The sequence below is a fragment of the Ambystoma mexicanum genome, chromosome 1p (assembly GCF_040938575.1).
Source record: "Ambystoma mexicanum isolate Mex_15411 chromosome 1p, UKY_AmexF1_1, whole genome shotgun sequence".
NCBI lineage: Eukaryota > Metazoa > Chordata > Amphibia > Caudata > Ambystomatidae > Ambystoma > Ambystoma mexicanum.
This window is the reverse complement of record NC_090921.1, coordinates 102023433-102589408: the sequence shown is the minus strand read 5'-3', so window position 1 is coordinate 102589408 and position 565976 is coordinate 102023433. Positions and strand designations below refer to the sequence as shown.

Genomic DNA, 565976 nt, shown 5'->3' with positions numbered 1-565976 from the left:
ACAGCGAGTCAGCCAATCACCTTTGTGTGCATTGCTGTAACCAAGGGGATTAAGCACTGGGAGTTTCGGGCACCTCCCTCACTTCCTGCCCTGCCAGAAACGCTGGAGCCAGAGGTGGGCTTCACTGGTGAATCCCGGCAAAGACCAAATTAACAAAGGGACCAAACCTGGTTTGGCACGCAACGTAAATCTCAAGAAGGACCTTTCCAACAAGAAATTGCGAAAAAAAAAAGACGCCCTGGCCATTTTAACAAAATGGGCACCCTTGGGTGCTTTACTGCAGCTGCAGTTGCTGCCCGCGGTGTATACACACAATGGTAGCAAAAAGTAAACCACTGCCACCAGCCATTAATTGTAGAAAGTCTAACATAAAAATGTTACACGAGAAACTAGGCAAAGGGGATATTAGTAACCCCTCCAGCACCCTATTGTAAGATAGTGTGTGCTGATCTAGAAAGTTACAAATGTAAGTAAAGTCAATTTTACTTCACTGCTCTTGGAAACAGTAGTTATCCAAGAGAAGGTATTTAAATCTTAGCATTAATCCAAGGGATTTATTTCTATGTGACACCGCACTGAATGTGCTGTGTCACAATGTAAAAAGGGGGTGATGGGGAGTTTGTCAGACTCCAAAACCAAAAGAAAGTGTTCAAATCACAGGATTATACATGAGTTGGAAAAAGGCCTCCCTCTCTCCAGGATAAAAATTAAAAGTCCTAAAGTCCAGCAAAAAGAGTTGGGGGAGGAGGGGGGGGTGAGTCTGGGTCTCTAAGGTAGAAGGGAATTAGCACATTTCTGAGAATTCTCCGTAACAGTACGCCTTTAATATTTGGAGTAGTAACAATCCAAAGAAATTGGTAATGGGTAGCAATTAATCTGCCCTCCTTGTCTACTCTGAATCCTGATGTTTTAAGATTGGTGCCATCAGCAACTGTGTCATCATGGGGGGGGGGGGCATAATGTTTTTGCAGCTTGCTCCAAAAAAGAGCTCCTCCAAAGAAAAGTTTGCCTCTTTCCTATAAGCCTCAAATTCGGGAGGACATATTTTGGGTTCAAAATTGTATGTGATACCCTGCAGGACGTCCTGCGTCACTTCAACATGGGAGCCTTTGATGCAAACCACTGACTGGGAAAAGTGGCTTTCTGTGTTTGTCTTCTCACTTTGTATGCTTCAGAAAAGATTGGATACAGCTGTTCTACAGGTATAAGTGTGAAAGTCCAAAAACGATTTACTCTTCCCCCTGAAATGCCTGAAGTTGAAGATGATTTTCTTTGTGTTGTCTATTATGTGGCTTTTCCCTAGAACACCTTTTTGTCATTTGATCAAAGTCTTACATTGGTGCAATTTTCCCCACAAATTACATTGTTCCCTTCTGTCACATTTTCTGGAAATAATATAATATCTACTATATCTATTGTACTTATCAGTGCACACTTTGTATGCACTAATGGGAAGTTTAGTAAAGTATACATATTCCTCAACCAGCCTAGGGCAGCTCATGCAGTCTCTGATTTTCTTCAGTGTATCATTTATTATTGAGGGTTTTCATTGAGCGTGAACCTAGTTTCGTGAAGCAACGGAGCACTTTACAATCAGGGGGGGAAGCTCTGTGAAGGAACCAGAGAAGCGGCGTGAGCTAACCAGGCAGACGGTGGTCAGGCAATTTGGCAGAAGGTGATCTACAAGCAACCAGGGGAGGAAACAGTGCAGAGAAGAACACCCAGACTCAGGTAGGGCTGGGAGTTGAGTGTGTGGGGGACTAGGTGTTTTAGAAGAGCCATGCAAGGGTGCAAGTCTGATGGTGACATGGATCATGTTGCAGAATTGGACGTAGACCGAGAATGTATGTCTTTTGGGTCTTTCTTCCTGCACTCATGGTCAAGTCTGCACATGGCCTTACTTGTAGTGGATCGTAGGCCTGCTGAGATGCTGCGTTTCGCAGTTAAGGTAGCTTGCCGGTTTCATCCTTTTAGATGATGCAGCAGGATGGTGGTCAGGGTGATGTGGCTGAATTTGCGAAGACCTTTGAGTTGTGCTGCAGCATACATTTTGGGTGCCAGGGTAGATGAAGGAAGACCTTCCAATAGGGCATTGCCACAATCCAGGTTGGGAAAAACAAAGGTTTGAACAGCACATCTGAAAAAATTTCTGGGATCAAGGACTAGATTTTCAGCAGGATAGACAAGCAGTTTTTGTCTTCCTTGCTTTGTGCTGTTTGAAGTTGAGGCGTCTGTCAATGTCAATCCCAACAGACATGGCACAAGGTGGCCAGCTGGGGTTGTGACACCCTCGAGGTTAATAGCAAAGAGCCAGGTCTGGATGCTCTGGGTGTTCAGTTTTGTTGGTTGATCTTTTGGGTACCGCTTTGAATACCCAAGCATCTGGTCTATTCAAGTCCAGCCTGCATGTACAATCTTTTCACTTGAAGCATAGATTCCCCGTAAGACCTCCACTTCTCGTGTTCTGCCTTGTAATTGGCTGGACTGACATCCTAAAAAGGCAGCCCAGCTTAAGGTGCTAGAAGCTCTTTTGGGTGCATTTGCGACAGCTGTCGGATTGGATTTTCAGTTGACTGTTGGCGTGGGCTTTGTTAGCCATTTTGCAATAATTAATCCGAGTCGGTGGGCCGGTGTGATTGTATGGGTGTGAATGACAAGATGTGTTAAAAAGAATTAATGAATGGGTGGGTGAATAAGTGGGAATGTGGCTGCAGGTGAGTTAAGGGTTTTTCTTTGATGTATGAGGGATACATATGCTTCAGAATTGTTCTATGTTGTCCCCAGGGCATGATGCTAGCTGCCTGTATAAGCATGCTACAGGAAGCGATAGTGCAAGGGGAGAAGACCAGATCGATGTTCAGGGTTTTCACGCTAGCCTGTGTATTACTACTGTTAGATCATTCTAAGAGTCAGTCTTTCTACTAGTTCTTACAGGAAAATGTTGTTATGAAACTATCTTTTCAAATGTGTGGCCATGTCTGTGAGAGGCAAGCAAATTGTTTACAAAGCCATGGGCCTCACTAGGTGGTAAAAAATATTAGCACTCCGACAGGGGAGCCAGCCAATCGCTCGAATCGCTGACTTAAAAACACGATCCAAACCTGCATTCCGTGAAGGCTGCTGACACATGCCATATTTCCCCCACATCCCCTTCTCTCCCTCCGATCCCACTAACCTGATTTCCTTTGGCATGCCGCTGCCACGTCAGCCCCTGGGGTGCTGTGGAAATGGAAGAAAGGCTGCGCATGGAGCGCCGCCTCCAATCTCTATACCGTTACATTGCTGTCTGCTCCTAGCAATAAAACCTGACCTTGCTGACAGCGCTGGGGCCAATCATTAAGACCCTTGTTAGAACTTGGGGCTTGCGACGGGTCGGGTTTATTTCTATTTTCTTTCTTTAAAGAATGTAATGCAAGCCTGGACATTTATGCCTTCTCACAAGAACAAAGTATTCTCATCTAAGCTGCAGGGAATGGTCCAATCATCGTGCACTTGGGTGGGCCTTTTTCTGTTACTGGACCTACCTACCTGTATATCTCCTGCAGAATCCAGCGGCAACATCTACCTTCAATCTCATACCAGCTACAATATCAGCAGGAGACCATGTACAAGACCTGTCTGATTTGTTAGTCAATACTATGAATATGGTGTCAATTACCAAATTAAAATTAGTTGTTAAATCATGACCAATATTTCATAGCCTACTGAATCAAAGGTCTTGCATAGCACCGATATATATGCATGGTTAAGAAAATGTATGTGGGGGTGTCCTCTATCACATCATATAAAACTCATACTCCGAAAAGGAGCACACACCAGGCAAGAAGCAATGCTGTTTATTACAGCTGGGCAAGCACAAATCGAACAGAACAGTGGACTAGAACTGATTGATGAGAGCTGACATCTAGTCATACAGAGAACCTTAGTTTTATAATCTGAATACGATGGTCAAGGCATTTGATAGTTGCAGTTTGAAGGTTTGCATTTTCTACCATTCTCAAGAAATGCATTGGCTCTGCTACATCATATCCTTGGAGCTAACGTATGTTAGAAACTGGAGTAAAAAGATCAACAGCATTCCAACTCGTCGCCTCCCTGTGTGGCGCCACATCGATTCTCACCCCTCCCAGGAGCAGTTTTCAATTAGAATAACATTTGTGCTGACCACCAGAACTTTATTATACTGCCATTGGTCAGCACCATTGAGGAAAGAACATGTGGCACCCTGCTTCTGGTGGCAAGGGAGACATCCACACGGTACTTGCTAGATATTTGTCTTTGCAAACCCTGTAGTGGATACTCTGAAGACTGGCCACCTTCCAGTAACATCGAAACGTACCTTTTGATTGAGCCTCCCAGGAACTCAACTCTGTCCAGTTCCCCCTTCCCATAGCCACCTGCCGATAGGCACTTGTGGCCCTGTGAACAGTTCTCTGGCTCAAGTCCACTTTCCCCTCTACTCCCGAGTGTCCGCAGGATTGGCTTGCTGCCCTGTCATTACATCACCCAGTTTTGTCTTAGCTGCTTCAGTCGTGCCTGTGACTTGCATCTTGAGCTCCATTTACCCCCCTCCCTGTCCCATGTGGTGTTAATCACGTGTTTAAAGCGGGGCTTCCCAGGCAGGGCCCTGTATGGGGGCATCCCTGCTGAATGTGTTTACCAGGACTATTTTGTCACTCTGGTGCTAATCATAGTAAATTCCCTTAGGCTGGTAGTACACACGCTACGTTCCCCACTCTCATGTTTCCCCAGAAGGTCTTCCTATATGGTGTAATTGCAGTTTGATTGTGTTCCTGTGGTGTTCTGCCACCATAGGGTGCCCTGTCACCCCTTTGCTTACTTTTCGTAGGTGTGCCCTCCTATCTGGTGCTGAATTAGCAACTTTTAATACATTCTCCCCTTCGATCGATCTTTTGATCACCATATCCTTCTCGCTCATTTTCTCACCCTTTTCCTTGCGCATCCATACCCGTGTGACCCTGCTTATGTCCCCTTCATGTCCTTCTATGTATTTTCCAAATACTAGTATATTTGTCCCATCTGGTGAGCACTCACCCCAAAGGGCTTCATAGTTTTCTAAGTCTTGTGGGGGTGCTGTAAATATTAACTCTACATCATCCTCACTCTCGTTCACGCTTGGGAGCTCCTTACCGAACACCTCACCAAGCTCCAATTTTATTAGCGTACATTATATAATGTGCTTTTCTTTGATGGCAATTGCACCAGCCGATGACCGATGGGCCGATGTAGGCGACGAGCAAAGGGACCGTTATTTTGAACATTGCTGCAAGCCAATCCAGGACTCTGGCAAATAGTGCCAGCCAGGTGTTTGATGTAATGTCTTGTCTCTTTAAGTCATCTTTTCATGTATTGTTTGTATTTCTTAGACAGCCTCTGTAAGTGTTCCGTTAACAGTATCTTTTCAGAGTATGGTGGTGCAACATGTGCTTCCGATCTTGTGGCACATGCCGCCTTCCATTGCAGTAATAAGGTCTAACATGTAGCGGTTCTGGAGGGCCATCAAATGCAATGCTCAGAGCTCTTCTCGCACCGCATTCAATCCTTTTTACGGTTGCATTAACCTCTCCATTTCTGGGTCGATAGCTCGTTGAGTGTCATCAAATCTGCACGGGACACTACCAAGGTAAAGCTGTGGAGTGTCACCAGTGTGCATACTCCTTGCCAATTTGGTGGTAGCTGGGCGTAAGCTCTTGTTCTGCAGGCCCACCACACGTTTGTCACTGTTGCTGTCCTTTTCTAAAACGCTGCAGTGCTCATCGTCCTCTTGCAGGCAGTGTTGGTCCCCAGCACCACTTTCTTGTTTGCTCTGAAACCGAGTACTGTGTGAGAGGTTTTATGTAAAATGTACAATGGGCAAAGCCTTAAAATGGATAGGTGAAAAACATGTATACTATCCCATATTCTCCTGCAATCGCCATCTATTTTCTTCAGCACGTTTGCTTCATACTGCACCAGCCCTTCTGCACAGCACTGTACCATCCCTCTTTCCCATTTTCCTTTTTGGTACACCAAACCCTTTATTCGCGTTAAGGGTCTGGTGTGGCACCAGGGTATGTCGTACCTGCCAAATTCTTTTAGAATATTCTTTTGTGGGCAGTGACCACCTGTTTTCCCTTCTGTGCTCCCTCTGTTATATTCTTGTATCATGTGCTTGGTAGTTTTCTCCTGGGCCATGCTTTCCCGTTGCATATAGCTGTCTTCATACACCTCCTCCCCCTCATCTCTCAATTTTACTTGTGTGCCCTTGGAACATACTCCTTGTTCTGCATAGAGACATATGCATTGGACATCCTCCTTCCTCTACTGTCATTTACTGTGGCAGAAATTGTTTTGGTGGCTCTGCGAGTTGTGGGATAAGTGAGCACACATGGCATGTGCCATGGGGGCTTCCTCGCCCCACCCTCTTCATCTCCTTGCAACTCATGTTTTCAATTGCTAGATCACTTCAAAGGGAGTGCAAAACCTGGGCACCTTCCACTTTCTCACTGTGTTGCATATTAGAATTCTGTCATCAGGATAGAGGGGTTGTGCTCGCAGAAAGTCCTCTCCCCCCCCCCCCCCACTGCCCCCTTGATGGGATTGTGCGCTCCTCAATGTTGATCGGCCGACTTGTAGATCGCTGAACCTGGTGGAAGAAATAGGAAAGCACAGTTGTCATTTCTCTCAAGTACTGTTTCATTTCATCAGCAAGGACCCCTGAACTAGGGTTACCATTCGATACTCAACATGTAGGAGGTAGAGGCGCATGCATCCTCCTATCAGTAACAATTGAGTCAGTGGTCTTCTGCACTGGGTGCGAGTTCCGCAGGGCAGAAAGAGCAAGGGTGAGGCAAAAAAGCCAATTTTGGCACAGAGAAGAGGTTAGCTTTGCCAAGCGTTCCAAGTAAGCCATTGAGCCGTTCAGCAATTCTGTTCGCTTGCAACCTGTGCAAAGCTTGTGCTTTACCCCTAAGAGACGCATTATCTCATCAAAAAGGTTGTTGGCGAAATGCTGGCTTGCTTACTCCACATCTTGAAAACGCGCCTCTCACCAAGAATTTGGCTGCAGATTATGCATACTTTTTTGCACAGTGTCCCACCTCAAGCCAACGTGAAAATGGACAAACAACATTAATCATGCACCTATTTTTTGCATGTTAATAGTTGATATGTAAGTGCCGAAAGGGCCCTTCCAGCTGAAGTATTGTTCCCCTTATGGTTTTTAAAGTATTGTTAAGATGGATTTCTGAACTCTGTCCTGGAGGGGCAGAGGTTCAGAAGGCCAGTCTAGTTTCTTGGAACAGGGTAACCTCTGGACAAGCCAGACCAATCAGGGTGGTGATGGCGGCGGTCAAGACTAAGTCTCAAGAGGGGTGAGGGTGACTGAAAGCCCGCAATGAGCACACAAAGCAAGGACGCTTACAAATTACTCCAGACAGGTGTTATATTAAAAATATAGACACATTTATTACAAAGCCTTTGTAACCTCGACCATAGTAAAGAATCACGGTAAAACTCCAATAAACCAACGCATCACAAGCAATACAATATATATACAAGACCAAGGGGTCTAAAGAGTTAGAAGCACGAAATATGCAGACCACCTAGATGGGGAGGAAAACAGGCAGTGCAAGTAATCGTTAGACCCAGTTTGACATCGGAGGCCACCTAACTAGAAGGAAGTCCGAGCCCTACAAAGAGTGGAGCCTTGTGCTCAAATGTACCTGCACACGCGGGTGCCAACGGGCAAAGGAGAGTCTCTTCAGGGAGATTAGGCAGTTCAGAGAGGTGAACAAAATGATGATGAACAGTTCCCCGCTACTCAAGCGCGGCCTCCACTTGTGGGCAGAAGCAGGGCGGGAGTGCGGAAAAGGGTTGCTGTTTACGATAGCGGTGAAGATCCACAGGCTCCTGCAGGAGGGCGACCGGTTAGGATATTGACAACTGACTGGTCCCTGATGGTGGCAGACCCTGGCTTCTCCGGTTCCGTTTCGGTACTGGCAGGTTCAGATGCGATCAGCAGGATATCTCGACACTGTGTAGATTCCGCAACAGCAGGAGTCGGGGTCGAGGGTGTCCCAAAATGCAGCGAACATGCACAGGTTTGTTACCACAGCAGGGCAACTCGGCAACCGCAGGTATTCCGGTCCCAAATGTCACGTCTCACTTCAGACCTAGGAATGCCAAGTGTACGAATCGTGTGAGAGTGCCGAGGACACAGGATTAGCAGTAAGCCAGACGGCGGTGACCGAGCAAGGTTCCTGTGTAGGCTGGTCAGTCCACTGCATGGCCCAGGGACGATTCCGAAGGCTTACATACAGGATTTGGTGAAGATGCAGAGAATAGTTGTTCCCACTATTCTAAAGAGTCAAAGCGCCAATACAGGCCTTCTCGTTCGATCAGAGGCAGAGGGGTCTCACAGGACGACAGCAGTGCAGGGTGCCAAACCTTCAGCGGGTCACCAGCGATTCCTCGACTCAGCTTCTTAGTTGCAGGATACTTGGCGCCTTATCCTTCGTTCGTGAGAACTCAGGAGATCGACATGGTAGTGGTGTTTCCAGCCTCCTCTTATCCAGAGTTCCCTTTGCGCCAAAACGGAGAGGACCCAATGGGAGATCTGCTCACAAAACACTCACACCATATGTGGACCTATCACGGACCACGGTGGTCCCAGGCATTCAAGACACTCTAGACACTCTGGCATCCAGGATGTGTATTGGGAACAGACATCCCAGCCCACATCCTGGAGGCACACACAAGGCATGCAGAAGCCCGCGAAAGCGTTTTTTTGTGCGGGAAAGTGCATGGCCAAATAAGGACTGCCCCGGTCGGCTCAACCTGTGGGCAAGGTGAAGGGGCAAGACGGTCAGCGGACAGGACAAAGAACCTTGTGGCATGGCCATTTTGGAGGCCAGGCCACCCATTTAGGCCAAACGCGGTTAACATGGCAAAAAGGGGTTCAAAACACAAAGAAACAATAGCTGCCACCAGTCCCGTCCCTGACACACTTGCACATTTCATGATGAGTCCAGCAAGAGTTTCTAGGGCCCTTGGAATGACTAGAGACCCAATAGCGCGGTAATGTAAGTGACGGTGCACTCTTGTTTCATGTTGCACAAAAAGCTGCAACATGAGGAAAGGACTAAGGGAAACAGTCTCCCAGTACTGACTGTCTTAAGGGCATGTCAGTTTCCCCAGAAGAATTGAGCGAAAGCCCAGAGGAGTGTGGCAGAAGGCTGCGCTTCTCTGGCAAAGCCTAGATCAGGGTGTAAAACAACAGCAAAAAGTTTGGGGGTTGCCACATGGAAGGAAAATTACCTACAATCATGAAATCTATCCTAACAAGTATAACCAAACAAAAATTGTTGACCGGTAATGCAGTTCGCCATAAATTCTGCCACTCGTGCCAATTTGGCACATACCACCCTTCATTCAGTTCTGCCAATATGCCTTCTTTGGATGCATGGGTGGGGAAGTCAAGCTGTTCTAGTGCTACAATTGGAGGTTTCATGGACATCAGAGGCTTCCCAGTGCTATTCTGTCCCCGAATCAGGTCAGTGGGTGAGAGTGTGCACCCATGATGTATCCATAAGTCCTTTTCCTCTGTTGGTGCCGCTCCCTGCAGCTCTATAATTTGGACAATGGGTATAGTGTTGAAACTTTCCTTTCACTCTACCTCCCCACCCATCTTCCTTTCTGCTGCCATAAGTGGAGCTCGCTCTTCTGCCCCGTGGTACCTTCTGATGCCTCCTTCAGGTAAATGGGCTGCTTCTGTCGCCAATCTGGTAAGCCATTTCATTTTCTAATGATCTTCTGTCTACCTGTGTAGGTGGCACATTTTATTATTGCCACTTTACTGGTACTTTTACAGTCTCAATTAACTGAGCAGTTCTGCATGATGCACAGGAGACCAGTCACTCATGAACCCTCCATTTCCCCATCGTGCCAATCCTAAATGTATTATTGATGTAACATAGGTGAAATCGGAGATGTTAGCAGCGTGTTCTTCCATCGTGTTCAATGCACTGATCATTGCCACTAGCCCTGCTGCTTGTGCGGACTAGTGTGAGGGTAATCACTTTTGGGAGGCTATTACATATTTGCCATGTATGAATGCCATGTATGTAGCACACCAATGCCGTTCCAGTATCTCTCCTTCCTGTCTCTGGGTCTATACTCGAGGACCCGTCATTATACACCATGTCAGCCCCTGCTATTTTTTCTTCCTTTACCTGTATGTTCCCTCGCATCCTGCCAATGTGCACGCTGCACAATCGTGTATGTAGTACCCTTCCTGTACAGGCTCTAAGTAGGTAGCTGGGTTGACCACACAGCACCTTACCACCTCAATGGCTGGGTTTGTTAATATTGCCTTGTAACCTGACGCCCTCTGTGTGGTTAAAGTGCTTTTTGATTTCTCGAGGATGGCAAATGGCGAGTGTTCCACATACAGTACAACGGGGCACCCCATGGTGATTGTCGCTGCATTTTCTATGGCAAATGTTGCAGCCGCGAGTGCTTGCTCACAGGGGAAATGTCCCTGCATCACTGGGTCTAGAACACCACTGTAATAGGCCAGTGACTGCTGTCCCTGTGGCTTCTTTTGGGTGAGAACAGCCATCATCACTGAGCTCTCGGAGTGTGAAAATAGATAAAATATTTCTCTGTAGTTTGGGGTGGCCAGCAATGGCGTGTGGGCCAGTCTATCTTTTATCTCTGTGAAACGTTAATTTCAGATGTCTATTTTAGTTCCTTCTGCTCTTTTTGTGCTTCTTAAAGGCCCTGCGATAGGGGTTTTGTGAAAGTCCAATAATCGAACACCCATGACATGCAATAGTTGCATAGTCCCTGCAACTTCTGCATGCCCTTCACTGTACATGGGCAGGTTGTGGAGTGAACGACCTGTACCCTCTGGTGTTATCCCGCAACCATCTAAGGATGTTATGTGTTCCAGATACACAACCTCTTCTTGGCAATATTGCAATTTCGCTTTGGCCACCTTGTATCATTTTTCTGCTAGTAATGACGGGTGTGCTGAGTCTGTTGTGCACTCTTCCTGCATAACAACAAATTGTCAACATACTGAGTCACTGTTCTTTGGCATTTGTACATTGCACCGGTCCATCTGGTTCAGCCTGTTGAAAATGCTAGGTGACTCTAAGTACCTTGAGGCAAACGAGTGTGCTCAAATCTGGTCCTGTGATAAGTGAACGAGGTCCAGTATTTTGAGTCTGAGTGCAAGGGAATAGAAAAGAAGGCTTCTTGAAGTGAATGACTGAAGTATTTCACCTTTGTCAGATGCTGCACGATATTGTGGCGGAGTTTGGGACAATGGGAAATTCTGCTTCAACCACATCGTTTAGAGGGCACAGGTCCTGGATGAAATGCCATGACCCACCCTTCGATTTCTTTATCGGGTATATCGCTGTGTTGCATGATGATGAGGTCTGGATGATGCCCTGTTGCGATAATGCATGTTGGGTAGGGAATATTCCCTCATCTACTACTCAACGATGGGAATTGTTTTGCACAGGGCAATAGTGCCCCCACTCATTTCAGTACCCCTACATCATGGCGTCCCTTTGTCCATAATGTCTCTGGCATTTTCTTGAGATCCTCTTCTGTGTTTTCCCTGTTTTTTGGCTAGCTGGCATTAGTTTTGCTACCAGCTTTTCCATTACCTGAACCTGTATCTGCATCTGCAACACCATCTCTCCCTCCTTTTCCTCATTGGAGAACAATTGTTCATCTGATACTCCTGTGAGTGTAGGCTTGTTGCATAGCACCGTACGCCATTCCATGTCCCACGCAAGATCACCATGACTTTGCGTATCACTCCTTCCTCTAGTTGTAATAAGACTGGTGTCCCCGTCATGTCATCATTCCGACTCTCTGGTCTGAACAGAAATTCTGAGGCCAATCGCAACTCCTTCTCCTGTATAACTGGGACCCATCCTAGCAAGATCTCAACCCCCGTTCAGGAACATGCTTGGGTACAAGGGCTGTACTTCCAGAGGAGTGTAGCCACACATGTAATAAATACCTGCTGTGGTGCACACCATGCCTTTTTCTGTAAATTATATTGTTGTATTCAGCTTGCTGAGCAAATCTCTGTAGTATATTGATGGGAGTGTCTTTAGAATACAGTCGTGGCACTACAATGCGTTGCATCCCAATTGTTAATGGTAAATCTTTTGTAACTGTGACCACCGTCACAGAGAAGCTGCATTATTTTGATAATGGGAATTCCCCATCTCTGAGGCAAGATTTGGTTGCTCCTGTGTCTATAAGAAAGGAGAATTTTCTTGGTCCTATTTTTTTACTGCTACCTCAGATTCTTAGGGGGTCCTAGGACTGGACATACTCAGGCTTTCTGTGGGCCCCCCCTATTGTTGCGTGTTGGTGGAAAAGGATTTCCCCTTGCAACACTGACCCCTGGTATAGTGGGGTACCATGTTCTGTCCTAGCACCACTGCAGTCCCTGCCACCACTGCTGGAGGTTGTAATTGCTGGGGTTATCTCACCATCCTTTGTCCCTCTTTGTAGCTGCGTCCCAGCCTGCTGTGTGGACATCTGTATGTGTTATGGTTGTGCTGGGAGAAGCTGGATCTGTTGCATTTGCAGCTGGATTGTACTGTACCCCAGTTGCTCTGCCACTTGGATAGCCTGTGCCTGAGCTTGCACAAAAAGGCAGGTTCACGCTAGGTGCCCTATGTAGTGGCATATATAACATTCAACGAAGAACCTGCAACCTGATCCTCTATATCCCCCTTGTTCTTGCTGCTGGTACCCTCTTACCATAGGAAACGATCCCCTATACATGTAGCTCCCTTATAGCGGTACGTTCCTCAAGGGAAACCCTCCCTTTGGTGTAGGAACCACTGCTGCAGCACATCACACGAGTATTGCCCCTTCCATTGTGTATTTAGCTTGTTTCTTTTACACTAGTTTGTTTTCTGCCTTGACAGCATTTTCTGCCACCTGTCTCGCACCTTCTTGTTTTTGGTTGCAATAATGCACTATTGTTGCCTATATTTCAAGCCAGCCTTTAGCCTCAATGCCCAGAATCTTATCAACAAGGGTATGCATTAATCCCAGGACCTTTGCATCTCTTGCCTTCATAGGTCCTGTACCTTTCATATAATCTGCTGGTTCATCGTCTCGTTTCATTTTATGAGCCATTACCGTCCCTAGGTCGTAGCTGTCAGGATGCCTTGCAGAACTTCCCAAACCTGTGCTCGAAAATTATGAAATGGAGTTCGTAATGAGCATTTCTGCTAAACCTTACCTCTTTGTAGCCGGCCTGATTTCATATCTTGTCTGCCTGCTCTCCTATAATGGCTGTGTACAAACATTTCATGTCCCCTATTGCTAGTTAACAAGGGGGGGTCCTGGGAGTCCCTCTGCCAGACATTAGTCCTGGTTGCGAGAGACTTACCCAGAGTCTTTAGCTCACTATCTTTCACAGAGAAGAAATATCCCAAACATATCAGTCTTAGTCCTGCCCTGGGGCAGTCCAGCACCGAAATGCTAGGCAATTCCCCTCTGAACAAGAGTACCAACAGCATCCCCAGACACGTGTTTTGGTCTGGTTGGACCTCATCAGTAGGGAGGAGCTGTGCCTCTCTAAGAATAGTGAGCAAGGGGTCCACGTCTGGAGTCCCCTATTGCTAGTGTCACCCCTGCTGTCTTTCTCGAACACCTCTATCCATTTACTGGCTCCTGCCACGAGGGAGGGAAGGCTGCATATTAGTGTGTCCCCGTCCATTGTTTGCCATGGCACGTAATGTGCGCCTGCTCTCCCTTTCTGTAGAACTGGCATTGCACGTGTCTTTGGACCTATCCCTCCTCCTTTGGAGACCTGAGTGCTGGCGCATATTCTGTTCCATGTCCGCTAGGGATTTCCTCTTTCCCCTTGTGTGTATTTCCTCCTTTCGTGTGTCTTTGTCCTTTTCCCTTGTTCTTCTATAGTCCCTTCCTGAGGTTTCTCACTGGAGTTGGTATACCCTGCTGCAGGTCCTCTCTCTCCTGCAGTTTCCTCTTTAGCTTTTTCCCCTTTTTGTCTCTTCATATAGCTGCCAGAGCCCCAATATGGTCCATCGGCTTTTCAGCTTGGAGCCCTTGTATTTGGATAAACGATATGCAAACGTATTTTCTATTTTGCTGTCAAAAGTACCTTCCCCAGGCCACGCATGGAAGCACTAACCTGCAGTCTCCTGGGCCCATTCAAAATTATAAGTTTATAGTTATATTGATTTTTGGCACGTGTGATCCAAGGGGCTGTCTATGTAAGCCATTATCTCCCTTCGTCCCTATCTATTGATCCCAGCTACCCTGTGTTCCCTTTTTCTCTTCCTCCCATACCCCACACACCCCCATCACACCTAACTCAGCGTGCACTCTGGCCCTCTCCACAGGCCTGACCAGGCATTTCACTCATCACACCAATCCTCTACAGGGCCAACCACTCACTCAGTGTTGGTATCCAATGGCCCTCTCCCCAGGCTCACTGTTTCTTATGTTAGAGCAAATGTGCACTGTGCCTCCTCTGCAGTTTGCACACACCAGCTGCTACAGTGCCCAGGCTCACTATTTTACATGAGTTACCTCCTGGTGTTGACTCTTCCACCACAAGCCCACACCATAAAACACTAACTTCCACATGTGTTCCTCCATATACCCCAAAACAAGATAAAACTCATTGACACAACTCTTACCCCAATGATGCATGTATATAATCTGATACTACGTGAAATTCCCATCGAATGGTTTGCCACACACTACGCATCTCCTGCTCTAATACAGGCGTGCCCACACCACTCCCAATTGGGTGTCACACACTAATTTCTAATACTACTACAGCCGATTGTCTTCACTCCTTGAGGATGCGTCCTAGACACCATAACTATCTAACTCTCCCCATTGTGTCCATGCACCACGATGCAGCGTGTTCTTACACAGTATACTTGTGTCCTAGAGACGCTTCAGTCCCCTTGGCATCGGCCATCTGACTGAGCATGGGTGGCGTTTTGGACCAAGCAGACCTTTGTGAACTCTTTCTGTGGGGCTTCCCTCCTCAGTGATACGTGTGGTTCAGGTCCGTGGTCGCCGGACCCGTGCCCCAAGGGAAGGTGGCCTGGGTACCGTCGGCGACCCGGGAGGATTTAGGATCTCTCTGGGGACTCTAAAAATGTACTCAGGAGGGGGTGAATGGTCCTTGGATCATACCATATAAAACCTGTACTCAAAAAAGGAGCACACACTGGGCAAGAAGCAAAGCTGTTAATTACAGCTGGGCAAACGCAAATGAAACAGAACAGTGGACTAGAACTGATTGAGAGCTGTCATCTAGTCATACAGTGAACCTTAGTTTTATACTTTGAACACAATGATCAAGGCATGTGACACAGTTATAGCTTAAAGGTTTGCATTTTCTACCATTCCCAAGAAATTCATTGGCTATGCTATGTCATATCCTTGGAGCTAACGCATGTTAGTAGAAACTGATTGCAGCGTAAAGATCAACAGTATCCCAACTCATCGCCTCGCCACGTGGCACCACATCGATTCTCAGCCCTCTCATGAACAGTTTGCAATTACTAGAATAACATTTGTGCTGACCATCGGAACTTTATTATACGGCCATTGGCCAGCAGCATTGAGGAAAGAACACGGGGCACCCTATTTATGTTGGGAAGGGAGACATTGACACGGTACCTGCAAGATATTGGCCTTTGCAAACCCTGTACTGGGAGGATGGCCACCTCCCAATAACATTGAAACATACCTTTTGATTGGCCGTCCCAGGATGGAACCCCACTCGGTCCAGTTTCCTCTTCCCATAGCCACCTGCTGATAGGCACTTGTGGCCTTGCGAACAGTGTTCTGGCTCAAGGTCACTTCCCCTCTACCCCCAAGTGCCCACAGGATTGGCTTGCTGCCCTGTCATTACATCACCCAGTGTTGTTTTAGCTGTTTCAGTTGTGCCTGTGAAGTGCAGCTTGAGCTCCTCCGCTCTGGCCTGTGGGGTGGTAATCTTGTTTAGAGCAGGGCTACCCAAGCTGGGCCCTTCCTGGGCACATCCCTGCTGAATGTGTTTACCGGGGCTATTTTGTCACACTCTGGTGCTAATCATAGAAGGGTCCCCTGGGCCTATAGTACACACACTGCATCCCCTGCCCTCCTGTTTCCCCGCAAGGTCTTCTTTTATGGTGTAACTGCAGTTTGTGTTCCTGTGGTTTCCCCCCCTAGAGGATACACTTTCGTAAGTGGTAGGTGTGCCCCCCCCCCCAAATCTGGCGCTGAATTGGCACCTTTTAATACAAAAACATCGCCTCTCAAACAAATGAGGAAACTGGTTTGTATTTACATATCCATTCTAAATGTATTGATTATATTCTTGCCCAATCTTGAACCAAGTATGAACCAGTAATGCAAAACAGAAGCATACGAAATGATTAGCATTAGCCAAGCCAATCGGTCTGGCTTTATTACATCTCATTTTGCCTCCAATGCCCAAGAACTGACTCGCCACACTTGGATGCAGCATATTGCACTGTTAAATGCCCTTTAAATACCTGGGCCTGAGAACTTTTTACAGTGATATAAAATCCCACTGCACAAATGGTCTTCAGACACTTTAAATTAGGCCCGCCCCTGCTAATGTCAGTACTCTTACGCATTGGCATAGCAATTCAATGCTGGACACAACCACGTTTAGTAGACTTTTTATTTCTTTTTTCCAAAACACTTTATTAATTTCCACAAAAAACTTAAGCAACAGTAGTAAAAGTAACAAAGTTCCACACTAATCAGAACAAATGCAATTCACAGAACAATAAAAGAATCCTAAATTGTCAGATCAATAATCGACCAATCTAAGTGGATCAATAAAGTAACATGCGTACATAAAAGACAACACAAACCAAAAGACCACACAAAGGACACTACAAATGGGAAGAGGAAGAGAAAAGAGAAAGGGAGAAAGGAACCCCACCAACCTTACCACGAATACCATAGCCATCAAAGCAACTCAACCTTCAAGTTAATCATAAAGAGCCAAAAACGGTCCCCACAGCTTCCTATAATCTTCTTCCTTATCCTTATTACGAAATGAAACCCTATCAAATTGTGCCAAAATATGCAATTCCGTCAGCCAATCCTCAACATTAGGTTTCTTCCTTGTTTTCCAAATCCTGAGGATTAACTTAATCGCTATCATTATGGCCCTATCAATCCAGCAAGAATGTCTCCCAGCTCTTCCACCCCCATCTTTATGGGAAAGTAAAATAATATTCAATGCTGATCTCCGCAAAACAATACCAAAAATCAAATCAATCCGATCGATTACTGCCGTCCAAAACACTTGCACTCTCGGGCAATCCCATAGCAAATGCAATAAAGTACCCCTACCAACATTACAACACCAACACAAATCATTAGGCTGCAACCCCAATCGAAACATTTTAGCTGGCGTCCAGTACAACCGCCCAACAACTTTCTGACAAATTAAACGTAGACCCATGTCAGGTCCCAAATTCAAAGCAACCTTCAGGATATTACTCCAATCAACTTCGGATATTTCACCCTGAACATCATCTGACCAAATTACTCGCAATCTAGACCACGCAACCTGGAGTTTCTCATCAATAGGCATGAATTGCATATAAGTACGCACACTGTATTCCTGACCCTCCAACAACCTACTAATCTCCGGTTTTTTTACCAATTGAACCACCAGCCATTTCCATCCTACTATTTATCATAGCCACTAAAGACAAATACCTATTCCTTTCACTTCGCCTTAATCCAAACCTACCCTGTAATTCCACAAAACTCAACAACCGATTCCATCCATCCGCCAGTTTCAGAATTCCTTTATTTACCCAACTACTCCAATTCAAACCTTTAGTATCAATCTGCAACGCTTCATTATACCATATAGAAGCATCAGGACTGAAAGTAGACTTAACCTCACGTTATTGAACTTTTGTGAAAGGTTTATGTAGAGCATGTTTTTAAGAGCTCTCAGTGCTAGAGGTATGAGGTGGAAGTCTGGAGGCAGGGGAGGTAGGTTAGCATGTTATATAAGGAAAACAATTGTTATTACCCAAATTGACATTTTACAATTGACCTTTTGTCCTAATTGACTATAGTGGTCCTACTTGACCTTCTGCACAATTGACCTTTATATTTTATATATGTATTCGGTTGGTTTTGGATTATAAATAATATAAGGGGATTGGATGTGGGTTGCTGTGGTCTCCCCCTGCATATATGTCCTAATTGAACTTTTAAATTAGGTCAATTCTCCTGAGCGCAATTGTGAAAAGGTCACTTAGTATACATCCAAACAATTGGGACAGTAGGCAAAGCTAAACAGTTCTTTTTTTGCCATTGCATTGCAGAGCAGGGCGCAAAGCTTTTCAAAAGACTGGAGCTTAAACTGCAAATCTGATGGCAGAGGGTTTCTTTTGGAAAAATAGAGGCAGCTGCTAGTGGGGAATCAGGAGTACTGGGAGAGAACTGGGAGTTATTAGCTGAAAAATCAATTAAGTTAAGCTTTAATATATGAGGAGTTTAAAATAAAAAAAAGGCCATTACCTCCACGTCCACTCTTCCTCGTCACAGTACTTACTTCATGAGGCCCCTGCCTCCGACACAGGACCTTCTATTTCTTTAAATTCCTATAACTCCTCCCCCACATCTACGTCACTCCGTTTTAATTTTTCCTGCCTCCGGCAGGTTGGACTTTTTCTTCCCGGTGCGGGGCACTGTGGAGCACCGATTGTTGTCCCCCTGGGGGTGGCTGTGTGGCAGGGCCCTCGGCTCCCTCAGGTGCGCCGCTGCTCCTGGGCCACCTGCGGGGCTTGGGGTCACAGTTGAGCGGGATTGCCTCGCTCGGTTCTTTGCTGGGCTCCGGACCGCAGCGTGAGCATTGTGTCCCGGGTCCTGCACGGCCTTTGGGAAGGTAAGCAGAGGGGAGGACTGGGCTTGATGTTTTTCCCCTCTCTCCCTGTTTTTGCCCATCTTGTTTTAACAGGCCTTTTCCTCGTGCTTTGTGTACACATCTTTATTGGAAATGATGGCAAGCACTTGGCAGTATGGGCTAAGTCTTCCCTTTTGTTGTGAGGCCTCTCTGCTTCTTGTCATGGGGTGACTGTGGCAGAGAGTATTTGAAAGTGCGGGGGCTCTTTTCTGTCGCAGGCATGTCACATACCACCCGCTCCTCAGACATACACAGCCCAGGATGCACCGGATGTTAGCTGCATTCATTCTCTGGTGGAAGGTAAGGAGAGGGGAGGACTGTGCTTTATATTTTTCCCCTCTCCTGCTGGTATGGCCATCTTGACTCCTTCAACATGCCGTTTCCTCGTGCTCTGTGTACACATCTTTATTGAAAATAATGGCAAGCACTTGGCAGTATGGGCTAGCCTTCCCTTTTTGTTGTGAGGCCTCTCTGCTTCTTGTCGTGGGGTGACAGTGGCAGAGAGTCTTTGAAAGTGCAGGGGCTCTGTTCTATCACAGGCATGTCATATACCACCCGCTCCTCAGACACACACAGCCCAGGATGCACCGAATGTTGGCTGCATTCTTTGCGTGCAGCCTGTGAAAACGGCGCAAGCGGTCGGAAGGGTACCGGCCTGGCATAGTCTACACTTCGGGTTCGAGTCTCTACGGTGCTGACTCAGCCCTTCATCCTTCCTAGACCGACGCATTGGAACGATTTAGAGATTGGGGTTACCAGGTACTGGATATAGGGCACAAGCCACCTCTCAGTCATGTGGCGAGTTAGTGGTGTGTTTGGGTCTGTGCTAGCTATGGATGCAGACTCCTTGTCCTGTCCTCTTCCGATGAACTGCACCAGGGAAGGTCAAAGGAGATGATTTTCTTTTCCCTTGTCCGGCATGGAATTATAGAAAATGCATTATGGAAGTAATGGCCATTCAGAGGGTTCCCAGTGTCCCTTCTTTTAGGGCCTAGGTCCTCCGGTGCCGACGTGTTGCTTTCATGCCTCCTCTCAGACTTGTGGAAAGTGATATGGCACATGGTGGCACATGTCTGTGCTTGGAGGGGTTCTCAGAGCCCCTGGTGCCGGTGGAGGGGGATGTGACTTCAGTGGGTTTTTCCAGTGAAGGCATACCCCAGGTGGGGGGGTTGCCTTTGATGCTTCCTGGGTAATGGGCTCCTTCCGGAGGGGGGTATCAGTTGCCGTTCCTGTCTCCTCCTGTCCAGGTTTGCATGGTTAGGACTTTGGTACCCAGGTCACGGTCCAAGTAGTTCGCCATGGGATCCGTTCTCTCCAAACGGTGGTTGTTGGTTACCGTCATGCCTGTTGTTCTCCCTGTTCAGGGTCAAGTTTTCTACTTGCGGGTGTTCCTGGTCCCTATGCACCCTGCACTGCTTGTCCGGACGTCTGGGGAGAGCGTACTCTGGATGTTGTGCAGGGGGAACGCTTGCTGGCTGGTCTGGGCTGGGTTCTCAGAAGGCAGTATGTCTCAGCTCGCCTGTTGCTGAAGTTACGGGGCACGTGGCGTCTTGCATGTTTTCCGGTTCCTTGAGTCCGTCTTCGGTTACATCCCCTGGTGTCTTATACTCTCTCCCACTGGCTCCTGACATCTCGGCTTTCATAGTTTTGTTTTCAGTGTCCACAGCGCTGCGAGTCTCCCTGCTATGGTGGCGGGGGGTTTTAGGTCTACAGGCTGAGGTGTGCATGGTCCTTCCTCCTGTGGCCTCTTATTACCGACGCCAGCAGAAAGGGTCTACATTGGGGGTCCTCTCAGCTCAAGGGTTGTGAGATCTGGGGAGAGCCGGCTATCATCCATTTGGCACGAGTTGTGCCATTGTCCAAGCTCTTGTGTACTACGAGGAGTTGCTGGACGGTCGACGGTTTGTTCCGATCGGACAATAAGACAGCCTTGGTCAAATGCATAAGGGGTTCCGGCCGCTCCATGAATGCTCTGGCAGCGCTGATAGGCACCTGGGAGGAATCACATCTGGTGTCTTTGGTGGCCTTACGTATCAGAAGGGTGGGCAATGTTCAAGCGGATCTTCTCAGACGCCAGTTTTCACTCCTCTGCGGAACTGGTCCTGTTGGCCCAGGTCTTCGCGGTGACCTGTGTTGGATTGGGGTCCCCGGTTCTAGACCTGTTTGGGGGATGGACGCTCTCTCTGTACAGTGGCCTTGGGGTTTTCCTTTATGCCTTTCTGCCTATTCCCCTTCTGCCCCGGGTGGTTTGGCGCATCAGAGTGTCCAGGGTGACTGTGTTGTTGTTAGCTCACTTCTGGTCCCGCCGGAGTTGGCTCCCCTCTCTGTTGGAGCTTCGGTCCTAGGAACCTTGTCTGGTTCCGAGGTGGCCGTGTCCCCTTCAAGGGGATCTGCGGTTGGAATTCCACCAGATGCAGTGGGCAGTGTGTCTAGTGCTCAGTCTAGGTTGATATCTCAGGGATTCTCAGGTCCTGTAGTTGAGTACAAAATGGATGCTCTTAGACCCTCCACTGTGAAGGTGTTCGGCAGGCATTGGAGCCATTTCCAAGACTGGTATGGCAGTCTGGTATCCCTCCCCTGCTTTCTGGCCTCCCTGCTATCCTTCGATTCCTCCACAAGGGCTTTTGACAGGGGCCTGGCAGTTTTTTTTCCAGTCTTCGCTCTCAGTGGGCCTCCATGAAATTCCTTTTGGGGGGGCTATGATGGTCACTTGGATGGGGAGGTGTTGGTGGGGAAGTTGCTCCAGGGTTTTTCTTCTTCCCGTCCTTGTGCTGATATAGGGCTTCCACCTTGGGATCTCCCGCTTGTATTACAGTGTCTTCAAGGGCCTCCTTTTGAGCCCTTTTTCTGAGATTGATATCAAACATCTTAGACTGAAATCTGTTTTTCTTATTGCCCTCGCTTCTGCCCGTAGGCTTGGGGAGATTCGGGCTCTCTTATGTCACCCTCCTTTCCTGAGGGTGCTGCCAGACACGGTGGTGCTGAGGTGTGGTCCGAAGTTCCTCCCTTAAGTTGTATCTCGGTTTTCACACCTCTCAGGATCTGGTTCTCCCTGACTTCTTTCATGATCCGAGAATGCATGAGGAGGTGGCTTGGCTTAACATTATGTCTGGACGTGTTGGAGTGTTTGGCTAGCTTTGCTTTTTTCCACCAATCTGATAGTCTACTGATTGCTTCTGGTCTGACATGGGCTGGGCATAACGCATCTGTGGTTTCCATTTTCTGGTGGTTCTGGGTTGTGATCTCGAGGGCCTGCCTGTGTCTGCGCACGATCAGGGGTGGTCCGCCAGGGGTTTGGCGGCTTCCTGGGCCGATGCAAGGAGGGTTTTTCTCTGCAAGAGATTTGTATGGCTGCCGCCTTGGCTGGCCTAGGCATTTTCATCAACCACTATGGGTTGAGTTTCTCCCACTCGGGGGATTGGTTCCTTCGTGGTTGGAGTTTTGTCTGTGCGGATGTGAATTAAGAGTTATTGTGGGTGTGTTTGCTGCACTGTTTTTAGCTCTGTCTCTCATTGGGACCTTTTTCCCGTTGCTGCTTTGGTATACCTCATGAAGTAAGTACTGGGATGAGGAAGAGTGGACGTGGAGGTAATGCTCCGATTACTTGCCGGTAATCTTCATTAGTCCTACTCTTCCTCGTCACAGTACTGACGACCCTCCTCACCCTCCCTGCGCGGAAGGTCCCATGCTCCGGCTTGGTAATATGAAACTGAGTGATGTGAATGTGTGGGAGGAGTTATAGGAATTTAAAGAAATAGAAGAAGGTCCTGTGTCGGAGGCAGGGGCCTCATGAAGTAAGTACTGTGATGAGGAAGAGTAAAACTGGGAGTAATGAAGATTACTGGTAAGTAATCAGAGCAGTACCCGCCTAATGCCAGAATGCATGCTCTGCTTTACCACAGAGGACTACATTTCCCAGAATGCATTGTTACTCGTGTATTGAGGCAGGAATTATCCATAACTGCCAGTGAAGGACGCTTTTTACCGTGCACTGTCACTCAGTATAGCTGTACGACTGCATTTCACAGAATTCATGATAACTCGCTGAGTTCATTAATGGCACATGTTCAGTCTGGTAATGTCACAGCACTAGTCGTTGAAGATGGTGAGAGTCTTGGACTGGATGAGTGGTATTTGGGGTTGCAACTGCTTTGTAGGGTAATGCAGTCTGTCGTGATCATGATGCGTGGTGGAAGGGGTAGCCAGCTGACCTACCTGAGGATGGGGACATATTATTACTCTTGTCTTGAGGCATGCTGGATGACGTTCAGAGGGGGCCAAGGCGGTATCGGTGACCCCTTTGAATAGGGTTTTGCCAAAATCCTGAGTGCTAATGGGCTTTCTATCATTTTGACAGTATGGGGAGATGTTTGGTTATGTTGATGGATGCTATCACCAAAGACTGTGAGGGAAATGCAGCAGTCTTTAGGATCTGTAATTATTGCAGGGCCTGGGTGTTGGACTACAGTATATGATATGGCGTTTACAACGCACCTATACACAGTACATACCTAATACCTCCTCTGGGACCCCTGGGATTTCAATTCCATGTCCACACAAGATGTTCTGTGTCTACATATGCATACGAAACTTGTAAATTCTTATGTCCATCGTATACTTATGTAACTTGTAAGATTAGCGTCCAGTTGCCTAAATAAAATACAATAGCTTTTTAAGCAGGCTCACCTCGACCCAGAGCTGGGGGACAGTAAACTGACATGGACAGGGGAGATGATGGAAGCGTTCGAAGAACGGAAAGGGGCAATATGCGCAGCCCCAGTATTCCAGCGATCCCAGGTTCCAGTGCAGAATTGTATCTGTTCTCACACTGAGAAGTGATGACGGTAGTGCTCACACAGAAAACAAAATGTCATTAACCTTGAGAATAAGCCTTCGCTGCTGCTACTTTTTTAGTTGAGAAATCAGCAAGTGTCACGGTGGGCTGTAGCACCATGCTATATGTGGAGCACACCCTTTCTGCCACCCTTGAAAAGCCCAAGAGCACATTCACCACACAAAGAGAGTCAGGATATGAGGAAATTATCTCAAATCCAGCGATAAAAGGAGTGAGTATTGGGACTGATTATTTTTTTTTTAATTACTTTATTAGGTGCTTGACATTGCAACAAGGCATCTGTGACATCAGCACTAAGCTTGGCAGTGGACCACATCACAAAAAAACTATACATTTCATTACATGAGCGTGGAACATAGAGAGTCAGAACATTCATGATTGTAAACAACTGGTTATCGGGTGCAAAGGGGATCAGGGAGACTTTCCTCTCCCAATATACTGTCAGCGAGTGGGTGCAAGTACACTGGAAAGGGGCGCCAAATGTCAAGGGGCCTGCTGCAGGCTGGTTGTAGGGACATCCAACGTTTCTCCAGATCTGTTGCCCAGTTGACATCCAGAGCCACTGTTCTATGGTGGGGCGAGCAGGTCTGAGCCAACCGCAGTATACAGCGCACTGCAATTATCCTACATATACTAGCAGGTTTATGGTGGGTTTGCTGAAGCGCCAAGAACTCATGGAACAGGCAGTTCATAGGGCACAGCTCAATAGTACAGTCAAGCATCTCAGACACAGCATTACAAATCCTGACCCAATACTCTGAAACATTGGGACAGGCCCAAACCGTGTGAAGATAGCCAGCATTGCCTGAGTGGCATCTGGGGCAAAGAGGGGCGGAGGGTGTTATCACGGGACATGAGGTGGAGTCTAGCTGGGGTGTCTTGGAATCTGTGCAGTACCTTGAATTGAATAAGCCGGAACCTGGTATTAAGGGATGCTAAGCGTGTCTGCATGCACATAATTTCCCAGCCTTTGTAAGTAATATCGATAACAAGATTCCTGCCCAAAGCCACCAATAACTTAGTGGTTTTGCTTACCCTATCCTGGAGCAGCTTATACAGTCCGGAAACTGTCAGTGGTCGTTGTGCCTTCCATAATTAATGCCAGAAGTGGTTTGTCGTGGGGGATGGGGCAACGTAGGGAACTCCCGCGATGCCTTCCTGAACACTCGGCATAGTCCTGCATACAGTAGCCAACAGGAAGTCTGTCTAACAGGATTCCTCGGCATGTTGGGACGTGCACCAAATGAGCCCATAACAAACACATCACCCCATGTGGAGTATCCATTAGCTGCCTACATATTCACAGCAGTTTTGCTTATCTTGGGGGGTCCCTGGGTGGAGGTTACAAAGCGGCAAATCTCTATGAAATGGGTAAGGGTTGTTGACCAGTCGCAATATTTTATTCCATGCCAAAGCTGTGGTTGCTGCAGGACTGGCCAGCCCAGGATCGTTCCACAGTGGGGGTAGTTCCAAGGAGCGGGCGTCGAGGGCCCCCATCGCATGGTGCTCGATCTTCACATGTGGGAGAAGTGGTCCCTCAGTAAACCAAAAGGCTGCAAATTGGGTCTGAGCCACTAGCCAGTATTTCTTGAAGTCCCGGGCAGCAAACCCTCCACAACTGTATGGTCTCATGAGTATAGTCATTTAAGTCTTACCGCTCCAGAGTGCCAAGGAAAGCCGTTCACAGCGACCCTCAGTAAGTCAAACATTGATGCACCAGGCCATATCGGAACGTTCAGAAAGCTGTACAGTAATTGTGGCTGTACAATCGTCTTAAGGAGTGATACCCAGCCAGCGAGCGTTATAGGCAGTTTCTCCCAAGTGCACAGTTATGGCAGAAGTTGCTGCAGGTAGGACCCAAATCATATGGAGAGCCTTGATGTCTTGTGATTATGATCCTGAGGTACTTAATCTCAGTGGGGAGACAATGCAAATCCCAAGAGATCGCTTGGGGCAGCTGTAACCTCTGTTATGGGGAGCAGTTTGGACTTGGTGCAGTTGACGCGCAGTCTGGATATGAGCCCGAAGCTGAGAACATCTCGTGAGGGGAGCAAAATGATTCTCTGGGTCTTTGACGTACAGTAGTGCATTGTCTGCATATAGAGATGTGACCTTGGTGCAGCCAGAGAGCCTGATTTCACCCCACTCCATGAGCATACTTTTGGCATATCAGGTTGGCCAGAGGTTACTTGACTACCGCAAAGATGAGCTGGGAAAACGAGCCGCCCCGTCTGGTCCCCCTGTAGATATTGAATGGGGATGAGCACAGGGAATTAGTGCAAACCCTAGCCACTGGTAGCGTGTAAAGTAGTTGTATCCACAAGATGAAACGGGAGCCGAAATGACACTTTTCAAGAACAGTCCAGAGGAAGCACCAGGATACTGAGTCAAAAGCCTTCTGGACGTCGAGGGCCACTGCCACCGCACCCACCTCTGGACCGACTTGGGCAAGGCTATTGAATAGGCGCTTGAGATGGTGTGCTGTGGAGTGGCCAGGCACGAATCTGAATTGGTCTGGGTATATTGGATATGGCATATAGGGGGCGAGTTGGAAGGCCAGCACCTTGATGAATATTTTAACGTCCCTATTGATGAGTGAGAGGGGGCGGCATGAGCCACATTGTGTAGCAGGCCTGACAGGTTTGAGAAGGACGGTTATCACTGCCTCCCTAAGTGTGAGGGGCAGAATCCCGCTCACACAGGATTCGTCCCATAGGGCAGACGAGTGAGGTGCAAGGCAACGTCTGTAGCTTTTATAAAAGTCCATTATGAGACCATCCAGGCCGGGAGCTTTACCGGTGGGCAGAGCATCTATGGCTCTAGAGATCTCTTCGCCACTCATTGGGCAGTCAACTGCTTCCCTAGCCTTGCCACGGAGTGCTGAGAGCAGGAGGCCGTCTAGGAACGCCTCTATGTTTGGGCCGGGTGCCACGTCATTGTTGGCATAGAGTGCCGCAAAAAAGGAACAAAACACCTTGTTGCCATCCTATACAGTGTGGGCCATCAGACCAGCAGCATCCTCGTTGGTCGGGATGTGGCGGTCTCCCTCCTCCTGCCGCACCACCCCGTCTTGCTGCCCCTGGGCTGTCCAGGAATTTCTGTTCCCTGTCAGCGAGGCTTTTGAAATTATCTAGTGCGTTTTTTATTTCACCTAGCATAGTAGCTGGCGGGTTCGCCACATATTGCATTTCAAGTAACTTAAGTGAGGCTTCGCTGTCCTGGATGTTTCGGTAGATGGCCTTAACAATCTCTGATTCTTTAGAGAGAGCCATACTACGGATGTCTCTAAAGAGGTTTTAAAAGCCTCTCAGAGAGTAGTAAGGGAATCCACAGTATTGGAGTTAATTTCGAAATAGTAATCGACACACTTATCCAGCTCGGCCTCGAATACTGGATCTAGCAGTGGCCAGGGGCATCCTGAGACATGCTTCACCTCCCAAGCCAGATTCCAGGTGATCAGGTAATGGTCGGAGTAAGTCCTAGGCAGTATATCTGCTCCCACCAACCAGTTTATTAGTGTCCCAGAAACCGACCACTGGTCAATCCTGGAGTGTGAATTGTGCACTGTTGAGTAAAAGTAGTACCCCCAATCGTCTTCAACCCTCAACCTAATTTTCCCCTAAACTATGGTCCGGGCAGCCCTAGATGGCTGTCGGGCCTTGCTGACTGACCTGTCTAGGTTAGGATCAATGATGGTATTCAAGTCCCTGCCACACAGGACGGGCACAAGCGGATACGCTGCCAGCAGGTCTATCACTTGGGTGTAGAAGTTGGGTTAGTCGACGTTGGGCCCATATATGTTCAACATTATCACCTCGAAACCATATAGTGTACCATGCACCAGAACATAGCGCCCAAGGGGATCTACATAGGAGACCTTGTTTACGTATTACAGTGATTTGTGAATGAGTTTCATGGCGCCACGTTTCTGCCTCTTGACATGGTTCTGTACTATCGTGTTTCTGTTCTTATTTATCTAATTGATCTTTTTCTGTTTCCTAGGGTGGCAACACCTTTGCACCTCTGCCCCTTTATCACGGTGTTCCCCAAGGGTCAGTCTTGGGTCCTTTTCTATTCTTATATGCTTCACTACTCGCTCCTATAATTTCTTCTATTGGACTATCGCATCACTTCTATGCTGATGATACTCGGCTCTTCCTATCTTTCTCGTCCTTCACTGCTGAAATTCATCACACCCTTTCATCATGTCTTTCTGCCATCAAATCTTGGATGGCCTCTCATTTTCTTACTTTGAATGCAGGAAAGACTGAGGTCTTGTTCTTTCCTGCTAACACTCTCCCCCCTCCTTTGTCCATTTGTCTCCTCCATCTACTCTATCTTTTTTTCCTACTGCACGTAATCTTGGTTTTCATTTCGATTCTAACCTTTCTTTTGCCTACCATATTTCTCTCACATCTCGCTCCTGTCACTTTCATCTTTATAATATTCGCAGAGTCCGTCCCTTTCTCACTTTTCATGCTACAAAACTTCTCGCCTGCTCAATAATTTTTTCTCCCTTATTTTATTGTTTTGTTACGCTCTTTGGCTTTCCCTGTTCACACCTAGCTCCTCTTAAATCAATCTATCACTTTTCTCTTCATTTACTTTGTCTCCTTTCCTGTCGGGACTCAATCTCTCCTTCTCTTGCTTCTCTTGGTTGGCTATGCTTCCATTCCCAACTTAAACTTTACTTTCTTTGCTTATTTTTTTTAATCTCTTTATGGCATCGCCCCTGGCTATTTTGCTTCTCTTCTCTCTTTCCATACTCCCTTTGATACTCTTGGTTCTTTCTGTCTTTTCTGGTTGAATGTTCCTCGCCCCCCCCCGACCCTGTGCTGAATCCCGCTTTCATTCTTTTCAGCTCCATGCTCCTCTTCATTGGAACACCTGCTTCGCTCTTTTTGATTGCCTGTTGCTGGAAGTGTCTGAATGTTGATAAGCACTACTGATTCTTATGTACCGTTGTTTTCTTTTTATGTAAAGTGCTTTGGCAAAAGGAGCCATATAAAGCACAATAAAAATACAAATACAAATGACCTAATCCCCTAAGGTTCCAGCTCATGCACATCAGGGTGTCAACCGCCATCTAGGGCCCATCTAGGTCATGAGCCCTAGATGGGCCAGCAAAAAGCACCTTGCGAGAAAATCTTCAAGGTGTGAGAGCCCACCCAAGACCCTGTTTCACATGTCAAGCATTTTTTGACTAACTTTCACCAACCAACCGCCTCTCTCTCCCAACCCCCTACAAATTAGAGGAGTGAACACCCCATGCTAACCCAACCAGCAATCTTTGGAACATTGCATGGGGGGGACTTTTTTTTCGCAGTATACAACCTGGCCTTCAACACAGCCGTGTAGTATATAACAAGTATAATATGCACAATGCAATGTGGGTGACCAGTGCGCAGGAGGACATCAAATATCCATGTAGGATTAACCAAAATGCCAAAGAGAGTATGTAGCATGTCCTGCATCAGAGTCGCAACCAAAACATGTAACAACAGCCAGCGAAGAACAAGAAGGATACACAGTTAACCCGGGGAAGTGCTGCTCAAGAAATGTCATTGCTGCCTCGGGTTTTGTAAAGAAGTAGACTTTCCCACAGTGTGCAACTCTGAGCTTGGCTGGAAACAGCATAGCGTTGTTAACCCCAAGGCTGTAGAGCCTCTTGTTCACTTCCAGAAAGGACCTCCGCTCCTGCTGCACAGTGATTGAGAAATCAAGGTATAGATGAATTCTGTTAGAACCTAGCAGCAGCTCCCCATTAGCTCAGGCTTCCCGTAACAGTGCATCCCTGTCACAGTAATTCAGGACCCGGGCGATGATTGGGCGAGGAGGGGCTCCAGGTTTAGGCTTTGTGGTCAATGAACGATAAGCACGCTCTATAGTGAACTGGGGGGGACAGCTTGGGACCATCAAGAAGGGAGAGGAGCGTGCATTCTACAAAGTCTTATATGGGGCCCTCAATGTTGTCCTCAGGAACCCCTATAATGTGCAGGTTATTGTGCCGGGAATTGAAGGCAAGCGTCCCCAAACAGCACGATCCTCCCCGCAATGAGAGACAATGAAGGACTCTCCCAAAATGGGAATAAGGCCAAGACAGAGTGCGGGTGAGCGTAAATGGGAGTTTATCAATCAGAATAGGGCATGCAAAGGACTCTGCAAACTCCGAGAGCGCTCTATCTGACAATAGCAAAGACAGGCGTATATATTTACAACAAACGTCATAAGAACCTACACACTATAGGGGGCACAAGTTCATGGGGATTGGGTGGCGACGACTAACTATAGGTGCTGCTGTGATGTGGTTGGCTTTGGCTGGAAGACGTCACTGGTCAGTCTCGTGGGTTGGGCTGGGCCTGGCAGGGTGGCAGAGTTCATCCAGGCGGTGTTGTGGGGCCATCGCGGCCAGTGGCAGAGATGAATGTCTTTTCCTGACTTATTAGCCCTAGGCCATGCACACCGCAGTCATTCAGGCATTTTGATATTATCTTCTTTAGTAAATCTTTCAATAGGTTATACAACAGGTTAATGCAACACAGGAGGAATGCACCTTGTGAGGGGACTGGAGGTAATACGTCAGGGCATGGTTACCAGTGTCCTGTTGACCGGGGCCATAGGTTGAGGGGCTAAGCTTCAGGGCCTGGGACGGGCGGTACATGTCTTTCTGCCTTGTTAGAAGTTGTTATGGATGTTCCGCTGTGTGTTATCAAAGTGTTGGGTGTCTTGATTGCACAGGGCCATAAGTCTGAGATGGTCCGGTGGGTTGTGAGGTTTACGAGGGGGCGCGTGTGTTCAGGCAGAGGTTTACTGCTGTGCTGTAAATAATGCAGGTGGCGGGTGGTGACCTTGGGTGCTACAGAGGGGGTTACAAGTCTTTGAAGCGGCTCCAGTCTGGTTGGGGGAGGTAACGCAGCGCGGCGCAGTCTCTGCTCTCATGCCTTGGCAGCCTTCGTAGGGTGGGAGGGGGAATGGCCTTGCACGTATTTCACAAAGGTATCTCCCTCGTGTGTTGCCGATTTAGGTAAAGACATCACAAACATTTGAACACTCTTATAATACTTATTCAAAACATTATAAAACATGCATTTAAACTTTGCTGGGTGTGTCTTGATTATACCCAGTCTGAGCACCTTATTCATACATTATGTTTTAACAAGTACAGTATTTAGTTATATGCATATATATTTGCAGTAAGTGAGGTAGAGTTAGGATTGGTGGAGAACATAGAAAGTAACCCGCCACTTGTTCGTGACTGTGGTGGCGCATGTGGGGCCTAGACATGCACACATGACATGCGCCTTCTCGTGCATTCTTCACATGGGCCCTTTGTATGGTTACATTCGTTTTCTTGTGTCCTCTAGCAGCATTAGTTCAGTTATGGCGCGAGCCCATGGGGTGTAAGTTTTCCAGTCATACACGTAACAAACAGATTCCTGGTGCGTTCCTTTATTATTAGCACCCAACTGCAATGGTATAGGCTCACCATCGCTTATATCATGGGAGCATGATTTCTTGTAATTATACATCGTACAGGCTTTTGTAACATAAGGGATTTTATGGAAGAAAAGCATCCTTTGCAAGTAGTCTCAACATTAATATACAAAGATTGTCTGTCATCTAACAACCATTTTACTGTTCTTTTCATTTGCCTAGGCCTGCTGGCCGGGTCATGCTGGGAGCGATGATACACTGCGGGAGGTGAACTGTTACAATGTTAGTGTATTACACTAGCTCATGTCCGTCTTGTTCGTGGGAACGTGCTCGCAGCGGATCTGCCAGGGTGCTGCGGCAACAAGGATGACTGAAACCCTCCAAGGGTGGGGGCCGCGCTACAGTGCGCTGAGCTCACACCATCTTTACCAGACAAAATGGTTTCTAGGCCTAGCTAAATTTTAATACATGTGGGCAATTAATACGTGCGGGCAATGTCTTCAGTGGGTGAACCCTCCACCACCTGGGCCCGGGTGGCATGAGGGGACGCCCAAGAGAGCCATAGCCCTCACCTGGGGAGAAAGCGCAGGCGAGGGGGGTCTTCTTGGACCAGTCCTCCCCTACATTTCCCCCCTTTCGTTACTAAAGTAACGAATTCTTTAAATCTTCTATCCTCCTACATTCTGCCTCGTCCATCACCGCCTCATCCCATGCAGGAGTTCCTTTGATGGGCATCCATGCTCTGCACACCCCCCTTAAGCTCTCACCTCTCCGGGCGTATTCATCTGGGGTACACATTAGATATATGCACCCACCATCTCCTTCTAAATCTACCCAAACTTCCTCATACCATTCTAGTATACGGGGCTCTTTGATGGTGGTGTGCCACAACTTATCTACAATATCTTTATCATGGTATATAGGCACCAGTTGGTACCTGGGCGAGTTATCTATCCCTGTTTGTACTTGTGCTTCTTGCATCGTTTTTATTGTACCGTGTGAGTTGCCCATTGTCACCATCATCATTGCACCATCTGGTACTGCGTTAGCACAAACTCGAAGACCCACCTGGCACAGGCAAAAAAGCAGAAGGAGGAACACAACAGCTGGTATTAAAAATTTCACAGTTGTTCCTAGCCATGAGGGAACCCAGGAGAAGATGTTGTCGAACCATGTACTCGCTTCTGCTCCACCTTCCATTTTCATTTTTTCTCCTAGGTTGTGGACTGCTTCGATCACATGGGACAGGGAGCCATTCTCTGCGTCTTCAGAAGGTACGAAAGTGCAGCAGGCACTTCCTATTTTTCGGCAAACACCACCGTCCATCAACAGGTCCAGGACATACCTGTTTTGCATGGTCATTAGTCGTAAAGCTCTTAGTTCCACTTTGATTATATTGAATCCTTCTTCAGTGTCGTTTGCCAGCTGAATTAGTTCCCAGCGTGTTATCTGGAGCCATTTTGAGTTTGCCCTTGCTTGGACACTTGAGACGAGTGAGGCAAAAAATGTTTCTGCTAAGCTGAATAATCGATACTTGTCTGGGATCTGAGCCAATAGTTCTGATGATGCCTTTGATATGTAATTTGATGCTCGTCTGTTACGGGCCAGCACTTCTCCCTTGCTTCCAGAAGACAGGACATATATTTGTGACTCTTCAGTTGGTTGAGCCGCACTCTGTGTCCTTTTGCTCCCATCGATGTGGCTTTCTGGTATCACCATTAGGGCTGAGTGCAGATTGGCCATTGAGCAGCTGCCACTCCATGACTGGGGGAGGTGTAGGTATGCCTGGTTGCCGCACACCCAGTACGTGTCCATCAGGGCCGCTGTCCCTTTCCTTAGGTCTGGGATGGTGAGGGTCTTGTTGCAGTTCTTGTTTGTTCCCATGGGGGTTCTCCCTTCTCCTTTAAAGCACAGTTTATAGTCCATTTCGCTCTGCAGTTTGAACGGCTTTTCAATGGCAGTTACCCAAGTTAGTTTTGAAATGTGTTCTCTCCATACTGGTGTACATGTTTCCTCTATCCACTGCAATTTATCCGGTGCCACACCTCTTAGTGCTTCCGCTTTGCACAGTACTTCTTCATCCTTCCGCTTGTTGTCAGAAAAAAGTGTCCCTTCTATCACAAAAAATGGTTCTTTCAAACATACCATGCCTGCCGTTTTTGGGTAACACGTTTTCTCGTTCTGCAGCATTTGAAAAGTCACTTCGTGTGCCTGGAAGGTGTTCTTAATCCTGCACAGCGTGAGATGAAGGAGACATTGGGCATCCACAATAGGCAACTCTTTGGGTAACAACACTTTGGGTGTACCTGATGCATGGGGGATGAGGGAACAGACATAACAGCTCTCGTTTGTTGTCTGTTTAGCTGTGGCACTCATGTCTGCATACCACTTATTTGTTTGATGGGGGTGTCGTGGGTCTTCCATTTTATCTAGACCTAGCCCATAGTACTCATCATACTTCCTCCTCCCTGCTTCTCTCTTTCCTCTGTTGTTCTTGTTACTCATGTACTTCCCAACCCCCAGGACAGTGGACAAACTAGACCCCCCTTTCTCATTCCCGCCCCCCTTGGCCCATTCATCATATAATATTTCGTGCATTGCTAGTAGCTTTTCGTCTTCTTTCCTGACGTTATCTGGCAGATTGTTTTTTGGGATGGGGGCAAGCTGGCTGGTGGGGGTGTTATACAACCATGATATGGCAGACGGGTTTCGGTCATTGAGACTGTGGGCATTGTAATTGGATACCCCTGGTGGAGACACTGTGTTGCTCTGTATTCCACCATGTGGCTTTTCTCTTTGTGAGGTCACAACACTGGATGGTGTGGTATGAAACCCCCACACAAGTTTAGTTCCGTCCCATATCAAAAATCACCTTCCCTGGTATTGACACCTGCAGTTGCATTGGGCCCGGTGGTACTGTTAATTGGTCCAGTAGTGTTGTTACTCCCTCCCCCCTCGTACATCTCGATAGAGATGAACGCTATAAACCAATATGTAACCAAGCCAAACATTATCATAAAAAACAATGTAATGCATACTGATAATCCACACTCATACGAATATCTACATCTCTCATATACTAATTCTCTCATTCTACTAATTCTATCCGTTGCAGGCTGCCCGTTAGATGCCATGGAAGCTCCTGTTTGAGATATAAAAGTGCATTAAGTGCATGCATGTAAACGTTTTGCTGGCACCATCTGTGCCAATACATTTGACGGGGAATGGAAGCGGGTGGGGATGCGGGGGAGGGGTATTCACAGACAAGGGTATAAACAAGCTATAATATTATTATTTCATTAATTACATACCACTCAACAAGATAAAAAAAAAGAAAGCATACACAAAATTTTTTTTTTTTTTTTTGGAATATCCTTGTCAGTCATTATTCCATTCTAGTCCAGTGCTGATACACACACACACACACGCAAGTTGATATTTAGACATCCTACTCATTTGCATCGTTTGCTGTTGTCTGTGCCTCCTCATCTATCTCCTCTTGTACATTGCTGTATGCTTTTCGTACGTTGGTCAAATGCACCCAGTACCTCAAGCCCTTCACCTTCACTGCCGTGGGTGTGCAGAATATTACTTCGTATGGGCCATGGAATCGTGGTGCATTCCACCGACGCACAAAGCTTCTAACATAAATTGAGTCACCTGGCATCAGCTGTAGCTGTTGCTCTGGCTCCGTGACAGATCCTGTTACGTTTCCCTCTTCTCTAGTGAAGGGTGGGGAGAGTTGTTTTGATATGGCGCGCGCTGCTCTTGTCAATTTTCGTAAATAGTCTGTAAACTCGTCTCCCAATATTGCGGCACTTCTGTGAGCATCTGAGTGTTCGCGCAGTGGAGAGTGTGCTGTATTCATTCTCCTCCCAGTCACGATCTCGTGCGGGGACAAATGGTGGTCTTTGCTTGGCTGATTTCTTAATTCAAATAGCGCCAGGGGTAGACAGTAAATCCAATTTTTCTTCAATGAGAAGCATAGTTTTGATAACCTGCCCTTTAACAGGCCGTTCATCTTTTCCACTACGCCATTACTTTGGGGATGATAAATCGAACACAATTTATGTTTTATACCCAGTAATGTGGTCACTTCCTTGAAAAGTTCATTCACAAAGTGAGAGCCGTTGTCTGAGCGAATCACGTCACAAATTCCCCAGCGCGGGAACACTTCCCTTACTAGGAACTTGGCGGCGCTTCTGGCATCAGGTCGCGCACATGGTCCCGCTTCCACCCACCTTGAAAATGGGCACACAACCACGATCATGTACCGCGCGCCATTACACCTTTCCCCCATGTCTGCATAATCTATATGCAGTTCTCTGAAGGGGCCAATGGGTTTTGGAATTGTTCCCCGGAGTGTGCGTAATGTCATTCCCGAGTTATATTTTTGGCATGTTGTACATTCCAGTGCTAATCGAGACACATGCTCCTGGAGACAGGGCACAAACCATTCTTCCTGTATTTCTGCTGCGATGTGTTGTTTGGTATTATGTGCAGGGAAGTGTAGCTGTTGAAATGCAACTTCTAGTAACTGTAGTGGCATTACCACTTTCCCTGAGTTATTTTGCCGCCATAATAGGTCTGTTCCTGATTGGCTGCATCCCCGTTTTGTCCACGTCAATTTTTCTTCTGCACTAGCTCCTTCCTGCAATTCTAGTATTTGTGATAAGGACATCATGTTGTACCCTTCTGACAGTTCTTCGGTTGTTGTGTTCTTAATCATGAACTCACCTGTGTCGTATTTCTGAAAATAGGAAGCCTCCTTGGCGGCAGCGTCCGCTGCCGCGTTCCCTAAAGACACAACGTCTGTGTTGGATGTATGGGCCTGGCACTTCACTATTGCTACAGCAGTAGGGTTTTGTAGGGCCTCAATTAATTCTTTTAACAATTCTGCATGCTGCACTGGTGTTCCGTCTGCCCGTCTGAATCCCCTATGGCCCCATCTTGCTAGACCTCCATGTACTGTCGTCGTCATGTAAGCTGAGTCTGTGTATATTGTTACTGCACAGCCCTTTGCTGCGTGTAGCGCTTCTATGAGCGCAATCAGTTCTGCTGCCTGTGCAGAGTAATGCGACGGGAGGCGGTACTGTACTAGTGTTTCAAACTCACCTTCCTCTAATCTCACTACCGCCATGCCAACGTGTTTTTCTCCCGTGTCCATATCAATTGATGCGGACCCATCCACAAAGTACACTTCCCCCTCGCTGAGAGCGTTTTCACACACCACTGTGTCCTCCCCTCCTTCTCCTGTGTGGGTTGCGCAGTCGTGATTTTGCATATCCTCTAATGTGCACGCTTCTGTAATGAATGTGGCGGGGGTTCACTGTTTTACATCTCACTATATGGATGTTGGCGCTGGACAATATAATCTCGTATGCTGTTGCCCGCTGTGTGGTCAGTGTGCTTTTTGATCTTTCAAGTATTGCAAATAATGAGTGTTCCACAAACGATGTCACAGGGCACCCCAGCACTTTTCTCAATCGCGAATGCGGCTGCTGCGAGCGATTGTTCGCACGCGAAATGACCCTGCATCACGGCATCCAAAGTACCACTATAGTAAGCCAGGGGCTTGTGTCCTAAGGATGTTTTTTGTGTCAGTACCGCTGTCATAAGTGTTCCTTTGCAATGGGAAAATAGGTAGAATTCGCGTCCATAATCAGGGTTTGCTAGTACTGGAGCGCTTGAAATTAGCTCTTTCAGTGATTGAAACGACATGCTCATTTCTTCTGACCATTTTATTTTTTCATTCTCCTGTTGTGCTTCTTTGAGTGCTTGTAGGAGGGGCCTGGTGTATGCTGCATAATCTAGTATCCATGCTCGGCAATAATTGCACATCCCCAAGAATTTCTGCATATCTTTCACTGTTGTGGGTTCTCCTACTGATCTTATTGCCTCTACCCTGTCGGGAATTATTCTTTTTCCATCTTTTGATATGAGCTGTCCCAGGTATAGGACCTCAGTCAGGCAATACTGTAGCTTCTCCTTGTCTACCTTGTATCCTTTGTTGGCTAGTAAAGTCAGGAGCGTTGTTGAATCTTTTCTACATGTTGCTTCGTCTTGTGCACACACCAATAAATCATCCACGTACTGAATAATCGTACTCTCTACTGATAGGTTTCCCAAGTCTTCATGCAATATGCGGTTGAATATGCTCGGGCTCTCACAGTATCCCTGTGGCAGTCTGCAGTGTTCATATCTTTTTCCCCCCAGTGTGAACGCTGTAAGGTACCTACTCTCTTCAGCCAGGGGTATTGAGAAAAATGCGTTTTTCAAGTCTACTACTGTAAAATGTGATGCTGCTTTTGGGATACTGCATAGTATTGATGCAGGGTTCGGGACTAGAGGGAACTCTTTCTGTATTACATCATTGAGGGGGCGTAAGTCCTGTATCATCCTCCAAGATCCCCCTTTCGCTTTTTTGATTGGATAAATACATGTGTTACATGGGGAGTTTGAAGGTACTATTATCCCTTGTACTAGTAGTGCATTTATCGTTTCTTTTATCCCTTCTTCAGCCTCACGGGACAATGGATACTGTTTGACTCGGGGTAAGATAGCTCCTTGTTTTAGTTTTATTATCACAGGTTGTACTCCATGCAACAGCCCTACATCATGGGGGCCTGTTGTCCATAAATTGTTTGGTACTAGCCTCATGTCATCATCAAAAAATGACGGTGGTGTTCCTACCACTGCCATCAATTGGACGGGGATCTCTCTGGCTTGGATCAAAATGTCACAGGGCATCGCTATTTCTATTACTATCTCACCATCTGCTTCTGTGTCTGAAAAGAGATCCTCATCTGTTACCTCGCGTAGGGCGAGGTTGGCGTTTGTACACAGCACTGTGCGCCACTCACATCCTTCTCTGTCCATTCCAATCACAGCGATCCGTTTCGTTGATACCTGCACAGCGTGCAAATCCAACGACACCACTGATCCTGGTGCTGCGTTTGGGCACACTATGGGGCGGAAGAGGAACTCTGCTGGAATCCTCCAATCCATGCTTTTTAGCTCTGGAACTATAAGGGCCAAAGTCTTTAGCCCTTCAATAAACATTTCTTCATTCTGTGGCAGCCCTCGTATTTCCTGTGTGGTTGTGTAGGCTTGCACTACCAACATTGCACGCAAGGGGCATATCCCGGGTGTAGAACACACTATTCCTCCTTCGGTAAATGATATGGTCATGTTAAGTTTACTCATAAGGTCCCTCCCCAGCAAATTTATCGGGGACTGTTCATAATACAGTAAGGGTGCCTTTACAGTTTTGCCCCCTACGGTTACATCCAAAACTTCTGTGTAAGGAACTTCAATTACAGCCCCAGAGAACCCCTGCGTCTCTAACTTCCTGTTAGATAACGGGAACCGGCCCTCCCTGACACATGATTTCTCCGCTCCCGAATCAACCATGAATACAAACTGCCTGTCTCCTATCTGCGCCCCTACCAATGGTTCCTCTGCTGCACTGTGGGTGGTAGATAGAACTGGACACGCAAGTGTTCTCTGTGGGCTGTCCTATGCGGGGTGTCTCATCGCCCCCCCTTCATTGAATACGTTACCTGAGACCACTGACATGCCGTTGTAAGGTGCTGGTGCGGGGGCCCCGTTTGCTGCTGTCGCGAAAGGGTTGCCTGGTGTATATTGCATACTGTCGTTGTTTTGCATGTTTTGTGGGTGGTTCTGTGTTCTGTACTGGGGTCCCTGTTGCTGGCCGGGATTACCTTGGCTTGGGTTTCTTAGTTGTTGTTGTCCCATTGGGAGGCCATATGGGCTTCCCGGGTGGGGATGGCCATATTGTTCTACCTCTTGGAACCCGTTATTGGGTCTGCTTCTGCACTCTCTAGAATAGTGCCCCCATCGCCCGCAGTTCCAGCAACTTCCTTGTGCACCTCTAGGGCCCTGCCATCCATTTCCTCCCATTCCCCCATACCCCGTTCCGCCTCCTCTTCGGCCCCTGTACCCACCTCGTCCCCCTCGAGGGGTCCACTCTTGCCACTGCGGACCTCCACCTTGCTCTTGCTCATTCCACTGCCGCTGTCCTGCTCCCGCCCAATTAGCTGCCATCCTTCCTTGTATTGCTATCAGCCCCTCCTCCTCATCGTCTCCCTCCCTGCTGTGTGGGAGTGCGGCTACTGCCGCTGCGACCTTCACCAATTTTGTCTGTACTAACTTTGCTTCGTCTGCCAATCTTTTCTGAGCTACCTCCCTCTCCCTTTCCTTTATTCGTTTACAATGGTGTACTATTATGCTCTGAATTTCTGGCCATCCCTTTGCTTCAATACCTGCTATCTTGTCGAGCGCTTTCTGCACTTCCTTTGGGAGCCCTCTTTTTATAATGAAGTAAAATAAAGAGGTCGATTGATACCAAGGCGTGCCCGTTTCCGCTCTCCACATCTCTTGGACCCGAAAAATGTAATCCATAGCCTCCTCCCCGTCATTCATTGTACACTGCATCACGGACTGTAAGTCAGGTGTATCTGGAAATGTTTCGCGTAAGGCGTCCCACACCCTAGCCCGTACTGTATTAAAGGAGGCCCCATCATGGCGGTCGCAATCTAACGTTACTCCCGGGAAACCGGCTTTAACCCATACTCTTTCAGCCTGATCGCCCACCGCTGATACGAGCAGACTTTTCACATCTCCTACAGCTAGGGGTACCCCAGCAGTATGTTTTTCAAAGGCGTATATCCACTTACTTGCCCCTCCTGATAACGGGGGCAATAGCTTTAATAAGTTGGCTTTGTCCATTTGTGCCCATGGGATATAGTTAGGTCTCCCTCCTCCTCTGTGTATCAACGGGAGCTGTAGCTTTCCTTTCGTTATGGCACCCGGACCCGATGTGGGTGCTGATGTCTCTAGTGATGCCATTTTCCCCACTCTGTTCCTTAGTCGTCCCGACCACTCATCGTCCAGTGTTCTCACTGAACATGTGCCATCCCCCCCTTCGCTTCCCCCTCCCATAGCCATGCTCAACCTGTCACTTTCTTCTAACTCGTCCCTTATATCGCATAGTAATTCCTCTCTATCCCCCATAGGCCTTTCATCATTGTCAGGATCTCCCTCACGTGTCTCTATTTCAATTATTCGGGTTGGTTCTTCCTCAATTCTGAACAGTATCTCACCTTTCTTCCACCCCTCTTCAGGTCTTCTTGTCTCGCCTGGCGCTCTAGACGTGCGCCCTGATCTAGTCGCATTAAGTGCTGTTTGTCCGCACATGTCTTTTATCCTTGAGAGCTCATCTTTTGCTATTGAGAGTCTTGACTGTAAATCATCTGTGAGTTTCTCTATGTCCACCCTTTGTGTACTCGCCTGGCCTCGCTCCCTTGTACTTTCATATGGTGGGGGTGCAGTGGGCCGGTGGGGTGTAGTAGTTGTCGGGGGAGGTACATACGTTGGATCACTGTATCCTTCTGCGGGTACAGGCTTTTTTAATATCGGGTACAAACTTATGACCTCTATTGGTGGCGCTACACTTGACAATTCTTTGATATCTTTCTGTATCATCAGTGGATTGTCTGTAGTGGATGGGAGATCAGGATTCAATGCTGGTGCTTTAGGCGGTGGTATCTCTTCAAACAACCTCCAGAGATCTATTATTTCCCTCCTATTTTGCAACTGTTTTCCTTTATACTTCAAGAAAATGCATGTGACCACCATATCCAGAACGCTTTTATCAAATGACCCTCCCTCTGGCCATATCTGGGGTAGCCCCTCTCCCTTCAACTCAGTTACCCATTGGTCGTGATATTTCTTAATCCGCTCCGCGTACCCTGGAAGACTTTTACAAATATGTGATAAGGGTGTTTCAGCCCCCATCTCTGTGTGCCTGCAACTACAATGTGAATGTAGTATCAATATTATTTTTCGTATTCTACTTCACATTCAATGTTATGCTCGGTTGGGCTCTCCCTCCCTTGACTGCACAATACAAAACTGACTGTACACAGTTTCTACTTTGTTCTCTTTGGGGGACACATACAAGAGCAACCCACCATTTATTTTGACAATATCAACCCGGAAATCAAAAGGCACCCACTCACGTCACTGTATCACCGTTGCCTTTAAAAAAGTTTTATCCGGTCACACTTACCATGACCATTTGACAATTATACATTTATAGCCGTTTTACACATTCGCAACCTCAAATTGTCCCCTGACACATACGAGGTGCACACACCTCTTGGTAACACTCAATGCACCATGCAAGCTGCCCTCCCTTTCCTCCCTAGCCGGCTGTCCCTGTCTGTCTTACTTAGATAGATGGATGCGCATATGCATATATTTATATGTTTTAACCTGCTCTCCCCCTTCTAGTAGGACCCTTTTTCTCTGACTTTCTTCCCAAGTTCGTGCTAATCTCGCTTTTTATTCTCCCCCTACCCCTAAAGAAAAAGAAAAGAAAGAAGTAATAGCGATCACTAATATATTCTCAGTGCCCCCTTTTGCTGAACACTTTTATCTTGTATTTCACTTCGTCATATATTCCCAGTACTAGTCAATATAGCACTATGCGGCGCCGCCTTCCACCCCCTTTCGGAGCTAGGTTCCCGTCACTTCTATCTCTTATTCACCTCGTAGTCCTAATGGCCATATGCAAAGAAAAAGAAAGGAAATTTTAGAATAATCTTTAGTATATCTTCGTACCCCCTTTTCGTTCCCTGTCCTACACTTCTCTCCCCGCTCCCTTTACAATCGCTCACACTCAGTACTCACGTGCCCGTCTTGAACCGATAGTCTCCGAAACTGGGTCCGTCCAGGCAGTGTCGCCGTCAGCTCAACAGTCAGCCCCGACTCCGGCGAGCGGTACTCAAAGGGGATTTTTCAACCGGGATCCCGTACCCTTTCTCTATTGAGTGCGCACTTCTTAGTGTACCGGTCGCCGTTGGCGGGCAGCCTCCCGGAGCCGGCTCACCGTGCGTATCCCTTTTCGACCGGAGATTCTCGTGCCAAAAGGGGACGGTTATAACGAGTTTAGGAAGAAATAAAATCACGCTATCGGGGTCACCACTGAAGGCAAGCGTCCCCAAACAGCACGATCCTCCCCGCAATGAGAGACAATGAAGGACTCTCCCAAAATGGGAATAAGGCCAAGACAGAGTGCGGGTGAGCGTAAATGGGAGTTTATCAATCAGAATAGGGCATGCAAAGGACTCTGCAAACTCCGAGAGCGCTCTGTCTGACAATAGCAAAGACAGGCGTATATATTTACAACAAACGTCATAAGAACCTACACACTATAGGGGGCACAAGTTCATGGGGATTGGGTGGCGACGACTAACTATAGGTGCTGCTGTGATGTGGTTGGCTTTGGCTGGAAGACGTCACTGGTCAGCCTCGTGGGTTGGGCTGGGCCTGGCAGGGTGGCAGAGTTCATCCAGGCGGTGTTGTGGGGCCATCGCGGCCAGTGGCAGAGATGAATGTCTTTTCCTGACTTATTAGCCCTAGGCCATGCACACCGCAGTCATTCAGGCATTTTGATATTATCTTCTTTAGTAAATCTTTCAATAGGTTATACAACAGGTTAATGCAACACAGGAGGAATGCACCTTGTGAGGGGACTGGAGGTAATACGTCAGGGCATGGTTACCAGTGTCCTGTTGACCGGGGCCATAGGTTGAGGGGCTAAGCTTCAGGGCCTGGGACGGGCGGTACATGTCTTTCTGCCTTGTTAGAAGTTGTTATGGATGTTCCGCTGTGTGTTATCAAAGTGTTGGGTGTCTTGATTGCACAGGGCCATAAGTCTGAGATGGTCCGGTGGGTTGTGAGGTTTACGAGGGGGCGCGTGTGTTCAGGCAGAGGTTTACTGCTGTGCTGTAAATAATGCAGGTGGCGGGTGGTGACCTTGGGTGCTACAGAGGGGGTTACAAGTCTTTGAAGCGGCTCCAGTCTGGTTGGGGGAGGTAACGCAGCGCGGCGCAGTCTCTGCTCTCATGCCTTGGCAGCCTTCGTAGGGTGGGAGGGGGGAATGGCCTTGCACGTATTTCACAAAGGTATCTCCCTCGTGTGTTGCCGATTTAGGTAAAGACATCACAAACATTTGAACACTCTTATAATACTTATTCAAAACATTATAAAACATGCATTTAAACTTTGCTGGGTGTGTCTTGATTATACCCAGTCTGAGCACCTTATTCATACATTATGTTTTAACAAGTACAGTATTTAGTTATATGCATATATATTTGCAGTAAGTGAGGTAGAGTTAGGATTGGTGGAGAACATAGAAAGTAACCCGCCACTTGTTCGTGACGGTGGTGGCGCATGTGGGGCCTAGACATGCACACATGACATGCGCCTTCTCGTGCATTCTTCACATGGGCCCTTTGTATGGTTACATTCGTTTTCTTGTGTCCTCTAGCAGCATTAGTTCAGTTATGGCGCGAGCCCATGGGGTGTAAGTTTTCCAGTCATACACGTAACAAACAGATTCCTGGTGCGTTCCTTTATTATTAGCACCCAACTGCAATGGTATAGGCTCACCATCGCTTATATCATGGGAGCATGATTTCTTGTACATCGTACAGGCTTTTGTAATATAAGGGATTTTATGGAAGAAAAGCATCCTTTGCAAGTAGTCTCAACATTAATATACAAAGATTGTCTGTCATCTAACGACCATTTTACTGTTCTTTTCATTTGCCTAGGCCTGCTGGCCGGGTCATGCTGGGAGCGATGATACACTGCGGGAGGTGAACTGTTACAATGTTAGTGTATTACACTAGCTCATGTCCGTCTTGTTCGTGGGAACGTGCTCGCAGCGGATCTGCCAGGGTGCTGCGGCAACAAGGATGACTGAAACCCTCCAAGGGTGGGGGCCGCGCTACAGTGCGCTGAGCTCACACCATCTTTACCAGACAAAATGGTTTCTAGGCCTAGCTAAATTTTAATACATGTGGGCAATTAATACGTGCGGGCAATGTCTTCAGTGGGTGAACCCTCCACCACCTGGGCCCGGGTGGCATGAGGGGACGCCCAAGAGAGCCATAGCCCTCACCTGGGGAGAAAGCGCAGGTGAGGGGGGTCTTCTTGGACCAGTCCTCCCCTACAGAATCCAGATCGTCTTTTTTGTTACTGAAGGCCTGCACCTGCCTGGTAAGTGAGGCTACGTCTGCCCTGAGAGCAGAGATGTCCTGTGTCAGCCTAATTCTGGTCTTGGCCTCAGTGATCCGGGAATCAGATTTGTCCATGCAGGCCTTTAGGACACTAATTGCGCCACTCGTGTCGTCAAGTGGGTGGTGTTGTCCATCATTCGCTGCAATTCCGTGGGTTCCCCAGTTGCAGCTGCGTTGGGGCCCTCTCCAGGCTCGTCCGCTTCCCCCACTTCTCTTGGGGCCATTTTGGTGGACACGTTCATGGAGCTTTGCTTTTTATCCCCTCCTTTGGTCATGGTTGCGCCCTGTGCTGAGGTGGTAGGTAAGTAGGCAAATCAGCACAGCAGTAGTGAGTCTAAAGTTGGGGAGTGCAGCAGTTATGGCAGTAGCTATGTCCGGAATCCCCCCCTCCCCCCCAATCAGGTTTTGGTGAGGGTATACTTGGTGTCACTGACCAAGCTGGGGATCATGTAAGGCACTTAGCGCAGGGGGTCAGTGCTGCGGTGGCGTGTGGAGTTTTCAGCAGCACAGGCGGCGCTGTAGTAGGTGAAGCCAGGTGTCCACTTCAGCAGCCCAGCCAACGGGAGAGCGGGTGGAAGCTGCCAGCTGCACAGCTCAGAGGACTGTGCTGCCAAGTGCAGACAGCTGAGATGGTTGGTAGACAGGCAAATTAGTACAGCAGTAGAGAGCTTAAGGTAAGGGGGAGCAGCAGTTGTGGAGGGTGCTGTATCCAGAGTTGTTCCACCAATCAGGGTTTGGTGAGGATATACTTTAGTGTCACGGCCCTACCTGGGGATCATGTATAGCCCTTAACACAGGGGGCCAGTGCTGCTGTGGCGTGTGAAGGTTTCAGCCGTGCAGGTGCGCGGTAGTAGGCAAAGCAGAGTGTCCACTTCAGCAGCCCAGCCAATGGGAGCAAGCAGGTCAGGGAGAGCGGGTGGAGGCTGCCAGGCACACAGCCCAGAGGACAGTGCCGGCAAGAGCGGATGAGCAGCTCGCACTGAGGCAAGTGTCCTGAGCCGTTCCAGGTCTCCGGACACAGGATGCAGCAGGAAACTCGGGGCAGTGGGTGTGCAAACACCAGGAGGAGACAGCAGGAGCTGACAGAGCCCCGTGCCCCTTGCTGCAGTCGCCTGCAGTGTCCTTGGTCCATTCTGGCACCCATGCGGGTCGAGTGCTGTGTCGTAGGCGGGCAGGCCAGGCAATGGTCGGATGGATGGCAGACAAGATGTAGCCTCCCTGCGGTGGGGTGGATAAAGCCCAAAGTCCATCTGAGAGGCGGTATCACCTTCCGGTTGCCAATTTCACTATCTTCACTTTGTTGTGTGTACTACAAGGATACGTGGTGAGCTATATGAAGGTCCCGGGCTGCAGAGCCACAATCCCAGGTGGCCATCTTGTTTCATGCGCAACAGCGTCCCCTCCCCGCAACTCCACCCCAGGGACTGATTACTATACTCTGGCGGACAGATGTACAGATGTCCAACCTGGTTGTTAGGAAAGATTCCCATTAGTTTTCCCTCCAGCTGTGTACCCACCAACCTTTTGCTGCTGTTTTACACCCTAGTCTGACTTTGCCAGAGGAGCACATCCTCCAGCTGCACTCCCCTCGGCTTTTCACTCACTTTATTATGGGGAAACTGACATGCCCTTAAAGACAGTCAGTATGGGAGACTTTGCTTCCCTTAGTCCTTGTAAATGTTGTAACTTTTCTGCACGTGGGTCTTCCTGTCATTTCTAAAGGAACCTAGACACGCTCGAAGGGGTTTATGAGAAGTACGGATGTGCCTTGGACAGGGCTGGTGGCAGCTTATCCTTTCATGTATTTTGAACCCTTTCCTGCCAGGTAAACCGCATTTACCGTGTTTGGCACGAGTAGGTGGCCTGGCTCCAAAATGGCCACGCCACAAGGTTCTTTGTCCTTTCCTTTGGCCATCTTGCCCCTTCACCTTCTCCAGGTCGAGCCCTTATTTGGGCATGCATTCTCCAGCAAAACGCCAAGCTTTTGTGGGCGTCTGCATGCCTTGTGTGTGTGCTTCCAGGATGTGGGTTGGACTGTCTGGTTCCAATAAACATCCTAGGTGCCAGTGAGTCTGGTGTGCTGTGAATGCCTGGGACCACCGTGGTCCATGATTGGTCCACATATGGTGTGCCTGTATGTGAGCAGATCTCCCATTGGGTCCTCTTCATTTTGGCGTGAAGGAGATTCTGGATAAGAGAACGCTCTAAACACCCATACCAGGTCGAACTCTTGAGTTCTCACTTAACGAAGGATAGGAACCAAGCATTCTGAAACTAAGAAGCTGAGTCGAGGAACTGCTGGTGCCCCGCTGGAATGTTTGGCACCCTGAGCCCGCTGTTGTCCCGCTAGCCCCCTCTGCATCTGATCGTACTACAAGGTCTGCAAAGGCGCTTTGACCCATTGGAATAGTGGGCCTAACTATTCTCTGCCCCTTCATCAAACACTGCAAGTAAGCCTTCTCAGAAGTGTACCTGGGTGTTAGGGAGAATTCTCAGAAATGTGCTAAATTCCTCAACCTTAGAGTCCCCCAGCAACTTTGGTGGATTTGGAGGACTTGATTTTTTTTAACCTGGAGAGAATGAGACCCTTTTTCCCACTCTCTCATGTGTTTTAATGTGACTTTGTACTCTGTGTTTCTTTTGGTTGTGGAGTCTGACAAACTCCATAGGCATCATATTTTACATTGTGTCACACAGCACCTTCAGTGCAGTGACACAGGGAAATCTTTCAGATTTCCCAAAAGTTTAAATAGCTTCTCTGGGATAGACTACTGTTTCCCAGAGCAGTAAAGTGAAATTGATTTTACTTACAATTTTAACTTTCTTGACCCAGCACACACTATCTTACAATAGGATGCTGGAGGGGTTACCTAGTATCCCCTTTGTCTAGCTTCTCATGTAACATTTTTATGTTACCCTTTCCTCACCGAATGGCTGGTGGCAGTGGTTTCCGGTTTACTACAATTATGGGATTTGACCGCGGGCTGCATTCGCAGCCACGGTAGCACTCATGGGTGCCATTTTGGTCAAAATTGTCCCGGTCTTCTTTTCTCTCAATTTCTTTGTGGAAAGGTCCATCTTGCGATTTACTCTGCACGCCAAACCAGGTTTAGTCCCTTTGTTCGTTTTTCCTTTGGTGGGCTTCACGAGTGAAACCCGCAGCGGGCTCCAGGGTTCCGGGCGGGGGCAGGAAGCAAGGGAGGTGACCGAAACTCCCTGTGCAGTCTCCTAGGAGACAGGAATGCACTCTTAGGTGATTGGCCGTCTGGCTGTCTGGCAAGGACAGCCACCCTGCTGGGTGACTGACAGCTAGGCTGGAATTAATGGGAGCAAGCTGCATAAAATATGAGGCTTTTTGGCTTGGAAGGCAGATTCGACCACTGGATGAAGGAATCCAAAGAGGAACTTTAAGAGGATGCCTGCTGCAACTCCTGAACCGTTGGTTTGCCTGGTGAAACCCTGCTGCTGTGCTGAAACTCCAAATTCGCATCCACCAAGAAGCTCCTGCAAGGACGACTTCTCCCTTTGAGTTGGTGCGACCAATCATCTCCAAAGTAAGCCACCTGGACATCCTCTCAACGCTGATCGAGTATCCACTGCAGTCGCTGCTGGAACTGGATAGCCATGGAGAGGAGCACCAGTTCGTGTGCATTGCTTTTAAGATGGCCAAGAGCTCCAGGAAGATGCTCCGGACTCCCAGGAAGCAGGACTGACCGAGCCTGCAGAGTGCAGGACCCCAGAAGCAAGGAAAGCCCATCTCAACTGCAAAGAACCACAGTGTTGCTATTTGCGGTAGACGCGAGGAGCTGAAACACTGAACAGCCACTTGTCTGAAGTTTGCCGGTTGCGAGCGGTGACCGTCCCATTGCAGTGCAGGAGTCCCCAGTAGTTCTCACTCTTGTCCCCACGACTGAGGCCCAGGAACAGTGAGGTACGCAGAGCTGCACAGGAACAGAAGTCATCAGCTTCACTTTTTCTTCAACCTAAAGGTACTGTACATTGTGGTGCTGGTCATTCAGTGACCGCCTGTACTTTCTTTTTATCCATGTCTATGCCTGTAGGAGTCAAAATGAACCCGAGAAACTCCACCTGAGTGGTGTTGAATGCACATTTTTCCAATTTTACATACAACTGATAATCTTGAAACTTTTGCAGAACCGCCCTGACATGTCCTATATGTTGATCTTCTGAAGAGGAATAAATCAAGATGTCATTGATATACACGATAACAAACACATCAAGAAACTCACTCAACACTTTCTGCATAAAATACTGGAACGCTGCAGGAGCATTACAGAGTTCAAAAGGCATAACTAAATATTCAAACAATCCAAATTTAGTCCTAAAGGCAGTTTTCCATTCATCCCCCTCCTTTACTTGAATTAAATGATATGCCCCTCTTAAATCCAGTTTTGTATACACCACTGCTGTCTTTACCTCATCCAATAACACTGAAATTAAAGGCAAGTGATACCTATTCTCCATTGTCACTCTGTTCAAAGCCCGATAGTCAATGCAAGTTCTGAGCGTTCCTTTGTGGGCGACGAGACTGGAGAGTGGAATGTCTAACGAAACCCTTTTCTAAAATGTCATCCAAGGACTCCCGTAAATGTTGATTTTCGGTTTCAGTTAATGCATATATCCTGCTACAAGGTAATTTGGCACAAGGCTCTAATTCAATCACAGAATCATACGATCGATTGTGAGGCAACCTCTTTGCTCCCCCTTTGTCAAAGACACTGGAAAATTCTCTATTCACGACTCCCACCACTTGCGGTTCTGACGTCTGACCTGCCAAGAACAAGGCAGGGCCCATTTCTTCCTCCATATGTCTCACACACTCCGGCATTTCAAAAATTACTTCCAGAGTGACCCAATCAATCCTAGGATTATGCTGCACTAACCAAGGCATCCCTAAAATGAATCCAAACTGAGGTGCCGCTATTAGATCAAACACAATTTCTTCCACATGCCCCGACCCACATCTCATCTGAATTGGTTGAGTCTGTTGACACAAGGGGCCGGAAATTAAGGGTGACCCATCCATCGACTGCACCCTTTCCACCTGTGGTTTATCTCTCAACGGCATACACAACCTTTTATGCGAAACTGATATCAATGAAATTTCCTGTGGCCCCTGAGTCCACCATAACTGACACCATCTGTTTGGTGCATGCAAAGAATAACGTCACCAGGAAGTACAAATGTGAGTTCCTGTTTCCTGCCGTATTTGCTACCCAACTGGGGAACCTACCTTCAGCTCAGCCTGACACCTGAGTTCCCCCTAAGGCCGGCCCAATCCTTTTCCCGTCTCCACCTTCCCTCTATAAACTCCTGCTCCCTTCTTCGGGGTGTTTGGGCATGTCCGGATATAATGCCCTGGCTGCCCACAATACAAACACAGATTATTAGCCTTATGTTGCTCCTTTTCTGCTGCCGATAAGGGACCTCACACACCTCCAATCTACATAGGCTCTCCTTCTCCATCCCTGCCTCCCTTACCCATATCCAGTCGTACAAAAGGTACCAACTCTGTTCTCTTTTTATCTCCCTTGTATTAATTCAGACGGTGGTCCATTCTCATGGCTAAGTCAAATCATGGCCGTACACGAATTAGGTTGCGGTTCTACTTGAGCAATAGGATCCTTCCATTCTTCTCTCAACCCTTGGTAAAACAAAACGGTCTGTTTATTTTCTGGCCAATCTGTCTCAATAACAGTCTATTAAACTGTGTCACATATGATACTAAATCTCGTGTTCCTCGTCTTAATGCCAGCATTTCTTTATCTTGTGCCAAAGAGACTTCTCTACGAGAATCTTCCAAACCCTGCCAAAAGCCCATTCCAATTGTATAGTAATGGATCATCTTTTTGCACCAGAGGCATTGCCTAAGCTGCAGCATCTCCGATTAGATATGAAATTACAAATGCTGTCCTGGGCTGTATAGTCTGAAAAGAGTTGGGCTTACACAAAAAATGCAGTCTACACAGCGTCAAGAACATCATATATTTCTTAGGATAACCCGCAAACCTTTATGGAGCCGCTAACGGCACACTATTCGGGGGCTGCACAATCGATGTAGAGGGCCCCAAAATCTGGGGCCGATAATTCTGTCAAAACTCAAAGGGATGAAAGGGTATCGACCCCCTCTCCCGAACCACAGAAACCAAATAGATCGACCCTCCCACCATGGTTGGCACGGGTGCCTGACTGTTAATACCCCAGGTAGCCACGTGGCAGCCACTGGGGGGGAAGAAGGAGTTGGGGAAAGGGTGTGGACGGATAAGGGGAGGGGAGAGAGGGAATGCATATATGCCACAATAAATCCTACTGACAACCTGTGCTCCTAGACCTAACCTCCAAGACCTACTTAGTTCTCCTAGAACCTAATTCCTGCCTCTCTGCATAATTCATTTACCCTATCCGATACTTCATCACCCCAAACAAAACATGAAAGCACATATAACAAGCGTTAGCAAACATAAAACATGATATCACAGACCCCTGTACATAGAACGTACGATAGCAATATGCAAGACATGATTTTAACAGCAAGCTGTATGGCACAAACCAGGGAAGTTCCCCTTAGTGAATAAACAAGACACATGCATGGGCGTAATTTTAGGGGGCGACGGGGGTGTTTATCCCCCCCCCAACTTTCATGGCACACCATTTGTCCGCATTCATTTGGCTGAGGCACCTGTTCTTCAGATGTTATGTCCCCCCCCAACATTTTCAGCAAAGTTACTCCACTGGACACATGGCCCAGCGGGCGAGCAAAGCAACAAACATTACATTTAGCAGCGCTCTTCTTAACTTGTCTAAAGGAGCCACCCCATACAGCATGTAACATTAATCATAACATGGTCGTAGTGTCCTTGATAGCACTATTGGTGTGCTTTTAATCACAGGGTGTATGTAAGACCCAGAAGATATTTCCCAGCATAAACTGCAAGCAACATGTCTTTTCACTTCTCTCATTTCCTTTTGAGGTTTGCTTACATTTCCATTGACAAGAGCACAACAAAAAGCATAATACACAGAGAAGCACGTCTTTAATGCCTCCCTTCCTGTTCATTGCCAGTTGCCGTTAAATTACACATGGCACGTGTACTCATTCCCCCTTATCAGCATGTAAAGGGATAGATGAACACCTGTGTGTCCCCACAACATAGGAAAATGCAAGGGGCACTTATCTGTATCTCCGGGTGCCTCACGAGGACACCCGGACTCTGAAGAATGGCGTGTAGTGAAAGCCAGGTCCGCCTCTGCTCACCGCCGCGGCCCGAGCTCCTCAGCAGCCTACCTACGGCAAGTTCGTCCAGAAATCCTCACCAACATAGAACGCTGTTGCCACCCGTGCTTCTCATCATTAATTATCCACACCAGAGCATGGGCGGCCGGCGGTTATGAAGCCCTGTAATTACACATAGCTGGCTCGCCGCGCGAACATTCTAAACTACACGTTTGGTTCACAGGTTGCTCGGAATTGTAGTTCCAAGCTATTTTCTGCATGTTATGTGCCTTGTCTTGCCCCAACCCCATTTCCTGACGCACTGTCTATGTGGACGATGTACAGGAGCTCCTGATGAAATACAGTTGGGTGTTCGAGGGTATTGGGCGCATGGCATGTGACCCGGTAAAGCTCCACATCGATGAGTCCATCCAAACGATTGCGTTGAAGCACTGCCGGGACTCGTTTCATCTGCGGGACTTGGTTGACAAAGAGCTGGACAGTCTTGTCAAACAGGACATCATTGAGAAGGTGGAAGGCCCTACACCCTGGGTCTCTCCTATTGGCACTGCCCAGAAGCAGCCGGACCCAGTACGAATATGTGTGGACATGCGGCTTCCAAACAAAGCCATTAAAAGGGAACGCCATCTGACCCCCACCATAGTTGACATCATCACTGAATTGCAAGGTACGCCTGGTACTTCTCGAAACTGGACTTGAGGGCCGGATATCATCAGGTGGTGCAGCACCCCGAGTCTCGGTACATAACGTTTACCACTCACCATGGTCTCTACCGCTACAAGCACCTGAGCTTTGTGGTGTGATCGGCGGCTGAGGTCTTCCAGAACATCATGAGCGGTGCCCTTGCCGACCTGCAGGGAATATTTAACATTAGTGATGACATCTTGCCGTTTGCACGGTCAGAGGTACAACACCTGGGCAGGCTGGCAAAGACCCTTGGGCGACTCCAATCTCTTGGTCTGACACTACACTGGGACAAGAGTGAGTTCCTGAAAACTAAGACCGAGTTCTTCGGTTTTGTCTTCAAAGAAGGGTGTGTGTCACCGGACCCTCTGAAGTTGAAGGACATTGTGGAGGCCCAACCTCCGGAGAACATATCCGAAGTTCTACGTTTTCTGCGAACTTCATCAAGAACCTCATGTCCCGGTCAGAGCCGCAGCAGGCTCTGACTAAGGAAGATGTCACCTGGCAGTGGGGGCTGTTGGAGCAGGCCGCTTTTGAGGGAAGTAAAGGGGGCCTTGACGACGGAGGACACTATGGCCTTCTTTGATCTGCCTCTTCAATAGGAGATTGTGGTTGATGCCAGCCCATTTGGCCTGGGTGCTGTGCTCACTCAGATCGACGGCAACTCGGAGGTCCGGCCAGTCGCATATGCCAGCAAGGCTCTGTCTGAAACAGAGCAGAGGTACTCTCAAATCGAGAGAGAGGCCTTGGTGGTCCTGTGGGGCTGTTGTCACTTCCGGCTGTACGTCTTGGGGAGGCCAGTGACAGTGGTCACGGATCACAAGCCCCTTTTGCCCATACTGGCGGGGTCGTCCTCTAAGCCGCTGGCAATGATCGAGTGGTAGATGTTGGCCCTGCTGGAGTACAGGGTATCCCTCGTGTACGGGCCTGGCAACAACAATGCGGGTGACTACCTGTCCAGACACCCGAGGGGGGGAACCAGAGGGGCCACCGAACATCGGTGCGGAGGAGGCCGATGAGCACGTCCGGTTGGTGGTGGAGGCGGCCACCCCAAACTCAGTGCTGGTCTGCGAAGTGGAACAGGTGGCAGCGGAAGATGAGTGTTTCATCCTCCTGAAAGCGGCACTACAACAGGGCTCGTGGAGGTCTGTGGTGGACACGTTGGCAATGAGGACACAGGAAGCGAAGGTGGCGTTGGAACAGCTATGGAGGTTCAGGGATGAGCTGGCATTCTCCAAGTTCGGACTGTTGCTCAGAGGTGACCGGATTGTGATCCTGCAAGTGAAGATCTAGCAGTTGATTGAGCTGGCACATCAGGGACATCAGGGCACCACCAAAACAAAGGCCGCCTGCGACAGAATGTGTGGTTTCCGGATATCATTATTATTATTATCTGGAGAGGCGGGTCGAGGAATTTGTGGCGGCTTGTGTGTGGTGTCCCCAGCTCAGAAAGAACCCATCATAGAGATCATGCTGTGAGGCACCAAGCCATGGGAAGTCGTCCATGCTGACTTCAGATCAACAGGCCAGGACACAAATTTTCTCATGGTCGTGGATGAGTGGTCCAGGTACCCGGAGGTAGAGTTTGTGGAGTCGGTGGCTTTTGAGAACGTTGCTGTTGCGGTGGAAAAGATCTTTCAGCTACTGTGCTCGGAAAATGGTCTGCCCTTCCAAGGGGTGAGCTTTGCCCACATGATGGAGGAGTATGGGGTCCACCACCGAAAGATCACGCCATTGTGGCCCTGGGCAAACTCTGAGACGGAACGTTTGATGAGGACCTTGAATAAGATTTTTCGCATTGCTCAGGGCCAGGGTCAAAGTCTGCAGAGGGCCCTCTACAAATTCCTACGGGAGTACTGTGCCACTCCACATACATCCATGGGTGTGGTGCCGGCTGAAGCAATGTTCAAGCGATGCCCCAGGGGCCTCATCCTGGAAGTGGGCGAGCGTGAGCCAGCAGCCATCAACAAGGAGCAGGTGGATAGGGAGAAGAGAGTCGGGACTGAGCAGGAGAACACTTGAAGGGGACTTCGCCCCCAGCAGTTCGTCCCAGGTGATGAAGTGTTGGTCAGGAATCATCATCCGCAAGGAAAACTGTTGTTGACTTACGAGCCTGGTCCATTGGACGTGGTAGCAGTGCGGGGCTCGATGGTAACCGCATCGGATGGGACTGCTTCTGTAACTCACAACGCTTGCTTCTTTAAGAAGCTGGGAGAAGCCAGGCCGGAAGCAGCGCAGAGAAGGGACATGACTGATGTACCAGACGAGGGTGGTGGCCTTGTCCACCTGCCAAGCTCACCGGTCCGGGGGAGCTCAGGTGACGAGGGCCCGATCCGGGAGGCGGGCAGGAGGTATTGCCAGAGGGTCAGGCAGGGGAGTTGCTAGGTCTGGAAAAGACCTGGGGCTAAGCTGATGTCGTAACTGTTGGGACTGGGGGCTAGCTAGTCTTTTGGCTGTAGCTCCTGAGATTCTATCCGGGGCTACAACCAAAAGATCAGGGGCTATTGCCCCCTTACCCCCCCCTAGCAACGCCCCTGGGGTCAGGAGGGGGAAGCCTGCCCACCTGAGTAACTGTTTTGGACCACTGAACTGGTGGGAACACCCCGTGGACTGGAATTGACATGCGGGACGGGGGTGGCTGTGATTAAAGGGGTCCGTTATTTTGTGTGCAGTGTGTTCTTATATTTTGGAGGTAGCTATCCTTTGTTCTTTGTTTTGTTATGAAAAAGGAGGAGTATAGTGCTGCCCCTTTAAGGGCACATTGACGTGGCGGAGTGATGTTTCACTCCGCTGCGTGCAGTATAAATAAAGTGGCCGTTCCCGGGTGCAGCAGAGGGACCGGGGAGCACAACCCAGCAGCAAGTGTGTGTGCATGGCCTTTGTTGGTGGGGGGGAGGGGCTCACGGCACTCCGGTAACGGAGATACATCACAAGCCCCTCCACCCTCGACATTTCAACCTAGATGCACCCCTGGAAGAGGCTGATGTGCACACTTTCTGTTGGCAGAGAGGCAAGGATGGAACCCTTTCCTGAAGGTTTAACTCTGTTTGTGCAGAATCAGAAAAATTGACTTGCACAAACTCAGTGAAACTTTAAAGATGCTACTTTCAAGACTTCCATCGCCCCTCAAATGCTCACATCAGCCCCCTCCCAAGGGTGTGAGCCAACTTGAACAACCTTATGTGTACTTTGACATCTAAGGGTAGGGGGCTTTTGTGTGAATGTACCTTTTCTTTGGCATTTGCGTCATGTGGCTCGAATATCATTTTGGTGCAGTCAGTCTAGCCACTTATAACGGTGGCATAACCTTATATATTATTTTACTTTTTTTAATGGGCAACTATAATAAAGTAGGCATGCCATCTGTTATTACCTGGCTACACTGGCATTTTGGTGCAGCCAGTATAATAATGTATCAATGTGGCATGACCTTATATGTACAAGTGTTATGCTGTACAATTTACTTTTTTTTCTCAAGAATATTTTTCAAAAGTTGCTGTCCATGGCATGTAGAAATTTTCAAAGCAGCTAAATGTGTATGTTGTCTTTAAATCCAATGAAGTTTTCATTCGCACTGGCATATTGCACTTTGAAATGTACCATTTGTTACTTAGGACCCTTTGGGATAGAACAGAGGGGTGGAGCCTTCACGTTAGGCCCACCCAGTTCTTTGAAGTGGCTCCTCCCATCACCGGTTAACCCCACCCCGAAATGTAGGTTTCCCGGCGCCCCTGGTTGGGAATGTTTGCAGGTTGAAAGGTAATGTGCGATGTACAGGGTTTTCGGTGTTGTTCTTGCAAACGTAATGTTCTCACTGAGAGGCTGTTGATAGGAGTCATGCAGTGTTGTGAAATTTGATCTGTGCGTGCCTTCCATATGTCGCATCATAGCTCTTGTTTGTCTTCTTGCCCTTTTTCCTTTCTTATACCAATGGGGGGGGGGGCAGTGTCTAGTTGCTTTGAAGGTTTCCTGCTTGCATTCTATGTGTTCCCCTCTCTGTCTGCTGATTGACTACGATACCTGGTGAAGGGCCCAATATCGCGATAGGGAAACTGCGCTCTCTCGGTTACTTGGAGGCAGAGCAGGAGGCAAACATCAGTGTGCTTTAGTGTGATACATCCAGCGGAAGAGTACACACTCAAGTGATGCAAAGTGCAGTTCTAGGGCATCTATACGCAGAAACTCTATGGTCAGTGCTGTATGCTACACCAAGATAGAGAAAAGAACGTATAGGAATGCAACGCGCTTATGTCCGAGAGCGGTTATATGCAGAAGGTAATACAGAGCAGTGCAATGTGCTTATCTGTGACTGCGAGGAACACCTAGAAGCCGAAAAACCAACCAGAACGGTGCAACGGCGAGAAACGCCAAGATCAAGAACGCAATGTAAGCAGTGTATGGTGTTTAAGTAAAGAAACCTTTAGACACACAATATGGCGTTCAACCCCTAGCGAGGGGTTCCATGTAATAAAGTCGCCATAATAAATGCCGAATCTTTTTTTTCCCATTTTTAAAAAACGTTTTCCACATATATATGCGGGAGGAGACAGCCATGCAGCCCCTCCAACGCCCCCCATCGCATAAATACTTACCAGTACCTACCCCCCACATATATATGTGACAAAAGTGCATTTAAAGAAATCAGCATGATCTCCGCGACTTTATTACTGGAGACATTGCAAGTGCCTCACGAGGGCTGTGGGCTGTTACAGACCATGTACACCCAGAGCCAAAGAGCCATAGAACCAACGTTAAAGCGTGGCTCTTCACTCAACATCCTATCTAACACAGGGGCCAGCAAAGCTCTCACCATCACCCACATTGCACACTGTATATAAATGTATAGAACTACGTCACTATCTTACCAGGCATGCCTTGACCTTGATCTGTAACCCAAGTCAGCTGCCTACAACTGCCCTCTAAACTAAATTATTTTATATTGTATATTTTAACGTGGTAACACTAGGGGCCTCATTACACGGTAGGCGGTGGAGCAAGGTGCTAATAGCACCTTGATCCATGCCGGTAAAATACCGGCACCGCCTTGGTGGAAAGGGGAATTACCGCCCTATTCCCAGGTTGGCAGGGCGGTAATTCCCCCTTCCACCATTGCCCTTCCTCATTCCCATTTTTGCCCCATAGGGCATAATGGGAATGGGGAAGATGCTAATTACGGTACCGCAAATTTGCGGTGCTGTAATTAGCACCAAGGTCCCTTAGCGGGTTGGTTGCTAAAAGCAGGCGTTAAAGTACCAACCCGCTAAGGGACCTCGTAGTAAGGCGGTAAGGGTTAACGGTCACCGGTACCATTACCGGTGACCGTTAACCCTTACCGCCTTCCGTGTAATGAGGCCCTAGGTGTTCCTAAGTAAAACCCCCAGATACCCCTGGGTTAGGGGCGCTATATAAGTAAATAAACTAAACCCCCCACAAGGGGGTTGACAGCCATTCGCACCCCTAGGGTATATCCAAGGTGCAAATGTTAATTGTTCTGCTCAGAAGATTAGCTGTGCAAGCAACGCCAATCTCCCGAAGGCAAAAAAAAGGAAACAAAAATGGCGGCCCGGGAGACGGAAGGAGTGCTGGGATGGAGCACAAAGCTCCAGTCCACCAGGTACGTTTGGAGGGAGGGAGTGGGAACAGGGTATGGTTTGTTTTGGGGTGTGGGGGAGGGAAATAGGGAGAGGATCCCTGTTGCCTCCCCACATTTTAAAAAAAGTGGTGCTACCTGGGGTAGGACCTTGGGTGGCTGGAAACCGCGGGCGAAGAATGTGTATTCCCGCTTGCTGTTCCAGCCACCTAATTGGCTCAGCGCCCTTCCCCGGGTGTGAATAGACTATAGAAAAGTACAATGCACTTATGTCTGAGAACACATAGAAGCAGAAAATGATCTATTGCAGTGCTAGGAGCTTAAGAGAAAAAAACATCTAGACGAAACAACAGTGCAATGTGTTTGCGCCAAGAACACCTAGAACCAGAGCACAATCTAGAACGGTATAATGGGCTTATGTCTGGGAACATCTAGAGGCGGGACAGATTGGGATGCCTCCCACTCAGCTATCAAACTGTAGGCACTTAGGGCTCGACTCTATGAATGTACAAGGGCGTTGAGACTAGGGTGCACTCGGAACTCTTATGCCTGCTGTATCACAGATGGGGGTGGAATTGGCCCCTACCCTTCTTTAGGTCAAACAGTATACAAATGTGTAAGGAATCTGTGGATTACTGCACTTTCATTAAAGGTTAGCGATGAAGGAGGTAGTGGCCCGCTGTCTCCTGCACCCTGGCATGAACGAAGAATGGGCCTAGCTTCTTAGATTTATCGACCTCGCGAAGACAGAGATAGGGAGATATTAAAAAGTGAGTTGTATGCAGTAAGCAATAAGCTCATTTATTGGCATTCAAGTTGTATACAATACAGGGGTGAACAGACCCCCAGTCTCCTTCACCTCTGATCAATCTTCCAACTTCCCCCCCACTCTAGAACTTCCCAAGCATCTCAAACCCTAACAATTCCACCTGAGAACTCAGGTGTACTCCTTTCCCCATGACATTATGCAACATGGAAATATGTACACAATGAAACTATGATGTACAATATAACATTGTACATTGAACAATAATAAATAAAAACAAATACAAAAAATATAGACAAGGTCCCAATACATGAGGACTGCATCCTTCTATGGACACCCTCCAACTCATTTCCAGTCAACCTTCAATTGTTCCAAACACGCCAAGCTCACATTTCAGAACCCTTCCAGTCCTCTGCACAAATACTCTGCTCTTCACAACCCACTCCCCCCTCCTCACATGGTTCTACCGATCATATCTCTCCTTCATGCACAACCCCTTGGCACCTACACTCGCCATTAACTCCCTATCACTGAACTCCCCAAAACCCGATGTGCCTAACCATGGCCAATTGTTTTGCTATGGGTATATTTCTTCTTCTCAGCACCTCAAACGGAATCAAACTAATGGTGGCACGTGGATCTAACCTGTAAGCACAGACTATCTTTCCCATTAACTCCTCCAAATTCTGGCCGAATTGACAGCCATCCTGATCCCTTGCATAAGTGTGCAGTTAAACCGCTCTACTGCACCATTGGTCTTGGGATGATACAACAAGGTGCAATGATACAACACCCCAATGCTATCAAAAAACGACTCTATGATGTTTGAGGTCAATTGAACTCTGTTGTCTGTCTGGATTTTTCTGGGAAAAGCCTCCCTCCCTCTGAAACACATTGTCGAAAAACGGCCCTGCAGTCTGCCTCGCCTACAACTTGCACTTCAACCCATTTGGAGAACAAATCAATCAGCACAATGACATACTTCTTCATTCCCTTTGCCCCTGTAATGGGACCTAAGATGTCCAATTCCACAAATTCCTACAGTTTACTAGGCAACTCAAAGAGGCATAATGGCTGCACAAAATTTCTCATCATCTTGTTTGCCTCCTGACACACTGTGCATTCTTTCACCAACTCCTCTATCTCGGCATCCAGCCGAGGCCACCAATAATCTCCCCTCAATATTCCCTTGGCCTTGGCCATTCCCAGATGCCCCCCTTGAGCCACCTCCAAAATCCTTTTGTTCATTCGCAATGGCGCCACCAACCGCCCAACTTTACACAAGAATTCACCCTCTATACGCAATTCATCCTTGACCTTGTGATAGCACACCAACCCATCGGTCGCTGCCCAATCCCTTCAACCCCTCAGGACAAAATCCACAACCCTCTGAATATTTGCATCCTGCTTCAAGGCCTCTGCCCACTCTTCCTCTGTTACTGTCCCTTCACAGACCCAACATACCTCTTCCACAATCTCACTATTCTCTACATTATGTTCCTTAGAAACCCGATAACACCCCCTCGACAGGTAAACTGAAACAACAATTTCTGTGCCCGGCACGTTTCACCTCAAATTGAAGACCCTGCCTAGAAGTGACCCACCTCATTATCCTTCTCTACACTGCTTCTGGAGTTTTATTAAGAAACACATCTACTAAAGGCTTGTGATCAAAAAAGAACGTAAATGACCTATCTCACAGGAAAGCCATGAATTTCGTTACCACCCATACCACACTAAACGTCTCCTTTTCGTTCAGTTATTGTACTGAATACTTACGTTCAGTCCGTCTAAACACTCGTAACTTGAAAGCTATGACCCTCTCAAAACCCATTCGATTCACTAGCAAAATTGCTCCTTAACCCGTATCACTGTCATCAGTCCTCACATACATCTCACATGCCGTGTCAAAGCTGGCGCTGTTGCAATGGCCCTTCTTATATCCTCAAACTCCTTTTGGCAAACTTCATTCCATTCAAACACACACCTTTCTTACTCAGTTCTCTAATGGCTTTGCACCTGTCTGCAAAGTTCATAATGAACTTTGAGTAATATTCTACTAGTCACAGAAATGACAAAACGCCCTTCTTGTCCATTGGCAGTTCCACCTTCACTATAGCGGAAAGCAATTCCTCTTTAGGGTCCACTGCCTACCCTCTCAACTTATGCCCCAAGTGATCGATCGATGGTAAACGGAAACAGCACTTCTCTTTCCCAAGGTTAAGCCCACCCTCAGCCAGTATCCTCAACACTGAAGCCTCACACTGATCATGCCCCACTACATCCTTCCCTGTAATCAACACATTATCTTGGGAATAGACCACACCCTTGTCCTCTTTCAACAGTGAATGCACCACCCTCTGGAAGAAGGAGGCAGGCAACACCAGACCATTGACCATTCTTTTAAACCTAAAGGTCCCTTCATGAGTCACAAAGGTGGTATAATCCTTAGAGTCAGGGTGTAATTTAACCTGGTGATAAGCCAAGGCCAGGTGGAGCATGCTAAACACTTCAGCCTCTGAAGCTAAATGCACCAACTCACCTATGTTTGGATGGGGAAACTTATCAACAATCACGGCCTAAGTGAGACCTCTGAGATCCACACTCAGTCATACCTGTCCAATGCTCTTATGGACAACCACCGCAAACCCATTCAGAGGCCTCCGCAACTTCAATCACACCCTCCTTCATTAACCTGGCAATCTCCTTTTAACCTCCTCCCTCAAAGAAATAGGAATGATCCTCACTCGCGCAGCAACAGGCCAGGCATCTTTTTTTCATTTTGATCTTGTGAAATGCCTCCGCTCATTTTGTCAGGACAATCCTCTAAACTCACAGCCACCACATTAGCAGGCGCACTGGGATCAATCTTAATCCCCATCTCACTTTGCACATACCACCCAAGAAGATGTGCTACCCTTTTAATGACATACGCATTAGCTATAATCTTTTTCCCTTTACACTCCAAACTTGCTCTGAATACTCCTAAAATGTCAATGTGCAAACCACCATGGGCATTCGCCTTTACTCTCGGATGATCTAACCATAACCCTCGAACCTTCTCTTTCCACACATGTTGCTCAATGAGGGTATGGTCTCATCCGGTGACCACTAGCATGGAGAGGCCAGTCCCATTTACTTTCACAATTGCATGTGGCTTCTCTCCTTTCCTGGGCTTGGACCCAACTTGGCTGACTGACCAGCTAACGCACCCAGCACATGAGTACTGTCCATCATCACGTTCATTCTCATATGAAAACTCGCCAATTTCTTGCACAGTTCCTCGTGAAAAGTATTTGCAGCACCGGGCAAAGTGTCCTTTTCTACCACACTTGTGACATTCACTCTTCAGTCCCGGGCATTTCTCTGAATTTGCAAATCGAAAGATCCTGCCACACCCAAAACTCCTTTTACATGTGGACGTTTTCTTCTCTACAGCATTAAGAATCCTTTAAGGCTCACCTTTGTGGGGACTGGTCCCTTTCTTCATCACTGTTTTCCTTTGATCCCTGCAGTCGGATACTGCACAAACCTTATCTGAATTAGCACCTCCTTTCTTTTCTAATTCCTTGACACAGGCCATCATATGTTCTATTTTCTTAAAGAGATCAAGCACTTCTTCCAGGCTTGTGTCTCCCTTTATCCGTATTGTTTCTCTAATCTTTTTTTTTTTTAAACTTTATTTACAGAATTCCAAAATCTCATACAGTATAATGCACTCCATCAGACGTGTAATATATCCGAAATCATCAAAACATTTCATAACATAACTATATACAATATATTACATTACCAACCATAACTTCTAATCTAAATCACCCAACCCCTAATCACCCATGTACAATAAGTCTAGTAAAGCCGTAGAAATGTACCCCAGATTTTCTCAAACAAACCCAATTTCCCTTCCCTTCTGTAAAGTGTCTTCTCCACAGACGCTAAGTCTTGCATTTCAGTCAACCACGTCTCAATATTCAGAGTCAGTACTGATTTCCAATTCCGCAAAACAATTTTCTTACCAATCATTGCCCCTCAGAACAACCACTTATTCTGATTCTGAGTAAGATACTCCAAAGACTCATCATCCCCCAATACCATCAATCTAAAATCCAAAGCAGGCAAACCCTCAATCACCTCATCACACACCCGACCAACCTCAACCCAGAACGACCTCACCAACCAACAGTCCCACAGCATGTGTGTTTCTCTAATCTTATTCTCTCTCACCTTGAGCATGAACTGATCCCATACTATGGCGCTCATTGTACGTTTCCCCAAAGTTGCATTTATTAGCCAATTTATGTAAACTAGTCCTACAATCTTCATTGGTCTCCGCCTTGGTTTGTTCGTGTATCCTAAAATAATATTGTTCCAAAATGATGCTGGCCTTTTTCTTAAAGTGAACATACAACTTGAGAAGAAGCGCTTCACAGGTTTTCAAATGTTTCCCATATCGGCATGCCCCTCACCATCCCCACCAGGTAGAGTCACTCCAGGCTCTGCAAGACTTTTTTAAATCATGTGTCCCTCAAAAGAAGTACGCTTGCGATCCACTCTAAATGAGGGTCCATGTATGGCCAACACATAGAGCCTCATCACAGCCTTGGCGGTATCCTGCCAACGCAAATAGCATTACCACAACTCGGTCCAGCGCAAATTGCGCCAGTGCAGTTAGCGCCGCGCTAATAGCGCTGAAAATGTGTGAAATTGGGAGGTTTTTACCTCCAGCAAAAAGCTGGAGGTAAACCTTCCACTTTCTGCCCAAACTCGAGATTGGGCAGAGCGGTAATGCAGTGGTAATAGTGTCATGCCATATTTTTACTGCTCCGCCCAACTACTGATGACCCCCATAGTCTTGTATGTCCTCCTGCCAAGTCTCCCATCTGTGCGAAACCTGAGAGCACCCTCATATTTTCTCCCTCTGATCCTTTGCTCAGGTAGCCAGGGAAGGGCTATCACACTTGGGTCCCGACCCGGGGGGCGGGCAAGCGAGGGAGGATCACCTAAGTAGGAGGTCCTTGGGAAGTGGAAAGAGGATGCCTGATGGTAAGGCACACTATCCTCCCCCTTTCCGGTTATCCATCACCCTACTCTCCCTCGGCCTTTATGGGACATTACCATTTCTGCCCCGTTCACCCCTCCCAATTTTCACTATGTAATGGGATGAGGAGGAGGCGACCAAGAGTTAGAAAGATTACCTCTGGGAAAGGTACTGTGAGGAGGAAGATGAATGGAGAGGCCTACTACATTGCACCACTAGGCTGTCCCTTTATTGAGGTCCGGAAGAGAAAGGCATTTGACAGCAATTATACACATCTGCACTCTATTAAATACCAGGACTCACCAGGTCAGATACGTCTTAACAATTGGCCAAATGAGAGTCAGGGATTGGAGGCCAAGGTCTCATACCTCTAACCCCTTCACAGGGCTCAGGTGTATAAAAGGTGGGGTTTTCAGCAGTGTGTGAAGAAGCAATTGGGAGAGCAGAAGGGAGGCTGTGTGACTGAGTCCAGAAGGGGATCCCTTCTCAGTCTCAAGCCAGGGTTTACCAGTAAAGCAGAGTGAGTAGGGAGAGGAGCTGAGGAGCTGCGGCTGCCCAGGACCACCTGGAGGAGAACGGAATGCTGGAACACTGAAGGTATGCAAGGTGAAGCAGGAGAGGGAAGCGTGGCGAGAGAGCCATGTCTTTAGGGAGCCAGGAGAGTGCATGGAAGGGGGCCAGGAGGCATGCTAATCCCTTTTGAAATTGGTAACCAGAAATGCTCATTCCCCTGAGCCTGGACAGGAGCCCGGGAGTGTCTGAGGGGCAAGCGATGAGACCCTGGCCTCAGACGGCAAAACACAACCGGTGAGTGAAGCAGAGTGAGAGCCCGTTGGGTGTATTGACAATGATACAAAGTGGCAGAGTGGTCGCATGTATGATTACACGTTCTCAAAAGACTCAGAGCCTGATTCACAGAAGAGTTTTATAATGGCGCAATCCCGTGGGAAAAAGGTCTATGAATCAGGCCCTCTGTGTAATGAAAGGAGGTGTCTGCAAAGAAGAGAGCAGTGTACAGACACAAAGTGTGAGCGAAATAGAGATCTTAAAAGGGGGAGCTGTGCGAGAAATCAAGTGGGAGCAACATTCCTAAAACTAATGAAGCAGTAATGACACAAAGTTAAGAGTGTTTGAAAAGCATGGGTGTGACCTCCAGTCAGGAGGTCCCAGGAGAATGACCCAGGAGTGCTGCAGAGACCCCACCACAAGAAAGAAGTACTGGGGTGGCCACCAGGTGGGAGATTGATCCAGGAAGTCGGCAGAGACCCCACCATAAAGAGATATGCAAAATACATGTGTGAACTTTGTGACAAATTGGTAACAAATATCTAAGGGGCAGGTGGTGAGACGCTGACATCAGAGGAAGTTGAAAAATGGGGAAGGGAACCCTGAAAGAAGCCAGTTTGTGACGCTATGAGGGGTCTGAGCTTGGGCAAGGGAAGCCTGAGAGACCCATTGTGAGGAATAAGGTACTGTAAACTTTTGAATCTTGAAAAGCCTGTTGAACTTTGAGGGAAGAGAGCTACAGACGAGCTCCCGTGCCATCCTATTTTTTACTTGGAACGCTATTGAGTTTATCCAGTCTCCTACACATTGTTATCATATAGAAGTGAGGGCAAGCATAGGTTTTGACACAGACAGCATCAGAGACATCATTTCACCAAAATGCTAGGGGTAGCGGAAGTGACATCACACAACCGTAGACCCCCCTGATGACATCACAGGAAGTGATGTCTTTTGAACCCACCCTAAAGTGACATCACAGAAAGCGATGGAACACGACCTTTCACCCCTTGACAAAACAGGAAGTAGAATCACATTGCATTGTTCCTAAGTACACTACGAAAAATATGCTTACAATATCACTGTAATGTGATATACATTTAATACAAGGATTGATCACCATATGTATTATTAAGATCAGTGTGTATAGGCCCATATTACCAAATGACTGTGAATGCAAGGCATCGGGTAATATTATCCCCACCAAAAATATCGCCATACATATGGTCGTCGGGAACGGCCATAGGTGATATTTTTAGTGGGGATAAAATTACATTTTTTTGGGAGCGGGAGTTACGCGGGTGTCCCCCGCTCCTTTTTAAATAATACAGGGGATGCGGGGGTGTCCCCTGCAGGTTCCATGCCTTAATATTGCCGCAAAAATATGGCAATATATTTGTATGGCGATATTTTTGCGGAGATATTAACACATGGAACCGAATGCAAGCTGATGTCCAAGGCCAAATGATAATGATCTGTTATTATATAGCACTTACACCTAAGTGCTTTTTATAGAAAAAATATACATACAGTATTACCCAACCTGTGTTGGCACTCATTTATCAACCTCAGAAAGATGAAAGGCTGAGTTATCTTTGCCGGGATTCGAACCTGCAACCTGCAGATCACACATGCATTGCAGCAGCTAGCACTCAACCCCTGAGCTATCTTACCAGCTATAGCTAGCTTACCGGCAATAGTACAATGAGCAAGTCAGAAAGGAAATTACACTCTGTAGTGGATACCATTAAACTGGTAACTGAGATTAAACAAAAGGCCAGTTCATCTGCAGGTCTGGTGCAAAGTTGGCCAAATGTCAAGCCTGCATGGATCTACATTTAATGCTTCAGAGTTTGGCAAAATACCTACCATTTGGAGGGTTCACAGCAGTGTTTTAAAGAAGGAAAAGCAGTGCACTCACACAGCATCCTGTACTCTGGGCACTTGTCTCATACGTGCAAACAAACATCCTGAAAAGCATGCCAGGGCGATAGGAAACATAGACACAATACAACAAAGCATTAATTGTGGCACAATGAAATCAAGGACCACTTGATGTGCTATGGTCAAACATTTCTAAACTGTACACACGCTTTTAGGCACAAGGATTTTGTCAAGTGCCACAGAGAATGCAATGTCTTGGATTATCGTAACAGAGACAACGGCAGACAAATATATTCTATAACTGCAAATTGCGAAAAGCAATAAACATAGTCCGAAATGGATGCTTATTCTACTCTAAATGCTTTTTGGAGATTTTTGAGTGCATTGTGAATTTGAGGTATTTAAGAACAGACTAAATCAGTGACTCACCCCCTGAAGTGTGCCTGAAATAAACCTATCAATTATTGTATAGAATTCCAGAAAGAGAAATTATTTGTTATTCCTATTATTTCTTATTTAGGGTCACTGCTCAAAGTGTTACACTTGTGGAAACCCCTGTTTTCTTTTTTAAAGAAGCCTGAACAAGAAAGCCAGCCACTCTAGAAACAAAGAGCCACATGGCACTGGCCACAGCCCAGGAGCTTCAATTTGAATTTATTTTTAAAAAACAATTTATTTTCTTTTTTTAGAGGTAGCAAGGGAGAACTTGGGGGCCGCAGGTGTGCCCCCTGGCGTCCCTAGACAGCATTTTATTTTGGACTGAGAGACGTAGATTTCCCTTAGATTACTTTCCTTTAGGGAACATTCCCACCTAGAGCTGCTGCCCTGCTGTAACTAAGATGCCTTCAGGCTGCTAGTGCGCTTTACAAATATAAATAAATAAATAAAAAAGAGCTAGGGCAAGTAAGGCACTATACACCATCCTGACCAGCAAAATAAAGGTTTTCAAACTGTTTCACTTGTCTGTGTCGTCTCTTGGTACCATGCCTGTCTCACAAATCACGCCACAGGCTCCTCAGGATTTGCTAGGAATTGCAGAGGTAAATGAGCCATTATTGTAAATAAATAACAATCTTAGCCCACTAGCCATAATAAACCCATCTAGGGATTTTAATAATAGAAATTTCCAGTTGTGGCTGACCTTCCAATGTCCACCTCAATATAACTGTGCACAGCTGTCCTTGAATTGTATGTTCAACGACTGTCCCCAAAATGGCTGTCGCCTGTTTCTAAGTTGGCCACTAATAACAGTCAATGGCACTGTCCCTGTGCATTCTGGCAAATCTGCCTGCCCCTAAATTGTCTGCTGATGTGCCTACTTTTATGATGGCCGCCCATTGCCTGGGATGGCACTGTCTGCACATGCACCTGGAGCTAAGATGTCAGCCACACGAAAGCTTGTGTTTGATTGACTTGTCCAATGACTCTTCCCCTAGCTCCTCACTGTAATCTGGCAAGAACCGGGTGTAACCGCGGTCCTCCAAGGCCACTTCCACCAGCTTCCCAAGTCCTTAGAGGCTGGCGCTGATGCCCACAATGCTGCTGTGCTAGCTGCTCCTCCTCCCACAGCTCCGCAGTGCTTGCTGCTTTGTCTCACACAGTACCGCTGGGCCAGCTGCTAGCAATCCTCCTCTTGCAGCACTGCTGGGCTGGCTGCTTTAACGGCCAGGCTTAGGTCACTCGCTTGACCGCCAGGCCAGCTGCGCCTCCTCCTGCAGCACGGCTAGGCTGACATAGTTGCCAGACCTTGGTCACTCACTTGGCTGCTCACCCTCGCACAGGGAACACCAGCCGCTCACAACGGCAGGTTGCAACACTAGTCACTGCCATGTGATACTTGTGCGTGGTGATGGACGCCATCACCACGCTATATAAGAATCCAGAAGATGTCTCACTCGCCAGTCCACGGGGGTCTCTCTCTCAGGTGGCTATGGCACGGCCATCGCCTTTGGATCCAGACCCTGGGGATGGGCCAGGGCGGGGGGATCACCTGGGTGAGGGGTCTTTGGGGTGTGGGACACCTGATGGCGAGATGCAGTATCGCACTCCCTGGAACTCCTTTACCCTATCCTACTCAGTAGGATATTTGGGAAATGTACCCGCCCCTTCCCCTCACAAACACTTTCACACAGACAGCCTGCTCTGGGAGAAAAAAGACTCACCCCCGAGCATTGTACCTGACATGTCCTACTACTATGGTCAGGCAAGGTCAGGCAATTACTCGTAACCACTCACACCTGGATTCCATTAAGCTTCCACACACGGATAAAAGGCAGAGCACGAGAGCAGACTTGGAGCGAGGCAAAGCACACAAAGGAACAGCATTTTCCAGACAACAGCTGAACAGGAAAGCAGGGGAGTTGCTGGGTCTGGAAAAGACCCGGCCTAAGCTGATGTCGAAACTGTTGGGACTGGGGGCTAGCGTGTCTTTTGGCTGTAGCTCCTGAGATTCTATCCGGGGCTACAACCAAAAGATCAGGGGCTACAGCCCCTTTAGCCCCGCCTAGCAACGCCCCTGCAGGAAAGAAAGACAGCAAACAAAGAAGGGTGCACAAGGAGGGAGATACCATGAACCCTCTGGTGAGAAGCCATTATTTTCCAGAATCCTTCAGATTAAAAAGCGTAAGGCCAGGAAACCAGACTGAAGAAGCCAGCATTGTATGTCAGAGATACCCGGGGCCCTCCTGCATAGCTGACCGAGTCAGGCAGGAGCAGGATCCGCTGTGATACAGTCCTTGGTTCCAGGATCAAAGCAGCGTAAGAGAGATCAGCATAACCAGGGAGTTGGGGAGACCGATGCAAGACCAGTCTGTGTTGAAGTCAAGGTTGCAAGTGGCAAAATTGTATGAAGAGAGCAAGAACGAAGATTGGTAACGCGCGTGATGAAAGATGCAGGGAACACTTAATTGATGATGGATGTCTGAACTTTAACAAAGAAAGATACAATACCAGTGACAGAGTGGTCCGGCACCGTGAATGTGCTCAATTGAAGTTCTGTGTGAGGTATACAGCCAAGAATTGGCAGAAGGGAAAGTAAAGGATAAGAACGAGAATGAGAAATAAAGTGAATCGAAGTGTTCATGTGACGGGTTAAGCAGAATCCATTGCACAATCGAAAAGTCTTCGATTTTTGATACAAAGAAGAAAGCTTAGAAAGTGAGATTACATGGTCCGAACCGAAAGAGGGAGACCAATTGTGAACATCGTGCTTAAGGGGTCCGAGCCCGAACGAGGGAGACCAATTGTGAACATTGTGCTAAAGGGGTCTGAGCCCGAATGAGGGAGACCCATGGTCCGAGCCTGATCGAGGTAGACCAATTGTGAATATTGTGTTAAAGGGGGGTTCGAGGAAGAGGCCACCAGGGGCGGGCTGAAGCCAGCAGCCTGAAAACCTTGCTCCTCACACGCCGGGCTTAAAGGGGCCCAGAGCTCCCCCTTGAAAACTCCCCACAAAGTGACGGGAGGAGAGATAGCCGTGGGAGCTCCCAGGGCACAACTGTCAGAAAGCACCAAAGTATTAACTGAAAAGGATACGGTACTTAAAAGGATACAGGTGGTAGGGTCTTCCGGATCCCTGTTCACGCGTTTTGATAGTTGTGAAGTCAAGTTAAGACCTTCCAAATGATACAACTCTCTGACTGGTAAAACAGGCAGAGCGATGGATCACTGGAAAGGGCGTGGGTAAGGTATAAGAAGTCAGCCTAGAACAAAATAAAGTATCATGAATAACTGCCCCAACCTGGGTATGATGGAATAGGAAATGTCATGAATGCACACACTGACCTTGAGTCTAGGGCAGATGAATCCAGCAGTGTCTCTTGCGGAATCCAAGGTAGAACAAACGACAAGGAAGGGAAGATTAGTAAGGGAGACTTATCCCGAACGGAACGAGGCTCACGCTAGATACCGGGTTGATGCACCACAGGATAGCGTCCAAAGTACTGTTCACTGTCACCTTCCAATTATCCTTGAAAAGTTTCCTTCCCACGTAGTGTAAAATATAGAAATGAATCAATCCCCCTGTTAATGACACAGGTGCAGGAGTTGGAAATAGCGCTCCTTTTAGGGTATAAACAAAGTACACGCGGTTCTGGACAGCCTCAAAGAAAAGAGCGTGTGCGTGTGGATTTACACGCGATTAGGATTCAGGCAGTCCCGGCCAGCAGCGCTTGAAGACAACATATGCGTGTGGATTTACACGCGAGCAGGATTCACGCAGTCCAGGCCAGCAGCGCTTGAAGATAGAGTGCGCGTGTGGATTTACAAGCGAGCAGGATTCACGCAGTCCAGGCCAGTCGTACTTGAAGATAGCGTGCGCGTGTGGATTTACACGCGAGCAGGATTCACGCAGTCCAGGCGTGCAGCGCTTGAAGATAGCGTGCGCGTGTGGATTTACACGCGAGCAGGATTCACGCAGTCCAGGCCAGCCGCGTTTGAAGATAGCGTGCGCGTGTGGATTTACACGCGAACAGGATTCACGCAGCCCAGGCCAGCCGCGTTTGAAGATAGCGTGCGCGTGCGGAATTACACGCGAACAGGATTCACGCAGCCCAGGCCAGCCGCGTTTGAAGATAGCGTGCGCGTGCGGAATTACACGCGAACAGGATTCTCGCAGCCCAGGCCAGCCGCGTTTGAAGATAGCGTGCGCGTGTGGAATTACACGCGAACAGGATTCACGCAGCCCAGGCCAGCCGCGTTTGAAGACAACGTGTGGATTTACACGCAACCAAAGAGCTCCAGGAATCAGCGTGTGGCGGAAAACACGCTATAGAAGGCCAAAAAGGTAGCTGTAGTAACCTGCAAGGATGCAGACCGGAGGTTCAGCTATACAACGCCAAATGATTCGATCAGAAGCAGCGAGTGAAGTTTCCACGCTGCTTAAATACGTAATGCCGTAGTTCACGTGACGAAGCAGGATACACGTGAGTTAGCGACGTGAAAAGCGCAAACGTCGTTTTCCCGGCAACGTGTCGAACAACCGCCATTTGGAATAGAACGGTCTAGCTGTTCTACGAGCGTAGGAGGTAGGACCACGTCCAGCATGCATGACAGTGCCATCCCCCAAAGGGGCAACCACTCCCCTTCTCGTGTGAAAACGCTTCAATAAAGCAGGAGCATGAATATTTGAAAGAGGTTCCCAGGATCTATCTTCGGGACCATAGCCCTTCCAGTCCACCAGATAAAACGGCCTACCAGAACGTAGTCTCATGTCCAGTATGTCCTGTACCTCGTATGCATCCGAACCCCGCACAGAAATAGCAACAGGCCGTACAGGCAATCTAGTAGCTTCAGAACATGGCTTAATGAGCGACACGTGGAACACGGGATGCACTCGCCATCGTTGTGGCAAAGCCAGACGGACAGCAGCCGGATTAATTACTTGGAGCACTATATACGGACCAATGTATTTAGGCAATAATTTCTTTTTGCCAGGAATTCTCAAGTGCTTAGAGGATAGCCATACTTTCATACCAGCCTTGTAGACGGGTGCGGGTATTCTATGAGCATCGGCATAGAACTTGTCGCGTCTTTTAGCCTGCTCCAATTGCTGCTTCACTTTCCTCTGTAATGTTTTCAGATCACGAAAGGTACGGCCTGCGGCAGGAGTATCCAAAGACAAGCTGGAATCCAAAGGTATTGATCGAGGGTGCTGTCCATAAAGCGCATAGAACGGTGAAGTGCCTATGGCACTATGATAGGAGTTGTTATAGGCGAATTCAGCTGCCGCAGGACCGTGAGCCAATCCGATTGGTACTGCAGACACAGACACCGCAGATATTGTTCCATAGTGCAGTTGACTCTTTCGGTCTGTCCATCAGTTTGAGGGTGATATGCACTGGACATCCTATCATCAATCAGTAATGCAGAGGTTAGTGCTCTCCAAAAGCGTGACGCAAACTGTGAGCCCCTGTCTGTAATGATTACTGACGGTAGACCAAAGAAACGAAATATATGTTGGATGAATAGGTCAGCCAGAACAGCAGCGGTTGGTAAACCAATACAGGGAACAAAAAGAGCCAGTTTAGTGAAATAATCCACTACAACCCATATGGTATCGAACTCCTGGTTTGGTGGGAGTTCTACCACAAAGTCCATAGATATCATGTCCCATGGTTTGTTAGGGACAGGTAGGGACTGGAGTAAACCCACTGGTGTACCAGGAGTGTTTTTACATTGGATGCATACAGAACAAGTAGATACATGATCTATGACATCTTTTGACATGGACGGCCACCAGCACCATCTTTTGAGTAGCTCTAGTGGCTTCTTCCGTCCAGGATGGGCTGCGATCAAGGAATCATGATTCCACTTGAGGGCTTTATTCCGTGTTGAAGACGTCGGTAGGTAGAGCACTCCTTGTGTGAATCGTAAACCGTTATGCACGTCCAGATTCATATCCTGGATAACTTGTGGATGATTTTTCACCCACTCTTGTACTTCGGTTTTTAAGGATGGTTGAACAGAACAACTACATATTACATGATCTGCCAACAACTGATTCTGTACTTGTGCTTCTTCCTTCGTCTCTTCACTCATACGGGACAATGCGTCCGACTTAACGTGTTCTCGGGCAGGACGATATGTGACCTGGAAATCGTATGGGGCAAAAAAGACATGCCATCTGGCCTGTCGGGCCGTAAGGCATTTCATGGATTTGAATGCTTGAAGATTTCTATGGTCAGAGTATACTAACACCTGATGTTTGGCCCCAAGAAGATGGTGACGCCATTCTTGAAAGGCATCCTTGATAGCCAGCAGTTCCCGCTCAGTGACGGTGTAGTTCCGTTCATATGGGGTAAGTTTGCGAGAGAAGAAAGCCACTGGGTGCTCCTCCTTAGATTCTGTGCAAACCTGTGAGAGTACCGCTCCAGTAGCGACACTGGATGCGTCCGCTTCAACGATAAACTGGCGATCTGGATCTGGATGTTGAAGCACGGGTGCAGTGGTAAATGCCTCTTTCAACTTTTCGAATGATGCTTGGGCATTTGGGTTCCAACAGAAAGGAACTTTAGAACTAGTTAAGGCCGTCAAAGGAGCTACTGTTTTGGAGAAGGAATGAATAAATCTGCGATAAAAATTCGCAAAGCCTAAGAAAGACTGTAATGACTTGACATTGTGCGGAACCGGCCAATTCAATATGGCCTTCACCTTGGAACGGCTCATTTGAGCACCCAGATTGGTAATGTCAAACCCCAGGAATTCCACTTCCTGTGAATGAAAGACGCATTTCTCGGCTTTCACATAAAGAAGGTTCTCCCTGAGTCTTTGTAGGACTGTAGAAACGTGTTTCACGTGTTCCGAAAAAGATGATGAATAGATCAGAATGTCATCCAGATAAATCACCACAAACTGGTCCATTATGTCCCTGAATATATCATTCATGAAGAATTGAAAAGTGGCGGGAGCGTTGCACAGACCAAAAGGCATCACTAAATACTCGTAAAGACCATACCGCGTCTTGAAAGCGGTCTTCCATTCGTCGCCTCCACGAATGCGAACTAAATTGTATGCTCCTCGCAAGTCCAATTTGGTGTAGTAACTGGAGGTACCTAATTGATCCAATAGAACGTTTATCAGTGGTAAAGGATATTGGTTTTTTATGGTAATGTCGTTAAGTGCCCTGTAATCAATACAAGGCCTTAGATCTCCCTCTTTCTTCGGAACAAAGAATAGAGGAGACGCAGCAGGTGATTGTGATGGCCGTATGAAACCCATCGCTAAAGCTTTGTCAATGTATTCTTTCAACACAACGTCTTCTTTTGGGGTCAGTGAATATAAGCGACCTGTAGGGATTTTGGCACCAGGAATTAGTTCAATAGGACAGTCGTACTGTCGATGGGGAGGCAATTGTTCTGCCTGGCCCTTGTCAAAGACATCAGCATACTCAGCGTATTCACATGGTATGGTAGCGTCGCTTTGATGTACCACGCTGATAGTCGAAGCTCCCACCATAGAGGCCAATATGTGTTGCTTGTTTGACACCTCCTGACTGGTAAAGCAATGTTCATTGCAATGAATCGAAGGATACTGGAGCAATCCCGAAACCCAGTCAACGGCGGGATTATGAAGGGTTAACCATGCAAGACCAAGTATGATCTCGTACTGCGGAGCAGCTATGACATCGAAGATGATTTCTTCCGAATGATTATTCGATAATGTCATCTGAACAGATACCGTCTCCTGGGTTACCATACCCGAAGTCAAAACAGATCCGTCCACGGTATTAACCGTTTCAGGTTTGTTTTTGTTTACAAGGGGTATGGAACAGTTCTTGGCATATGTGATGTCTATGTAATTGTTGGTGGCTCCGGAATCAACCATGGCCTTGGAAACCAATTCTCGTTCCCCACAACGTAACGTCACCTCAACAATTACGGGTGCGTGTTTAGGAATGGTACTGGAGTCCGATGAAACACTCGACATAGGGACTCCTGCTATTGTCGAGTTTTGGCGTTTCCCGAACGCTTGATGGGTTTTTTAGGACATGTCGCCAATAAATGCTCGGATGAACCGCAATACATACATAAATGGTTCTTTCTTCGGTTCTCTCGTTCTGCATTGGACAATCGGCCTCTCACGACGCCAATCTGCATGGGTTCGGGGTCGTTCGAGAGGACTGCCGGTGTCTCTGAACGCCCGAGGCTTGCATGAAGGGCTTTTTCTCTCCTTTCCGAGCATTCCTTCGGGCATCGATTTGTAAAACCAAATCGAGCAACTCTGTGAATCCCGTAGGAACCACCGGAACTGTAGATAAGGCATCTTTCAGTTCTTCCGAAAGACCCTTGTAGAAAACAGCCGTTTTCTTGCCATCAGGCCATTGAGTTTCGGCCGTTAGTTGATTGAACCGGGCAATGTAAGGCAAAAGAGGTTGATTGCCTTGTTGTAGATTAAGTAACTCCAGATCCATGGCTTGAGTAGCATAACGCATGTCAAAGACTTTGCTCATAGCAGCCAAGAGATCGTCACAGTCGTACAACAAAGGGCTATTTGTTTCCAACAAAGGGTTAGCCCAAGCAGCAGCTGTGCCCCCTAAATGGGAAAGCACGAATGCTGCCTTTGTGGTTAGGTCAGGAAAAGATGTAGGTGTCATGATCTCTGCTTCCAAAAGGTCAGGGTTTTCCCAACTCCCTTGGAAGCAGATCCATAACCCAGGTTCCGAGTGCCAACCAGTCCCAATTGGGACCTTTTGGACCCAGTCCTGGCGCCAGTGGCACCAGGCTCATAAATATGCCCAGTCCCAGCGCTGGAAGCGCCGGGCTCATAATGCTTGGGTGGACTTACCTTCAGCAGACCATGCTGCTTACTTGCCTGCCAGTTGAGCCTCTGATCCTCTTCTGTTTGGAACTACTTTTCCTGTTGGGTGGGGCTGGAGCCACTCCCTAGATTCAGAACACTGGAACTCTTCTGGAAGGCAGGAACTCTTTTCTTACCAGGAACTCTTTTCTTACTTAGGCGTGGCTGTGGAAGGAGACACCTAAGCACTACAGGAGGCTATTTAAACCACACCCGGTGGATGAATTTTGCTTTGCGTTATTCTGCAACCTCTGCAGCAGAACGCTCATCGTGTCTTCTGCATCCGGTCCTGGGCCTAAGGAAAAAGGCTTACCATCCTGAATCCAGTCTTCAGCAACACCTATAAAGACAAGAAAGAACAGGTTAGCATTCCGGCATCTGAAAGGCAAAGGCTTACCATCCTGAATCCAGTCTTCAGCAACACCTATAAAGACAAGAAAGAACAGGTTAGCATTCCGGCATCTGAAAGGCAAAGGCTTACCTACTCTTCGTACGCTCCGGAGGCCTTCGGCGCTGCATCCCGCATCTGAAAGACAAAACAAGGTGCGTTTAAAGACATTGGGGAACTTTAATACTCACGTGCCATTACTCCTTTCCACATCTAATCCAGTGGGTATTCCGGCACCCTGCAGCCGCTCCGAACTCGTACCTGCAAAATAAAAAGACAGTTAGAGCGCATAGTGAAGCAGGCAACAAGCGCTTACTTACGTGCTTCCAGGCGCTTCTATTCATCACACGGGCTCCATCTTCAACTCACTTCAGCCCGTCATCCGCCATCGCCGGAACCCTGCAAAACAAGAGACATCATTACTAAAGACTTTAAAGACATTTGAATGACTCGAAACTTACCGTTCGTGCAGTAAACGACGGACAGCAGTCCTCTGAAGTCAAGAGGCCTGCGCTACCTATCCAGTGAAGAAACTGGTTACAGCACCCTGCCCCGAGGCAGATGGAGAGCTCGGCATTCACTTACCTAAGGTGAGAGCGTTAACCTTTGGGGGTCTACAGGAGAGGAGAAGAGGAAAGAGATAGGGACACCCAAATAACCCCAGCTCATTAACCCCATATTTTCTATCTGCAGACATCTTACTCTACACGTCAGGCATACAGTGCACAGAGGTCCAGCCCAAAGAGCCAACCGGGTGCTACATATCACCTTTGAAGATACGGTAGTCGCCCAGTCAAGACCGGCGCCTCTTCGAGAATCAGGTGAGCGTTACAGAACGCAAAGCCTACCGCAAAACTCTCGCCCAGGCGCTATGGAAACCTCGGATACTGACCCCCTAGCCCGGTTACTTGGGGAACTAAGGGCAGAAGTGCATGCAACTCGTCAGGAAACGAATGCTCTAAGAAGGGAACTAATTATTTCCAAGGAGAGAACAGACAATCTTGCTAGACAAGTGCTACAGTCACAAGCCGGACAGACCCCGTTACCCGCATCAGGGGCAAATCTTCCTTCAACATCCTCTATGAATCCAGTGCAGATCAACCTACCTGGGAATGTACCTCTGGCTCCGCCCGAACGATTTTCTGGTGACCCAAAGAGGTTTGCAGTATTTATCAATCAGTGCCGGTTGCACTTCTTATGCCGGCCAGCAGCCTTTCCAACTGATCAAGCAAAAGTAGCCTTTGTACTTTCGTACCTTAGTGGCAATGCGGCAGACTGGTCGATCCCTCTAGTTAATCAAGATGATCCGGTTCTCCATGATTTTCAAGCCTTTCAGCTTAGTATGGAAAAACTGTTCGCAAGACATTCACAGGGGCAGGCCTTGGACAATGAGCTTCTTTCGTTGCGACAGGGTAATCAAGACCTTTTGGCTTATATTGCATCTTTCAATAGACTAATAGTGGAAACTCAATGGCCTGAGGACAAAAGGATTACGCTGTTTTATAGAGGTCTACGTGGAGAGCTCAAAGACGTTTTAGCCCAAGTAGTGAATCCCCCACAAGACTGTTCGGATTATATAGACTTGGTCGTTCAAATAGATCACAGGCTGCAGAACAGGAAGGCCGATCGTTCCAAGTTTGATGCTCGAGTATTTTCCAAACCGCCAACTCCTTCCAAAGGAGTAGACTCCGGGGAACCCATGCAAATAGGGGGTCTGAAAGGTCCTCTAACACAAAGGGAGCGGGAAAGGAGGAAACAGTTGCAATTATGCCTATATTGCGGAAACTCAGGGCACTTTCTTCGAGTCTGTCCGGTGAAACCTGCCAAGAAGGCAGTAGGAGCTGCAGTTACCAAAGTTACAAACTCTGAGCAGGGAAACGACCTCGCCCGACAAGAATAGAGGTCCTCTTGCCGAGCGTGAAAACCAGTTCCGTGACCTCGCATTTCGTGATACCTATGGTCCTCATTAGCCCTGATAATCCGGATCGATTACATGCAATTGAAGCTTACGTCGACAGCGGTGCCATCGGCAATTATGTGGATCATGAAATGGTTTTGAGGATGAATCTAACTCTTTGTCCCAAGGCTGTAAAGGACGTCATTACTACGGTGGATGGTACGGAGATAGCCTCCGGGCCAGTAACGCATACCCATCAAGAGGCGACGCTAGTAAGTCAAGATGGACACCATGCGAAGATCGTGTTCGATGTGATCAAGGCCCCTCAGTTTCAGTTTATTCTAGGAATACCTTGGTTAGAGAAACACAATCCTCTGATCGATTGGCGAGCAAGAACGGTCCAGTTTCTAGAATGTGTCTCTACTTGTCACCCTCCACCTGGTGTTGCACTGGCCGCAATTTCTTCAGAGACTCCCCAGTTACCTCCCGAATACCTAGAATACCAAGATGTTTTCCGGAAGGATCAGGCTAACTCTCTACCTCCTCATAGGTCTTATGACTGCCAGATAGACCTGATACCTGGATCTACTCCTCCTTGTAGTAGAATTTATGCCCTCACCGAGCCTGAGAACCTTCACCTTCGACAATACCTGGATCAATACCTGGCAAATGGGTTTATTCATCCTTCCAAGTCCCCTGCTTCTTCAGCTTTGTTCTTCGTTCCAAAAAAGGAAGGAGACCTTAGAACTTGTATCGATTATCGCTCCCTGAACCAGATCACCGTTAAGAATAGATATCCGTTACCTTTGATCCCTGAACTCCTGGACCAAGTCAGAAAAGCATGCATATATACAAAGCTGGATCTTAGAGGAGCTTACCACTTGGTACGAGTAAAAGAGGGCGATGAATGGAAGACGGCCTTCCGCACCAAGTATGGGCTATTTGAATATCAGGTCATGCCCTTCGGACTTTGCAATGCCCCGGCCGCCTTTCAATATTTTATGAACGATGTCCTCAGAGAGCTCATAGATGTATGTGTTGTTGTTTACATTGACGACATCCTCGTTTATTCTTCATCGGAATCTGAACATCGGAAACACGTGAAAATGGTCCTCGAAAGATTGCGTCAGCACAAACTTTTCGCTAAGTTGGAAAACTGTGTTTTCAACGTGACTGAAGTTGAATTCTTGGGATTCATATTATCACCTGGCGGAGTGCGTATGGATTCAAAGAAGGTCGATGCAGTTCTCAAATGGCCATCACCATCCTCCGTAAAAGGTGTGCAAAGCATGTTAGGCTTCGCTAACTTTTACCGCAGGTTTATCCCCGAATTCTCTCGAATAGTCCAGCCCATCACTGCCTTGTTAAAGAAAAACAAACGTTTTGAATGGTCTACCGAGGCGGAACAAGCTTTCCAGGATTTGAAGACTAAATTTATCTCTGCACCAATCTTAAAACACCCTCGCCCCGAACTCCCCTACATCGTGGAAACTGATGCTTCAAGCCTTGCCATGGGGGCAGTTCTATCACAAAAGGACCCGGTAACCAATCAGTTGCATCCCGTGGCATTTTGGTCCCGCAAATTCTCGCCTCCTGAAATCAATTACACGATTACTGACAAGGAACTTCTGGCTATCAAGTCTGCCTTTAAGACTTGGCGGCATTATCTGCTGGGGGCCCGACACACCGTTACTGTGATTACGGATCACCGAAACCTGCAATATTTGAAGACCGCAAAAGCCCAATCCTCTAGACAACTCCGTTGGGCATTATTCTTTGCCGAGTTTGACTTCATAATTACCTATCGACCTGGTACAAGGAACGGTAAAGCCGATGCCCTTTCTCGGATGGGAGTGGAAGAACACTTGGTCAACCCTAAACCTGTACCAATCATTCCCGAACAAAGAATTCTGGGTGTAATCGCCACAGAATCCATAGAGGAAGTTAAGGATAAAGCCAGGCAACTTGTAACTCCAGCAGACATACAGAATTGGCATCTGCAGGGAAAGGACTTTGCAGTAAAGGACAACTTATTGTATTTCCAAGAACGATTAAACCTACCCAGCACAGATTTACAGAAAAAAGTAATCTCTTGTTATCACGACTCTTTAATGGAAGGTCATCCCGGTATAGCCAAGACCTCAGAAAAGATCAAGCGCTACTTCTGGTGGCCGTCTTGGAAAAAAGATATCAGAGACTTTATAATGTCCTGTGGAGTATGCGCCCAAAACAAGAGTCAAAAGGAAAGACCAGCAGGCCTCTTACGCCCTATTGACATCCCACCTCGCCCTTGGCATACGCTTTCTATGGACTTCATCACCGATCTACCTCCATGCTCCGGATACAATACGATTCTAGTAATCGTGGACTTATTCTCCAAGATGGCGCATTTCATTCCGCTCAAAGGCTTGCCAACAGCAGCAACTCTGGCCCGAGAATTTCTCGAAAACATCGTCCGACTGCACGGTTTTCCTTCGGTTCTAATTTCGGATCGAGGTAGTCAATTTATTTCTCATTTTTGGCGAAGTTGCTGTCGGTCGGCTCAAATTGATGTGAGACTATCGACCAGTCACCACCCTCAGACCGACGGACAAACCGAGAGGACCAATCAAACTCTGGAACAGTATTTACGCTGCATGCTGCAACAAACTGAAAAAACTTGGAAAGATATCCTTTGGATAGCCGAGTATGCCTACAATAACTCTGTCCATTCGGGAACTGGGAAAACCCTGTTTTTTCTTTTGTACGGCAGTCACCCTCGAACCTCGGAGTTGGATCCCCTCCAAGATCTTGAAACACCAGCAGTAGACTACCTGCATTCTGCAATCACCCAAGCCTTTAAAGAAGCTGTTTCTCACCTTCAAAGGGCTAAAGAACAATACAAGAAAGGAGCAGATCAACATCGGAAGGAAGCCCCTCACTATCAAGTAGGGGATCAAGTCTGGTTATCCACCAAATATCTATCTCTAAAAGGGCCACGCACATTCAACCCAAGATACCTTGGTCCCTATTCCATCACTACCATAGTAAACCCAGTAGCGGTCAAGTTGGACTTGCCCCCGCACATGAAGATACATCCGGTCTTCCACGTCTCTCTATTAAAACCCGTGCAACCTCAAACCCGACTAACCAAATCTCCAAAACCTATCCTAGTGGATGGAGAACTCGAGTTTGAAGTCAAAAGCATTCTGGACTCCAAGATCTCCAAATCTAAACTATTCTACCTAATTGACTGGAAAGGCTACGGCCCCCAAGAGAGATCCTGGGAACCTGCTGAATATGTCCACGCTCCTCGCCTAATCAAAAGATTTCACCGAACATTTCCTGACAAGCCAAAACCCCCGGAGAAGCCCGGTTTGGGAGGGGCCTTGAGGGGGGGTACTGTCATGATCTCTGCTTCCAAAAGGTCAGGGTTTTCCCAACTCCCTTGGAAGCAGATCCATAACCCAGGTTCCAAGTGCCAACCAGTCCCAATTGGGACCTTTTGGACCCAGTCCTGGCACCAGTGGCACCAGGCTCATAAATATGCCCAGTCCCAGCGCTGGAAGCGCCGGGCTCATAATGCTTGGGTGGACTTACCTTCAGCAGACCATGCTGCTTACTTGCCTGCCAGTTGAGCCTCTGATCCTCTTCTGTTTGGAACTACTTTTCCTGTTGGGTGGGGCTGGAGCCACTCCCTAGATTCAGAACACTGGAACTCTTCTGGAAGGCAGGAACTCTTTTCTTACCAGGAACTCTTTTCTTACTTAGGCGTGGCTGTGGAAGGAGACACCTAAGCACTACAGGAGGCTATTTAAACCACACCCGGTGGATGAATCTTGCTTTGCGTTATTCTGCAACCTCTGCAGCAGAACGCTCATCGTGTCTTCTGCATCCGGTCCTGGGCCTAAGGAAAAAGGCTTACCATCCTGAATCCAGTCTTCAGCAACACCTATAAAGACAAGAAAGAACAGGTTAGCATTCCGGCATCTGAAAGGCAAAGGCTTACCATCCTGAATCCAGTCTTCAGCAACACCTATAAAGACAAGAAAGAACAGGTTAGCATTCCGGCATCTGAAAGGCAAAGGCTTACCTACTCTTCGTACGCTCCGGAGGCCTTCGGCGCTGCATCCCGCATCTGAAAGACAAAACAAGGTGCGTTTAAAGACATTGGGGAACTTTAATACTCACGTGCCATTACTCCTTTCCACATCTAATCCAGTGGGTATTCCGGCACCCTGCAGCCGCTCCGAACTCGTACCTGCAAAATAAAAAGACAGTTAGAGCGCATAGTGAAGCAGGCAACAAGCGCTTACTTACGTGCTTCCAGGCGCTTCTATTCATCACACGGGCTCCATCTTCAACTCACTTCAGCCCGTCATCCGCCATCGCCGGAACCCTGCAAAACAAGAGACATCATTACTAAAGACTTTAAAGACATTTGAATGACTCGAAACTTACCGTTCGTGCAGTAAACGACGGACAGCAGTCCTCTGAAGTCAAGAGGCCTGCGCTACCTATCCAGTGAAGAAACTGGTTACAGCACCCTGCCCCGAGGCAGATGGAGAGCTCGGCATTCACTTACCTAAGGTGAGAGCGTTAACCTTTGGGGGTCTGCAGGAGAGGAGAAGAGGAAAGAGATAGGGACACCCAAATAACCCCAGTTCATTAACCCCATATTTTCTATCTGCAGACATCTTACTCTACACGTCAGGCATACAGTGCACAGAGGTCCAGCCCAAAGAGCCAACCGGGTGCTACACATCACCTTTGAAGATACGGTAGTCGCCCAGTCAAGACCGGCGCCTCTGCGAGAATCAGGTGAGCGTTACAGTAGGACGGCAAAGAAAATGGAGTCGGCACTGATTAACGAAGGTTCTATAGGTTTTGGGATCACCTGTGAACCGTTCTGGAGGGGCCAAGGGAAACTGAGTGGGCATAACCACATTAATAGTTTCCTGTGGGGGTGTCATGGTCCCAGATCCAGATGCAGTGGCCATTGGAACCTGTGCTCCCTGAGGACTACCGTGCATGGCGTCTTGCATAACGTCCATACGGTGCCGTAACATGTCCTGTGCCGTAACCATTTCATTTCTCAAATCGCTGATCAACTGAGTCAAAACAGCTAAAGGATCCGTACCCTCCATGGCTTCTGATTCTGTCAGAAAGCACCAAAGTATTAACTGAAAAGGATACGGTACTTAAAAGGATACAGGTGGTAGGGTCTTCCGGATCCCTGTTCACGCGTTTTGATAGTTGTGAAGTCAAGTTAAGACCTTCCAAATGATACAACTCTCTGACTGGTAAAACAGGCAGAGCGATGGATCACTGGAAAGGGCGTGGGTAAGGTATAAGAAGTCAGCCTAGAACAAAATAAAGTATCATGAATAACTGCCCCAACCTGGGTATGATGGAATAGGAAATGTCATGAATGCACACACTGACCTTGAGTCTAGGGCAGATGAATCCAGCAGTGTCTCTTGCGGAATCCAAGGTAGAACAAACGACAAGGAAGGGAAGATTAGTAAGGGAGACTTATCCCGAACGGAACGAGGCTCACGCTAGATACCGGGTTGATGCACCACAGGATAGCGTCCAAAGTACTGTTCACTTCCAATTATCCTTGAAAAGTTTCCTTCCCACGTAGTGTAAAATATAGAAATGAATCAATCCCCCTGTTAATGACACAGGTGCAGGAGTTGGAAATACCGCTCCTTTTAGGGTATAAACAAAGTACACGCGGTTCTGGACAGCCGCAAAGAAAAGAGCGTGTGCGTGTGGATTTACACGCGATTAGGATTCAGGCAGTCCCGGCCAGCAGCGCTTGAAGACAACATATGCGTGTGGATTTACACGCAAGCAGGATTCACGCAGTCCAGGCCAGCAGCGCTTGAAGATAGAGTGCGCGTGTGGATTTACACGCGAGCAGGATTCACGCAGTCCAGGCCAGTCGTACTTGAAGATAGCGTGCGCGTGTGGATTTACACGCGAGCAGGATTCACGCAGTCCAGGCCGGCAGCGCTTGAAGATAGCGTGCGCGTGTGGATTTACACGCGAGCAGGATTCACGCAGTCCAGGCCAGCCGCGTTTGAAGATAGCGTGCGCGTGTGGATTTACACGCGAACAGGATTCACGCAGCCCAGGCCAGCCGCGTTTGAAGATAGCGTGCGCGTGCGGAATTACACGCGAACAGGATTCACGCAGTCCATGCCAGCAGCGCTTGAAGATAGCGTGCGCGTGTGGATTTACACGCGAACAGGATTCACGCAGTCCAGGCCGGCAGCGCTTGAAGATAGCGTGCGCGTGTGGATTTACACGCGAGCAGGATTCACGCAGTCCAGGCCAGCCGCGTTTGAAGATAGAGTGCGCGTGTGGAATTACACGCGAACAGGATTCACGCAGCCCAGGCCAGCCGCGTTTGAAGACAACGTGTGGATTTACACGCAACCAAAGAGCTCCAGGAATCAGCGTGTGGCGTAAAACACGCTATAGAAGGCCAAAAAGGTAGCTGTAGTAACCTGCAAGGATGCAGACCGGAGGTTCAGCTATACAACGCCAAATGATTCGATCAGAAGCAGCGAGTGAAGTTTCCACGCTGCTTAAATACGTAATGCCGTAGTTCACGTGACGAAGCAGGATACACGTGAGTTAGCGACGTGAAAAGCGCAAACGTCGTTTTCCCGGCAACGTGTCGAACAACCGCCATTTGGAATAGAACGGTCTAGCTGTTCTACGAGCGTAGGAGGTAGGACCACGTCCAGCATGCATGACAACAGCCAGGTGAAACCTGGAGAGAAATGGGCCCAGGGTGCCGAGATACGCGGACCAGATAAGGAAGGAAGTGGCCCGGCCAGGACACAGCAGGCCTGCAGCGGCTCACAGGGATGCCGGGCCACGGCGCCACGTGGACCTGGGGGCGCCATGCCCACCAGTGACACAGAGGAGCATCGCGCCACCCGCCGTCCCCTTGATGAACTCCCCGACATTGGGAGAGGGTGCTCCTGCGTTATGGGGCAGCACAGACTAAAGAGCTGCGCAGAGCAGAGGGACACCATGTCGGGGGAACCCGCGGCCGGCGGCGGAAGTACAGAGGTGGGTGCCTGACTCCCCATCACCCCACACCCACGAGGAACAAACAGAGGGCCCTGGGAAGCCGGGGTGCCTGAGAGCCTTGGGAGGGCTGCCAACAGGGACAACCCAAATTCACCCCATCCTGAACAGTGGGGGGCACGAGGAATCAATGGATTGGAATAAGAGGGCCCCTCATAAGAGGGGGGTCCAAGTGGAGACATCGAGGCACACCAGTGGGAGGTGTGGGCTCCCAGCTTTTGGCCACCTGGATGCTCTCACCGGAAAGGACAGAGGGGCGCAGGCCCCTCTCCAGGAGACCGTGGGACTGGGTGACCCTTGTGGGTTATTTTACTGGGAAGGTCGGGCTCCGCTCCCCCAGGAGGCAGCGGGAGAGGAGGACGGGGGGTCTTTCTCTGTGTTATAATGACACTGTACAAGTGCCCAAAGGCCTGTGTCGCAGTGAATGGGGGTTACTCCCAATGGTTCGACTTGGGAAGAGGGACCAGGCAGGGCTGCCCTCTCTCCCCTGCTTTTTACGCACTTTCGCTGGAACCCCTCGCACAGAGGATTAGGGTAGACAACAGAGTGGAGGGAATATGTGTTGGAGGGGAAGAATATAAACTCGCCCTGTATGCAGACGTCACGTTGCTTCACATTGTGAACCCTCTGACTTCCATACCGGCGGCAGTCCATCAGATGGAATCTTATGGCGCACTTGCCGGACTGAAGATAAATAAATCTAAATCTGTTATCTTTCCATTGGGCAGGGATGGAGAGGGTGACATTGAAAGATTAGAACCCCTTGGGATGCAAGTTAGTGGTGGGAAGTTAAGATACCTGGCCATTAATCTTACCAAAGACCTGGGCGAGCTCTTTGAGGCCAGTTTCACCCCTCTGAAGTCCACGATTGAGCAGTACCTGGCGAAATGGAGTAAGCTTGCAGTGTCATGACTGGAGCGACACAACGCAATAAAAATGGTGGTCCTCTCAAGACTTTTGTATCTATTGCAGATGCTCCCTATAGGCGTCCCTGACTCATTCTTCCAGGAGATGAAACATTCCCTATCGAGTTTGTTGTGGCAGTGAAAGAGGGCCAGGATAGCATGGAAGGTTCTCTCTGCTCCCCAATGAAAAAGGGGCAGAGGGGTGGGTCTCCCAAATGTCAAAAAGTATTAAGAGGCAGTCCAACTCTGGGTTCTTATACCACATCTAAGGGCTCAGGTGGACCTCCAATGGATTGCACTGGGGAAACCGTCACCTGCACCCAGATACAGTGGGGGAATGGTTATGGGTACCGAGAGCCGGAATCCCTCGTAGAATTCACGATCACCCTATACTAGGGACCATATGGACCATATGGAACATTTGGAAGAAAGGGGCCGCAATGAGGGGATCACAAAGTGGCCTTCCCCGCTGGGACATCTATGAGTCAGAGATGTGATACCTAACCCGGAAAGATTCCAGACATGGTTAAAGGCCGGCTTAGAGAGAATAGGGCAGTTAATAAAATGAGACAGGTTCATAGATATACACAAGCTGGAGGAGGCGCTGGGTATAGGGAAATTATAGGTCTTCTTGTATCTACAACTGAAGGGGGTCCGTAAAGATAAAGCATGATGCGAACAAATAGGGAGGGACCTGACCCCCTTTGAGAGAATTCTGGATACAAGGGCAGAGATTAATTAATTGATCTCAGCGATGTACGGGGCTCTTGTAGAATCCGGGGGGAGTCAATGGAGAAACGGAGGGAGAGGTGAGAAAGGCTCAGGCGACTACAAATATGACACCAAATCCCTCAACTTAATCTACGCTACCATCCAAACATGAATGGCAGAAAACTGGCTTTTTCTAAATGGGGACAAAACTGAACTTCTTCTAATTGACTCCCCTGAAACCCTAAGGAAACTCAATGACCAATACAACGCCTTCACCATCGACAATGTTCAAATCTCTGTCTCCCAAGTCGTCAAAACACTTGGCGTCTACCTGGACGCCAACCTATCCATGTCAAGACAGGTCAACGCCATAGCATCCGCAGCGGCCTACCACTCCAAACTACTAACTGTCCCCCCGACCCCCACCAGTGTGTTTTTGTGCCCCCTTGCCCCGGCCATTATCCATGAGTACCCCTGACCCCCGCCAGTGTGTCTTTGTGCCCCCTTTCCCCCACCATTGTCCACGTTTCCCCCCTACCCACGCTACTGTCTTTGTGCCCCTTGCCCCAGCCATTGTCCACGTGTCCCCCGACCCCTGGCAGTGTGTCTTTGTGCCCCCTGACCCGCCATTATCCACGTGTCCCCCGACCCCCAACAGTGTGTCTTTGTGCCCCTTTGCCCCCACCATTGTCCACGTGTCCCCCAACCCCTGCCAGTGTGTCTTTGTGCCCCTTGCCCCACCATTGTCCACATGTCCCCCGACCCCCGCCAGTGTGTCCATGTACCCCCTCACCTCTTGCCAGTGCGCCCATGCACCCCTCGAACCCCCCTCCATTGTCTTCTTGTCCGCCCTACCCCTGCCAGTGTGTCCATGTGCTCCCCCTGCCCCCCTACCTGTGTGTCCATGTGTACATGTACCCCTTCCCCTTGCAATTGTGTCCTCATACCCCCATATCTGCTGGGGGCCCGACACACCGTTACTGTGATTACGGATCACCGAAACCTGCAATATTTGAAGACCGCAAAAGCCCAATCCTCTAGACAACTCCGTTGGGCATTATTCTTTGCCGAGTTTGACTTCATAATTACCTATCGACCTGGTACAAGGAACGGTAAAGCTGATGCCCTTTCTTGGATGGGAGTGGAAGAACACTTGGTCAACCCTAAACCTGTACCAATCATTCCCGAACAAAGAATTCTGGGTGTAATCGCCACAGAATCCATAGAGGAAGTTAAGGATAAAGCCAGGCAACTTGTAACTCCAGCAGACATACAGAATTGGCATCTGCAGGGAAAGGACTTTGCAGTAAAGGACAACTTATTGTATTTCCAAGAACGATTAAACCTACCCAGCACAGATTTACAGAAAAAAGTAATCTCTTGTTATCACGACTCTTTAATGGAAGGTCATCCCGGTATAGCCAAGACCTCAGAAAAGATCAAGCGCTACTTCTGGTGGCCGTCTTGGAAAAAAGATATCAGAGACTTTATAATGTCCTGTGGAGTATGCGCCCAAAACAAGAGTCAAAAGGAAAGACCAGCAGGCCTCTTACGCCCTATTGACATCCCACCTCGCCCTTGGCATACGCTTTCTATGGACTTCATCACCGATCTACCTCCATGCTCCGGATACAATACGATTCTAGTAATCGTGGACTTATTCTCCAAGATGGCGCATTTCATTCCGCTCAAAGGCTTGCCAACAGCAGCAACTCTGGCCCGAGAATTTCTCGAAAACATCGTCCGACTGCACGGTTTTCCTTCGGTTCTAATTTCGGATCGAGGTAGTCAATTTATTTCTCATTTTTGGCGAAGTTGCTGTCGGTCGGCTCAAATTGATGTGAGACTATCGACCAGTCACCACCCTCAGACCGACGGACAAACCGAGAGGACCAATCAAACTCTGGAACAGTATTTACGCTGCATGCTGCAACAAACTGAAAAAACTTGGAAAGATATCCTTTGGATAGCCGAGTATGCCTACAATAACTCTGTCCATTCGGGAACTGGGAAAACCCTGTTTTTTCTTTTGTACGGCAGTCACCCTCGAACCTCGGAGTTGGATCCCCTCCAAGATCTTGAAACACCAGCAGTAGACTACCTGCATTCTACAATCACCCAAGCCTTTAAAGAAGCTGTTTCTCACCTTCAAAGGGCTAAAGAACAATACAAGAAAGGAGCAGATCAACATCGGAAGGAAGCCCCTCACTATCAAGTAGGGGATCAAGTCTGGTTATCCACCAAATATCTATCTCTAAAAGGGCCACGCACATTCAACCCAAGATACCTTGGTCCCTATTCCATCACTACCATAGTAAACCCAGTAGCGGTCAAGTTGGACTTGCCCCCGCACATGAAGATACATCCGGTCTTCCACGTCTCTCTATTAAAACCCGTGCAACCTCAAACCCGACTAACCAAATCTCCAAAACCTATCCTAGTGGATGGAGAACTCGAGTTTGAAGTCAAAAGCATTCTGGACTCCAAGATCTCCAAATCTAAACTATTCTACCTAATTGACTGGAAAGGCTACGGCCCCCAAGAGAGATCCTGGGAACCTGCTGAATATGTCCACGCTCCTCGCCTAATCAAAAGATTTCACCGAACATTTCCTGACAAGCCAAAACCCCCGGAGAAGCCCGGTTTGGGAGGGGCCTTGAGGGGGGGTACTGTCATGATCTCTGCTTCCAAAAGGTCAGGGTTTTCCCAACTCCCTTGGAAGCAGATCCATAACCCAGGTTCCAAGGGCCAACCAGTCCCAATTGGGACCTTTTGGACCCAGTCCTGGCACCAGTGGCACCAGGCTCATAAATATGCCCAGTCCCAGCGCTGGAAGCGCCGGGCTCATAATGCTTGGGTGGACTTACCTTCAGCAGACCATGCTGCTTACTTGCCTGCCAGTTGAGCCTCTGATCCTCTTCTGTTTGGAACTACTTTTCCTGTTGGGTGGGGCTGGAGCCACTCCCTAGATTCAGAACACTGGAACTCTTCTGGAAGGCAGGAACTCTTTTCTTACCAGGAACTCTTTTCTTACTTAGGCGTGGCTGTGGAAGGAGACACCTAAGCACTACAGGAGGCTATTTAAACCACACCCGGTGGATGAATCTTGCTTTGCGTTATTCTGCAACCTCTGCAGCAGAACGCTCATCGTGTCTTCTGCATCCGGTCCTGGGCCTAAGGAAAAAGGCTTACCATCCTGAATCCAGTCTTCAGCAACACCTATAAAGACAAGAAAGAACAGGTTAGCATTCCGGCATCTGAAAGGCAAAGGCTTACCATCCTGAATCCAGTCTTCAGCAACACCTATAAAGACAAGAAAGAACAGGTTAGCATTCCGGCATCTGAAAGGCAAAGGCTTACCTACTCTTCGTACGCTCCGGAGGCCTTCGGCGCTGCATCCCGCATCTGAAAGACAAAACAAGGTGCGTTTAAAGACATTGGGGAACTTTAATACTCACGTGCCATTACTCCTTTCCACATCTAATCCAGTGGGTATTCCGGCACCCTGCAGCCGCTCCGAACTCGTACCTGCAAAATAAAAAGACAGTTAGAGCGCATAGTGAAGCAGGCAACAAGCGCTTACTTACGTGCTTCCAGGCGCTTCTATTCATCACACGGGCTCCATCTTCAACTCACTTCAGCCCGTCATCCGCCATCGCCGGAACCCTGCAAAACAAGAGACATCATTACTAAAGACTTTAAAGACATTTGAATGACTCGAAACTTACCGTTCGTGCAGTAAACGACGGACAGCAGTCCTCTGAAGTCAAGAGGCCTGCGCTACCTATCCAGTGAAGAAACTGGTTACAGCACCCTGCCCCGAGGCAGATGGAGAGCTCGGCATTCACTTACCTAAGGTGAGAGCGTTAACCTTTGGGGGTCTACAGGAGAGGAGAAGAGGAAAGAGATAGGGACACCCAAATAACCCCAGTTCATTAACCCCATATTTTCTATCTGCAGACATCTTACTCTACACGTCAGGCATACAGTGCACAGAGGTCCAGCCCAAAGAGCCAACCGGGTGCTACACATCACCTTTGAAGATACGGTAGTCGCCCAGTCAAGACCGGCGCCTCTGCGAGAATCAGGTGAGCGTTACAGTAGGACGGCAAAGAAAATGGAGTCGGCACTGATTAACGAAGGTTCTATAGGTTTTGGGATCACCTGTGAACCGTTCTGGAGGGGCCAAGGGAAACTGAGTGGGCATAACCACATTAATAGTTTCCTGTGGGGGTGTCATGGTCCCAGATCCAGATGCAGTGGCCATTGGAACCTGTGCTCCCTGAGGACTACCGTGCATGGCGTCTTGCATAACGTCCATACGGTGCCGTAACATGTCCTGTGCCGTAACCATTTCATTTCTCAAATCGCTGATCAACTGAGTCAAAACAGCTAAAGGATCCGTACCCTCCATGGCTTCTGATTCTGTCAGAAAGCACCAAAGTATTAACTGAAAAGGATACGGTACTTAAAAGGATACAGGTGGTAGGGTCTTCCGGATCCCTGTTCACGCGTTTTGATAGTTGTGAAGTCAAGTTAAGACCTTCCAAATGATACAACTCTCTGACTGGTAAAACAGGCAGAGCGATGGATCACTGGAAAGGGCGTGGGTAAGGTATAAGAAGTCAGCCTAGAACAAAATAAAGTATCATGAATAACTGCCCCAACCTGGGTATGATGGAATAGGAAATGTCATGAATGCACACACTGACCTTGAGTCTAGGGCAGATGAATCCAGCAGTGTCTCTTGCGGAATCCAAGGTAGAACAAATGACAAGGAAGGGAAGATTAGTAAGGGAGACTTATCCTGAACGGAACGAGGCTCACGCTAGATACCGGGTTGATGCACCACAGGATAGCGTCCAAAGTACTGTTCACTGTCACCTTCCAATTATCCTTGAAAAGTTTCCTTCCCACGTAGTGTAAAATATAGAAATGAATCAATCCCCCTGTTAATGACACAGGTGCAGGAGTTGGAAATAGCGCTCCTTTTAGGGTATAAACAAAGTACACGCGGTTCTGGACAGCCGCAAAGAAAAGAGCGTGTGCGTGTGGATTTACACGCGATTAGGATTCAGGCAGTCCCGGCCAGCAGCGCTTGAAGACAACATATGCGTGTGGATTTACACGCAAGCAGGATTCACGCAGTCCAGGCCAGCAGCGCTTGAAGATAGAGTGCGCGTGTGGATTTACACGCGAGCAGGATTCACGCAGTCCAGGCCAGTCGTACTTGAAGATAGCGTGCGCGTGTGGATTTACACGCGAGCAGGATTCACGCAGTCCAGGCCGGCAGCGCTTGAAGATAGCGTGCGCGTGTGGATTTACACGCGAGCAGGATTCACGCAGTCCAGGCCAGCCGCGTTTGAAGATAGCGTGCGCGTGTGGATTTACACGCGAACAGGATTCACGCAGCCCAGGCCAGCCGCGTTTGAAGATAGCGTGCGCGTGCGGAATTACACGCGAACAGGATTCACGCAGTCCATGCCAGCAGCGCTTGAAGATAGCGTGCGCGTGTGGATTTACACGCGAACAGGATTCACGCAGTCCAGGCCGGCAGCGCTTGAAGATAGCGTGCGCGTGTGGATTTACACGCGAGCAGGATTCACGCAGTCCAGGCCAGCCGCGTTTGAAGATAGCGTGCGCGTGTGGAATTACACGCGAACAGGATTCACGCAGCCCAGGCCAGCCGCGTTTGAAGACAACGTGTGGATTTACACGCAACCAAAGAGCTCCAGGAATCAGCGTGTGGCGTAAAACACGCTATAGAAGGCCAAAAAGGTAGCTGTAGTAACCTGCAAGGATGCAGACCGGAGGTTCAGCTATACAACGCCAAATGATTCGATCAGAAGCAGCGAGTGAAGTTTCCATGCTGCTTAAATACGTAATGCCGTAGTTCACGTGACGAAGCAGGATACACGTGAGTTAGCGACGTGAAAAGCGCAAACGTCGTTTTCCCGGCAACGTGTCGAACAACCGCCATTTGGAATAGAACGGTCTAGCTGTTCTACGAGCGTAGGAGGTAGGACCACGTCCAGCATGCATGACAACAACCAGGTGAAACCTGGAGAGAAATGGGCCCAGGGTGCCGAGATACGCGGACCAGATAAGGAAGGAAGTGGCCCGGCCAGGACACAGCAGGCCTGCAGCGGCTCACAGGGATGCCGGGCCACGGCGCCACGTGGACCTGGGGGCGCCATGCCCACCAGTGACACAGAGGAGCATCGCGCCACCCGCCGTCCCCTTGATGAACTCCCCGACATTGGGAGAGGGTGCTCCTGCGTTATGGGGCAGCACAGACTAAAGAGCTGCGCAGAGCAGAGGGACACCATGTCGGGGGAACCCGCGGCCGGCGGCGGAAGTACAGAGGTGGGTGCCTGACTCCCCATCACCCCACACCCACGAGGAACAAACAGAGGGCCCTGGGAAGCCGGGGTGCCTGAGAGCCTTGGGAGGGCTGCCAACAGGGACAACCCAAATTCACCCCATCCTGAACAGTGGGGGGCACGAGGAATCAATGGATTGGAATAAGAGGGCCCCTCATAAGAGGGGGGTCCAAGTGGAGACATCGAGGCACACCAGTGGGAGGTGTGGGCTCCCAGCTTTTGGCCACCTGGATGCTCTCACCGGAAAGGACAGAGGGGCGCAGGCCCCTCTCCAGGAGACCGTGGGACTGGGTGACCCTTGTGGGTTATTTTACTGGGAAGGTCGGGCTCCGCTCCCCCAGGAGGCAGCGGGAGAGGAGGACGGGGGGTCTTTCTCTGTGTTATAATGACACTGTACAAGTGCCCAAAGGCCTGTGTCGCAGTGAATGGGGGTTACTCCCAATGGTTCGACTTGGGAAGAGGGACCAGGCAGGGCTGCCCTCTCTCCCCTGCTTTTTACGCACTTTCGCTGGAACCCCTCGCACAGAGGATTAGGGTAGACAACAGAGTGGAGGGAATATGTGTTGGAGGGGAAGAATATAAACTCGCCCTGTATGCAGACGTCACGTTGCTTCACATTGTGAACCCTCTGACTTCCATACCGGCGGCAGTCCATCAGATGGAATCTTATGGCGCACTTGCCGGACTGAAGATAAATAAATCTAAATCTGTTATCTTTCCATTGGGCAGGGATGGAGAGGGTGACATTGAAAGATTAGAACCCCTTGGGATGCAAGTTAGTGGTGGGAAGTTAAGATACCTGGCCATTAATCTTACCAAAGACCTGGGCGAGCTCTTTGAGGCCAGTTTCACCCCTCTGAAGTCCACGATTGAGCAGTACCTGGCGAAATGGAGTAAGCTTGCAGCCTATAGGCGTCCCTGACTCATTCTTCCAGGAGATGAAACATTCCCTATCGAGTTTGCTGTGGCAGTGAAAGAGGGCCAGGATAGCATGGAAGGTTCTCTCTGCTCCCCAATGAAAAAGGGGCAGAGGGGTGGGTCTCCCAAATGTCAAAAAGTATTAAGAGGCAGTCCAACTCTGGGTTCTTATACCACATCTAAGGGCTCAGGTGGACCTCCAATGGATTGCACTGGGGAAACCGTCACCTGCACCCAGATACAGTGGGGGAATGGTTATGGGTACCGAGAGCCGGAATCCCTCGTAGAATTCACGATCACCCTATACTAGGGACCATATGGACCATATGGAACATTTGGAAGAAAGGGGCCGCAATGAGGGGATCACAAAGTGGCCTTCCCCGCTGGGACATCTATGAGTCAGAGATGTGATACCTAACCCGGAAAGATTCCAGACATGGTTAAAGGCCGGCTTAGAGAGAATAGGGCAGTTAATAAAATGAGACAGGTTCATAGATATACACAAGCTGGAGGAGGCGCTGGGTATAGGGAAATTATAGGTCTTCTTGTATCTACAACTGAAGGGGGTCCGTAAAGATAAAGCATGATGCGAACAAATAGGGAGGGACCTGACCCCCTTTGAGAGAATTCTGGATACAAGGGCAGAGATTAATTAATTGATCTCAGCGATGTACGGGGCTCTTGTAGAATCCGGGGGGAGTCAATGGAGAAACGGAGGGAGAGGTGAGAAAGGCTCAGGCGACTACAAATATGACACCAAATCCCTCAACTTAATCTACGCTACCATCCAAACATGAATGGCAGAAAACTGGCTTTTTCTAAATGGGGACAAAACTGAACTTCTTCTAATTGACTCCCCTGAAACCCTAAGGAAACTCAATGACCAATACAACGCCTTCACCATCGACAATGTTCAAATCTCTGTCTCCCAAGTCGTCAAAACACTTGGCGTCTACCTGGACGCCAACCTATCCATGTCAAGACAGGTCAACGCCATAGCATCCGCAGCGGCCTACCACTCCAAACTACTAACTGTCCCCCCGACCCCCACCAGTGTGTTTTTGTGCCCCCTTGCCCCGGCCATTATCCATGAGTACCCCTGACCCCCGCCAGTGTGTCTTTGTGCCCTCTTTCCCCCACCATTGTCCACGTTTCCCCCTACCCACGCTACTGTCTTTGTGCCCCTTGCCCCAGCCATTGTCCACGTGTCCCCCGACCCCTGGCAGTGTGTCTTTGTGCCCCCTGACCCGCCATTATCCACGTGTCCCCCGACCCCCAACAGTGTGTCTTTGTGCCCCTTTGCCCCCACCATTGTCCACGTGTCCCCCAACCCCTGCCAGTGTGTCTTTGAGCCCCTTGCCCCACCATTGTCCACATGTCCCCCGACCCCCGCCAGTGTGTCCATGTACCCCCTCACCTCTTGCCAGTGCGCCCATGCACCCCTCGAACCCCCCTCCATTGTCTTCTTGTCCGCCCTACCCCTGCCAGTGTGTCCATGTGCTCCCCCTGCCCCCCTACCTGTGTGTCCATGTGTACATGTACCCCTTCCCCTTGCAATTGTGTCCTCATACCCCCTTGCCCCACCCGCCATTGTCTAGTCTCACCCCTCACTCCTTGTCCCTCATGCCTTACTCCTTGTTCCCTCCTTCTCCCTCGCCCCTACCTTCCCTCCTTCCGTTTCTCCCTCCTCTGTCAAATTCTGGCATTACCCCAATTGCTGTTAGGCATAGTGATCCGTAGCCACCTGTCTTTGCAGCCTTCTTGCCCCCCGTATAACCCTCCTCAACCTTTTCTCAGCACTTACACTTATCATCTGTCCCTGCGACCACTGATAATAGCTTGTCTGTCCCCCTTTTCTCTTTTTGTCTTATCCTTCCACTCCCTCCCCTGCACTTGAACAATCTTTGAACATTTTTAGATATTCACTTGTTTGTTCCTCACCTTACCCCTTCCATTCCTCTACCCCAACTTTCCCTCCTCCCCCCTCCTCTTGTCACTCTTGCACTGCAACAATTGTCGTCGGGCATAGTAATGTTACTGCTAGTTTTGTCTCCTTCCCCCCCCACCTCTCCCTTTTTGTTCCATGCACTTGTATTATCTGTTATGACTGATAGTTATTTTTTCACATTCTGATCTATTTCAAGGACTTGTTAGAATGTATTTGTTTTCTCCCATGTTCCGTCCCTCCTTGAAGCGCATTGAAACACATTGTGTATAGGCGCTATACAAATAAACAGTAAATACAATTCAAATCAGACCATTCCTCTCAGAGCAAAACTGCCTAACTATAGCCAGAGCCATAATTGGATCTGCTAAAAAAAATGAAAAACTCCAGGTTGTCCAAAATAATGCACTCAGGGGGCCATTGGCAGCCCCAAAAGAGACCATATAACAGCCACTAAGAAACAAGCCCACTAGCTCCCTATCAAAGAAAGGGTTTTCTTCAAAACCTTGGCCCTCACACACAAATGCCTACACAAAACAGCACCCCGGTATCTCTTTCAGAGAATTGCAAGACCACACACTGCCAAACCCACCAGAACCCCCTATACCAACCGAATCACAGTACCTAAGTTCTTGAGAACACATGCCGGAGGCTCCAGCTTCCCCTTCATTGCTACCTCCCACTGGAACTCACTACCACCTCACCTCAGAGGAATAACACCCCACCTAGCCTTCCGCAAAGCGATCGAGACCATGCTGTTCATATGAACTTGCCACCACCTCACCTCAGAGGAATAACATCCCACCTAGCCTAACGCAAAGCGATCAGGACCATGCTGTTCGTATGAACTTGCCACCACCTCACTTCAGAGGAATACCATCCCACCTAGCCTTCCGCAAAGCGATCAAGACCATGCTGTTCGTATGAACTTGCCACCACCTCACCTCAGAGGAATAATATCCCACCTAGCCTAACGCAAAGCGATCAGGACCATGCTGTTCGTATGAACTTGCCACCACCCCCTATGACTGGGTGCTCATTGTCCGCTCACTGTATCCATAAATAACTCATGTAACTAAAAGAAAGTTTTGTACGGTCTGCTCTTAACTGCTACGCTTATTGTAACCAGAAGCAATCTGTGTACCATGTAACTAATCCATTTCCTTGGACCAGTGCCACGATGCGCCTGGGCTGCTAGTGCGCTTTATATATTTAAAAAGCAAAAATAAATAAATAAATCAAGGGATCTGGAGGTGGGTTTAGACACTGTACTTTGGGGATGGCTCTGTAGGAGCGCCCACCAGATCTCAATATGAAGTCAATACAAACAGCACAGCATCAAGTTCTACACAGGTGGCAACTTGACCAAGTTAGACTTGCTAAAATGTACCAAGCCGCCACCCCACATTGTTGACGGGATAATGGAATGAAGGCCAACTACTGGCATATGTGGTGGAGCTGCCCAAAAGTGCAGTTTTACTGGGACGAAGTTCTGGGTTTGATTAACAAGTTGGAGGTGATCGACCAAGCCAAATCCCTGCTGTTAGTCTTGTTTGGGGTGGAGGAGCGTGGAGGTGAGCACTTCAGGATGTCTGCGATGGCATCGGGCTTACTACTAACAGCGAGAGCATTTCTTGCCACAAAATGTAAAAATCCTTACACCCCAGATAAAAAGGAATTGTTAAATGTTGCAAAGAACCTCTATGTGATGGAACGGATAACAGAGGGATTGCACGGCCGTACGGCTCCGCTTTAGAGGGAATGAAAAGGGTTTGTTGATCAATATCTGGGATCAGAGGTGGAGCGGGGTGAACGGGAGCAGGGTGAATAAAAGTAGGGGCACTGAACGCTGCATACCAAGAACTAGCCAAAAAGGGCAGGCAACGCTAAGGAAACGTGAGAATAATGGCCTCCAGAGGGGAAAGCGAGCGCCTGCGGTTATGGCTTCAACTCGTTTTAAGGCAATAATGATTTGAATAAGGGGGTTTGAAAGAGATCGGGGTTTCCAGGATGGGTGGGTAGGTAGGGGGAGATGGAGGAGTAGGGGGAGGGTGCAGTTCATTGTTGATTCTTATGAGAAGGAGGCAGAGGGCAAGGGCTTTCAGTGGGGTTTGTAAAACTTTGGTAATGTATGCCTCATAAACTCATGTTGTTCATTGTTGCAAAATGTTCAATAAAGATGAATTCGGGAAAAAAGTGGGTACGAGCCTGAATGAGGGAGACCAATGGTGAACAGTGAACTCGAGAACTTGTGAATGTGAAAATCGTGATCAAAAAGGAACTTTGGTGCTTGTTTGTTACGTCAGGCCCTCTGCAATAAGAGACTGTTATTGTGCAATAGACTTTGGCAGAGGGCCCTGATACCTATGCTTTGAACTGTATCCTTGTGTTAGACAAGCCAAAGTGTATGCGAAGCTCCAACGTGCCGCCTTGTCCCGTGCTGAAATCCTGGTGGTTGGAAAGCCAACTGCTCAACTATCCTGACATATTTCTTGAACACTTTTCTTTTTGCATACATTGTTGTCCCACACTATTTGTATTTAGAAGTAAGGATTGGCAATAGGTTTATTAGTATAGGCCCTTTTATTTTGACAAAGACTCCACTAGGACTGCGTTATTATTATTTGATTGTCGTAACTTGCTCCCATGCTTAGATTTAAGGTTAGATAGGCGTTCAACCAACCCACTGAAGTTCATTAAACACCCTTCAACTGTGATCACTTGTGTCTGTCTTCACTGTTTGATACCATGCCTTCCGTACAGGAGCAGCCAGGCCAGGACAGCACCTAATAATAGCACAGAGAAAGTGAAAGAAAAGACGTTACTCGTAGAGAAGGAAAGAGATGGAGAGAAGAGACTGGGTAATAGAAGAACGAGGAGGAAGTGAGAAAAGAATACAAATTGTAGAATTGAAGACCGAGCATAGAGGAGTGAGATGGGAGGAAGGAAGTCAAAAGAGCAGAGCAGTAATCAAGGCGTGAAAGAATGGAAGAAGTCATGAGAAGTTTAGCCGCATAAAAGGATAGGTAAGGACGTATTTTGCAGATATTGAGAAGAAGAAAGCGGAAAGTGCGGGCAGTCAAAGATATATGAGAAGCAATGTTTAAGGGTGGGTCAACAATAACACCAAGATTGGGAACAAAGGTGGAGAAAGTGTCACGGCTCGCTCCCTTCGCTCCCGTTCCCGCCACTTGGGGGCATGTTTTGGGGTTTATTCCCTACTGGACATTTTCTCCGAACCTTATGCTACAGTGTTGTGATGAATTGGGAGCGCTAAAACCTTATTTTCCAAGTTACTTCCCTTCCGGATCCATTCCAGGTTTTTGGCAGCCAGCATGCTACTTTAATCAAATGACTATGCTTCCCAGAATGCCTGGCTCACTGCTTCACCTCCTCCCTTGCAGGACAAGGTTGGGTGGAGGATAGGCAACACCTGTGGCTGCAGGTGCAGCAGGCGGCACACCTGAGGGGTGTGCTCGTTAAGCAGCTTTAAAAGCCTCAGTTTGCTTCAGTCCAGCGCTGGTCATTGTTGCAGTGTTCCTGTTGTTACTGGTCCCTTGTTCCTTGTTCCTAGCTTTCGTGCCTAGTTCCTAGTTCCTGTTTCTTGTTCCTCTGCCCTGGATTTCGGATTCATGTGCTTAATTGATTTCTGCTTTCTGGATTTCCCTTTCTGTCTTCCTCTGTCTGCAGGCAGCCTTTCTCTGTGCTTTACCCTTTGATGCAGCCCAGTTTGCCTGTGTTCTCTGTTTCTTTGATGCTGTCCTTTGCTACTGAAAAACTTGATGCATTAGTCTTTCCCTTTATAGATTTAGCTTCCTGCCTTTTCTCCTTGGATGGGTGGGAAAGGTTTCCTTTTGTGATATCATTTTCCCTGCTCCTGATCCTTACTTTCTATTGGGATCCATTCCATGTTTTCCATTGCACTTCTGCATTTATTTCCCATTTGATTATTAGGTGTGGGGTGCTGTTGTAACTAGTCCCTGTGGGAATGCCTTTTGTTTTCCTCACTATTCTACAATCACAATTCCTACTTGCCCCTTGACTTGGGTCTTATGAATTTAGTTATCCTCCACCCATTGCTGTTATAGCCTTTTGGGTCCCTGTTTGATCTACTGGGTTCGTGAATTTACTGACATTCAAGTGGTCTTTCCGGTCCTCGTGAGTACTGTTTCTAAATTCCTTATTCAGTATCATCCAGAGTGTCAGCTCACAGATCCTGTCCTTGTTTGCCCTCTACGTGGGCTTAGCGCTGTCAGTGTCTCTAATAGCATAGTGGGTAAGGAGTTTGCCGACTTTCCTTTCAGTCATAAGGAGGTTCTAAGTGCTTACCCCACATCCCTTTTCATATATTGGTATTATTGTTTCACTCTATTTGCACTCCTGGATTTTTAGTATACACGAGTCTTGGGTATTGTATACACGTTGTTAGATTCAAAGTTGTTCACTGTGCGATTCCGTGCACATTTCCCTTGCCATATTCATTGCCTTCTTCCTTTCTTAACAGAATGACCAGCCGTTATTCCCGTTTGAATATGGCCAGTTTAAGAAAGAAAGGCAGCAAGGCTACTAAAAGGTTTGTACAGAAAGCTTCCCTTACGTTTACCTGTGACAATCAAATCATTGATCCTGACTTAAATGAACTCCTTGACACGAATGGGTATTTACGTGCAAAGTATTTTTCCCACAGCATGGCCCATCGCACATTGCCTGATCCTAGTTCTGTCTTTAACTTTGATCCAGATTCTATGTCCGCACAAGCCTTAGCAGCGGAAAACAACACACTGCTAGATTTATTACACACGAGTACCTCTGTTGTTGAACCCCATGATTCCGGTTGTGCTTTATCTCAGATTGAACAGTTTCATGATTCAAACATAAAGAATGGAGGGGTTCCTTGCATATCTTCTGTTTTCAGCCCTCAGTCTACAGCTTACTCCTCTGTACACGTACTTACTGTAGTCCCTAATGCCAAGAGGTCTGATGTCAATAGTCTGCTTAAGGGAAACACAGACCAAGTCGGTAAGAGAGAGTATAGATCACAAAACCTGCAAGCAGTAAATGACAATGTACAATCAGTGCACATCCGGATGGCTAGGGCAGGATCCAACCCTGATGCCACCATGCCTTCCCCTGGGCCTACTGATAGGGATGTACAGTTAAGGTGGGGCATGCTAAAAGCTGAATTTGAGGAGTTAAAACAAGAATACATTACTTTACTAGAGGAGAATAAAACCTTACAGTCTTTTCTGAATACACCTCAAACTTTATCCGTTGATGAAGTGAATACTGTTCAGTCCCTGAGTGTGGAGGTTTTTGTAGGTCATGATACTTGTCAATATGTAAAATCTATTGGGAGTGAAAGTCTTTTTTCTAGCAGAGCACTTATACAGGGCACAGGTTCTGACAATTGTTCTACCGTTTGTCAGGGATTGCAGTTAGCTGAAGATTTACAAGCCACTCCTTTACCTAAGATTTCCTGTGTAGCAGTTTGTCATAATTCTGAGCTTGAACACATACATGCTTCTGATTTCCAAACACAATCCACAATGGTTGCATACACAGAATCAGTCACTACTGTAGGCTTAGGTTCTTCCCTTGATCTAGCTGCTGAGACTGAAGTAGACATTCATGCTGATGTGGAAAACGATGCTACCTCTGTGTTAGCTCCTCCTTCTGCCAATTTCTGTCACAACGAACAGTCAAAGACAGTACATAATTCTTGTTTTGATGGACTCATTCCACAGTATACTGAACCAAAGACCCGGCAGGCGATTCCTGAACTGTTGATTGTTAATATGCCACTTTAAGAAGCTAAGACAGAGGAATGGACACTTGACGAAATCCTGATTAACAGAGACTTTACTATGGTGATTCCTCTGGTTGATTTTGACTTCTACAAAGGAAGAGACTCTGTGTCATCCACTAAGAAGAGGGACAGCATGAGTACAGCTCAGTCTTTGGTTACTGGTGCCAAGGAGTCAACCGCCCTAAAGGTGCTTTCCATTCCTGAGCCACAAATGTGTCTGTTGACTTCTGGGACTCCAGTCTGTCCTCCTACAACCATGGACTCTTCAATTATCCAGTCCACTGCTCTACAGTCATCGTTGACACACGTGTCTTCAATCAATGAACAATTGCTATGCCTGCCAGTCACTCAAGAGCCTTCACCATGTACGTGGTCAGAGCCAAAGACCTTGACAAGTTTGTCTTCAGCTAACGAGACGGCTCCAGCTTGCATGCCCTCAGCCTCAGAATTTCCTCTGGCATGCCTGTTTTCGGCTACAGTGACTCATCCAGCGGGTTATCCTTCAGCCATGGAGCCTCCGGTAGCACATCCTGAGTGCATGTCTTCAGTCCCAGAGCCTACTACTAGTTTGGCTTCAGTTCATGAGAGACCTGTATCCTGCTCAGCCTCGCTGCCAATATCGGAAGTGCACCTGTCTACTCTGTCTGATCATGTTGCATATTCTTCTACTTCAGAGTTACCTCCTGAATCCCAACCATTTCTTACGGATGAACGTCCAGCCTGCCCTTCTTATGCTTCAGGGGGATCACCAGAATGCCTGCCTTTTACACACGTTGATTCTCCCAACTGCTTGACTGTAGCTCCCAAATATGCAACATCTGAGTCTGAGACTTCTGCCAGCTCTCTCTTCAGAAACATCAAGCTGGATCACGACTCGGGAGGGCCTTACATGCAAGGCCATTGGACTAGCCTGGAGTATTACGAGAGGGAGACGGATACCATCCGCCATGGCCCAGTCACCGAACAAGTAGCCGACCAGGATAGCGGGCTGGGCGGTTCGGATTTGGGGGCCGGTTTGGATCAGCCGCTTGACAGCTTTCTTGTTGCCGGATCCCACATGAGCCTGAGGGAGGGGACGGGCACGCCCCCCCAGCTGCAGCACCAGTCGGGTGCAAGTAGCCAAAGGAAGGGTATGACTGCTGCAGTTCAAGATGTGCCTGTTATTGCTCCTGCTGCGAGTGTGCCTGATGTACCAAGTACTGCGTCTATCACTCCTATCGGTAGGCCAAACGTCCCTGCGGTTGTATCCCACGTTCAACAAGGTGGCTACATGACTGACACCAGGAGTGCCAGCCTCGTACAACCCATTGGACTTCCAGGCCCTCAAGGCGTGGAACAGATGCAGTCGAACCTTGGTCACCCTCAACCACAGGCCTTTACCCAGATGGATGACGGGAGAAGATCGAACCTCTACCTCGGCCGCCACCTTCTTTTTCTGAACATGGCAGGGAGGCTACCAGAGCATCTACCATTGTCTAAAGCATGTTGCACCAGCCTGCCTCCCTCCTCAATGATGTATGAGTGTTCGCTCCCAGTGTCTGAGCTTCCTGGACCTTCCAACTCTGCTTCGGGTCCTGCAAGTCCTTCATGCCTTTCTTCGACCCATGAGTCTCTTCCTCACCGAAAACCTGCCTATGGCTCTTCTAGACTGCGGCCTGATTCTATTCATTCCAGTCCTTCTGCTTTTGCCCGCGGGTCATCTTTTCCGTCAGTGCCACCTCCGAAGACGAAGCGCTCCTGTCATGGAAGGAAGATGTTTTGTGCGGGTGACGATCGCCTGGAGTCGGCCGTGGGAGGGGGTATACTGTCACGGCTCGCTCCCTTCGCTCCCGTTCCCGCCACTTGGGGGCATGTTTTGGGGTTTATTCCCTACTGGACATTTCCTCCAAACCTTATGCTACAGTGTTGTGATGAATTGGGAGCGCTAAAACCTTATTTTCCAAGTTACTTCCCTTCCGGATCCATTCCAGGTTTTTGGCAGCCAGCATGCTACTTTAATCAAATGACTATGCTTCCCAGAATGCCTGGCTCACTGCTTCACCTCCTCCCTTGCAGGACAAGGTTGGGTGGAGGATAGGCAACACCTGTGGCTGCAGGTGCAGCAGGCGGCACACCTGAGGGGTGTGCTCGTTAAGCAGCTTTAAAAGCCTCAGTTTGCTTCAGTCCAGCGCTGGTCATTGTTGCAGTGTTCCTGTTGTTACTGGTCCCTTGTTCCTAGCTTTTGTGCCTAGTTCCTAGTTCCTGTTTCTTGTTCCTCTGCCTCTGCCCTGGATTTCGGATTCATGTGCTTAATTGATTTCTGCTTTCTGGATTTCCCTTTCTGTCTTCCTCTGTCTGCAGGCAGCCTTTCTCTGTGCTTTACCCTTTGATGCAGCCCAGTTTGCCTGTGTTCTCTGTTTCTTTGATGCTGTCCTTTGCTACTGAAAAACTTGATGCATTAGTCTTTCCCTTTATAGATTTAGCTTCCTGCCTTTTCTCCTTGGATGGGTGGGAAAGGTTTCCTTTTGTGATATCATTTTCCCTGCTCCTGATCCTTACTTTCTATTGGGATCCATTCCATGTTTTCCATTGCACTTCTGCATTTATTTCCCATTTGATTATTAGGTGTGGGGTGCTGTTGTAACTAGTCCCTGTGTGAATGCCTTTTGTTTTCCTCACTATTCTACAATCACAATTCCTACTTGCCCCTTGACTTGGGTCTTATGAATTTAGTTATCCTCCACCCATTGCTGTTATAGCCTTTTGGGTCCCTGTTTGATCTACTGGGTTTGTGAATTTACTGACATTCAAGTGGTCTTTCCGGTCCTCGTGAGTACTGTTACTAAGTTCCTTATTCAGTATCATCCAGAGTGTCAGCTCACAGATCCTGTCCTTGCTTGCCCTCTACGTGGGCTTAGCGCTGTCAGTGTCTGTAATAGCATAGTGGGTAAGGAGTTTGCCGACTTTCCTTTCAGTCATAAGGAGGTTCTAAGTGCTTACCCCACATCCCTTTTCATATATTGGTATTATTGTTTCACTCTATTTGCACTCCTGGATTTTTAGTATACACAAGTCTTGGGTATTGTATGCACGTTGTTAGATTCAAAGTTGTTCACTGTGCGATTCCGTGCACATTTCCCTTGCCATATTCATTGCCTTCTTCCTTTCTTAACAGAAAGGGAGGGAAAAGGGAGATCAGAGGAAGGATAGAGAGGACGGGGAGAAACAGGAGGAAAGTAGAGAATTTCGGTTTTTGTTTTTGCGTTTTGTAGTTGGGAGGCATCATTTTCAGTTACGGGTGCACGCGTTTGGCCTACGATCAGCCCTACGGATGTTTAATTCGGGGCTGTCCCATTTTGGCACAGTTTTGGATGGACCTGGGGTGGGTCTCGCTCCTGTTGGATTGTGCCATTCCTTTTCCGGGGTAGAGCAGGAGAGAAGTGATAGCAATCAGGATGCTTCTCCTGTGAACATATGGTCGATCCCATATCATGACAACCGATGACTGTGACATCATTTCCTGTACGTACATAACCATGGGAATGGGTGGAATGATTAAAATGGGAAAGGTCACTGCATATTTCACAATACTAATATTCATTGTATTATACCCTAAGGATGTATGTTCTCACCTTTGATCCCTAGTGTTATTATTTTCCCTTCTATTGCAGCAGACGTTTACAATCAGGACATTGCTAAAAATCCTATTTACTGCTCTCAGTGCAGGGTTAGGAACATGTGCAGTACAGAATGTGAAGATCAGCACTTTTCTCAGTTTTTAGGGGCAGTGAGTGAAGAACAACCAGCCTCCATCTTTGCATTGTTACAGTTTTAGCTAGCCCGAACAAGGATGACTTGACCACTTGATTGGAAGGACGGCAGGGGGTGGCGGACCAACGCCCCTCACCTTAGAAGGATGAGACTGGATGTCGTCAGTTGTGTTGTGATGGCTAATACTCACCTCCCCAGATTAAAGGGAGAGGAAGCTGCCATACTGGAAGCTCCCATAACAACAGATGAAATTAGTAAGGCGGTGGGGAGACTGCCTGTGGGGAAAGCCCCCGGGGGGTGACGTGTACACCTCTGGATTTTGCAAAGTGTTCCTCGATGCTTTAGTACCGTTCATGGCTGAACTCTTTACAAATGTGATGAAGACAGGTAAAGCCCTGGAGTCTTTCTCAGGGCATTAATTCCGGTGATACCAAAGGAAGGGAGGGACCCTAAGAAATGTGGTGCATATCGCCTGATCTCCTTTCTAAACTCGGATGCCAAAATGTACACCCGGGTACTGCCGGCAAGACTAGAGGACTACATGCCACGCTTTATCCACCCGGATCAGGTGGGCTTTTTTATGCGTAGACAGGGCATGGATACAATGAGGAAGTCCTTGCACCTGATGCACAAAGCCCACGGGAGGGGAGGGGACTCAGCCCTCCTCTCGGTTGATGCTGAAAAAGCATGTGATCATGTGAAATGGGAATTTCTGGAAGCAGTCCTTGTCAAATTTGGTGTAAGGGGGGGGGGCTTTCTCTGTGTTATAATGACACTGTACAAGTGCCTATAGGGCTGTGTCGCGGTGAACGGGCGTTATTCCCAATGGTACGACTTGGGAAGAGGGACCAGGCAGGGCTGCCCTCTCTCCCCTGCTTTGTACGCACTTTCACTGGAACCCCTCGAACAGAGGATTAGGGTAGACAACAGAGTGGAGGGAATATGTGTTGGAGGGGAAGAATAGAAACTCGCCCTGTAGGCAGACGACATGTTGCTTCACATTGTGAACCCTCTGACTTCCATACTGGCGACAGTCCATCAGATGGAATCTTATGGCACACTTGCCGGACTGAAGATAAATAAATCTAAATCTGTTTTCTTTCCACTGGGCAGGGATAGAGAGGGTGACATCGAAAGTTTAGAACCCCTTGGGATGCAAGTTAGTGGGGGGAAGTTAAGATACCTGGCCATTAATCTTACCAAAGACCTGGGTGAGCTCTTTGAGGCCAGTTTCACCCTACTGAAGTCCACAATTGAGCAGGACCTGGCGAAATGGAGTAAGCTTGCAGTGTCATGACTGGAGCGACTCAACGCAATAAAAATGGTGGTCCTCTCAAGACTTTTGTATCTATTTTAGATGCTCCCTATAGGCGTCCCTGACTCATTCTTCCAGGAGATGAAACATTCCCTATCGAGTTTGCTGTGGCAGGGAAAGAGGACCAGGATAGCATGGAAGGTTCTCGTGCTCCCCAATGAAAAAGGGGGCGAGGGGTGGGTCTCCCAAATGTCAAAAGGTATTAAGAGGCAGTCCAACTCCGGGTTCTTATACCACATTTAAGGGCTCAGGTGGACCTCCAATGGATTGCACTGGGGAAACCGTCACCTGCACCCAGCTACAGTGGGGGAATGGTTATGGGTACCGAGAGCCGGAATCCCTCGTAGAATTCACGATCACCCTATACTAGGGACTATATGTAACATTTGGAAGAAAGGGGCCGCACTGAGGGGGATCACAATGTGGCCTTCCCTGCTGGGACATCTATGAGTCAGAGATGTGATACCTAACCCGGAAAGATTCCAGACATGGTTAAAGGAGAGAATAGGTCAGTTAATAAAATGGGACAGGTTCATAGATATACACAAGATGGAGGAGGCACTGGGTATAGGGAGATTATCCGTCTTCTTGTATCTACAACTGAAGGGGGTCCGTGCAGATAAGGCATGGTGCGAACAAATAGAGAGGGACCTGACCCCCTTTGAGAGAATTCTGAATACAAGGGCAGAGATGAATTAATTGATCACAGCGATGTACGGGGCTCTTGTAGAAACCGGGGGGAGTCAAGGGAGAAACTGAGGGAGAGGTAGGAAAGGCTCAGGCAACTACAAATGTGACACCAAATCCCTCAACTTAATCTACGCTACCATCCAAACATGGATGGCACAAAACTGGCCTTTTCTAAATGGGGACAAAAGTAAACGTCTTCTAATTGGCTCCCCTGAAACCCTAAGGAAACTGAATGACCAATACAACGCCTTCACCATGGACAATGTTCAAATCTCTGTCTCCCAAGCCGTCAAAACACTTGGAGTCTACCTGGACTCCAACCTTTCCATTTCAAGACAGGTCAACGCCATAGCATCCGCAGCGGCCTACAACTCCAAACTACTAACTGTCCCCCCGACCCCCACCAGTGTGTTTTTGTGCCCCCTTGCCCCCCGCCATTGTCCACGTGTCCCCCCGACCCCCGCCAGTGTGTCTTTGTGCTCCCTTGCCACCAGCCATTGTCCACGTGTCCCCTCGACCCCCGCCAGTGTGTCTTTGTGCCCCCTTGCTCCCCGACATTGTCCATGTGTCCCCCGAACCCCGCCAGTGTGTCTGCGTGCCCCTTGCCCCCACTATTGTCCACGTGTACTCACCTAACCCCTTCCATTCCTCTACCCCCACCTCACCCCCTCCCCCCCTCCTCTTGTCACTCTTGCACTGCAACAATTGTCATTGGGCATAGTAATGTTACTGCTAGTTTTGTCTCCTTTTCCCCCCTACCTCTCCCTTTTTGTTGTTCCATGCACTTGTATTATCTGTTATGACAGATAGTTATTTTTTCACATTCTGATCTATTTCAAGTACTTGTTAGAATGTTTTTATTTTCTCCCATGTTCCCTCCCTCCTTGAAGCGCTTTGAAACACATTGTGAATAGGCGCTATACAAATAAACAATAAATTCAATTCAATTCTCTGAGCACAACTGCCTAACCATAGCTAGAGACATAATTGGATCCGCTAAAAACATTGAAAAACTCCAGGTTGTCCAAAATAATGCACTCAGGGGGCCATTGGCATCCCCAAAAGAGACCATATAACAGCCACTAGGAAACAAGCCCTTTGGCTCCCTATCAAAGAAAGGGTCATCTTCAAAACCTTGGCCCTCACAGACAAATGCCTACACTAAACAGCCCCCCTGTATCTCTTTCAAAGAATTGCAAGACCACACACTGCCAAACCCACCAGAACCCCCTATACCAACCGAATCACAGTACCTAAGTTCTTGAGAACATGCGCCGGAGGCTCCAGCTTCCCCTTCATTGCTGCCTCCCACTGGAACTCACTACCACCTCACCTCACCTCAGAGGAATAACATCCCACCTAGCCTTCCGCAAAGCGATCGAGACCATGCTATTCGTATGAACTTGCCACCACCTCACCTCAGAGAAATAACATCCCACCTAGCCTTCCGCAAAGCGATCGAGACCATGCTGTTCGTATGAACTCGCTACCACCTCACCTCAGAGGAATAACATCCCACCTAGCCTTCCGCAAAGCGATCGAGACCATGCTGTTCGTATGAACTCGCTACCACCTCACCTCAGAGGAATAACATCCCACCTAGCCTTCCGCAAAGCGATCAAGACCATGCTGTTCGTATGAACTCGCTACCACCTCACCTCAGAGGAATAACATCCCACCTAGCCTTCCACAAAGCGATCGAGACCATGCTGTTCGTATGAACTCGCTACCACCTCACCTCAGAGGAATAACATCCCACCTAGCCTTCCGCAAAGCGATCGAGACCATGCTGTTCGTATGAACTCGCTACCACCTCACCTCAGAGGAATAACATCCCACCTAGCCTTCCGCAAAGCGATCAAGACCATGCTGTTCGTATGAACTCGCTACCACCTCACCTCAGAGGAATAACATCCCACCTAGCCTTCCGCAAAGCGATCGAGACCATGCTGTTCGTATGAACTTGCCACCACCCCCTATGACTGGGTGCTCATTGTCCGCTCACTGTATCCATAAATCACTCATGTAACTAAAAGAAAGTTTTGTACTGTCTGCTCTTAACTGCTACGCTTATTGTAACCAGTAGCAATCTGTGTACCATGTAACTAATACATTTCCTTGGACCAGTGCCACGATGCCCCTGGGCTGCTAGTGCGCTTTATATATTTAAAAAGCAAAAATAAGTAAATAAATCAAGGGACCTGGAGCTGGGTATAGACAGTGTACTGTGGGGATGGCTCTGTAGGAGCGCCCACCAGACCTCGATATGAAGGCAATACAAACAGCACAGAATCAAGTTCTACACAGGTGGCAACTTGACCAAGTTAGACTTGCTAAAATTTACCAAGCTGCCACCCTACATTGTTGACGGGACAATGGAATGAAGGCGGTCTACTGGCACATGTGGTGGAGCTGCCCAAAAGTGCAGTTTTACTGGGAAAATTTCATGGTCGGATTACCGAGTTGGAGGGGATCAACCGAGCCAAATCCCAGCTGTTAATCTTGTTTAGGGTGGAGGAGCATGAAGGTGAGCACTTCAGGATGCCTGCGATGGCTTTGGGCTTACTACTAACAGCGAGAGCATGTCTTGCCACGAAATGGAAAAATCTGCACACCCCAGATGAAAAGGAATTGTTAAATGTTGCAAAGAACACCTATGTGATGGAACTGATAACAGCGGGATTGCACAGCCGGGCGGCTCCGCTGTAGAGGGAGTGGGAAGGTTTTGTTGATAAATATCTGGGATCAGAGGAGGAGCGGGGTGAAGGGGAGCAGAGTGAATAAAGGTAGGGCACTGAACGCTACTTACCAAGAACTAGCCAAAAGGGGCAGGCAACGCTAAGGAAACATCAGAATAATGGCCCCCAGATTGGAAAGCGAGCGCCTGTGGTAATGGCTTCAAGTAGTTTTAAGGGACTAACAATTTGAATAAGGGGGTTTGAAAGAGATCAGGGGTACCAAGATGGGTGGGTAGGTGGAGGAGAGGGAGTGGGGGTGAGGGGTGGGCACTTCATTACTGATTCTTATGAGAAGGAGGCAGACAGCAAGGGCTCGCAGTGGGGTTTGTAAAACTGGTAATGTATGCCTCATAAACTCATGTTGCTCATTGTTGCAAAACTTTCAATAAAGATGAATTTGAAAATAAAAGGGGGGTACGAGTCTGAAGGCGGAAGACACTGACTCGAGAACTTGTTATGCTTGTTTGTTACGTCAGGCCCTCTGCAATAAGAGACTGTTATTGTGCAATAGACTTTGGCAGAATGCCCTGATACCTATGCTCTGAACTGTATCCTTGTGGCAGAGAAGCCAGAGTGTGCACGACGCTTGCGCGTGCCGCCTTGTCCCATGCTGAAATCGTGGGGGAGGGAAGCCAACTGCTCAACTATCCTGACACATTTCTTGAACACTTTTATTTTTGTATACATTGGAGTCCCACGCCCTTTTGTATTTAGAAGTAAGGATTTGCAATAGGTTTATCAGTATAGGCCTTTTTTTTGGACAAAGACTCCACTAGGACTGCGCTATTATTATTTGATGGTCGTAGCTTGCTCCCATCCTTAGATTTAGGGTTAGATAAGCATTCAACCAACCCACTGAAGTTCCATAAACACCCTTGAACTGTGATCACCTGTGTCTGTCTTCACTATTTGATACCACGCCCTCCTTACAGGAGCACCCAGGCCATAATAGCACTTAGAAATAGTACAGAGAAAGTGAAAGAAAAGAGGGGAGTCGTAGAGAAGGAAAGAGATGGAGAGAGGACACTGGGTAATAGAACAACAAGGAGGAAGTGAGAATCTTCAGGAGGATAGCTCAGGGGCAATATTCTCTCCTTGGAAGCAAGACGGCATGGAGCTACACAGGTTCGATCCCTGGGTCCACGCTTAGAAACCTCTGAGTATTAAGCGTGTTATAAATAACCTGTCATATAATAAAAGAAGACAAATTGTATTATTGAATACCGAGCGTAGTGGAGTGAGATGGGAGGAAGGAAGTCCAAAGAGCAGAGCAGTAATCAAGGCGTGAAAGAATGGAAGAAGTAATGAGAGGTTTAGCCGCATAAAAGGATAGGTAAGGACGTATTTTGCAGCTATTGAGAAGAAGAAAGCGGAAAGTGCGGGCAGTCAAAGATATATGAGAAGCAATGTTTAAGGATGGGTCAACAATAACACCAAGATTGGGAGCAAAGGTGGAGAAAGGGAGGGAAAAGGGAGATCAGAGGAAGGATAGAGAGGACGGGGAGAAACAGGAGGAAAGTATAGAATTTATTTTTTTGCGTTTTGCAGTTGGGAGGCATCATTTTCACTTCGGGGTGCTCACGCTTGGCCTACGATCAGCCCTAAGGATGTTTAATTCGGGGCTGTCCCATTTTGGCACAGTTTTGGATGGACCTGGGGTGGGTCATGCTCCTGTTGGATTGTGCCATTCCTTTTCCGGGGTAGAGCAGGAGAGAAGTGATAGCAATCAGGATGCTTCTCCTGTGAACATATGGTCGATCCCATATCATGACAACCGATGACTGTGACATCATTTCCTGTACGTACATAACCATGGGACTGGGTGGAATGATTAAAATGGGAAAGGTCACTGCATATTTCACAATACTAACATTCATTGTATTATACCCTAAGGATGTATGTTCTCACCTTTGATCCCTAGTGTTATTATGTTGCCTTCTATTGCAGCAGACGTTTACAGTCAGGACATTGCTAATAATCCTATTTACTGCTCTCAATGCAGGGTTAGGAACATATGCAGTACAGAATGTGAAGAACAGCACTTTTGTCGGTTTTTAGGGGCAGTGAGTGAAGAACATCCAGCCTCCGTCTTTGCATTGTTACAGTTTTAACTAGCCCGAACAAGGATGACTTGATCACTTGAGCAGAAGTACGGCAGGGGGTGGCGAACCAACAACTCCTCGCCTTACGAGGATGGGACTGGATGTCGTCAGTTGTGATGTGATGAACCAGAAATAAATGGACACCTGATAGTAAGAACTGATGAAGGACAATAATTGAATATGAAAGAGTTTATTGTTCTGGGGGTGGCAGAAGAACATCCTGAGGATGTTACGCAAAGTAGCAAGAGGTTGAGCCATCAGAGGGTTTAAAGGTGAGGTGAGTTTGAGTGTTTGGTTGGTTTGCGGGGTGGTATGTTTACGCTGTCTGAAAATTGCAAGTCTTAGAATAATGGTTTTGCTTGTCCAATACTGCTGAAGACTAAATAATGATTTCTCTGTTCATTGGCAGATAGTGCTTGCGACTCGGATCTGTCTCGTAATGCTGATTGCCTCTGGACCCATGTTCGGCTCCTCTTGAAGACCCCTAGGCGTGTCAAAAAAGAAGATAGGAATCCTTGTTGAAATCTCCACTGGGGGAATCGGGAGGAGGACGCTAGAGCTGATTGCCCGAGAGTCCTCTTGAGGAACCAGGATATGGACAAGCAAAGCAGCACTCTGTTCCGGGATATGTTAATATGGGATGGAGATTCTAGGTGGTGAAGCGAAGACACTTAGTAATTTCCTGGAAACAATAAAGAGATGCACGAGTTGCGAGAAAACATAGGTTTATTACAGGGAATTAACGGCAGGGAGACGTCAGTCAGTCGTGTATGTCCGAAAAGCTGAGAACTCGCCACGCCCACATTGCTGAGTAGTATTTAAAGACAAAAACCACAAGATAAGAATACATTTGCATATAAAATAAACATTATTTGTCTCTACATTCTAAGCATCCTAATGGCTCCTGCCTACATAAAAGCTAAGTCAGCATAAATTGCCCTATTATAATAGGTTAGTACATTTCCCTACTCTCATTGTTTAATACAAAAGTATGTTACATCTCACTGTGCATCCCCCAGCTGGTGTCCTAATCATGCGCAGTCAGGAAGAAGAGCAAAATCTGCCATCCCCAGCGATAAATTAAATGCCTGGCCATTCTCCTCCGTGAGACCAGATAACTTGGCATCCTATGTTACTCCCCACACTTGCAGCTCTCCCACATTAAAGCCGGCCAGTGCAGTGATGTTATCGCATTAGTGTCTGCCAACACCAAGGTCAAAACCATGATTTCATACTGTGCTCAAGTCCCTTGAAAGGATCCCATGAGAAAGTGTACCAGAGGCCTAACTCTTAGAATAATAGCTAATATTTGTGCCGCCTGGCCGTCCTTACACATATTTGACAGCTCAAAGGCTCTCTGGTATGCAGTAGAAACTAAACTTAATTAAAAATGGCAGTGACACTAAATTAAAATGGTTGAACATTGCGAGACCTACTTCCTGATACAATGGTTAATATTTGTGCAGCTAGTTCACTCTGCTGCGAACATGACAGTCCTTGGCCTCCCTAGAGTGATGCAGAAACAAGGCCTAATTCAATAAAAATGGAAAACCCCTTTTGTTAATAGCAATTTTACAGACAGTATTTTCTCCTATGCTGAGGACGTTGCACATTGGGATGTGTTGTATTGATCTTGGGATTTGCTGGTTTTATAACAGTGGTACTTTGTTTTTTTTCTCATTTTTTACCGTGCAATAAATCGGACAATACATCTGCATGATTTGTGAGGCAGGCCTGTTGTGCTTTTTGGGGACTGGGTACATCCATATCATTAGGCAGATGGGCCTTTTGACAAGAGTGTGGGAGCTCCTCTAATGAGAACGAATATGCTTCAAATAACCTGCTCTATGGCATTTCTTCCACTCAAGATGGTTTACAACCACGTTTTAGTTCACTGAACCTTCACCGAGGACAAATATCCAATTGCATATAAGTCTGGTCCCACCCACAAGGGGCAGTCCAGCACCAGAATGCTAGGCAATTCTATTCTGAACAAGAGTAGCATCAGCCCAGGAATGTGTTTCTTCTTTCATTAATTGATGGGTGTTTTGGTAAGCCCTCAGTCGTACTGTTTTCTGGATATTTAGAATAGGGAAACTGATGATAAAAGCAGAAAACTGGTTCCCAATTAAATCAGGAAAGACGAATGACTGCAGGTTGAGTGTCCCTATCCCTGTCAGGACCAATTCACAATGTCTTGTGAGGAGTCAGGAATGAAACTCGGGCACAAGTTAGCCATGTTTTTGGATAAAGACTTTTTTTTTCAAGGGTTGGGAAAATGCCTCTCTGACCCTGTTCTAAGAGGAATTTCCCTATCGAAAATGAAAAACTGAGGATCTGTCTGTGTCAGGATGTTAAAATCAAACCGTCGCCATGTCCGAACTTTCTATTCTGACCCTCACACTGTAAACTTAACTAAGGTGAAATGGGAAATATCTTTAAACTTAGGTGATTGCAAAAGAGTTTGTGAAGCTTCCACATAAAAGCTCTCCAATGACTAAGAGCCTTAGCTCCAGGAGGTGGCTCCCTTCCTCTGGTTTTTTCCTCAATACATATTATTCTTTGTCTAACAGTTCTTCGTGTCTTTCTTGGCCACAACAGTACTGTTATTTACAAAGCTAATTAGCCTTGTAATCCCACTTCTTTCAAAAGATTCCTTTTGGTCTGGTAAACACAGTTCTATATTTCTTCTTATGATTTCTTGTAGACTTGCAACTGCCTGGTATACTCCCCTGTTAGGACTGCTCATTCACTTGTATTTTCCTGGTATACTCTCCTGCCAGGTCTACTTGTATTCATACTTATAATTGCCTGGTACGCTCTTCAGCCAGGACTTCTTATAGCTACACACTTGAAATGCTCTGATATATTCTTTTGTCAGAACTGCTTGAACTTATATATTTGTAATTGCCCTGTATACTCTCCTGTCAGGCCTCTTGTCTTCACATACCCTTGAAACTGCCTGGTTTACACTCCTGCCCTGGCTTCTTATAATCACATGCTTGAAATTGCCTGGTTTACTCTCCTGCCAGGTCTTCTTATATTCACACATTGTTCTAGTTACACAGTTGTACATACCCTTTTTGGTATAGTATATCTCCTTGATACATCATTCGATTTTGGTTCCCCACATATTTGTATTCCATACAATCATATCTGTAATATAATATACTTTCTTGTTTCTCATTCAGTCTCTTTACTTTCTCTCCTTCTGTGGTTTTACTTATTATAGTTCGTATTTGGCGCGGTCGCCGAAACGCCCCGAGATCCCCACTGTACTTGGGTTGACTCACAGGCTCTTTGTGACGTTCTCGGTCCCATTCGCACTGAAGTGGCAAATGTGTACCACCAGCTTTCCTCTCTTGGCTGCTCTCACTTTGCTTCGGTGTCTCCCGCAGCCTCGACTCAGCACGCCTCTCTCAATCCAGTTGCTGGTACGTAAAATGCCTCTTTCTGCGTTCTCTGCATGCTCAAGTGTCTTCCATTTGCTCTGGACGTGTCTGCCTCATGGCCTGGCCTTGCAGCATTTCTCTTCTCCCTTGCTGGTGAGCCACTCGGCTCTGCCACTCTGGTACGTGCTTCTGGGCTTCAAAAGCCTCGCAGATGGATGAGATGCCTTCTTCCAAACAGAAGCAGCCTCTATGACTTGGTCTCTGGTCTCCTGCGTACAGGTGAATTTTGAAAACAACTGGAATGCTCATTGAGCTTGTAGCTCATTTTGTTCTGCATTCCACTTTCCCTTGTCCTAGTATTTGATTGATTGTGGGAAAAAGAGTCCATTGTTGTCAGGTGATGTAGATTACTTGGAAAATCACTTTCAACAGTTCTGAATGATAAATCAGTTCTATATGGTAAATAATTAGAACTATTTTCCCTAAAAGGGAGTGTAGATGTATGGCAATAGGCCATGAGGGTATTGGGTATAAAGGGTTTAAGGGTGTTTATTGAACTTAAAAAAGGGTTTTAAAATGCCTATCTAATCCTAAAGCTACAGATGGGAGCAAGCTGCGACCATCAAATAATAATAACGAAGTCCTAGTAGTGTCTTGCCAAAATAATAGGACCTATACTAATAAACCTATTGCCAATAATTACCTTTAAATACAAATAGTGTGGGAAACAGTTTTATGAAAAAGAAAGAAGTGTTCACAAAATGATATGTCAGATTGTTCAGGCCATTGACCTCACTTTCCCATGTTTTCAGCATAGGACAAGGCGGTACACTCGAGCTTAGCACAGCCTCGGCTTCACTAGCACGAGGATACAGTTCAATCATTAGCATCAGGGCCTTCCGTACCCAAGTCTCTTCGCTTTTCAAAGTCTCTTCACTCAGAGGGCCTGATGCGATAAAAAATGATAAAGTTCTTTTCCTCTTTCCGATTTTCACAAGTACTCAATTTCTTAGGAGATTCACTATTCACCTCGGATCCCTCTCAGTGGACTCAGATCCTTAAAACACAATGGCCATCATTACGGGTCCGGCGGTAACCATGCCAGTAAAACCGGCAAGTAGCCGCCAGACCAGTAATGAATTACTGCTGCCTGACTTGCCGGAAATAATCCTGGCGGTCCGGAAAGTCAGGCGCCGGTAATTGTTAATCCGCATTCCCATTGAGTACTATAGGACAACGAAAGCACCGGCACCGTTAATTACGGTGCAGGTGCTTCCGTGAAAGTCTGTGGGCTGGTGCCGTTCCACCCACCAGGGCAGATCTGACAGGCAGAACACCCCCTGCCCGCAGACTTGTACTTTGCCGGTCCGTAAACAACAGTGCCGGTAAGCTTACCGGCACCATTGTTTCCGGACCGGCAAAGTTGTAATGAGGGCCAATGTTTGTAAATGATTTATGCATCCAATTTCTTATAGGATATTCTTTCTCAGGTGACTCACGGTTCACCCCGGATCCCCCTCAGCCAGGCTCAGATCCACCTCAGTCAGGCTCAGATCTCTGATCCCCTCAGTTGAGCTTAGATCTGTTTTAACACAATGTTCAACTTTTCAGGTGTATTCCTCTGCACCCCATATCCCCCCTGTCGTGCTCAGATGCTTTTTAACACAGTGTTCAATTAGTCTCCCTCAGCCGGGCTCGGACCAATTTCATATACCTTATTTATCAGCTATTGAAAACTTTTGAATGTGCACAGGGTTTTGGCATGACCCTTTGCAGGACCACTTCAATTCCACAATACTTTATCACTCTTCACATTTGCCACCTTTCAGCTGGATACCTAACAGAGACTTTTTGAAGGAGCACCCACGTGGTGCCGGACCACTCTGTCTATGGTATTGTATCTTGGCTTCAAAGTTCAATCACTCATCTGCTGTTTTAAATTGTGTTTGCCTTGCTTGCCACATACACCTCATACACTGTTCTCTTCAGTTTCACTATACAATGTTGCCACTTGCATTCTTGACTTCAACACAGATTGGTCTGGTATCAGTCGTCCCACTCACTGGCTGTGCTGACTTCAGTGGCGCTGCTTTGTTGTAGGAGCCAAGGACAGTACCACGGCAGCAAACGATTCTCCCTGAGTTGACCATCGACGCAGGAAGGCCCGGGTATCTCCGACACACAATGCAGGATTCTCCAGCCTCGATTCCTGGTCTTACATTTCCTATTCTCGAAGGTTCTTGAAAGGAACGGTCTTTCATTGAAAAGGTCAAGGGCACTTCCCTCCTTGCAATCCTCTTGGGTCTTGCCATCTTTCGCCTTGTTTTAAACTGCCATCTTGGAACTGCTGCTGCCTCGTGTGCTTTACCTTTCTCAGATTGTGCTTTCGTGCTCTGCCTTTTATCCATGTGGGGAAGTGTAATGGAAGTCAGGTGTGTGTGTAATGGTCAGTAGCAATTGCCTGGACATGGTATTGGGACATGTCAGGTATACGGCTCGGGTGTTAGTCCGTTTTCTCTCACAGTAAACTGTCCGTGAGGAAATGTCCGTGTTGGGAAAGGGGGGAGGGTTGAGTTCCTAAATATCCTACTTGGTAGGATGGGGTAAAGGTATTACAGGGAAGGGAATACTGCGTCTCGCCATTCAGTGTCCCACTTCCACTACCCGAAGACCCTTCACCCAGATGATCCTCCCGCACTGCTCCACCCCCAGGAACTGGATCCAAAGCGATGGGTGTGTCCTGGCCACCTGGATGACAGATCCCCGGGAACTAGTGGGTGAGACACCATCAGGTTTCTAACAACACAGACAAACTTTGGTTTTGGACCTACGGACATCGGCGGCCCTTAAAAACATTGGTTGAGGGAACAACTCCATTAGAGTTAGGGTAAAATAGGCATTACACCAACCCCACAGTTTGATAATAAAGGCTTTCAAACTGTTACTTTTGAGTCTGTGGGGGTCATTCCGAGTATGGCGGTAGGGGGTTTACGCCACCAGTAAGGATGAAACCCCTACCGCCACATTCCGAGGTCCCTTAGTGGGTCCCACCAGGACCGGCTGGTTTGACCAGCCGTCCTTAGAGGGACCCATTAAGGGACCATGGAGCTAATAACAGGCCTGCTATTTCCGGGCCTGTTATTAGCTCCTTCTCCATTCCGATTGAGCCCTATGGGGGCTCAATGGGAATGGGGAATGGTTTTCGAAATGGGGACTTACCGGGTCCGCATAGGTCGGAATGTCCCGGTAAGTCCCCATTCCAACTAACCAGACCCGGAACCGAGTTTGGAGGCAACCATGGTGCTAATATCTAATAGCACCATGGCTTCCTCCAAACTCAGAATGACCCCCTGTGTCTCTCTTGATACCATGCCTGTCTCACAGAAAGCAGGGGAGATGTGGAGAGTGCAGAAGGATTGGCGAGTTCCTTGCAGATTTTAAACAGTTCGCCGGAGTTGTTAGAGGCCCCAGAGATGCAGGCTTTAATGTGAGCCCTCTTCTTTGAGCAAATGGAGAGTCTGTATTGCCTTTGGAGCAGGCGACAGGCCAGTTTGTCAGAGGATGTGTCTGATGACCGCCACTTCCGCTCAGCCACTCTGCACTTGCGTTTCAGAGAGGCTAGGTCGGAGTCATAACAGGTGTTGTGCTTGGAGGCAGACTTCATTTGAATCCTCATAACAGGGGCAAGGATATCCACGCTGTTGGGGATAGAAAGTGAAAAGAGAAGATTAGCAGGAACCCTCAACCAGTAATTGGTGTTCACTCATCATTTTAGTCCTTAACCCAGATGGATCAATACACGTTTGCATGGATTTCCGGTACCTAAACAGCATTTGTCGGTTTGATGCCTTTCCCATGCCATGAATCGATGATCTTTTGGAACCGTTAGTTGGGGCTCGATATCTCATGACAATAGATTTGAGCAAGGGATACTGGAAAATACTGCTAAGGAAAGAAGATCAGGAAAAGACTGCTTTTGCTACCCCTCATGGGTTAAATCAGTTGACTGTACTATCCTTTATTCTATATGGGGCCGCAGCCATGTTTCAAAGACTTATGGGCAACCTGTTACAGAACCACGGGAGTATGCTGCTGCTTATTTGGATGACACAGTCATTCACAGCTTATCATGGGAAGAACATCTCTGTCACTTGGATTGTGACTTGACAACACTTCAGACGCCGGTCTGCATGTAAATCCTAAGAAACCATGGGGGCTGCCTTCCAGACCAACTACCTAGGGTATCAAGTAGGTAATGGTAGAGTGAGACCACAAAAAGCAAAGGTAGAGGCAATTCACTGTATATCATTTCCATCCACAGTAGAACAAGTGAGAGCCTTTTTGGGATCATCGGTTATTAATGAAGGTTCATACCTCATTTTGCCATGTTGGAAGCACCACTCACGAATCTCCAGAAGATATCATCTACTCCGTCGGGCCCTGGAAGGTTGACCAGGCTGAGAATAGCCTTCCATGCATTGAAGACCAGTCTGCCGACCTTTTTCCTACATATGGATGCTTTGGGCAATGGATTAGGGGCCATGCTGTTCCTGGGTCATGGTCCAGTGCTGTTCATTAGTCGTAAGCTGCTTCCGCATGAGATTAGATATGCCTCCATTGTTTTTTTTGGCCCACAACAAGGATACCAATCCTAGGGTTCCATGGTGGTTTTTGTCCTTAGAGCCTTTTGCGTTCACCTCGGTTCATGTACCTGCTTGTCATCTGACTCGGGCTGATTATATGGATCGCTCCTTTACCCTGCCAGAATGTCAGAGCTTGGTGAGGGGGACATGTGAGACTCATACCGTTCCAGGTCAGAAATCTGCTCCTGGTCGGGAAGCCAAACCGAGGCTCGACACTGCTGTTTTCCAGGTCAGAATGTGGAACGCCAAATCAGGCATCATGTGGGACCCAAACCCGCAGGATTCAGACGGGCCCACCCACATGGACAAGGCTTCTGATGGGTGGCCACAAACAGAGGCTGGAGCGCCATCGACTGTAAAACGGTGCGGTCTACTAGGGCAGCCACTTCAGTTGAGACAGGAAGCCACATGAGGTTTGAGCAGGGGCAGGGCGGTGACAAACAGACCCACTACAACAGCCTGAACTGAGCAGCCTGAAGGCTGGGCGGCTTGACAAACGCTACCCGCAATAACTGAGCTCAGGAAAGCTCCCGTGTTCACACAAGTAAAATAATCATATCAGGAAAGCACCGCGTTCACACAAGTTAGATTCATACAGAAATCTCAGGAAGGGGGGCTACAAGTTACAAGGACAAACAATCAGAGCCCAATTATTACAAATGGGATAAGGGGAGGGGGTGTACACTCAGTATCTTACCTGGACAAGCAGAATCCAATGCGATGGTGTCTAGCTTCGTTTGGCAGGGTAAACGACGCAGGATAAAGATAACTTCCTTGACATCAACTAGGGATTGTGGGGGATTTGGGTTCTCTGACTTTCACCTTTATCACAAGGCGGCCCTACTACGGATAATGCTAGCGCATATGAGAGATGACATGAGTACATACTGGATATACTTAGAGGATATGTATACCCACCCTAAAATGGTTAGAGGTCTCCTTTGGTCCACAAACAAATCTGTCCCTGGTAGGTGTAAAAGTCATCCTAGCCTGGGTGTGCTGTGGTCCTTATGGAAGAGGGGGAGTGGGAATAATGGCCTACCGCCTGGCCATTGCAGATGAGCCCTGTGTGGGAGTGGGGGGTGCCCTTACATTTGGTTTACTGTGGATTTATGCACACACAAGGGTAATCGGATTGGAGCCTGGAGAGAGTGGGGAAATTGTTCACAGACAGTGGGCCTCATTACGGGTTGGGCGCTATATAAATGCTAAATTATTAAATTAGTATTATTATTATGGGATTACCGACACCCGTATGGACACCGGTAATCATTTTGCGCCCTATTCCGAGTTCCCTTAGCGGGTCCCTTCCTTAACGGCTGGTCTGACCAGGTGTTAAGGACGGGGCCCGTTAAGGGACTTTAGAGCTAATAACGGTACCGCAAATTGCGGTACCGTTATGTTATGCGTGCAGGGTTTCGTACCAGGCTACGGACGCTTCGTGCAACCAGGAAACAAGTACTTCAAAACCCGGCTTTCCGAGGCGGCTGGAGGTTGCCATGGAAGTTAGGCAATGCGTTGCTAGGGAGACGCAACGTACGTGCTGGGTCACCGCACTGATCATGTGATCCTGGTTATTTAACCCTGCCTCCCTGCTTGTTCGGTGCTTCTGATCAAGCATTGTTTTTGGAGCTTTTGCGTTCTTGACCTTGTTTCCTGATTCCCTGGTTTCTTGACTCCCTGCTTTTGAACCCGACCTTGATTTTTGGATCTTCCTTGTCTGTTTCGGTACTTCGGTGATATCCTGGTTTTTTCGACCTTCGCCTTCTGTCCCTGGATTTGAAATTGCCTACTCCTTGGTCTATTCTGCCTGTGTGGTTCCGACCCGGTTTGTTTAAAGTTGACTTCTTGTACTTCTTTGTATTGCAACGGCAACGTGGGAAGCGTTAGCCATCCAGCGACACAGCCTCCGCTGCGCCGTGGGACAGCCTCCGCTGCAACGTGGGAGGCGTTAGCCGTCCAGCGACACAGCCTCCGCTGCGCCGTAGGACAGCCTCTGCTGCAACGTGGGAGCGCTTTCCATCCAGCGACACAGCCTCCGCTGCTCCGTGGGACAGCATCGGCTGCACCGCGGGAGTGGTAACTTTCTGTTGATGCATTTCGTGTAAACCATATGGAGTTTGGTTTCCTCGTTTATCTAGTCTGTGTCAGTGACTATGTGTGCAACAATATTGGAATCTCTGGTAAGAAGTTATTGTACAGTTAAAGTATTGTTGGCAGCCTTGTACTTAAGGGGTTGTAACCAGAAGGGTGGTTTGTTTTGCAGTATTACTACGAAATACGACCCATGCTCAGAGATCAGCTCTTTCCTTGATCAGGTTAGTGGGGAAGGAGTGTTAGTAACTGCTTGAAGCCTAAAAGTATACTTGGATACTAATTGTGCTTCTTTCCTTCTACAGCTACGTGGGTCTCGACGGGAATTCCATACATCTTTCAATTAATTGACCCCTCTGTATGTGTGATTGGTACCATTCAGAGGGGTACATTGGTGGGAAGAATTCATCTTCTACACTACGGGGTCAACCAGTGAAGAGGAATTCTGACACGTTATTAGCTACTTCCCCATTCCCATTGAGCCCTATGGGGGCTGAAATGGGAATGGGGAATATTTTTTTCAATGGGGAGTTACCGGTCCCTCCAAGGTTGGAATGGACCGGTAAGTCCCCATTGAACCAGGTCGGACTCGGTACCTGTACGATATGGCAAATAGCGCCATGATTACCTCCATACTCGGAATGAGGCCCAGTGTATTCAAGCAGTTTGAGGATGTAACTGAGATGCTTCACCGGGAGGCCATCTGTATGTTCGAATACATACGTTTAAAAGGAATTATGTCGGAATCTAGCTGGAGTGGGGAGCTGAAACATCCCCTCAAACCTTTCAATAAAACATTAGACAGTGTGCTGTCGAGGACAGGGATACTTTCCAGGCTTTCCAGGGTCCAGGGGATGGTGGATACCGTGGGGAGGCAAAAGCGTAGGGACTATTGGACAGCGCAGTTCAGAGCTGACATATCTGAAGAGGTCTGGGAAAAATTGCACAGGGTTGAATTCCATGGCAATCTCTTCACAGCCACCATGGAGCATAACTTTAAAATGGTGCATTGTTGACAATTGGACCCTCTCCAACATGTACAGCGGGGTCTCCCCGCTCTGCTCCAGGGATTGGGGTCCTGGTAACAATTGTGGTGGAAATTGCCCGCAGATCCAAATTTTCTGGTCTGTCCTCCTGAGTTGGATTAAGAAAATAGTTGGGGTTCAGTTGATACTGAACCTGCTACAATTATGTTTGGGTATTCCAGTGGGAGATAGGGAAGAGTATCACTTCCCCAGAATGTGGGAGGTGTTGCTCCGAGTGGGGAGACTGGTGCTATACCAGAACTGGAAGAGTGTGAATACTTCCACCAAGGTAGACTGGATGAACAAGCTTTGGGATGTATTTGTTATTGAGAAACTGACGGTGTAGGTGAATTATGGTATGGGATCTTTTCATCAGGATTGGGGAATGTTTATCTTGAAATGGGGTTTTAGTAAGCCGTGTGTTAGGACTTGATCTCAGCTAGGTCGTTGGAAGGTCAGCTTCACAGGGTGTGAATTTTGGGGATCTCAGATAAGCGGGGGTTCCTCTCTAGTGGAAAGAATAATCTGATGGAGTTATTTTTCATGGTATAATGTTTATAAGTGCAATTATATGCTGTATTCTTGTGATGTTTATTATGCTAAGAAAATGTTAATGAAAATTAAAGTTTAAAAAAATGTAATGAGAAAAGTGATAATTTATTTATAATATATAATATTTTCGACAAATTGCAAAGCATTCAATCAACAACCTTGTTGTGTGAATCGCCCACACACATGCAACAATGACAGTAATCCATCACAAAAACTTAGATTGTGAAAGAATGACATGGAATCTTTCACTCTCTGAATGGCCTATGTATCTGTTAATAAACTTTCATTGCCTACCTAAAAGCTCAGTAGGTACAAAAATAATACTAACGCGGCATACTTTAGGCGGTAACAATTTATTCACTTTGTTTTGCAGGATGACCAATTCCTTGTGACATCTCAGAAGCTCACCATGTACAATTTAAAATATCTTTTTTTTAAACCTTACATTGTTGGGGAGAGGTTGGACCCCCACCAGGGCTTCTGGCCCCAACACCTCCCATTTTGCCCAAAGAAATGCAGCAGAGTTCCAAGCAAGCAGCAACATGTTCCAAACTGCGTTTATTTCAGGGAAGCAAAAAAAAACACAGAGTGCTTCGTGCACAGCGAAAATCCAGGCACCGTCTCCCCTGGGGCTGGCTTGCAAGGCAGCTTTGTAACACACTGCATCACAAAATTGGACCAGCTCCCAGAAACCTATCTCATCCTGAGATTGGCTGCTAAGTGGTAGGTGGCCTATAGTGCCCTTATAGGAAGCCTGATCATTGGACATTTGGACCTTGGTGTCAGTGGGCTGGCTTGGCTGCTCCTCCCTCAATACCTAATTCTAAAATTGTTGCATTGTGAATTTGTGCCCATCCGTTTTAGCTGAACAGGCTTTTCGCCCCTGGGCCCTCAGTGTTCATTGGCCATAGCTGAGCCATTCTTGTTACAATATGTTTCAAATGATTTGTGGGTCTTGCGAAAATGTCTTTCGTTCCCAGAAAAAAAAAACACTGGGCCCTGGGTGTTCTACTCTGACTTACTCGTATTTGTGAAGAATTAAAAATGCTTCTCTGCCAGAGTTCACTGTCATTCAAAGAAAGGAATCTTATCTTACTGCAAGGCCTTGGGCGGCTCCTGGGTTTGCGAGGCGCATTGCTGAAGTCAGCACGAATCCCCACTGCGGCTCGTGTTCAGTGAGACAAGTGTATTTGGCTGTAATTTTCCTGAAGCATGGCTTTACACTGTGCCATTTGATTAGGTTAATTCATATGAGCATCTGCAAGCCTTTAAACAGGAATTGTTGTATTTTGTAAATTCTGGTATTGCTGCATTGAGGCTAATGTGTCATGATGCCTACCCCCGGGCATCCGGATCAAGCCCATCAGCCCCCGGAGCAGGCATCCAGATATTTAATAAAACACCAGCAGCCCCGGCTGGGGGCTGTCTGGGTTCAGTCCTGGCGCCTCAGGCGCCAGGCTCATGATAGAAATCTGTCCTGGCGCCATAGGCGCCAGGCTCATAGACTTTACTCACCTCATGCAGACCATGCTGCAAATGAATCCAAGCCAACGTGAGGCCTGGATGGGACTATTTTACTTCAGGGACTATTTTTTACTCGGGTGTGGTTCTAGGGACTTCTTACCTGGAACTACTTTGGAGGCTATTTAAACCACGCCCGAACAGCAGCACATGCTTCGCGTTATTCTGCATCTAGCAGCGTGATGCTCACCGTGCCTGCAGTCAGCATCCAGTCTTCAGCCACGCCCGTCTCGAATCCAGAGCTCCTAGCAATAGAAGAAAGAAGAAGGAAGGGTTAGAAAACAGATAATATTTCAATCCTTACCTGAATTCCGGATCCATCACGTCTTCGAACTTGAAAAGGACATTTTTCTACACGCGTTGCATCACCACCTGCAGCGCCGCGCCATACTCACCAGTCCTCGCAGCTTTTTTTCGATCCGGCGGAGCCTCCATCATTTTCTTCGCCGAATTCCACCATCTAGGGGACAAAAGAAACATAAGGTCTGCCGAGAGAGCCAACAAATACAACCTCTCCACCATAGACTTGCCTGATTAACAACCGGAGGCATTATTCTGTAAGAAACCGCAACTTCTTATGCCGCACCTGTAAGGAGAGAGAAACCCGCAATTTAAATACATGCATCTTTTTACCGGACAGTGTTGGGTAATACAGACTCTTACCTGAACACCATCAGCTGCCACAAGACAATCTTCCCTTGGATCCAGCTGCAACACAAGAAAGGAATGTACAAGAGTGAACATCGGACATACTGAACTCTTTGAACTTTATACTTGTGGGTTCTCGCCTGGAACCTCGGAGTCAATATTCATCCGGAACTCTTCCAATGCCTTCAAACCAGTGAAGTAACTGGCATCTACGCGCCCCTGCATTCCACGCAGGATGGAGAGCTCATCATTTAAAAACATAAGGTGAGCTTACTGAAAGTGAATATCGGTGGTGATTAGTGGGGAGAACAGTGGGGTGCCATTACTAAAATCCATGGGTGGCTAAATCCCTTTCTCCACTTGCAGGAGAATACTTCTACGGGTCAAGCAGACGAGATTAGGCGGTCCAGTCCAGTCGGTCATCTCTGCACTACGCTTCAAGTTGGAGGAGGTCGCAGCTGTCCGGGTCCAATCGTGGGAGCCAGGTGAGCGTAACAGAAAGCAAAGCCTATCTACAAATCCCCACCCGGGCGTAAAAAAACAATTCCCATTGCCTCTGATCCCTGAATTACTAGACCAAGTAAAGGATGTTTGTATCTACACTAAGTTAGACCTCCGAGGGGCATATCATCTGGTACATGTAAAGAAAGGCGATGAATGGAAGACTGACTTTCGCACCAAGTACGGGTTATTCGAATACCAGGTGATGCCCTTCGGGTTGTGCAATGCACCAGCAGCCTTCCAGTATTTTATGAACGATGTACTTCGTGAACTAATTGACGTCTGTGTTGTCGTATACATAGACGATATTCTAGTGTACTCCTCCTCAGAATCAGACCATGTGAAGCACGTTCGTGCAGTCCTTGAGAAACTACGCCAGCACAAGTTATACGCAAAATTGGAGAAATGTGTTTTTCATTCTACAGAAGTTGAATTCCTGGGATTTATCCTGACTCCAAAAGGAATTTGAATGGACTCTCAAAAGGTGGACGCAATCCTCAAGTGGCCATCACCCAGTTCAGTTAAAGGGGTACAAAGCATGCTTGGATTTGCTAATTTCTATTGCAGATTTATTCCTGAATTCTCACATATTGTACAACCCATCACAGCACTTTTGCAAAAAAAACAAACGTTTTTTGTGGACTGAAGAGGCTGAAAGAGCCTTCCAAGAGCTAAAATCGAAATTCACGTCTGCACCTGTCTTAAAGCATCCACGCCCTGAGCTTCCATACATAGTTGAAACCGATGCATCCAGTTTAGCCATGGGAGCTGTCCTGTCCCAGAAGGATCCCGAAACCGGTCAACTTCATCCAGTAGCATTCTGGTCAAGAAAGTTCTCAGCACCAGAATTAAACTATGCGGTTACTGATAAAGAGTTATTAGCCATCAAGTCCACCTTCAAGGCTTGGCGGCATTATCTTCTCGGTGCCAGGCATACCATCACTGTAATCACCGATCACAGGAATCTGCAGTATTTGAAAACAGCCAAGACCCAATCATCGCATCAACTTCGGTGGGCATTATTCTTTGCCGAATTCGATTTCGTGATCACTTATCGACCAGGTTGTATAAACGGCACAGCAGATGCCTTATCCCCAATAGGGATGGGAGAAGTATATTCGAACCCGGAACCGGTGCCTATAATTTCAGAACAAAGAATTCTTGGCATAACTACTCTACAGACTCTAGAAGACATTCATTTAAAAATCCAACAACTTTTCGATCCAGCAGCCCTGCAGCACTGGGTAAAGAAAGGCCAAGATTATTCAGTCATCAATGACCTACCTTACTATCAAGGACGTCTATTTCTACCACACAAGGAACTACAAGAACTAGTCACCTCGAATTATCATGACGCCCTTTTGGAAGGACACCCAGGTATCGCAAAAACTGAAGCTAAAATTAAAAGAGAATTCTGGTGGCCCACCTGGAGAAAGGACGTAAAGTAATTTGTGATGTCTTGTGGTATCTGCACCCAAAACAAAAGTCAGAAGAAAAAACCAGCTGGCCTTTTACAACCTTTGGATATTCCACCTACAACATGGCACACCTTATCTTTAAACTTCATTACAGATCTACCTCCGTGTAATGGATTTAACACCATTCTAGTTATTGTGGATCTTTTTTCCAAAATGGCCCACTTTATTCCTTTAAAAGGATTACCTTCCGCTTCGATTATGGCCAAGGAATTTGTCGAAAGCATTGTTCCAATCCATGGATTTCCTTCCGTATTGGTCTCTGACCGAGGTAGTCGATTCATTTTGCAATTTTGGAAGAAATGCTGTCAATTGGCGCAATTCGACGTAAGGCTATCAACCAGTCACCACCCCCAAACTGATGGTCAGACGGAGAGGACCAACCAGACTCTTGAACAATACCTACGTTGTATGCTACACCAAAACGAAAGCAATTGGAGAGATATTTTATGGATTTCCGAATACGCATACAATAACTCTGTACATTCAGGAACCGGACAAAGCCCCATTTATACCATATATGGACATCATCCTCGAACCTCAGAACTCGATTTGTCTCAACACTTAGAAATGCCTGCAGTGACTCATCTGAACTCTACTATTAAACAAGCCTTTAAGGAAGCAATAGAACACTTGAAACAAGCAAAGGAGAAATACAAGAAAAATGCTGATCGACATAGAAGTAAAACTCCACAATACCAGATTGGAGATCAAGTTTGTCTGGCTACAAAACATATACCTCTAAAGGGAACTCGACCTTTCAATCCTAGATATTTGGGACCTTACACCATTAAGGCCATTATCAACCCGGTGGCCGTCAAATTGGAATTACCCTCTAATATGCGGATTCATCCTGTCTTTCATGTTTCACTTCTAAAACCAGTTCAACCTGGGACAAGGTTAACCAAACTACCTGACCCCATCCTAATAGATGGAGAACCTGAATTCGAGGTAAAAAATATCCTGGACTCTAAGATGGTTAAATCAAGACTTTTTTATTTAATCGACTGGAAGGGTTACGGACCACAAGAAAGGTCATGGGAGCCTAGTGACCACGTTCATGCACCTCGGTTGGTGAAGAAATTCCATCGGAACTTCCCAGACAAACCAGGACCAAGGGGAAGAGCAACTTTAGGAGGGGCCTTGGGGGGGGGGTGCTGTCATGATGCCTACCCCAGGGCATCCGGATCAAGCCCATCAGCCCCGGGAGCAGGCATCCAGATATTTAATAAAACCCCAGCAGCCCCGGCTGGGGGCTGACTGGGTTCAATCCTGGCTCCTCAGGTGCCAGGCACATAATAGAAATCAGTCCTGACGCCATAGGCGCCAGGCTCATAAACTTTACTCACCTCATGCAGACCATGCTGCAAATGAATCCAAGCAAACGTGAGGCCTGGATGGGACTATTTTACTACAGGGACTATTTTTTACTCGGGCGTGGTTCTAGGGACTTCTTACCTGGAACTACTTTGGAGGCTATTTAAACCACGCCCGAACAGCAGCACATGCTTTGCGTTATTCTGCATCCAGCAGCGTAACGCTCACTGTGCCTGCAGTCAGCATCCAGTCTTCAGCCACGCCCGTCTCGAATCCAGGGCTCCTAGCAATAGAAGAAAGAAGAAGGAAAGGTTACAATACAGATATTATTTCAATCCTTACCTGAATTCTGGATCCATCACGTCTTCGAACTTGAAAAGGACATTATTCTACATGCCTTGCATCACCAGCTGATCCGGTGCAGCCTCCATCATTTTCTTCGCCGAATTCCACCATCTAGGGGACAAAAGAAACATAAGGTGTGCCGAGAGAGCCAACAAATACAACCTCACCACCATAGACTTACCTGATTAACAACCGGAGGCATTATTCTGTAACAAACCGCAACTTCTTATGCCGCACCTGTAAGGAGAGAGAAACCAGCAATTTAAATACACACATCTTTTACCGGACAGTGTTGGGTAATACAGACTCTTACCTGAACACCATCAGCTGCCACAAGACAATCTTTCCTTGGATCCAGCTGCAACACAAGAAAGGAATGTACAAGAGTGAACATCGGACATACTGAACTCTTTGAACTTTATACTTGCGGGTTCTCGCCTGGAACCTCGGAGTCAATATTCATCCGGAACTCTTCCAACGCCTTCAAACCAGTGAAGTAACTGGTATCAACGCGCCCCTGCATTCCACTTAGGATGGAGAGCTCATCATTTAAAAACATAAGGTGAGCTTACTGAAAGTGAATATCGGTGGTGATTAGTGGGGAGAACAGTGGGGTGCCATTACTAGAATCCACAGGTGGCTAAACTCCTTTCTCCACTTGCAGGAGAATACTTCCACGGGTCAAGCAGACGAGATTAGGCGGTCCAGTCCAGTCGGTCATCTCTGCACTACGCTTCACGTTGGAGGAGGTTGCAGCTGTCCGGGTCCGATCGACGCCCCTGTGGGAGCCAGATGAGCGTAACAAATGTAGGTTGCAGTGTTGGTGAAGTGGGTGTTTTCATCATATTTGTCACTGATGGGCACACTGGGGCCTGGTGCAAAATGATGAGTGGGCTCATTATTTTTCCTGCTGTTCTTTCTGTTGATGTGCCTGGGGTGAGGGGGCAGGAGTTTGATCTCGATTTTCCCTCTTCAACATCTAAACAGGGTTCAACTTATTAAGAATGTAAGTTGTAAAGTCTACAATCGTGAAAACTATATTCCAAAGAAATACTTTTTGAGATCAAAGATTTTAATTGTTTAAATATTAAACTGTAAACAGAATAAATTCCTAATGGAGGAACTCCCGTCCCCTGCACACTTTCACAAGCTCGACAAAGCGAGCCAAACAATTTAGATTGAACTTATGTGCACACTAAGAGTGTGATGTGTTGAGACAACAGATATATATTTTTTCTTACAGAGGATGGATTAAACAAACTGTTCATTTGTGATTCCTAATGATAAACATCAAGACAACATTCTTTAACATCTTCATATGTAGTTTTATTTTTCACAAGTTGCCCAACGCATTTCGAGAATAACATCTCTTCTTCAGGGGCATATTCAATATTTCAATCAAATCTAAATGGAACTTTCAAAAAAACATCTTGTACTGTAGGGAACAATAAATTGCTTTCAATTCTTTTTATACAACTGCCTGGTAGAATGCATACCAGTATTGCACGCTCATCTATTTCATATGGCATCAATGGTACTTGAATTGTTTACTTCATACAGTGAATATGATTCCTCTAAAGATGTATACAGTCATTTATATGGTTATACTCTGAGTCAAAAAGTGAAGATATCCACTGTAGCTGTCTATACTATTGTGTTAGGCATTAAAAACCTAGTGTAAACCACTATCAGGACAAGAATGCATTCTAACCTATATTCCAGACATAACATCTCAAATGATGATTACATTATCTAGGATCATGATAAAGATGAATCTCTAGTTTACCAAAGCTGTGTGGCTCTGGCATGTCCTAATCTCCCTCACGCTGTTCTCATAATTTGGGGTCTGGGCTGGAGCCCTTGGGGTATAAGCGTATTGATTTAAATTCTATTACTGTCAACTCATAATGCTGGTCCAGGGAGTACTTTTATATCTCAGTATAGTCGCTTAATGGTCTGGAGATTAGGATCTAAAGGGACTAATACATTGTCTTACCTAGAAACAAGCTTTCGTGAGATGTGGGTCTCAAAGGGTGATAATGCTAGATGCTAGAACAAGGTCCAAGGGTTGGTCCTAAACATAATGTTGGAGAAACATGGTATAAGTGATTTAAAGCTAGAAATAAGGACAATAATATACTAAAAGTAAGGGGTCCTTACCCTAGTAGCAGGGCAGAATGCCCAATCCTGAATGGTGGCCACTGCTGGTGGATGTAGGGGGTACCTCCAAGGAATTCAATCTTACTGGGTTGCCCACTTACCTAAATGCAATGGTCTAGAAAAAAATGGATACGTTTGTAATGGAGGGGAAAAGTTCTATTACTGAAGGCCAAAGCCTTTTAGTGAAGAGTTGCACCTTGGTCCAAAAATTCAATTCACACTTACCCGAATCTATGGAGGGTTAGTAAAGACTAGTAAAGAAGCAAGCCTGCACTTCCTTTCCCTTCCAGCTGGTGCTTGGAACCAAAAAGATGGAACTTAAAGTGTTTTTTTTTGATGGCCTCACAGACCTAGGTGAACAGAAACCTAAATCAGATTACTTGGAGATGAAAAACAAAATCAATCATCCGGTCATAAATCTATTCAACCTGAAAACTAAAAAAGACCTCAGACGGTTGAAATATAGCAATACCAATAAAATGAACATCAGAAGCCATCAACTTAAACTCATCAAGGAATTATCCCAGGACAATACAGTAACACTCAAACCAGCCGACAAAGGGGGAGCTTTGCTATTAATGGATACCGACTTCTACAATGAAGGATGCCTTAGACTCCTTGAAGACCAACAAACATACTTAGTACTGGACAACGAGCCCATCATGTCCATCAGCACCTTAATCAAAGAAACAATAGACAAAGCCTATGACTTGGATTGGATATCTGACCACACAAGAGACTTTCTCATCAAAATATTCCCTATAACACTGGTGTCCTACGCACTCCCTAAGGTTCACAAAAATCTCAGAAATCCACCATTCCGCCCAATTGCAGCGGGTACCAAAAGTATCTTTCATCCATTAGCCATCTACCTGGATAGGGCTCTACAACCTCTGGTACAGAAGACCTCCACCTACCTAAAAGATACAGTACATTTCTTGCGACTACTGAGTGAAATCTAGATAGACGACACAAACCTTGTACTATTCACACTTGATGTTAACAGCCTGTATACATGGATAGCCCATCAGGAGGGTATAGCGGCCTTGGAATGGTTTCTCCTTAGGCAGAATGCAACTCTGATACATAAAGTTTTTGCAATTGAATTAATCAGGATCATCCTCTATAATAACAATTTCAGAACAGCAAATACTATCTCCAAATATCAGGCACCTCTATGGGCTCCTCAGTAGCACCATCCTACGCAAATATATTCATGTTTCACTTCGAACACAACTTCATTCTGGAGAAAGACCCATGGAAAAACAAGATCAAATTCTGGAAACGGTTCATCAACAGCATTTTTGGCATCTGGCAAGGCACAACTGATGAGCTACAAGAATTCCTGGCATACCTGAACATTTGCCAGGAAGGCATTACCTTTACATTGGAGATTGGTAATCCGGGTGTCCATTTCTTGGATGTACAAGTGGAAAGGAAAAACACAGAATTCAGCACAAACATCTACAGAAAACCTACAGCTGTAAATAGTGTTCTAAACTTTGGAAGCTTCCATCCACTCCACTTAAAAGACAACTTACCATTCAGCCAATTTCTTCGTTTGAAAAAGATAAGATTGGATCCCTTAATATTACAATCAGAACAAGAAATCATGAAAGGAATGTTTAAGGAAAGAGGATTTCTGGATGAAACCATTGACAAAGCTATACTGCGTTCAAACACAGTTAGCAGAGAAAATCTACTCCAAGACAAACCCAAGAAAGAAACAACAAGGCTAATCCATACCCTCAAATACTCAAGCCAAAGTTATCAAGTGAAAAGGGTAATCAATAAAAATTGGGATCTCATTAGATCAGATCCAAATCTTAACAGACTATTCCCTGAGCTGGCCATGTTGGCTTACAAGAGGGGCAAAAACTTTAAAGATAGCCTGATCAGGGCTGAAAGAAATAAAAGATCCACACAAACCACCTTGATGAAACAGAAAAAGGGAACATTTGCTTGCCTTAATTGCCAACACTGTTCAAACCTTATTAAAGGCGATCACATAAGACATCCCAACAGTGGCAAGAAAATACTACTGAGAGACTTTGCTACCTGCGAAAGTAGAAATGTAATCTACGCACTTAAATGTCCATGTGGCAAGTTCTATGTTGGCAAACCTATACGAATAGCACGCGAAAGATGGACCGAACACAAGTCAAATATAAGAACAGGGAATATCAAATCCCCAGTTGCCCGACACTTCAAAGAAAACGGTCACAACATATCTCAACTATGGGTAGTGATACTCGAAGTTATCCGAGCAGCTCCCAGAGGAGGGGATTTAGCCAAAAGATTGGCGCAACGAGAGCTGTAATGGATACATAAATTGGACGCAATGACCCCATTGGGCCTCAATGAAGATTTTTACTTGGGGCCCTTCTTGTAGATACACAATAATAGGCCCACGATTACCAAAACATGACTTAACTATACAGCTAAATCCAACTATTCAACATAGTTGCCCTATGCAATAAGCAGGATTCCTATTTGACTACATAATATCTAAGCTCAAGTGTTGGTCGGTTTGTAATCACACCACGCAATGTATGTTCCACCTCCAACAATGGCAACCAGTATCACCTAGATTGTGAGTCTCCCCTTGAGAGACAGAATACAAGAGGAATTTGCCTCTTTATCTAAGTAGTCCAACGAAACTTAACATTTAAAATGTGAAGTATCAACTATCTAGACGGGATTTTACATATGCAGAGTCTAAGCCTCCATAACGAGACAGAACACCATATGATGTTATGACAGATGTATTTCAGAATAATGACATTCTCAGAGATTGTGTAACGAAATTGGAAATTGGAAATTGGAATGCGATCTGAGCTGTACGATCATTAACACATTTTTTGCTATCATTGTGTTTCACTAATTTAAATAGACTCAGGTCTCCCACATAGATAGGCACACTACATCTCGCCTTGTTTCCCCTCCCTCCTGTGTTTACCCGGGTACCTCATTGAAATTATTGACTTAGGTCCTTACCAATATTGGGCCCCACTTATGTCTGTACAACGTTTCAACTAATTAATATTGTGATGCAATCTCTTACTCTTTGAGACGCATGACTTCATTTTTCCCACTGACGGAACCCTAACCAGTCAGGTGTTTATTTGGTCACAATTCACCACCATCAATCTGCGTTATGTCATCGTCCTCTCAAAAGTGATGTGCATGATTTATGACGTGTGATGGGGACGTCACGTCATGCTACCACGTGATGACGTCACCATGCATCGCACGTCAGGCGCACTCATAACATGAGTTTAAATCTTCTTTAACATAGGACTCCTCTCCAGTCCTCCTCGTTGTTAGTTTTCCCAAGTTTCTACCATGTATTATCCCGATTTTACTATTAGTACGATAATCCGCATGAGCGGGATGATCGCGGTGATGTCATTTCACGCAATAATGTGGTGATGTCACCGTATCGCGATCGCTACATTAAGCGTCCATGTTTTGTTTCCAAGCACCAGCTGGAACGGAACTGAAGTGCAGGCTTGCTTCTTTACTAACCCTCCATAGATTCGGGTAAGTGTGAATTGAATTTTTGGACCAAGGTCCTACTCTTCACTAAAAGGCTTTGGCCTTCAGTAATAGAACTTTTTTCCTCCATTACAAACGTATCCAATTTTTTCTAGACCACTGCATTTAGCCAAGAGGTCAAACCCAGTAAGATCGAATTCCTTGGAGATTCCTCCTACATCCACCAGCAATGGCCACCATTCAGGATTGGGCATTCTGCCCTGCTAATAGGGTAAGGACCCCTTACTCTTAATATATTATTGTCCTTATTTTTAGCTTTAAATCACTTATACCATGTTTCTCCAACATTATGTTTAGGACCAACCCTTGGACCTTGTTCTAGCATCTAGTATTATCACCTTTTGAGACCCACATCTCACGAAAGCTTGTTTCTAGGTAAGACTATGTATTAGTTCCTTTAGATCCTAATCTCCAAACCATTAAGCGACTAACTGAGATATAGAAGTACTTCCTGGACCAGCATTATGAGTTGACAGTAATAGAATTTAATTCAATACGCTAATACCCCAAGGGCTCCAGCCCAGACCCCAAATTATGAGAACAGCGTGAGGGAGATTAGGACATGCCAGATCCACACAGCTTTGGTAAACTAGAGATTCATCTTTATCATGATCATAGATAATGTAATCATCATTTGAGGTGTTATGTCTGGAATATAGGTTAGGATGCCTTCTTGTCCTGATAGTGGTTTACACTAGGTTTTCAATACCTAACACAATAGTATAGACAGCTACAGTGGATATCTTCACTTTTTGACTGAGGGTATAACCATATAAATGACTGTATACATCTTTAGAGGAATCATATTCACTGTATGAAGTAAACAATTCAAGTACCATTGATGCCATATGAAATAGATGATCGTGCAATACTGGTATGCATTCTACCAGGCAGTTGCATAAAAAGTATTGAAAGCAATTTATTGTTGCCTAAAGTGCAAGTAACTAGATGTTTTTTTGAAATTTCCCTTTAGATTTGATTGAAATATTGAATATGCCCCTGAAGAAGAGATGTTATTCTCGAAACGCGTTGGGACACTTGTGAAAAATAATACTACATATGAGGATGTTGAAGAATGTTGTCTTGATGATTATCATTAGGAATCACAAATGAACAATTTGTTTAATCCATCCTCTGTAAGAAAAAATGTATCTATGTTGTCTCAACACATCACACTCTTAGTGTGCACACAAGTTAAATCTAAATTTTTTGGCTCGCTTTGTCGAGCTTGTGAAAGTGTGCAGGGGATGGGAGTTCCTACATTAGGAACGTATTCTGTTTATATTTATGTCACAACCCATATGCCAGGGTTGACTGTTATCTCCCCTGCACCTTAAATTCCTTAAAAGCACTTTTGCTTTAAAACAATACTTAAACTAAAGGAATTACCTAAACAAGGAGTGCATGGTGAATATACCTGTAGATTAAATATTCAACTATATTTGTTGAATTTGTTATGTACAAGGAGTGTACTCCTGGAGCGGTTGAGATTGAAGAGACACATGGACCCGAGGTATACATATGATAGAGTAAAAGATCAGTTATCATCCTTTTTTCTTTTCATGTAATTTGTATAATGTAATAATGGTTTTCATATGGAAATTAGATTCTATTTGTACATATCGATGTATGTATCTTGAACTGGAATAGTACAATACTTGGTTTATGCATTTTCAAAATACGATATTTCAGGTGGGTGTTGAAGTCAGAAAATCAAGATTGACTGTATCAAGGCACACTAGGGACACAAGGGTGAATAACAAACAGGCTTTTGTCTTTTTTAAAGGGGTTGATTAGAAGTTATTTAATTGATATTACATTTTGAGGTTGTAATTCATATATTCTGTAAGTATGCTATAGATTTAAGCATGGTTTTCTTAATTGATTAGAGGCCTAAGAAGAAGAGGAGCAGAAAGACTCAGATCACACCACAAACTAATGATGTTGTTTGCCAAAGCAATGTTACTTGGGAGCAACTACATGTGTGGGGCTCAGCATGCTTGTCTCAAGATTCAGGGTCGGGATTTAGATGTCCAGTGGCTGGAATTTGAATTGAATGTCAACAGTGGCCCGTGGAAAGTCACTGTGGATCCTTGTTACAGCACACAATGTCCCCCAGAAGAGACAAACAACAAAGAAGATGTTTCAGAATTACTTGCAGACTCACACAATCCACACCCTCTAAAAAGGTAAATCAAAGAAAGATAATGGGCCTCATTAGGACCCAGGCGGTAAGGGGTTTACGGCGGCGTAAACAGCGCCGACCCTTACCGCCTGATTCCGAGGTCCCTTAGCGCCATGGCGGATTTAACACCTGCTTTTAGCAGGTGTTAAAATCCATGGCGCTAAGGGACCATGTTGTTAATTACGCCACCGTAATTTACGGTGGCGTAATTAACGCCTTCCCCACTCCCATTATGCCCTATGGGGCAAAAATGGAAATGGGGAAGGATAAATGGGGATTGGGGACTTACCGCCCCGCCAACCTCAGAATGGGGCGGTAAGTCCGCCAACCACCATGGCGTAAACGTAGTTTACGCCATGGTGGTAAAGGTACGACCCAGGCGGTAACTTACCGCCTGGGTCGTAATGAGGCCCAATGTTCCCTGTTTTCCCAATACATGCTGAAAATCCGGAAATATCACAGATTGAAATAACTAAAGTATCTTCAGAATTGATCGACACATGTGTTCAGGATCTGAACTTCGCTCTTCCTAGTGTGTGGGACTTTTCCACCACCATCGAATCACAAACCACTGTACTGCAGGACGATTGGCTACTAAGGTAGCCAAAATACCTTGTATTCGACTGCTGCCTACTAGAGATTATTAAAATAATTAAAATCATTAAATACGATCATAAATTATGTTGGAGGATTTGTGGGGAGCCATTGGTGAAGTTTACTCGTGTAGTCAAAGGCACCAACCTGAAGATCAAGGGTAGCTGTGCCCACCAACATAACACATGTTCATGGTCTGCTTAACCTATCCTTGGTAAAGTGCCTGCTGGAAATGTACTTTGTTCATCTGCTTTGTTGTTTAGTGTATCAATGATAAGTAAATGTTCAGCACCTCCATGGGGACTATTGGACTGTGACTGAACCGCCCTGGTCGAATGGGAAGGGTTCCCGTGTATGGGAAAAGTGACAACATCCAAGGATTTGCAATAAAGGCTTAGCTTGTCCAATCCTGCTGATTTCTCTGTTCGTTGACACTGCATAGATCTGCAGGATTCCTACTTCCACATACCAACCCAGAAGTCGTATCAGCAGTTTTTGTGTTTTGCAGTGGGGAGGCATCATTTTCAGTTAAAGGCTCTCCCATTTGACATGCAATTAGCCCAGGTTCTCATGGCATCTTGTGTGTTTGTAGTACCATGGGTTGGTTGTATTTGAGGCCTCTGTTGGCTCATCTACATTGACAATGGTACCAGGAGTTCAAAGCACTGCTATCAGTACCACAGACCCTGAAAAACAGTTTATTTCTATGGTGGATGGAGGACATGCTAAGGAGAGGGTTTTCTCTGGTGCTGCCTGTATCGATCACTCTCATCACGGCCACCAGTGGAGTGGGGAGGGGAGTGACTTGGGGGCACCTCGCTCAAAAGGAGTTGTGGACTTGGTCAGATAAATCCTGTTCCCCCCAACTGGAAGGAGCTGGTGGAGATTGCCAGTGCCCTGGTGGTCTTTTCCAGCAAGGTGCAGGGGTGGTCTGTGTTGGGACAGACATACAATATAATATGTCAGTGATTGCATATGTGAATCGACAGGAGGGCTTCCAGTCTCCTGCTCTGGGGGACCTGAGCAGATGTATGGGGGTGTGGCCGGGGACTGACTTGGAATCCTTAAGAGTGGCGCATATCAGTGGGGATGGACAATGTCACTACTGACTGTCTGATTTGGGTATTCCTCTCCTCTTAGGAGATGTTAACTGCACCTGTGTTTTGGTAGATTAGAGCACGTTTTGGGGTTTTCCCAGCCTGGACCAATTTGCGTCTCCAGAGAATGCCCAGCTTCCATTGTTTTGCTCCAGTTTTCCGAGCAAAGGATTCTGGGGAGGGGATGTGAAGTCCTGGAGGGGCCGGGTGGTCAGCTTAATGCTTTTCCTCCCATGCCTTTGATTCTGGCGGTATATCGATCATGGTTTCCTCTGCTGATGAATCTGGCAGTGGCTCCATTGTGGGTGCTGATGTGGTAGTAATACCAGTCTGTGTTACTGTCCTTGAGGGGCGGGCAGGGACTGTCTCTGATAATATGGTCACTATTTAAAATGTGGGGAGGAGCTGGCAGGAGCTAGGCTTTACTCCCCATGTGGCTCACTCTCCTGCAGCCCTGTAGATGGCTGGGTCGCTCAAGTACTACAATGAGCATGTGAACCATTTTGTCTTCTGGTTTGTTTGGAATGGGTTCAGGAATAGGAGGATGGGCACCACCTTCCGGGTAATAAGTAGTACATCTATTATAAGTAAATTCCTAAATTCCCAAAAACACCACAGAAAAATGCCTGTGGCACATTAGGATAACTAAACAATCCTAATATTAACCAATGAGAACTTCCTAGGTACTGTGTGCTCTCATAATAGTGCAAAACGGCTGCCTATCAAAGAGCATCAATATTGAAAACGTAAGATGTTATGTTTGAACAAAATATAATAAGGACATAACGTGGTCAGATTTGTAAAGCAATCAAATGTATTCTACCGTGAGGGTTCAGTGGGCAGCGATAAAGACATTTTGTGAACTTTGGGAGAACATTTCAGAGGTGTGATGCTCTAGTTGGGCACATGTTTAAGAGCTTTGCCATTTCCAAGCCTGTGGCGTACTCAGGCACTCCCCTTCAAATCTTACAGTGGTACTGAGATTTCTTCACAGTCCCGGTTTTGAGCTGATGGAGGACACTGATTTGAAACTGTTGACTCTCAAGACTTTTTTTATATTTTGCTGGCGATTGCATCTGCCTGCAGATTGGGGTGGTCGTCGCTATGTAGTTTAAAGAGCCAATATTGGGAGTTCTCTCCCAGGTATTGGTGCTTCGTTGTGATTGTGGGTTTCTACTGAAAGTGGTGTCAAAGGTACACAAGTCTCAGGACATGACAATTCTGGAGTTCCATCTAAATCCATCTTTTCCGGAGGAGGAGAGATGGCATGCCTTGAATTTCCGCAGGGAGGTACTTGCATATTTTGCAAAAGCTGCTGGTTTTCAGATAGTGGACAATTTGTCACTTATGGAGCTTTGGGGGATTTGGGGTCAAGGCCATCACGTCGGCCCACGTGTCACCTGACTCGCTAGACATCATCTAACCCTCTCCTCCCTGCCACCCTCTACAGCCGTACCCCTTCTCTGGGCCCCTCTGTATCCTACCCCCGTTGAATATCTTGTTCTGGTATCTCCGAAAAGCAATCTGTTATTCCTCTGTACTGTTACATACCTCTGTAAAGCGCTCTGTTGTGTATCTGTATTGTTGCATACCTATGTAAAGTGCTCCGTTGCTTCTTGAAGTTAAGTTCACACTAAAAAAATACAATAATAATAATAATAATAATAATAATAATAAAAGGAAAGCGTTAATGGTATCCATCTGCTGCTGGATTTTGACACTAATTTGCATAGCGTACAAAGCAGCAGGCATGCCGCTGCCTCTGCAGGTCCAAGCTTGGTTGACCATAATCTTGGTGACATCCTGGGCAGATGCACAATGTGTCTCCCTGCAAGACATCTGTGAGGCAGCCACCTGGGCTGCCACTAAATATGTTTATTTATTTAGGTTTTACATTCATAAACCGCACAAGGCAGCCCTTAGGCATTGTGGCACTGTTACAGACAGGCTTACTTAGTTGCAGAAAAGGCACAAACAGAAAAATAGTGAACATAGAGCAGTCTGAGGTTCGCACGGTTTCATGGAAACCTGGTATTGATAGTTACCCGTACATGAGTTGTGGTGCAATCGAGTGAGGGCAGCGTAGTTAGAAGTTGAGAGATACAGTGAACCTGCAGCTGCCCCTTAAGTATAGTGATGCAACCCTTGTACAAACATGCCAACATTTTGCCACAGCTGGGAGGGAGATGTTGTGACAGAAATCGGGAGAAGGGAATTTTCCCATTGGATTGAATTGAGGTTACAAATATTTTAGGAGGGAGAAAGTAAAAATGAGCAACATTTTTGATGAAAAAATCGTGAGTCTTCTGCCCATATCAGGATGGTTGGCATGTATACTTGTAGGAGTTGGCACAGTGGTGCTGGGGTATGCATGAGTGTCTTAGATGAATAACCTTGTTTTCAAGGCTTTGCGGAAGACATAGTGAGAGGGTTAATTCCTGAGAGAGGGTGGCAGGGTTCCATTGTTTAGAGGCAATGAAAGGGAAACTTGCACCACCCGCCTTGGTACGCTTAACCCTGGGGGTTTATTAGACATTACCGGTTGAATGTGGCAAGTCACTTGAATGTGGCAAGTCACAAGGCTTGTGCTATTGGTACCATTGTTCTGAGGGATGTCACGCCCTAAAGAAAGTATTGGCTAGTTGCCCTTTAATAAAGTTGGTGATTTTTTGGTGAACGTTCTCCCTCCTGAAATAACTATTTCCCCAATGCATTCCTATGGGAACGTTTTAGTCTCCCGATTTCTCTGATGAAATCTCCCTGCCAGGCATACATGCCAACCCTTCCGAAATACATGTAGACCCAATGCGTTCCTATGGGGAAATGTACGTCTCCAGATTTCCCTGTGAAGATTTCCCTTCCAGGTGTGTCTGAATGTTGCACAGCACCATAGCTCTCAACCATGTGTGTCGCAAAGGCGGGTGAAATCACCTGATTTTGTTTTTGGCGGGTGAGACGCCCATTGGAATGAACGGGTGTGCAGGAGGCTTGGCGGGTGAGTCAGCCCTTTACAAAGCAGGTGACACCCACCAAAAGCGTGTGACTTGAGAGCTATGATGTTGCCATGTATGCCCAGGTGCATCTGAATGTTGGCATTTATCAGGTGTAGGTGTCATCCTCGTTTGGAAATGGTTATCTGAGGGTGAATGGTTAGGTGAAGGTTTTATACCTCCTGGGGAGTGGTATAATATTAGGGTGACCAGACGTCCCGGGAGGTTTTTCATTTTAGAAACACCATCCGGGGTTTGCATGGTTGGGTGGCTACGGTAATTAAAATTGTGGTTTTATAACAAACACTTTCAGAATTGTGAATGATTGTACAGCAAGCCATGTAATAGCAATTAGAGAAAACGCTTGTTTTGAATTAACATATCAAGATTCACAGGCAAAACTGCACAAATTAGATCATATACAGTTTATGGAAAGGAGAAGTGCTGGAAATATGATTGGGTGGTGGTTGTGGGGGGCCTGTTGGGAGAGGGGCGGTTGTGGGGGCCTGTGGGGAGAGGGGCTGTAATTGATGGGCTATGATGGGGTAGTCCCTCTTTTATGTTGTTGGACGTCCTGGTTTTTCGTTTTGGAAATCTGGTCACTCTATGTAATATATAAAAATGGAAAAGGTTTACTATTGGCTGAGACTGTCCTCAAAAGTAACGGTGACTAGGAAGAGTAGGACTAGGAGTAACGAGGATTACAGATAACTAATTAAGGTATTTAAAACAAAGTGGCCATCTTGGTTCGGGCTTTAGCGAAGACTAGTAAATGCGGTGCAAATCAACTTCAAATGTTGAATTCCCGCATTGAAATTGGTAATATGTTAACTTCTTTCCAGTAGGTATTTAAAAAATATGTTTTATCTATACATATTTTAGAGACATGTATGGTAATAATTTCCCACACGTTTTGTTTGTAGTCCTTCCATTGTAGTAAGAATGCGGTTATCCTTCATTTAAAGTATCTTTAGACTTTAGATGGGCCCTTCATGCCCCTCTCAAAGATGGCGCCTGCAGCGGCCGCCCGGTTCATCAGGAACCCGCCGCCGCGCTCCATTTCCAAACCCATGCCCGGCTTGGGGATTTCCTGTCCAGCAGCAGCAGCACTTCCGGGTCTTGTGTGGAGCAGCGGCGGCGTCACTCCAGGTCTGCCTTTGCAGCGCAGCGCGGGACTGGGCGAAGGCCGGAAGCTGCGGTTCCTTCTCCTGCGGCGGCCGGAGGCGTGAGTGAGAGGCTGGGGCGCAGTTCCACGAGATTCAGGTAGGCAAAAGCCTGGGCGCCTTGCACCAGCATCCTTCGACCCAACCCCCCATCGAGCCTTTGTGCATCCTCTGGAGCGATCACGGTCTGTTTCCTCTGTTCATGTTTACGCTCTGACGCTTATAATTTTTTTTTTTTTTGCGTATTGTAATGTAGTTATCACGCCTGCAGAATGATATGATAGTTTGATAAGATAGTTTATTTATATAGCGCCTATACACAATGTGTTTCAAAGCGCTTCAAGGAGGGAGGGGACATAGGAAAAATACAGTTACATTCAGCAAAAGTCCTTGAAACAATACAGAATGTGAAAATAACTAGCATTATAGGCCTGTCGACATTTCTGATAGTGCAAGTGCATAGAACAAGTAAGGCAAGAGGTGATGGAAAGGAAGGAAAACAGAGCAAGCAGTAACATTACTAAGTCTGATGACAATTTACGCAGTGCAGGTGGTAACAAGAGGCGTGGTGGGAGGGGGGCAAGTACACGGAGGGGGGAAGGAGAACAAGACACGCTACTGAGCAAAAAGTCAGTGACAAATTGAAAAGTGGGGGAGGGGGAGAACAAAAAGGGGGGGCAGACAAGCTGCTATCAAGAGTCACGGAACAGATGATAGGAGTAAGTGCTAGGAGGCGGAAGTCTAAGAGGGGGGAGAAGGAGGGAAGTTGAAGAGGATGGAAATGAGGAGGGGGGTGGAGCGCAGAGCAAGAGGGGGGGCAAGCAGGGTGAGGGCACACAGATACTCACGGGGGGCAAACAGAATCTCAGGGGGGCAAACAGACACTCACGGGGGGCACACAGATACTCACGGGGGCAGGGGGGGCACAGATACTCACAGGGGGGCAGGGGGGCACACAGATACTCACGGGGGGCAGGGGGCACATAGATACTCACGGGGGGCAGGGGGGCCCACAGTCACGGGGGGCAGGAGGGGCACACAGATACTAACAGGGGGGCACATAGATAGTCACGGGGGGGGCAGGGGGGCACACAGATAGTCACGGGGGGGCCAGGGGGGAACACAAATACTCAGGGGGGCAGGAGGTGGGCACACAGATACGCAGGGGGGGCACACAGATACTAACAGGGGGGGCACATAGATAGTCACAGGGGGCAGGGGGGCACACAGATACTCACGGGGGGGCAGGGGGGACACAAATACTCACGGGGGCAGGAGGGGGGCACACAGATACGCAGGGGGGCACACAGACACTAACAGGGGGGGCACAGTCACGGGGGCAGGGGGGGCAAACAAATAGGCAGGAGGGGCACATAGATACTCACGGGGGGGGACAAATACTCACAGGGGTCAATCTCTGGAAAGCCAAAGGCTTGCAGACTCCTTATGGATAGCTAGTCGAATCGCTTCTATGAAAGGGGGGGGAACTTGCCATCTTCAGTGCCGCAGACTTGGAGGTCCGACATTCTTTAAGATTACGGGGAGATAGATGCCTTTGTAAAGGTAAGGGAATGAGCTGACAAATTTGCTCACCCTGAATGTCTCGAATTTGTGTGGTTGCATGGTGCTCTGGCATCAGTAAGAAGTTGGGTTGCAGTAGGACGTGGTCTAGCTTTTCCAGGACTCTTAACTGTCTGTACACAAGGGTTATGATTGCTGTCAATGGTCAATTGGGGTATCCCTTTCATTTTGACCCTTTATCGGAAAATTACTTCCCCCTTGGTCTGGTGCCTTATAGTTTACATGGCTGCTTCCAATACGTAACCAGAACAGGCCTGGGAGTTAAAAGCTGTTGTCCTCATAGATTGGAATTGATGAAGAAATAAGATGCCTTCCAATCCTCAAAGATGGAGAATATTTCTCAAACTGCTTTACATTTCTTGAATGTGGTCTGCTAAAATGGATTCACCGCCTATCTGGATAAGAACCTCCTCAACATGCAGGCTCATTTGAATAGCCTGGTCTCTTCAACTGCCTACTATATTAGGCTTCTAGCACAGCTTCGGCCATACATCTCAAGTCAGCTGTGAGACCATACCGAGAGCAATTATAGGGCCAAAATTTGACTACTGCAGTAGCTTGTTTGTGGGTATCACCAAATCTGACTGTGCCAGATTGCAAACAATTGAAGTCATAGTGATAATTGTCCTCAACAAGGGGATCATTTGTCGGAGGCCAGACGCAGTTTGCACTGGTTGCCTATTGACGCAAGAATTGATTTCTGCCTCTTATTGATCACTCATAAATGCTTGGCTGGTGTACTCCCTTTTATAAGTCCAGTACAAGGACTCTTGGGTCCAACAACTGTGCTCTCCCTCCAGTTCTCAGGGAAATGGGATCCACTGCCATGTTTAGAAAAAACTAAACCTGGTTGTTTAGGTGATGTTGCCTAGATACCATGCGGTTTATTATTTTTTTTGCTTTCCCCCTGCATTGTTAGTTTACCCTATTATGTTTTGTCTGTTTTATGTTGTCCGCTCCCATAAGCCTCTGGGTCATTTGGTGCGCTTAGTAAAGTGTGCTCTGTGGAGGTGGAAAAAATGGTAGGGGTGAGTGTCATTTTATGCCCGACTAGACGCTTACAACTTGACATTATCCCGCTAAAACCTTTTCTTGATGTTTTATTGTAAGATCATTTGTTACATATACTTGGAATACTTCACTGCAGCTTTTGGCCCCAACTTTTCATTGTGGTGGAGTTTAAATTAATTGTGTTTTGGCTCTTCAGCAATTCTTCCAGTCGCAGTGTGCTTTAGTTGGATCACATTTGCACTCTGATCATTTCACTCTTAATGAGTACAAAATATTATGCTTTAGTTGCTTTGTTTTGGGGGAAGAGACTCGTGCCCAACTTTGTAGCTAGAATATCCCCAATTGCCCAAAGTCCCTGGAAGGGCTTATTATATGGGTGAATGTGTTGACAATTATTCATTAAGTGGATTGCATCCATCCTGAACTGCCAGTGGCTGGAAGGGACTTTCCAACATGAGAACTGTGATCAGCAAGGTATGGATATCCATTCTGTCATGGCTTCCTCTGCCTCTTTGATTCAGGGGTGAACACCCTCCGTCTGAAATAAGACTAAATGTCTGGTACTTGTTCTATTGGACCTGGGTGTCCTATCTTGCTTATCTGCCTTTTTTGATTTAATTTTTTTTTCTTCCCAGGCCCCCTTTTTTATTTTTAATTGTTGCATTTACAGTTTACAACAAACAGACCTTTGAATGGACATGCCAGGACCCTGTTCCTTTAAGAATGGATGCTAAATCCCTGACAAGTCAAACCCCAACTTTGCCAAGTATTCCTGTGCATGCGTTGGTGTGTTTGGCAGTGGCTGTTGTAGTTGGTAGTGTAGGTTTGAAGTCTGGGGAGAGACTTTTTTTTTGTTTTTTTTAATTTATTTTTTGTTTTTTTAGTAGTTTGCGTGGGACTAGTATGGGCTTTGTTGGTGCTTTCCATTGATTTTCCTTTAATGACACTCTTGCACGGCCTTAAGGCCAAAACAAGTGCGGTCGCTAAGTGTGGGAGCTGTCTCGCTGTTCCTGCTGAGATTTCTGCTCGAGTTTTGCGAGGCGTTTCCCATGCTGTGGTCAGCTGACCACTGCTGTTTGTGGTCTTGGTTGTGGATTGGCTAAAGCCGGTAGGCGGTGACTTTTGAAATTCACCACCTTCTTTTGAACTCATACAAGGGACATGGCATTGATCCGTTGTTTATTTGTTTTTCTTGACCTAGAGTTTCCCGCCCTGCCTCCTCCTAAGGAAATAGTTATATTCACTGGACTAGTGCGACCGTTCAAGTGCGATCACAGCTGTCTCGCTGGATTGGAGTGGGGAGCTGCCTTTTGTTTCTTACAAACAGGATATTAATTGCTCAACAGAGACCCACGAAACAAAGCAAGTGGCGTTCGTATTTAATCCGACCCTTGGTTCTAGATGAAGAGTATATTTAATATCCATAGCCGGTGCTCCCGGTCATAACATTTGCAAAGCATTGCGCTAAAAGAGGTTATTTTCTCATTTCACTGTATTTGATATGTTTAACAGCCATTTTATCACCTCATTGCATAAGCATACAGTTGCAATGGTTAAATTAAAAACGGGCATGCCCGGATATAAACAATGCAAACGATCTGTATGGCAAAAGAAAGACTACGTTGACTAGGTTAACTAGAGAAAAGAAAACTCTAAATTACAGCATAGCCTCTCTTTATCTGTGGACATCCGAGCATTTTATCCCAATGAGGAAAAGCGGACAACTGATGCCACAATGATTGAAAAACGCTCAAACCACACACTAGAGCTTAACGCCAAGACAGATGTATGTCAAATCAATAACGATGTTAATATAACGCCTGATAAATCAATGCGTCCTGACAATGAAATAAGTGCCAGGGCGGAGTCACAGATATGACATTAGAATCAGTCTGTATATCCGGAGACTTTTGTCCATCACAACTGGGTATAACAAAGATTGTTATACAGCTTCTAGTCGGGTTTTGAAATCACCTGCCAATTGTTCTGTACAGGCACATCACTTAGGGGAGCATACTGCAAAATGACAATAACTGGTAGAGTTGATGAGGAAGCGATATGCTTCATGAATACAAGCAACCCTCAGATAAGTGAATCGCAAGAAGTACAATATATATGTTCAAACACAGGTGACCTAATACAATTTGAATGCATCGCCCATTAAGCCACTTACACTTGAGGGAAGAAAAGCTGTTAAAGCTGGAGAGCCTGATTTATCTCGCTCTCCAGCCTTATTTGATCAATCATTCTCAGGGGAATCCAACAAGTCTATCTTTTGTAGCCCCTACCTCAAGAAAAATCACATTCAATGAACCAAATACAGAATATCCTCCTCCTAATTGTGATCATCTGGACAACACATTGACCAATCAAAGTTCATTTCCAGAGGTGCCATATATTGGGTGCTATGAATACTGCTTTATTCTCACTAGCAAAATTGTACGAAACCTTGAGTGGAAAAAGTTAACGAGCAAAATGATTTGAGTACCCTATCAACGGAATTGAAAAATCAATCCGTTATGGGACAAGTACAAAAGCTTATCAATGCATTGTTGAATACACAAAGCACAAAGATTGGTGTCAAACAATCCAGCACAGATGTCGTTCATGCAGGTATCCAAACTGAGATACACCAGGAAGGCCCTTTAAATCTTGACATAACAAATCCTATAGATACAAAGATCAAAAAGAATTTGGATGTACACGAGTCAGGGGGGGAAAATGAGAATGTCCACGAGGTGGACACACTGCAAATTGAGAGTGGGGAAAAGCAGAAGGGCACACATGTACTCCTATCAGGCAAAACACTGATGAGATAATGACTTGAGGACAAAGCCATAAAATCACAAAACCCCTTCAATATATTTGCGAGTTCCCATTACATACAGAAAGATACATTACAAGGCACAGTTACGAGAAAAACCACAACACAGCAAGCTAAAAGCATAAAAGGCACAAGAGTCCAATTTGCCAAGGAAATTAATAAGAATAGCCCCAGAAGTGCATGTAGCAAAAATATCTACAAATAACAATAGGGAAGTGACGATTCCTATCCAACCAGCTCCAATAAACCGTTGAATGGTTTGGCTGTCTTATCTAAATCTTGGGCCAGCGTCCCGGTTAGTGGCTCATTACCACAGCCCAGGTGCAAGGCAATCTGGCCACAGGTATAGTAAATCCCATACATATCTCAATACCTCAATTGAGGGATGAAATCAGAACATCTATAGAGCCGTATAAAACAATGAATCAAGATGTATGCAACTCCAAAATAAATACATCTAACAATGTCAAAACAGGGACACAACCTCGGATGCATCATATACCACTCATATAGACCTATTGTTGAAGGGAGCAGAGATCTGCCAAACAGCATCTCACAGGGTCACCACAATAACTTTGAATCAGAAGAGAATAGCTCAGAGGCAACTCAAATCTCTTCAGCTATACCTAGTCATGACCAAGCTAAAGGTCCAGTCACGACCACCAAAAGGGATTTGTATAGAAATCGCCATCGCCTGATAATTAAATGCAGACCATATCCGCACCAGAGTTTCGATTTAAATTGAACAAGTATTTTAAATTCCAGCTCCTCAGGATCTATCATCGACTGACATTGGCCTGGTAGAGTTCTTGCATGAGAAAAAAACTAGGCATGGCAAGGATGTACATTCAATTGGGAATTAACGAACTAATCCACATCTTAGATGAGCTGCTATTAGATCGTAGTTTGAGCCACACCCTGATCATGGGTGATCTAAATTTGCATATACTACCAAGTACTAAAGGAAGTAGACCTATGGAAGAGTACAGATGGATTAAAATCATGTCGGGGAGAGGATTTATCATGATAAATTCCAGGTTCAAAGCACCCCTCACACAACATGGCAAAGGGGTAACCAACATGCGGTACTAGATTACATGTATGCTGATGCTGCGCTTGTGAATAAAATTGTTACATGGAATACTAAATCATCTATCATGAGTGACCACTACCAAATACGTTTGATTTGGAAGTGGTCCAGTCCCAAAGATGAGCATGAGATAAATAACATGGCCGGTTTATCGGTGAACAGTGCAAACAATCGCATGAGATGGTCAGAAGCCAAACTTTATGAATATAATGCAACACTACGACAACAAATAGAAATTTATGTCCCGGCTATGCAGGTTTATAAAATAAATGGGCATGAGAGAAAGCAAATCAAAAGTTATCATGCATTTGACGAAGCGGTCAAAGAAAGAAAAGCTAGCCCGCGCAAAAATATACGTGAATGGAAACGCATACCCCTGCATATTAAACAGTCAATAGTTGGACAATAAATGCAAGGATATAAAAACTGCCATAAATCACAACGCTGCCTCCAATACTAGAATGATTGAGAAGCCATGTGGAGGCAAATCCCGATGAAATCAGGAGGAATATGGGCCCTTCTTAACACACCTTCGACAGAACCAATTGATTCGTCAAATAAATCCTATTGCCGAGTCTGCATGGCAGTCCCACTATTATGTATACCATCTCCATTTCCTCAATCTATACCTAGTGTGAACTTCCCAGACCAGGTTCTTAAAATGGAATTTGACATAGTGGATATACAGTACTACATCTCTAAGTTAAATCTGTCAAGAGCCACGGGCCCTGATGGTTTGCATAATATGCTCAAGTCCAACCCCGAAGCCTGGGGACAAATCTTGTACACTATATTTATGAACATCATGACAACGGGACAAATTCCATTGTCCTGGAAAGTCAATTATATTGCCTATATTCAAGAAGGGTGATCAGTCTGATCCAAAAGCTTACAGGCCGATTGCCCTTCACGACTGTCCTGGCAAGGTGTTTGCAAGGTTGATCCTGGCTGAATTAAATAAATGGTTGAATGATAGACAACTCAGAGAACCCCAGCAGACGGGCTTTATACAAGGTTTAGCTACATCTATAAACCTTTTCACAATAAATGCAATCCTACAACAAGAGCGAATGCAAACAACCACTTTATGTGGCTTTTGTTGACTTTAGGTCAGTATTTGATCTTGTGCCTCGTGAAAATGCTGTTGAAAAACAATTGATGGATCAAGGATGTCTGTGGCATATATTAAAGTGGATAGTGCAATTACATTCCGATACCACCATCCAAATAAAACTACGGAATGATGGTTTACTATCTACTCCCATTCGAACGGCCCATGGGCTAAAGCAGGGCTGTTTGTTGCTCTATACTATTTAACTTGCATTCTTACCGATGCGCCCAAATTACAAGATATCACCATTAACTGGCTTTTGTACGCCGATGATATGTTACTCATATCAAAAACACCAAATGGACTAAGGAAATCTTTAGAAGCATATGCAGAAACAAGCATAAATGTAAATAAGACCCAGGTGATACAATTTGGTACCACCAGGCAGAAGGGTAAACATCACAAATGGCAGATACAAGAAATAGATATACTTACTGTTAATTCCTAGATCTAGTAGTTGTATGTGGTGTTCTATTGCAACAAAGAGTAAAGTATTTTCATCACTACTTTAAAGAACACACTGATCTAACCGAAGATCAGTTATGGTCTAAACTATTTCATACACACTGCATATCTCAAATATGCAGTGACTAACTATCTGAACTGCTTAAAACTGAAAGATCAAAAATAACACACCAAATCCTTAATGATTCATCTTGACAAATCTGACTGAATGTATTGGGATATATATTGATGACTGATTTGGCGATATGTTCTGTTTATGACAAATGCATATCTAAATCAAAATACCCAATCTCTGTATCTGTATAATGATAAATTTATTGTTTTAATGTGTAAATGTAATAATGATATGCATGTTTGTGAAAGGAGAAAAATTGTGTCATCGTTATGACAAAGGAAATGTGTTATTTTTAATTTTTGTATTGTATGTTGAAAGGTCGGAATTTTTTTGACTATACCAACATTAAAAAAAAATGGTGGAAGGGGGCTGTTGCAAAGCTGAAACTGCAAATGCTATTAATTGGCATAATCGCTGGCTGGACCAACTAATTGTCCCTCTGCCCTCGATTCTTTCTGATAGTCCTTGCTGGCTGTCCTGTCCTTTACTCAACTATTTCATCCTCCCATCAGATCCATTAATTCTAACCAGATTCTTTGATTTTCGTGTTATCTGTCTCTTCTTGTTTCGCCCCTCCATGCTTCTCTTCTTTGTCTCTTTCTTCATCACAGTGGAGTAAGTCGGGGTGGACATGAAGCAAGAGAAGGATAAAAAGAATAATTAAATGCAGCATGGGGTGTTTGTAAAGAGGGGCAGGATGAATTTTATGGTGTCCCTGGATTCTCTGTAGGCTGACCATCCAAGAGGCGCAGTCACTGAAGTGAACACCATACCGAGATTGAGCTTGGCAGATCATAGAAACCATGGCCCCGATTCATAGAATGATCTGCGCTGAAAATAGAGTCCCTGTTCGTTGATTCATGGAACACAATGCTCAGGGCTTACCCGGGACCTGCGAGGAATCCGTGCCGGTCCAACATGTCACTGCAACACCACGAACGCATTGCGCTAAACTCCAAGTGAAAGGGCAGCCGGGGCTGCGCAGCCACCTGAAAAGGGCTGGAACACGTGAAAACATGGGCATTGGGAGGGACGTTCCAGTCAATCGCACCATCCATACATGCGCAAAACCACCGTATTAATGGAATTGAACAGGGATCGCCAGCACTCCATCAATGTTCAGGTTGTGTAATGCAAAGGGCATCTTCAGTCTATGCCTACTATCCTGGCAGCACCCATGATACATCTTCAGGATGTCTCCCTGCACCGGGCCCTGGAAGCTGTGAAGCATGGCAACACTTTGCTCATTGGTCAGTAGGAATGGTCATGCACATGCATGCATGTTGTACACTGACAAATAGACACTCAACAAATGACAACATTCTCACCTCTGCAGGGGACAGTGCCTACCCTCTGAGCGCATACATGACGATACGCAACCCCAGCACACCTGCCCAGGTAAGATACAACACTGCCCATATTGCAACTCGGGGCATAGTGAAGTGCACATTCAGAGTGCTGAAGTCACGTTTCCGATCCCTTCACGGCTCTGGTGGTGTGTTGCTACAGGCACCACCAGTAGTCTGCAGGATCATTGTTGCAGCATGTGTCCTGCACAGTGTTGCAACACGGCGTGGCATCCCGGGGGACATGGTGATGGCACCCACAGGCCCGTTGCTTGCGTATGGCTGGAGAGGCTGCACGTACGTGCAATCATTTCACCTAAACTCCCTTCCCTGTGGAGTGCACATGACCCCCGCTACATCCCAGGTGCCATTCAATGATAATGTGCCAATCCACTGTGGCCACAAAACCACCCTGAGAGTGCCCCTTGTGCTAAATTGTGGGCATCCCTTAGAACTAAAAGATCTTTCGTGTGTTTACAAATGAAACACATTGACGAGTGAGTATGCCACTACCACCATGGCATATCATCAATTAAATCACCTCTAAACCATCCCATTTGTAATGGAAAACGATAATTATATAGTGGTATGTTATGGTGTAAAAGTTGTGTTTCAAGTCCAGTGTTTCAAAGAGCTCAAGGATGGATGGAACAAGGCGATAAAGAACAGCTGTTCAGAGCCCTTGAAATTCTCAGCCGATAAGTCTGTACAGGCAGAGTAAGTGCATATTATCCAATCAACAGTAGGGGGAACAGTGAAGAGGTCTGACGATTCTACAGTTTTACCAAGTGCATGGAGTGACCACAAGGGGAACAGACGGACAATCTGCAGGCATGGTGCAATCAGATAAAGTGCACAGATGTTTACAGGGGAGTGGTCATTGGAGGGTGGAACAAGCTCTGGGGGGGTCTAAGTGCATCCAGTAGTTTGTTTGGGCTAAACGGCTTTTCATCTGGAATGACCAGAAGCACCTGATGGCAGTGGAAACTGTTAATTGTATGACCGGGGCAACACTAAGAAAGGCACACCTGTGTTTGCAACGGCAGGAATACGTCCACACATGGGGCATGTGCTGGGGGAAGAAAGACTTCTTTCAAGCTTTTGAGCTGGCATTAGTGACACAAACTGTGGCATGTGTTGCCAATGTGCGGTTGAAGGGGAAGCGTTGTTTCAGATGACTGATATTTAGTGGAGCTGATATGTTGCATCAAATTCAAGAATTAACAAGCAAGGGATGGCCTGAAGTTCAGTGAGGGGTGATTTTCATGGTTATTGGCAGTTTAGAAATGAGATCCCGTATGGTGGGATACTGAGGGGCCTTACCCAATACCAAACAGAATTGGCAGGGTCTGCTTCGTTCAAATCCTCCTTGAAGGTCATTCTCATTTGACAGCAACATCAAGTTATTCAAGAATTAAGCTGACCAGCTTTGGACTGAAAATAGTGAGGTGGTGTGTTGCTCAAGTGCTTTTGGGGTACAATTTGTGTGGGCTCTACAGTCTAAGTCCCACTACCTTACATAGCTTTTCCACACCTGAAAGCATCTGGTCATATCTCACCCATAAGTCAACTAGGGGTACTTCCTAAGCACCCCCTGTGTGCACTAAGGTGATTAGATCTGTTGGTTTTTGGGGTAGACAGCTAACATTTATTATTGGCTTCTCCAGGCATGCGTAGTATGTGGCCCCACGGGGCCCGGCTAGATGGTATACATGCTGGCCCTTGGAGAACACACAGGAAAGAAAGACACACCAGTGTAGTAATAAAGCCTTTATTAAATGTGTAGTGTTTATATTTGTGTCTGGGAGAAACCATCCATCCCACTCGTTGGGCTGGATAGAATGTATAGAAAAAGGAACTATAGAAAATAACTCCCCTGCCCAAGAATGGTCTGGGCAGGCGAGAGAAGACTCATGAAGGATAAAAAAAAAAGTTGAGAAAAAGAGGGGAAGGAGAGACTTTCCTTGGCGGTCGCTGCCTTGAGTGGCACCCTGGGGCCTTAAACTCCGGAAAGCACCGGGCGGCGCAAGGGGAGCCTTGCTGGGGCCAGACTGGATGGGCCCCAGAGATATTTATGGCGCGTGGCGGTTGCTGCTTGGCCCCATCAAGAACAGCCCGTCCAGGACTGCATGTGGGGGTGGGTTCAGCCCCAACCGGGCTGCCTGCCTGTGCCCCCCAGAGGCTCGCCTTGAGGCCAGTGAGGTGGGCCGATCATTGAAAAAAAATCCTTCCGGGCTGCATATGTCAGGGGCAGCCCGGGAGGTAATGCAGAGCTCTCAGCGGAAGCCCACTCCACCTGGGAGGGTGGAGCAGTGAGGTAAGCACCGGTGGGGGCTTCTGCGGCCTACTCGGTTAATGAGGAGGTGGTGGGGAAGTCCTTGGCCACGCTGGATGAAGAAGGCCACAATGCATTGCTGAGGGTGGCGGGCCAGGAGGACATGAACGAGTAGTAAGAGAAATGTGGTAAGTAAAGGAAAAGGGTCAAAGTAGATTCCGGGCCTGGGAAGATCAGATGGGGGGGGGGGGGTGATGAATGAATGGGAGGGGGGAGGAAGAAGTGTGTTGGAAGAGAAGGACCTCCGTCTTGTTTTGCTCTGTCACTGCCGCCGTTTCGAGGAGGTCCTAGAAACTTGGTATTCTGCTAACGCTGTCTCCTCGGCACCCTCATACCAAATTTCGTACTCTTGGCATTCCCAGGTCTGAAGTGAGACGAGTGCTCCAGGACCGGAGTAAACACAGTTACCGTGTTGCCCTGCCGTGGCAACGTCCTTTGCAAGTCTGCTGCATTTGTGACCCTCTTGCCATTGAAGCCTGCTGCAGTGAAACTGGGTCGATTTCATCAACCCGGAGCGGAGAAATCGCCATGGTCCTGTTGAGGAATCATCGCTGTATCTCAGGAACTAAAAGGTGCTGGGATGTCCTTTTTGCCGCATACGAACTTGCAAGTGAAGTGGACTGACCTGCCGAAGTTTGGGTCTGCTTGCTTGGGGGACCGGTGAGTACTCAATGCTCCCAGTGCAAGGGCACACATTTATGCCTGAATGGCCCCTGAGGGCCCCTCTCCTTTCCACTCCACACTTTCCCGAACTCTCAAACAGCATCTGCCTTCAAGTGGAGTTTCTTCTTGAATAGTGGGAACTTGTTCTGCATCGCCTCATCCACCTTACCGAGCTGCTGGAGACCCCTGAAGAGACCCCATAATGCCCTTTGGAACAACCGCGTGCACTGGCATCGCATGTACTATTCAGCACAAGGCTCCTCTCTTCTTGGGGCTTGGACTGCCTCTCAGATGTGTTCTCGATGTCCAACTGGGCCTAAAGATTATCTGCACTGCCTGTTTCCTTCCCATCTAGGTTGTCGACATATTTCGTGCATTTAACCCTTTGGACCCCAATCGTCTTGTATATACATTGTATTGATAGTGTTGTATTACTTAGTGTTACTGTGATTCTTTGCTATGATCTGTTACAAAGGCCTTGTAATAAATGAGTCTATTTTTAATAGAACACCTGTCTGGAGTAATTTGTAAGTGTCCTTGCTCTGCGTGCTCATTGAGGTCCTTCAGTCACCCTCACCCCTCCCGAGACTTAGTCTTGACCGCCTGCCATAGCTTCCTTGATTGGTCTGGCTTGTCCAGAGGTTACCCTGTTCCAAGAAACTAGGCTGGCCTTTTGAACCTCTGCCCCTCAGGTCAGAGTTCAGAAATCCATCTCAACAAGTGTAAGGCGGGGGAGTATCTGGGAATGTTCTCAGCAGTGCGTCCCATAGTTGTGCACGTACCTTATTAAAGGACACGCCATCATGCATATCGTTCCCCAGAGTTACTTCCAGGAACCCCGCCTTCGCCCACACGGAGTCTGCCTGATCACCCTCTGCTGTTACTAAGAGGCTCTTAATGTGGTATTTTCTGTGCCCCCGAAAGTGGTTGGCGGGCATTAAGATTCTTATCTATCAGTGCCCAAAGCACATAGTGGGGCTTTTCTGCCCTTTTATGAATGAGTGGTATTTGCAATTTTGACCTTAGGCTTTCCTTACGTTCACTGCTTTCTTTCCTTACCTTTGCTGATTTCTTTTTGGATAATACTGTCCTCCCTAACCAGCTCCTCAGTCTCCCCTACCACCCTGCTTCCTTGGTCACCTGTGGTGTGGCCCACTGTACTTGCGGTAGTGATGCCCATCCCTCACCCTCATCAAAATCGCTCCAACTTTTCTCGTCCCTTCCTGAAGCCACAGTATCGTAACTCACTTTCTCTTTCCCTTTCTGCTTGCACTGTTTTGGTGCACTGTCTATTTGGAAAAAGAGTTCCCAGATTTCCACTCGTCTTCTGGTAATACAGAACCACTTTGTACTGGTGGCTGGCCCCCCACCAGCACCACTAAAGGTGTTTCGCACAATGTCCGCAATCGCGCCAGTTCTAGTTGAGTTGATGTTGGGCAGAGGGTGTTAGTTGGGCATAGGGGTAGGGGGGTTAATAGGTTGCAGGGGTAGTTGCCACACTTCCCCTGGCACATACTGGGTCTGCGGGAGTAGTGAGTATTATTGATTAGGCTCCTTATTCTATATTTTTTTTACTTTTTTTTTTTTTTTTTTAATTCCCCCCCCCCTTCTCCTCACCATCCCCCTCCCTGGTCGCACCTCCGTCCTTGTCTTTACTCTGCACAAGGGGTGCTTCCTCAAACATTTTCCACAGGTCTAAAACCTCTCTCCTATTTTGGAGTTTCTTCCCCTTGTATTTGGCTATTAAATGGGTAGCAACATGATCTAATGGTCCCTTATCGAAGGACCCCCCTCTTCTGGCCAGGTACAGGCTGCTCCCTCCCCCTTGAATTCTATGATCCACACATTGTATTTTTTTTTTTTTTTTTTGGTAACGGGGAGGTTTTTACAAATGAGATAACAGGCTGTCCAATCCCCATTTCGGGTCAAACTAACACAGGACTATGTATGTTTTTACTTCACCCTCTTTCAGTATTTCTCGACGATACACACAAACACAATGAACCAAACGTTTTGAAAAAACACACCCAACAAATAAACACAAAGTTCACCCTTTTTACCCCTACCCAACACTCAAACCCCTTTCATGCGTTCTCCATTCACACCAGCTGTGCCCCTCCTGGGCTGCCTTCCACAATACCAAAAACGACAGGAAAAGATGAGACTTAAAACAACTATTGTTCACTACCGAGCCTTCTCGCTCTACACTGGTCGAGATTGTGCTATCCGGCGCTAGCTTCTACCCCTTTTCAGAGCAATTTTTCTGTATCGACTCCCTTTTTATTTCTCCATATAAAAGAAAAATACAAATCCTCACATACTCGTCTCGCTCCCTCACACTCAACCATGCGTGATCCTTATTCTCTTATAATTCAGCCTCCCAACCGTATAACCTTACTTTTGCCTTATTTGTTTCTCCCTTGCAATTAGTACTCACGTGACAGTGTACTTCAAGATCCTCCGTGTATCTGTGGGGGGGCCTCCCTGTGGCGGGCTTTGCCCGGCTCTGGGGAACGGTTGTGTGTTTGCAAAGCAGGGACCCACAAGACCTGCTCTGGAGTGTATGCTTTTGTAGAACTCTGACAACCGTAGGTGGTGATGGCCCTCCATGGGAAGCCCTGGATTTTCATTGCAGGGACGGAGTATCTCGGACTATCATGCATAAGAGGTTAAAAGGGAACTGGGTTCAGTGGACCGTGGCTTAGCAGGGAGTGAGTGGAGCAGGCATGAGTCGGTCAGCAGAGATGGATGGGGCGTTGGGGTGTGAGCAGGCCACATTCCAGGATGAGCAAATTTTGTCAGTGCTCGATACTTGCTAAGGGCAACAATGAATGACTGCGTTTCCGTAAGAACAGGAGCCGTGTTGAGCTGACTGGGTGGAGGTGGCTGGCTGTGCGCTGCGCTGGGAGAGTACACATTTCAACAGATGGGCAGAGGGCCTAGAAAAAGATGGCGTTTGGGAAGACACAAAATGGAGTCCCAACTACAAGCATTAGCACAACGTTTTATACACTTATATCCAAAATGAGTAATACGAAAATGTACAGGAAGATAGCGACCCCCTTGGCTTGCACAATTTTTACCTGGTGAGGGACATACCATTTGCCTTCCTGTGGAGCATATGGACTAGTACCATTTTTCTTTTCACCGATGAAAAAATATGAGATTAGTGTTGGTTGCATGAGACAACTTGTCTCTCGCCACGAAGTATTGGTTAGTGATGACTGACTTTTAGCGAGTAATTTCTTACTTGTATAGTACTTTCGCCAATGTGCTGCACGTAAAACCTATTGACATGCAATGATCACCCAACCGAAGTTTGTACTCCTTTATTGACCTTGGAAGGATGAAGGGCTAAATTGGCTTTTCTGGGATTTGCACCTGTGATCTGCAGATCACAGCAACATGCGCTCATCAAGCTGAGCTAACTTACCAGCAGTAAGACATGGTGTGCTGTATGTATAGAATTGAGGTGGCAAGTGACTTTATGGCTGGCTTGCAACCTGTAGATTTATCGCAGAAAAGTCGAGTCGCAGCATAGGTACAATGTATAAACGAAAATCAAGCGGACTAAAGATGAGCAAACTGATTTGTGTTGCAGATTCTGTGAGGTTGATAGGGGGTTGGGTTGTGGGAAAGTGTTCCTTGAACGCTGCCCCCACCCAAGTCACTTCCTTGAATTGGAATTTTGTGAAGGTGCAACAGATATCGTGCTGCAAGGAGAGGGAGTTTAATCTCCCAGACAATGAATTGTCCATAACGGATATCTGACCGGGCAAGGGACCCTGGACCTCTTTCCATGCTCTCCACACCAGGTGTATTTCTGAACGTAGAGCAACACTGCATTTCCCCACTTTAGAAAACTGCTATACCTAGGTGCATGGATGCCCCACTGGTAGCACCTAGCCAACTTCATTGCCAGCTCTAAATCATTTTCACATGGGATGTTTATTGTACTAAGTCCTGTAAACCCACCCATGCGACAAACGTAAGCTACTGTGGATGTAGAAATTTAAGGGCAGATCTTGAGGTTCCGACTGGCAGTTGATGGTGGCCTGGTGGCACTGGCGGTCGCTTGTGAGGTGGAGGGTAACCATATTTTCCATGACTCTCACCTTGCTGTTAACCATGTATGCAGTTCTTCTGTTCTCTATATGTAGCATTCAATTTGTTGATGCCCCCCATCATGTTTGCATTTTGGCACCCTGTTGTCACTGGCCTGCAGAGATTTTGTCAGACTTTGCTGCTGGCTTTTGTCCAGTTTACATTGAGTGTAGCAGGTTCACATCACACTCTGCCCCCTCAACTTGGAAAATGTTTTCTAATCTGACATGTTGACAAATGGTTTTGATTATCATATCCTAATATTGCCTGATTTTACCAGCAATCCTCTGTGCACTTAGTCTGAAAATTAATTTAGAAATTCGCTTTTGCAAGCTGCAAAGCAGTGCCTCAACAAATAAATATGTATGATTATATATAGACCAGTGTGCACGACTGAACGGGCTGGTGTAGAAAATGAGCCTGGTCAGTGGGTATAACCTACTGGCATGGCAACTAGATTTCCTGATTTTAACTTTATTCCCCGTCTCTATATAAATGTGGCGTGCAAAGTGTTGGCGTGAGGGAGGCGAAGGTGATGCGTATGGGAGGCCAATACATCCGAGAGGTTAAGGTAGGTAGCCTTATAAAGAGGAGGGACGGGCATTAACGAATGGTGCTAAAGAAAATGCCACCACATCACCTTTGACTGAAGTTCAGTTACCCATCATGCTGCTTCGCAGTCTCGACCCACCTAGACTGTGTAATGGCACAAGGCTGTGTTAAATTGCTGCCCAACTTAATTGAAGCAACCGTGTTGACGGGAACTAATTCCATTTAGTTTCAAGCTTCTACAGTTCCTTGTCAGGCTGGCCTGTGGTATGACTATCAACAAAGCAGAGTGTCAGTTAATTAAGTGCATTGGTATCAACTTGGAATATCCATGTTTCTCAGACGTGCAGTTGCATCGCGTGCTGTAGAGTTTCCCAAATTGGTTGTATATCTTTGCTCCGACTGGAAAAATGTTAAATGTAGTTTGTAAACAAGCCTTACAATGAACATGTACTTTGGTAATCAACTTTAGGTCCATAGTTGTTGGCACCGTCTGCATCATATCACCAATCATACTGCTCAGGAATCTCCATGTTCTCACATGCAATTATACATTTCAGGATGAGTTTTTAAGAGAAAATTGTGTTGTGCATCTTTACAAGAAAACATTTAAAAATATTAAATAACAAACATTTAGTCAATGTTTCTTTTCACCTTTCTTATGGAGTCTTTCCGAAAAACGTAAACCTCCCTTAAGGTATTTCTAACAAAGGGTACCTGTGAGAAAATGAAATCCCAGTGCAACACCAGGTATATATGCTAGTTTTCTTAATAAAGTTAACCTTTTACCTGTTCACCTGCCATTGTAATAAAACTAACGACCGATTGTAATGTAAATATTCCTTGCCTTACTGTATATTATCATGGTTTTTATTGAGAGCGGACCTAGCTTCGAGAAGCAACAGAGCCCTTTACGTATACACCAATAAAGATGCATAACTGAGTACTTTTAGTGTTAACGGAACATATCATGGCAGTCAATACAGCTCCCCCGGGGGGGGGGTGGGTACAGCTGTATTGGGGTGGGGCAAACGGCATCAAGTGAGTCAAGTGACAAGATGGCCTAGGTTTTGGGAGGAGAGACTCCTTTCTGAATTGTAGGAGCGTGTCTGATGCCGGCAGGACTATGGACGAGGTTCCATAGTCTTGGGGCGTAAGCAGAGAAGGCTTGCTTTCTGGTCCTTCCCTTTTTGAAGCGACTGATTTCAAGTCTGCACTTGTCCTGCCTTCTGGTGTTGCGCTGTCCACCAGAGATGCAGAGTTTCCCTGAGGTAGCTGGGTGACTTGAGGACGTCTGCTTTGTAGATTAGATTATGCAGGAAGATTTGTGTTTACCGTGAAGGTCGATGAGGAACGGGGTGATGTGGTTGTATCTTCATAGACCCTTGACGAGGTGTGCAGGACACTTCTCTGGGGGGGGGGGCAAAAGGGAGGATACCAGGAGGCCTTTCAGGAGTGCATTGCCCCATCTAGTTGGGATAGGACCAGTGCTTGGTGGATCTAAAGCTGTCCGGAGGGAGGAAGAGCTTGATTTTTCGCAGGAGGGAGAGCTGATGCCAAGCTTTCTGAGTATTTGCAATGTGTCTTGAAGGAGAGGTGTTTGTCAATGTGGAACCCGAGGCACTTGGTCCAGTAGGTGAGCTCTGGTGTGAAGCACTCAGCTCATGGTTGATTGCTGTATATGGGTGTGGAGTAGGAATTCGATCTTGAGGGGTTGACCTTAACATATGCACTGGATATCCAAGACTGGATCAGCGAGAGGCGGGTTTTGAGCCTATGGATGTCCTTAATGCAGTCTATTTTGCGGTGTAGCTGTGTCGTCTGTGTATAGGTGGATGTTGATTTGTCTGTGTGGCTAGAAAGGCTCCATGTATAGATTGAAGATCACTTGGGAGAGGATTGAACCCTGCAGGACTCCAGAGGTAATGGGTAGCATTGGCAGTCATCTTAACAAACTGCTGGCGGTTAGCGAGGTAGGACTTGAACCAGCATATGACAAAGTTGCTGATCCCCATGCGCTGATGCAGGTTGCCCGTTAACTCCTGGTGGTCTACTGTGTCGAAAGCGGGCGAGAAGCTTGTTAGAACCAGGAAGTCCGGGTAGCCATTGTCAAGGATATTGGGTGTCTTGTTGGCCACCTGTATGATTGCTGTCTCTGTGCTGCATCTGGGTCTAAATCTGGATTGGTAGACTTGGAGGAGATGGTTGTTGATGTGCTGCTACAGCTTTCTCTGTGATCTTACCTAAGAAGGGAAGCTGGGTGATCGTTAACTAGGTTGTCGGGACCCAGTGTGTTTGTTTAGTAGAGTGAACATTTTTCCGGTTTTTAAGGCTGATGGAAAGGTGCCTTGAGTTGGGGAGCTGTTGATGATCTCCAGTTAGGGAAGGAGAGCTTCTGTGGGGAGGGTCTTGATGTCCTCTGTATATGATGTGGCCTTGAGGGCGGCCAGGGTTTCTACCAGTTCCTCTGTCAAGAGGGTCTTAAATGTTGTCCAGGGTGTTTGAGATATTGCCAGGAGGGACATGAGGTGGGTCTTTGGATGCAGAGCTGGCACCCATGTGCTGGCAAATCTTTCTGAAGTCTTGATGGCGGTGGATTTGTTGTGGTATGACAGAGTTCGGTAGTGGGTTGATGCAGTGCTTGGAAGAGGGCTCTGCTTTTGTTTTCTGCTATGGTGGTCTGATAGTTGGAGGCCTTGGCTGTGTTGATGAGTTGTCGGCAGGTTGCTCGGAGTTCCTTGAGGAGCGCCAGGTCGGAAGTGGACCTGGAGCAGTGCCAGGTTTTTTCTTGTTTCCCGGTGACTCTTTTGCTGAGGTTTAGTTCTTGCGTGTGCTGACGGTTTCGCATTGCAGGTGCGCTGTTTCAGAATCCTGTGTTGGTCGATGGAGGCTGAGGGTGACACGAGTGCTTTCAGTAGAATCGCAGTTCCTTTTGGGGTGTTTGGTACATGTAAGGTGTAGGTTGGTGAAGTCTTCTGTGCGGGCTTCCACTGGGAACTTGGAGGACCTGAAGGATGGTCTGCTGGGTATGCTTGACTGGGGTGGTGCTGGATGTTGAAAGACACAGCAAGGTGTCAGACCAGTCAAACGGGCTAGGGGAGCTGTAGTGGAGATGGCTTTCGTGTGCTGTGAGGCTGAGTGGTCGAAAGGCTGAGGAGAGCTTCCTTCATCGGTTTGGTGGCCTTGTTGCCTGAGAGGTTGAAGCCTCCTAGGAAGAGGGTGTTGGCGTATTTGCCCCAGTTCATGTTCTACCTCAACCTAACACCGGTTTATGGTCCAATGTGCATCTTTCCAGTTCTGTTCAACAGTTTGGTGTTCTAGATCTACAGCAGTGTTGAGTAATCTAAAGAGCCGTGTCCTTGGCTAGCTGAAATTTGCAACATTTAGTATTGCCCTGGTGTTCTTGGCCAGTGATTATTAAAAATAAATGTTACACATATTTGACCTGTACTTTAAAGAGAGGAGCTACAAGTACCACGACTATGTATGGCACCAGCTTGTAGGTTTGCCACACCACAAAGCCAAATAACCCTGCCAGTACCAAATATCAGAAATGTACCCATGGCAATAGTTGTCTGATGATATTTTGTTGTTGTACTCAGTTTTGGATTATTTCTTAATCATTTCTGCCACCCCCTTGCCATTTTGGTCACAAGCTCTCTGCAAGTGGCCATAGTTAGTTTTCTTGGCTATCCCCACAATATGCAAACTTGATGCATAGCTGCAATCTCTAGTGGTATCACATGAAATATTGGTTTTCGTTGTAGTTTCTGAAACTTGTGGCATCATGGCAGACAGCGATGACGAGTATGACCGCCGCCGTAGAGATAAGTTCCGCCGAGAGCGCAGTGACTATGATCGCTCGCGGGAGCGTGAGGATCGCCGCAGAGATGACTGGAATGACAGGTGAGCAGTTGCCATGCGTACCCTAATCTCAAGTAAACCTACATGGAAAGATACTTTTTGTTTTCTTGAGTGTATGCTCATGAAATGTTAGTATTGTGGCACAACTATGCACCAAGTGATGTTTGCAGCCCACCATGAGTAGTATATCTGTCAGTTTATACTTCAGGAGTTGCTGTGTCAGGCCAGTGACTAATGCAACATATACCACAAAGAGTATCTATAATATCTGGTCTGAAGAGAACATTAAAACATTTATGGTGAACAGTGTTACAGTCTCAATGTTTTAAAATTGTAATGTTCTTTACTTGCTTAAAAGTGCATCAATTGGTAATGACTACTTAATTCCTTTTTTACTCCTGGATTCCTCAAGTAGTGTACAATAATCTAACCACCATCTTATCTGGCTGCCTATATGTAAGAAATGCAGTTGGTAACACCAGACAACTTTCTTTTGTTGATGTCCTTGGTGGCAGTGGAATCACTTTTGTGTCAGCAGTCATTTTTCCTTTTTAAATCCTTCTGTGATCACTGGAGATCAGCTTTTATGAACTTGGCCTAAATCTGGTTGCACAAGTCTGCTTTAGTGGCCCCTGTTCTACCAGTGTAAACTCTTTCTTGTGTGCACTTTTAGGATTTCTCCCCTGAATAACCTGGAAAATTTTAAAGCCTACATTTTACTTTTCATGCTCGCTAGCTGTTGGAATGTTTGTTTGTGTGAGCTCAGAGTCTGAAGCCTTAGGTTAACAATTGGTCCCATTGTGATGCAGCATCTGCCATGTGTGATCAGTGACACTTAAGGTTTGTGTACCCTGCCCTCCTGATACTGTTGGATTGGGCAAGTAGTGGCTTCTAATTTTGTCGGTCTATGAGCTGCTGTAGATTTGAAAGGGGTTTGAGGTGCGTGATCTTGGACAATAGGAAGATAATCTCACTGTGTGGAATCTTTAAATTGAGGGCATTATTTGAGCATCCGTGTGTTAAATCCATGGATTTTTCCAGGACTATATCCTTGCTTCTGTGCGTTTGCTATGGCCCCTATCTCCACGTAATGGGGTACATGCATCATAGCAGTGCACATGTTTTGTGGCAGATCCTTGTGACCTGAAACTGGTCTTATTAGGCTTTCTCATTCAAGGCCACTCTGCCATAAGACTGCAGCCCCAGTAGCTGTTGATGACCGGGAAGTGCCAGAGAAGGCTTTACGTTGTCATGCTGAGTGTTCCTGAAGCTGTTGGTAAATTGAAAAGCATGGAATTGCTTAAAGACTGATTGTGTAGCAATGTTCTCTGGGATGGTCTGTTGATGAGAATATTTATAAAGCTTTTCAGTCCTTAGTATGTTAAACCTTACTGCTGCTAGTTTAGATGCTGTGTGGAGCATGCATGCAGATAGACCTTACCTCCAAAAGCCTCCCACATCAATGCTATTGAAAACCAGGCAGTTTGGTGGGAATGTTAATTCTTCACTTGACCTGTGCCAAAGAAAACTACATCTGGCAAGATGCAGGTCTGCTTAACAGGCCACATGTGCCTCCTGATTATCCTGTTATAAATTACTCTTGTTGAGAAAGAGGTGGTCTGCCATGTGTGTATGTAGAATTAAGTGGGGGGGAGGAGGAAGGGGGCGCCTTTATTTGTTTATGACAGACTTGTGGCTTGCAGCTTCACCACCCTGCCATTCAGCTCAGTGAGCCTCATGTGCACCTTTGGTGCACAGAAAACTGCCAGATGAACTTGTGCTTGATAGAAACATTACAGCAACTGTTTTGTTAGCATGAACAGGGAGCAGGAATTGAAAGCAGCTCCTGGGTTTTCAGCATCACCAAGTAAGCATGCTCCCACCAGGCCTCCAGATAAGGTTTGTACTAGGCCTTTTTACGCATGAAAATCATGTAAATACGTCAGTGTTATTTTCCTGCGTATAAGCCATGGAGAAAAGCCTCTGAAACAGATTTCTCTGAAGCCTTTAAAAAAAAACTGCACACTGATAAAAGAATGGATTCTTTCCCTTCAGCTTCTGCTATGTTGTGTAGATGCTCATCGAGCAATCCAAAGCACTGCGTATTTATTTTTCCTAGCATTTTAGGATTGTATAATTAATGAGATGAAAAACTAAGTTGCCATTGAGAATTCCATCTTTTGTAACACTATTTTTAGTGAAAGCAAAACAGAATTGCACAATTGTAGTTCCTGTGCTGTGCCTAATCGTGCACAGACTGATCATTTTTAAACTTGTAACTTAATTTACACGCGGTGTGTAAAGAGTATGAACAGTCCAGTTTACATCCATATAACCTTGCAGTCAATGAGGTCTAGTACTATAAATGGTCAGTGGTAGCAGAGTCTTTGCCCAAGGGTGATTGTCATTACACCAATCGCAGGTGTTATAACCTCTCAAATCTTAGACTGCAATTAAAACATCCACAACTTGACGGAAGGAAGTGCAAGCGCTGTTCAATAACAAACAAAAGTTACATTTGTAATTGAAATAGAAACTCAGCTAAAACTGTCACTGTGATAATCCAGATGGGTATTTAACTTTATGTAGCGCTTTATACATGGTTTGCCCAAAATCTAGGCACTGTTATTAAACCTCCGCTGATGCTCTTCTTTACCGACCTCTGAAGGATGTTAGCCATTTAGATCAGCGTTTGATATGGCCCCTATCTTCACGTAATGAGGTACATCATAGAAGTGCACATGTTTTGTGGCAGATCCTTGTGACCTGAAACTGGTTTTATTAGGCTTTCCCATTCACACCTCAAAATCTTATCTGGAGCACTGGCTCCAACTATGGTAACCTGGAGGTATTCTAATGTGTGCTGAAAATCTAACTCTTCTGTAAGATGCAAACTAACATTTTGTCAATTATGTATAACTCGTTATGCCCAAATTGTCTCCAGGATGTCTTGATGCTCATTTAAATACACCTAAATGAACAGTAGTCATGTGGTATGGATATATTTGTACGGCGCCAGTTGGACTGCGGAGCCAAATGTTGGTGTGAAGCCAACCAAGCTATCCTGGGCTATAAGCAGGAGCCAAGTGGCTCCCAGAAATGTCGAACCCTGCACTATTTATCAGTAGTTAAGGCACTTCTGACTTTTCTCCTTGTTTTTAAGGACCAGTACATGCCATCTACTTTGTATTCATCCTGTAATAACAGATGGAGGCCTTGCTGAGCTTACTCTGTTAAATAAACAAGTTGGTGCTCTAGACTGCATCACACCTGCCCAACAATGAGCCACATTTAACTAGCAGTGTTTAACATAAAAAGCATTGTCATTCTTGGCTAGCTTAAATTTGGTGTACCATTTTTAGTATCGTTGTGTTGCTCATGGCCTGTGTTCGTTTTTATTTTATTGACCTGTACTTCTCTACTTTGAAGAGAGTGGGACCGAGGTCGGGAGAGGAGGAGCCGAGGAGAGTACCGAGATTATGACCGCAGCCGGAGGGATCGGTTTTCTCCAGCCCGGCGTGAAATGAGCCCTGTACAGAAGCGCATGCGAAGAGACTGGTAAGTTTAGTATGTGTGACTTGCTTGCAGGATCTATTCCTGTGTTGGTATTCAAACATATTGAGTTTGAGAATGTTGTGAAATTTTTTGCTAATGCAGTTAAGTGGAAGAAAAAATTTACATTTTGATACACTGCACTGCCATCTTTCTCCAGCCCATGTTACCCGGTCATGGTCCGTGCAAGGGTGTACACTCACCTTCCCTGATGCATGGACAGTTGCCATGCAAACAACCACACCCAGCTCGATGGGTAGGGAGAGGAGCATTCAAAATTGTCTTCTTGTGCTGGATCAACTTCTTTAGAGGATTGCTTTCTAGCAGTGGGGGGGGTAGGGGAGTACTTTGTTTCTGTGCCTTCATCTTTCCTCCCATCTTGTTAACAATTGGCTGGGGAGTTGGGAGTGCCTGGTCTTAAGGAGTTTCCCCTGGCTTGCTGCTGTATAGGCCCCTGCCTGCTTTTCACTCCATCCAGTTGGCCTGTCCCATTGGTCACATGACCAGTAAACACCCTTCACCAGCTCTCCCAGGACAGCCTTTCCTGGGCAGCTATAGCTGCACTCTGTTTTTGCCCGGGATGCCTGATGTAGACAACCTACTGCGACCGGTAAGTGTGGTGTACGGTAAGTACAGCCATTACTGTACACAATTAAAACTCCATCTTTCTTATTACCATTAAAATATAGACTAATTGTGTAAGGTAGCCATATATTGCATTTTAGCTTAATTGTCTAAGGGAGCCCTATAGTTGGCCACTGTCCCATTGGGATGGAATTGTGAAGCCATGCACAGCACCTGGAATACTAATATACTGCGGTCACTCATGATAAATTTGGGCTAGCTGCACACCCAATCCACATAACCTACTCAGCCTAGCTGTGTATGTATGTTAAATCTGGTTTCACTTACTCTGCACACCACCTCCAGTATTGGGACTGCAGCTAGCCTCCACGATAAATCCGGCTTAGCTGCGCACATGCTTGGTGCATACACTTTCCCAGACCATTTACTGGACTGCTGTCTGCTGGGGAGTTCAACCTACAGTACGCTGAGACCATTTCAATGGTGAAAGGCACTATACAAATGCCCATTCTTGGTGAGCCAGGAAAACCTTACAAGAAACCTTGTTGCCTAGCTGTGGTTAAGATTCCCTTTTCAGAACACAGTGGAAATAGTCCTGACCACTCACTCATTAACCTTTCTGTCAGCTAATGTTCTGGTGTATTAAATATTACTGTGGGGTTTAAACTTCTTTTAAGCTTAATGCTAACAAATTGCTTTTTCTCCTTGAAGCAGATCGTGTTCTACAAAAAAGGCTTCAAATAGGGTTTTGGGGGGTTGGGAGGGAGGGCCTTGATCACCCTACAAATCAGTGATGTGCTGTTTTGAACTTATTTATTTTCCTGTCTAGGGATGAGCATGTTGCTGATCCATACCACCCAGGATATGAGGTTCCTTATGCTGGAGCTGCCGGGGGTCCTGCCTATGGCCCGCCTCCACAGTGGCCCCATGGTGACATGCACATGCTCCAGCACCATGGGCTTCCTATCCAAGCTAGGTGAGTCTCCTCCTCACTCTGTGCATTCTGCTATGTCTGTTATTGTCCTAATGATTGGCATTACTTTAACTGATTCACGTTTATTCTCTAGTGTCTTATGTCTATAGACTTTCCTGGAGGGTATGAGGAGTGGGGTGGCAGTACCTATAGGTTCTTTTTTGGCTTGTGTCCTCTTTCTACAGATGGCAGTTTCTGTGTATCGATAATTGGGAATGTCTACAACCACTCCCCACATTATTGGCAAACATAAGCTCAAATATTAGCAGGCTCTTTGAGGGATGGCTGACCACCACCATGTAGCAAAGGCTGCCCTCTCAAACCATGGTTTTTATGATCTGTCACTTGCATTTTTCTTTTTTCTTTGCTTTCTTTCTTTTTGGTATGGAGCTGAAATCCCTTTGTGCTTTCTACTTCGTAAATGTAAATCATTCTTATGCATAAATGGGGCAAAGGGATTGCCTCCTTAAATCAATATCATTGTGATTGATTGTAATTTTGTGTTGTAGCAGTGCAATGTTTCGGAAGAGATCAATATAAAATGTCCTCATTGGTACAGTTTTTCTCATTTTATATTTTGTTACTGGGGTTATGTAGATATTGAGGTTTGTTGTATGCACTCTGGAAGTACTGGAGCTCTGCATGGGGGGGTCTGCTTCTAGGTGTTTTGAGGGTAAAGAGGCATTTCTGTTGACCTGGAAGCCTAGTTTGAGTGCCATGATGAGTTTATCAGATTGGTTGTAGACACTGTTCAGTGAAGTTTGTGGATTGGGAGTATTTTATTTTGTATTCTGAAGTTCGGAATGAATTTTGTCCATCACTTGGCAACCATTTTACCTGGCTGGAATCCATTTCGAACCTGTTCAAAAAATTCAGGTTCTTTGTATCTGAAGCCTGAGGAGTTTCACATGACTATCCCTTGTACCTCCTTTGTGAGCAAGGAAGTGTGCGTTTTTGATGACTGTGTATACCTGTATGTCACGACTGAGGACTGTAGTCCGCCTGGCTTGTGTGTGGCTGAATCTCTTCATTGGGCGATATTCTAGAAGTTGCACAACAAATACAGTAAGCGACAATGCTTACAAAATCTCGGCACAGGGACCCATGGTGTCCTCCCAATGTTCAGGAATCAGCCCAGAGGATGGGCAGAGAACAGATGGACAGCCATGGATAAAATGACTGAATAAACATGATTGGATGTACATCTTTAAAAGTATTTAATTTAAAATGATCACTTTTTCATGGACATAAACCAAGCAATATTTGAACCTCCAGCCTGGGATAGCGAATCCCTTAACGCCTATTTGATTTTACAATGTTGGGCTTTGCCTACACACAGGCCTTAGAGGTATGCAGTTTTTGCATGGCAAATGAATCCAATACCGTCAATACTAGTGTCCCTAAAAATAGGCATATTAGGTGCATTGGGAGCCCTAAAATAGATTTTAGAAATATTTGCTCCACCTGTAATTCACCGATATTACTTGTGCCCCAAAGCTCGACTCATATGCCCAACTGCCTAGCTTGGGCCCTATAAACCTTTAGGATGATGCTCAACGGGCGCCCCTCCATGTTCCTGGCTAAATCGAGGAAATTGTGCCACAGTGTCTAGTTGAATTAAGAACCGCACAGTTGATTTGTCTTGCTCCCCATGTGCAGTTGGCCTTCACCCCTAGGTAATCCTACCCAAACCAAAAAAAACGTGGTCAATGGGCTCTTCTTTAAAACGAGGAACTTTCTTCATTGAATGACTGGTAAACATTTTTTTTTTTTGCAGATTTTATAGCCAAGCCATTTTCCTCACAAACTCTTCAGATGTTCAGTTTATTCTGGTGGTCCACAGGTGTGAGCGAGAGCAGAACTGCATAATCTGCCAACAGGAGAATCGAAATTACATCGCCTGCCAATATTCGGGGGGGGTTGGGGGGGAGAGCGGCATCTGTTGTCCCAGATGATGATTTATCGATTACTCTGTTTATAAATTAACAGAATAATTAGGGCCCAACGCGCAACCCTGCCTGACGCCAGTTTCAACATCTACACTGCGCAAGGTGCTCCCATCTAGAGAATACTGACGAGCCACACCATTCATTATGTATCGCCTCCTTTGCCACAATGAGGTCTTAATACCACAATTCACAACATGTAGGGGAAAATGTAGATTTTGGGGGTGCATCCCAAAGAGTGAGTGAATTCTTTATCGAGTCAATGTGGTAGAAGACCTTTGACCAAATGGCTCGGAGCTATTTGAAGGATCAGGGCATACCGTGCAATGACCCCCAACCCCTGTTATCTCCCAGATAGTGCAGTATGCAATCGAATATTTTGTGGCACTTTCTTTGACTGCAGGGTGTAAGATTGATGGGTTAAGAGAAGGAGGCAGTGTGATGCTACAAAGGAGCCAGGATGTTAATAATTGCATTGTTTCACTTTAATCGGAAGAGTTCCAGATGTCCCTGCTTTGCTCTACTTTTTTGGTTGAATTTGCAATTTGCATGCCTTTTTAATATTTATATTCATAAAAGTTGTTCTGGCAAACCGACTTTTTCTACAGTCTGGCACGCACCCACACCCCACTCGCCAACATTCCCCACACGTCAATTCCCCATTACAATTTACACTCCCAGGTCTTTCAGTTATGTGCATACTCATGTGATCTTTACATGGTCCAGTCGTAACTCACTCCCTAGTCCCTGCCACGCTCCCGACTATGTTCCTAACGTGCACCACTCATTTCCTCCTGCATTCTCCAGTCCCTATTTCTCCCTGCTGCATCTTTTTTAGGTTAGAATTTCATATTTATGCTAAAGCTCCTTCACTTGTGAGACCCCCAGCACTTTTTGCTTGACTTCTGGATTATTTTTCTACGTTCCTTAGTGGGTGGGAATGTTTGTTCCCTACTCACCCTTCCTTTTACAATTTTTATGGGTGGCCTTTTTATGACTCTCATACTTTATTCTTGGCCATCTGTATTTTCCTATTGCAGCACACTGTAATTTCTGTGCAGTGTTGCTGGGGTTTCCCTTGGGTTCCCCTTTTTATTTTCTCTTGGGTGGGTTCTGTAAGGGAGGCATGGTATTGGACACAAGAGATGCAAGGTTCAAGGGTGTTTATTGAACAAAAAAGGTTGGATAAACTCCTGGCCCTATATCTAAAGATGGGCGCATGCTCTACCATCAAATAAAAAATAACAGTCCTAATAATGTCTCTCAAAATAAAGTGGTCTATACTAAATTGTAGGGCTTGCCATTTCGCTATTACAATAAATGGGTGCATGGAAAAAGGTGTATGTAAAGGATCAAGATGGCTTGGTCAGCTGTCTTCCCCACGTTGGACAGCATGGAGTAAGGTGGCTCCCATACACAGGATGACACACTCTGGCTCAGGTTCTCAAAACAAAGGCAATTAAACTTGGATCGAGGCCTTTCATGTTAAATTCACTTATTCTAGCGTTCTAGGCTTAGTAAAACTAATCAACTGAGGCAGTACAAGACTCCACTCTTAGTATAAGGCTGTACCACCGGAGTTCATGGTAGTGTAGACTGAGCAGCCAGACTTCTCTTAGGAAGGAGAGGACTGCAGAACCGGTACAAAGAAATTGTAATACAAATGGTCCAAAGAAACACAAACACTACGTATTGTAAAAAAAAGTAGGCGCTGATAAATCTTGGAGTTCGGGGGGTAATATCACTATATATATATATCCACAATTATAAAAAAAACAGCACTATGCTTGAAGGGACACGGACCAAAGCATATAACCTAATTCGGAACACCTAAAAGTTCTAGGGAAGTCAAAACCAGTAGTTACTTGATTTCCAGTAATATCAGGGTAGTAGACCCTACCAGTTGGAGCGTGACGCGCAGCAAGAAATCACTTCTCAAATGAACTGGACAATATACTTTTCTGAAAAGTGGAACTGAAAAGGTAGTACTCAATCTATCGCACCCAACCCACATACGCCATAACTTTGTTTGCTGCAATGCACAGCCCACTGTGCAATGGCTACTGACCAACACACTGTAACCCATTGTGCCTCGGTCTCGGATTGACTACTTTCAACCCCTCCGCCAGTGCACTGTAACCCACTGTGCCCTCAGTATTTATTGCATCTAGCACCATCTACCTGAAAACTGATACAACCTCTTTTCCATCTGTGCCTGACATTAGTCTGTTGCACCCTGCCTACTGTGCTAGGAAAGTGTGTTCACTGTACCTTTTTTAGCCCATTGCGCCCCACCATTGAATGCTGCATCTAGCCCTTTATACCTGAAATCTAATTAATGCTTCCAACTCGCATGTTCCCTGTATACTGTACACTTCACCCAATCTACCTTTACCCTGGTCACCGCTCCTACCACTGCACCTACACGGCAGAGTATACCTCTCAGACTTCAATGTATTTATCCTCTCTTCACCGGTCCATCCTCATGCACACTCCTCATAACACGTCTCACCACCTTTACGTCTCCCTCATTACAATAGCCTTCACACTAGCTTATCTCCTGCACTCTGACCCCCCCACACCAAATACATCCTACACACAACCGTCTTCTTACACCGACCACACAAGCTTACCTGGCCAACCTACACCTCCACACTGAGCACCCTCGCCATGAATACCCCTTCCACCATCCCCCGTTCTCACAACACTTGACAAAGCAAGGAACTCAAGGCTCAGAGCACGCACAGAGCCCCTGCCGCACCCCAGCCTCCCCAACCTACTGGCAGAAATCACAAAAATTGGCTCTCGCACCAAAGCCACTTATACACTCTCATTACACAGCCAAACACAAACCATGTCAATTGGTGCTAGCACGCAACATTAAGCCACAACACATCTGGACACAACCTGCCATCGCACAGGGAACCCCACCACCAATCGTACTCAACTCCCTATCTCTTGAGCCATTCCATCTCCTCACACCACTCAACCCCACACCCCCTATTAAGACCAGACCTACCCATAAATTCTGTCTGGTTTTCACAGTACCCTATTTTGAAGAAAAAGATGCAGCTGAAAACTTTGGTTCCAAGCATTTCCTGCAGATCTTGCTGTTCCTGAGCCTCGGTCGTGGGTACAAGAGGGAGGACGTTGGAGGGGGGGGACGACTCCTCCTGCACTGCACAGGGACTGGTCACAAAGCTGGCGAACTGACAATTCTTCAGTTCCGGTAGCTGTCTTCAAGTACACAAACTGGTCTCCTTCTCCCTGGCTATTCGGTTTCCTCAAGTACTCTGAGGAAAATACAACCAGCTTCAAGAATGGTGTCCAGGTGTTATAAGAGTTGATTGGTCCCACCAACTCAAAGTCCTTGAAGGGCTTCTCTGTCGAGATGAAATTAGTGATTCGGAACCTGCAGCAGAGCATCACCGGGCAAACCAACGGTCCAGGAGTTGCCGCAGCATTCCTCATTCCAGCTCTTCTTCGGTTCTTTCGTTCCAGTGATTGACTCTGCTTTCCAAGCCAAGAGACTCGCCTTTTAACCAGTTTTCTCCCTTTCATTCCAGCCTAGCTGCCACTCCCCCAGCAGGGTGGCTGTTCTTGCCGGACAGTCAGCCAACCAATCACACTTTGGGTGCATTTGGGTCTCCTAGGAGACTAGGCACATGGGTTCCCCTCGCTTCCTGCTCCCCCACTTCCCTGACACTCAGGCGCCAGAGGCGGTCTTCAGTCCTGAAGCCTGCCAAAGGCGTAGGAACAAAGGTACCAAACCTGGTTTGGCACACAAACTCTAGAAGGATTTTTTCCAAAAAGAAATGGCGAAAAAAGACCGGGACCCGTTTAAACAAAGCTGGCTCAGATGCCATCTTCAAAAACATGGCTCCCGTGTTTTAACGCTGCCGTTGTTCACGGTCGCGAAAAATCATGGTAGTTGTAAAACCACTGCCAACAGCCATTTGGAGAGGAAAGGGTAGCATTGGACTGCTACATTAATTTTTAGACATAGGGGATACTAGGTAACCCCTCCAGTACTCTATTGTGAAATGGGGTGCACTGGGTCTAGGAATTTAAAGACTACTAAAGTCAATTTCACTTTACTTTCTGTAGTTTATCCCAGAGAAGGTATCTAAACCTTGGGACAGCTTAAAAGGCTTCCCTGTGTCACTGCACTGAGGGTGCTGTGTGATGCACATGAAAAGAGGCCTATGGAGTTGTCTAAACCCCATAATCAAAGAACACAAGAGAAAAGCGCACATCAAAATACATGAGTGGATGTCTCCAGATAAAAAAAATAGTCCTCAAATTCCAGCAAAGTTGCTGGGGCTCTATAAGGTGAAGAATTAGCACATTTATGAGAATTTTCCCAAACAGTGTCTGACTGAAGTCACTTCCCTCCTTAATCTTAAACCCTCCACATGCAAAGGCGACATCTGTCCACCTAACGTCATTAAGGACTGCGCTGACGCCCTTGCCCCCCTAATCACTGCATTCATTAATGCTTCATTGACTTCAGGCATCGTCCGTCCAGCCTTAAAGAAGCATCCCTTTTTAAACTATCCCTTGACCCCGCCTCCCTCAGCAACTACCGCCCCATTACCACGGTCCCATTTCTGCTCAAGATCCTAGATAAAGCCGCCCAGACCCAGCACTACCTCCAATCCAACTCCATTTTAGGCAAAATCCCATCCAGATTATGCAAAGGCCATGGCACTGAAACTGCCCTCTTGAACTTGAGGACCACAAAATACTTACTCCTCACCAATGCAGCCCACTTCTCTGTAAAAGCCCAATCATGGATAACCACCTTAGAAGGCAGAGCCATGAAAGTGTTCTCAGACTCCACTAACGCTGCCCCTTCCACCATTCACTGCAGTGTCCCCAGAGCTCCTGCACTGCGCCCCCCCTTTATATAACCTGTTTACCAAGCCCCTCTTGGATAAGTTGGACTCTCTCTGCATAGGCTACACCAACTATGCCGATGACACTCTACTCCTCCTTACCCTCACTGGCTCCTACGACCACGACTCTGTAGGCCTTCTCCAAATATACTCTACCATCCAAGCTTGTATAGAAGCCAATGGATTATCCCTCAATGGTGATAAAACGGAGATCATGCTCTTACGTTCCAAAGGAATACTTATTGAAAAAGAATTACTGCAACTTCGTCATTGATAACCCTACCATCCCCATCTCTACTTCAGTCAAGACCCTAGGGTTCCACCTTGACACCACCCTATCCATGAGCAAACAGGTTAGCGCCATAGCCGCCTCGGCACACACCACCAAACTAATAAACGCCATCAAACCACTCCTTACCAATCAAAACTGTCTCAATCGCCCGAGCCACATTTGGTGCCAAGTTAGACAACTGCAATGTGCTCCTTGCATGCACCTCCGCAAAGAATCTAAACCGGCTTCAAATAGTCCAGAATAACGTGCTCAGAGCAGCTCGAGCATCCCCAAAAGAAACCATATCACACAAGCCAGACGGGATGCCCACTGGCTCCCAGTTAAGGAAAGAATCGCATTCAAGGCTCTTACCTTAACCCATAAATGCCTTAGCCTTTCTGCCCCCTCCTACCTATTCGAAACCATCAACAGAGACACCTATGCACGCCCCAAAAGAGTGCACCACGCTAATCAATTGTGCATTCCACCCATCAAAAGAGCCAACGCAGGGGTTATAGGCTTCCCGCATGTAGCCCACAAGCTGTGGAATGCCCTACCCAACTTCCTTCGAGCCGAAACCTCCCTCTTCACCTTCCGCAAATGTCTCAACCACACTCTTCAACTCCCCCACCCCCCTCCTACACTCCCACCGGTGTTGACTGTAACAAAGTATGCATAACCAAATGGACTGTAATTAAGTTTTGCTTATTGCATGTTCTGTTTAACTGTTATCACTGTAACCAGATTTTTTTTTTGTTAGTGCCACAATGCCTCTGGGCTGCTGTGAGTTCTATAAATGCTAATGACTTGAATTGCTGGTGGCAGTGGTTTCTTTTTACTACGTTTGTGCCATGTACCTGCAGGCTGATTTCTCAGCTGCAGTACAGCACCCGAGGGTGACCATGTTCCCAAAATGGCCTAGTCTTCTCTATTCACCATTTCTTGTCGGTTCTTTCTGGGCTTTTACTCTGTTTGAATCGGGTTTGAGTGCTTTGTGCATTTTGCCTTTTGGCACGCTTCAGCCTTGAAGCCCGCCCAGGCTCCAGTGTCTTGAAAGGCTGGAAGTGAGGGAGGGTCCTGAAACTTACCTGTCCTTTGTTTCTAGGTGTGCCTGAGTGAAACCAGTTCTGATTGGGAGGACAGCCTCCCTGCTGGATGATTGACCACCTAGGGCTGTGAATGAATGGGAACTTGCTTAAAAGGTGAGGTGTTTGGGACTAGAGGCAGTCGACCATTGGAGGACATCTGACGAAGACGTGAAGAGATGCCAACAGCACCTTCCTGGGCTGCAAAGTGCCTGGTTAGGCCTTGCAGCTGTGCTGACCCAGTTTTCGTTTCGGCTGGGAAGAATCGAACGGGACGACTTGCTCCATTGGCTGGTGGGACCAACTAGTCCAGAGATGAGCTTCATTTTGGCACAACCCCCAACTTTTACATTACTTTAACATATTTATGAAGCTCCCCAAATAATCAAGAGGTTTATGGGCGCAATCAACAAACTGAAAACATAATGGGGGCAACTAACAATGCAGAGTGAAAGCAAAAACTCTTGCTGTAGGAAATAATCGCTAACATCACTTAAACCAGGTCTTTCTGAACATGGCAGTGGATCCCATTTCCCTGAGATCTGGAGGTATTCCAGGCTCTGGGAGCAGCCAGAGAGAACAATTCTTAACCTGCATCAATTTTCAGGCTGGTATTTTAAGGATTTAGTTTTGTTGGACCCAAGTATCCTTCTACTGCACTTATTAACCAGAGTGCTTCGCTCGGGTATAAAGGGCTTACACCAGCCAAGCATTTGAGTAATCAATAAGGGGCGGAATGCAATTCTTGCCTCAATAGGCAGCCAGTGCAAACTGACCCTATAATTGCTCTCGATATGGTCTCACAGCTGACTTGGGAGATGTATGGGCGAAGCTGTTAGAAGCCTAATATAGTAGGCAGTGGAAGAGACCAAGCTATTCACATGAGCCTATATGTTCTTATCCAGATGGGCAAGTGCACATTTTGAAGCACGATTAAACAAAGTTGTACGGTGAATCCCATCTTATTCCAAACCACTTAACAAATGTAAAGCAGTTTTTGAGAAATATTTTCCATCTTTGAGGATTGGAAGGCATCTTAAAACAGTCTAGGAAGGAACGCCACAGGTAGAGCTAGCGGAGAGGAAGTGGACAAGTTGTACCTAGGAGGTTCGATTGGAGAGGAAGGAGGGCAGCCAAGTCAGGCCTGATCTTCACTGCTCTTGGAAATAGTTATCCAAGAGAAGGTATTTATACCTTTGGGAAATCTGAGACTTCCCTGTGCCACTACACTGAAGGTGTTATGTGCCACAATGTGAAAAGATGCCTATGGAGTTTCAGACTCCAAAACCAAAAGAATCAGTCCAAATCACAGAAAAATACATGTGTGGGGAAAAAGGTCTCTCCGGGTTAAATATTAAAGTCCTACTTCTGGGGGTTTCTAAGGTAGAAGGGGAATTGGCACAAATCTGGGAATTCTCCCTACAGAGGACAACTGCTTTTATCTCCCTTGCCTGGTCTGGTTATGTATTGGGAATCAGCCCTGTGCCCAATAGGGCACCAGACCACGAAAGTAAGTTTCCAATAAAGGTTCAAAATAAAAGGATACCACAATTGACCGTTGACCCCATCACAACCCTAGTCCTGGATAATCTAGACCACATCCTACGGCAACTTGACTTTCTTAAACACGCCAGAGCCCCATGTGACCATACAAATTCGACATGCAGGGTGAGCAAAAAAGTAACATTTGTCAGATCGTTCCCTTACCTTTCTTTACAAAGGAATTTCCCTAAAATCTGAAAGAAAATGACCCCCCCCCCCCCCTAGCTCTACTGGACTGAAGATCCAAACTCCCTCTGACCCCCCCACTTCTTCGCGGCCATGCAGCTAGCTATCCCTAAGGGGTCTGCACGCTTTTGCCTTTCCAGAGATGTTTGACTGCAACTCTCTTCAGCCCTAGCCTTTTGTTAGGGAGAATTTTCATTTCTGTGCTAATTCCCCTCAACCTTAAGAGATCCCCAGCTCTCTTGCTGGACTTAGACTTCTTATTTTTAACTCCTTAGTGGGAACTTTTTCTCACTCGCTCGTGTTTTTCCCTGATTTGGATTTTGTTTCCACTGTTGTTGGAGTCTGACAAACTCCATGGGCATCCGCTTTTTGTATGGTGACACTGCACCTTAAGTGCAGTGTCACTGATGACACTGCACCTTAAGTGCAGTGTCACTGACAGTCCTTTGGACTTCTCTAAAGGTTTAAATACCTTTTTCTTGGGTGAATTACAGTTCCCAAGAATAGTAAGATTGAAATTGCTCTTATTTACCTTTTTCTCTTTGTGGGTCCAGTCTGCACCATCTTATGTGAAGTGGTGAGGGAAGTGGGGGGGGGGGGCTAATTAGTAGCGGCGTATCCTAATTTCATGTAAAACAAATGTTGTTACCCTCCCTACTTAAAATGGCTGTTGGCAGCGGTTACATTTTTTTTTTTTTGCCATTGTGCTTTTCTACTGCATGCTGAACTGTTGGCGGTAGTACAGCACCCATGGATGTTCGCCCCTGTCTTTTCTTTGGCTATTTTCTATTTGTGAGGTCTTTCTTGGCTTTTACTTTGTGCATTGAAACAGATTTCAGCCATTGGTGTGTTTTTGCCCGTGGCAGGCTTCAGCCTTTAAGCCCGCTTCTGGCTCCAGTGTCTGGAAGGACAGGATGTGAAGGAGGGGGTGGGGGGGTCCTGAAACTCCCCTGTCCTTTGTCTCTAGGAGTGCCTGAACAAAACCAGTCTTGCTTGGCCGGCCGGCTGGCTTGAAGAGACTGCCACCCTGCTGTGCGATTGACAGCCTAGGCTGTGCATGACTAGGAAAATTTGCTTAAATGGTGAGGGTTTTGGGACTAGTGGCAGTCGACCACTGGAAGAAACATCAGACTAAGACCATGAAGAGAAGCTTCCTGCAACCTCCTGGACCTTGAATTGCCCTGTGAAGCCCTGCTACTGTGCGAACCTCCTTTTTCACCAGCTCTGGATGGAATGACTTCTCCCCTTTGGGTTAGTGGGACCAACTAACCCGAGACGCACGCCACTTTGGCGCAATCCCAGACTTGCTGTGCTTCTCTGTTGCTGCAGAAGCCCAATGCCAGGGGCCGAGTGTGCAACGTCTGCCGAGGAATGAATCTGAGCAAAAGCTCCAGGAGCCTCCTAAGGACACTCCAGAAGCAGGAGATCCTGACCCATAGTCCCGGACCAAGGGAACCAGGAAAGCACAATCAGAGATTTGTTCTGCGTCGGAACCAGGAAAGCACAATCCGATTTGTTCTGCGTCAGTGCTGTTTGCGAAACGCTGAAACCGCAAAGTGCTACTGATTCGAAGAGCGCTGTAGCTGCCGACCTCCCAGAGTACTGCTGCTGAAGCTCTCAAGACATGGCCCCGGTTAGGGGAATGTTCTCATGTCTGTGCTAATTGTCTTCAACCTTGGAGACCCACAGCTCTTTTGCTGGACTTTAGGACTTTTTATATTTTATTTTTTTAGTTTAAAATTATTTTCATTAATATTTTCAATAATGACAATACCCCCTCCCCAAATCCCGTGATTGACCCCCCTCCCCCGGGCAGAACACAATATAACCTTTTTGCTACTTTGAAATGCTTGCATTTTAGTTTACATAATATTGAAAATTCTCAGTGTAGAGAAGTCTCATTTTAGAAAGTCAAAGAGCAACAGCCATTACTGTTGACATTTTTCATATTGTCCCTGCACAATATGTCCTCCATTCCATTCCATTGCCACAAACATTGCCCCACACCTCGCCTTCTCTCACCTACACATCTAACAGCAGCTCCAGACTTTGTAGACTCAGGACGCGCACTCTTCCCATGATCCTCACCGCCCGAGCAACTCGATCTCACACAGAAACCTCAGACTAGGATCCTGTACAACTGGTAAACGCAACACTCCGTCCAGTCTACACACCTTCCACCCATGTACTATTATAACACCTACTACAAAATTATCCAAACCATCCAACTCCAAAACAACAAAAAAAGCAACATCCAAATAGAAACTATGTAGCACCACTAACACCCGCTCTCTTACAGCCCGTGCCCTGGAAATAAATGATTACATCACCAGTCTTGATCTAGACATACTAGCCATCACCGAGACCTGGATACATGAAGCGTCGGGCTCGTCCATAACTTTAGCCGTACCCGAAAGCTACTCCATCCTTGGGCAAGAGACCTAATAAATTAGGAGGGGGGGTGCCCTAATTTTTAAAGAAATCGATCAGGTCCGGTCTATTCCCCACACTTGGGGAAGGTAATGCTGACATGCTATTGGCCAAACTGCCTCTTTCTTATAATAACACAATCACCATTCACGTCATCTACCGGCCCCCAGGGCTCCCAGATGATTTTCAAGGACAAATCGCTCATCTCAGCGAAAACTTTAAAGAAAATCCACCAAAACTATTCTCCTAGGTGATCTCAATCTAGGGTATGACGATCCCAATGAGAAACCAGCAATCTCATTCCATAAGGACCTCTCCGACTTAGACCGCACAAAAAATTATTTCCCACCCATTCTAAAGGCAGAACTCTGGACTGGGTGGCCGACCATAATTGAATAATTGAAACTCCATCACTTCCAACACCTTCCTCCCATGGACAGTTCATAGTTGCACACAATTCACAATCCCTACAGCACCAACGTCTAAAACCACAATACATAAATCTGCAACTCTAACAAGAAGCTCCTAAAAAGTGCAGACAACATCCGCCCCTCCAACATACCATGCCTATCTCTGCCATTCTCGCAAGACCCAAGTATCCTAGCAGATGGTCTTAAGGTCACGCTCACCAACGCAATCAACACTATTGCTCCTTTAGAAGAAAGTCTTTCCACTCGAAATCATGGTTCACAGATGACCTCCAAACAATACGCAGTAACAAACGTCAGGTGCAAAAAAACTGGCAAGCCAACTCTTGTGACACTAATAAAGATCTATTCAGACATCGCAAAAAAATACAACGCTGCCATTGTTAATGCCAAATCGGATGCCTGCAACCGTCGAATATCAGACTCCCAAGTCTCACGCGAACGAACTTGACCATCTTTAAGGAGCTCGCAGTTCCTCCCATCTCTCCACTGACGCGATCATCAAAAATGAAGCTTTGTGCAACAGTATCCAAGCCGCCCTGCTTAAAAAAAAAAATAGACCTCCTACAAAGCAAAATCCTTGACCATTACAATACCTTACCAAAATTGAATCGGCCTACACAATCTCCTCCAACCAGCAAAACCATTAACTTCCCCAAATTTGCCTTTAACGACGTCTCAGAATCAGAAGTACTAGACATTCTGAAACACCTGAAACCCTCGATCTTCAAAGGCGATGCATGCCCTCCTAAATTAATTCAGGACTGCGCCGAACCACTTATTCCACTGATTAATGCATTCATTGATGCCTCCTTGCTCTGTCCCTAACAGCCTCAAAGAAGCATGGGTTCGCCCTCTTCTAAAAAAAGCCGACTCTAGACCCTACACAGCCCAACTACAGACCCCTAACGACAGTCCCTTTTCCTTCTCAAAATATTAGACAAAGTGGCAAACTATCAAATCCAATTCTACCTGGAAACAAATTCTATCTTCGGAAACAGTCAGGCTTCCACAAAGGACACTGAACAGACGGCTCTGCTGGACCTAAAAAACCAAATAACAAGATCTTGGACACAGGTAAACCTGCCCTCCTTCTCCTCCTAGACCTCTCGGCGGCATTTGACCTAGTGGACCATAACAACCTCACCGCACACCTCACTCAGCACATTTCTCCGACCAAGCCACTTCATGGATAACCTTTCTAGAATCTGAGCCATGAAAGTTTTCTCAAATACATCTAATGCAGCACCCACTATAATACACTGCTGTGTCCCACAGGGCTCATGTACAGCACCCACACTGTAACCTTTTCACAAAGCCTCTATTCGATAAACTTGATGCACTTGGGATTGCATATACCAACTATGCAGACGATACCCAAGTGCTCCTTCCCCTAACAGGCTCATATCACACAGACGCCCTAGCTCTAAAACAAATATACGCCACCATTCAATCCTGGATGGCCACAAATGGCCTATGGCTTAACGTGGATAAGACAGATACTCATTCTTAGCCAAAAGTCTACACTTGCTAAGTTAGATGGGCTCAACGTCAATTTTAACATTGACAACTGCACCATCCCAGTCTTATCTTCTGTGAAAACACTAGGGGTACAAATTGATGCGACACTGTCCATGAATAAACGGGTCAGCGCCATTGTCTCTGCCTCTGCATTAAGCACTAAATTGACGCCATCAAACCATTCTTAACTAAAGAAAACTGTATCCATAGCAAGAGCTACCATAGGTGCAAAATTTTATTGCAACGCTCCTTGCCGACACCTCTAAAAAATGTTTTTTAAAAAAACGTACACACTTCAGGTCACCCAAAATAACTCGCTAAACAGCCTTAAGCATCTCAAGCAAGACAATCCGTTCACTGGCTCTGTCAAAGAACGTATCACTTTCGCAAATGCTTCCATCGCACAGCGCCACTTTATCTCTGACGTGCTCCACAGACCCTCTGCCACCAGACCCACTAGACTAGACAATCAGGCAAACCAAACATATCATTGTTCCTTTAACCAATCAGATTAAGTTTCTTTCGCTCCATCTTGACTTGGGCAAGCACAATGTTAATTCTATGTACAAACTCTTCCTGTTACTAACCCAGCCAGCTCTGAAAGCACAACTAACCCAGCCAGCTCTGAAAGCACAATATTAATCCTGTTACTCTTCCTGTTACTAACCCAGCCAGTCCTGACAACGTCTTCTGATTTCACGTGTTTAACGCACACGCTCATCAAGGAAGAAACTATACGTTGTGTAAATAAGGAAACGAGTCACACGCAGAAGGAAAAACAGCATTCCAGAAAGTTAAAGAATATTTATTTAATGTAATTTATGCAAATGGAATTCAATACTTCAGAGAGACTGCATTTTACAAAAGCATTGAAAACTACATAGAGTTAAAAGAACTTTGAAGCAAGAAGAATATCTAGTTCAGAAAGGTGTTTGCAAGGGCCATCACTTTAGGATTCTAAAGAGACTTGAGTGGCTTGAACTATATGCACTACACAAGATATTATTTACAAGATATTCCACACAGTTTACTAGCCTCTAAGTCTTTTACTGAGGTTTAAGAGGTAAAGAGTTCAGAGTTTATTTAGAATAATTTTAGAAAAGAATCATATAAGCAACCAGGTGTATTTGTTTACCACAGATACCAGAGCCTACCAGACTGTTGCAGGGCTGCAGTGTCTCCATTGTTATTTTAAGGGTTGAGAGGTGAACTCCTGGTGAGGGTCTGTGGGGCCAGCATCAGCTCCTGTGGAATTCAGTCAAGCCGGACCCTGACAGACGTGAAGAATTGTCCTCGCGTTTAAAATACACACGCGATTCTTTACCAAACCCGCGCGCGTGAAAAAAATACGTAAACGCGATATAACACGCGCTAGTTAAAATGGACTCGCGCTCTATCGCTACTGCACTCACGCGGAGAAACGAAACGTAATTCACGTAAAATAGTTCACGCGTTAAAAACAACTCACGCTTAATCAAAATGGACTTGCGCTCTATCGCAAATCAACACGCGCTTTCTCATGAGACGTCTTTCACGTTAAAAATGTACACGCGCACTCGCGCAATTCATTTGGGCACGCGCTCTATCGCAAACCAACGCGCACTTTAAAAAAAACACGCAAACGACGACTTGCGAGCTCGCGCACACATTAAACAGTCTTGAACATTACACGCAGTTAATTAACTTTAAACTTTTACGCACAATCTTCAAGCTTGTTTTCCTTATAATAACTAACTGTAAATGTCTCTTTTCTCAAATTTTGAAACTTGTTAACTCTTTGTTTTCTTATAAAAGAAAATGAAAGTTCACTGTGACAATCTTAAAATCTTTAAAAGAACGATCCCACCTGATGTCTTCTTGTTCAAACTGGATCAGCTAACGATATTCTTACTTCTTTGGTAGATTTTCTGAGCTCTGAAAAGGCCTTACTTAAGGAGCTTAACTAATGTACAACCAGCCACTGAATTTCTATGGATGAAAGGCAGTTTAGAATCTTGCTCACCTCCCAAGAATCAAACCCATTGTCCTTTCCACCAATCAGGCAAACCAAACATATCATTGTTCCTTTAACCAATCAGATTAAGTTTCTTTCGCTCCATCTTGACTTGGGCAAGCACAATGTTAATTCTATGTACAAACTCTTCCTGTTACTAACCCAGCCAGCTCTGAAAGCACAACTAACCCAGCCAGCTCTGAAAGCACCATGTTAATCCTGTTACTCTTCCTGTTACTAACCCAGCCAGTCCTGACACCCTGGGCATCAAGACACGTCTGGAGGAATTGTAGTTTGTATGTGTATTATAGCTTCTTCCCAGAATTTCCTCAAAATTGGTCAATCCCACCATGTCTCCAGTCCCCTTTCTGGCCACAGCCACGACAGCACAGCTCCGTTACTATTGGGAACATTGTGTCTTTTCTAGAGTATAGTGCCATTGCACCATGATCTTGTACCACATTTCTCTAATCCGAGAATAACCTCGTCAGTTTAGGAGTCTGACACCATTTGTCTGTCTCCAGTATGTGTAGTTATGAACTTTTCAAACCCTGTAAATTCTCTCCCCGCAACTATCTTACCCCATGACGCCCCTATCCAATGCCTTAGCTGAGTATTCTAACCTGTAATTTTCAGTTGGGCCAATCGACAATTTACAGTACTCAAATGAGCGAATTAGCCCTTTGTGCATCATGCCTGCAATTTCACGCATCCTGCTATCCGCCATTGTCTAAACACTCGTTGCAGCATCCCTGGAGCAAATTGTGGGTTCCCAAATGAGGGAGTGAACGCGGAGGGGCTCGTGGTCAATCTTCCCTTAGCTAATAATCCAAGGCATAAAATAAGCAGTGTCGCAGAGCAATTTGCTATGCAATTCTGTAGATTTGCTAATCAAATTGGCACTTGTGTAGCAAAGTTAGCTATTTGTTACCTTGTTCAATGAAAGCACAGCTCACCCTGCATTCCTCTCTTGCCTACAGCGCTCTCCACCCTCTTTTCTTCACTGCAAGTTGAAAGGGGTTAATGGAGAGACAGTGAAGCAGTAATCATTCCCTTCACTCATTTGCCAAAAGGCCTGTGTGGGAGTGCTATACACATTTATTTTTCAAATAATTGCAAACCAGAAATAATCGGGATAATACTGTTATTAAGCTAACTGTTTCCTGTCTGACAAAGACCAGTATTTGTTAGTTATTTTTTTTAAAGGCTTAATTCCTTTTCTAAAAATGCAATAGGTTACATAATGCGTAATTACAGTATTACTACTGTAAAACACTGCATTGTATCCATGCTTTACAGTGAAGTGTATCTAAATCTGTCAACTAGATTTCCTTTTGTTGGGGATGATGCATCATGTTGACGAGTGGACACCTTTGAAAATGTGCATGACCATGAGGGCAAATGCTTTGATGGCAAACCTACTACTGTGGCCTGCTGGTTACATACAGCTTGCAACTGGTGCTCAACTCATGAGCTTATCCCATACTCCTTGACATTCAATCTTACCATGTTGGTTTATACCCGTTAGCCTGAAAGTGAGATGGACGCAAGCTACAATATTCTGCCTAGTTTGCCCAGGTCTCTGCCTGCTATGCCATCCACTCTGCTTAGTCTTTTACATGAATAATACAGAAAGCTAACTTGATATCTACTATTAGCGATCAATAGTTTCACCCAGTCTGTACATCTACAGACCTACTACAAACCTGTACACTGCAGTTGGCCTCCAAAGCTCACTTTGCTCTATGATTGCCTTATATATTTGCACCTGCAGTAGAGCGAGCTGGCAAAACTGTTTTTAAGAGCCTTTTTATCATATCTATTTGTGTCCGTTCATGCAGCTAACCTTTTTACAGACACTCGTCCGGGGCTCGCAAAGTATTTTTGCAAACTTGCATAGTCGAGTAGATTTTAAGAAGGGGCAGTACCATTTGCAGGCGATGTTGGAAACTATTATTTAAACTTTAATTTGGTTGCAGTAAATGACAAGTAAGTTTCGCTGTGCATGGCTGGCCTCTGGGTTGCAGCAGTGTGCCAAACTAAAGTGGGTTTGTGGTGACATGCACCATTTTACAGAGAATTTGCAAGGCCTAGCTTCTCACTAATGTCTTAGTTCAGCGGTATATGAAACTTGTATTGTTGCTCATTTTGTATTTTGGATACGAGTACCATCTGGTGGCATTAAAAACATGAATACAAAATTGCTAATCAAATGGGTTTGTTTGCTAATCAAACATTTCATTAGTAAACTCTGCTAATCAATTTTTGAAAACTAATTTATACCTTGTAATCTGTGCCTTATATCATAAACTACAGCTAATACCTGGCTCGCCTGCATATTTATGGGCCAATCTATGTAGCCAAAGAACCCCTTCTAATGAGTAACCCGCCACCGCCCTATCCATCCTTGACCAGGGTTTAGTAGTATTGCCTGTAAACCATTCCCTTAGAACCCGTAGTTGTGCAGCTTCACAATATTTAGCAAAATTTGGAAAACCCGTCCCTTTTCTTGGAGCCATTAGCATGCAAAGCGCTATTCTCTGGGTTTTATTGCACCATAAGAATCAACAGAACATTCTGTTCAGAGCTTTAAAAGAGCGCAGAACCATTATTGGAAGAGCCTAAAATGTATATAGTACTGTCGGAAGGATCACAATCTTAATTGAGACTACTCTTCCTAGTCAGGAAATAGAGTGGGGACCATTTCCCCATGTCCTTTTTACTTTTTGTAGATTTGGATAATTCTTCTCATAACTGCGGGATCCCTTTAGTGATATCAACCCCCAGGTATTTAATACTTGTATCCGCTGCTGCGAATGGCGAATAGGAGGGCAGAGCCTTCTTCTGTTTGATGGAGAGAGAAAATTCTAAAATCTGACTTAACCGTTAGGCCAGCCACCCCCTCTTTATCCTTCAATTCCTCGAGTAGAGCCAATATTGACTTTTCTGGTTTATTTAAGGTAAGCAACAACAAATGCCACTACTTTGTGGTCTGCACCCCCAAGAGGAATGCCCCCTATCTTCGACCTCTTTCTAATATTATGCAGAAACTGCTCCAAATATATTTCATTGAAGTGGCGACAACGGGCATCCCTGTCTAGTGTCTTTAATTTTTCCTATACTTTGGGAAACCTGATTGTTAATTGCTATACATATTGTTGGCGATGGGTAATTTACTTCTACCATCTTTATACATTTAGTCCCCAAACCAATCTCCAAAACTTTAAATGGAAAAAGCCACTACACGATCAAATGCCTTCTTTGCATCCAGTGCTAGCAACACTGAAGGAATACATTTAATAACCTTTTTTATCAAATGAATCGCTCTCCTAATATTGTCTGAGGTCTGGTGCCCTGTAATAAATCGCGATTGGTCGTCATTGATTAAGCCCGGAAGGAGTGGTGCCAGTCTAGCCGCAAGGACATGCGTGAATAATTTTGCCGCAATATTCATTAGCGCAACTATATGACCGACACTTCGGCATGTCTATGCCCGGTTTCCCAAATACAACCACTTTTGCTTCTGCCCCGGTCGGTGTGACCCTCCCTTTTGCCACGATCGTATTGAACAATTCCGCCAATCTGGGGGAATAGTTATTTTTGTGTTTATTTATTTTTGAAATAAACGCTGTCATCCCGTCCTGTCCCGGCGCTTTATTCAACGGCAATGCTTTTATTGCCTTCTCTAATTCCTACTCCATAATGTCCCCCTCTAATGCATCTCACTCCATTAAAGTTATGGGCAAAAACACATCCAAGATAGCATTGTATTTCCTTTGCGTCTGGGTGATTCAACGAGTACAGTGTTTCATAGTATTGGGCAAATGCTTCTAAGATGGTCACAGTTTCTGACGCCTCATTGGGCTGCTGCAGCGTCTGGACCATCTGAGATGCCTCTGATTCCCCTCAACTGTCACACTAATAACTTATCAGCCTTTTTGGCCAGTATATAGTACCTCTGTTTAGTCATCAATAATGCTCTGCCCTTTGAATCTGTAATAGCTTTAACTGGCTATGTAGTTCCTTCAGCTTTTTGCCCTAGTCCTATGCTGCACTATAGCATGTTGGGTCTCTTGCAATTGCTCGCCAAGGTCCCCTACCAATGTTGCCTTCTGTTTGTCCCTTTGGGGCATTTCCCCTGTTATGTGAACATTACCTTCAACACCTACAATACCCCATCACCTCATTTTAACATCACCCTCCTGCCCTCTCTCAGCAGGACCTTTCAACTTCATCACTCTTCCTCCTCGTTTCCCTTGCACCGTGGACCAGCCCCATTGTCTTTCCCCGTTAAGGGGGAATCTCCGACCGCCTCTCCATGTCCCTCTTACTCCAAATTCAACAGCGTCAACCCTTCAGCACATGTGGTTATCCAATGCTGTACTCCTGCTAATGGGAAAAGCAATCCAAACGGACGCGTCCATTTGTATGGAATTTGTCTTGAAATTGGAGCACGCGTAACTTGACCCATTACTCTTTGCTTCTGCAGGGTTCCCAGAGATGGATCTTGAGACAACTGAACTTGTACCCTGTTCACCATAATATTCCTTTCCGTCCTTGCTGCACGCAAAATGTTCTTTCATTCCATACTTGCGGTGACGAGAACATCTCTAGGCCTTGTCTCGGATTCTCTCCTCCTCTGGCCCACTCTGAGCATGATCAATGTCCTCAGGGGGCACATCCGTCAACAGATCTCCATTGCTGCAGTACTCGCTTTTAGATCTGCATCTTAGACAGATTCAATTAATCCTTGCATCCTAATATTTGACCTCCTTGAGCAATTCTGTCTTCCACTTCAATCTCTAAATTGTGGGAGGCCCTGGCAATTGTTCCAACAGTTCACTATTCTGGCGCACATTGTCTGACGTCTCCGTCAGACATTTCTCTACTACATCCACCCTTTGACCCAGTTCTTTCATTTTCCCCTGAACTTCCGTCATTGCGATTCTCAGGTCTTCTCTTAATGAGTCAAACTGTTGCTGAAAGCCATTAGTAATACTTCTTTCATTTCATCAAGGCATTCCTTTACATTCTCCTTGCTGAGAGCAATTTCCCCAATCTCCTGTGTCGCCCTCTTCCGATCCTCTGCCTCTTTCCTCTTGTCTCATGCCTTTGTATCATCACTAATTTCCAGCAGCAATCCATCTGGCCTTCTTGCTCAACTGGGGATGGTCTTCCTTTTGGCCGATGTTCCCTTTCCTTAAGGTCTAGGCATCAGGGAAGCTTCATCTGCTCTTTGCGGCTGGTATTCTCCCACCCTTTACTGGCTACAACAAACTACTCTTTCCGAGTATGTGAAGCTTCTTTGCTCCACCACTTCTCAAAAGGTCTTATGTCTCCAATGTATGTCTCATATGCAATCCACATTGAGCAGTTAATTAACTGTCTCTGCATACCAGGGATTTACCACATCTCTTCCGGCCGCAGTCGCTGCTTTTGTAACTTGGCTCCCGGTGTGGGCCTTTTGGTTGCCGTTATCCCACTTGTATTGCTTTCCCCTTATTTAAATAATTTTACAGTGTGGTAAGTCTGATTACCATCTGCACTGGTCATGTAGCTAGCACCCTTTGGCTCACAACCCTGTAAGCCTTGACTCCCTCCTTCAGCCCCTTTTAGCCATCTCCACATAGCTGCCTGTGTAGGCTTCCATCAGCCTTTATTCCATTCAGTCTCTGCACCGCCCTGAAACTGACGAAATGTACTCAATTATGATCTTGTGCTTGCGGTCCCATTGACTTCTTCCCATCATCCCTGCTGAGCCAGAGCGGGGGCACAAAAGTGCTGTTACTGTCCTTACTTGTGTTTTCTTTCACATCCGTAGTGCAGCTCCTCCATCACTGCTTTGAGCTTCCGGCTGTCCTCGTCCCTCACACGGGTACCATGTCAATATTCCCTCGGTCTGGCGGCTCCTATGTGTCCCGTGGAGGGGGGAATCCACCGCTGCTCCCTTAACCCAGCACCTGCGGACATGCTGGCACATGCTGGTCACATCCCTTTCTTGTCAGCATTAAAACCTTATTCACCTTGAGGGAGGGTCGGGTGCTCGTCTCCACTTTCCCTGCGGTTGTCATTTTATTTTTTTTAAATTTATATAGTGCACCTAACCCATGGGCAGACGTGTGTGCTCAAGAATACGGTTACACTGTAATCTTCATTGTGTGGTTACATTGCTGAAATCGACGATGTATTGATACATGAGTATTGGCCTCAGTAGATCCAGTTACATTTCAGCCTGGCCAGATTATTGCATTTGCAGAATACTTTTCCTAATTCCCCTGAGCGTGCATAGTCTGCAGGAGCGAGGAGAGTACTTGGTGCTCGGCGGTAGGCTTGGGTTGATTCTTGACATCTTGAAGAGCCAACTTTTGAGTTTTCTATGTCACGACTAAAGTATGTGCTTGGCTCTGAAGGCATGGCATTCCAGTAGCTGGAACCGCCTGCGTTTGTCTTTGTATCTCTGCGTGGTCAGCTGCCCCAGATAGGCAGAGCTGGTTGGCCTGGATTGTGGTATTATTCATTTATATGGCGCTTCAACCCCGAGTATCTGGGCGCAGTACAGTTTAAAGGTTACAGGCAAGGTGCAGACAATGCAGTGAATCAATTTTACAATTGTGCTTAATATTTACTGCTTTTTAGAACAGTGGTTATATATAGAGAAGATACGATGCCGTCATACGTAAGGTCATGCCTAGTGGTCAAAGGAGCACTGCCAGGTTTTTGCATCATTCTTAAAGGTTGGGAAGGATGATGTAGCTCTTGGGGGATTGGCTGAGCTTTCGAGTTTTGGTTAGAGGTAGCGTGGGGAGGCATTGGATGATAGACGTTTGTGTGTGAATGATAGTATTCTCTTTTTGATAGTTGCTGACTGGGAGCCAGTGAATAGTTCGTCTGGTTGTGGCCGGATTTGGGGATACGGAGTGCCGCTCTGATTGCGTCATTTTGGACTATCTGCAGTTTTTTTAATGTTTTTGCAGTGGAACCTGCTGAAATGGCGTTACAGAAGTCCATGGAGAGGATCAGAGCTCTGGCCCGTGTGACAGTTCTCCACAGTTCAGAAAGGGTCTGCAAGCGGTGATAAGTTGAGTTGTATATGCAGACTTTTTTGGATACTGTGATACTGATGTGAAAGGATTTGTGGGAGGTTCTTGTGCCTAGAAGGGCTGCCTACAATCGGAATCTTTTTTTATAATCAAAACTAGTTTGTGTTGAGCCATCCAGGCTTGAATTGCGAGGTAGATGGAATTCAAAGATTTGGAGTCTGTCTCAATCGCCTGTAATTGATAGGAGTATTTAGGTGTCTTACACAAATTATGCGTATGTGACACCCAGTTTGTCTAGCCGGTCAGTGGTTTTGTGAACTCATTGTACAAAGTAGGAGAGACACAAGATCCTTGTGGGACTCCGCATGTGACTGGGGTAAGGGGCGCTGCCACCGTGGGGGAGAAGACTAATGGATCGATTTCATAGGAATTATTCAATCCAGCTTATGGCGTTATTAGAGAAGTGGGCATTGCTAGCTAGATGGCAGCACAAGATGTTGCAATTCACTAAACCAAAAGCTGCTGAGGCCCAGTAAGAGAAGGATGGTTAGGTCACCTGTCTCTGATTTGATCCATTTGGATTGTAAGACCTAACGGGGCCGTTTCCGTGCCATGGCCAGGTCGGAATCCTGATTGCCGTAGGTCAAGAGGGTCATGCGTTTTGAGAGAGGTCTGGGTTTGTTCATAGGCCACTGTCTGATATTTTTAGTAGGAAGAAGTCATAAATCAGTTATTTGTATAGCTGGGAAAGCTCTAACCTGGACTCCATTGTGAAATTTTAAAAGTATATGGGTTATGCTTAGCTTGAGTTAACTTAATTTGTGGATGACACACAGCTAAGAGTTAGTGCCTTGAATAAGTGTTCTACTAGTCACAAAGTATATTGTCCAGTTGACTGATGTGATTAGTAGAGTCACTGTACACTGGTAGGGTCTATTGACCTTGCATTACTGAATGTAATTGTGAAAGTAACCATTGGTTTTTACTCCCCTAGACTAGGTGACCTACACTGAATGTGTATGGAAAGGTTTTGACTTCCCTAGAACTACTGTTCCAAATAAGGTTTATGCTTTGGTCTGTGCACCTTGAAGCATAGTGTTTTTATAATTGTGATTACAAAAACGGTGTGAAAGTACTAATTACCCCTAGATTCATCTGGTTCTACCTGTATTTAACTAAATACTTTATTTTTACAAAGTTTCAGTGTTTCTTTGGACCATTTGTATTGCAATTTAATTTGTACTGATTCTACAGCCCCCTCTCCCTCCTAAGATCAGCCTGGCTACTCTGTCTACGCTACCATGAACTCAGGTGGTACAGGGCAGTTCTGGATATAGTTGGGGTGGGCCGCACAGTGGACCAGGAGAGTTGGTCGTGTTACCGTAGGCAGGGACGGGGTCCGAGCGTAGGGGGTCTGCTTATCAATGATCGTGGGCGGCGCAGGTTTAGTTGTACAACGTGCGGCAGGGAGCAAGGCCGATTGATTGCAGGTGATGTACCGGCGACACCTTACTTGCGCTCAGACAGGAACCTTTCCTGCGGGGCCTTCGTGAAGGGGGTCGGCTTACTGCCGGTCCTCCGGTAGGCTGTAAATCGAGCCAGTCAGCCAATCTGTCTTGCCTGTTTTTTCTTTGAAACAAACAGGCAAGGCAGCCATCTTGTAGGGACTTCGTATGCAGTAGCAATGCATGTTGAACATTGGTTGCTGAGCAACGTGCTTTCTGCGTTGTGGTCCGTTGGTTGTGGTGTTAAAGAAACTACCCCCAATTGTGATATTAGCAGTAATGATGCTAAAATTGGAAGCAGGATCGCTGGTTACGATGCATTAAGCCCAGAGGCTTACCTTCACTCTGGGTAGCCTTTGTGTTGCTCCTGCTTGTTTTTATTCATTTGTAATGCGCGCCAGACCCAAGGGTATCGGGGCCCAGAAGCAACAAGGATATTCTCAGCTTGGTTACATTGCTGTACAATAGTTTAGTTATGTAAATCTGTTAATACAGGTGCGAAAACAAGGCAGATACATTAAAAGCAATTTACAAAAATATACATGGGGAGGCATCTTCCAGCATGCGATTCTAGAGGAGAGCTCTGGCTCGATCTCTTGCGTCTGGGGCATCTAGGAGAAGAGGAATGAGGGGGCCAGGCTCAGACAGCCTTTCATGCGTGGCCTGAAGGGGCAGGCTTAGGCGCACACTGAAACCATAAAGTGCTGCTGATCAGAAAAGATCCTGTAGCTGCCGCCAACCTCCAAATTGCTGCTGCAGGAGCCCTCCAGACATCCTCCCTCTTGTCCACACGACTGAGGCTCAGGAACCAGGATCTGCAACAGGACAGAATCCAGCTGGATCACTCTTCAAACCAGAGGTACTGATTAGACTTGCTCTTCAGTTCAGACTTGCAGTGGCTACTTTTGTTAGTTGTTTTCAAATCTGCTTTCCACAAGTATAACAGCTTGTGACCCTACAGTGATTTTCTACAAAACTGTCTAGCTTTTCAAGACTTTTCTATCGCAGTGACTCTGCTCCATAGACTGTGCTCCAATTGACTTTGGCTATCCTGGCACCCTGCTGACTCTAGTCCATTGACTTGGATCACCTCTGTCCCTCAGAGGTGATCACTTTTAAACTGTTGTTGCTGGCAAAGGTTTTTCTAGACTTCATTGGAAGATTTAAGTATACTCTCATACCCTGAGAAACTGCTTCCTTTTAACCTTTCCTTTCTGTAACCCTAGAATCTGCAAATTGTACTAATAATATAAATGCCATTACTGTCCTTGTGAATGAAGCCGCCTTCGGCTGTAGGAAGTGTGTATTTTAAAGTAGATTTCATTGTTACATATCATGCCCCTTTTAAAGAACGCTTATTTAAAAATTGATGTTAAATAACTGTTAACTGAAACCTTGAGTGGAAGTGTTGCTTGTATTTCCGAATGTCTCTGCTACAGCTCACATTTGCCCCTCTTCAGATAAGCCTTGCTGCTCGGTCACACTACCAACTTTTGTAGTACAGGCCTATACCAAAAGGTGGGTTACCTCCAAGTTGACAAGGGTTGTGTAGTCTTGCAGTGTTACTACTTAAATTTTTTGCCTAACCTTACAACTGAGGCTTAGGAACTGGGGTCTGCATAGCTGTAGCAACACAACATCCAGCTGGACCACTTTACATCTAACCAGAGGTACTGTTTGGGGGACTTTACCGTCTTGCCTTAAGTCGTGCTGATTTGCACTTGCTTAACTTTCAGTCGATTTCAACTCCCCTTTGCACATGCCTAACAGCTTGTCTTCAGTCATTTTCTGAACTATCAGAGGTGCATCAGAGCTATACACTTTGACCGAATTACTTCAGCTGTCCTGGCTGCCTAAAGGCACTCTGTATCCATTGACTTTGGCCTTGCTTGTCTCGCCATAGGTTGTAGCTTGTTGAATACTGTTACTGTTGGGGAAAGGCTTACCTAGATTTCATTGGCGGATTCCGTTGTCCTCACAAACTGTTCTAACCTTTCTTTTTTTCCTTAACGCTTCCTTCCTGAAACTCAGAATCTGAAAAGTATATTGGTGTAATATATTGATGCAATACTATCCTGAAGTCACTTCAGGGTGTAGGAGAAAAGTAGTCGCATCTCCAAAGAGTATTTGATTTTGAAGTAGTTTCAAAGTTTACTTGAATCGTTATAAAGAATTGCCTTTTTAAATTTGTACAGTTCACTTTTACCCCTCAGTCACACTACTAGCTTGTGTAGTACAGACCTATACCAAAAGGTGGGTTACCTAATAACAAGCAGTTAAGTCTTTTGTAGTCTCACCCAGTGTGACTGCACCATTTCTTAGCTAACATCTTCCTCATGTCTGACTATCCGTGATTCAGGAATGGTGTGCCTCGCAATCTCTGCCTTAATGCAAGTAAGACCGAGGTCCTTGTCATTGAGACCCCAGCTCCCACTTTTCTTTGTTCACTCTCTACCACTCCTTGGGCCCTCAACCTGTGCTGTTAGGGAGAATTCTCATGTCTGTTAATTCCCTTCTACCTTAGAGACCCCCGGCTCTTTTGCTTGTCGTTAGGACGTTTATTTATCCTGGAGTGAACAAGACCTTTTTCTCCCTCGTATTTTTATCCGATTTGGACCCTGTTTCTTTTGATTTCAGAGTCTGACAGACTCCATAGGCATGATCTTTTTGTATTGTGATGCACAACACCCTCCGTGCAGTGTCAGGGGTCCTTTGGATTTCTCTCAAGGTTTAAATAACTTTTCTTGGATAAACTACTGTTTCCAAGAGTAGTGAAGTGAAATTTACTTTACTTAACTTTTTTCGCTTCATAGACCCAGCACACACACTCCTATGTGGAGTGCTGAGGGGGTTACTTAGTATCCCCTTTGTCTACTGTCTCATGTAACATTTTTGTTACTCTCACTACAAGTAATGGCTGGTGGCAGTGGTTTAATTTTTCCTACCATTGTGCATTTTTACCGCAGGCTGCATTCGCTGCTGCTGTATTGCACCTATGGGGGCCCATTTTGTCAAAAGGGCACTGGTCGTCTTTTTTTGCCATTTCTTGCATGGAGGTTGGTCTTGGTGTTTACTCTGTGCGCCAAACCATATTTGGTCCCTTTATTTGCTTTTGTGTTTGCCGGGATTCACAGGTGAAGCCTGCCTCTGGCTCCAGCGTGCCTGGCAGGGCAGGTAGCAAGGGAGGTTCCAGCACCCAAAGGTGATTGGCTGGCTGTCCTTCAAGGACAGCCACCCTGCCGTGTGACAGCTAGGCGGCTGTCCTTGAAGGACAGCCACCCTGCCGTGTGACAGCTAGGCTGCAAATGAATGAGACCTGCAAAAAAGGCTGTCTTTTGCAATGAAGTCAGTCGACCATTGGATGAACCTAAGAAAAACTAAGAAGCTTGCTGCACCCCCTGGACCGTTGGTTTGCCCGGTGAAGCCCTGCTACTGTGCTGAAGCTCCAATTTTCGTATTGACTAGAGAAGCCCGGAATGGACAGCTTCTTCCCTTCAGTTGGTGGGACCAACTGACTGCAATATGAACCGGACTGGAACACCTTTCCCTGCTGGCTGTACTTTTCTGCGGTTGGAACAGAGTGCCAGGGGACAGGAACAGGAACTAGTGCATCGCCTTTAAGCCGGACCTGAGCTCCAGGAAGATCCTAAGGACTCCCTCGAAGCACCCAAGCCTGAGCCACCTCCAGTGCTGCTCCCCAGAAGCAAGGGGAGCCCACATGATGTCCAAGAACCACAGTGGTGCGATTTATGAGTAGCTGAAACCGCAACATGCCGCTGATCTGAAGTGTGCCCATTTCTGCTGCCGACCTTCAAATGTAGTGCAGGAGTCCCCAGACGTTCCACCTCTAGTCCCCACGACTGAGGCCCAGGAACAACAGAAGCTACAAGATTAACAGGAACAGAAGCCAGCTGGACCCTTCTTCAAACCTAAGGTACTGTCTAATTAGGGATACTTGCCTCTTGTGTGTAGCTTGCTTGCTTTCACTGGAGACTTGCAATTGCTGCCTTTGCAGAGTTGCTTGCATCTTTGCTTTTCACAAGCCTCCCAACTTGTGGCCCAAAAGTGATTCTTTCTACATACTCATTGTGCCAGACGTTTGATCTATCTACAAGAATTACCTCCGCTCCCCTAGACTTTGCTCAATTGACATTGGCTATCCTGGCTCCCTTCTGACCCTTTGTTTATATATCGCTCAAAGTCATACAGAAGTTACTTGTATATCTGGGAAAAGGTTAACTTATACTTCATTGGGGATTGAAAAGTACTTGCCTGTTCAGAGAAACTTGTTAAACTTTGTTTCCTTCCCTAACCTTTTCCTTTTTCCATAACTCTAGTATTGCATCTAAGTGATACATCAATGTCCAGTGTACTAGCAATTGAAGTCACCTCTGGGTGTAGGAAGTGTGCGAGACATCCCAAAAGGGTATCTACTTAACAGAGTGAATTGTATTGTTGCATATTGCCCTTTCTAAAGAAGGCTTATTTTAAAACTGACTTAAATTAATAAATCATTATTTTAATTTTTTTTTTTGCTGTGTAGTTTGTCAAACTTTTAGAAATGTTCTGTGTAGTATCTGTTGCTGATAATGGTTGCTAGGCAGACGTGGCCAAATCTGGTGTGTGAGCGCTGTTCGGTTCTGTTTTTTGAGATTTTGGCATGTTATTTTTTGCCAGAATTGCATTGGTCTGAAGATGAGTGGAAAGGAATGACCACTTGTGATCTGTTCCCATCTCTGACTGGTCGAGGTTGACATTCTCTCAGAAGCATCAGTGCAAAAAATGTTCGTCTCAGAGGCACATTTCATTAAGAGGTGCAGTGTTGGTTTTGCAGAATCTGCAGTGTATGTGAAACCTTGAGTATGTGTTATTTGAATACTTGTCACTGTGAATTTGTTACACCCCTATAGCTCTTATTGACCCCTCTTGAGATGAGCCTGGCTGCTGAGTCACACTCCCAACTTGTGTAGTACAGGCCTATATCAAAAGTTGGGTTACCTATTTCCAAGAGGACAGGGTTGGTGTAGTATCCCACAGGGTTACTACATACAATCTTGCCTAACCGGCTGTAAAAATCTTCGACTCCTTCCCTCACATCACAGAACTCTCTAGGAAGTCTAGCTACCTCCTCCTCTGAGGAATTCCCGATTTTCTCACTTCCCCCCCAGAAGCTCACCGTCTCCAGAGCTGTGGTTCTCCCTAGGCTGGACTACTGCAACAGTCTTTCTAAAGCTTCCTGTCTTTACTCTTTGACCCCTGCAACTAATCCAGAACAGGAAAGCTAGACATGTCCTTGGCTTCAAGCCCAGGGATCTGATCTGTCCAGCCCTGAAAGCGCTCCACTGGCTGCAAGGAGAAAGTTCAAAACACACTGCTTTGTTCACAAGGCTTTCTGGGGCCGGGGACCACACTACATCCAACTCTCTCTTCCCAAGCACTTTTCTTCTTAGCCCTCTGCTCGGTCACCTCCAACTCTGAGGGTCAGACGCTTCTCCAGGCAGAGTGTTGGGGACAGGGGGGGGGGGGTGGAGGTGTAGATCTGTTTGGTTGGTGCCTCTCTGGAGCAGCCTTCCCGCCTCAAATCTGAGCAAGTCCACCAGGTTCCAGAAGCAACTCAACCTTCCTTTTTGCTTCTGCTTTCCCCCCCGCTGATCTTGTCTGTTGCACTGACTGGTTACCTAGCCTCCCTCTGAATCTTATGGGGGACCAGGCTCCTTCAAGACCAGTAGCACCATGTACTGCTGCTGGGCCTACCGCGCACTAGGATTGTATCTGCAACCCTACAGTCCCCTGCCTCCTTGCACTTACCTAGAGCCAGCCATCCCGGCGGTACTTACTGGCGTTTTGCTTATTGGACCCTCACTTTCCCTGCCTCTGGCACTTCTCCTCTCCCTTCCCCTTGCATGATCTGAATGACACAAGGCCTAGTAAGATTGTTTTGTTTTTGTTCCCCTTTGTCCTACCCTTCCTTAGCTTCCCGTGACTAGAAACAGTTGTGTACAGTCACGTTATAAATGACTTCATCATATGGATTCTTGTGTTAAGAGGACAAGCTTGTTTGTGTTTGAATCCTGGAGCACAGCAGTTTTCAACTTTCATCCATCATACATGGAGTACCATTTTGTTTTTAGGTAATGGTAATGCTTAGAAGCTGGATGAATCTGGCATGGAGTAGTATATAGCATTCACAGGACACGAGGGAGGGAGGGAGGGAGGGGGCATGGGATGGGGTGGGGGGGAGGGTGTGTGTGTGTGTGTGTGTGTGTGTGTGTGTGTGTGTGTGTGTGTGTGTGTATCTATAGCATACTATGGTAAAGTTGAACACTGAGCTTTTAAAAGCTATAACCTGACTATTTGTGACAGATTGGGAAATTTGGCGGAAATGGACATTGGTCCACCTGCACCCATCATGAAGAGCTTCAAGGAGTTTCTGCTGTCCCTCGATGATTCAGTGGATGAGACTGAAGCTGTCAAGCGGTATAATGACTACAAGCTAGAATTTCGACGTCAGCAGATGCAGGACTTTTTCCTCGCACACAAGGATGAAGAATGGTAAGACCCACCTGAATTTCTGTGTAGCTACTTTCTTCTTCTTTGCTACACTTTCTCCTTGTACATTAATCATTTGTGACTGGGTGATTGGGGGGGGGCGGGGTTATGGGGTGCTGGAATTTGTGGTGCTGAGAGTTAGGGTTGGGGTGATTGTTTTTTTTTTATATGTTATATGCAGATAAGCTCTGCATCATAATTCTGTATCTGGAAAGCACTGCCAACCAATCTGGAAATTGACCACTTTAATATTAAGCAGCATTTATTTCGGTTAGGAAATTGTTTAATGCATGGTGCCCACAGCTCCTCTTTCGGCAGTCTAGCCTTGGTGAGAACAGATGTAGGGTTTCGCCCAAGATTTAAGAACGTTTTAAAGATGTATAAATTTGTTGGGCAAACCCCACATTTCTAGACTGGGTTCTGAAGGGTAGAGTGCTACTTTCTAGAGTGTAGTGATTTTGCCTTAAATCGGTTGGTTCTCTGGTTATGAACAAATGTCCATTTAAAGCAAGTTATTTTGGCTGCACCACAATTTTTTTTTAATGTAACTTTATTACAATATTAACTCCACGAGCAAAACCTCATACAACAAAGAAAAATGCAGTTTTATAACCTCCTTCCAAAGAAGTCACCAAAAACCATACTGTGAACACGCCAAATCCATTTTCCCTTACATCTGGGCTCTTGGCATCTCATCAGGGGTTTAGTTGTTTGGTCGCCACTCTGGGGCACACCCACTCCAACTGAGCTGCTCTATCGGTTCGAGCCATATTTTTGGACAAAAGGGGCCCATCCATGGAGTAACATATGCCGGTAATGTTTTTCATGTCTCCCTCAATACTCTCGTTTGGTAAAGCTTTCCTTTTCCAGTAAATTGTTACTATCGTAGCCAGTGGGGCAAAGTGCACCATATGCGGAAGTGCCCTCCATTCCTCCTCTTCCCCATTCCAGTCCAAATGGGAGTGACATTGGGTTGAAGCCCCTCTGAATTCCAACCAGGTCCCTTATCCATCCCAGTATTGTATTTGCTATATTTGAAATGGGGCTTCTTTCTTTTATTTTTTAGTAAGTTTCATTTCTACAGGTGATATTTTTCAGGCAGGTAAAAATATAATTTAACTGCAAATTGGCGCCTGATTTATTTGCTCCAGTAATTCACAGAAATAAACATGCATATTTTGGTTTGAATAACCCTTTTTTATATTCCTTGTGTGACCTTTCTTGGGCACTGCTTTGTTGGTACTACTGAGTATATTTGTGCAGTTTGTATGGAAGCATGAGGCAGCAACCTGTGTATTGGTTTACAATTTTGTTTTGAGTATTTTAATCCCTTTTTTGTAGGTTTGCAAGATGTTCATGTTTTTAGCGAGCAAAGTGGCTAGTTGGCTGCTTTTCATCAGGGCTGTTGGAACGATTGATTAGTGTTCTCTTCTGTAGTATTGATCTACTCTTGAATAAATCAGTAAAAGGCAACTAGGAGCTGCCAGTAACTGTGGTATGGAGGGCTGCGATAAGTTCAGACTGATCTGTTTTGTCATCAGATCTATTCTATGGCAGCATTCCCTGCAGTTTCCCACCTTCAAATACAGCTGTGACATGCCCTGCATGCGCCTATGAAAGATTTATTTTGTCATGTGAACATGTGAAGACAGGGTTTTTGTCAGATGCACTCTGCATGTTTAATGATCTGAAGGTAACCCTAGTTCCGCGGGCAGTGGAAATAAGTTACTGGGCCACCTCAACAGAGGGCCTGACCACAGAAGCGAGTGCTGCTGGTCTGAATTGGGCACGTTGCTGCCTCCGACCTTCAAACCATAGTGCAGGAGTCACCAGACATTCTCACTCTTGTCCCCACGACTGAGGCCCAGGAACAGGATCTGCAAGACTACCGGAACAGAAGCCAACTGGAACCTTTTCAGACTCCAGGTACTGTTACTAGGGGTGTTGGGGAGAATTCTCATAAATGTGCTAATTCCCTTCACCTTAGAGACCCCCAGCAACTTTGCTGGATTTTGAGGGCTTGGATTTTTTTTTTAACCTTGAGTGACCCTTTTTTTTTTTCCCCCACTCGTGTTTTGATGTGTTTTACTCTTGTGTTCCTTGATTATGGAGTTTTAGACCACTCCATAGGCATCTTTTCGTGTCAGACTGCACCCTCAGTGCAGTGGCACAGGGACGCCTTTCAGGCTCTCCCAAGGTTTAAATACTTTCTCTGGGATAAACTACCGTTCCCCAGAGAAAGTGAAATGAAATTGACTTTTCTAGTCTTGTCAAATTTCTAGACCCAGCACCCACCATCTTAGAATAGTGCTGGAGGGGTTATGTAGTATACCCTGTGTCTGGGTACTCATGTAGCAGTCAAATGCTACCCTTTCCTCTCAAAATGGCTGGTGGCAGTGATTTTACAACAAACTTCCCTGATTTTTCCCGACCGCGAACACCGGTAGCATTCAATCGCGGTTGCCATGTTTTTCATGATGGTGTCTGAGCCTCCTTTGTTTAAACAGGATTCGGTCTTTTTTCACCATTTCTTTTTGGAAAGGTCCTTCTAGAGTCTCTGCGCGCCAAACCAGGTTTGGTCCCTTTGTTTCATCGCCTTTGGCGGGCTTCAGGACTGAAGACTGCCTCTGGCGCCCGAGTGTCTGGGGTGGGCAGGAAGTGCCTGACCTCCCTGTGATTAGTCTCCTAGGAGACCCAAATGCACTCTGGCGTGTGACTGGGTGAGTGGCAGCTAGGCTGGAATGAATGGGAGGAAACTGGATAAAAGGCCAAGTCTCTTGGCTTGGAAGGCAGAGTCGACCACTGGAACAAAAGAACCAAAGACCAGCTTGAAGAGGATGGCTGCTGCAACTCCTGGCTAATTACGGAAGAAAACCAGAGGATACAATTTTGGAGACAGAAGGAATCAAGAAATTTAATTGAACCTGATCCATTATTTAAATATCAAATTTTAATCGAGAATTAATCATAGCACTCAATAATTTTACATCGCAGGAAAGGAATTAAGAACACATAATTTCACATAGTTTCACATATAATCCATCTCATTCGTACACAGGCATCCAATAACCATTCATACATCCATCACAATAATACATGCAAGGTACAACTTTATCCTAAAAAAGTCATAATTGATTTACTTATTGTCTTCATAAAAAAGAGAGAGAAAGAGATATATAATAAATATATATGAAAAGCCACAACAACAGATAGTTCAAGTGGTCATCAGTTTAGGATGGGTCACATCGATGTCCAAAGTTGACCTCATCACTGGTTTCTCAACCGGTTTCCGCGTATTTAACTTTAATTGAGTTACGCCTTCATCAGGAGAATAACAATTCAACTCTAAAAAGACAGGGAGATATACATATATGAGAGACCTCATCATAGAGCCACTAGAGAAAACAAAGGGAAACCCCCAATTATCAACCAATTCATATTCATTAAAAGTGATTTAAATCAAAACACAACCTGCCCCCTACCTTGTGCCATAACTCCAAGGGGGGTACTTTGCATGCTATAAACAGTGCTACCATGATCATTGATGCCCCAAAGTGCAGAGAGAATCAACCCCTCGTGGCCATCAAGCGGACCCATTAAGTTAGTGAGAAGATGCAAATTCCCATGTATTAAACTTGCGTGATCTATTTATACAGGCAGTGTGCTATGCGAGCGCTTATAGGTCTATTTTTAATAACTAACCTTTATGAATGAAGAGCGAGGAGAGACAGCTGAAAATTCCTGATATGAAGAACAGGAGTACCAGCTATACCAATATGCGATGTCCCAACACGTCTGTACTGCGTAACCGTCAGCTGAAGATATGGGAAGGGTTCAATCCTGCAGTGGCTGTTTTTCATGCAGGCAGCACCATTTCGGAGGAAAGGATCAATCCTCCAATATAAATTTTCATAGACTCAAGGGGTACACCCAGAGATTCCCAACTCTCCCGTTCCCTATATAAATGAGAAAAAAGGTCAAAACTGTTAAGGTCGAGTTGGGGCGAAGCAAAAGTCACGCAAATCACAATAACAATTCGGGTAGAACTCCCGAAGCAAAGATAATCAATTGCCAGGGCTCACGTTACTAACGGGAGAGTGCTCGGCATTGGAAGGGTGTCAGCAGCCGGAGGCATATATAATTCAACAAAGTCAAAGACTCACTGTATGCAAGCCTAATAAATACCGGGTAGCTCGTGGCTGAAAAAATAAATAATGCTTTCTAGCAAGAAACAGGAAGAGTCTACTTACTATTCCGTGCCGAGCTGTTAAAAATATGCTTGCTCGTAGGGTCTGTGTGGTCCGTAACCCGACGGCGCCCCTCTGGCGACGTAAGAACTATTCCTACGGCTTCTTAAATACTATACTAGCGCTCACGTGACTGCAAGGGCCGCTCACGTGACTGTAGCTTGTCAATCAAGGTGAAAAACGGACTATAAATGGTATACCGGCCTGTTTTTCTCGTTCTCAGTGGCATCAGAGGGCTCGCGATGGACGGGACCTAAGGTGTTTCCCACGTCAACGTTTCAATGGTGGATCCCCTTTAGGAATATGAAAGACCTGGTTCTAGTGTGTTCAAACCATTAGTTAAAGTTTTTAGGTTAAAGATCCATAATTGTTCTTTGTAAGCCAGTTTTTTTGTCATTTGGGTTACGTTGGAGGCAATTACTTTTTCAATACAGAACCACTCCATTTGTTCCGCAGTATGGCCCATTTGAACAAAATGAATTACCATAGGAGCATTTAGATTCCGAGTATTAATTTTTGAGCGATGCTCATTAATTCTGGTGCTTCCTTCCCTCGTGGTTTTTCAATATACATCATTTTGCAAGGACATGAAATTGCATAAATGGCGTTTTTACTTTTACACGTTGCTGCAACTCCTGGACCATTGGTTTTCCCGGTGAAGCTCTGCTGCAGGTCTGAATCGCTACGTTCATCTTGACAGAGAAGCCCTGCAAGGACGACTTCTCCCTTTGAGTTGGTGGGACCAATCAACTCAACCCTAAGCCACATGGATACCATTCGCGGAGCTGGTACTATTTTCCTAAAAGGGCTGCAGGACATTGAATAACCAGGGAGAGGGACATCAGGGTTTGTGTGCTTGACTACAGCTACCGGAATTGAAGATTTGCCAGTGCAAGCTGTTTGACCAGTCACCGTGCAGGAGTCGCCAGACGTCCTTGTCCCTACGACTGAGGCTCAGGAACAGCAAGATCTTCAGGAACCAAACTTGTCAGCTGCATCTCTTTCTTCATTTGGAAGTTACCATGAAACGAGACTGAGTACTTGCCTCTTGCAGTGAAAGTGCTTGAAACTTTCCCAACTTGCAGGCCTAATCAGCTTGTGACCCAACATATTATTTTTTTATAGCTACTTCTGAGACCTTTGGCAAAGACTTCTTTTTAACTACCAGAACTGCTTTATCCTATACAAGAAATTAGCCCATTGACTTTGGCCTAACCCATTGCATTGAATCTACTCCTCTGGTGAACTCAAATTTCTGATGTTTGTTAATCTGCTTAGAATCACATGCTGTGCATAGGTCCGACATCCAGTGGTCACTGCGGAGTATTGCATTTTGTTTTTCGTAGTCGAAAAGGGGACGTTGACAAGGCGTGTCTGAAACACTATCCCTATAGTGACGTGCGTTGTACCCACAATCCCTCACGCGTCGAGGTCCCTCAGATTGTTTTTTTCCGCCCAGCTTCTGGTCGCCTTCACGCGGAGCTCCTTGAGATACCATTGCAACCCTCGACCTTTGGTCGTTTCTTCTCATAAAATTTATACACACTCCCTCGACGCAGTTGTAGCTGTTCTCCGCCGAGAAAAATCGACGGAGGGTCGAGCGGAGGAAATCTTCGGCGCTGCCGAACACGTGGCCTGGTCTCGCTGGCCATATACAGTAGGGAGAGTGGGGTCGTGGGACATCTCTGGGTCTTTCTGAGAATGCCTTTCCCTTTCCCCTTCCTTTCCCTTGGGGTGTTTATCGCAATTTATTGCCTCGGCTATGGAGAGGACACCGTTTAGGTTTTGCCCACTTTGTAAAGGCAAATTCACTTGGAAGGACAAGCACTCACGGTGTAACCGCTGCTTGCCCCTCGATCACAAGGAGGAAGGGTGCGCGGCTTGTCGGCTTCTTAAGCCTAAAACTCTAAAAGACCGAAGGGTTAAAAGGTGGGCGGCCTACGCGATGTCGAAGGCCGAAGGTTCACCCGCCGCTGCTACCACCGACAGTGACGAGGAACGCGATAACACGACCTCCGCTACGGAAGTCGAAACCCCCTCTAAGGAGCGCTTACGCGCTTCGTCGTCTGTCCCCGGCCCCGACGGGCTCGGCTCACGCCCTGCTTATGGGGATGAACACCCCGGCGACACAGACGCACACAAAGATCCAAATAAACACACAACCCACGGCTCTTCTTCGACAAAGTCGAAAAGAGCTTCGGCGCCCAAGTAGACGCAGGTTCCACCGGCGGCCTCCTCGGACCGTTCGGGTTCGAAGCCCCTCTCGCAACCGCAGCTGCGACCTGCGACTGGGCTTTCGGCAAACAAGGGCGCTGCCACCAAACCATCGGCCGGTGCGCATCAACAGAGAGCGCAGACCGCCGTAGAGCGTTCGATACCCATAGCGTCGAAAACTCAAGCTTCCGCCGACAAACAAGTCGCCGACAAGCGAGTCGCCGATAGCTTAGCGAGGATCGCTGTAGCCGACGCCCAAAAGCGTACGCCGAAGATTACGTCGAGCGTTACGCATAAGTTAAAGGATACGCCGAAAAAGCCCGAAGGAAAGCAGGGACTACCCCCTTCAGTCAGGGAGTCACCCGACACACCTGAAGGTTTTTCGGAGGGCGACGGGACACTTTCCTCGACGCTTTGGGAGAGGTCGAGCCATTTCGAGTTAGATAACCCTATGTTTCCCCCGCCAGACCGCTCTGGGGTACCCCATGAAACAATGGAAAGACTCCACCTCTGTATGGAGAGGATGGAAAGGTTCATGAGCACCCAGGCCTCTCAAACTCACAAGAGGACTAGAGAAGGGCCTCAGGAGGACCCCAGGGCCAAAAATCCGAGGCTAGTCGATCCCCAGCAGGACACAGCCTCAGACTTCCAAGATGTATATGACCTCACTGGGGAGGAACAATACTTCGAGGAAGAAGATGATTTCATGGACAATGAAGGACAGAACCAGGAGGAATGTCTGGAAGACAGAACAGACATTATAGAAGAAGGCTTCGGGGTTAACCCAGAAGAGGGACCTTCACACCCCTGGCAATCACCATCAGTGTATTCCGACACTGATGTCCTAAACCTAACTCCTCCGGACAATTCTCCAGTTAGGAACACGTCCCCAATTGACGATCAGCCCACTTTCAATGCACTGTTGCGCAGAGCAGCAGCGCATTTCGAACTCGACACCGGGGAACTCTCTCCAGAATTGGACTTTGTAGAAAGAGTGATTAAAGAAAAACCCCCGGTCAGCCAGACCATTCCCCTCCTCGCTTCAGTGAAGAGAAGGATCATACCTTCGCTGTCCACTCCCGCAATGATCAGAGGGGTCAATCTGTAATCTTTTTATTAACCTATGCCCTTTTGCTCCTACTTCAAAGCGGTTTAAATGCCTTAGAATCTGCTAACGTAAAGTACTGAAGTATATTTGTGTGATCTACATTGCCTACTATTGAATGGTTTATAACGGACTGTTGAATAAATTAATACGTGTTTAACCAAGAAACCTTGAGTGTAAGACTATTTGAATACCTGTGATTGTAGACCTCTAACACCCTTACAGCTCACATTCCCTCTTGAGATAAGACTGGCTGCTCAGCTACCAAAATCTGTGTAGTACAGACTTATAACAAAGGTTGGTTTTGCTTACACCTGTAATCCTAGTTGTGCCTTGGTCCCAAAGGGTACTGCATACAAACTCTGCCTAACAAAGGGGTACTTGGTGCTTGTTCTGTAGCTTCTTACTGGAGACTTTCATTTGCTTCCCTTTGCAGAGTTGCTTGCAGCTTTGCCATTCACAAGCCTCCTAGCCCAACAGTGATGCTTTTTCTACAAAAACACTTTAACGTTCAAGACTTTTGTGCTAATCTGCAAGAAGTGCCTCAGCTCCCCTAGACTTTGCTCAATTGACATGGGCTGTCATGGCTCCCTGCAGACGCTTCTTACCCTCTGACTGTCCCTTCAAAAGCCATACATACCTTCTCCAGCATGGGGTCTGGCATGGATTCACATGCTCATCATCAAGGCGCAGAAGTTCCGGATGGTCACCCTCCAGCATCAGCTGGAGGAAGGAGACTTCCTATCGTCGTTGGATTTGGAGGATGCCTACTTCCACATTCCACAACGACGATAGGAAGTCTCCTTCCTCCAGCTGATGCTGGAGGGTGACCATCCGGAACTTCTGCGCCTTGATGATGAGCATGTGAATCCATGCCAGACCCATGCTGGAGAACAACAGTTACAGGTAAGTAACTTGTTCCTTACTTGTATATCTGGGAAAGGGTTAACCTACATTGCATTGGGGGATTCTAACAGTGCTCGCCTGTTTGAGAAACTTGTTAACCATTGTTTCCTTACCTAACCTTTTCCCTTTTGCCATAACCTCAGTATTACAGTTTAAGGGTGAAAAGTGATATGTCCAGTGTCCGAACTATTGAAGTCACCTCAGGGTATAGGAAGCATCTGTGTGCCATCCCAAAAGGGTATCTGCTAACTGAATTGAAGGAGTGTATTTTTGAGTGTATTTGTGTTGCATATTGCTCCCTTCTAAAGAAGGCTGATTTTAAAACTGACTGTTGAAAGAAACCTTGGGTAGAAGTGTTATTTTAATACATGTAACTGTGAATCTGTTACAAGCATACAGCTCACATTGACCCCTCTTGCGATGAGCTTGGCTGCTCAGCCACTCTACCAACTTGTGTAGTACTGGCCTATACCAAAGGTTGGGTTACCTATTGCCAAGAGGACAAGGCTGGTGTAGTCTCCTACAGGGTTACTACATACAATCTTGCCTAACACCAGGCATCTAGCCCATGATACTCTGGTAGTACAAGGCTAGCGACTATCTGCCTTTACCACCTGATAGTGTGGAAAAGCGTTATGATCTATCTTGAATAGAAATGTTTTTGTATTCCTTTGCACCTAGTTATATTAATACGCATTAAAAGACACAGGTTTACTACTTCCAATCAAGCAGTATCTTTTTTTTTTCCTGTGGTACTATATGCACTACTGGTCCAAACCTTTATCCATGGAGCTGTGTGGGTGACAGCAAGGGCACAAGGTCTTGTGTGTCCGTTTCTTATTGTTGGGAGTATTTTTACTGTAGGGATGCACGCACATTATGGTCTGTAAAAGCGGATGCAGCTCAGCACGAATGAGGAAAGGCGTCCTTAACGTAGTGGAAAATGGAAAGGAAGCCATGTGCCATCGCTCCAGTCAGGACTCAACGTGGAGGACTGTCGGGAGATCTATGGCGGCGAGTTCAATCCTGCAAAGAATCACCTGGCTCAGGAAATCTGAGTTTTTGCAGGATTTCCAAGCAAAAGGAAGTTGGCCTTGAGAAATACCAGGCGTCCAAGGCTGTGGCCGTCTCTTTAGGGGTGGCAATAAGGTGCCCAGCTCACAACCCAATGGAAGGCTAAGCCCTTTCGTTACTATAATTATGAACAGCAAGGGAAACTGCACACTTGCGTCATCGGATGATTCCCTTTACCTTCCATGGGTATAGGTAAGACGGTGTTGGGTGCAGATTTGGGGTAGTTTTTAGGGAGCACTACAACAATCTCAGCCTCCTGGCAATAGGACCAACCCTTTGGTACAAGTCTGAACTACACAGGTTGGTAGTGTGGTAGAGCAGCCATGCTTATCTCAAGAGCCCGCATTAAAGACTTACTACGGTAGTAATAAGTAAACCACTGCCACCAGCCTTTCATCAAGGAAAGGTATTAATTACATGAGAAGCTAGACGAATGGGATACTATGAAACCCCTCCAGCACCCTATTGTAAGACCGTGTGTGTTGGGTCTAGAAAATTTAAGTGTAAAGTTAATTTCACTTTACTGCTCTTGGAAACAGTTATCCAAGAGAAGGGTGTTTTAAGCCTTTGGGGAAATCTAGAAGACTTCCCTGTAGCACTGCACTGAAGGTGCTGTGTGCTGCAATGTAAAAAGATGCCTATGGAGTTCAGACTCCAGAAACCAAAAGAAACCGAGTTCAAATCGCATTAATCCCATTGAGTGGGGGGAAAAGGGGTCTCGCTCTCTCCAGGTAAAAATGAAAGTCCTAGAGTCAAGCAAAATAGCTAGAGGTGGAATTGACAGACGGACAGCTTTCAAGTCTGTCACTTCCATTGTGGCTCCTGATGCTACACCGGTAGGGGCGCCTCTGTCAAACAATTTGCAAGATTTTTGCACTCTTAATTCCAACACATTGGTGTTGGGACTGATGTGGCTTGGTGTTGATGTATAGAAGGCCAACCTAGTATTGTCGGGGACAACTCTGGATGCTGTAGACACAGTTAAAGGTAGCAAGGCAAGTGGTCTAGTCTCAAGATCTGGTGAGCTTGTAAGGGGTCCGCGATGAGCACAGAGTGAAATAGTCAAGGAACACACTTCGACAAACTGGTATAAACATACTTTGTTACTTAGGGCCAAATAACAGTGAAAAATTACTACTAATATCACTCTAAACAAACTTTGATACATATTTATACTTACTGGAGTCGGGCAAAATACACATCAAATCCCTGAAAAGGAAGGTCCAGCTTAGTATTGGCACTAATAGTCCAGAGATTCAATCCTGACTTCAGAAGTCCATCCCTACGATGTATGGGGCCGTGTGCCTTAAAAATCAGCAAAGTTCCGTACAGTTTTGTGAAGATGGAAAAAAATTATGGTAGGGTCTCTGAGGTCCAGTGAACTGTTCCAGGTGTCAGGAGACTAGTCAAACTAGCTAATCAAACCTATTCCCAGCTTTCAGAGTTTGTGTGAACAGGCAAAGTCAAAATAATCTACCAAACTTTTAAAAGGGGAATAAAGTGGTTCAGGTAAGTATTGCTACAACTCCCCCCCCCCCCCTGTACTCAGATTCTTCACAGGACTTGACAGGTCGATTGAAGGTCAATGGTTGCTTTTCCCACTTTCAGCCTTAGCCCTCGATTTCCAGGGGTTGCAGGTTCGAGCAGCTTTCTGGTCTAATGTTGGTGCAAGGTCTCCCAGTAGAAGAATGCGCAGAACTCTGTGCATGGCCCCCTCTCAGGACAGGAATGGACGCAGGCAAGCCATTTTGGAAGATGGCCACTGATGCGGCAACGCAAAGGGGTTCACTTGCCTTGTTTAGACTTTTCCTCCTATCTCGGATCCCCTTGATGCTAGAACCACGATGGTAAGTCTTGTACACAAGCTGAAGATCCCCCCCCCCCCCCAAGTTCCTGGCCTCAACTCGTAACGGCGACATATGCAGCACGATAGCGTGGCCACCAACTTCTGTTGCTGCCCTTTCTTCCGACCGGTCAGGGTCTCCTTGCAAGTCTTGTAGCTGAACAGGAGTCTTGTCTCCTTCAGTTTCTTCAGGATCTCTTGAGTAGGTGCAAGGATCCTCTTATCCTAGAAGCCAGATAGGCCAGGAAGAAGGCCAAAAGAGAAGATGGGGTTGTAAAGGGGGTGGTGGTGGGTCCTTTTATTTTATAGATGAGCCTGAATCAGGAGGATATATACTGTGGAGAGAGGGGGCGGGGGGTTTGGGCTACCTCTTCCTCTGAAACACTTGCAGGTGTGGCACACGTATACATGTAACAGATCCTAGTACATGAGATCTGTGTTTTTATTATGATAGATCAGACTTTTGAAGTACATAGCATTGTTTATTTACACACGGGGGATAGCTTCCTTTTCTTGACAAATAGACATATAAACTAAAAGTCCATGTTTACATTATATTGTATCATATAACGTAATTGTATGCTAGACATAGGTAAACAGTGAGGATTAGTATATCATGACTGAGTGCGATGTTACTAAACATGCACCTATTGAGTCGACACTCGATTCTTTTTCCAGCTGTGAACAAAAACAAGTACAGTTGATGCATTGTTCTAAAGCTTTCCTCAGGACTAGTTAGGCAGAGTATTGTAGGATGATCGTCCACATGTTGCTCGTAGTGCCAGTGACGCTGTGGGAACATAGGGTGTGTGATTTAAAACAGTGTCTACACGGAGGTACTATAGAAAACATGTAGGTGTGCCGTCACATACCTGTTACAAGGAATCTCGTGTCTCAGGGCTGATTAGTTGTGAAAATGGCATCTGAGTATGCCAAATAAGAGGGACTCAATCGAATCTGGTTGCACACAGAATATGCGCTGCAAATAAGGACACAGTTGTTGACTGATCTGTCATTAAAATTGACAGAGGAAATGTATACTATGCATCTGTGGGCGAGGGCCTGTGTGATATTTAAAGGCTCCACCATGGTTAGAGGTGCTAAAGAACCTGAAGAGGTTCAGAGGCGGTTAGTGCCTGTGCGAACAAACCCTGTGTTATTGGGTTTGCAATAGCCTTTAAAGTCTGCTATAGAGAGGGAGAAGAGTGCCCGATACGCCTGTGTATTCTAGGGCGTGTGTGAGAGCGTCTGACATTGCCTGGTCACTGCACGGTGCATATCAAGAAATGAACTGTTACCCAAACGTCCTCTATGGATGTGCGGATAAGGATAGCACTCACAGAACATTTTGTGCGCCATGGCAAGGTTTTCCAGCAAATACGAGGGACCAGTATGGGCTCCACTTGTGCCCCAGACATAGCTAATTTATTTATGGACCATTTGGAAATCAATATCTATAATGAAGACAACAGCTACAAAGGAAAACTGATCGCATGGGTTGGATACATTGACAACGTCTTCACCATCTGGAGGGGCACCCAATTACAGCTAGAAGACTTCCATACATGGCTCAACACCATAGACCCATGTATAAAATTTACTATACATTCGGACAAAACCAGTATTCCTTTCTTGGACCTCAACATCCAGACTACAAACTAACGAACTTTGATGGCAACTCTTTACAGAAAACCAACAGACAAAAATAAATTTCAGAAGTTTCCATCCCCAAGCTCAGAGAGAACCTCCCGTTCGGCCAGTTTCTTAGGATATGCAGAAACTGTACTACACTACCGGATTACGACCGAAATGGAAAAGAAATAGTTTGAAAGCAAATCTCGTTTGAAAGCAAGGGGATACCCGCCCAAAATTATAAGGAGAGCGCGTAGAAACGCCAGAAATACCAGCAGGGAAACATGTCTCACCAAAAGATTAAGAGTGGATCTTCCTGACAAAATGATGTCACTACTTTCTCACCAATAAGTAACATAGGTAAAACCATCCTAGCCAATTGGAACCTTCTTCAAACAGAAGACTTCAGTCCAGTAAAACCGAGATTCGCAATTAAACGAAGCCAAAATACCAGCTAGTCCATAGATACCCAGACACACCTCAGAAATCAAGACAAGCAAACCTGTGGAATTTACCACCTTTTGATCGGACATTTCAGATGCAGCAAATGTTCAGTATGCAGCCTAAGTAAAGACCAAAAAGAAATCTCACTCAATGGATTCAAGTGGCAGTACAAATCCTTTTCAGACAAAATGGAGCATCTATGTAATCCAATGCCCCTGTAACCTACTTTACGTAGGCAAGAGCAAAAGGGAAGTTAGACAACATATCTGAGCATAGATCGTGTCTAAAAAATGCAGTGGAAGACAAGCCCATGGTAGCACATTTTGTTAAATTGAAACACACAGAATTCCAGTGGTCCATCATTCAAACCATCAGTGAAAAAGAACGTGGAGGAAACGGAGACCTGGCCCTTAAATTGGAACAAAAATGGATCCATAGATTGGACACAGTGAGAAATGGACTCTATATACGTATAGAGTGGAATTTGTTCTTCTGAAACAGACGCTGCCAGCGTCATCTACACATCACACTCCACTCAAGAACATCCTACAGTTAAGAACTTTTTTGCAAACATCTATATTTTATCCTATAGATGTCAAACCGGGTCCTTGTATAGGCACTTCTCCAACTACAAATATGTAAATGTGTGGGTTTCCCCAAAATGTGATTGTTCCATACAAATGTTGGTTTTCTGGTGTTTAAAACGTTTTCAAATGTTTTGCCAGTAATGTGAAAATTTTTCAAAAACTATGGCAAAAGTCTCTCCTTTTGGATATCTACCAATAACATGCAGTATTATGCAAATGTTGTCCATATAATATGGTGTTCATCAGAAGCATTTATGTATAATGGGTTTGTTGTACATATGGCGGTCTCTCCAGCAAAACCGCGGGTCCTGTATGTTTCATCAGGCTTTTCCATATGCGTTTCATATGATCATTATGTATACGGCAATCTTTGTCTAACATCACCGCGCCAAACACGACATCCAGTGTTTGCATGTTACAATATGCCGGAAACATTTCTTGCTTACCAAACACTGATCGTTTGCGCATACACAAACCCTTTTAAGATCCTGCACGTCCCATGTGCAGAGGACGTCCAGATCGCCAGTCTCAACAGCTCATTTCGAGCGCACAGTGCAGCGACCAGGTAATGTAAGATTGCACTTACGATCGCGAAAAGTACTTGGGCGTATTGGGCACGTTCACTCTCGGTTTTTACTAGCCACGGCATATAAACCAAGTATCACGGGTCTCCAGTTCCTGCACTTTCCTCTGCACACAGCGCACATCCATAGAGGACGTTCGGGTAACAGTTAATTTCTTGATATGCACCGTGCAGCGACCAGGCAATGTCAGACGCTCGCACTCACGCCCTAGAATACATACGGGCGTATCGGGCACTCTTCTCCCTCTCTATAGCCGACTTTAAAGGCTATTGCAAACCAAATAACACGGGATTTGTTCTCTCACAGGCACTAACCGCCTCCGAACCTCTTCAAGTTCTTTAGCACCTCTGTAACAATGGTGGAGCCTTTAAATCCTCGACCACAGATGTATAGTATACATTTCCTCTGTCAATTTTAATGACTCATCAGTGAACTGTGTCCTTCATTGCAGCGCATATTATTCTGTGTGCAACCAGTCTCGATTGAGTGCCTCTTATTTGGCATACCCAGAGACGCCATTTTCACAACTAATCAGCCCTGAGACACCAAATTCCTTGTAACAGGTATGTGACGGCACACCTACATGTTTTCTATAGTACCTCTGTGTAGACAGTTTTAAATCACACACCCTCTGTTCCCACAGTGTCACTGGCACTACGAGCAACATGTGGACGATCATCCTACAATACTCTGCCTAACTAGTCCTGAGGAAAGCTTTAGAACAATGCATCATCTGTACTTGTTTTTGTTCATAGCTGGAAATAGAATCGAGTGTCGACTCAATAGGTGCATGTTTAGTAACATCGCACTCAGTCACGATATACTAATCCTCACTTTTTACCTATGTCTAGCATACAATTACGTTATATGATACAATCTAATATAAACATGGACTTTTAGTTTGTCTATTTGTCAAGAAAAGGAAGCTATTGTGTGTAAAACAATGCTATGCACTTTAAAAAGTCTGTGATCTATCATAATAAAAACACAGATCTCATGTAATAGGATCTGTTGCAGGTGTGGCACACGTATACATGTACGTGTTTCAGAGGAAGAGGTAGCCTAAACCCCCCGCCCCCTCTACAAAAGAGAAGATGGCCAAAGGACAAGCAAAAAATCTTGTGGCATGGCCGTATTTGACTACTAGCCACGTTGCCAAACGCCGTAGGGCTAAAACTAAATGCACCAGCCACCCTGCTGGGTGTGACAGCTAGGCTGGAATGAATGCGAGAGAACTGAATAAAAGGCAAGTCTCTGGGCTTGGAAGGCAGAGTCGACCACTGGAACGAAAGAACCGAAGACTAGCTTGAAGAGGACGGCTGCTGCAACTCATGGACCGTTTGCCTGGTGAAGCCCTGCTGCAGGTCGGAATCACCAAGTTCACCTAGACTGAGAAGCTCCTGCAAGGACGACTTCTCCCTTCTGAGTTGGTGGGACCAATCAACTTAAACGTAAACCACCTGGATACTCATCTCGGAGCTGGTTAGTTTCCTCAGAGTGCTGCAGGAAACCGTATAGCCAGGGAGAGACACCTGTTTGTATGCTTGACTTACAGCTACCGGAATTTAAGTTTTGCCAAGCTTTTTGACTGTTCAAGTGCAGTGCAGGAGTCCCCCGACATCCCCCTCCTTGTCCCCACAACCGAGGCCCGGGAAACGCGAGATCTGCAGGAACTGCCATGAACAGAAGTCCTCACCTGCCTCTTTCTTCATTTGTACTGTAAAACAAGACTGAGTACTTGCCTCTCGCAGTGAAAGTGCTTGAAACTTTCGCAACTTGCAGGCCTAATCGGTTTGTGTCACAACATTTGATTCTTCTTGCTACATACGACTCCTAAGAACTTGTGCAGAGAATTTTCCATTTAACTACCAGACCTGCTTCATCCTATCCAAGACTTTAGCCCATTGGCTTTGGCCTAACCTATTGAATTGACTCTTCTGGTGAACTCTAAATATTTGCACTGTCTAAAGGATACTTGTAACCGTTTATGTTCAAATAACCTTGCCTTTCACTCCTCTTGAAAAGTATTCTGAACGCTAAGATATTAATGTCCCCAGTACTCTTGCTACTAAAATTATCTGTGCTTGTATGTTGTGTCTGTGGGCCATCCCAAAAGGGTCTTATCTAATTCAGAAACTAGAGGACAGTATTGAAGTAGATTTGTGTTTATTTATTTTTATTACATTTGTTACTCGCCCAGACCCGAGGGTATCACAGCGAGGTTACAGACCGCTTAAAAATACATGAAGGATGCAGGTATGACAGTTATATTGGCAAACAATACATAAGAAGCAGAGGGTCAATGTTCGCAGCACAGAAGTATATACATACGGGGGGAGGGGGTGATGACCTATTTACAGAATGTTGTGATAGCTATATTTATTGGTTAAATAGCCAAGTTTTCAGTAGTTTTTGTAACCCCTTGAGGGTTTCCTCATTTTTGATGAGCGGAAGAGAATTCCTGTGTTTTGGGCAAGGTATTGGAAGCTGGCGCCCCCTGCTCTAGTCTTTTTGTAGTGAGGAATTGCCAGTAGTGAATGGTTATTTGATCTTGGGGATCTGGTGCTTGTTGCCTTGGTTATTGCATGGTTTAGGTAGATGGGGAGCATTTTCATGGAGGGATTTGAAGGGGATGCATAACATTTTGAATATGACACTGGCTTTAATGGGCAGCCAATGGTGCTCTCTTCTGGTTTTGGATATATGGTCAGATTTTCTTATCCCCAGGGCAGCCCTCAGGGCTTTGTTTTGTATCATCTGCACTTTGAGATTGGAGGTAGAGGTGCCTAATAGCAGTACATTACAATAGTGAAGTCTAGATAGGATCAGTGCCCTGGCTAGAGTGATGCAGTTGGTAGGGAGGGGGTCAAGAATTGGCGGCTGAGGGAGATCCGTTTTGAGGTGGAGGATGAGTGCGTTGATGTGTTTGGTCAGGGATAGGTTAGAATCGAGGTAAAATCATAATGTTTTTACATGTTTGAGTACTGGGATAAGGGTGCCGTCTATGTTAATGGCGTAATCTGGCTGAAGGACGTTTATTTTGGGTTGGGAACAATGAGAATCTGTCTTCATCGTTAAGACTGAGGCTGTTTAAGGCCATCCAGTTTTGGATTATGGAGTAGATTTTATTTATGATGGATGTCTTGAATGTAGTTCCCTGAAGGGGATAAGGATCTGGGTGTCATCTGCAAGGTTAGCGTAGATGACACCCATATCGTCCAATGCTGAGAAGAGGAGCTTCGTATGAGTTATAGTGTGGGTGAAAGGCATGATGCTTGTGGGACACCTATGGGGCTGGTATAGGATTTGCAGCTTCTTTGCCTATGGACACTCGAAGTTCGTTCAGCAGGAATTGCTCCACGTGGTGGCGTCCTTGGAAAAATTGAAGTCTTTAGCTAGGGTGGAGCAGAGTTTGTTGTGGTCCACAAGGTCGAACGCTGCAGATAGGTACAATAGGAGTAGGATACAGAGCATTCCTGAGTCTCTAATGGTATCCATTTGGATTTTGAGATCAAGGAGGGTTTTTTCCGTGCTGTGGTTGGGACGGAAACCGGATTGTCTGGTGCCAAGGAGTTGGTTCTGTTCCAGGTGTGCTTGAACTTGGTTGTAATTTATTTTGTCAAAGATTTTTAGTAGGAACGGGACCGTTGTTATTGGTCTATAATTCGTAGACACAGCAGGGTCGAGGTTGTGCTTTTTTAGCAAGGGGGTAACCCAGGCTTCCTTTGCTAGCTGGCACCACCTTTTTGTTGAAGGATACATTTATAATTTTAGTTATGATGGGTGTCGGTGTGTGGGCACATGACTACTTTTGCAGGGACAGAATCTCCCTTACAGTTGGACGCTTTAAGCTTGGATATGGTATTGAACACTAGTTCTTGTGAGACTGAAGTGAACTGAAAAGTTGGTTTGGTAGAAGCATTCATGGTGGGCAGGGGAATGCCGGTGCCAGGTTTATCTACTACGAGTTATTTAGTTTGGATTTTCTTTCGAAGGAGGTTAATCTTGGCAGCAGAGCGTCTTGGATAGTGGTACACCACTCTTTGCTGGAATTTGTGCAATTGGTGGTTGGTTATCTGAGTGCTTGGTTTTTGTCGTGAGTGGGGCACTGCATTAATGGGTGACATGAGGCAGTTGTGTTAGGTGTCTGCTAGTGTTCTGGGATTGTCATCAGAGATAGACATGTCTAATGCTTTGGAAAGCAGTGGTTCTAAGGTTTCTGAAGTAAGTTTGCAAACGTTTCTGGATTCATAAGAATTAAAGATTTTAGAGGTGGTTGCGGGGGTTCGAAGGTGTTTATTATGTTCACCATGTTGTGATGGTCTGACCAGTCTAAAGGGGTTATGGAATCAATGGAGTTATCAGTGTTGAGCGAGAGGATCCAATCAAGAGTTCTTACTTTGATGCGAGTGGGGGAGTTCACTAGCTGAGTAAAGCTAATGTCCTTCATGGAGCAGAGTAGAGCCTTCTGCTTAGTGATAATGGCTATCGTTGAATCTTAAGTTTAGGTCTCCCAGGAGGATACATTCAGTGTTGGGCCTGATTAGGAGTGCTAATAGTAGTGGAATGTCTGTCTCAGGCTGATTGGTGGAATGGGGGTGGAGGGCTCTGTAAATGCCTACTGTATTGATGGTGGCTTTTCCGTTTATGGGGAGTTTGGCTAGCAGTAGTTCATAGCATGTTAGGCTATCAGTTTGGTATGATCTTAATTGGAGATTAGTCTTTGCAATTATGGCCACGCCACCTCCATGAGAATGGGTCCTATCCATTCTGAGGATAGTATAATGTGGGTGGATGGCTAAAGTGAGGGGGCCAGAGGCTTGGTGGAGCCATGATTCGGTGATGACAAATATCAAGTTTTGATTCTATGATGAGGTCATGTACCTATAGAATGGGTTCCTAGGGAGCGGGCATTTATGAGGGCACATTGGATGGTGATGGGGAGTTTGAGTATGAGTGTCCTCTGTTTTTGTGATCATATGGCTAGAGGTAGTAATTTGTTTGTAATTGGTTTTAGGTGTGGAGGGGTTGCCAATAGGGGGTGATTTAGTAGGTAGTGTGGTTGTTGGTGTGTCTTGGGATGTATGATGGTTGGCCTGATGTTGGGTTCGTGCTCTGAAGCGTGATCGCCTAGCTGTTCCAGAGACAGTTAGGGACTGGATTTCTTCTGAGCTTCTATATTTCTGTGTGAACTTGGGTGGCTTAGTAGTGGTGGGGAAGTTATGGGCGAAAGCCTGAATATTGGCCTTGGGTTTGGTAGTGAAGACGTCCTTGGTAGCTAGTAGGAATGGTGATAGAGCGGGCAAGAATGGCGTGGGGCATGGGGTGGTGCCTAGGGTAGGCTGGTTTAGAGAGGCCATTTTGGTGTAACTTATAGTGGCTTCCCACGCAAGGGATGTTCGGGATAAGGCAGAACAGGAACATAATGAGTTAGCCAGCCTAGCATGATTGGGTGCGGCTGTGTGGGTGAGTCTAGTCCAATAGTGATGTAAACGTAAAGGCTAGTCTGGCCGTTATGCTAGTGAGCTAGCATGTGGATTGTTTGGTGTTGGAGCCAATAAGCAAATTTGATACTTTGCATGTAGACTGAATAATATTAGAGCAAATAGCGTTATGCACATGAGTTTTATCGTTTGGGCAAGTAAACTAGACACACGGTTATGCTAGTAAACTAGGTAACCAGCAGTCAAGTAAACTAGTCTAAGTATACGGGCTATTAGTATTTAGGCAAATAGGCTAGTCTAATATTCCTGCATAAGGCTTATTAACAATTAAACAAAGGCTGAGCTAGCAGTTTGGCATAGAGGCTATTAGCAGTTGAGTAAATAAACTTGTCACGCCATTATGCATGTAGGTTGCACAATGTGGGCAGTAGGTTGGGCCAAATGTAAGTAGCAGGATAGGATGGATCGACTCGGCACATTGGTAGATGCACTAAATATAGGCGTTTGAGTTTGTTTAACATGTATTTGTGGAGGCATAGGTGATCACAGGAGCATAGGTGTGTACTGTTCCGTAAGGGAGCAGGAATATGCTAAATGAAATTGTGGCAGGGATACTGACAGTAACAATAGGCATAAACAATTGTGGCATGGGTGTTCACAAAGACCGGTTAGCATCGCATCGGTGGAGGCTGTATATACAGTAACAATAGCAAATAGACTAGTTTAAGTATAGCATATGTACTTGGTGGCATAATAGATTGTATTATCATAGGTGATAGCCTTTGGGCCAACGTTTGGTTAGTACTTGAGTGCGTTTATGCTACGAATGGTGGACAAGTGTCATCAAACAAAGGTGGTTGGTGCATTAACAGTTTCTGGATAAGTCTTAAGCTATCATATGGATATGTGCAACAGAGTAGTGCGAGCACCGCGATCGGGTACATTTTATGAAGAGTCACCTGTAGTTTTTCGAATCTCGTAGTGTAATGTCTCCGGCTCCTTCAGCAAACAGCAGCCTTGTCCCCTAGCCTTCTCCCGCTTGCCAGCTTCCGCCTGTTGGCACGGGGGATTGGCTAGAGAGGGACTTGGTTGCTAAGCATGAAGCAGCCTCGTCGTGGTTCCGCGCCGAAAATCGGGCGGCTGTGAGCGCTGCAAATGGTCAATTCAAATATTGATTTCCTGGTACTTCAGCACTCGATTTGTAAGATAGAGGCAGCGAAACAGATTGCAGCGAGGAAAGTGTGTGTGTGTGTGTGTGTATATATAATTGCCTCCTTCTATTGAATGTTTTATAACTGACTGGTTAATAAATTAATAAGTTTACCAAGAAACCTTGAGTAAAAGAGTCTATTTGAATACCTGCAATTGTAAACCTCTGCATCATTACAGCTCACATTCCCTCTTGAGATGAACCTGGCTGCTCAGCAACGCTACCCAAACTGTGTAGTACAGACTTGCACCAAAGGTTGGTTTTGCTTAGTCCAAGTTGCTTGTAGTGTTCCCAGAGGGTACTGCACTCAAACTTTGCCTAACAACCACACGCAATGCAGACGTCAAGAGGGCATCCAGTAACTTGATAAGAATTCTGCGTGGGGCCTGGTATTGCACTCAAATATTTTCTAAGGGTTGGCAACGTATCGCACTTTAGTTCAAGCAATTGGATCAATTTGGAAGCGGGCATTGCTGCTTCAACTAGACATCTAAGGGGCGGGGGGGAATTTGAATGAGATTAAGCACTGCCCTTGGTACCCATATGGGAACCCAGGGCTTGACAATGTTGAATGTATAGCAAATCAATTTTCCTTTTGCACTCCCCACCTTCGGAACCTATCCGAAGGCACAGCCTCACTCCTGCTCTCACATAAGAATGTAACTACCTTTCACAACAGAAATTCAAAGTATAGCTACTCTATAGCTACTCGCAGAACTACCTATCGTCATACCCCCTCCCAACCCCCCCGAGCTTCTAGTATACCACCTCCACCCATCCACATTCAGACACTCGGATATGGGCGACCAGCAGGTAACTAATGGCCGAAGTCCACACCAGCATAATAGCACCTCCCACTTTCCCATACTTGGCACTTTAGTCCCTCTGAGGGTGTTCAGCCAACAGTCCGTTGGGGCCATTATTATGATGAAAGGCATTATACAAATGACAAGGGCTGTTAGCGGCACTCTAGCTTTAAGAACACACAATGGTCTTACTTTTTAAAAATTGTACCACCAAGGGGTTCGAAAAGGTTCACCAACACCTTCCCTCGAACACCCTTTTTTGTTCGCCATTTCCTCTGCTTGTAGAGTGAGTGAATGGCAGGCCCTCTCATGTAAGCCATCTTTTACAGTTTAAGTGCACCCATTGTTTCTTTGTGAGGTTTCTCAATTTGTTTGCCAGCCTTCTCTCTGCCTCAATCTAAGGAGGAAGAAAGGCTGCATAGGCTCAATCCCGAGAGGGCTCTGAGTTTTTACATCGCCAGGAAGATTAGCTGTTAATCGTTTCTACAGACTTGCAAACTGACAACGGAATAAAAAGCAAACCCTCTCTAGGTGGATAGTGCCTTGTGTTTCTGAATGCTACACCAGAGCAGCTAATGAAATATCTGAAGGCTTCAGGGCACAATCCACTGAGAGTGTGTATTCGTTACCACTGCTCTCCAAAGAGGGGTACCTGTAAAGGATATCCATACACAGGTTTGCAAAACACTACTTCCTGAACCCAGTATCCCCAAATGACTTAAATTTCCTATAAGTGCTGATATATTTACCATGGAGTTTGCTCCTTCCCTCCTCCATAGTACTATGGGGGGTCTAAGTCCGTGGGAGGACACAATCCATTACAAGAACAAATTACTTAACATTGGTGGCTTTCTTTCTACTGGATGTTCCTCCCACAGATTCCTCCTTGATCTCCATGGTTACGGAGCTCTCTAATGCAATTCTACGATGAATCTCCTTTAATGGGTAACTGTCTACTTTTGGTGTCTAATCTTGAATGAGGCTGTGGAAGGGGAAAGAATGGCAAGAGGTCAAGGGGGCACCCAGTGCGCCATTTGTACCCGCATCGCTGTTGCATCCGGTCACGAAGGCACTTCTGACCATTGGACCGTACCCCTGTTGCAGTTTCCTAAGAGCTGCAAAGCAGAAGAATAAATCTGAATCTGTGGGAGGAACATCCAATAGAAAGAACATTACCAGGGCTAAGTCATTTGTTAGTAGCCAAGAATCAAATCACTAGCCAATGGTGAGTGCAATTTTTGCAGCCAGAGTGAGCAAGTGCTTACTGTACCCAGCTTGACCCAAAGCATCCACACTATCCATTCATGTTGAGTTGATGAAGCATGCTACTTCTGTGGATGTAGCTGCAGTGAAATGTAATTGGTCTCCTTTTGGTCTGTGATTCTAGTCAAAGTGGGGGAAATGACCAAGTCAAGGCTCACACCCAAATGGTTTTTTGTCAGAGAAGGAGAGTTGGGCACTCCAAATAGCTGCTTACCTGCTTGGATCCCTTTACTGTTGGAGAAAGCTAGGCTTTACACAAGACCTCATCTAAAGAGCTCAACTATTGTGGCTTTTCAGGTTGAAAGCTTAAGTGTGGAACTCTATGCTGCATTAGACGGGGAGATTGTGACGAGTGAGTAAAGGAGGACGATATTTAGAGATTGTCTTAGATTGGGTTGTAGTGCTTAAAAACCCTTCAGGCCATGCTATAACCTTCCTGCAGCTACACCACCTCCACAGCATACAAGGTCTGTTATGCACTTCATAGACTTCCCTTGGTGTGCCTTAACATTTGTTTGATCTCTTCTACTCCCGACTGCTTCTTGCCTGTTTCTTTTTCTCCTTTCTTATATTGTCACTGATTATTTTGATGTTTAATGAGCACTTTTCTCCCCTCAAAAGCCAGAAAAATGGAGCAGATCTTGGCGTCCTCATCATCAAGCAGTTGTGGCATCTTTGGTGTCGAATTACTTTTTGATTTTGCCTATTTTTTTTTTTTAGTCAGATAGGGCATGCACTGCGCACAATGCAGTGTTTAGACAAAACAAGTGTTGAGGATGTAGACAGGAAGCTTCGAAACGACAAACCCTTATTAACCCCAAAAATCTGAAGATCGTGTTGCGCTCGAAACCAGCCAGTGGGAGGCCGGAGGCCCATAAGTATGAAACGTATAAGTTATTATTTATCTGAACTCGTCTCTAAACCCGCAGACTACCAAGGTAAAGATGGAGTAAGAGGTTCCTTTTTCACTTTACTGTCTGTTTTGCAATTAATTGAATGATGTGTAAAAGTTTCCTGGCAATATTGTGTTGGCAGATGGGGTATACTTTTTTTGCGGGGGGGTGGGGGGGATAGGATCGCGGATCGCAAAAGTTATAGCTTCGGGGTGTTGTGTGACCGAGGGCTGGCTTTATTTGCTTTTTATCCTCTTGTTGGGGGGCGGGGGAGAGGGGGGAAGTGAAGGAGGGGAGGGTATAGGTGGGTCCCAGCACGCTTTGCAAAGAAGCCTAAAGAAAAGCAGGCTGTTGGTCAATATTCCCATTATTCCCATAAATCCAGTTTCATTTCTGATAGTTTATGGGTGGATACCATGTCTCAATCTTCAATCTGTCCTTTGAGTGTCCCTTATTCACCCTGACAGATTTAATGCAGCCAACTTTGCTTGTTCCTTGTTAAATCATAACTGCTGTCATGTAGGTCTACCATTTTGTATTTCTCACTTGTGTGACCTATGCTTGGAAGATATTCTTCTACAATGCTTCTGCTGTTGGGGCACATCACTGCTGTCCCTACTCTTTGTGGGGTGAATTTTCAGTGTTATTCACAACCACACCCTCGGGTCTCCTCTCATGACCAGAATTTGCATCATGGTTCCCTTGTCAAAATGTGCCCTTTGCAACTTAAAAGAACAAGTGCATAGACCTTCACTCCCTCATGCCGACATCCCTTATCAGAGAAGTTCGAAACCATATACAATGATGTTGCTCATCTGGGCTCTGATTTGCCTTCAACTATGGCATAGAGTTGTGTGCAGTGGCAATGTGTTATCCTGTCACCCAATACACCTTGCCTTGTCTGTCAACTGCTGCACAGTACAACCACATTGAGTGTTCAGTGAGACTGCTTTGTGGTGTTTAAGAACTACCTCCATTACTACTGCTCAGTTATGTGGGCTGCTAGGTGCAGTGCTGTTCACTTTCCTTTGCTAGTAGTATTTAATATTGACTTTGCACAAGACCTACCTTCTGGTTTGGCAAATCTGTTTCTGGTTGTTTTAGCAGTGTCTAGGCTGGTCTTAGCCATGCCTTTGGTGCTGACCTCACTGCACCGCCATTCCTCCCCTCCAAAGCCCACCACACTTGTTTTTGGTTGCTGGCATTTGAATTTTGTGGTGTATAGTGTTATATGAGAACGATTTAAAGAGCTCTCATCTGAGGGGTAAAATGCTGAAGGGTGGCAACCTCGCCGTTGAGCGGTGATGAAACTGATTACCAAATATATTATCTTTTCGGAGCAGGGAGTGGCACTCTTGTCCATGAGATTGCTTTGCTGTGCAAGTGGTGTGGTTTGTGCGGCCTGCTGCTGCAAAAGTTGACGGTGGGATTAAGATGGTAGTTGGTAATTGTTTTTTTTTCTAAAGTGACACCCCCAAATGCAAATCTTTAAAAAATAGAAAATGTGCTATTAACGTTGGTAGTTTTCTGTATTGACGCTCCACAAGACTCGCCTCTTTCTAACACCTTTACTTTCTATTTTGAATTGACCCTCCTTTTGGTTTTCTGGTGTCAAGGTTCCGTTCGAAATATCATCCGGATGAAGTGGGCAAACGGAAGCAGGAGGCAGCCAACGGCCTCCGCAACCGCCTCAATGTCTTTATGTACCTGATGGAAAACCAGTGGTTCGAAAACATCCTTCTAGATAATGACAAGGCTACTGCAATCATCAAGCTGTTGGATGCAGGTACGTAAAGCACATATTCTCCCACTTCAAGCCTATGTAGTTGCAGCAGTCAGTCAATCAGTGAGTGTAGCGGTTGGAGATGGGGCACTGCCATGCAGTACTTGGGGTGCTGAGGGGAGAAGAGCATTTACTTCTATGCATATGATGATCTAAGCTTAGGTTTGTGAATCTTGCTTATTAAAAAGGCTTTTCCAGCGCCTGCCTAGTCATTCAGTCCTTTGAGTAGCTGTTGGTCCCTGTAATTTACAATAGCTGGCATGCCTATTGAGCTATACACCCTTCCTCTGATGCAGGCATTTGTTGGCTTCTTCTGTACTTAGCTGAGCAGCCCCATTATCTGTCACTTTTTGCAGTGTTTTAAAAGAAAAACTTGTATTCAATGTTAACATAAGACACCATGTCGCGTCAATATCCGTATTATGCTTGATCCCTTTGTACCCAGCCCTAACCCCTTGAGTAATGCACAAATCCCAACCTCTCAATGTCCGCTCACCCCCTTCCCAGTTCCCTTGCCCCTCTACCACACATTTTATTCTTGATGTATCTCAGCAGGGCCTTAGATGCTGTTTTGCAGTGGGATTGTTTACGCACTATTTATTTTACTGCTTGAAGTAAAGTAATTCCCAGTCCTAAGAGGGATATTTTATCAGTGAGTAGGTATTTGAACTCTGAAACGGATACAGATTTTTAATGTTTGGGAATGGTCGTTCTGTTTGTATGCACAATTTTTAGCCATTGGCTTCAATGGGATCCCAGCATGTCTACTTATCTGGGTACTGAATTTGGTGTGACTGCAGCTTCGCCCATCTGCTTATTCTGTATATGTTGCTTATTTTAGAGTGGTCTGTTTCAATTGTGCTGCGTTTAATTAACTTTGTATGTTTGTTTTGTGGCTTGTCTAGAGCCTTTAAGCTTCAGCGTTTCATCTTTATAAATGATACTACTTTCATTTTGGAGCTTACTTTTGAGCCCCTATTCCTAGCTGTGCGTGGAGTCTTAATTACTTTCCACTTTTTTTTTTTTACATTGTAGCACTGGCTACCTTAAGTGAAGCACTGCATGTGAAAAACCAAGTAACATTGTAGTTAACATTTTGTGAAGTGTACTGAACATGCTGGTGGCAAAGTTGATTTTCTTAATTTTTCGGTAACTGTTTATCCCATTCCACATAACATCCAGAATGTGTCTTGTTGGGTGCATGAGTTAGTTAGCTGTCCATTATTGAGCATCCTCTACCTGTTTGTATATTGCTGGACTCCTGCATCCTGAATCTGGATGAAAGGGAGGGTATGGAGTTGATATGGAATTTCTTTGAAGTGTTAACAGTGTGCAAAGATGCAGCTTGGGATTGTTAGGCAAGAATTGATGTAGTAACTTTGTGGGAGACTACACAACCAGTGTCCTCTTGGCATTAGGTAACCCACTTATTGGTATAGGCTGGTACTACACAAGTTTGTAGTGTGACTGAGCAGTTAGGCTCATCTCAAGAGGGGTAAATGTGAACTGAAGCATTGAAATCCACAAATGCAAGTAACACTTATACTCAAGGTTTGTAGTTACAAATAATGTAGTTAACATTCGTTTTAAATGAGCCTTCTTTAAAAATTCCAATATGTATCACAATCAAATATACTTTATCAGAATCAACACCCAAGCAAATAGATACTTGGGTGCTTCATACACACTTCCTACACCCTGAGATGACTTCACTAACTAGGACAGTAATGGCATCGCTCGTACACTTAAATTCTGAGGTTTGTGGAAAAAATGTTAAATGAGGGGGAAAAAGGTTAAACGGGTTCTCCAAGCATGTGAGCACTTTTAATCTTCCAAGTAAGTCTAGATGAAAACCTTTCCCAGCAATATTTGTTTAAAACAAATGCACCCATGAGAGTTAGTGTTCTGCGAGAACAGAAAAAACTAGCCATGTTCCTACCGATACCCGAAAGACTAACCACCTTAAGGGCCTTAAAATGTAAATAAGCATATGGTCCTTGCTATATAGCTAACCATGCTACACAAACATAGGTCCAAGTTTCGGAGAGTCAATGGATAACGTATTATACTAACATGCATTGTAAACCGGCAAACATTACTCGACAATTTAATATGAAGAGTAACTCTGTTTCAGAGGATATTTTATATTGCATATCAAAATCAAGTAGTTCTCGGGCATCTAGCCCAGATAGGTTAAACATGTTTAAACAGCATCCACAGTTATGGTCGCCCATCCTCAAATTTTTTTCTGCCGCTCTGACTACAAACATTATACCAGATTCTTGGCATCGTTCAGTCATTGTTCCAATTTTTAAGAAGGGCGATCGGTCGTGTCCTTCCAACTACAGACGATCACCAGATCATCCGTACCCTTTATCTTCTCTCCCCATGACTCCATCTCCAACTCAGATTCCAACCTTGGCTGGCTTCCTTTCCATTCCCAACTTAAATTTCACTTCCTTTGTCTTGTCTTTAAATCTCTTCATGACCTTGCCACTCCTTACCTCTCTCATTCTATACCCCTCCCCGCTCCCTTCGTTCGGCTGATCTCTTCTTACTGTCCTCCTTGTGCCTCTTCTCGTTTCCGTTCCTTTCAGCTCCTTGCCCCTCTTCATTGGAACTCCCTTCCCCTCACATCTGCGCCACTTCCTCCTATTCTTCCTTCCGTTCCTCCCTTAAAGCACTCCTTCGCTCCCCTCGCTGACTCCTTGCCCTCCCCTCTTTCACCTTTTCTCTCCTCCCAGTACCCTCTTCCTTGCTTCCCTGTCTCCACATGATCTCCATCCTCCCTACTTCTCACGCTACTTTCCACACTCCCTTCCTCCCTTCCCCCTCCTTTCTTCTTCCTTCTCAAATGCAAATTGTTCCATATGCGGTTTTTCTGGTTTGAATCATGTATACTGGTATTGCTTCCATGTTCCTTGTTTCCCTATTAAACTGTAAAGTGCTTTGGATTAAAGCGCTATATAAATAAAATACAAATTATGCTCCGGGCAAGCTCTTTGCCCGGCTCATCCTCAGATTTTAACCAATGGACTAGTGCATGTTTCTCATTTGACCTCCACAAAGAAGCCTCTGTCTGGCTTTTGATTTCCATGCAGCATTCGATTCCGTATTGAGAGCTTCTTTCGGACAAACTACAAGCCAAATGCCCAACTCCTATCAGCTCACTTATAGAAGCCCTTCACACCAGCATGAAAGTACAGATTCGTTTGTCGCTGGAGGGTGAACTTACTCTCTAGATAAACATCTAGAGGGCTGAAGCAGGGATGTATCATCGCTTCAGCCCTCGTACTTTTTTATTTCTGACATAGGACAATCTTTTGATAATCGTTCTGATGCTCCCAAATTGGGCCTTATTTTGATTCCAGCTTTTATATGCAGACGATTTGGTCTTGATGTCATAGACACCTCAGGGGTTGCAGAGACTCTTGGATGCCTTGTCGACCTACTTGTAGAAAAATGTGCTCAACATAATTACAAAAACAAAGTTATGATGGGTAATCGCATCAAAAAGATTGGCGAGAATCCCCAAGTGGACTCTACAGAATACAGATTTGGAGCTTGTGTCAATCAGTACTTATTTGGGGTTGTTTTTGGCAAACAAAGATGTGAAATCTTAATTGGCAAGTTTGAGGACAAAATTAATAGCTATGTCACAAACTAAGATTATACAAGCCAAATATAGGACATTTTCAATTAGCACACCCTTACAAATGGTCACTCCAATTCTGTTATGTAAGATATATGTACCGCGCACCGTCACCAACGGCGTTGGTCCCCAGGCAATCTGACGGATCTGCAAACAAGAAGGTGGGATGGGCTAGTAGGGTGAAGAGGGAGTAAGATAGTGAGAGGGGTGGTGGTCTGTTGGCCGCTGTAACTCGGTATACACCGGGTGCTGAGCTTTTGGTGTCAGGACCTGTCTTCAATCCAACGCAGGAGCTACAGACAGTCCCTCTAGAGTGTAGCGCACTCAACCAGCTACAAGACAGCTGAGCCCGTGACACTCCAGGGGTAAAGGGGATGTGGAGAAATTAACAAACTTGGACACCTGATCTCTTGAAATTCTTCGGGTATCTGCATGGATGAGATTCATAGAATGTTAATTTAATTCCTAAAGGTTAACCCCTCATACATAACCACCAATACAATGCCAGAACCAATTACCTGATACTTCCTCTGCTACTGCTTGGAGGATCAGTGAAAGGATTTCTTGTCTCTCAAAACACGTCTTCCATCATAAACTGAAGAGAAATGTATTATACCCATCTCAACCTAAACTATGCCTTGTAATTTCAATATTGGTAAATACGGAACATGGATACAAGGATGTGTATTAATAGCTCGAATTAAAAGCGGTCAGCTTGAACTGCTTCTTGAAGAGTTGGATTAATCTTTAAAACTTTTCTGAGAAAAATGTTTTATATTTATCCCAAAAACGTCTACAAGCACAAGCATTGTGTACTTGCAGATCAGTGGCAATTTGCCTTTTTTTTTTTTTTTGCTCACTCAGTCGCAAACGAAAAGAGTTCTTCGAATGGATTGTCCTCCCACATATATTCCTCCTCTTATAACTCGTATCCCAGCTCTGCTGCTTTGGAACATTTTTCACCAGAGGGTGCTGTGTTCGATACCGCGGAGTCGTAGTCCCTCGGGCCAGCGTCCACATCATCCCCTGTATAAAGGGCTCGAGCTGCGCCGGGTAACCTCCGTTTTTTCCGACGCAACTGCTTTGTGTTACGAGCGGCGCATCAGATTTTTCTCGACGATGCCCTCTTCATCTGCTCCCACCACACCCAAGACAGGGTTAAAAAAAAAAAGTCAGAAGTGTGGTAGGAAAGTGTCTAACTACCCCATCGGTAACTGCCTCAGCCCAGACCTTCGTGTTGACGAGTGCGGTTCCTGTCAAGCCAAAGCGATGTCACAGGTCGTTTTCCTCCTCTGAGAGGAGAGTAACTTATCCATCAAAGGATGATTCCCCAGAGAAATGGGAGGCCTTCAGGGCTTCGATGCTTAAAATATTCGGGAAAGCAGCCCAGACCCCCTCAAAGTTACCAGGTGGTGATCATGCCTTTACCCACTCTAAAAGTGAGAGGAAAATCAAGATCTAAACACGCGAGAGTTGAAAAGGAGTCAAGTTCCCTGACGCCTCGTACTAAGCCAAAACCTCCAGTACATAAATCGGGGTTAGCGGAATCAACATCCAAGTCGAAGCCAAAACTCAACAGTCCGCGGCCATAGTGTCGCAACCGCTGCCGAAAATGGCGTTGACACTTTTGGCTGTATCAAAGCCTCCAACATTGTTTAAGCCAACATCTTCTTTATCAAAGCCTTTATCGAAGCCTTTATCGAGGCCTTCTTTGATTCCAAGACCCAAGTCGATGCCGTTGTCCATTCCTAGGTCAATTCCACCTTCTTTACCTGAAAAAGCTTTCCATCCTCAACCTAGACAGGAATTTTTCAGAGCCATGTCATCCATTTTTGAAGAACACTCCTCTGAAGAGCATGTCACTTGAGCTGGAGTTAGATTTGGAGCGAAGAGAGGTCCCTGAAGAGCTAGTGGACCCACATTCTAAAATAACAGATCTTTATGACTGTCTCCAAAATGCCAGTAATTTGGAACCTTCACCGGAAGTGGATTATGAAAGACCAGACCTGATCCTAGTTATAGGAATCTTATGCGAAGGGTCATTGATTTTATGGGTTGGAAGGCAGCTTCACCAGATTTCGACCAGGATGACTTGACGGACATCCTTAGTGAAGGTCCTTTTAAAAGATCCTGTTCTTCCATTCCATAAGGCACTGCAAAAAAGGGTGATGGTAAATTAGAATACTCCTGATTCTATGTCAGCAGTAAACAAACTTGTACCAAAATAGATAACCATCTTTAACAGATCCAGAATATTTATCTAAACATCCCTCCCCTGAAGTCTAGTGGTTCAAGCTGCAACCTCCACTAGGCAATCGGCTTACCCATAAATACCCCCAGACAGAGATGATACATGCTTCGGCCCGCAAAGTGTTTTTCTTCAGGCAGCATGGCTCTTAAATCAACTGTCACTTGGACATTAGCAAGATTTACATATACCCTGCAGGACTGCATGTGGTCAGCGGCTGAACGCATCCCGGAAGGTGAGGAACGGGATGGTTTCCTGGCAATAGTAAATAAAAAAAAAAAATGGTAACGGCTATGGGGGAATGCCTTCAATCAGGACTGAACACTGCGGGTAGTGTAAGCAGGTCCCTGGCATCTAGCACAGTCCTACGCAGGTTTGCATGGCTAAGGAAATCTGGCTTTCCACCTGATGTGCAATCTAGATTACTTAATATGTCCTTTGACTGCTTGAGGTTGTTTGGCAGCAAGGCGGACGCTGCAGACCTCAAGCGGCAGCAAAATAACTTAGCACTGCTATAAGACAGCCTCAACAACACTTTTACGCAGGCTCATCTTCCTGGAGGAGTCGCCCTTTTCGCTTCTACTCTTTTGGAAAAGGGAGGGGGCAGGCCAGTCAGAGGCCAACAGAAAATCCTTTTATTGTGGAAAAGGGAGGGAGAGGTGCTATATCTGCCACAGCAGCGACTGATACCTCCTCAGCCACTGCTGCAGCTGCTTCAAAGCCACTTTGGGGTCTTCGCCCATGAGACCCTGGTGGGAGGCAGCATTACTCTGTATCTGGACGAATGGCGGCGCATTATGTCAGATGCCTGGGCGCTAGAGATGGTGACCCATGGTTACTGCCTTCCTTTTTCATTAAAGACCTCAAGATCATCCACTGGGAGCCAACTCTGTAAAAATTCCAGACCTGCTCCTTGTGCAGGCGATTTTAACCCTGCTTGAGAAAGGTTCAATAGAACACGTACCTGTAGCGGAGAGGAACAAGGGTTGGTACTCCCGTATTTTCTCATCCCCAAGAAGGACGGAGGATTGAGACCCACCTTCGACTTAAGAAATTTGAACAAATTCCTCAGGAAGGACAAGTTCAAGATGCTGACCCTTTATCAAATCCTTCAGGCTCTTCAACTTCAGGATTGGATCTTCAGGATGCTTACTTTCATGTGCCAATCCATCTCGAGCACAGGAAGTACCTGATGTTCGCAATAGGTTGTTTCATTATCAGTTTCGGGTTCTACCATTTGGGCTGACCTCCGCCCAATGGTTTTCACCAAACTGATGGCGGTGGTGGCAGAGTATCAGAAGAAGGGATTCATGTCTGCCCTTATCTGGACGATTGGCTAATCTGGGCAAGTTCACCCAAACAAGCCCAGCAACATCTGGCCTTTACCTGCCACTTCTTACAGTCTGGGCTTCTCCCTCAATTACAAGAAAACACAAATGATTCCAAGCCAAAAACTCCAATTCATCGGAGCAATCCTGGACACTTCCTCAGGGAAAGCCTCGCCTCCCGAGGAGAGCTCCACACATTCTGCAGATGGTAATGAAGTTTCAAAATGCCCAACATCTACCGGCATTCAACTTTCTTAGTTTGCTAGGCCTCATGGCATCCTGCATTTCTCTGGTGCCAGAGGGCAGATTGAAGATGAGATCCCTTCAACGGGCCGTCGGGACTAAATGGTCCCAGTTTTCAGGGGAGATGTCAGATCTTAAAGTCCCGACCAAAGTGACTCAAGATCTCCTATGGTCTTGCAAGGAGACTTCCTCAAGGGTGAACCTTTTGACAACCATGGCCGGAGATAACTGTAGTGAGACGCCTCACTTCCGGGGTGGGGAGCCCACACCAACGATTTGACAATCAGCGGTCGTTGGTCTCCATCTGAGTCCAAACTGCACTTGGAGCTGAGGGCAATCAGATTAGCGCTGAAGGCTTTTCTGCCCTCTGTACAGGGAAAGAATGTCCTGATAATGACGGACAACACATTGGCCTTGTACTACCTCAACAAGAGGAGGCGTAGGATCACTCCCACTGTGCAGAGGCAATGCAGCTCTGGGTCCAGTTCACTTAGCTGGAGAGCTGAACACGGCGGCGGACGCTCTGAGCAGGCAGAGCAGTCTCCCACGAATGGGAAAAAGCTCAGGATGTCCTTCAAGAGAGCCAATACGTCTTCCACACAGGGAGGATCTTCTTTCGCAAGAGGAAGGTCGGGTTCTCCATCCAGAGGTCAAGACACTCAGCCTTCACGCATGGTTTCTGAGAGGCTAAGATATAAGGATTGGGACCTCCCGGATGACGGCTAATGGAGATTTTGCTTTCGGTTAGAAGGCCAGCAACAAAAGCCCTGTATCGGTGTTGTTGGAACAAGTTCAGTAACTGGTGCAGGGATAAGAATGTGGATCCATTCCTTTGTAATCCTCCAACAGTACTTTGTTTTGTTACACTGAGCCAATTTGGGGCTCCAAGTTGGTACTATAAAAGGATATTTGGCAGCGCTATCTTTAAGCGTTCCTCGGAAGAGGTGTCCCATTTTAAAATGCCTTTAGTCATTCAATTCTTGAAAGGGCTGACCAATGTATACTCTCCGACACCTTTTTCAGGTGGCCATCTGGGATTTGAAACTAGTCTTATAATTTCTCATGTTTGCCCCTTTCGAGCCTTTACATTCTTGCCCATTAAGACTTCTCACTCTTAAAGCAATTCTGTTGGTGGCTATAACATCAGCCTGCAGGGTGAGTTAGTTGCAGGCACTGTCTTGTAAGCCTCCTCACACCATTTTCCATAAGGACAAAGTAATTCTAAAAGTCAAACTATCTTTCTTGCCTAAAATAGTCTGATTTTCATCTGTCACAGAAATTCTTACCACCTTTTTATCCTCCTCACACTAGTAAGGAAGAGGAAAGATTGCATAGACTGGACCCAAAAAGGGCTCTGTTTCTAAATTTCCAGATTGGCAAATCTTAGACAATGTGACCAACTATTTGTTGGGTATATTGGACACAAAGTATCTAAACAAGCCCTGTCCAGATGGCTAAGTCTAGCAATCGCTGAATGCTATAAATTGTCTGGAAAAGAGTCTCTAGATGGATTAAGGGCTCCTTCAACTAGAGGTATGGCAACTTCCACGGCTCTTTAGAGGGGTGTCCCGGTGCAGGATATTTGTGCTGCGGCCACCAGGTCGTCCATGCACACCTTTGAAGCACTATTGCTTGGATTCCACTTCATATCAAGGAGGACTATTAGCAAAAACTGTCCTTCATTCAGTCCATAACTAAAATTTCTAGTACCTCCAAATGTATCACTGCTATGGGAGTCTATCATAGGATGAGGAATACGTGGGAAGAACATCCAATCAAGAGAAAGTTAGTTGGTAAGTAACTTGTTCTTCTCTTTGCACATATTGTCAATAAAGAAACAATGTTCTCCCTTCCCAGTATAACTGGGGAAGAATAAACTTGACTTGTATTGAAGAGATGTTCCATTAAGTGTGAACTATTTCCATACACACTGTGCCTCTAAGAAATGGTATGCTCTTTGTAGCAGCTAGACATTACAGTAGCTGCTTTAGTCATTTAGCACACTGTGCCTTTATCCTGGTAGCCGTGAAAGTTACGGCAGCTATTAGAAGTTGTCGCCGCGCACGAAAATGCTTTAGAAAAGGATGTTCACTTCAGGAAAATGACACGCGCTCAGTCTGATACAAGCGCAGTCTCCACACTTACGGGGACCGAAAAACAGATTGGAAAAACACACCGGAAAAAGAAAGGCGCAACGCTTACCTTTAAGAGGAATGGGAATCCGGATGGAACCTCCCAACCATGCCTCATGAAGATCGACATAGCAGTGAAGTATGCGACCCAAAACTCTACGCCACTTTAGAGATCAGCTGGACGTGCCGCAGCTGCTGGTCCTCTTCTAGTCACCGAAGCAGCGCAGGAAGAAGTGCCTGCCAAGGTAAGCAAATAGACAGTAAAAATACATCAGAATGAAATCTCAGCCTCAAACACACGCATACTTGCGCACAACCAGTCGGATAAAAAACCATTAACCCCTTCGAAGCTAGTCATGCTCCCCAGGAGTATTCCAAGGGAAAAAATATAGTAATAATTAACAGTTCAGTACACGATGAACAAGCAGTATTTGGCTTATTGGTTGAAGAGCAGAAATAAACGTGTCCTTATCTTAAAGATTTTATCTCAATGAATCTTGACTTATACTTTCTTCAAGAATCCAAATGATTTTCTCTGGACAAACTTCAGGAGCAAACTAAAACATGACCTGCTTACATGGAATCTCAAATTAAAGGTATTTAAACTGCTGGATTCAGTCCTTTCCCTTCAGTCAATCAGGCCTTCTGTTCCTTCCCTCCATCTTGGCTTGGGTTCCTACCAGAACTCTGAACACTATAGTTAAGGCCCAAATCACGCCAGGAAACGAATATTGTAACGGCACAAAATTAAACATAAACTCACAGAACGTACATTCAAGCACCAAACAGGTAACCGGTAATAGGTCTATTCTCCCAGGCACCTGACATGGTGCTAGTATCGGGCGATGTCAGTCCTCATGTGCTGTTGTAGTGGTGTGAGTGGTGGTTGTGTTTGAGTGTGATAAGTATGTAGAAGGGTTTTTTTTTTTTTTTTTTTTTTCTTTTTTTGGTTGGTGGGTTAAATGTTTTGCAGCTAATCGCAGTATGGCTGAAAGCCTGGCTTTTGGGAATCCTGCCTGGTGCAGGAACGGCTAGACTTGAGAGACCCGCATAGTGGGGGAGAGGCCCACGCCCAACTGAGTATAGTAACTAACTTCGCTGGATTTCAGAAACAATTGAATAATTCAGTGCAGTCCTAAAACACAGCTAGAATCGAATCTCGCGAGGCAAGAGTCTCACACCCAACAAAGGTTTGGTTTTTGTGCGATTCAATCCCTGTTGTGTTCTAATGAGCTATGTCTACTGTAGTATATTATTGAACTGTGTATAGTGAGGTTGGAGTGTCTATTCTTCCCTTGGATGTTGGAGCAGGAGAAGTGGTCTCCTCATACCCTACCATCTAAGTGAGTGTCTGCTTGAACTTTTGGTGTCTGACGTGCCATGATGCAGTGGGTGAGTCGACTGAGCGGTTTCGTCTTGGTCTGAATGTTTTAGGTATGTAGTGTCCTCCTCTAGTGACCATCTCTTATGGACTGTCACGGGGTGCATTCTGATCGAGTTTGGTGGTTCGGTGGGGGCCGAGGTCGGTCTCTTCGTCTATAAGCGGTGTGGGTGTTCTTGAGGGCCGTCTTATAGTTACGCTGTGAAGAGCCAAGATTTTAGCAGTTTCCTGAATGCTAGGTGGTTTCTTGTGTGCCGTATATGCTTTGGTAGGTCATTCCATGTTTTCGGTTCCTGGTGAGAAAACAAGGATCCTCCAAGTGGGTGTGAAAAGCCCATCTTATCTGAAGGGGTGTGCAGAGACTTGAAACTAAATATTGGTGCCGAATTTTACATCTTCACCAATGCATTCCTGTAGTGTGGATAAGATATGCAGTGGGACTTAAATCCCTATATGCAAAGTATCTGTGGCAACTCATTGCACTCTTTAGAAAATGCTTGATGGCTCCTATTTCAAATTAGCTTTTAAGCTCCTTATCCTCTGGTATGTTTACATCAACACACGTTTCCATGGAAGAATACTGTCCCTAATGCTTTAGCGCAAGCTGATCTATTGGTAATTCTACCAATAGAATTATTGGTAGAGAATCCTGTGAGTCCAGCTGAAGTTGTTTCAATATGATTTGGTGAGGCCAAGAGATGTCAAGATTATCAGGATTTAAAAAATAATCCCTTTCAAGATAAAAAGGTACGCTATAGTAGCCTTGTATGATTCTTCTTCGCACAAACTAGATTTCCTGTGTTTGAGATTTAACATATGGCTTACTAAAGATGTTCAAGCAAGATGTGGTGCTATTGCCAAATCAGACTGTCTGTAGATTTAGCAGGATTGTCAATCAAAAAGAGACCCATTAGTCAATTGCGAAACGTTAAAACCATTTCACATTTCATACCTTAAAAATTGTCTGCAAGAGTTTAAGGACATTACACCTGGTATATTATGGTGCCTAATTTTTGTTAGTATATTCATCTCATTGAGAATTGCTGTCGTTAACTTTCTGTATGCACTGAAATTAACCTAGAATGGCTGTGACTATTGAGATGGGCATATGTCATCAATTGAACGCTCTATTCCGGGACTTTGCTCCGGGCTGTTGAACTTTTCAATTGGAACTGAAGATCAGGAGTGTTCTTAAAATGATAAATGATGCTTTAATATTTAGAAAAGATGCTTATGTAGTTTGTTGGTATCTAATTTTAGACTTATTAGTAATGTCTGACATCAAGGTAGATTTGCTTTTCTTTTATTTACCTCCCCTTTATGGAGGTGTAACATGATTATTAGGCAAAGTTTGTATGCAGTATCCTCTGGGACCACCGCACACAACTCCGGTGTAAACAAAACCAACCTTTGGTATAAGGCTGTACCCCACAGGTGTTGGTAGCGAGCTGAGCAGTGAGGCTCATCTCAAGGGGAATGTACCATTGTAAGGGTGTTACACAAAGGACTACAATGACAAGTATTCAGATAGACACTTATACTGAAGGTTCCTTGGTAAAAAAAACCTCATTTATTTATAAAGCATTCATTAAATGGGGCAACCAATATCTCAAAAAATTATACTCTATACTGAAGAAGCTGAGCTCCCTTGAAGTCGGAGGCAAATAGGATTTAAGTAGGAGCAAAACAGCATAAGTTGATAAACTAATATTACAATTACATAATTTGAGTTCACCAAAGGAGTTGATTCAATGTAATAGGTAGGCCAAAGTCAATGGGCTAGTGTCTTATAAGTAAAAACTGTTCTGGTATTTAAAACGGAAAAGGCTTTGCCACGGTTCTTAGAAGTAGTTAACGGAAGAAAGTTTCGTATGTTGGGTCACAAGCATACCTGCCTACATTTGAAAATCAAAATTCCTGAGATTTAAGCCCCGCCCACAGCCACACGGCTCCGCCCACACCCCGCCCACCTGTTAAAAAGGTAAACTCGGTTGTTGTAGCCTTCAGTTTGCTTAATATAGTATTGAAAATAATTAATTCAATGCTATAGTAAGCAAAATGAAGGTGGCGGCGGCGCCGCCGCCAAAATATTAGGGCTTTCAATCCATGTCATTGGATGGAAAGCACTATTATTGCAGCGGCGGCGCCTTCAGTTTGCTTACTATAGGATTGCATGATTTTCAATGCTATAGTAAGCAGAATGAAGGCGGCGCCGCAGCAGAAATAATGCTGCTTTCAATCCAATGACATGGATTGAAAGCAGCATTATTCCTGCTGCGGCGCGCCTTCATTTTGCTTACTGATGTGGGCATGAACATTTCATGCAGTTTCTGGGTCCCGCCCACTTCTCCACCCGATTGGCTGTCGGTAGCCAATCAGGTGGAAAATATGACGGGACCCGGGAAGAAACTCAAAATTCCTGAGATTCAAGGGACTTTTCCGGAGACCCGGAGAAATGCTTAAAATTCCATAGTCTCCAGAAAAATTCCAGAGGTTAGGCAGGCATGGTCATAAGGGGACTAGGCCTGCAAGTTGCCAAAGTTCCACAAACTTTTGCGGTGAGAGGTAATTTCTCCTTCACGTTTTCACAGTACCTTATATTGAAGAAAGATAGAAGCTGAAGAATTCTGTTCCTGCAGATCTCGCTGTGTTCCAAGCCAAGAGACTCGCCTTTTTAACCAGTTGTCTCCCTTTCATTCCAGCCTAGCTGCCACTCACCCAGCAGGGTGGCTGTCCTTTGCAGACAGTCAGCCAGCTAATCAGGCCAGTGCATTTGGGTCTCCTAGGAGACTAAGCACAGGAAGCTTCGGGCACCTCCCTCACTTCCTGCCCACCCCAGACACTCAGACGCCAGAGGCAGTCTTCAATCCTGAAGCCCGCCAAAGGCATAGGAACAAAGGGACCAAACCTAGTATGACACACACTAGAAGGACCTTTCCAAAAAGAAATGGCAAAAAGACGACCGGGACCTGTTTAAACAAAGAGGCTTAAGGCGCCATCTTGAAAAACATGGCTCCTGCGATTTTAGCAACTGGTGTTCACGGTCGGGGGAAAAAATCATGGTAGTTTGTTGTAAAACCACTGCCACTAGTCTTTCTTAGAGGAAAGTGGAGCATTTGACTAATACATGAGTAACTAGACATTTGGGGGGGGAGGAATACTAAAACCCCTACAGCACACTATGGTAAAATGGGGTGTGCTGGGTCTAGGAATTTATAAGAGTAGTAAAGTCAATTTCACTTACCTTCTCTAGGATATACTGTTTCCTAGAGAAAGTAATTTAAACCTTGGGAAAGCCTGAAAGGCTACCCTGTGCCACTGCACTGAGGGTGCTGTGTGACACAAATGAAAAGATGCTGCCTTTTGGAGTTGTCTAAAACCCCATAATGAAAAGAAACACAGAGAAATAGAAATAAAAAGTTCGAAGTCCCAAAGTTTAGCAAAAGAGCTGGAGGGATCTCAGGTTGGAGGAATTGCCAAATTTATGAGCATTCTCCCTAACACTCTTTTTGTACTCCATAGTACAGGTAGATTATGTAGAATAGTCGGTCTGCTCCGTAGCTCTTAAAAGGCATCTGTTTTTACTACTGCAGCACAACGCTCCTTATGGGCAGTGTTGCTGAGTATCCTTAGGGACCTCCTTTTAATGTTTTTCTATATCCTCAAGTAACTACATTTCTTAATGAAGGAGAGATACTTGGGATCTCTCCCAAAGCTCTGTAGTCTTAGAGATTGGCACACACTAACTTCAGTGGAGTGCCAAATGGATACCCAGTATCTCCCTTCTCTGCTCCTTTGACTTTTTAGACAATTGCCTAGTTATGGCTGGTGGCAGTGGACATGTTCTACCAACGATTGTGTATTTTTTCTGTCAATAGCCTCGGTAGTGCGCAATATGGTCACCCAAGTACCAACTTGGGGCCTTCTTTTTTTCGCTGTTACCAGCATGGTTGTTTGTTATCCCTTCTCCCATTCAGGGATGTCCGTGTGTTTTTCCCTTGATGGGAACCTGTATGTATACCTGCCTAGGCTCCAGTGTCTGGGCAGGCAGGAAGTGGGGGAGGAGTCTTCCACTCCCTGGACCCCTTCCCTGTCCTTTGTCTGCCAGCGTGCCTGAATAGAACCAGCTCCCACATGGGTCTGGCTGTCCTGACTGGACAGCCAAACGCCTCTTTCTGTGAAATGCAGAGATTACAGAGGATTGTGTTGGAACTGTATAAAGGATGAGGCTTATGATCGGAAACAGAAGTGACTGACTAAGACGGCCAGAGACGGCTGCAGACCTTTTGTATGACAGTGAGGTGACCACTGCTGTTGTGACCCTTTTTCCTATGCTACTATGAAGCTCCGAAGAGGGCGACTCCTCCCCTTTGGCTGGTGGGAACAGTCCCAAGACAACATTTGAAACCAGCCATCTCCCAAGGTCGTGGAGCTTCAGAGCTGCAGAACCCCCAATACCAGGAGACCGGCTGCCCATTTTGAGTACATAGAAATAAAATATGAATCCCCGCTCGTACACAAGTGCTTCAGAGCGCGGCAAGGGAGGGAACAGGGGAGAACAAAATTACGTTCTTACTAGGCCCGTCGACATTGAGAACGCGCTAGTGTATTGGAGAGGGGGGGGGGTGTGTGTGGAAAGTGCGAAGCAGAGGAGAAACAGATAAATATCAATAAATACATAATAAAGGCAACAAACAGTGGTAGTGCAGCCAGCAATTTGCAAGTGCTAGGTTTAAGGCAGCAGACAGGTCAAGTCTGGTAAGTGCAGGAAGAAAAAAAGGGGGTGGGGGCTGAATGGATACAGACCCAGTGCAAGGGGTGACCCGGAGGCAGTGTAGAGGGTGGCAGGGTGAGCAGGTACCTGTCCCCGGAGGACAGTGGCCAGGTGCACGGTGCCAAGAGTACAGATCAGCCGGGGAGAGGAGGAGCGAAGGCAGAAGAAAAGAGGGAAGATTTTGATGCGCTTCCAGAGATGGTTATCCTCCAGTTTTAGAGTGACAGAGGCTGTTCCAGAGGGAGGCCCCACCTCGAGCTACCTCCTGCTCGATTCTTTGAAAAACGACTGACCCTGAGGGAGTTATTGAAAGAAACCGTTGTAGAAAGGCTGAATCCGTCCAAGTGTGCTGAGCCCGTAAGGACACTCTGTGATCCAAACCAACTCGCCCAGACCCCTTCATCAGTTTGAGACTGTAGAAAGCGAAGATCAACCCGGCGATCCGTGTCCTTTGTTGGTGATGCTGAAAAGCGCCAAAACGGCAGTGAACCAAGATGTTATTGAAAGTTGTGCTGCATGAACTCCCCCAAGACTGCTGCTGAGACGAGTCAATTTTCCTGCCTTTCGTCACCCGACCAAGAATCTGGAGGTCTGGTCCAGAGCTACCACACAGCGGAGGAGCCAACACAAACACTTTTTCTTCAAAGCAGAGGTACTGTGGGGGGGGGGAGAAAGGATTTGCTTACCTTATTCCAAGAAGTTGCTTTAGAGCATTTAGGTGTCCAGGGCAACCCCCTCTTACCCGTGACCCAAGATTCTACTTTTGTCCCCTTCGCAAGTCAGTTTTTAGGTCTCTTGTTAGTTGCTAACTTGCTGCTTCAATAACTTTAGACACTGGAGAAATCCACCGCAACTCTTCATTATTCGCTGTTTGTCAAGACTTCAATCCCACGCCGAACTGCCTTTAGCTATGGTTGCGTTTGTGGACTTAGGCGGGAGAAACCATCTCTGGAACCTTGAACTAAGCTCATGTTGCACTAACCACTTATTTTCCTCCCATTAAGTGACTTACCATATGACCTGTTGAAAACCGACTGAGTGGGCAATTACTGATAATATGATAACCTTGTCTCTTACCTTTCTAAAATGGTTACAAATGTAACCGCATACTAACACAAGTGAAAGTCTGAAGTATTTAAAGTGATTCTGGTGTACATCTGATGTATCTTTAATAGAATTATGTGGAAGTGCTTCTTTGCTGTGCCTGTCTAGCTAAGATTCAGAGTACTTACCTACAGCTCACATCTTCCTATTAAGAGAAGACTGACTGTACCAGCTCAGTACCTTGGTAGTGTGGCAGAGCAAACTGATGGATCTACAAACCACTGGAATAGCTTACTAAAGCCTTACTGCCAGTAGGACTTTAGGAAAACTCCCCTAACGGGTACTAAAAGACTAAGGGAAACAATGTTTCCCAGTAGTGACAGCCTGAAGGACAAAGTCTGTTTTACTGTAACAGATGAGCAAAAGATGGTATAGTGAAGCTTACTGCTTCGCTGCACTGTAAAAAGTACAGGTCGGGCGCAAAAATAAAAGCAGAGTTTGGGGGGTCCATAAAAATGGAAGGAAAGGTGCAGTAAAGAGAAATATTTCCTAACACCGGCATATAGGGAAAGTTAAATGTCAGTTAGTAGGTTTTGATGTGTATTTGCAGAGCTGGGCCAGCTGAACCACATCCAGAAACTAAACTATGGCCAACATTTGACTAAAAGGCTATTCAAACTAGTGCTGTTTTTTTTACTTGTGAACTAATCGCGTTAATCTGTCTGAAGCTAATTTTCAAGGCACTATCATTTGTACTTTGCATTCCTTAATCTATAGCACCAGCATGTAATCTAGACTATAGTTCTGTAGTTTTAATGTCTTGCATGTCTTGGTTTGCTTATTACAGCTGTGATAAAGATGGAAGGAGGAACAGATCATGACATGAAGATCCTGGAAATTGAGGAAGAGGAGGAAAGACAGAAGGCCAAGCGGGCCCTTGAAGAAGCTCGACCAGTAGAGAATGAAAAAAAGGCTTCTGACAAGGAGGAAGAGAAGGAGCCAAAAAAGGTATGGCAAGGTGTAGCTAAACCTGCTGTGCATGCTTGAGCGCTGTTGGCAGCCTTGTTCCATCATTTTAATTATCAGTTGTCAAAAAATTAATACCTGTCTGGGCCCAACAAAAAGTACTGTGTAGGCGCTAGCCCCACAGACCCAATCCGCCTCCCCAGTACATACTTGTTCTCAGTTCCTGCTGTGTACTTTACTCCTACTGGATAGGGCAATTGGATTAATTGCAACCATGATCTTGCTTCTTTGCTCTTCAGTAGGTATAGAGCTGGTTACCTCCTCAAATAGCACAGAGGAAGAATTCAGGAGACCCTTGTAGTGGATACTGGTTCCTCGTGCAGTTTTTAAAACAAGGTGATATTTATTTGAACCAGTTTGTAACTAGACGCCAAACTCCTTGCCCTTCTCGTTTTAGTTGTAAAGTCGGACTTGCTTTATCTTTCATTTTCTCAAGGTTAATTACAATTCTTCTAGTAATATAGGTTATTCCTAGTTGGGATTTGGAGTTCAGTGCACTGATATTCTATTCACAACAAAGTTGTGCTCTCCTCTCTAGTTAAATTTCATTCTTCCTTAATTTCTCCCTGTAGAGTTAGTCTTAATCCTTTATTGCTACTCATTTTCATCTTTTTACATTGTGACACACAGCACCTTCAGTGGAGTGTTGCAGAGAAATCCTTTGGATTTCTGTTAAGATTTAAATACCTTTTCTTGGATAACTACTGTTTCCAATAGTTTTGAAATTGAATTGAATGTACTTACATTTTACTCTTGATTGACCCAGCACACACTCTTACAACCCCTTGGGTTGGTGGGACCAATTGACCCCCAAGACTAACTCATCTGGAGATCTTCTCAGAGATGGCTTGTTAGGTAAGACTTTCACAGAACTGGTAAATCTTGCTGACCTGGGACAACACAAGAACACTTTGCTTTACCAGTGGGATATTTTTCCTTAATGGTGGAAACCCTTTTCCAAACTCACAATTTTTTTTTTTTTTTTTTTTTTTTATAATGGGTGTCATTTTTTCGGACTGTCCATAGTGTCTTTTTTTAAAGTTCGCCTCTTTAACAACTTATTGGCAATAAGTGCCTGTTGCTGCTGGGTTGCCCTAGGGGCTCCCACTTTAACTTTCTTTTGCTAACCTTGAGAGAAATACAATTTCCAAGGGTAGAAAGGATATTTTGGATCCCTTTAACATTTTATTCTGTGAAGCCAGCCCATCCCACCTTATGTGGAGTGCTGGGGAGATAGTGTATCCCCTTTCACGCTAAAACCGTAACATTTCTGTTACAGGGACAATCTTGCCTTCAATGGCTGGTGGCCGTGATAACTTTTTTTAATTTGGTGCACCTTTACTGCAGGCTGTGTTCACAGCTGCAGCAAAGGCACCTAAGGGTGCTAATTTTACCAAAATGGCCCTGTCTTCTTTTTCACTATTTTATTGTTTCTTGTTCCTTGCCCTGACATCCAGGGTGGGAAATTCTTGTGATTTTTATCTTCGGCGTGAGTCCCTTGGACTCCCAGCCAAGGCTTCAGTCTGTCTGGGCAGGAAGCGATGGAGTCCAACTCCCCAGCCCTTGGTCTTGCGCCTTGCTTGAATGGGGACAAATCCCAGTGGGGAGTGTGGGGGGGGCTGTCATGATTGGACAACCAGACCGCCCCTTGTAAATTGCAGAGGTTGTGCTGTAGTTCATGATAAATACTGCGAACCTGAAGCGAAATTTACCACTGGAACCAAAACCGAAGACGATGATGGAAGAGCAGCTGAAATGATTCTCAGCGACCGGAGAACCTGCTGTGTAACCGGAGCCTGCTGTAGCCCTTCCTTCCATTCGACATGAGGACTCTGAAAACGACGACCCCGACCCTGGTGAGACCCACTAGACTTAAAACTACCTGCATTTTGAGCCATCCCACGCGTTGCTGCAATACCCCAATACCCTGGGACCTTAAGCCAGTGTGCAGTGCACGGTCTTCCGAATCTTGCTCAAATGTCGTGGGCATCCTGGTGGATCTCCAGAGACCCGAATAGAGTGCGAAAAGGTTCCCTTAACAATATGCTGGAACTTTGTAATGACGAGAATTCAACCGCCATTTTGTCTTCTGTGCTCCTTGAAAAGGCGCCAAATCCGCAGAACCACATTCAGCCGCGAGGGAAACTTTGCCTAGAGCCTTCATCGATCCCTGCTGCAAAGTTCATTCTATGGTCTTGTTTACAGTCACCACGACAAGGAATCCTCTGACCGGGTATTTGACTGCAGACCCTGAAGTCCTTCTGCTGCAAAATATTCTTCAGTGCTGAGGTACTGTTCTGTTGGCTTGGGTATGTACTTAAGCGTGTTAGGATTTCTGATTGGCTGTGGGTTGCTTTCTGTGATGGGGAGGAGGCCTCTCATCCTGTGCACCCAGTCCCACTGCTAGAATCCTGCTAGGGTGTCTTCTGCAAAGCCCCTGGACCCTCTTCTAACCCTAGAAGTACTCGCCTGTTTGCCCAGTTTTCATAAAGAACTCTTTTGCTACTGAAGAACCTATCCTGACGCTGCCTGTTGGTCACTAGTCCTAGTGATCCCCCAACCGCCACTGAGAACACTCATGCTCCAAGAATAAGGGAAAGACTTTCAAGGGATTGGGACCTTTGCCTAGAAAAGAAGTTTATAAAAGTTGTGAAAGAGTTGGTTACTTGTAAAAGAGTTGGCAACTATAATTCTAAGCGTGAACAGATGCAGAAGTTCTTATTATGTACTGCACTATTAAAAGTATGGTTAACATCTTTTCTTCCTTAGCAACTGTTTTGCCATTCTAATAGAAAGTAGATGTGAAGGTATATTACTCTCCTGTGATTAGGTTGTGCCTCTTCCCAAAAATAAAGTTAGTTTCAGCAGATTATTCCTGCAAGGTAACTGTGTCCTCCAACTGGGTCTTGCCTCCCCTGACTTGTTGCTAGCCTGTCCAGAATAAGTCTATCGGGTTGTTGCCTACCTAGAATAACTGAGTCATTCACTAAAGTGTAACATTGGGTTTTCATTGTGAGGTTAAAGTATGTGGGTTTTATTTACCTTGTGTTAGCTGTGTGCCATCCAAAAATAAGTTACATGAGTTACTGCTTACCTCTGTGTTCCACTGATCTCAGTAGCACCTGTAATTGAATATTACATCCTTGGGTTTTACTCACCTAGTATAACTGCGTTATCACAGCAGTATATATATTTTTACTGCACCTAGAATAAGTGTTCCACTATTCACCGAAGTATATCGTCCAGTTGACCGAGTGATTTGTACGAAGTTAGTGTATAACTGGTAGGGTCTACTGCCTTTGCATTACTGAATGTAATTGTGAAAGTAACCATTGCTCTTTACTCCCCAAGAATAGGTGTGACCTATACTGAATGTGTATGAAAAGGTTTTGACTTCGCTAGAACTACTGTCAGGGGTTCCAAATAAGGTCTATACTTTGGTCTGTGTAACTTCAAGTATAGTGTTGTGCTTTTTATATTGTGATCGCATATGGTGTTTTCTTAACCCCTAGATTTATCAGGGCCTACTTGTAGCTAAATACATCATTTATTTTACATAGTGTTTCATTGGCCTATTTGTATTACAATTTCATGTTTACTGACTTCTATAGCCCGCTCTCCCTCGTAAGACCATCCTGGCTGCTCTGTATGCACTATGTACTCGGGTGGTGCAGCCTTATATTAAGAGTGGTGTCTTGTACTCCCTCAGTTGAATGGTTTTCTGAAGCCCTAGTTGGACTTCAGAAAAACTGTCCTAACATGGCTGTACTTCCATTGCTGCTGTAGGAACCGATTGCCAGGGAGAGGAACACCAGAATCGAGTGGGGTCTTTAAGTCGGACTGGAGCTCCAGGAAGATACTCCAGACTCCAATGAAGCAAGACTGACAAAGCCTGATCTATCTCAACAGAGTGCCTGACCTCAGATGCGAGGAAAGTCCATTTAGGTATCCGAGAACCACAGTGGTGCTATTTGCGAGAAGCTGAAACTGCGAAGTGCTGCTGATCTGAAGTTTGCCCATTGCTGCCGCCAACCTTCAATTCGTAGTGCAGGAGTCCCCAGACGTCCTTGTCCCTACGACTGAGGGACAGGGTCTGAAGACCTACACAGGAACAGAAGCCAGCTGGAACCAAAGTTACTGTACAACTAAGGGGTTGCTTACCTCTTGTTGTGTAGCCCTGCTAGCTCTCAGTTGAGACTTGCTTTGGTTGCTTTTGCAGAGTTGCTTGCATCTTTGCCCCTCACAAGCCTCCCAGCTTGTGGCCCTACAGTGATTTCATTTTCTATAAAGATTTCTAAAACATTGCAAGACTTTTTAACTACCTGCAAGAAGTGCTTCAGCCCACCTAGCCTTTTGTTCAATAAACATTGGCTGTCCTGGCTCCCTGAAAGACTCTTCTATCCTCTGACTGTGCTTTAACTATCCCCCAACAAAAGTCACACATTCTATAACGTGTGTAGCTGGGAAAGGGTTAGCTTTACGGTTCAAAAGTTCTTACCTGCTTAAGAATATTTGTTAACCATTGTTTTATTCCCCTCTTCTTTTCCTTTTGACACCAAACTCGGTACTGCTGTAAATGTGCCAGTGATAAATCAATGTCCAGTGTCCTAGTTATTTAAGTCCCCTCAGGGTGTAGGTCTGTGTGCCATCCCAAATGGGTATTTACTGATTTATTGAAAAAGTATTTTTGAAGTATTTTTCACATCTAATTTATTTATGTAGTCTTTATCCAAAGCGCTTTACAGAGCACATATTTACATACAATATATATTGCTCCCTTCTAATGCAGGTTTATTCAAACTGACAAATTAACCTTGAGTCTAAGGCTTTATTTAGATAATTGTCATTGAAATTCTGTTAGAACCCTACAGCTCACATTGACCCCTCTTGAGATGAGCCTGGCTGCTCAGTCACTATACCTGTAGTACATGCTTGTACCAAAGGTTGGGTTAGCTATTACCAAGTGGACAAGACTGGTGCAGTCTCCCACAGGGTACTGCATACAATCTTGCTTAACTGTTACTATTTTGCCAGGCCTCATCCAGTGCAATAACATGACTATACAAATTCCTGTTCGTGTGCAAACTAAAAGTACCTGGGAAGGTTCCCTTGGGTAATGACTTGAAAACTATTGGAGTAGGCGCCAGTACCCCGAGGCCTCCCAGCAAAAAGAAACGGGAGCGGACGAGATTGGCCAGAGGCAACCCTAGGGGACTCTGAGTTTGAGGTCTGGGAGGAATCCAGTCCCTCAAATCAGCAGACAGGCCAACCAGGTTCTCCTTGGTTTCTTTCTCTTTTTAGAAAGAAACCAAGGAGAAATCCAGAGTCTCTGGAAAGACGGGTCTCAAAACCAAACCTGCTCTAAAGACTAGGACCTCCCTGAGGGGACAGTCCCAGGTCACCCCAGTGACCCCACCCCCAGTGGAAACTTGAGTGGGTGGACAAACCAACTCCTAAAAACCCAGCTACTGGTGAAATTGAGCTGAGTAGATTCTTCCCTGCTTTGAAGATCTGTATCCTAGAGACCATCCTGAGCTGCTGACTTTGCTTGCAGAAGATGGACCCTCTAGGGCAGATTGCAGCAGAGGACCGAGAAAGTGGTCATCTGTAGAAGGTCTGAGACAACCCAGCTTCCCATCTGGAAGGGCAAGAGCCAGGGAAGCATACTCTACTGGGAGGATGGACTCGTCTATAGTGGGCCTACAGAATCTACCACAGACTAGTACCCCAGGAGGTATGAGATTTAAGCTACCACAACTAGCACATGAGATACCTCTGGCTGGTCACTTGAGCTGCAAGAAGACCAGAGAGTGGCTTTCTCTGTACTTTTACTGGCCCATGATGGGTGCAGATGTTTACAAACATTGTAGAAGTTGCCTGTTGGGCAGGATTTGATGCAGTAACCATGTGGGAGACTACACCAGTCTTGGCCTCTTGGCTTAGATAGTGTGACTGAGCAGCCAGACTTATCTCAAGAGGGGTAAATGTTAGCTGCAGAGCTGTAGCATCGAAATCCACAAATGCAAGTATTCAAATGACACACAAGGTTTTCTAGTAAAATTATTATTGAAGTCAGTTTTTAAATAAGCATTCTTTAAAAAGGGGAATGTGCAACAATAATACACTTCTTGATACTTTTATCAGAATCCAGGCAGAGCAAGTAGACACTCTCGAAGCTTCATACACACGTCCTACACCCTGAGGTGACTTCACTAACTAGGACAGTATTTGCATTTCTACGTCTTTGTACTTTGTGGAATTCTGAGTTTGATTAACAGGACATGTTAATGGAAGGAAAAAGGTTAACAGGTTCTCGGAGCATGTGAGCACATTTTAAATCTCCCAATGTAGTCTAGATAAAACTCTTTTTCAGCAAATATTTAAATGTATCCCCTATGAGGGACAGTAAGAATCAAAGTCAATGAGTTGAAAGAGTCTGCAGAGAGCCAGGACAGCAAAGTCAATTTCAAACTGTCTTTGGAGCTGAAGCACTTCTTATATAGAAACAGTCTTGCACAAAGTTAGAGTTGTTGTAGAAAATCACTGTCACAGCCCACATGCTGTTACACTTGTGAAAGATGAAATCCACTCTAGAATGCAGCTACTGAGAGAAGCTAGCTACATAGGTAAATTCCCCTTAGACAATACCTTCAGTTAGAAGAGCATCCAGCTGACTTTTGTCCTGGTTGCAGATCCTGTGTTCCTGGGCCTCAGTCGTTGGGGTAAGAGGGAGGACATCTGGAGGACTCCTGCATGGCAGTTCAAAGTGTCTGGCAGCTAAAGACTCTTTTCAGTTCAGCAGAACTTTGTGGTTTCAGCTACTGGCAAATGGCACCACCTCAGATCTTGGACACTGGCTGGGCTTCCATCACTCCTGGAGTCCAGCACACTGGGGAGGTGACTCGAGCTTGGGTTGTCCTACGTGGGGAGGGTCCTCAGGATCTTTTTTCACATCTACCTGCGCAGGAGAACACACAAGAACCATCAAACGACTCCCTTTCCTCTGCAATTTTTCCCGACGCATTCAAAACAGTTCATGTCAAACCTCTTATAAAAAAAAAGCCTCCCTCGACCCTCTCGAGCCAAAAAACTACCGCCCCATATCAAACACCAGATTCCTAGCCAAACTCATTGACCGAACTGCCTACTCCCAACTAAATACCTTTGTCGAAGCCAACAATCTCCTAGACCCTGCTCAATCAGGTTTCAGAGCCCGACACAGAACCAAAACCACCCTAACCTCAATCTGGAATGACCTTAAAAACACGGCAGATTCTGCGGGATGCGCCACATTAATCCTTCTTGACCTATCCTTCGACACAATCACTCAATCCTGCTTGACCACCTCCACTCCCTAGGAATTTGTGGAACCGCCCTCAAATGGATAGCATCCTTCCTCAACAATAGGAACCAAATAACCCTACTCTCCACCTACCGCTCCCAAGACCGACCAGTCGACACCGGAGTTCCACAAGGAGCATGCCTATCAGCCCTTCTGTTTAATCTCTACATGGCCACCCTCCCAAGAATAATTCGCTTACACAACATCCTGTGCTACAACTACGCAGATGACACTCAACTAATTCTAAAACTCCTAAATTCAAATCCCAACTGCTGACCAGACCTCGCTTCCTGCCTCCTCGCCATAGATCTCTGGATGGCCACAAACCACCTCTGGCTTAATCCCTCCAAAACCGAAATCATGGTATGTGGCGACACCAAACTTCTTCCACACCCACTACCCTGGCCATCTACCATGGGCATTCACCGACACCCTCTAATTCAATGAAAAACCTTGGATGCACCCTAGACTCTGACCTAACCCTCTAGCACCAAGTCAACATCTCAAAGTCCTGTCACTACCACCTTAAAACTCTAAAGCGCTTTTTTTCCATACCTCTCCTTTCCCAACAGACTCTCTGCTCTCCAATCAATTGTTATATCAAGACTGGACTATGCTAACCCCCTTTACCTCGGAGTGCACGCATACCAACTGAATAAACTCCAAAGAGCACAAAACACCGGAGCCAAAATGCTACTAGCGCTTGGCCCAAGAGACCACATCTCCCTAGCCCTCAAAACTCTGCACTGGCTTCCGGTTGCCCAAAGGGTAACCTTCAAAACCTTATGCATTTCTCATTTTGCAGAGGAGCACGGTGAGTGGCAAGGCCCTTCAGGAGCACATTAATTTGTTAATTCTTGCAGGCCCCGAGGCCTTTTTTGATTCTCCCCCTGCCCCCCCCCCCCAGCAGCCTGCTCCCACCCTGCACTCTCTACCTGCTTTTCCTTCCCTCCCGACCTGCCCAGGCCCATTCTCGTTGGTCCTCTCACCCTTCATCACTGGGCTTCCTAGGGCAGCCCTCTGCCCGTGCAGCCCTTGGCTAAGGGCCTCAAGGCCAAGGATAGCTCCAACAGAGGCGGCTTCAGGAAGTGTCAGCAGGTGTCCGCAGGGGAAGCCAGTGGCCAGCCGTCAACCTGCAACTACAAGGACCAGTAAGGTAGGAGTGGCCCAGGGCCGGGAGAGCAACAGCCGCTCTGCACTGGAGTCCCAGCCACTTGGGGAGACCACATTGCGCAGGGTCACTGCACCGCACTCCATCTCTCACCCTCTTCCTCAAAATTAGTCAAAATCCAAACATAGTCTCTAGACTGCATTGTATGATCTTTAGATTGCACTGCTAGGGGTCTCTCCCACTATACAGGTCTCTCAAATTTAGCAGGGCCTCTGTGCCCAAATTGCATAGTATATTTAGATTGCATTGATGGGCCTCTTTCCACTATACAGGTGTCTCTAATTTAGCTGGGGGTCTGTCCCCAATTGCATTGTATGATATTTAGATTGCACTGCTAGGCCTCTCTCCCACTATACAGGTCTCTCAAATTTAGCAGGGCCTCTGTACCCAAATTTCCTTTTGTGTCATTTAGATTGCATTCAGAGGCCTCACTCCCACTATACGTGTCTAATTTACCTGGGGTTCTGTCCCCAATTGCACTGTTAGACTGCATTGATAGGTCTCCACACTGCATTGTATGATATTGAGATCGCACTGCTAGGCCTCTCTCCCACTATACAGGTGTCTCAAATTTAGCTGACCAACTCGCTCTCAAGTGAAACAGAACCCACCAGTGAATTACTGTGGAGTGTCACTCTGATTAGGGGCTCGCTGCATCACAAGGCGCAAGTCCGGGCTGCGTCCCTCCAAGCCACTTTTCAACTAGCAGATACGCTCCCCAAACCCACATAGCTAGCTCACCGCAGTGAACCGCGCTCAGGGAGACGGACACTAAAGAGAGCCACCAATGGCACCCATCTAAACCACCCTTAACCACCTCCCCATACCCTTTAAGGACAGGGACTGCACGAGTCGCTAACTTCAGCCAGAATACCACCGACGGACATTGCCCAAACTAGTAGCGGACAGCTTTCACACCCACTACTACACCACAAGACAACCAGACCAAAGCAGGACCAACTAGACATCACCAAACAAAAGACTAAACCACTCTCAAGCTTCAAACGACTCATTCCAAGGAAAAGACGAAGAGAAGAACAAACACTTAAGAACAGCAACCAAGAGCGACAACGATAGATTGCACCCCCACAGAAAGGAACACCACTCGAACCAACACTGAGAAGAGACAAATCCCTCTACCTAACTCCATACCTCGCTGTCAACTGGCAACCACAGTAATCCAACCCAACGTTAGAAGCGGCAACATCAAACAACCCTAACACAAGCAAGTAGGATGAACAACACAAAAAACAAGCACACGACCTATGCGATAACACGCTACATAACCAAAGCAAAAGGAACTTCCAATCACCAACCACAACTTTTGGAAGATGAACACGATGAAAACAAAAATACCCCAAGACAGAACCTAGAAGAACTCTTAGACGCTGACACCCCGAAACCTACAGCTCAACAAGAGATCGACCAGGAAGGAAACCAACACCGATCAGAAGACGACCTCAACAAGAAAGTCCAAACCAAACGCCTCCGAACTTCACAGCAGTCTAATAAACGCAAGATCCATGTCAAAACACTCAACAGATCTTCGACCTGCTCGACGACAACAGCATTGACATCCTGTTCATCACAGAAACATGGCTGGACGACAACTACCAAATCGCACACCAAAGCTACCTACCAACCAACTTCAAATACCTGCAAATAAAAAGGAAAAACAAAGGAGGCATCGCAAAAGCATTCAACGAACACCTGAAAATAAAAAACTGACGGAACCACTCAACATCCTCAAATGCAAAACCATGGTAATACACCTAATGGCGAACCCAAAAACCAACATCACATTCATCCTGGTGTACAGACTCCCGACATATGATGCAACATTCGTCGACAACTTCATAGAAGCCATCATCAATTTAGCCATCAACCACCAACTCCTAATCAAAAAGACTTCAACATCTGGTTTGAAGCCAATCACGCCAACTCCCAAAACTCACTGATTGAACAACTCACCACCATGAAACTACGACAACTAGTCAAAGGAGCAACACACTCGGCAGGACACACCCTCGACAAATTTTCGCCAATGAAAAACTCCAACGGCACCACCAATACAAATACTGTGGAGCGACCATCTCATCCCATTCGTGATCACTCTGCCTACTCAAGTCTGCATCCAACCCCCCGAAACTCACAACCACCACAAAGAGAAACGGAAACATGCCAAAGCAACCTAGTCGAACAACTGGAATTAACCAAACCCTCAACTACAGAACTAGAGCTAGATGACCTAGACGGGAAAGCGGAGATACTAGAAAAATGGATTGCAGATACAATAGACAAGATCGCCCCAGAAAAACCGTTCACCCCATCAAAAAAAGAGCAATGGCAAAATGGTTCACCCCACTATTAAGCACCATGAAAAAGGAAAACAAAGATGGAACTAGAATGGAGGAAAGAATACAACCCAAAAAGAAACTGTTCCAGAAACAAATCCGCGCATACAAGAAGGAAATTCAAAAGGTGAAGAGAAGACTTTACGATGACAGAATCACCAATGCATTAAAGAAATGAGAAACCCACCAGGCTGCGATAACACCCCAACCCCCTCAGGAAAAACTATGCAACGACCTGGAAGACCACTTCAACAAAGAAAATCAGTGACATCCGACAAACCATACAAAAGAGACCAACCACAACATGCAACCTAACGCGGAACCACAGCACAAACTCCAAAGCTTTGCTGAAATATCAGCAGACGCATTCGCAATGCTGGTAAAACGAAGCAAGAAAGCTGGATCACCCATGTCCCCCAGACATCTACAAAACCATCCTCGTGCAAGGAACGCCAGCAGAACACTACAGAAACCTTCTAAATCGATCACTAGCAACAGGGACTGTACCGAGGATCTTCAAATCGGCATATATCAAGCCACTCTTGAAAAACACAAGTGGCGACAAAGACCTCCAACTACAGGACGATCTCTAACATGCCTTACCCGGCAAAACTTATAGAAACCTACGTAGATAAATTAATACAAGAACACGTAGAAAAACACCTGCTAGAGCGAGCTCAAGTTGGCTTCAGACCAGCAAGAGGAACGGAAACGGCACTATCCATCTGGGACAACCTCAAAACTAACGCAGACTCTAACACTACCTCAGCCCTTATTCTGCTCGACCTCTCCGCAGCCTTTGACACAGTGAGCCACGACACCCTGACCAAAAGACTAGAAGACATAGGCATAACAGACTCAGCACTTTGCTGGACCAAATCATTCCTAGCAGAAATAACAGCAACCGTATGGATAAAACCTTTCAAATCCACTCTCGAGTTAACGACTGTGGAGTGCCACAAGGATCCTCACTATCCCCACTATATTTCAACATCTATCCGAATCCGGTCATCAATCTTCAAAAAATACATTACATGCTACAACTACGCAGATGATACTCAAATCTACAAAAATCAAAGACACTGATGCCGATCATTCAACCCTAATCGACTGCCTAAAAGATCTTCATTTGGATGAATGCCAACAACCTGAAAATCAACCCAGGAAAGACAGAAATCCTGATCGTATCCAAAGACCAAGAGAACAAAACCACCAACCCGTGGCCTACGGAAATGGGGGAAACGCACCAACACCATTGAAGGTAGTAAAATAATATGGGAGTCCTAATGGACAACACCCTAACCTTGGAACCACAAATAAATACACAGTGAAGAAATATTTTTTTCCTCCTCCACACGGCAAGAATTCTACCTTTCCTCTCCTTAACGCACAAAACACTCACTATCGTCGCCCTAACGATGTCAAGAATCGACTATGCAACCAACCTCTAACTTGGAATACCAGAGCACCTCCTGAAGAAACTGCAACGGATCCAAAATGCAGCAGCAAGACTACTCAAACTATCCAGAAGAGACCACATCACTCCAGCCCTAAAAACACTACACTGGCTCCCAGTTAATCATCGCATCACCTTCAAAACAATGTGCATAGCACACAGGGCAATCGGTGGACAAGGTGCAGAATTCCTACAAAAGAAAATAACCATCTACAAACCAATAAGACTCCTCCGATCAAGCAACGAAGTCCGCCTGGAAATCCAACCATACCTTAAGAAAATACTTGGAGGCACCTCCTTCTACCACTTAGCTGCAAAAACTTGCAACATCCCAAAAGAAATACACCGAAGATCACCTAAAATTCACGAAATCACTAAACCTGGCTCTTCAACACCACTGACCAACTGAAAACCAAAACTGAGAAAAAGATGACTAAACTGGAAAGGACACGGACAGCCCCAGAAATGACAGGGAAGCTCACATGGCACCTGGACGGGTGACACCGGATAGACTGGAACTCAGGCGACACACACGGAGACAGTCAACTACTCCACCCGCCCCTTAGTTACCACCAGGTACCACAGTGTTGTAGAATTGCTGAGAGATTGGCAATTAGCACACAACCTGACTTGTTGACATTGGCAGGTGCCCTGGCCACAGGAGTATGAAGGGAGGACAGGTGGGGCTATGAGAGAGCCTCATGGAGGTGGGGACCAGAGGAGTAAGGAACCTTGCATGTCGGAGGGACCCAGATCAGGACGGGCGCATCAGGGGAGACTACACGAGCCCAGCGCCTCAATTCAGGATAGAGATGCCAACTAACCAACTCCACTAACAATTTCCCCTCTGCATACACCTCTCTAATTCCAAACCAACACAACCAAAACCTACAGCACTACAAACCACACAAACCTCACTACATTGCAATAACAAAACAAAAAAGACACTCTCACCAGTACATGACAACTACTGGCCGCAAACGCCCCAGGCCCAGCCAACGGACCCACCGGGCTGAGGCCCCCAACAGCACATCACTGCTCTCTTGCACTTTTCCTGCTTCCTCCCACTAACTCAACCTCCCCTCTTTCAGAGCTGCCAGGGGACCACTCCGGTGCCGATAGTGTGCGGTACAAATGTCCTTTAACATTAACCGAGCACTGCATAAAACTAGACCTCAATATCTTCAAGACAAACTAAAACCCTATCACCCGGCTTGTACCCTAACATCAAGCTCAGCCGGCTTCCTAGTTGTACCAAAAACTCAGTCTGGTTAGGTGGATCATCGTGCTCAGCCTTGGCCCCACGCTGTGGAACGCACTCCCACCCCACATCCGACTCACATAAGGAACTCATGTCTTTCCACAAACTACTGAAAACGTGGCTTTTCCCCTGAAACCGACCCGTGACTCAAACTGGATAACAGCAACTCAATGACATTAGCCCAAAATGCTAGATCTTAAATAACAATCCAGCGTCATGATCCGAGCAATGAAATCGAAAGATAACCGTTATGGTAAACTAAAAAGGACAAACGGAATAGAATGAGTAAAAAGGATCAAAGCAGTGAAATGGATAGAATTAGTTGTACGAGAGCAGTAAAGTGGTTATCATTAATGAAATTAATGTAAAGGACAAGATCAAAGTGGATGAGAGGAATAAAGTAGATGACAGCAATTCAACAAGGCCAGCCTTCTAGATCATAAATAACAAGAACATAAATAACATTCCAACATCAAGGTTCTAAGTGAGAAATCAAAAACGAATAACATCTAATGTAAACTAAAAAGGACAAACAAAATAGAATGATTAAAGTGGAACAAATCATTGAAGAGGATAAAAAGTATGTTGTATGAAAGGAGTAAAGTGGCTGAAATTGATGAAATGAATTTAATGGACAAGAATAATAAAGTGGAGAGGATGGAAAGACGAATGCATAATACGGATGAGTGCAGAGTGCAGTGTAGAGTACATGAAACTGATATATGGCATGGAAGGCAAAAGTGCATTGTACAAATGGAACAAATAGACAAGACGTTTCAAGTGCATGTATCGAGTATAGTGCATTGGACAGATAGAGTTTGTGCGACAAGTGACATGTGTTGAACCGATCATGCATGGTGAATAGTTGAAGTGAGTTGAGCAGATGAAGTCGGTAAAGCAGATGAATGTCGGTCGGGAGGATGAAGTGCGTATAGCGGATGAGAGAGTAAAGCAGATGAGCACAGAATGCATGAGAGCGTGGAGGGGAGGTAGGCTATGGAGTGGATGATGGCATGGAGCGGATGTAGGGTGTTGAGCGGATGTAGGGTGTGGGGGGTTTTGAGCAAATGTAGGGTTTTGAGTGGATGTAGGGTGTGGAGTGGAAGTAAGGTATGGAACAAATGTAGTGTCTGGAGGAGCTGTAGAGTGGAGCGAATCTAGAGTGGAGCAGGCGAAGTATGTGGATGAACGGATGGAACGGGTGAAGTGTGTGGTGGAACGGGTGAAGTGGATGAAATGAAAAGCGTGGACGAAACGGGTGAAGTGGGTAGAATGGATGAAGGTGGAAGAACGGGTGAAGTATGTAGATGGAAGGGGTGTAACTGGAAAAGTGGATGCTACCAGTGAAGAGGGCGAAGTGGGTGGAACTGGCGAGTTGGGTGGAATGGAAGAAGTGTATATATGAAATGGGTAAAGAGGGTGGAACGGATGACGTGGGTGGATGAACGGATGACTTATGTGGATGAACAGACAAAACTGGGTATATGAAATGGGTCAGGGAGGTAGATCGAGGATGCATAGAGAACAGATAACGTGGAAATGAACAGACCGGATGATGAAGCGATAACATGTATAGATCGGACAAAGTGCATTGATTAGAAGAGAACTGATCGCACTGATTGTTTTCTTAGAACTGAGCGAGTACATACAACGGATGAAATGCACGGAACAGACCGAGCACGTAGTGGACACTTAATAATACAAAATAAAAAATTCAAGAGCATGGAACGATCTGTAGTGCATAGAATGGTGGATATGCATGGAACATTTTGGAGTGCATGGAACTACTAGAGTGTGCTCGACCTGAAGATATCAACCACCTCATCACATCTCCACGCTTACTCTCTCCTTTACACCACCACTCAACTAGAACACAGCGATACTATGACACCATTTGGTATAGCTGTTTTCATCATCACTTGCCTCATACTCCCCATCATCCTATCTAAACACAGCTGGTTACACACCGTCCAGCCTAGGCGTTCTCAGGCCTAACGCATCCAGAATCGGTCTGGATAACAACCTGGCCGAACGAACACATACTCTTGATCTCCCAACCACCACACCTACCGCTAAGAAGCAGCTATCACAGGAATGCAACACCGCTGCACACATCTGGTGCTCACTGGCTTGAACGTCGGTTCCCGAGGGTGTTCAACCTACCAGCGCCTTGAGATCATACCAATGGTACATAAGGCGCTATATAAATGCAAAATAACAACATAACATCTTCCTGGAGCTCTTGGAGCTTCTGTCCAGCTTAAAGACATTGCAATTGACTACGGATTTCTCGACCCCTGGCACTCTGTTCCTGCAGCAGCAAAGTAGTACAGCCAGTTGGGGAAGGTTTTCCAGCAAAGTTCGTCTTGGGGTTAGTTGGTGTTAGGCAAGATTGTATGCAGTACTCTTTGGGTGCACTACAACAACCTTGACCACCTGGAAATAGGAACCCAACCTTTGGTATAAGTCTGTACTACACAGGTTGGTAGCGTGTTGAGCAGCCAGGCTTCTCTCAAAGGGGGTTCAATGTCATCAGTAGGGAAGTTAGAGATTCACTGTGACAAGTATTTATTTAAATTAACTCTTATATACAAGGTTGATTAACCAATTATTAATTTACATAAGTCATTTTGGTAAGCCTTCAGAAGGGGGCAATATAATAACACAAATACACTCCAAAATACACTCTTAATTTCTCTAAATCAGCAAGTACCCATTTGGGATTTTTTATTTGGATTTGTATAGCGCACATCTGCCCGGGGGCATCGTGCTGCTGAAAGCCGTCTTACTTGTTACAGGCATATCTGGTGAATATATAAATTCAATGCAGAGCATATATGCATATTTTCATAAATTTGAGGTTGTTTACATTAGTGAAAATGCATGAGGATAGGTAGGGAGGGGTTAGTTAAGCAGCGTGGTTTTGAGTAGTCTACGGAAGGCATGGTATGATTTTTCGTTCCTTAAGGCGGTGGGGAGTGCGTTTCAGTATTTGGGTGCTAGGTGTTGAAAGCTGGACCCTCCGGCTTTACTACTTTTGAATGTGGGTACGTAGGCATGGTTAGTCAAGTGTGACCTGGTGGGTCTAGTGGATGTATTAAGGGTGATTCTACATACACTTCCTACACCCTCAGACTTTAGTAATTCGGACACTGGACATTAATATATCACTTGCATTTAGGGCAATACTCGGGAGTAGGTCAAAGAAAAGGGTTATTAAAACAAAACAAGAGATCTCACAAATATTCTGAAGTAGGTAAGTACTTTTGGTAACCCCAATGCAAAAGTTAACCCCTTCCTGGAAGGAAGACAAAACATAGTCATTCAGGGAGCCAGGCCAATGTCAATTATGCAAAAGTCTAGGTGAGCTGAAGCAATTCTTGCAGGTAGGTAAAAGTCTTGCACAATGTTTTAGAAGTCTTTGTAGAAAAGAAGAAATCAAAGTAGGGCTACCAGCTGATTAGCAACCAAGACCAGCCTCAACTGAGAACAAGTGAGGCTACACAACAAGAGGTAAGTTTTCTTAGACTTTACAGTACCCTTGGTTAGAAGAAAAACTGTTCCAGCTGTCTTCTGTTCCTGTGCAGCCCTGCAGATTCTGTGTTCCTGGACCTCAGCCGTGGGGACAAGAGGGAGGACGTCTGGAGGACTCCTGCACTGGTATGGTCAGCGACAGAAAAGGACAAACTTCTATTCAGTGGCACTTTGCAGTTTCATCTCCTTGCGTTTCAGCAAATAGCACCACCGCAGACTCTTGGCTGTTGAGATGGGCTTTCCTTGCAACTGGGGTCGAGCACTCTGTTGCGGTGGCTCAGGGTCTCAGTCCTGCTTCCTAGGAGTCCAGAGGATCTTCCTGGAGCTCTTGGCCAAATTAAAAGCAAAGCACACAATCTCGTGATCCTCTCTCCCTGGCTCTTCGGTTCCAGCAGCAACTGCAATGGAAATACCAGTTTCGAGAGGATGTCCCGGTGGGTTACTTTGGAGTTGATTAGTCCCACAAACTCGAGGGAAGAAGTAGTCCTTGCAGGGCTTCTCTAGTCGAGACGAATTTGGAGCTTCAGCACAGCAGCAGCGCTTCACCGGTCAAATTCGGTCCAGTAGTTGCAGCAGGCATCCCTTCCAATTTCTTCTTTGGATTCCTTTGTCCAGTGGTAGATTCTGCCTTCCAAGCCAAAGCCTCGCCTTTTATGCAGGTTTATCCCATTCTTTCATCCTTGTCGGACAGCCAGTCAGCCAATCACCTAGGCGTGCATTCCTGTCGCCTAGGAGACGAAGCACAGGGCGTTTCGGGCACCTCCCTCACTTCCTGCCCCGGCCAGACACTCTGGAGCCAGAGGCGGGCTTCACTTGTGAATCCCTCTAACGATAAAATGAACAAAGGGGCCAAACCTGGTTTGGTGCTCAAGAGTAAATTTCAAGGACTTTTCCACAAAGAAATGGCGACTTAAGACCCAGGCCCTTTTGACAAAAATGGCACCCTTGCGTGCTATACTGCAGCTGAGCATTCGGCCTATGCTAGAAAAGCACAATGGTAGGAAAAGTAAACCACTGCCACCAGCCATTTAAAGTAGTGAGGGTAACATAAAAAAAGTTACATGGGCAAGTAGAAAAAGGGGCTACTAAGTAACCCACAGCACTCCACCTAAGTCCTGGGAGGATAGCTCTGCAGCAACATGCTCTCCTTGGAAACAAGATGACATGAAGCAACACAGCTTCGATCTCTGGGTACGAAGCGCGCTATAAATGTGCAACTAAGACATTCCTGTAAAGGCGCCTCGATGCCGACGGGCTGTGTGAGCATTTTAAAAATGCAAATAAATAAGATGGGGTGTGCTGAACCTACATAGGAAAAAGTTAAGTTCAATTTCACTCTACTATTCTTGGGAGCAGTAGTTCACCCAAGAAAAGGTATTTAAACTTTGAAATCCAAAGGACTTCTCTGTGACACTTGTGTGTCAAAATACAAAAGGTGGATGCCTATTAAGTTTGTCAGATTCCAAACAAAGAAAACAGTCCAAATTGGATCAAAAATACATGAGTGGAAAAAAAGGTCGGTCACTCCAGGGTAGAAATTATAAAGTCCAGCAAAAGAGCTCAAGGGAATTAGCAAAGAAATTAGAATTCTCCCTAACACTGCCAGACCTCCCAAACATGTGGTACCTTTAGAGCCCCTCCCAGTGGTGGGAGTTACTTTTGAGAGGGTTGGGATTGACATTGTTGGTCTCCTAGACCCTCCATCAATCGCTTTTATCTTGGTTGTGGTAGACCATGCTGCCAGGTACCCTGAGGGCTATACCTATGAGAACTGTTGATGCCTAGATATTTTTACCAGGTTGGGTTTCCTAAGGAGGCTATCTCTGACTGGATCTAATTTTGTGTCCCACTACATGCAGACCATGTGGAAGAAATATGGCGTAACTTCCTACCACCCTCAAACAAATGGGATGGTAGAGGGGTTTAACAGAACAATGAAGAGCATGATGGGTGCCTTTAAAGAACCACTGAGAAGAAAGTGGGACCTTTTACTGCTATGCCTTTCTTTGCTTACAGAGAGGTGCCTCAAGCTGGAGTGAGTTTCAAACCTTTGAGCTCCTCTATAGTCATCCAGTCAGAGGCCGTTTGACCCCGATTAAAGAGGATTTGGAGATTTTTCATCCTTGAAGCCAGTCTTTGTCACTGACTATGAGCTAGGCCTAAGGAGGAGGATGGTACTTTTGAGGACCAAAGCAACTGAAAACCTGAATGCTGGTCAGGCTCTGGTCAAGCATTGGCATGACCAGAAGGCCAACATGGTGGAGTTAGTATTGGTTTTGGTTCCTACAAGGCTGAGGGATTTACAGGACACATAGATAGGACCCTTCAAGGTTGTAGCCAAACTTGAAGAGGTCAATTATTTAGAGGACTTGGGCAACCCAAAGGAGGCCCCTAGGATGTTTCACACTAACCACCTGATGGCCTATGTTGCTGGTCAGATTCTCCTTGTTTACAAGGTCCACCACTTTGGTGAGAGGACTTATCAGACTGGACTCCTGCATTGGGGATCAAGCAGGAATTCCACGAAGTTTCAGCGTAATTCGGAAGACCATGCACCGCACAATGGCTCGAGGTCTCATGGTATTGCAGCCCCGCAAGGTCGCAGTATGGCGTGGGATGGCTCAAAATGTGGAGCTTATAGTCTAGTGGGTCCCACCAGGCTCTGGGTTGGCGTTGTCGTTTTCGGAGGCACCAGGTCGATTGGAAGGAAGGGCTACAGCAGGCTCCCCCGGTCACTGAAAATTATTTCAGCCACAAATTAATCTTCCTCTTCGGTTTTGGTTCCAGTGGTCGACAACCTTCAGCTTGCAGGTTCAGACTTTTATGCAGGAACCCAGCCAATCAAATATCCTTGCAACATTCAAACTGTGGGGAGCGCGGGTCAGGGTGGGGGGGAGGAGATGGAAATATGTGGGGATGCAGGGGGGTGGATTGGCAATCCTTTCAGGACAGCCAGCCTCCATTTTTGAACTGGAATCGCACACTCTGGCTGGAAGACCAAGGGCTGCAGAGTTTTGGATTCCACCCTTGCTTTCTGCCTTCAGACACTCCTGGGTGGGTAGTCCACAGGACACACGCCGAGGATAAAAATCACACAAAGGAATTTCCCCTTGAAGGAACAAGGGGCAACAAACGCTGAAATGGTAAAAACAAAACTGGGCTCATTTTGTTAAAATGAGCACTCGTGGGTGCCTCTACTGCAGCTGTGCAAACGGCCCGCGGCAAAGGGGCGCCGAATAAATAAAGGTTCACTGCCACCAGGCATTAAAGGTATGTTTGTCCTTTAAATATAAATGTTATATTTAAAGTGAGAAAGAGGATACTAGGTATCTCTCTAGCACTCTCCACAAGGTGGTGGGTGCTGGTCTCACCTGAGAAATTGTAAAAGGATCCAAAGATCCTTTCTACCCTTGGGAACTGTAGTTCTCACAAGGTTAGCCAGAGAGTTAAAATAGGAGCTCTTAAAGCAAACCTGCAACCTGCACGTATTGCCAAAAGTTATCAAAGAGGATAACTTTTAAAAGACACTATGGAGAATCTTAAAAATGACAAACATAGCAGTGAATTCTGTTAGTGGGAAAAGGAGTTGTAAGGAAAAATAATCCACCAGTAAAGAAAAAGGTTCTTGGGTTAAATCTTACCTAACGATGGAAGGGGGGGGGGGGTCTCACAGGTGAGTGAGATTTAGCATAAATATGAAAAAACAGTAGATTCTAAAGGATTCTATGGAGGGAAAGGTGGAAGAAAACCTTTCCCAACACTGGTCATTATACTCCTGGAATCCACATGTTTCTAGTGTTTATTTTTGCTGTGCCTTGCATTGCATTGCTGCTTGGAAAAGGAAGTCTTGAGGTTAAAGCACTTGCATCGTGAACCAGCCTAGCTTTACCTCACAGCATTGTTTGAGTTTGTTCCACAAGAACATATGCTTGCTGTTGAAAAAACAAGTAGACCTCTAACCCTTAAAAGGTTGCTGTCGGTGAGAAGAAATAACTAATGCAAATAACGATGTGTTGCACAAAAAATCTTATTGCTTCCCCCCCCTCAAATATTTTACCATAGTATGCATGTGGGGGTGTTTGAGAGACCCCCTTGCCCCCACTGCCCGGCTCCTCACACCCCACTGATATTGCCTGACCCCAGTCGACATTTTGGTGGTAAAATCTGAGAAAATATTGGTCAGTTTTTGGTCAAGCAACAGATCAGCACTATTAAAACATTATTTATATGGTTTGGTTAACTTGTGTATCTGTCTAGTTTCCTTCTCAAGTATTCCTTTCTCATTGCAGGGGGAAAACATTGAGGCCCCAGCATCTGAGGAAAAAGTAAAAAAAACCTCTGATGCAGAGGAAGAGAAACCTGTACTGAAAGAAGAGCTGGATAAGGAGCCAAAGAAGGTAACTAGGAAATGTGACAGTTGATGATGATCACATGTGCTGGGCAAAGTGGAAGTAAAAGGCTTGATTGGAAATTAGTTTCAGAAGTGCTGTTGGACCTAAGAAAAGTCCACTGTGAGGTGAGACTTTATAAAATATCCTAATGGTTTTAGATCCCCAACTCTTAGTATCAGTCGGTACTACTCATGGAACCTTGGTAGGGTGGCAGAGCAGTCAGGCTTAGGAAGATGTAAGCTGTAGGTAAGTACACTGAACCTAGTTAGTAATGCAACTCAATGGAACACTTAATAAATGTTATTTAAAATACAGATTTAATATATTATGCACAATCCGTTTTAAATGCATTAAACCAAAACAATACTTCAAAGGCCACTGCTTAGTTTGTAGTTGCTCACGGCTACATTGTTGCAGCTTTTGACAGTTCTACTGTATTATCGTTAATAGTGTGCACACAAAGTAATACGCTCATTGTATTGCTCCAGCATGGTGTATGGCATGGATTCACATGCTGATGAATATTCCCGCTCAGGCTGGGAATCCGCAGTAAAAAAACTTTCACTTACTGTTTTTCACCTACACCAATCACTGGGCTCTGGGTCAGACTGCCCCAGCCAATGACTGCCCTCTCCCTAAGACCCTCCTCTGGCAGCCATCTTCAGATTTTTACTGTTCATTCAAGTGTTGGGTGTCCTATGTTTTTCTCTGTGCTGTAACATTTTTACACACTTTTTCGTTAAGTTCGGTTTTTGTTCAAGCATGTGCGCTTTCTCTACATCAGTCGACAAGCGGGGACCAGTTGTTGGTGAATTTCAACACCCCTCAAGGGCACGAATCAGCCAAGTTTCATCGGAGATTTCAGAAGGCCATCGAACCCACTCTGTACACTGGACCATGTCGGAGAAGGGAAGTTCCCATTTCAAGCTCTGCTCCAGCTGCAGAATGTAGAGAGCAAACCCCTCCAGTTCCTGTCTCCTTCAGTATCACAAGGAAGCAGATTACGAAATCTGCCTTGGGTTCTCCAAGCAAACCGGGAAGGATCGTCACAGTAGGCTGGCGACGTGGCTCAGGGCAAAGGCCTCTGCTCCTTGCGGGAAGCAGGGGCATGCCTCACCTAGGACCAGCCGGTCCGAAGAGCGGGCGGGCTTCAATGTCATTTGAGGGCGCTCCATCCGTGTGGGCCCAAGAAAAGGCCAAGCACCACGAGTCAAGTTTCCATCAGGGGCGCTGTGCAGGCGAGCCCCTTCACATGCATGGCGCGTTTATGTTCCCCATCTGCCTCCATCTCCAGCCATCGCTCCAGCTCCTCTGCAAAGAGTAAATCTGCTAACCTGGCGAAGCTGAGCAAAAAACCTGAAGACGAAGGCGCAGCAAAAGACGACCGATTTACACCCAGAATGCCCAGGCGGCCAAGGTGAACCATGCCTGGGGACAGCCCCCTTGGCCTTCGAGTTGGTGACGGCCACCCTCTCGAAGGCCAAGGGGGCTGTCCCAGGCATGGTTGCCTCGGCAGTGCCCAGAGTATCACTGCCCATGAGATGGGAGGCATCTGCCAAGCCGGTGGAGAGAACGGAGAAGAGTGCCATCCCTGAGCCCGAACCAGACTCCCTGGGATGCGAGAAAGGGCGGAGGAATGGAGAAGAGGCCTTAACTGTACTCCAGGGCATGGATATTTATTCCTTGGACAAGGAGGTCCAGGCATCCGTCCACACAATCCAGAAGAACATGGGAGAGTCCACTGACTGAAAATCCTGATGGGGACGTTGGGGAGAAGTCGCATAAATATGCTAATTCCCTTCACCGGGAAGCTTTGCTGGATTTTGAGGACTTGAGATTTTTTTTTTCCTGGAGTGAGCCTTTCCCCTTGGATTATGGGGTTTTAGACAACTCCATAGGCATCATCTTCATGTTACACAGCCCCCTCAGTGCAGTGACACAGGGAAGCCTTTTAGGCTGTCCCACGGTTTAAATACCTTCTCTGGGATGGACTACTGTTTCCCAGAGAATGTAAACTGACTTTACTAGTCTTTTTAAATTCCTAGACCCATCACACCCCATCTTACACTAGAGTGCTGGAGAGGTTACCTAGTATCCCATTTGTCTAGAAACTCATGCAACAGTCTAATGCTACCCTTTCCTATTGAAATGGCTGCTGGCAATGGTTTTACAACAAACTACCATGATTGTTCCCGACTGCGAACACCGATGGTGTTAAATCACGGGAGCCATGTTTTTCAAGATGGTGTCTGTTTTTTTCGCAATTTCTTTTCGGAAAGGGTCCTTCTAGAGCTTCTCTGTGTGCCATACGAGGTTTGATCCCTTTGTTGCTATGCCTTTGGCGGACTTCAGGACTGAAGACCACCTCTAGTGCCTGGGGTGGGCAGGAAGTGAGGGAAGTGCCCGACACTCCCTGTGCTTGGTCTCCTAGGAGACCCAAATGCACTCTGGCGTTATATGCTAGCTGGCTGTTGGGCAAGGACAGCCACCCTCCTGGGTGAGTGGCACCTAGGCTGGAATGAATGGGAGGAAACTGGATAAAAGGCGAGTCTATTGGCTTGGAAGGCAGAGTTGACCACTGGAACCAAAGAACTGCAGACGAGCTTGAAGAGGATAGCTGCTGCAACTCCTGGACCATTAGTGCGCCCGGTGAAGCCCTGCTGCAGGTCCGAATCGCTAAGCTCATCTCGACAGAGAAACCCTTCAAGGGCGACTTCTCCCTTTTGAGTTGGTGGGACCAATCAACTCGTAAGCCACCTGGATACCATTCTCGGAGCTGGTTGTATTTTCCTCAGATGCAGGAAACCGAATAACCAGGGAGAGGGACACCAGTTTGTGTGCTTGTGTACAGCTACTGGAATTGAAGATTTGCCTAGTGCCAGCTTTTCGACATGTCCCCGTGCAGGAGTCCCCCGATGTCCTCCCTCTTGTCCCCACGACTGAGGCTCAGGAACAGCAACATCTGCAGGGACTGCTAGGAGCAGAAGTCTTCATTTTTTTTTCTTCATTATAAGGTACTGTGAAAACCTGGCCGAGAGAACTTGCCTCTCACTGCGAAAGTGCTTGGAACTTTGGCAACTGCAGGCCTAGTTAGCTTGTGACCTAACCTATGAATCTCTTTTACAAACTACCTTGGCGAACACTCTTCCGTTTAACTACAGAACTGCTTTATCCTATACAAGACTTTAGCCCATTGACTTTGGCCTAACCTATTGCATTGAATTGACTCCTCTGGTGAACACAAGTATTTGCACTGCCTAAGAGGAACTGTAATATTTTTATTAACTTATGCCTTTTTGCTCCTACTTCAAAGTATTCAATGCCATGTTGCTCCTCCTTCAAAATAGTTTAAATGCTTCAGACCCGTACAGTGTAATATATTGCAGTATATTTTTGTGATGTAGATTGACTCCTTGTGAATGTTTTATAACTGACTGTGAAATAAATTAATAAGTGTTTTTACCAAGAAACCTTGAGTGTAAGAGTTTATTTGAATGCTTGTGATTGTAAGACCTGTGTAACATCCTAACAGCTCACATTCCCTTTTCAGATGAGCCTGGCTGCTCAGCTACCAAAAACTGTGGTACAGACTTGTACCAAAGGTTGGTTTTGCTTATACCTGTAGTCCTAGTTGTGTCTAGTGGTCCCAAAGGGTACTGCATACAAACTCTGCCTAACCCAAACTACTTCTAAGAACTTGTGCAGAGACTTTTCTGTTTACTTATCAGAACTGCTTTATCCTATCCAAGACTTTAGCCCATTGACTTTGGCCTAGCCTATTGAATTGACTCTTCTGGTGAACTCGCTAAGAATTGTAGGCTTTTATGTTCTGATAACCTTTGCCTTTTACTTAGTGTACAGTATTGAAGTATATTTATTATGATTGCCCACTTCTAATGAGTTTTTTATAAATTGACAAATTATTTATTGTTTATATAAGAAACCTTGTAAGAATCTATTTGAATACCTGTAACTGAATCTTCGTAACTCCACTACAGCTCACATTTCCCCTCTTGAGAGAAGCATGGCTGCTCAAAACGCTACCAAAACTGTGTAGTACAGACATATACCATAGGTTGGTTTGCCTACACATGTAGTCCTAGTTGTGTGTAGTGTTCCCAGAGGCTACTGCATTCCAACTTTGTCTAAGTCCTTTCTGGGCTTCCCTGTTCGAAATATTGAGCTTCAGCACTGCAGCAGGTCTTCACCAGGCAAACCAACGGTCCAGGAGGGTGCATCAAGCTTCTCCCAAGTTTCTTCTTCGGTTCCTTCGTCCATTAATTACTTTGCCTTCCCTGCAAAAGACCTTGCCTTTTGTGCAAGTTTCTCATCCATTCACAGCCTAGCTGTCACTTACACAGCAAGGTGGCTGTCATCCAAGGACAGCCAGCCAATCACCTTTGGGTGCATTCCCTTATCCAAGGAGACTAAGCACATCGAGTTTTGGGAACCTCACTCGCTTCCTGCTTTGCCAGACATGCTGAAGCCAGAGGTGGGAGCTCACCCGTGAATCCCACCAAAGACCAAGGGGCCAAACCTGGTTTGGCACGCAGAGTAAATCTCAAGAAGGACCACACAAACAAGAAATGGCGAAAAAGACCAGGGCCATTTTGACAAAATGGGCACCCATGGGTGCAATACTGCAGCTGAGGATTCAGCCTGTGATCAAAATGCACAAAGGTAGGAAAATTAAACCACTGCCACCAGCCATTAATTGTAAGGTTAACATAAAAATGTTACATGACAAAGGGGATACTAAGTAACCCCTCCAGAACTCCATGTAAGTTATTGTGTGCTGGGTATACAAAGAAAAAGTAAAGTCAATTTCACTTCACTTTACTACTCTTGGAAATAGTTTTTCAAAGAGAAGGTATTTAAACCCTTAGAAGAAATCCAAAGGACATTTGTGACACTGCACTGAGAGTGCTGTCACAATGCAAAAAGATACCTATGGAGTTTGTCATACTCCAGAACCAAAAGAAACCGAAGTTAAAATCAGTGAAATGAGAGAGTGGGGGTGGGGGGCGGGGGGGCTAAGGTCTTGCTTTCTCCAGGATAAATGTTAAGTCCTAGTCCAGCAAAAGAGCTGGGGGGTCTCTAAGGTAGAATGGAATTAACACAGATAAGAATTCTCCCCAACACCTCTTCCCTGGATGAGGTGGGGCCATTCCATGCCATGAGCGTCGGAACTCAACTGACAGAGGAGTCCAGGAAAGAAGGTTTATTATAATCAATGACCTAAGGCCAAGAGGAAGGCAATCTTGGCAGTGCCTCTCCTGGACGACGTGTGGGTGGAAGGCCTGGCTTTGATGAACCCGGCCACGGCACCAGCCAAGTGGGATCGGCTGGAGAAGAAATGCTGGAGTCTGCAACCAAATGCTTAAGTTCACAGCCTTCTCCAGACTCTGCGGTCTCGGCGGCAGCAAGGATGAAATCGGCTAACCCCTAGTCTTCATCCTCCATTCCTCTGGATAGCAAGGGGAAAAGTTGGATGCCATGGGAAGAAAAGTAATTACTCCAACAGCGTACACAGTCAAGGCGGCCAACGCCCTTGCTATCTTGGCCAGATACGACTGGGAGCTGTGATATAAGATGGCCCCACTGCTGGAGTTCCTGACCGGTAAGCATTTCAAAGCACTAGCCACCCTTCTGGAGGGGGAGGTGGCATCGGACCATGCCATCACATACACAGGGTTTCCGACCGATTGGGGGAACGGTGTCTGCCTCAGTGGTCGTGGCTGGCTGAAGGCCGCCAACTTTCATCAGGAAACCAGACAAGGGTTCTAGGCATGCCCTTCGACAGAGACAACCTCTTTGGGAAGGCTTTTGACGAGTCGTTGCAGGCCATTAAGACTGACACGGCCCGTGCCTCGGGCACTCTTCAACACTGAGTGTCCTTTTGTGCCTCGTCAAAGGTTTTTGGTGGATGGTCCTCTTCATAGTGTCAACCGTTCTGGTCCACGACCCAGGAGGCCTACAGAGGCCATTTCAAGGCTTTCGGTGGAGGTGGCCAACTCAATCACTCCCAAGGTGACATGCAGGCCGCAAAGCAAGATTTAACCTGCTAGGACGTCAGGCCCCAACCCATCCCGGTGGGAGGCCGGCAGTTGGGCTTCGTCAGCGAGTGGAAGATCCCCACTGACTGATGGGTGCTGGGCACACTTGCCCACAGACACTCGAGTTCCAGCAGAAGTGTCCGCAGATACCTCCGGTGGCCCGGCAGGAGCAGCACATCCCTCAGCTCCTGCAGGCGGTACAGGCCATGATAAAAAGGGGCAATGGAGCTGATTCCAAAGAGGCCCATTCTAGACCTGCAACGTCTCGGCAAATGCCTCAAGTCCCAGATTTCGGGATGGTCGCGTTGCAGCACGTGCTCGGCCAACTGGACGAAGGAGACTTGCTGCAAGTTACTTAGCCTAGGTTCACAGACTAGACTCAGTAAACTTGACATAGTATTCCAATCATTCATTATTGATGGGAACACTATCAAGGTGCCTAATTAAAAAAAAAACTCACTATCCATCTAGATTCTACCCTATCACTTCATGTACAAACTAATGCAGTGGTTTCTGCAGCAGCTTACACCTGCACGCTGATAACAGCATGCAGACCCTTTCTTACAACCAGTAACACTATCACTGGCTAGAACACTCATATTGTCAAACATTGACTATTGTAATGCTCTCCACCTTGCGACTAGCCAAAGAAACCGCAACAATATCAGGTTACCCAGAAGAATGCCATCAGTGCTGCTCTCAACTTCCCCAGGAAACTACATATCTCAGACACTAGACGGAGCCTTCACTGGCTACAGGTTGTCCACAGAATTGCACTGTAAACACTAATGATCACCCACAAATGTCAAGCTAACTTCGACCTGGAATACCTAGCCAACTGCTTTACTATACACACTGCCCTACAACCATTGAGATCTTACCCTTACGGTTGGCGGAAGACGCCGGGGGACCCGACGCCCCCCCGTTGGCGCTATGGCTGCCTTCATCTTCTTCGAATGCGTGCCGGGGGTATGTGTTTTTGTGCTTTTTTGTGTGCGTCCGTGTCGCCGGGGTGATCATCCCCATAAGCTGGGCGTGAGCCGGGCTCGTCAGGGCCTGGGACGGACGACAAGGAGCGTGAACACAACCTCCGTTACGGGGGGGCCGTGTAATCACTGTCCTTACATTCGACGACGGCGGCAGCGGGCGAGGAGTCGGGGCTAGACATGGCGTAGGCCCCACCTTTTGACCTTGCAGTCCTTTAACGTTTTGGGCTTCAGTAACTTACAGGCCGCATAGCCGCCCTCCTTGTGATCGAGGGGCAAGCAATGGTTGCACCGTTTGTGCTAGTCTTTCCAGGTATATTTACCCTTGCAAAGCGGGCAAAACCTAAAGGGCGTCCTCTCCATAGCTGAGGGCCAGAAGTGTGATTACGACCTCGGAGGAGAGGGAGGGGAAAGAGAGGCATTCTCAAAGAGAAAAGAAAGATTACACAACCCCACTCTCCCTACTGTGTAAGGCCGGCAAGGCCAGGCCACGTGTTCGGCAGCGCCGACGGATCTCCTCCGCTCGGCCTTCCGTCGAAGATCTTGCTCGGCGGAGAAACAGCTCTGCGTCAATGGAGGGATCTATGCTATTTATATTAATAATAAACGACCAGAGGTCGAAGGAATGATTTGGCAAGGTCTCTCGGAGCTCCACATAAAGGCGACCAGTAACTGGGCGGAAAAAACAATCTGAGGGACCTCGACGTGAGGGATTTTGGGTACAACGCACGTCACTATAGGGATAGTGTTACAGACACGCCTTGTCGACGTCCCCTTTTCGACTACGAAAAACAAAATGCAATACTCCGCAGTGACCACTGGATGTCGGACCTATGCATAGCATGTGAATCTAAGCAGATACAACCATCAAATGCTTTTACGGTAAGTAATGCATTGTCATCTATATATCTATATCCTTTTACCTTGTAAGAAATGCGCCCAGTAACCTCCAGGCCAGGTGCGCAATACAAATAAACTAAACTGGATCTGAAGGACGCATACTTCTGTCCCCATTCATGAGAAGCATTGGATGTTGTCGCGCTTCGTAGTACAGTGTTGGGTAAAGTTTTCATAGTAATGGTAAATCTTCATGACCTGTGAACCCCAGAACTTTTTTGCTTTACAGGTGGATTATTTTTCCTGTAACCTTGTGGGGGATCCTTTTTCCACACTCAATCTTTTAATCTTTTTATGGGTGTCATTTTTTTGACTCTCCATAGTGTCTTTTTAAGGTTACCCTCTTTGACACATTTTTGGCAATAAGTGCCTGTTGGGTTGCTATAGCGGCTCCCCTTAACTTTTTCTACCTTAACTTTAGAGAAATACAGTTCCCAAGGATAGAAAGGGTCTTTGGATCCCTTTTTAACATTTTATTTAGTGAAAGCAGCACACCACACTGTTAGGCAAAGTTTGAGTGCAGTACCCTCTGGGAACACTACAAGCATCGGAGTACAGGTGTAAGCAAAACCAACCTTTGGTATAAGTCTGTACTACAGTTTGATAGCGGTGCTGAGAAGCCAGGCTCGTCTCAGGAGGGAATGTGAGCTGCAATGTTACACAGAGGTCTACATTCCCAGGGATTCAAATAAACTCTTATACTCAAGGTTTCTTAGTTAAACGCTTATTAATTTATTAACCAGTCAGTTATAAATCCTTCAGTAGGAGGCAATTATATATCACACAAATATACTTCAATACTGTCCACTCTAAGTTTCTGAATTAGATAAGACCCTTTTGGGATGACCCACAGATGCAACCTACAACCACAGGTGACTTTAGTAGCAAGGGTACTGGCGACATGAATATCTTAGCATTCAGAATACTTTTCAAGAGGAGTAAAAGGCAAGGTTATTAGAACATAAAATGTTACAAGTATTCTTTAGACAGTGCAAAAATGTGGAGTTCACCAGAAGAGTCAATTCAATAGGATAGGCCAAAGTCAATGGGCTAAAATCTTGGATAGGATAAAGCAGTAACGGAAAAGTCTCTGCACAAGTTCTTAATAGTAGTTTGTAATAAGAATGTAATAAGAATTAGATGTTGGGGTAACAAGCGGATTAGGCCTGCGAGTTGTGAAAGCTCCAAGGATTCTTAACGCTAGAGACAAGTATTGTCTTGTTTTACACAACCTTTCCAATGAAGCAAGGGGCAGCTGATCACTTCTATTCCTTGTAGTTCCTGCACATCTCGCTGTTCTTGGGCCTCAGGTATGGGGACAAGAGGGAGGACGTCGGGACTCCTGGGGCAGGGGGGGGTGGGCTGGGGGGACAACAGTCTAGCATGATTTGCTAGATTGTATGCCATAACCCTGTGGGAGACTACTCCAGACTTGCCCTCTTGGTATTGGGCAACTCACTGCTAGGAAGAATTCTCGGAAATTTGCCAATTGCTCTCTGCCAGAGACCCCGAGCAACTTTGCAGGATTTTGAGGACTTGAATTTTTAACCTGGAGAGACCCTTTTTCCCACTCTAGATATATTTTTGTTACGATTTGAACAGTTTTTTTTCTTTTGGTTTCGAAGTCCTAGCCATCTTTTACATTGTCGCACAGCACCTTCAGTGCAGTGGCACAGCAAAGTCTTTCAGATTTCACAAAGGCTTAAAAACTTTCTCTTGGATTAACTGTTTCAAAGAGCAGTGAAGTGCAATTGACTTTACTTAAATTTGTAACTTTCTAGACCCAGCATGCACTATTTTACAATGGGATGCTGGAGGGGTTACCTAGTTACCTTTTGTTTAGCTTCTCATGTAACAATTTTAAGTTGGCCTTTCTTGACTGAATGGCTGGTGGCAGTGGTTTTGTTTTAACTACCATGGTGTGCCTTTACCACGGGCTGCATTTGCGGCTACAGTAAAGTACTCAAGGGTGCCATTTTTGTCAATGGCCCAGTCTCTTTTCGCCATTTCTTTGTGGAAAGGTCCCTGAGATTTACTCTGCGTGCCAAACCATGTTTGGTCCCATTGTTAGCTTTTGCCTTTGGTGGGATTCATGAGTGAAGCCTGCCTCTTACTCCAGTGTGTTGGGTAGGCAGGAAGTGACGGAGGTGCCTGAAACTCTGTGCTTAGTCTCCTAGTAGACCCAAATGTACTCTGTAGTGATTGACCAGCTGACTGTCTGGCAAGGACAGCCACCCTGCTGGGTGAGTGACAGCTAGGCTGGAATGAATGCGAAAGAACTGAATAATCTTGGAAATAACTCCTCGGAGCTGATTGCATTTGCCTTAGTGCTGCAGGAAAACAAACTGAATAAAAGGCGAGGCTTTTGGCTTGGAAGGCAGAGTCGACCACTGGACGAAGTATTGCAAGCTGAGCAGCCAGGCTTATCTCGAGGGAATTTGACCAGTAAAAGATTAGAGGTCTTACAATCAGTGGTTCAAGTAGACTAACTCGGTTTTTGGGTAAAACACTTCTTACTTTTAGTCATTTAGAAAACATTCACTAGAAGTAGGCAACTTAATATCATACACAAATGCACTTCAATGTAAAACAAATAAGTTTGAAAGTGAATTAGGCTCACTGAAATAGGAGCAAAATGGCATTTCAGTCACTTTAGCTAGGAGTACAAAGGCACAAGTTAATAATATAGATCACAAATACTCTTAGGCAGTGCAAATTTCAGTTTACTAGATGATTCGATTCAGTTCAATAGGCCAAGGCCAGTCAATGGGCTAGTGTCTTGAATAGGAAAGAGCAGTTCTTGTAGTAAACAGTGAAGACTTTGCCAAAGTTCTCAGAAGTAGTTTGTACAAAAAAGAATCATGTTGGGTCACAAGCTGATTAGGCCTGCAAGTTGGGAAAGTTTCACAAACTTTCATGCGAGGGAGTTGCTCCAATTGAGACAAGATTGGGAGGAGGAGGAGGTGGGAGCTCCCATGACGGATGGGCAGTGGGAACGGGCCCAGAGGTACCACAAAAAGGTGTCCCGAAACGCGAGATTCCAACAGCTTCAATTGTACGTTACCCACAGGGCTTATTTAACCCCCGGGAAGATTGCAAAGTTTGGGGGACCAACTACGCAGCAATGCCCTAGGTGTGGGGGTGAATGCGGGACTGCTACACATGTTTTGGACTTGCCTGGAAGTGCATAGATTTTGGGACGAGGTCAAGACGAAACTGGCAGGTGGGGGGGGGGCGGTGGTGCTGGATGTGGAATCGGCCTGGTCATGCATGCTTGGGTTTTTTCCTAGACCCCGGCATTTGAAACACATAAGCAAGATGAAGGACCTGGCTTATGTTTTGGCCAAACGTAGGATTGCCATGGGCTGGAAGGCGGCCCACAGACCTAGGGTGGAGTTATGGTGGACGGACCTCTTGAGGTGGGCGGAGGCTGAATCTGTAGTCTGGTTTGAAGCGGTCACCGGGGGAAGGGGCGAGGAGGAAGTATGGCCCTTGCTGGCCTGGCGGCAACTGGTGGCCTCATTGGCAAACCCTCACCAGGGTGACAACGAAACCAAGGACCCGGATGATGACTGCCTAAGTATTGTGCTACCCAATGATGCTCCCGTAAATGACATGTGAGAATCTGCTCTAGTTTAAGGGGGGGGGGGGAGTTGGGGAGTTTTGATGAAAATGTGCTGGAATATGATGCTTTCTATGTTTTGAAACAGTTGTAGTGTGTTTGATTTTAAAATAAAATAAAAATATTTTTAAAAAAAACTTTCACAGCGAGAGGTAAGTTCACTCAATCGGGTTGGCACAGTACCTTAATATGAAGAAAAGATGCAGCTGAAGATGTTGGTTCCTGCAGATCTCACTGGTCCTGAGCCTCAGTCGTGGGGACATGAGGGAGGACGTTGGGACTCCTGCGCGGGGACTGGGTCAAACAAGCTGGCAAAATCGAAGATCTTCCGTTTGAGTAGCTGTAGTCAAGCACACAAGCTGGTGTGTCCCCTCCCCTGGTTAATCCTAACCAACTCTGAGAATGATATCCAGGTGGCTTACGAGTTGATTGGCCACACCAACTCTAAGGAAGAAGTTGTCCTTGAAGGGCTTCTCTGTCGAGATGAACTTGGCAATTCGGACCTGCAGCAGGGCTTCACTGGGCAAACCCGCGGTCCAGAGTTGCAGCAGCCGTCCTCTTGCAGCTCGTCTTCAGTACTTTTGTTCCAGTGGTCGACTCTGCTTTCCAGTCCTAGAGACATGCCTTTTAAACAGTTTTCTCCCTTTCATTCTAGCCTAGCTGCCACTTGCCAAGCAGGGTGGCTGTCCTTGCCAGGCCGCCAACCAATCACGGCAGAGTGCATTTGGGTCACCTCCCTCACTTCCTGCCCACCACAGACACTGACGTCAGAGGCGGTCTTCAGTCCTGAGGCATAGAAACAAGGGCAAATCTAGTTTGGCGCGCAGAGACCAACACTAGAACCATCTTTCCAAAAAGAAATGATGAAAAAAGACTGGGATCTGTTTAAACAAAGTGGCTTAAGATGCCATCTGGAAAAACATGGCTCCTGGTATTCTTTTTTTTAGCTACTGGTGTTCACGGTCGGGGGGGAAAATCATGGTAGTTTATTGTAAAACCACTGTCGCCAGCCATTTCGATGGAAAAGGGTAGCATTTGACTGCTACATGCGATTCTAGACCTGAGGGATACTAGGTAACCCCTCAGCACTCTATAGGAAGATAGTGTGTGCTGGGTCTGGGAATTTAAGGACTAGTAAAGTCAATTTAACTTTACATTCTCCAGCATGGGGTCTGGCATGGTTGCACATGCTCATGAATATTCCCCGTCATGGTGGGAATCCTCGGTAAAGAGAAAAATAAGTGTTTCGTTTCTGAACTGTCTTTCTCATAATAACCAATCACTGGTTTCTGGGTCATACTGCCTCCAGCCAATGACTGCCCTCTACCGAAACCCCTCGTCTGGCAGCCATCTTCAGATTTTTACCGCACGTTCAAGTGTTGGGGGTCCTTATGCTGTAGCTCTCGAGCTTTTACTGCATTTTGCGAATTTTCAAAGATTTCATCTTTTTTTTTCGGTCAATCGAGCCTCAAGCTCCACAGTTTCTACTTCCGATCAACGGGGACCCATTTTGGATTTTTTTTTCTACGCCCATCAAAGGCAGAATTTTCATCGAGTTTCACTTCTCGGAGGCTTCCGGAAGATCTTTGAGGTCTACCCCGCATGGACATGGCCCAGAAAAAAGGAAACACGACGCCCGGACCCAAGCTCTTCAGGAGCTGCCCTGGATGTGGACTGCAGAATGTCTTCAAGGAGGATGAACATTCTCAATGCCTCTACTGCCTTCATGAAGACAAAATGCACGTGGAGGACTGTATTTTGCAAGAACATGTCCGAGCGACTGAGGGAACGTCGTGCCCGCCTCACCAACTGGAGGGGGAGCAGCAGCGGGTGAGAAGTCTGAGCGGTCTTCTAAGACCTTTTGAGGGCGCTCCGGCGATGGGGTCCAACGAAAGGCTAAGCTCCGTGGGCACCGGCAGCGCTGAGTGTTCAGGCTCCTCGTCTGCCAGGCAGGGTGCAATTTCACCCATGCCATCAACCATGAGCCAACACTCTGGCTTGGAAGAGGGAAGCAGAGAACCTGGGTAAGCTTCGGGAGAAGTTCCGAACGATCCCGACGACAGCCGAGGGGGAGTGAGGCGGTGACCCTCCCCCACAGTGAAAACCTCAAGCACCTCCAAAGTCGTGAAGGCCTTGATTCACCCGGCTAATGCTTCTATGGAGGGTATCATGGCAGCCCTGGCGAAGCCTGTGGGGGCTACCCCAGTGGCCTGAACAAGAAATTCGAGGAGGTCTGGTCCCACGGGCAGGATCCCGAAGAGGCGGACAAGGAAAACGATGACTGTGGCGACGAGGAAAACTATGACGGTGGCGACGAACACGTGGAGGCAGAAGATTCCACTCCCCAACCGTCGCAGCCGGTCCCTGGACCACAAGACAACTCGGGCGATCTTGATGGCGGTCCAGGCCTTGTGTACGGCGATAAGGAAAAGCTTGCCCTTACCACCAACGGACGACCCAGTGGAGCCTGGACCGTCGGAAAGCCCTCCAAATAAGCGGAGAATTCATCCACTCCCTCCTTTCCAGCCTTCTCGGCCTGCACAGCCTTCTTCCCGGTCTCCTGAGCCGAGGGATGATACAGGAACACAGCCACGACGGGGACAGATGACGACGGGATTGTTAGGCGGAAAACCTGTGCAGTTCCCTCTGGGACCACTGCAAAAGATTTAGGACTACAGATATTTGGCTGTAAACTCACTTGGTAGCAGTCTGTACCACACACTCACTCGGTAGCTGTGGCTGAGCAGTCAGACTTCCTCAAGAAGAGTTAGGCAGTATGTGGAGTATACAAACTAGGGCAATTTACACAGTAGAACAAGCAAACACGGAACAGAGCTTCGGTGTAAAGATATTTCTGATGTTTATCTGCTTAGAATCACATGCTGTGCATAGGTCCGACATCCAGTGGTCACTGCGGAGTATTGCATTTTGTTTTTCGTAGTCGAAAAGGGGACGTCGACAAGGCGTGTCTGTAACACTATCCCTATAGTGACGTGCGTTGTACCCACAATCCCTCACGCGTCGAGGTCCCTCAGATTGTTTTTTTCCGCCCAGATACTGGTCACCTTTACGCGGAGCTCCTCAGGAGACATTGCAGATTTCATCTCCTCGACCTTTGGTCGTTTTTCCTATATAAAATAAAACATATCGATCCTCCCCTCGACGCTGTTAGAAGCTTCTCCGCCGAGCAAGATCTTCGACGGAGGGGACGAGCGGAGGAGATCCTTCGGCGTTGCCGAACACGTGGCCTGGCCTCGCAGGCCAAATACAGTAGGGAGAGTGGGGGTCGTGGGACATCTCTAATTCTTTTCTCAGAATGCCTTTCCTTTTCCCCTTCCTTTCCCTTGGGGTGGTTATCACGTTTTATTGCCTCAGCTATGGAGAGGACACCCTTTAGGTTTTGCCCACTTTGCAAGGGCAAGTTTACTTGGAAGGACAAGCATTCACGGTGTAACCGCTGCTTGCCCCTCGATCACAAGGAGGAGGGTTGCACGGCTTGTCGGCTTCTTAAGCTGAAGACTCTAAAAGACCATAGGGTCAAAAGGTGGGCGGCCTACGCTATGTCGAAGGCCGACGCCCCACCCACCGTCGCTACCTCCGACAGTGACGAGGAACGTGATACCACGACCTCCGCTACGGAAGTCGAAAACCCCCCTAGAGAGCGCACACGCGCTTCGTCTGTCCCCGGCCCCGACGGGCTCGGCTCACGCCCTGCTTATGGGGATGAACACCCCGGCGACACTGACGCACACAAGACCACACATAAGCACACAACCCATGGCTCTTCTTTGCCTAAGGCAAAGAGCATCAGCGCCCAAGGAGACGCAGGTTTCACCGGCGGCCTCCTCGGACCGTTCGGGTTCGAAGCCCCTCTCGCAACCGCAGCCGCGACCAGCGACTGGGCTTTCGGCAAAGAAGGGCGCCGCCCCCAAATCATCGGCCGGAGCGCATCAGCAGAAAGCGCATGCCGCCGTAGAGCGTTCGACACCCATAACGTCGAAACCACAGCTCCCCGCGGACAAACAGACGAGTCGCTGAGAGCTTGGCGAGGATCGACACACTGGCACTAACACGGCAAACAACTTCAATCACAATTACTATAAGTAAATCAATCCCCCCTAACAATAGTTTGACAAGTCTAGGTTCCACGGCAGCACTTATTTGCAGACAGGTGAATGCTTTAACCTAGATGGCACTCGTTAGGACAGGAGAGAAAAGGCAGGGTATGAAATCAACTCGGTACCAACATTTTTACGAACAAATGCAAGGCAAGTAAGGCAGGGTCTACTGTAGATCGCAAAATTCAGAGGCCAGGCCCACTCGGAGAGAGGCAAGACGATATGTCCCAAAAAGTATCACAGTGGAAATGCACTTCGAGCCTTTGTCGCAAATTGTCATGGAAAGATTGGACCAGTTCAGAAAGTTAAGAAGGCTTGGAGGCGACCTAATGGAGAGGTGAGGGTTAAGACACCTCACGCTAACCGGCACAAGGGAAGCCAGGCGGACACGGTACCTTGTATGTGGAGAGACAGCTCCGGCAGGGGCAGTTGTTCCTGGTGGTGGATGTAAGTCGGTGCTTTGCCAAGAGAAGAGATGCCCTCGTCGTCGTCGAAGGAAAGTTGAAGATCGTTGCACCACCAGGGAAGAGACCAGCCGCGGAGTGCTCTGTCACAAGGCACCACCTTTTGGTCGCGGTACGGGTTAGTGGCTATCCGGTTGCCGGGGTGCTCGGCACGGGCAATTCGACCACTACGCCCTGGAAGCGAAGAAAAAGCAAAGGGGACTAGTTGTTCCCACCAGTCAGGGGAAGAAGACTCTCCGGCAGGGTGATCTCCTCTGTCGTTGGGAAGTGGTGAGTCGGTTCAGCTTTACCCTCGTCGGATTCTTGGGTCCTGTGGCGACTTCTTGAAGATCCAGTCCCAAAAGCCCTGCTTTTATGCAGAAAACCCCCATTCATTCAGCCTAGCTGTCAATCAAAACGCGCTAAGTGGTGAGCGGGGTGGCTCACCACTTGGGCCAATCCCATCAGAGTGCGACTTGAGTTGGCAAGGCAACTCAGTCCAGGGTGCCTAAACCCCCCCCCCCTCCCCACATCCCCTGTGGTACCCAGACAGAATGGCACCACTTTGGAGGGCCTCTGTGCAGAAGCCTGCCAAAAGTGGAACAAAGGGCTCAACCTTTGGTTTAGGAGTCACAAAGACTAACACGGACGCCATTTTAAAAACCGAGTTCTGGCAGAAAATACCAACCGATAGATTTATTTAAGATAAATAAACCAGTGGTATGTTAGAGATTAACAAGAAAAAGTATTAACCTCCAACAATGGGAAGAATATAACAAGTAGTTTCCACTGCCACCAGCCAAAACCCGACGAGGGGGGACGGGACAGTGCCCCCTCGAATAACAGACCAGGGGTAATCTAATTACCCCTACTAGTACGTCCACAATAGGATGGTTTGTACTAGTTCTGTTAGTAAATTTAGGTCTAGTAAAGCCAATGGTGACTTTACATGCCCTGGGAGACGGTAGTCAGTCCCAGGGTATGGAGTCTATGGTGGGGATCCTCTAGGACGCCCCAGTGTTACGGCACGGAGGGTGCGGTGTAACGCACATAGAAAAACATATGAGACCCTATGGAGTAAAAGACCCCATAGCCCATCGAACACATTGACATTCAAAGGAATTAACCACATTTATGTCGAAGAGTGGGGAAAAAAGTCTCACTCTTGGCAGGATGGAAAAAACAAACTCCAGAAATCCAGCAAAGCTGCTGGGGGACTCACTAGGTTAGGAAATTCAGCCTAAACAGAGAATCCTCCCTAACTGGGATGGACCTTCCATCACCACCCACTCCGGCCTCCCCTCCTGATGAAATTGGCTCCTTCCACACCATGATCGCCACGGCATCTGAGATCTTCCAGCTCTGCCTCATGGAAGAGAAGGAAGGTTTCCTCTATCAATGACGGGAGGCAAAAAGGAAGACTGTCCTCGGTTCCGTTACTGGGACGAGGGGCTGTTGCTCCTGAAGAACCCATCCACGTCCCCTGCCAAGAGACCGGTACGAGAAGAAGTACAGAGTTCCGGATTCCACTCCCATGTGCCTTAGGGCACAGCCTACCCCAGACTCGGTTGTCTCCACGACAGCCAAGAAAGCAGCGGGGGGACAGCGTCAACTTCGACATCTCCGCCGGATGGCGATGGGAAGAAACTGGACGCCATGGGACGACGGGTCATCTCGTCAGCAGCTACTACCATTAAAGCAGCCAAGGCCCTCGCGATTGTGGCCCGCTACGACAGGGAGCTATGGTTTAAGATCGCTCCCCTACTGGATTTCCTCCCGGACGACAAGAGGGCTGAGGCCCTAGAGATCCTACAGGAGGGAGAGGTGGTGTCGGACCACGCCATAACAGCCAGACATTGCCGACACCGGCTTCCGCCAGATGGGCAGTGGTGTTTGCCTTCGCCGGCGCGGTTGGCTCAAGGCAACCGATTTCCGTCAAGACGTGCAGACCAGGGTCCTGGACATGCCCTTCGATGGGAACAATCTATTTGGCAAGGCAGTGGATGAGTTTCTGCAAGCCATCAAGGCCGACCTGGAGAGACGGCTCGTGCATTAGGTGTTCTTCAGCAAAGACGCCCGCCCTTTCGGGGCTCCGGAGGCAAGCAGGGTGCCTCCAAGTGATTTGGCGGCAGCTCCTCAACATACCGCCAGGCGGCTCGCTCCTAGTCGCAGGAGGCCTACAGGGGACGCAGCAAGCAAAGAGGATGTCGTCGCCAGGGCGGCCATAGTGTCGGGCCCCCACCTGAGCACCCCGGTGGGAGGCCGGCTGGCAAACTTAGTCAGCGTGTGGGAGTCCATCTCCACCGACTGTTGGGTGCCGGATGCTCTGACCTGCGGGCACACACATTTATAAGTGTCCCCGTATTCCACCTGTGGCCAGAAAGGAAAACCACATCTCGCAACTACTACTGGAGGTAGGAGCGATGTTAAAGAAGGGAGCCATCGAACTCGTCCCAAAGAGGCTCCAGGGCTCCGGAGTATACTCGCGGTACTTCCTTGTAACGAAAAAGACCGGCGGTTGGCGACCCATCCTGGACCTTCGTCTAAACAAGTACATCCGGTCCCAGAAGTTCCGGATGGTTACCCTCCAGCACGTGCTGGAACAACTGGAGGAAGGAGACTTCCTATCGTCGCTGGACTTGGAGGACGCCTACTTTCACAACTCCATCTTGAAAAAACATCGAAAGTTTCTGCGATTCGTAGTCCAAGGACGGCACTACCAGTTCAAGGCCCTTCCCTTCGGACTGAAGTCGGCGCCCAGGTTGTTCACCAAGTGCCTGGCACCAGTGATGGCGTGACTGTGCCTACAGGGGATCCACGTCTACCCATACCTGGAATACTGGCTCATCTGGGCAGAGTCAAGGGAACTCGCCGTCAAACACACAAGGACCGTCCAACTGCTCATGGATCTAGGATTTTCGATCAACTTCACAAGATCCCACCTGGTACCGTCGCAAGTCGCCCTGTTCTTGGGAGCCAAGCTCGACACAGTGGCACGACTAGCATCTCCGTCGGAGGAGAGGACGAAGGCCACCCTAGGTTCAGCTGCAACGGCTGTCGACCATGGACGTGGCCAAGGTGAGGTCAGTCAAGTCCCTGCTCGGCATGATGTCCTCCTCCTGCATTTACCTTGTGCGCCTTTGCAGACTACAGATGTGACCACTGCACGAGTTCCTTGACACCCGTTGGATGCAAGCGACGGGCAACTTCGAAGACAGGATCTCACTGAACGAGACCTTTCGACGAGCCATCCGGTGGTGGGGCACCTGCGTGCATCTGACGGCGGGTATGGACTTCCAGACCCTGGCGCATCAGACGGTGACGACGGACGCCTCCCTGGAGGGATCGGGGGGGGGGGGCTCATTCCGGAGATCTCCACGCAAGAGGCCTTTGGCTGCCGGAGGAGATGTCACTACATCAACGTCCTGGAGCTGAGCCGTGTTCTGGGCCATCAGGTCGTTCCTTCCGTCCCTCAAGGGCAAGGTGGTGAGGATCTTCACCAACACCACAACAATGTTTTACATCCGGAAGCAGGGAGGCACCAGATCCCCAGCCCTATTCAAGGAGGCCCACAATATATGGCATTGGGCCATAGCCCAAGGGATGTTTCTGGTAACCGTCCACCTGGCAGGCGTTAAAAAAAAAGCAGCAGGGAGCTGCGCTCGTGCCAGGAGTGGGAACTGTGGCAGGATCTAGTGGACATCCTCTTCCGACTATGGGGCAATCCCCAGATCGACCTGTTCGCGACGGCAGCGAACACCAAGTGCCAGAGGTTCGCCAGCAGGTTTCCCCAGCTGGGGAGCATGGGTGATTCCATCTAGTTCCTCCGAGACGGCCTGTTCCTGTATGCGTTCCCTCCGTTGCGACTCAGCAACCAACTCAAACGGTCCCGGTGCAGGATGATCCTTGTTGCACTGGCATGGCCGAGGCAGATCTGCTTCCCGGACCTTCTGGACATGTCAGCTTCCCACCCCCCACAGTCAAACTGCCGACGGGCGCCGATCTCCTCAGAGAAGGAGGCACCGTACTCCACCACAATCCAGCATCGCTGAACTTGCAGGCCTGGCTCCTGCAGCACTAGAGTTTGGAGGGTACGATATCCCGGTGGACTGCAAGTAGGTGTTTGCAAAGGCCAGGGCGCCCTCTAAGAGGTTCTGTCTGGTGCCGTGCACAAACGATTCACCCTCTGCGGATTACGGCCCCTCAAGTGCTGCCGTACCTACTGTCGTTGGCCAAGGTGGGGCTGGCGCATGCCTCCAAGATCCATCTAGCGGCGATTTCCCAATACTCCAGGACACCGGGACGATCATCTCTCTGGTTCCCATCACCTGGTGAAGGAGTTTATGAAGGGACTGTTCCTGTCATCCCCACCGGTGAAGGCTCTGGCCCTGGCGTGGGAGCTCAATGTGGGGCTGTCCAGGCTCATGGGGCGTGGGAGCTCAATGTTGGGCTGTCCAGGCTCATGGGGCTGCGATTCAAGCCACTGCTTTTGGCACCGTTAAGTTCCTGTCATGGAAGACAGCGTTTCTTGTGGCCATCACCTCCGCACGACGAGTGGGAGAGATCCAGGCCCTCTCCTGTAAACCTCCATACTTTACTTTTCACGATATGACGGTGGTGCTGAGGATGCACCCCTCCTTCATGCCCAAGGTGCCGTCTGACTTCCATCTCAACGAGCCCTTGGTGTTACTGGTGTTCTTCCCGTCACCTTCGTCACCGGCTGAGAGGACTTTGCACTCGCTGGATGTAGCTAGAGCGCTGAAGTTCTATGTGGACTGCACAAAGTTTTCGGATGACATCACAGCTGTTTGAACTTTGGATCTGTGAACAAAGGGAAGACACTCTCGAAGGCTTGCATTTCCAGATGGCTCTCCGGCTGCATCATGCACTGTCACCGGTTGGCAAACTGACCGTTGCCCGGCTGTCCGAGCCTATTCGACCAGAGCGATTGCTGTTACCACGGCGTTCCTATCTGGTGTGCCCCTGCTGGACATCTGCAGGGCTGCTACGTGGAGGTCGACTCACACCTTTACGAGATTCTACTGCGTTGACCGGGATTCCAGGGAGGAGTCCAGAGTCAGCAAGGCAGTGCTGCGCAACCTGTTCGCCTGAAGGTGGGCCTGGTGAGGAGGTAACAGATGCTTAATGTTGAGCCTTGCCACCCCACGTGGTTGTGCATGTGTGTACTGCTATGTATTGTATTCATGAGCATGTGAATCCATGCCAGACCCCATTCTGGAGAAGGAACAAGTTATTTACCTGTAACTGTTCTCCAGCATGGGTCTGGCATGGATGCACATGCAAACCCTCCCTCCTACCCCTCTTCACTTGGTCATACTGCCACTTTACGTGCTACCAAATATGAAGATGTCTGCAAGAGGGCGGCTTAGGTAGAGGGCAGTCATTGGCTGGGGGCAGTATGACCCTGAGACCAGTGATTGGTTATTAGGAGAGAGACAGTTCAGAAACGAAACTGAATCTTATTTTTTGTTTTTTCTCTTTACCTAGGATTCCCAGCCTGACGTCAGGGAAAATTCATGAGCATGTGAATCCATGCCAGATCCATGCTGGAGAACAGTTACAGGTAAGTAACTTGTTCCTTCTCTGGGAAACAGTAGTTGATCCCAGAGAAGGTATGTAAACCTTTTGGAAGTCTGAGACATCCCTGCGTCACTGCACTGAGGGTGCTGTGTAACATGAAAAGATGATGCTTATGGAGTTATCCAAGAGATGGTGGAGGAAAAAATGCTCACACTCCAGGTAAAAAAATCAAGGCCTCAAAATTGCTGGGGGTCTCTAAGGTGAAGCCAATTGGCACATTTGAGAATTCTCCCTAACATGGGGCTTCTGGCAAGTAACACTCTTACAGAAGAAATGACCCACAAAGGATCAGTAAACAAAAGCTGCAAGAGTACCAACAAGGAAAAAAATGATTAATAAGAATAGCCATCTTCATGTGAGGTGCAGCAACATGTCCTCTTCTGTGACAAAGGAAACCCAGTTAACCGAGAAGGAAATCTACAAATTAGCTAAGAAGCAGGGCAAAACTTCGTACCCACAAACACCAAATCAATGATAAAGATTGTTAGGCAGGGTTTGTATGCAGTACGCTTTGGGACCAATACACTATGACTACAGGTGTAAGCGAAACCAACATTTGGTATAAGTCTCCACTACAGTTTTTGGGAGCAGAGCAGCCAGGCTTATCTCAAGAGGGAATGTGAGCTGTAAGGGTGTTAGACAGAGGTCTACAATTGCAGGTATTGAAATAACCTCTTATTTGTGTATTGCATTTCATTTATATAGCGCGCCAGGCCCACAGGCATCCGGGCAATTCACTTAGTTTACAGCACAGTATAAGCAAACAAAAGCATTTACGAAATTAGATACATATGCGGCAAGTGCAGGACAGATATTTACACAAGAGTGAGCTGTAGCGTAGGCTAGTAAAATAAGAGGTAGCTAACGAGCGGTCTAAGTCAGTGGCAGGTCTTGGGCAGACAACCAGGTTATGGCCTTGTTTTTGAAGGCCTGGAATGATGGGTCATCTTAGTGTGTTGGGGAGCGAGTTCCAGAGTTTCACAGCCATGACTGGGAAACTGATCGCTCCAGATCTCTGAAGGTTGAAGCAGGGTATGGATAGGCAGTTCGTGTGGGCGCTTCTGAGGGGTCTGTTGGAGGCGTGGATAGAGAATCTATTGGCCAAGTAGCTTGGCACTTAGTCAGTGAGGCATTTGTGAGTAAGCTATTGTTTTCAGAGATTCTTTGGGTTTCTGAGAGCCATTGGATGCTTCGTCTGGCGTCAGATATGTTGGTTCCTAGGGATATTTAGTGCAGCTCTAATGGCATTGTTTTGGATGATCTATAGCTTGAAATTTCAAAGGTTGTTGCCAAGATAAAGGGCATTGCAGTAGATTTTTGACATCACCAGAGTCCTAGCTAGTGTAGTACAGTTGGCTGGAGATAAGAATGGACAGCAAGCTGTGATGAGCTTACATATGTATGCTGCAGTAGAGGAGACTGCGTTAGTTTGTCTGGCCAGAGATAGGGTAGAGTCAATATAGATGCCTAACGTTTTAGTGTCCTTTGAAACCTTAATGATGTTGCCATCAATAATGAAACATTTAAACAAAAGGTCTAGTTTGAGTCTTTGGTGAGAGCCTTGGATGAGAAGCTGTCTTTTCGTCATTCAAAGTTCATGTTGCGCCATTCAGGCTTGGATGAATTGGTAGATGGAGTTAACATCAAGAGTCGCTTGTATGATCGCCTTTGATGGGGAGGAGTATCTGGGTGTCTTCTGCATAATTAGTGTAGGTGACACCCAGATAGTCCAAGATATTGAATAGTGGCTCCGTAAACACTTTGTACAAAGTAGGGGAAACGCACAATCCTTGTGGTACGCCACAGGTGACTCGTGCAGGTTTTGCAGCCGCAGATGGAGAGAACCCTCTGGATCTGTTATCCAGAAATGAACTTATCCAGGCCGTTGCTTTATCCAAAAAGTGGGCAGCTAGTTTGAGGTGTCGACAAAGTATTTGGTGATTTACAAGGTCGAACGTCGCAGATGGATCTAGTAAAAGTAGCAAGGCGAGTTTGCCATTATCTTGTAGGTCTTCGATCTGGGTTTTAAAAATCAATAAGGGCAGTTTCGGTACCATGCTGCATACAGAACCCAGATTGCCTCAGTCCCAGGAGTTTGTTGGATTCCAGGTAATCTTGGATCTGCAAATAAGCAACTTGGTCAGGAATTTATATCAAAAATGGCACCGTAGTGATGGGCCTGTAGTTGGTTGGTATATTAGCATCCAGTGAAGGTTTTTTAAGGAGCAGGATGACCCAGGTGTGCTTCAGGTTGAAGGGGACAGTCCTGGAGCTAAGTAGTAATGAAAGGAGCTTGATCATGAGAGGCCTCCATAATAGGAGCAGGACATAGGTCATCCTGGCAGTTGGAGGGTTTGAGGCTGTTAATAATATTTTCAACTTCAGTGATGGATAGGGGTGAGAAGCTGATTGGTTACAGCGTGTCGAGATTAGAGTTGTTTTTGACCGTAGAGGTATTAGGTTGCGGGTTAATCTGCAGACTGATTTGTTTTTGTCATTGATTTTAGTTTGGAGAGAAGCTATTTTTCTAAGGAGTGCATTTTGAATATTGGCACACCAGGTACTTTCTTTGGTACAGGTGGGGTGACGGGATTCCAACTTGCAGTATTACAGCGTTTTAGTATTAGATTTAGCTTGTTCGATGCGCTTGTTATAGGTGTCTTTTTTTTCATTTGAAGTATAGCTTCTTTGTAGTTCAGAGTGGCAAGAATAATGCTCTATTTTATTTCAGTGGGATTACTTTTCCAGCACACTTTAAGGTTCCGTTTTTATTTGTGTAAAATTCTCAACTGTGGTGTAAACCAAGTGTGTAAGGTGAGCTCAAGGGCAACATGGTTGAGGGCTTTAAAGTATCGACCAGGACAGTAGGATCAGTGCATGAGGAGGCCAGTTCGTTGCAAACTGGGAGTAGCTTTTCACCGGTTATGTCGCGCTTATTTCTTGTGGCAATCGCAGGTGCGACGTCTAGGGTGGTACTGATAATTCTAGCAGGGATGTTAAAGGTGGTCTGTCCAAGCACATGGTTGGTTAGAATCCACGTTAATTTCACAATTTAGGGTGGCTATCCAATCCAGGATTCTGCCCTTGGAATGTGTAGGCTTGTTGATATGTTGCGTGAAGCCTGAGATAGAAAGCATATTATTGATATCCTAGGCAGTGGTATCCTTGGTGTCTAGGAGACCCAAATTAAAATCAACTAATACGATGATTTGAGATTTAGTTTGTGTTGTCGGCAAGAATGTTGGACAGGGCTTCGACGATGGTGGATATGGGCCCAGAGGGCCCATAGATAAGGTGAAATAAGTCTGGTTCAGAGTTAGAGCTAGGTCAGCTGTCGGTACTTCTGTAGATGAGATTTGATGCACATGGGGAAATGCGGAAGTTTGTAGATTATTTTTTATGTATGATGGCAATACCACCGCCATTGGTTTGACTTGTATTACGATCGCATCTGATAATAGTGTAGCTTGAGGGAATAGCTAATGAGTGGTGGTCCTGAGGCAGCGTAGAGCCAGGTTTCTTTGTAAAACACATATTCAGCAGTCAGTTATAAATCATTCAATAGGAGGCAATCTAGACCACACACAAATATACTTCAGTACTTTACGCTAGCAGATTCTGATGCATTTAAACAACTTTGAAGTAGGAGCAAAAAGGCATAGGTTAATAAAAAGATGAGTTACTCTTAGACAGTGCAAATATTTTGAGTTCACAAGAGGAGTAGATTCAATGCAATAGGTTAGGCCAAAGTCAATGGGCTAATGTCTTGTACAGGATAAAGCAGTTCTGGTAGTTAAATGGAAAAGTCTTTGCCAAAGTTCTCAGAAGTAGTTTTTAAAAGAAAGATGTGTATGGTGGGGTCAAAAGCTGATTAGGCGTTTAAAGCACTTCCTCCGCTAGAGGCAAGTACTGTCTCGTTTCACAGTACCTTTCAAATGAAGAAAAAGATGCAGCTGAAGACTTCTGTTCCTGGCAGTTCTGCAGATCTCGCTGTTCCTGAGCCTCAGTCGTAGGGACAAGAGGGAGGACATTAGGACTCCTGCACTTCACGGGGACTGGTCAAAAAGCTGGCATTGGCAAATCTTCAATTCTGGTAGCTGTAGTCAAGCACACAAACTGGTGTCCCTCTTCCCTGGTTACTCTGTTTCCTGCAGCACTCTGAGGAAAATACAACCGCTCTGAGAATGGTATCCAGGTGGCTTACGAGTTGATTGATCCCACCAACTAGGTCTTCCTTGAAGGGCTTCTCTATCGAGGTGTACTTAGCGATTCGGACCTGCAGCAGGGCTTCACCGGGCAAACCAACGGTCCAGGAGTTAGAGCAGTGGTCCTCTTCAAGCTCGTCTTCGGTTCTTTCGTTCCAGTGGTCGACTTTGCTGTCCAAGCCTAGAGACTTGCCTTTTATCCAGTTTCCTCCCAGCCTAGTTGCCACTCACCCAGTTGGGTGGCTGTCGTTACTGGACAGTCAGCCAGCCAATCACGCCAGTGTGCATTTGGGTCTCCAAGAAGACTAAGAACCGGGAGTTTCGGGCACCTCCCTCACTTCCTGCCCACCCCAGACACTCTGGTGCCAGAGGCAATCTTCAGTCCTGAGTTCTGAAGCACGCCAAAGGCGATGGAACAAAGGGACCAAACCTGGTTTGGCACAGACAAACTCTAGAAGGACCTGTTTAAACAAAGGGGGCATAGACGCCGTCTTGAAAAACATGGCTCCCGCAATTTAATGATACTGGGTAACCCCTCCAGCACTTCCATTGTAAGATGGTGTGTGCTGGGTCTAGGAATTTTGAAAAGAATAGTTAAGTCAATTTTACTTTACGTTCTCGGTGATGGTTTATCCCAGAGAAGGTTTTTAAACCTTGGGAAAGCTTGAAAGGTTTCCCTGTGCCACTGCACTGAGGGTGCTGTGTGACACCAATGAAACGATGATGCCTATGGAGTTGTCAAACCCCATAATCTAAGAACACCAGAGTAAAACAGACCTCAAAATACATGAGTGAGGGACAGGGCCACGCTCTCTCAGGTTAAAAAATAAAGTCCTCAAAATCCAGCGAAGTTGCTGGGTGTCTCTTAAGGTGGAAGGGAATTAGCAAATTTTTTATAATTCTCCCTAAAGAACTTTCTAGAAGTCTGACTTGGGTTATTCTTTTAAGTTGCTGCTAGCTCCTTTTTAACTCAAGGTAAGTAAAACACATTTTTAACTGTGTGCTATCCTAAAATAGTTATTGCTTAACAATAGTATATTACAGCTTCAGCTTTACTTGCCTAAAAAAAGCATTGTGCCATTCCTAAAGTGTTATGTAGGCGTAGCTGACCTTAGTCTGGTGCAATCCTAAATTAGTGTAACGTGTTCTTGCTTAATTTACTGTGCAAGTGTTAACTGTATATTGCAACACTAGGTCTTACTCGCCTAGTATAACTGTTATCCTGAATAATGTTAATGTAAAAGGTTTTTTTACTGCGCCGCGTCACCACCCGAAAGTGGTCTCCAGGCACTGTCAGATCTAAAGTAGGTGTGGGGGGTGAGGGGGTTAGTAGGGTGTAGTGGGAGTGAGCTGCGATGTCCTGCTGGCAGCTTCAGTTGGGTTTTCACTGTGCGCTGAGCTTTAGTGCGGTTATCGGATTGCTGAGAGTTCCTATGTGCTGTTGATACAGGTTATGTGGTGTTTGTTGCAGTGTGGTTAAGTATGTGCAGATTGCTTTGCAGAGAAGTGGTTGTATTGGTTTATGGGTGAGAAGTGTATGGGGGAAAGCTGAGTTTCTGGTTGTGGTTAGTGGGTTTTTGGGGTCTTCTTTCCTTACCTTAGTCTTTGCGTTTTTGGGGTGGCAGTTTTCCTCTGTGCTACTTAAGTGGTTTGTGTATGTGTTTGAAGCAGACGTGTTCCCTCACCCTGGTGTTGGCGATCTATAATTTACAGGATTAAGCTCCCTTCCTGCCCATTTCCGTGTTGGTGGTCCTTACCTGCCCGTTTCCTCTGCAGACTAGTGGTATGTGTGCATGGCGTCCTCCCCAGCTCTCATAGTCCCTCATTTTCCAATCTGTTGGGCATCCATTAATCTGCCATCCTGGATTTTAAGCTGGATGAAATTGTCTCCACAATTAGGTTTAGAGATATTGTGAATCTTGTCCAGACACATGTGAGTAAATGTACAATTGCAATATGCATAATGTATGAATTTGTAACATTGTAAATTGTCGATCAATGGCCCGATGTATACAGGCCAACAGTTGAATGGAAAGTACATGATTATACCGATGTGCATCTCGATGATAGGGGAATCGGTGTAATATGTGGACTGAGCCATTCTGACTTGCCATATTAAGTTGAAAAACGTGAGGCAGTGTGACTAGGCACATGAAAGCTAACTAGATGTTGACCTGCTAGATGATCAACTTTATGTATGAAGGACATGGGTGTACAGTATCCATTTTAATCAAATTCCGTGGAAATATGTCCTTCCTGTAATCATTCATCTTTCCATTTTTTAAATAGTTCTTTTGAGTCATCGTGGACACTTTTGAGTCATCGTGGACACTTAGTCTATATTGAGCGAAGGAGAATGCACTGGGTATACTTTCTGTGAAGTTACTAGCATTTGACAGAAGTACTGGGACTAAGGTTCTAGCAATGTTTGGTTGAGAAGCCAACTCAAAGATTGAAATTACGTTGAGGGATAACTACCATTTTTAGTCCTTTCTCTACACATTAGCACTTGAGTAATTTTATTCGTTTCCAAGATGGCAGGCACCACAAGTTAACAGCATGAGCTGTTGTCGTTACGGACGCCATCTCATTCGTAACCACTCTGCATTGCAGCGTCTACAACCGATAGAGGTGAGCGACAAGTTCTGTTCTGAGGGGTTCAGCAGTTATGTATGTGAGAAGTGGCCACTCTAAGGAAAGTTATTGCTTTTCAATATACTACCTATGGTTTCTAGGCGTATGGGTTAGAGATACTGTGCTGTAATTAACTCAGCAATAAAAAGGCATGCTACCTATAAATTGGACACTTCCAGATTGCTCCATGATCTGTATCCATTGAGTGGTTTTATGCATTTTATAGTGATTCTTTAAATACAATGCCTCTTAATTTTGTATATTAATTTGTACACCATTCCTGAATGAGTATGACATGTCCTTTTGTATATTTTCTTCGCAGTCTGTAAGTCTCAAGAAGAGGTATAATCCTCGAAACATGTTAAAGAAATCCGACTTGCATGTTTTGCTTAACACTGTTTGATATTAAAACTTGCAATTTTCTACAAAAATTGGATGGACATGTATTTGTTGATTAACCTAGTGTGGAAAGTTTCATAGAAAAACATTTTTTGACTGTACAGTATCTGAGTGTACAGGGGATGCGAGGATTTGACTTTTGGATCTTTGTTTCTTGTGGTGGTTCTGTGCCAGGGCCACAGTTCCTCCCCCTGAAACATCCTTTGAGTGACAGTCGTTTGAAAATTTGACTTCTGAAAATTGGTGTGCACTAATTTCTTGGTTCTAAGTAATCTAAAAGTAACTGATGGTTTTACACCCCATGAATAGGTGTGGCCTGTACTAAATGTCTGTGTTAAGGTCTGACTTCCCTATAGTTACTGTTGGGTATTTTGAAGTTGTATGCTTTGGTCTGTGCGACCTTCAAGCTTTTTGTTTTTAATGTGTTTATGACACTGCCAGTAGTTATTCCAAGACTTAACTTGACCTACTTGTATTTGGAATCCCTTTTTTAATTATATTTTTTAATACTTTGGGCTGTCTGTTTCTATTGAACCCTTGGTGTACTACAGTTTCAGTGTACTTTTCTACAGCCCTCTCGCCATCCTAAGATAAGCCTGGCTGCTCTGTCTACGCTACCATATATTTGGGTTGCAGCCTATACTAAGTGGATTCTTGTACGGTGGTTCTCAGTAAATAGTTGTGTATGAATTTTCTCAACTTCTAAATGCCCCTTGTCCCCCATGCAGATAACGACACCCAAGAAGTCCAAAAAGTCCAAGAAGAGGAAGCGCAAGCGTAGCGGTGACGACAGTGATGAAGATGACTGCAGCGCCTCAGAGTCGGATTCTGAATCTGAGGGAGGGAGAGTGGAGGAGGAGGTGGTGGTGGTTATGGAGGTGGAGGAGAAAGGTAAGGTGGTTATAGGGCAACTTGTGGGGGCCAAGTGTGGAGGGCAGCGGGGTATTGCATGGAAAAGCTGCCATGTACTAACACATTCATAGGGCTGACCAGGTTATAATGGGCTACCCAGGAAACCAATTTTAATTTTCTAACATCCTGTGTCTCAGAATAGTTTTTACCAAATTTTCACTATTGGATCACAAAATTGCTTATAAAAAGATGCCGGGGACATGCCTTTTTCTGCCTCAAAATCTAAATCCTTCCTAGATCCGCAGTTAGAATAGCTCAGTTGATCTACTCTACCTAACAAAATGATGGCATAATATTGATTTAGAAAACATGGACTCATGAAGAAACATAACCAGCAATGTTAATGTGACCTTTCAAGATTCTCCTCCTCGATATGTTGAAATATTTTCCTATCGACTTCAGAGTGTTTAAGATCCCCCCCCCCCACATGCGAAGTAGCATTAAGCAAGGTTAATGAGGGTTCTACTATACTAAGGTGACCCTTGCAGTGGCTTGTTCGTTATGGTTAAAGTAAGTCTACAAGTTATGATTTGAGTTGAGATCATATATCTCCTAGATATTGGACCATCGGTTGAGGCCCAGAAAGGCCTCTAGTGGTCAGGCTTTTTTTTTTACTTATTAGTTTTACAACATGTATAACAATTCCCTCAGCCTCACACCCCCCTGGTTTTAACATCTTCATTTAACACTGACCTACGCAAAAAGAAATATAATGCACATTTTGCATAATATATACATTGTTCTTGTTCTGTGGGGAGACCAATTCATCTGGTACATAACTTTCTGGACCAATCGGTACTTATGGGTCACTCCATAATTATCACATCTATAGTACACCCTCTCACATGGCCTTGTCAAACAAGTCTGGTCCAGTGATTCATTGTCGGAAAAGTCTGAGTTTGGATTTTAACAGTTCCGTAAGGGGGTCCATATGTATTTTGGTGGGCAGGCAGCCGTTATTTCTGACATAAGTCTCCTCCATCTCCTGTACAAATGAGATCCCTCGGCCAAGCCTGTCGATTAGGGGGTGTTCTGGATTTCTAGACTCTAAGGATATTTGTCTTGGCAACCATTCCTGCCATCGCAAAGAGTTGTCGTTTTTTGTTCGTGACCTTTCCTATACCCCCAACAAGTAATTCAGAGGGGTGTCTGGGATCTGGAGGCCGATGTCACTCACTGTTTCAGCCACCTCTGTCCAGAGTTGCTTGGAGGGCAGTCCCAGTACATATGAAAGGAGTCTGCCGCTGGGGTCTGACACTTGGGACATTTTGGTTTGATATGGGGTCAAATTTAGCCAGTTTGCTCGGTGTAATATGTTAAATGTTAAAGGTATTTGTACCGCGCACTATCACCAACAGAGTTGGTCCCCAGGCGCTCTGGCGGACCTGCAAATGAGAAGGTGGGATGGGTTAGGTGAAGCGGGAGTAGGATAGTGAGAGGAGTGGTGTTCTGTTGGCAGCTTCAACACGGTATACACCGGATTCTGAGCTTCGGTGCGAGTATTGGATAGATGTCAGTCCTCGTGTGCTGTTGCTTATGTTTTGTTGCGGTTTTGTGAAGTGCGTGCGGGTGGTTGTGCAAGAGATGGCTGTGTGAGATTTTCAGTGAGATGTCTGCAGAAATGCTGAGTTTGTTGTTAGTCGGTTTTATGAAGGTAACACAAGTTCAGAAATCTGTCCAAGTGTGGCACTCGCCAATCTTCCCAATATGGAATTGATTTGATATCTTGATTAAAATCAATCTAAAATTTGCGCACATCGAGGCCGATTTAGTATACTGGCAGTATCTTGCCCATTTGGCATCTTCCACGGGTATACCCAGGTCTTTTTCCCCAATAGGCTTTCATGGTATTTTTAGAGGGGCTGTGTCACTGGGCGGCTCAAGAGGCTGGAGATACCACCAGTAAATCCATTTGGTGACATGAACTCTGTTAAGAATGAATGTGCCGATAGGGAGTTGTTGGTCCTGACGGCTGCCCTCGGGTCGGTGTATAGGACTTGGATGTACCTGATGAATACTCGGCCAAGTCCCATTTTACTCAGAACGTCATACATGTCCTCTAGGACACAGTCGAATGCTTTTTCGGCATCCAGGGTGACCGATATGATCTGAGCATTCAGGTCCAATTTGTGAGGCAATGGAGAAGAACCTCCTAGGAGTTAGTGCGGTGGATTGCGTGGGAATGAATCCAGATTGGTTGGGATGGACTAATTTGTTCATGTATTTTACTAGACGGTTAGCAATTGCTTTAGCATATACTTTTGCGTCTGAATTGATGAGGGTCGGTAGGATTCGGGATCTTGAGGTGATTTTTGTGGCTTAAGGAGAACCATTATTGCTTCTCTCATGGTGCTTGGCATTGACACTTTTGTCAGTACCTCTTCTCATACCTCCAGTAACTTCGGGACAAGTTCTGCCTTGAAAGTTTTGTATAGATCTATTAGGATCCCACCTGAGTCTGGGATATTACCCGCTTGCAAGTCCATGATAGCATGTTCTATCTCCTCGGCGGTTAGGGGAAGATAGAGTTCGATTTTATCTGTTTCATCCAGGCTGGGCAGTGGGAATGAGTTTATGTATTCCCGTAGGTCCTCTGGGGTCACTATGTCTGCGTTGGCATAGTTTCATGTAGAAGTCTCGGAATATTTTGTTACTTTCTTCTGGTTTGTTTGGTACCATCCCATTGGTGTCTGTTATGCTGGTCATGTCTCATCCCTTGTTCTGCTTTTATTAGGTTGGCCATGGTCCAACAAGCTTTAGTCCCTTCACCGTATTTCCTAGCTCGCACCGGCTGAGTCACATAAAAGTTCACGTTCTGCCAGTGATTTGAAGTTCGTAAATTGTTTGTATATTTCCTGGAGGTGGATGTTGCTATTACTTTGTGCCTGTGCTGCTTCCAGTTCCTTAAACTTGTGTTCGGTATTATCCAGCTCTTCTCTTATTTCTTTTAATGTTCCATGTGCCCGTGACATCCACTTTCCCTGCAGCCATACTTTAAAGCGCTCCCAGACAGTGGCGTTGGATTAGACGTAGCCGGAATTACTTTCAAAGAAGTTAACTAACTTTGGCCTGAACGATTCTACCATATTGTCATCTCTAAGTAAAGCTGGTGGCATTCTCCAGATACAGGGATTGGCTTCTAAGTCGTGCAGGATCAGTTCCAGGAGGACCTGGGAATGGTCGGACATTGTTCACGGGAGAATCCTGCATTTGTGAACATCTGCAATAATACTCAGCGAGCATAACCAATGGTCCATACGTGAACATGACCCATGTGCGCTTGAGTAGGTGTATTCCTTCTCTTGTGGGTGCAACTCCCTCCATACATCTGCTATGGGAAGCGTAGACATGGCTTGCAGTATGGTTGCAGCAGCTTTGGATTGGTTTCTGTTAACCCGTCCGAAGTGCGGTCAAGGCTGGGATCAAGGATCATGTTTAAATCGCCGCCCCATATCACGTTGGCTTGGCCGATCGGCGGTATCAGTTTCAGGATCTTCAAGTAGAAGCTTGGGGAGTCTGTTAGGCCCATAGGTGTTTATGATCGTTTCTACATTGTAGAGTTTGTCCCATATGATCACTTAGCGGCCCTTGTCTATTTCAGTTCTGGTGAGCTGGAAGTTCACACGCTTATGTATCACTGTGAGCACGCCACTTGATTGGGTCGAGTAATTGGTGGCTATTTTCATGGGGCCCCATGGCTGGGCAACAGTATCTGTGATTTTCTTGGTGGCGTGAGTCTCCTGTATGCACAAACGTCCATTTTTGTGCCTGTTCTCCCTTGGATCGGGTGGGCCAGACCCCGGATGTTCCATGGTAGGAGTTTAATCCCCTGTGCCTTTCTTACTGAGGGCATTGGTGCCGAATTGTCTTATGCTTTGGTGGCCTTCCCCAGGTGCAATATCATATATTCTCTGCTTCTGTCTGTTTTCTCCTTTTTTCATTTTTAAAAAACTTCCCTTGTTTCAAACTGTCTGCAAAAAACTGAAACCCTCCCCCCTCCAAACATGGGCTATAAACCTGTCCCTCCATCCCCCCAAACAGGTGGTGTATCCCAATTAACTGAGTACAATGCTGCAATATTGGAGGAGGCCTGTTCTGTCTCCACGCCCGGAGTAGTAGCCTTCAAGGATGTTGGAGTCTCTACAATGCAGCTCTCCTCGTTGGGGGTCACTGAGTTTATCTGTATGTCTAGGTCCTTGTTGTGCAAGGTAGCGCTCAGGTGTTCCCAGCCATGGCAGGGATATTCAATTCAGCATATGCCATAGCATCTTCTGGTGTTTAAAAAAAAAAATGGGTTCTGCCACTGTGTTGGATGCAGAGTTTTGCCAGAAACCTCATGGTGTAACTACTTTCCTTTCTCGTAATAATCTCCATGTTGTCGAATGAGTCTGGCCGACAGTACCACAGCAGAGGTCCGGATATATGTGGACACGATTAGTCGTATAACAGGGGGCCCTTTTCCCAGGCCAGTCTCCGGATTATGTCCCGATCTCGGTAATTGAACAGGCGTGCTATAATTGTTCTGGCAGGGGCCCCTTGCTATTGGGGGGGGTGGAGAGCCAGTGCTCTGTGCCCTCAACTAAGAATTGGTTCGAGAATTGGCAGGCAGTGAATAGCGTGCAAAGTAACTCCTCGGAAGTGCTCTATGGGAACAATGAGTTTGGATTCTGCAATTTCGACCACGCGTATTGTTGCGTTGTGACCGGGATTCTAGGTCCTCGCATTTCTCCTTGATGGTTTTGATATCTTTGTGAATGTCCTCTATGGCTTTGCCCTCTGAAGTGGACGCATCTTCTAATGTGCCCACCCTGTCTTCCGCTTCTGAACCCCTGGCATTTACCTTCTGTATGTCTGAACGCTATGTTTTCACTGACATCGTCAAGCTTATTGTTGATGCTGGCAATCGCCATCGCCGCGATGTATGGGGCCATGCATTGTTCGATTCACTGGGGGGTGTGACTGGGTTGCATCAGGATCCATATTGGGAGCACTGGCAAATGCATCCATTGGGCCTTTCTTTTTTTTGTTTGCTCCCCCTGTCATCGTGAGATAGTGTGCTGGCTGCGCGGTGTTTGGTGTCGGATGAGTAGGGGTTATTGGTGACCCCACGTGAAGGATGTGTCTCCTGGGGTAAGTATGTGATTGAGTCCACCCGCCACATTATTGGGATCTCTGATCAGGTTGTTAGGGGCTGCTCTGACAGAGGAGCTTGTGGTGTGTAGTGTTCTCAACATCCCTCACGCGTCGAGGTCCCTCATTGATTTTTTCCGCCCAGAATACTGGTCGCCTTATGCGGAGCTCTTAAGAGACATTGCCATTACCATTTATTCGACCCTTGGTCGTTTTTTTGTCGGTTCTCGCTAAATGCAAACGCCACCAGCCCTCTGACAGCTAAGCTACTGCCCCGCCGAGTCAAGATCTTCGGCAGTGGTTTCGACGGAGGAGATCCTATCGGCGCTGCCAAACACGTGGCCCGGCCTCGCCGGCCTACACACCCCCTTTCCTTCGGGGTTGTGATCACTTATTTTTTTATCAGCTATGGAGAGGACTCCTTTTAGATTTTGCCCTCGTAACGGCAAATTCACGTGGAAGGATAAGCATAAAACTTTAAAGGAGCGCAGGGTCAAGAGGTGGGCCGCCTACGCTATTTCAAAGGCTGATTTCTCATCCGCCGCAGAATGTGACGAGGGGGGACATTGATAACGCTACCTCCTTATTGGAGGTTGTCGACCGCTGTAAGGAGCGCTCCCGCTCCTCCGCATCTGTTCCCGGCCCAACAGGTTCGGCTCATGCCCTACTTATGCGGATGTACACCCCGGCGACGCACATGGAAAGCAAAAAACTAAACACAACCCACGGCCCTCCTTCGACTAAGTCGAAGAGAGCCCTAGCGCCAACGGAGACGCTGGATCTACCGGCAGCCTCCGCCGACCGTAAGGGTCGCAAGCCCTCCCTGCAGCCGCATGCGCGGCTAGCGACTGGGCAGTCCACAACTAAGGGCGCTACCACCAAAACGCCAGACACGCCTCATAAGAGCGACCATTGGCAAAAACGCCCCGGCACCACCGAAAACCGTGCATGACCTGCCTTCGACGGACAGTTTAGTCGTCGAAAGCTTGGCTAGAATAGTCTCCACTGACGCTCAGACGGACGGCGAGGGAGTCGCCGGCTCCCGCTCACAAGGCCATGGAGACGCTGAAACAGACGGAAGGTATGCCGGCACAACCCCACTCCCTCCAACCTCCCCTCCCCCGTCGAAGTAAAGACCTAGAGATGCACCCCCAGGGTCACACCCACGAAAAGGCTTCTCAGAGGGCGAGGTCAGTATATCCTCCACGCTATGGGAAGAGATCTCGACGGCTACCGGCGGAAGAGCACCCCTTTCTGCCTCCAGACCGTTCAGGGTTACCCCAGTGGACTTTGGAAAGATTTCAATCGTGTATGGACAAACTAGATAGGTTCATGTCCACCCCTGAACACGTTACACCCAAGAGGCCAAGGGAGATACTTCATGAAGACCCTAGGGCCAATTATCCAAGATTCTTTGACCCACTTAAAGAGGATATTGATACATAGGACCTCACTGAAGAGGACACTCACTTTCAAGAGGGTGAAGAGTTCCTAAATGATGATCTACAAGACCCTGTAGAGGGCTTCGAAGAAGACCCAGACATGGGTGGCTCACAGCCTTGGCATTCTCCAGGGGCGTCAACAGACCCTGATGTTCTGGAATTGTCCTCTCCGCAGACCACACCAGTCAATAACCCGTCACCTGTGGATGACCAGCCCACTTTCAATGCACTGCTATGTAAAGCAGCAGCACATTTTGAATTTGATACAGGGGAAATAACTCCAGAGAGAGACTTTGTGGAGAAGGCCATTCCCCTTGTCGCCTTAGTCAAAAGACGACTCATACCATCTTTATCAACACCTGCATTGGTTAAAGGGGTCAACCCAAGAATTGAGAAACTTTTTAGTCCCTCACTGTCGGACCCTATATATATATATATCTGAATACCTGATTCTTTGGTAGTAACCACCACAAGGAAAAGGGCAGGGTTCCCGCTATCTACTAGCGAATGCCCTATGGGGAAAAGTTACGCGAAGGCCTCGAAGAAGTCCCTGAGCCCTTGCGAACCCGTTTGTTAGCCACTGTGACAGAAGGTACTCGGGTCAACCAGAGCATCATTAAAAACGCACTAGATGCTGCAGACACGGCTGGCCGGTCATTAGTCCAGGGGGTACTTCTCAAGCGTCATGTCTGGCTCAGGAACTCTGGTTTTAAGCCAGAAACCCAGGTGTCCCTCATCAACAAACCAATTGAGGACTCAGACCTGTTTGGTAGGCGGTGGACGACGCACTGGAGACCGCTAAGGAATTTGATGCCCTAAAGACTCTAGACCAGATCACAAGACCTCCTAATAAGCGAGGTTACGGCAACAGACTATTTTGTGGCCAACATCAAAACCGACAGTACTCCTCAGCAGGCAACTGGTCCACTCAAGGAACCAGCGGACAATATGCTCAGAGGACCGTGTTGTGGCAAGGGAAGAGGTCGGGGGCCCCACTCCTAGAGGCTCCCCGGCTACCAACACCAAATGACCCGAAGGTTTGGGTCGCCTCCCATGCATCTCCAGTCGGGGGCCGGTTAACATTATGGGAGGGAATAACCACAGACCGCTGGGTATTGTCAACCATAACCTGCGGTTACTGCATCGAATTCAGTCTGTCACCTACATTCAGACCCCCAAGGGGAAAGACACCCATCACCGGAGCACCTCGCCATCCTTCAAGAAGTCGAACTAGTACTAGAAAAAGGGGCAATAGAGGTTATTCCTCTATCACAGGTAAAGGAGGGTATTTATTCAGTGTACTTCCTTGTAACTAAAAAGGATTTAACCATGCGCCCTGTACTAGATCTTCGCCCAGCGAACAAATTTGTAAAAACTCAAATTTCGTATGGTGACTTTGCAGGAAGTAATTCCCCCTGCTGCTCTCAGGGGATTAGATGGCAACACTGGACATGAAAGATGCATACTTTAATATTTCAATGTTGCCCACGCACAGAAAATATTGCCGGTTCATGATAGAGGGCAAACACTACCAGTTCAGAGTGCTACGCTTCGGCATAGCGTCAGCGCCGAGGGTATTCACGAAAGTACTGGCAGTGGCCCAATTGCGCAGGTTGTCATTCCAGTATACCCTTACCTCGACGATTGGCTCATAACAGGGGATTCTTACGAGACATGCTTCTCAAATACCCAAAAGACTGTGGACCTTTTTGTTCCAGCTGGGCTTCTCCATCAACGAGTAGTCCAGCCTAGACCCCAGCCAAGTCAAGCAATTACTAGGGGCTCTAATTCAAACAAAGGACGGCCTTGTCTTCCCCCTCCAACGAGAGGGTCCAAAATGTGCTGTTTCAGATCCCTCAATATGTAACCGGTCGAGAGGTGACGGTACGCAAAGCCATGCGATTGCTAGGAATGATGACATGTTTATTTGGTACCTCATGCACGGCTGCGTCCAGTGAGTGGCTCAACAGCAGTGGTGTCAGGCCAGTGGACAATGGGACGATCTAGTAGTGGTCTTGCAGGCTCTGGTTCTCTTGCTGTGGTGGTGGTCGAAGGAAAACCTTGTAATAGGGAAACCATTCGCCACCCCCGCAGTGGAAGCCACTCTAACCACAGACTCATCCCTCACAGGATGGGTCGCTCACCTATCCCATCAGACTGCACATGGAGCTTGGACTCAGAGTGTAGCGTCCATGCACACAAACTTGCTGGAACTACTGATGGTCTTCTAAGCACTGAAGGCTTCCCAGACACACCTTCAAGGGAAGACGGTGCTGGTCCTCAGACAGCACCACAGCCATGTACTACCTGAACAAGCAAGGGGGCACTCGTGCTCCAGGACTGACCAAGCGGTCCCAGAACATCTGCAAGTGGGCTCTCAGACACATGTTCCTGTTATCTCAACATATACCAGGGGAACTCAATCTTCTGGCAGACACTCAGCAGAGACTTCCCTCTGCCCGCAGAGTACGAATGGCGATTACAAGAACACATCGTCTCCAACGTTTTCGCAGAATGGGGTTTCCCAGAAATAGATCTGTTCGCAACTCTGGAGAACACCCAATGCCAAGATTACGCCTCCAGGTACCCCCAGAACCGCTCCAAGGGGAACGGTCTCTGGATAACATGGTCAGGGAAATTTGTTTACGCTCTCGTGCCTCCCCAAATCCCCACAACCCCCCGACTCTCGTTCTCAACAAGATAGTGCACAAGATGCACCAGGAACCAGTTACCATGATACTAGTGGGCCCGGCAATCCTGGTTCTCTCACCTGATGGAGATGTCCCTGTCTCCACCGGTGAAACTACCCTGCCTGTACAACATGCTGTCACAGGACGGGGGCAGAACGCTGCACCCATGCCAACAGACCCTGAATTTAGCAGCCTGGCTCCTGGGGTCATAGAATTTGGACATTTGCAGCTCCCTCAGATGCATGGACATCCTTGGAGGCAAGGAAACCGAACACTTGTTACTGCTACTCTAGCAAGTGGAAACGGTTTGTCAACTAGTGTAGGACTAAAAGCATCGCCCACATTCTTCTGAGGCGTACGCCTGACGGACGTGCTGGAGACAGCACTTAGACTCCCATTGAAGCTGCTAATGGGAAGCGACTAATGAACTCTAAACAGAATTGCAGCACGGAAACGACAGCGCATTACTCCTTGTACTATCGGCTAAGCTTCTAACTGTGGAAGCAAAAGACAAGAGATGATATCCAGCTAAAATATATTAAGCTGGGCTCTCTCGAACAGTGTTTGTTTAAAGTGAATCCTAATTATCACATTTGTAACAACGCCCCGAGGACGGCCCAGAGGGCTGAAACACGTGTTGGCGTGTAGTGTTTGTGAATAAACCCTTATAACCACAAATGGAGACTATCTATATATTTGACCAGTAGATTTTGTGTGCATATGGATCTCTTTCAAAAACACCTTCAACACGAACGTGTGGGGGAGCGCAACTTGTGCGACATCTCCTAATACTAAAAGCATCAACCCCGTTGACTGCTCTCCCACACATTGTTCTATACCTGACTCACTTGTTAGACTCAGGATTAGTCTTTAATTCTAATAAAGTGCAGCTAGCTGCACTCTCCCCATACACTACGTCACAACATAAGGTGTCATGGTGGAAAGTTGGGATGCATTCTGCCAGCAGATGATGGCAATTTTTGATTTGCAAGGCACTGTTCCGTCCATGCCTTTGAGAGAAGCCGGCAAGGAACGAGCTAGAGCCACCACTCTCTCGGCTTCGGGTGATCATCGGGAGCCGTCAAGGTCCCGATCGGTCAAGGATGATCGTCATAGCCATGCCGTGCCAGGTCCCGGACCTCGACGCCATCGAGACCGTTGGAGCCTGTGAGGCCTTCTAAGAAGGAATCCACGCCGGCAGTGCCATGTCCATCGAGGGACACCCTCGGGGCTCTGGCCTTGAAGCCGTTATCGAAGTCATAGGCACCTCTGTCGACGCCTTTTGAAGAGAATATACCGGAGGTGCCCTAGAGGGCTGTGGAAGCTCAGAGAAAGGCTCTCAGCAAGTCTGAGGCCTGTTTTTGAGATACTCTGTTCCTCCTCCCAGGGTGGATTTGTTCCAACCCTTGGAGTATATTTCAGAGGTGGAGGAAGGGTCTGATGAGGGGGTTGTGCCTCCCCGATGTTCCTGATGACCTGTTGTCTGGTCATAGCCAACTGGAAAACATTTGTCAACCCTTACATGACGCCAGTGTTCTTGATACCTCTCTGGAGGTTGTTTGGCAGGCCTGAGCCTGGTACACATGCAGACTCCTCGTATAGGCACCTCATGTCGAGGGTGACTGAGTATTTGGAATGGTCTGCTCAATCTGCTGACTTTCTTCAGGATGATCAGACATCCTGGATCAAGGTCCACCCACTGACCCAGTGTTGCCATTTCATATGGCGTTGCAAAGAAGGGTGGCAACGGCTTGGACTACTACGGAGAGTCTCCTGGCAGTGAATAAGTCACTTCCGAAAAAATACCGCCCAGCCAGTGGTGACCCCTGCTACTTGTCAACGCACCTTAATCCGGAGAGTTTGGTGGTGCAGGCGGCTTCGGACCCAGCAAAGCAGGCTGCGTACCCTAGCCCTGCGGATAGGGACGACAAGCGCTTTGATGGTTGGGCGAAGAAGGTATTTCCTTCTGGGGGTATGGCTTTAAAGGCAGCCAACTCCGTTTGTGACCTGGCAAGATTCACTCTCACTCTGTGGAATTGTGCATCATTGGCTGCTGAGCATATTCCCGAAGGAGAGGAACGGGATGGTTTTCTAGCACTCGTGCAAGACCGCATGGATGCCGTGTGTGAATCCGTTCAGTTGGGTCTGGACATGGCAGACTGTCAGCCACTCCATGGCTGCGAGCACCGTGATACGCAGGTTTGCGTGGTTGCGGAAGTCTGGGTTTGCTCTGGATGTGTAATCCCAGCTTCTCGACATGCCCTTTGATGGTGTCCATCTTTTTGGCAGCAAGGCTTACTAGAGCCTTGAGGTTGCAGACCTTCAAAGCTGCAGCGAAGTCTTTGAGCGCTGCAGTACGACAACCTCCGCCTTTTCGTCCTAGGGGACAGCAATGGAGGGGGAAGTTCTTTTCGGTACACTTCCTTTGGTAGATCAAGAGGATTTGCCAGTCAAAGGGGCCACCGTAGGAGTACCAGAGGTGGAAAGCAAGGTACTCAAGGTGCCAAAGCCGCTCGGGCAGTTGTCTCTTTGCCATCAGGCACTGCCGCAGCCGTGTCCGCTCAGTCATGAGGCCATGTCCGCTCAGTCATGAGGCCATGTCCCATGGTTCGCTGGGTGGGGGTAGACTGGCGCAGCATCTTGGAGAAACGTGTGCCATTTACTTAAGATGTGTGGGTTCTGGAGATCATAACCCACGGCTACTGTCTCCCCTTTCGACAGAGGCCTCATGACAATACGCTGAGGAAGCTCTTTGAAGCATCCGGATCTGCCCCTTGCGCAGGAAATCCTATCCCTGCTGGAGAAAGGCACCCTAGAACTGGTGCCTGTAGCTGAGAGGAACAAGGGATGGTATTCCCCATTATTTTTTGATACCGAAAAAAGACGAAGGATTGAGACCCATAATGCACTAGCATGGGCTGAACAAGCTCCTCAGGAAGGTCAAGTTCAAGATAACTTTCAAGTCCTCCAAGCCCTTCAACTACAAGCTTGGTTGGTGTCTCTAGACCTCAAGGATGCTTACTTTCATGTGCCGATTCATCCAAAGCTCAGGAAGTACCTGAGGTTCGCGGTTGGCGACTCGCATTTTCAGTTTCGGGTCCTGCCATTCGGATTGACCTCCGCCCCGAGGGTCTTACCAAGCTGAAGGTGATGCTGGCAGCGTATCTCAGGAAAGAGGGATTCATGTCTACCCCTACCTGGACGATTGGTTGATCAGGGCGCGTTCTCCCGAGCAAGCCCTTGATCATCTCCGCCACCTGCCACGCCCTTCACAAGCTGGGCTTCACCCTCAATTTAAAGAATTCCCATGTGACACCTACCCAGAGGCTCCAGTACATCGGAGCGGTGCTCGACACATGCCTGGGGTTGTGTTCGCCTCCCCAGGTGAGGGCTCATCACATTATGCATATGACAAATTTCAACTTGCCCAGAGTCTCACGGCGTTCGAGTTCTTGAGATTGCTCAGCCTCATGGCATTCCGCATTTTCCTGGTGCAAGAGGCCAGGCTGCGGATGAGATCTCTGAAGTGGGCTCTCAAGATGCAGTGGTTGCAGTTCTCTGGCAGGATGTCTGATCCTGTTCAGATTCCGCCCTCGGTTGCACAGGATCTTCTGTGGTGGGCCTTCAAAGGCAATCTGATGAAGGGTGCTCCATTTTTGGCAACTGTGGCCGGAGATAACTATCGTGACTGATTCATCCCTCACGGGTTGGGGAGCTCATGCCAACGAGTTGACGGCCAGCGGCCATTGGTCTAAGTCCAGACTCCACATCAATCTGTTAGAGGGCTGTCAGGCTAGCCCTGAAGGCTTTTCTTCCGTCTGTGCAGGGGAAGAATGTCCTAGTTATGATGGACCAGTGGCCATGCACTACCTCAACAAAAGTAGTGTGCGGGGGGGGGTTGCAGGGTCACTCCCGTTGTGTAGGGAGGCAATGCAGCTCTGGTTCTGGGCCATTCAGCAGGACATTTCGATCTCGGCAGTTCATCTGGCCAGAGACGAAAACGCAGCGGCGGATGCTCTGAGCAGGCAGAGCACGGTCTCTCACGAGTGGGAGCTGGCTCAGGAAGTTCCGTTGGAGATCTTTGCCCTTTGGGGAACCCCACAAATGGAGCTCTTCACCACCAGTGTTAACATGGAAGTGCGAAAGATTGTGCTCGCGGGAATTTCCTCCAAGAGGAGCCTAAGTGGATGCATTCGGAGTGGCCCTTCCCACTGCTGTACGTGTTTCCTCCAGTCCCTGTCATTTCGCAGGTGTTGCGGAGGTTAGAGGTTCGGTTTCCGGATGATCCTCATTGCTCCGGCATGGTGCCGGGAGATCGTGGTACCCGGACCTTCATGTCCATCTGCCCTCCACGTTTTCTTCGCTACCGAGACAATCTGCTCTCACAGGAGGGGGGGGGGGGTCGGGTTCTCCATCCAGAGGTCGAGTAACTCAGCCTTCACGCTTGGTATCTGAAAGGTTAAGGTACACGGATTGGGGCCTCCCAGAGGATGTGATGGAGGTGTTGCTGTCGGCCAGAAAGCCCGCAACGAAAACTCTGTGCCGTTGGAGAAAGTTCTGCGACTGGTGCAGAATATAGAATGTGGATCCTTTCCAATGTCGCTTTCCTTTGGTTTTGTCTTCTTTGCTTATCCCACAAGGGCCTGCAAGTGGGTACCATTAAGGGTTACCTGGCGGCGCTGTCTGTATTTAAGCGCTCGTCTGAGGAATGTTATTTTAAAATCCCTTTTGATATCTGTTTCTAAAAGGACTAACTAATGTGTTTCCACCGTCACCTTTCCAGGTGCCGGGATGGAATTTGAATTTGGTTTTCAAGTTTCTAATGGGAGCTCCGTTTGAGCCATTACATTCTTGTTTGTTGCGACTATTGTCCTTTTTAAAACTATTTTTAGTTGCAGTTACTGCCACATGCAGAGTGAGTTAGTTGCAGGCACTTTCCGCCAAACCACCCTTCCCTGTGTTCTATAAGGACAGGGTTGTCCTTGGGGTGCGGCCTTCCTTTCTTCCGAAGGTTGTCGCAATTCCATCTGAGCCAAAGGTAATTCTTCTGGCGTTCTATCCTCATCCACATACTGGTAAGGAAGAGGAGAGGCTCCATAGGTTGGACCCTAGGAGAACTTTGAGTTTCTATCTCTCACGGATGTCCCGGGTCAGAGTGGACGATCAGCTCTTTATTGGTTATGCTGGAAGGCGTTTAGGTAAGGCTGTTTCCAAGCAGACCTTATCTAGATGGATCATTTTGACGGTCTGAGTGTTACCGTTTGGCGGGAAAGGACCCTGCAGTAGGCTTACGGTTCATTCTACTAGGGTTATTGTTGCCTCCACTGCCCTACAGAGGGGTGTTCCGATTCGCAATATTTGCGAAGCAGCCACCTGGGCCTCTGTCCATACTTTTGTCAAACATTCCATGGACTCTATCCATGGGCAGGATTTGGCCTTTGGTAAGGCAGTCCTCTATTCTGCAATTTGATTGGGCATTCTAAATTGATGCAATTGTAAATTCTTTTCCAACCTCCATACTTTGGTACTGCTTTGGGAGTCTGTCAAAAGATGTGGAATACGTTTGAGGACACAATCCCTTCGAAGAACAAGTTAATTATCTTACCTGGTTCTTTCAATGGGATGTTCCTCCGACGTATTCCATAGTACCCTCCCTACCTGCCCCTCTACAGAATTTCTTATGTGATTGCAGCTTACGTTTCCGCAAGGCTTTCTGTAGTCGTACTGGCAGGAGGTTGGTGCCACACGTTCTGGGGGAAAAAACTGAGGCTACGGGTGTCCTAGATATAACATCTGGTGACGTCGACCATCAACTGAGGCCCTCGGGACAGCTTATCGACGACGCAGGACACCTACGCCGAAGGTTTTCCAAAGCAGCACAGCTGTGGTAATTAGTGTCAATAGATGTAGAATACGTCTGAACATCGCATCGAAAGAACATTTCCAGGTAAGATAAGTAACTTGTTCATTTGTAGGCTATGGAGTTCATGGGTCTGGTGGACATTTTGTACGGCGCACAACAGCATCCCCTATGGCAGTGGTCTTCAAACTTTTTTGGCCAGGGCCCCCCTGAGCAAAATTTGGGCAGGTCGGGACCCCCCAGAAATGCCAAATGGACAGTATATATTGCGCGCCGTCACCTGCTCCCATCAAAGTCGCTGGGCTCCCTCATCCCACTCCTACCCAGTCGCTGGTCACTCCCCACCCCATCACACACCCAGGGCTCTCCCCACTCTGCTCCCATCACTATCCCATGGTTCCCGCCCATTGTGCTCCCACCATAGTTCCTCGGTTCCCCCATCCCGTTCCCAACACAGTCTGAGGGCCAGTGGCGGCTGGTGAATCTTTTTTAAGTGGAGGGGCATTAAGCGGAGGTTCGGGGGGGTTTCCCCCCTGTGAATTTTTTTTTAAATAGGTTAAAATGTTGCGTTGTAGAGCATACTTTTAACAAAAAATGGGTACATAGCCAAACAGTTTGCAATTGTTGCTGGGAGTCCAGGGGGCAGGCATTGATATTTTATTTCTATCGCGCTCGTACACAAGTGTTTCAGAGCGTGACAAGGCAAGGGAGGGGAACAGAGGAGAATAAAACGGCGATCTTACTAGGCCCAGTGACATTGAGAACGCGCAAGTGTGAGGGGAAAAGTGCATGGAAGGGGGGAGAAGTGGAAAGTGCGAAGCAGAGGAGAAACAGATAAATAACAATAAATAATAAAGGCAACAAACAGTGGTAGTGCAGCCAGCAATTTGCAAGTGCTACGTTTAAGGCAGCAGACAGGGTAGGTCTGATAAGTGCAGGAAGAAAGATGGTTCTCCTCAAGTTTTAGAGTGGCAGGGCGCTGTTCCAGAGGGAGGCCCCAGCCGAAGACTGAGATCTACCCCCAGGTCGTTTCTTTGATAAACGACTGACCCTGAGGGAGTTGGAGGTAGAGGAGTGAAGAGCTCGAGAGGGGAGGTATTTGCGGAGGAATAGCTGAAGGTATTTTGGACCGAGGCCCCAGAAAGCCTTGTGGACAAGGCAGAGGGTTTTGAATGATAGATGTCCGGTAAAAAGATACCATCCCTGTCCCCTGGGCCCCACTGGTCCTAACACAATGAACATGATTATGTGTATATGCAAGGCGCTGCACATTCATACAGCAATCACACTATCATTCACATGAGCATCCATCACCATACACTCACTCATAACGCATCCATACACATGTTTAAATAAAAACAATGAACATAAACGTACCTTCTGCATTGGCCTGTGTGTGGGTGCTGCTCCAGCTGCTCTGTCCGTATGTGCGAGGAGGCGCAGGAGCTCCCCCTCGGACATACAGACATGCAGTGCCCCAGCCAGCATTTCCAATGAGCTATGCAATGCTGGCGAAGCAAAACGCCCCAGCACTTGCATGGCTCAGTGAGCATGTGCGGCTGGGGAACTAAACTGAACTGTCAAAGGGAAACAGTGTTTCCCTTTGACATTTCAGCCAGCCCAGGAGCACTCCATTAGCTGGATAAAGCAGCTGAGGGAGTGCTCACTGTTTCACTGGGCTGGCTCCTTAGCTCCTCCATAATGGGTGAGGGGCCACTATGCAGTTAGTAATGTTGACCATTGTTGCTGAATATATCACAATTTACTTACATTTTAACACAAAGCACCCCTTTGGGTACTATTGAAACAGTGGGCTTCATAACTACTCTGGCGGTAGCTGTGCCGGTAAAACCGGCACGGCTGCCACTGGAGTTGCATCCGGGTCTGGCACCCGCGAATGGGCAATTACTAGGTCATGCCGAGTTAGGCGGACATGATAATTGGCCTTTCGAAGGTGCCGGTAGATCCCCATTCCCATTTGAGCCCCATATGGCTCAAATGGGAAGGGGGAGCTCGGATGCACCGGCACCGGCACCGTTTTCGTAGTCGAAAAGGGACGTCGACAAGACGTGTCTGAAACACTATCCCTATAGTGACGTGCGTTGTACCCACAATCCCTCACGCGTCGAGGTCCCTCAGATTGTTTTTTTCCGCCCAGCTACTGGTCGCCTTTACGCGGAGCTCCTCGAGAGACATTGCAGATTTCATCTCCTCGACCTTTGGTCGTTTTCCTATTAATATATAACACATAGATCCCTCCCTCGACGCAGTTGTGAAGCTGTTTCTCCGCCGAGCAAGATCTTCGACGGAGGGGACGAGCGGAGGAGATCCTTCGGCGTTGCCGAACACGTGGCCTGGCCTCGCAGGCCAAATACAGTAGGGAGAGTGGGGTCGTGGGACATCTGTTTCCTTTCTTAGAATGCCTTTCCTTTTCCCCTTCCTTTCCCTTGGGGTCGTTATCACGATTTACTGCCTCGGCTATGGAGAGGACACCCTTTAGGTTTTGCCCGCGTTGCAAGGGCAAGTTTACTTGGAAGGACAAGCATTCACGGTGTAACCGCTGCTTGCCCCTCGATCACAAAGAGGAGGGTTGCACGGCTTGTCAGCTTCTTAAGCCAAAGACTCTAAAAGACCGTAGGCTCAAGATGTGGGCGGCCTACGCTATGTCAAAGGCCGATTCCTCACCCGCCGCTGCTACCACCGACAGTAACGAGGAACGTGATAACACGACCTCTGCTACGGAAGTCGTAGATCCCTCTAAAAAGCGCTCGCGCTCTTCGTCTGTCCCCGGCCCCGACGGGCTCGGCTCACGCCCTGCTTATGGGGATGAACACCCCGGCGACACTGACGCACACGATACCACACATAAGACGAAGAAAGCATCAGCGCCCAAGGAGACGCAGGTTCCACCGGCGGCCTCCTCGGACCGTTCAGGTTCGAAGCCCCTCTCGCAACCGCGACCAGCGATTGGGCTTTCGGCAAATAAGGGCGCCGCCCCCAAACCATCGGCCGGCGCGCACCAGCAGAGCGCACGCCGCCGTAGAACGATCGACACCCGTAACGTCGAAACCACAGCCCTCCTCTGACAAATGATTCGCAGAGAGCTTGGTGAGGATCGTTGTAGCCGACGCCCAGAAGCGTACGCCGAAAGACACGTCGAGCGCTACGCAAAGGTCGAAAGACAGGCCGAAAAAGCCTGAAGAAAGACTGGGACTACCCCCTTCAGTCGGGGGGGGGGGGACCCCCAGCACACCGGAAGGCGACGGGACACTTTCCTCGACGTTATGGGAGAGGTCGAGCCGTTTTCAGGCAGAGGACACTAATTTTCCCCCGCTAGACCGCTCAGGGGTACCCCATGAGACCATGGAAAGGCTCCATCTCTGCATGGAGAGAATGGAGAGGTTTATGAAGACCCAGAACCCTCTCACTCCCAAGAGAACGGCTCAGGAGGACCCCAGGGCTAAAAATCCGAGACTATTCAATCCCCAGCAGGACACAGCCTCAGATTTCCATAATGTGTATGACCTCACTGGTGAGGAACAATACTTGGAGGAGGAGGATGAATTTGTGGACGATGACGAGGGACAGAACCAGGAGGAAGGTCTGGAAGACAGCCCAGACATGGTAGGAGAAGGCTTTGGAGAAAATCCAGAAGAAGGGCCTTCTCATCCCTGGCAATCCCCATCAGTATATTCGGACACTGATGTCCTGAACCTAAATCCTCCTGACAATTCACCTGTTAGGAACACGTCTCCCATAGACGATCAGCCCACATTCAATGCCCTGTTGCGCAGAGCAGCAGCACATTTCGAACTGGACACTGGGGAGATCTCTCCTGAAATAGACTTTGTGGAAAGAGTAATTAAGGAGAAACCCCCGGTCAGCAAGACCATTCCCCTCCTCGCTTCAGTGAAGAGAAGAATCATCCCTTCGCTATCCACGCCCGCTCTAATCAGAGGAGTTAATCCTAGAATTGAAAAACTTTTCACTCCTTCACCCTCAGACCCGCTGTACATCAGGGGACATTCTATTCCTGACTCCCTTGTAGTAACTAATACAAGGAAGAGGACAGGGGTGCCGCTGTCCACCAGCGAGGCACCACCTGACAAGGAGGGCAAGAGATTATATGCCCTTGGAAAGAGTCTCATCCTCGGCTGCCTTTTCGGCAAGAATTGCGAACAACAATTCCTTCCTTGCTAGCTAGCTAGCTACACGGACGCGCAGTGGGCCAAGCTGCGCAAAGACGCCGAAGAAGCGCCGGAACCACTACGGACACGCCTGCTATCAACTATTGGCGAAGGAACCCAGGTCAACCAGAGCATTGTGAAGAACTCTCTGGATGCTGCAGAGACAGCGGGACGTTCCCTGGTTCAGGGAATACTCCTAAAACGCCATGTATGGCTGCGTAACTCAGGGTTCAAACCGGAGACACAGGCGTCTTTAATAAATAAACCTGAAACCTCTTCGGGAAAGCGGTGGATGAGGCTCTGGAGATGGCTAAAAAAGAGTTCGATACTATCAAAACTCTTGACCAGATCTCTAAGCCCACTACCAGACGCGGCTATGGCAACAAACGCTTTTTTCGTGGCCAACGCCAACAGCAGAATCAGCAGCAACAGTACCCTGTCACCAATTACCAGACCAATGGTGGTCAGTACAGCCAAAGAGGCCAGCGCCGTGGCAAAGGGAGAGGTCGGGGGTCAGACCCAGAGGCTCCCAAGCCCCAACACCAAGTGACGCGAAGATTTGCGTCCCCTCCCATGCAACACCGGTCGGGGGCCGGCTAACATCCTTTCTTCCAGCATGGGAGGGAATAACGTCAGACCGCTGGGTACTTTCCACTGTAGCCCACGGATACTGCATCGAATTCAACGGTTCCCCAACATACAGACCCCCGAGGGGACGACGCATGACACCAGAACACCTTGCCATCCTTCAAGAAGTAGAACTGCTGCTGGAAAAAGGAGCCATAGAGGTTGTGCCTCTATCTCAGGTAACGGAAGGTATTTATTCAGTGTACTTCCTTGTACCCAAAAATGATCTAACCATGCGCCCTGTATTAGATCTGCGCCCAACGAACAAGTTTGTCAAACCCCTGAAGTTTTGTATGGTGACCTTACAGGAAGTGATCCCACTGCTATCACAGGGAGATTGCATGACAACACTAGACATGAAAGATGCATACTTTCATATTTTAATGTTGCCAGCGCACAGAAAATACCTCAGGTTCCTGATAGAGGGCAAACACTACCAGTTCAGAGTGCTACCCTTCGGCATAGCATCTGCACCAAGGGTATTCACGAAGGTACTGGCAGTGGCAGCGGCCCACCTGCGCAGGTTGTCCATCCCAGTTTAGCCTTACCTCCTGCCATGTTTGGTCAGTCCTGCTTCATGGGAGTCCAGAGGATCTTCCAAAAGCTTTAGGCCAGCTTACAAGCAATGCACACAATCTGGCGTCCCTCTACCTGGCTCTACGGGTTCCTGCAGAAACTGAGGAAATTCAACCAGCTCTGAGATGTTTGTTTGGTCCCACCAACTCAATGGAAGAAGTCGTCCTTGCAGGGCTTCTCTGTCGATGCAATTTTGGCAAGTAGTCACTGCAGCAGGGCTTTACCGGGCAAACCAACAGTCCAGGAGTTGCAGCAGGCGTCCTCTTCAAGCTTTTCTTCGGTTTATTCGTCCAGTGGTTGACTCTGCCTTCCAAGCCAAGACTCCTTTTTAGTCAGTTCTCTCCCTTTCATTCCATCCTAGTTACTCACCCAGCAGGAGGGCTGTCCTTGCCGGACAGCCAGCCAATCACGCCAGAGTGCTTTTGGGTCTCCTAGGAGGCTAAGCACGGAGTTTTGGGCACCTCCCTCATGTCCTGCCTACCCTAGACGCTCAGGTGCCAGAGGCAGGGTCCTCTCAGAGACCCAGCCAGAGGTGAAATAAAGAGACCAAACCTGGTTTGGCACGCAGAGAAACTCTCTAGAAGGACCTTTCCACAAAGACCTGTCAAGGCTGGGCACCATTTTAGCAAGGATGGCTGGATGCCATTTTGAAAAAGATGGCTCCCGCGGCTAATGTTACCCAGTCCGCGAATGGTCACAGTAAATGCAAATCTAGGTAGTTCAAAACGAAACCACTGCCTCCAGCCGTCAAATGAGGAAAGGGTAACATAAAAAATGTTACATGGGCATTTCGACACGGGGTAGTAAGTAACCCCTCCAGTACTCTATTGTATGATAGGGTGTGCAAGGTCTAGCGAGTATAATGCTAAATAAAGCAAATTTCATTTTTTACTTCTCTGGGAAACCTCTAATACTTCCCTGTGGCACTGCTCTGAAAGTGCTTTGTGACAAAATTGTAAAAGATGCCTATGGAGTTGGCTAGTCTCCTCCATAACCAAAAAGAAAGTGTATAACACATTAAAATACGAGAGAGTGGGGGGAAAAAGGGTCTCACTCGCTCCAGTTAAAGAAAAGCAAGGCCTCAAAGTTGCTGGGGGTCTCCAAGGTAGAGGGCATTGGCACATTTTGAGAATGCTCCTTAACACTGAAGGAAACTTTGCTGCACCCTTCTGGACCGTTGCACTGCCCGGTGAAGCCCTGCTGCAACTCTGATTCAACTAGAGCAGCTCGGAAAGGACGACTTCTTCCCTTTGGTTGGTGGGACCCACTGGCCCCAAGACTAACTTTGCTGGAACCCCTTTCCCTGCTGGCTGTAATTCCTTGCTGCTGCTGGAACGGAGTGCCAGGGAACCCAGGATCGAGTGTGTCCTCTTTAAGCTGGACCCAAACTCCAGGAAGATTGAGACCTTCCCCCTCTCTCCAAGCAGGACGACATGAGCCACCTCAACTGTGCTGGACCCCAGAAGCAAGGGAAGACCAAGTATCCAAGAACCATGGTGGTGCTATTGACAGGTAGCTGAAACATCGAAGTGCCGCTGATTTGGAAAGAGACTGTAGCTGCTGCCGTCCTTCAAACTGAAGTGCAGGAGTCCTCCAGACGTCCTCCCTCTTGTCCCCACGACTGGGACCCAGGAACACAGGATCTGCAACAGGATCTGCAACACTGCAACCAGGAAAGAAGCCAGCTGGATCCTCATCTTCAAACTTAAGGTACTGTCTTGACTAAGGGGTACCTACCTCTTGTGTCTGTAGCTTCGTTCTCACTGGAGACTTGCAGTAGCTGCTTTTTGAAGAGTTGATGCCAGCTCTGCTTTTCACAAATCTAACAGCTTGCGGCATAAAAGTCATTATTTTTCTACAGTCTTTCTTAAAACATTGTGCACAAACGTTTTTGCTATCTAAAGAAGTGTCCCAGCTCTCCTAGTTTTTGTCCAATTTGAATTTGGCTGTCCTGGCTCCCTGCAGACTCCTCTGACCGATTGACTTTGGTTTTTAACTGTCACTCATAAGTGGTGCATATGTTTAACTTGTATTGCTGGGAAAGGTCTACCCTAAACTTCATTGGGAGATTGAAAAGTATTCACATGCTCTGAGAACCTTTCCTTCCCTTTCCTATTTCACAACCGTCGAATTGCATTAAGTATAAAGTGATGGATCAATGTCCACATTGTCCTAGTAATTGAAGTCACCTCGGGGTGTAGGAATTGTGTGGCATATCCCAAAAGGTAGCTACTTGCTCATCTGAAATCTGCGTAAGTGTATTGTTGGATATTGCCCTTTCTAAAGAAGGCTTATTTAAAATGGACTTAAATATTTTACTAGAAAACCTTGAGTATGTGTTCTTTGGATACCTGTAATTGGAACTGTTGCATCTCTACAGCTTACATTTACCTCGCTTGAGATCTGGCTGCTCAGTCACTCTACTAATTTGTGTAGTACAGACCTATACCAATAGGTGGGCAACCGATTACCAAGAGAGCAAGGCTAGTGAAGTCTCCCACAGGGTTACTGCATCCAATCCTGCCTAACCAACTATCTAACCTACATCAACCCCAGAACATTTTGCTTTACTGGTGGATTATTTTTCTTTATACCTCTGAGTGGGAACCTTTTTCCACACTCGCACAATCTTTTACTCTTTATGGGTAAAATCTTATCAAAGTTATCATCTTTGACAACATTTTGGCAATACGTGCCTGTTGCCGGGTTGTCATAGGGGTTCCCCTTTTAACTTTCTCTGGCTAACCTTGAGAGAACTTCAGTTTCCAAAGGTAGAAAGGATCTTTGGATCCCTTTTACATTTTTGTTAGGTGAAACCGCACCTTGTGTGTGGTGTTAGGAGATAATGTTTCAGTGTGAAAGTGGATACAATTCTGTTACAGGGACAAGCTTGCCTTCAATGGCTGGTGGCAGTGATACCCTTTACTAATTTGGTGCACCTTGACAGCGGGCTGTGGTCACAGCTGCAGTAAAGGCACCCAAGGGTGCTCCTTTTACCAAAATGTCCCCTCTTGTTTTTTTTAGCCAGGTTTTTCTCCCAGTTCCCCCGACATCCAGGGTGGGAAATTCCTTTTTGTTTTTTTTTTTTTTTTTTTTTAATCTAAGGCGGGAGTACCCTCCACCCAGGCTCCAGTCTATCTGTGAAGGCAGGCAGCGAGGGAAGAGTCCAAAACTCGAGTCCTTTGTCTTCCTCCTTGCCTGAATGGGGAAATAATCCCAGTCAGGAGGGAGGGGGTGGGGCTGGCTGGCTGGCTGTTCTGATTGGACAACCAGACCGCCCCTTGTTCTAAAATGCAGGGTGAGAATGCAGTAGTTGTGCTGTAGTTCCTGTTAAATACTCTGAACCTAGAAGTTGAAGACCAGTCGACCACTGCAACCAAAAGTAAAGAAAACAGCGGCTGAGATGATTTCCAGCGACCGGAGAACCTGCTGTGTGACCTGAGCCCGTGTTAGGGAGGATTCTCATAAAAGTGCTAATTCCCTTCACCTTGGAGACCCCCAGCAACTTTGCTGGATTTTTGAGGACTTTATTTTTTACCTGGAGAGTGAGCCTTCATCCCATACCCTCCCCCCCACAATGTCGTATTTTGATGTTTATCACTTGTTTTCTTTGATTATGGGGTTTTAGATAACTCCATAGACGGCACCTTTTCATGTGTTACACAGCACCCTCAGTGCACTGACACAGGGATGTCTTTTAGACTTTCTGAATGTTTAAATATCTTCTCTGGGATAAACTGTTTCCCAGAGAATGTAAAGTGAAATTGACTTTACTAGTCTTTCCAAATTCCTAGACGCAGCACACACCATCTTACAATGGAGTGCTGGAGTGGTTACATAGTATCCCGTGTCTAAATACTCATGTAGCAGTCAAATGCTACCCTTTCCTATTGCAAATGCTGGTGGCAGTGGTTTTACAACAAACTACCATGATTTTTCCAGACCGCGAATACGGTAGCTAAAAATCACGGGAGCCATGTTTTTCAAGATGGCGCCTTAAGCCCCCTTTGTTTAAATGGGTCCCGGTTGTTTTGGTTTTTTTGCCAATTCTTTTTGGAAAGGTCCTTCTAGTGTTTGTCTCTGCACGCCAAACCAGGTTTAGTCCCTTTGTATGGCTTTGGCAGGCTTCAGGACTGAAGACTGCTTCTGGTGCCCGAGTGTCTGGGTTGGGCAGGAAGTGAGGGAGGTGCCCTAAACTCTTGGCTTAGTCTCCTAGGAGACCCAAATGCACTCTGGTGTGATTGGCTGGCTAGCAAGGACATCCACCCTGCTGGGTGAGTGACAGCTAGGCTGGAATGAATGCGAGAGAACTGAATAAAAGGCGAGTCTCTTGGTGTGGAAAGCAGAGCTGACCACTGGAACAAAAGAACCGAAGACTAGCTGGCAGAGGACTGCTGCAGCAACTACTTGACCGTTGGTTTGCCCTGTGAAGCTCTACTGCAGGTCTGAATTGCCAAAGTCCATTCGACCGAGAAGCACCTTCAAGGACGGCTTCTTCCTTTGAGTTGGTGGGACCAATCAACTCCGACACCTGGATATCATTCTCAAGGCTGGTTAGGATTAACCCGGTAGCGGGACACCAGTTTGTGCTCTTGAATCTACAGGGACTGGAACTGAAGTGACTCCACCTTGTTTGCTTTCTTCAACGAACCCGTGCACTGCAGGAGTCCCCCAATGTCCTCCCTCTTGTCCCGACGACTGAGGCCAATACAGTGCGATCTGTAGGAACTGCCAGGAACCAACGACTTCAGCAGCATTTGTTTCTTCATACAAAGGTACTGTGCCAACCCGATTGATAGAACGCCACTCTTGCGGTGAAAGTTCATGAAACTTTCTCAACTTACAGGCCTAATCAGCTTGTGACCCACCAAATGATTCTTTTTCGTCTAAACTACTTCTGAGAACATTTGCAAAGACTTTACCGTTTGATACCAGAACTGCTCTTTCCTATCCAGAATACTAGCCCATTGACTTTGGCCTGGCTTATTGACTTGAATTGAACTCCTCTGGTGAACTGAAACTATTTGCACTGTTTAAAGTATGTGATCTATTCTACTTTAGTCCCTTTTGATCACTTCTAAGTAACTGAACTGCCATTATTTTGCTCCTATTTATTGGAGCTCAAACTGTCTCAAAATATGAGTTTTATATTGAAGTGTATTGGTATATAATTTGTTTACTAGTGAAATGTTTTCTAAATGATTGTGTAATAAATTAATGCTTTACCAAGAAACCTCTAATATAAGTGGCTACTTGAACCACTGTGATTGAAGGTCCTCTGTGTAACTACTTGTACTGCTCATATGGATAAAAAGTTGAATAACCCGGAATGAGACTGCGCCCAATGTGCAAGGGTGTAATTTATTTAACAAAGCCCTTTTACAATTGTAAAGGGCATTTTGTTAAATAAGACCCTTGCACATTGGGCACAGTCTCATTCCGGGTTATTCAACTTTTTATCCATATGACTAAGAGGGTTTGTTCTTGGCCAAACCCAAAACCTGGTGGGACGCGACCATCTACACTGAACGGACTTCTTGATGATTAATGATAATCAATCTAACAATGTCGCCATGTTAGACCAAACCGCAGCAGTCAAGTACTTGTACTGCTCACATTCACTCTTGAGATAAGCCTGGCTCCTCAGCTCGCTACCAAAAACTGTTAGACCTATACCAAAGGTTGGCCTTGCTTACACCTGTAGTCCTATTTGTATGTGGTGGTCCCAGAGGGTACTGCATGTATTTCTGCCGAACAGCCTGCTGTTGCCCTTTCTTCCTATTGACATGGGGACTCTGAAAACGACGACCCTGACACAGAGCCTGGGGAGACCCACTGGACACAAGACCTGGATTTTGAGTCATTCCACGCCGTGCTACGACCTTGTGGGACTACAATACCCTGGGACCTCGAGCCATTGTGCGCTGCACAGTCTTCCAAATCTTGCTGAAACTGTGGGCATCCTGTTGTATCTCCAGAGACATGCATCAAGTCCGAAGAATCCCCTCACCAGAGTGCTGGACCTTTGTTAATGTTAAAGGATATTTGTAGTGCGTGTACTGCGCACTATCACCACCGGAGTGGTCCCCTGGCGCTCTGGCTGCTCTGAAAAAGGGAGGGGCGGGTTGAGTTGGTGGGAATGAGCTGGAGAAGTGCAAGATGGCAGTGATGTCCTGTTCGCAGCCTCAGCCCGGTGGGTCCGTTGGCTGGGCTTGGTGTTTTTACAGGCGGTCGTCATGTGCTGTTCAAGTCTATGTGCGGTTTGTTTTGTTGCAGTAAAGTGAAGTTTGTGCGGTTTGCTGCGTTAAGGCTTGTGGTTGTGTTTGGTTCGGGTTTGAGAGGTGTATGCAGAGGATTGAAGTTAATGGGTTGGTTATTGATTCAGGATTGCACGCTAGGTCCAGGCTAGGCAGGAGAGTCATATCAGTCATTGAATTGCTTTTCTTTCTAGATGTGGCGCATTGAGGGCTAAAGAATTCCCTCTGTGCACATGCTAACATTTACAATTCTATCCATATGTGATGCAGGCCAGGTCGAGGATTCCAACTAAGTGAGGCACATGCTAACATTCACAACTCCATCCAGATGTGGCGCATGCTAGGCTAAAGAATTCCCTCTGTGTGCACATGCTAACATTGATAAATCTATCCAGATGCGGCGCAGGCTAGGTTGAGCATTCCAACCAAGTGTGGCACATGCCAACATTCACAATTCCATCTAGATGTGGTGCATGGTATGCTGAAGAATTCCCTCTGTGTGCACATGGTAACATTCACAATACCATGTGGCACATTTTGATGATTATTACACCTGTCTAAGATGACACAGGCTGATCTTGACCGTTCTCTATAGATAACATTGGCTTTGTGGCTCTTTCAATGGTATATAAAGGGCTATATAAATGCCACTTATCATAACATAACAGTATGTTAGTGTGTAGTTCAGTGCTACATTTATAGTTCAGCCAAGAATGTATTTCGGTTGGTGGTTATTAATCTCTTGTGTGCATGTTGTAATTTTATGGTAGTCAACATTATGGAAAGGTAAGGTAGAGTGGCAGGGGCTTTCTGGAGTAGATTGATTGCTCTACCCCCCACCCATATGACACTTAGTTTTGTTGGTGTCTTTTGGCTTCCACTGCGGACACTTGCTGACATTCTTTGTGGCCGCCCTTTGCCGAAGGGGCTGCCCTTTGCCGAAGTGGCTGCCATGGGCAGAGGGCTCCCCTGGGAGGAACAGTTAAGGCCAGGGAAGCGACCAATCACAGGTGGGGGGGAAGATTGGAGGTGGGGTTGGGGACGGGAGATACACTGGGGTGGGAGCCGGGCTGCAAGGCAGCATTCAGAGGTCTGGGGGGGGCTACAGGGCAAAGGTCCAAGATTTCACTGGGGCCTCCAGGGGACTCACCTGCTCATCGGGGGACGCTGGATGGTGAACGATGAGAATCCGACCGATCGGTTTTCTTTGCATCGAGCCGCAAGGAAAACCTTGCCTAGAGCCTCTCCGTTGATCCCTGCTGCAAGGCCCTTCCAAGGCACAGTTTTCAGTCACCATGGCAAGGAATCCATTGACTGGATTTTTGATTACCGATTCTGAAGTCCTGCTGCAAAATCTTCTGGCTGGCTTGGGTATTTTCCTCCACAGCCTCAGAGGGAAAGAAAGCTTGACGCGTCCCTTCAGGTCCATGTGTCTCCGATGGGAGGCAGGCTTGCCTTTCACATGCTATTTTGATGCCAGAACTTTTCAGACCCCTGGATCCGTCTGTAGTATCCTTGGGGTACCACCCTCTCCTCCCGTCTCTCCACTCCCAAAGATTGTTACGGCCTCTCCCAGAGAGGATTGGGTTTCTATTCCAGTATTTTCACCATACAGAAGAACCAGGCTGGCCTGAGTTGTTGGACCTTTCTACCCTCAAACTCTCCCTCTGCCAATATTCAAGATGGTTACGCCAGCACTCATTGCGGAGATACTAGACCGGGGAGACTGGATGTGCTCTTTGGATCTGAAGGGCGCTTATCTACACGTCCCGATTTGGCAGCCACATCGTTCCTTCCTGAGCTTCAGGATCATGGGCTGTCATTTCCAATACAAGGTGCTACCCTTTGACTGTAACTTGGACCCCAGGGTATTTGCCAGCCTAATGGATGCAGTGGCAGACCTGAGGGCCACCAGGTCTACCTGTACCTGGACAACTAGCTCGTCGGGGCAAGATCTCCCGAGGCAGTTATCCTTACTTTTTCCGCGCTTAACACACTCTACGACCTGGGGTTTATGATCAACCTCAAGAAGTCTCGTCTACAACCTTCAAAGAGCCTTACTTTCTTGGGCCTCATCTGGAACACGAGCTCAGTGTCTTTCCCTTGGAGGACAAGATGAGTCACTGCTCACTTCCTTTCCCGGGCAGTGACATCATCTTGATGATACCAACACTTGTTGGGTATCCTGGCAGCGGTCCTACTGGCTGTGCTCCACACGAGACTCAGTATGAGGAGATTACAGCTGCACTTCACAGCCTCATGGAATCGGAATGAAGGCTCCCAAGCTGAGCCGGCTCCTTCTCTCCACTCAGACCTCACATGGTGGTCCATGGACTGCGACTGTACAAGCCCTTCCGGCAGCCACCCCCACAGGTCAGCATCACTAAGGGCTCCTCCCTGGAAAGCTGAGGAGCCACTCTGGACAGCCATGGCGTCTGGACCCGGCAGGAGTCTCATCAACTGGCTGGAGCTGAAGGTCATCTGGTTAGCTCTCAAAGCTTTCCTTCCGCTCATTGGGAACAAGATCCATACTGAAAACTCCACCAACATGTACTATGTCAACAAGCAGGGGTTAGGGGGGATAACCAGGTCCCCGCCACTGTGCAGCCTAGCAGTCCGCATGTGGAAATGGTCCCTGAAGGACAAAATCACAGCCGTCCACCTCCCAGGGGGAGGCCAACCTGGAAGCGGACAGGCTCAGCAGACAATTACAAAATTACAAATGGCAATTGAACGACCGGGTCCTGATGGACTTCAGCAGTTGGAAGGGTGTGGGGGGCATCCTCCAGGATCGGTTTGCCTCCTGGGACAACAGGAAGTGCCAACCATTTGTATCCTGGCAGGGCCCGGCTCCCTGGGCGCCGCATTCCAGATACAGGGGGACTGCATGAAAGCATATGCACCCCTCCCCACCCCCAGGGTGATCGCAAGATAAAGGAATCTTGTCACCTCAGCATCATTTATGGTGGCTCCCGAGACCGTGGTTCTAACTGCGCAGGCGCACGGATAGACCACCTATTCACCTTCCGATGGGCCCAGCCCATCCCCTGGCCCAGCAGGGGGGGCAGGGTCATCCACACCGACCCACAGAAGTTAGCCCTCGCAGTGTGGTTCCTGAGTAGGTCATGCTTAAACGCCTGAGCCTATCACAGGCTAACCTGGAAATCGTTCAGGGCGCCAGGAGCAAGGCTACCAGAAGCCAATACAAGAGTAAATGGACGAGGTTCTATCATTGGGTGGACTCTAAGGAGATCGCCCCCCCCCCCCCCCCTTTACATGCAAGCTGGATGATGTGCTCGTTCTCGGCACACCTTGTGCACTCGGGCATACAGGTGGACACGTGCCGCACCTATCTGGGGCTACAGTCAGTTGTATTTGCCCATGCAGTATGGAGGAAAGGGGACGGGATGTAAGTAATTATAAATTATTCACTAGTGGCTAACGTACTTGGTCCATAGTCCCCTTTCCTACATACGTCCCCTAATAATACTGGCCGTCGGGGAATGTTAAATATTGACGCGTCAATGGGGACGGAGTGGCGCAGGTGAGCAAAGTCAGGGGTGAGAATGCTCCCTGGGCTGCAGGCTCACGTGTCTCGACATTTAAAGTGGACATTTTTTTTTCTGGTGAAGGTTCCGTCTCCCGTCCCTAGCGAGGGACGCCCATCCAGTATGGAGGAAAGGGGACTAGGGACTAGGAGTACGTTGTCACTACGGTGAGTAACTCACTTTATACACATGCTTTCAATACATATTTGACACTGTCTCAGCCAGAATGCACATTTTTCCACCCTCTTTAAATTCCCTATTCTGTTAATTGTTGTTGTACTGTATGGTCCTCTAAATCACCTGTTTTTCTTTGGAGTTAAATTAAATAACTAGTATTTGCTTTCATTTTCTGATCTAGAAGAAGTAAAGGAGATCAAGGAAGAGAAGCCAATTCCAAAAGAGGAATCTGAGAAGGAGAAGGAAAAGGAGCCTGAGAAAGAGCCGATCAAAGAGGACCCGGAGAAGGAGAAGGAGGAGAAGGAGAAGGAGAAGGAGAAGGGGAAAGAGAAGGAGAAGGAAAAGGAAAGTGAGGAGAAGAAGCCCATAGAGAAGGAGCCAGAAAAGGAAGGGGAGGTCAAGCCTCGGCCTCTGCACCGGACTTGCTCGCTATTCATGAGGAATATTGCACCAAACATCTCCAGGGCTGAGATAGTTGCAGTAAGTGAGACATGGTTTGGGAAATGTGGTGCTCCAAAGAACTGAATAAGAAATTCTTTCCCAGCACTAATTTGTTTGGGGTCTCCTTCAGAGGAACACCCTCTTGTCTGCTTTCCCAGGTCTTTTACCCAAGCTTAATTTATTCCTAGTTCCGGAAATATTTTTATTCAGTCCGATTGCTTGTCCCCATTTGTATTGCCCCTTCAGAGATTACATAGAACCTTATTAAGACTTCTTCGTTCCTCTTATCTTGGAGCACGGCATTGGTGCTTGCCTTTTTTGATGTGATCTCTGGCTTACTATTTTCTGAAACTGCCTTTCTCCTGAACCAAGACCATATGCTGACTGCCATAAGCTGTTCACTTGATCGCTTTTCGCCATACAAGACCACAAGCTTACAACAGTTTGTCTACAAAGTCTTAACTTGTGGGGCCACAGGCGAACTTATTAAAATGCTTTGGTTTGTGAAATGTTGGGGCTGAATTCCATTTTGGTGTTAGTTTGCCTAACTTTGATGGACCCCTCAATTGTTCGCTGGAGTGTTATTTTTTAGTCCCTTTTCCCTTGCATCCAGGCTTTATCCAAAGCCTGACTGAGAGACTATTTTGGTGCTTTTCTTTGTCCTTCAGCAACAACTTTATAGTAGGGCAAAAGGGGCACATGGCCTGGTCCTCCACGGGGGGGTGGGGGAAGAAAATGGGAGGGGGGCCCGCATGGCTGCCTGATACAAAGAAGTCTTTGGCTGTTTTTTAACATAATCAATAAAACAGGCTATTAATGAGCTGGTGAAGCTATAATTCTGTTAACTTGTGGACAAGTACTTTTTAATTCTGATCGTGTTCTGCATCCTGTGTTTACGGAAATGCATATAGTTTGTGTGTTTACTGTAGTTCAATACACGTTACAATATCACATTTTTGTTGACAATCTATTGATCACTTACAAAGCTAATGTGTATAGTTAAATGTATGCCACTTTTGGTTCAGAAGATGGCTGTATTGAACACTTGTTACAAAGATCTTTGCTCACATGCCAGATGGTGGTTGCAAATTTTTGCAAGACCAGATGCCATTCATATCTGAGGCTGATAAACTTGCATGTACATACACTTTTTGTATAGTAGCACCTACTGTTGCAGAAAGACGCACCATCGCTAGATCACACTTTGTTGGGGCTGAATTCCCAAATTTGCGAATTCCCTTCTACCTTGGAGATCCCCCAGCTCTTTTTGCTGGACTTTAGGGCTTTTTCTACCCTCGAGTGACCTTTTTCCCCACTCATGTATTTTCTTTGATTTTAACACTCTTTTGGTTTTGGAGTCTGACAAACTACATAGGCATATTTTTTTTTTTACATTGTCACACAGCACCCTCAGTGCAGTGTCAGAGAAATCCTTTGGATTTCTGCTGAAGTTTAAATACCTTCTCTTGGATAAACTACTGTTTCCAAGAATAGTGAAGTGAAATTGACTTTACTTACATTTTGTAACTATCTAGACACAGCACACACTATCTTACAATAGGGTGCTGGAGGGGTTACTTTCCCCTGCCTGTCGTCTCATTCAACATTTATGATACCTTTTCTACAGTTAATGGCTGGTGGCACTGGTTTATTTTTCCTACCATTGTGCGTTTTTAACACAGGCTGAATCCTCGGCTGCGGTATTGCAACCATGGGTGCCCATTTTGTCAAAATGGCCCGGTCGTTTCTTCATTTTCTTGTTGGAAAGGTCCTTCTTGAGATTTACTCTGCCAAACCAGGTTTGGTCCCTATATTCATTCTTTGGTGGGATTCACTGGTGAAGCCTGCATCTGGCTCCAGCGTGTCTGGCAGGGCAGGAAGCAAGGGCGGTGCCTGAAACTCACTGCGTTCAGTCCCCTTCGTTACAGGAATTCTCCCAAAGGTGATTGGCTGTCTGTCCTTGGAGGACAGCCACCCTGCTGTGAGTGACAGCTAGGCTGCAAATTAATTGAAGGAATTGGAACGACTTGCATAAAAGGCGAGGTCTGTTGCAAGGAAGGAAGTCGACCACTGGACGAAGGAACTGAAGAAAGAAACTGAAGGAGAAGCTTGCTGTAACTCCTAGACCGTTGGTTTGCCTGGTGTAGCCCTGCTGCAGTGCTGAAGTGCCTATTTCGACATCGACTAGAGAAGCCCGGAACGGACTACTTCTCCCCTTGGGTTGGTGGGACAAATCGACCCCAAGACTAACTCTACTGAAAGCCCTCTGTGCTGGCTGTACTTCCATTGCTGCTGCAGGAACAGAGTGCTAGGGGACAGGAACCCCAGAATCGAATACGTTGTTTTTAAGCCACACCTGAGCCTCCAGGAAGATCCTCGGAACTCCATCTAAGCAGGGCTGACCAAGCCTGAGCCACCTCAAGAGTGCTGGACCCCAGGAGCAAGGAAAGTCCACAAGGTGTCCAAGAACTGCAGTGATGTGATTTGCGAGTAGCTGAAACCGCGAAGAGCCGCTGATCTGAATTGCTGCCACCGACCTTCAAATTGTGCAGGAGTCCAGACATACACCCTCTTGTCCCCACGACTGAGGCCCAGGAAAAGGATCTGCAGGACATACAGCTGGAACAATTTCTTCAGACCTTGTTTGTGTAGCTTGCTTGCTCTCATTTGAGACTTGCATTTGCTGCCTCTTGCAGAGTTGCTTGCAGCCTTGCCCCTCACAAGCCTCCCAGCTTGTGGCCCAACAGTGATTTCTTTTTGCAATACAACTCTAACATTGTGCAAGACTTTTTAACTATCTTCAAGAAGTGCCTCCGCTCCCATAGACTTTGCTCAATTGACATTGGCTGTCCTGGCTCCCTGAAGCCGCCTCTTACCCTCTGAGTTTGTGTTAAACTATCCCTCCAAAAAGTTTTACTTGCCTTACTTGTATATCTGGGAAAGGGGTAATCTACATTCCATTGGGGGTTCGAAAGACCTTCCCCTGTGAGAAGAGAAACCTGTTAACCATTGTTTCCTTCCCTAACCTTTTCCTTTGTGCCACAACCTCATTATTACCATTTAAGTGTGAAAAGTGATATATTAAGGTCCTTTGTCCTAACTATTGAAGTCACCTCGGGGTGTAGGCATCTGTGTGCCATCCCAAAAGGGTATCTACTTTAATGAACTGAAGGAGTGTATTTTGAAGTGTAATTTTGTTACCAATTGCTCCCTTCTAAGGGTTTCAGTTAAAGCTGACGATTAAATTAATAATTTAATCAAACCTTGGGTATAAGCGTTATTTGGATACTTGTCACCAGTGCTCCAGGTAAGATTTTGAGGTGCAAGTATTTTACTCCCTATTTTTAAACTTTGAGTAAATGTGATTTTGAGATGGTAAAAATGACTTCTCCTTTGCAAGAGTAAAATGTATGTGACATTCGGCCGACGTGTACAAAAACTGTTTGGAAATCATAACCGTGCTGCAGCTTTCTGCATTGTGACAGAATACACCTTTCATTATTTCTCTAAGGTCTGACCATTTGATCTCTCGTGTGTATATATTTAAATGTTGAAAACACAAGCCTATCCAATTACATAGTAAAGTAAACATCAGTTGTATTGTGTGTTTTGAGGTTCGATAGCAGTATTGCCTTTTGATGATTAGTGAAAGTCTCCATTTCCTGGAGCTATTACTACCAAATGGTATGCCAATGTTGTGATACAACAGTGCAGGGGCCCAAGGACTCGATGCTAAATTCTATATCTAATCTCATGGGCAAAATGCTGTATATGGAACATTATTTATCACAATTATCACCAAACTGAAGTCTGTACATCCTTTATCAACCTCAAAATGATGAAAGGCTGAATTGGCCTTGCCAGGATCTGAACCTGCAACTTACATATCACACAGATTGCAGCAACAAGTGCTCAACCAGCTGAGTTATCTTATGGCTAACATCCTTCGGAGGTCGGTTAACTGAGTATTGACTGAGGTATAATAATCCCAGTGCCTAGATGTTGGACGAACCATGTATGAAACGCTACATAAAGTTAAATACCTATCTGGATTATCACAGGCACAGGTTTTGCTGAGTTTCTACAAATGTAAATTTTGTTTGTTTTTGAACAGCGCTTGCACTTCCTGGAGTCAGGTTTTGGATGTTTTAATTGTCTTGAAGATTTGAGGCTAGAACACCTGTGATGTGTGTGTAATGACAATCACTCACCCTTGAGCAAAGACTCTGCTGCCACTGACCATTTATATTAATGTACCCCATTGACTGCCAGGTTGAATGGATGTAAACTAGACCACGCATAGTCATTTTACACTTTTTATAATGGGACTGTAAATAAAATGATCCATGTAAAAATCTTCCTCTGCATGATTATGCACACAAAGGATCTCTGAAAAACTCTAGTGTGAAATACTGGTTGTGCTTTCACTGGAAAAGAAGCATCATTTGTTACAAAATGTTAGTTCTCAATTGTAACTTAGCTTTCCATCTTATTAATTATACAATCCTAAAATGCTAGGAAAATAAATATGCACAGTGCTTCTGTTTGCTCCATGAGCGTTAACACATCAGAAGCTGAATTCCTTTAATCAGTGTGCAGTTTCGTTTTTTTTTTTTTTTTTTTAAGGCTTCAGAGAAATAGATTTTGTTTCAATGGCTTGCATCTGTGCAGATGAAAATCAAAACCAGCGTTCTGGTTTGGGTCAAGTAACCTGACCTTTGCATTGCCCTCTGCTCTAAACTTGTGTGTAAATGTACACAGGAAAATAATAAAGCTGTCGTATTTACAAGATTTTCATGCGTAAAAAGGCCTGGTACGCATTTTATCTGGAGGCCTGCTTGTCACTTTGAAACTGTTGCAACCCTACAGCTCCCATTTACCCCTCTTGAGATGAGACTTGCTGCTCCGTCACTACAAAGGCATACAGGCCTCTACCAATGGTTAGGTTACATATTGCCTAGACAAGGCTGGTGCAGTCTCCCACAGGGTTACTACTGAAGGCGAGCGTCCCCAGATAGCACAATGCTCCCCACAATGACAGACTACATTCTGCCATTTTCCTGGAGGTGACATGCTTTAATCAAAAAGGTCCTAAAGAGAAGAGTTTCATCACAGGCAATTTGCATATTAGTATTTGGGGTCTCTACTTTTGTCGGGGGACCATGTTACAGTTCTTTTCCACCCTGGCCCGGCTGGCCGGGTCATGCTGAGGGCAGTGATACACTGCAGAAGGTGAATGTTAGTGTTTGCATCTAGCACTAGCTCATGTCCATCTGTTCGTGGGAACGGGCTCTCAGCGGATCTCACAGGGAGCTGCGGCCGCAGGGACAAGTGAGATTCTCCAAGGGTGGGACCGCGCTGCGGTGCACAGGGCTCATGCCATTTTGATTTCACAAAATGGTTTCCAGGGCCTAGCTTAATACAGCATGTTTGGTCAATGTCTTCAGCCAGTGGTCCACCTGGTGGCAGGGGGAACCCCCGACAAGCCATGGACTTCACAAGGGGGAGAGGTTGCAGGGGAGGGTGGTCTCTTGGACCAATCCTCCCATACACTACATACAATTTTGCCTGACCCACTTACTATAAAAATGAAGATTGCATCAGTAAAATGCAATTCTTCTGCGGTTTCTCATTGTTGGGGAGAATTTTCATTTCAGTGCCAAATTCCTCCCACTTTAGAGACCACTAGCTCTTTTGCTGGACTTAGGACTTTTTAATTTTAACTCCTGAGTTAGACCTTTTTCTAACTCCTGTGTTTTTACCTGATTTGGATTTTGTTTTCACTGTTTCTGGAGTCTGACAAACTCAATAGACATGATATTTACATTGTGACACACAACACCTTAGTGCAGTGGCACAGGCAAGGCTCTCAGATTTCCCAAAGGTTTAAATACCGTCTCTTGGTTAAACTACTGATTGACAAAATGGGCACCCATTGGTGCTTTTCTGCTGCTGCAATTGCAGGCCGTGGTAGAAACACACAATGGGAGGAAAAAGTAAACCACTGCCAACAGCCATTAATTGTAGAAAGAGTAACATAAAAATGTTAAATGAGAAACTCGACAAAGGGGATACTATGTAACCCCTCCAACACACTATTTTAATATAGTGTGTGCTCGTCTAGAAAGTTACAAAAGGTAGGTAAGTCAATTTCACTTCACTTTACTGCTCTTGGAAACAGTAGTTATCCAAGAGAAGGTATTTAAACCGTTTGGGAATTCTGAGCCTTGGCTGTGCCACTGCACCAAGGTGCTGTCACAATGTGATGCCTATGGAGTTTGTCAGGCCCCAAAGTCAGTGTTCAAATAAAAAAAAATACAGGAGAGTGGGGAAAAGGGTCTCTCACTCTATGATTGAAATTAAAAGTTCTAAAGTCCAGCAAAAAGCAGTAGGTCTCAAAGATGGAAGGGAATTAGTACATAAATGAAGGGAGGGAGGTGCTCGACACTCCCTGCGCTTAATCCCCTTGGTTACAGGAATGCATCCAAGGGTGATTGGCTGGAGGGCTTTCCTTGGAGGACAGCCACGCTGCTGTGATTGACAGCTAGGCTACAAATGGCTGGCAGAAATCTTCAGAAAAGGAGAGATCTATGGTTTGGAAGGCAGTCGACCACTGGACGAAGGAATCCGAAGAACTTGGAAGAGACGCCTGCTGCAACTCCTGTAGTGTTTGCCCGGTGAAGCCATGCTGCAGTGCTGAAGCTCCCGAATTGCCTCGACTAGAGAATCCCTGCAAGGACAACATTTCCCCCCCCCCTTTGGGTTGGTGGGACCATTCAACCCCAAGACACTCCGGCAATCCTCTCGAAGCTGGCTGTAGTCTATTGCTGCTGCAGGAACCGATTGCCAGGGAGAGTAACACCAGACTAGAGTGTCGTCTTTACCAAGCTCCGCAAGATCCTCTGGACTCCCATTGAGCAGGACTGACCAAGCATGAGCCACAACAGTTCTGGACCCCAGATGCAAGGAAAGTCCATTAAGGTATCCGGAAACTGCGGTGGTGCTATTTGCGAGAGCTGTGAGAAGCTGAAACCGCAAAGTGCCACTGACCTTCAATTCGTAGTGCAGGAGTCTCCAGATGTTGTTGCTCTTGTCCCCACGACCGAGGCCCAGGAACACAGGATCTTCAGGACTGCAACAGCAACAGAAGCCAGCTGGAACCTTTTTAGAATCTAGGTACTGTGGAACTTGGGGTACTTACCTCTGGTTGTGTGTAGCTTGCTTGTCCTCACTTGAGACTTGCAGTGGCTGCCCTTTGCAGAGTTGCTTGCATCTTTGCTTTTCACAAGCCACCCAGCTTGTGGCCCAACAGTGATTCTTTTTAGAAGTGTCTAACATTGTGCAAGTCTTTTGTGCGATCATCAAGAAGGGCCTCAGCTCCCGTAGACTTTGTTCAATTGACTGGCTGTCCTGGCTCCCTGAAGACTTCTTACCCTCTGACTGTGTTCCGTCCCTCAAAGTCATACATGAGTTACTTGTATAGCTGGGAAAGGGTTAACCTATATTTCATTGGGGTATTGTAAAGTCCTTACCTGTTTGCAGGAACGTGTTAACCTTTGTTTCCTTCCCTAACCTGTTTCTTTTTCCACAACTCCGGTATTGCATTTAAGTGTAAAGTGGTTAAAATGTCCAGTGTCCTAGCTATTGAAGTCGCCTCAGGGTATAGGAAGTGTGTAACATCCCAAAAGGGTATATACTTGCTTAACTGAAACTGAAGGAGTGTATTTTTAAGTATATTTTGCCAATTGATCCTTTCTAAATAAGGCTTGTTTTTCTTTAATAATTTTAATAAACCTTGAATGTTGTTTGAATACCTGTCACTGTGAATCTCCATATTGCACCTCTACTGCTCACATTCACCTCTCTTGAGCTAAGCCTTGCTGCTCATTCATTACCAACTTGTCATACAGGCCAATACCAAAGGTTGGGGTTACCTATTGCATAGAGGACAAGGCTGGTGTAGTCTCCCACAGGGTTACTACATACAATCTTGCCCAACACTGGTGGCAGACAGTGAGGCTATTGTGTAGAGTTTTTACACTGAGTATTTTGCTTTGCTTGTGTTCAACTAAACACCCTGTTAGGCAAGATTGGATTCAGTACCCTTTGGTGCACTACCACAACCCTGTCATCCTGGCCAAAGAAACCTTTGCTAGAAGTCTGTACTACACAGGTTGGTAGCGTGTTGAGCAGCCAGCCTTATCTCAAGAGGGGTGAATGTGAGCTGTAAGGGAGTTAAATATTCCGTGACCAGTATTCCAGTAACACTTGCACACAAAGTTGATTGAATAAACTATTTTTTTCCAGTCAGAATAAGCCTTCAGAAGGGAGCAATATAAAAGCAACACACAAATACACAAACTCCCCACTCTTAGGTTCTAAATCAGTAAAAGACCCTTTTGGGATGGCCCACAGTCAGTCACAACCTACACCCTCAGGTGACGTCAATAGCTAGGGTTCTGGGGACATTAATATCTTACTGTTTCATTTAGAACATTCTTAGGAATTGGTCAAAGGAAAAGGTTATTAGAACAAGCAAGATATCTGATATGCTTCAGCAGGCAAATACTTTCGGATCCCCTAAGCAGAGTCATTCAGTATAACGGGTTAAGCCAAAGTCAATGGGCAAAAGTCTATATGAGCTGAAACACATCTGGTAAAGTATTTGCACAATGTTTTAGAAGTCTTTGAAGAGAAGAATCAAAGGGCCACAAGCTGTTTAAAATTGTGAGTAGTAGAAGATGCGAGCAACTCTACAATAAGAGAAGTTGTGAGTTTAGTACCTTTGGATTGAAGAAAAACTGCAGCAGATGATGCCTGTGCAGCTCTGCAGATCTCGCTGTTCCTGGGCCTCAGTCGTGGGCACAAGAGGGAGGACTTCTTGGGACTCCTGCACTGCAATGGGGCGTTCACCGCTCGGAACAGCAATCTTCAAACAAGTGGTACTTTGGTGTTTCAGCTCCTCGCGACTAGCGCAAATGGCAACGCTGCGGTTTCTGGCTGTCGAGATGGACTTTCCTTGCTTCTGTGGTCCTGCCCTCTGTTGGGGCTCGGTCAGTCCTGCTTCCTGGGAGTCCGGAGGATCTTCCTGGAGCTCTTGGCCAACTTGAAAACACACAATCTTTTGTTCCTCTCCCTGGCTATTAGGTTTCCAACAGTAACTCTGGAAATTCAAACCGCTACGAGATGTACAGGTTGCTTAATTTGGAGTTCATTGGTCCTACCAACTCAAGGGGAGGAGTCCTTCTTGTAGAGGCTTCTGTTGACACGAATTTGGAGTTTCAGCACAGCAGCAGGTCTTCACCGGGCAAAACAATGGTCCAGGAGTTGCAGCAGGCGTCCTCTTAAAGTTCTTCGGTTCCTTCGTCCAGTGGTCGACACTGCCTTCCAAGCCAAAAGCCTCACCTTTTTATTCAGGTTTCTCCCATTCATTCCAGTCTAGCTGTCAGTCACCCAGCGGGGTGGCTGTCCTTGCTGTCGAATCACCACAGTGCATTTGGGTCTCCCAGGAGACTAAGCACAGAGTTTTAGGGCACCTCCCTCACTTCCTGCCCCCGCCAGACACCCTGGAGCCAAAGGCGGGCTTCACTTGTGAATCCTGCCAAAGGCAAAGTGAACATAGGGACCAAACCTGGTTTGGCGCGCAGAGATATCAAGAAGGATCTTTCCACAAAGAAATGGCAAAGACCAGGCCATTTTGACAAAATGGCACCCTTGGGTGCTTTACTGCAGCTGCAAACGCAGCCTGCAGTAAATGCACCCCACAGTAGTTAAAAGTAAACCACTGCCACCAGCCATTCAGTCAGGAAAGGGTAACATACATTTTACATGAGAAGCTAGACAAAGGGATACTAAGTAACCCCTCCAGCACCCTATTGTAAGATGGTGTGTGCTGGGCCTAGAAAGTTACAAATGTATGTAAAGTCAATTTCACTTCTGTTTACTGCTCTTGTAAACAGTTTATCCCAGAGAAGGTATTTAAACCCTTGGGAAATCTGTAAGATGTCCCTGTGCCACAGCACTGAAGTTGCTTTGTGACACCATGTAAAAAGATGATGATTATGGAGTTTGTCAGGCACCATAACCAAAAGAAACACAAAGCTCAGAAATCACATTAAAATACATGAGTGGGGGAAAAAGGGTCGTGCTCTCTCCAGGTTATAAATTTTATTTGTATCACGCTCATACACAAGTGTTTCAGAGCACGACAAGGCAAGGGAGGGGAACGGGGGAGAACAAATCAACGATCTTACTCGGCCCAGTGACATTGAGACATGCACGTGCATGGGAAAAGGAGAGTGCGGAGCAGAGGAGAAAAGATAAATCATAAATACAAATAAATGGATAATAGAGGCAATAAACAGTGGTAGTGCAGCTAGCAAGTGACAAGTGCAGTGTTTACGGCAGCAGACTGGGTAAGTCTAAAGTACAGAAAAGGAAGAAAAGGGGGGGTGGGTGCGGGGTCTGTATGGGTACAGATACAGTCCCCAATTCAAGGGGTGGCCAGTTGGCAGTGCAGGATGGTGGCAGGGTGAGCAGATACCTGGGCCCAGGGGACAGAGGGTGGCCAGGTGCACAGTGCCAAGAGAGCAGATCAGCAGAAGAGGAAGGTCTTGAGGTGCTTCCGGAACCAGAGATGGTTCTCATGTTTGAGTGGCAGGGAGGCTATTCCAGAGGGAGGCCCCAGCCGAAGACAGATCTACCCCCAGCCTATTCCTTTTTGAAAAAGGACTGACCCTGAGGGAGTTGGAGGAACGAAGAGCTCAAGAGGGGAGGTATTTACGGAGGGATAGCTGAAGGTATTTTGGTTAAGAAAATAAAGTCCTCAAAATCCAGCAAAGTTGCTGGGGTATCTAAGGTGGAGGGAATTGGCACATTTCAGAGAATTCTCCCCAATGCCCCCACAAGGCTAAGCGCTATCAGAAATTAAAAGGCAATTATAACATGCCAAATATGGATAACTTAAGCCAGGAAACCTTGATCATTCTTAAAGTAGAACAGCTGAAAAATGTGTGCAGTCTGAAATCTTACTGCAAAAGGAAAGAAAAAGGAGTTAATTACAAGGTGGTTGAATCACCAAAGTTTGGGTAGTAGGCTTGCAACATTTACTAACCCAAGAAATGTGGAAAATGATAAATGACTGTTCAGAGTTTAACTCTAATGTACAAGCATAGTCGGAGGGTAGGAGTCTCAGATCAGAAACCCCTCTTTGCCACAGCACATGTCCACTAGGGCTCTACAAGGTCCAACATTCAGCTCAGTTTTTCTCTTGAGATGAAGGAAAATGAATTGGTAGCCAAAAGATTAGATGCCCAGAAGCCAAACATAAGACATCAGAATCGTGGAAATGCAGCATGCACTGGATATGAAAAGATTCTCTTGGATCTCCTTCCCTCCCAGGGTCCTCTAGGTCTCGCCTGCCTGAAGAAGAACATATGATGTGAAACTGTATATTTTGGATTGGTTGGGTGCTTTTGAATACAATCCTGGGATTCAGGGTCGCATGGGGAATTATTTAATTCCCTGGATTTTGTCTAGGATACCCCAGAGTGCAAATGATGCTATACTGGAGATGAGGGAGCTTGAGAGACAAGAGTATGGAAATTTGAAGCTGGCCTTAATAGCCAGATTTGGGAAAACTCCCTCCCAGACTGATGGTACCCCTTGGGCTACCTGGGTATGTGAATGTTTGAAAACCGTAGATGGTTGGGTTAAGGGTTATGAAGGTGGGCTCTCAAACACGTATCCTCACAAGAATGGTGACGCACCCAGTCAGGGAATGAGATCAAGAGATACGTTTCAAGGATAACTGTTAGGGAGAATTATCATAAATGTGCTAAGTTCCTTCACCTTAGAGACCCCCAGCAACTTTGCTGGATTTTGAGGACTTGATTTTTTTTTTTACCTGGAGTGAGCCTTTTTTCCCACTCTCGTATTTTGATGTGCGTCTTACACTCATGTTCTTTGTGGAGTTTTAGACCACTACTCCATAGGCATCTTTATTTGTCACACAGCACCTCAGTGCAGTGACACCTGGAAGCCTTTTAGGCTGTCCCAAGGTTTAAATGCCTTCTCTGGGATAAACTGTTTCCTAGAGAAAGTAAAGTGAAATTGACTTTACTAGTCTTTTCAAAATTCCTATACCCAGCACACTCTTATAATGGAAGTGCTGGTGGGGTTACCTAGTATCCTCCATGTCTAGAAACTTGTGTAGATATTAATATTTTATTTACGTGTTTCAGAGCGCGGCAAGGGAGGGCAACAGGGGAGAAAACAAAACGATATTACTAGGCCCAGTGACATTGTGCATGTGCTTGGGAGAGGGTGCAGGGAAAGTGCAAGGGAGGGGGGAGAAGTGGAAAGTGCAGAGCAAGGAAGGGCAGAAATAAATACTGAAATACTGCAATACAGAAGAACAGCAAACGCGGCAATAGTAGTGCATCCAGCAAGTGCTAAGTTGAGGGAAGCAGACAGGGTAGGTCTGGTAAGTGCAAGGGACTAGGAGGGGGGCCTGTGTGGGTACAGATACAGACCCCAGTGCAAAGGGTGGCCAGAAGGCAGTGCAGGAGGGTGGAAACGATGAGCAGGAGCCTGGGCACGGTGGACAGAGGGTGGCCAGGTGCACAGTACCAAGAGACCAGAATCAGCGGAGTAGAGGAGGTGGGGGGGGGGGTTGCGAAAGCAGAAGCAAAGAGGATGGTCTTAAGGTGCTTCCGGAACCGGAGGTGGTTCTCCAAGTTTTAGGGTTGTAGGGAGGCTGTTCCAGAGGGAGGCCCCAGCTAACGAAAGAGACCGGCCCCAGCTCGTTTCTTATTAAAACGACTGACCCTGAGGGAATTGGAGGTAGAGGAGGGGAGAGCTTGAGGGGGCTCAGTGCTACCAGACCAGTCAAATGCTACCCTCTCGTCTTGAAATGGATGGTGGCAGTGGTTTTACAATGAACTACCATGTTTCCCGACTATGAACACCGGTAGCATTAAATCGGGGGATCCATGTTTTTCAAGATGGTGCCTGAGCCTCCTTGTTTAAACCAGTCCTGGTCTTTTTTTCGCCATTTCTTTTTGGAAAGGTTCTTCTACAGGGTCTTTGCGCGCCAAGCTAGCTTTGGTCCCTTTGTTCCTACACCTTTTGGCAGGCTTCAGGACTTCAGACCGCGTCTCGCGCCCGAGTGTCTGTGGTGGTCAGGAAGTGAGGGAGGTGCCCGAAACTGTTAGTCTCCTAGGAGAACCGAATGCACTCTGGCGTGATTGGCAGACTGTCCGGCAAGGACAGCCACCCTGCTGGGTGAGTGGCAGCTAGGCTGGAATAAATGGGAGAAAACGGTTTAAAAGTAAAGTCTCCTGGACTGGAAAGCAGTCGACCACTGGAACAAAAGACAAGCTGGAAGAGGACGGCTGCTGCAGCTCCTGGACCATTGGTTTGCCCAGTGAAGCGCTGCTGCAGGTCCAAATTGCCAAGTTCATCTCGACAGAAGCCCCTTCAAGGAAGACTTCTTCCTTTGTCCTTTTGTCAGTGTTTTCTGACTAGTCCGTGCACTATAGGTGTCCCCGACATCCTCCCTCTGGTCCCCACGACTGAGGCTCAAGAACAGTGAAATCTGCAGTAACTGCCAGGAACCAACTACTTCAGCTGCATCTTTTGCTCATATTAAGGTACTGTGCAAACCTAATTTGAGAGAACGCCTCTCTCGCGGTGAAAGTTCATGGAACTTTCCCAACTTGCAGGCCTAATCAGCTTGTGACCCAACATGATTCTTGTTCGTACAAACTACTTATGAGAACTTTGGCAAAGACTTTACCGTTTACTTCAAGAACTGCTCTTTCCTATCCAAGACACTAGTACATAGACTTTGGCCTAGGCCTTTTGAACTGAATCGAGTCCTCTAGTGAACTAAAACTATTTGCACTGCCTAAGAGTATTTGATCTAATCTGCTAACTTGTCTTTTTACTCCCATTGAAAATAACAAATGTAATTTTGCTCCTGTCGTGGAGCCTAATTTCAGAAACTTACTGGTTTGATATTGAAATGTTTGTGTATAATTTGCCTCTTGGTGAATATTTTCTTAATGATTGTGTAATAAATTAGTGTTTTACCAAGAAACCTTGAGTGTAAATGTTTACTTGAACCACTGTGATTGAAAGTCCTCTATGCAATTACTTGTACTGCTCACATTCCCTCTTGAGATGAGCCTGGCTGCTTAGCTTGCTACCACAAAACTGTGCAGTACAGACTACCAAGGGTTAGTTTTGCTTACACCTGTTGTCCTAATTGTATGTGGTGGTCCCAGAGGGTACTGCATGCAATTCTGCCTCCCACATGGCAAGTGGGAAATGTCAACTATTGGCTGAAGACCCCACTGGAGTCTCAGCCAGTGCTTTAGTGTCACTGGGTCTATTTGAACAGCAGAATGTGGACGGGTAAAACTACATTTCAGATATCACTAGAATATTACAAGGACAATGTACTTGTAAATGGTCAGGAGACTGCTATTAGACACTGGGGCAAGCATTACAGTGGTTGATGGCTTTTTCAAACCTGAGGATGTTGCTAAGGCACCCAAAGGTCCCATTAAACATGCATGATTCCCAATCCAGATGGTTCCAATACTGCCAGCTCTTATCCAGTGCAATAATATAACTGTAGGAATACCAGTCAGTGTACAAAATGAGGCGCCTGGGGGAGTCCTGTTGGGGCATGATTTAGACTCTTGGCTTTGTATCAAGCATCCCAGGCCTCCCAGTAAAAGGAAGCAGGAGCAGACTAGATTGGCTGGAGAGGCAACTTTAGATGACTCTCAGTTGGAAGTTCGAGGTTCCTATAACAGAGTCCACAGGAAGGACACCATTCTAATTCCAGGCCAAAGAAAGAGACCAAGAAGAAAGAAAGGTATAATACCTAAACATAAGGACCAGGACATCACCGAGAGGACAGGTCAAACCAGTTACCCCCAGCTGAGGCTGAATGGGAGGACCAACCAGAAAGTGGTAAAACCACTACTGATGAAACCGAGCCGGAAGAAGCCCTTCCCTTTGTTGGAGATTTTAAAGACCATCCTGAGCTGCAGTCTTTACTGGCAGAAGGTGGACCCTCTAGGGCAGACATCGGCAGAGGTCAGAGTGTCCTAATCTTGAAGGACTTGGCCAACAGGCAGCTTCCCAGCTGGAAGGGCAAGAACCAGGGAATCATTGGCTGTAGTGGGAGAATGGCTTCCTCTACAGTGAGCCTATTGAGTCTACCCCAGGGGACTACAGAAGACTTGTAGTGCCCCAGGTGGTGAGACCCAATTTCCTACAATTAGTCCATGAGATTCTTCTGGCTGGTTACTTGAGCTTCAAGAAGACCAAAGAGGATATCTCTGTATTTGTACTGGCCCCAGATGGGGTCTGATGTAGATATATTCTGTAGGAGCTGTCACACTTGTCAGACTTCTGGCAAGAAAGGAGCCAAGAACGTGGCACCCTTGGTGCCTCTCCCAGTGGTGGGAGTTCTTTTTGAGAGGGTAGGGATTGACCTTGTTGGTCCATTTGACCCTCCCACTTCAGGCAACCTATTTATATTTGTTGTGGTAGACCATGCTACCAAGTATCGTGAAGCCATACCTATGAGGACTGTTACTGCTCAGGCAGTGGCTAAGGCACTCCTTAGGATTTTTACCAGGGTTGATTTTCCTAAGGAGGTCAAATGTCTGACTACATGCAGACCATGTGGAAAAACTGTGAGATGTCCTACAAGTTCTCAACAGCCTACAATCCCCAATCAAATTGGTTGGTGGAGAGATTTAACAGAACTATGAAGAGCATGATTGGTGCTTTAGAGGAACCCCTTAGAAGAAAGTGGGACCTTCTACTGCCATGCCTTCGCTTTGCTTATTGAGAAATCCCTCAAGAAGGGGTTAGTTTCAGCCCCTCTGTGCTGCTATATGGTCATCCAGTTAGAGGTCCTTTGGCCTTAATCAAGGAAGGGTTGGCGAGTGCTCCTTCCCTCAAGCCAGTGAGAGTCTCCGAAGCTTCTGATAACTTGTAAGCAGGTCAGGCTCTGGTCCAACATTGGCATGACCAGAAGGCCAACGTGGTGGAGTTTACTCCAGACCAGCTTGTTCTAGTTATGGTACCTACAATGGAGAGGGCCTTACAGGACAAATGGATTGGACCCTTCAAAGTTGTTGGGAATCTTGGGGGTCAATTATTTAGTGGACTTGGGCAATCCCAAAGAGGCTCCTACAGTCTACACACTAACTGCCTAAAGGCTTATGTTTCAGACCACAACTAGGAGCTTTGCTTTTAGAATCTGAACAAGAAGAGAGTGAGCCTCTACCTGACCTCCTCAGGGGACAACCTTTAGTTGGAAAAATTGAAGGAGTAAATCTCTTCAGATCTGACTCTGCAACAGGAGGGGCATATCAGTTGCCTCCCTGTTTTCATTGACACCAGGCTTCGCACTAGTTTGGCCCGCAGAGACACTCTAGAAGGAAGTTTCAAAAAGAAATGGCGAAAAAAGACCGGCACCTTTTTAAACACAGGCGGCTCAGACGCAATCTTGAAAAATATGGCTCCCGCGATTTAACGCTACTGGTGTTCACGGTCTGGAAAAATCATGGTAGTTTGTTGTAAAACCACTGCCAGCCGTTCTGAGAGGAAAGGGTAGCATTTGACAGCTACATGAGCATCTAGAGACACGGGATACTAAGTAACTCCTCCAGCACTTTATTGTAAGATGGGGTGTGCTGGTTCTAGGAATTTAGACTAGTAACTTCAATTTCACTTACTCTGGGAACCAGTAGTTTATCCTAGAGAAGGTATTTAAACCTTAGGAAAGCCTGAAAAGGTTTCCCTGTTACTGCACTGAGTGCTGTGTGACACAAATGAAAAGATGCTTATGGAGTTGGTTAGACTTCATAACCAAAGAGAACACAAGAGTAAAACACATTTAAAACACATGAGAGAGTGGGAAAAAGGGTCACTATCTCAGGTAAAAAAAATCAAGTCCTCAAAATCCAGCAAAGTTGCTGGGGGTCTCTAAGGTGAAGGGAATTAGCACATTTATGAGAATTCTCCCTAACAGGCACCAATGGGGGCTTTACCGTGGCTGCGACGCAGCCCGCAGTAAAATCCCATAATGGTGGTAAAAAGTAAACCACTGCCACCAGCCATTAATTGTAGAAAGGGTAACAAAAATGTTAAATGAGAAGAAAGACAAAGGGGATACTAAGGAACCCATCCAGCACCCTATTGTAAGAAAGTATGTGCTTGGTCTAGAAACCTACAAATGTAGGTAGTCTATTTCACTTTGCTGCTCTGGGAAACAGTTTATGCCAGAGAAGCGATTTAAACATTGGGGAATCTGAAAGACTTCCCTGTGTCACTGCACTGAAGGTACTGTGTAACACAATGTAAAAGATGATGCCCATGGAGTATGTCGGACTCCACAACCAAAAAGAAAGTGTACCAAATCACATTATACATGAGTGGGGAAAAGGGTCTCGCACTCTTCAGGTAAAGTCCTCAAAATCAGGCGAAGTTGCTGGGGGTCTCTAAGGTAAAGGGAATTGGCACAATTCTGAGAATTCTCCCTAACATGGTTCCAGCTGGCTTCTGTTCTTTTACAGCTCTGCAGCACCTGTTCCTGGGCTCAGTTGTGGGGACAAAAAGAGGACTTGTGGGGACTCCTGCAATAGGATGGTCAGCAGCATCGAAAGGGCAAACTTCAATTCGGCTGCACTTCACGGTTTCAGCTCCTCGCCTCTCAGCAAGTAGCACCACAGTGGTTCTCGGCTACCTCTATGAACTGTCCTTACATCTGAGGTCCAGCACTCTGTTGTGGCTCGGGCTTGGTCAGTCCCACTTCCTGGGAGTACGTAGGAACTTCCTGAAGCTCGGGTCCGACTCAAGTGATGCACATAATCTGGTGTTTCTCTCCCTGGTACTTTGGTTCCAGCAGCAGTGGAAGTACTGCCAGCTTCGAGAGGATATCAGACGAGTTCACTTTGGGGTTCATCGGTCCCACGAACCCAAGAGGAGAACTAGCCTTGCAGGGCTTCTCTAGTCGAGGCGCATTCGGAGCTTCAGCACAGCAGCAGAGCTTCGCTGGGCAAACCAATGGCCCAGGAGTTGCAGCAGGTGTCTCTTCCAAGTTCTTCTTCGGATTCCTTCGTCCAGTGGGCAACTGTCTTCCAAACCAACAAGCCTTGCTTTTATGCAGGTTTCTCCTGCTGACTGTCCTTGGACAGCCAATCACCTTTGGATGGATTCCTGTAACCAAGTAGAGTTTTGGGCGCCTCCCTCACTTCCTGCCCCTGCCGGACACTTTGGAGCAAGAGGTGGGCTTCACCAGTGAATCCCACCAAAGAACAAATGAACAAAGGGACCAAGCTTGATTTGCCGCGCAGAGTACATCTCAAGAAGGACCTTTCCAGCAAGAAATGGCAAAAAAAAGACTGGGCCGTTTGAACAAAATTGGCACCCATGGGTGCCTACTGCAGCTGTAAACGCAGCCTACGGTAAAGAACACACTACAGTAGTTAAAAGTAAACCACTTACACCAGCCATTAATTGTAGAAAGGGCAACATAAAAATGTTACATGAGAAACTAGACCAAGGCGATACGAAGTAACCCCTCCAGCACTCTATTGTAAGATGGTGTGTTGGTCTAGAAAGTTACAATTTTAAGTAAAGTAATATCACTTCACTGCTCTTGGAAACAGTAGTTATCCAAGAGAAGGCTTTTAAACCTTTGGGAAATCTTAGAAGGGAATTAACACATTTCTGAGAATTCTCCCTTACACTTCTCTTGGATAAACGGTTTCCAAGAGTAGTAAAGTGAAATTGACTTTACTTACCTTTTCCTCTTTTGTAGATGCAGCACACACCATCTTATCTGGCGTGCTGGGTGGTTACTTAGTATCTATCCCCTTTGTCTACTTTCTCATTTAACATTTTTGTTACCCGGACTACAGGTAATGCCTGGTGCCAGTGGTTTAATTGTCCTACCATTGTGTGTTTTTACTGCAGGCTGTATCCTCAGCTGCAGTATTGCACCCATGGGTGCCCATTTTGTCAAAATGGCCCAGTCTTTTTTTCATCATTTCTTGCTTGTGTGTTCTTTCTTGGGTTTTACTCTGCGCGCCAAACCATGTTTGGCCCCTTTGTTAGTTTTACCTTTGGTGGGATTCATGGGCGAAGCCGCCTCTGGCTCCAGCGTGTCAGGCTGGAAGCAAGGGAGGTTCCCGAAACTCCATGTGCTTAATTTCCTTGGTTACAGGAATGCACCCAAAGGTGATTGGCTGGGTGGCTGGCTGTCCTTGGACAGCCACCCTGCTATGAGTGACCGCTCGGCAGCGAATGAATGCAATAATGTTAGGACGGTTTTTCTAAAGCCCAAGGGCTTAGTAAAACCATTCAACTGAGGAAGTACAAGATTTCACTTGGTATAAGGCTGTACCACCTGAGTTCTTGGTAGCATAGACAGAGCAGCAAGGCTTATCTTGGGAGGGGAGAGGGCTGTAGAATAAGCACAGATGAAATTGTAATGCAAATGGTCTATAGAAACACAAACTATGTATGTAAAAATACTATTTAAATACAGGTAGTCACACACATCTAGTGGTAAGTACCATCACACAGCATATGTAATCACAATTATCCAAACACAAGACTATGCTTGAAGGTGCAATGACCAAAGCATAAACCTTATTTGGAACAACTAACGGGTGAAGTCGGAACCTTTTCATACACTTTCAGTATAGGTTACACCGATTCATGAGTAAAAACCAATGATTACTTTCACAATTACATTCACTAAAGCAAGGGCAGTAGACCCTATCAGTTCTACAGTGACTCTCAGTACAAATGACATAATCAGTCATTTAAACAATTTACTTTTTGTAAATGGTGAACCACTTATTCCAGGCACAGTAAAAACCTATGTGACCACTGTTTTACTCGGTGAGTAAAACATAAGGATGTAGTATTCAATTACAGGTGCTTTTGAGATCTGTGATGAGCAGTAACTCGAACTTCTTTTTGGATGGCACACGGCTAACTCATTGTAAGTAAAACCCATATACGTTTTCAATCTCACAAGGAGTCCAGGTTAGATCTTTCCCAACTATACAAGTAACTGATGTAGGAATTATAAGGGACAGTTAGAACCACAGACTCTGGCTATGATAGCACAGGGAAAGTAAACCATAATGTTACTTTACTGAATGACTTATTCCAGTTTGGCAACAACCTAATGCATGTATTCTGCACGGGCTAACAGCAGGTCAGGGGAAGCAAGACAGTTGGACCTCATACAATTATACTAACAGGAATGATCTGGTGTAACCAATACATTACTTTTCGGGAAGAGGCACAACCTAATCACAGGTGACTAATATACCTTCACATCTACTTTCTATTAGAATGGCATAACAGTTGCTAAGGAAAGAAAGTTGTTAACCATACCTTTAAGAATAGTGCATCACACATCCAAGGTAAGTAAAAACTTTTGTAACTGTTCAGTTACCATCCAACTCTTTTGCAATTAAGTAACTTTTAAACACTTATTTCTGATGTTTGTTAATCTGCTTAGAATCACATGCTGTGCATATAGTCTGACATCCAGTGGTAACCGCGGAGGATTACATCTTGTCCTTCGAGAATCGAAATGGGACATCAACATGGACGTGCCTGTAACACTATCCCTACGTGACGTGTAGTGTACCCTAGATCCCTCGCGCGTCGAGGTACCTCATTGTTTTTTTGGCCTAGCATACTGGTCGCCTTATGCAGAGCTCGTCAGACATTGCGTATTGTAACTTTGACCTTTGGTAGAATAGTTATATAATACTTGGTTCACCCTGTCTGTCCCTTATTTCGACAGCTGTCCCAGATCTCCACCGAAAACCTGAACCTTCAGAACTTTGACGGACGGTGATCCAGTCGGCACTGCCGACCACGTGTCCGGGCCTTCCGCCGGCCTACACAGGAGGGAGAGTGGGGTCAGGGTCGACTTTTCTGTACAATCTGACTTTCCTTTTCCTTCCTCTTGGTCTTCGTCACTCTACCCATCCTCAGCTATGGAGAGGACACATTTAGGTTTTGCCCCATTTGCAAAGGCACATTTCCTTGGAGAGATGAGCCTAAACTGTGTAACCGTTGCTTGCCCCTCGATCACAACTAAGTAGATTGCGTGGCTTGTAAGCTCCTCCGTCCAGAGACATTAAAGGAGCGCAAAGTCAAGTGGTGGCCGGCCTACGTGATGTCAAAGGCTGAGTTTTCTCCCGCTGCCGCAGCCACTGAATCGGACGGCAATAGTGACAAACAGACCTCCAACCTGGAGGTCGTTGACCTTTTGATGGAGCACTCCTTTTCTGCATAATCTGTCCCTGGCCCCTCCAGGCATGGCTCAGGCACTGCTATAGGAAGGTACACCCCGGCGACAGACTAACATTTACATAGCACTAAGCACACAACCCCAAGTCAATCTTCGACCAAGTCAAAGAAAACTTAAGCGCCAATGGGTACACTAAGTTTTGGCGGCACCCGCAGACCGTCTGCATCGCCAGCCCTCCCTAAAATACAATCTGAGGAACCACGACTCGTGAGGGATCCTGGGTACACTACACGTCACGATAGTGATACAGGCACGCCCATGGCGACCCCTTTTGTTTCTCGGAAGACCAGATTCAATACTCCATGGCTACCACTGGATGTCGGACTATATGCACAGCATGTGAATCTAAGCAGACACAATCAGAAATGCTTTTACGTTAAGTAATGCATGTCTTTTCTAGGCAAAAGGTCCAACCCCTAATAAGTATTTCCCTTATACTTGGAGCATGAGTGTTCTCGGTGGCAGAAGGGGTTTACTAGGATCTAATGTCAGTGTCTGGATAGGTTCTTAAATCGCAAAAGTCAGTTCCTTAGGAAGACTGGGAAAACTGAGTTTTTTACTAATAGTTAAATGGTCCAGGGGCATCACAGAAGACACCCTAGCAGGATTCTAGCAGTGGTACTGGGTGCACTGGATGAGAGGCCTCCCCATCAAAGATAACCCCACAGCTACACAACAATCTAAGACTTAAGGTAAGTGCATACCAAAGCCGACACAGTACCTCAGCATTGAAGATTTTCCAGCATGAGGGATCTGCAGCCAACTACCTAGTCAGTGGATTCCTTGTCGTGGTGACTGAAAACAAGACCTCAGACGGAGCTTTGCAGCAGGGATCAATTAAGAAGGCTCGAGGCAAGGTTTTCCTCGCAGCCGAATGCAGTTTTGCAGATTTGGCACCTTTTCCAAGGTGCAAAGAAGACCATTTCTGTTGAATGCTCATTGTTACAAAGGTCCAGCACTCTTTGGACTAGATTCAGGTCTCTGGAAATCCACCAGGATGCCCACGAAGTTTCAGCGAGATTCAGAATTCGGAAGACTGCACCGCACAATGGCTCAAGGTCTCAGGGTATTGAAGTATTGCAGCGACACAAGGTCGCAGCAACCCATGGGATGGGTCAAATGCAGGTCTTTGAGTCTAGTGGGTCTCACCAGGCTTTGGGTCAGGTTCCTCTATTTGGAGTCCCCAGGTTGATTGGAATGAAGGGCTACAGCAGGCTCCAGTTACACAGCAGATTCTCAGGTCAATGGAAATCGTTTCAGCTGCTTTTCCTTCATCCTCTTCGATTTCGGTTCCAATGGTTGACTTGTCTTCAGCTTCCAGGTTCGCAGTATTTAACAAACTACAGCACGTCTGCATTCTCTCCCTACATTTTACAACAAGGGGCGGTCTGGTTGTCCAATCAGGATACCCAGCCAACCACTGAGATTCTTCCCCATTCAGGTAAGGAGGAAGACAAAGGGCTGTAGAGTTTTAGACTCCTTCCTCGCTTCCTGCCCTCAGACACTGGAGCCTGGGCGGAGAGTCCAGGGGGCTCCTACCGAAGATAAAAATCACACACAGGAATTTCCTGCCCTGGATATCGGGGGAAGGAACAAGAAAGGACAAACACTAAAATGGTGAAAAAAGATTGGGACCATTTTGGTAAAATGAGCACCCTTAGGTGGCTTTACTGCAGCTGTGAACACAGCCCACGTGAAAGGTGCACCAAACGAATACAAGGTATCACTGCCACCAGCCATTGAAGGTAAGCTTATCCCTGTAACATAATTGTTAGTTTTAGTGCGAAAGGGGATACATTGCATCTCCCCAGCACTCCACATAAGGTGGGGTGGACTGTTTTCAACAAATAAAATGTAAAAGGGATGCAAAGAGCCTTTCTAGCTTTTGGGAACTGTAGTTCTCTCAAGGTTAGCAAAGGTAAGTTAAAAGGGGAGCCTCTAGGGCAACCCAGCAACAGGCACTTATTGCCAATAAGTTGTTAAAGAGGATAACTTGGAGAGTCAAAAAATGACACCCATGGAAGGAGTAAAAGATTCTGTGAGTGTGGAAAAAGGTTGGAAAATTTTACCCAACAGAGGAACTTGCATAAAAGGCTAGGTCTACCACTGGATGAAGGGACCGAAGAAGAAACGGGAAGAGAAGCTTGCTGCACCCTCCTGGACTGTTGGTTTGCCCAGCGAAGCCCTGCTACAGTTCCGAAGCTCCAATTTTCGCATCGACTAGAGAAGCCCGGAACGGGCGACTTCTCTTGCATTGGTGGGACCAACTGACCCAAGACTGACTTTACTGGAACCCCTCTCCTTGCTGGATTTACTTTGCTGCTGCTATAAACTAGTGCCAGGGGACATGTACACCAGGAACGAGTGCATCGTCTTTGAGCCGGACCAGAGCTCCAGGAAGGTACTGAGGACCCCCAACGCCCCCCCCCCCGAAGCAGGGTGACCAAACTTGAGCCTCCAACTGGGGGCTGGACCCCAGAAGCCTACAAGATGTCCAAGAGCCGCAGTGGTGCCATTTGCCGGTTGCGCCACTGATCTGGAGTAAGTCAATCACTGCCGCCGACCTTCAATTCGCAGTGCAGGAGTCCCCAGACGTCCTCCCTCCTGTCCCCATGGCTGAGGCCCAGGAACACAGGATCTGCAGTACTGCAACAGGAACAGAAGCCAGCTGGATACTTTTTCTTCAGAACTAAGGTGCTGTCTAACTTGGGGGTATTTACCTCTTGTGTGTAGCTTGCTTGCCCTCAGTGGAGACTTGCATTTGCTGCCCTTTGCAGAGTTGCTTGCATCTTTGCTTTTCACACGCCTCCAAGCTTGTGGCCCAACAATGATTCCTTTTTACCACAAAACTCTTAACATTGTGCAAGATTTGTGCTAGCTTCAAGAAGTGTCTCAGCTCCCCTAGACTTTGTTCAATTGACATTGGCTTTCCTGGCTCCCTGCAGGCTCTACTTACCCTCTGACTTTAATCTGTCCCTCAAAAAGTCATACATAAGTACTTTACAATCCCCAATGAAAAATAGGTTAACCCTTTCCCAGCAAGTAACTTATCTATTTGGAGACTCTTGTCAACCTTTGTTTCCTTCCCTAACTTTCCCCTTTTTCCACAACCTCAGTATTGCATGCAAGTGTAAAAGTGATCTATCAATGTCCAGTGTCCTAGTAATTGAAGTCCCCTCAGGGAGTAAGAAGTCTGTTACTGTTGGGGTGAATTCTCAGAAGTGGTAATTCCCTTCACCTTAGAGACACCAGTAACTTTGCTGGATGTTGAGGACTTGTTCACACCAGCGCCCTCTGCCCCCACCACTGGACCGTAGGTTTGCACGGTGAAGCCCTGCTGCAACTCCGAATTGCCAGATCTCCATTCGACGGAGCAGCACCTTAAAGGACGGCTTCTTCGTTTGAGTTGGTGGGACCAATCAGCTCGGAAGACACCTGGCCCTCTTCCTGCTCCCACCTGCAAGGCTAAAAAACTCAGGGTCATTCCTTCTCTCCTCACATCTGACTTCTCTAAGAAGTCACACTACCAGCTGCACCTCCTCGGAGGTATTCTTCCTTTCCTTCCCCCCGAAGCTCACTGTCTCCAGAGCTCTGGTTCTCTCTAGGCTGGACTATTGTAACAGCCTCTTTCTAAATCTGCCGTCTTCTGCTCTCCGCCCTCTGCAACTTATCCAGAACAAGACTGAGAGACTTATTCTTGGCCTCAAGCCCAGGGATCGTATCTCTCGGACTGAAATCTCTGCACTGGCTCCCAGTGGCTGCAAGGATTAAGTTCAAAGCCCTCTGCATCGTCCCAAAGGCCTTCTGGGGCCTCAATACCTTCAACTCCCTCTTCCTAAATATAGTCCTTCTCGAGCTCTTTGCTCATCCGCCTCCAACTCCCTCGGGGTCGGTCGCTTCTCCAAGCAACAAGATGGTGGTAGATCTTTCTTCGGCTGGTCCCTTCCTCTGGAACTGCCTCCCTTAAACTTGAGGAGAACCATCTCCAGTTCCAGAAGCACCTCAAAACCTTTCTTTGCTTCCGCTTTTTCTCCTCTGCTGACCTCCTGGCTGGAACTGTACTGGCTACCTGGACACCCTCTGATCTCGGGCCCAGGTCCTTCTCTCGCCAGCGTCCCACACCTGCACTGCCCACCTGGCAACCCCTGCACTTGGGGACTGTGTCTGTATTCCTACAGTCCCCTGCCAGCTCTTGACTCCTGTTGCCTGCACTTGCCACATGCTGGCCATTTATTTTTATTCTCTTTCCCTTGTACTGCACTGTCTCAGCCCCCTTCCCACGCACTTGCGTGATCTGAATGACACCTGGCCTAGTAGGATTGTTGTCCGTCCTTTTGTCCCCCCCACCCCCTGCCTTGTCGGCGCCTTGAAACACTTGTGTATAGGCGCGCTATGAATGTTTTATCATACCATTCTCAATGCTGGGTAAGGTTTAGCTATGGAAAGCAGTTCGTGTCTTGAAGCAACGGCTACTGTACCAAAGTGACTCCATTTTGTTTGCTCCGATGACGATCACGTGCAGGAGTCCCCCCACGTCCTGCCTCTTGTCCCCACGACTGAGGCTCAGGCACCGAGATCTGCAGGCACTGTCAGGAACCAACATCTTCAGCTACATTGTTTTGCTTCACTTTAAGGTACTGTGCGACACGGTTGAGAGATCCTAACACTCGCGGTGAAAGTTTGAGAAACTTTCCAACTTGCAGGCCTAAACAGATTGTGACCCAGCAGATCTTTAGCTTTCAGCTAAACTACTTCTAAACTTTTTTAAAGACTTCTCCATCTGTACCAGAACTGTGCTGTCCTATCCAAGAACACTAGACTATTGACTTTGGCCTGGCCTATTGAATTGAACTGACCCACCTGGTAGTTTGAAACTTTGCATTATCTGAAAGAAGTGTTTTCTAACCTTTTTGTACACACCTCTGCTTTTTATTCCTATTTAAAAGTATAGAAGTACCATTTTGCTCCTTTTTCAGGGGAGCTCAAACTGTCCCTACAACTTCGAGTTTTATGCTGTAGTATATTGGTGTTTAATATTGAGTTGATTTCTACTAGTGAATATTTTCAAATGACTGCTTAAATGTTTGTATTTTTTACCAGGAAACCTTGAGTGTAATTGTCTACTTGAACCACTGTGATTGTGATACTTCTGTGTAACTTCTACTGCTCACATTCCCTCTTGGTAGTGAGCTGAGCAGCCAGGCTTATCTCAAGTGTGTGGTTTAGACTTATACCAAAGGTTGGTTTTAGTTTACACCTGTAGTCCTAATTGTGTGTTCCCAGAGGGTGCTGCCTGCAATTCTGCCTAACAGTTACATCCCAAAAGGGTATCTACTTAACTGAAGCAGTGTATTTTATTGTTGCATCTTATCTCTAAAGAAGGCTAATTTTAAAACTGAAATTCATAACTATTTTAATAGGAAACCTTGAGTATGTGTTATTTGACTACATGTCACTTTGAAACTCTGTTGCCCCTCTACAGCTCACATTGATCCCTCATGTGGGAAGTCTGGGTGCTCAGTCACTCTAACAACTTGTGTAGTACAGGCCTATACCAAAGGTTGGGGTTACCTATTGCCAAGAGGACAAGGCTGGTGTAGTCTCCCACAGGGTTACTGCATACAATCTTGCCTAACAATCGGTAGGTTGTGTTTCTAACTTGGCCATCCATCCATTGGTGGAGAAGGTATCACTTGAGAATGAGCAGCAGCTGGATCTAGTAATGGGGAAGATTTCCATGTGCCAAAGTATTGTGTGAGAAGTGTAGCATGGGAATAATTAAAATGATTTTTTTCTTTCTCCATTCTTCAGCTTTGCAAGCGGTTTCCTGGCTTCATTAGAGTGGCATTGTCTGATCCTCACCCAGAGCGAAGGTAATCCTCACACTTCATTTTGTGGGCATAAATATTCCTGCGTATTCCAAAGCACTATGTAAACTATACCTGTCTGCAAATGGCCTGAGTTAGGGTGGCAATATTTCAAGTTTTGTTTTGCATGGCCTAGCCTCCCTCTCCCCCCCCCCCCCCCCTTTCCGGCTGGCAGACTCCCCATCTCATTCCACCTTAAACTGCAAACTGAAACCACACCACTCCCACAGATGGCCACCACAATCCTAGCTAAACCACGACTAAGCTACAATTTAGCCCGATCATTCTCCCAAATTGGCGGCTAAGTAGGGCAATAAGGAGTCTCGCGTTGATTCCACAAAGTGCTCATCAGATCTTGGACTCTTCTCCATGGAGAGCATACTCACAAGTTCCTTGCCCCAACTACAGAAACAAGATGTCACACAAACTGGATGCATACCTGCCCCATATCCCCATGCACCAGTCTACACCACTGGTTTCACATCTGCCTTCCCCACTAATGGCCACCCACCACCTTCTTGTATATTAAATAAAAACCACGTCTAATGTTTGACACCGCACTTCTGTATTTGGTCCTGTTTTTTAAGTCCTAATGAATGTTTCGGAAGCTTGTAGCTCTATCTTATGAACACCAACTGCCCGGATCCCTCACCATTGCCAATGCTGGCGAGGGCTGAGAGCAGTGGTATTTGTTAACCTTTGGAGAGCTGAAAGTAGCAAATCCTTGTAATAACCCCTTTCATGTGTCTGCCTACGAACATTCCAGCTTACATTTTACATGCATGTAGTAGTACTTTATTTGTAAAGTGCTCATACATAAGTAAAGTGCTTCAAAGTGGGAAGAAAACAAGGGAATAGTCATTCTTGGGCCTTGATTACGAATGATCTAACAATAACTAGCATACTAGGCCAGAGGCTTATTTTATTTATTTCTATAGCGCTGCAGACCACAGGCATCGGAGCGCTTTACATAAAGACAAGTAACGTGGTGACGGGACAACCTAGAAAAGTGGATTTCTCAGTTTAGACTAGCATATCTACTAGTGAAGTTCTGGACAAAAGGGTCAGGGGAGAAGGGGGGGGAAGAGGGAAGGGAACATATAGATGTATAAACTACAGTACTGGTCTGGCGTACATTTTTTTTTAACTTTTTTATTGTTTTACAACATGATAAAAAGGAAAAGAACATTCAGATTTCTTGGTGGTTGGTCAACCAATGCGCCTATGCAGGAGTATTTCAAGCGTGACCAAGCTAGGGAGTGAGGTGGGGGTGGAGGGGGGAGGGGGGACGGACGGACGGACGGACGGACGGACGGACGGACGGACGGACGGAGGGAGGCAGGGAGTACTGGACAGACTAATTTTATTTCTTACATTTGTTACACGCCCAGACCCTGGGGTATCACAGCGCGTTTAGACATCTTGGTCATCATTCATACATTATAAGACAAAAATAATAGAAGCGTACAGAGTTATTTACAATCAGCAGATCATACAGAATGAACATAATTACAGCTACACATGGAACATTCAAGGTCTAGTAAGTGCACAGAATAGGAAGTGCGAGGGAGGAATGCTGGTGGGTCGGTCGGCAGATAGAGGGACTGCTACTCTGAAGCATTGTTTGCTTGTGATTTGTTACCCACCTTCACCGCTGGCTGAAAGAAGCTCACAGACTTGACACTTTGTGGTCAGGAAGACAGTTTAGGCTTGTATTGAAACTTTCATTTTTTAGTTCTCTGCTTCACCAAAACATTGGGGTAACCACGTTTAGAGTTCTTGTAGTAGTTTCATTTTTTAGATGCTTGCATGCGTGTAACTTTTTTTTTTCTTCTACAAATTAGATTCTATCGTCGCGGCTGGGTAAAATTTGATCGCAGTGTAAATATTAAAGAAATTTGTTGGAGCCTTCAAAATATTCGGGTGAGTTTAACAGTGTGGACAGTTAGTGTGCTTTTTGATTGTCTTGACAAACCTAGTATATTAGAGGGTGTATTCTATCATCCAGTGTCCAGGTTTGCAAAGAGATCAATTTTCAAGTTTTGTTCCGTAATTATTTCCTTCTCTGCTGCAGCTTCGAGATTGTGAGCTAAGCCCCTTGGTAAACCGTGACCTGACAAATCGAGTGCGCCCGGTTAGTGGCATCACGCAGCACAAACCCATTGTCCGGAATGACATCAAAATGGCAGCCAAACTCATCCACATGTTGGACGACCGGACATCGCTGTGGACCCGTGAAGAGAAGAGCAATCCTGCTGATGCCACCTCTGGTGTTAATGCCACAGTGGGCCTTGATGTCTCAATCGTTGATGCCTCGATTGGTATAAGTGCAACGGTAGGTATAGCTGTTTAAACCTTTGGCATTGTTCAAGGGTGGGTGAAACATGCATAACTTTTTTCATTCTTATAGGGGCCATAGATTACCAAGGTTTTCTGCTCTCTTAAGCAACAGCAAATATGAACACCCATTGTGATTTCTTTTTACTTTGGACTGACATAATGTACTATGGAAGCACACAGCATTTTTTCCAATATAATTTGTATTAGCATTTTCTTCAAACATGTTCGGGAGAATTCATAGACATGTGCTAATTCCCTCTTCACCTTAGAGACCCTCAGCACTTTTTGCTGGACTGTAGGATTTTTTAATTCCTAACCTGGAGAGACCTTTTTCCACACACTCTCGTATTTTTCTGATTTGTTATGTTTATTTTTGACTTTGGAGTCTGACAAACTCCATAGGCGTCATCTTTACATTGACGCACAGCACCTTCAATGTCGTGGCACAGGGAAGTCTTAGATTTCCCAAAGGTTTAAATACCTTCTCTTGGTTAAACTGTTTCCAAGAACAGTAAAGTGAAATTGACTTGACTTAAACTTTCTAGACCAAGCACACCCTATTTTACAATAGGGTGCTGGAGGGGTACTTTGTATCCCCTTTGTCTAGATTTTCATGTAACATTTTTGTTGGCCTTTCTACAATTAAAGGCTGCTGGCAGTGGTTTACTCTTTACTACCATTGTTTGTTTCTACCGCGTGCTGCAATAAAGCACCCATGGGTGCCCATTTTGTCAAAATGGCCCTGGTCGTCTTTTTTTTTTTTTTTTACCATTTCTTGTTGGAAAGGCCTTCCTTGAGATTTACTATGTACTTCAAAACAGTTTTGGTCCCTTTGTTTTGTCTTAGGTGGAATTCACCAGTGAAGCCTGCATCTGGCTTCAGCGGTCTGGCTGGGGCATGAACTGACGGAGGTGCCCGAAACTCCCTGTGCTTAATACCCTTGGTTACAGAAATACACCAAAGGTGATTGGCTGGCTGACTGTCCTTGGAGGACAGTCACTCTGCTGTGTGAGTGTCAGCTAGGCAACTCTACAAAAAGCAACCAAGACAAGTCTCAATTGAGAACTAGCAAGGCTACATGACAACCCCTTAGTTTACAGTACCTTAGGTCTGAAGAAATTGGTTCCAGCTGGCTTCTGTTCAGTTGTAGTATGGCAGATCCTGTTCCTGTGCCTCAGTTGTGGGGACAAGAGGGAGGACATCTGGGGACTCCCGCACTACGATTTGAAGGCTGGCGGCAGCAATGGGCAAACTTCAGAGCTGCACTTCGCGGTTTCAGCTTCTAGCAAAAAGCACCACCGCAGTTCTCGGATACCTTATGGGGTTTCCTCGCATCTGGGCTCTAGCACTCTGAGGTGACTCAGGCTTGGTCAGTCCTGCTTCTTGGGAGTCCGGAGGATCTTCCTGGAGCTTGGAGCCGACTTAAAGACAACACTATTCTGGTGTTCCTCTCCCTGGCAATCTGTGCCTGCAGCAGCAATGGAAGAACAGCCAGCTCCGAGAGGATTTCCAGATGAGTTAGTCTTGGGGTCGCTTAGTCCCACCAACCCAAGAGAAGTCTTCCTTCGAAGGGCTTCTCTAGTCGAGGCGAATTTCGGAGCTTCAACACTGCACTAGGCCTTCAGTGGGCAAACAAACGGTCCAGGAGTTGCAGCAAGCATCTCGAAGTTCTTCGGATTCCTTCGTCCAGTGGTCGACACTGCCTGCCAAGTAAAATACCTCACCTTTTATGCAGGATTCTTACATTCATTTGCAGCCTTGCTGTCACTCACTGTTGGGAAACATTGTTTGCAGTACCCTTTGGGTGCACTACAACAACCCTGACTTGGCAATAGAAACCCAACCTTTGGTATAAGTCTGTACTACACAGGTTGGTAGCGTGTTGAGCAGCAAGGCTTATCTCAAGAGTGTTCAGTGTGAGCTGTAGGAGTTGCACAGATTCAGTAACAAGTATTCAAATAAACACTTATACACAAGGTTTCTTGAATAGACAATTATTCATTTATCAGTTAGACTACGCCTTCTTCAGAAGGGAGCAATATAAAAGTAACACACAAATGCACTCTTGGGGAGAATTCTCACAAATGTGCTAATTCCCTCTACCTTGGAGCCCTCTAGCTCTTTTGCTAAACGTTGGGTCTTTGAACTTTTTTATTTGGTTTGTTTTCTGTGTTTATTCTTTTTGATTATGGAGTTTTAAATAACTCCATAGGCACCTTTCATGTGTTACACAGCACCCTCAGTGCAGTGACACCGGGATGTCTTTTAGACTTCCCAAAAGTTTAAATACCTTCTCTGGGATCAACTGTTTCCCAGAGAATGTAAAGTGAAATTGACTTTACTAGTCTTTCCAAATTCCTAGACCCAGCACACACCATCTTGCAATGGAGTGCTGGAGGGGTTACTTAGTATCCCCTGTCTAAATACTCATGTAGCAGTCAAATGCTACCCTTTCTTATTGATGAGGCTGGTGGCAGTGGTTTTACAACAGACTACCATGATTTTTCCCCGACCGTGAACACCAGTAGCTAAAAATCACAGGAGCCATGTTTTTCAAGATGGCGCCTTAAGCCCCTTTGTTTAAAGGTTTCCGGTCTTTTTCTGCCAAATCTTTTTCGAAAGGTCCTTGTTTGTCTCTGCACGCCAAACCTGGTTTGGTCCGTTTGTGTGCTTTTGGCAGGATTCAGGACTGAAGACAGCTTCTGGCGCCCGAGTGTCTGGGGTGGGCAGGAAGTGAGGGAGGTGCCTGAAACTGCCTGTGCTTAGTCTCTCATGATTGGCTGGCTGACTCCGGCAAGGACCACCACCCTGCTGGGTGAGTGACAGCTAGGCTGGAATGAATGGGAGAAAACGGTTTAAAAGGCAAGTCTCTTGGACTGAAAAGCAGAGTTGACCACTGGAACGAAAGAACTGAAGACTAGCAGGAAGTCTGCTGCAGCAATTCCTGGACCATTGGTTTGCCCGGGGAAGCCCTACTGCAGGTCCGAATCGCCAAACTCCATTCGACAAAGAAGCTCCTTCAAGGATGGCTTCTTCCTTTGAGTTAGTGGGACCAATCGACTCGGACACCTGGATAGCATTCTCAAGGCTGGTTAGGATTAACCAGGGAGAGCGACACCAGTTTGTTCTTGAATCTAATGCGACTGGACTGAAGTGACTCCATCTTGTTTGCTTTCTTCAACGAACCCATGCAGTGCAGGAGTCCCCAACTTCCTCCCTCTTGTCCCCACGACTGAGGCTCAGGAACAGTGAGATCTGCAGGAACCGCCAGGAACCAACGACTTCAGCTGCATTTTGTTTTTCATACTAAGGTACTGCGCCAAACCGATTGAGAGAACCTCGCTCTTGCGGTGAAAATTCTGATACTTTCCCCAACTTTAAGGCCTAATCAGCTTGTGACCCGACATGATTCTTTTTCACCTAAACTACTTCTGAGAACTTTTGAAAATACTTTACCGTTTGATACCGGAACTGCTATTTCCTATACAGAACACTAGCCCATTCACTTTGGCCTGGCCTATTGACTTGAATTGAAATCTTCTGGTGAACTGAAATAATTTGCACTGTCCAACAGGTATATGGGATCTATTCTACTTACCTTGTCCCTTTTGCTCACTTCTAAGGAACTAAAGTGCCATTTTGCTCCTATTTCAGGGGAGCTCAAACTGTCTCAATCTTTGTGTTGAAGTGTATTTGTGTATAATAAGGTGCATCGTAGTGAAATGTTTTCTAAATGATTGTGTAATAAATTTATAAATGTTTTTACTAATAAACCTTGATTATAAGCGTCTATTTTAACCACTGTGATTGAAAGTCCTCTGTGTAATTACTTGTACTGCTCACATTTCCTCTTGAGAAGCCTGGCTGCTCAGCTCGCTACAAAAACTGTGGTACAGACTTGTACCAAAGGTTGGTTTGGCTAACACCTGTAGTCCTAATTGTGTTTAGTGGTCCCCGAGGGTACTGCATGCAATTCTGACTTGCGCACTCCAAAACTACACAGTAGTTTCTAATCTGTAAAGACACTTTTGGGATGGCAGTCTCAACCTACACCCTCAGGTGACTGCAATAGTTAGGGAGCTGTGGACATTAATATCTTACTGTTTGATTTAGACCATAACATTCTTAGGAATTGGTCAAAGGAAAAGGTTATTGGAACAAATGAAAGATCCCAAATATCCTTAAGCAGGCAAATAATGTTGGATCCCTTAAAAGTCATTTAGTATAACCAGTTAAGCCAAAGTCAATGGGCAAAATTCTATATGAGCTGATGCACTTCTGGTAGGTAAGTGTCTCCCATTCATTCCAGCCTAACTGTCAGTCACCCAGTGGGGTGGGTGTCCTTGTTGGACAGCCAGCCAATCACCTAAGAGTGCATTCCTGTCTCATAGGAGACTAAGCATAGGGAGTTTTGGGCACCTCCCTTACTTTCTGCCCCCACCAGACACCCTGGAGCCAGAGGCAGGCTTCACTTGTGAATCCCACCAAAGACAAAATGAACAAAGGGACCAAACCTAGTTTGCATTGCAGAGTAAATCTCAAGAAGGACCTTTCCACAAAGAAATGTCAAAAAGAGGGCATTTTGGCAAAAATTGCCTCTTTGGGTGCTTTACTGCAGCTGTAGACGCAGCCCGCAGTAAAAACTCCACAGTAGTTAAAAAATAAACTACTGCCACCAGCCATTCCTCAAGGAATGGGTAACGTACAAATGTTAAATGAGAAGCTAGACAAAAGGGATACTAAGTAACCCCTCCAACATCCTATTGTAAGATTGTGTGTGCTGGGTCTCGAAGGTTTACAATGCAAGTAAAGTGAGTTTCACTTCACTGCTCTTGGAAATGGTTTAACCAAGAGAAGGTATTTAAACCTTTGGGAAATCCGAAAGACTTCCCTGTGCCACTGCACTGAAAGTGCTGTCACAATGTAAAAAGATGCCTTTGGAGTTTGTCAGACTCCAAAATCAAAACAAACAGTTCAAATCACTGAAAAATGCATGAGCGAGTGGGGAAAAGGGGTCTCGCTCTCCAGGTAAAAAATTCAAACCCTCAAAATTAAGCAAAGTTGCTGCGGGTGGGGGGGGGGGGGGGTTTCTAAGGTAGAGAGGAATTGCACTTATCCATCATGGGGTCTGGCATGGATTCACATGCTCATGAATATTCCCTGTCCGGCTGGGAATCCTCAGTAAAGAAAATGTTTCAGTTTCACTTCTGAACTGTCTTTCTCCTAACCAATCACTGGTCTCTGGGTCATACTGCCCCAGCCAATGACTGCCCTCTACCTAAGCCCCTCCTCTGACAGCCATCTTCAGATTTTTACCGCACGTTCAAGTGTTGGGAGTCCTCGTGCAATAGCTCTCGAGCTTTTGCTGCATTTTGCAATTTTATTTTTTAATTTTTTCATTTGTTTTCCCTAAATTTTGCTCTGTTCGGTCAATCAAGCCTCCAGCTCCATCGATCCACCTTCCTATAAACGGGGATCCGTATCCGGATTCTTCAGCGCCCCTCATGTACAAATTTCGTTAGTTTCTTCTTGGAGGATTCCAGAAGCTTCAAGGCCTACGCCGCTTGGCTGTGGCAGATGAGAAAGACTATGCACCGCTCCAAGGTTTGTCCCGGCTGCAACCTACGGAATGTGACGACGGACATTCCCTGTGCCTTTTACAGCCTGCATTCGGAACCAGGTGCACGTGAAGAACTGCATCTTGTCAGGAGATGGAACCCCGCACGCTAAACGACTGGCGCAGGCATCTTAACGAGTGGCTGCAGGCCAAGGCCCCTGCTCTGGGTGAGTCCTAGCAGCATGCCTCCCCTGCCCAGAAGAAGAAAGTTGAGCGGTCTTCTAAGACCTTTGAGGGCGCTTGGGCCCAACATAAGGCTAAGCGCTGCAAGTCTACTGCCACCAGGAGCACCATTGCAATGGGCTCTGCGGCAGCTAAGGCGAGCACAGCGTCTCCAGCGCCTTTGATCGCGAGCCAACGCTCCAGTTCTTCAAGAGGAAGTCTGACCATCTGGGCAAGCTCTTGGAGAAGACCCAGACAGGCCCTATGGAGAAGGCCACGGGGGAGCAGGGCTCAAACCCTCCTCCAAGGTGAAGGCCTTGGGCTCGACCAAGGTCGTGAAGGCCCAGGTTCTTCTGACGAAGGCCCCTTCCATCGAAGATGTGGTGGTGTCCCCCGCAAAGGCCGCCGAGGCGGATCCGTAGGGCACAGGAGGGAGTCCTCTTTTCAACCCATCGAAAAGTCACCAGAGAAGATGCCTATCATTTCCCCCAAAACAGTGTTCCTTGGTCGCAGAGAACGGAGTGGGGGGGGGGCACGGTAGCCCTTCAGGGCTCATATCTCTTAAGAGGAGCTTACCAACCTCCGGACCCTCCAGGAGGAACGGTGCGTCGAGAGTGGGTCTTATGGGAAGGATCCCGACTAGGACGACTACTAGGATACAAACTAGGAGCAACAGGGCGTTGAGGACCTGCCTAAGCCGCAAATGCTGTTGCCGCAGCCACCTCAGCAACCACCTGGTGATATCTCAGACATTCTCACTACTCTGCATACCCATGCTGAGATCTGCACGAGGATACCTTTTGCGCCGGCAGCCCCACCCACGGCACCGGGACCTTCAGAGGAACCACCACCCAAGAAGAGGGGAGTTGACTCTCCGTTCCACCATTCCGGCCCCCCACCCCTCTGACTACCCCCTCCCCAAATGAGCCTGATCTGGCAACGACTGGCACAGATGACGGCAGATTGGGGGGAATCTCAGTGTTGGGGAGAATTCTCATAAATGTGCCAATTCCTCCCACCTGTAGAGCCCTCCAGCTCTTTTGCTAAACTTTTAATTGTTTTTCTGTCTGTATTTTCTTTGGTTATGGAGTTTTAGACCACTCCATAGGCATCCTCTTTTCATGCATGTCACAGCACCCTCGTCGCGGGAGCCATGTTTTTCAAGATGGCGTCAGAGCTCCCCTTTGTTTAAACAGGTCCCGTCTTTTTTTCGCCATTTCTTTTTGGAAAGGTCCTTCTAGAGTTTGTCTCTGTGCGCCAAACCAGGTTTGGTCCCTTTGTTCCTTTGGTGGGCTTCAGGGCTGAAGACTGCCTCTTGCTCCCGAGTCTCTGGGGTGGGCAGGAAGTGAGGGATGTGCCCAAACTCCCTGTGCTTAGGCTCCTAGGAGAGCCAAATGCACTCTGGCGTGATTGGCTGGCTGGCTGTCCGGCAAGGACAGCCACCCTTCTGGGCGAGTGGCAGCTATTCAGGAATGAATGGGAGGAAACTGGATAAAAGGAGTCTCTTGTCTTGGAAGGCAGTCGACCATTGGAATGAAAGAACCGAAGACAAGCTGGAAGAGGACGGCTGCTGCAACTCCTTAACCATTGGTGAAGCCCTTCTGTAGGTTGAATTGCCAAGTTCATCTCGACAGAGAAGCCCCTTCAAGGAAGACTTACTCCTTTGAGTTGGCGGGACCAATCAATTCGTAAGCCACCTGGATACCACTCTCGGAAGCTGGTTAGGATTAACCAGGGGGTAGGACTACAGCTTGTGTGCTTGACTTCAGCTACTGGAACTGAAGTTCTTCCATTTTGTCAGTTTGTTGACCTGACCCCGCGCAGTGTAGGAGTCCCCCGAAGTCCTCCCTCTTGTCCCCACAACTGAGGCTCAGGAACCGTGAAAGGGTACAATCACCAGAGTGAAATGGAGTGGACAAAGCGGGCACCCTTACTTTATTCTCATTGATAATGGGTTAGTCAGCCTCCCGTTCCTTTTTACCATAGCTTGTGGCTGCTGATAGTTGGCCTGTATCATTTTCAGAATGTGGTCCGAATACCACCTTTCTCCAGCATGGGGTCTGGCATGGATTCACATGCTCATGAATATTCCCCGTCGTCAGGCTGGGAATCCTCGGTAAAGAAAAAACCAGTATCAGTTTCGTTTCTGATCTGTCTTTCGTAGTAATAACCAATCACTGGTCTCTGCGTCATACTGACCACAGCCAATGACTGCCCTCTACCTCAGCACCGCCTCTGGCAGCCATCTTCAGATTTCTACCGCACGTTCATGTGTTGGGATCCTCGTGCTATTGCTCTCGAGCGTTAGTGCTATTTTTTCACGTTTTTTCTCAAAAACTTCGTTTTTTCGGTCAAAAGAGCCTCAAGCTCCACCGACTCTCCATCCGATCAACGGGGACCCGTGTCGGATTCGTCTGCGCCCCTCAAGGGTGAAGATTTCGTCGAGCTACGCTTTTGGAGGACTCCAGAAGTTTCTCAGGCCCGGTCATAGCCCAGGAGAAGGGAAGCTCGACGCCCGGAAAGCTGTTCAGGGTCTGCCCTGGATGCCAGCTGCAGAACGTCTTCAAGGAGGACGAACACTCTTTTTGTCTTTACTGCCTACATGAGGACAAGACGCACGTGGAGAAGGACTGTGCGTTTTGCGGCAACATGTCGGAGCGGACCATGAAGGACCGCCATCAACGTCTCGCCAACTGGCTAGAAGGGAAGAGCCCGTCCGGCGAGAAGAAGAGGAAGAAATCCGAGCGGTCTTCTAAGACCTTTGAGGACGCCCCGGCGACGGGGGTCCAACATAAGGCCAAGCACCGCGAGTCCGCTGGCACCGGGAGCGCCGAACGGTCGGGCTCTACGGGTGCCAGGCAGGGCGCACCCTCCCCGGCACCATCAACCACGAGCCAACGCTCTGGGTCGGGTAAGAGGAAGGCCGAGCACCCGGCGAAGCTCCTGGAGAGGCCCCGGTCGAGCTCTAAGGCGGAGGGGGAGCGAGGCAGTGTCCCCCCCCTCAAGGATAAGGCGGTGAGCGCACCTAAGGTGGTGAAGGCCTTAATCCATCCGGCCAAGCCCTCTATTGAAACTGTCGCGGCGGCCCTGGCTCAGCCTGTGGAGGCTACACCAGTGGTGGCGACCTCGGGGCTCAGAGTCTCCCTGCCACCTCGGAGGGAGTCCTCTTTTGTGCCCATCGATAGGACCCCCGTGGAATCCCCCGTGGGGAAGAAAAGGGGGGGGGGGGCAGGGCGTCGTCGTAGATTCGGCCTCAACCTCGGAGGAGGAGCTGGTCCAGGTCTTAAGCCACGGCCTCGGCGGGGAAGAAGACCGGCCCGTCGGGATGGATCCCGACGCAGGTGACGACATCGTCGAGGGTACCGACGGGGCCCCTGATCGCCCGTCGGATTCCCCTCTGCCAGCGCCGCGAGACAACTCGGCGGCCATTTTGTTGGCTATACAGTCCTTATGCTCAGAGATAAGGACGAGACTACCGTTGCCGACGGAACCTCTCCCGTCGGGGGTCCCAGAACCGGGACCTTCTGGTGTTCCCCCTACCAAGAAAAGAAGGATCCACCCTCCACCTCCTTTTCAGCCGTCGCGCCCCTTCCAGCCCTCCTCCCCGTCCACCTGAGGGGATGATACGGGGACTGACACGGCATCGACGGGTAGGGACGACGAGGTATACGACGAGGATGTACCGTCGTCGCCTCCCACCAGGGCTTCTCCGCCCGACGAGATTGGATCGTTCCACTCAATGATCGCCAGGGCATCCAAGCTTTTCCAACTCTGCCCTGAGGAGAAGAAGGAAGGTTTCCTTTATCAGCAGCACGAGGCCAAGAGGAAGACGGTCCTCGCGGTGCCTCTATTGGACGACATTTGGGATGAGGGCCTCACCCTCCTCAAGAACCCTTCCACGACGCCAGCTAGAAGACACCGGTACGAGAAAAAGTGCCGGGTCCCGGACACGGCCCCCCTGTGCCTCCGGGCGCAGCCTACCCCGGACTCCGTCGTCTCCACGGCGGCCAGGAAAAAAGCGGGGGGATGGGTGCGGCCTCCACATCGACTTCCCCACCGGACGGCGAGGGAAAGAAATTGGACGCTATGGGACGCAGAGTCATCTCGTCTGCAGCGACGACTATTAAAGCTGCCAACGCCTTGGCTATCGTGGCCCGATATGACAGGGAGCTCTGGTACAAACTGGCTCCCCTGCTGGACTTCTTGCCGGACGACAAGAGGGCAGAGGCCCTGGAGATCCTGCAGGAAGGTGAGGTGGCTTCGGACCACGCCATTACCGTTGCGACGGACATCGCCGACACTGGGTTCCGCCAGTTGGGCAACGGCGTTTGCCTTAGGTGGCGTGGATGGCTCAAGGCTACGGACTTCCGTCAAGACGTTCAGACCAGAGTCCTGGACATGCCCTTCGATGGGAACAACCTGTTTGGGAAAACAGTGGACGATTCCCTTCAGGCCATTAAAGCGGACACCGAGACGGCCCGGGCCCTTGGAGTTCTGCAACAACGACGGACGCCCTTTCGGAGCAGCGGAGGCAAGGGCGCCACCAAAGGTTCCGGCGGCGGGTTCGCCCGCTCGTCGTCTCAGGAGGCCTACAGAGGACGAGGCAAGTCTGGCGGACCCCGCCTTCGTCGCCAAGGACAAGGCGGTAAAGCCTCGTCGAAGCAGGATTGAACCGGCCGGGGGGTCGGGCCCCCACCGAAGCACCCCGGTGGGAGGCCGGCTGGCGAGCTTCGTCAGCGTGTGGGAGTCCATCTCCACCGACCGTTGGGTGCTGGACGCCTTGGCCCGGGGCCACGCGCTCGAGTTTCAAAGAAAGTGTCCGCGCGTCCCCCCCGTGGCCAGGAAAGAACTTCACGTCCCTCAACTTCTCCTGGTGGTGAAGGCGATGCTCAAGAAGGGCGCCATCTAACTCGTCCCAAAGAGGCTTCGGGGCTCCGGAGTCTACTCGAGATACTTCCTCGTGAAGAAGACGGGGGGATGGCGCCCCATCCTGGACCTGCGACGTCTGAACAAGTTCATCAAGGCGCAAAAGTTCCGGATGGTCACCCTCCAGCACGTCCTGGGTCAGCTGGAGGAAGGAGACTTCCTGTCGTCGTTGGATTTGGAGGATGCCTACTTCCATATTCCCATCCTGAAGGGGCACCGAAAATTCCTCAGGTTTGTGGTCCAAGGGCGTCATTACCAGTTCAAAGACCTCCCCTTCGGACTACGGTCGGCACCCAGGGTGTTCACCAAGTGCCTCGCGCCGGTGGCGGCTCAGCTGCGCCGCGAAGGGATCCACGTCTACCCCTACCTGGACGACTGGCTCATCCGAGCCAAGACAAGGGAGCTCGCCGTGGTTCACACGGCAAGGACCGTCCAACTTCTCACGGACCTGGGATTCTCCGTGAACTACGCCAAATCCCACCTGGTACCTGCGCAAGACGCTCTGTTTCTGGGAGCGAGGCTCAACAGTGTCCCTTCTGGCCTCCCCGTCGGAGGAGAGGACCAGGACCATCCTGGGCAAGGTGCAGCGGATGTTGGTGGCTGACGCGGCCAAGGTGAGGTCCATCAAGTCCCTCCTCGGAATGATGTCTTCCTGCATCTACCTCATTCCCATGTGCAGGCTCCGGATGCGCCTGTTGCAGGAGTTCCTGGACGCGCGCTGGATCCAAACGACGGGCAGCTTCGAGGAAAGGATCACACTCGACGAGAGTTTCCGACGAGCGATCCGGTGGTGGGGCACCCGCACGCATCTGACGGCGGGCATGGACTTCCAGACCCCAGCCCACCAGGAGACAGTGACCACGGATGCCTCCCTGGAAGGGTGGGGAGCGCACACTGAAAATCTGCACGCAAGAGGCCTTTGGCTCCCGACGGAGAAATCCTTACATATCAACGTCCTGGAGCTCCGTGCAGTGTTTTGGGCCCTCAGGTCCTTCCTTCCGTCCCTCAAGGGCAAGGTGGTGAGGATCTTCACCGACAACACCACCACCATGTTTTACATCAGGAAACAGGGTGGAACCAGGTCCCCAGCACTGTCCAAGGAGGCGCAGGACCTGTGGCATTGGGCAGTCGCCCAAGGGATGTTTCTGGTGCCGTTTCATCTGGCGGGGATAAAAAACACCATCGCCGACTCACTCAGCAGGGAGCTGCGCTCGTGCCACGAGTGGGAACTACGGCAGGATCTAGTGGATCGCCTCTTCCGACGGTGGGGCACACCCCAGATCGACCTGTTCGCGACGGCGACGAACTCCAAGTGCTGGAGGTTCGCCAGCAGGTTTCCCCAGGCGAGGAGCATGGGCGATGCTTTCTCGTTCCCCTGGGAGGGCCTGTTCCTCTACGCGTTCCCTCCTTTGCCACTGCTAATCCGGCTCGTCAACCAGCTCAAGAGGTCACGGTGCAGGATGATCCTCGTCGCACCTGCGTGGCCGAGGCAGATATGGTTCCCGGACCTTCTGGACTTGTCAGCGTCCCCGCCAATCAAGCTGCCGGTGGACGCGGATCTGCTCTCCAGGGAAGGAGGCGCCATCCTCCACCACGACCCGAAATCGCTGAACTTGCAGGCCTGGCTCCTGCAGCGCTAGAGTTTGGAGGATACGACATACCGGCCGACTGCAGAGAGGTTCTTGCAAAGGCCAGGGCGTCCTCGACTCTTAAATGCTACGGACACAAATGGAAGAGGTTCTCTGTCTGGTGCCACGCACAGAAGATTAACCCTCTACGGATTACGGCTCCCCAAGTACTGCCGTACCTGCTGACGCTGGCCAAAGCTGGACTGGCACACGCGTCCATCAAGATTCATCTTGCTGCGATCTCCCGATACACCAGAACCATGGGGCGGACGTCCTTGTGGTCTCATAGTCTGGTGAAAGAGTTCATGAAGGGACTGTTCAGATCGTTCCCGCCGGTGAAGGCTCCGGCCCCGGCGTGGGAGCTCAACGTGGTGCTGACCAAGCTCATGGGACCTCCGTTCGAGCCTCTGCAATCGGCCCCGTTGAAGTTTCTGTCGTGGAAAACAGCGTTTCTTGTGGCCATCACCTCCGCACGATGGGTGGGAGAGATCCAGGCCCTTTCCTGCAAGGCCCCGTACTTGACTTTTCACGACACAAGTGTAGTGCTCAGGACGCACCCCTCCTTCATGCCCAAGGTACCGTCGGACTTCCACCTCAACGAACCCTTGGTGTTGCCTGTATTCTTCCCGTCGCCTTCGTCGCCGGCTGAGAGAACTTTGCACTCGCTGGATGTGGCTAGAGCGCTGAAGTTCTACGTGGACCGCACGAAGTGTTTTCGGAAGACGTCACAACTCTTTGTGAACTTTGGACCTGTCAATCAGGGGAAGGCTCTCTCGAAGGCTTCCATTTCCAGATGGCTCTCCGGCTGTATCATGTACTGTCATCGGTTGGCAAACCGACCGCTGCCTGGCCGTCCGAGAGCCCATTCCACCAGAGCGATCGCAGCTACCACGGCGTTCCTTTCTGGTGTGCCCCTGCTGGACATATGCAGGGCTGCTACGTGGAGGTCGACGCACACCTTCACGAAGTTCTACTGCGTCGATCGGGATTCCAGGGAGGAGTCCAGGGTCGGCCAAGCAGTGCTGCGCAACCTGTTCGCCTGAGGTGAGCCTGGTGAGGTAAGATGCTTAATGTTGAGTTTGATGCAATGCTTAATGTTGAGCCTTTGCCACCTCCCGTGGTTGTGCATGTGTGTACTGCTATGTATTCTTTATTCATGAGCATGTGAATCCATGCCAGACCCCATGCTGGAGAAGGAACAAGTTACTTACCTGTAACTTTTCTCCAGCATGGGTCTGGCATGGATTCACATGCGAACCCTCCCGCCTACCCCTCTGCGGCTCTTCACTTGGTCATAGTGCCACTTCACGTGCTTCCAAATCTGAAGATGGCTGCCAGAGGCGGTGCTTAGGTAGAGGGCAGTCATTGGCTGTGGGTCAGTATGACGCAGAGACCAGTGATTGGTTATTACTACGAAAGACAGATCAGAAACGAAACTGATACTGGTTTTTTCTTTACCGAGGATTCCCAGCCTGACGACGGGGAATATTCATGAGCATGTGAATCCATGCCAGACCCATGCTGGAGAACAACAGTTACAGGTAAGTAACTTGTTCCTTTTGGAGGATTTGTTCCTTAAAGGCCCAGTTGACGCAGTCGAACGCCTTCTCGGCATCTAGCATCATCAAGCAGGTAGGAGTGGCACCCTGTCCCGCCTTTAACATGCAATACCCTCATATAACATATTGTCAAACGTGTTCCATCCTTGTATAAACCCTGTTTGGTCTGGCATCACCAGCCCCGGTAGGATCCCCTCCAACCTCGCCGCTAGTACCCTCGTGTATAATTTGGCATCCAGTGAGGAGCGTTATAGGACGGAGGAGCATGTGTGGGTTTCCCCCCCAGACTTCGGGATGTGTGTGCGCCATGTTCATAGATTTAGTCATTTTCCCCTCATCTCGAAAAATGGTTAAATACTTCCTTAATGACTTTAGCGAGTGATTCCCTAAATGTTATCGAAAATGCTGCTGTTGGCCCATCTTCCCCGGGACTTTTGATAGCCTTTAATTGGGATATTGCCCTTTGAACCTCTTTGGATGTTATGTCTTCTAATTGGTCTTTTTGGTCGGGTGGGTTAGTCTTGGCACCTCCAAGCCTGCTAGGTAAGCAGCTTGCCCATCCCTTTTTGCTGGGTCCTCCATACAGGTCTGCATAGGAATCTCTTAAAATCTTTTGTTTGGCTCACTCCGCCCCCACTTGATTGCCCTCTCAATCCTCCAGTGTCTATATGAATGCTTTCTGTTCTCTAGCCCTTATCCGCCTTGCTAGGGCTCTCCCCACGTTGTTGCCTTGTTCATAGAACCTCTATCTATTTGTTAGGAGGGTGCTCTCCACCAAACTGTTCATCTGTTTCAGTTGTCTTCTTACATGCGCTAGCTTCCTGGCTGCTTTTTGTTCCCTTCCTCTTATGCATCCTCTCGTTTGTTTCGGTGGTAGACCCCCTCTGCCTCCCTCCTTTACTCGCGGCTCTCCTTTGCAGCCCTTATGAAGTACTCCTTAATGTGCTGCTTAAACGCATCCCATCTCCCGGATTGTTCTCCTCTTCCCCCGTCCTCTGTGAATTTGCGTAGCTCGTTCTGTCTGGTCGCACCTCACGGTCTCTGATCAGTAGTCTCCACACCCCCCCACCCCACCTGTCCCCCTCCGCGTGTTCCCTCCCACTCTAATGTGACAGGTGCATGGTCTGTGTCATGCTTCCCATATGTATATTGCTGGTTGCTTGGACTATTCCTTGTGTTCCCATAATATAATCTATCGTGGAGTATATCTTGTGAACATGGAAATGGAACAATCTCTTGTGGGTGGCGTGGCGTGCCCTCCACACATCACTGACCCCTCTTCTTTACACCTTCTCAGCAAGTGTTTGGACATTGTTCCTGTTGCATGTCCCCTCAAGCCCCTTGACGTATCCCAGGTGGGATCAGCTGCCAGATTGAAGTCCCCAGATACAATCATTTCCCCCCTCCCAGAACTTGCTCAGCTCTTCTAGAAACCCTTCCTGTCCCTGGTTGGGGGCATAGACTGACGCCCATGTATACATTTGGCACAGTTTTCTCCCTTTCACCATCACATACCTCCCCTCTGTATCGCGTTTAACCTTGTTCTGTTCAAGTTGCATGTTCTTATGGAATAGAATTGCCACCCCCGTTTTAGCTTTTGCTGTAGCATGGTATTGCGCAGGCCACCATCATTCCCCTTCATCAGGTGCGTCCCCTACAGACTATTTCAGGCCCCTCTTTGTGGACTGCCACCCTTTTGTTAGGGGTGTTCAGTCCTCTTACGTTCCATGAGTTTCATCTATACATACCCTCTTCTATTTTCCCCCTGTTGTCCTAAGTTTGTTTCCTCTGAATGACCGCCTTTGCCCCCTTGCAACCTAGCACCCTCAGAACTGTTTTTCTGATGCTTGTAAATGTGCTTAGAATCACATGCTGTGCATATGGTCCAACATCCATTGGTAACCGCGGGGTATTGCATCTTGTCTTTCGGGGCCCGAAAGGGGACTTCGGCATAGGAGTGTCAGTAACACTATCCCTATCGTGACATGTAGTGTACCCAAAATCCTTCACGCACTGAGGTCCCTCAGATTGTTTGTTATTTTCAAGCCAAGATATCTGGTTGCCCTATAGGGGAGCGCTTACATAAGAGACATTGTTTATCCTAAAGCGACTTGTCGGTTATTTCCCCTTATGTCATTTCGACGGCAAGAACAAATTCAGACTATGGGGGACTTGTCTACGGCAGTGGATTTCGGCACCTAAGTTCTGGCGCTTGAAGCATCCATGTGGCCGGGCCCTCTGGCCAGCCTTTACAGTAGGGAGTGGGGTTCTGGTGGCCATATTTCCATTATGTCTTTCTTCTTCCCCCTCTTTGCCTTATAGGTCTGGTCATCTTTTCCTTTTGCTATGGAAAGGACTCCTTTTTAGGTTCTGCCCTAAGTGTAGGATCAGATACCCGTGGAAGGACGAGCACAGGACGTTCAACTCCTGTCTCCCCTTAGATCACGACGAATAGCGGTGTGTGGCTTGTATACTCCTTCGGCCTAAAACCCGTAAGGAACGCTGTGTAAAGTGGTGGGCCGTGTACAGTATGTTGTGGGTGGAACCCTTCCCCACCGCCACACCCGCCGAAAGTGACAGGGGCACCGCCAATGACCAAACATCCGTTGTGGATGTGATGGACCCCGAGGCAGACACTTCTAGGTCCGCCATGCCCATCCACGACCCTTCAAAGGTGACACCCAGTGTACAAAGACATTACACTAAACACACCACCCCTCTACCTATTTCGACGGGTATGTCGAAAAAGATGAAAGCGCCAGCAAGGGTGCCGAAAATTTCAGCGGATTCCTTGGATCATTCAGATCCAAAGCCTTCCCCACATCCGCAGCAGTGTTTGACTGGGCATCCCAAAACAAACCAGGGCCCGACCCCTAAATCTAGTTTACACGTCCAAGCGTGGAATTTCGACGGTCCCGAAAGGCCCAGTAGGCCAGAAACTGCAGTACGTGATAAACCTATACCGATAGACCTTCGGAACCACTCACGCTGAGTCGGCGGAAATCAAACACAGTATCGCTAGAATTACTTCGGCGGTTGGGCTTATACCTACTCCGTCAAAAAATGGGGCATACTGCAGACCAATCTATAGATACGCCATGGTGCCCTGATTCTCGCAATTACTGAGGACAGCCGAGAGCCTCTTTCCAACACCCTGGGTGACAAATTTCAGCGTCAACATGCAGAAGACAATGTTTTTCCACCCATAGGCCCTTCTAGGTCCACTAAGTGGACAAGGTAGAAATTTGAAGGGTGCATGGATCATCTTGAGAATTATTTTTCGGTACATCCTTCCCTGAAAAGATCTTGTGGAGAGCTTAATCCTAAATCTGCTTCAGTTACAAGAGGATCAGCCCTCAGTTTCCATCCATGAAGACATTCAAATGGATACTTATGACATTTCAAGTGAAGATGAAGAACCTTCCTCCTGCAGGGCTACAATGAGGACCAGGTGGTACAATGAGGACCAGGTGGATGCCACGGACAATTGGGAAGAAACACACCAAGTGAGGACAGACTCATGGACGCTCCCCCAAGAGGATCAGGACACAGATGTTCTCCTCCGTCCACCCCGGCTCGCCAAGCCTCACCTGTAGACGACCAAATGGCCTTCAATGTCATGTTAAGGAAGGCAGAAGATCACTTTCAAATCACTACTCAAGAGGCGGTGCCTGAGCAAGACTTTGTAGAAGCTATTCTTAAGGAGAAACGGCTATCTAGCCAGGCCATTCCCCCTCCTTAATTCTATCAAGAGAAGATTGGCCCCCTCCCTGGTGTCACCAGCTCAAACCTGGGCAGTGAACCCTAGAGTAGAAAAGTTATTTTGGGCAACTCCTTTGGACCCTCAATACATTAAAGGGCATGCCTTCCCCGATTCCCTGGTACTGACTACCACCCAGAAATGGACAGGAGTACCCCTTACTACGGGGGAGGCACCTCCAGATAGAGAATCCAAGAGGAGTTATGCCTTAGGTAAGCGGGTTACCTTGGCCATCTTATATACCACGCACATAGCGAATAACACTACGCTGCTATGGAGATATACTGATGCTCTATGGAACCTGGGTAGAGGAAGGTCTCTAGCAGGTTCCAGAGCCCACCAGGTCCAAACTACTCAATAGTGTGGCCGAAGGCAGGCTAGTGAACCAGAATGTGATAAAGAACACTCTGGACACGGCTGAAACAGCAGGCAGGTTTCTGGCACAGGGAACCCTACTTAAAAGGCACGCTTGGCTTCATACCTCAGGGTTTAATCCTGAAACACAGGCCGCTCTCATAAATAAACCCATTGAAGAAACTAACCTCTTCGGAAAGGCGGTCGATGAGGCCCTAGAAACAACCAAAAAAGAGCATGAGACTCTTATCCCTGCAACAAATTACTCAAAGACCTCCCCCCCCCCCCCAGAGAGGAGGTAATGCTCAGTGCTTTTGAAGGCTGTCCCGTGCAAGTCAGAACTGTGGCACAGGAAACTTTAATGCTGGACAAACTTTAGGAAGCCCCGCTTACTTCCCACCTACTACCCACCAAGGGGTCAGCGAAGGGCACAGACGGAGGTAGAGCCCCCAATCCTAGATGAGCCGCACCCTCTGGTAAGAAATGACCATCCGATCCAGGTCCCTTCCCATGTCACCCCAGTCGGGGAGTGCTTAACATCTTTCTTCACGGCATGGGAGGAGATAACTTCAGACCAGTGGGCCATACACTGTCGCCCACGGGTACTGTGTGGAATTCGCCCATCCTCCACATTCAGACCATCGCGCCTTTCACCGGACCATCTGGAGATCCTGAATCAAGAGGTGGAAGTGCTGCTGGAAAAGGACGCCATAGATGCTGTCCCTATTCAGGTAAACCAGGGTATTTAGTGTACTTCCTTGTACCTAAAAAGGACCTCACCATGCACCCTGTTCTAGACCTGCGGCCTGCGAACAAATTCCTAAAACCTCAGAATTTCCGCATGGTAACGTTACAGGAGGTGATCCCACTTTTGAAACAGGGGGACTACATGGCAACATTGGACATGAAAGATGCATACTTTCACATATTTCAATGTTGCCAGCGCACAGGAAATATCTAATGTTCATGGTAGAGGACAGGCTTTACCAATTCAAAGTGCTCCACCTCAGCATGGCCTCAGCGCAAAGGGTGTTTACCAAGGTACTGGCAGCAGCACACCTGTGCAGGCTCTGTTCCGGTTTACCCTTACCTCGACGACTGGCTCATAACAGGGGACTCGTCCGACACATTTTATTTAACACCCAAAGGACCGTAGACCTTCTGTTCAGTCTGGGATTCTCCATCGAGAAAAAATCTAGTCCCCAGCCAAGTAAAACTATTTCTGGGGGCTCTAATCCGGACAAAAGACTGCCTCGTCTTCCCCTCCAACGAGGGGGTTCAGAACATTCTTTTTCAGATCCCTCAATATGTAGCCAGTCCAGAGGTGACGGTGCGCAAATCCATGCATTTGCTAGGGATGATGGCGTCATGCATATACTTGGTTCTCCACGCGTGGCTGCGCCGGCGTCCCATGCAAGAGTAGCTCAACAGCCAGTTGTCAGGCCAGCGGACAATGGGAAGATCTGGTAGTTGCCTCGCCAGCCCTCGTTCTCTCTGCAGTGGTGGTCCAAGGAAAACCTTCACCACCCCTGCACTGGAAGCCACTCTCACGACACTCCTCTCCTGGGGTGGGGGCTCACCTGCTTCAGCAGACAGCGCATGGAGTGTCCAACCACAAACTTACTGGAGCTATTAGCAATGTTCAAGGCATTAAAGGCTTTTCAGATGCAACTACAAGGGAAGACAGTGCTGATTCTAACAGACAGCACTAAAGCCTTGTATTACCTGAGCAAACAGGGGGGCACCCACTCTCCAGGGTAATCCAAGCTGTCCCAAAACATTTGGATATGGGCTCTCAAACACAAGATTTTTCTGTTGTCCCAACATGTCCCAGGAGAACTCAGTCTTCTGCCATACGTGCTCAGCAGAGATTTCCCTCTGCCCATAGAATACAAATGGTGTCTGCAAGAAGACATTGTATCAAACGTCTTTGCAGAATGGGGCTTCCCAGAGATCGATCTGTTCACAACTCAGGAGAACGTCCAATGCTAAGACTACGCCTCCAGGTACCCCCAGAACAGCTCCAAGGGGGAACAGTCTCTGGATAACATGGTCAAAAATGTGTCTACGCTCCGCCCCCCCCCCCCCTTACACCCCATCAACTTCCCTTCTCAACAAAATAGTGCACAAGATACACCAGGAACCAGTTACCATGATGCTGGTGGTCCCCATGTGAGCCCGCCAACCCTGGTTTGCTCATCTGATGGAAATGTCCGGGGTAGGCCTCGGAACTTCTGGAATCCTCCAAAAGCGTAACTCTACGAAATCTTCACCCTTGAGGGGCATAGAAACTCCGAAACGGGTCCCTGTTGATCGGATATAGAAACGGTTGAGCTTGAGGCTCTAACTGAAAAACGAGAATCTCCTGAAAAAAGCGTGAAAACGCAGCAAAAGCTCGAGAGCTACAGCACGAGGACTCCCAACACTTGAACGTGCAGTAAAAATCTGAGGATGGCTGCCAGAGGCGGGGCTTAGGGAGAGGGCAGTCATTGGCTGGGGACAGTATGACCCAGAGACCAGTGATTGGTTACTACTGAGAAAGACCGATCAGAAACGAAACGAAACTGATGCTGATTTTTTTCTTCTTCTATACCGAGGATTCCCGGCCTGACGTCGGAATATTCATGAGCATGTGAATCCATGCCAGACCCATGCTGGAGAACAGTTACAGGTAAGTAACTTGTTCCCTCTCCCCACCAGTAAACCTACCCTGTCCGTACAGCATAGCTCAGGACAGGGGCGGGGGGTGGCGCGGGAGACCCTACACCCATGCCCACAAACTCTGAACTTAGCAGCCTGGCTCCTGCGGTCGTAGTTTGGACACCTACAGCTCCCTCGGGGGTGTGGATATTCTCAGGGAAGGTAGGAATCCTAACACCTGTTATTGCTATGCCAACAAATGGAAACATTTTGTTATCTGGTTTACCAAGTGCGTCCATCCCATCGATTGCTCACCCACACACATTGTACTTTACCTAACCCATTTGTTTGACAGTTGGTCTTCAATTCCCTGAAGGGTCAGCAGGCTGCTCTTTCAGCCTACACCACGTCACAACAAAAGGTGTTGTGGTGGAAGATACCGGTTATTGAGGCTTTTATGGAGGGGGTTAGAAGAATGTATCCTCCCATTTCTCACCCAGCTCCTGGATGGGATCTAAATGTGGTTTTAACCAGGTTCATGGGGTCTCCCATTGAGCCAATGCATAAAGCAAGTCTAAAAGATCTTACTTATAAGACAACCTTTCTAGTGGCTATCACTTCTATCAGAAGGGTTGGTGAACTACAGGCCCTTTCTGTTCTAGACCCCTTTGTTACAATCCACAAGGATAAGGTAGTTCTGCCCACTCATCCCAGATTCGCGCTTAAATGCATCTCAAAGTTCCATGTGAACCAACCAATTGAACTCCCTACGTTTTTCCAGAATCCCACTAGCATGGCAGAAAGACGCCTACACACAGGATGTGTGCAGAGCAGTCATGTTCTACCAGGAAAGAACGAAACCATTAAGGAAAACAAATTTTTCGTTTCAGTGGCAGTTGGCAGAGAAGTGGATCCTGCCTCCAAATCAGCTATCTTAAGGTGGATTATCAAATACATCACTGTTTCTCTCTTACGAAGAGAGAACTGCCCTTCAAGCCTAGAGCATTCTACCTAGGGCACTGGGGGTTTCCATAGCATTCATTGCAAAAGTTCCTCAAGTCCATTTGCAAAGCGGCAACCTGGAGTTCTGAACACACCTTTACAAAAATACTATTGCCTAGACACTCATTCTAGGTATGATTCTCAGGTGAGACAAGCAGTACTAAGGCATCTTTATCTACTGTTCCTTCTCACAACCCACCTCCAACTCCGGGTACTGCTTGCTAGTCTATGCACAGCATGTGATTCTAAGCAGATTATCAAGCATCCGAAGACCTGCATTACTTACCGTAATTGCATTTCTGATGATTGTATCTGCTTAGATTCACATGCGTCCTCCCTACCTCCCCGCTCGGGGTGGAAGGAACTTAGACTTCTTAGTACTTCTCTTCTTCATGTACTCACTCGCAATAGCCATGGGCTCCCTCATGGCAGAAAAAATGCAATCGGAGGGACCTCGGCGCGTGAGGGATTTTGGGTACACTACACGTCACGATAGGGATAGTGTTAGACACGCCTATGCCGACGTCCCCTTTCATCCCCGAAAGACAAGATGCAATCCTCCGCAGTTACCACTCGATGTCGGACCATATGCACAGCATGTGAATCTAAGCCAGCGGTATTCAAACTGGGGCACAGCCGCATCCCTGGGGGGCCGCGAGAGCCCAGCATGAAATGTTATACATTTTTTTTATTTTTTTAAAGATTGGAAGAAATGGGCAGGGGTGGCTCACATGTTCAGGCTGAAGCAGTACACTCTCGGGCACCATGAAAAAGTGGACCACAGTTGTAAATGGATATTCTTTAAGACTGTTTGAATAGTACCCAAGGGGGGGGGGGGGCTTTGTGTTAAAATGTAAGTACATTGTGATATTTATAGAATATTTATTCAGCAACAATGGTCAAAATTACTAACTGTGTAGGGAAGTAGCTCATCAAACTGGCCCACATTGGCCAAAAAGGTGGCCCTTTTTGACTGACCCATACTAGCATTTAGTATTTTTGATACAGGCATTGCCCTATAATATATTTTATTTGTATTGTGCTCATACACGGGTTTTTCGAGCGAGACCAGGCAAAGGGAAGGGGAACAGGCAAGTCCGAGCCTGGTGGCTCATCCATAATGGCAATGGGGCGCCCGGGCACCCAGCGGCCCCCTCACCCATTATGGAGGAGCTAAGCAGCCAGCCCAGTGAAACTGCTTTTTCCAGCTGAGGGAGTGCTCCTGGGCTGGCTGAAATGTCAAAGGGAATTTCCCTTTGACGGTTCAGTCCATTCCCCAGATGCACATGCTCACTGAGCCATGCAGGCTGTGGCGTTTTGCTTTGCCAGCATTGCATAGCTTATTGGAAATGCTGGCTGGGGCACTGCATGTCTGTATGTGCGAGGGAGCTCCTGCGGCCTCCTTCCTTGCCTGTCGAGCATTCAATTCTGTCCCTTACCAGTGTCTCCTGAGTTCACTCCGGGCTCTGCTGCATTGGGGCCGTGGTGCAAAGGCTCTCCCGGCATCCTTTGCCCCTTTACAGCTTGCTGCTCCTCTTCGCCTGCTCTCCCAAGGTACCTTATTTCCCAGACCGCCACAGCGCTTCCTTCTTCCTCCTTTGATCCTCTCTCTGGGAGCCTCACATCCCTCTTCAGTGCTCTTTCTCTCGTCAGAGCTCCAGCTGCATGGATGGGGGGCCTCCCATGCGGAACCGGCCGCTTCCTTCTGTGTCTTTGTGTTGCCTGGATGGGTTAATCCACGTGACTTGCTGGATCCTTCTATGTTTAACTTACTGTCCCTCCTCTCCAGCGGATCCAGCTGTATGGGCGGGGATGCCTCTGTGGGCTGGGTGCTTTCTTCTGCGGCTCGCGTTGCCGTCCCTCCTCTCCACTGGCGCCCTCGCTGCTCTACCTCCTCTGCAGGTCCAGGACGGCTTCCATATTTCTCCGGCTTCCCTTCTCCACTGGCAACACTCCTCGATCCTCCTCCAACTGCAAGCCCCATGCTGTGCAGCTGGGTTGCTCAGTCCCCACCGCTCACCTCTATGGATCTTCGCACCTTGTGCTAACTTACTCTGCTCAGCCCTCCTTAGTTTCACACGGGGCACCTCACTGGGTTGGCCTCGATCCTTTCTCCAAGGGGTCCGTGTCAGTGCTCTTCCACCAGGTCTGGGTCTCACCGGTTTTGGATCTGCTGCACTACTCTGGAGTTAGCAGGAGCTTTGGGCCATTTGCCCTCAGGCCCTTCTTCCCTCGTTGCTACCTTTCTTGTTCCATTCTTAGCGTTCACTGCTACCTTTCGCTTGCACATTCCTTTCCATTTCAGCTCACATTCCTTTTATTTGTTAGCGTGCCTGAGGTCGCTTTCACCTTGGCTCATCGGGCAAGGACAGAGCTGCTCCAATTCATGTCCTCAGCCTGCCATCTTGGCCACGTGCCCAGGGTCACCATTTTTAAGACCTTAATTCTACCCATCCATGTAGTAGTCAGCGGACCCCAATCCACCAATTTGCATGTTATCCTCTCTAGGAGAGGTGGCTAGTTGGCGACAGGTAACAAATCTAATGTTTTTGTAATATATACCCCCAAATGTTTTAAGGCCCCCTGAACCCATCTATACGGAAGTTCCTCTGAGTGCTCTTTGAATGGCGATGGGAGTCGTCAATAGTCCAGCAACCGCACCAAATCTCTGCAATTCCCCTTCAAATTCCTTCATAGATGTTTCCAGGCATTGTACTGTCAACGTATCCACCCCGTAAGCAGCGCTTTTTATTTAAAAAAAAAGTTGTATATGCTCCTCCTCCAAATGAGATCCCTTCTATTGCAGTGTTTGATCCAACAGCCTCCAGGAAAGGCTCCAAATGTATCGCGTATGTTGGGGAGAATTCTCAGAAATGCGCCAATTCCTCCCACCTTACAGCCTTCCAGCTCTTTTGCTAAACTTTGGGACTTTGAACTTTTGGATTCAATGTGTTTTCAGTTTGTTGCTTTTAGTTATGGAGTCTAAACAACTCCATAGGCATCTTTTACAATTTTCACAAAGCACCTTCAGTGCAGTGCCACTGGGAAGTCTTTCAGTCTACCTTCTCTGGGATCCCAGAAGAGTGGAGTGAAATTGACGTCACTTAATCCTGTAAATTTCTAGACCCAGCACACCCTCTTACAATAGAGAGCTGGAGGGGTTACTTAGTATCACCTATGTCTAGTTACTCATGTAACAGTCAAATGTTACCCTTTCCTCTCAGAATGGCTGGTGGTAGTGGTTTTACAATGAAATACCATGATTACCCCGACGGCGAACTGTTCACAGCTCTGGTAATGTTAAATCGCGGGAGCTGTGTTTGTCAAGATGACGCCTGATCCTCCTTTGTTAAAACAGTTCCCGGTCTTTTTTTGCCATTTCTTTGTGTAAAGGTCCTTATCTAGTTTTTCTGCGCGCCAAACCAGGTTTGGTCTCTTTGTTCATTCGCCTTTGGCGGGCTTCAGGAGTGAAACCCGCCTCTGGCTCCAGAGTGTATGTGGTAGGCAGGAAGTGAGGGAGGTGCTTGAAACTCCTTGTGCTTGGTCTCCTAGGAGACCCAAATGCACTCTGGTGTGATTGGCTGACTGTCCGGCAAGGACAGCCACCCTGCTAGGTGAGTGGCAGCTAGACTGGAATGAATGGGAGAGAACTGACTAAAAGGCAAGTCTCTTGGCTTGGAAAGTCTGGAAGGCAGTCAACCACTGGACGAAGCAACCGAAGAAGAGCTTAAAGAGGACGGCTGCTGGAACTCCTGGACCGTTTGTTTGCCCAGTGTAGCCCTGCTGCAGGTCCGCATCGCCAATTTCGCATCAGAGGCCCTGCAAAGGACGACCTCTCCCTTTGACTTGGTAGGACCAATCAACTCCCAAGTAAGCCACCTGGACACCCATCTCAGAGCTGGTTGTATGTCCTCAGAGTTGCTGCAGGAAACCGTAGAGCCAGGGAGAGGGACACCAGATTCTGTACATTACTTGTAAGCTGGCCTAAAGCTTTTGGAAGATCCCCCTCTAAACCCCCCCACAAGCTCCCACGAAGCAGGACTGACCAGCCGGACTCCATCCGCCCCCTCAGTCGAGTGCGGGACCTCAGATGTGAGGAAAGTACACCTTGACAGCCAGGAACTGTGCCTTTTGCCATTTGCTTTACCGCAAGGAGCTGAAACGCGAAACAACCACTGAAAATAAAGTTTGCTGGTTGCCACCTTTGACCGTGGGAGTGCAGGAGTCCCCTGAAATCCTCCCTCTTGTCCCCACGACTGAGGCCCAAGAACAGTGAGATCTGCAGAGCTGCACAGGAACAAAAGTTTTGAGCTGCAACTTTTTCTTCTTTACTAGGGTACTGTAAAAAGTAGCCTAAGAACTTGCCTCTTACTGTGGATGTTAGGGAGAATTCCCATAAATGTGCACATTTTCTTCAACTTGGAGACCCCCCCAGCAACTTTGCCTGATTTTGAGGACTTGATTTTTTCTTTTTACCTGGAAAGTGAGCCTTTTTGGTATTTTGATGTGTTTTACTCTTGTTCTTTGGTTATGGAGTTTTAATATCACTCCCTAGGCATCTTCATGTGTTACACAGCACCCTCAGTGAAGTGACACAGGGATGTTTTTTTTTAGACTTCCCAAAGGTTTAAATACCTTCTCTGGGATAAACTGTTTCCCAGAGAATGTAAGGTTAAATTGACTTTACTAGTCTTCAGCAGACACCATCTTCCTGTAGAGTGCTGGAGGGGTTACCTAGTATCCCCTGTGTCTAGAAACTCATGCAGCAGTCAAATGCTACCCTTTTCTACCGCAATGGCTGGCAGCAGTGATTTTAGAACAAACTACCATGAATTTCCCTGACCGCGAACACTAGTAGCTAAAAATGGCGGGAGTCCTGTTTTTCAATATGGCGCCTTAAGCCCCTTTGTTTAAAAAGGCCCCTTTGTTTAAAAAGGCCCCAGTCTTCTTTTTTTGGCATTTCTTTTTGGAAAGGTCCTTCTAATCTGTCTCTGCATGCCAAACCAGGTTTGGTCCCTTTTGTTTCCATGCCTTTGGCAGGCTTAAGGACTGAAGACCGCCTCTGGCGTCTGAGTGTCTGGCATGGGCAGGCGGTGAGGGAGGTGCCCGAAACTCCTGGTGCTTGGTCTCCTAGGAGACCCAAATTCACTCTGGTGTGATTGGCTGACTGTCCGGCAAGGACAGCCACCCTGCTAGGTGAGTGGCAGCTAGGCTGGAATGAATGGGTGAAAACTGTTTAGAAGGTGAGTCTCCTAGACTGGAAAGCAGTGTCGACCACTGGAACGAAAGAACCAAAGACGAGCTGGAAGAGGACGGCTGCTGTAACTCCTGGACTGTTGGTTTGCCCGCTGAAGCACTGCTGCAGGTCAGAATTGCCAACTTCCATCTTGACAGAGAAGCCCCTTCAGGGACGACTTCTTATTTTTGAGTTGGTGGGACCAATCAACTCGTAAGCCACCTGGATACCATTCTCGAAGCTGGTTAGGTTTAACCAGGGGGAAGGACAATAGCTTGTGTGCTTGATAACAGCTACTCGAACCTAAGGGACTCCATTTTGTCAGTGTTTTCTGATGATCCTGTGCAGTGCATGAGTCCCCTGACATCCTTCCTCTTGTCCCCACAACTGAGGCTCAAGAACGGCAAGATCTGCAGGAACTGCCAGGAACCAATGTCTTCAGCTGCATCTTTTGCTTCATACTAAGGTACTGTCAACCTGATCGAGAGAACGCTTCTCTCGTGGTGTAAGTTCGTGGAACTTTCCAAACTTACAGGCCTAATCAGCTTGTGACCCAGCATATCATTCATTTTCATCTAAACTACTGCTAAAAACTTTTACAAGGACTTCTCCATCTGTACCAGAACTGTGCTGTCCTATCCAAGAACACTAGACTATTGTCTTAGGCCTTACCTATTGAATTGACCCTCCTGGTACATTGAATCTTTGCATTATCTGAAAGATGTTTTCTAACCCTTTGTACAAACCCCTGCCTTTTTATTGCTATTTAAAAGTATTGAAGTGCCATTTTTCAGGGGAGTTCAAACTGTCCCTACAACTTCGAGTGTTGTGCTGTATATCAGTGTTGCATATTGAGTTAGTTTCTACTAGTGAATGTTTTCCAAATGTTTGTATTTTTTACCAAGAAACCTTGATTGTAAGTGTCTACTTGAACCACTGTGATTGTGATACTTCTGTGTAATAACTTCTACTGCTCACATTCCCTCTTGAGCTAAGCCTGGCTGCTCAGCTCGCTACCAAGTGTGTGGAACAAATTTATACCAAAGGTTGGGTTTTGCTTGCACCTGTAGTCCTAATTGTGTGTGTTCCTAGAGAGGGTACTACCTGAAATTCTGCCTAACAATTGTGCTTTCTTTGTTTGTATCCATTTAATGTAACCTACATTGCCACTGAATTTGTGCCTCGCACCATGATGCTCGATTGCCCTCTTCAATACCGCTGAGATCGTTATATTATGCACTGTACCTTGCTGTTTGGCTGCATCCATTAATGTCATTAATATAACTTGCTTTGCCACTGTTCATTTCTACCTCGCACCATTATATGCAGTTGCCCTCTTTATTGCCTTTGCCATAACGCTTAATATACTTTGATAGTTGATCGCCCTTTTCATTGTTGCTACCGAGACAGTGTATTACCTTGTTATAATGTGCCTCTTACTGTGATACCCGGTTGCCCTTTTAAATGCATTGAGAGAACGTGCTGTGCATTTGTCATAACACACACTTATCTCATCTGACTGCTAATAGTGCTCAAAATACTTAGACCTGCACTGCTACCACATCATTACGTTGCACCCCATTGCTCGCTGCATCCTTGGGCTACTGGTCAAGACACTATGTGTACTTGCCCACTTCTGTAGCATTCTTCTCACCCTTCCTACCACCATTGAGACCCCCAAGCGTAACACTGCATTCTGCCCACCACACAGGCTACAACATACCTTTGCACCAGTGTACCCACTGGCAGGCTTGCTTCACTTTACGCCCCATTATTAATTCCTAACACCCCTTTGACATCCTCACCACAAGTGACTAATCTTTACCTGAACCTCTCCAGCCCTCTTGCTAGAGCATTTTGCGTCCAAACCTAACCAACCATGCACTCTACACATCAAAACCTCCAGACACTGGTCCAGATTCCAACACACATCCAATCTCACAACTCTCTCCATAAAACAAAAGGAACACCACCCCCAGATTTACCCTTACCTTCCAGCATCAAAGATGCCCCTAAAGAAACACAGATCAATGCCAGGTCCGTCCCGGCACACGCTCTTGACATTGCAGATCTTATCACCACACGACCTTGACTTCATCGCCATTAAAGACACAACTATATGCGGCTTCAGGTCCATTTCTCTCGCCATTCCCAGTGGATATTTCATCATTCGATGTGACTGTAACTCAAACCAATCTAAAGGCGGCAGTGTCGCCTTTATTCACAAAGACATTATCAACCTTAGAATTATCCCTACCTTACAGATCCCTTCAGCCATTGCTCCAAACAACTCTGCCACTTTGCACCTCATCTACAGGCCCCCAGTTCCCCTCACTACCTCTGCCGATGACATTACTTCCATTCTAGTAGATAAAACTAAGATGAACTCCCAAATCCTACTAGGCAACCTTAACCTTGGCCTCGTAGACACCAATGACCAATATGCCTTGGACATTGCTAGCGTTCTCCAACCTAGGCTTCTCACATCGCATCTGCGAACCCATCCACAACAAGGGGAGAACACTTGATTGGGTAGCCGACCTAAACTGCAACATCAATATAGAATTAAACCTCCACTGTGCGTGGTTTGACCACCACAGTATAATCAACATCCTAGCTAATGCCCCCTACATTAAACAAAGTTGCACCCACAATCTCTACAAGAAACAAAGGGCATGCGAGATGAATTGCTTCCCATCATCCTACCCATCCTTAACAAGGTCGTACTGTCATGTGTCGACCCCACTATCCTAGTTGATACCTTAAACCGCACCATGCTCAAAGCTATAAATACTATCGCCCCTTCAAATCCAGGAAACAAACGGCGTGCACACCTTAATTCGTGGTTCACCCCACAATTAAGTGTTACGCAAAGAGAAACTAAACTCTGAAGCCCGTTGAAGTCTTCCTTGTAAGGCCAACAAAGAGCCTCATTATAGCCACCCTGAATTACAAAGAGGCTATCTTCCAAGCAAAGAGACCTACAACACGCGCATAATACAAGCGGAAGCCAACACCTAAGGAGCTTTTCAAAATTCAAACTAGCCCCCGTCATCACTGTTCTCATTAATTCCTGCTCTCATTAATTCCTCTTTCAAGTCTGGTACCGTCCCAGACAACCGCAAGGATTCCTGGGTCATCCCTCTCCTGAAAACCTACGAACTATAGGCCCATCACCACTGTCCCTTTTCTGCTCAAAATGTTAGACTGCTGCTTATCTGCAGATGCAGGACTACCTGGAATCAAATGAACTACTTGGCCTTAGACAATCGGGCTTCTGGCCCAGGCATGGAAAAGAAACTGCACTCATTGACCTAAAAACACAAATTGAGGATCTAAAAGATGATGGTAAACTAGCACTGTTATTACTACTTGACCTATCGGTGGCATTTGATTTGGTTAACCATCAAACCCTTGCCGTCATCTCAAAATTGCTACCCACTTCTCTGATAAAGCCACCACCTGGATCAGATCTTTCTTGGACAACAGGTCCTTGAGGGTCTTCTGCCTGCCCGCCTCGGCCAAACCGTCACCAGTCCTATGTGGGGTTCCACAAGGATCTTTTGTCTCACCAACACTGTTTACAAAAACACTTTGCGACATACTCTATCTGGGTGTCACCTACACCAACAATGCTGATGACACCCATATACTCATTCCTATTACTGGTGACAATACTGCCGACACGAAGACTGTAAATGTTTATCAAATCATCCAGGCGTGGATGGCCCTAAACAGGCTGTCTTAAAGGGATGGTCTAGTAAAAATTTTTATTTAAAAAATAGATGGGCCACATAAAAAAAAATACTAGCATCCTCCGTTTTAAAACTTCCTATGTAAAATTTTGAGCTATTCAAGCTCAAAATTCGAAAAAGCAAGCACAGGGGCGCAGCCATTTTCTGAAATGGAGGCCCTCCTGTGCTGGCTTTTGCGGCACTAATGAAGGAAAAGCCAGCCAGCTGTAGTAAATGAAGCCCGGAAAACTTAGAAAAAAAAACCGAAGCTAGTGCTTATTTTTTGTAAAAAAAATAAATAGCACTTACCGAGATTCAGCTGCAGCTTTCCTGCTCTGGTCTCCGGTCCGCGTCCTCCGAGTCCCGGCACTAATGAAGGGAAAGCCACCCAGCGGTTTACACTTTACCTAGAGACAAGCCCACACAACTTAAACAAGCTTTGGGTCATTCAAAATAAAAGGCAGCCCTACATTTCCTTAGAACTTTACACATCTCAGACATTAGGCGAAGTATACACTGGCTATCAGTTACCCAAAGAATATCCCTCAAAACACTTGCCCTCACGCACAAATGTGACTAACCAGGCCCCCATCTATCTGGCAAACTGTTTCACTCATCACACTTCTACCCGCCCGCAGAGAACTGCCCAAGCACACTGTCTTACCTTTCCCAGATACAAACTGCAGAAAGCAGGCGGGGCGAGCTTTCCAGTTCTTGCCTCTAAATTATGGGACGCATTGCCCAACTCTAAGACAGAACCCTCCTTCCAATCATTTAAGCGCAAAGCCAGGATGTCTAAATCTCCCTCCTGGCACATAGATCAACTTTTTCCTGCAGGACCTTGCACCTATACACTTCAGGTTTGCACATTCTGTAAATAAACTGCATATCTGTTGTAATTGACTTCTAATATATCGAGGCTTTATCTCCTCGATGCATGTATGCTACATGACTTACTTTTTTGCTATGTTGTATACCATGTTAATGTAACTTAAGATATGCGCCCAGATGCCTTTGGGCCAGGCGCGCTATACAAATAAACTAAATACAAAACGGCACCCTAGTAATTGAGGTCACCTGAGGGTGTAGGTCTCTGCTGTATGCCATCCCAAATGGGTATTTACTGATTCTGAACTAAGATTGTGTAATTTTGAAGTATATTTGTGTGGTGTTTAACAGTGCTCCCTTCTGAAGAAGGCTTATATTAACTGACAAATGTTTTATCAAGAAAACCTGTGTGCAAGTGACTGCTTGAATACTTGTTATTGTGAACATCTAACTCCCCTGCAGCTCACATTGACCCCTCTTGAAATAAACCTGGCTGCTCGTCCATACTACCAACCTGTGTAGTACATACCAAAGGTTGGGTTATTACTGCCAGTCAGGGTGGTTTTGGTGCACCCTAAGGGTACTGCATACAATCTTGCCTAACAACTAGCTGGCCACCGATGACCAGGGTCAACCCCTGCAGCTGAACAGCATAGACTCCAGTGATTGGCCCTGCCTTCACCTTACTTGCCTTTTTGTTAGGGAGAATTCTCATAAATGTGCTACACTTTAGAGAACCCCAGCAACTTTTCTGGATTTGCAGACTTGATTATTTTTACCTGGAGGGTGTGACCCTATTTCCCACGGTCTCCTGTGTTTTGAAATGTTTTACTCTTGTATTTTCTTTGGTTATGGAGTCTAACAAACTCTTTAGGCATCATCTTTTCATCTGTGTCACACAGCACCCTCAGTGCAGTGGCACAGGGAAACCTTTTCAGGTTTTCCCAAGGTTTAAATACCTTCTCTGGGATGAACTGTTTCCCAGAGGAAGTAAAGTGAAATTAACTTTACTAGTCTTTTTAAATTCCTAGTCCCAGCACACCTGATCTTACAATAGAGTGCTGGAGGGGTTACTTGGTATCCCCTGTGTCTAGATACTCATGTAGCTGTCAAATGCTACCCTTTCCCCTCAGAATGGCTGCTGGCAGTGGTTTTACAACAAACTACCATGACTTTTCCCGACCGTGAGCGCCGTTAGCGTTCAATCGCAGGAGCCATGTTTTTCAAGGTGGCGCCTGAGCTTCCTTTGTTTAAACTGGTCCTGGCCGTCTTTTTTTTTTTGCCATTTCATTTTGGAAACGTCCTAGAGCGTTTCCGCATGCCAAACTAGGTTTGGTCCCTTTGTTCCTTTGCCTTTGGTGGGCTTCAGGAGTGAAGACCGCCTCTGGCGCCCAAGTGTCTCGGGTGGGCAGGAAGTGAGGGAGGAGCCCGATACTCCCTGTGTTTGGTCTCCTAGGAGACCAAATGCACTCTGTGGTGATTGGCTGACTGTCTTGCAAGGACAGCCACACTGCTGGGTGAGTGACAGCTAGGCTGGAATGAATGTGAGAACTGAATAAAAGGCTAGTCTCTTGGCTTGGAAGGCAGAGTCAACCACTGAAATGCAAGAACCGGAGACAAGCTTGAAGAGGAAGGCTGCTGCAACTCCTGGACCATTGGTTTGCCCAGTGAAGCCCTTCTGCCGGTCCAAATCACCAAGTTCACGTCGACGGAAACCCCTACAAGGACGACTTGTCCCTTTCAATTGGTGGGACCAATCAACTCGACAGTAAGCCACCTGGATACCAATCTCGGAGCTGGTTGCATTTTCTTCAGAGTGCTGCAGGAAACCTTATAACCAGGGGGAGGGACACTAGTTTGTGTGCTTTACTCGCAGCCAACGGAATAAAAGATTTGCCAATTGGCAGCTTTTTGACCAGTCCAGGAGTCCCCCGACGTCATCCCTCTTGTCCTTACGACAGAGGCACAGGAACAGCGAGATCTGCAGGAACTGCTAAGAAAAGAAGTCATCAGCTGCATTTTTTTCTTCATTGAAAGATACTGTGGAAATAAGACTGAGTACTTGCCTCTCACGGTGAAAGTGCTTGAAACTTTTGCAACTCTTTGTGCCCAGTTACCTAAGGGTCCGGTGCGCCTTACAAATGAATAAACAAACTCACTTGCAGGCCTTATCAGCTTGTGACCCAAAATATGATTCTTCTTTTTACAAACTTTTTCTGAGAACATTTGCAGAGATTTGCCCAAGTTGTTTTACCCTATCGTACTTTAGCCCATTGACTTTGGCCTAGCCTACTAAATTGACTCTTTTGGTGAACTAGTATTTGCACTGTCTAAGAATAATTGTAACCTTTCATGTTATAATAATCTTTACCTTTTACTCTTCTTGAAAAGTATTCTGAAATAGTATTGATTATTTGTGATTATATTGCCTGCTTCTTATGAATGTGTTATAACTGACAGGTAAATTAATAAGTATCCAAGAAACCTTGAGTTTACTTGAACACTTGGGATTGTAGACCTCTGTAACATCATTACTGCTCACCTTCCCCACTTGAGATAAGCCTGGCTGCTCCGCTCCGCTACCAAAACTGTGTAGTACAGACTTATACCAAATGTTGGTTTTGCTTACACCTTTAGTCCTAGTTGTGTAGTGGACCCAAATGGTACTGCATACAAACGTTGCCCAACACCTTTTACTCTTTTATTATGGGGAGACTGACCAGTCCTTCAAACAATCAGTACTGGGAAATTGTTTCTGTTTTGAATTCTTGTATTTTTATATTGTGCACAGCACTTTGCAGATCAATGTGGTTACTTTTGTATTATAACTTTTTTTACAGGTTGGATTGTTAGTTACTTTAATATATGCCTAAAGATAACCTGGTGGCAGCAGATAAATTACCATTTTTGCATTATTTTTAGTATGCACATTTGCGTTCCCACTTATGGCTACAAAACCTGGCTAGTGCCCCAGACAGTCTGCTCCTGCAGAGGATGTGAAACCAGTGGTGCTGATCATTACCGTTGCTGGGCTTGGACTTGCTTCCAGCTTGCATTTTGTGTAAGTGGTTGACTCCTGCAGCTATTCTTTAGATTGCACTGTTCAGGCAAAGTTTAAGGGGTCAAATGAAATTAAACTTCAGCACTCCCAAAAGTTGAATTCTGGCCTAACATACCTTTTTTTAATGCCTGACCTTGTCATCCAAACGCTTGCACTTATTTCTCACTTCACCTTTCTTCCCAGAAACTTCCCTCTCAGAACCCAATTCTGAAGAACATCACTGATTATCTCATTGAGGAAGTCAGTGCAGAGGAAGACGAGCTTCTTGGCAAGCGGACCGACACAATAGATGACATCCCGAAGGAAGGGGCTCCTGGGGAAATACCTATTGAGCGGGACGACAAACTCCTCAAGGTAAAGTGGATTGCCTTTGTCAGGGTTTCTGGCTGTGAACTGTTTAAACTTATGACTAGTTAATTCATTTTCTGACACAAAATGGTTTATCACATCTGATAAAATATATAATTAAAAGGTTGTCTGCCATCTAAGAGCTCAATCTTAATGAGGTAAAAGCAGGCTTTTCTCGTGGAAAGACAGCTAGACTTGCAAAATGTCCTAAATGTTTGCTGACTGTATAGTTCAATCAATATCTTTAGTCGGTAGTGCCATTAAAGAGCCATAGATATACACACTAGTTACAAAGCAGTGCTTAAATACAATTTGATTTGGCGACCGTTCGAATAGCAATATGTACATGAATTACAAAACCTAAAAAGTGACCAGTAATGTTAGTTCTCCACCATGGGGTCTGGCATGGATTCACATGCTCGATATTCCCAGTCAGGCTGGCAAGCCTCTGTAAAAGAGAATTTTCACTTACTGTATTTCTCCTCTACACCAATCAATGTACTCTGACTCATACTGCCCCAGGAAATGACTTCCTCTGCCTAAGCCCCTCCGTTGGCAGCCATCTTCAATTTTTACTGCACATTCAAGTGGTGGGAGTCCTTGGGTTTTGCTCCATGAGGTATTCTACGGTTTTCACACTTTTCGAGAAACTGTCTGATTTTTGTCAAAACAGAGCAGAGCCCGTGGCCTCTTCTGTTCATCGTCCGACAAGCGGGCATTAAATTTCAGAACCCTTAAATGGGAAATTGTGTCGCGTTTTCATGGAAGTTTCCGGAAGGCCATCGGGCCTACTGCGCACCTCAGACAATGAAGGATGAGAAGAAGGGAAGTTCCCTCTTCAAGCTCTGTTCAGATGCGGACTGAGGAACGTTTGTGGAGGGCAAACACCTTATATGCCTCCGTCTTCATTCAGACCACTAAGTGGATTGCGAGATCTGCCTCGGGTTCTCCAACAGAACAATGAAGGATCGTCACAGCAGACTGGCAGTGTGGTGAAGTACCAAGGTCGCTGCCCGTGCCCAAAGCAGGGTCATGACTCACCCAGGCCCGGCTGGTCTGAGTGGGCTTCTAAGCCCTTTGAGGGCGCTCCATCTGTAGGGACCCAAGACAAGGCCAAGCACCGCAAGTCTGTTTCCGTCGGGGCTGTTGCGCAAGCGGGTCCCGCTGTGGGCAGGACGCAAACAACCTCACTAGCTGCCTCCATCTCAGCCACCAATAAAGCTCCTTCTCAAAAAGGAAATCTAACGCGGCTAAGCTGCGGGAGAAGCCAAGGGTGGAAGAAAAGGCTGCTGACCTGCCCAAGAAGTCCCAGGCAGCACAGGACAAATGGTCATCGATGATTGATTGAGATGATGGCGACTGCTCTCGCAAAGGCCAAAGGGGCTGACTGGGTGAAGTGGGGGGGTGTCCCTACGCCTGTCACAGGAGGCCCCTGCTGGCCCAGTGGTGAAGACGCCGGAGAAGAGGATGCCGTTGCTGAGCCCAGCTCTGACCCCCTCGGTGCGATGAGGTCCCAGGCCAGCCACAAGACATGGAGGTTTCTCCTTGGACGAGGAGAAGCAGGATTCCAGGCACCTCCCTCGCTTCCTGCTCTGCCAGACACAATGGAGCCAGAGGCTGGCTTCATCAATGAAGTCCGCCAAAAGGCAAAACTAAAGTGTTAAACCTGGTTTGGCACGCAGAGGAAAACCCAAGAAATTTCTCACAAGCGTGAAATGGCAAAAGAAGGGGGGGGGGTAATTTTGACAAAACGGGCACCCATGGGTACAATAGCTGAGCGTTCAGCCTGCAGTAAAAATGCACAATGGTAGGAAAATTAAACCACTGCCTCCAGCCATTAAAAGTAGTGAGGGTAACATAAAATATTACATGAGAAAGTAGGAAAAGGGGCTACAAAGTAACCCAGAGTACTTGCATATAAAATGGGCTCTACTGGACCTACATAACTGGTAAGTAAATTCAATTGTACTTTACTAATCTTGGGAATAGTAGTTTACCCAAGAGAAGGTATTTAAACCTCAGAAATCCAAAGGACTTCTGTGACACTGCACTGAAGGATCGGATAATAAATGCATCAATGAGAAAGGGCTCTCACTGGAGGATAAAAATTAAAAGTCCTAAAGTCCAGCACATGAGCTCGGGGGGGGGGGGGGGGGGGTCTCTAAGCTAGAAGGGAATTAATGCAGAAATGTGATTTCTCCTTAATCCCCCCCCTCCCCACCCCTGGCTAAGGGAAAGCAGAATTTAATACACTCTTGGATGAATCTCCTAATCCAGTCGGTCATACTTTCTGGAGTGACCATCAGTATTCTGGTGATTGCACCCTGATCTGTGTTCTATTGTGAAATCTAACCGTTGGGGGCTGATTGACCACCTTAACAATTTAGGATTCTCCCCTTCACCTGCATTAACCATCTAGAGGGTTGGTGGTCTGTCTGAATTACAAAAGTAGATCCATACAAGTATGATCTAAACCTTCAGAGACTACACAATGGCAAAACACTTGGGTTCAATAGTTGCCCACCTTGTCTCACTGTCCTTCAGGATCCTACTGGTTAAGCAGATGGGGGTGATCCCTGCCTTTCTCATCCAGCTGACTCTGAAATGCACATATCCCTGTATTAGAAGCATCTGTTTGTACAATAAGGTATTGGGTGTAGTCAGGAACTCTCAAGACTGGAGCTTGACAAAGGGCTTTCTTAAGTCCGTTTAAGGCTTCAGCGCACTCCTCATTCCACCTGACGACCTTGGGGAATTTGGGTGAGACCACATTCATGGGAGAAGCTATGGTCCCATAGTTCTCTATGAAGTTCCTATAGTACCCAGTGAGACATAGAAAGGCTCACTTGGGTTTGAGTAGTAGGAGTGGCCTAGTCTTGTACAGCTTGTACCTTTCTAGACAATGGCCTTATTTCACCTCTTCCCTCGGGTTCAAGGTAGACCACTTTGCTCTGACCAATTTGACATTTAATTGCCTTTATGGTCAGATGAGCATGTTCAAGAGCCTGCAAAACATATCCAAGGTTGTTATATGCATTTATACAGCGCGTGGCCGCCCGAAGGCACCATGGCGCTAGAGAGGGAGAGCAGAGCCGATGCTGTTGAGGCCAAAATCCAGTGCTCTTCTGAAAGCTAGGTGATTAGACAGTTTCCTCATTGCAGAGAGCAGGCCGTTCCATAGAAAATCCGCAACTATGGAAAAGGCCAGACTGCCTATCCTGGTGCGCCGAAACCTCGGGACAAGCAGGAGGTTGGCGAAAGAGGAGCGAAGATCCCGTACAGGGTGGTAACGAAGAAATTTAGCCTGCAGAAACTCAGCCCCTTGGCCGTGAATAACCCTATGGACAATGCACATAGCCTTAAAACTAATGCACAGGTTTATCGGCAGCCAGTGAAGCGAACGCAGTACCAGGGAGATATGAGCTCCCTAAGGGGTGCTCGTGGCTAGCATAGCCGCTAGGTTCTGTATTCGTTGTAACCGTTGTATCGGGCCGACCGGCTTGGCCAGGTACTTAGAGTAATCCCGGCGAGAGAGGACCAGTGCTGCAACTACCGGAGGACAAAGAGGTTCAGGTATCGTAGAAAGGATCTTCTTCAAGATCTTAAGTTGAAAGTGGCCAGCTTGGCACACAGCCGCTATTTGGTTAGTCAGGGAGAGACAGACAGAATAACCCCAAGATTTTCTACCTTACTGACTGGGCAAGGAAGGGGACCTAGAGTAGAGGGCCAGAAGGCAGAGATCCATAGTGATGGATCAGGGGGACATCCCACCACCAGCACCTTAGTCTTATCCCCATTTAAGCTTGAGCCAGTTGTGGTCCATCCAGTCGCCCACGCCCTTCAGTCACAAAAGGCACACCACCGCCTGATCCTGATTTGGGTGTCGTCGGCATATGAGTAAGTTAAGGCTGTGGGCGTGGATGAGGCGCATTTAAGCCCAGATATATGCTAAACAAAATCGGGGACAAAGAGCCTTGAGGGACACCACATGTGAGCACAGGGTAAAGGAAGAAAAGGCATGGCAAGAGTTTGTGTGCGGTCCGATAGGAAAGAGTGGAAACGGGCAAGAACCTGGCCAGATATTCCGATCTGGGCCAGGCGAGACAACTGGATGGGGTGGTCGACCGCGTCGAATGCCGCTGGGAGATCAAGCAAAATCAGGGCACCATCCTCCCCACCCCCAGTCCCCTCCCCAGCGAACCAGTCTGGACATATCGTCCTGCACGGACACAGCACACTCTCAGTACCTCTGCCTGGTCTGAAACCTGCCTGGGCAGGATTAAGCATATTGGTGGATTCCAGAAAGGAAAATAAAGGAGAAATTAGTGATTCCAAGAGTTTAGAGAGAAAAGGGAGCAAGGAATTAGGGCGGAAATTAACAAGAACCGTGGGAATCAAGCGTGGGCTTCTTCAAAAGGGGTACAACCCTAGCAGATTTCAGCTCGGTGGGGGGAGGGAGGGCGGAGCCAGATTGGCAGGAATCATTAACAGCTGAAGTGAGGGCTGCCAGAAGGTCAGGAGTGATCTTCATAATCTCCATAGGAATGGCATCTGTAGGAGAGGAGGATTTGATTAGTTGAATAGCTGATGGGACTTCAGCCTCAGAAAAGAGAGGAAAAGTCGACCAGATGGCAGAATTATCAGAGGACGAGACGAAAGGTGCATTACTGGCATCAGAAGCCGATGTAGCTAAAGATTTAGCAATGTTGGTGCAAATAACCTCTATTTTGTTAAAATAAAGGGCCAAGTCGTTGCACAGTTCTTGGGTAGGTTTGACCCTGGAGGTAAGGGCTTCTGAGGCGGCTAGAGATTTAACTACAGAAAAGTGTTTTGGGTTGGCAGAGTGCAGTTTCAATCTTATGGGAGACAAAAATAGCTTTGGCAGTTTATCTGCCAAGTAGATGCAAAGACAGGCTTTCTAAGACTCTGAGATCAGGATCGTAGTTCTTTCGCCATTTATGCTCGGTCTGTCTTAACGTCAGACTGTCAATTTTTAGTTCTGAGAACCGGGGTTGGGATGGTAGCCTACGACCTTGTACCAGTTTCAGGGTAGCATAAATGTCGGCAGATTACTGAAATAGCTGAGACCGTGAGCGCAGAGATGGAGGTCTGTCACAATTGTTAATTATATGGGCGCTCAGCTCTTTAGTAGCGACCGAGGGCCATGAGTGCAACAGCATTTTAGGTGGTAAGATCTTAATCGGGGGGCTCGGTGACTGAAATACGCAGGTTACCAGGTAATGGTCAGACCATACCACTGGTTCTATGGTATGCAGGCTCAGCAAAGAAGCTTTCAGAAAAATCGGGTCAAGGGTGTTGCCCAGACTATGGGTAGTGCCGTGGATCAATTGGTGCAGTCTGAGAGCAAAAAGACTATCGAAGGAGCCAAGCTCGTTCGATCTAGGAGGGTTGTAACTGATTGAAATCTCCAAGGTGGTCAAGATGCTCTTCCCAAGTGGGGCTGAACACTGCAATGTCATCCAAGTATGCAATGCAGAAGGCCTCACCCCATTCAGAACTTGATTCACCATCGTCTGAAATGTTGCAGGTGCATTTTTGAGTCCAAAAGGAAGGACCTTAAATTGGTAGTCCTCCTCGAGTTGAAAATTCAGTAGTTGGATTTATTTGCCAATAGCCTGAGCGTAAGTCAAATGTACTGAGGAACTCAGTTTGTCAAGTTTGTCCACCAACTCATCTGTCCTAGATAAAGGATGGGCATCAGTCGTGGTGACTACATTAAGAGCTCTATAGTCTACACATAACCTTAACTCCTTGGTTCCTGCTTTTGGTACTAGTACAACTGGACTAGCCCATGGACTTGTAGGTGGCTCTATTACCCCATCATCTTGACCTCCTATTAAGGAGAATTCTCAGAAATGTGCTAATTCCCTCCACCTTAGAGACCCCAGCAACTTTGCTGGATTTTGAGGACTTGATTTTTTTAACCTGGAGAGAGTGACCCTTTTTCCCACTCTCATATATTTTATTGTGATTTTAAACACTGTTTTTTCTTTTGGTTGTGGAGTCTGACAAACTCCATTGGATTATCTTTTACATTGTCACGCAGCACCTTCAGTGCAGTGACATGGGGAATTATTTCAGATTTCCCAAAGGTTTAAATACCTTCTCTTGGATAAACTATTTCCAAGAGCAGTAAAGTGAAATTGAGTGCTGCAGGGGTTACTTAGTGTATTCCCTTTGTCTAGATTCTCATGTAACATGTTATGTTACCCTTTCCTCACAGAATGGCTTGTGGCAGTGGTTTCGTTTGAACTACCATAGTGTATCTTTACTTTAGCTGCAAACGGAGCCTGTGGTAAAGTGCACACGGAAGCCATCTTTGTCAGTGGTGCCTGGTCGTATTTTCTTGACATTTCTTTGTGGAAAGGTCCTTCTTCAGATTTGCTCTACATGCCAAACCTGGTTTGGTCTTTGCTCATTTTGCCTTTGTAAGGGTTTCTGGAGTGAAACCTGCCTCTGGCGCCAGAGTGTCTGGGGTGGGTCGCAAGTGTGGGAGGTACCTGAAACTCCCTGTGCTTAGTCTCCTAGGAAAACCAAATGCACTCTGTTGTGATTGGCTAGCTGATTGACCAGCAAGGGCAGCCACCCTGCTGGGTGAGTGGCGGCTAGGCTAAAATGAATGGGAGAGAACTGAATAAAAGGCAATTCTCCAGCATTGTATCTTTCATGGATTCACATGCTTAGAATATTCCCCGTCGTCCGGCTGAGAACCCTCGGTATATTTAAGACGTTTTCCATCGGAATTTTTTTGACACTTTAGTGCCCTATCTACATCGTTTTTGGGCTACTTACATGGGAATCGGAGGCAGAAGTAGAAGCGCCTAGAAGTCCAGATCAGCCGTCGCCAGATGACATTGGCTCTATTTCATGCGATGATGGGCAAATCCTTTATTGAATTTGGTCTGACCCGGAGGAAGAAAAGAAGGAATGCTTCTTATTCGACCATATGGGGAAAAGGAGGAAGCCAGTCTTCTCTGTGCCCATTCTGGACCACGTCTGGCAGGAAGGCTTGCGAACCATGCACCACCCATTTTCGGAACTGGCAAAGGACAGGTTGGAAAAGAAATTCAAGGCCCCAGATTCTACACCTAAATGTCTAACCTCTTAGCCCTCCCCTGAGTCTGTAGTGTCGGCGTCAGCTGCTAGAAAAGCCAGATCGCAGCATAAGTTTACAACACTTCCGGACAATGAGGCTAGAAGACAGGATGCTTTTGGTAAGATCTTTTCAGTAGGAGCAACGATGGTGACAGCGGCTAACTCGCTGGCTATCATGGCAAGATACGACCGTGAGATGTGGCATCGTTTGGCCCCTATCCTGGAACACCTCCCGGAGGAGCACAGCAAATCAGCCATGTTGCTGGTCTGTGAGGGGGGTGGGGGAGGGAAGGGAAGAGGCATCAAACCACTCCAACATCGCCGTGGACTTGGCAGAATCTGGGTTCAAGCAAATAAACAACGGAGTGGTGTTTGAGGAGGCAAGCCTGGCTGAAATGTACTAACTTTAGCCCGGAGAACCAGTATAAGGTGCTTGATATGCCATGTGAGGGTGAGCAGTTGTTTAGGGAGAAGGTGGACGAGGCCTTAAAAGGTATGAAAAGATAGACATGGCAAGGTCGCTAGGAACCTTGCAGAGAGGGAGAGCATTTGTCCTTTCGCCCCTTCTGAGCATCGTGGAATTGCCGATTTACTGCATCCAGAGACCGGAGCTTCAGCAGGCCATCATACTCCTCCCAAGGTTATAGGCATGCTGTCCAAGCAACGCGAAGAGGCAGAGACTACCAGGCTTCGAGGAGAAAGGGAGGATATTCGTCCACAAAAGGCAAGCAGTCAAAGTCCCAACATCGAGCTTCAGGGCGTCCTGGGAGCCAGTGTCCGTCGCTTTGAGTGGGTAAGAATAACATCCGACTGTTGGGTGTTAGATACGATAAGACTAGGCCACTCTTTGCAGTTCAAGGGGACGCCGTCACAAATTCCACCTGTGTATTCGGTGCAACCCCATCTTCGCATATTACAAGTGGTGCTTATGCAAAAAGGGGCTATAGAATTTGTTCCGGCGGCCGAGAGGTCGGGGTTTACTCCCGTTACTTTGTGGTCCAAAAAACCCAACGGCAAGTGGAGACCCATTCTGGACCTTCAGGCCCTCAACAAGACTCTGCAAAGTCTGAAGTTCAAAATGCCTACGCTTCAGGAGGTCATCCGATCCATACAGCCAGGGAATTTCCTAGCGTCGGACCTACAAGATGCATATTTCCACATACCCATGCGTCGACGACACAGGAAGTTTCTAAGGTTCGTAGTTGGTCAGTTATTACCAATTCAAAGTGCTTCCTTTTGGACTAAAATCGTCTCCCAGGACGTTCACAAAATGCTTGGCTCCAGTGGCAGCTTGGCTATGAAGAAAAGGTCATGTTTACCCTTACCTGGACGACTGGCTGGTGAGGGGCTCGTTGCCGAGGAGGACACAAAGTCTGGAGGCCACCATTCAACTTCTACAGCGTTTAGGCTTTGCAATCAACTTCGAGAAATCCTCCTTAGCTCCCTCAAGGAGCTTGATATTTCTGGGCGAGGAATACCAAACTCAATCAGGGCTAGTGAAGCTGTCCTTGAGTTCAAAAACTCAAACAAAAAGCCAAGGAGTGGAAAGTGGGCACAAGAGTGTCAGTCAGAAAATACATGTCACTACTAGGGCTGTATTCCATTGATGAACTGTCGCCTCTTTGTGAGGCCGAATCAAGAGTTTCTGGCAGACCGGTGGTCCCAAAGTCTAGGCTTATGGTCAGACAAGTTGAGCATCAGCAACCGGCTTCTACGAGCGCTTCAGTGGTGGCCGCTGTCGGACAATTTGACGAAAGGGATTCCCATGCAGAAACCGGATTTTCAATCGACGGTGGTAACAGATGCATCGCTGAAACGATGGGGAGCTCATCTGGGATCCTTTCAAGGTCAATGGTCCCTGGCAGTCCACCCTTCACATCAACTTGCTGGAGTTAAGAGCAGTACGTTGGGCTCTGAAATCCTTTTTACCACACATACAGGGATCAGTTGTAAGAATATTTACGGACAATACAACAACAATGTTCTACCTCAGAAAGCAAGGGGGCACTCGTTCCAGGACGCTCTCGAGAGACGCTCAAGAAATATGGCATTGGGCCCTTGAGCAAGATATAAGCAGAATGGCTTAACATCTTCCAGGAGTGAGCAATGTACAAGCAGACTCTCTCAGCAGGGAGATGAATCAATTGCATGAGTGGGAATTGAACTATCAACAACTGGCAAACCTCTTCAAGAAGTGGGGGGGGTCATCCTTTTCTGCACCTTTTTGCAACCCGAGAGAACAAGAAGTGCAGACATTACGCGAACAGATGGCCATAACCCGGCTCGCTGAGGGAGGCATTCTCCTTCCTGTGGGCGAACAAGTTCGCGTATGCATTCCCTCAGTTTCCACTCATCCGACGGACCCTCCAGTGGATTCACAGGTACCCATGTCGGGTAATTGTAGTGGCTCCTTAATGGGCGAGACAGTCATGGTTCTCAGACCTGCTCCAACTGTTGATAACCGAACCAGTGAGGTTCCAGAAGATTCCGAACCTTATATCCCAAGACAAAGGAGCAGTTTGGCATCCTGGCCCGGATGCCCTCAGCCTGACAGCCTGGCTCCTGACTTCTCAGAGTTTGGGGACCTGAACATTTCCTAGGAGTGTCGACACATTTTTCAGGCGGCACGAGCTCCGTCAACGAACACTTCGTATACATGTAAGTCGAAGAGATTCTGTGTGGTGCAGGGATCCACTGGGGGTGGACCCCTTAAATGTCGAGCCAGAACCGGTTCTTCCATATTTACTGCACTTGGCGGAGAGAGGATTACCTTTCTCCTCCATAAAGTTCATTAGGCAGCCATTTCAAGATTTACTCATAAAATACATTCAACTGTTCGGCGATCGACTGGTTAAGCATTTCCCGAGAGGCTTATTGCGGACCTTTCTCCAGCCAAAAAGTTTCCTCCTAATTGGAGTCTCAATCTGGTACGGTCAGCACTAATGAAGGCTCCTTTTGAGCCTATGTGGTCGTCCTCGTTGAAGTTTCTGTTGTGGAAAATGGCTTTTTAGTGGCTATCACCTCAGCAAGAAGACTTTCGGAATTGCAAGCATTGGTCATTGACCCACCCTCCCCCTACTTGAGGTTCTTCAAAGACAAGGTGGTGTTGGCAACCAATCCTCATTTCATACCAAAAGTTCCGACTACATTCCACAAATATTCTTCTATTCTGCCAACGTTCTTCGCGACAGCCTCTTCAGTAGCGGAAAGAGCTCTCCACACATTGGATGTCAAGAGCTCTGAAGTTTTACCTCGGTAGTACTCAAGAGTTTAGGCGTACGAGACAACTGTTTGTGGCTTATGGGCCTTCGGTGAAGGTAAAACTGATCTCTAAGCAAGGACTAGCCCGCTGGGTGTCGTCAACTATTGCTTTTTGTCACTCTAAAGCAGCGAAGCTTCTGGAAAGACGTCCAAGGGCTCATTCAACAAGATCCACCTCGTCATCGGCGGCATTGTGGTCTGGGATCCCACTGGTGGACATCTGTCAAGTGGCATCCTGGTCAGTGCCGCAAACATTTACACAGCATTATTGCCTAGCGCAACAGCATGCAGTGGATGTGCAGATGGGACGAGCAGTCCTGCGACACCTGTTTCAATAAGGTAAGCCCCACAGAGGGGGTATTCTCTTGTTAATATGCCATGATTGGGCTTATTGTTAATGTACCGTGATTGTTTTATTTTTCAGATGCCTACTGCATGTGCGGCTGATAATCTTGGTTTGCATTGCACACCTCCAAGTTAGGGTTACTGCTGTATAATCTATTCTAAGAATGTGAATCCATGAAAGATCCAATGCTGGAGAAGGGAGTAGTTTCTTACCTGTAACTCCATTTTTCCAGCATTGGTATCTTTCATGGATTCACATGTGCCCGCCAGCCTCCCCTGAATGCAAACCTTGTAGGCCCCTACTACTTTGGGGGTTAAAATCTGAAGGGAGCAGCGGGGCCGGGGCTATTTATACCCTATGTCCTGTTGGGTCATGCGTAAGCAGCCCAAATACGATGTAGATAGAACAATAAAGTGTCAAAAAATGTTCCTATGGAAAACGTCTTAATAAATATACCGAGGGTTCCCAGTCTGACTGGGAATATTCGAAGCATGTGAATCCATGAAAGATACCAACGCTGGAGAAATGGGAGTTACAGGTAAGAAACTACTTCCGTCTTTTGGCTTGGAAGCCCGAGTTGACCACTGGACGAAAGAACCGAAGAACAACTTGAAGTGGACGCCTGCTGCAACTCCTGGACCGATGATTTGCCCGGTGAAGCCCTGCTGCATTGCTTAAACGCCAAGTTGGCATCGACGGAGAAGCCCCTGCAAGGACGACTTCTTCCCTTGAGTTGATGGGACTAATCAACTCCAAAGTAAGCCACCTGGACTCCCATCTCTGAGTTGGTTGAATTTCCTGTGTTGCTGCAGGAAACTGTATAGCCAGGGAGAGGAACTCCAGATTGTTTCTTTTAAGCTGGCCTAAAGCTTTTGGAAGATCCTCCAGACTCCCACGAAGCAGGACTGACCAAGCCTGAGCCCCCTCAGCAGAGTGTGGAATCCAGAAGCAAGGACAGCCCACCTTGCCAGCCAGGAACCGCGTTGTTGCTATTTGCGTTAGCTGAAACGCGAAACCGCCACTGAAAGTGTAGTTTGCCGGTTTTGGCAGTGTATTGAGGAGGCCCCTGACGTCCTCCCTCTTGTCCCCACGACGGAGGCCCAGGAACAGTGAGTATTGCAGAGTTGCACAGGAACAGAAGTCATCAGCTGTATATTTTCTTCTTTACCAAGGAACCCCTTGCTAATTTGCATATTTAAGTAACTGTGGGTCTCCCTAAGTTACTAGGGGAATCCAGACGTGGACCCCTTGCTCACTTTTCTTAGGGCACAGCTCCACCCTACTGGTGAGGTCCAACCAGACCGAAACGCGTGTCTGGGGTTGCTGTTGGTACTCTTGTTCAGAGGAGAATTGCCTAGCATTTCGGTGCTGGACTGCCCCAGGGCAGGACAAAGACTAATGTTTGGGATATTTCTTCTCTGTGAAAGATGGTGAGCTAAAGACTCTTGGTAAGTCTCTCGTAACCAGGACCAATGTCTGGCAGAGGGACTCCCAGGACCCCCTTGTTAATTTCCATGGTACTGTGAAACAAGTCTAAGGGAACTTGCCTCTTACTGTGGAAGTGCTTTTAAGTTCCACAACTCACGAGTCTTATCAGCTTGTGGCCCTACATTTGATTCTTCTTTTCATCAAAGACTCCTAAGAACTTGTGCAAAGACTTTCCCATCACTTATCAGAAGTGCTTTATCCTATCCAAGACTTTTGCTCATTGACTTTGGCCTAGCCCATTGAATTGAATGACTCTTCTAGTGAACTCAAAGTATCTGCCCCGCTTACGAATATTTGGTCTCTTGTGTTCTAATAACCTTTGCATTTTACCTACTTTTAAGAGTGTTCTGAATGCCAACAGTAAGGTATTAATGTCCCAACCACCCTTGTTACTGAAGTCACCTGTGGGTGTAGGTTGTCCGTGGGCCATCCCAAAAGGGTCTTGTCTGATACAGAAACTCGGTGTACAGTATTGAAGTATATTTGTATTATTATTCTATTCTTCCCTTCTGAAGAAGGCTTTCTAACCGACATACATTATTTATTGTTTATGCAAGAAACCCTAAGTGTAAGTTTATTTGAATACCTGTAACTGTGAATCTTTGTAACTCCTACAGCTCACGTTTACCCTCTTGAGATGAGCCTGGCTGCTCAACATGCTACCTAAACTATGTAGTACAAGCTTATACCAAAGGTTGGGTTGCCTATACCTGTAGTCAGTTGTTTGTAGGGTTCCCAGAGGGTACTGCATTAAAACCTTGCTTAACAGTTGTTGCCTACCTAGAATAACTGAGTCATAAAGTGTAACCTTGGGTTTTTGCTTTCCCTGTGCTATTGTAGACGGACAAAAAGTGTCTAGTTTCTAACTATCCCCTAGAAGTCCTACATAAGTTACTTGTATAGCTGGGAAAGATCTAACCTGGACTACTTTGTGAGATTAAAAAAGTATATGGGTTTTACTTGCCTTGAGTTGGCTGTGTGCCATCCAGAAATAAGTTACAAGAGTTACTGCTTATATCAATCTGTGCTTCACTGATCTCAAACACCTGTAATTGAATATTACACCCTTAGGTTTTACTCCGCTAGTATAACTTATCACAAAAGTAGTTGGGTTTTTACTGTACCTGGAATTAGTGTTCCACTATTCACAACGTATACTGTCCAGTTGATTATGTGATTTACTGTGGAGCGTCACTGTAGAACTGTTGGGGTCTAATGCCCTGGAATTACTGAATGTAATTCTGAAAGTAACCATTGTTTTTTACGCTCCAAGAATGTGTGACCTAATGTGACCTAATACTGAATTTTTATGAAAAGGTTTTGGCTACCCTAGAAATACTCTTGGGTGTTCCAAATAAGGTTTGTGCTTTGGTATGTGAAACTTCAAGCATAGTGTTTTATAATTGTGATGACATATGATGTGTGATAGTGCCTAGTTACCCCTAGATTTATCTGTGCTTACTTGTATTTAAATAAATACTTGATTTTTACAAGTTTCTTTGGACCATTTGTATTACGATTTCATTTGTACTGATTCTACAGCCCCCTCTCCCTCCTAAGATAAGCCTGGCTGCTCTGTCTACGCTACTGTTAGGGAGATTTCTCAGAAATGTGTTAATTCCCTTCTACCTTAGAGACCCCCAGCACTTTTTCTGGACTTGAGGATTTTGAATTTTTAACCTGGAGAGAGACCCTCTTTTTGACTTTGGAGTTTGACAAACTCCATAGGCTTCATCTTTACATTGCGGCACAGAGAAGCCTTTCAGATTTCCAAAATGTTTAAATACCTCCTCTTTGTGAAACTGTTTCCAAGAGCAAAGCAGTGAAATTGACTTTACTTGGTGTGTGCTGTTCTAGAAAGTTACAAAATTATTTTACAATGGGGTGCTCGAGGGGTTCGCCAGCATGGGGTCTGGCATGGATTCACATTCTCATGAAGATTCCCTGTCAGGCTGGGAATCCTCGGTAAAGAAATCAGTTTTTCACTTCATTGTCTTTCTCCTAACCAATCACTGATCTCTGGGTCATACTGCCCCCACCCCCCAGCCAATGCCTGCCCTCTACCTAAGCCCCTCCTCTGGCAGCCATCTTCAGATTTTTACTACACGTTCAAGTGTTGGGAGTCCTCGTGCTATAGCTCTCGAGCTTTTACTGCCTTTTGCGATTTTATAAGAATACCACTCTATTTTTTCGGTCAATCGAGCTTCAAGCTCCATCGATCCATCTTCCGATTAACGGGGACCCATTTTGGGATTCTTCAGCACTCCCTCAAGGATGATTTTTCATCTAGTTTGTTCTTGAAGGATTCCAGAAGCTTCTTGAAGGACTAACTTGCGTGGAGATGGCAGAGGAGAAGGAAGACTCTGTGCCTCTCTTCAGGATGCGGCCTATAGAACATCTACTTGGACGATGGGCATTTTATGTGCCTCCACTGCTTGCATTCAGACCAAACGCAGGTGGAGGATGACTGCATTTTGCAAGGAGATGGTCCCCCTGCACTGTGAAGCACCAGCGCAGGCACCTCACCAAGCGGCTCCAGGCCAAGGCCCCTGCTACGTAAGAGTCCCGGCAGCATGCCTCTCCCAGCCACAAGAAGAAATCTTAGCGGTCTTCTAAGACCTTTGAGGGGGCCCTGGCGACCGAGGCCCAACATAGTGCCCGCGGACTCATGGTGCTTGGCCTTAAGAACCATTAAGACCGGATCCACCGGCGGTCAGGGCAAGCACAGCGTCTCCGGCACCTTCGACCATGAGCCATTGTTCCAGTTCGGTGAAGAGGAAGTTGACCACCCGGGTAAGCTTCTGTAGAAGCCCTAGACGGGCAAGTCGGAGAAGGCCAAGGGGGTGCGGGGCACTGAACTCCCCCACGCCCCCAAGGTGAAGGCCCCTAGCTCGACTAGTCGTACAGGCCCGGATTCACCCGGCAAAGCCTTCCAGCAAAGGTGTGGGGACTTCCCTAGTGAAGGCTGTGGATGCGGGTTCGGGGGTACTGTGTCCCCAAGGCGAGATTCCCTGCCTGCCAGGCGGAATCATTGTTTCAGCCCATAGAGACGACGCCGTAGAAGGCGATGCCCATCATCTCCCCAAAACCCTCTCCCCTGGTCGGAAAGCGGGGGCGGGGGGGTACGGAGCTTTCTACTGCAGACCATTTTGGAGAAGAGATTTGTCGAGGCCAAGGCCTATGTGAAGGACCCCGACGAGGGAGACGTCGAGAGTGGCGACGAGACCGACTAGGAGCAGGGCGTTGAGGACTTGGAGAACTCTACTCGGCTGCCTGTCGCTTCCCCCTCCGCCACCTCAGCAACCCCCAGCGGACATCTCAGTGGACATCCTCCAAGCACTTCACACCTTGTGCTTCGAGATTCAGACGAGGATGCCTGTTCTGCCGATGGAAGACCCCCACGGCACCAGAGGATCTGCGGCACTGGCGCCATCAGGCGCGCCCCCTTATTGGGGAGAATTCTCATGTGCTAATTCCCTTCCACTTGGAGACCCCCAACAACTTTGCTGGATTCTGAGGACTTTATTTTGTTACCTGGAAAGAGTGCAAGCCTTTTTTTCCCCACTTTGTCAGGTATTTTTATGTTTTACATTTGTGTTATTTGACTTTGAAGTTTTAAGCACTCCATAGGCATCTTTTCATGTGTTACACTGCACCCTCAGTGCAGTGATACAGGGATGTATTTTTCTGGGATAAACTTTCCCAGGGAATGTGAAGTGAAATTGACTTTACTAGTCTTTCCAAATTCTTAGCCCCAGCACACACCATCTTACAATGAAGTGCTGGAGGGGTTACATAGTATCCCCTGTGTCTAAAATACTACATGTAGCACTAAAATGCTACCCTTTTCTAGTGAAAAGGCTGGTGGCAGTGGTTTTAGAACAAACTACCATAATTTTTCCTGACCGCGAACACCGGTTGCTAAAAATTGCAAGAGCCATGTTTTTCAAGATGGCGCCTTAAGCCCCTTTGTTTAAACAGGTCCTGGTCTTCTTTTTTTGCCGTTTCATTTTGGAAAGGTCCTTCTAGAATTTCTCTGCGCGTCAAACCATGTTTGGTCCCTTTGTTAGTGTGCCTTTGTCGGGCTTCAGGACTGAAGACCGCCTTTGGCGTCCTATTGTATGGGGTGGGCAGGAAGTGAGGGAGGTGCCCGAAAATCCGTTTTAGTTCTCCTAGGAGACCCAAATGCACTCTGGTGTGATGGACTGTCCGGCAAGGACATCCACCCTGCTGGGTGAGTGACTGGAACAAAAGAACCGAATATGAGCTGGAAGACGGCTGCTGCAACTCCTGGACCGGTGGTTTGCCCGGTGAAGCCCTGCTGCAGGTCTGAATTGCCAAGTTCATCTCGACACAGAAGCCCCTTCAAGGGCGACTTCTTCCTTTTGAGTTGGTGGGACCAATCAACTTGTAAGCCACCTGGATGCCAGTCGAGGCTGGTTAGGATTACACCCCGACGTCGCCCGCTTGTCCCCACGACTGAGGCTCAGGAACAGTGAGATCTGCAGGAACTGCCGGGAACCAACATCTTCAGCTGCGTTTTGTTCTTCATAGTAGGGTACTGTGCCAACCCGATTGAGAGAACGCCACTCTTGCGGTGAAAGTTCATGAAAATTTCCCAATTTATAGGCCTAATCAGCTTGTGACCAGACATTCTTTTTCCCCTAAACTTCTGAGAACTTTTGAAAAGACTTTACCGTTTGATACCAAATCTGCTCTTTCCTATCCAGAACATTAACCCATTGACTTTGGCCTGGCCTATTGACTTGAATTGAACTCTTCTGGTGAACTGAAATGATTTGCACCGTAACAAGTATATGGGATATATTCTACTTACCTTGTCCTTTTGCTCACTTCTAAGTAACTGAACTGCCATTTTGCTCCTATTTCAGGGGAGCTCAATCTTTAGTTTGTGTTATAGTGTATTTGTATATAAGGGTCCTCCTTGTAGTGAAATGTTTTCTAAATGATTGTGTAATAAATGTTTTTACCAAGAACCCTTGTAGAAGCGTCTATTTGAACCACTGTGATTGAAAGTCCTGTGTGTAATTACTTGTACTACTCATTCAATCTTGATCAGCCTGGCTGCTCAGCTCGCTACCAAAAACTGGTACAGACTTGCTTCAAAGGTTGGTTTGGCTAATACCTGTAGTCCTAATTGTGTGTGGTGATACCAGAGGGTACTGCATGCAATTCTGCCTAACACTAGAACAGTTGGAAAAAGGGGTATTTCCTAACGTCGCTGGACTTGGAGGATTCCTACTTTCACATTCACAAGGGACACCGCAGGTTTCTGCACTTCGTTGTTGAATGGCAACATTACCAGCTCAAGGCCCTTTCCTTTGGATTGAAGTTGGCGCCAAGGGTTTTCACCAAGTGCCTGGCGCCCGTGGCTGCCTCTACGAAGATCCACATTTACCCCTACCTGGATGACTAGCTCATCCGAGCGAAATGGAGGGAGATCGCCGTCGCACACACAGCGAAAACTGTCCAGCTGCTGACTGTTAGGGTTCTAAGTGAACTAAGCAAAATCTTGCTTGGTGCCATCGCAAGACTGTTTCTGGGGTCTCGACTCAACAGAGTGTCATGCCTGGCGTCTCTGGAGGAGAGGATATCGGCCATCCTGGGCAAGGTACAACGGCTGACGCTGAAGATTTCAAGGGTAAGGTCCAACAAGTCCCTTATCGGCATGATCTTGGTGTGCATATACCTCTTTCGGCTGTGCAGGCTGCGAATGTGGCCGCTGCAAGAGTTCCTAGACTCCTGTTGGATTCAGGTATCTGGAAGCTTCGAGGACAAGATCTCTCAATGAGAATTTCCGTCAAGCGATACTGTGGTGGGGCATCATTCGGCGGGCACAGACTTCCAGACCTCATCAGGAGACTGTCGCAACAGACGCCTCCCTGGAAGGATGGGGCGCGCACACCGGAAGTCTCCACGCAAGTGGCCTGTGGCTACCGGAGGAGAGGTTGTTGCATATCCATGTTCTGGAGCTGCGGGCAGTGTTTTGGGCCCTCAAGTCTTTCCTTCCGTCCCTCAATGGCAAGGTGATACGGGTCTTCACGGACAAAACCACCACAAGGTTCGACATCGGGGAGCAGGGGGCACCAGATCCCCAGCGCTCTCCAGAGGCGCAGGACCTATGGCACTGGGCCGTTGCCCAGGGGATATTTATTGTCCCGATTCATCTGGCAGGAATGAAGAACACCATCGCTGGTTCCCTCAGCAGGCGGCTGCAGTTTTGCCACGAGTAGGAGATTCGGCAGGACCAAGTGGATCTTGTTCCGACGATGGGGCAATCCCCACATTGATCTGTTTGCAGTGACGAACACCAAATGCCACAGGTTCGCCAGCAGGTTTCCCCAGCCAGGGAGCATGGGGGACTCATTCTCATTACCCTGGGATGGCCTGTCTCTTTATGCGTTGCCATTGTTTCTGCGACTAGTCAATCAAATGAGACGGTCCTGGTGCAGGATGATCCTCGTCGCACCGGCGTGGCTGAGACTGATAAGGTACCCGGACCTTCTGGACTTGTCGGCAACCCCTCCAGTCAAGTTTCTGGTGGTCGCAGATCTTATTGCCAGAGAAGGTGCGATCCTACAACACGACCCAGGGTCGCTGAACTTGCAGGCCTGGCTCCTGCAGCGCTAGAGTTTGGAGGTTACAATATCCTGGCGGACTGCAAGGAGGTGCTTGCCAAGGTCAGGGCTTTGTCTGCACTGAAATGCTACGGGCATAAGTGGAAGAGGTTTGCAGTCTGGTGCCGTGCACAGATCGACCCTCTATGGATTACGGCTCCACAGGTGGTGCCGCAGGAGTATGAATGGAGGTTAAGGGGAGCTATATGAGAGCATGTTAGAGGCGGGGCTAGAGGAGTAAGGAACCTGTATGCCAGTCAGACCCAGATCATGACAGAGCCGCAACAGAGGAGACTACGCAAGCCGAGCACTTCAATTTAGGATAGTGACGCAAATTAACCAACCCTACAAACAATTTCCCTTTCTCCATACACCTCTCAAACTCCAAACCAAACACAACCAAAACCTACAGCACAACAAACCGCACAAACATTGCAACAACAAAACAAAAACACACATAGCCTTGCACAACAGTACACAACGACTACTGGCCGCAAACACCCCAGGCCCAGCCAACGGACCCACAGGGCTGAGGCCGCCAACAGCACTTCACTGCTCTTGCACCTTTCTGCTTCCTCCCACTAACTCAACCTCCCCTCCTCTTTCAGAGCCGCCAGAGCGCCAAGGGTCCACTCCGGTGGTGATAATGTTAAAGGACATTTGTACCGCGCACTAACATTTAACATTAAAGACGACACACTCAATTCTGGTATTCCTCTCCCTGGTAATCTGTTTCCTGCAGCAGCGGAAGTACAGTCCGCTCAGAGGATTTCCAGATGAGCTCGTCTTGGGGTCGATTGGTCCCACCAACCCAAGGGGAGTGGTCGTCCTTGAAGGGCTTCTCTAGTCGAGGTGATTTTGGAGCTTCAGCACAACAGCAGGGCTTCACCAGACAAACCAACGGTCCAGGAGTTGCAGCAGGCACCTCTTCCAAGTTCTTCTTCGGATTCCTTCGTCCAGTGGCCGACTGCCTTCCAAGACAAAAAGCCTTGCCCTTTATGTAGCTTTCTCCCATTCATTCCAGCCTAGATGTAAATCACAGCAGGGTGGCTGTTCTTGCCGGACAGCCAGCCGGGCAATCACCCATGGGTGCACTCCTGTAACCAAGGAAATTAAGCAAAGGGAGGGCACCTCCATCATTTCCTGACCCCTGCCAGACACACTGGAGCCAAAGGCAGGATTCACTCGTCAATCCCACCAAAGCTAAAATGACCAAAGGGACCAAACCTAGTTTGGCGCACAGAGTAAATCTCAAGAAGGATCTTTCCAGCAAGAAATGGCAAAAAAAGACCACCGAGCCACTGACAAAATGGGCCCCTTACTGCAGCCCGTGGTAAAACACAAAGGTAGTAAAAAGTAAAGCACTGTCACCAGCCATTAATTGTAGAAAGGGTAACAAAAATGTTACAGGAGAAACTAGGCAAAAGGGGTACTAATTAAGGAACAAGTTACTTACCTGGAACTGTTCTCCAGCATGGGTCTGGCATGGATTCACATGCTCATGAATATTCCCCTTTGTCAGGCTGGGAATCCTCTATAAAGAACATCTGTTTGACTTCTGAACTGTCTTTCCTAACAACCAATCACTGGTCTCTGGGTCATACTGCCCCCAGCCAATGACTGCCCTCTACCTAAGCCCCTCCTCTGGCAGCCATCTTCAGATTTGGTAGCGCGTCAAGTGACAGTAGGACCAAGAGAACTGCAGAGGGGTAGGCGGGATGGTTCACATGTGAATCCATGCTGGAGAACAACAGTTACAGGTAAGTAACTTGTTCCTTCTCCAGTATGGGGTCTGGCATGGATTAACATGCTCATGAATAAATACATATCAGTACACATGAATAACCACGGAAGCTGGCGCATCTCAACATTAAGCATCTCTACCACTTCACCAGGCTCACCTTCAAGCGAACAGGTTGCGCAGCACTGTTGGCCGACTCTGGACTCCGCCCTGGAATCCCGGTTGACGCAGTAGAATCTCGTGAAGGTGCGAGTCGACCGCCACGTAGCAGCAGCCCAGATGTCCAGCAAGAACACACCAGACAGGAACAGCATAGTTGAGGGATCGCTCTGGTCGAATGGGCTCTGACAGCCATGCAACGGTCGGTTTGCCAGTGCACCTGCCAATGACCTCTCAGGTAGTGGGGTGATTGCCAATATCTCTAATTCCACACCAATGTGGTATCTGGCGTTACTTAGATTGGGGGGGCGGGCGAAGTGTTGGTGGGATTGTCTGGGTTAGTTGACTCAGTCTCCGTGTGTGCTGCCTGTGTTCCTGTCTATTTGGTGTTACCCGTCCATCTGCCGTGGGCTTTACTCTCCCGGGTCAGGGATGTCCGTGTCTCTTTTCGGTTTAGTTATCCTTTTTTCCAGTTTTGGTTTCCAGGTTTATTCTGTGGTGTTGTAGAGCCAGGTTTTTAGTGATTTCCTGAATTTTAGATGATCTTCAGTGTTTATTACCTTTGGGGGGGGATGTTCCAGGTTTTTGCAGCTAAGTGGTAGGAGGTGCCTCCAAGTTTTTTCTTAAGGTATGGTTTGAGTTCCAGGCGGATTTCGTTGCTCGATCGGAGGGGTCTCGTTGGTTTGTAGCTATTTTCTTTTGTAGGAATTCTGCTCCTTGTCCGCTGATTGCCCTGTGCGTTATGCACATTGTTTTGAAGGTGAAGCGATGTTTTACTGGGAGCCAGTGTAGTGTTTTTAGGGCTGGAGTGATGTGTTCGCTTCTGGATAGTTTGAGGAGTAGTCTTGCTGCTGCATTTTGGATCCGTTGCAGTTTCTTCAGGAGGTATTCTGGTATTCCGAGGTATAGGCTGTTTGCATAGTCTATTTTAGACCTGATTAGGGCGACGATAGTGAGTGTATTGTGCGCGAAGGAGCGGAATGTAGAATTTTTCTTGCCGCCCGGAGGAGGAAAAAGCATTTCTTCACTGTTGCATTTATTTGTGGCACCAGTGTTAGGGTGTTGTCCATTAGGACTCCCAGATTTTTTACTACCCTCGATGGTGTTGGTGCGTTTCCCACTTCCGTAGGCCATGTGATGGTGGTTTCGTTGACTTGGTCGTTGGATACGATCATGATTTCTGTCTTTCCTGGGTTGATTTTCAGGTTGTTGGCATCCATCCAGTCAAAGGCTTTTTTTAGACAGTCGGTTAGGGTTGAATGGTCGGCATCGGTGTCTTTGATTTTGTAGATGATCTGAGTGTCATCTGCGTAGTTGTAACATGTAATGTGTATTTTTTGAAGATTCTGATGACCGGAATCTGGTAGATTGTGATGTTGGTGATGAATGTGATGTTGGTTTTTGAGCTCGCTGTTAGGTGTATCACCATGGTTTCGCAGTTGATGTTGAGTGGTTCGTCAGTTTTTATTTTCAGGTGTTCATTGAATGCTATAGTGATGCCTCCTCCTTTTTTTGTTTTTTGTTTATTTGTAGGCATTTGAAGTCTGTCGGAAGGCAGCTTTGGAGTGATTTTGTAGTCCAGCCATGTTTCTGTGATGAACATGTCAATGCCGTTGTCGAGTAGGTCGAAGATCTGAGTGTTTTGACATGGATCTTGCGTTTATTAGATTGTAGTGAAGTTTGGAGGTGTTTGGTTTGGGTTTTGTCGAGGTCGTCTTCGTTCGGTGTTGAGGTTTCCTTTTTGATCGGCCACTTGTTGGGCTGTGGGGTTTGGGGTGTCAGCGTCTTCGAGTTCTTCTAGGATTTGTCTTGGGTTTTTTGTGTTCATCAGGTTCGTCTTCCGGGGGTTGTGGTTGTTGATTGGAGGTTCCTCTTGCTTTGGTGATGTAGGGGGGGTTATTGGGTCGGTCGTCTGTTTTGTTTTGGTCATCCTCCTTTTACTTGCTTGTTAGGTTGATTGATGTTGCTGCTTCTAATGTTGGGTTGGATTGCCGTGGTGGCCAGTTGTCTGCGAGGTATGGAGTTGGGTAGAGGGATTTTTCTCTTCTATCAGAGTTCCTTCGGTTTGTGTTCCTGCCTGTGGGGGTCCAGTCTATGGTGGTTCTAGGTTGCTGTTCTGGCGTGTTTGTTCTTTCATCTCTTCGTCTTTTCCTGGGAATTGGTCGTTTGCGCGGCATTATAGGATTGAGAGTTGTTAAGTCGGTTTGGTTACGTCTAGTTGGTCCTGCTTTGGTCTGGTTGTCTTGTGGTGTAGTGGCTGGTGAGGGGTGTCCGCTACTAGTTTGGGCTCTATCTGTGGGTGGTATTGTTGATGACTCGTTCAGTCGCTGTTCTAAGAGGGGAAGGGGGTGGTAAGGGTTATTAAGTTGGGTGTTGTCAGTGGCTCTCTTTACTGTCCGTCTCCCTAAGCGCGGGTCACTGTGGTGAGCAGGCTGTGGGGGTTGGGAAGGGTATCTGCTGGTTGGAGGGTGGCTTGGACGGGCATCGCTTGGACTTTCGCCTTGAGATGCGGGAGGCCCTAGTCAGAGTGACCCACCACCGTAATTGGCTGGTGGTTTCAGTCTCACTTGAGAATTTTCTAAGTGTGTGAATGAGCTAGAATTGAGATACATGTGAAGTGGGAGAGAGGCTAATCAAGTTTGAGACACCTGTATAGTGGGAGAGAGGCCTAACAATGCAGTTTGGAGATCACACAATGCAATTTGGGCACGGAGGCCCTGCTATCAATGCAGTTTGGGATCACACAATGCAATTTGGGCACAGAAGCCCTGCTAAGTTTGAGACACCTGTATAGTGGGAGAGGCCTAACCATGCAGTTTGGAGATCGCACAATGCAATTTGGGCACGGAGGCCCTGCTAAGTTTGAGATAACTGTATAGTGGGAGAGAGGTAAGTGGGGATAGAGATAGTGGGGTAAGTCTGACCTGAGCTCCAGGAAGATCCTCCGGACTCTCAAGAAGCAGGACTGACCAAGCCTGAGCCACCTCAACAGTGTGCTGGACCCCACAAAGTCCATAGTGGTAGTGCCACCACGGTTGTCGGCTATTTGCTGAGATGCGAGGAGCTGAAACTGCAAAGTGACACTGATTTGAAGTTTGCCCATTGCTGCTGCTCAACTTCCATTCGTAGTGCTGGAGTCTCCAGACGTCACACTCACCCTCCTCCCGCCCCCACCCCCCTCTTGTCACTACGACTGAGGTCCAGGAACAACAGGATCTACAGAGCTACATAGGAACAGAAGCCAGCTGGATACATTTCTTCTAACCAAAGGTACTATAAATCTAAGGGGGCTTACCTCCTTGTTATAGCCTTACTTGTTCTCAGTTGAGACTTGTCTTGGTTGCTTTCACAGAGTTGCTTGTAGCTTTGCCCCTCACAAGCCTCCCAGGTTGTGGCCCTACATTGATTCTACTTTTACTAGAAAGACTTCTAAAACATTGTGCAAGACCTTTACTTAACTGCAAGAAGTGCCTCAGCTCACCTAGACTTTTGCTCAATTAACATTGGCTGTCCTGGCTCCCTGAAAGATGCCTCTTACCTCTGACTTTGTGCTTTGCCTTTCCTCCAGGAAAGGGTTCATCTACTTTGCATTGAGGGTTCAAAAGTACTTGCCTGCTTTGGAATATTTGTTTGAACTTTGCTTTATTGCCAAACCCTTTTCTTTGACACCAAACTCAGTATTGCTCTAAATGTACCAGTGATGTATCTGATATATCCATGTCCAGTATCCTGGTTATTTAAGTCACCTGAGGAAGTAGGAAGTAGGAAGTGTCTGGGTACCATCCCCAAAGGGTATCTACTGATTTACTGAAACGGTGTGTATTTTGAAGTATATTTCTCCTACATATATTTGCTCCCTTCTGAAGGCTTGTTCAACTGACTTAATATTTGTTTAATCAAGAAACCTTGAGTGCAAGAGTTTATTTGAATACTTGTCACTGTGAACCTCTGTAAAACCCCTACTGCTCACATTAACCCCTTTTTGAGATAAGCCTGGCTGTTCAGCCACACTAACAACCTGTGTAGTACAGACTTGTACCAAAAGTTGGGTTCCTATTGTCAGGAGGTCAAGGTTGCTATAGTCTCTCAAACTGTACGGCACACGATCTTGCGCTTTGTCATCTTGTGTTATGGCAAGGGCATCAGTCCTATTGAATGCACACCTAAAAATGTTGTCCTGTACCTAACCCACCTGTTGTATTTGGGTCTGGTCTTCAATTCTCTAAAGGTCTGCTTAACTGCGCTTTCAGCGTACACCATGTCCCAGAGCAAGTTTTTGTTGTGGAAGATTTCAGTAATTTAAAGCTTTTATGGAAGGAATTAAAAGGCTTAATCTCCCTATTTCAACCCAGCTCCCAGGTGGGACCTGAATGTGGTTCTTACCAGACTAATGGCTCCTTCTTTTGAACCAGTGCACAAGTCTAGCCTTCAGGCACTCACCCACACGACTGCCTTCCTGGTGGCAATCACCTCAATAAGGAGAGTTGGTGAACTGCAGGCCCTTTCAGTTCAGGACTGTTAGGCAGAAACCTGTGCAGTTCCCTTAGGGACCACTGCAAAAGATTTAAGACTACAGGTGTTTGGCAGTAAACCCACTTGGTAGCAGTCTGTACCACACAGATTCACTTGGTAGCTGTGGCTGAGCAGTCAGACTTCCCTCAAGAAGAGTTAGGCAGTATACAGAGCATACAAAATAGGTACAGAAATACAGTAGAACAAGCAAACACTGACCAGAGCTTGGGTGTAAAAGTATATCATTATTTATTTAACACACTTATAAAACACACTAGCACTAAATTGGTAAGATAAGTTCAAAACACAATCACTATCACATGTACATCGCTGATTACTTGTTGGACAAGTCTTAGTTAACACCACTTATTTCCAGACAGAGGGGAGCGCTTAACGTTTGATGTCGCTCCAACAAGTTAAATAAAGAGGGAGGGAAAAGCAGAATTATGGAAGCATACACACTAAACACTTTTTAAAGAACCACAGCAAGTTTGGGAAGGCAGTCTACTGGTGAGCAAGGGTGAGGTCCATCAAGATCCTTCTCGGGATGATGTCCTCGTGCATCTACCTTGTACCCCTTTGCAGACTTCGGATGCGTCCGCTGCAGGATTCCTCGACACCCGCTGGTTTCAGGCGGGGGGCTGCATCGAGGACAGGATCCCCCTCGACGAGGAGTTCCGTCGGGCGATCCTATGGTGGGGCACCCGGGCTCACCTCACGACGGGCACAGACTTTCAAACCCCTGCGTTTCAGGAGACGGTGACTACAGATGCCTCTCTGGAGGGTTGGGGGGGCCCACACCGGAGATCTCCATGCAAGAGGCCTTTGGCTCCCGGAGGAGAGGTCTCTTCACATAAACATCTTGGAGCTCCGTGCAGTGTTCTGGGCGCTCAAGTCGTTCCTCCCGTCCCTCAAGGACAAAGTGGTGAGTATCTTCACCGACAACACCACCACGATTTTCTACATACGGAAGCAAGGAGGCCCAGGATCTGTGGCACTGGGCTGTCGCCCAGGGGATGTTTCTGATTCCCTTCCACCTGGCAGGAATAGAAACCATCGCCGACTCACTCAGCAGGGAGCTACGCTCGTTCCACGAGTGGGAACTGCACCAGGATCAAGTGGATCGACTCTTCCGACGATGGGGCAAACCCCAGATCGACTTGTTCGCGGCGACGAACTCCAAGTGCCAGAGGTTTGCCAGCAGGTTCCCCCAGCCGAGGAGCATGGGCAATGCTTTCTCGTTCCCTTGGGACAGCCTGTTTCTATACGCGTTCCCTCCATTGCCGTTGCTGTTCCGCCTCATCAACCAGCTCAAGAAGTCCAGGTGCAGGATGATCCTCGTCGCACCGGCGTGGCCGAGGCAGATCTCGTTCCCGGACCTTCTGGACTTGTCAACGTCCCTGCCAGTTAGGCTGCCGGCAGACGTGGATCTTCTCTCCAGAGAAGGAAGCGCCATTCTACACCACGACCCACAGTCACTGAACTTGCAGGCCAGGCTCCTGCAGCACTAGAGTTTGGAGGGTACGATATCCCGGCTGATTGCAGAGAGGTTCTTGCAAATGCCAAGGTGTCCTCTCGTGTTACGGTCATAAATGGAAGCGGTTCGCTGTCTGGTGCCGTGCACAGAAGATTAACCCTCTGCGGATTACGGCCCCTCAAGTGCTGCCGTACTTACTGTCGCTGGCCAAAGCTGGACTGGCTCACGCCTCCATAAAAATACATCTGGCTGCCATCTCCTGATATACCAGGACTACGGGACGGGCGTCCTTGTGGTCTCATCGCCTGGTAAAGGAATTTATGAAGGGACTATTCCGATCATTCCCGCCGGTGAAGGCCCCTGCCCCGGCGTGGGAACTTAATGTGGTGCTGACCAGGCTCATGGAGGCCCCATTCGAGCCTATGCATTCGGCGCCTTTGAGGTTCCTGTCATGGAAAACGGCGTTCCTCGTGGCCATCACCTCTGCACGACGAGTGGGAGAGATTCAGGCCCTATCTTGCAAGCCTCCATACTTGACTTTTCATGACACGAGGGTGGTGCTGAGGAAGCACCCCTCCTTCATGCCCAAGGTGCTGTCGGACTTCCACCTCAACGAGCCCTTGGTGTTAGTTTTCTTTCCGTTGCCTTCGACGCCGGCCGGGAGGACTTTGCACTTGCTGGATGTATCTAGAGCGCTGAAGTTCTACGTGGACCGCACGAAGAGTTTTCGGAAGACGTCACAACTATTTGTGAACTTTGGGTCTGTGAATCAAGGGAAGGCTCTCTCGAAGACTTCCATTTCCAGATGGCTCTCCGGCTGCATTATGCATTGTCACCGGTTGGCAAACCGACCGCTGCCTGGCTGTCCGAGAGCCCATTCGACCAGAGCGATCGCTGCTACCACGGCGTTCCTGTCTGGTGTGCCCCTGTTGGACAGCTGCAGGGCTGCTATGTGGAGGTCGACGCACACCTTCACAAGATTCTACTGCGTCGATCAGGACTCCAGGGTCGGCCAAGCAGTGCTGCGCAACCTGTTGGCCTAAGGTGAGCCTGGTGAGGAGGTAAGAGATGCTTAATGTTGAGTTGTTGTATTGCTTAATGTTGAGCCTGTTGCCACCTCCCGTGGTTGTGCATGTGTATACTGCTATGTATTTTATTCATGAGCATGTGAATCCATGCCAGACCCCATGCTGGAGAAGGAACACGTTACTTACCTGTAACTGTTGTTCTCCAGCATCGGTCTGGCATGGATTTGCATGCGAACCCTCCCACCTACCCCGCTGTGGCTCTTCACTTGGTCATACTGCCACTTGGCATGCTACCAAATCTGAGGATGGTTGCCAGGGGCGGGGCTTAGGGAGAGGGCAGTCATTGGCGGGGGTGGCAGTATGACCCAGAGATCAGTGATTGGTTACTACTAAGAGACAGATCAGAAACGAAACTGATAGTGATTTTTTTTCTTTATCAAGGATTCCCAGCCTGACGGGGAATATTCATGAGCATGTGAATCCATGCCAGACCCATGCTGGAGAACAACAGTTACAGGTAAGTAACTTGTTCCTTATCTCCACCAGTCGAAGGAAGAAGACTCTCCGGGCTGGAGATCTCCTCTGTCGTTGGGGAAAAGTGGCGAGACGGTTCAGCAGGGCTCCACCGGTGGTGTCATTGCAGGCCGGCTCAGATTCTCCCTCCTCGGATTCTTAGGTCCTGTGGCGACTTCTGAAGTTCCAGTCCCCAAAGCCCTGCTTTTATGCAGCACACCCCCATTCACTTTGCCTAGCTGTCAATCAAACATGCTAAGTGGTGAGCCGGTTGGCTCACCACTTGGGGCCAATCACACGAGTGCGACTTGAGTTACCAAGGTAACTCAGTCCAGGGTGCCTAAACCCCCTCCCACACCTCCTGTGGTACCGAGACAGAGTGGCACCACTTTTGGAGGCTTCTGTGGAGAAGCCCGCCAAAAAGTGGGACAAAGGGCTCGACTTGGGTTGGAGTCACAGAAGAGAACACAAACGCCATTTTAGAATAGAGTTCTGGCAAAAAGTACCAACCGGCGAATTAATATTAAATAAATAAACCAGCGCTATGTTCGAGGCTACAAGAATTAAATAAAGTTGGTAGCCTCGAACAATGGGAAAATCGCAGAGATATATTCGCGGTTGAATATAAAAAGTAGTATCCACTGCCACCAGCCAAAACTCTATCAGGTGGGACGGAGACGTGCCCCCTCGAACAGACCGACCCCGGGGCAATTGAATTGCCCCGACCAGTACGTCCACAATATGATGGTTTGGACTGGTTTCTGTTCATAATTTGGGGCTAGCAAAGCCAATGGTGACTTTACATGCCATGGGAGACAGTAGTCAGTCCCAGGGTATGGAGTCTATGTTGGGGGGGGTCGCTACGACACCCCTGGGTTATGGCACGGAGGGTGCTGCATAACCCACATCAAAAAAACACGAGACCCTATGGAGTAAAAGACCCCATAGCCCATAAAACACATGGAAAGTTAAAGGAACACCTCAAATCATGTCTAAGAGTGGGAACAAAAGAATCTCACTCTTAGCAGGAGAGAAAAAAATAAACCCCAGAAATCCGGCAAAGCTGCTGGGGGACTCACTAGGTTTGGGAAATTAGCCTTACAGGGAATTCTCCCTAACAAGGACCCATTCGTCACGATTCACAAAGATAAGGTGGTTTTGCTCGCACACCCACGCTTTACACCTACATTTATCTCAAAAGTTCCATGTAAACCAATCCATAGAACTACCCACTTTTTCCCAGAGCCCCACTAACGTGGCAGAAGGAAGCCTCCACACACTAGATATGAGAGCGGTTATCTATTATCTGGAAAAGACTAAGCCGCTAAGGAAAACAAACCAGTTCTTTGTTTCAGTGGCAGCTGGTAGAGAAGGGGACCCTGTCTCTAAATCAGCTCTCAAAGTGGATCGTAAACTGCATCACACTGTGCTACACTCTTGCCAAGAGATGCCCTTCACGCCTAGAGGGCACACTACTCTGGGCACTTGGGCTACCATTACATTCATTGCAAGTGTTCCTCTCCAGTCCACTTGCAAATCAGCAATCTGGATTTCTGTAAGCACCTTTACACAACACTACTGCCTAGTTGCACTCTTGGGTCTGATTCTCAGGTGGGACAAGCTGTGCCAAGACCTCTTTGTTACTGTTCTTTCACACATCCCACCACCATCTCTGGATACTGCTTGCTAGTCTGTGCACAGCATGTGATTCTAAGCAGATTCACAAGCCTCATAAGATGGGCATTACTCACTGGAATAGCATTTCTGATTGTACCTGCTTGAATTCACATGCAGCCACCCTTCCTGCCCTCATGGAGTAGAAGGAAAATAGATATCTTGCACCTTCTCTCCAGTACTCGCTCACGCTAACTATAAGGCTCCCTCACGGCAGGAAAACCACAACCAGCAGGACCTCAACACATGAGGGATTTTAGGTACACTGCATGTCAGGTTGGGGATAGTGTTGCAGTCATGCCCATGTCGATGTCCCCTATCTATCTTCGAAAGAAAGATGCAATACAATTACCACTAGATATCAGACTATATGCATAGTTTGTGAATCTAAGCAGATACAATCAGAAATGCTATTACGGTGATAAATGCATGTCATAGAGTATTGTGTGCTAGTACGACCTGCTAGTTTCATTTTTTGTGTTCTAACTGCCTTCATTTTTATAACTGGATTAATTGAATTGTGTGCTCTTCTGTGTGGACTCATTGAGGGCTCCGGGCTCCTGACTCCACACACTCCTGAGACTAAGCCTTGACTGCTCAGCCACATAGCTTGATTTGGTTTTGGCTTACTCCCCTCAGAGCTCTATTGAACATAACGGGGTGGCTTCCTAAGAAATCTGTCTACTAGGCCAGATTCACAATCCATCTTGACGCCTGTAATACTGAAGTCTATTAACTGTAACCTCTACAACAAAACCCTGATCTCCTGGGTCAAAGCCTTAATTTGCAGACTATGCTACCACGAATATTGGTTATTTATACACTAGGTTGGCCTCTCCCCAGCAGGCACCATTACCAATTTATTAAGTGATGCCCTGCTTCTCAAGCTTTTCTGGGAACAATCAAATTAACTAGCCGGTACCTCTTGTGTGAGACTTAACAGGTGTTCCATACAACATTGAATTGTCTCCTCTAGAAATCTGGTTCAGATGAATTGGATTACTTGGTCTCTCACTAAGACTGCGTAAATGCTTACATGCTCACCTTTGCACAGTCACTTTTTTCCCTTTACTTGTCGACTTGAACCCTTCTTTGGCTTTTTTAATACAGGTCTTGGATAAGTTATTGCTGTACCTCCGCATCGTTCATTCATTAGACTACTACAACACCTGCGAGTACCCCAATGAGGACGAGATGCCTAATAGATGTGGGATGATACATGTGCGAGGGACGGTGGCCCTCAACAGGGTAACTGTACGTGATGGTATGTGCCACATCTAGTTTCCAAAATGATATGCTATCAATGCTAGATTGGTGATCTCTGTATTATGGCACGTTCTTTGTGTACTAACTGTTGGTTATATTTGTCCATCCTCAAACTAGGTTTGTAGAATTTATAAGACTCTTTGGTGAAGCTACATGCAGTATGTTCTGAATGCTGCTATTCCTGTGCCTTTGAAGAATGAAGCAGACTTGTTTTCTTGACTAATTTATATGCATTTTACAATTGTTTTAGTTATGGAGTGGCAGAGGATTTTTGAGGATAAGCTCATTCCACTTTTCAGTGTCCGGGAGACGCTTTCAGAGGATGAGGCCCAGAAGATGGGCAAGAAAGACCCAGAACAGGAGGTGGAAAAATTCATCACTGCCAACACTCAGGAGCTGGGCAAGGACAAGTGGCTTTGCCCGCTTAGTGGGAAGAAGTTCAAGGTAAGCAATGACATTGTACTGTAATGCACTAAGCTTCTCCTATTGGATCCCCTCTGGTGGGTAATTGAGCAGTGTGAATGTTTCACCATACCAAGTCATGGATGATTCTCCCTCCCATCTCTAACCTAATGCACAAGCCCAGAGGGAGCTGGTCCGGCTACCGAGCTGGGACACTTCCGAAGGCTTTTGGGGCATGCAACCTCAAAGATTTTGAGACTAGTTGCCACTACTTGTCCAAGGGTCAAAGCACTGACTAGGGTACTCTGAATTCTGGCAGAGGAGCAGGGCTTCACTGAGCCATTCAATGGGTGAGTCGTCCTCTGGTTAACTTGCCGCTTTCCTTTGGATTCTTGGCTCCAACATAGATCCGATGAATGGCTGTAGGAGTCCTCTTGACCAAAACTGGAGCTGAAAGCAAGTCCAAACCCACCAATGGAAAGGATTGACGCCATTCAAACAAAATGTAGCCAGTTGGTTGTCCAATCGGGGACAACTACTGGATTAACATCCGCCTCAACAGCATACTTTCTGGCAATGGCACTACAGTCCTGCCGCTTACTGTTGTGTGCGCACACACATGCGCGAAATCTAGCCCGCGAAAGCAGCGGCTTTCCTGGCCAAGTGTATGAACCCATTTGGAGTTCCCTGACCTGATGAGGCAAGAAGGGCAAAGTGCAACATGGCCAAGAGAATATCACGTTTAGTAGCCATGTGCAGTAACTTTCTAGACATAGCACACTCTTACAATAGGGTGCTGGAGGGGTTACTTAGTATCCCCTTTGTCTAGGTTCTCATGTAACATTTTTATGTAACACTTTCCTCTATGAATGGCTGGTGGCAGTGGCTTACTTTTAACTACCATGGTGTGCTTTAACCGCGGGCTGCATTCGCATCTGCAGTAAAGCACTGAAGGGTGCCATTTTTGCCATTCTTTGTGGAAAGGTCCTTCTTGAGATTTACTCTGCGTGAATTCTCAGAAATGTGCTAATTCCCTCTACCTTCGAGACCCCCAGCAACATTACTGGGTTATGAGGGCTTAATGTTTTGACTGGAGACTTTTTTTTTTAACCCCCACTCTCTCGTATTTCTAATGTGACTTTGAACTGTTTCTTTTGGTTGTGGAGTCTGGCAAACACCATAGGCAGCATCTTTTACATTGTCACACAGCACCTTCAGTGCTTTGGCATGGGTAAGTCTTCCATTTTTCACCAAGGTTTAACTGCCTTCGCTTGGATAAACTGTTTCCAAGAGCAGTAAAGTGAAATTGACTTTCTCCAGCATAGGTTCTGGCATGGATTCACATGCTCATGAATATTTCCGCATAAGGCTGCGAATCCTCGGTAAAGAAAAACACTATTTCACTACTGAACTGGCTTTTGAATGGATTGACCTCCCACGTATTCCTCATCTTATGATTCGTTATCTCCAGCTTCGCTGCTTCAGAAAACAAAAATTCTAAGCAGAGGGCGCTGTGCTCGAGGTTGCGGCGTCGACTGTCCCTCGACGGACTTCGTACTCTGTCGACGTCACTGATGGTATAAATAGCTCGAGCCACGCCTGTTGCTTCAGTTCCGTTTTTCCGATTGCTTCGCTATCGAACGGCACGTTTCGAGATTTTCTGTGGAAAATGTCTTCTACACCTTCGACAGCCAAGACTGGGTTTAAGTGCATTGACTGTGGATCGAAAATGTCGATTACAGATCCTTGTCTCTGGTGCCTCGGTTCAAGTCATCAAACCGAATACTGTGGCTCCTGTCAGTCTATGACGGAGAACGCCCTTCGTGAGAGGAGAGGTAAACTGTCGGTGGGGAGGGAAGCTTCTAAAGCTAAGGCTGTGTCCAAAAAACATAAAAAATCGACTGATTCGAAGGAATCGGATCACCGTAGGCATTCTAAGAGATCTCGATCGCGTAGCAGATCGAGACGCTCTTTGTCATCCTCGTCTAAGTGAAGTGGAGACCTAGATCTCCCTCATCTTCCGAGTCATCGACTGAAGAAATTCGATGTCTGACAAAATCGGATTTCCCCAGAAAATGGGAGGAGTTTCGAAAAAAGATGGAGGTATTCGAGAATGCGGCCCGACCCCCTCGAATAAACCTCAGAAGAGCCATACCCCTAAAGTTGCTCCATTGGACGACAAAGGGAAGTCAAAATTCTATGGTTAAAGCTAGTAGTGTCGGATACTCAAACTCGAGTCGACACCAAGTCTTCGAGGGCTCTTGGAGAGTAGAGTACCTCTCCGGTGCCACATAAAAATAAGTCTTCAAAGGCTTCCACGACATCGTCGATGCAATCGACGTCGATTGCTTCGGCATCAAAGCCAAAAAGCGTCTTCGACGCCTATGTCGAAGTCATCGAAGATTCCTTCGACAACTTCGAAGGATTTTTCCATTCCTTCGACAAATATTGTGGAGGAAGAAAGGAGATTTACTCAATTACCCGGATCAGACTTTTTTAAGTCCTCAATTTATGAGGAATCTGGCTCGGAGGAGGATGGAGTACAATATGGCACAAAACAAGTTCCTGAGGAACTCGTAGATCCAGAATCTAAATTGAGACCTGAGTGACTCTACATGCTGCTAGTGGCATTGACACATCGCCAGAATTAGTTTGCCAGACCTGATCCAGCAGAACATGCAGACTCTGGGTACAGGAGTCTTATGACCAGAGTAATTGAATATATGGGTTGGGGTAACACTTCACCCGTTTTCGAACAGGATGATATGACAGACTTAATTGTCAGAGGTCCTCAAAGATCCAGTTCTCCCTTTCCATAGGGCTCTTCAGAGGACAGTGGAGAAGAACTGGGAGAATCCTGAAAGTATTGCTGCTGCAAACAGTAACTTTCCCAAGAAATACAGACCAGCTGGTTCTGATCCTGAATACTTAGAGGCATCCGACTCCATAAAGTCTAGCATCTACATCTAAACAAACGGCATATCCCACTAGCCCTCTGGATAGAGAGAGTAATAAAGTTGATACTTGGGCCCGTAAAGTTTTCACTTCAGGTAGCATGGCCCTTAAATCAACTAATGTCACCTCTACCCTGGCCAGGTTCACCCATACCCTGTGGGAATGTATTTCGGCGGCGGCTGATCATATTCCGGAAGTGAAGGAAAGGGAAGGCTTCCTGAATATAGTCAGACGGAAAGGAGGCAATGGCGGAATGTCTCCAGTCTGGACTGGATACTGCTGATAGTATCAGCAGATCCATAGTTGCAAGCACGGTTTTACTCAGATTTGCGTGGTTGAGGAAGTCGGGGTTTGCACCAGATGTGCAAGCCAGACTTCTCAACATGACCTTTGATGGCTCGAGGCTATTTGGCAGTAAGGCTGATGAATGCCTAGAAAAAATTCAGACCTCGAAAGCGGAAGCTAAATCTTAGTGCCTCCATGCGCCAGCCACAGAAACCCTATTCCGGGTCATCATCCTGTAGGGGTTGTTCTTTTCAATACTACTCCTCTTTTGGTAGAGGAAGAGGACAGGCTTTTCAAAGAGGCAAAAGAAATTTCCCTCATGTGCAAGAGGAAGAGGTGCGAAACCAGCATCTTTGCTCTCAGCCGCTCCTGCAGCCGGCTCCAAATCTAAGACCTTATTACGCAAAACACCAGTGGGAGGCAGGATCTCTCAGCATCTGAAGGAATGGCGAGGCATTACCTCAGATGCTTGGGCACTGGAAACAGTAGCTCAAGGTTACTGTATCCCCTTCCAAAAAAGTCCTCAATCATCCACCGGGAGCCAACTCTGTCAAAATTCCAGACCCGCTCCTGTTGCAGGAAATTTTAACCCTGCTAGAGAAAGGTGCTATAGAACAGGTACCTGTAGCGAAGAGGAACAGGGGTTGGTACTCCCCATACTTTGTCATCCCAAAAAAGGACGGAGGATCGAGACCCATCTTGGACTTAAACAAGTTCCTCAGGAAGGACAAGTTCAAGATGGTGACCCTTTCTCCGATCCTTCAGGCTCTACAACTCCAAGACTGGTTGGTATCATTGGACCTTCAGGATGCTTACTTTCATGTGCCAATTCATCCCAAGCACAGAAAGTACCTGAGTTTCGCGATTGGCAACTCTCTAACAGTTTCGAGTTCTGCCATTTGGGTTGACCTCTGCCCCGAGGGTTTTCACCAAACTGATGGCGGTGGTGGCACCGAGTCTCAGGAGAGGGGGTATTCACGTCTACCCCTACCTGGACGATTGGTTGCTCAGAGCACGTTCTCCCGAACAAGCTCAGGAACATCTTTAGGTCACCTGCCACTTACTTCACAAATTGGGCTTCTCCCTCAATTTCAAGAAGTAACACATGATACCATCCCAAAAGCTCCAGTTTATCGGGGCAGTCTTGGATACTTCCTCGGGAAAAGCCTTGCCTCCCGAGGTAAGAGCGCTCCACATTCTGCAGATGGTAACAAAGTTCCAGAATGCCCAGCATCTACCGGCCTTTGCTTTTTGAGGTTGCTTGGCCTCACGGCATCCTGCATTTTCCTAGTGCCAGAGGCTAGATTGAGAATGAGATCCCTTCAATGGGCACTCGGAACTCAGTGGTCCCAATTCTCAGGGAATATGTTGGATCTTCTGCAAGTCCCGCGAGCTGTTGCTCAGGATCTTCTGTGGTGGGCTTGCAACGACAATATCCTCAATCTTTTTGGCAACCATGGCCGGAGATGACAGCAGTAACGGACGCCTCACTCACGGGGTGGGGAGCACACATCAATGATCTGACAATCAGCGGTCGTTGGTCACCATCGGAGTCCAAACTACACATCAACCTATTGGAGCTGAGGGCAATCAGACTAGCGCTGAAGGCCTTTCTGCCCTCTGTACAGGGGAAAAATGTCCTGATAATGACGGACAACACAGTGGCCATGTATTACCTCAACAAGAGAGGTGTAGGGTCACTACCAATGTGCAAGGAGGCAATGCAGCTCTGGTTCTGGGCAATACGAGAAGGCAATTCACCTAGCCAGAGAGCAGAACAAGGCGGCAGATGCTCTGAGTAGGCAGAGCAGTCTCCCACGAGTGGGAGCTAGCTCAGGAAGTCCTTCTGGAGATCTTTGCCTATTGGGGAACCCCTCAAGTGGATCTGTTCGCCACCGCGATCAACCGGAAGTGCGACCAGTACTTCTCAAGGGAATTTCCTCTAAGAGGAGCTCTGCGAGACGCATTCGTAGTAGAGTGGAAGTTTCCACTGCTCTACGCGTTTCCCTCCAGTCCCCGTGATTCCTCAAGTAATCAGGAGGTTCAGAAAGTTCAGGAAATCCATGATCCTAATTGCCCCGGATTGGGCCAGGAGGACGTGGTACCCGGACCTTCTAGACATGTCCATCTGCCCTCCAATACGTCTTCCGCAAAGAGGATCTTCTCTCGCAAAGAGGAAGGTCGAGTTCTCCATCCAGAGGTCAAGACACTCAACCTTCACGCATGGTTTCTGAGAGGTTGAGATACAAGGATTGGGATCTATCGGATGACGTAATGGAGGTTTTGCTTTCGGCCAGAAGGCCAGCAACAAAGTCTTTGTACCGATGTCGCTGGAACAAGTTCAGTAACTGGTGAAAGGATAAGGATGTTGTCGGGGGGAAATTCTGCCGGGGTCGGCCGGGCCGTCCGCAGACCTCCGGGCAGGGAGGCCCCAACACCTCCCGTATATCCCAGATGAGATAGAGTATGAGACACACACAAGGAGCAAGGTGACTCTGCTGTTTATTTATACAAAACCGCAGGGATGGGTCAAGGAGCGTACGCGTTCGTCCTGACACACACAATCGTGGGGCTCGCAGGCCCTTTTTACTGCATTATGACGCGCTACTTGCGTCACTTCAAAAAGTTAACAAAAAACCTATCGCCACTCTTAATTGGTTGCTCGAGTGGTAGGGTTAGTATAGTACACATATAGAGAATTATATTAGTGGACAAGGTGTAGTCAGGTGGTATATCTGGGTTGTCCCTACAATTAGATACATAAGAATTGTTACATGAAGACTCCTGAGGATTGGCTAGTATTACTGACGTCTGAGATAAGGGCCCCATGTTCTGATTGGTGCATCCGTGAGCTTCCCAGCCTGGGACCACCGTTGTTCCCAGCTCTCGGTGTACCTGTGTTTGCAACAATGTTTCAATATGGGTACGTGCAGACAATGTGAGGATTTATTCATAGGCGGAAGGCTGACCGCTCCCACTGTAGCAGATGTCCATTGAGCCTTTCAAGTGTATTGGCCTGTGTCTCGTAGCGAGGGACCCAGACGCCTTTTTCTCCTGGGCTTTGGCATCTCGTCAGGTTCGGCTTGGTCACGTGGGGAGGGACCGTGAAAGAGGCAGAATTCTGCACAATTAATATTGTTTTTTCTACTGCGCGTCTGGTTTAATTTGCCGGTGTGACTTTAACGTTGGGCCGCGGAGTGCGAGGTTGCAACATCGTGCCTTTGATGATTTGTTCTTGGATATGGGTTTGCAACATTGCGACCTTGGCTGGTTGCTCCACCGGGTTCTTTCTGCAGGATCAGCAACCTGACTCTTGTTTTGTTAATGTCCACGGGAGCTCTTGTTTGAGGCCTACTCGGCCTGGTGCTTAAGTAGTCTGTTTGGTGCATAGGTGTTTTTAGGTTATAATGGCATATATTTTCACGACCAGTATCGTGTTTCCATTATACCTCTCATGGTGGTAACGGGTTTCAAGAGAAGCGTGAGCAAGCGTTATAAATGAGCTCATGATGCGTCTTGCGTTTCTGCATTCTGAAAGCCTATGTAAAAATAATAAAGATGCACGTCCGTGAATATGCCTGTCGCCTATGTCAGAGCACTGAGTATGTTCTTCGTGTAGATTGGTGTGGAAATGTTCAGTGTGTATATTTGTACAGAAGGGCTTCCCGTTGTCTAGGTCGTCATGGCATCTCTAACGACGTGTGGATTTTAGTCTAGCTGATCCGAACCGCAGGTGTCGGCATGGCCAGTGCGGGCTGTTGGGCAGGCAGGTGGACACATCCGTATGTTCCTGTACCAGGGTACCTGGTCGTCTGGTAAATGGACAAACTCTTCTCGCGGCGGGTGTCTGGGCCGTGACCCTCTAGGCCAGGCGCGAGAGGTGAAGGACGGGAGCCTGGTCTTCCATTCTCCCACTTCAGTCCCCCCTCTGGTCGACTTGTCGACCACAAACATATCCTTCTCGTTATCTCCTCTTACCCTCCATATTTTAGTTATCCCTCCGAGATGTCCATAATGGTTTACATGATCTTCAAACGACCAATACATGTATTCACATGTTCCTCCAGGAGTACAGTATACCCATCTTCCTATGTAGCTCCTGGGGTTCCTTGGGTTCTCGATCTTCACTGATGGTGGGTCTAGATGATTGGTGATGATTTGGGTGCGCAACTTCTCCCTTTCTTGTATTATCACACCTGTATGCTGACCGTCATCTGCTGGCATTAAGGGGTGCATTCCCACCATTTCCAGCAATTCGTCAGTCGTGCGTGCCTTCCGGGCCTTCCAAAATCTAATTATGATCAAAGTAGCTCCAGCCAAAATAGTACACCCCACTATTATTTTCAGTCCATCTGACAGCCAAGATGGCATCCATGACCATAATAGTGAAAACCAGCTCTTATCCTTGTCTACACCGTTACTTTCATCCATTTTGGAGTGCATCTGGGCCAATTGTGAAACTGCTTCTGTCAGTGTACCATTGTCAGCATCGTTGGCAGGTATGAACGTGCAGCAAGATTGTCCTATCTTTGCACAAACTCCTCCTTCCATTGCTGTGAGAAGGTCCAATACATATCTGTTCTGGAGTGCTACCATCCTTACAGCTCGCAGCTCCTCTTTAATTGCGTTGAACCCATTTACTGTTGAATTGATAGTCATCATTAATTCCCATCTGGTTATTTGGAGCCATTTTGCGTTTGCGTATGCCTGCAGTCCCGGATGTATTATTGAGGAGAAGAACATTGCTGCTCTGCTGAATACTCTGTGTTCTGGCGGTATTGATGTTAGTTCCGTTTCCGACCTTCCCCACAGGTAATTTCCTGTCAGTGGCTCTCCTTGTCTTTTTCTCCTATTTAGGACAGTATCATTGCTGTTGGTCCTGTTCTCTTGCTCCTTCTGAAGTGGTGCAGATCTCTTTCTTCTCCTCTCCCCTTCATCCATTTTAGGAAATTTCGCCACATCAACATTCTTCCTAGGTACCACTAGTGATGGTACATTGACGTGTACCATTGTGCACACACCATTCCACAGGGGAGGCAGTGTATGATATGCCTTTTCTCCGCAGGCCCAATAATGGTCCATTATTACTGCTGTTCCCGCTCCCCCCTCAGGTAACTCCATCACACTTGCACAATTGGTGTTATATCCTACGTCCACCTCTCCTTTATGCTGGTAGCATACTTTGGGCGCAGTCAATGGTAGTATAGTTATTGGGTCTTCATCTTCTTCTACCCACGTGAGCATTGGTACATACTTGATCCACGTCGTCCAACATTGATGATTGTGCGTCTCGATAGTTGAGATAGTTTCCTTTGTTACCATGTTGCTGCCAATCACTCCTATCTCCCAGCTGTTGCCCAGATACACCTTTCCTGTTATCGTCAGTAGCGGCCTCTCCCAGCATCCTTGTTTACCCGGAACTTCAGTGGCGTACCAATCGCATGGTAGATACTGCAGTGTTACCTTCTTTGTTTCTCCTTTTGCAGGGCCACTTGTTATGTACCTGAATGCTTCAGCATGTAAACTGGTCTTGTGATAACTCAGATAGGTCTTGAGGAAGTTGTTTTCATATGGGTAGGAGTCTCGTGTTTTCCACGTCATGTGCACTACTGTTCCTTAATCTTCCTTTCGTTTGGAACAGGGCCAAATATATTATGCACTGTGCTGTTTTTTCATCTATTTCTGTGGCAACAAATGTTCGTGAAGCGCTCATGGCGTATGGTATTAATGAGCAAACGTAACAGCTATCCTCGGTTGTCTGCTTACCAATGCGGGTCATGTGTTAGTACCATATGTTTGCGACGTGTGCTGAATCTTGTACATAATTATCAATACCTTTATTGTCTGAGTATGTGCTGCGTTTAACTCTATTTTGCTAGGGTGCAAAATTACTATTACCACCTGACGTAACACCTGTTGCAGCAGGGGACGGGGGTATATTAAGTTTGGGTGCAGCAATAAAATCGATAGCATAGCTGTACTGCCAGACAGAGGCAGCCAAGAACCCGGTGATCATAAAAATCCCTATTATTTTTATTACATATGCTAATCTCACCGGCATTTTGCTCTTACCTTGCTGCAGTCCTGGCAGCTTATTCTTGCGACGTTACAGTTGCCCGCCTAAAAATTCTCAAAAGTGCTCGTTATTAAATGTTAGTTTTGTTTCCTTTAAGCTCTCCCTATCAAGTAGTCATTCAGTGCCCAGGCGAAGAGCTGCTCCCACGCTACTCTAAGTGATGGGTCTCTTAGGACCGGCAAGTATGGGGGGAGGTGGGGCATGTAATATTCTATGGCCAGGAGGAAGGCTGTGTAGTAGACACGTACCCTTCTCCTTTTTAAGTATGTTGGCCTCTTTATTTCGTATACAAATTGGTGTGACAATTCTTCTGGGTAGTTATCGTCTGGCAGCACCATCTACACCTGCACACTGAACTTGTTAATTAGCTTTTCTTAACAATACAATATTACGCAGTTCCTGTATGTGCGAGGAAAAAAAGAGAACATTCACGTGTTTACATGTGTATTGGTGCAAGCAATGTCCTTCAGTTTTAGTTACAACTGTACTTAGCAGTCAATGGGGGGGGTTTTGCTCAGATGGCGGAAGTATTTTTACTTTTTGAGCGTGTGACCATGGGGTGGGCAGTATGGGGACCACCCCCTTCCTTGTCAGTTATCGTCTCCGAGGGAACAATTGGGTCGTTGTCTGTGGTGGAACCTTCTTCCGCTGTCGGGTATGTTGTTACTGTCCTTCCAATGGACCTGTCGTTGGCGCTGGGGCGGGTCTGCAGTTTGTAGATCTTTACGTCATGTAGGTGGTTCCAGGCACGCTTATCCTTTAGTTTTACTGCTCTTGTTGATACGTCCTCCACCAGATGGGGGCCAGTGAACCTCTTCTCGTTCCACTTTCTATTGAAATTGCGAAGTAGTACGTGGTCACCTTTGGCAAGTTTGCACGAGTTCTCCTTTCCCAATTCCGTACTTTCGTCTTTTTCTTGATTGCTGGTAGACCCGCCCCGTGTGCGCTCGAGCTGTTGAGACACAAACACGACACTAGTAATCAAAGAAGACACATATTGATACATTTCATCACCTAACACATTCGCTGAACTTTCGTGGTCGGTGAATGCCCTTGACGTTGGTGTTAGGGGAAGGCGCATTTGACGTCCAGTAACCACTTCGTGAGGGGTGAGGTGGTGGTCGGACCCTGGCCTGTTTCTAAGTTCAAACAATGCTAACGGAAGGCAATACAACCAACTTTTCTTTGTTGTTTGTTGTATTTTAGCAATTGCCTCCTTCAATAAGCCATTCAGGCGTTCACATACACCATTAGCCTGTGGGTGGTATGCACATGCAAATTTGTGTTTAATGTTCAGCAGGGATGTGATATGCTGGAACATTTCATTTGCGAAATGGGGGCCGTTGTCTGATCTTAACACCTCGCACACTCCCCACCTGGGGAAGACCTCCCTTACTATGAATTTGGCTGCTCTAAACGCATCAGGGTGTGAACAGGGCCCTGCTTCAATCCACCTAGAAAATGGGCATACTACTACAATCATATACCTATTGCCTTGACAGATGTTGATCATATCAACATAGTCAATGTGAAGGTGCCGAAAAGGTCCTTCTGGCCGGGGTATGGTACCTCTTATCACTTTTAGAGTATGACCGGCCGTAAACTGTTGACATGTGAGGCAATTGCTGATAAAATTTGACACATGAGAGGTTAACTCGGGACAAAACCAATCTTCTCTAATTCGTGCTGCAATTATTTCCTTGCCTGTATGGGCAGGGTGATGTAATTGGCTCAGGGCGGTATTTAACAGTGCCAACGGTATTACAACTTTCCCAGTGCCACCCTGGCGCCATAGTGCGTCGGTTGGTGACATTGTGCATCCTCTTTTCACCCATACTTCTTTTTCGGCCATTGGTGCAGCCGCTTGTAGCTCCATAATCTGTGTGGCTGGGAGATGGGTGTACCCTTCTCTTATTAACATCTCCCTAGCTATTCCCCTCCCTCTCCCTCTCTGTGAGTCTGTGGGGTTCCATATCTCACCAAAATATGCAGCATATTTCGCATGTGCGTCTGCTGCTGCATTTCCTTTTGAGACGTAGTCTTCTCCATTGGTGTGTGCGGTACATTTTACTAGGGCTAGTTCTTGGGGGTCGTTTATTACTTCAATTAGTTCAGCCAACAAGAGGGCATGTTGTACTGGAGTGCCATCAGCTCTCCTAAACCCTCTTCTTCTCCATTTTGATAGCCCTGAGTGGACAGTGGATGTAACATATGCACTGTCGGAATATATAGTTACTCTTTTATTAAAACTTTCCTTTAATGCCAATATTAGTGCAACGAGTTCCGCGGCTTGAGCAGAGTAATGCTGTGGTAATTGTACACACTTCATAGCCACACACACCGGCGCCTCCTTCATTTTTACTACTGCTGCCCCAGTCCTTCGTATCCCATCTCCTTGATCAATAGTTGATGACCCATCAATAAACAAAAGCTCACCTCCCTCTAGTGCGTTTTCTTCAACTTTCCTAGTACATGAGTAAATTTCAGTTACTTGGGTGCAGTCGTGGGCGTAATCTCCCTCTTCAATTACTTCTGCTAGGAACCTTGCAGGGTTAACCTTGCTACATCTAACAATTGCTAGTTCAGCTTTAGACAAAATAATCTCATAACCTGATGCCCTCTGTGTCGTTAATGTGGACTTAGGTTTATTCAATATCGCAAATAGTGCATGTTCCACAAATAGTGTAGTTGGACACCCCATAGTTATTGCTGATGCTTTTTCTACTGCAAAAGCAGCTGCAGCAAGACCTTGTTCACAAGAGAAGTGACCTAACATTATAGGGTCTAAGTGACCGCTGTAAAATGCTACTGGTTTATAGCCCATGCTAGTTTTTTGGGCCAACACTGCTTTCATCACTGCTGAGTCGCAATGTGAAAATATAAAGAAGCGCCGCTCATAGTCTGGGGATGCCAGTACTGGAGCAGTTGATATCGCGTCTTTTAATTCGTCAAATGCCTCCCTCATTTCCATAGTCCACCCCAACTTTTTCTCCCCTTTATTTGCTTCCCTCAAACCCTCAAGCAGTGGTCCTATGTATGAGCTGTAATCAAATACCCATGCTCTACAGTAGTTGCACAGTCCCAGAAATTGCTGCAGTTCTCTCAGTCTGTGGCACGGGAGTGCTTGAGATGGCCTGTGCTCTCTGTGGTGCAATCCTTCTTCCATGTTGGGATATCAGTTGGCCAATGTAAAGTACCTGTTCCTGACAGTATTGTATCTTTTCCATGTCTACCTTGTACCCCTTTTCTGCCAGTATCGTCAACATTTTTAAGGTGTCCTCTCTACATTTACTTTGGTTTGTACTGCAAATTATTATGTCATCCACATACTGTAACACTGTGCTTTCCACCTCAACGTTACCCAAATCCATCTGTATTACTCTATTGAAAATTGAGGGTGATTCACAATACCCCTGTGGTAGTCTGGTATGTTTCCACTTTGTATTTCGGTAAGTGAAGCTTGTCAAATCTTGTGAGTCTGGGTGTAATGGTATTGAGAAAAAAGCATTTTTAAGGTCAATCACTGTAAATCGTGATGCTTCTGCTGAAATGCCACACAATATTGTGGCCGGGTTTGCTGTTACTGGGTACTCTGCTTCTACTATGTTGTTCAAGGGTCTGAGGTCCTGTATGAAGCGCCAAGACCCCCCCCCTTTAGCCTTGCGCACCGGGTACACAGCTGTGTTACATGGTGATTCTGAGGGGACCAATATGCCATTGTTTATAAGGGCCGTTATGGTTTCATATATGCCCTCATCTGCCTCTTTTGACAATGGGTACTGTTTCACTCTTGGTAGTATGGCACCCTTTTTCAATTTTATCCTTACACCCCCTATGCTTTTTATGCATCCCACGTCATAAGGGCTAATAGTCCATAATGATTTGGGCACCTTTGACATATCTTCCTTAAAAAATGGGACTGGGGTGCCTGCGGGTGCCTCAAGTGCCATTGCAATTTTCTGTGCTACTTGTTTGTGAGCCACTCTTAGCCATATTTCTACACTCATCATGAACACCATTTCACCTTCCTCCTTTTCTTCTGAAAACAGCTCTTCATCTGACACCTGGGTCAGCCTACATCCTTCTGCTAGTGCTATCACTGCCCTCCATGCTCTCCCTTCTTTATCTTGGGCGTGCACAGCAACATAATCAGCTGTTGCAATAATGCTCTCAACGTCCATTACAAACACCTTCCCTTCCAGTTCATCAACTGGTGTTTCTGGTCGGAACAGATAGGCTGCTGGCCTCCTCCATATTTCCCTCCTATCCCTGGCATCCATGCAAATGCCATGTCTGTGCCATACTGGAATAGCTCGCCATCTACTGGCTCCGCCCTAATCGCTATCTGTCCACAGTATGCTTGCAGAATCTGTCGTGCTGCGAGCATGTTAATCCCTGGAGTAGAGCAAATTATGCCATCCTCTGTAAAGGAGATCGTCATATTCAACCTGTTCATTATGTCTCTCCCCAGTATATTTACTGGTGAGGCACTATAATACAAAAGTGGGACTGACAGATCATAATCTCCAATAGATAAGGGAACGTTATCAGTAAATGGAACCAACCCTTTAGCCCCAGAAAATCCTTGGGTGTTCATGGCTTCGCCTGACATCTTAAATTTACCTTCCCTTATGCAAGACCGGGTTGCCCCGGTGTCAACAAGGAATGATAACTTTTTGTCACCTATCGTTACCTCTATGCGTGGCTCCTCCGCACTATTAGGTGTTACTGACAGGATGGGACACACCAAGGCCGTCTGTGGGCTGACCTATTGGGGGTACAATGATTGGCCATTCCCTGTGTAAGGGTTGTGTCCCAACACCGTCACCCCACCCAATTGTGTTCGTTCATTTTGGGGTGGTGGTTGTATTAACGCCACTTGTTGTTGTGGCGGCGTCAGTTGTTGTGTTATTTGTTGTTGTGGCAGTGAATAGGTTTGTGGCTGTTGTTTGTTGTTGTTGGTCACTCCCTTGTTGTGACATCTGCTGTTGTTGTATGCCCTGCTGTTCTTGTGAGGTCCTAGGTTGTGCTTGTTCATTCCATGCTGGTGTTCCTGGCCTGACCCTACATGTACGTGACATGTGTCCTAATAGTCCGCAGCTCCAACACACGGGTGGTTCCCTGTTTTGCCATGGGAAGCTCCCTGTGTTGTCCTGGTATACGGGTTGCCCTGTGGGGTAGTAATTTCTGAGTCCCCCAGCCTGTTGTTGGGTATTATATCCATATCCTCTCCCCCTCATAAACCCTCCTCTCCCTCTGTTATAACTATAATACCCAGTTCCTTGCATTGGGTACCCTCCTCCCATGTTTGGTGCGTGTAATTGCAGAGGCGGCACTTGCTGTATTACACCTTGTGGAGGCGCTATTTGAGCGGGATCTTGTGCAGCCACTACTTGCGTTGGGCTTTGGGCCATTGGTGTGGGCGTAGTTATTAGTGCCCCTTCCATTGTGTATTTAGTAAGTTTTTTCTGTACTAATTTGGCCTCCTCTGTTTTCCTGTCCTCCTTTTGTTTCATTTTTCCTTGCCATGTCCTGCAGTGATGTACTATAGTCAGTTGTATTTCTGGCCATGGTTTTGCTTCCATCCCCACTACTTTCTTTAGTTGTTTCTGAACTCCTTCTGGGAGCCCTTGTACTAGTATATGATAAAATATGGCTGGTGTTTTGTCCCATTGTTCTCTAGTTTCCATGCGCCACTTCTCTTGAATATCCTGGATATAATCAACAGGATCCTCATTTTCACCCATCTTACGGGAGGTAATGGCTCCTATGTCTGATGTGTCTGGGTACTGCACTCTAAGTGCCTGCCATAGCGCATGTCTGCAGTTTGCAAATGGTGCCCCATCATGCGATGTGTTCGTTATTGTTACCCCATGGAATCCCGCTCTTTTCCAAATGTCATCCGCTCTATCCCCTAATATTGATATTAACAGGCCCTTCACATCTCCTACTTCTAGTTTCTGTCCTGCGGTGTGTTTTTCCATTTCATATATCCACTTACCCGCACCTCCACTTAGTGATGGGAGCCTACATTTTATATTTTCTTTATCCGTATGCTTCCAAGGTACATACTGTGGTCTAACCCCTCCTCTCTCCAGCAGTGGCATTAAATTCTGTCTTGTGTCCCCCTTTACGCTCCATAATGTTGAGTCTTCACACCCCTCCTCTTCCCCCATTTCTTTTACTACTTCAAATTCTTCCTTACTGCCTCTGCTCCTACCTCCCTCTTCTTCCTTTCCCCTTTTTTCATCATTTCCTGTGTTCAATATGGGTATGTTTATATGTCTGTCTTGCCTGCGACTAGGGAGGTCCCTAAGCCGACATGCATAAGGTGTAAGTTCATTCATGAAGGGCGCGAGCTTTATTCTGTGCAGAGAGCGTGCGGTGGTTGAACATGTAGGGTGTGACGTGGGAGGGCGTGATGGTGATGTGGGTGGCGTGGTTTCATTGGTTTGTGTTTCCCCTATTCTTTTCACTTCCTCCTTACTTCTCTCCAGCTCCTCCCATCTTCTACTAATCCAGGGCGAATCTGTTTGTTCTAGTGAGGTATAGTTTATCTAAGCTTTCCCTTTCACTCTTCCTTTCATCCTTCTCCACTCCTCCTTCCTCCTCACTGCAAAAATCATTCATAAATGGCACCCCCACTCTGCCTTTTTTCCTTTTATTGTTACTGTTTTTAAGTCTATTAGGTCTCTTTCTCCCTTTCCGTTGTTACCAACTGTTCCCCTTAGTGCTGATGTTGTTGCTACCTCTACTTTTATATACATCTCCCCATCTTTCACTCTCCCAACCCCTCTCTTCTCTTCCTCCTTCACTTCTCTCCTCCATTTCCCTACTATTTTCCTCCCTTTTCCTTTTCAATTCCTCCATTACTTCGTTGCTCATCTGTTCCAATATCCTTTCATCCTCTTTCTTCCTTTCCCATTTCACCCTTTCTCTTTCTACTATACTCTCTATTACCTTCCCCTCTTCATATTTCTTAGCTGTCTCTGATATTATCCTCCTCCTCCATATTTCCATTTCTTTTTCCTTTTCTTCTTCTTCCTTCTTCTTCTCTCTCAGCACTACTCTTGATACCCTATCTGCTGCTCCTTTTACCCTTTCAGCTTCTCTCTTTTGCTCCTCACTTCGTTCCCTTAATTTTTCCAATTCGTCCTTACCTTCTTTCCTTTTCCTCACTCTCTTTCCTCCCTCTCAAGTTGTTTGATCAGTTCATTCTGCTCATCCCTTAGTTTTGCTAATCTTTCCTCCAAAATCTCTTCCTTCTGCCGTAGTAGCTCCTCTCCCCTCATTTCACTCTCTCTGGCACTATCCTCGTTTGTTCTCTTTACCGCCTCTCTTTCTTCTCCAGTTAGTGAGCCTCGTAATTTCAACAATATCTGTGCAGCTACCCACTCATCGTTTCCTATCTCTACAGTCTGCTCTTCTCTAATCCTCCTGTCCCCCATTGGTATCTTCCCATGAGCCACATATGGTGGAGGGCTGTATGCCGGGTTTGAGTATCCTTCAGCCGCCCTTAACTGTCCTTCTATTTCTCCTAATTCTCTTAAAGGGTACAACCCTCCTCCCTCTGTTTTCACTCCCGGTGTTATGGGTATCTCATTGCTCGGTTCCTTTTTTATGTTGTCTGATTTATCAATCTTTTCTCCTCCCTGTCTTTCGTTCCCCGTATTCTTTGTGCTTTCGCACTCCTTTTCCCCACCCGTTCCTTCTTTCTTAATCTCCTTTTCTTCCGGTGTTTCCCCCATAGTGAACATTCCATTTGGTCCTGGTCGAGACCCCTGGAACATCCTCCATAAGTTAAACACCTCCACATGGTTTGCCAACTTCTTCCCCTTGTATGTATTGTGCAGATGGTTCAGTAGTGAATGTTGGGCATATGGATCGAAACTACCATTAGGCGGCCATGGTGTTAACATTTTGTTGTCTGTCCCCTGGGTCCACTCTATGCTGTACTTAATTAACTTCTCCCTATGTGGTGGCAGTGTGGTGCATATGTGCTGTAGTGGGGTAGTGAGGGTGTTCCCCCACCCTCCCGACCCTCTCCCGTATGACATAATTTCACTCCCCTTGTTACCCTTCCCCTTACTAGCAGTTTACAATATACAACCTTGTATTGCTTACCTCGCCCCGCAAGTGTGGGGACTTACGACAATCCTTTGGCAAATTATGCAAAAATAATAAATATGATGTTATATTATATTCCTTCCCCTACGGCCCCCTGCGGCCGAAGCGCACGCAGCCCCCTGCGGCTGCGTACCCCTTACGATGATCTTATACAGTCGTCCTGTTTCTCCGTTCTCCTCCCCCTTTTACACTTGCCGTGGCCGGCGTTCTCCGTGCGCAGCCACGCCCCTTTCCCCTTCTTTCGATCCACTGGTTTATAGTTTATCTCCGTATCAGCTCCTTTATCATGCTTCTCTTCCCCACCACTCTCAAACCCAAAATTCCTTGTGCTCGCGATATCCTATTAAATCCCTACTGGTGACGTCACCGATTTCTTCGAGCTACTGGTACATTCTTGTTATGTTCTTTAAGTTCAAAATACACTTGCAATCTACCCCGCTAACCCTACAGCTGTCTTCCTGTCTCTCCTGGAACAAGGTAATCTCATCAATAATATAACCGGACTGCGCACGCTGCATCGCCTCGCGTGTGATACGCCCCTCAACAGGAGGTCTTAACCAGCCAATTATCTTCCGTTTTGGGCAACTACGTAACTAGCTACCGCCCACAGGGAAACGTCATCTACCTATCGAGTTTCTTGCTCGAACAATAGGGAACCTCATCTACTCATTGATCAATAAATGTCAAATCGCAGGAAACCACACACACCCACCCTCACACGTAGTCGCGACTTAGGCCAATCAGTGTCTTACGAGCGGTCGCATGTGATGTTTTCGTGCTCCGCCCCCCCCCTTTTTTCGTGACGTAGCCGATTGCTCTCGCACTCGTTTCGCTACCATTCATTCCATTAGCAACACTACGTTGTTTAAACCTTCGCCGCGCATCTGTACAACACCTCCCTCCTCCCTTATTTTACTTCCTCCCCCTCCCTCACAATTTCGCATTGCTTGTTGTGCGTGTCATGCTCACCAAGTTCTCTCGATGCAGGGCCGCTCGACTGCGTGCACCCCTCCAAGCGGCTCGCCACCTCCCCTCGTCTGGACCACGTCTGGACACTCGCCGACCGCGGGCGGGATACTTCTCAACCGGCTCCCGAGGGCCAATATCCGGATTGCGCTGTCCGGTCCTCTCGCAGCTCCGCGATGGTCCTGTAGTCCTCAGAAGGGGGCAACGGCAGAGGGGGCCGCGCCGCCGGGCCTCCTCGCAACGGGAGTGCCTGGAAAAATTAAAAATAAAAGTCGATCTTAAACAGATCTCAGCAGTGCCTCCAACTTGTCGGGGGGAAATTCTGCCGGGGTCGGCCGGGCCGTCCGCAGACCTCCGGGCAGGGAGGCCCCAACACCTCCCGTATATCCCAGATGAGATAGAGTATGAGACACACACAAGGAGCAAGGTGACTCTGCTGTTTATTTATACAAAACGGCAGGGATGGGTCAAGGAGCGTACGCGTTCGTCCTGACACACACAATCGTGGGGCTCGCAGTCCCTTTTTACTGCATTATGACGCGCTACTTGCGTCACTTCAAAAAGTTAACAAAAAACCTATCGCCACTCTTAATTGGTTGCTCGAGTGGTAGGGTTAGTATAGTACACATATAGAGAATGATATTAGTGGACAAGGTGTAGTCAGGTGGTATATCTGGGTTGTCCCTACAATTAGATACATAAGAATTGTTACATGAAGACTCCTGAGGATTGGCTAGTATTACTGACGTCTGAGATAAGGGCCCCATGTTCTGATTGGTGCATCCCTGAGCTTCCCAGCCTGGGACCACCGTTGTTCCCAGCTCTCGGTGTACCCGTGTTTGCAACAATGTTTCAATATGGGTACGTGCAGACAATGTGAGGATTTATTCATAGGCGGAAGGCTGACCGCTCCCACTGTAGCAGATGTCCATTGAGCCTTTCAAGTGTATTGGCCTGTGTCTCGTAGCGAGGGACCCAGACGCCTTTTTCTCCTGGGCTTTGGCATCTCGTCAGGTTCGGCTTGGTCACGTGGGGAGGGACCGTGAAAGAGGCAGAATTCTGCACAATTAATATTGTTTTTTTCTACTGCGCGTCTGGTTTAATTTGCCGGTGTGACTTTAACGTTGGGCCGCGGAGTGCGAGGTTGCAACATCGTGCCTTTGATGATTTGTTCTTGGATATGGGTTTGCAACATTGCGACCTTGGCTGGTTGCTCCACCGGGTTCTTTCTGCAGGATCAGCAACCTGACTCTTGTTTTGTTAATGTCCACGGGAGCTCTTGTTTGAGGCCTACTCGGCCTGGTGCTTAAGTAGTCTGTTTGGTGCATAGGTGTTTTTAGGTTATAATGGCATATATTTTCACGACCAGTATCGTGTTTCCATTATACCTCTCATGGTGGTAACGGGTTTCAAGAGAAGCGTGAGCAAGCGTTATAAATGAGCTCATGATGCGTCTTGCGTTTCTGCATTCTGAAAGCCTATGTAAAAATAATAAAGATGCACGTCCGTGAATATGCCTGTCGCCTATGTCAGAGCACTGAGTATGTTCTTCGTGTAGATTGGTGTGGAAATGTTCAGTGTGTATATTTGTACAGAAGGGCTTCCCGTTGTCTAGGTCGTCATGGCATCTCTAACGACGTGTGGATTTTAGTCTAGCTGATCCGAACCGCAGGTGTCGGCATGGCCAGTGCGGGCTGTTGGGCAGGCAGGTGGACACATCCGTATGTTCCTGTACCAGGGTACCTGGTCGTCTGGTAAATGGACAAACTCTTCTCGCGGCGGGTGTCTGGGCCGTGACCCTCTAGGCCAGGCGCGAGAGGTGAAGGACGGGAGCCTGGTCTTCCATTCTCCCACTTCAATGTGGACCCTTTTCAATGTGGCACCCCAATAGTGCTTTCTTTTCTATTACTTCTAGCCAATCTGGGGCTCCAGATAGGAAAAATTAAGGGATATCTTGCTGCGCTATCCATTTTTAAGCACACTTCAGAAGAGGTTTCATACTTCAAAATACCATTTATCATTCAATTCCTAAAAGGGCTTACTAACGTATACCCTCCAGTACCTTTTCATGTCCCAACTTGAGATTTAAATTTAGTACTTACATTTCTGATTTGTATATCAATTGAGCCTATGCACTCCTGTCCATTTGAGGCTTCTAACATTAAAGACTGTTATTCTTGGAGAATTATCAGCCCGCAGGGTTAGTGAACTACAGGCTCTCATGCAAACCTCCATATACTACTTTTTATAAGGACAAGGTAGTTCTTAAAGTTAAACCTTCCTTTTTACCAAAAGTGGTTTCCGACTTCCATTTGTCACAAAAATAGTTTTACCAACCTTCTGTCCTCCTTCATTTGGGCAAAGAGGAGAGACTAAATAGACTAGACCTCTTAGTTTCTACATTTCAAGGATGTCAAGATTACACCAAGATGACCAACTTTTTGTGGGTTATACCGGTCATAAACTGGGTTTATCAGTGACAAAACAGACCATATCCCGCTGGATCATTCTGGCCATAATTGAATGCTACAAATTGGCAGCAAAACACCCACCAGATGGAAATCCATGCATACTTTAATCAAGCATTGCTATTTAGATACTGCTTCCTCCAATGAGGGGTTATTTGCCAAGGCGGTACTTCACTCCGTCCATGAAAACAGTGTTTAGTACTCCCACCTCCAAAATTGCCACTACTATGGGAGTCTATCATAAGATGAGGAATACTTGGGAGGACACAATCATTCGAAGAACAAGTTACTTACCAACTGTAACGTTCTTTGGACTGGATGTTCCTCCCACATATTCCTCAATGATCCTCCCATCCTACCCTGCAGTACAGTTTACGTTTTCTTACTTTCCTCTCACGAAGAGTGCTTCAGTCATGAGGCACGCCTGGGTGTTCCTATAGTTCATCGAAAAAACAGAACTGATGCAACAGGCGCAGCTCGAGCTATTTATACCATCAGTGACATCGACAGAGTACGGAGTCCGTCGAGGAACAGTCAACGCCGGAACATCGAGCACAGCGCCCTCTGCTGAGAATTTTTTTTCCAAAGCAGTGAAGCTGGAGATAACTAATTATCATAAGATGAGGAATACGTGGGAGGAACATCCAGTCCAAAGAACGTTAGAGTTGGTAAGTAACTCGTTCTTCTCCTAAAAACCAATCACTGGTCTCTGATCATACTGCCCCCAGCCAATAACTGCCCTCTACCTAAGCCCATCATCTGGCAGCCATCTTCCGGTTTTTACCACACATGTAAGTGTTGGGAGTCCTCGTGCTAATGCTCTTGAGCTTTTACTCCGTTTTTTTCTAAGTTTGACTCTATTTTTTCAGTCAATCGAGCCTAAAGCTCCACCGATGAACCTTCCGATTAATAGGGACCCGTTTTCAGATTCTTCAGCGCCCCTCAAGGGTGGACTTTCATAGTTACTTTTTGGAGGATTCCAGAAGCTGCTTCTAGGCCTACACCATGTGGATATGTCAGAGGAGGAGGAGGACTCGGCTCTCTGCAAGGTTTGCCCGGGCTGCAACCTACAGAGCGTCTGTTCAGATGGACATTCCCTGTGCCTCTACTGCCTGCATTCGGACCAGACGCATGTGGAGAACGACTGCGTGGCATGTCGGGCGATGGTGCCACGCACGCAGGTTGCCCGACGCAAGCGCCCCAACGAGTGGCTGCAGGCCAAGGCCCCTGCTCTGGGTGAGCCCCGGCAGCATGCCTCCCCTGCCCAGAAGAAAGTGCAGCGGTCTTCGACCTTTGAGGACGTCCCTCCCGTGGGGGTCCAACATAAGGATAAGCACCGCAAGTCCACTGCCTCCGGGAGTGCTGTTGCAACAGGCTCCTTGGCGGCCAGGGTGAGTTCAGTATCTCCAGCACCTTCGACCACGAGCCAGCGCTCAGACTCTTCAAAGAGGCGGTCTGACAATCCAGGCAAGCTTTTGGACATGACCCAAGCCAGACCGACGGAGAATGCCAAAGGCGAGCAGGGTCACGACCCTCCCTCTAAGGTGAAGGACAGTCATGACTGCGAAGGCACAGGTGCATCAGACAAGGACCTTCACTTCCATCGAAGTAGTGGTGGCGTCCCTCGCGACGGCCACTCGGGCAGATTCTCAGGGCATGGCCCCTAAGGTGAGGGTATCCCTGCCTGCCAGGAGGGTGTCCTCTTTCCAGCCTGTTGAAGACTCCGGAAAAGTTGATGCCCATCATTTCACCGGAACATTCTCCCCTGGTTGCAGAGAAGGGGGGGGAAGCACAGTAGTCATCCAGGGCACAGACGACATTTCCTCAGAAGAGCTCACCAGCCTCCCGGGAGTGGAGATTCCTCGAGAGCAGGCCCCACGGAATGCAGGGGGTATCCCGAAGAGGGTGACGATGAGAAGACCGACAAGGAGCAGTAGGGCGGTGACGACTGAGCTGGTCAGCCTAAGTTGCAAATGCCCCGGTCCCCATCGTACTGTCTTCCAGGTCTGCAGAAGATGCTGAGCCCCACAGATACCTCAAGAATGGTGGATCAAGAACTGACTTGAAACCCAGTTGAAGAAATAAAACTCCCAAGGAGAAGTGGAGAAAATAAGACTGACTTCGGCTTCTAGTTGGCTGCAATCTGTAGAGGATAACATTAGGGTTAGTCAATATTTCAACCACTCTTCTTCCTAAATATCGGTCAGCAAAATAAACCCATGCCTGTCTAACATCCTTTAATAACTTGGAGGTTAAAGTTCAATTTCCTTGTAAAAGAGAATTACTTTGTTTCACCAATTGAAGAAAGCAATTAACCTCCCAGGGAGGTACTCCACTAGAAAATGTCTCTCAAGATGTCTGGTTGAAACGAAAGAAATGAACTGTAGTAATTTGCAATACACCTCTGTTCCAAAACACCAGCAACTTTGACTTCTAAAACCTTGTCCTGAATCTTTCTCAGTAAAGATCTGTGTGCTTTAGTCACTAAATATCCAGTGTTCATACATGCTTGTGCAGTTCCATAGTATGGGACACTTTGAACCTCAAGTGTACAATTCAGACTCCCTTGAAATTAACGAATTAGACTGATCTTTACTCTCTACGCGCACTCGCCTTGATCCAAAATCTTAGACAGATCAGAAGCTCGCTGCGGCAGAAATTCGAGTTTGTTACTAATCTTAAACACATGCACCGTCTCGCATAAAGGAAACGGGACTCATCTGCACATGCGCGATAAACGGCCGTATCAAGAGCAGCGTTAACTAAAACAAGCTACTGCGCAATGATCGAATCTGCCTCACATGCGCATTCCCACATTTAGGCTACTGGAACTACAGGACTCCTCTACACATGTGCAGTGAACACCGGATGAGAGGAAAACAACTTTCACTAATTTTTAACAGTTGCGCAATGATCGCTCACTCCAAAAAACGCTAATCCCTATGAAATCGGGATCGAGTCTCAGATTTTGATGGCAGATTAGCGATTAGCTTCCTGTTGCAGCACCGAGTTACTCTTACATAAAATCACCAAAAGCTACAGGAAGTCTTCACTAGCTTTAAGAATCTCAAGGAAAGCAGCTTTTGAAATCAAATTGCAGAGTGAAGATCTTAAGCAGGAATGATTCTTAAATCGCTCCAAAAACCTTAACACCTATCTACCTAAACACCTAACGTTAAACAGAACTTAAAGTAGAATAAACTCTTCTTGAAAATACGCAGCGCTCCCACCAAATGATCAGCTGAGTTTGTCCCACGCAGATCGGGATTCTGGGAATTGAACTATACAATGCGGTCTCCACCTGAACTTCTCACAGAGGGGGTTTGTGCCCTCCCTTACTTATACGTGTAGAAATGAATAAAACAGACACTCCCTGGACAGGGAATAAGGCACAAAAGAGCAGGCTGCGAGAGTTCAAGGAAAAGTTTATCTAGATCTCTGAGAGCGCTCTGAACACATCAAAGTTACACCATATATAGTACATTGGCATATTTAACACATGATGCTACGTTGGACCCGGATTGGTCAGCCAGGGTGGTGTCTTAGGTGTCAGCATCATCTCTTCCTCCGGGTTGGTTGCTTACTTGGCGGGAGGATTGACGTCAGAAATCTGTACTCCGGATGGGTGAAGGTCAGGTCGCTGTGAAACATGGTGGTCACTATCTAATTTAAGAAAATACATTCTAAATAATGCATGCACTAAATAATGGCTGATCAAAAGACACTAGTTTATCATGTCACTATAAATCACACAGGTATCTATAACATCTGTGACGTTTGGGTTATATGGATCACAGGTTTACGAGTCTTGACCACTATAATACTGTCATTGAACTGTAGGGTTAGTCTCAAGAATCTCAGGTATGTGGCATTTGTTAGTATTGGGCACGATATACTGCAGCAGGGGTCTAATGTTAGTTGGGGGTCTGTTGGGTGGGCTTCATAGTATGGTCAGCGGTCTGGCACATGAAAGGGATAACTTGCCGGGACAGAGGGTTAGAGTGGCAATAAGTTTTAACTGGCGAGGGTGAGAGGGCAAGGACACTTTTGTGGAGATGGACGAGCTATGAGCTTGGCTCCTGCTGGTTCACATGCAGGACAGTGATCTCGGAGGAAAAGAGATGTTTCATTTATTTGTTGCAAGCATCTCCGGCTTCAGCATGGGAATGGAGCTGCAGAGTTTTCCAGTCAGAGTGGGAACAAGGGTGGGGGCCATGTGCTCCGAGCTGCTGCGGCGGGGAAAAGGGAGAGGCATTTTGTACTATCACAGTGAGGCCTGGTCACCAAGTTGGAGTCGGAAGGGGGTACAAAAAATGGATGCCCCGTGTCCTGCTTAGTGGTCCCATCTACGCAAATGTAACCCAAAGTTAACATTGCGTAAGGGCGAGGGGCGTACCCACCACTAGAGGCACTTGGTCCGAGTTTTGTACTGAAGTGATGGCAGAGAGGGGCCCACACAAGGGCCTTGACTAAGGAGTTTAATTAAAACAGGACCTTCCCTCTTTGAAGGTGAACAATGAAAGGCAGTTTAGAACTCTGGTAGAGGTCTGAAGCTCCTGAACCGTCTAATCAGGAACCAGCACCACCTCCATGTTGGCTTGAGGAGCTCCCACTCTGAAGAATGGTTAAGATTAATGCATTAAAATGTGTTTAATAACCACATCACACAAATCTGATACTAACCATCCTATATTCAGAACTAAGATTCCTTATTGAAACAAACGTAAACTTTCCATCCATACCTTATCACTTAGACTCATGAGACCTGACAGTTGCAAATGCCCCGGTCCCCATCGCCTCCGCCCCAGCAGCCACCAGGGATATCTCAGTGGACATTCTTGCAGTTCTGCATACCCTGTGCTTGGAAATCTGAATGAGGATGCCTCTTGCGCTGGCAGCCCCGCCTGTGGCACAGAGGCCATTGAAGGAACCACCACCCAAGAGGAGTGTTCACACCCGCTGCCTTTGCACCCCTCGCCTTCCTCTCCCCCACTGAGGATGACACGGAACTGGACACAGTGACTGGCACTGGCACGGACGACGGTGGCCTGGGGATCTCCTGTCTCCACCGGCCAGATCTTCACCGCCTGAGTGGTTTGTTCCACGCCATGATTTCCACGGCCTCAGAGCTGTTCCAGCTAGTCCCAGAGGCAATGAGGGTTTCCTTTACCATTGCCAGGAGGCGAAGAGGAAGACAGTACTTTCAATCCCGTTATTGTATGACATTTGGGACGAGGGTTTGTCCTTCAGGAAGAACCCTTCGGCTCCAGCGAAGAGGGATAGCTACGTGAAGTACTGAGTGCCGGACTCTGCGCCCAAGTGTTTACGGTCACAGCCGTCTCCGGGCTCTGGTTTTGGCGGCGGCCATGAAGAAGTCTTTGGGCTCATCGTCGGCAGCCCCCTCTCCTCCGGACGGTGAAGGGAAGAAGTTGGATGGCATGGGGCAAAGTGATCTTGTCGGCGGCAACGACCATCCAGGCTGCTATCGCCCTCGCCATTTTGGCGCGTTACAACAGGGAACTTTGGTTCAAAATTGTCCCCCTCCTGGACTTCCTTCCCCACAACAAGCGGGCTGAGGCATTGGAGATTCGACAGGAAGGCGAGGTAGCTCCGGACCACACAATTTGTGGGCACGGACATTGCCGACATGGGATTCGCCAAATGGGCAACAGCATTTGCCTTTGTCAGCGAGGGTGGCTGAGGGCCATGAATTTCCACTAGGAATTTCAGTCGAAGGTGTTAGACATGCCCTTCGGGTACAATTTGTTTGGAAAGACTGGAGGAGTCTCTCCAGGCCATCAAAGCACACAGATGGCTTGTGCCCTGGGCACGCTTCAGCAACGGCAGCCGTCCTTTCGGACTTCTAGAGGGAAATCGCAAAGTTCCTCTAAAGGGTTCGGAGGACGTGTCTTGTCCTATAGTCGGCCCCCCTGCTCATCAGCCCCGGAGACCTACAAGGACGGCGCCAAGTCTGGAGGCGGACGTCATGGTCATCATAGCGCCCAAGGCGGCGCTTGAACGACGAAACAAGATTGAACCGGCCGTGGAGTCAAGCCTCCACCCATGCACCCCGGTGGGAGGCCGGCTGGCAAGCTTCATCAGCGTGTGGAAGAACATCTCCGACAGTTGGGTGCTGGACGCTCTCGCCCACGGACAAACCCTAGAGTTCCAACGGGAGTGTCCAAGGATACCACCAGTGGCCCCTCAGTAAAGCCACATCCCTCAGCGGCTGCTGGAGGTACAGGCCATGTTAAGAAAGGGGGCGCTGGAGCTCGTCTCGGAACCTCCGGGGCTCCGGAGTGTACTCTTGTGCTTTCCTCGTCAGAAAGCAGACCTGTGGTTGGAGGCCCTTTCTGGACCTCTGCTGTCTGAACAAGTGCTTAAAGTCCAAAAATGTTTCGGGTGGTGACCCTTCAGCATGTGCTATGACATTTGGAAGATGGGGATTTTCTATTGTCGCTGGACTTGGAAGATGCCTATTTTCACCCCATACACAAGGGACACTGCAAGTACCTACGCTTCGTCATTCAAGGACATTCCCTTAAGGTTGAAGTCGGGGCCACAAGTGTTCAAGTGCCTGGCCCCTGTGGTGGCACAGCTAAATCTACGAGGGATCCACATATACCCGTACCTGGACAACTGGCTCATCCGGGCGAACTTGAGGGACATTGCTGTCGACCACACGACTAAGACAGTCCACCTCCTGTTGGAACTGGGGTTCTCGATAAAACTTTGCGAAGTCATGCTTCACTCCATCGCAGGATGCACTTTGTGGGAGCCCGACTCAACAGTGTCGTGCCTGGTGTCTTCGGAAAAAAGGCTTGTGGCCATCTTGGGCATGGTACACCTGTTGGCCCTGAAGGTCGCAAGGGTAAGATCCATCAAGTCCCTGCTAGGCATGTCATGCATTTACCTCATTCGGCTGTGCAGGCTGCGGATGTGTCCACTGCAGGAGTTCTGTCGAGCAATACAGTGGTAGGGAGTGCATGCACACCTCTCTGCAGGTGTGGATTTCCAGATCCCACCTCATCAGGAGATGGTCACAACAGACGGCTACCTGGAAGGATGGGGAGCGCATTCCGAAAGTCTTCATGGAAGAGGCCTGTGGCTACCGGAGGAGAAGTCGTTGCACATCGTGTTGGAGCTATGGGCAGTGTTTTGGGCCTTAAATTTCCTTCATCTCTTAAGGGCAAAGTGGTATGGGTCTTCACCACCATGATCTACATCCAGAAGCGGGGAGGAAATCCGATTCCAGGCGCAGGACCTTTGGCACTGGGCCGTAGACCAGGGAATGTTCCTCATCCCATTTCATCTAGCAGGAGTGAAGAGCACCATTGCCGACTCTCAGCAGGGAGCAGCGCTCTTGCCACGAGTGGGAACTTCGGCAGGACCAAGTGGATCACCTGTTCTGCAGATGGGGCAATCCCCAGATCGAATTGTTTGCAACAGCGACTAACACCAAATGCCTGAGGTTCGCCAGCAGGCTTCCCCAGCAGGGGTGCATGGGGACGCATTCTTCCCCTGGGACGGCTTGTTTCTGTATGCGTTCCCTCCATTGCTTTTGCTTCTTCGACTAGTCCATCAACTCAAGACGGTCCCGGTGCAGGATGATCCTCGTCGCACTGGCGAGGCCGAGACAGATATGGTACCCAGACCTTCTGGATATGTTGGCGTCCCCTCCAGTCAAGCTTCTGGGAGACGCAGATCTACTTGCCAGGGAAGGAGGTGCAATTTCGCACCACGACCCAGGATCGCTGAACCTAAAGGCCTGGCTCTTGCAGCACTAGAGTTGGGGACTATGATCTCCTAGCAGATTGTAAAGAGGTGCTAGCCAAGGCCAGAGCTTCATCTACTCTCAAATGCTACGGGCACAAGTGGAAGAGGTTCGCCGTTTGGTGCTGTACTCTGAAGATCGACCCTCTACGAGTCACTTGTGCGCAGGTGCTGCTGTATTTGTTGTTGTTCGCCAGCATCAAGGTTCACCTGGAAGCTATCTCCCGCTACACTAGATCTGGACGATCATCCTTCTGGTTGCATCGTTTGGTCAAGGAGTTAGTCAAAGGACTATTTCGCTCGTTTCCAGCATGGGAGCTCAATGGGGTGCTGACTAGGCTCATGGGTCCCCCGTTTGAGCCTATGCATTCGGCATGCTGATGTTTTTATTGTGGAAAACAGCGATTCTTGTGGCCATCATTTCCGCACGAGTGGGAGAGATCCAGGCCTTCTCTTGTAAACCGCCTTACTTTACATTTCATGAGACGAGGGTGGTGCTACGGATGCACCCCTCCTTCATGCCCAAGGTGCTGTTGGACTTCCATCTCAACGAGCCCTTGGTGTTACTGGTTTTCTTCCCATTGCCTTTGTCACCAGCTGAGATGACTTTGCACTTGCTGAGTGTTGCTTGAGCGCTGAAGTTCAACGTGGACCGCGCAGTGTTTTCGGAAGACATCACAGCTGTTTGAACTTTTGCCCTGTGAACCAAGGAAAGGCCCTCTCAATGGCTTCCATTTCTCTGTGGCTCTCCAGCTGCATCACCCATTGTCACTGGTTGGCAAACCGACCGTTGCCTGGCCGTCCGAGCCCATTAGACCAGTGATTGCTGCAACTACAGCGGTCCTGTCTGGTGTGTCCCTGCTGGACATCGGTAGGGCTGCTATGTGGAGGCCAACACACACCTTCACGAAATTGAGTCGATTGGGATTCCAGGGGGAGTCTGAGTCAGCCAAGCAACGCTGCACAACCTGTTCGCTTAAAGGTGAGTCTGGTGAGGAGGCAAGAGATGCTTAATGTTGAGTTGTTGAAATGCTTAATGTTGAGCCTTGCCACCTGCCGTGGTTGTGCATGTGTGTACTCCTATGAATTTATTCCTGAGCCTGTGAATCCATGCCAGACCCCATGCTGGAGAAGGAACAAGTTGCTGATCTGTAACTGTAGTTCTCCAGCATGGGTGTGGCGTGGATTCACATGCAAACCCTCCTGCCTACCCCTCTGCGCCTCTACTCTTGGTCCTACTGCCAATTTACATGCTACCAAATCTGAAGATGGCTGCCAGAGGGGCTTGGGTGGAGGGCAGTCATTGGCTGGGAGCAGTATGACCCAGAGACCAGTGATTGGTTGTTAGGAGAAAGACAGTTCAGACCTGAAACTGATTTTTTTTTTACCGAGGATTCCCAGCCTGATGACGGGAAATATTCAGGAGCATGTGAATCCATGCCTGACTCAAGCTGGAGAACAGTTACAGGTAAGTAACTTATTCCTTAATTTACCAGTCAGTTAATAGAAGCCTTCTTCAGAAGGGAGCTCTGTAAGGTATTACTCAAATTGTTTGTTTACAATTGTTCGAATGAACAATTGACCGAATATAAAGGGTCACAATTGACCTTTTCACAATTGACCGAATGTGTGTTTTGTGGGGGGGTTCCCCCCCACATATATGGTACAATTGACCTTCACAATTCGGTCAATTGTGAAAAGGTCAATTGTCATTAGAGCAGTTGTAAAACGAACAATTCGTATAGAACCATCTAACACAAAATATACTTCAAAATTACACAACCTCTTAATTCAGAATCAGTAAATACCAATTTGGGATGGCATACAGTAGAGACCTAAACCCCCAGGTGACTTCAATTGCTAGGGTGCTGTTGACATTAATGTATTACTGTTGGCTTTCAGAATTAGTTAAGAGCATGTAAAAAGGGAACGATTACAGCAAACAAGATACCACAAATATTTCTTAAGCAGGCGCATACTTTCAGATCCCCTAATAAGAGTCATTCAGTTAAAACGGGCTAAGCCAATGTCAATAGGCAAGAGTCTATATGGGCTGAAGCACTTCTTTGAAGATGGGTGGAAAAGTCTTTGCACAATGCTTCAGAAGTCTTAAGAAAAAGATGAATCGATGTAGGGCCACAAATTTTTAGACTTGTGAGTGGTAGAAGGGGTGGGGGGGGTGGAGGACTCATGCACTGGGACGGTCAAAACTCACAACCGGCAAACTTCACTTTCAGTGGCTGTTCAGTTTTTCAGCTCCTTGCGTCTACCACAAATAGCAGCACTGTTGTTCCTGGCTGTCGAGATGGACTTTCCTTGCTTCTGGGGTCCTGCACTCTGTTGGGGCTCAGGCTCGGTCAGTCCTGCTTCCTGGGAGTCCGGAGGATCTTCCTGGAGCTCTTGGCCAACTTAAAAGCAACGCACACAAACTGGTGTTCCTCTCCCTGGCTCTACGGTTTACAGCACCAACTGTGGAAATTAAACCAGATCCGCTATGGATGTCCAGGTGGCTTACTTTGGAGTTGATTGGTACCACCAACTCAAGGGGAGAAGTCGTCCTTGCAGGGGCTTCTGTCGATGCAAACTTGGCGTTTCTGCACTACAGCAGGGCTTTTACCAGGCAAACCAACAGGACTGGAGTTGCAGCATTCATCCTCTTAAAGTTCTTCTTCGGTTCCTTCGTCCAGTGGTCGACTCTGCCTTCCAAGCCAAAAGACTCGTCTTTTATTCAGTTCTCTCCCATTCATTCCAGCCTGGCCGTCGGTCACCCAGCAGGGTGGCTGTCCTTGCTGGACAGCCAGCCAATCACCACAGTGTATTTGGGTCTCCTAGGAGACGAAGCACAAGGAGTTTCGGGCACCTCCCTCAGTTCCCGACTTCCCCAGACACCCTGGAGCCAGAGGCAGGCTTCACTCGTGAATCCCACCAAAGACCAAACGAACCAAGAGACCAAACCTGGTTTGACACACAGAGTAAATCTCTAAGGACCTTTCCACAAAGAAATGGCGAAAAGACTGGGGCCATTTTGACAAATGGCACCCTTAAGTGCTTTAATGCAGCTGCAAATACAGCCTACAGTAAATGCACACCACGGTAGTAAAAATGAAACCACTGCCACCAGCCATTCATTTAGGAAAGGGTAACATAAAAATGTTACCTGAGCAGCTAGACAAAGGGGATACTAGGTAACCCCTTCAGCACCCCATTGTAAGCTGGTGTGTGTTGGGTCTAGAAAGTTACAAATGTAAGTAAAGTCAATTTCACTTTACTGCTCTGGGAAACAGTAGCTCATCCCAGAGAAGGTAGTTAAACATTGGGAAATCTAAGATTTCCCTGTCTGTGTGACTGCACTAAAGGTGCTGTGACACAATGTAAAAGATGCCTGTGGAGTTTGTCAGACTCAACAACCAAAAGAAACGGAGTAACAAAAATAAATCACATTAAAATAAATGAGTGGGGGAAAAAGGGTCTCCCTCTCCCCAGGTAAAAGTAATAGTCCGCAAAATCCGGCGAAGTTGCTGGGGGTCTCTAAGGTAGAGGGAATTGGCTCATTCTCCCCCTTCATCTGCATGAACCTTCTCAAGGGTTAGTGGGCTGTCTGAAACACAAAAGTAGATCCACACCTGTATGGTCTAAACTTCTTCAATGACCACACAATGGCAAAACACTTGCGTTCTATGGTTGCCCACCTTGTTTCAGGGTCCTTCGGTTTTCTACTGATAAAGCATATTGGGTGTTCCCTGCCTTTCTCATCCTGCTGACTCAGAACTGCACCTATACCTGTATTGGAAGCATCTGTTTGAACAATAAAGGACTGGTTGTAGTTGGGAGCTCTTAAGCCTGGAACTTGACAAAGGGCTTTAAGTTCTTCAAATGCCGTGGTGCATTCCTCATTCCACCTGACCTTCTTGGGGAATTTGTGGTGAGGAGATCACATTCAAGGGCGAAGCTATGGTCCCATGGTTCTCTATGAAGTTCCTATAGTAACCTGTGAGACATAAAAAGGCTCACAATTGGATGTGAGTAGTATGGATGGCCCAGTCATGTACAGATTGTACCTTGCTAGGCAATGACCTTATTTCACCTCCTCCCTCTTGTCCAAGGTAGAACACTTTACTCTGACCAATTTGACATTTACTAGCATTTGTCAGATTGGCCTGCAATACTTATCCTAGGTGGTCAATATGTTCTTTTAAGTAGGGCTGAACACTGCAATGTCATCCAAGTATGCCATGCAGAAGGCCTCATCCCATTTAGAACATGATTAGCCATCCTTTGGAATGTAGCAGGGGCATTCCTTAGTCCTTAAGGCATAACCTTAAACTGGTTGAGGCCTGCTGGGGTTGAAAATGCTATTTTCTCCTTGGCATGGTCTGTCAGAGCTATTTGCCAATAGCCTGATTTTTAGGTCAAATTTACTGAGGTACTTGGCTGAACCAAGTTTGTCCACCAGCACATCTGTCCTAAGTAAAGTATGGCCATCAGTTGTGATGACTGCATTAAGCTCTATAGTCCACAAAGAATCTCACCTCCTTGGTTGCTGCCTTGGGTACTAGCCTGCTGGGCTAGCCCATGGACTGGTAGAGGGTTCTATTACCCCAAGATCAAGCAAGAGATCTTGACCTCTTCCTTTGTGGGTTCTTGCATAGTCTGACATCCTATAACTGCTACTTTTAACAGGTAAACTGTTACCAGTGAGAATCTTATGCTGGCCCCAAGGTGATCAAGCCTGGTGTCAGTGAAAACAGGGAGGCAAACTGATTTAGCAGAGATTTGCACTCGACCTGCTGTTCCAGTGTCAGATCAGAAGAGAGATTGGCTCCCATCCAAAGGTTGTCCCCCCTTAGATCTGGCAGAGGTTCACTCTCTTCCTCCTGAGCAGATGCTAAGAGCAGAGCTCCCCTAGAGGACTAGAGGAATAGGCCTTTAGGCGGTTGGTGTGAAAGACCCTGGGGGCCTCCTTAGGATTGCCTAAGTCCTCCAAGTAATTTACCTCCACGTTTTCCCACAACCTTGACTGGTCCAATCCATTTGTCCTGCAAGGCCCTCTGACTTGTAGGCACCATAACAAGAACTAGCTGGTCTTGAGTACACTCTACCATGTTGGCCTTGTGGTCTTGCCAATGCTTCACCAGAGCTTGACCTGCTTTTAAGTTTTCTGAAGCTTCGGTCATCATGTGTCATTCTCCTTCGGAGACCTAACAGTCAGTGACTCACTGGCTTGTAGGAGGAGCACTCTCCAACCCCTCCTTCATTAGGGCCAATGGGCTTCTAACCGGATGACCATAGAGAAGCTCAAAGGGACTGAATCCAACCCCTTTTTGAGGAACCTTTCTAAGTAGAGACGGCATGGCAGTAGAAGGTCCCACTTTCTATTAAGTGCTTCTTATAAAGCATTTATGTTCATCTCTTCAGTTCTGTTAAACCTCTCTACCAACCCATTGGTCTGGAGATGGTAGGCTGTTGAGAATTTATAGGTTACTCTCCAGTTTTTCCACATGGTTTGTGATCGGGAGAATTCTCAATGTGCCTATTCCTCCCACCTTAAAGCCCTCCAGCTCTATGCTTAACTTTGGGACTTTGAACTTTTCAAATCAATGTGTGCTGTTAGTTTCTTTTGAGTCTAACCAACTCCATAGGCATCTTTGTCACACAGCACCCTCAGTGCAGTGGCACAGAAGCCTTTCAGGCTTTCCCAAGGTTTAAATACCTTCTCTGGGATAAACTGTTTCCCAGAGTAAGTACAGTGAAATTGACTTTACTACTTTACTAATCTCTTAAATTCCTAGACCAGCACACCCTATCTTACAATTGTGCTGGAGGGGTTACTTGGTATCCTGTGTCTAGATACTCGTGTAGCAGTCAAATGCTACCCTTTCCTCTCAGAATGGCTGGTGGCAGTGATTTTACAACTAGATACCATGATTTTTCCTGACTGCGAACTATTCGTAGCTCCGGTAACGTTAATTTGGGGGAGCCATGTTTTTCAAGATGGCGTCTGAACCCCTTTGTAAAAACCATTCCCGGTCTTGTTTCACCATTTCTTTGTGGAAAGGTCCTTCTAGAGTGTATCTCTGCATGCCAAACCAAGTTTGGTCTTTGTTCATTCGCCTTTGGTGGGCTTCAGGAGTGAAGACCACCTGTGGCGCCTGAGTGTCTAGGGGTGGGCAGTAAGTGAGGGAGGTGCCCGAAACTCCCTGTGCTTCGTCTCCTAGGAGACCCAAATGCACTCTATACTGATTGGCTAGCTGACTGTCCGGCAAGGACAGCCACGCTGCTGTGTGTGGCAGGTAGGCTGGAATGAATGGGAGAGAACTGAATAAAAGGCGAGTCTCTTGGCTTGGAAGGCAGTTGATCACTAACGAAAAAACCGAAGACACGCTTGAAGAGGACGGCTGCTGCAACTCCTGGACCATTGGTTTGCCCGGTGAAGCCCTGCTGCACGTCCGAATTGCTAAGTTTACCTCAACAGAGAATCCCTGCAAGGATGACTTCTCCCTTTGAGTTGGTGGGACCAATCAACTCAACAGTAAGCCCCCTGGGTACCTAGTTGGAGCTGGTTGCATCTTCCTCTGCAGGAAACCGTATAACCAGGGAGAGGGACACCAGTTTGTGTTACTTACGCCACCGGAATTGAAGTTTGCCAGTTGCAAACTTTTTGACCAGTCCCAGTACAGGAGTCCCCCGACGTCCTCACTCTTGTCCCCACGACTGAGGCACAGGAACCGCATGATCTGCAGGAACAGAAGTCACCAGCTGCATCTTTTTCTTCATTGAAAGGTACTGTGAAATGATACAGAGTACTTGCCTCTCACGGTGAAAGTGGTTGACACTTTTGCAACTCGCAGGCCTAATCGGCTTGTGGCCCAACATGATTCTTCTTTTTACAAACTACTTCTGAGAACTTGTGCAGAGACTTTACTGTTTACTTACCAGAACAGCTTTATCCTATCCAAGACTTTAGCCCATTGACTTTGCCCTAGCCTCTTGAATTGACTTCTGGTGAACTCCAAGTATTTGCACTGTCTAAGAATAATTGAAACCTTTCATGTTATAATAATCTTTGCCTTTTACGCCTCTTGAAAAGTATTCTGAATTGGTATTGGCGTATGTTACATAATTACCTCCTTATGAATGTTTTAGAACTGACAGGTAAATGAATAAGTATTTATCAAAGAAACCTTGAGTGTAAGTTTGAACACTTGTGATTGTGGACCTCTGTGTAACATCATTAATGCTGACATTCCCCTCTTGATAAGCCTGGCTGCTCAACACGCAACCAAAACTGTAGTACAGACTTATACCAAAGGTTGGTTTGCTTACACCTGTAGTCCTAGTTGTGTGTAGTGGTCGCAGAGGGTACTGCATACAAACTCTGCATAACAGATTGCGTGTAGTGAGACATAACATTGGGCCCCCTGTCAGAGATTTTCTCCTTAGGAAAACCTACTCTGGTGAAAAAAAAAATACCAAGTAGGGCATTGGCCAATGCTTGAGCTTTGACAGTCCTCGTGGGTATTGTTACAGGATACCTGGTAGCATGGTTTACCGCAACCAATATGTCGGTTGCCTGAGCATTTTTGAGGATCTAGGGTACTGAGAGGCAAAGTTTGTATGCAGTACCCTCTGGGACCACTACACACAACTATGAATACAGGTGTAAGCAAACCAGTCTACTACAGTTTTGGAAGCGTGTTGAGCAGCCACTCTTATCTCAAGAGGGGAAATGTGAGCAGTAATGTTACACAGAGGTCTACAATCACAAGTGTTAAAATAAACTTGCAGTCAAGGTTTCTTTGATGAATACTTATTCAATTATCTGTCAGTTATAAATCCTTCATACGAAGGAGGCAATTATATAACACACAAATATACTTCAGTACTATTTCAGAATACTTTTCAAGAGGAGTAAAAGGCAAAGGTTATAAGAACATGAAAGTTTACAATTATTCTTACAGTGGGAATACTTTGAGTTGCCCAGAAGTTGATTCGATTCAATAGGCTAGGCCAAAGTCAATGGGCTTATGTTTTTGATAGCATAAAGCTGTTCTGGTAGTTAAACGGAAAAGTCTCTGCACAAGTTCTTAAGAGTAGTTTGTAAAAAGAATCATCATATGTTGGGTCACAAGCTGATTAGTCCTGCGAGTTGCAAAAGTTTCAAGCACTTTCACTGCGAGAGGCAAGTATTCTCTCGTTTCACAGTAACTTACAATGAAGACAAAGATGCAGCTGATGACTTCTGTTCCTGGCAATTGCTACAGATCTCACTGTTCCTGTGCCTCAGTTGTGGGGACAAGAGGGAAGATGTCAGACTCCTCCACTGCACTTGAACAGTCAAAGGCTTGCAACCAGCAAACTTCAATTTCAGTGGCTGTAAGTAACGCACACAATCTGGTGTCTCTCTCCCTGGTTATAAGGTTTCCTGCAGCACTCTGAGGAAAATGCAACCGGCTCTGAGATCGGTGTCCAGGTGCCTTACTGTTGGTCCCACCAACTCAAAGGGAGAAGTCGTCCTTGCAGGGCTTCTCTGTTGAGGTGAACTTGGCGATTCGGACCTGCAGCAGGGCTTCACCGGGCAAACCAACGGTCCAGGAGTTGCAGCAGCTGCCCTCTTTAAGCTCTTCTTTGGTTCCTTTGTCCAGTGGTAGACTACCTTCCATGCCAAGAGACTTGCCTTTTATTCAGTTCTCTTGCATTCATTCCAGCCTAGCTGCCACTCACCCAGCAGAGTGGCTGTCCTTGCCGGACAGACGGCCAATCATCCCAGAGTGCTTTTGGGTCTCCTAGAAGACTAAGCACAGGGAGTTTCGGGCACCTCCCTCACTTCTTGCCCACACTCTGGCGCCAGAGGCGGTCTTCACTCCTGAAGCCCGCCAAAGGTGAATGAACAAAGGGACCAAACTAGGTTTGGTGTGCAGAGAAACTCTAGGGACCTTTGCACAAAGAAATGTAAAAAAAAGATGACTGGGACCTGTTTTGACTGGGGGAGGGTGGCTCAAACGCCATCTTGAAAAACATGGCTCCCGTGATTTAATGTTACCGGAGCTACGAATAGTTCACGGTTGAGGAGAAAACATGGTAGTTCGCTGTAACCCCTCCAGCACTCTGTTGTAAGATAGGGTGTTGTGCTGAGTCTAGGAATTTAAAAAAATAGTCCAGTCAATTTCACTTTACTTACTCTGGGAAAGAGTAGTTTATCCCAGAGAAGGTATTTAAACCTTGGGAAAGCCTGGAAGGCTTCCCTGTGCCACTGCACTGAGGGTGTTGTGACACAATGAAGATGCCTATGGAGTTGTTTAAACTCCATAACCAAAGAAAACACGTGAGTAAAATGCACATCAAAATACATGAGTGGGGAAAAAGGGTCAAACTTTCCAGGTAAACAAAAGTCCAGCAAAGGTCTCTAAGGTGAAGGGAATTGGCACATTTTTAAGAATTCTCATTAATGGGGACCAACAATGTCGATTCCCACCCTTTCAAAAGGGACTCCCACCACTGGGAGAGGCACTAAAGGTGCAACATTCTTAGCTCCAGTCTTGCCAGATGTCTGACAAGTGTGACAACTCCTACAGAATTTATCTACATCAGACCCCATCTTGGGCCAGTAGACATGCAGAGAAATCCGTTCTTTGGTCTTAAAGCTTAAGTGACCAGCTAAAGGAAGCTCGTGGGCTAACTGTAGGAACTGAGGTCTTACTACTTGAGGCACTACAAGTCTTCTGTAGTCCCCTAGAGTAGACTTAATAGGTTCACTGTAGAGGAGGCCATCCTCCCAGTATAACCTGTGCTTCCCTGGCTCTTGCCCTTCCAGCTGGGAAGCTGCTGGTTTGCTATGACCTTCAAGAGTAGGACACTCTCTCTTTGACCTCTGCCAAAGTCTGCAGCTCACAATGGTCTTTAGGATCCAGATCTCCAACAGGATGAAGGTCTTCTTTCAGCTCTGTTTCATTAGTAGCTGACTCACTATCCACTGGTGGTTTCTCACACTCTACCTCAGCTGGTGTAGGAGTCACAGGTGTCTTGGGACTGTCCTCTTAGATTTTGTGCACAGGAGTGCTACTCTTATTTCCTGAGACCTTGGGTTTCCCCTTTCTCCTTCCTGGAAGTAGAAGTTTGTTCTTCCTGTGGACTCGGTGTTAGTTTGTTCTGTAACAACCCACTGTAAACCATCCAAGGTGAGCTCTATGGCCTTAGTTTGGTCCTGCTTCATTTTACTGGGAGGCCAGAGGGTGCTTGATGCAACTTGGTCTGTCATTCCCCAACAGGAATCTTCCCAGGCACCTCACTCTAAACACTGAAAGGTATTCTTAGTCGTATTATTGCACTGGATGAGAGCTGGTAGTATTGGAACCATCTGGAGACGTCCTCCAGCAAGCTTAGACCTTTGGGTGCCTTAGCAACATCATCTGGTTTGAAAAGGTTTCATCCACCACTGTGATGCTGGCCTCGGTGTCTCTAATGGCGGGGTTCTCCTGACCATTTACAAGTACAATGTCCTTGTATTCCTTTGTGTTATCTGGTATAGAGTTATACACATCGAAATTCTGTTGTTCCCCCAGAGTCCCAGGGGTCTGCAACCTGTGGCTCTCCAGATGTTTCGGACTACAACTCCCATGATCTCCTGACATTGACTATGCTGTACAGGCCGGATGGGAATGGTAGTCCAAACACATCTGGGAGCCAAAGGTTGCAGACCCCTGCCCCAGACCCTAAAGAAACACTGGCAGAGACTCCAATGGGGTCTTCAGCCAATGGTTGAAAGTTTCCACTTGCCATATATACTTCTCCCTCAGGGATGAAGGCTAAGGAGGCAGTGTGGACCCCTGAAGGTTTACCCTTGCATCTGGGATCCCCTTTCACATGGCGAGTGGACCCACACGCATAACATTTACCAAATGTTTTCTGGAATGGGGGGGTTCTGCTGACCTCCCTCTGGTTTGGCACCAGAGTTATCACTAGACTGTCCTGGTTTCCCATGTGGCTTACCCTTATGTTTGTGGCCCTCTTTTGAATGGGAGGTTTTAGAATTCTGTCATCTTTCTTGTGCTGTTTCCCCTCATCCATTTTGTGAGTGGCCCCAGAATCCCACAAGTCTGCAGCGTTTGCCAGCTTCCTGGGATCAATCTTACAAGTCAGCCTTCAAAAGTAGTTAATCTGTAACCACGATCTGTTCTCCAAACATTCACACACCCAGGTAGCCCAAGGGGTACCATCAGTCTTTTTGAGGCTCCTAAACCTCTTAAGGTACTGGGAAGGAGATTTCCCAAATCTAGCTATCAAAGCTAGATTTACACTTTCATATTCCTTTCTTTCAAGTTCCCCCACCTCGATTACAGCATCAGTTCCAACCTGGGGGAGCCTAGACAGAAGCCAAGGAATCTGCTGATTCCCTGCTTAACCCTGAATCCTATAGTTAAAATCAAAAGCACCCATCTAATCCAAAATATCAAGTTTAGCATCATACATACTCACTGTTTCTTTAGGCATGCAAGGTCCCTTTGGACTGGAAGACCTACAAGGGATGGAAACATTTTCAACAGCCAATATTTTCATCTCAGGAGCATGCTGCATTTCCAATTCCCTTAACTGAATGTCTTGATTGGTTTCAGCTTGGATTTGTAATCTTTTGAACTCTAACTCCAGTCTCATTCTCTCAAGAGAAACAAACTCTGGACTCAGTACTGGACCTGGTCGGGTCCCAGTGGCTAAAGGTTGAGGTGGAAGGGCTTGTTGAGGACAAGAGGGGCTCTTATGAGACTTCTTCTGACTCTTATGACATTAGAGTTGGCCTCTGAATTATCATTAATATGATCATTACCTAGGTTATTTTATTTTTACATTTGTATAGCGCGCAGGCAGCCCAGGGGCATTTTGGCGCTGTTACTTGCAGAAAGCTTAGTTACATTATGCATAGGTTACATCATTTGGCATTGACATTTAGGTGTAACCGATATTATGCATGGAGGCGTACAAAGGTCAGGTATACATGTGGCGAGTGTAGGTGATAAACGGTAGGGAATCAAGCAAACAGGGTGGTTTTCAAGGTTTTGCGGAAGGTGGTCAGGGAAGGTTCAGCTCGCAGGGCAGTGTGGAGGGCATTCCAGTGTAGAGCCGCAAGGTAGGGGAAGCTAGAACCCCCTGCTCTTGATTTTTTTTATCATGGGTACCGTGAGTAGGTTGGTATAGGGGGTCCTGGTTGGTCTTGCGGATATGGCCGGGTGGACCCTTTGTGTAAGGTAGGCTGGGGCTGTAGAGTGGATACATTTGTGGGTGAGGGTCAAGGTTTTGAAGATGATCCTCTTTTATAGGTAGCCAGTGGGAGGCTCTTCTTGCAGTAGATGTATGTTCTCCTTTGGAGATGCCTTGTGCTGCGCGTAAGGCGTTGTTTTGAGTAACTTGCAGTTTCTCAAGGTTTTTTGTGGAGGTCCCTAGGAAGAGGACATTACAGTAGTCCAGCCGAGATCCAGTGATAGCCCTAGCTATGTTTGTGCAGGTGTCGCTGGAGAGGTAGGGTCTAACTGCATTGAGGAGTTTGGCCTGGTAGGCAGCTGAGGCGGCAATGGCATTCATCTGTCTAGTCATGGACAAATTGGAGTCCAGGTAGACGCCTAGGGTTTTCACTGACTCAGATACTGGAATGGTGATAGTCAATGGTGAAGTGGGAGAACTGAGCGTCAAGTTTTTTAAGAGTGTCGGGGGAGCCTACAAGTAGGAGTTCAGTTTTGTCAGAGTTGAGACAGAGGCTGTTGGCGGACTTCCAAGTTTGGATTGCGTTATAGATGGTGTTAAGGGCCTTGGAATCAGTCTCATAGTCACCTGTCAGGGTCACGAGGATCTGCGTGTCGTCCGCGTAATTTGTGTACGAGATCCCCATGGCGTCAAGGATGAGGAAGAGAGGGTGAGTGAATATGTTGTAGAGGGTAGGAGAGAGGCAGGAGCCTTGAGGGACACCACACAGCATAATGGTTGGGGATGCCGTAGCTAGATCAGAGAAGACCTGCATGGTCCTTCCATGTAGGAAAGAAGTGATCCAGGCACTAGCGTGGGCTGAGAAGTTTGCAGTGGAGGTTAGGTGGTGGCATAAGACGTCGTGATCCACGAGGTCAAACGCAGCAGAGAGATTGAGGAGGAGGAGCAGGACAGGTTTGCCCAGGTCTCTGGCATCATCCATCTGGTTTTTTAAATCCAGTAAGGCGATCTCGGTTCCGTGTTTTGGGCGGAAACCAGATTGTCCCAGGCCTAGGAGTTGGTTCTCTTTGATGAAGTGTTGGACTTGCAGGTAGGCTGCTTTGTCCAGAATTTTAAGAAGGAAGGGGACGGTGGTGATGGGTCTGTAGTTGTTGGGTGAGGTGGGGTCAAGTGTGGTTTTTTTTATGAGGGGCCTGACCCAAGCTTCCTTGAGGGAGGAGGGTACAATGCCTGTGGTGAAGGATGCGTTTACAAAAGCTGTGAGAAATGGGGCAAGGGACTCTGCACAGTCCTTGATAATGGTGGCGGGGCAGGGGTCTCCTTTGCAGTTGGAGGGTTTGATTCCTTTCATTAGGGTGATGTCTTTCTCTTGGATGGTTTTGAAGGAGAAGGTGGGGGTGGCCTCTGGGGAGGGGGCGGGAGTGGGGGGGGTGGGAAGAGAGAGTCTGGAGTTCCAAGATTTTGGCTTGAAGGAGGTCTAGTTTGTTGCGCATGGCAGTTTGGATGCCGTCACACCAGGCTTTGTCTTTAGTGAAGTTCTGGGGTGTAGGGGTAGGGGTTTCAAGTTCCCTGAATATGGAGAACATTTCTTTGGTGTTGGAGTTGGCTTCGGAGATTCTAGTTTCAAATGATTTGGCTTTTGCTAGGATGATGGCTTTTTTGTATTCCTTTGAGCGGGTTTTGAAGTCAAGTTTATCTTTGTCATCTTGGGAGGATTGCCAGCGCTTAAGGGCAGCGTGTTTGTTCATCCGGAGTTTAAGTAGGTCTGGGGTGAACCAGGTGTTGGAGTGGCTTGTTGTTTTTGACTTTCGAAGTTTGAGAGGAGCAATGGAGTTGATTGCTGCTGATATAGCCTTATTGTAATTTTGCGCCAGGGTTTCTGGGTTATTGGAGAAGGGAGGTCTGAAGGCAGGACCCTGGAGGAATGGTAGAAGTCTTTCTTTCGTAAGGAGGCGAGCGCTTCTGGTGAGGGCGAGTAGTAGAGGATGGGGGGGTTGGGGTGGGGGGGCGTAGGTGGGGATGTTGAAGGTAATGATGTGGTGGTCAGACCATGGGGAGGGGGAGTTGCCAGTGATTGTTAGAGGGCAGTTGTGCTGAGCAATCCAGTCAAGTGTCCTGCCCAATGAGTGGGTGGGGTCTGTGACCGTGTTGGAGAAGCCTAGAGTTTCAAGGGCTGAGTTGAGTGCTTTGAAGGCAGGGTCCTTGGGGTCATTAAGACCAAGGTTGACATCACCGAGGAGGATCGCTTTGGTAGATTTCTTTAGGTTGTCTGCCAGAAGGTGGGTGATAGTGGATTGGAAGTCTCCTATGGGGCCGGATGACCTGTAGACCAGATGGAGTGTAATGGTGCAGTGGTGGGAGGTGGAGAGTTTAAGTTGGAGGTAGTCACTGGTGTTCGTGGTTTTATCATTTTTTCTGATGTTAATTGAGTCTTTGGCTATGATTGCTACTCCCCCGCCTTTGGTGGGGCGGTCTTGCCTGATGATAGTGTATCCAGGTGGGAGTGCAAGGGAGAGCGCAGGGCCCGAGGCTTCATGCAGCCACTTTACGGTGACTAAGAGGATGTCTAGGTTGTTTGAGGTGATGAGGTCATGGATGTCTAAGGCATGGGCATTGACGGATCGGGCGTTGATCAGGGCATATTTGAGATGGGGGGTGAGGGGGGGTGGAGACTGGTGGGGGGTCAGTAGTGTCCGGGCTCATATGTAAGGTAACAGTGGCAGGCACATCAATGCATTCAACTGGTGAGGTAGAAGAATTGGCAATAGTGGGGGTCCCATTTTCAGGGGTCATAGGCATGGTAACAAAGGCAGGTACATCAATACATTCAACTGGTGAGGTAGAAGAATTGGCAATAGTGGGGGTCCCATTTTCAGGGGTCATAGGCATGGTAACAAAGGCAGGTACATCAATACATTCAACTGGTGAGGTAGAAGAATTGGCAATAGTGGGGGTCTCCTTTTCAGGGGTCATAGGCATGGTAACAAAGGCAGGTACATCAATACATTCAACTGGTGAGGTAGAAGAATTGGTAATAGTGTGGGTCCCATTTTCAGGGGTCATAGGCGTTAAGGTCGCGGTTTTGTAGACCTCAGATTTGGCCTTAGGGGGTGCGAGAAGTTTAGCTCTAGTTATTGTATGTTGCCCTCGATACAGATCTGATGGCTGTGCTGGATGAAGGGTGGGGGCCATGGAGGGAGTTCATCTGTGGGGAGGTACAAAGGGGTCTGGGTCGCAGGAGCGTACCTTTTGTGGAGGTTGCAATGGGTCTCAATGGTAAACGAGTATTCCGCATGCTAGTAGATTGTGTAATAGATCTGTGTGGAGCACAGAAGGTGCGGGCGCGTAGCCGATCATGTCTAGGTTGAGTTATGAGGAGCTGGATGGGAGGGGATGCATGGATCCTCTTACCTCTAGGCGGTGAGAGCAGATCGTTCCTGGCTGATGGCGACGAGCAACGAAGAGCTGCAGAGTACGAGAGGCCTTTTCTCCTGGCCTTCGCTCCTCGGCTGCGCCTCTCGGTCCTCACTCCCTCTATTTAATGCAGGCTGGGAGGGGCAGGCAGGCGGGCGCAGCAAATCGGATCCTGGGCTTGTGGCGGTGATTTTGGCGGCATGTTTTGTTGTTGTGGTCTCCATGGCAACGAGGTCCGCCATTTTGGGTGCTTCCTCGACCACGGGACACGCGGCAGGCAGTAACACGGGGCACACGTCGGCTCTGAAACACAAAGGAGCAGCTGAGCTGGCATCCAGCTGGAAGGGGATCATACGTGCTCGCAGCTGAGCTGCAAAGAGTACGGGAGGCCTTTTCTCCTGGCCTTCGCTCCTCGGCTGCGCCTCTCGGTCCTCACCCCCTCTATTTAATGCAGGATGGGAGGGGCAGGCGGGCGCAGCAAATCGGATCCTGGGCTTGTGGCGGTGATTTTGGCGGCATGTTTTGTTGTTGTGGTCTCCATGGCAACGAGGTCCGCCATTTTGGGTGTTTCCTCGACCACGGGACACACGGCAGGCAGTAACACGGGGCACACGTCGGCTCTGAAACACCGGTGTAATGACCCAACTTTGATCAACAATATTGCAATAAGTTAATTTTTCTTTCCTTTAACAGGGAGACTCGTGACCTTACACATTTTTCAGTTCTGCTGTCAAAATGACCAGGGCTTCCTGACTGAAGTTATCCATATTCGGCGTGTTTAAACAATTGCTATTCTAGTGGATCTTAGCCTTGTGAAGGGTTAGTTGAACCAAAGCAAATCTTCTAATATCTTGCAAATCTCTACAATTTATCCTCCCCACTGCCACCAGTGTTAGGCAATATTGTATGCGGTACCTTTAGGGTGTACTACAACAACCCTGACCTCCTGGCAGTAGTAACCCAACCTTTGGTATAAGCCTGTACTAATACTACACAGGTTGGTACTGTGGACGAGTAGCCAGTCTTATCTCAAGAGGGGTCAATGTGAGCTGTAGGGGAGTTGCACAGAGGTTTACAGTGATAAGTATTAAAATAAACTTACACTCAAGGTTTGTTGATTAAACAATTGATTTATTTAACAGTCAGTTCAATAAGCCTTTAGAAGGGAGCAATATGGAAGCAACACAAATACACTTATTGTCTCTAAATCAGCAAATTCCCATTTGAGATGGCACACAGATTCTTCCTACACCCTGAGGTGACTTAAATAATTAGGACACCGTGGACATTAATGTATTACAGGTATATTTAGAGCACTACTGAGTTTGGTGTCAAAAGGATTTGGCAATAAAGCAAAGGTTAAACAAATATTCTGAAGCTGGTAAGTATTTTTGAACCCCTAATGCAAAGTAAATTAACACTTTCTTGGAGGAAAGGTTAAGCGCAAAGAGGTAAGTATTTCAGGAGCCAAGCCAGCCAATGATAAGTTAACCAAAGCCTAGGTGAGCTGAAGCACTTCTTGTAGGTAAGTTAAAGTCTTGCACAATGATTTAGAATTCTTTGTAGAAAAAGTAGAATCCATGTAGGGCCACAAGCTGGGAGGCTTGTGAGGTGCAAAAGCTGCAAGCAACTCTGCAAAAGCAACCAAGACACTTCTCCAAGTTCTTCCTCGGATTCCTTAGTCCAGTGGTCGACTCTGCCTTTCAAGCCAAAACACATTACCTTTTATGCAGGTTTCTCCCATTCATTTAAGCCTAGCTGTCAATCACACAGCAGGGGGCTTTCCTTCAAGGACAGCCAGCTGGCCAATCACCTTTTGGGTGCATTCCTGTAACTAAGGGATTAAACACGGAGTTTCAGGCTCCCGCCTCACGTCCTGCCGGACTCTCTGGAGCCAGAGGCAGGCTTCACTCTTGAATCCCGCCAAAGTCAAAACAAAGGGACCCAACCTTGTTTGGCGCGCAGAGTAAATCTCAAGAAGGACCTTTCCAGCAAGAAATGGCTAAAAAAGACCGGGCCAGTTTGACAAAATGGTCACCCATGGGCCTTACTGCAGCTTTGAAACGCAGTCTGCGGTAAAAACACACAATGGTAGTAAAAAGTAAACCACTGGCACCAGCCATTAACTGTAGAAAGGGTAACATAAAATTGTTACATGAGAAACTAGAAAAAGGGGAATAATAAGTAACCCCTCCAGCACCTTATTGAAAGATGGTGTGTGCTTGGTCTAGAAAGTTACAAAATGTAAGTAAAGTCAATTTCACTTTACTGCTCTTGGAAACAGTAGTTATCCAAGAGAAGGTATTTAAAGCTTCTCTTGGTGGTATTTAAACCATGGGGAAATCTGCAAGACGACTTTGTTCCACTGCAACCAAGGTGTGCTGTGTGCCACAATGTAAAAGATGAAGCCTATGGATTTTGTCGGACTCCAAAACCAAAAGAGTTAATCACAAAAAAATACCTGAGTGGGGAAAAAGGTAAATGGAAACCCTAAAGTTCAGCAAAAGTGCTGGGGGGTTAACTAAGGTAGAAGGAAATTACCACATTTGTGAGAATTCTCCTTAACACCAGCTGGAACCGTTTCTTCAAATGAATTGTGTCCTCCAACTTATTCCACATCTTTGACATGTAATGTCCACAGCTGTGCTGCTTCGGAAATGTTTTGGCAGAGGTGCGTCCTGCGCCGGGTAGATGTCCCTCAAAGGCCTCCGTCAATGGCGTCCATAGCCTCATTTGTTTTTTCCTTAAACGTGTTTGCTTCAAGAACGTCAGTGCGCCTCGCGTTATCTACTTCAATGTCTTCTACCCCGCCGACCCCACTGTCTGGCTTTAAAAAATGCTGGCACTGTAAGTCCAAGATGTCCATCAGGGAGCTGCACCGTATCTGCTTGTGGTGTCTGGGTGAGAGCCACGACACGGATAACTGCTCGAAGTGCCAGTCATTGACTGCCAAGGCCTTCTGGGAGCGTAAGGGGGAATTGCAGGTAGGTCAGCTATCCAACCCATGTAAATCTAAAGACTACTGGTCTTTCCACTGACTACTCAAGGGGTGACTCTCCCCGTCAAAGGGAGTCCACGGGATCTCGGTCCCGGTGTGATTCCTGCCACTCGGCCTCCTCGTCGGGGCACTTCCGGAAGTGGCATCACCATTAGCCTTCCCTCTCCTTGTTGGATGATGAATCCGTGAGGAAAGTGGCGTGTCCCACTAAATTCTCCACGCCAGAGGAATGGGCGTCATTCAGGGAGAAAATGCTGGAGATTTTTCAATCTCTGGGCACTGTTCCGTCCGCGCCTTTGGTTGAAGCCGCTAGTGAATGATCTTGGTCCGACACTCGCACGCACTCGGGTCGGGGCAGTCGGCACGATCAACATCAGGAACTGCTGAGGTCCCATTCGGCCAAGACTCCGGTAGATCGCCAGAGACATGCCAGATCCAGGTCGCGGTCTTCGCGCCCCCTGCTCCCTCCAAAGAATTCGTCCAAGTCTGGGAAGGTGTCGGAAGGAATTGGCGCTGTGTCCATGGAGTGCAGGTGTCAGGGCTTTACCCATGGTCGGGCCTTTACCCGTGGTCAGGTCCTTGAAGTCGGCACCCTTGTTGCGCCCTTAACGCCATCTGAGCCTAAAGGCTAGGTTTTGCTGTTTGAGGCCGCTGTGGATCCTCCAAGAAAGGTGAAGACTGTGAAGCCTATTCTTGAATCCAGGTCTGCTCCTGTACCTAGGAAGTTCTTTCATTCTCTACAGAAAATGAGGATGAGGAGAGGTCTGATGTGGATTTGGAGCCTTTTAATATTCCTGGTGAAACACCTGAAGCTCCTGACATTGTCTTTTCTGAGAGTCAGTTTGGAGGATCTGCGTCAGTCTTTACACTATGCCAGTGGCCTTGACGCATCTCCTGAGATGGGAGTTTAGTAGGCCAGAGCTTGGGGCTCATGCTGAATCCTCTTACAGGAGGTTGTCGAGAGTTACGGAGTACCTAGGGTGGTCCAGCCCTCCAGGTAATTCGATCAGGATGACCTGACTGACATTTTAGATCCGTATCCGTCCACTGACCCAGTGTTGCCTTTTCACATGGCATTACAGAAAAGGATGGCTGCTACTGGAACACCCCGGAGTCTCTTCCGGCTGTCAAGAAGTCATTGACTAAGAAATACCGGCAACCCAGTGGTGACCCCCAGCTACCTATCCACACACCCCACTCCTGAGTTTGGTGGTTCAGGCAGCCAGAGCCACCTCTGGGCAGGCAGTGTACCCTACATCCCTCCTGATGGGGGCCAAGCGCCTCGAGGGATGGACACGCAATGTATTTTCGGCTGGGAGTATGGCACTGAAATCGGCCAACTCAACCTGTGCCTTCGCAAAATTTTCGCACACCGTGGAATTGTCTCTGGCGGCTGAGCATATTCCCAAGGGGGAAGAATGGGATGGGATGGGATGGGTTTCTTGCTATTGTACAGGATGGCAAAGATGCCATGTGCGAATCCCTTCAGTCTGGGTTGGACACGGCTGATGGTGACAGCCAGGCCATGGCTGCAAGCTGTCAGGTCTGGCTCTTTGGTGAGTGGGAAAGTGGGTAAGTCTGTTTTTGGGATAAGTGAATCGGTTTTCATGGAGGAGTTTTTATTCTGCCTTAACTAGTGTGTTCAGGGTGAAAGTAACCCAAAACAACTTGGAGAGGGGCAGAGTGCGGATTGGTCCAGGTAGTCACCTGGTGGACTTGGCAACATCCTAAACTGCCTTTCATCGTCCAGTCTGTACCAGGAAGGTCCTGTATATTAGGTTCTCCTATCTTAAAGTAATTAAGTATTAGTTTAAACAGTTTTCCTGACTTCCCATCATGTGGCTTGAAGTTTCTGCGTGGGACAAGACAACCAGTTGCACCTGGTGGGAGCGTTTTGTTTTCTTGAACTTTGAGGAGAAATCGTCCTAGCAATTGGAATGTTAAATAGAAATCCATAAGGAATGTGAACAGTGTTTTGGTTTAGATATTTAGTTAGGAAAAGATTCATGAGGATTTCAAACTGCCTGACTCAACCCCTTGCATGTATTTTTTCATTAGTGTTTGATAGGGTTCATTCAAAATCATTCCAACAATCTAGCGTATAGTAAAACCGCATTCTTTCTGCATTGAGCTTAGGATCATGAGACGCTGGTTTATGATTCTGCAGAAAGGCTATGTGGGGTCGTTCTTGTCGAACAGCGTAGTGCGCATGCGTATAAAGTTAGCGAGTGAAAGCAAACGCTAGGCGGTGGCATGGCTGGTTAGTAAATGCTTGCCCTTAACCATTACAGCAATTTAGAAGGTGAATGCGCAATCATAGAAGGCAAGCTGAGCATCAGAAGATTAACACGCATGCGTGTAACTCATTAGGTTAATGTAGATCTTGTTCTCGGTGCATGCTCAATAGTAGTGTCTAGGAAGGACAGGCAGTGGATTTTATTACGCGGTTGTGCGTATTTGCGTGAATAGTGTGAGGCAAGTGCTTCGTAGTGAGACTTTTATAATTTCAGTGTTTCAAGATTAAGCATTCGAACAGCAGCTGTTAAAGGAAGTTTGTTTCCCGATTGTATTTAGTGCTTGCTCACATGTTGCTTGTATTTGGGTGTTCGTTCCCTCTAGTGACTGGGGGCTTAGCAACAATCCATGAGTGGCTTTAGAAACTAATGTCAATAGTCTATACAGAGAGAAATTAAAAGGAACTCTCAGAACCGTTAAGGAGATTCAATTTTTACCAAGGTCAGCATCAAAGAACAAAGAAGGGAAGTCTTTAAGTCTTGTGTCTTGATTATGCAACGTTACTGTGTGAAAAGGAATACTCGATAAGGACTCTAGTTCTAATGTTTAATTGAGTACCCTGATCTCATTTGCAAAGACTGTCGGAACTGAGACCAGCATCTTTCTAGGAAGTGACTCTAAACAAGAATAGAGAAATCCCTATACAGTACAGTGCAGATACTCTAAGCAAGTGGCAGAGGATGCACAGGTATGAAGGTTCACAGTAGGTGTTGGAGAGGCCAGAGACATTGGTGAGTAATTTCTCTGCAGATTGATGCTTGAATGAAGGAAGATCTGTGGCGTTTTTCTCCACTTCCCCTTAGAGTTGGAACTTCAGCTGTAAGTCAGATCAGTTGTTGCTCACACCTTCTTGGGAGACGGGTTCAGCAGCTTCCGTGGACTGAAGATTGCAGGACTGGACACCAGCACTGTGATACGCAGGTTTGTGTGGTTGCAGAAGTCTGGGTTTGCACCGGATGTGCAGGCCCGTCTTCTCAACATTCCCTAGACGGTTTTCATTTGTTTGCCAGCAAGGTTGACTAGAGCCTTGAGAGGTTGCAGACCTCCAAAGCTGCTGCTAAATCTTGGGCACAGATGTGTCAACCTCTGCCTTTTCGTCCTAGGGGACAGCAGTGGAGGGGTGGTTCCTTTCGTTACTACTCTTTTGGTAGAGCAAGAGTAGCGGCCAGTCAGAGGGACCACCGTAGAGTTCCTCGTGTTGGACGGGGAAGAGGTGCCAAAGCCGCTCAAGCAGCTGCCTCTTTGCCTTCCGGTGCTGTCACAGCCGCTCCAAAACGGCAATAAGGCCAGGACTTGTGTTGCTTGAACAAGTTCCTCGGGAAGGACCAGTTCAAGATGGTCAATCTTTCTCAGGTCCTTCATTCAGGCCCTTCGAATTCAGGATTGGTTGGTGTAACTGGGCCTACAGGATGGTTATTTTCATGTGCTGATCCATCCAAAGCACAGGAAATACCTGAGATTTGCTGTTGGCAACTCGCACTTTCAGTTTCGGGTCCTGCCATTCGGGTTGACCTCCACCCAAGGGTCTTCACCAAGCTCATAGTGGTGGTGGTAGCGTATCTCAGGAGAGGGGGGATGAGAGGTGGATCACGTCTAGCCCTACCTGGACGACTGGCTGATCGAAGGGCGTTCTCCCGAACAAGCCTTGGATCATCTCCGCCTCACCTGCCACTGCCTTCACAAGCTGGGCTTCTCCCTAAATTTCAAGAAGTTGCATATGACACCTTCCCAACAGCTCGAATACATGGTGGCTGTATTGTAAACATCCTTGGGAAGTGCTTGCCCCCCAAGGTGAGGGCTCATATTGTCCAGATGGTTAACCAGTTTCAACATGCCCAGAGTCTCCTGGCTTTCAAATTTAAGTTGCTCGGCATCCTGTGTTTTTCTGGTGCCAGAGGCCAGGATGAGATCCCTGCAATGGGCTCTCAGGACGCAGTGGTCGCAATTCTCAGGCAAAATGTCGATCTCCTTCAGATTCCGCTCACGGTCGCACAGGATCTTCTGTGGTGGGCCAGCAAAGGGAATCTGATGAAGGGAGAACCTTTTTGGCAACTGTGGCCGGAGGTGACGTTAGTGACAGATGCTTCCCTCACAGGATGGGGAGCTCACGCCAATGGTCTGACCGCCAGCAGTCGGTCTCTGGAATCCAAACTCTAAATCTTTTGGAGCCGAGGGCCATCAGGCTATCCCTGAAGGCTTTTCTGCCGTTTGTGCGTGGGAAGAGTGTCCTGATCATGACGGACAACAGTGGCCATGTATTACCTCAACAAATAGGGAGGTGTAGGGCCATTCCCACTGAGCAGAGAGGCAATGCAGCACTGGTTCTGGGCGATGCAGCAAGGAATCTCACACTCAGCAGTTCATCTGGCAGGAGAGGAGAATTCGACGGACACTCTGAGCAGTCAGAGCGCAGTCTCTCAAGAGTGGGAGTTGGCTCAGGAAGTCCTTCAGGAGATCTTCACCCTTTGGGGAACCCGTCAAGTGAATCTGTTCGCGACCGGTGCCAACCGAAACTGCGATATATTGCTCAAGGGAATTTCCTCCAAGAGGAGCTTTAGGGGACACGTTTGTCGTATATTGGTAATTCCCACTTCTGTACGCGTTTCCTCTGGTCCCTGTCATTCCTCAGGTTCTAAGGAGGTTGCAGAGGTTCGGGTCCCACATGATCCTAATTGCTCCGGATTGGGCAAGGAGAGCATGGTACCCGGACATTCTAGACATGTCCAACTGGCCTCCCCTCAGAGGGGATCTTCTCTGTTCTCCAGCCATAGGTCAAGACTCTCAAAGTTCACGCATGGTTTCTGAAAGGTTGAGGAGGATTGGGACCACCAGGATGACATGGAGGTGTTGCTTTTGACAAGGCGTCCGGCAACCAAATCAGTGTACCGTTGCAGTAAGTTGCGACTGGTACAGAGGACAGTCTATCCTTTTCAGTGTTCCATTCCGATGGTTCTGTCTTTGGCCCACAAGGTTCTTCACGTGGGTCCCATTTAAAGGTTACCTGGCAGATCCATCTATTTTAAAGCGCTCGTCTGAAGAACATTCTTATTTTAAGATTCCTTTGATTACCCAGTTTCTAAGGGGGCTCACAAATGTGTTCCTGCCATCCCCTTTTCAGGTGCCAGTTTGGGATCTGAATTTAGTCTCAAATTTCTTGATGTGTACTCCATTTGAACCTTTGCACTCTTGTCCTTTGAGACTGTTGACCTTCAGGACTGTTTTCTTGATTGCAGTTATATCTGCTCGCAGAGTGAGCGAGTTGCAGGCAATTTACCCAAGCCACCCTTTACCGTGTTCCACAAGGATAGGGTTGTACTGAGGGTAGTGTCTGAGTTTCATTTGAGCCAGAAGGTGGTGCTTCCTATCCTCCCCGTGATAATTAAGAGGAGACTACATAGGTTGCACCCTAGGAAAGCCTTTATATTTCTAGGATGTCCAGGGTCAGAGTGGATGACCAACTTTTTGTGTTACACTGTACACTGATTGGGCCAGGCTGTTACCAAACAGACCTTGTCCAGGTGGATTGGCTAGCAAGGACCCCCCTCAGGGTTTACGTGCTCACTCCACCAGGGCCGTGGCTACATCCAGTCCTGCAACAGGGAGTTAATTTGTGATGCTGCAACGTGGTCTTCCATTCACACCTTTAAGCATTACTGCCTGGATACTTTTCATGGCCAAGATATGGCCTTTGGTAAGGCAGTGCTTTATTCTGCCATCTGATTGGGTATATCTAAATTCTTCTCCTCCTCCATTCACTGATGCTGCTTTGGGAGTCTGTCAAAGATGTGGAATACGTTGGACACAATCCATTCGAAGAACAAGTTACTTACCAACTGGTAATGTTATTTTGACTGGTTGTCCCTCCAACGTATTCCTCATCGCCCTCCCAGCCTGCCCCGCTGAAGGATTTCCTATACTATTGCAGCTTGCATTCCCACAAGGCTATGTGCAGTCAAGGAGGCTTTGTGTGCGGTTATGTCACACGTTGTGGAGGGAAAAAACGAACTGAGGCTACAGGCGCTGTGCGTGCTGCTTATAACATCTGATGTCACCCTCCACAAAGGCCTTCGGGGGACATGGACCCGATGCCATCGCTGGACGCCCTCTGCTGAAAACTCAAGCAGCACAGCTGTGGATATTACATGTCAAAGATGTGGAATTCGTTGGAGGAGCATCCAGTCGAAAGAACGTTACCAGTTGGTAAATAACTTGTTTTTCAGACCTTAAGGTACTGTGAACTAAGGGTTACTTGCCTCGTGTGTAGCTTGCTTGCTCTCAGTTGAGACTTGCATGGTCTGCCTTTTGCAGAGTTGCTTGCAGCTTTGCCCTCAAGACGCCTCCCAGCTTGTGGCCCAACAGGGATTTCTTTTTACAACAAAACTTTTCATAACATTGTGCTAGACTTTTTACCTAACTTCAAGAAGTGCCTTGGCTCCCCTAGACTTTGCTCAATTGACATTGACTGTCCTGGCTCCCTGAAGACTCTTCTTACCCTCTGACTTTGTATTGAACTATTCCTCCTAAAAGTCACACATATATTACTTGTATAGCTGGGAAAGGGTTAATCGACTTTGCATTGGAGTTCGAAAGTGCTTACCTGTTTGAGAAACTGGTTAACCATTGTTTCCTTCCCTAACCTTTTCCCTTTTGCCACAACTTCAGTGTTACAAGTGATATAATGATGCCCACAATGTCTTAACTATTGAAGTCACCTCAGGTTGTAGGAATTCTGTGGGCCATCCCAAAACGTTATCTACTTAATTGAATGAACTGAAGGAGTGTATTTTGAAGTGTTTTTTGATTGTTGCCAATTGCTCCCTTTTAAAGAAGACTTATTTTAAAACTGGCTGTTCAATTAAATTATTTAATCAAACCTTGAGTATAAGTGTTACTTAAGTACATGTCACTGTGAATCTCCTTGTTACAATCCTACAGCTCACATTGACCCCTCTTGAGATGAGCCTGCCTGCTCATTCACACTACCAACTTGTGTAGTACTGGCCTATACCAAAGATTGGGTTACCTACGGCCAAGAGGACAAGGCTTGTGTAGTCTCCCACAGGGCTACTACGTACAATCTTGCCCAACGGTAACGATGAACTCATGCCAAGTCACTGTTGGGCAAGATTGTATGCAGTACCCTGGGGGAGACTGCACCGGCTACCGAACAGCAGTGTATGTCTTCGGCGTAGGGATCCACGAAGTACCCGAAGAGGAAAGTCTAAGAGTAGACTATCGGTCGTGGGACAAAGTAGTAACTGTATTTGCAATATAACTCATACGAGCTCTGCATAAGGCGACCAACACGCTAGGCGGAAAAACAGTCTTAGACCTTGACGCGTGAGGAATTATGGGTACACTACACGTCAAGTTGGGAATGGTGTTAGTCACGCTCATGTCGACGTCCCCTTTGGACCCTCGAAAGAAAGATTCCATACTCTGCGATTACCTCTAGATGTTGGACTATATGCACAGCATGTGATTCGAAGCACATTAACCAGCATCAAACCTTGTTTTATTTGTAATGCGCCAGAATACCCTGGGGTAACATGGCGCAGCAGTTACAGGAATGTGCGAAGCTTAGTTGCAACAATGATATATATATACATTCATAATAGCAGGGAATATATACATATATACAGGTTAACATATGTGAGTACAATATGTCCAGATGGCAAAAGGGGATACAGGTCTTGGGCTCTGTGTTTAGAGCGCATGCGTCTTCAGCCAAGAAATAATCTTGGATCGGAAGTTTTGGTAGGGTAAGTCCATTCTGAGGGTGGGTGGTAGGGAGTTCCACAGTTTAGCCGCTTTCACTGGGAAGCTGTTGCCTCCTATAGTGGAGCGTTTGTATTTGGGGACGGAGAGGCAGTCTCTGTATACTGTTTTCGGTCTCAGGGAGGTCTGTCTGTAAAATCTGTCGATCAGGTAGATAGGAGCAGCGTTATTAAGGGACTTGTGGGTGAGTGAAGCAGTTTTTAGGGAGATTTTATCTAAGATGGGGATCCAATTGTTCTGTTAGCTGTAGACTGTGATATGATCTCTTCTAGAGATGCCCAGGGCAACTCTAAGTGTGTTGTACTGGAGAATTTGTAGTTTACTAGTGATGGCTTTGGAGCACCCAAGATAGTGTTGCAGTAGTCTAGACGGGATAGTATGAGGGTTCTGGCAAGGGTCAGGCAGCTGGTGTCAGATAGAAAAGGTTTGGCTGCACGGATCAATTTACACGTCTAGGCCGTAGAGGAGGCGAGTGAGTTCACCTGTCTATTGAAGGAGAAGTTGGAGTCCAGGTAGAAGCCCAATGATTTGACTTCATGTCCCACCGTGATAGTGTTGCCATCGATCATGGAAGAAGAGCAGACCGGGCTTAATTTCTTTAGGCTAATAGTGGTACCCAAGGTGATGAGTTCGGTTTTATCATTCAGGCATAGTCCATGTGTGGCCATCCATGCCTGGATGATGTACTCTGTTCACCAAGGCCAAATCCTTTCCATAATCTCCAGAAAGCTAAAGGAGGATCTGGGTATCATCTGCATAGCTAGTGTAGGTGATACCAAGATGATCCAGATCAAAGGGGCTTGATAAATATATTGTACAGTGTGGGGGAGACACAGGAACCATGTGGTACACCACAAGTGATGGGTATGGGGTCTGCTGCATCTGTAGGCGAGAAAACACTCCTGGTTCTGCCATTAAGGAAAGATCTAATCATGTAATGGCCTCGGTGGAGAAGTGGGCGGAAGTGTGTAGGTGTGTGCATAGGACCGAGTGGTCAACCAGGTCAAATGCTGCAGAGAGGTCGGAGGAGGAGTAAGGCAGCTTGGCCATTATATCTGAGCAAATCTGGGTTTTAAGGTCAATAAGGGCTGTCTCAGTCCCATGTTGGGGTCGGAAGTCTGATCGTCTGGCTCCTAGTAGGCGATGTTCTTCCAAATGCTTCTGTATTTGTACATAGGCAACCTTGTCCAGGATTTTTAGGAGGAATGGTAGTCGTTATGGGTCTGCAGTTTGTGGGAGTAGCTGGGTCAAGTGTGTTTTTTTTTTTAAAGTACGGGTAATACCCAGGATTGTTTTAGATTGGTTGGGATCGATCCAGTGGAGAAGGAGGCGTTAATTAGCTTCGTGATGAATGGGGAGAGGTCGCGGGCAGCGTCTTTAATAAGCTGTGCCGGGCACAAGTCTTCCCTGGCAGTTGGAGGATTTCAAAGACAGGATGATTTTTTCAACTTCAAGTATGGTCACTTTGAAGTTGAAGCGGGTAGTTTCCCTTGAGGTCTGCTTTACAGGTGGTTTGGACAGGTAGGGGTTATTCAAGGAGGCTTTTTTACAGGAGATTTTTTTTTTGTAGAGTAGCAATTTTGTTGGCTAAGGCGTTTTGGATTTCGGTACACCAATTCTTGTCTTTAATGCAGGTATCTGGTGGTGTTATGGGAGTTTCTACTTTGAGAATAGAAAATAGTTCCTTCATGTTTGATTTGGCTTGGGATATACAGGAGTCGAAAGAGGTGTTTTGCTAGGAAGATTTTTTTTTTTATATACAGGGCCGCTAGTTTAGTGAGTTTGATTTTATTGGCTACTGATGGGACTCTTTTCCAGGTGGTCTGTTTCTTTTTTGCTGTCTTAGGTTTATAAGGAATGGTGTATACCATTTGTTCAGATGCATTTTGGGCTTGCTTGGTCTGAGTTTGAGAGGGGCGATTAAGTCCAGGGACGTGGACATAATTTTATTGTATTCCTCGACCAGTGTCTCAGGATCCAAGTTGTCAGGGAGTGAGTCGAGTGTAGGGAGTAAGTTTGGGATGAGACTCTCCGCAGTGATACTCTTTTCTTTCTCGCGAGTGTGGGTGGAGCCCTATTGGTCTGCATAGGTGGAGGTCTAGTGGTGGAAAGCAAGAACGATACCAGGTCAGTCCAGGCGATTGGTGAGATGTCAGTAATGTTAGCTAAACAATTAGTCAGCCACCCAATCTAGTTTTCTATCTAGTATTTGGAACAGCCAACAGTAGTTTTAGTGTAGTGTTAGGCAAGATTGTATGCAGTACCCTGTGGGAGACTGCATCAGCCTTGTCCTCTTGGCAATAGTTAACCCAACCTTTGGTATAAGCATGTACTACACAAGTTGGTAGAGTGACTGACTGAACAGCCAGGCTCATCTCAAGAGGGGTCAGTGTGAGCTGTAGGGTTGCAACCTAGGGATTCACGGTGACAAGTATACAAATAACACTTGCACTCAAGGAGTCTTGATTAAACAATTTAAGTCCGTTTATATAAGCCTTCTTTAGAAGGTAGCCAATATGTAACACATACTTCATTAAATACACTGTTTCAATAAATCAGTACATAGCTATAAGGGATGGCACACAGACCCTGCCTACACCCCGAGGTGACTTAAAAGGTCCTTATTGAGACTTACTCTGCGCGCCAAACCAGGTTTCACAAGTGAATCCCGCCAAACAAAAAACAAACCAAGGGACCAAACCTGATTTGGCACGCATAGCAAGTCTCAATAAGGACCTTTCCTAAAAGAAATGGCGAAAAAAGACAACCGGGGCCATTTTGACAAAATGGGCAGCCATGGGTGCTTTACTGCAGCTGCACTTTCAGCCCGCAGTAGAAACACTCAATGGTAGCAAAAAGTAAACCACTGCCACCAGCCATTAATTGTAGAAAGAGTAACATAAAAATGTTACATGAGAAACTAGACAAAGGGATACTAAGTAACCCATCCAGCACCCTATTGTAAGATGGTGTGTGCTGGGTCTAGAAAGTTACAAATGTAAGTAAAGTCCATTTCACTTCACTTGGAATCAGTAGTTTAACCAAGAGAAGTTATTGAAATCTTTGGGATAAAAATGTAAAGTCCAGCAAAAAGAACTGGGGTGTCTAAGGTAGAAGGGAGTTGGCAAATTTCTGAGAATTCTCCCTAACAGGAAGGCAAAACCAATAGTTACTTTTAGATTACATACAGTAATACAGGGTAGTAGACCTGGTAGGTGTACTGTGACGCTTAGCAAGAAATCACCTGCCAAGTCAAATGGACAATATACTTTTGAGAAAAGTAGAAACTGTATTCCACAAACAGTATAAACCTATCTCTGGTTCAGGATGGCAGTTATTCTAGGAGAGTTGGACCTTAGGGTATAATATTCAATGACACTGTTCAGGTCAGCGGACACAGTCTAAGATCAGCCATTTAAATTTTGTCAGTCAAGCAACAGAAAATACCCTTGGAAAGACGCCCATCGCAACTTCAATAGGTGCTTACCTAGTGACGGGGACGAGCGTTTCTGTAAGTCCTGCAAACCTTCGTCCAAAGACGTTAAGACCGGCAGACAAACCAGTGGGCGGCCTACTGTTAAGGTTTTTATAGAGGGTTACACTCCAGACCAGGACTCTTGCTACTGGCCAGAGACGTGCCGCACAATGAAACGCTTTTGTTTATTTCACTGATTAAATTTTTGAGAAGGTAGCCAATCCGTCTCGCATCATCGTAACGTACACCCCGTGTCGCAATGGTCCATGAACCAGGCCGGTGTGTAATAATTTTTTTTAAAATCCACACATTCAATATAGGGCAGCATTCACCCATGTGGTAATAATGACGCAATGAAATGAAGGGATACACTTAGTTTGACATTCTACCATGAGAAACACAATTTACAATTGAAAGAGGTTACTTTTGTGTAGTGCTTTTAAATAGTACCACAGTTAAGCAACACTCCCTCAAACCCCTGTTAACCAAGTTTTGTGTGGGTGGAGAGAGGTAGCAAGGAGTCGGGTATACTAGGCAACAATCGCCATGAAAATCCAGCCTACCACCCCTGAATGGGAGGCCAAAATCTGATTGAGCGCACTTGAAAAATTTGCAAAATGGTACTAAATAGTTCTTTTAAATGTGCGGTTGAATGAATAAGGCAAGAATATGTGGCTGAACTAACGAGGCAAGAAAACGTACAAACTATAAGGCAATGTACTAAACAATGGGCATACAGTGTAGAAAATCAACTTTGGAAGGAAAAACACAGGGCAGCAAGAATCACATGTGGCAAAATTGCAATTGCTTCATTTCACGGGTTCAAAATAGCAAAACGGCTTGGAAAATGAGATAAACCTAATTGGAAATCTGCTTCAATGCTAAGGTACAAAGTCACAACGGGTATGATATGAAAGTGAAAGGGTGATTCTGGATGAGTGACAGATTAGGATTCTTTGTAGGGAGAGAAGATTTTATAAGGAAAGCAGTTAATCGGGCAAAATCGGTTTGAAGAGGAAAATAACAAATTCTCCTGAGACTGTATTTTAGTGGCTAGATTATCGATGAAGAACACTACCTGCGAAAAGGTTAATTTGGAATTTTAACCTATTGACACGTATGCCTCTTCATATGGGAATTAATTTATTCCAAATAGCACTAAGGACTTAAACAACGGACTGAAATGATTTGGAAAGAATGGCGCTAACACATGGAGATTAATACAGATTTTCCGACGAACAGGATCCACGGAGGATTCTGACAATTCAAGAATTTACTAGGATACTTATAGGGTTTCTTATATGGTTGGACAAATACAAGGCAACAGAGCCAATGATGCAGTTTTTGGTTACTGGGGAAGGGTAATACTTACAAAAAGCACTTGAATGGGGGTAGTTTGGACAGCCAGCCGGGTCTTTGGATAGCGGAACAAAGATCTGGTCACTTGAGCAACCGCTTGGCTCTCCTCTAGGGACACAGCGAGGCAGCCGGGGTCTGGTCTCAGTGGACAGCAGGTGCATCCGCTGGGCAAGGTGGGTAGCTGGGCAAAGCAGGTCTGGTTGCTAGATAATCCCATAAGGGTTCAGCCCCCCCTTCTCCCTGAATTATTTGAATGTTTGTAGGGTTTAATTCTGGATAAGAGGTTTTGCCTGGATCTGCTACCTCTGGACTGGCTCTGGAGTCTTGCATGGTGAATGTGGAATGTCTGGATCTCTGGATGTTGGGTTGGATTGTTGGATCTTGGATTTTTTTAATGTCCTGACTTTTGAAACGCTCCTCCTTAAATAGGCCGGATGACATCAGAGGTTTTTTACTATGTGGGCAGAACTAAGCTAGACATACCTCCTAACAAGGGATCGGTCAGTCTGGATGTAGCCGCCTCCCTGTAAGCAGATTGGACTGAAGGAAGTGACTCTGTTTTAGTGTTTTTATGAGGTGCTTTGTTATCAGTTACTTTTGCCAAAATCAGTTGACACAAATCCCCCTATTTATAAATTTCCCCAGCATGGGGTCTAGCATGTATTCACATGCTCATGAATATGCCCCGTCGGGCTGGGAATCCTCGGTAAAGAAATAATCAGTTTCAGTTTAATTTCTGAATTGTCTTTCTCCTAACAACCAATCACTGGTCTCTGGGTGATACGATCTCTAGCCAATGACTGCCCTCTACCTAAGCCCCTCCTCTGGCAGCCATCTACGTGCAGTAAAAATCTGTTCAAGTGTTGGGAGTCCTCATGCAATAGCACTTGGGGCATTTTACATTTTTGGAACTTTCTACGCCCCTCAAGGGCAATTTATCATCTAATTCCCTTCTTGGAGGATTCCGGAACATTCTTTGAGGACTACTCCGCGTGGATATGGCTGAAGATAAAGGGACTTGATGCCTCTGTTCAGGATCTGCCCTGGATGTGGACTAGGAACCGTTTCCTGGATGATGGGAACTCCCTGTGCCTTTACTGCCTACATTCCGACCAAACGCACATGGAGACCTGTGCGTTCTACAAGGATATGGTGCCCTGCACCATGAAGGACCGTTGCAAGCAGCTCTCTGAGTGACTCCAGACGAAGATCCTGGGGCAGCAGTCCTCACCCAGCAAGAGGAAATCTGAGCGGTCGTCTAAGACCTTTTGAGGGCACTCCGGTGATGGAGGCCCAACATAAGGCAAAGCACTGCGGGCACCAGGAGCGCCATTGGGATGGGCTCCTCGGCAGCCAGGTCGGGAACAGCATCTCTGGCACCTTCGACCACGAGCCAACGCTCTGGGTCAGCGAAGAAGAGCAAGTCTGACCATCCGGGTAAACTTCTAGATAAGTCACAGCCAACTCAGACGGAGAAAGCCAAGGGAGAGCGGGCCGCTGACCCTCACCCCACGGTTAAGGCCTAAAGTGTGCCCAAGATAGTGAAGGCCCAGCTTCACCAGGCGAAATCTTCCCTTGAAGTGGTTGCATCCCTAACAAAGGCCGCAGATGCAGATTCGCAGAAGGCGGCCCCTAAGAAGAGTGTTCTTGGCTGCTCGGAGGGAATCATCTTTTCTACCCATTGAGAAAGACACCAGTGAAGAGATGCCAATCAGCTCCCCTAGACCACTGGTCGAGCAGAAGGGGGCAGGGCCGGTAGTCTAACAGGGCTTGGACAGCTGCTGCTTTAAGGAGTTTTCTGGTCTGAAGGCTGTACTGGATAAGAAGTTAGTCGAGGCCAGGTCCTATGGAAGGACCCTCGCTAGGCGGATGTGGAGAGCAGCGAGGAAACGGAGCAGCAGGGCGGTGAGGAGTCGGAGGCTTCGATGTCCTCTTCCCCCCTCGGATGGCGAGGGATGACGCTGGACGCCATGGGGCGATGGGTCAACTCGTCGGCCGCGACAACGATCAAGGCGGCCAACGCCTTGGCCATTGTGGCCCGTTATGACAGGGAGCTGTGGTTCAAGATCACTCCTCTTGGACTGTAACGCTCACCTGATTCCCACGGAGGCGCGGGTCTTGGCAGGAAGGTGTCCGTAACACGAAATGTGATGTGCAGGATTCGGTTGGCTTCTGGGGTCGAACCTCTCCGCACTGTGTGCCGAACTCGAAGGGTGAGGTTTCTGCAGGTGAAATAATATGGGGATTAAAGGTCTGGGTGGTCGAATGTCCCTATCTCTCTCCTCCCAGCTTGTCTGTTGAACCCCCCTCCCAGGTCAACTTGCTCACCTTAGATAGGTGAATGCTGGGCTCTCCATCTGCGTCTAGTGCAGGGTGCCGTTGCCAGTTCCTTCACTGGTGAAACGTTAGCCTCTTGACTTCAGAGGATGAGTACCGTCGTTGTCTGCACGACCAGTAAGTTTCTGGACACCTTTAGTCTGTAAGTATGGCAAGCGCTCTTACTGTCTCTTTCTTTGTCTTTGCAGACGACGATGCAGAAAGAAGAAATCCGGAAATCGCCACGTGCCGGTGAGTGTATCACTGCTGCTGTCTATGCAGTTGAAGATGCAGCGTGAAGAATCCGAAATGCACAGCGTGCCGGTAAGTAGAATAATGCTGTTTATCTTTGTGCAGATGCAGCGTGAAGAATCCGGAATGCACGGCGTGCCGGTAAGTAAAATAATGCTGTTTGTCTTTGTAGGCGAAGGTGCAGCGTGAGACACGGCCGCTGCCGAGGGATCAGGTAAGCAAACACTGCGTGTGAAAGTTCGTTCTGCTAACCTGTTGTTTCTGATCTTTTGCAGGTGCTGATGTTGCTCGGGTACCGGAATGGTGAGTATAATTCTTGCAGGTTCAGGATCCAAAGAAGAAAAGCTGGAGCAGACTCGGTGAGCGTTCTGCTGCGGATGCAGAATAACGCGAAGCACGTTTCATCAATCGGGTGTGGTTTAAATAGCCTTGGAGTGATGAGGCGTCTCCTTCCACGGCCCCGCCTAGGCAAGAAAAGAGTTCCTGCTTCCAGAAGAGTTCCAGTGGAGTGGAGCTGCCCCACCCAGGTAAGAAAAGTAGTCCCAGTTCACCGAGGACTTTTAAGAGTCTGGCAAGTCAGCAGCATGGTCTGCCGCATGTAAGTCCACCCAAGCATCTTCACACCTAAGATGAGCCTGGCGCTTCCAGTGCCGGGACCAAGGATTCTGATGAGCCTGGTGCCACCGGCGCCAGGACAAGGTCCAAAAGGTCCCTGTGGGGACCGGCTGGTGCCTAGGATCAGGGTTAGGGGCCTGCTTCCAAGGACGTTGGACTTATCCTGACTCCATGGAAGCAGTGATCATGACAGGAGTTTGTTCCTTACGACAAGAGAGCGGAAGCTCTGGAGATCCAGCAAGAAGGCAAGGTGGCATCAGACCATGCCATCACGGTGGCCACGGACATCGCTGACTCAGGATTCTGTCATATGGGCAACAGCGTTTGCCTTCGTCAGCAGGGTTGGTTGAGGGCCACTAGCTTCCGCCAGGGTGTACAATCGAGGGTGTTTGACATGCCCTTCGACAGGGACAACTTGTTCAGCAAGACTGTGGATGAGTCGCTTCAGGCCATCAAGGCAGATACTGAGACTGCTCAGGCATTGGGCACGCTCCAGCAGGGATGGCCGTCCTTTTGAGTCCCAGTGGTACTCCAAAGGTTTCGGTGGTGGCTCATCAGCGATCATCAACTGTCCCCCTCTTCGGCTCAGGAAGCCTACAGGGGCCTCAGCAAGTCCAGAGGAGGTTGTCAAGGTAGCACCCCACTGCAAAGCTGGATTGAAACAGTTGACGTCGGGCCCCCACCCATGCACCCTGGTGGGAGGCCTGCTGGCGAACTTAGTCAACGTGTGGACCGTTGGCTGCTGGACTCCCTGGCCGACGGGCACACCCTGGAATTTAAACGGAAGTGTCCGCGCATTCCACCGGCGGCCAGGAAGGACGACCATGTCCCTCAGCTTCTGCTGGAGGTCTGGGCCATGCTGAAGAAGGGCACGATGTAATTCGTCCCAAAAAAGCTCCAGGGCTCCGGTGTACTCCCGATCTTCCTCATCAGAAAGAAGACTGGCGGTTGGTGACCCATACTGGACCTCCGTCACCTCAACATGTACATCAGTTCCCAGAAGTTTCGGATGGTCTCCTTTCAGCACGTGCTGGGACAACTGGAAGGAGACTTCCTGTCATTGCTGGACCTGGAGGATGCCCATTTCCATATCCCATTCACAAGGGGCACCTTAAGTTTCTCCGCTTCGTGGTACAAGGACAGCATTACCAATTGAAGGCCCTCCGCTTCAGATTGAAGTCAGTACCAAGGGTCTTAACCAAGTGCCTGGCGCCAGTGGCTGTGCGGTTGCGCCTGCAGGGGAGTCACGTCTTACCTAGACGATTGGCTCATCCGAATGAAGTCGAGAGAGACCACTGTCGAGCACATGGTGGGGACCGTCCGGCTACTCGCGTAACTGGGGTTCTCGATAAACTTTGCAAAGTCCTGCTTGGTGCCATCCCGGGACCCACTGTTTCTGGGGGTCCCAGCTCAAGTGTCGTGCCTGGTATCCCTCTCGGGGGAGAGAATAGAGCCATCCTATGCAAGGTACAACAGCTGTTGACCCTTAAGATCGCAAGGGAGAGGTCCATCAAGTCCCTCCTCGGCATGATGTCTTCGTACATATAACTCGTGCCCCTGTGCAGGCTGCGTATGACTGCTTCAGGAGTTCCTACGCACCCTGGATCCAGGTATTGGGAAGCTTCGAGGACAAGATCACCCTCTAGTTTCATTCAAGCGATTTGGTGGTGGGGTGTTGCTCTATCGGAGGGTGCAGATTTCTAGACCCGCCAGTCCCCCCCCACCCCCCACCACCACCCTCATCAGGAGATGGTCACGACAGACGCATCCCTGGAGGGATGGGGTATGCACACCGGTCGTCTCCACGCAAGAGGCATGTGGCTACCAGAGAAGTTGTTGCACATCAATGTTCTGGAGCTACGGGCTGTGTTTTGGGCCCTCGAGTCTTTCCTTCCGTCCCTCAAGGGCAAGGTGGTGCGGATCTTCAGACACCACCACAATGTTTTAAATCCGGAAGCAGGGGGGGGGCACCAGATCCCCCGGCACTCTCCAAAGAAGCGCAGGACCTACAGCGATGGGCCGTCGCCCAGGAGATGTTCCTTGTCCCATTTTACCTGGCAGGAGTAAAGAACACTGTTGCCGACTCTCAGCAGGGACTTCCGCTCGTGCCACCAGTGGGAGCTTCGGCAGGACCGATTGATCTCCTATTCTGACGATGGGGCAATCCCCAGGCCGATCTGTTTGCGACAGTGACGAACCTCAAGTGCTGGTGGTTCGCCAGCAGGTTTCCCCAGGTGGGGAGCATGGGGGATGCATTCTCCTTCCCCCGGGGCGGCCTGTTCTGTGTTTCCCCCGTTGCTTCTTCGACTAGTCAAACAACTCAGATGGTCCTGGTGAAGGATGATCCTCGTTGCACCAGCCTGGCCGAGGCAGAGGTATTACCCGGGCCTTCTGGACATGTCGGCATCCCCTCCAATCAAGCTTCCTGCGGATGCAGGTTTGCTAGCCAGGGAAGGAGGCGCAATTCTGCACCACGACCCAGGGTCGCTGAACTTGCAGGCCTGGCTGCTCCTTGCGGACTGCAAGGAACTGCTTGCCAAGACCAGGGCTTCGTCTACACTGAAATGCTACGGACATAAGTGGAAAAGGTTTGCCGTCTGGCGCAGCGCACAAACTCGACCCTCTACGGATTACGGCTCCGCAGGTACTGCCGTACTTCCTGTCGTTGGCAAAGGTGAGGTTGGCTCATGCGTCCATAAAGGTTCATCTGGCGGCTATATCCCGCTACACCAGAACTCCAGGGCAGTCATTGTTATGGTTACACTGCCTGGTTAAGGAATTCATAAAATGACTTTTCTGTTCATTCCCGCCTGTGACAGCTCCGGCCCCGGCATGGGAGCTCAATGTGGTGGTGGCTAGGCTCATGGGTCCCCTGTTCAAGCCTCTGCATTCGGCACTGCTGAAGTTTCTATCGTGGAAGACAGCGTTTCTGGTGGCCATCACCTCCGCACGACGAGGGAGACGTCTAGGCCCTCTCTTGTAAACTGCCTTACTTCTCATTCCATGAGACGAGGGTGGTGCTGTGGATGTAGCCCTCTTTCATGCCGAAGTTGCCATCCGACTTCCATCTCAACAAACACTTGGTGTTGCCTGTTTTCTTCTCGTCGCTGGCTGAGAGGACTTTGCACTCGCTAGATGTGGCTAAAGTGCTGAATTTCTAAGTGTACCGCGCAAAGTGTTTTCGGAAGACATCACAGCTGTTTGTGAACTTTGGCCCTATGAACCAAGGGAAGGCCCTCTCCAAGGCTTCTGTTTCCAGATGGCTCTCTGGCTAAATCACCCATTGTCACCTGTTGGCGAACTGACCGTTGCTTGGCGGTCCGAGAGCCCATTCGACCAGAGCGATCGCTGCAACTACGGCATTCCTGTCTGGTGTGCCCCTGCTGGACATCTGCAGGGCTGCTACATGGACATTGACGCACACCTTCATGAAATTCTACTGCGGCGACTGGGATTCCGGGGAGTCCAGAGTCAGCCCAGCAGTGCTGTGCAACCTGTTTACTTGAAGGTGAGCCTGGTGAGGAGGTAAGATGCTTAATGTTGAGATATTGAGATGCTTAATGTTGAGCATTGCCACCGCCTGTGGTTGTGCATGTGTACTGCTATTTTTATTTTGGTTGGTTCATAAAATTGAAACTTTTACATCCATGCTTATTACATTTACATTTCAAATAAAAACATTTAAATTTGCTTATTACATTGCGAGGCAGTGGCAAACATAAACAGAGCAAGATAGGACCATACAGAAATTAAACAAATCGTGTATTTCTATCAAGCTTTTAAACCACTTTTAAAGGTTTCTCTCATAACCTTTTTAGATTTCATCCACTTGCTTTCAGTTTTAAATATTGAATCCAGATGCTGAATGATTGCAATTCGTACTGTTAGTTTGTTATTGGTGAATAGACATTGCCATGCTTGTGTCTGATCCATTGGGATTAGTGAAGCAGTGACTCTCCCAAAATACTGTTTGCGTTTAGCTGATAGTTTTGAGCAAGATAATAGGCAATGCTGGAGGGTTTCTTTTTGAGACTTATCACTACACCATCAACAGTAATTTTGTTCTTGAGAAATTTGTCGCCTTCTGGCTAGTATGTCCTGGGTATGCCATAGGTTAAGCCTAAAACATAGGTATTGCTTGCGTATATGCAGAGAAGGACATTTGTACAGGTAATCGCTAATAGCCCAACTTTTTTGTGCCCAAAAAGATTGATGTCGATCTTTAAAGGTAGCACATTTGTCCAATGGAATGATCCAATCGTGTTGAGAGTTTAATTTTGGCTCGGACCGGATTATGTATCAACTCTTCAAGAGGTATAGCGGCATCTGCAAGGGTATTTAAAGTACTTTGGTACCATACAGTTGTAAAAGTATCTTTGCTGATAACTGGTAACGTGCCAATATTCCCAAGCCATTTACTGACTGTAGACCTAGCAAACATTTTCTCAACATCACACACATTTTCCATTGTACTTGTGAATACAACAATTCTACACCTAGCTCAAATCTAATTACAGAAAGAGTGCTATTTGGAAGTTGTAATATTTGTTTTCAAGCATGTCCCAGAACTTGTGATTCTTTGGTAAACAGGCTTCTGAGCCATGTGTAAGTACTGGAATTGCTTTTAGTTTATAAAAGATGACGATATGTTTATGACTATTTTGCAAATCTGTCTGTGCTTTAGCTTTATCAAGGATTGTAGTTTGCACTTTATATTCAACTCATCTTCATGATCTTTCAACATATTTGTTATAGTAACTCCCGAATACTTGTATGACAGTACTCTCTCAAGGTTCACTTTTCCCAAACACCACTTGTACAGATTCACCCTGGTATTTATGTCCTTGCATACCAGAATTTTAGTTTTAGCTGTATTTATTATGAGGTTATTCTTGAGCACATACTTGGAGTACTCCACAGATTCTGTAGTCCAATTGGGGTTTGGGACAAGAGAACCAAATAGTCTGCGTACAAAAGATAACTTATTTGTTGGCAGCCTAATGTGGGAGCATCACTCATTGTCTGTAGGAATGCATTTCATACATCAAGAATAAACCTATTAAATGTGGAGGCTAAAATGCAGCCTTGCTTGAGACCTCTGTCAGAATGCTGGTAGATGGGGTTCCATCGAGAGTTGGCCTGACCTGCATGGTGGTGTTCATATGCAAAAGCATAATCAAGGCTAATGGGGATGGTGGGAAGTTGTAATTACTTAATTTCTGATATAGTAAGACCCTATCAATCGAATCAAATGTGACCCTAAAGTCAACAAATGCATATATAGAGATTGATTTCGGGCAGCATATTTGGATTTGATCATATTGAGAACCATGATGGGAATCGTTCCATTCCGGTTACAAAGCCTGATTGGAAGGGATCTATTAATTATGTGGTCCGAGCCAATTGATTTAATTCTTTTAATAGAATTCGAGAAATAAAATCTGGGCGTGTCTTAATAGCGCGATTGGCCTATAGCTATGTGCCCATCTCCCTTTTTATATTTGGGCACAGTTAAGGCGTGTCTCCTTGTCGGCAGGATTGTTTGAGAATGATTTACCAGAGTGAATATGTTGAAGAGAAGTTCGGCCCAAATAGCAGGATGTTGTTTAAATATGTAATTTGATAAGCCATCTGGAACACATGCTCTCGATCAATGGATCTTATACATAATGTTAAATGTATTTGTACCGTGCACCGTCACCAACGGAATTGGTCCCCAGGCGGATCTGTAAACGATAAAGGTGGGATGGGTTAGTAAGGTGAAGAAGGGAGTAGGATAGTGAGAGTAGTGGTGTTCTGTTGGCAGCTTCAACTCAGTATACACCGGGTGATGAGCTTTGGTGCGGGTATCGGATCGGAGTCAGTCCGCGTGTGCTGTTCCAGCTTATGTGGTGTTGTGAAGTGCGTGCGGCTTGTTGTGCGAGAGATGGTTGTGAGTTTGAGTTAGATAAGTATGCAGAGTTTGAGCTTATATTGGTTGGTGAGTTACCTAACCTTTACCATGCTAACATTCGTAGTTCTGTCTGAGTGTGACACCTGTTGGCCCTTCATATTCCCATCTAGACGCGGCGCCAGCCAATGATTAGGACTTCATCCAGGTGTGGTCATGCCAACCTTCACACCCCCATCCAGATGCAGCGCAGGTTAGTGTCTAGAGACCCGTCCAGGTGTGGGCATGCTAACATGCACAACTCCATCTCAGCGCCACGCAGGCCGTTGTTCACAATTCTAGGTGTGGCACATGTTAGCATTCACGTTTTCTGGGCGTGGGTATGTTGTCCTTCAATCAATCCTATCCAGATGCGACGCAGGCCAACGTTTATCCAGATGCATCTGCCGGTCTGGATATGTTCGTCCGGTACGTGGGAGAGTTACTTGGGGCTTTCGTCTGGGTCTAGGTATGTGGTCAGTCTCTGCAGCCTTCCTTAGTGGCTATTTTCCACAATGTCTTATGCTCTGTCGAGTGGTTGGTTATTTGGTTTGAGTGTTTGTCCAATTTGAGAGTGGTCGAGGTTGGAGTTATTTTCGTCATTGTTTTAATGTCTGGGCATTCTGGTGCGTCTCAGCTGTGGTTACGCTTTGAAGAGCATGATTTGAGGAGTTTCCTGAATGCTAGCTGGTTTGTTGTATTCCGTATATTCTTAGGTAGGTCATTCCAGGTTTTGGGTGCCTGGTGAGAGAAGGACGATCCTGAGTTTTTTTTCTGTTGTAGGGTTTTGGTTCCAGGCGCATGTCGGTGCTTGATCTTGGTGTTCTTGTCGGTTGGTGTAGGCGTAGTTTGTCGCTTAGGAATTCTGCGCCTTGTTTGTGTATTGCTCTGTGTGTGATGCACATGGCCTTGAACTTTATTCATTGTTTCAGTGGTAGCCAGTGTAGTATTTTTAGCACGGGTGTGATGTGTTCTCTTCTGGGTAGCTTGAGGAGGAGTCTGGCTGCTGCATTTTGTATGCGTTGCAGTTTTTTTAGAAGTCGTTCGGGCATGCCCAGGTATAGGCTATTGGCATAGTCTACTCTGGACATGATCAGAGCGATGATGGTAAGTGTTTTGTTGGCGAATGACAGGAACGGTAGGATCCTTTTTACTGCTCGCAGGAGGAAGAAACATTTCTTGATTAGAGTTTACTTGTGGCTCCAGAGTGAGGTTGTTATCCATCAGGACCCCTAGGTTTTTTGCAGTTGAAGATTGTTCTGGTGTGGTGCTGAGCTCTCTTGGCCAGGGGATGTAGTTGATTTCTCCTCCCTTTTTTGAAACAATTTTGCCCGGGTTGATTTTGAGATGGTTGAGGTTCATCCAGTTGAATGTCACAAAGGCAATTCTCTAGTGTGGTGTTTTTCTTCTTGGGTGTCTTGTATGTTGAAGATTTGAGTATCGTTGGCGTAGTTGTAGCATGTGAGGCCGTGTTTTTTGAGGAGATTGATTAATAGGTACATGTAGATGTTGAATAGAAGTGGGGAGAAGGATGATCCTTGTGGTACTCCGCACGTGGAGAGTCTGGGTTTGGATTTACAAGGTTTCATCCATATTGTTTCGGTTCTGTTAGGAAGGATTTGATCCATAGTAGGGCAGTGTCTGTTATCCCTAGTCCTTCTAATGTCTTTGAGGATGGCGTGGTTGACGGTGTCGAATGCTGCAGACAGATCAAGGAGAATCAGGGCGGTGCTGTTTGAGTCTGCGTTTGTTTTCAGGTCGTCCCATATTGAGAGGAGAGCGGATTCCATTCCTCTTAGGTCTGAAGCCAACCTGTGCCTGGTCTAGTAGGCAATGCTCTTCTATGAATTCTTGGGTTATTTGGTAGACATAATGTCCTGAAGATCAAATGAGGGATTACATTTTGTCGGCAGAGTCAGGGAATCCAGGCTCAAGCAATTTACTGGAGGTGCATGAAGGTTGGTAAAATGTTTTACCCATTTGCCTTCAGTGACAGTTTGATTAAATTGTTCCTTTGATTATCTTGGGACATTTGATTCGAAATTGCCCAGGTTTTTGCTATGTTTTTAGATTGCAATATGTTTAACATATTTGCGCCATCCTTCTGGTAGAGTGTCGCCCGTCTAGCGTGCAACCAATTTTTGTTTTGGGTTTTAATTCTGGCAAGCAAGGCACTTCTAATTTCTCTAGGTTGTTTAGATACATCACGTTTGTCAGCTCTAAATTTAGCTTTCCTAGTTTTCAATTCACGATCATAACAATGTAAAGGACGTTTCTGGCTTGAGAGGTTGAATGGATTGTGCTGAAATACTTGCATCATGTTATTATGAATGGTATTGCGCGGTTGCAGACCTTGTGACAATTGAGTTATGTTAGTTACTAGGGAGTTGTCAAATAGCCATAAAGATTGCTCTGAACATCAGTCTATTTTCACTAGGGTTGATGGTTAAACCAGAGAGTTGGCCGCACTTGTTTTCACCCTTTTTCAGGTTGGTAATGGTCCATTTGGTAATTAGCTGATCATGATCGCTTTCCTTCACTTTCATTACCCGAAAGTCCAAAACTGCAGGAAAAGGTGTCACTTACAAAAATATAGTCAATGGTTGCACGACGGATACCTCAATGCCACGTTGGAAGGGGAGGAATATCCGACTCAAACGATCCATTATTAAGTTGAGTTTTAGCAAATTGTTTCCATTGTTACAGATGTGTCTTAAGTGATCAAAACCATTAACTTGCTTAAATCCTCAATGAATAGTGTCGGAGATGCCCACCGGATTCCAGTACAGGTTAATCATCGCATACACACGTAATTTTTAACATTTACATAAATGCATTTGGCATAGCCCAGAATTCCACAAGTGTGCCAGGTTTAATTTTGCAAGCGAGAAGTAATGTCGGGGGTCCATTGTTAACTCTGCTAGCCGGATAGAAGCATAGGTCATCTCCGTCCCATAACGGTGGATTCATAATCCATGTTTCTTGTAACATTACTGTCATATTCTAAGATTGTGGTTGGAGTGGTTTAGCAAATGTTTCAAACCTCTTGCGTTCCAGCTATTTAACGTTAAGTTGCCACTTTGGTTTGGAAACGCTAGTTATTTTTGGGCTCCACTTCCTCTACAGATGCATGCGTTTTGAGTCAAACATGTATTATTTGTATATAATGTGTGTAGTTTGACTTTAATCTATGGTCTTCTGACCATATTTCCTTCTAGTGACAACCTCTTCTGCCAGAATTGTAAACCCCATATTGAATAAGCATTATTTTGTTAACCAAATTGTGTATTGTATAACTCTGGAGTTCGTCCACAATCTAACAGATATAGCGCTTGTTGAATTCACAAAGGACACAGATTTATCTGTCGCATGATGTCTTCAAGTTGTGGAATGTCATAGGAAATTGCTGAGACCGATTTTCGTTTCAGATCATAATGTTATTGGATATGGGCGACATGCCAAGGTTAGGGAGTATAGAACTGTGTGCTCAGCTGGTAACTTGGACCTTTCAATTGGTCCCAACGCCACCTACCTTGCTGCTTGCGACCTCTCCTCTTGCATCATTTGTACTAATGAGATTGGCTAAGGCCTTTGCAGCAACTGTAGAACTTGAGAAGACCTTATCGGCAGGTTTGCATTGTCCTTAGGATTTTCGTGAAAAAGCCAGTGTCAGCTTGATTTCCAGTCATGGCCCGAGTTATCTAACTTTTTGTAGGTACAAGAGAGGACTTGTTGCACTCAGTTTTCTGTTGGTAAGCATGATTCGCGCAAACTGTGGAGTTATCATTTTGGACCACCAGGGGCTCTTTATTTGGGCTAATAAGAGATTCCGGGGAGAGTATAGTCCTACTATTGCGGGTTACATTGGCCGGGGTCATGTTGACAAACGACCCGCCATATAGGCGTCTACGGCCTTGCGAATCTCCTTACGATTATCAATATCCGCATCAGATTGTTTACTTTTATTTTGTAACAAATTAGCAGCATTAACTAAGTTGTCTAGTGGTGCATAAGTTAATGCCGGTACTTCATTGGGCTCCATTTCACTTTGTGCTTCTGCTTAATCTTGCAAATGATATTTTTACGCAATGGCCTTAGAAGCTATTATGGAATTTTTCATTTGCTTTGGGATAGTAAGGGCTTTAAACAATTGTTTTGTTTTTGAAGTGGTGGATTTAGTCCGCTGATTTAGATTTTTAGATTCATTTGTGCATTTGTTCCTTTGGGAACTATTTTGGGATTTGCAAAGATCGTTTAGGCAGTTTTATTTTTGGGGGGATTGGATTGAGCAAGCTCGGCGTCTCACTGGTGGTATTACTGCATTGGGTGTGTCTAGCGAGTCACACGTATTTCGTACAACTCCTGGTGATTGTGGGGATTACGCATTGCTGCCATCTTGCTTAGGATTCCCTTTCAAATTATTCTGTAAAAGCAAAGACATTTCAGCCTGCCATAGAAAAGAATTCTTCAATTTGGTTGTTATTCATCCTGCCATCTAATGTATCAAATAGTTCAGTCATTGTTTGGAACGCTAGTTTCATGGTGAACGTGGCTGCGATAACGGGTCAGTTTGGGACACAATACGTGGCGTTGTAGGCTCACCTCATTTCTCGGGGTAGGGGCAATACAAGAGGCAATAGAACTTATACTAGACTGACTCATAGATCTCGACAAATTTTCAGGCATAGATTCATCCGAAAAGCTTGTTTGGTGAGTCGATCTCGATTACCTCCTCATCTAACATTGACTGTAATGGTGGGTTTGCGACTGCCTTTTCCACCGGATTCACAGCATAATTTAATAACATACTGTCCAATGGTGAGGAGTGTGTGGCAGGAGACACTGGAGTTACCCTGTCAATCGCCATGATCCTTGGTTCTGTCAACCTCACCGCAGGGGTAGATGAGGGCATTTCTGTTTGCAAAGACTGTCTGCATGTGGCTGCCGTGGTTTGGTTGGTAGACATGAGATGCCCTGATCGTCTTTACAATATTTCCGGATGTCTGCATGCACATCTTTAAATGCTAGTTTTTTAGATTTGGAGTATATTCTGCCAGTTGGGGTCAAGCACGTTATATTTAATGCTAGTTTTGTCCCTTTAACTGACTGCGAACTTGGTCTTGCTACATTGCAAGCCGGCATTGGTTCCAGCGGCATGCCGGTTTTTAAAATGGGAATATTGCACTGCATCATGCTCCCCGGGTTCTCACAAGGCCACCCACAAGGTGACTACTTTAAACGGAAAACTATGCAATCAAAACAAAACGATAGCAGGAACACCGCGCTGTACCCAAGGGTTATACGAGTACCTGCTAGAGCACCGCCCTACCTCGCCGAATGAGGCAAAGAAGCACTCAGCAGGTACTCCGCTTAGTGCGCGCGGGTGCCTGTATTCTCACGCCAAAAAAGGGACGGGACTTAAGTAATGACACGGATATTTTCCATTCTCTTCGCTTCCGAAAAGAAAAATAAACACATACAAGGTCTCTTTACTGTTGGTAATGCTCTCAATAGTCCCAGAGCAGTGTTGGCGCTCTGAAATACCGTGCAAGGCTGAACCAGAAAATTAAGTCAAAACGAGTTGGGGAGTCCAGCGGGAAGCACTACAGGCAAAGAGGCATTCAGCAGGTACTCTGTGTGTACTGCTATCTATTCTTTATTCATGAGCATGTGAATCCATGCCAGACCCCAGCGGGAGAAGGAACAAGTTACTTGCCTGTAACTGTTCTCCAGCATGGGTTCACATGCAAACCCTCCCGCCTACCCCTCTGCAGCGCTTCTCTTGGTCCTACTGCCACTTTACATGCTACCAAATCTGAAGATGGCTGCCAGAGGAGGGGCTTAGGTAGAGGGCTGGGAGGCAGTATGACCCAGAGACCAGTGATTGGTTGTTAGGAGAAAGACAGTTCAGAAATTAAACAGATTTTTTCAGACCCATGCTGGAGAACGACAGTTACAGATAAGTAACCTGTTCTGTCACCCTTATAAAAATTAGATTGGCAAATACCATATTTCACAAGGCACATTTCTGTCCAAATGCCAAGTTAGTGCGATATTGCTTTGTTCTCATGGCATTTTTCATAATTTCTATGAAAAATACTTCCCCATAAATTCTCAAAATGGATACACCTAGGCCTATCAATATCGGGCATATTTTCATTTAACTTTCGTAACTGTCATGTATGCTTATTCCAGAAAATATTTTAATGTCGTTCATGTCCTCCACATGCTAGGATAAGTCCTTTTAATGGTGCCAAAGTTACATTGAAACCATCCTAATTTCCCATTACTGTGTCTTTAGGTTACTGAAATAATTTGAGTCTTTTAAATCAAATGGATTGCATCTGTCACTGGAGGGCGATCCTTAAGATTTCCCCAGTCATCCAACCCCTACTGTCGGTTCTCACTTTCCTGTGGCAAGGCCAGTTCCCCTGCTCTATTGTCCCTTGCTGGAGAAATGCCAGGAAATCTGAAGAGGTAGCGAATTCCCACTCCTTGGTCCATTCATGTGATAAAGGAACTTCCTTCCCAATGGGGTTGGTACATTTAGAAGTGCCTGCCTTGCAAAAACGGGTATACCAGCAATTTCTGGGCCTAGCCAGGATGTTAAAGTTCTTTTTGTGGGGAAAAATATACTATACATAGTACAATTTACCTACATTTTGGCAGCATTTCTTCCCAACATAGTTTTGTTCCAGGGCATCTTACAGTATTTCCATTGAGCTTGTACAATATCCACCCATTGCTTTGCAGAGTAGTGCAACACAGGTTCACTTTACTTTTCCTGGTCCTTTCCAAATGCGATTTTCCTCGCATCTTTGTTCTGAACATTTCGATAGCTCTGGTCAATTTCTAATACACAGAAATCTGCTCAAAACAAGGGTTCTTTGACACTGACCTAAGCAAAGGGAGAGAAAGCTTCTTGCGAGCAATTTTGCCTGTGTTCCTTTGTTGTAAGAGTAAACGCTTGCCGTACAGCCTGAAACGAATTTCTTTGCTTTCAGTTTTTGCTTGACACAACATGCCATTCAGTGAGGAATGCCCCAGTTTGCTGTTGTACAACCGGAATATGGATGAATATGGCTGTTTTACTAAAACCCAAGCTGGATGATGTTCGAAAATGCAGATTGAACCAGTGCCAAGTCGTTTGAAGTCTTTAGCTGGCAACATAGCAGCGCTGCGCCAGGCTGCTTTTGAATTTTTTTTTTGGTGCACATGAAGAAAATAACTGCAGCCATTCTCTGGGTTTAATATGTTCCATCTCGCCCCATATGTGCTCCACAGAGCCAGCGCAGCCATTCTTCGTGTAACTGCTGAACATGCAGTTTGGTGATGCAGGGGAGTTCTGCTGGGCTGGTAAATGTACCCCACACTATGCAATATGCAGGCAGATAGTTGTTCTCCCCCCCCCCCTTCCCCTGCCTCCGTCGCCTCGGATGAAGAGGTCTCTAGCAGCAGCCATGGCTCCGACCTAGAGGCCATAAACCTTTCGGTGGTTTATTCAGTTTCCGAGGTGCTCGTCCCCACTAAACACGCCACTGGTACTGTGATGGGGAGTTCACACCCCGGCAACAGGGGCACACACCCCATCCAAGGAAAAGCACACAACCCCCAAAGCCTCCTTGACTTATTTGTCGAGCAAGCATCGGACACAAACAGTCCCGCCGAAGGCTTCAGCGCCTGCCGACCCTCACAGGCCAATGCCCTACCCTCAACAGTCTTCTCGGCATTTGACTGGGCCTTCTGCTAAAGGTGTTTACACTAAGCACACGGCTACTGACAAGCTGTCTAAGAGCGCATTGACGCCTAAGGTTTCAACAATCGTGAAAGCGCCTTCAGGCGCGTCGAAATCCATTATACAACTGCTGAAATTACGCAAGAGTCTTGCGGCTATTTTGGTGGTGGAACAGCCAAAAAGCATCCTCTCTAGTCTAGAGGAGTATTCTGAAGGCCCCCAGCCCCTTTCTATGGCTTTAACAGGTACATTTCCCCTTCTGAAGAACCTTTCCCTCCTCCAGACCCCTATGGTTCATCCCTGTGGACTAGACTGAGGTTTGAAAATTACATGGACAAAACTTCCCAATTCGTGGACTTCTCAGAAAGATACATAATTCCTAAAAGGCCTAGGGAGGAGGACTCCTGCCCCATTCTACAGAAGATGCAGAAGCTTCCAGTTCACTCATCAGGAAGACATTTTAGAGTATTCTGAGCCAGAGGAGACGTAGGATCCTTTTTGTCACACAGTCAACACCTTTGGTCAGAAAACTGACAAGTTCCCAGACTGGGGACAAGATCAGCCAGAGGAAGGGCCTTGGCCCTCACCCACTCCTACCCCAGACGTTATTTGTCTGGACCTGCCTTCCGCACCTCAACAGAGGCAGTCATCGACAATAGATGACCAGATGGTATTTAATGCCATCCTGAAGAGGGCCGCAGAACATTTTCATATCGCCACACAGGAAACTGTTCAGGACTTTGTCAAGGACATCCTCAAGGAAAAACCTCCTACAAGTCGAGCTATACCTCTGCTGAACTATGTAAGGAAACACCTTGCTCATTCACTGTCTCCTTTCCTTACAAGGGCTCTCAACCCTCAGGTTGAGAAACTGTTTTGCCCCTCACCCTCTGACCCTATGTACGTTCGAGGCCATGCTACTCCAGACTGTTTGTTACGACCTCCAGAAAGAGAGCTGGGGTGCCACTGTCTACGGCAGAGGCCTGAATGGCTGGCCATACTATCTTGCAAACGATAACAAATTTATCTGTACAGAAGTGAGGATTGGCAAAGAACTCTGCCCAGAGTGGTATATTCTGTCCCTCAACCGCTCCCAGGTCCTGAAGACTGGTGCTGGGCCTGGGGCTTAAATACTCTTAACTTAGCTCATCCACAATTGTCCTTCTTGCCTTTCAAGGTATTCTGCAAAGTCTTCCTTTCTTAATCAGCAATTCCTGGCAGCCATCCTACTTAGCATATTAATACTTTACGTAGACACACACTGCAGCCCTGCAGATATTTACAAACTTTGAGGTCTAGCCCCCAGTCAAAACTAAATATCTTTAGAAATCATTTTCATTTAAAAAAAGACACACGCCTGGCTAAAGAATTCCGGTTTCAAACCGGAGACTTCGATAAATAAGCCCGTGGAAGAGTAACTTGTTTGCTAAGGCTGTGGGTGACGCCTTGGAAACGGCAAAGAAAGTGCATGAGATGCTAAAGTCCCTTAATCAAATCACAGCCAAGCCCTTTCAACAGCAGGGAGGTGCAAACTCTCAAAGTGCCTTTCGGGTTCAGTCCTTCTCCCGATCGCCACATGGGCAATATGGCGCAGGAGGTACCCCATGGTCCACTGGACAAGGTGCATCTGGCAACAGCTGATACCAGCAGAGGTAAGGGTAAGCAGAAACTCCAAGAGGTTCGCCAGCCTCTGCATCAAAATGACTCTCCAGTCCGGGTCCTCTCCCATGTCTACCCAGTCGAGGAATGGTTGTCGATGTTCATTCATGCATGGGAGGGGGTCCCATCAGACCAGTGGGTGATCAAGACCGTCCCCCATGGTTGTTGCATCGAAGTTCCACTGGCCACTTCGATACCATTCACCAAAGAGCAGACGCCTTGTTGGCTAGGATTTGCACAGAACTGGTTAATCTTCCTTTCCTGGTTCAACCCCAGAACTTTTTGCTTTACTAGTGGGAAATTTTTCATTAATACCTCAGTGAGTGGGAACGTTTTTCCACTCACATAATCTTTAACTGTTTTTATGGGTGTCATTTTTAAGACTCTCCATAGTCTTTTTAAAGTAATCATCTTTAACAACTTATCGGCAATAAGTGCCTGTTGTTGCTGAGTTGCACTAGGTGCTCCCCTTTTAACTTTCTTTTGCTAACATTGAGTGAACTACAGTTCCCAAGGGTACAAAGGATCTTTGGATCCCTTTTTACATTTTAAGTGAAACCAGCACACCCCACCTTGTATGGAGTGCTGGGGAGATGCAATGTGTATCCCCTTTCACACTAAAACTAAAAATTCTGTTAGTGACAAGCTTACCTTCAATGGCTGGTGGCAGTGATACCTTGTATTAATTTGGTGCACCTTTACCATGGGCTGTGTTCACAGCTGCAATAAAAGGACCTAAGGGTGTCCATTTTTACCAAAATGCCCCATCTTTTTCTCACCATTTTCATGTTTGTCATTTCTTCCTTCCCCTGACATTCAGGGTGGGACATTTCTTTATGATTTTTGTCTTTGGCCGGAGTCCCCTGGGCTCCAGTCTGTGAGCAGGAAGTGAGGGAGGAGTCCAAAACTCCCCAGCCCTTTGTCTTACGCCTTGCTTGAGTGAGGACCAAGCCCAGTGGGGGGGGCTGGCTGTCCTGATTGGACGACCAGACCGCCCCTTGTAAAATGCAGGGAGAGAATGCAGAGTTTGTGCTGTAATTCCTGATAAATACTGCGAACCTGGAAGATGAAGATATGTCGACCACTGGAATTTAAACCGAAGAGGATGACTAAGAAGCATCTGAGATGATATTTAGCGACCGGAGAGCCTTCTGAGTAACCTGAGCCTGCTGTAGCCCTTCCTTCAAAGTGACCTGGGGCCTCCGAAAACGACCGAGCCTGGTGAGACCCACTAGACTAGAGGACCTGCATTTATAACCTGGGACCTCAAGCCATCGTGCGGTACTCAGTCTTCTGAATCTCGCTGAAACTTCGTGGGCATCCTGGTGGAGTTCCAGAGACATGAATAGAGTCCAAAAAGTCCCCTCACCAGAGTGCTGGACCTTTAACACAACGAGAATTCAACCACAATGTTCTGTCTGCTTCTTTGCTCCTTGAAAAGGCGCCAAATCTGCAGAACTGCATTCAGCCGCGAGGGGAACCTTGCCTAGAGAAATCGATCCCTGCTGCAAAGTCTCTTCTGAGGTCTTGTTTCAGTCTCCAGGACAAGGAATCCACTGACCGGCTGCAGACCCTGAAGTTCTCCTCCTGAAAATGCAATGCTGAGGTACTGTTGGCTTGGGTATGTACTTACCTTAAATATCTTAGGATTTCTGTGTAGCTGTGGGGTGTTCTCTGTGATTGGGGGGGGGGGCTTTCATCCAGTACACAGGTCCACTGCTAGAATGTCTTCTGCAAAGCCCCTGGACCCTCTTCTAATGCGAAAGTACTCACCTGTTTACCCAGTTTTCCTAAGGAACTCTGACTTTTGCTACTAAAGAACCTATTCTAACACTACCTGTTGATCACTAGTCCTAGTAACCCCCCACACTCCCTTCTGCCTCTGAGAACACTCGTGCGCCAATAATGAGGGAAAGACTTTCAAGGGATTGGGACTTCTGCCTAGAAAAGAAATGTTTAAAAGTTACTTGTAAAGAGTTGGTTAGTAACTGTAATTCGAAGCGGGACAGTTACGAAAGTTTGTATAGATCTTGAATGTGTGATGCCATATTCTTAAAAATATGGTTAACATCTTTTCTTCCTTAGCAACTTTTTTTGCCAGTCTAAAAGAAAGTAGCTGTGAAGGGATTTTAATCTCCTGTGATTATGTTGTGCTGCTTCCCAAAAGTAAAGTGTAGGTATCACCAGATTAGTCCTTTGAGGATAATTGTATGAGTGTTCCCCAACTGGGTCTTGCTTCCCCTGTTTTGCTGCTAGCCTGTCCTTAAGTCCGTATTAGGTTATTGCCTACCTAGAATAACTGAGTCATTCAGTAAAGTGTGACAGTGGGTTTTACTACCCCCTTCATTGTGAGGTTAAAAATTAATGTTGGTGGGTTTTACTTAACTTGTGTTAGCTGTGTGCCATCCAAAAATAAGTTACCCAAGTTACTGCTTATGTCAATCTGGGTTTCCCTGATTTCAAAAGCACCTAGTATAGCTGTTATGAGGAAAGTAGTTACAGGTTTTTACTGCAACTAGAATACGTGTTGCACTATTCACCAAAAGTATATTGTCCAGTTGACTGTAAGTGACTGAGAATCATACAACTGTAAGGGTCTACGGCCCTTGCATTACTGAATGTAATTGTAAAAGTAACCATTGGTTTTTACCCCCCAAGGATAGGTGTGACCTGAACTGAATGTGTATGAAAAGGTTTTGACTTTCATAGAACTACTGTTGGGTACTTCAAATAAGGTCTATACTTGGGTCTGTGTACTTTCTAGTATAGTGGTGTTTTTATATTGTGATTACATATGTGTTCGTACTTACCCCCTATATTTATCTGGGCTTGCTTGTATTTAAATAAAACTTTACTTTTACAGTGCAAAGTGTTTCAGTATTTCTTTGGATCATTTGTATTAGTTTCACTTGTACTGATTCTACAGCCCTCTCTCCCTCCTAAAATGAGCTCTGTTTACGCTACCATGAACTCCGGTGGTACAGCCTTATACTAAAAGTGGAGTCTTGTACTGCCTCAGTTGAATGGTTTTACTAAGCCCTTAGTTGGACTTCATAAAAACTGTCCTAACGCGCCTATCGCCAACATACCTGCAAATCCTGCTGGTAGAGGTTAAGATCCTGAAGGAAAAGGATGTCCCCATTCCCCAGGTAAACAAGGGTATTTATTCAGTGTACTTCCTTGTACCCAAAAAGGATCTCACCATGTGAGACTTGCACCCAGCAAACAAGTTTTGGGCACAATTGCATGCAGTACCCTCGGGGACCACGACATACAATTAGGACTCCAGGTGTAAACAAAAAACAACTTTTGGTATTAATTTGTGGTAGCAAGCTGAGCAGCCAGGCTTATCTCAAGAGGGAATGTGAGCAGTACAAGGTCGTCTTACAATCACAATGGTTCAAGTAGGCACTTGCACTCAAGGTTTCTTGGTAAAACACTAATTTATTAGTCATTTAGAAAACATTCACTAGAAGGAGGCAACTTAATATTATGCACAAATATACTTCAATAATAAAGTAGTAAATTAGGCTCCCCTGAAATAGGAGCAAAATGGCGTTTCAGTTACTTTGAATGGGAGTATAAAGACACACGTTAATAGAATAGTTCACAAATACTTTCTTAGGCAGTGCAAATAGTTTGCTCACTGGAGGACTTCAGTTCAATAGGCCTAGGCCAAAGTCAATGGGCTAGTGTCTTGGATAGGAAAGAGCAGGTCTTGTAGTAAACAGTAAAATCTTTGCCAATGTTCTCAGAAGTAGTTTGTACGAAAAATAATCTTATGTTCGGTCGCTAGTTGGGGAAAGTTTCACAAACTTTCACAGAGATGGCCAAGTTCTTTCAGTTGGGTTGGCACTGTACCTTAGTATGAAGTAAAAGATGCAGCTGGAGATGTTGGTTCCTGGCAGTTCCTGCAGATCCTCGCTGTTCCTGAGCCTCAGCCATGGGGACTAGAGGGAGGATGCCCGGACTCCTGCACTGCACAGGTCAAATAAGCTGGCAAAATGGAAGACTAGCTGGTGTCCTTCCCCCTGATCAATCCTAACCAGCTCCGAGAATGGTATCCAAGTGGCTTACGAGTTGATTGATGCCACCAACTCAAAGGAAGAAGTCGTCCTTGAAGTGGCTTCTCTGTCGAGATGAATTTGGCAGTTCTGACCTGCAGCAGGGCTTCACCGGGCAAACCAACGGTCCTGGAGTTGCAGCAGCTGTCCTTTTCCAACTCTTCTTCAGTTCTTTTGTTCCAATGGTTCACTCTGCTTTCCAGTCCAAGAGACTCGCCTTTTAAACAGTTTTCTCCCTTTCATTCCAGCCTAGCTGCCACTCACCAAGCAGGGTGACTGTCCTTGCGCGACAGTCAGCCAAACTCACGCCAGAGTGCATTTGGGTCTCCTAGGAGACTAAGCACGGAGTTTCAGGCACCTCCCTCTCTTCCTGCCCACCCCAGACACTTGGGCGCCATAGGCTGTCTTCAGTTCTGAAGTCCGCCAAAGGCATAGAAACAAAGGGACCAAACCTAGTTTGTCACGCAGAGAAACTAGGACCTTTCCAAAAAGAAATGGTGAAAAAAGACCAGCACCCGTTTAAACAAAGGGGCTTAAGGCGCCTTCATGAAAAACATGGCTCCTGCAATTTTTAGCTTCAGGTGTTCGCGGTTGGGAAAAATCATGGTAGTTCGTTGTAAAACTACTGCCACCAGCCATTTCGATAGGAAAGCGTAGCATCTGACTGCTACATGAGTTTCTAGACATGGGGGGGGGGGGGATACTAGGTAGCCCCTCCAGCACTCTACAGGAAGATGGTGTGTGCTGTGTCTAGGAATTTTAAAAAGACTAGTAAAAGCAATTTATCCTTACCTTCTCTGGGATAAAGTACTGTTTCCCAGAGAATGTATTTAAACCTTGGGACAGCCTAAAGGCTTCCCTGTGTCACTGCACTGAGGGTGCTGTGACACACAAATAAAAGGCCTATGGAGTTGGTTAAAACTCCATATCCAAAGAGAATAAATACAGAAAACAAACAGAATTAAAAAGTACAGAGTCCCAAAGTTCAGCAAAAGAGCTGGGGTGTCTCTAAGGTACAGGAATTAGCACATTTTGAGAATTCTCCCTAACAAGTATGTCAAACCACGGGTTCAGAATGACAGCATTGCAGGAAGTGATTCCACTGCTGCTGCAGGGGATTACATGGCAACATTCGATATGATGGATGCATACTTTCATAGTTCAAAGCTGCCAGCGCACCACCGAAGGTTCGTGATAGTGCGTGTTCTCTATCAGTTCAAGGTTCTTCCGTTCGGCATTACCTGAGCTCCACGGGGTTCACAAAGTTACTGCAGTAGTAGCTGCTCACCTGCACAGGCAGTCCATCCCAGGCCACCCTTACCTCGATGACTGGCTAATACCTGGCGATTCGTATGGAACATGCCTAACAAATGCCCAGAAGACTGCAGATATCATTTATTCTAGGGTTCTTGATAAACAAAGTCCAGGCTAGACCCCAGCCAGGTTATACAGTTTCTGCGGGCTCTAATTGGGACCAAAGAAAGCCTTGTCTTTCCCTTCAACGAGGGGGTTCAAAACCTGCTGTTCCAGATCCCTCACTATGTAGCCGCTCATGAGGTGACCGTACTCCAAGCCATGCGACTGTTAAGGATGATGGCCTCCATTTATCTGGTTCCACATGCATGTCTGCGCATGTGCCCAATGCAAAAGTGGCGCTCGAGCCAATGGTGTCAAGCCAGCGGACAATGGGACGATCTAGTAGTTGTCTTGGCAGGCTTCGTTCAGTCTCTGCGGTGGTGGTCAAGGGAAAACCTTCTACAACGGAAAACCTTCACCGCCCCTGCAGTAGAAGCCACTCTTACCACAGATGCATCTGTGATGGAGGGGAGCCACCCACCCCGTCAGACACACAGCGCGTGGTCCCCAGCAGTGCACCCAACCACCTAAACGTGTTGGAACAGCTAGCCGTGTTCAAGGCCCTGAAGGCATTCCAAACATCTCCAGGGTAAGACTGTCCTAGTCCTCACCGAAAGTACTATGGCCATGTATTACCCAAACCAACAAGGGGGCACTCCCTTTCCAGTGCTATCCAGACTTGTCTCAGAACATATGTATATGGGCTCTCAAACACAAGATGTTCCTCCTGTCACAACATGTTCCAGGGAAACTCGATCTTCTGGCAGACTTACTCGGCAGAGACTTCCCACTACCCATGGAGTACGAGTGGCAATTGGACATTGTTCTCCGTGTCTTCGCAGACTGGGGCTTCCCAGAGATTGACTTGTTCGCAACGCCGGAGAACACGCAGTACCCAGATTACACCACCAGGTACCCGCAGAACCGCTCCAAGGGGAATGGTCTCTGGATACATGGTCAGGGAAATGGGACTATGCGCCCCCTTTACCCCCCCACGCCCCCTCCTCACTCCCCTGCTCGGCAAGATCGTGCACAAGATGCACCAGGAACCAGGCAAGATGATTCTGGTGGCCCTGATGTGGGCCCGCCAACCTTGGTTCTCTCTTCTCATGGCAATGCCATGCCCTTACAACATGCTGTCCTAAGACAGGGGGGTGAAACTACATCCATGCCCTCAAACTCTCAACTTGATAGGTTGGCTCTGGAGATCATAGTTTGGGCACCTCCAACTCCCTCAAAGATGTATAGACGTACTTACACCAGACATTGCTACTCCAGCAAATTGAAACGCTTTGTCATCTTTGGTCGTTTCCAAAGTAAGCCACCTGGACATCCTTTTGGAGCTGCTTGAAATTCCATTGCAGTTACTGCTGGAACCGAATAGCCAAGGAGAGGAACACCACATCATGTGCGTTGCTTTTAAGCTGGCTAAGAGCTCAGAAAGATCCTGTGGACTCCCAGGAAGCAGGACTAACTGAGCATGAGCCCCCTAAACAGAGTGTGGGACCCCAGATGCAAGGAAAGCCCATCTCGACAGCTAGGAACCGCGGTTTGTCAGACTCCGCAACCAGAAGAGAAATGGAGTACAAAAATCTCATTAAAATACACGAGAGTGGGGAAAAATGGTCTCGCACTCTCCAGGTTAAATAAATCAAGTCCTCAAAATCCAGCAAAGTTTGCTGGTGGTCTCTCAGGCAGAGGGAATTGGCCCATTTCTGAGAATTCTCCCCAACAGAAGATATTTAAACCTTTGGGAAATCTGAAACACTTCCCTTTGTCACTGCACTGTAGGTGATGTGACACAAGGCCAAAGATGATGCCTATGGAGTTTCAGACTCCACAACCAAAAGAAACTGAGTTCAAAATCACATTAAAATACACGAGAGTGGGGGGGGGGGGGTCTCGCGCTCTCCAGGCAAAAAATAAAGTACTAGAGTCCAGCAAAAGATCTGGGGGTTTCTAAGGTAGAGGGGTAGAGGGGGAATTAGCAAATTTCTGAATTCTCCCTAAGAAAGGGATTATACTCGACCACATTATTCAATGGCTCAATCACCCCTCTCACCCCATTTATACGATTTTACTTTGTGATGTTATCAATTTGGGGCAACATCGCACCTTCTCTGGGCCCCTAGCTATAGACCTTCCTTATTTCTACAGTTTCTGTAAATGTAGTATTCTGTAAACAACTTGGCAGGTTTTTGACCCGGTCACTTGAAAAGGCCTTTCCTGGCTGCCATCTGTCCAATCTACTTAGCAACCTAATAGCTGTATGCATGTCTTGTTAATTGCCAGTTCTTGTAATGCTACATGAATGCTCTGGGGTTCTTGTGTTTCTTGCAGTGTGCCTTTTGATAACATGTTTCCACTGGTTTTACAGCAAATATTTCTCTCCTCCTTCAGGGTCCAGAGTTTGTGCGGAAGCATATCCACAACAAGCACAGTGATAAGATCGAAGAGGTGAAGAAAGAGGTTTCATTTTTTAACAACTTCCTTCTGGATGCCAAGAGACCTGCTCTACCTGAACTGAAGCCTGCCCAGCCTCTGATGCAGGCACAAAGTAAGTATTGACCGAATGGAAATACTTGGGTGGAGGGCAGGGATAAACAATATATAATTGTGTGTAAAGCCTTTATTTCTATTGTATTCCATTTTTGAATGCAGAGCTTTACCATTCTGCCTTAAACCATGACCCAAGCAATGAACTCCAAACCTAAGCAAGCTGTAGTATAGTTGGACACAGGTTGTCTGCATTTCTGAGGGATGTCTAACCATCCGTAATAAGGATAAGATACGGTTCCAACCAAAAAGAAAGACCATACTATCAAAGTGAGTACCTGTTGCAGAAAGGTCAGTGTTTGTTTGGGAAGCAGGTTAATTGACCGATATAGTTCTGCCCATAAGCAATCCACGAGAATAGTCAAATATACACTTTATTACATAGTTGCATTGTGCATTTGTTAGGCACTTATTGTTGAGCAGGATTTTATGCAGTAACCCTGTGGGGGACTGCACCATTCTTGTTGTCTTGCGATTAGGTAACCCACCTATTGATATAGGTCTGTACTACACAAGTTGGTAGTGACTGAGCAGCCAGACTTATCTCAAGAGGGGTATATTTGTGCTGTAGCACCGAAATCCACACATACAAGTATCCAAATAACACCTGCACTCAAGGTTTAGTAGTAACATTATTATTGAACCTTCAGTTTTAAATAAGCAGTCTTTAAAAAGGGCATTGTGCAACAAAGAATCAAGATAATCAAGTTGATGCTCTTTAGAGATGCTTCACACACTTGCTACACCCTGAGGTGACTTCAGCTACTAGGACAGTCTTGGCATTTATATATCACTTTTTGGTACTTGGTAAAAGTCTGAGGGTGTGGAAAGGTAAATGGAAGGAAAAAGGTTCACTGGTTCTCGGAGCATGTGAGCACTTTTAAAAGACCCCAATGAACTCTACATACACCCTTTCCCAGCTATTTTAGTTGAAAACCAATGTATCACCTATGAGGGAAAGTTGGAATCAGTCAATGAAGATCCTGCAGGGAACCAGGACAGCCAAAGTCAATTTGAACAATATCGATGGAGCTGAGGCAGTAACTCTTAGATGGCACAAAAGTCTTGCACAAAGCTTGTTGGAAATCAAGTTAAGGGCCAAAATAACTAGAAAGGCAGCTACTGCAAATCTCAACTGAGACAAGCAAGCTACAGACAGAGGTAAACTTCTGTTCGGGTTGCAGTGTGGCAGGTTCTGGGTTCCTGGGCCTCAATTGTGGGGACAAGAGGAGGACTTCTGCACAGTAGTTCAAAGGTCGGTGGCAGCTACGTGCTCTTTACATTTCAGCTGCACTTCGCGGTTTCAGCTACCAGCTAATGGCACCCCAGCGGATCTTGGACACTGGATGGGCTTCCTTAACTCTTTGAGTTGAACTCTCTGGTGAGGTGACTCGAGCGTGGGAAGTCTTGCTTCGGGAGTGTCGTCGGGCTCTGCCTGGAGCTTCGGTCCGGCTTAGGCGTTGCACTCGATAATGGATTTCTCGACCCCTGGCACTTGGTACCAGCAGCAGCAAAGTACAGCCAGTTGGGGAAGAATCCTTCCTCTCGAGTTTCAGCACAGCAGCAGGGCTTCACTGGGCAGTTTAACAGTCCAGAAGAATGCAGCACGCTTTTCTTAACGATTCCTTCGGATGTTTTGCCCAGTTGTCGACTGTCTTTTATACAAGTTTCTCCCATTCATGCACAGCCTAGCTGTCACTCGCACAGCAGGGTGGCTGTCCTCCAAAGCACCCAGCCAATCAGGACTGGGTACATTCAGATTGCCCTGTTGACTAAGGACTGGGGAGTTTCGGGCACCTCCCTCACTTTGTGCCCTGCCAGACACACTGGAGCCAGAGATGAGTGTCAGTACTGAAGCCTGCCAAAGGCAAAATGAACAAAAAGGTTAAACCTGGTTTGGCAAGCTGAATAAAACCCAAGGAAGACCTCACAGACGAGAAATGGTGAAAGACTACCAGGGCCAGCTGAGGGTTCAGCCTGTGGTAGAAAAGCACAGTGGTAGGAAAACTAAACCACTGCCACCAGCCATTTAAAGTAGTGAGGGTAACATAAAACATGTTAAATGAGTTGGTAGGAAAAGGGGGCCCTAAGATGGTGTGTGGTGGATCTAGAGAAGATGGTCAATTTCACTCTACTATTCTTGTGAACTGTAGTTCACACAAGAAAGAGTATTTAAACCTTATGTGAGATGTAAAGATTTTGGGCACTGCACTGAAGGTGCTGTCACCATACAAAAAGTATATGCCTATGGAGTTTGTCCGACTCCAAAAACAAAGGAAACACCTAATCCAAATAATGTCAAAACACGTGTCAGAAAGAGCCCACTCACTCCAGGGTTAAAATGAAAGTCCTACATTCCAGCAGCGGAGCTGTGGATCTCTAAGGTTGAAGGGAATTAGCACAGGAATGAGAATTCTCCTCAACATAATGTTGTTGTACATGCCTGTGAATTGGATCCTCAACTCCCCAAAAGTAATGCTGTTGGCTTCACCAAACTATTTCTTTCAGAAAATAAGTGTACAAGTTCACCACTGGGTCTTGCTTCCCCTTACTTGCTGTATAGGCTGTTTAGAATACATCTGCCTTGGGTTTTACCTACATTGACTAGCTGTGCCATTCTGAATAAGTGTACTATGGGTTTTATTTACATTGGTCTGCCGGGTGATGTCCTAAAGTAGCGTAAGGGGTTATTGCTTACCTTAATCTGTCTCACTGATCTGAAAAGCAACTGTAATAGTTTATTACAACATTAGGTTTTAGCTGGTATAACTGAAGGTTATTCTAAATGTTATAAGTTCATACTGTTAAATTCATTTGTGTTACATTATTCAGAAATGTATCCTGATAATGGAGGTGTTTACAAAGTGATTTTTTTAACTGTCACTGCATGACTGATGGGGTCTACTAACGTTGAATTACTGTAAGTAATCTGTGGTTTTACTCCCCTGAATAAGTGTTCTATCCAAATGTTTGATTAGGTCTGACTTACCTAGAATTACTTTGCTATTCTGAGCAAGGTCTATGCGTTGGTCTGTTTACCTTCAGCATTGTGGTGTTTGTATACTGTATAGGATGGTATGACAAAGTTCTTACCCCCCCCCCCAAACCCCCCACCAGATATATGCTCTGCTTGTGTTTATAATAACTTTATTTTTATTTTATAATACTTCTTGGTGTAAGCATTTCTTTTGAACCTGATGTATGGTATAGGTTCTTTGTACTTTCCTACAGCCATCTCTCCCTCGTAAGATAAGGCTGACTGCTCTGACTGCACTACCAAATACTCAGGTGTTGTAGCCTTATACTAGGAGTGGAGTCTTCAGTTTTGTGAAGCCCTTAAATTGACTTTAGAAAAACTGGCCCCAATAAGGGGGCTCACAGGTGGAGAGAATTTTTGCACATGATTAAAATCTACTCTCACGTACTAGGGTAGGGCTGTTAGGACACTGCACTTATTTGAGCACACTAGTGGGTACTTGCCTGCTTGTTGGCGTTCATGGGTCTCGGGTTCTCCCAGACCCCTTTTTTGTTTAATATACTTGGTAAAGGTCCCACATATAGCTATAGTTATGAGTGTCCTTGTAATGGCATTCATTTTTATAATTTGGTAACTTTTTTAATGGTGTATTAAGACCAAAAGGACTTAGCAGAACCGATAGTGTGATGTGACTTTATATATTTAATCAGTGTAGTGCATTTTCTGGGTTAGTGTGGATTTAATGTGTCGAAATACAACCCTTTGATTAAGCCTTGCCGCTCTGACTGCGTTACTTAAATCTAGGTAGGCAGACCTCTCTTTATTCCCCCAGGCTTAGTCTGTTGGGGAGAATTTTCATTTCTGTGCCAATTCCCTTTAACCTGAGTGACCCTGTTGGGGAGAATTCTCAAAATTGTGCTAATTCCCTTCACCTTGGAGACCTCCTTCAACTTTGCTGGATGTTGAGAACTTGATTTTATTTTACTGGAGAGTGTGACCCTTTCCCCACTCTCTCGTGTTCTGAAATGTGTTTAACTCTTGTGTTTTCTTTGGTTATGGAGTTTTAGGCCAATCAATAGGCATCATATTTTCATTTTTGTCCCAGAGCACCCTCCGTGCAGTGGCACTGGGAAACCTTTTCAGGCTTTCCCAAGGTTTAAATACCTTCTCTGGGATAAACTGTTTCCCAGAGTAAGTAAAGTGAAATTGACTTTGAGTCTCTTTAGATTCCTAATCCCAGCACACCCTATCTTACAATAGAGTACTGAGGGGGTTACTTGTTATCCCCTGTGTCTAGATACTCATGTAGCAGTCAAATGCTACCCTTTCCTCTCGAAATGGCTGGTGGCAGTGGTTTTACAACAACCATGATTTTTCTCTACCGTGAACATGGTCGCGTTAAATCGCAGGAGACATGTTTTTCAAGATGGTGTCTGGGCCCTCTTTGTTTGTGGAAGGATCCTTCTAGAGTTTTGTTCTCTGCGCCAAACCAGGTTTGGTTCCTTTGTTAATTCGCCTTTGGCAGGCTTCAGGACTGAAGACCGCCTCTGGCGCCAGAGTGTCTGGAGTGGGCAAGAAGTGAGGGAGATGTCCGAAACTCCCTGTGCTTAGTCTCCTAGGAGACCCAAATGCAATCTGGTATGATTGGCTGGCTGACTGTCCGGCAGGGACAGCCACCCTGCTGGGTGAGTGACAGCTAGGCTGGAATGAATGGGAGAGAACTCAATAAAAGGTGACTCTTGGCTTGGAAGGTAGATTCGAACACTGTAACGAAAGAACCAAAGACGAGCTTGGAGAGGATGGCTGCTGCAACTCGTGGACCGTTGGTTTGCCCCGTGAAGCCCTGCTGCAGGTCCAAATCGCCAAGTTCACCGCGACACAGAAGCCCCTTCAAGGACGACTTCTTCCTTCGAGTTGGTGTGACCAATCAACTCTACAGTAAGCCACCTGGACACGTTATCTCAGAGCTGGTTGAATTTCCTCAGTGCTGCAGGAAACGGTATAACCAGGGAGAGGGACACCAGTTTGTGGTCTATACTACAGCTAGCAGAATTGATGATTTGTTAAGTGCCAGCTTTTTGACCAGTCGCAGTGCAGGAGTCCCCCTGACGTCCTCCCTCTTGTCCCCCCGATTGAGGCTCAGGAACAGTGATATCTGTAGGAACAGAAGTCTTCAGCTGCATCTTTTCTTCATTTGTAAGGTACTGTGAAACGAGATTGAGTACTTTTCTCTCGCAGTGAATGTGCTTGATACTTTCGCAACTTGCAGGCCTAATCAGCTTGTGACCCAAAATAACTAGGACTTTACTGTTTACTTACCAGAACAGTTTTACCCTAGCCAGGACTTACTCATTGACTTTGGCCTAGCCTATTGAATTAAATTGACTCTTCTGGTGAACTCAAAGTATCTGCACTGTCTAAGAATAATTGTAATACTTTTATGTTTTGAACCTATTCCTTTTTGCTCCTCCAAAGTATTCTGAATGCTATTTTGCTCCTCCTTCACAGTAATCTTCCTCAGAACCTTCATGAGTGTAGTACTGAAGTGTATTTGTGTATGATAGTTGGTTGCCTCCTTCTAGTGAATATTTTATAACTGACTGTTGAATAAATTAATAAGTGTTTAACCAAGAAACCTTGAGTGCAAGACTTTATTTGAGCACCTGTGATTGTAGACCTCTTATGCTATTTTGCATTTATATAGCGCCTTATATACCATTGGTATGGTCTGAAGGCGCTGGTAGGTTGAACGCCCTTGGGAACCGAAGTTCGGGTCAGTAGAGAGAGTAGGGAGAGTCAACGGTGCGTGTGCGCACCGGGGATGTTTGCAGCTGGTGCGGTATTTGTGAAATAGCTGCTTCTTATCGGTAGGTGTGGTGGTTGAGATCAGGGGTATGTGTTTGTTCTGGCAGGATTTATCCAGACCGACGGTGGCTGCGTTACGGCTGAGAACGCCTGGCTTGGGGGTGTGTAACCATCAGTGTTTACTTGGAATGATGGGGAGTGAGCGGGAGATGTAAGTATGAGAACAGTTATACTGAATGGTGTCATAGGATCTGTGTTCTACTTGAGTGGTGATGTAAAGAAGAGAGTAAGCGTGGGGTGTGATATGGGTTTCATGCTCTTTCAAATGTTCCCTGCATTCCAGACCATACTATGTACGTCGCGCAGTTCTATGCACTCCAGTCCGTTCTATGTACTTTTATTCATTCCATGCGTCCCCGTCTGTGCTACACAGTCCGGTCTGCTCGATGCACTCATGCATTCCAGTCTGCCCCGCGTGCTCCAGTCTGCCCCACGCATACAGTCCTGTCTGCCCCTGTATTTCGTATTCACCCACCCTACGGCGTCACCCGCTCCCCTGCGATCCCGGCACTCGCGCGTTCCCGGGTTAGGAAAGGAAACAAAGGTTAACCAGTTTCTCCAAACAGGTAAGCACTTTACAATCCCCCAATGAAATATAGGTTAACCCTTTCCCAGCTATACAAGTAACTTATGCATGACTTATTGAGGGACAGATGAACACAGCCAGGACAGGCAATGTCAATTAGTCTAGGGAAGCTGAGGCACTTCTTGAAGATAGCACAGAAGTCTTGCGCAATGAGTTTGCAGTCAAAAGAATCCCTGTTGGGCCACAAGCTGGGAGGCTTGTGAAAAGCAAAGATGCAAGCAACTGCAAAGGGCAGCCATGCAAGTCTTAAGTGAGAGCAAGCAAGCTACACACAACCAGAAGTACCCCTAGTTGCACAGTACCTTGAGTCTGAAGAAAAGGTTCCAGCTGGCTTCTGTTCTTGTTGTAGTCCTGCAGATCCTGTTCCTGGGCCTCAGTCTGGATAAGAGGGCGAACGTTTGGGGACTCCTACACTACAGTTTGAAGGTCAGCAGTAGCAATGGGCACACTCCAGATTAGCAGCACTTCACGGTTTCAGCTACTCGCAAATAGCACCACTGCAGTTCTTGCACACCTTGTGGGCTCGCCTTGCTTCTGGGGTTCAGCATTCTATTGAGGTGGCTCAGGCTTGGGTAGTCCTGCTTCGAGGGAGTCCGGAGGATCGGCGCAATCCTGCATCACGACCCAGGATCGCTAAACCTGTAGGCCTGACTCCGGCAGCATTGGAGTTTAATGGGTACGAGCTGCCAGCAGACTGCAAGGAGGTCCTTCCCAGGGTGTCGTCGACTCCTAAGTGCTACGGGCACAAATGGAAGCATTTTGCAACTTTGTGCCAGTCGCAGAAGATTAACCCTCTGAGGGTCACAGCCCCCAAGTCCTACCGTACTCTTTATCATTGGCTAAGACAGGGCTGGCACACGCCTCCATCAAAGGGCATCTAGCGGCTATCTCATGCTACACCATGTCGCCGGGACTCTTGCCTTTGCTCAGTGTCTAGTGAAGGAGTACATTAAAGGACTGTTCTGATTGTTCCCGCTGGTGAAGGCTCCGGCTCTGGTGTGGTAACTCAATGTGGTGCTGACTAGGCTCATTTGGGGGAACTGGGGGGGCGGACCTTCGAGCCTATGCATGAAGCGCTTCTCAAGTTGAGTTTTCCTCATGGCCATCACCTCTGCTAGGAGAGTGGGTGATATCCAGACCCTGTCCTGTAAGCAGCCCTATTTGACTTTCCACTAGAGGAGGGGTGGTGCTGCGTTCACACCCCTCCTTCATGTCCAAGATTTAATCTCCATCTGTTGCCTGTGTTTTTTCCGACTCATTTGTGGAGGCTGAAAGGACTTTGAACTCACGGAGTGTGGTTCGAGTGCTGAAGTTTTGTGGCCTGCACGAAGAGTTTCCGGAAGACATCTCAGCTTTTGTGAACCATGGTAAGGCTCTCCAGCTGCATCACTTGTCACCAGTTGGCAAACTGACTGCTGTCTGGCCGTCCTAGAGCCAACACTCTTACGTCCTGTCCCCTTCCCTCCAAACTGTATGGGTGTCCCTTCCAAGGAATGGGAGACGGAAGCTTTTTCACCTGAAAAAACCTTCCCCCCCCCCTTTAAATTTAGAGGCGAGCAGGGGTGCGGCCCATGGAGCATGCTCTACCCTGACTCCGCCCTCCACTGCCACACCTCAGTCCCCTTTCCTGATTGTTGGGAATGGGCCGAATTCACCAGTGCTCCTGGGTGTGGCTTTGGCCATGTAATTCCACACGTGTGTTTTTTGTCATTTTGTCATTCAGGTACTCTGTCCTCAGGCATCCCGCTCCTCCCCGGTGCATGTTGACTTCTTCAGGGTTCAGCAGGTTTCCAGCCTACAACGGGTGATTCCCAACTTCAGACCCCCACGCCCTCTACCTATGTTGCCTTGGCCCAGACCACGGTTGGCAAGCTTGCTCAGCATGTGGCTCGCTGTCCTCTAACGTGTTGAAGAACAGACCAGCCAGGTGGAGGGAGCTCTTCCAGAAGTCCCCTCCAGAGGACCTCAAGAACTTGGTGAAACATCGAACCAGCCCCAAGGTAGGGATGATTTTCTTCATCGCACCCAGTAAGGGAGACTCCTTCCCAGGGACTCTCCGCACATGAGCGACTGGTACCGTCGTCCTACCAGCATGTGCACCGAGGCGGTTACAGCTACTGGCCTCTGGGCCGTGGGATCCTCGGATCCTCCTAGTGAGTGTTGAGGGACCAAACGGTTCTTTTACTGGGTCTTCACCCGAGGGGCTCTGCCCTTGTACCGGCACCATGGCAGAGGGGCTACGCCCTAATACCAGCAATACGTCCGACCCCCAGGTTGAGGGTGCCACCCCTACCGGGCTTAGGCCCTCAGAGCAGGGTAGGCTTCGTGATCCACACGAGTCTTGGACGAGGCCGGGCCCAGCAGGCTGAGCAGCACGTTGCAGGCAGCTTGACAAAATGGCCACTACGCCAGACAGAGGCACCCCTCCGCCATTCCAGGAATTTGGCATAGAACGAGTGTCAAGGTGGGACTGTCCTCAACCAGGTACGTGGCCTACATTCTACCCCTCTTTTGCGCAGGGCAGCTTTCCTTTGTGTCCATATGGACAGGGTATGCAGCAGCTCCCCGCTACCCAGTCGGAACTTCCTCGGCCAGTGAAGAGGTTCTGTTCAAGTGGTTTGTCGGCCCCATGAAGTCACCTGGGATGGGGGTTATCAAAGACGCCAGCAGGGAAGTCCTTCCCACAATGCTAGCGGCACCACAGACTCATCCTTCGGCTCCCCAGCGCAGCCACCTCCTCTGGCTCCCCAGCTGACTCCTCAGGTGGCTCCGTACCAGCCTCTGCCGCCTCCTCAGCCTCCGGCTGCTGTCCCTGTACCCCAGCCTCCGGTGCCAACTACACCTCCTCCTCCACAGGATCCCGCAGATCTGCAGGATACAGATGAGGAGGATGCGGACACGCCATCCTCAGCCAGGGCCTTCCACGAACGTCTTGCTGGGCTGGCAGGGTATCTGGGTCTGCCCCAACCCGAGGTAGAGCAGCCGGCAGAGGTGGTCCTGGCTGAAGTCCTCACTCGACGCACCTCTGCCAAAGTGAGGATTCCAATGCAAACCGATGTAGTCTCTCTGGCCAAGAAGGGTTGGCTCAAGCCCCGCCCAGCCAGTCAATCGACGCCTGGACGCCAAGTACAGGCAGATGGAGGGAGATGCAATCTTGCTCTCGACCCATCCTCAGCCACTCCCCTCAATGATCGCTGCGGCATCACTGTACTCAAAGCCTGTTGTCATCAGCCACCTCCTCTGTGGCACTGCTAGGCAAGGAGAAGATCTTGGGGGGGGGGGGGGGGGTGTACAGCAAGAAACTATTCCAACGCATCCTTGCATCTTCCTCAGGCCACTGGAGATGCCATGCTGGCCGCCTACCAAAGATTATGGCGGGAAACTGCGGACTTCCTCCCTGAACTACCCACAGATAGCCAATCGCGCGTGAAGGTGGGGCTAGCCGAGGCTAAGTAGCCAATCGCGCGTGAAGGTGGGGCTAGCCGAGGCTAAACTGGTGGTGCATGATCTCATGGAATCCACTGTGGTCCATATTGACACCTCTGGCCATGCCCTCTGCATTGCCATGAAAAGGACAGCCTGGATTCGGGCAACAAAAATCAACCCAGACGTCCAGGAACGCATATTAGATCTACCGTTTGAGAGTGTTGGAGGGGGTTGGCGGGGTGGGGGGGTGCTGTTCCACTTCTCAACAGATGAGGAGCTGGACAAAAAGATAAACGGCTCACAAACGGCCAAGTCTTTATCCAACCTTACAAAGACCACACCCAAATCATACACCCAATCTCAGCAGTGCTCAAAGGGTTCGTACGTACAGAGGGTTCTGAGGCTTCCAGGAACGTAGATCCAGGCAGCCAGACCGCTCACTTTTTTGGAACCGGCGCAAGCAATAAAAAGCAGGGGGCGAGGGGGGGGGCGGTGAGTAAGGGCTTTTTCCAGTCCCTCCTCTGCGACAGCCTGAGGGAAAGAAGGCATGACATGCCCCTTCGGGTCCACATGTCTCTGGTGCAGGGCAGGCTTTCTCTCATGCACATTTCTGGCGCCAGAATTTCACTGACCTATTGATCCTGTCTGTAGTATCCACGGGGTACCGCTTCACGATTCCAGTCTCTCCTACCTCCTCCCCTCCCACAGGTTGGGACAGCAACTCTTCTGGCAGAGATATCGTTCGTAGAGAGCCAGGCAGTGGAGCAAGTACCAGCCTCTCAGTGAGGCTTTAAATTTTACTACAGGATTTTCGCTGTTCAGAAGAACCAGGCAGGCCTGAGAGTTGTGCTGGACCTGTCCACCCTTAACCTCTCCTTACGCCTGCAAAAAATCAAGATGGTTACACCAGCTTTTATAGCTGATGCATTGGACAAGGCAGAATGGATGTGCTCCCTAGACCTGAAGGACGTGTACCTGCACGTCCCAATTTGGCAACCCCATCGTTCTTTCCTTCGGTTCAGGATCATGGGCTACCATTTTCAGAACAAGATCCTTCTGTTTGGCCTCAACTCAGCCGCAGGGTCTTCACCAGGCTCATGAATGCAGTGGCGTGCCTCCTCGGAACGCAGGGCCTCCACATTCATCCATACCTCAACAACTGGCTCCTCAGGGCTACATCTCCAGAAGCAGTTCACCACTCTTCCCATGCCCTTATGAACACTCTGCACGATCTGGGCTTTTCGCTCAACCTCAAGTCGGAGCTGCAACCCACACAGACTGACATTTTTGGGCCTCATCTGGTACACGTGCTCCCAGAAAATATTTCCTTTGGAAGACAAAATCTTGGGTATCAAGAGGGCAACCATCTACTTCCTCAGCAAAGAAGTGACATCGGCATGGTGGTATCAACATCTCGTGGGTCTAATGGCAGTGGTTCTATTAGCCGTCCCTCACACAAGACGAAGGATGAGGATTCAGCTGTACTTCTCAGCCTCATGGAACCAGGAGCGGGGCTCTCAATCAGATGATCAACATTCCTCCAGCTCTCCACCCGGGCCTAACTTGGTGATCCAGAGACTGCAACCTACGGCTGGGCAAGCCATTCTGACAGCCCTCTCCGCAGGTCACCGCGGATTCCTCGCTTGAGGGCTGGGCAGCCACCCTGGGCGACCTCTCCGTACATGGCACCTGGATTAGTCGGCAGCGGAAATACAAACCTAAAGCTGAACAGGCTCAGCAGGCTGGGAGCGGACAGTTACAAGTGGCAACCAAACAACCTCGTTATTAAGGATCAACAGGTGGCGTCACCCCCAGGTGGATTTCTTTGCCACCTGGCATAACAAGAAGTGCCCACAGATCGCATCCTGGCAAGGTCAGGGTCCCGGTTCTCTAGGTAACGCATTTCACCTCCCGTGGACCGGCATGAAAGCCTATGCCTTTCCTCCCATGCCCCTGATTCAGGGTAATTTGCAAGCTCAAGGAGTCTCGCCAACTGCTCATCATTCTAATAGCTCCATGGTGGCCGGCCAGACCATGGTTTTCAGAACTGCTCAGTCTCTCGGAAGGGCCCCCGATTCACCTCCCGACGGGCCCAGCACATCTGGCACAGCAAGGGGAAGTCATCCACCATGCACCAGGGAAACTAGCTCTCACAACATGGTAACTGAGCATGTAATGCTGCGGCACCTCGGCCTCTCACAGGCCAATCTGGAGATCATAAAGGGCGCCAGGAGCAAGGCTACCAGGGCCCAGTACAAAAGCAAATGGACCAGATTCTGACCAGATTCTGCCACTGGGCAGACTCCAAGGGAATCTACCCCACTGGCGTCCACCTTTGACGACGTGCACTCCTTCTCGGTGCTCCTCACCCACTCAGGCGTGCAGGTGGACACCTGCCGCACATACCTCGCAGCCTTTTGGGCTTACAGGAACTCTGTGGAATGCATCTTCTCCTCCTCAACCCTATCATCAAGAAATATCTGACGGGACTCGCAAGGATCTACCCGCCCGTCAAGAGACCTCACCCAGTGTGGGACCTTAACATGGTCTTGGGAGCCCTGGCGCTCAAACCGTTTGAGCAAATGGTATCTGTGGACATCAGGCTGGTCAGCATCAAGACTTTCTTACTAGTCTGCCTCGGTTCGTAGAGTCGGCGTAATCCAGGCGCTGGTCGCCTCGGAACCAAATACTACCTTTCACAAGGACAAGGTAGTCCTGAGGACAAACCCAGCATTTCTGCCCAAGCTTTCGTCTGCTTTCCACTTGAGCGAGGAAATGGTCCTTCCTACCTTTTTTTTTTTATTTTATTTTTCCGATCCCAAGGACGAAGCAGAATGCTGCACTGCCTGGATGTCGGGTGTGCCCTGAAATTCTACTTGAACAAAACCAGGCCTCCAATGCTTCCCTATCCCGCTGGATGATCTGCCATCAGAGAAGCGTATGAGGGCCAGCACAAGCCGCTCCCAGGCAACATGCATGCCCACACAGTCGTTGGCCAAGGCAACGGCCATCGCATTCCATGTAAGTCATTGCTTCTGTTGACCCTTGCCACCGCCTGTGGTTGTGTATGTATGTACTGCTATGCATTCTTTATTCATGAGCATGTGAATCCATGCCAGACCCCATGCTGGAGAAGGAACAAGTTACTTACCTGTAACTGTTCTCCAGCATGGATTCACATGCAAACCCTCTCTCCGGCCCCTCTACAGCTCTTCTTGGTCATGTTGCCACTTTACTTGTTACCAACTCCGACGATGGCTGCCAGAGGGGCTTAGGGCAGTCATTGGTTGGGTGCAGTATGACCCAGAGCACAGTGATTGGTTTATAGGAGAAATGGTTTATAAACGAAAGTGAACATTTCTTTTACCAAAGGATTCGCAGCTTGACGACAGGGAATATTTGAGCATGTGAATCCATGCCAGATCCATCCTGGAGAACAGTTACAGGTAAGTAACTTGTTCCTTACACTACCTCACTTGAATGGCATGTGGAAGTGGTTTCTTTTTTACTATCTAGTGACTTGTATCTGCAGGCTGACACCTTAGCTGCAATGCTGCACCCAAAGTTGTTCAAAAACGGCTACAATCTTATTTTTTCACCATTTCTTGTTGGTTCCTTTTGGGCTTTTACTCTGTTTGCATCAGATTTGAGCCCTTTGTGGTTTTGCCTTTGTTGGGATTCATCCCCGAAGCCTGGCCTGGCTCCAGTATGTCTGGAATGGCAGGAAGTGAGGGAGGGTCCAGAAACATCCCTGTCCTTTGTCTCTAGGTGTGCCTGGGAGAAACCAATTCCAATTGGCCGGCTGGCTGTCCTGTAGGAGAGCCACCCTGACAGCCTGGTACTGTGAATTTGCATAAAAAGCAAGGTTTATTGGGACTTAGAGTTGACCACTGGAGGACATCTGACAACATCCAACGCAAAAGAGCATAACCAGCAGCACCCTCCTGGACCGTAAAGTGCCCAGTGAACCACTGCAGCTGTGCTGACCCAGTTTTCGAATAGACTGGGAAGATCTTTAGGCTGGTGGGACCAACTAGACTCGAGACGAACTCCTATTTTGGTGCAACCCCCGACTTGCTACGACTTTCCAAGGCTGCAGAAGCCCAATACTCTGGATACCTTGACTACCTGTGACTGCATTGTCTTCCGAAGTCTGAATCAAGCCAGATCTTTGGGGGTATCCAGAGGACCCTACAGAAGCAAGAAATCCAGGTCCAGAGTCCCCTCATCAGAGTCCAGGACCAAGGGATCAAGGAAATCCTAACCAGAGCTTTTCGTTCTTCGTTGGCACTGAGAAAAGGGCACCAAAAACCATAAAGACTCAATCAATGGAAATCCATTGCTGCAGAGTCCCTCTGAGTGCTGCTGCAAGAGCCCGCCATACGCCCTCCCTTTAGTCACCACGACCAAGGACCAGGAACAAGTCTACCTCATTGTATCGTGAAGGTATCCAGCTGGAACAACTTGTACATTTCAAAGGTACCGAGGGGTTTGGGGTAAATTATCCTTTTGCCATTTGGAGTGATTCCTATCTTTTGGGAGTGCGTTTTAACCTTAAACTAAGTTGACCTCAACTTACCTGCATTGGCCTTTGTGCTTTCTAAGGGACTCACCTTGAGTTAGGGCGACTTCTCTTTTGAACACTGACTCGTAAGAACATTTTTCTAAGAGCATCAGAACTTTGACTTTGCCCATTGACCTTGGCTGTCCTGGCTCCCTAAAGGCCTCCTTCTGAACCTATTGGCAGCAATTGTTCCCTTACAGGCAGTGGTGGAAATGGAAAATAATTGGTGGGGATCACCCAAGGGCCGGGGTGCGGGCAGAGTTTGGGGGGGGGGACGTGTTAAGCAAAGTTTACATGCGGTACCCTCTGGGAACACTGCACACAACTATGTCTACAGGTGTAAGCAAACCAATCTTTGGTATAAGTCTGTACTACACAGTTTTGGTAGCGTGTTGAGCAGCCAAGCCCATCTCAAGAGGGGAATGTGAGCAGTAATGATGTTACACAGAGGTTTACAATCACCGGTTTTGAAATAAACTCTTACACTCAAGGTTTCTTCGATAAATACTTATAATGTATCTGTCAGTTATAAAACATTAATTAGAAGAAGGCAATTGTATAATAAAACACAAATATACTTCAATACTTTTCAAGAGGAGTAAAAGGAAAAGGTTATCGGAACATAATACTATTATGCTTAGACAGTGCAAATACTTGGAGTTCACCAGAAGAGTCAATTCAGTAGGTTAGGCCAAAGTCAATGGGCTAAAGTCTTGGATAGGTTAAAGCGGTTCTGGTGATTAAACGGAAGTGTCTCTGTACAAGTTCTTGGGAGTAGTCTGTAAAAAGAAGAATTGTATGTTGGGTCACAAGCTGATTAGGCCTGCGATTTACACAAGTTTCAAGCACTTTCACTGAGAGGGAAGTTCTGTCTTGTTTTACAGTACCTTATAATGAAGAAAAAGATGCAGCTGATGACTTCTGTTTCTGCAGATCTCGCTGTTCCTGGGCCTCTGTCTTGGGGACACGAGGGAGGATGTCTGGACTTCTGCACTGGGACAGTCGGAGCTCGCAACTGGCAAACTTCCATTTCAGTGGCTGTTTTGCGTTTCAGCTACTGCACTGGTGGTAACACTGGTCCTGGCTGTCAAGGTGGACTGTCCTTACTTCTGAGGTCCCATACTCAGCTGATTGGGGTTCAGGCTCGGTCGGTCCGACAACATGGGAGTCCGGAGGATCTTCCAAACGCTTTTGGCCAGCTTACAAGTGGCGCACGCAATCTGGTGTCCCTCTCCCTGGCTCGAAGGTTCCCTGCAGCACTCTGAGGAAATGCAACCAGCTCCGAGATAGGTGTCCTAGTGGCTTACTTTGGAGTTGATTGGTCCTACTAACTCAAAGGGAGAAGTCTGTCAATGCAAACTTGGCAATTTGGACCTGCAGCAGGGCTTCACTGGGCAAATCAACGGTCCAGGAGTTGCAGCAGTCTTCTTCAAGCTCTTCGGTTCCTTCGCCCATGGGTCGACTCTACCTTCCAAACCTAGAGACTTGCCTTTTATTCAGTTCTCTCCCGTTCATTTCAGCCTAGCTGCCACTCACCCAGCAGGGTTGCTGTCCTTGCCAGTCAGTCAGCTAGCCAATCACCACAGAGTGCATTTGGGTCTACTAGGAGGCTAAGCACGGAGTTTCGGGCACCTCCCTCACTTCCTGCCTACCCCAGACACTGGTTTCACTGCTGAAGCCTTCCAAAGGCGAATGAAAAGAGACCAAACCTGGTTTGGCGCGCAGAGGGGAAACTCTAGAAGGACCTTTCCACAAAGACAAGGTGGTGGGGCGGGAGGAGAGACTAGGAACATTTTAGCAATGATGGCTGAGCGCCATCTTGAAAAACATGGCTCCTGTTTCAACGTTACCGGAGCTACGAATAGTTTGCAGTTGAGAAAAATCATGGTAGTTCGTTGTAAAACCACTGCCAGCAGCCATTCTCAGAGGAAAGGGTAACATTTGACTGTTACATGAGTATCTAGACACACGGGATACTAAGTAACCCCTCCAGCACTCTATTATAAGATGGGATGTGCTGGGTCTAGGAATTTACAGGACTAAGTGAAGTCCATTTCACTCTACTGTTCTGGGAAACAGTAGTTGATCCCAGATAAGGTAGTTAAACCTTGGGAGAGCCTTGAAGGTTTCCCTGTGTCACACTGAGGGTGCTGGGTGACACAATTATTTTTTTTCCCCCAGCACTGACTCTGGCGGATCTCGGATCCGGCGAGAGCTGGCTCAGTCGCCAGCGCTGCTTACAGGTCTTAAATGTTGAACAGTATTGCTGGGATAATTTACTGCCTGCATCCGTTTGGGTGAATCTAGCTGTTATCTAATCCAAACCTTTCCTTCCTTAAACTCAATATTGCAAAGGTGATACTATATAAATGCTATATTGACCTCAAATCACATCACCTCTGGGTGCTGGAACATGTGTAAAGTATGAATGACTTACTCACCTGCTTTTTTGTTCACTGTTTGAATTGAAGCCTACCTTGGGATTAATGTTACAGCTAATTACTACTTTTTAAAGAATGTTTTAAATATTTTTGAATATAAATAATTATATAACTTCAAGTATGTAAGTTTTACTTGGATACTTGATTTCATTTGTATTGCTCTACCGCTCACGTTGCCCTTCCTGAGAAGCCTTGCTGCTCAGTCACACTACCAACTTGTGTAGTACAGGCCTATATTAAAAGGTGGGTTACCTAATGCCAAGAGACGTCTTGTGTAGTGTTAGGGAGAATTCTCAGAAATGTGCTAATGCCTCTCCACCTTGGAGACCCCCAGCTCTTTTGCTGGACTCTAGGACTTTAATTTTCTGTCTGGGGAGAGTGAGACCCTTTCTTCCCCATTCTCGTATTTTAATGTGATTTTGAACTGTTCGTTTTGGTTGTGGAGTCTGACAAACTTCATAGGCATCATCTTTTTACATTGTCACACAGCACCCTCAGTGCAGTGGCACAGGGAAGTATTTCAGATTTCCCCAAGGTTTAAATACCTTCTCTTGGTGAAACTACTGTTTCCAAGAGCAGTGAAGTGAAATTGACTTTACTTACAATATGTAACACTCTAGACCCAGCACACACTATCTTACAATAGGGTGCTGGAGGGGTTACTTAGTAACCCCTTTGTTTAGCTTCTTTTGTAACATTTGTGACCCTTTCTTAGATGAATGGCTGCTGGCAGTGGTTTACTTAACTGCTGTGGTGTGAATTTACCGCGGTCTGCGTTCGCAGCTGCAGTAAAGCACCCAAGGGTGCCATTGTCAAAATGGACCAGTCTTTTTTTTTGCCATTTCTTGGTGGAAAGGTCCTTCTTGAAATTTACTCTGCTTGCCAAGCCAGGTTTGGTCCCTTGGTTTGTTTTGCCTTTGGCAGGATTCACGAGTGAAGCCTGCCTCTGGCGCCAGGGTGTCTGGCGGGAGCAGGAAGCGAGGGAGGTGCCCGGAACTGCCTGTGCTTGGTCTCCTAGTAGACAGTAATGCACTATTAGGTGATTGGCTGTCCGACAAGGACAGCCACGCTGCGGAGTGACTGACAGCCAGGCTGGGAGAAACCTGCATAAAAGGCAAGCCTTTTTGGCTTGGAAGGCAGTCGACCACTGGACGAAGGAATCCAAAGAATAACTTGGAAGAGATGCCTGCTTGAACTCCTGGACCGTTGGTTAGCCCGGTGAAGCCCTGCTGCTGTGCTGAACTCCAAATACGTTTTGACTGGAGAAGCTCTGCAAGGACGACTTCTCCCCTTCCGTTGGTGGGACCAATCGACTCCAAAGTAAGCCACCTGGACATCCTCTCGGAGCTGGTTGAAATTCCGTTGCAGTTGCTGCTGGAACGAAATAGCCAGGGAGAGGAACACGAAATTGTGTGCACTGCTTTTAAGCTGGCCAAGAGCTCCAGGAATATCCTCAGGACTTCCAGGAAGCAGGACTGAATGAGCCTGAACCACCTGAAGAGTGCTGGACCCCAGATGCAAGTAAAGTCCATCTCGACAGCCAGGAACCGCAGTGTTGCTATTTGCGCCAGTCCTGAGGAGCTGAGACACCGAAGTGCCACTTGTTTGAAGATTGCTGGTTGCAAGCAGTGATCATCCCATTGCTGGAGTCACGTGACGTCCACCCTCTTGTCCCCACGACTGAGGCCCATGGACACGAAGATCTGCCGAGCTGCACAGGAACAGAAGCCATCTGCTGCACTTTGCTTCAACCTAAAGGTACTGTACAGTCTAAGAACTTATCTCTTGTCATGTAACTACATTTGTTTGGTTGGTGAGACTTGTGGTTGCTCTGTAGAGTTGCTGACAGCTTCTTTACTACTTCACAACTCTAAAGTGCTTGTGGCCCTGCTTTGATTTCTTCTTTTCTACAAAGACTTCTAAAACATTGTGCAAGACTTTTACTCACCTACAGGAAGTGCTTCAGCTCACCTAGACTTTTGCCCAATTGACTTCTGTTTAGCCTGGCTCCCTGAATGACTCTTCTTCCCTCTGACATTGTTTTGCCTTCCTTCCAGGAAGGGGTAAACTAACATTGCATTGGGGGGTTACCAAAAGTACTTACCTGCTTCAGAATATTTGTGTAATCTCTAGTTCTTTTCTAATAACATTTTTCCTTTGACTCACTCCTAAGTCTAATGTCCAGTGTCATAGTTACTGAAGTCAACTGAAGGTGTAGGAAGTGTCTGTGCCATCCCAAAAGACGACTTACCGATTTAGCGAAATTGTATATTTTGGAGTGTATTTGTGTTACTATATTGCCCCCTTCTGAAGGCTTACTCAAACTGACTGTTAAATAAATTAATAGTTTAATCAACCTTGCATGTAAGAGTTTATTTGAATACTTGTCACTGTCAATGTGTGCAACTCCCCTAAAGCTCACATTGACCCCTCTTGAGATGAGCCTGGCTGCTCAATACACTAACAACCTGTGTAGTTCAGACTTGTACCAAAGGTTGGGTTCCTATTGCCAGGATGTCAGGGTTGTTGTATTTCACCCAAAGGAGTATACAGTCTTGCCTAACATGTAGTCCCACACCATTTGGACTGAACTAATTCTTACACCAGTCTTAATAGCATTTTCAACAGACGATGGTACCAAACAGCCTTAACTGGGCACCTTGAAAAGTTTGTACAATGAGGCTAAGAGTAGAGCCAGTGGGTAAGTGGGAGTATGTGTTTAGCACTTGCTTGGCATAGCCGCGATGGCTGAGGTACCCTATCTTTAGAAACAGGGAGGCTTGTGGTGGTTTTGGTCCGTTTTGGTAAATTGGCCATCTGAAAAGTTCAACTTTTCACACATTGGGATATTGTACATTTCAAGAGAAAGTTCTCCCCCTTACCTGGCTACCTGCTACTTTAAACAGTTATTCTAAGTTGCATTTGTTACTTTTTCTCAATAGGAAGTAATTCACTAGTACTGTTTTTTTTTTTTTTTTAAAGTCACAGGTCTTGCTCCAGGCATGCCGTTTGCTCATCAGACTCCGCAGCAGACTTTGATGGCTTTTGGCCAGTCACGCCCACCACTCCTGGGATATGGTGAGTTTTGAATCATTGTTTTCTTTCAGCTGTTATCCCTGGTTAGGGCAGTAGTGCTGGATTGCTATTGTAGATCCCTAGCTATTTTCAGTTTCTATGCACGATTGCTTTGGTGGGGTTTGAGGTGTAGGTGTGGGATACATGATTGTGCACTAAACTACAGCAGTGGTGCACAATTAAGTTTGCTAAGGTATTATTTATGCAGATTAAGCTATTTATTGAGCATGATTCCCAGAAGACTAGCATTGGCTTAGGGCTCCTTGTTGCAATACCACTTACTACAAAAGAAAACTTGCAGGGTATGACAATCTAAGAGCATGCACACTGCCCTGCACCCAGTTAGGGACTTACAAATTGAAAATTCCTGTGTACCGCACCTTTTTATTGAACATGCGGCCACAAAGCATATAGAACAAAGCATTTGGTGTTTCGTCACCTTCGAGGTGCTAGGCTCTCTGCAGACCTTGTGCTGCAGAGGCTGTTAAGGATTTCTCAATCTTGCCTTTTGCATATAGCACTCTGACATGGAGAACCCTGCTTTTAGGATGTATTTCTACAATCTGGCCTGGTGGACAGATTTTAGGAAACTGTTATAATTTCTATGATAAATATGCCTTACCTGTTTCAAGCCCAGAACTTCTTGCTAAGTGTGGTGATTTGTCCTTGTTCCTGGGTGAGTGGGAATCTTTTATAGCCCCTTACAGCCATACTTTTACTTTTGTTATGGGAGGCATTTTTATGTCTCCCTGCAATGTCTTTGCAGTTCTAGTTACCTAGAACATTCGGGTATAGTGCATTTTACAATGGCAGTACACAGCACCTTATGTGCAGTGTTTCTGGGTTGCCTTTGGGGCTTCCCTTTTTAATGCCTCTAAATATGCCTTGGGTTAACTGTTTTCATCCCATTTACATTTTATAAGTGAGACCACCACACCCTAACCTACTTGGAGTGCTGACGAGATGCATGATATCCCCTTTCTCACTGACCTAGTAACATTCGTCACCTGGGCAATCTAACTCTTATGGCTGGTGGCAATGGTTATACCTTTAACTTAGTCAATATTACTCGCAGGCTGTCCAATCAGCTGTGATACTGCACAGGAGGGCCACGATTCTGCTAGAATGGTGGTTTGCTTTTTTTATTGCCATTTTGAAGGTTATTGTTCGTTCTTGGCTCTTCATCGATCCTAGGTGGGAGAGGTCCTGTCTGAAGTTTTGTATTAAACGGGAACAATTTGTTTCCTGCTGAGGCTCCAGAGAGTCTGTTAAGGCAGGAAGCGAGGAAGGAGTCACTGTACATCACTTTCTTTGTCTGCCTGAAAGGAAACCGTTCCTTTTGGGGAGCTGGCTGTCCTGATTGGACAGCCAGCTGCCTGTTTCTGTTAACTGCAGGGAGAGCTTGCAGAAGCTGTGCTAGGGTGTTACGCAAGATTGTATGTAGTAACCCTGGGGAGACTACACCAGCCTTGTCCTCTATGCAATAGGTAACCCAACCTTTTGGTATAGGTCTGTACCACACAGGTTGGTAGTGACTGAGCGGCCAGGCTCATCTCAAGAAGGGTCAATGTGAGCTGTAGGGTTGTAACAAAGATTCAGTGACAGGTATTCAAATAACACTTATACTCAAGGTTTCTGGATTAAAATAATTATTTATTAATGTAAGTCAGTTTTAAAATCCACTTCAAAAATACACTCCTTCAGTTCAGTAAGTTGATACCCTTTTGGGATGGTGCACACTTCCTACACCCTCAGGTGACTTCAATAGCTAAGACACTGTGGACATATTACTTTTCACACTTGTTAGGGAGAATTCTCAAAAACTTGCGAATTCCCTTCACATTCGAGACTGTGCTCCAGACTTAGACTCCATAACCAAAAGAAACAAACACAGAAAACAATTAAAAGTACAAAGTCCCAAAGTTCAGCAAAAGAGCTGGTGGTCTCTAAGGTGAGAGGAATTGGCACATTTCTGAGAATTCTCCCTAACGGCGCCTTTCATTATTGGGTCTACACTAGAGGCTTATACCCCAATGTAGTCCTCTGTATAAGCACTGCTGTCACGACTGTCCCATTTGTATGCGAAAACACAATATTCCTCTGAATAATTGAGAATTTCTAAAGCGGGGGCTCTACAAATCCCTTCCTTCAATGTCTTAAATCCTTCCTCCATTTCTTCAATCCATTCTATTTTCACTTTGTCCACCTGTACTTTCTTTAAAGCTTGCAAAGCTCTTACATAATTACGTAGTCCCAGAAATGGTTGCATCTGTTTTACTATGTGTGGCTTTGCAGTTTTCATGATCGCCTCAGCTCTTTCAGGTGTCACCTTTTTTCCCCTCATATGAAATCACCTGTCCTATGTAGAACACCTCTTGGCAATATTGCAGCTTCTCCTTGTCCATCTTGTATCCTTTGTCTGCTTAGTCATCAACTGAATCGAGACCTGCCTGCACTCATCTTCTGTAATGTGAAAGTGAGAAGTCCCCAAAAATGCACTTAATTCTCCCAATAAAAGTCAAGCAGGACATCCCTGGAGGGAATGAGACAAAGACCAAGTGCTGGTGACATCAAAAATCGTTTATCTAAAATAGGGCAAGCAGAATCTACTCTACTCTGCTCACGCCGAGAGCGCTCTGCAGAAAACATGTTACAAGAAAGGGGAGGCCTAAAGGGCACATGTAAAGTTTGGATTGGTCACTAGGGGTGAGCACCTATTTGTGCCATAGGGTTGGAGTGCTGTGGTTGGCTCAGGATCACGTGGTGCTGTGATGACGCTCCTCAGGCCAATCGGTCAGCTGGGCTCATAGGATTGGAATGCGCTATCAGCAACTTTTGCAGTGTTACATATTCAATAAAACACTTGACATTTGCCCTTGTGGCCACGCATTCCCATTCATCCAATATTACACTCTATCTTGTCCTGCAGCCTTTAAGGCCTGTGAATCTTGACACCAAAGGAAGACATTTCTCAAGTACAGGTTAACTATCTTTGGGCATAGGTCATAACGCAGCTCTTAAACTTGGTGTTAGATCTGTTACTGGGTGGTCCACAATGTTAGTATAATACAAGATATACTGTTCAAGGGCCTAAGACTTTGAGACCACAGTGTGGTCTGGATTGTCCATCTGGTGCAACAAAGGGGGCCCTACATTTAAGGTCTAAATTGTACATTAAACAAATTGGTCACAAAGGCACATACCACAATGGTCATAAGTCTTATTGTGGGGGTTAAAGGCTAGTTATTTAAACATCATTAAATCTCTGCTAAGGTTGAAGAATTGAAACACCTTCACGGTGCAGTTCTGCATTGCAAGGGGAGACGGGACCTCCTGAAGTGTATTTTTACATAAAGGCTTTTTACACGTAGCTTGTTTTCTGATTATAATCGTCTAAAGCATGTCATTATTTCTACTAGCTGAGTACTTTCATTGTTACAAGACTCATAGTAACTCGTGTGTGCCCAAGTTATCTTCCATACTAAATTAAGCAGTTCATTATCAAATTCTATACATGTAGCCCTAATGCATATTATCATGGTAAGATCGTACTGGTTATGACATCCGATTACTGAATTGATTTTACACAATGTACTGCATGTATTCACATTGAACTCAAAAGGAGGTAGCTTTGTTCTGGCATATACAGTTATGTTCTGTTATGCATTTTGTTATTACAATCTTACTTCTGTTAAACTTCATACTATAAGTTAATGCACGTCACACTTGTATAACTAGAATGTAACGTTAGTGTTCTGATTATACATATATTATACACCGCACTGATATGCTTAATGTTCTACTACAATCCTTTTGATTGTTTCGTATGCAATGGAAACAGTTCATGAGCAACGCTCTTATATTAAGGCGCGAACAAACGGGACATACTTGAGGGTCGCTCCTGGCTATTTGAATATGTTCAAAGGATATGGGGGTGGTATTCTTTATGGCCTGGGTCTGCATGGTGTGGGCAGGTTTATAGAGATTAACGACTTTCTGCTGTTAGGCCGTGAGCTGGTCCGTGGCAGGGTCAATGATGGAAGACGGAAGATACAGTGCGAAGTTTGTTGCAGTCACTTGGCCAGTCTCCCATGAGAACTGGATGGGTGCAGAGATGACAGAGAGCAGGATGTGGTGGGAGTAACTTGTGCGCGCCTTGTGGGGAGAGCTGCAGGTCTGCGTTCTAATTTCATGGCTGGCCTGTCGTTATGTGAAAAAAATGGAGTCGGTGGCACACAAAATGGAGTCTTCGTTGGACTCTGATCTGGACTGTTATCAGGGGTCACAGTTCTTAGGGTTATTCCCACATGGGTGTGCTGGGGCCGGGGCCCTGAACCCAAAGCAGCCACAACTGGACCTACCCAGGAAGTGCCCACACAAATGCTACAAATTAAAATGTCATCTATGTATTGTATCACTGCACTTTTCAAATCAACATTGCCTAAATCCATCTGGAGGACCCTGTTAAAGATTGATGGACTCGCAGTACCCTTGAGACAGCCTAGTGTGTTTCAGTAGAGTTTGGCATAATGTAAATTAAGTCAAATCTTGTGAGTCTTTGTGCTCCGGGATTGAGAAAAATGCTTTCGTCAAATCAATCACAGTGAAATAACTTGCTTTGACTGAAATGCTGCACAGTATCTTTGCCAGATTAGGAACTAGAGGGGAAACTACCTCTACAATCTGATTAATCGCTCTCATGTCTTGTATGAATCTCCACGACCCTCTTTGATTTCTTGATGGGATACACTGCAGTGTTGCATGACCATTCTGATGGCACCAGAATAACTTGTTTCATCAGTGCTGAAATGGTCTTGAATTATACCCTCATCAGCCTGTCAAGACATGGGCTACTGTCTTGCTCTAGGTAAAATTGCTCCTGGCTCCAGCTTTATTTTAACTTCCTCTATTCCCTTTAATAATCCTACATCATAAGGGCCTGAAGTCCATAAAACACAGGGCACCTTCTCCAAGTCCTCTTCAAAAAATGCTGAACACTGCAGCATTGTCATTCGCTGTGAGATTGCACTCCACTATTTTATATCCAGTATGCAATACTCATAAAGAACACTACTTCGTCTGTTGGGTGTTCTCTAAATATATTGTCCGTAATGTTAGTCAACCTGTACCCTTAGAGAGCTATTACCGTCCTTCATGGTCTACCCTGATCTGTTCCTTCGAACATTGCCATTTCCTTCGTACTATGGCTGCTTCGAACTCTAGAGGGATAGTCCCCACTCTTTGACAATAGGTATTTGTGGTCTAAACAAGAATTTCAGGTATCCTTCGTCTTCCCCAGTAAAGCAGGTAGCCATGTTTGTAAAATGCTCTCCCTATAAAAAAAAAACCTCTGGCTCTACTGTAACGCCCCGCAGAGCCATTTACCCTGTGAACGCCAGTACAAATTCGCCCACATTTTAGTATATTCTCGGAGTGGAACACACTATTCCATCGTTAGTAAATGAAATGGTCATGTTTAGTTTTGTCATCAAATCTCTTCCTAATATGTTAACTGGTGTTTGTCGTGAATACAACAATGGATCAGACATCCTCCTATAGAGACTGGTCCTTCATCAGTAAAAGGAACTCTGCTTGTTTTCCCTCTCGTATACATGAACGAGTAGCACAAGTGTCTACTAAAAGAGGATTTGCCTCAGATTGTCAATTTAACCCTCTGTTCCTCTTGGGGGTCTGGTGTCACTGATGGTACTCAACACATCAAGTTGCCCTGTGAGCGGTCCTGTTGTGGGTACATGCATACCTCTGTACCAGTGAAAGGATGTCCTACCACAGTGGCACCTCCTATGCTAGGTCTCAATAATTGTCCTGTGTTTTCATACTGTTTGCATGGGGACATGTTGAGATTACCCTTGGGGTGGATTCATTTGCACTCGCTTTGGTTGCAGTGTCTGTTGCATTTACAGCGCTTGTGTCTGATACTGTCTGATCTTGGGCAAACCCTTCCCTCGTTTGCATACTATATGGTGTAGGATAAGATGCCCCCCCACCCCCTCTTGAGAATTGGCCATTCTATACATTCCCTTGATTCCCACATGTGTGCAATGTACCCTGCCATCCCGCAAGTCCAACGTACAGGGGAAAACCACCTGACTACTCCCCCTTATTTGAATCCTGCTTGCACATTCTGGTTCTCATTCTGTGCATTTTGAATTCCACCTTAATTATTTTGGAATCCACCCCTTCCTCTGCAACCCATACCTCTACTTCCCGGCATAAACCCATTCCCTCCTTGGTCCATCAGGCGTTGATTATTCGTGTGTGATGCACCCACTGCTTGTTTCTTCCCAATCCTTTTCCGCTTGTCAATGCCGCCCCATCTATGGCAAATTTGGACAATTCTTTCTGAACCAATTTGGCTTCCTCAATTTTCCTAGCCTCATTTTTTTTTTCTCGTAAACACCAACCTGCAGTTGGCTCCAATTGTCAGCCTATCCTTGGAGGGGACGATCGTCTCTGACCGTCTCCTTGCTGGTAAGGATCTTAACCTGCTCACATATGACGGCGATTCTCCTTTTTCACTACCGTCCTTGGGGGCACACTGGATATGCTAGAGTATCTGGCGTTCTATCCTTGCGGTGTTCCATATATGACCTTCTTACTTCTTTTTCTTACTGCAGGCCTTCTTCAGGGGTGCATACGCTCCCCCCTCTTGTTTCATGGATGATGCTCTATCATCCTGACATCTCTTGTCCCCAAGAAATACAGCTACCCTCTCCTTCACATTATTTTAACTTATCTGCGTAAGGACAATGACCTATGCTCAAGACGGAACAGATTTTCTTCTCCACTCTCTGGAAGGCTAGGGATTCATCCAGTCTTTCTTGACTTTCATAGTTATTACCTTCCGTTAACACTTGATAAGCCTTATTGATCCTGTCTCCAATACTTCCTCTTACATCAAAGCTTTCTTCTTCTAATGCTACTCTAGATGCCCCTGACGTTGCTCCCTTTAACAGAAGAAATTGTATTCTGTCCTATAGTATCGGTCAAGTCGGCCTTACTGGCTCCCTTCGAATAAGGCCTGGCTCGGACTCCTGCTGCCTCCTTTTTTTGTTCCAACTCTTCCTCATTCTCTCGCCTCCCTTCTGATTCTCTCCTCTTCTTGTCTTCGCTCTTCTCACTCCTGCTCTCCTTTGCTCTTCTTCGTCACCATATCCTTTTGTCCCTTAATCTTTGCGCTTCTTCCTCCTTTTTCTTTCCAATCGATTTCTTGCTTCTATCACGCTCTGCCTGCTCCTGTTTTTCTCCTGCTCCTCCTGATACATCTGCTCTCGTTGTTCCTTGTTTCTTTTATGCTAATGTTCCTTCAACCTCTGCTCACGTTCCCTCTCTTCTATCTTCGTCATTATCTTCTGTTTGCCTGACTTCCTCGATACTTTTCCCATCTAATGTAATATCTGTCCTCCCATCCATTTGTTCTGCACCAGCGTTACCTCGTTGGCTTTGTCCTTTTCCCATTCCTTGATCTTTGTTTGTCTGTATTCCACCGTTCATGCTTTTCCTGTCTTGTATAATCCTAAAATTTCTTTTGCTTTCCTCTGGTCTATTGTCACTGCTATAAGGGGTGGTTCATATATTTGATTACTATACTCCATCGCTGCTTTTAGTGCCTTTAGAGGGTAAAACCCTACTTCTGTACTAGCCCCTTTTTTACAGGGGCGCTGAGGGATCAACACCTTCCTCCTTACACTGATTATGCATCCATTCCCCAGGTTGCGAATCTTCCCTTTCTTCCTGGTACATCTTCCAGAGCTCTAGAATTGCTAATCTGTTGTCCAATTTCTTCCCTGTGTACACAGCGTGCAAGTATGTGGTCATGAGTTGCAATACTGCTTTTGACTGTGATTTACCCACCCTTCTTGTGGCCACGGCATGAACATCTGATTTGCGGTGCCTTTCACCCATTCCGTATTATGCGGTTTAAGCTTGGGCATGTGTTTTGGTAATGTCTTACATGAATGCACAGGGGAGTATCCCATTGTGACAAGTCTCCCGGGCCTTCTCCTTAGGGGGAGGGGCGACGCGTCGCTCCCCCTCTCCCGAGATCGGACGGGGCTTCTCCCGAAGCTTACCCGGGGTCTCGGACTTCCTCTTCCCCGAACCGAAGCACTGGCTCGTGGTTGACGGTGCCGGGGAAGGTGCGCCCTGCCTGGCGACCGAAGAGCACGACCATTCGGCGCTCCCGGAGCCAGCGGACTCGCGGCGCTTGGCCTGGTGTTGGGCCCCCGTCGCCGGGGCGCCCGCACAGGACTTAGAAGCCCGCTCGGACCCTTTCTTCTTCTCACCCTTTGAGCCCTTCTCCAACCAGCTGGCGAGACTGGATCGACGGTCCCTCATGGTCCGCTCCGACAAGTTCTTGCAGAACTGGCAGTCCTTCTCTACATGAGTCTTGTCCCCATGAAGACAGTAGAGGCATCGCAAATGTTCGTCCTCAAACACATTCTGCAGCCCGCATCCAGGGCAGCTGCGAAACAGCTTGGATCCGGGTGACAAACTCGCGTCCTGGGCCATCTCGAAGTAGGCCGCCTATCTTCTGGAATCCTCCAAAAGGTTGATTCGACTAAATCTTCACCCTTGAGGGGCGTAGGAAAATCCCGCAACAGGTACCCGTTAACGGGAGTAGAAACGGTGGAGCTTGAGGCTCGATTAACCGAAAAATGTGAAAATTCACCTGAAAGCGCGAAAACGCAGCAAAAGCTCGAGAGCTAAGCACGAGGACTCCCAACACTTGAACGTGCGGTAAAAATGTGAAGATGGCTGCCAGAGGCGGGGCTTAGGGAGATGGCATTCATTGGCTGTGGTCAGTATGACGCAGAGATCAGTGATTGGTTACTACTACGAAAGACAGATCAGAAACGAAACTGATACTGATTTTTCTTTACCGAGGATTCCCAGCCAGATGACGGGGAATATTCATGAGCATGTGAATCCATGCCAGACCCATGCTGGAGAACAACAGTTACAGGTAAGTAACTTGTTCCTTTCTCTTTGAGAATAGATAACCCATCTTGGCTGCTTTCAGTCCTGTCGGGCTAGACGGCCCTTCTCGATTCCTCCATGCTCCCAGCTAATTCTTTGCTGTGACACTGCTTTCAATTCTTCTTTCTCCGTGGGTATGAATTCACAAAACTTGTGACACTGATGTCCAGCTTCTATATAATGGCGGCTTTGCTTGCAGTCTATTCACTGTGTATAGCCAGCTTCTATGATTACTTGATCTGCTTGCGTTGCTGCTTCTGTACAGTTATCAAACAAATTGCGTTTTTGTCAGTGCTTGTCACACATGCAATCTTTGTTTCACCCATGTAAGCTTACTCGAGTCTTTACTTGATCAGGTTCTCTAAGGTCTGTTCATTTTCGTCTTCAACCGGTCTTCTCAGTGTGTCACGCTCACTTCTCGTGACGTCACCAGCTTCTTTCTCTCCTCATATTCCTTCAGGAACCTCCTCCGGGATTGTCATCTCTTCGGGGATACATACTATATTGTTTTCTTAGTGGATACTGTAGGTGCCTTTCTCCGGCTTACTATGTGTGAGAGAAAATAAAATGACCGACCTCACCCCTGTCGGGGAAGAAGGCACCGAGACCCGGCTGCAAGAGTTCAAAGGATGGTTTATTTCTCCAGCTAGGAAATAACCCAAAAAACCCCAACTCAACATTTACATCATACTCGTATATATATCAATTAAAGTAACTCTAACAAAAAATATTAAATGGACCCGATTGGCCAGGCGGTGTGGTGCTGTAGGTGAGGGTGGCATCTCTTCCTTCTGGTTGGCTGAGTGGCTGACGAGATGATGGATGTCAAATATCTTGTGCTCCACGCAGGTCAGGGTCCGGTCACTGTGGTCACTACCTAAGCTAATAAGTTGCATTCGAAAAACACTAACAAATTATCTAAACATTTTGTTACTTTTCATATTTCTACACAAGTCACACATAATAGTCAGTACAATTGGGTCATTTGTGGCTTTAATTGGAGGCCTTGACCTTTATTGTGCATGTAAAAAGAATCAAGCTGTGTTTCACATATCTCTTAAGTCTTTAGACCTGTTAGTATAAGTAAAACATATATTATGGTAATATGCTTAAGGTTAGTAGTGGGTGTGTCTGGTGGGTTTTGCAGCACAGGCGAGGGTCTGGCACTTGCAAGAAATACCTTACAGGGAGCGCAGGGTCAGGATGGAAATAAATTGCTCTAAATGGGGGTGGGTGGCTTGCACGTTTATGGGGACGAACGAGCAGAAAGTGCTTAGCTCATCCTGGTTCACATGCTGGTTCTCATGCTAGCAGTGATCTCAGAGGAAGAAAACTGTATCATATTGGTTGTTGCAACTTTCTCTTCTGCGTGAGAATGGGAGCGCAGAGCTTTCCTTCGCAGTGGGAGTGCAAGGGGGGGGGACAAGCTAGCTGCCTGCGCGCCTTGTGTGTGTCTCTGTCCTTGGCTGCTGCGGTGGAAGGGGAGCTGAGCATTGCCGTACTATTGCAGTGAGGCCTATTTACCCAAGACGGAGTCGAAAGGGGGCACAAAAGATGGATGCCTGTGTCCTGTTCAGTAGTCCCATGTATGTAGCAGTCAACCGTGGTTAACTTTACATAAGGGCAAGGGGCAATCCCACTACCGGAGGCACGTGGTCCAAGCCTTGTACTGAGGAGTGTACGGCGCGAGGGGGCCTGGGGACCGCTCACTTAACATACAATACCTTTTCTCGAAGACTCGACATGGAATAGTCACAACTGCTGGTGTCCAGCATTGCACAATGTCAGGCTTCCAGCATACAGGTAGTAGGGGGGGGGCAGGATTCCTGCAGAGGTAATCTGCTGCTCATCTACACCTCTGGTATGTTTTTATGAACCGCTTAGTTGGACTTTAGAAAAACTATCCTAACATACCATTACACCACCCCATATCGTTTACTACTCTGCTATTTTAACTTGATAGCTTGGCTGGACCCTAGTGTCAACCCTGTTCACTTGCTAGTGGCCTAAGAACCGTCCTACAGGGCTGATTCTAAATATGGACAGTTTGATGTGCTTTAATTTGCATGCCTTCCTCCCTAGAACATTTAGCTTCCTTCCCCAGGAAGATTATTTCTGTGTCTGAAGAACTCCCAATTACTTTATGATTTTCAGATAGTTGTTCACCCCATCTGGAGAATGGTAGAGTGCTGGGAACAGCTAACTCCACTTAAAGTAGCCAGTACCTCTGACCAGTGGTTACACCATGACATTTATCCCCATAGGGGTAACGTTGCACAGTTATTGCGTTGCTTTCTAGAATGTTAGTTTGTGTTGCCATAGGTCAACATAAGCATAATGCTTTGCTATTGCCCAATCCCAAACATGGTATGCCAACAGCCTTCGGCAAATGCCAAAAGGTGCCTCTCAACTCCATTGACCCAGAGTTTCCAGGACGCTCGATGTGCCCCAGAGCTGCAGGATGTCTGGGGGAATGAAGGAATCCAAAGCTTGGCAATATAAAGGTGATTATTCAGTCTTTAACACCACCTCAGGAAATCCATCCGGACAGCTACTTCAAAGCCAACCTTGTGAAGAATTACAGGTCAGTAGTTCATTATTCCATCAATATGAGCTTGGGGGATTAGTTTGATCTTAGTATAGATTGAAATAGGCTGCTAAATGTTTTTTTAATCCTTAGGTGGGAAAGCCTTACCATGCTAACCATATGTCCCATACTTTCATTTTGCAGGTGGAGGGCCCTTTCCACCTGCTCCATATGCTGCCCGAGGCAACTATGACTTTCGGGGACAGGGCTACCCAGGCAAACCGCGCAACAGGTAGGTACTGCTGGTCATTCTGTATGCCATAGCATGGAGTTTTATTATTAAACGGTTTGTAGACTGCCAAGTTAACGCGCTCGGAAAAAATTAACTCTGTAGGTTTTCTCCAAGAAATGTGAAGCTCGTTCCTGGTTCTCCTTGTCTATTTCAGTCAATACTTCAAGATCGCTGCTAACCCTTCAACCGCCAGAAACTGACAGATTGACCCATAAGAAGCAGTTTCCCTTACCACATCTTGTCTGCACAGCAGGTGTGCTGATGGCTTGCCGGAAACTTGCCAGACAAGCCATGCTGTGCTCAGTCTGGGTGTTTGTCTGAGCACTTCCTGGAAATAATCTCACCAAAATATCGCCTCATATTACAGAACAAACCACTGACCTGTGATGCATCTCAAAACTTAGAATTTCTTTAATGCTTTCACTTAAAGGTCTTCTAAGAGGTGAGTCCATATTCTCCCCACATCCCCTCCCTTTCAGACTTTTTTTTCCTTTTTTTTCTTGCCTTAATAGAAAAGGGACCCGAGGCAAAGTGCATTTCTTTAACTGTGAAATGGTTTCTAAAGTACGTATGCAACTGTATAAAGATGGGCACTTGGACCATTTTCAAGAGTTACTTCAAACATTGATAATCCTACACCGCCCATAAAGGAAAAAATGAGTTTCCTTACTACATGACAGGTACATCGCCCTCAATACTTCTAGGCAACCCCCAAGTATGTGTAGCTGGACACTTCATTGATTGGCTTAAGGCTCCAAATGATCTGAAATGCATAATTCTATGAATTCACTAATCTCAACTCCATGTTTTAGTCGTGCTTCGTATTTGAACACTAAACCACTGAGTGACTGATCATTGTGGTGTGGCATTTAAACATCTCGTACCCTAATACATTACCATCACACTACAATTTCTTTGAATCAAACTAAGTTGTCAATTGTATTCATTTAAACACATAGTACCCTTACGTTTGACTGTGTCGCATTCAAATCCTCTGTAAGGTAACAATTCTCTAAATTCTGTATTATCCAATGTATTTTACAACATAGGGCCATCAATATAGAAAAAAACCTCACAAAATGGCAAAGCTTTGCTACACTACCGAGCTACCTAAGGCTCTGAACCGGTCTAGAGTGAAACTGGCGAACCTCAAACATTTGTGAAGCCTTCAAGTCCCCAAGCCACCCACTGAAAAGCTCATTAAAGAGTGATGTAAACTACAAATGAAGGAATATCATGTTCCAGAATTTTGCACATTAGACTAGTCATCTGCTCATTTGTTTTCTGGCAAAGACTTTGCACTGATTAGGTGCATTGTGAGCATTCATGATTTCCTAAAAAGCCTTGCAGGATGGGTTTTAAAGAATTGTCCATTTGAAGGAGGCATATGTATGCATTAACTTTTAAACTTTGTATTCTGTCTTGTACAGATTTCGGGGAATGTGAGGCCATTATGATTGTACATTGAAACTGCTGAAGTTATAACCTGGATATCATTAAATAATACAAAATACAAATGTCAACAAAAAAGCCTGACCATCTACACCCAGAAAATAACATAGTAACTTGCAATATTTAGGAATGAGCTGGTGCAAAAGGTGATAACTGTTAAAGTAATCCATATATCATTTGTACACACATGGTACAAAACTAAATGCAGTAGAGGTTATGAATTTGCAGCATGGAAGTAAAAGAAAATAGAAATGGACATAGGGAGGTATAGGTAATTGCCACGTTGCTACTTACTTTGTAAGAAATCATGGTGGATAGGAACATCCAATTCTCTAAAAGTACGACCTTATTGAACTGCCATGATGACCATATGGCAGTATTGTGGAATGAAAAGAAATGCAATATTTAAATCGCAACATTCGGTACCATCGATTAGAACCACATGATTTGAGCTCCATTTTCTGGTTCTCGAGTTGAATGATCATTTTGCTTTTCTTCACTTACCTAACTCTTTGGAGGCACTGCTCAGCCCTTATGGATACCAGTGCAGGGCCACTTTGCCCCCTGTCCCCCCCCTCCCGTACACATTTTTCTGTATTTTACCGTGACCACTTACAGTGAAGTGGTACTAGGTTATCCCTTTTTCTTTCTGCTTTGTAACTTTTTTGCTACCTTGAGTGTCGTAGATAGGCCAATGGAAGCAAATTTCTTTTTTATATTTTAACAAAGTTCCATGGCACTTTTAGTAGCATATGCTCAAAATGGCAGTTCTATGCAGTTTTTACCTGCCCTTTGGCCGTCTTGTTCCTTGGGGTTCAGCAAGAACTGATGTAGCAACCCTGTGGGTGACTACACAACCTTTGTCCTCTTTGTATTGGGTAACCCATCTTTTGGTATAGGCCTGTACTACACAAGTTGGTAGGGTGGCTGAGCAGCCGGGCTTATCTCAAGAGTGGCACATGTGAGCTGTAGAGCCCGAGCAATAAAATCCAGAAATAAAAGTAGCTAAGTAACACTTATACTCAAGGTTTGTAAACTTATTTATTAACACTAGTTTTTAAATAAGCATTCTTTAAAAGGGGCAACATAAGTAGTAATAAAATACACTTCAAAATACTTTCTCTGAACCACCACAAAGCAAGTAGATACTCTTTAGAGATGCTTCATACACACTTCTTACACCCTGAGCTGAGTTCCCGAACTAGGACAGTAATGGCATTTATATATCACTAGTGCACTTGGTGATTCTGAGGTTTGTAGAAATTAAAGGTTAAACAGGTTCTCTGAGGATGTGAGCACTTTAAATCTTCCAATGAATTCTTGATAAACAGTTCCCAGCAAGATTAGTTTAAAACCAGTGCATCACCTACGAGGGACAGTAAGAATCGAAGACAAATGGAATAGAAGTCTGCAGGGAGCCAGGACAGCCAAAACCAATTGGAGCAGTCTATGGAGCCGAGGCACTTCTTAGAGACAGTCTTGCACAAAATTAGTTTTTTGCAGAAAAATCACTGTAGGGTCACAAGCTGTTACACTTGTGGACGTTGGATCTGATATCCACTCTAGAAAATAAGCTAATGCAAGTCTCAACAGAGAAGAGCAAAGCTACAGACAGTTAAGTACCCAAAGTCAGAACAGTACCTTTAGTTAGAAGAGTGGTTCAGATGGCTTCTGTCTGGTCGCAGTGATGTAGATCCTGTGTTCCTGGGCCTCAGTTGTGGGGACAAGAGGGAGGATGCCTGGAGGACTCCTGCTCAGCAATTAGATCAGCAGCAGCTACGGGCTCTTTTAGGATCGGTGCCACTTTGCGGTTTCAGCGCTCGTTAAACGGCACCACTGCAGATCTTGGACACTGGTTGGGCGTCCTTCACTCCTTGAGTCCTGCACTCTGGTGAGGTGACTCGAGCTTTGGTCTTCCTGCTTCTGAAGGGTCCTATTCTATAGAATTTTTATGAAGCGCCAACTCGCCCACGGGCCTCAGAGCGCTGACAGAAAACACAAATATAATACCTAAAAAGATGCAGTAAGAGGCGCGGAGACTGTCAACGTGAGAAGCAGGTAGGGATAGAGTCAAATAGGTGATTTTTGGGGGCTTTTTTAAACTGTGCCAACGAAGGCAGTTGTCTGATATATAGGGGTAGATTGTTCCAGGCTCCTGGTCCCCAGGCATTGAAACTCAGATCTCTAAAACATTTGTCTTGTGCGAGGTTGCAAGAGTAAGTCCCTATTAGACCATAGCGGCCCTCTGTGCAGCAGTCTGCTAATACAGGATTTGAGAATCCGGAGCATTCCTGGCAAGACATTTGTAGACTATGCAAGATATTTTAAAAAGGACCTTTTGCTGTATCTGCAGCCAATTAAGTTTTCTCCGGGCTTCTGAGACATGATCACATCATCTGATGTCACTGATGGGTCTAACGGCCCCATTCTGGGCAACTCATAGTTTCAGACATTTGCCTGTGTAGTGCCGGCAAGCAGCCCATTTCAATAGTCAAGCATGGAATTAATGGTTGCTGCAGCTAACAGAGCGCTGTTGTCTTTTGACAAATAAGGCCTAATTTGCCATAGGAGCCGTCCTATATGAGCAATTAAAGGTCACATAAGAGACATACCTCTTAAAATAAAGGTGGCAGTCAAAAACACTCAAGGTTTTAACATGGCTGGACACGTGTATTCTGTTCCCTCCAATAAGGAAGCTCTCACATTGGGGATCTTGGAACTTAAGTAAGTGCTTTTTTTTGTTCAAAGCCATGGAGTTTTTTCCCCATCCATTCTTTGACATTGAACACCCCACTAATAACAATCAAATCTGCCTCATAATCACCAGATAGTTCCAAGATGATCTGGGTGTCCTCAGTTTAGTTCACATGTAATACCCATATTGTGCAGTACATCAAAGAACAGTTTATAATAGATGTTATATAGAAGGGGGTCATACGATGGACCCTTGCGGGACACCACAGCAGAGTAGGATGTCTTAAGATTTACTTCCCCCCAACCCATGGCTATTTTAGCTCTCATAGGGCCCAAGAAAGATCTGAACCAATTAGCGGCAAGTTTGGTGCATTTTCCGTCTTTTGTTAGCCTGTCTGCCAGCTTATGATCCACCAGATCAAAAGCGGTGGGCAGGTCTAACAGCATAACTAGTTTGCCTTGAACAACAATTCCAGCAGTGGTAGATCTAACTTCCACCAGGGCTGTTTTCGTACTGTAAAATCCAGACTGACTGCTGGATAGAAGTCCCTTTCTTCATCAAATGTGATGTACTGAGTGCAGGCTAATTTGTCGTAGATTTTAAAAGGAACAGGACATTGGTTATTGGATGATAGGTAGGAGGGTCCATGGGACCCTCCTATTTATTAAAGGGGTGATCCAGGCCTCTTTTGTACACTCGGGAACCTTCCCTTCCTGAAAGGACAAATTCACAAGAGATGTCATTGGTGAAGCAATACTATATAAAAATTCCTTGAGCAATGTAGATGGAAAAACATCGCCTTTACGTTGAGTAGGTTTCATATTCGCAACCAACACAGTCAGTTTGCCAACTGAGACATGTTTGAAAGAGAATCAAACTCGGTCCTCAGACTCCTAGAGCTTTTGGCCGGCTTTACAGACATTGCACTCGACTACGGATTTCTCGACCCCTGGGTACTGAAGCCCGCCAAAGGTAAAACTAAGGGGTCAAACCTGGCTTGGTGCGCAGAGTAAACCACAAGAAAAACCTCACAAACTAGAAATGGCGAAAAGGTCCATTTTGACAGTGGTCTCCCATGGGTGTTCTGCATCTTAGCATTCAGCCTGCGGTAGAAAAGTACAATGGTAGGAAAAATTAAACCATTGCCACCAGCCATTTAAAGTAGTGAGGGTAACATAAAAATCTGTACATGAGTAAATAGGAAAAGTGGCTACTGAGTAACCCCCAGCACTTCACATAAGATAGTGTGCTGGACCTACAAAGAGAAAAGGTAAGTAAAGTCAATTTCACTTTACTATTCTTGGGAAACAGTTTTGACAAGAAAAGGCATGTAAACCTTGTGAGAAATCTAAAGGATTTCTGTGACACTGCACTTAGGTATCTTTTTGTATGTTGACAGCACCCTATGTAGTGTAGACTCCAAAAACAAAACATATAATCCAAATAAGATCAAAACAGTTTTCCTCCAGGATTAAAATCAAAGTCCTAAAGTCCAGCAAAAGATCTGGGGGTCTCTAAGGTTGAAGGGGAATTAGCACAGAAATGAGGTCTCCCTAACGTTTGGCCGCCTTCCCACCCACTCTGCTCAGCAAGTGTCATAAGGCGTTCAAATTCACTCCATTCCGTTCTGGGGATGTCTGCTGTTGGGCAGATGTGGTTCAAAAGGATGTCCATGATCACGCAGCCCACACCAGTTTAAATGACGCAGATCCTTAGAAATGGTGGCTTGGGATAAACTGAGTACTGCTGCCCTTCCCTAAATCGTTGACTGGATCCAAGAACCTGAAGAGGAGCACAGTGTTGAAGAACCGAAGACTGCCACGTAGGTGACCAGCATTGCCCACAGCCAAGTAACAGTGACGCCCTACATTTCATGCGAAGATACAAAGACTGTAATCAGTCCTCAAAACTAGTAGGGTCAAACAGTCTCACCCCTCCATGAGGATACTGCTGCCAGAAGCGATCGGTGTCCTGGTCTGCTTCTGAAAGTGAGCCAAAATTGCACTTCTCCCATTAGTCAAACAGGACACTTCCCTTGATGGAATGAGACCAAGACCAAGTGCTGGTGATATCAGTCTTTATTTAAAATAGGGCAAGCAGTATCTACTCTGCTCACGCCGAGGGCGCTCTGCTGAAAACAAGTTGCAAATTATATTTATACAGCTTTATCAACGAACAGGGGGAAGGCCTAAGGGGCACATGAACAGTTGGATTGGTCACCAAGTGTGAGCACCTATAGGTGCCATAGGGTCGGAAGGCTGTGGTTGGCTCAGGAACACGTGGTGTTATGATACTTCTCGGGTCAATCGGTCAGCTGGGCTTATCGAGTTAGTATGCAGTGTCGGCAACGGTTGTAGTGCTACATACTAAATAACCATTTGACATTTGCCCTTGTGGCCACACATTCCCATTCATCCAATACCATAATTGTCCAGCATACTCTGAGACCTGTGATCTAGCCACCAAAGGAACGATGTTTCTCAAGTACAAGTTAATTATCATTGGGCATAGGCCAATATGCAGCTATTAAATCTAGTGATTGATCCATCAATAGGCAGGCTTAACTGTTAATACAATACAAGATATACTGGCTAAGGAGTTAAGACTTTTGAGGGCACTGTGTGGTCTGGAATGTCCATCTGGTAAATAAAGAGGGCTCTAAATCTAAGGCCTAACCTACACATTGAAAGACTAGGTCACAAAAGGCACGTACCACAATGGTCGTAAGTCTTATTGTGGGGTTTAAGGACCGGTTGTTTAATCATCATTAAATCTCTGCTTATTTGCTTTGGCACTATGAAGGGTGAAGGAGAATGGAAACGCCTTTGCGGTGTAGTTCTGCATTGCACGTGGAGACGGGGCCTTCAGGAGCAGTTTTTACATAAAGGCTTTTTACACAAGGCTTATTACATTCTGGTTATATTCGTCTAAAACATGTCATCCTTTCTATCGGAGTATCCTCATTGTTACATAACTCATAGGTCGTGTGTGCTCAGGTTATTGTCCATCCTAAGTTGAACTGTTCATTACCAGATTCTGCACATGCAGGCCCTAACACATATTGTCATGATAATATCATACTGGTTATGGCAACGGTTGTTATAGTGCTTTTACACGATATCATGCATGTAATTACATTGGGCTTAAAAACGAGGTCACTTTGTGCTAGAATATACAGTGTTATGTTCTGTTATGCATTTTATTACTGCTATCTATTTCTATTAAACTACATTCTACACGCCACACTTACATAACTGGAATCTAACGTTGGTGATTATGATTACACATATAATGTGTGATACATTCATGTGTTTATTATTCTAATGTAGTTCTTTCATGCAATGGAAACATTTCATAAGCAACGTACTCTGATTTGCGTGAAGAAAAACGCTTTGATTTTTAGGCATGAACAAACCGAACATGCTTAAGGATCATTCTTAATTATTTGACCATCTTTCAAAGGATCTGGTATTCTTTTTGGCCTGGGCCTGTTAGGTGGGGGCAGGTTTGTGGAGATGAACGACTTCTGTTGTCGGTCCCTGAGCTGGGCCATGGCAGGGTCACTGAGGTAAGTCGGAAGACCGAAGATAGTGTGAAGTTTGTTGCATTTGCACTGCCAGTCCCATGAGAACTGGACGCTGCAAAGATGACAGAGGGGAGGAGGTGGGGGGAGTAGCTTGTTCACTGTGTGCGCCTGGTGGGGGGAGCTTCAGGCCGGTGTTCTAATTTCATGGCTGGCCTGCCATTATGAAATAACAAAATGGAGTCCGGTAGCCCACAATGTTTTCCGGCTCAGCTTTAGTTTTAGGCTGTCTTCAAGGGGGGGGTGGGGAAGGGAGGTATCAGTACCTAGGGTATTCCTGTGTGGGTACTCCGGGGCCATGAACCCAAAGCAGCCGCATTGGGGCCTATCCAGGAAGTGTACTCTCTTAGAATGGAGGGGGGAGGTTCCGAGAACCCCTCATCCCACACACACTTCACACAAGGTATCTGCAGTGCACCAGTCAATGTCCTTTGTTGAAGCTCTGGAGTCTGCAGACCATCGACTTTTGTTACCTAGGTCCACCTGCTGTAGCTGCTCTGCTGCATGTAGAGTGGCCTCCTGCGAAATGTCAGCTTTCTAGCCTTAGCTGGACCCAAGATGTTGACTCGGACCGCAACAGCTGTGTCCCTTTGTTTTGCTGTGCATTGGTGATGTTTGTTGAAACTGGCTTCCTCACGTCTGGTCCAGTGCCTAAAGCAGTGCAGCATTGGTTTGAGTTGCATTCATCAACCGGAACAGGTTACACAAGCTTCTGAATTCAACTTGGACATCTCTTGCACCCGCCACTCATTTGCTCTGCTGACTGGAACCAACGCCAGGAAAACGGACCTTCACCCTGCCAAGTCTTAAGAGAAACTGAAGTGCGCACAGTTCATTACAATACTTACCTGCCCCCTATCTCCACCTGTAAAGGTATTTGAATACTTTTGATAATTTTTACATTTGTCACATGTTGCCAAAAAAAAATAAACCTGCCAAATTTTATTAGTTAGAATAAATCCTATTCTAACTTTTGGACCCTTTTTTCCCCCCATCCACAAGAACCCTTTTTCTTACCTTTTCCCAGCTCACTAAAGTTAAGATTGTATTCTTGTGGACTGCCATTGCAAACATTTACCATCCTGTATTGTCGGGTGTGGGATTGTGATTTTATTGCACTGGCTTCGGGGGCTGTTAATTGTATTTTGAGTTGTGATGGTGTTACTTGCTTAGTCATTTTTGTAGTGTTTGCTTAGCCACACATCGTATTTTTATATCTATTAAGTGTAATCCTTGATTACTTATCTTGTGGGCTCATTGTGGACCCTTTACCAGGCTCACCCCCTTCCTAAGACTTTGTCTTGACCACTCTCCGTTCTACCTTTATTGGTTTGCCCCTGTTCACTAAGTTGTCCATCTGCCCACAAAGCCAGAGTGTAGCAATACAGTCGTAAAGTATTGCATTTCTTTTTCACTTTACTCTTGTTACAACTTTTACTATTTTCTTTACAGTTTTATATTGTGGGCAATCTCACTTTGGAATACACAACTGTTTATGGCGTTTTTTTAGTAATATATACTTAACATTTACCAATTTAGAGTTTAAAGGCCTTATAAAGTGTTTTTTTTGCTTGACTTTATTGAGTCCTGTGGTTGGCTAACAATACTTCAACACCCACAAATCTCCTGAAGTCTGCCTTACTGCTCATGCCTTGATAGGATAGAAGACCCAAATGGCAATTAACCCATTAATCAACTGTGAGCTCTCAAACTATCTCCACCCTCCTATAATCACCAGTACGTTTTAATGCATGTGTAATTGCAGTGCTTCACATTGGGTATAGTCGAAATGACTTCAAACATATAGCGGTACTAGTCCTGTCAAAAATTGAAATCTAAATCGGCAAGAAGGAGCAACCTCTTGCCCTAACTTAACTTTTTTTTTTTTAAAGACTGAACATTGTCATCAATGTCGTGAGCTTGTGAAGACCAATCAGATTCTTGAAACATGAGGCTGGTGTTCACATTGGTTACAGGGATAAATTTGGTGGTTGCTGCTTCGGCACACATTGTTGTACTCCCAAAACGTTTTAACACATGCGGATGACGCTCCAATCCTTCACGGACCAGATAATGCCCATTAACCCTTAGCTACTCAAGCCTTATTGTGTTTGCATAAATAAAAGCATTTGTTCTGTTGCGAACCAAATGATGAAGAAAGTCTGCTTGGTCCAAAACCGAGACATCCAGCTTGTAGGACACTTGGACAGTTATCTAGGACACCTTAGCTTTAAGTTAAACAGCTGTTACGCTCAAAATCTGACATTGCACAGGATTGAGCACTTTTTTCCTTCCGTCAGCAAATGAAGGTCATCTATGTAGATCAGTCCGAGACACTTACAATTGAGTCGACTTTGGAATCCCTAAAACGCATTTAAATTTGGAGGATGATATCCAGCACAGCTGCAGTTATAGATATGAGGCCACATATCACTGGGGCTGACTGAAACCCCCCTTACTGCCTTTTGAACAGGTGTGGCTTTCAAAGCACTATGCATTCATAGTGTGCCACAAAATCGAACCCAAATTACTGCAGAATAAATTCAAACATTACCACCCTTCTGAATTCAGTCTTCTGCAAAGTATCGCCTTATCCAAAAGCATGCCATAAAAGGTGGGCAGGTCTTGGCTGTTCAGTTGAGGAACACACACACACACTTATACACACACACACACACACACACACACACACACACACACACACACACACACACACACACACACACTTACACACACTTACCTTACACACACACACACACACACACACACTTACACACACACACACTTACACACACACACACTTACACACACACTTACTTCTATTTTGAAAATCCCTCCATATTTGTTGGGTAAGAATTGGTGCATTCACACTGAGACTACACACCACCTATCTGCTTGGTATTAGGTAACCCACCTTCTGATATAAGTCTGTACTACAAACGTTGGTAGTATGACTGAGCAGCCATGCCTATCTCACGAGAGGTAAATGTGAGCTCTAGGGCTGTAACAATGAAATTTGTAAAATACTAGTAACACTTACTCAAGGTTTCAGTTATAGTTATTTATTTAATATCAATGTTTAAATAAGCGTTCCTTAAAAAGGCAACTCATGTAACAATGTAAATGTACTTAAAAATCACTTTTCAGAATCGGAACAAGTTAGTGGATAATCTTTGGATATTCTTCTTACACAATTCCTACACCCTGAGGTGACTTCAATCACAAGAACAGTAATGGCATTTATATATCACACTAGTTAACCTTTTCAGATTCCGAGGTTGCAGAAAGGAAAGGTTTAAGGAAAGAAAAAGTTAAACGGGTTCTCAGTATATGTAAAGACACTTAAATCTTCCAATTAAATCTAGACGAGCTTTTCCCAGCAGTTAGTCTAAAACAAGTTACCACCTATGAGGGACAAACGGTGTCAAAGTCAATGGGTTAGAGTCTGCAGGGAGCCAGAACATCCAAAGTCAATTTGAAACAGTCTATGGAGCTGAGCCACTTCTTAGAATCAAAGTCTTGCACAAAGTTAGAGTTTGTTAGAAAATCACTTGTAGGGTCACAAATTGTTAAGCCTGTGCAAAGAGTTGGAATCATCTGTAAAAGTAAGCCACTGCAATGCCCAACTGAGAAAAGCACAGCTAAAAGACAATGAGGTAAGTACACAAGTCTAAACAGTACCTCTGGTTCAAAGAGGAGTTGTCCAGCTGGATTCTTTCTTGCTACACCAGTGCAGACCCAGTGTTCCTGAGCCTCCGTCATAGGGACAAGAGGGAGGACGTCTGGAGGGCTCCTGCGGCAGTACTTGGGAGGTTGTCTGCAGCTACGGGATCTTTTTGGTTCAGCAGCACTTTGCAGTTTCAGTGCACACTCTGGTGAGGGGACTTGAGCTCTGGTTGTCCTGCTTCTGGTATGTCCTTAGACTCCTGGAGCTTCTAGCCAGAATTGAGACGTTTCACTTGACTCCAGATTACTCGACTCCTGCCACTCTGTTCTTGTTAGGCAGAATTGCACACAGTACCCTTTGGGACCACTACACACAATTAGGACTACAGGTGTTGGCCAAACCAACCTTTGGTATAAGTATGTACCAGTGTTTTGTAGCGACTTTCAATCAGTGGTTCAAATAGACACTTAACTCAAGGTTTCTTGGTAAAAACACGTGTTAATTTATTACATAATCAAGAAAACATTTCACTAGAAGGAGGCAACTTAATATTACATACAAATACTTCAACACAAAACTCTTAAGATTTAGAGACAGTTTGAGCTCCCCTGAAGTAGGAGCCAAATGGCAGTTCAGTTACTTAGAAGTGAGCAAAAGGGACAAGGTAAGTAGAATAGATCACATACTTGTTAAACAGTGCAAATGGTTTCAGTTCACCAGAAGAGTTCAAGTCCATTGGCAAGGCCAAAGTCAATGGGCTAGTGTTCTGGATAGGAAAGAGCAGTTCGGGTATCAAATGCTAAAGTCTTTTCAAATGTTTTCAGAAGTAGTTTAGGCGGAAAAGAATCCTATGTCTGGTCACAAGCTGATTAGACCTGCAAGTTGTGAAAGTTTCACAAACTTTCACCGCGAGAGAGGCGTTCTCTCAATCAAGTTGGCACAGTACCTTTAGTATGAAGAACAAAATGCAGCTGAACACGTTGGTTCCTGGCAGTTCCTGCAGATCTCACTGTTCCTGGGCCTCAGTCGTGGGGACAAGAGGGAGGACGTCGGGGGGACTGCACGGGATCATCAAAAAAGCAAATAAGATGGAGTCACTTCAGTTCCAGTAGCTGTAGCTTCAAGTGCACAAGCTGGTATCCCTCTCCCTGGTTAATCCTAACCAGCCTGGAGAGTGGTATCCAGGTGGCTTACGAGTTGATTGGTCGCACCAACTCAAAGGGAGAAGTTTTCCTTGAAGGGGCTCCTGTCGAGATGAACTTGGCAATTTGGACCTGCAGCAGGGCTTCACCGGGCAAACCAACGGTCCAGGAGTTGCAGCAGCTGTCCTCTTCCAGCTCTTCAGTTCTTTTGTTCCAGTGGTCGACTCGGCTTTCCAGTCCAAGAGACTCCTTTTAAACCGTTCTCTCCCTTTCATTCCAGCCTAGCTGTCACTCACCCAGCAGGGTGGCTGTCCTAGGCGGACAGTTGGCCAGCCAATTGTGCTAGAGTGCATTTGGGTCTCCTAGGAGACTTAGCATGTGACGTTTTGGGCACCTCCCTCACTTGCTGCCAATCCCAGACACTCAGGCGCCAGAGGTGGTCTTCAGTTCTGAAGCCCGCCAAAGGCACACGAACAAAGGAACCAAACCTGGTTTGGCACGCACAGATAAACCCTAGAAGGACCTTTCCAAAAAAACGGCAAAAAAAGACTGGGACCTGTTTAAACAAAGGGGTTTAAGGCGCCATCTTGAAAAATGGCTCCCGTCATTTTTAGCTACTGGTGTTCGTGGTCAGGAAAAATCTTGGTAGTTTGTTGTAAAACCAGTGCCCACCAGCCTTTTGAATAGGAAAGGGTAGCATTTGACTGCTACATGAGTATTTAGACACGGGATACTATGTAACCCATCCAGCACTCCATTGTAAAATGGTGTGTGTTTAGTCTAGGAATTTGCAAAGACTAGTAAAGTCAATTTCACTTTACATTCTCTGGGAAACAGTTTATCCCAGAGAAGGTATCTAAACCTTTGGGAAGTCTAAAGACACCCCTGTGTCACTGCACTGAGGGTGCTGTGTAACACACATGAAAAGATGCCTATGGAGTTATTTAAAACTCCATAATCCAAGAAAGTAAACAAGAAAATAAACAATTAAAAAGTTCAAAGCCCCAAAGTTTAGCAAAAGAGCTGGAGGGCTCTAAGGTAGAGGGAATTAGCAGATTATGAGAATTCTCCAACAGTTCTTGCAGCAATGAAGTACAGCCAGTCGGGGATGATGGTCCAGTGAAGTTCTTCTCGGGGTTAGTTGGTCCCTCTAACCCAAAGCAAGAAGTTGTCCCTTCCAGAGCTTCTGTCGAAATTGGTGGTAGATTCTGCATCTTGTCCCAAAACCCTTGCCTTTTAAGCAGTGTTTTCCCATTTATGCACACCCTAGGCTGTCAATCACCCAGCAGGGGATAGGCTGTACTGAAAAGACAGCCAGCTAATCAAGACTGGTTGCATTCAGGCATTCCTAGAGACAAAGGACGGGAATTTCAGGACTCCCTCATATCCTGTCCTTCCAGACTCACTGGAGCCAGGGGTGGGTTTCAGGGCTCAAGCCTGCCAAAGACAAGACAAACGTCTCGAATCTGTTTCGACGCGCAGTAAAACCCAGGAAAGACCTCACAAACGGAAAGTTGGGAAAAAAGAAGACTGGGCGTCGCGGGGGGGGGGGGGGCATGGGCATTTTGGCAGAATTGTCACCCATTAGTGCTATACTGCAGCTGAGGGGATCAGCCTGCAGTAGAAAAATTCAACCACTGCCACCAGCCATTTAAAGTAGGGAGGGTAACATAAAAATTTTACATGAAAATGTAGGGTAAGGGGCTAATGGGTAACCCCCATAACTCCCCAATAAAATGGTATCCTGAATCTACAAATAGAAAATGTAAATAAAGTCAATTTCACTTTACTATTCTGGGGAACTATAGTTCACCCAAGAAAATGTATTTAAACATTAGGATTGATTTGTGACACTGTAGTGAAGGTGCTGTGTGTCACCGTACACGAAGTAGATGCCTATGGAGTTTGTCAGACTCCGAAAACAGTGAAACCACACCTAATCCAAATCGGCTCAAAGATGAGAGAATGAGAAAAGGGTCTCACTCCAGGGTTCAAATTAAAAAGTCGCAGTCCACCAAAAGAGCTGGAGGTCTCCAAGGTGGGAGGAATTAAGCATTAAAATGAAAATTTGCCCTTACTCCTTATTAGGTGTGTAGTTGATATCAAGCTGCACATGGTGGATAAGGCTCTGCCAGGGTCTAGGCTCCCTCGTGGGCAATATAGTTTGGGATTTATTTGTGCATACCCAAAGCACAAACTGTCCATTGTGTGGAATGCCCCTTGTCAGCATTTGTTCTGAGCTGTTCACTTGTGTGTTGTAAAGATGGTGTGGGCACAGAATAAAGGTATGAGCCTTGTTTTGATATTCCGTTGTCCTGGTAAATTGCATGGTGCAGTATTTGGAGTTTGCCTCTCCTATAAAATTGTTTGGATGTTATGATTGCTTCTGAATGCCTCTTATTTGACTATTTGCAAGATTACAGATACCAACATTTTCTATATTTTACTTGCCTCAAAGTTAATGATACCAACAAAGCCCTTACCAGGTAAAAGTAATATAAAACCCACAAACTGCTGAAGCCACTTCCAGTAGGTTGGGAAGAGAGAAAATGCCACTACACAGGGAATCCCCAATGATGTGGGCTGGTTACTGATCTGCCAGTGGTTCTAGTGTTATCAAAGCCTAACGTGCTTTTTTCATTCACAGAATGCTCCGAGGTGATCCCCGACACATTGTGGAATACAGAGACCTGGACGCCCCTGAAGATGTCGACTTCTTTTAAAAAAGGAAAAGACGTAGAAGGTTTTAAACAAACTATTAATTTTGGATCTGAGATCCCAACTGACTCACAGCCCTCTGCCCCCATCCAGTTCTCGTTTTGGCAGCTTCCGGTGGGGGCTAAACTCCCCCAATACTCTGGTAAAATGCTTTCTGGTTTTGTACATTTCTTTTCAGCGCATTATAAATGTGATCTTTTTTCCAATAAAACATTTTACCTAAAACTAAATAACTGGCGAGTTATTTTGTGTAGAAGGCACATTTGTGGTAGACCTTTTCCCCTCTGAGGGTTTGACAATGATAACCTGTTAACCTGTAGTGTAGGCAGTGTCTCCCTTTTTCTAGACTGCACTTGCATTGTTATCTCTGCTAGCAGTCATGCCTCAATGTGGAGGGCAAGAGTGTTAGTCCAACATTGGCCTAACCGAACTCACGGTTATAGGCTGAACAGTAAGGCTTGGAGTGCCAGATCAAGTGTTTGGTGACAAGTCGAGTGAACATCAAATTAAGTTGACGAATATTGTTTTAAAGAACACATTAAATATATACACTACTGGGCAAAAACAGAATTTACATTGCGAATAAGCTTTAATTTGCATGCTGTGCATAGGCTGACATCCAGTGATTAGTGCAGTTTTACATCATTATTTCAATTTTGAAGTGTGACAGGGCCTTCTTCTAAAACTATCCCTAACATATCACCCGTAGGTTTGTGCATAGGACCAAGCACGAGACTGAGGAGCTAGCCTTGGCAACTTGGGATTGGCACACATGGTGAATGAGTGGCAGTGCACGGAAGGCGCATGAGCAAAATTGTAGATATGTTGCAGAGGCAGCGAATTTGTAAATGGATGGTGCATGGAGCACACCTGATGAGGTGTGGAGCCAGAGAGGCTTGTAGTAAAGTAATAACATGATTGCATTGTGTTCCTCCCTTAATAGCGGACGATCAAAACCCTCAATTTGAGGTCTGGTAATTGCAAGAGCAATGTATCAAGGGAAGTGCGGGGTGACACTCCCCTTCAGCACCTGTGGAAGATGTTCCCACCATATTGGGAGAAAACATGCAAATATAGCATAGGATGGTCTAAAGGAGGTACCGAGGGGAAGCTAACTAAACCATGACCACCTTGCAGAGGTTTCTCCAAAGATGTGCTGAAATCACTACTGATACATATACAGGGAACCTATAAGGAAAATAAGATAACAAGCTGCGTGACGATATTCAAATTGTAGTGAATGTTTCAGGAATGCGAGGGGGCGTGCAGCGAGCTGTCGGTGGATGTTGAGCCTGCAGGAGGTGCAGGGGCCAACTGCCCTGCCACCCGCTCACCCACACGTCTCAGTGTAGTTTCTGATGACAGATGAACAATGGAGATACCCCACACAAGAATTAAGAGCAGCAGAGGGGTATTCAAATCAGGCATATAAACCACCATATACTCTTGAGAGGCGCAGGTCAGCCGATGGCTGAGGGGGAACGAACAGTGAGAGAAGGGGAAAAAAATGGGGGATAGGGGAGTAGCTACGGGCAAATGGGTAGGGGGACAGATCCTCCTAAAGCTAGAGGGGAAGACCAACAGGAAAGCAGAAGGGGCAACTAAGGCAGTGGGAGAGATGAAGGGGACCAGGAAAGCATCAGATTGGGCTGAAGTAATGGAGGAAAAGGACTGAAGAGATTAGAAAGACAGAACAGGGAGAGGAGAGGAAGAGAAGAGGATAGAAAGGGATCACAGAGAAAGACTAACGGGAGCAGCGGGACAGAATAAGGGAAGTAGAAGAAATCGAGAGACGGGGAGGTAGAAAAGCAGGAAAAACGCAAGTTGCTTGAGGGAACAAAGACATTTGCAGGTGGATGGATTGGCAAGGGAACGCACACAAGGCGGCAGATGAGCGAGCACTAAAAGTGGTAAGGACGCAAGGTACTTTGGAGAGAGTAAGCAGCAACCTTGAGGGGGGGGGCAGATGAGCAGAGCCAGCCAGCACAACCTCACGTGACAGGAGTACAACGGACCGGGACAGAACAGGCCAGGCAACAGATAGGACTTGAGAGAAGTAGACATTGACTTGAAACCTAGCACGGACACGACTACTAGGAGACTAAGCTTTGTCGATGACTTGTGTAATAACATGGGCTCGTGGTCTGACAATAAGACAAAACGCTGGGGATGAGGGGGAGCAGAGTAGGTCTCAATCAACTGGGACAAGCATAGAGAAGCGAGTGACATGGGGAAACAGGCACAGGTACCGGGGGGAGACAAGTGCACACCACAATCGGTGAACGAGCTATGTAACATCGATGAACTAGGACCATATGTGGACACGCATAGGGACCTCCCAGGACGAAGGAAGGGAGAGACTGCTATAGTGTGCTCACTTCACAGGAAAGGAACCTAGGATACAATGATTACATCTAACTATCCATAACGGAACCAATAGACGTGTACATGGACATTAGGAATGCGGACAGATGGGTCAGGCTGACTAGGAGTGCCAATGGGGAGGTAGGGTTCACACAGATGCCCTTGCTAAAAAAGGGAAGTGGCAACCTCAGTATATACCACTGAAACACACTGACAGAGAACATGAAGTGCAGGCTACCCTCGTTGAGCGTGGAGGCAGGAGAATAGATTTGAGAAGGTATGAAGGACAGATTAGTAGTGGGAGACGTAAAGGGACTGCTACTAGCGATTTTCGGAGACTCTGACGTATGGAAGAAGGCTCAGTTCCCCAGAGTGAATCCCAGAACACAGCGCACAATGGTTCACCGTTTGCGAACTGCAGGGCTGCCATATTTGTTAATACCCAGACCCCTGACATTGGGGCAATTATGTTCCGGAAAATGAGGCGCCTTAACTCGAGAACTGTGGAATAAAACAGTAGCAATGTTCTACCATTTACTATGCCAGGGGCCTTCTTTACATAGAGAAACCAGAAGTGGAAACATACAAGGCTCCCATAGGGGTACTGCGAGTCACCCTCTATATTCAACAGGGTCCTCCAGATGGACCTAGGCAATCTACAAATGGAAAGCACGATTTTGCAAATGTCATTTTGATTTGCAGCATAACAAAAGACCTGTGTAGAAATGACTCGGTGCACATGCTGACAGTGTTGGCAAACAAGGGGTACAAGGTGGACAAGGCCAAACTACAGTACTGTCAAAAAGTACTATCCATTGGACGGCCAATTTTTCAATATGGCCAAAAGATCACGCCAGAGAGGGTGGAGATAATACGCAGGACACCCAAACTTGCAACAGTAAGAGAAATGCAGTAGTTCTTAGGGTTGTGCAATTACTGCAGAGTATGGGTATTCGACAGAGCATACACAAGGTCATTACTGGGCGTTCTGCAAGAAGCACAGAAGGGACACCAGGCAATGGACTGGACAGATGAGATGACTGGGGCATTCAATACACTAAAGGAAGCAATATGCACAGCTCCAGTGTTAGGGATCCCAGACTGCAAAAAGACGTTGTTTCTGTTCTCGCACACTGATGGGGTAGTGATGAAGGCAGTACTGACAGAGGACAAGTTTGGGGCACAAGCCTGTAGCTTACCACAGTGGAACACCTGACCCGGTAATGAGGACACTATCGGTGCGTACAAGCTTTGGCTGCTGCATATGCAGTGGGAAAATGAGCAGGGACTACCTTGGGGTGCACTACCACGCTCTATGTAGAGCATGTGCTGTTTGCGATACTGCAGAAGCCAAAGAGCATCTTGAGAACACAGGGCTTCAGGGTACGAGGAGATACTATCAAACTGCTCACTTAAAATTATTAAGTGCACACTTGTCAATCCAGCAACCTTTCTCGTAAGTGTTCTGCAAGTAGGTGAATATGCACACAACTGTACAGCAAACATACAGATCTGCAAAGTAAATGAGGACACACTTGAGGAGGGAGATATGCTGTAAATTTGACTGGTATTCAACAATCGACCAGGTAGATGGGGTCCAACCTACAGGGACAGTAGTGGGGAGATTTCGGGAGGATGGAACAAGTGAGGTGGTGGCAAGAGCATGATTACCACCACATTCTTCAGCACAAGCAGCAGACATAATGGTCTTAATACTAGCATTAGAAAACAGCTGAGAAAAAGTGACCGTGTACTCGGACTCGGCGTGCGTGACGTCAACAATACATTCAGGACTGTCATGATGGATCAGTACAGGATTTGGGAGGGAAGATGGGACACCAGTACAGCATGCACTTCTATTTGGCAAACTGATTGAAGTAATTGATTATTCTACACAGGTAGCTATAGTGAAGTGCCAGGTGCACACACAAGGGGAAGATGCCATTTCAAGAGGAAACGCAGCAGCAGACTCTGAAGCAAAGCGTGCTGCATATTTTGGATAGTTACTAGAGATGGAGGCAGCATCATACATCCGTAATGCAAGGAAAATGATGCCCCAGGAAGGGTACAATGTGCTGCCAGAAGCACAGATCATGGAGTTGCAGGGATCTATGCCCAGGGAAGAGACACTTATGGACGCAAAGGGGATGCACAGTGTCTCCAACAGAAGCCCTTTGGCGGCAAAACACAGGGAAGGTGGTGATCCCTCTGGTACTATTGACCATAGCATTGACAGTTACTCTCCAACACACAAAGGGAAAAGAGGTTATTGCCGCCCATATTGGAGAAACCTAGTTCTGTCCTAATTTGACTGAACACATGGCTGAATTTGTGAACAATTCTTGTATGCAAAAGCAGGACATACTTTGAGAGGTGAGAGGAGCCATAACACGTCCAGCAGGTCCATTTCAGCATCTACACGTTGACTACGTTGACATGATCCAAGTGTGCCTAGGGTACCACTACATGATAGTGGTTGTATGCCCATTCTCTCGGTGGATTGAGGCAGTCCCTTGCTCTAAATCATATGCCTTCAGGGCAGCCAAGTTTTTGATCTGTTAAGTGTTCCTGTGGTGGGGTATGTGAGGTCCTGCAGTCTGACAACGGCCCTCACTTCACCAATGAGAGTTCCAGCACATTACTACATTGCTGGGCACTAAATATATGTTCTCCTGTGTGTACCACCCTCAAGCAAACTAGGTGTGTGAACTTCTGAACGGCCTCCTGAACGAGGCAATAGCTAAGACAAAGCAGAAGACAAAAATGTTGTACTGCCTACCACTTGCATTGTTTGCATTGCTCAATAAGCCTTGGTCCGACAACCATTCAACTCCCCATGAGGTGGTGACAGGACGGCGCATGCAACTCCCACTGGCTTCTCCCACTAGGACTGTTAAAGATGCTGAGTAGCGCAGATGTGTTGGGTCAGGAGATGTATAATTACATTAATTCCTTGATTGCTAGTGCCTCTTATCGCTCACCAGATGCAATATTCCGGGCACGTCCAGAAGACAACTGAGAAAGCAACTGTGACAATGGACAAAAAGAGACTGGAGTAAAAGGACAGGTTAACTTTGTCGATATTGTATTTGGTTATTTATATACCGCTCTTTCCCCACTTGTGTGGCCTCCATGCACTTTTTTCTTGGTTGAATGCCCTTGGTGATTGTAGTCTGTGGCTGGAGGTTCTAGGGAGTTTTAGTTTAGGAGATGCATGTGTCCATGTTAAGACTTGTGTGGCTGGCAAGGCTCCACTAAGCAGCCCAAGAGAGGTCAGACACATGGGTGGGTGCAGTTGAATGTTAGAGCTACGTCTGGTGTTTGTCTGGGCGGCTGTGCGAACTTAGCCGGATGTGCTTTGCCGTATTCTATCGTGCATGGATGCTTGGCCGTGCCTGCAGTCTGTCCATACTAGTGATGTGAAGTATACATAACATAGGCTGTGAGATTGCTCACCTCGGCAGATGGCAGTCCATGTCTATAATTGAGAAACCTATACCAGTGGGCCTGGGTTTCATGCTGTAGCCGGTATCTGCATATACTAAACGAGGATGGAGGCTACATCTAGATAGGCCTTTTCTCCCATTATACAGGACTCCCTATGTTTCACAGTGCAGTAGGTTTAGGCATATGGTTACTAAGACTGACACCACGCCTAGACTTGAGAAACCTGCACCGTGGGAAGGAGGCCCAGGCTTCCCAATCCATAAGGTTGTCCTGCAGTACACAAAGATGGATTCTACAACTGTACTTGAACCCTGTGCAGAGAGTGGGAAAACCTTGCCCAGATTTCGAAAAGCAGTGGTCCTTATCACACGCTTCGCCTAAATTACAGAATCCTGCATGGTGAGGGGGGTTAGGCTTCTCAAGGCGGGCGAGGGGTTGTTGGTGGGTGGGTTGATGGAATCAGGTGTGCCACAGCAAACTGCTGGCATTCCATTGGGTACTTGTCAGTTGGCAGGATTGTTGAGTGATGTGGTGGTGTCAGGAGAAACCGCTGCAAGGGCTAACGGCCTCTGGGTTGTGATTGTCGGGTGGGGGTGGTGTTATGGGTGTGTTAAAATTGGATGATGTGTGTCGCAACAAAAGCTGCTGGTTTTCCAGTGCCGTTTGAGCAATATGTGGTAGTGTCAGGTGAAAACCTGCTGCAAAAGCTGCCGGCCCCTGAGTTGTGATTGATACCGGGGAGTTTATTAGTAGTGTATTGACAGGGTGCAGTGGGCTAGAGTATTGGGATGAGCCAGATTTTAAGCACCTTCCTGAATTTCAGGTGGTTTTCAGTGTTGCGGATGTGGAGGGAAAGGGAATTCCAGATTGGTGCTTGGATAGAGGAGGAGGAACCGCCAAGCCTTAAGGAGTTGTGTGGTGGGATCACTAGGTGACATGCCGTGCAAGATCTGAGTTTCCTGGAGGGTAAGTAGGGAACAATTTTGTCTGAGGTATTCAGGGCTGATGATGTGGATGGTGCGATGGGTAATATACATGGCTTTTAAAGTTGTGCGTCAGGCCATAGGGAGCCAGTGGACGAGACTCAGGGTATGGCTGATGTGTTCTCTTGTGGGAAAGTTAATGAGCAGGCGAGCTGCTGCATTTTGGTTTCTTTGTAGTTTCCTTAGTTTGGATGCCAGGGCGCCTAGGTAAAGGCAATTTGTGTAGTCTAGGCGGGAGCAGATGATTGAGTTGATGGCTGAGAAACGGTGAGGTAGGGGAAAATCCGCCTGAGGATACTTGGGTGGTAGAAACGGGTTTTGGATATGGTGGTGGTGTTGGGTGAGGAGTAGATCTGAGTCAAATTCGCATCCAAGGTTTTTGACCATGTTGGTGGGTGCCGGTGCTTATCCTAGTGGTTCGTGCCACGGGATTGGTTGGGGGGGGGATGAGTGATGTTTTCCCCGGGTTGAGGATGAGGTGGTTGGTCAGAGGCATCTGGGTATCGTCTGCATAGTTGTAGCAGGTAAGTGTGTAAGAGCGGATGATTGTGGGAATGGGTTGTATATAGAAGTTGAAGATTAGTGGGGACATGGATTCTCCTTACATTACACCTTTACAGACAGGGCGTGATATGGGTGTGAGCTGGTCGAGGTGCATGATTTGCAACTGGTTAGAGATAAGAAAGCGATCCACAAGAGGGCTATGCTTTTTATTCCTATTGTTTGTAATCTGACTGATGGAATAGAGTGGTTGATGGTATCAAAGGCTGTGGAAAGGTCTAGCAGGATGAGGACCGCGCAGCCATCTACATCAGCCGTTCTTTTTAGGTCGTCCCAGACGGAGACTAGGGAGGATTCAGTTCCCCCTTAGTGGCCTGAAGCCTGATTGTGCTCTGTCTAGGAGGTTGTTGACATCGGTAAATTGGCCAAGTTGGTTGTAGGCTTTGCGGTCAGTTTGGAGAAGAGTCTGTAGTTTTTGGGGAGGAGTTGGTTGAGGGTCGGTTTTTTGAGACTGGGTCTGGTGTAGTATGTTTTAGGGCTTTTGGGAAGGATCCTGCTGTGAGTTAGAAGTGATAAAGGATTGCGCCTGCAACGTTACCTGCACATGTGAAGGATATTATGTTTTTGATGATGGGCACAGGTTTTCTGGGGACCCTGACGGGCGACTGGTTGCTCCGAGCGAGAGGGAAACTTGGTGAGTGATGGGAGAGGAGTCGAAAGAGGATTGTGGGGGGGACTGGATGGGGGGGCTGGCCGGTGGCGGTAGGATTTTTAGTTTGGCGATGATGGAGTTATCTTTCGTTGGCATTGTAGAAGTGGAGCAAGAGGATGTCACATGGCTTGAGAGGTGGGAGTGAGCAGGCAGGAGCATGCAGGGGATTTGAATTCTGCAATGATTTTATGTAGATCCTTACTTGGGTTGCAAGCATTTTGGATTTGGTTCCCATAGAATGTTTTCTTACTTTTTCTGATTTCCGATCTGTATATTCTGGTTGCCCTTGCAATGGTGGTTTTGTTTTGGGCTGAGGGGTTGGCTCTCCAGGTCTGTTCCAGGCAGTGTGAGTTTTGAGATTGGGGTTGAACCACCTCAGGGCCGGTCCAGATCTCTGCGAGGTAAGTTTTGATGGAGTGAGGGGTTTGAGGGCTTTGGTGTGCCCGAGGACGAAAGACTCTATTGCTAGGGGTCCTTCCACGAGGAAGAGTGAATTGAGGGAGTTGCGGAGTGAGACTTCAAGATCTGGGGTGATTACCACTTTTTTTCCATAGTGGGAAAATGGAAGCAGTGGGTGGTGTTGAGCCTGAGGGGTGTTGGCCGCTGACCGCAGTATAGAGTGGTATGGTGAAACAGTGCCGAGTGATCGGACCATGATGATGATGATGATGGGTGGCGGGGGAGAGGTCGAGGGCTGGGTAGAACTGTTTTTGGTGCTGAAAATTGCATCAAGGGTGTGGCCTCTTGTGTGGGTGGGAGTGGAAGTGTGGTGTTTTAGATTGAGTGGATCTAGACTGTGAGTGACCTGGTCACGGGGTGGTAAGGGGCGTCAAACCATATGTTGAAATCCCCTAAGGTGGTGAGGGTTGGGTGTAGGATGAGGTTGGCGGCCAGTGCTTTGCCAAATGAGTCTGAAGTTTTTGTAATAGACGTGG

The 565976-nt window shown here is 46.8% G+C and overlaps 1 protein-coding gene across 1 annotated transcript; it reads left to right on the top strand.

Moving 5' to 3' along the window:
• Window positions 1-143481: 143481 nt before the first annotated feature.
• Window positions 143482-557267, top strand: SRRT (serrate, RNA effector molecule). Its single transcript, XM_069644249.1, has 20 exons — window positions 143482-143683; window positions 164545-164683; window positions 168071-168199; window positions 169608-169754; window positions 200960-201148; window positions 227014-227183; window positions 244830-244990; window positions 266416-266523; window positions 296207-296369; window positions 327066-327364; window positions 354513-354574; window positions 356413-356491; window positions 356643-356903; window positions 391599-391769; window positions 422827-422980; window positions 423233-423426; window positions 509869-510025; window positions 529866-529961; window positions 541690-541777; window positions 556964-557267. The coding sequence occupies exons 2-20, from the start codon at window positions 164565-164567 to the stop codon at window positions 557037-557039; spliced, it is 2823 nt and encodes a 940-aa protein (XP_069500350.1). The 5' UTR covers window positions 143482-143683; window positions 164545-164564; the 3' UTR covers window positions 557040-557267.
• Window positions 557268-565976: the final 8709 nt, after the last annotated feature.

Bases quoted from the DNA above. Each gene is read 5' to 3' on its own strand.
- SRRT (XM_069644249.1), top strand. From the start codon at position 164,565: ATGGCAGACAGCGATGACGAGTATGACCGCCGCCGTAGAGATAAGTTC. The intron at 327,365-354,512 runs GTAAGTGAGACA...TCCATTCTTCAG, and splicing joins CCAGGGCTGAGATAGTTGCA to CTTTGCAAGCGGTTTCCTGG. The intron at 422,981-423,232 runs GTATGTGCCACA...CAATTGTTTTAG, and splicing joins CAGGGTAACTGTACGTGATG to TTATGGAGTGGCAGAGGATT.